Source organism: Bactrocera neohumeralis, chromosome 3 (genome assembly GCF_024586455.1).
Source record: "Bactrocera neohumeralis isolate Rockhampton chromosome 3, APGP_CSIRO_Bneo_wtdbg2-racon-allhic-juicebox.fasta_v2, whole genome shotgun sequence".
Classification (NCBI taxonomy): Eukaryota; Metazoa; Arthropoda; class Insecta; order Diptera; family Tephritidae; genus Bactrocera; species Bactrocera neohumeralis.
In genome coordinates, this window is record NC_065920.1 from 17054578 (window position 1) to 17578442 (window position 523865).

At 36.4% G+C, this 523865-nt stretch overlaps 4 protein-coding genes and 1 long non-coding RNA gene across 6 annotated transcripts; 3 read left to right on the forward strand and 2 right to left on the reverse strand.

The window, feature by feature from the left end:
* Positions 1-120636: 120636 nt before the first annotated feature.
* On the forward strand, positions 120637-440656 carry LOC126752095 (uncharacterized). The gene is made up of 6 exons (XR_007665957.1): positions 120637-120678; positions 194464-194492; positions 304350-304399; positions 362835-362878; positions 387597-388096; positions 440640-440656. It is a non-coding gene; the product is annotated as an uncharacterized LOC126752095 (long non-coding RNA).
* LOC126752083 (uncharacterized) lies at positions 253331-254387 on the forward strand. The gene is made up of 2 exons (XM_050462645.1): positions 253331-254203; positions 254279-254387. Exons 1-2 carry the CDS (start codon positions 253446-253448, stop codon positions 254385-254387), a joined length of 867 nt encoding a protein of 288 aa, XP_050318602.1. The 5' UTR covers positions 253331-253445.
* LOC126752078 (uncharacterized protein DDB_G0285291) lies at positions 257195-260097 on the reverse strand. Of its 2 annotated transcripts, XM_050462638.1 has the most exons (4): positions 259979-260097; positions 259555-259646; positions 258951-259049; positions 257195-258827 (listed from the first exon to the last, which is right to left on the reverse strand). In XM_050462638.1, the coding sequence occupies exons 1-4, from the start codon at positions 259994-259996 to the stop codon at positions 257951-257953; spliced, it is 1086 nt and encodes a 361-aa protein (XP_050318595.1). In that variant the 5' UTR covers positions 259997-260097; the 3' UTR covers positions 257195-257950. The 2 variants fall into 2 exon arrangements, with proteins under 2 accessions (XP_050318595.1, XP_050318596.1); XM_050462639.1 differs by lacking the exon at positions 258951-259049.
* On the reverse strand, positions 278317-296595 carry LOC126752066 (zinc finger protein chinmo). The gene is given in 6 exon segments (XM_050462611.1): positions 278317-280716; positions 280924-281164; positions 281236-281395; positions 281519-282267; positions 282330-282547; positions 296472-296595. Coding segments are annotated over 6 exon segments (2919 nt in total). The 5' UTR covers positions 296590-296595; the 3' UTR covers positions 278317-279283.
* Positions 440657-484672: 44016 nt separating the features above from the next.
* LOC126752080 (malate dehydrogenase, mitochondrial-like) lies at positions 484673-486019 on the forward strand. The gene is made up of 4 exons (XM_050462640.1): positions 484673-484809; positions 484865-485072; positions 485167-485363; positions 485425-486019. The coding sequence occupies exons 1-4, from the start codon at positions 484747-484749 to the stop codon at positions 486010-486012; spliced, it is 1056 nt and encodes a 351-aa protein (XP_050318597.1). The 5' UTR covers positions 484673-484746; the 3' UTR covers positions 486013-486019.
* Positions 486020-523865: the final 37846 nt, after the last annotated feature.

Genomic DNA, 523865 nt, shown 5'->3' on the forward strand with positions numbered 1-523865 from the left:
ACCTCTTACTCGATCCAGCCCTGAAAAAGCTCACTGCACTCCGCATCTTCAACCGCTTAGTCAGGTTAATGTTATACATAATAATTTAACTAAAGTTTTATAGAGCCAGAACGCTACATTTGGTCTTCTACAAAAGCATAAGGCGACCATTGCCCTTACCATTTGCTTAGGAGGTTTAAATGCCAATAAGATAGAACTATGTATATAGTAAAAGTAGGACACTTCTGTTTTCCAAAAGACTTACAGTATATACTTAAATACTTTTTAGGGATAATACAGGGTTTGTCCAGAAAGTAATAATCGATATAAAAAAAATTTATTGAACCAATTATTACAATTCTTTAAAAACTTTCAAAATAGGCTCCTTCTGCGTCGATGCAGCGCAGCCAGCGCCATTTTTGTATAAAATATTTTAAACTAGAAGTTTGAAGCAGCAAAATCCTGTGAGTATACATACATACATACATACATACATATTTGTTATGTAAAAATGTAAGGCCGGCAGATATATTCATCAAATATGGCTACAGCTTTCTCAATATACAATTAATATTTTTAAGTCCATTAAAATACTCCATTTCTAAGACTTCCTTTCGAAGACAATATATGCCATTTATTTCATATCATTTCTCGATTCATAACAACTTTTCATAAACTATCATATTACACAGCGACCAAAATAGATATAAGTATGTATATGTACATACATACCTACATAATTATGCGACATTAAATTTGATCTCACGATACTTATGTGTAAAAAACCCGAAAATTGTCAACCAAAACCCGACATTCAATACAATTACTGCACTTACTTATATTTTTGGGGATTCAAAATTTGTATTATTTTAAAACAAAATTGATATGCTGCTTATAACAAATCCAGTATGTACATACATACTTATGTATATACATACATACAAAGGTGCATTTACTTAAGATCCTTGAGTGAGACAAAGCGGAAAATTAAATGTAAAAGCCGCAAGCAAATAATCAAATAATTGATATGTAAAATAATATTTCGACAAGGAAGCAGAGCGGAAAAATATACAACAATAACAACAAAAAAATGTTTAATAAACGACTTACCTACATACAAACAGACACACATACTTATGCTCTCATGCATAACTGGATCTAATGGCGTATGGATTTCAGCATGGTTGACATTTTTGCTTGAGTCCTGAGAGCAAAGCAAAAGATTTCGAGACTCCAGTAGGCATACATACACATACATATGTTTTATATACATACATACATCATTGAAGTAATATAAATATGCGCATGAAGCTATAAATATCGAAAAATAGCGTGCACATTGTTGTTGTTGCCTAATTTGATTTCATCTTTGTCACCGACAAATTTCTACAAACTACAATAAGCCGCTGCACATATGTATGTATGTGTGCAATTCTTTGTCTTCGGGCGCACATTTTCGCTGTCGTCATCCCCTCTCGCCAAGAAAAATGTCACGCTACTCCGGCCAACGATTGTCAAGAGATCCTGCTGTGTATTTAATATAATAATCATAATAAATCCTTAATAATTTTAGCATCATCAAAAGGTAGCGCCTACGGTGTGGCAGTGCTGACGACGAGGGACACCGAAATCATTGTAAGAAGATTGGATAGATTTTTTGTTCCGATTTGTCGATTTTGCCTGTGACATTGCAAAACAAAAAAGACAACAACAAAAAGAAAAAAATGACAGATTGGAATTAAATGCCAGTCTAATGATTCTGATCCGCAAGGCAGATTTTTTTGTAGTGTTGTTGTTGTACAAAAATGTTGTTGTTGTACGACATTTGTTGTTGTTGTACATCTTTTGATTTTGTTGTTCAATATTTTTTGTTGTTGTTGTACAACATTTCTTCTTGTTTTTGTACACATTTGTTGTTGTTGTGGTACAACATTTCTTGTTGTTTTTGTACACTTTTGTTGTTGTTGTAAATTTTTTGCTGTTGTTTTTGTACACATTTGTTGTTGTTGTAAACATTTGCTGTTGTTGTCGTTGTACAACATTTTTTTACCGCATTGTCCTGGCAAAATCCACAAACTAACACACTCACAACGACAGTTTAGACAACAATTCAATTACAGCTACCACTACCTCATCTGCTCTTCTTCTTCTTCTTCTTCTGCCTACTACCATTGCGCACTCTCTCCGCTTCTCGATTACCTTTTCTTCTGCCGTTGATCCGCCTTTTGTTCCACTTGCGGTTGATTGCACACGATTTAAGAAGTTGTCGTTTGTCGGTTGGTCGGCGGCAGTCGTTAGTCGGCATATTTACCGTTGTCGCTGTGTATCATCAGCTCAGTTCGGCTGAGCTGAGTTCAAGCCTGATTGTCGTTCGGTTGGATAATTACTGTTTATGAAGTTATGCCTTTCTAATAATCGCACAAAATGTGCTCCCCCCTTCATATTGCTACTGTTTACAATTTTTTCATCCTTTCTTTTTTATTCTTCCTTTTTTATTCTTTGTTCTTGAATAGTTTTGGGATAATAACTTTTCTATGATCCTTTTTGCGTTTTTTTATTCATCTCTTCAGCGTTAATAATAAAGAAAATTTGTCAACATTACTTATTTAATAATAATGATGATGGTAATACACTTTGTTGTTGCACATTTTACAACAAATGATTTCTTATTGTTGTATGAGTATGTATGAGTGTGTTCAGTTACACAATGACTGGTGTTGAAGAATTGAAGAAATCATTGTGTAGTGCACTTGAGCACGCACCTTGCCGTCCTTAATGGGTTTTTAAAGGCCTATTTCTGTGCGGTTGCCTGAAAGGAATGTGGCAGATGATACTGAGTTTTGACGAAATGAAGAATTATTGTAGCTTTGTGGTTCTATAAAGAACATTTTAAAGATTTCGAGTGTTTACTGTTTAGTGATAATAATTTTTCGAGATACTTAGTACGAATTTGCTGAAAAACAAAAATTTATTCAAAAATTTTTTCGTGGTTGGCTCGCAATAGCAGCTCTCTACAACTCTAAAGTCAACAAAGCGGGGAGAAACCTTAAGAAATGGTTTCATAAATTACCTTTTCAACAATTTTAAGTCTCGTCTCTTGAGTTTCGAACTTAAAGTCCTCTCTCGACAAAGCCGTCTTTGTAATCTACATCAAAAACATTAAAGGTTTGCGGATCAATCTCCTTAAAATCTCACAGAAGAGAAAAAAGAAGTGTTGCATATCACAAGAACCCTAAAACGAAGAGTTAAGGCTTTTCATTAAAGTTTACAAGACAATATTATATAGTCCTTTTGACCCTGCTGCCTGAATCTCGAAGTTTCTAGCTGGAGCTGGAAAAAACAATAAAATTGATCGACTCGATTTCTTACGAATTGAACAAGACGGTCTAAACTAGCACTAATACGATGTTGTCTTCAACACAAACTTCACTGCTATCTCAACTCAGCAGTTTAAAAACCGTCTTTATTAAATGAAGAGTACTATATACGACAATTCACTTTTCTAATTCATAGACTCTTATAGGACTTAAACCTAGTTTTAAAGTCATCTGTCAGGAAATATATCCTTTAACCAATAACTTTAACCTCTTCATATTCACACATTTAAAGAGTGAGGTCCACTCTTCGTTCATAAAAAAAGTACTGTCTTTTTTTCAGCACCCAATAACACTCTTTTGGCTTTCCTCGTCATAGTGCTCCTTGCTGTAATTCAATAATCAATCGCATCGAATTGCAAAATCTTGCGCTTAGAGAGCAATATTATACCCTAATTATTTCACTGATAAACTTGGTATTAGGAACAACTAGTCTTCAGCCTCCTGTAAGGCGATTAGGCACAAGATCTATTGTCAAAACATTTATTCTGTAGACTTACTACCGTCCAACTTACTTAAGTTACCTTTTTTGTCCATTCATGCTTTGAAATCGCAGAGCAAATGTTTATTCGCTCTTGCTAAAGAGTACTTGTAGTGTTGCTTTCGATCGGAGGCTGAACCCAATCCTGTTCAATTCATTGCAAAGCATCTATACAACGGAGTGGACGATACATGGTGCCCGCAGCAGGAGCTTTCACCAAAAGTCCAATGCTAAATATGACTATTATGCTTTCATATATAGAAGTATCTCAGTGTAGTTGCTCTCTTCATCGTGTATCTGGCTAAATTACTTTGCAGAAGCATTCTCTTGAGATCCGAGAAGAGAAAAAAGCCGCTGGGTTTCAAATTAAGAGATTATATTATTTGCCACAGAACTTTAGGTGTCCGTTCTCTCGATTAAACTCATTTTATGGTCGTACAAAATAATGTTATGGGTTTTGAAGTTTTGTCTGCAATTATTATTAAATAAATATCTAATATGAAAGAAGTCAAATATATTGTTCGCCCGGAACAAAACTAGCTACATTAGTGACTTGGAAGCTCCTAGACACAATCAGTAACGTGATGGACAACTCCCTTAGCGTCAACACGGCTGAGTGATGTCGGCTAAACTTAAGGTAAATAACGACAGGGCGGATATGGCGCTATTTACAAGGAGGTATAAAATTCCTTCACAGAAATCCTGAAGATCAACGGTGTTGAATTAACAATTAAGCAGCTTATCAGGTACCTGGCAGTAAAATCTGTCCAAAACAGTTGTAGAAACTCAATGTAGATGAGAGAGCGAAAACGGTCAGTGGTGCCTTATATACGTATAGTACATTTAAAAAGATGCTGGGGTCTGTCGGCCATAGCACGTGGCTTCATGCATTAATGTTACATCGCGGTAGCCAAGCCAATTTTTCTCATACATCAAACTGTTTGAGCTTATACAGTAGCTGGGTATTCTCTGCATTACGGGAGAGCTAAAAACCAATCCAACGGCTGCACTAAACGAGAGTGAATGGCGCAGAAGCATGACACCAGCCAGCGGATTTTAAAACATTTACACAGACGGTTCAAAGGTGGCTAATAAAGTGGGAGTCGAAATCTATTGAGCGGAACTGGGTTTCAGAACTCTTTGCGGTCAGGGAAGCTGTGAAGATAACTAATAGTGCTGGAAATGACATAAATAAGGTCAATATAAACGTCAATAGTCAGGCAGCAATTAATATCTACAATAATCTCACAACGCATTATGTCAGAGAATGTCCTTAGAAGCAGGAAAGAGGTAGATGTGCGGCTGTTAAAAAGTGGCTGCATATGTACAAAATTCCAGACCACTAGGTTATTCCACGAAACGAAATAGCTGATCAGTTTCTGAAAGTGCCATCTGCCTGACTCCCGAACCAGTAGAGGTAATACGCAAGTCGCTAAAAACAATACGAAATGAAATTTCCGAAAGGGCTCACTGACAGATTAGGGTGAGATGGGAAACCTTAAGAACATGCTGAATGGCCAAGATCATGTATAAGAGCCCAAAGGAAAAGACGCATAATTTTTATTAACACGGTCTCGAGAAGACTGCAGCACGGTTGTTGTTCTAATGGCAGCCTACTGACGTCACATGCGAGCCGGATGGACATAAGTACCGACGAAACAAGCAAAACGAGCAGGGTAGTATAGTCTTATTTAGAATCCGTCTTAGATATCTATAAGCTTCGCAATTCACGGGACTAGCTGAAGTATCAAAATTGTAAATCAAATCGCTATAAAAGTGCACAAATAGAGTTGAGGTCCTGCAAGACGAATATTTCAGCTCAAATGAAATTGAACTCCCATCTGTCATTACTAAGGACCAGTAGGGCTATGTAAGGCTTGATAGCCAGTATAAACTAAAAAAAAAAAAACTAAAAATAGTTCAATATATTTTCCCTGGCTACTTTACTGTTTCTTCTCTCTTTCTTCTTCTTTCTTCTTAATTTTTACGAGCACTTCATTGATAACTTATAAATAAAAAAAGTAACTGGGGTTCCGTCGGCCATTTAGGCTGCGCATAAACTACAAATTATCGCTGATGACTTTTTAATAATAATTATCGGAACTAAATTGAATTGCGGACGAGTAACCCACGCTGGGTCATTATGGGAAACTTATGTCAGTATTAAATAATGAAGTGAGCCAATACTTCAAAAACACACACACACACGCACTCTTTCTCTCATATACATATGTACATATGTATGTATGTGAAAGCATTTGTGTGTCAGGCAATTCAATTTAGTTTAATTCTCTGTGCGCGCGGTGTGGTCGCTCCAAGTGGACAGAAGGACGGACATACTTACATACATATACTATAAGCATACTCATAAGTTGTCTGTCATCTGGCGTGTGAAGGCGCGTATATGTATGTGTGTGTGTGCCACCAACCGCCAACCAATTAAAATGTGGAAATGAAAAAAATTAAAAAAATGCAATGAATAGCTGATGAAAAGCGTATAATGCGCTGGAAAAAAGTGGAAACTTCCGTTAATATTACAATCATGTGTGGCTAGCACTAAAACACACACACACACATTTACTTGTATGGCTGTGTGCACTCATATATTCGTTTGCTTTTAATTTATTACATTGGAAAATTTGTACGCATTTTTATCGAAAAAATTGATAAAATTGATTTACGTTCATTGGCTTCATTGAGCAGCAACAGCAACAACAACAACAGCAACAGCAATGACTGTGGCAGCGGTAGCAGGGCAATTGCATACCGGCGACGCCCTTTGTATGCGCGTCAGCTGTGGTCATGTTGCGGCTTTTCGTATGACTTTGTTCAATAATTCTCTTTTTATTAGCCCAACGCCGGTTCATGTGCCGTTATGTAGTTCACTTTTTAATGAATTCGGTAATGACTTCGAAGATAAGTTAAGTTGGTTAATTTCGAATTGGTGGCGGTGAAATAGTTGCGGCAATTAGTAAGTGGCACTATTGACTGAATTTTGGTTGGGAAATGTTTATATGAATCGCCATGGTACACAAATTTATTAAACTCTGTAGTGTTTAATACTCTGCAAGTCAGAAAATCGCGTTTTTTAGCTATAATTCCTTTCAAAGGTACATTTTTTATAGCATAAGTACTTTTGATCGGTAAGTTTATATACATAGTATAGCAGCTAAATGTTATAGTTGTCCGATAATGTGAAATACTCCCTAGTACTTTTACTGCTTTCCGATAAGCTTTTGAACTTCATAAGCTATTAGCTCGAAGCTAGATTCAACTCGATATCCTCACTAAATTTTTCTTTTTTTGTGCAACCAAAGCTCATCGAAACATTCCCTAACTTCCGGAGAAGGGCCACTCTTGATAGTTGATATCTTAACTGTTTCACAACTCGGTTTACGAGTCCACTAAGCTTATTTCCTTTCAGAAACTCTGTGATGGCCAGAGGGGCACTTGTATAAACCGATTATTTTGTTAGTTTTCTTTAGTGTGCCACATACCAAGGAACTTTCTTCTTTAGTATAAATCATCCTGCATCAATATTCTTATTTTTTAACTGCTAAAACACCCCTGAAAGGTGTAGGAACATATCAGTGTGATGCTTTAGGTAGTATATCGTCAGTTTATGACCTCCTCAAAGAAAGGGAAGAGTAAAAATTTACTTGGTTTTATGGTTGATATTCTTCTTGCGTTCTTTTTCTTCGGCACTAGTGTCATGGGATGGTCTGGGCCAGTTGCCTATGTACTTGGGTCTTTCATTGGACAAGGGGCGCTCGGAGGATTGGATGAGGGGAATCGGAGGAAATTTTCGCTAGATCATTGTCTTCCATACGTTCGACATGGCCTAACTAGCGCTTCATTCGCTTAACTATATCGGTATCGCCGTATAGTTCATACAGTTCATGGTTCCATCTTCTTCGGTACTCATCACTCATGCAGACCGCTACAAATGACTTGCGGGGAACAGTTTTGCCATCTCATCCCGGTTCGACATCGTCCATGTTTCTATAACTAGGACGGAAATAATTAGAGACTTATAGATCGTTACATTTGGTAGTCGAAATCGGGATCTGCTTCTCAATTGCCTACCGAACCGTAGAGCTCGTCAAGTTCGTTGCTTTGCCTTATTCGAAATTCATCGCTCTCGGAGACGGCTCCAAAGACCTTGTAAAGAACAGTTCTCTCGAAGGCTTCAAGTGGTTTGTCATCTGATCTCAAGAGATCTGCTTTTCAATTTTCTACCGAGCCGTAGAGCTCATACAGTTCGCGGTTTAATCTTCTTCAAAATTCATCGCTCACGCAGATGGCTCCAAACCTTTTGAAGAACAGTTCTCTCGAAGGCTCCAAGTGTTTCCTTATCCTGGTCCGTCATCGTCCATCTTTTTCTGGCGTTTAATATAGATAAAATGTTGATAGACTTACAGAGCGTTACATTTGTTTGTAGGAAGAGGTATCTGCTTCTCAATTGCGTACCGTTCCCATAGTAGCACCTGTTGACAAGGGCCATTCTGCGCTTGATCTCCAGACTTATATTGTAAGTGGTATTTATGTTGGTTCCAAATTTATAGTTGCTATCAGTGATGTGATTTCCATGACGTGATGAATCTTTGTTTCTGGCCTCCAAGTATCTTGTCTTTTCCTCGTTCACCGAGAGACCAACTTATTTCGTTTGTTTCTTCGGCTTGAAAAAGCTGTGCAGTTGGATTTGTTGTTAAAGTCTTTAATACCAATGTCACCTGCTTATCTCTGTGGCATTATCTGTTTAGAACGCGAGAACTCTTCGTTTCTGGCCTCCAAGTATCTTGTCTTTCTTCCGTTTCTGGGCTGGAAAAGGTTGCGCTGATGGTTTTGTTGTCAAGATCTGTGATACCAATGTCACCTGCTTACCCCATAGCATTGTCTGTTTGGAGTAGGTGGTGGCACTGCGGTTCAGATTAGCTGCTCCTTTCACTTTTTCCAGCATTATATTGAAGAAGGCGCACGAAATCGAATCACCCTGTTCAAAACGTCGTCTGGTAGGGAATTCGGGGAGGTCTTTTTGATTTTAATGGAGCTAACGGTTGTGCTCAACGTCAGTCTGTATAATCGTACAAGTTTCGACGAGATATCTTATATATCAATTTATGTGATGAGGTCCTTGGTTGGGTAGATTCTGTTCAATTTATTGCCTGTCATTATATTGTCATTCTGTTTGGCATCTGATACATATGTATCTACCAGACCTACACCATTAACTCAAGAAACCTGCCAAATGAAAAATATCCACACAGTGTCTGCCTGGAGGTTAGAATTGAAAGAGGTTGGAGTATATTTCTTTTCCCCACCACGGTATTACCTTCTCATATAAATTTACATACAGCTATCCTTTGTCTGTAAAGCACACCCTCACCCACACGCTTATTGTCATAACACATATTCACCCACTTGCTTGCTCGCATGTATGTATGTATGTGTGTGCATATAATTATTTATGCAAATTTCGCTTAACAGCCAACTGCCTCCATATTGTCGCATCATTTACCATTTACAAAATTGTTTAATTCAATTATATAATTATGCATATGGTTTTTTCAATGCGCACGAGCGCACAACCAACACACATCCACTCGCACGCGCACATACATATACACTGCCAGGCTTACGGAAGGACCCACGCACTTGCTGCACCCTCGCAGCGCAACTTTTGTTTAAAGTAATTCTCTGTTTTTTTTTTTTTTTAGATGGCAACACGCACAATTTTGTAATTTGAAACAGTAGCTACTGCTGAGCAGCCCTCACCTCCCCCTTTCTACTGGCGTGTCATAAAAAAGCTTACAATGAGTTCATAAGCACGTGCATAAGTTGACTGCCATCGTCATATGCTTATAGGAATCGACATATACGCATTTGTAAATGAATATATACATATGTATGTATATATATACGTATGTATGTATATATGTATGTATTATTATTTGCTCATTTCTTTTGGCTTAGCTGGTGCACGCTTAAAAACTTTTTTATTTGTGGAAAATAAAGTTTGGCAGAAAAATATAAAAACAGCTTCGCGATATTCCTCATTTGCTTAATGTGTCCTTAGAGGCAGGGCTGTTGGTGCTCATAAATGACTTAGCTCTTAGCCTGCCCCTCAGACTGACTCGCTCTTTTGTCTTGCGTTTCGTTTGTAAAGCAACGGCATATTCGGATTTGAATTTTATGACTTTAAAGATTTGCGCGCAAGCTCATATGTATTATTCTATATATTATACACATACATATGCATATATACTATATATGTTGTGTGTATGTGTATGTAAGCCAGTGCGCCGAATGTCGTTATGGAAATTTGAGATTTTGTAATTTTGGCAACAGAGCTTTGAAGCATATGAGTTGCAGATTCTACAAGAGAAGTAATAAAAGTGGGAGGTGCATGGAAAGGGGGGGTGGTGAAAGAGCTATAATTAGGGATTTAAAATTTTCAATACATTTAATGGCTTGATACGATTTGGCATGCAGGCTGTACATATTGTAGATATACATAGATATGTAAAAAATGTGATATAGTAGCTTTGATGCTAGCTAGAACTTAATGTAGCGTTGGCTTAGCCAATAAATTGTATCAAATCATTTGAAGTCATCTTACATATAAAAAAAATAGCTTTTCATACAAATACTTGACCGATCAGTTTCTTTAGCAGCTATATCCTATAGTAAGCCTATTGAAATGATAACTCGGATCGTGTGACCTTGCCGTACACAATAATCTGTGCCAACTTTCATTGAAATATATTGTCAAAAAAAGCTTTCCAAACAAGAACATGGTTTGGACAGCCGTATGCTGTCAGTATTCTTTTGAGATCTGGGAACAAGAAATAGTCGCTGAGGGTCAGATCTGAAGAATACAGTGGTTGCGGAGACAATTCGAAGTTCAATTCATGGATTTTTGCCATCGTTTTCACTGACTTGTGACACGGGGGTCTTGACTTGGCTGTTTGCGGCGATTTCGATCATTCAAACGATCCAATAACGCTGATTAATAGTAGCTGTTGATGGTCCTTCCCCTTTTCAAGCTAGTCAATAAAATTAATTCCTTGCGCATCTCAAACTCTAGACGCCATAACATAGCCAGCCAATGTTGCATTTTTTAACACTTTGGAGCGGGTTCATCGTCCGCAGTCCGCTCGGATGACTATCCATTGGAGATTTATAGAGTGACTGCCATCTCGAATAACTTCAGTTTGCGGTCATCCAAAATTATTTTGTGGCCTTTTTTGATGTTTTCTTCGGTAACAACCTCTTTGAGTGTTCACTCCCTTCACCGTTTCGGTGCTCATCTCACCACGTCTAAACTTAGCATAACAATCCTAATAGTTGCTACCTCTGGGGCAGTGTTTGGAACAGACGGATATGATAAAATTGATTCAGCTTCTCAGGACTTATATATGTATATATTTTTATAGGATCTCCGACGTTTCCTTATGGTTGTTACAAACTTCGCGGCAAACTTAGCAGGTACACGCCACCGACGCTTCATGTTATCTTCCCGCACCTTCCGTACAAAACGTCCTCGGCCGACATTAATACTCTCCATTTTTTGTTGGCACTTTGTCTTCGAAGGAGTCGCAGTGCATCGCCCGGTTTTATGATGCAGCTCTATTCCACTATCTTGAGGATGGCAACCTCTCACAGGCCATAGTAGGGAAGGGTCATCCTTATATTTCAGTAGTTTGACCACGCTGTTTCACAGTCAGCGGTCAGTCGCCTTTTAGCCGTAGTATTTTCCTCAATCCGGTTCGCAAATTTCGAATACTTGAACGAGTATTACGTTCGCATTGCGTAAACTCGGCCTTCTTCCCTTAGCCCAAGCCAACTTTTACTCTTCTATCTTCATCCAGTTAGACTTGCGGCTAAGTCTTTTATGGACTTTGATCCCCGTTTTATATATAACTTTTGCCTACAACCCCTTCTTGCGGTTTTTTGTCCTGAACCTAGTCCTTAATGCCGAAGGAGCACCTTTCGCTTCCCCCGGAGTTCGCAGAAAAGCTTCATCTCGATTTTGTTAACGCTTCCTACCTTTTCGAGGTCCGAGTCTTCATGGACCGTGGCGGCTTCGCATTGTAAAGCCGGTTTGGTAGTAGCACTACAACCGTTGTGAACTGGTCCTCTCAAAACAGACGTATAGCCGTGGCGATGCAGCAAGTAGACTAACTGTGCCTTTCGGCGGTAGCAGCCACTTCTCTCACCGCCTTTTATGCTGTTATCCCACTACGCTTTTTTTTATCGTTTTCCTTCGTATTGAGTTTATAGTCGTTGGACCTCTACCACTCACGTTTCATACATACCTCCAGGTGTCTCATTAATAAAGGCGAGGTAGCTATACACCTCTCTCCCACATTGTGGTACGCAAAGCAAAGTGTTCTTCTTGTTTACTGGCGCAGACACCGCTTACGGGATTATAGCCAAGTTAACAACAGCGCGCCAGTCGTCTCTTCTTTTCGCTGCGTGGCGTCAATTAGATATTCCAAGCCAGGCCAGGCCCTTCTCCACTTGGTCCTTCCAACGGAGTGGAGGTCTTCCTCTCCCTCTGCTTCCCCCGACGGCTACTGCGTCGAATACTTCCAGAGCTGGAGTGTTTTCGTCCATTCGGACAACATGACCTAGCCAGCGTAGTCGCTGTAAAGTCACCAACAACATATACGGCTCTCAACTCTGATTTTTTTTCCTTATTTTAGAAGTTTATAACAGCTTAAATTCTCAGGCCTCTCTGAGAGAAAAAATCACAAGTAAAATGCTGCTTTCACATTGAAGACAGGAGGCTTGTATCAACTTTGTATAAGATCTTTCGTTGGAAATCTCTAAATTGCATTAATTCTAGAAAAACAAACTGCTCTGCTTTCTAAATAAAAAACCAAAGAGATCTTCAGATTCGTTATAAATCGAATCACGAAGAGAATGGGTCTACTCAAGGCCAATCTACTAAAATAAAAAGCGTCTGCTGGTGCTAATCAAACAGACGATATGCCATTCAAATCTATTAAAATGGTCCTATAAAGGACAATCATTTTATCGTGAACTTCATGGCAGGAGATACAAATCATCGATAAGCACTATTCATTTTTCCGATCGCACCCGGCAACAACGGTATGCAGACATTTAGAAATCATTTTATAATTTTGAAATTGAATAGTATGCACTTTAATATTCCACACATAACACAATTATATTTGCCGTCGGCTCCTTTATAAATGCAATCAAATATATTTCATCACAAATGAAATTGTATTACTTTATTGCTTTTCCCACACCATCAAGGCGATCACACAGAATTCAGAATTTATTCACTTAAAATGCACTCAAACGCCGTGCTCTGCATATTTAATAAATAAAACTTATTCATACAATAATATGAACTTCGCTAAATAACTCAAATCTAATTCTCTCACCGAAGCGGTGCTCTCAACTTTGACACGGCAACACTGGCTGCATACTAAACGCGATCACGTCGCGTCACTTATTAAAAATGCTCATTTCTTTTTAATGTTACAATTTAAATTTATAATGAAAATGAATTTTGTGTGGAAAAAATGCAATTTAAGAATTCTCATGCTATTAAAAAGGCGTTGGAAGCACGTCTCTGAGTCGATGGGATTTACAAAATATTTCTTTATTAAAATTGTTGATTTGCCTTTTTGAAATTAAGCGGTGAAGAGTGTGAAGACAGTAATAAATTTGAAATATTTTCTGGGATTTCTGGGAATTAATTTACAAGGTGTTAAAAGGTAGAACAATTATTTGGTACCTTTTCATATGAACCCAAGCGTTTATATAAACTGTCTAATTTTTAGTTTCTTTTAAATTGTTTTGATCTAGATTGGTCGGTTGAATCCAATAGCTTTAGGATATATGTAGCTCCTAATTCGGAGTGACGGCTTAGGAAGTGAGCGCCGGGATCTATTGCGCGGAGCTAGATCTCAGGCCACCCTTCAAACAACCGGAATGCTGCAGTATCTTCCAAGTAGAAGTCTTTGCGGTCAGTAAAGCTGAGATAGCTAATAACACCAGAAATGGCATGAAAAAGATCAAAATATACATATGTCGAGAGTCATAATTAAAGCAATAACCTCACATCGCATTATCTGAGAGAATTCCCTTAGAACTTGGGAGGAGGTATATGTGCTGGCTTTCGAAAAACGAATACATATACATATACTAGATTTCAAGCGATAAGGGCGCTACGGTAGACAAAATTGCCAATGAGATTAGCCAAATTGCAAAGGAAATAAGCAATTCGCTAAAATACACATAAATACGCATCGAAATTCCCTAAAGGTCTGACAAACCAGGATAAGATGGAATGCCTTAAGGGCATGCATAATCGCCAGGATTAAGTGCTAAGAAGCAGAAGGAAAACACTATAGCTTTTCTAGAAAATACTTCAGGACGGTTGTTGGCCTAGTCACAGATCCCACCCTACTGGCATCCTATGCGAGCCTTATGGTCATTATTAACGAAGAAACAAGTAGAAAGTGCATCTCAAATCAATAGCAACTCTTTAAAAGCATTGTTTGTTGTGGTTTGCAGACCGAGGGCATTATTGGCTCCTATTTCTTTAAATATTGCAATTAATGTTACCCTCACTTCTGAGCGCAACAAGAGCGATTTTTTCGAGTCACAGATGCCTAGAGCTGGGCACCAGGCAAAAAATGGAACATCTCTTGTGCACTTGTCCCGCATTGGCCAAACTAAGCTGTAAGCAACTGGGGTCTCCACGCTCTGATATACTGGAGGCGGTATTGAAGGTGAAGCGGCAGAGACTGTCAAGCGCAGACATCATAAAGGAACTAGCAGCTAAACTCCAACTGGTATCACAAAGAACCAGGCTTATTGGCCTACCAGATTAACCTAACCTTACCTTTGATTCCTACGACAATACCAATCCTCCGAATGCTAAAGGTTTTACCAGGTATAGCCAGCCATAGTTCCCATACTACCTTTACTGCTTACTAACGAACCTTTTGTTACTAAATCAATTCACTTTACGTACCAGTCACTTGACTACCTACAAGTAGGTCACCATGGCTTTGTAAAAGTGATGATTTAACTTCGTTGAACTAACTTTTGAAGGGATCCGTCACACTGATAAGCTAGCTTTGTCTAATTGTAAGCCATATTAGACATATTATTTAATTAGCAGGATGCTATTTATAAGATCCAGTCTTTAAAGTCAGTATATTGGTAATTTTATATTTTTTGGATGAAACGCCCTTTAAGAATATAGTATATTTATTTGGAACTAGTGGCTATTTAGTTAGGCAAATTTGACTCTCGATGCCCTCAAATTTTCAATTATTTACTAGACGTGACTTGCTAGTTTCCTTGACTTTGTAAAGTTAATAGGTTCGTCTAGCAATCAAAGATAACATCAACTTAATATCTTGGCACTGGTAAAGGAGTTCCGTTGCCTGTCCTGTTCGGCTGACTCTCACAAGAGTTGTGCAATCGTCAGCACAACTGTGATAGCAAAACTCTACTGGCTGAGATTAGTAAGAAATTCATTGTACTTCTCGCTTTCTGTAAGGCTAACCGTTTCCTAGCTGTAGTGGTTATGTTTGAGAGCAAGTCAGAAATCTTATTCATCAAAGCAATTGTAAAGAATGTACAGTTCTTTTGGTCTGCCTGATTTTTAAATAGATAATGTGTTTGAAATAATTTGGTACCCATATTCCCTACAGTCATTGAAATTAGAAACCTGAATGGAAATATGTTGAACTCAAGGTGCTTTATATATATGTACATACTATACATGAAGATTCAAATCCATATCTAGCAGTTTTTGATATCTTTGAAACGTCGGAGTGTGATCTCCGTCGCCTTAATATCTAACCAAACCTAAACTACATACATAGTATATACCCGATTTAATACAGGGTTGCCAACTCTAACCAATTCGGCAGCATGTAACCTCAATCTGAAGATAGAGAAGGGCTTTGATTCGTCTTTCGAAGTCTTTGGTCTCACAGTGGTCTACTAAACAAAACCTCACACACCACGCATGGTTGCCAACCCCATCCAATTCGCCAGCACCGCTTGTAACCTTAATTTAATTAAAAAAATATATGCATATCGAGTGTTTATTTCATTATAGAGCTTTCAAATATCAATAGGCAGCTAAATTAAATAAAAATGCAAAAAGCTGGAAAACAAAAATAAAAGAATAGAGAATACTCACGTAAGCTGCACGCTTAAATCCACTGCATACCGTCACATGATTTCGCCAACATTTGCTCCACTTGGTATTATTGTTTGTGTTATGTTTTTATTGTTTTATTTTATTTTCATTTTTATTTTTATACAGACAATTTTATTTTATTTTTCTTTTTTGCATTTTTACATTGAATGTAGAATATAAAATAAATACATACGGCTTAAATTAAAATCCAACTTAATACGATTAAGTTCGCTGATACTTTTTTCGCATTTTATACATTTTATTTCTCTATGCTTTTCACTTTTGCAAATACATACATATGCGTATATTGTATGTATGCATGTGTATTTTATATAAGTATATACTGATACCCTCAACAGAGTATATTAAGTTTGCTACGAAGTTTGTAAAAAGCGGAAATGTCGAAGAGTAAAGTATATATAAAAAGTATCCATTTCGAGGTTCCCTACTTTAAAAGAAAAAATACAAAAACACTTCAAATTTAATGGGGAACTTTTATAATCATTCGAAAGAACATTGTTTGGCATTTATTTTTTGCAGATTATCTCTTTCAAATGTTGGCCGTGGCTACGTCTCGGATGGTCCATCCGTTGAGTCTAATTTTATATGATTCGTTCGATCATTTCGACTAGTAACTGGCCAATAGACGCGTGATGTTCTGCTACAAGGCCTGAATCGAAGCGGTATTACCCGCATAGACTTTAAACTTTACATATCTTCACAGGAAATTGTCACACGATCTTTGTATCCAATCGACCGGCTCAAAACATGAAATTATCTGCTCACCGAAGTGTTCTCTCAATAAATCCACTAATTGATGCGATGTGTGGGAAGTGGCGCCATCTTATTGAAACCAAATGTCGCCAAGATCACGAGCTTCAATTTCAGGCATCAAATAGTCGGTTTTCATTTTTGCAGAAATATGTACTCGTACCGCTGATTCCACCGGCCCACAAAACACACCAAACCGTTGTTTTTTTCTTGGATGAAAAGACAACTCTCGAATCTTTTCAGGTTGGTCTTTGTCCCAAATGCGGCAATTGTGCTTATTTACATACTCATTGAGCCAGAAATAAACCTCATCGTTGAACAAAATTTGGATCGAAAAGGTTGGATCTTCTTGGAACTTTTCAAGATTCCATAGAGAAAAGCGGTTCTTTCAAAAACTGTATTCTGTACGTTTGCGATTATGACCTCGACGTAACATGGGTTAAGTCGTTCCATACGTCAATCTGAGTTGCTGCGAATGGCACCGAATCGACTCTCCACGGTCTTCGTGTACATTCTCAGCTACGGCTGGTATATATTCCTCACTGAGTGCTGGACGTGGTCTATTCAGTCGAATATTATTCAATAGTGAATGGATCACCGTCACTTTGTCCGTATATACCCGAACTAGACCTTCAGTTTTAGAGATATCAATCTGAAATTTTATACATGTCCCTTTCTCTTGAAGAAGCTGCTCAATTCTCGGAACCGCCGATATGGGACCAATATAACCTGCGTCATACAAATTGACCGATCAAAAACTGAGCCCTTGTAAGGAAAATTTTTTTATTTGAAAAGATATTTTCAAGAAATTTGGCCCCAAATTGTGCGGGATCCAACGAGAATAAACCTTTTTTACGGCCAGGTGCTCATGCAATATCGAGTATGCTGGTGGGAGAAATACATAGGCATGCCTCTATCTGAAGGTATGTTACATGACGGTCTTGCATTATCAGTTCACGTACGGCATCAATGTTTTCTGGCGCAACGGCTGTTTTTGGAATTCACGGAATTCGTCTTTGAGCGAGCGTCGGCCACGATTGAATTCGTTGTACCAGTTTTTCAAAGTGCTATAAGATGGTGCTTCATAGCCATACAAAGATTTTTGTTCATCGATGCACTCTTGTCGTGATAATCCACGTCGAAAGTTGTAAAAATGATCGCACGAAAATGTTCACGAGTTAATTCCATTTTTTGGCCGAGATGAATTTTTTTATTCCCTGTAAATAAAACAATTCACGATTAAATGACAAAACGTTCTGAGTGATGTTATGCTAAAAAATGTCAAACTTTCCAATGGAAATGTCAGATTGTACCTGACAACACTTAGTGTTGCCCTAGGCTAGAATATATATGAATGATCATAATCAAGCTCTCGTATAGCATAACTTTTTTGTATTTGAGAAACTGAACGAAATTTGGCACAGAATATTACTCGAGACAGCGCTATAATCTCCGAACAAATCGTTCATATCGGACCACTATAGCATATATGTATGTATGTAGCTGACATGCAAAATGACCGTACCAAATCAAACTAAGAATGTTTTTTACTCTTTTTTGCTATAAGAAGTGCATCTGTGTAGGGTATTATTACTTCGGTGTAGCCGCAGTTAAAATTCATGTTGATATTTATTTGTATATAAAATGTAAGCAGCTTTGGATGACATTATTCAGTCTAAATATATTCCCCTGCCACACAAGAAGGAAAGGAAACACAAATTGCAAATATAAATGGAATAAACTCAATGCAATATATATACACATCCATACCTTATATAGATACATATATACCTATATACACAGTTATTTATATAATACATATTTCTGCATATAAAGCATGAATTTTGCATGCGCCCAAGGTGGGTGGGTCGGTGGCTGGTTGGTAGGTGCTGCCAGAAAAAGCAGAAAACGTTAATACCATTGCGTCAATGTTGCAAGGAATTAGAATAACGTTTGCAAGCCTTGTATGTGTATGTGTGTGTTTTTGTAATGCATATTGATTTTTAATTTCCTTGTTTATATTTTTGCAGACATAGAATTCTTTTTAATGATGGATAACATGTTTGGCTGCCGATTGTCATTACATACATCCAACCACACCAACTGAGTACATATTATACAATACAATTCAGCACAATACAATACCGTTGCACTAATCACATGTCACTGGCGTTTGTCATGTTCTCCGCTTTTCTAAGCCATTTGCTACCGTTAATGCCACACAGCGACTTTGTCGAGTAAAAGCATACAAGAGATCCAAGTTATGGATACAAAAGACAAGTATTGAATTTTTTATAGCCTATACATACTGCATATGTATATACTAATATATATTTACATATATAAACACACAAGTATACTCACTCCTAATTGCGTAAAATGTGTCTTGGAAGCCATAGTTGTGCTTTCTTAATAAGCATTGCCTGCATGTAATTTAAAAATCGATTGCTATAAATTTAATTTTATAATTGGATTCATTTCCCATCCAGCTACATACTGCTGTCTGTATTCAGGGCGTCGTTACAGCGCCATAATGAGTGCTATTTGTGTTATTAATGTTGGAAAATATACACAGAAAGAATTCAATAGAAGTTCTTCTTCTTCTTTATTGGCGTAGGCATCGCTTACGCGGTTATAGCCGAGTTTACAACAGCGCGCCAGTCGTTCTTCATTTTCGCTGTTTCGCGCCAACTGAAGATTCCAAGTGTAGCCAGGTCCTTCTCCCCTTGATATTTCCAACGAGTGGAGATCTTTTTCTTCCTATGGTTTCCTCGGCGGGTACTGTGTCGAATACTCTCAGAGCTAGAGTGTTTTCATCCATTCGAACGACAGGGTTTAGCAAAATAGCCGATGTCTCTTAATTCGGTGAATTATGCCAATGTCGTCATTTCAGCTGATCGTTACATTGACTGCGGTATTCGTCGTTGCCAATGAGCAAACGATCATAAGTCTTCCGCAGAACCTTTCTCTCGAAAACTTGCAACGCCGACATGCCTCTGCACCATATTGCTGAACTGGAATAATGAGTGACTTGTAGAATTTGGTGTTTGTTCGTCGTGAGAGGACTTTACTTCTCAATTGCCTACTCAGTCCAAAGTAGCACCTGTCGGCAAGAGATATTCTGCGTTGGATTTTGCGGCTGTAATTGTTGTTAGTGTTAATACTGGTTCCAAAATAAATGAAATTAACTACGACTTCGAAATTAGGACTGTCAACAGTTACGTAAGAGCCAAGTCGCAAGTGCGACGATTGTTTGTTTGATGACAGGAGATATTTCATCTTGCCCTCGTTCACCACCAGACCCATTTTTCTTCGCTGCCTTATCCATTCTGAAGAAAGCAGAACTAATGGCGCGGGTGTTGAGGCCAATGATATCAATATCATCATATCAACCAGCAGCTGTACACTCTTATATAAGATCGTACCTTCTCTGTTTAGTTCTGCAGCTCGAATTGTTTTCTCCAGAAGTAGGTTGAAAAAGTCACACAGAAGGGAGTCGCCTTGTCTGAAACCTCGTGTGGTATCGAATGGCTCGGAGAGGTCCTTCCCGATCCGGAGGGAGCTTTTAGCGCCATAATGCTCAACGTCTATTTACACTGCTGTATTAGTTTTGCGGGGACACCGAACTCAGACGTAATGACATAAAGACAGCTCCTTTTCGTGCTGTTAAAAGCAGCTTTGAAATCGACGAACCTTTTTTCGCGGGCCTTTTTTTTTTGTTGATTTGCCAGGTCTACAGCCACACTGATAAGGTTCAATCAGTTTGTTGACGGTGGGCTTTAATCTTTCACACAGTAGGCTTGATAAAACCTTATACACGAAGTTGAGGAGGCCACGGTAGTTGACGAAGATTGTGGGGTCTTTCTTTTTGTGGGTTGGGTAGAATACACGTAAATTTCATACTTTCGTCCGACCATATTTTACAAAGGAGCTGATGCATGCTTCTTATCAGTTCTTTGCCGCCGTATTTGAGTAGCTCGGCTGGCAATCCATCGGCCCCGTCGCTTTGTCGTTCTTCAGACTACCCGTCTGTTCGAATTTCATCATGGTCGGGAAATGGAATGTCCACGTCCACAGCTGAGTGTTCTACAAGAGTATGCTCCGGAGAATCGTACCAAGAAGTTCACGCAAGAGAGGAAAGTTTCATGAGCGCCATTTACTTGGGAGTGGCGAGAAACGATTTTTTTACATATGGCTCAAGTAGCTCATGACTTCATATCTTAGACCAAGCATCAGTTAAAGTAAAAAGGCGAAACATCCCTCCCCAGGGTTGTGCGCTGGGTTTGAGCCCTCCACGTAAAGACACTACCACTAAAAAGAAAGTGAAATACGGGAAATTAAAATAAAGGATTTAAGCAGATTTGTAAGATATTCAGGGCGTTTCGCAAATAGCTAATATCCAACAGGAGTTTTTCAGCCGGCTTCGCAGAGGACATGTTTATAACAGTTTAAGTGTGATACTACACCATGGGGAGGCATAGCCGTCTAACCTCAGCTAACGTGGGCTAAAATCAATAATCATTAATCCTATCCAAACTGCGAAGAATACCAATCTTAGTAAGCATGTTTTTCAGTCAAATGAGGTTACAATATACCAATAGCGGAGGAATAGAAAGGAGAAGGTAACTCATTGAGTATTCGAGCTACGAAATACACTTTTGCATGATCGGGAAGAACTTAGAATATTTTTAAAAACATTGTTTGAGTCCTACTTTGCTTGGACCATATTTTTGCTTTCATATACAATTAAGGTTTCTTTTGGACTAATGGGTTGAAATTTATGGAATGTACAGCGACCTATGGTCTATTGTGTTTCTTGGACCAATAACGTATAAATATGTATATAGATAATTGCATGTATTAGTGGGGGTATCTTTTAAGAAAAATATTTCTTAAGCTGATTTTCCAATGCCTTCAAAGCAATTCCATATTTTCTTGCGAGCAAATTATTATTTATTGTGTTAACAATTGATTTTCGCAGCTGTAATACTTTCGAAAAGAATATTTTCGACATCACGCACTTTAAGGAGAAGCCCGTCCAACCCATTACTGAAACAATAATCCTTTCAAGCACTTTCATGGGGATTTGTGACACACCAACTGGCAGACTTCTCGCATTTGAAGGATACACCTCCAATATGGCACGCGCCATATGGCCTGCCCAAATAGATCTTACTCTTCAAAACTCTTTAACAACTCTAAACGATTTCCTCGAAGCACTTCAAATACGAACATAAAAATTTTATTTGTAAAATTTAATTTTTCCCCAACTCAAACGGCACACATACACAGAAGTAACCTGGCAAACCGAAGCCAAATGCATTGCATCACGTTCACACACACACACACAGTGACACACCCATCAAGCCACAGGATCATTATACGAATAGTATCAAATTTCATAACTGCAGCAGCAGAAAGGGTCGGGGGTCCTTCACACACTACAACCATAAATAAATACTATAAATAACACATTAATTCTCAACGAAATTTCGAAAAACCAACAAATCAAGAGCATATAAGAAATGCGAAATAAAAGTGGGAAAAATGAAAAATTACCTACAACTACCTAGCAGTGACCAGCAGCCGACCGAACGAGCGACCGAGTAATGCCCCTCGCCACTTGCGCCAGCTACCGCTTCGTTGCTGGCCGCCGCGTCGCAGGACACAATAATTTATTGCCGCTCATTTATCGGCGCGTAAGTGCACTCGCACTCACCAATTATTCGACTCGCCTGTAACGGTACATAACGAACATATAGTGCATATAACGCAGGACGCCCCTCCATCTCCATTCGTTCGCTACGCGCACATGTGACCTCGTGTATACACTTTTGCTCTGCTCTGCTCGTATCATCACCACCAACACACACACAATAGGTTTCACGATGAAAATGTCTAATATTTCAATTTTCCTCTCGCTTTACAATGGTCGAATTTTGAAATTGTCAATGCGCTCGCCGCCGCCATTGTGTCATTGCGCCCGCTTCGGCGCGCGTGTGCGTCGATATGCTGACCTCAAGCTGGTCAGAGGCCAATCGTGGGTAATCGGTGCGGCGCGAGCGGTGGTAATATAGCGCGCGCTGCTTCCTCTTCTGCCTCCCCTGTGCGCGCGCCGTCTATTGTTTGCACTTAAATGTCGTCCACCCCCCTGTCATTAGTGCGTTTGTTTTCCGTTTTCCGTTTTTCATATTCTATTTTCGGGTTTTTCGCTGACCCGTTGCTGTCAATTTTATTGTTATTGTTATTATTTTTGAAAAACTATCCGACGCATTGGTCATTTTCCAATTCAATAATATGTGTGCAAACTTGATAGGGATTTGTGTGCGCGTGTGTGTTCGGTTGTATTCGTTTGAATTGATACTCGTTAAAGTGCAAACACTCGTCACTATCTATTGTTATCTGTGACTTTTGTTGTTGTTCCAATTGTTTGTACGCATTTTTATGGTTTGACCCATTGAACTGTGACCATTACCATTATGATCCGGACAGTGTGCTCAGAGTGGCGAAAAAGCATTTTGAAGTACAATTTTTTTCTTGGTTTTGAACTTGCTCTTAATTGTAAATGTTATCAACGAAAGATCACAATCGTAAGTGTTCGCAAACTGGAGTCGTTGGTAGTCTGCAGAGCTTTTATGCTAAAACGAATTGACTAACTCTTGCGTTAACAATGTCTCTGCTTGACAATGAAAGTACTGCCTTACAAGAATGGCTCTCTTATGGAGGGAAACGCCTTGTGACGTTAACCACATCCAGTGAGAGAGCATTTCTCAGACTGAATAGCACGTACTCTAAATTCAATTAGGTCACTTATTTCTATTATGATTGTTAGAGAAAACCATCTCTGAACCATCGTGCACAGGGAACCGTTCTTCGGAAAGTGCTGAAACCAGATGTTGGAGCGGTGGAATGCCGTGTTTATTGTTCTTGGCCAGTTAAAAATCCTGGTCCGGTCCGCAGCTGACTGTCGTGGAAAACCGCCGCTTGGAACCGCAGATGGAAGGATCAAGTGGATGCGGACCTAGCGAGACTTGAAATCTCGAACTGGCACGCACGAAGTACGCAATGTAAGGACGACTAATGAAAGCTTATCGACGCCGCTAAGACCCACACTCGTTTGCAGTGCCGAACTGATGATGATGATTCCTCTAGATAAATAGTATCCCTTCATTGAATAATAGGAATGAGGACTTTCCTGGTATATTTATCAGCTTAAGTATTTAACCTCAGTCTCGGGATAAGAATGAGAACTTCAGATTTTTTACATATTTAAGGGATTTTCTGGTTATACACCGAGACATCTTCTCAGGTAAAGACAACTAAAACCGGCGTTAAAGTAATTTATTCAAACAACTTCTTTAGTTAAAAGTCTATTTTGATCTTCTGTAATTTAGGTTAGGTTAATTTTCGTAAAAAGGGTGAGTTTCATGCGGCCAGGAATAATCTCACTTAGACGGTTAGAGACGCTTGTCTGATGTATGCCTAGAACTCCTACATACAGATCAAAAAGACCTTCGCATATCCACAAAGAGCCTAGGGCCTGACAAAATATATTCAGCTGGCTAATATGCATTTATTCCTGCCAATTCGCCGGGTTTGTAGAAAGTATGGCAACCAAGACGCTTCAACCTTATTCTGGCCAAAGCTGGACAGTGTCCGTCCCATATTTCTCTCTAGAACTGTGACAAGTTGGTATTTCTAAAACAGGATCTTTTGTGTTTCATACCATAAAGCTTTTGCAACCCCATAAGTCCTGGTTTCTGACCAACGCTTACTGAGTTCCCGCGAGGTCCAGAGATCCAGCGCCTGAATGCACTGCTTTTTTCTATCCTCATGAAATTTCGGTATAGGGTGCCATTTATAGCGAGCTCATTGGCTTACAGTTTCAAACGATTTCGTTTAGGCCTGGCATTCAGACAAGTGTGACCTTCTGTAAAAAGGAATGACTTTAACTGGGCGAAAAATTTAGTGATTGCTACGAGGTAGTTGCTTAAGTCCACATCTCCAATATAAATATAAATAATGAAACTGATAGGACGTGAAATAGACTATAATTTTGTTGCTATTTTGGCATTGTCTAACCGAGCGGGGTAAAATCACTTACATTTGATGGCAGTTATAGAGTCTTCAGTAAATTTTGACGATTTTTTTGGACTTTAGTTTTCGAAAAGCCAAAACAGGAACACAAAGCAAAACTATATTATAATTATCAGGGTTAAGCTTAAGCTCCTAAGACACCGTGCGATTAAATGACATGTCTCACTTGTCCAACACATCATCATAGTAGTGCTAAAGTACCCCTGTTCCACGAACAAAAGAGTTCAGCTGCCGACTCAGCGACACCCACACGTTGAGCATAAGCATATTTCAAATTGTGAGAGTCAAATTTTAAATACAAAATTTTATAGTCAGCATTTGAAAATTGAAAGCCAATATAATACACGCACACACACATGCCACATCACATGTGCCACTCGGACATAATATGCGCATGAATGTCGGCTTAAGCCCAGATATGCTGACATTTGCCTCATAAAATGAAGGATAATGTGCTCGAATGCCAAACCGAATGACACCATACGAAGCGAATTTCGATGAGTGAAGTGGTGAATAATGACAGTATGTGCGAATACAGTTAGATGAATGCTTATTGTTGGTTGCACGATTGGTTGATGACCTGACCCTCATGGTTGGCTGATGATTGTTGCTGGCTGCTGATGCTGCTGCTGCTGCCGGTGAAAGGAATTCAATGTTCCTCACAAAAATCCAATAAATGTCATCAAATTTATTGCTTCTGGTTCAAAATTCTTTTGTTTGTTGTTTGACTAACAAATCCAGCAACAATAATGTTCCACTGCTGATGCAGAGATGAGCAACGCAGCAGCGCTGGACAACACGTATGCGCCCGAAAAGGTTTAAATATAAATGGGTGTAGGCAGCGAACGTGGCAAAGCCACTCACAGCATGCTCGCAGGACATGTTGACCCTTGCTGCAATGCTGCTGGAATGTCTGCCAAAATGTCGGTGTGTGTGTGTTCAATGGCTGCATCTGGGCTGTTGCAATGAAAATGTCATATAAAATGCAGACATGTAACAACAACAACAACAATAGCATCACACTTGATTGGTTGCCTGCATTGGTTGTTGTTATTAGTAGTGTTGTTGTTGTTAATATTTGTAATGTTGTTGTTATTATTTTGCACTGTTGCTATTATTTCGTGTTCTTGTTGTTGTAATTTCGTGTTGCTGTTGTTGCTGTTGTAATTTTATATTGTTGTTCTAGCTGTTGTTGTTGTAATTTTGTGTTGTTGTTAACTTTATTGTTGTTGTTAATAGTACTGTTATTGCTATTATTATTGATGTTGTTGTTATCAATCTTGTTGTTGTTGTTGTTGTTGTTGTTGTTGTTATTTTTGCTGACATTAGTGCCGTTAGTTGTCAAAAATTCGCACTCTACACCCACAAATGTCCGAATGACCAGCTGCTTGCTTGCCAGCCTGTTCGTCTGCTCGTCTGTCGGCTGCTCACGCTGTGCATTTACTACCTTCTGGCCCCCTCTGTGGCCTGGCTGGTACATTTCAAAAATATTTTTAATTGCCAATTCGTTATTCGCATGCTGGTGCTTATGTGTGTGTGTGCCTTTATATGAAATAGCTGCAATAGGAGATTTTATGCTACTGATAGTCCACTAATACTTTCATAGAACTGTGTCACATGCTCATACATGGTCGCAATATTTTCTAAATTACATGTCCTGATTGTTCATGTAGCAGTGATTATTTGCAGATTCAATGGCGAGATAGTTGACAGATCAATTTCACAGTTTTAGCTAAGCTACAGACTATGCCGTTTTGTTGGTATTCGCATTTCAAAACTTCTAATTTCAGGAATGAGTTTTTAGAAAAGGTGCAGAATAGATTGCCCCAGGGAGCCCACTCTTAAAAACCCAAATCAAATCATTCTCCATTTCTTGATTGTGTGAATAATGCCACTTGTACTGCTAGAGACGCTTATACGTTGTGATGCCCAGAACTCCTAAGTACGAATCTAAAAGACCTTTTCATATCTACAAAAAGCCTAAAGCCTAGACAAATTCCAGCCAACTCGACGGGTTAGTTGCAGGTGTGGTAACCAAGTGGCTTCAGCCTTGGTCTAGCGAAAGTTGGACAGTGTCCACCTCATATTTCTCCCCAAAACTTTGAGAAGTTGTGTCCACCAAAAGAATTAGTTTCGCCGCTTGACTTGTAGTGGGACAGTGACCAGTTAGAACACATATCATTGCGGTCCTTGCTAAAAGCTAGTTATTCTATGGAGCTTTTGCATTTCACTCTGCGCCATAAAGCTTTCGCAAACCCCACAAGTGCTGGTTTCTGACCAATGCTTACTGAGATCGCGCCAGGTCCATAGATCCAGCCCATCGTCATGGAATTTGGGTAAGGGTGCCCTTTCTAGTGAGCTCATCGCCCTTACAGTTTCCAACAATTTTGTTGAGACCAAGCACCCACACTAGGGTGATCTTCGGTAGAAAATATAATTTATTAGACGACAAAATTTATGACTACTCCGAGATAGTTGCTTAAGTCCACATCTCCAGCTTTTGGAACCGTTAGGATATGAAAAAAATGTTCGCCTTTGATGTCTAAGACCATTTTTTTTCAAATCTTAGTTAATATATTTGAAAGAAAGAAAGTCATGCAATCTCACGCGTCAAAACAAGTGAATTGTTCCACTGATGGGAGACCCAATGTGATAACACATCTGGTCAACGTTGGCTTTGTTTCCCTAGATATAAAATCGATTTTGTCAGTGATTTGAACTTTTTGATCCGCAGACAGCCAAAACGCTTGATCAATTTTCTTGTGCTGTAATCTAGTACTACAGACAACTATATTTCGAACCCCTGCGAAGTCGATCAGCGTCAATCCAATTGGTGAGGTTTTGCCCTGGAGGCTGAAATTTCCAACTGTTTTGCCAAAGATGCCTTCTTTGCTCACCGCGGCATTAAAATAGCCAAGCACGATTTTGACCTCGTGGCGGTGTCAGCTCTCATAGGTGCGCTCCAAGCGCTCATATAAGACTTCTTTGGTCACATCGTCCTTCTTTTTAGTCGGGGCGTAAGTGCAAATCAGCGATATGTTGAAGAACTTCGCTTTTATGCTGATTTTGGCTAGACTTTTATCTCCTGGAGTGAATGAGAGGACTCGACTATTGATTCTTTCTCCCACCAGGAATCCCACACCAAATTTGTGCTCCTTTATAAAGTCGCTGTAATAAAGGTCATAAGGGCCTATTCGTCTCCGTCATTGTACTGTCCATCGCATTTCGTGGATGGCGGGGTCGTCAACTTTTACTTTTACGAGGACATCAACCAGCTGGGCAATGGCACCTTTCCAATTTAGGGATCGGACATTCCAGGTACATGCCCTTAAATGATAGTCCTTATTACGTTTGTTGTAAACGTCATCAAAAGGATGGGATGGTATTCTTATGGTTTTTACGTGGCAGGTCCCAAACCCAGCGCACAACCTCGCTAGACGCGTAGTTCAGAGTTTTCTTCATGTTTATATAGTGAGCCGCTTGATTGAAGCCCGACGCCCGCTCGCACCCGTATCTTTGGGTTGGCTACCGCATCTTACAAAAGTGTTGCTTCCAGGGTGCGTTGGAACGACTCAACAATAGGAATTTGGTATAGCCCTACGACTGTAACTGCTTCCTCAGAGGCATGACTACACCCCACTACATAACAATAGAGATCGTTTTCTTGCTCTTTTCGAAGGGAACCTGTAAATTATTAAATATCTTAAGCCCTTTCTCCTTTCCTCGAACTAAAAAAAAATATTCAAAACTAAAAATATAATTTCACCAAAAATACCACAAAAATCCATAGAAAATATGGTATGGCTCATAAAAAATTAGCTGTGGGCCAAACAACTGCAACTCAGTAATCCACAAGGGCATATTTTCGACTCGAGAGGGAATTATAAAAAGTCATAACTTTATATTTAAGTAGACAGATGTCAGCGCTTCATTGTAGCTACACGGTGTTTAACAAAAAATTCGATGAACTCGCCACAACCTCATAATCCGGCCCAATTTATTAATGAGCGAGTCGCCCCACGGCAACAACAGAAGCACATACACGTATACTTAAAGATGGGTGCATGTTGGCAGTGAATCTACAACAACTTCCACATATGCATATATCTACATGCAACATGCATCCGGTAAGTTATTGATTCTCAAAAGAATCGAAAATCAACTCCGTGCAGTTCTGTGCGTTGTCGGTTGCATGGCTGAAGTATCGACGACCTACTGAGGGGAGAGCAAATTGTTTTGTCACCTGTTGAAAACATTTTTTATGCCCAAAACCACTAAATGCTTTATGAAATTGACGCCGGAGTGCGTAAATATTAAAAAACATAAATTTTTATGCATTTACTGGAAAAACACACGTGCCACAAGTTTGCTTTGGAGCACACATATTTTTATGTATTTTAAAGTACCGCAAAGATATGCATTTTTATCGTATTTTAGAGAGAAAATTATAATTGTTTTGTCCTGGCGTGCAGTTGTCGTCGCTTGTGGCACGTTCGTCTTGTACGATCAGTTCAACTGATCCATTACTGTCGCTGATGCTGCTCGTTCTGCTTCAGTAGGAATATTTATCCATTAACGGTGTATCGTTCGATTTGTAATATTATACATATTTGAGTTTGTAAAGTAGTAAGGTTTAGGTTATTCTTTCAGGTTTCAGAGCCGATTCTGTCATCCCCGTAGAGATTGTTTCACATTAAGGTTCATTTAGTTGGTTTCAAATGGAAAGATATAAACTTAGAATTATGGCTTATTTTCCTATATTGAATATATTTGGGACAAAGCTTCTTTAATTCTGTAAAAAATATATTATCAATCTTATTATTAATACTAATCGCCCCCTTTTTGATAGTCCATTGCCAACAAATAGACATTTTTGTATAGAACTGTTGTATTAGGAGGTTAGGCTAGGTCGTAGAGTTGATTCAAAATCGATGGATCTCACCTGGACAGATATTTGTCCGCTGTGTTACCCACATACTCCTAAAAGTGCATCAGCTGATAGATCGACAAAACATTTTGACTTTACCATCAATTTGTTAAGGCGGTTAATATCAAACCCAGTCACTTTGCTGATTCTCCAAAGTTACCGAGATATTTCAATCTCTGTCTGGCAAAAGCCGAGCAATAGAGGTGAAAAATACCAGCTCGCCTTCCTCCATACAGTTTTGGCAAAGAGCGTCCAACAAAATGCTTCGTCGTACCGCATGTTTACCTATTGGACAGTGTCTAGTCAGATCGCCTACAAAAGCGACGAGATTGACTTTGCCAAGTGCATGTAGTTCCGGAGGACCGTTTTCCGTTCACTTTGGGGCAGAATGATCTCGCAATTTCTGGTTGTTTGCCAATGTTACCGGAAGTCCATAGATCCAACGCTGTTGTTGTAGCAGTAGAAATCTGCCGAATTGAAAGTCCTTGGCCGGATAAGTATCCGAGTCCGTTTCGGTTACGTCGACCCGACTGTCGTGACAAAGGAGGTCCGATTCACTTTCAATCGACGGAAATTGGAGTAAAAATACCCCACCTTGCAAGCTCATCGGTATTCACCGGTGAATCTGCTGTGAACGAGCACCCATACAACTCTTATACATATATAAAAGCCTGAAGCTTTTTCTACAAAGTTCATACAGTCTTTAACTAGTTTTGAGCTCTCAAAGCCAGTGTAGCCACGCAGAATATTTATCGATGCCTTGATGTCAGCTATCTCCGCTGGAAAGATGCTACAATGGTTTGGTAGCCTGAAACTAGAGTTGTTGTTGTAGCGAAAGTTTTCTGCCGAGTTTACAGTCCTCGGCGGGATAAAAAACCCGAGTCCTTTCCGGTTATGTAGACCCGACTGTCGTGTAAACGGCTGAAACTAGAGTTGATGGAGAGCTCCCGACAGAAGACTGCACCTCCTACCCTCCCTCTTAACTTTGATCGACTTCGCCCCGCCCACAAATCCCGCGCAGGTGTGTGAGCATTGTAGTTTATTTTACTAAAACTCAACTTCAGCAATTCTAGAACCAATGACCAATATTCCTACCTCCAGAATGACATGATCGATAACAAATTGAACCGATATGATGAATTTACTTCGTCGAGAGTGCTAAAGTCGGTTACCCAGAGATCGATTACAACATCGGCCGAGATTCCTCGTATTTCTTTGGGAACGTTTTTCTGCGTCTACCATAACCTAAATCTGTGAACTCATAAGTGTCTTTAAAATTTTAGAGGACTATGCGTTATAACTGACAAAGAAGACCACTTAAATTTATTCACAATTTCCTAAAGGGTTCCTCACTCTGCTTGCATCTTCTCACACGCTTCTTCTTCAACCGTCCAGCGTTTGAGTGGGATTTTCTTAGAAATTATGAACATTCACCTTTGCTGTTCAACAGTTTGTTGTCATCAGTTTTTTCTATCACATACAGGCATATAATTACATATAAATATCTGTCTAAAAGCATCTACTTAGCTGCTTGATCTTTTGTTGCATTTCTTTTCCTTGACATTTACACGCTTCCACGCGTGATGATCTCTGTCATTTGTACTCTTCTCGGGTTAAATGCGTTAACCAACGCTGCCAAGAATCAACGGACAAGCAAATGCAATTGTCATTTACATTGTTGTTGTCAATCATTAATTTCTTCACCGTTCAGTTTATTAATAAGCGAGTTTGACAAATTACAGCATTTAATTTGAACATACAACTTTTTTGAACGAAGGTGCGAAGGTGGAAGAAGACATATAAATATGTTTGTTGGCTGATAATCCGTGTGTGAGAAGTGGGATTAGCTCTTGAGTTGACTTATGGATATGATTTGCTGTTGGACTAAAAATAGTTTAGAGCGTGAAGACTGTGCAGTAAACTGATTTAGTATTATGTAATAGCACCATCTCTGGACCAGTTTATTGGAAAAACCACTGAAAGCTCGATTAAGTTATAGTTCTGTCCAAGAAATTTGCACGCACCTTCTTCTTCATGATCTTCTATGAGATGAAAAGCAGGAATTTTCCGAGCTTAAGTCAATTTCGGTATTGTCTTTTCCAGAACCGTTCTATGTGTTATCGGATGAAGAGAAAAAGAAGTGGAGAGACCGCTTTGGGTTCACTTTGGAGCAGAAGGATCTCGCTTATTTTTGGTTGCCGACCAGATCCTGTCAAACTCATCGGAGGTCCATAGGTCCAGTGCCAGAAGACAAGGAATCCAATCAAATGGAATTTGTCGTAAAAGTACCTCACCTAGAAAGCTTATCGTTTTGAACTACTTGCTCTTATCAAATTCAATTTGGCCACAATTGTAGTTACTCTAATTGGACACTGTCTTATGAGTTTACACGCGTCGGATGCAGTTTGTGAAAGCTACATACGTATATGGAGGAAGGTGAGGTAAAATCATCTTGTCATATACTGTTTTATTGTTCAGTTTTGCTAGCTTGAAATATCGAAGTAGACAATCTTACAACGAATCCAGCGCAGTCACTGGGATTCATATTTGATCTCTTAACACATTTGTGGTAAGCTCAAAATGTTTCGTTGTCCTTTGAGTAATTTTTAGATTTACCCCGACGAACAAAGACCTAACTCTAGAAGTTAGCCGTCGTCCCCGTCCTGCTGTATGGGCTTGACATATGACGACATTGACATATGTAGTTCAGCGAATTAAAAGACAGCGGCTAAGTCATGGCGTCTGAATGGGTGAAAACACTCCAGCTTTGAGAGTATTTGACGCAGTACTCGTCAAGGGAGGCAGAGGAAGACGAAGACCGAAAGACCAGGTAGGGACTGACCTTGCTACTCTTGGAATCTCCAGGTGGCACCAAACGAAGAAAAGAAAAAACGAGTGGCGCGCTGCTGTAATTGTAAAGAAGATTGACCTATTGCTTAGGAATCTATGGAACCTTAGACGAGTGGAACGGACGATAGTGCTGTGAATAGTTTTCACGGTCAAGCCAAAGCCCTGACCCTTTTTATCAATATTAATCAAAACGTTTTCGATTGATATTCAGCGACGCCAGATTAAAGGATAAGATAAGGATCAGCGATCGTTAGCTGAGTTGATCGTAGAATAAAAATGTAAAAGTTAGGTTCAACAAAAGTAACTTCTTTAATTATTTTCTATATTATTTTAACGACTTTTACTCATATTTTGTCCGTCTTTCTATCCAAGATCTTCTAATCAAACTTTCTATTATGACATGATCATTTTTGGAGTCCATAATAGAGTGATCCTCTCAAAATATCCACACAGGCATACACAATTTATTACAATTTTTATCTTCTCTTTTCCTTCTGCTCTTTCTTGTTAATTATAATAGCCTCTTCAGCTATTTTTGTAAGCTAAATACCGCCAGCTTAACCCCAACCAGTTGAAGAGCTTTTCTAATTTTTCACATTTAAACGGCGCACACCTTCAAGATAACTAATTAGTTCAACTCAATCATGCAATTAACACTATTTAACCCCATCGATGAGGAAAAATTCGAAAGAAACATGGCATTTTTTTGTTTTGAAGAAAACTCATAGCTGTGGCAAGACACCGACAACGGCAGATCATATGTAGCTATCGATGAGTGGCATCAGCAACGCCAACAAAAACATGACGAGTGCATGTTTGTCGTTGACAGCCGAGCGGCAAAACGTGGGATCAACAGCAATATTTATGTATATGTGAGTGTGCGTGTGTGTGTGTATGGTAAGGAGTAGAAAGCCATGCTAATAAAATGCTTAAAGGTGAGGAAGCGCTATGTAGGAGGTGTGTGTATGTGTGTGTCGTCAATTTAACAGCGCTATGATTAATCGTTTTGTAAATGTTTATTTTCATAAACAATTTTTAATAGGCCCCAATGGAACATGTGTTGCTGCTTGTTGCATGTACGCGAGTGGGAGCATAAATGAAAATCGCTGAGGATGACTCGGTTTGTTGTAGGTGAGACTGGCTATATGTACACATAGTATGAAAGCATGTATCTATGTATGCTTAGAGATATTTTTCATGTGCGCTCAACACGCTGCAAGTGGGTGGGGTTAAAAAGGGTGGCCGTATGCAACATAGACTCATCAATAACTCTTTCAATAATTTTGATGTGTTTTGCTTGTGTATTTTTTTATTTTTTTTTGCATTTTTTTTTGTATTTTTTTTTAATTTTTCCAATTTTAAAAACATTTTAGAAATTTCTAACATTTGTTATAGCCCATTTTACAAGCAATTTACTTTCGGTATTTTGAGTGCATTCGTTTGTTGCCAAGTCAGTCGTCTCTCGCTGCAATTCTGCTTTTTGTTGTTGCTGCTCAAATCCATTTTGTATGAATTATTATATTGTTGAGCATTTAAAAAGTGTTGATAAATCAAAAAGTGTGGCATTCGTAAGCCAAAAATATTTAAACACCGAAATTGCTGCTGCCATGGAACGGCAACTTGGGGCTTATTAGCGCGTGATGATAAATTGCGTGATTAGTTAATGGACTCGCTTGTGTGCTGGTGTGTTTAAGTGTGTGTGTGAAGCGTAAATGAATTTGTGTATATGACGTATTGAGTTTGAGAGTGTTATAAATTAATTGGCATTTAAAATAATACATTTTTGAATGGAAAATTCAATAAATTAATAGAAATTTTCGGCAGCTGCACTAAAATAGAAAATTTTTACGGAAATGTAAATAATAATTGTTTTAGGATCAGAAGGAAGTATTAATTTTTATAGATTGTTGCTTTAATAAATTTAATTAAGTATATAAAAGACCTGACTACGAGGATAGTGAATTATGACGACACGAGCCAGAAAAAAAAACAACACAGAAAAGTCAAATTTAAAGGGGAATGTTTATTCTCATTCGAAAGAACATTCTTTGGCATTTATTTCTTGAAGGTTATCCCTTTCAAATGTTAGCCGCGGCTACGTTTCAGATAGTCCATCCGTGGAGTTCTATTTTCGATGGCTCGAACGAGCATTTCGATTGATAACTGGCGAATGACATGCGTTATGCTTTGCTTTAAGACCTGAATCGAAGCGGTATTTTTCACATAGACTTTAGACTTTACATATTCCGACAGGAAAAAGTCTAATGGTGTGATATCACACGATCTTGGTGCCCAATCGGCCGGTCCACAACGTGAAATTATCTGCTCACAGCAGTGTTTTCTCAATAAACCCATTGATTGATGAGATTTGTGGGAAATGGCGCCGTCTTCTTCAAACCAAATGTCGCCGAAATCACCGACCGATGATTCCACCCGCCCACAAACCACACCGAATCGTTGTTTTTTCTGGATGAAATGTTTATTTGGAGGAGGTAGTTCTGGCTGCCATCTTCCTTGCCGGAGTTGGTGACCTTCAACATGCTCTAAGCCTCGGTCGGGACATCAGAGTTTGGTTTTTGAAAGAGCCGCAGAGAATCGCCCCGTTTTATCGTGCGAGGTATAAACACCTTCGCTTTCGGGATGATCGGAATGCAACGGTCTCCTCCCACAGTTCTTAAAGCTTAAACACCACTTCCTGCACACTCGAACGTTGGCATAGGTGTGCTTTTGTCTTTATCTATCCATCCTGGATCCAGTCTTTAATGGCCAACCAACACCCTTGACATTTTTGGGAGAGCGAAGCAAAGCGGTCATATTGATGCTTCCAAGGTCCGAGTTCGATGCTTTCGAGGTCCAAGTCTTCATAGACTGTGGGGCATCTGCGTTGTAAAGCGGGTTTGGTAAAAGCATTACAAATGCTCTGACACAGCAAGTAGACCGCCTGTACCCACCGGTGGTAGCAGCCACTTCTTCCACCAATGAACCCGCTTTTCTTCTTTGTTCTCTTTCATGTTGAATTTTGTTACCAGGAAATTTCTATGAGTAGACGTATGTACATATATTATGCCTTACAATACGTCATAAGCAAGAAAAGGGTTAATAATAAATCCCCTCCTCAGTGTTGTATACCAAAGGAAAATTACCAGGAAAAGAGGATGAATACATACCTCTACCTTAGATAGACGCCGCATGTCGATATCGCTCAGACCAGCGCTTGGAAATAGTCCACTTGCTAAGTTTAAACTATGTTGACAGCGAAGGTCAGCACCCGCGGGGAGGATATAGCTAAGAGGATTTCCGCAGACAGCATTTATAACATTTAACCAAAAATAAACAATGAGAGTGTTAATTCTCCAAAAAAATATAAAAAAACTCCTACTGATCTCTCCAAGGGAGTGGAGGTCTTCCCCTCTGCTTCTCGAAAGCCTTCTCTCGCCGTATATCTCGTACAGATTATGGTATCATAAACCATAAATCTTCCTCAAAACTTTTCTTTCGAACACTTAAGGCCGACTCATCGGAAGATGTCCTTGTCGATGCCTTCACACCATATAGCAGGACGGGCGATGAGGAACTACATTGCTATATTTCGAAAGCAAAGCAACAAGTCATTATACAGTTTTTGTGAGGTCTACTTAAATTTAAAGAGTAGAGATGTGGTGGAGACAATCCGACTAATATAATTAGACAGATATAGAGGTATAAAAATCTCCAAAAAATATGGGAGGGATTCTTGCCAAACTAGTCAGAGTGCTAGTAGAACAAATTTTTTTGTAAGGAAAAATTAGTGGGATTAGACTATAACTTAGTATAGTATCGAATATACTGATATTTTAAAGGCTCGGTACTCTCTTTATTCTAAAAATTAATTTGGAGAGCATCCATTATTTTCGTTCCAACTTATCCTTTTTTTTTTTAACTTAAAAATGCCATCTAGTTAATAAATATCGATAAGAAAGTACATACCTTGATGTTTTCAAGTACACCACTTGCACTACTTCCTCAACCGTGTCTAATTGCAAACGGCCATCAAAAGCAGACACACTTTCGGTCAACAGCTGACAGGTAAAACAGCACAGCACACACGCTCCCACACAACGCTTGCAATAATTTGTACGCCAAACAAAAAAAGAAAAAAAGAAGTACAACACAAGAGGTAACAAAGAACAGTTAAAAGACATTTATGAAAATCCATAATCGCCATTCAAAGGAAAAATATTTCATAGCGGTTTTTCAGTTATTAGTTCTATCATAAATTTGTATCGTCAAGGTTGCGTCAGCAATTAACCTTGGACTAAACGATGATCACCGAAGTATTGTCATTGGTATTGTTGCGAATGTGAGTTGCTTTTGTGGCATGCCGTTGGACAATATGAATCAGCAGAGCGACGCTTTATGCCCATTGACTGCGTTAATTTATGAGCACAACAGTTTTGATGGCCACATTCTCGGCCAGTCGCCGGCATAACGCTCATAAATAATATTTTTATGACCCGAAATGAGTTTGAACGTGAGTGTATATGCGTTTCTGCTTTTTTTGCTGTGTTGGCAGGAATACTGGCATCTCACAGTGAAGGCGAAAAATTTGCGGTATAATATTTGAGTGCAAGTCATTGAGGTAAAAGCAAGTAGATAGGTTATTATTAAGGCTTCCAGTGGCAGGTAGACTGTAAGAGAAATGGAAAGGTGTTTTGGCTGACTAAAATTTGGTTATATACCACATGGTTTTTTTCGATTATAAACAGCTGTTTTAATGTTTAATGAACCAAATATGTACCATTTTGTTCGACCACATTACTCCATCAGTATAAAACTTTTCTGGTTTCTCAGCGAAAAACTGTGACAAGCAATTTTCACAGGCTTCTCTTGAAGCTAACTTTACTCCAATAAGGGCGTTCTGCATTGACCGAAACAAATGATAGTCCGATGGTGCAAGGTCAGGGCTATATGGTGGATGCATCAAAATTTCCCAGCCAAGCTCTTCCAGTTTTTGCCGAGTCATCAAAAATGTGTGTGGTCTAGCGTTGTGCTGATGAAAGACGAAGCCCTTTCTGTTGATCAGTTCAGGCCGTTTTTTCGATTGCTTGATTCAATCTCATCAGTTGTTGACAGTAAAATGTAGAATCAATCGTTCGACCAGGCTGGAGCAGCTCATAGTGGATTATTCCTTTCCAATCCCATCAAACACTCAGCATAACCTTTCGAGGCGTCAATTCTGGCTTTGCGACTATTTGTTGAGCTTCACTACGCTTGAACCATGATCTTTTTCGCATATTATTGTCATATTTGGTCCACTTTTCGTCTCCTGTTACCATTCGCTTCAGAATTGGTTCGATTTAATTTCGTTTCAGCAAAGAATCGCAGATGTTAATTCGGTTCATTAAATTTTTCACAGACAATTCATGTGGTACCCAAACATCGAGCTTCTTTTTGTAGCCAGCCTTTTTTAAATGGAACAAAACCGTTTGAAGATGAATGTTAAGTGCCTTAGCGATGTCCTGGCTACTTATGTGAGGGTCCTGATCAATCTTTTCCATAATTCCATCGACTTCTTCAACGATAGGTCGACCCAAGCGAGGTGTATCTTTCAAATTCGTAATTTCCAGAACGAAAGCGAACAAAGCATTGTTGTGCTACACGAATCTCATCTTTCCAACACTATATGGTTTGACACAATGTGATTGGTAGGACTGGAGATATACGAATGCAACGACATCTATTGACAAAATACGAAAAGACTTTTCCGACTACCTTATATTTTTAAGATATATGAATAACCTCTAAATTACTTAATACTCATAACGTTAATTACATTTAAACCTTAACATATTTCATATGTGCGCTTAACACAAATTTACGTTGCTCAACGAAATTGCATAAAGATGCCACTGACTCAAACTAGCAAAGACGCCAACCATTCACAATCAAACGCTCTGACCATTACCTCCGCCGAATATTTAAATAATCGCCAGTCACGATTTGTTACATTGGAGTGTTCTCAGCGTAAGTCCTTTGTGCATTCGTAATGAATATTTTGCAATAAGTGCGAAAAGCCTGGCTGCAGCAATCCCTCGCGGCTCAAAAGTCGCTTTCTTCTGCGGCATTCAAACACAGTCGTAGCCGTTGTATGTAAGTAGTTTCTTTGTTGAATGTTTGCTGGCTGCATTACAAGATGCTTAGTTGCTGCCAAGACTGGCCGCTTACAATTTTGCTCGTCATTTTCTTCATCCTTCTGCTATTGTTCACGTTACAGATTCCTACGAAGTTCTACAAATTTGTGAATGAAATTGTTCAGATTTCAAGAACTTTCGCCAGCAGACTGTGAAATTAAATAAACACGAATGGTACATTTATACAAATTACATAAAGCGAAAGAGATAATCACATCATTACTTGCGAATTTGGCGAAATTTTCAAGAGATTGTTGTGTGCTTTCGTTCTAATTTGACGATATTGACGAGTTTTAGGCAAATAATATTAAGACTTGGTGGAAGAATTCAATAAACTGTATAAAAATTTGTTGAAAGACTCTAAAGGTTAGGGCTTTAATATGATGTAAGTTTCTTGAGCTCAATAACCAGAGCAAGTTAAGAGATGCCGAACTTCATTAACAATGGCATCAAGTCACTTTGTGGTATCGCAGATAATTGTAAAGCAGATGAGCAAGGCAAGGACCAGACCTCCATCTCCGCGATCAGTAGAATGATAACGGTCTCGGTGCTCCCCTCTCCTCGTATGTTTCACTACTGCATAACTGGGTTTCGCGGAAGCTGGGCAAGTGCTATCGGTTCATGTGCTATCGCAAGATCCTTTTAACCAAAGACCGATCCAAAGAGATCCAGTGAGCTTTTTGCCCTCTGTAGGGCTAGACTCTCTGTAATTGTGGGGGTCTAACAGGACATTGCCATACTTACAGACATTTCACTGTACTGATGAGAATAAAAATTAAACACCAGCGCAAATTTGTATTGGCCACTAGGTGTTTTGGTGACTTACCAGAACGAGCACATGAGTTTTATTTTTATAATTAATTCAGATGGTTAAAACATTTTGAACAACTTCTCAACGGAAGCAGTCCAAATGAAAATCTACAAAGGAGGGTGCCAAAGGTAGTCAATGGCCATTACGCTTTTGAAAAATCACAAAGCGCCTGGAACTGACGAGATACGTGCAGAGCTGTGTAAGCATTTGGAACATTTTCCCTACACCATATGTTTAATAATGCTCAACAGGTGGGAAACTGTAAACATGCTTTAGCAATGGGTAACAGTCATATGTCCATTGTTAAAAAGGGACAAATTCCAATGTGAAAACCGTTAACCAATTCGTTACCAAAAACAGCCTAGAAAATATTTTCTAATATCGAAGACCCGCACCAGGCGGGGACCTGCTGATAAATCAATGAAATCCAAAATTTTAATCCAATTTCCACAAAGAAATTCGCAAAAAATAATACGACTTTGTTTATAATTTTAAAATTCTTAATTTATTCTTAAAAATCTAAGTCGTTCCCTCAAAGTAATCCCCTTTGAGACCAATGCTCTTGTGCCAACACTTTTTCTAATCTTCGAAACGGTTGTTAAAGTCAATTTCCGGATTAGTCTTCAATGCGTGTAGCGCTTCACGTAATTAGCCAGAAGTCACGCGGAGCTAAATCAGGCGAATCGAGAAACTCACGAAGAATCGAAGTAGTATACGAAGTTACATTATCGCATGATCTGTTCATAATTCCAACGCATAAACCTCAAAGAGTATTCCAGTTGCCATTACTAGTTGGACGGATCGGAGGGCACCACACTTCTTTAATCAAAGAAAACTGTCAACATCACCTAGATTTGCGGTGCGCGAGTTAATTTTTACATTAAGTAAAAATGAGTCAAAAGAATATATTTTGAGCTGCACCGAAATGTGTACTCTTTATTTATACTCTTAAGACTAACTTATTACATGTTTCTTACTTCTATTTATACTAACTAGTATGTTTACTTATTACTAGTTGATAGTTTGTTAAGATACAGATTATATTATTTGTTTAGGTTTGTTTACACATATGTATATTGTTTGCTTAGATACATTTGCTTTGTTTTAAGATAAGGTTGTTGTGGTATTCAAACTCAATGTTGTTTTGATACTTGTTTGTTTAGGATTGTTTGTTGTAGTCATAGTGCATTTCAATTGTTCGAACTCAAGGTTGTTTTGATGCATTCTGTATACTGAAACAAAAAGTTGTTTTAATGTTTGTCACTATTATAAGGAATACGTTCCTTAACTCGAACCAAACACAGTCGCAGCGGAAGAAATTCAACATTACTATTCGGACAAACCCTTATCTTTCAAAAAATCCTGGTTCGGAAAGTCTGACAGACGTTAACGCGACACTATTTTTCGAAAAAATTTAGTGATTTTGGAATCAATCGTGCTTTCATTTTTTAGGCCCAAATAATCTTTAAAAATGATTCACACTTATCCCTCCGATATTCCAACGATGCCAGTAGGATCTCAGACTGTTAATCTTCGATTCTAAAACACCAATTCCTTCATTTTATTGACGTGTTGATCATCCGATGGTGCCCTGGACGTGGTTCGTCGTTAACGCGTTCTCGACCCTCTGTAAATAATTTGTCCTAATCAAAAACACTTACTCGCGAAAAAGAACTATCACCCTAGGCTTTTTCCAACATTCTGAACGTTTCGGAACAAGAAATTTGATTCCGCACACAAAATTTAATGGCACTTCTTTTTTGAATAATTTCACTAATCGTAAAAATCTTTTTGTACTTCAGATAGACAAGCGTATACTAAACACTAATGATTATTTTGATGTGACATTTAACACAGTTGTCAATGGAAGTCATACCAACCTAGAAAAAGAAATATTTCGACGAATTAGTTTTCGCTTGAAATTTAAATTATAAAGTCTTACTATTTTTTGACCACAATAGTATATCCTTTTTTAAGTATATTTAAACTCCTTGCACATCCTTATTAAATATTTAATATATTATTCCGGTAGATAAAACAAGAAATTTATTGATCCAATTACCAAGAGAAACTGCGATATCTTTATTTGCATGAAAATCAGTGCGAGTAAATATGTAAATATATACAAACATACATGCGCACATACATATAAGTATGTTACAAATCTCAATATCAAAAAGTACGTCCATTCACATTTTCCTTATGCCGTCACTGACTCAGCAATATACATATTTGTTTATCTATACATGTATTTATTTATGTGTGCGTAGATCTATTTTCAATTTTTTCAATTTATCGACATTGTTAAACTTGTTAATGTTGCGTCCCAAATGCTGAAGAATCTCATTATTAACAGCAATAAATTTAAATATGCCAAACAAATTTTAAATGATTTGAAGCGAAATTCCATGCAAAAGGAGCGTGTTGCAAGATACTTACACGGCTAGAGAGGGAAGGAGGGACACACATTCGAAATTGGGAAATATCGACGATTTTATGAGTAGAAAAATATGTTAATTGTCGCAATGAAAAATTGCCCAAAGCAGATGTTCCCTCTTGCATATGAACATAAGTACAAACACATACATACATTTGCATGAAGCGCAGGGTTGCTAGTTGCATGCAACTTCCTACCTAACTAATAATTGACAATTATGCAAAATTACACACACTCGCCGCCAACAATTGTTGCGAAAATGTGCGAAATTGTGTCCAACAACAAAGGTCAACTGCCGTGTGTGTAAATAAGCGCTGAACCTTTGCTGACCTCTTCAATGATATTTTGACTAAATTTGTCAGCGATCGGCTGTAATCAGTTGGGTTACTTGGAAATAGATAAATCTAATGCAAATAGGGTCAGCTAAATAATAAATTGTTGTGTAAATTTGTATGCAAAGCAACCCCCGAAGAATTTATGCCTGGTCTATAGTATATCAATAAAATCATGCATGCCAATGGTGAGAGGAGGTGGGGTAGCGGCGAAATGTAATAGTTAATAAATTATCAGCGCACAGGACAACAAACTCATACTCATACTAGATGTATCATATGATTCGATTGACATCGGAGTATTTAATGTATATGTGTGCATGTGTGCATGTGTATGTGTGTAATAAGTAAGTGCAAATAAATTATGTTGTCAATGTCATGCTTTGTTATTGCCTTTCGCTCGGCAGCGTGCCATACTTGTATTATAAATTATATGTGAACAGATTTTACGCCTCTTCCACGATATTTCAGACGTTCGCTGTGGTGATTTGAAAGAAAGTCAAAAATTATTTTATTTTTGTGAATTTCGTGTATCTTTCGCTCAATAATATTCTGAATTAAATAATAATATTTCTTAATGAAATATTTTGTAAAAATTCCTATTACAAGTTGCCACTAAGTTAAGCCCGAGAAAATTTGGAGAATATGTTGGGTGTGGTAACACTGAAGCTTGGCCAGCGCTGGGTCACCATCGGTACACAAGAAATCTAGTGATCTCTTTACCATCAGTAAGGCTATCCTCTATCTAGTTGTGGGGCTTTTAACAGGCTATTGCCCTATTGGCGTCCACGCAGTAAGACTGGGAATCCTACCAGCCGCTATCTGCAGAAGCTAAATGGAAGAAGATGAGATGGAAACAACTTAACACATTTTTCTTGACTATCCTGCGTTTGACAAGTCAAGATTTAAACACTTGGGACCGTATACCTTCTGACTTCCCACCGTGCGTGCGAAAATGGAAATTAAGCGTCTGTGCTAACTTGTATTGGCTACTTACTAAGCGTCGAACACGGGAGTTCTTCTTTTCAATGGCTTCACAAAGGACTATATAGCAGTCCACGTTCGATCTTTGCTCAGCCATCTAACCTAACCTAGCACATCCCAAACATGCTGCAAAGGCTTTTGACGAGTTATCAAACTTGTATGAGTTATCACATTGATTCCTGGTGGAACACTACATCTTTTCTATTGATCAATTTTGACCTCTTCGGTTTGAGTGCCTCACTCCATTTGTCCAGCTGATCACAGTAATATACACTTCAGTATTAATCGTGGTATTGTCGAGCAAAAACTTAAAATAAACGATGTTTTCGAAATCCCACCAAACAGACAATATAACCTTTTTTTGGAGACTATCGCTCTGCGAAGCGGTTTGAGCTTATTCATCCTTTTTTATACCATGATTTCCTGTGCTTCACTTTTTCGTAAACAACACACTTTTCGGCTTCAAAAATTGCTCACTTCTTTGACGTTTAAAAAGCAAATCACAGTCGTTAATGCGAGGAGCAAATTCCGTAGACTTTATATGTGCTTGAGAATGGTCGCTATTGTCAATTTAATATATCAACAATCTCTCGAGTTAATATTGGATGATTGGTGTCAACCAACGACTTTATTTTAACCACATCGGCTTCAAGAAGCGTTTCAGAACGTGTGCACCTGTGATCGAAATTTTGCAACCCTGCTATACTCATTAATTATGACAGTTTATACCAGTTACTTGCTCGTTTCGCCACTTTTCGATTTCGACGATGTTAGTAATTATGTCACTCTCGAATAAGCATTACTAAAAGCCCTGTAGATTTCCGAGGTTCCATAACTAATCTTTAACGCATAAATATACCAGGGCTCAAAATGTGAATTCGGAGGAGTTATAGTTAGCTCTGTCTTTACAATCCGAGAAAAGTATGAAAGAAAATTAAATTCATTGATAAAATGTAATTCTGGTTAGTTCGTGTCGTCCATATGGATGAAAACACTCTAGCTACCCGCCGGGGGAAACAGAAAAAGAGGAAGACCTCCTTTCCGTCCGAAAGACCAGTGAGAAGGACCTGGTTACAATTTTCTTCTAATAGCGGTCACTTCATGCCAGATAGACCTTGCTGGTAAATTTGTGAGCATGTTTTGGCCGTGAATTATATTTTTGGGCACACCTTTTATATATAGCTTTACTAATTGATAGTCTAATCATCGAGAAGATATGATGTTCTAAGATGGCTTAGTAGGTGAACCTAAATTCTTTTTGTAGACTCTACGAAGTTGCCAAGAAGCCTTTGTAATTTTTACTAAAGGACATTAGTCTAAATCTAGGATATCTAAAGATTCCGCTGGTTGTAACTAGTTGCTCTAAGACTTTCAGATTAAAATAGTATTCGAAAGAACTCCGCGCGGTTAGGTTAATCTTTGCAGAGTAAGCTGGTTCGAATGTTTCCAAAAATTAAATGTGCAACAACTGTTAAAATTTCCACCGTCACAGAAATCCAACTCCTCGACAGAAAATTAACAATTTAATCAAGTCATAATTATCTAGACTCAAACAATAGCGGCAAATAAATGAGACATCGATAAAATTGGATTTGGATAGAAGGGAAGAATCACTGCCATAAACGGCGAAACAATAGAAGAAATCAGAAAGAATAGACACGTATGAGGGGGTGCGCGTGCCATAAGGCAGCCAAAATCAGAACGGACACAGACTGTTAGGACAATTGTAAAAAGGCCAAAACAACAACAACTACAAAAAGAAATTTACTAGCAACGATAAAACGGACAAAAGCAGACCAAGCGAGAATTGTTAACAAAAACAACAACAATAACAATAAAATTTACTACAACAACAACAACAATTAGCACAAAAATAACAACAATAATAAAATTTACAACAACAAGAACAACAGTATTTATCACAAAACAACAACTGGAGGAGAGTCGTAAGCAAAAACAACAACAAACAAAAATTACAACAACAACAAAACAAATTACAACAACAATTTACACAAAAACAACAACAACAACTGAGCTAGAAGTGTGAACAAAAACAACAACAATAATAATAACAACAAAAACAAAAATTACAACAACAACAACACTGGTCAAAAACGCCAACACAAAAGAACAAAAGGTGTAAAGTACGAGTAACACCTTTACAGAAAATCCGCATCACCAAAAATCGAACAACAAATGAACGCATACACACACACATCCATGCATGCAGGCATATGCGGAGGCACACTTCGATTGTTGCTGTGGCACGCATTAATCCCTTCGCAGGACGGCACAGTGGATGTGGCGATTGGCATGTGGCTAACGCACATGCATCCAGTTGATATTTCATCCAAAATAGTTTTTCTATGACTTAGTGTGGTTGTTGTTGTAATTGGTTATAAGCCTCCAATTGGCAGCGCTTGACCACCACATGCTGCCAACTGGCAATTGTGACCATTACAAATTGTTGTGGGCGTTAAAAATCCGCTTACGATCACAGCACTCGATCCATTTTGCAGACGCACGCACACAAACACACACACACATATAAGCGCACTGTGCTAACACTAAACAATTTTGGTAGCTCGTGAATTGCCGCTAAGTACTGAATTGAATGGATTTTTTCGATTTTTTCACTTTCGTTTGAGCGTGGCGCCCTTTTTAATTTCTCCTTGATTTTCGGCTATTGTTTGTTGTCCCAATGGATCTATATACATATGTGTGATTGTAGTTGGTGCATAGGTACCGCTATTGATGGAAGCGGTGCTTCCGCTATTAGCGTTAGAGTTCATTGGATTGGACGGACAGCCGGACAAGCACAATTGAACGGTCAGCGGTCGCTTGGTGTCATCGAAATGCTTGATTGAGGAGTCATCAATGCCACAGTGTAGGGGGTGTCGCCACTGGCGGCTGCATTATGCGGATTACAGTTTTATAATGTGAAAATTAGTGCAATGGCGAGCAGCTGAAGCTGCGTTGTCCTCAAAGGCTGTTAATTGTGCGCGAATTGGGAGGGGTGTTGAAAAATTAAGCGAACTTTGATTGGGAACGACTTTGGTTTGGATTGATTGCTTTGGAAGATAAATGTCCGGTTTTTCTTGGAAGTAAATAATTAACGACTTCACACGTAATTTGTATGGCAGTAGAGTTCCTCCTCATATGCGAAAGAGTTTATAGATTTTTCTCGCAGGAAGATTTAGTTCATGGTATTATCATAGTAGCTTTGAAGTGGAATGAGTGAAGTGAAAACCATGGAAAGTTGATTTGGCGGCGTTTCGCAGCAACTCGAACTGACATATGGAACGACCTGGCGCATTTTACGTAGAGATTTTAAATTGAAAGCCTATTTCTGGCTCAATAAGTACATAAACAAGCTAAAGAACAGAATTTTGCCCGAAAAGCACCTGAAGAGATTCAAAAGCTGACATTTTATCCAGAAAAAACAAGCGGTTTGGGCAAATGACCCAATTTTTGACCACTTTTTGCAGCAATTGGAGCCATATGTCAGCAAAAACGTCTCGTAGACAAGCGACTTCACAAAATCCCATAAAAATGTTTCATCGGTATTGAATCGCATGATCTTGGCCCCGTCTCACCATAAATTCCCTTCAATAAATGGATTGTTTCGTTGACTGTATGACATTTAGCGCAGTTCTTTTCGATCTAAAGATCGTCCACATCAAGATTCTCCAATTTACACACAAAAAAGTTTTTAATCATAACTCTAGAGTCAATAGGCGACGACCGTGCCATAATGGGGGCAACTGAAGCATTCATTTATGAACAAACATGGACCAATCATTCTCTCTGATCACACCAAACAGTGACATTTTAAGAATGTAACGGGGTCTCAACAATGGCTTGTGAATTATTAAAACTCCAAATGCGACAATTTTGATAATTTTGCTTATGAACGTACTCATTAAAAAAAGTCTGCTGTCACAAGTTAAAATAGTTCCACAAAATCGTCCATAAAGTGGATGGACACAGCTTCAATGTCCTCATTGACTCATTCGGATCTTCTTCGGTACTCTGTTCAACTCTGTCGCAAGCAAATCAAACATCAAGGATTGGTAAGCTAAGTTTAGACGTGGGGAAAAGAGCAGTGTAAACGGTGAATCCAGTGGAGGCCCAAAAGAGCTTGTTACCCACGAAAACTACGAAAAATCCGCAAAATAATTTTGGATGACCGTAAAGAGTAATTGGTCAGATATGATGATAGCAGGCACTCCAAAAATATCAACTGAACGTGTACATCATATCATTCACGAATATTTGGGTATGAGAAAACTCTGTGCAAAGTGGATGCCGCGTGAGCTCACTTTTACCAAAAACAACGACGAGTTGATGATTCGGAGCAGTGTTTGGAGATGTTCAAGCGTAATAAACCCGAGTTTTTGCGTCGATATGTGACAATGGCTGAAATATGGCTCCATTATTTGACTCCGAAGCCCAATCGACAGTCATCCGAGTTGACTTCACGCGATGAACCCGCTCCAAAGCCGAACCCAGATAGCTAGAAAGGATAATATAGTATAGTAAGAGAAAGCATTCAAAGCCAGTATACGGAACTTTAATCCGCTAAACTTAACCTATTCCCAACTCATGTCTCTCCCACGAAGCCACATCATAGGTAAGAAAAATAAATTTAAGTCCTTTCTATTGTACGGACTGACTGACTCTTAATCAATTTTAAGTTTCTTAGATTTGTTATAATTAAATCTGACGCTTCGCTGACAGCTTTGAAGATACGTTCGAAAGCATCCTAGCCACTCAGAATTTGGGTAAGGAGGAAATTCAGGTCCCCATGTCGTCTGTCTATCCACGAATGAATGACTGGGATCAGTCTGTGAGTCCATCGTCCTTTTGGATGAGGTTTGCCACCGCTGTTGTCACATTATAAGGCTCTTGGTTCTCTCTGCTTTTTGCCGCCTTGTCGACTTGTATAGTCGCGCGCGTTCATTTCGCTGGATGTCAAGAGACAGGCTAGTACTTCAGCAGGATTGATTGATACTGTAAGGAAAACATTTATTACCCGGATTGCAAAATCCGGGTGCCTACGCACTGCTTTTATTGGTCTTGCATATAATTTTATGTCCAGCACCTGTATCCATATGGGTGCTGCATACAATATCAGGGAATTCTTTGCTTTGTCTAATATTACTCCTAAATACTTCAGCTGAGGCTGTGAAGAACTCTCGCATTCCCCTACGGTGAGCGATACACTTTCGTCCACATGCCTTGTGCTTATAAGCAAGACTTCCGTCGTACATCAAGTTCCATATTAGGGGTCTTAAGACAGATTATGGCGTCTGTATTCTATGATGCGCATGGAGTAATTTTTATTGACCGTCTTGAAAGAGAAATGACCATCAACAGCGACTATTACGTAGCGTTATTGGACCATTTGAATGACGAAATCGTCGTAAAATGGTCGTTTTTGAAGTAAAGGACAGTGCTATTACACCAAGGAAAAGCACCGTGTTAGAAGTCAGTGGAAACGATGGCGAAAATCCATGAATTTGGCTTGGAATTACCTCCACATTCACCTTATTTTCCAGATCTGACACCCAGCAACTATTTCCTGTTTCCAGATCTCAAAAGATTGCTGGCTGGCCGGGGACTTTTCTATTGACCTTTTACATATGTTTGCTTTCAGTCTCCAAACAAACAGTATTCCCTTTTGAACTATGATATTATAGTTTATTGCAGTCTAGTTGATCTGAACTGATATAAAGTGATTTTAGTAAGAGGTTACTAGACTTATAGTTGCAAAAGGCTCGCTGAGTCAACCAATGAAACCACCTTGATCAAGCTCTTAAGTACTTTTAAAGCTCGTTAGATCTGCAAAGCAACTACAAAGATCTATGTGTTAATCATATAAATGCATTGCTAAGAAAAGCTAGATCTCAGGATAAGGGCAATGAGGTCAACACATTTTTTAAACAAAAATCTTATTCCCACGATTTATGAGCTTGAAAGCTTCGTTTATTTTACAAATCACATACGAGTGTTATGTGTAAAATTAAATATCGCTGCTCTAATAAAATAAGCATTAAACATGCGCATTAAATGTCATTAACTGTAACATAATGAACCGTTAAAGATGCACACGATTACGAACCGCCAAAAGCAGCTAAACAGTAATGCCCTGCTAGTGAAGTATTCACAAGATCAAGTGACCACAAAAACTGAAATAACCAAAATTCCTAACCAAAAAAGCTACGAGCACATAGAGACCAAATAGATAAATCTATAAAGATATATACAATCGCATCGCTTCGACCGCTCGTCACGCGCTAGCGGTAATTTTTCTTAACGGCTAATTATTTAATTTATATGCCAATGCTTTGACGGTGTGACAACGACGACTGGACAGGCGAACGGCCCGACGTACAAATGTTATAATGTTAATGACGAGCGGTCATATTGCACGTTCGTATCGCGCGTCGAGCGTGCATTTTGAACCCGATTGAGCCGAGTTGGTCAAAACTGTCGCTGAGCGAGTGACGAATAAATTGTAAAGCGACATATTTAAAACAAATTTGAAACATTAAAAGTCAACTCTTCGACTGACGTGTGAATAAAATGTTCGGAGCATTTTTGTTTGTGTGTTCACACATAATAAATTCACTATAAAATAGCTGAAATTTAATTGTATGACAAAGACAATTACAAAGCAATAATTATAAGACGTGATTGAAGGCAAATGGCGGACAAACAAACCTACCTAGTAATGTACATTAGGGTGGGTCAAAACAAAGAAAGTTCTTTTTCGCTTCGTACCTTGAAAAGTTGGTTGATAGACAAGTCTAGGAAAGGCTCTTCAAGTATGAACTCTTAATTGTAATGGGAAGATCTTCCGACTAGCGGTTTTCTATTTTTTGTTGTCATTATCAGTTAGAAAAATTCATACCTCGCTTCCAAGATTGTGTAGGATATTGAAAGCTTTACAAAATGATTTCGCCAGATTTTTTCCTCAAACTAACGGTTTAGTAAATATGAACGGTTAAAGTTTTATTATTTTAACAAAAAATTTTTTCTCACAAATTTCATAAAAAATAAGAAAAAGTAGGAAAACTTCAGTCGAAGAACTCTCCTGTTAAAATTAAGAGTGTCTATCAATCAATTTTTCAAAGTACGAATCGAAAAAAAATAATAATTTTTTTGACCCACCCTAATGTAAATAGTATATAATCTCCATCAATGTCTTTCATTAAAAATAAACTGTTAAATAAATAAGTAAATATCTATACATATTAATAGTTGCTTTGCTTTACTCTCGTTGTTGTTTTTGTCCGCTTTCGGTAATCACGTCGTGCATGGCATGTCAAGTCGCCGAAAGGGCAAAGCCATGAGAAAATTATGCGCTTTCAACTCAAGCACAGCGAACGGAAGAGAAATGCTGTGAAATTAAATATGTGCATTTAAATATTTATTTTTGTGGGGCAATTTGTAAAATGAATAAAATAAACTACAAATATGCGCTGCACGCGGTTGAAATGCAGAAGATGGCCACGAAGTCAATAGAAATGAAGTAAATATTGAAGGAGGTGAACTTTGGTTCAATAGCAGCCAAGCTAGGTACTAAGAAAAGATATTTCTCCAGCGAAAGTGGACCTAATATACACTTCTCCCAACCAAAGTTATTATTATGGACCCTCTGCAGGAATAATTCTGAACCAAATCGGTCAAATATCGGCACGCTTCATAAGCATTACTCATTAGTCTTCTTGAAGCCAGTAACACACCTCCAAAGCCACAAAAAGGACTTTTAATATTTGACCCTTCCACAGCGAGCCATTAGAATCGCTAGTTTAGTTGCATTAGTTGCATTTATGTGAGAGCCTCTTCAACAACACAATAAAGGAGAGACACCCTATCAAAAAAATATTTACAAAATCACTGACTCGATATTATAGCAGACCTAATATCAATGCATCAAAGCTACTCACATATACCACACGTTAAGTTTGAGCATAATCATTCTAAATATTCAGCCGAGTTAACATTTCTACTGAAAATATAAATTCGAATCCATTACGGTTGCCTAGATTCGACTTTCGTGGGAATGGGTGGAAGTAACAAATTCTTAAATAACTATCTTCACCACTTTCATGAAATAAATTTACTTAATTCTCCTGCCTCTCTGATTTGACATCGTCAAAACTCTATATTTCCCAGATCTACTGTTTGATCAATCCGATACCAACTATCAATACACTCACATCATAGCAAAAGAGATCGAGTACTAAACTTGGCAGGCTCAACAAATAGAGCACATTCGCATGGAGAGGAGGGGTTTTATATGAAAGTGAGGGCCTTCAAATGCTCTCTAATTAGTTCTGTAGTGTAATCGTGAGTTCCCTTAAAAATATCAGCGACTCACAAAAAGCGTCGAGATACATGGACCACGTATATTCAGAGCATAAAAAGTTTATAGACATAAACACTCATTTTAAGTGGTCTCGAATAGTTACTTGTTCATAATGATTCATGCTTTAGAGAAGTAATTTCAATGACAGTTTTGTAAAAGTATTCTAAAATTATATCTGAAGATATGGGTTTTTGAATTTCTTCTCGTTAATGGAAAGTGAGGTTAGGATAAATAGGCTGAATGTCACGCTATACATAGACCTGGTGGTACTCTCTTATACAAGTTAAATATGTGCTGAAGCTTTCCTCATACCGTCAAAGCTTTTGACGAAGTTAAATAAAGACTTGACATCAAATTTGTATATCTAAGACAAGTTCTAGATAAGAATAAACAGAAGCTGAAAAGGTTTTACATCATTACTACTAATGTACATTAGACTCGTCCCAGTCACAGTTAGTTGTGACCTCCGACTAGGCCAAAAACCGCCCTGCCGTCTTTTCGAGATCTTATGACTTTTTCTTGTTTTCCTTTTAGGCTCTTGTATATAATCTTGGCAATCCTGCATGTTCTTAAGGCATCCCATCTCACCCTGATCTGTCGCAAGCCTCTTCTTCTTCTTTATTGGCGTAGACACCGCTTACCGAGTTTACAACAGCGCTCCAGTCGTTCTTTCTTTTCGCTGTTTGACGCCAATTGGAGATTTCAAGTGTAACCAGGTCCTTCTACCTGACTTTCCAACGGATGGAGAATTTCGTTTCCAACGGATTTGTCTCTTTTTTTAGCGACTCTTCCTCTGCTTCCTCTGATGGGTTTGGGAGCCAGACAGAAGGCGTTTTGCGGAATGCCCTTGTGGCCCAGTATACTATATATACAGCCGCTTTCCGACAGCCAGCTCATCTACCTCATCCCTGCTTCTGAGGACATTCTCTAAGGTATTGCGATGTGAGATTATCGCCTTAATTGCCGTTTGGCTATATTGATTTGTTTCTGGTGTTACCAGCTATCTCAACAGTTTTCCTGACTATAAAGACTTCCTTCAGGGTTAAAAAGACAAAACGTGAGGAAAATAATATTTTCAAATTTAATAATATCAAATTTATGGTCAACATAATCGGCCTACCGAACGTCTGAATCGAATTGACCACGACCTACATGCAGTGAATAAAATATTGCAGCCGCAGTTGAGAGTGTACACAAAGACCGTGGAGAGTCGATTCCGCGCGGTTCGCAGCAACTCAGATCAACGTGTGGAAAGACTTGGCGTATTTTACGTCGAGATCTTGAATTGAGAGCCTACAACATACAGCTTGTGCAAGAACTGAAGCCGCTCAACCTTCCAGTCATACGCCAGTTACCAGTCGAAATGCTCGAACGAGTTATCGAAAATTGGACTCAATTAATGAACCTTCTGAGACGTAGCCGCGGCCACCATTTGAAAGAGATAATCTTCAAGAAATAAATCCCAAAGAATTTTCTTTCGAATGATAATAAACATTCCGCATTAAATTTGAAGTTTCTGTGTTTTTTTCTGTAAAAAAGTAGGCAACTTCGAAACGGATCATGCTTTATATGCAAAAGCCAAAGAAGTTTCTACTTTCCTTATTTACTTTATACATAAATATGTACATATAATAAATATATATAACCAGAAAATATGGGAGCAGTATATAACACATAGCTTCAGATATAGTGTAAATACATACAGACATGTGAATATACACAAAATTGCCTTTAGATATGCAAGTTTTCTATCAGCAAAGGCAAAACGTGACTGGCATTTAATGCCGCCAATAAAAGCCAGCCAACCAACCAGTGAGCGAGCAGCGAATTGAGCATACACACAAACATATATATATTTATTTATATATTTATACATATGTACAATGCTGATTAAAGAGTTTAATGTAATTGTAGCAAAATGAAACGGCAGGAGGGACAAAGCGTTCAGTATATTTTTCTTAGTTTACTTCCAACTACTTCTTACTATTTTCCCTTTTTAATTTATTGTGTTTATTTTTTACTTTATATTTTTATTTCTTTACTTTATTTTACTTTATTTTTTCACTTTATTTTATTTTTTTGTTTTTTTTTTCAGCCAAATTTCAGCGCACGGAAACATGAGTTACGATTGTCGGCGGTAAGTAGTTCATCTGTATGGGGGAAGGAGCTCTCCTAACTGACTGTGTAAAAAGTATAAAACTACAAATTCATGGGTCAGCTTTAACCCTAGCAATTTATAAGCTATGTATGTATGTGTTTTTTTATTTTTCTTACGGTTAACTGAACCCGTTGTAAGTGACAAGCGGAAGTCGTTGGTGTTGCTCTATATGCCTACGGAATTATTAAGTAAGCCTGATGGGGGCTTACATACATAGAAATATATAATATATACTTATTTATTTACGATTAGTTACATTTATAATTTTGTATATATTTCACTGCTGTCTCGCACTCTCCTTTGTATCTCGCGCCACAGGAAGTCTGCATATCAAAAGTTGACCGAATTTAAATTTTTATTGTTTTACATACTATTACGGTCAATGCTTCTAAAACGCCACTTTTGAGACAAACTTTGAATCACTAATTTTTCAAAATTCTTGCTCTCATTGTGGTGTTGAAATTCGAAACAATTTTCTGTTGACTATTTTTAGATTGCTTTTATTTTTGTTTCTTGTTTTTTTCTTTGCGGAGTTATATTTAGCACTTCTAAGCCTTTTTCTTACAATTGAGCTATTAAAATCCAAAGCAATTTGTAGTTGAAGTAATTCATACGTTTTAGGAAGCTTACTGTTTCTATAGATGTTTTTGAAATATCATTCTTGAGGTAAGCGTTATAGGGATTTGCGTAAAGATATTTGAAAGAAGTAAGTTCTTTGATATCTCTAACCGCAAGGTGGAGGGATCAGCCATTTTAACCTAACCTAAGAGCTTGGCTATATTTAATATACATACGTGCTTCATAATCTGACGGTTCAACTTAGCGGAAGATCCAATGATTAACGTTTTGGAAATACTTACCTGTAGTTCGCTACTGCCCATCTTAACCTTCATGAACATAATGTTTGCGCAGAACTCCCCCAGAAAGAGATTCTGGATCCGTTACTGGTTCATTCTGTTCATAAATTGCGCAAAGAGTCTCTTATAATTATTTTTTTAATTGAACACTAAAAATCAAACAAGCGACATTTTACCGAATAAACGTTCAATCAATAATCATGTACTATATATCAATTTATCTAAATTTTGACATCATACCAAAAAGTATTCCTTCCGCCTAAGATTGGTTCTGGCATCAATCTGGTTATCTGAGCATCCTTCATGTTAAAGTTAGATATTTTGAAAGTTTTACCAACTTTTCAGTCATAATTGATTTGGTGCGATAATAGCTGTTGTGATCTGCTTATGTAGATGAGCTTTGGCGTTGATATGAAAATGGTAATTGATATGGCACTTGATGTGATGCGCTTGGAGGTTCAATGTCATTTGAATGTCTGTGAAGTGCTGCTACTTCATAGAAAGTTATATACTAGATATTTAGGAAATGCAAATATTGCGTAATGTGATTTAATATTAATTTGATATTAAATAATGACTTAAACATCGTGATGTGATGTTTAGAATCATATGATAATAGGATAAGCAGATAAGCCAATATGACTTCGCGGATACATGATTTGATATGATTTTCAGTTGAGTGATTTTATGATATGATGTGATATTTTAGGTCACAGAAACGGTATGGGCCACTTGCAGATCACTAAAAAACCCCTTCCAAGTAACCAAAGCCCACCCTGGAACCAAATTTGCATTACTTCAGGGTGGCGTTCCATTTTTCTCATAGAGATATTTACATTCGCTCATCTGCGTCCAGGTCACGCTTTTTGCTGCATAGCAAAATTGCTGCAAATTTCTTCTTAATTATTGGGTCAACCAAGTCTTCTACGGCAGTGCATTCCCATTGCCATCGCACACATTCGAAGAATAGGTGTTCAGCGTCGACTTCTGTCGCGTCGTTGTATAGGTATGACGGCTCTTCGACTTTTCCCATCCTGTGAAGTTACTTTTTGAAGTATCCGTGATCGGATAACAGCTGGGTTGTGTAAAAATCGACTTCTCTAAATGTACGGCTTGTCCAAAAGTTTATTAATCTGGCCGTCAATCTGCCGCGACTTTCATTCTTCCAACTTCGTTCCCATGTTGTTATTGTATCTTTCTTTATTTGTTGGCCATTAGTCTGTTGAGTAAATAAATTTTATTTTCCTAGTATATTTGCCAAAAAATTAGAACCTTACGCCTCTGTAGTTTAATGCTTTTTCCGTCATAAGAATATCCGTAGTCGCCTGCATACTTATTTCGAGGGGTAGCTGATGCTAACTAGCACTGAGAGCTGCGGTGCGATACACTCTGGTCGCGCTTTTTCGGTTTCCTTGCTGTAATTACTGCTACAATGTCAGCTCCCTAGCCAATTAGACACTGTCTGGCGTTTCGTGTTTTAGTAAGCGTCGTAGCTGATGTTTCACAAGTTGGGCCTGACGCTGCGGTCATAATCTCTCTCTAGTTTGTTACAGCAGTTTTCCAAGGAATCAGCACCACAGTTTTGGGAGGTCGATCTTTTTTTTCGCTGTTGATCATTCCTGTGGAAGTGCTGGATCTAAAGTAGCCAAAAGGTTATTCTTTTGTGATTTTGCCATCTACGCTGTGCCTATGTAGTTTACTGCTTTTTCCGCATCGTTAATAGAATATCTAGGGTTTAAGCAGCACTTATTTCGACGGATACTAATGTTAAGCTTCTTCTAATGGTATATATATAGTAGTAGCTCTATTTTTACCGATACAAGATGGAGGCTGTGTGATATCGAGCCATGCTTTGCGTATTTATCATGATAACTAAGCTAATTTCGTTTAGCGCTTCTTCTGTGTCTCGATTAATGATGGTTGATTGAATTACTGACTGCAATTTTATGTCGTGATGCGTTTAGATGATATTAATGTCATACGATGATATGATGATGATTTTTATGTGATATTTCTTTATGATTTATATGCTTTTATGTGATGTGATATTGTAGGTAATATGATGCTTGATAATTTACCTTATGATGTGATACCTAAAATAATAATATAAGCCGATGTAATAAGGCAGAAAAATATAAGGCAATATGATGCCAGATTAAATTATATGAGGTTACTTCATAACCTCATAACCTCACTTGATGGTTATATGACTTTATGTGGTCTGATATTTTAAGTAATATGATAAATGTGATGTGATGTAATATTAAGTGATAATTTTGGGCTAATATTATGACAAAAGATATGATATGAGGTGATGTGATGTGATATGACAAATGATATGGTATGAGATATTTTCGTATTTTATATAATATTTCGGTAACACAATTTGATGCGATGTATGTTATATGATAAGTAACCTGCAATATGTGATGTGAAAAGCAAGGTAATGTGATATTGATCTATAGACGATCTGATGTAAGAGGTGAGTGATTTAATTAAACAAGTGATGGCGTTGATCATATGTTAAAAGATGATGTGATCAAATAGTAATGATGCGTGTAAGATATCACATCATCTTATTATAATCACAAGATATCTTTATCCCTGAACGATTTTATCTTGCTGTGTAAGATCGTGTGACGTGTTAGGAAGTAATGCGATATAAAGGATAACTAATTTTGAGTATTCTGATGAATGCAGCTAACATCAAGGAATATGTTAAGCTTGTCAAATGATATCACCTGTGTTGTAATGAGATGTGAGCTGCAGAAATATAAGCAAAATTGAGCTATACGAAAGAGTGTAATTTTTTAAATGAAAGCTGAATATTCTTAATATTCCAGCTGCTCGGTTCGCATTCAATTGAAACCCAAAAGCCACAGAAAAGTCAATTTATACAATTTTTGCAGCAAAATCAACACTTTGGTTAGGAAAACTAACACGAAATACGCTTGCGAAAACAAGCAAATTCAAAGCAAAGAAAAAAGCGTGTAACACAAGCAACAACAAAAACACTTATAACTAAAACAACAAAGGGTTTCCGGCAAAATTGCAAAAAAAAGTGAATTTGTTTATTGGAAATGCAAAAATGTAAACATTGTGCAAACAAACAAACGCCCATAACTGCACAAAAAGCTGCACACACACACAGCTGCACACGTGATTACTAAAAACAACATAAATAACAAAATCGCTAACAATAATCAAAACGGAAGTAAAAAAAGTTGTTGAAATCAACCAACACCGCAACATTTGCGTTAGCGAATTTGCCTTCATTGTTGTTGTTTTTGTTGCAGTTGTTGCTGTTATTGTTAGTTAACCAGTTTGCCTTTGGTTTTGCTTGTCATTGTATGTAAGGTGTGAAAAAGTGGGCGTGGCGCTAACCAAAGCGCCATTGCGACAGCCAACAGCCACCAACAACAACATGGCAAAAACAACAAATTGCTGCTAAACGTACGGTGAAAAAACTGCAACAAAATAGTAGAAAAAAGTGCGTTTCGCATTGCGTTGTTGTTGTTGTTTTTGTTGTTCAATGATCAGTCAAACGACCGCAAAATCAATTGACAATCAACACTGGTGGCGAACAAACGCACACAGCGGCACACACACTCATACTACAAAATGTGTATATCCGTAGCATACTTGCCGCATATTGCATGCAGCAGCGTCAGCTGTTGGTAACTTTATGTGACTGTACATAATTGCAGGTAAACAAACCGGCGGTTTTTACTAGTTTAACGAATTGCATTTTCAATCCGATATCTTTGTTGATATAATATTCGTTATTTTATAGTTTTTCTTTATATGTACTATGAATAAATTGTGACAAGAAAGTACCCGGAAATTGCAAATAAAACGCAAAATATTTAATTATTCATCGGTATTTATTTTATCGCCTTCTAAGTTATCCCCACCAGATGAAACACAATTATGCTAGCGACTTTTCCGGTCTTCGAAAAACTTTGCATAAGCACTTTTTGGGATGGCCTTCAGTTCCTTCAGTGAATTTTATTTTATCTCTTCGATCGACTGAAAATGGTTTCCACGGAGCGGCAATTTCAGTTTTGGGTACAAGAAAAAATCTCATCGGCACTTATAATGCTTTCCATGATCCGCGATCAAATATGTCCAAAGAGACCTGTGTACGGTACTGTTTTTGAAAAAAATTCAGCTTTATCGGTACGAGTCAAGCAAGAACGCGTTTCATACCTAAAATATCCAACATAATCATTCGAACGGACCAGATGTCGAGCTATCGAGACTTCTCTCTAACAGTTGCCTGACGATTTTCAAGCAATCTCTCGACCGTCTTTGAAGGCCTTGTACTACTCGTAGGGAAGTGTTTTTGATAAAACTGAATCACCGTAAGCCTTTTCCAGCATTCGCAACGATTCCGCACACGAAGTTTGGTTAGAAATACAAAATTTGAGACAAATTCGTTCTTCAATATTTTTATCCAACGCAATATATAATATTTTATCGCAACGCACTACTGAGGTGTACCGACTTAAGCAGCTGCTGTAAACAAACTGGTTGACAGATCGCGCTCATATTTGGCATAGTAATTAAAGACAGTCCTACCAACTTAGCAAAATATATTTTTTGGAAATTTTTTAAATTTAAGTTACAATTTCTGGGTACTTTTTTGTCACAATGTAGGTAGATAAGTATGCCTGTTGTACTTTGCATGAAATTCCACTCAAAATAACTTTATAAAACTATACATTATCAATTACCTAGTTGCATCTACTATAAGTGTGAAGCTGCTCTGATATATCGCCGTTATATGGCCTAAGATTGGCAATTTTTTTTTATGGTGCTTGTTTAATATTCGTAAAAAAATCGTACTTTACTTATGAATGTCTGTTGAAAAATCCCTGCCCACCATAGTAAAACACATTTTTTTGGCAAAATTCGTTAATTTTTTTTTTTTTCAACAGCGACCCTCGAACTTTTTTATACCATTTTTGTAGTACGATATGTCCTTTGCTTCAAAGTATAGTAAGCCTCAGTTTAGGCGTTCACCACTCACCAAAATTGCTTTCCAACGAGTAATTTTTTGAGCTCTGAGAACACAAAACAGTCGATGGGGGCCAGATCTGGAGAATACGGTGGATGCGTAAGCAATTCAAAGCTCAATTAATGGATTTTTGCCTTCGTTTTCACTGATTTGTGACACGGTGCATTCATTTGGTAAAACAGCACTTCCTTTTTCTTCAACTTTGACCAATTTTCGGCGAATTCGACCTTCAAACCATGCTTTTACGCTAAGTAAGAGTCGCTGTTGATGGTACTTTCTTTTCCAAGGTAGTCAACAAAATAGAGTGCTTAATGTCTCAAACAACTTCACTTTACGATCATATGAAATTCTTTTGACGACTTTTTTGATGTTTTCTTCGGTAACAACCGCTTTTGGGCATCCACTGCGTTCACAGCTTCAGTGCTCAATAAACCAACTCCAAACCCATAAAATTCTAATCAAAAAAAGTAAAAAAAAAGTGTAGATGATTCCATCTCACCTTCTTCCATACAACTTTGAAAACTAATCTCCGACAAGACGCATGAATGCCTATTGGACAATGTCCAAAAAACTCCAACTATTGCGGCGGGTTGCTAAAGGCAAGCAGTTCGGTAGTTCTCCTACGTTTGCAGCTAGCTCAAAACCTAGCTTGATGGAAAGCTCCTTACCGAAAACTCTGCAGCAAAGCTTTCCTCTTCACTTTTTCGGTACAAATTGTATAATATAAACGTAACTCGATGATTTCTTTAGGACCCCAAATTAAAAGTTCCATTAAATCTCAGTGAACTTTTTGGTTGTATTTTTCTTGATATTCTTTCCGTTTGTTTAGCATTTCATTCATGAAATCAAAGAGTGACTGCTAAAACAAGCAACGCAACTTAGATACATATTTACTTACTTATGTATATACTCTTTTTTAAGCATACATATGTTTGTTATATATGAGTACTTGCGTCATTCTTCTAACTTTAACTTCATTATATGCTTGCTTTTCTGTCTATGAACTTGTTTTGTGTGGCGCCTGCCACCCTGCAGCCAGTAAATATTTCATTCTTTAGCGTAAAAATTAAGAAATGCAGCGAACTTCAACGGAAGCGGCCCGAAAAGGCTTTTGGGAATGTCATAACATTGTCAAAATGACGTTGGGCAAAAAATGCCGCTCATCTCCTAACAACTTGGTGAGCTTGCCGCTGCAGGTTTTATGAATCAGTGAGATGCCTATCTTCTTCATTTGGAAGTTTTTTTCTTTTTTGCTGGCGCCGAAATATTTGTGTAAATTTCAGAGCAGTCGGCAAGTTGTGTGAATGGAATAAAATTAGCTAAGAGCAAATAATTGTGAGAAACTGTGAATGAAATTCTACAATATGGCGAATCTGTAAGGAAAAACAAATAAAATATTTTTCTCGCTGTTTCTTGCACGAGAAGTTAACTCTTCTTGAAAAATTTCCTGCGTGCTTACGTTAAGGTGTATAATAAAAAATCGGTGTATCAATATAGGATCCCGCATAAGTTAAAATAAACATTTACTTCAAACATGAAGATTCTTCTTCTTCTTATATAGGATTACGCGATTATAGCCGAGTTAAAACAGCGCGCCAGTCGTAAACGTGGCGCCATATATTCCAAGCATTTACTTCCTTCCAACGGAGGTGGAGGAGGTCTTCCTCTTCCTCTGCTTCCCCCGGCAACAGATTACTTTCAGATATTAAATATAGTCGTCTTTATACATGTCAATGTTTAATATCATGGTGGAAAAAAATCTTTCGCCTTCGACTAACATCAAATCCCAAGCCTCTATAGCAGGAAAAAATGAGCGACTTGTAGAATTTGGCTTTTGTTCGTCGAGAGAGGACTTTGACTTTTCAATTGCCTACTCAGTCCGAAGTACAATCCTGCGTTGGATTTGAAGATTATTACATCAAATATAGTCGTCTTTATACAGTTTAATATCATCGGAGGAAAAAGCTTCCTTCTAATACCAAATCCTACTAAATAGAAAAAAAAACACAATATAAAGGCATGCCGGTATAATGCATAATACTGTAGTCATATCGTGTATAGAATAGAAAAATTTTACAAAACAAAACGATGTTGGCCAAGTTTTGAGAATCTTTCGAGAACTTCTTTTGCAGTGACTTCAATGCCATGATGCGTGTGCAGAAACGCCACACCGATCAATTCATCTTGAAGCATGTTCGTCCTCAGCCACGCCTTCATGCGGCGAAGTGTCGAAAAAGAGCGTTCAGAGCTCGCATTCGTCACAAAAAGTGTGCAGAATGTGCGAAGAAAACTATGAATTATGGGGTACAGGACTAGATCCCAGTTTTTCAAGATTTCCAATGCTGTAGTTAGTAACTTCTTGTCTTCTTTGTCTTTGCTTCTGTCCCCAATGGCCCTGCCAGTGATCAAGTTCACCTTTGAGCTTTAATCGTCGCATTACGTTGTCATTATCCAAAACACCTTTGAACCTTCCTAGCAAGCAGTCAATAAGATATACCAATTCCTTGGTTTTCATAGTACATACTTTTTCAGGATGCAGCAAACTCAGTTGGAATCCATCCAATACTTCTCTAAAAAAGCGCGTCTTCAAATCTTCTCAGTTTGTATCCAACAGAAGAATTTACACAGAAACCCTGTAGTATTCTTCATAAGTTTTCACGAAAAAAATTGTCACTTTTTATTTATCGGCCAAGAATCAGCGGTTTTTTTCCTCACCTTTCAGTTCTACCGCCATTTTTTCGTGTCTGAATAAATGGATCGAAAATGTACGTCAGCTTTTTGCTTTCAATTTCGGAACGTTACACTATTCCGGCCCTTTTCGACAGATGTTCTCACGCAAACGCCTCAATACGGCCAAATAGAACTCCTTATTGACCATTTGGCTTGATTTTTGAGCGGTTTTGGTTTTTTTTTTTGTTTGGTTTCGGCTCGTTTTTTCCCTCCATTCCGTTGATTGTTGACTTGTTTGCATGTCAAACTTATAAACCCATGTCTCATCGGCAGTTATAATGCTCTCGATGAATGTGTGATCGGAATTCGCATGATCAAGCATGTCCAAAGAGACCTGTCTACGGTACTCTTTTTGAAAAAATACAGCTTTATCGGTAGGAGTCGAGCAAGAACACGTTTTAAAACCAAAATATCCACCAAAATCATTCGTATGGACTCGCGAAAGATATCGAGCTCTCTTGCCATCTCTCTAAGGCTTGCCTGACGATTTTTAAGCACCATTCACTTTTTTAATATTTTTTTATGTTGACGGACTTAAGCAGCTGCTGTCAACAAACTGGTTGACAGATCGCGCTTGGGCATAGTAATTTAGAACAGTCCTAGCAACTTGGCAAAATAGTCTCTCAGTTTTTGAGTTATCGAAAATATCCCTCCATTTAACACCCAGACTTTTTTGTAGCAATATAAACTTCTATGTTTCATTTACACTTATACATATATATGTACATACATATGGACACATATGCTTGCATGAAACGCAGACCCCATTTTCAAGTCATTTCTTTCATTTTAGCTAATTTGCTATTCAAAACGCGAATTACTTGATTATTGTCGACTCAAATGAAATGAAATAAAAGTAGAAAAAAGAGAGGGCAAAAATAGTAAAATTAATGCAAAACGAATTAAATAAAGGAAAATATAAATGCCAGCATAGCTGAGAAGTTAGTGTGCAATAAATAAAATATATAAAATAAAGTTAGAGAAAATGTAACACTACATGTGGGAATACAACAACAACATACACGTACATGAGTTTGTGCATTGAATTTGGCTTGAAAGCCTGGGAGCGAACGTCAAAAGTGTGATGACACGAACGAACAATAAATGCGGCAATAACTACTCTAAATACCTAAATCAGCATAAATTTAGAAATAATAAAATTAAGTTACTGTTACGCGCACACACTGGCATGCTATAAAAATAATAGTTTATACAAAACATACAACATATTTACATGTGTGTGACCGAGTTGGAGTGTGTTCGCACGCACTCATCTGAATTTTATGCAAATATGTTTTTGTACCCACATGCAGGCGCTACAAACAAAATATATACTAAGTATTTATACGGTATATACATTTATGTATGTATGTATATATGCGCTACTTCATGCAATTACCTCCATTTTAGGTAATTACACACATATAAATATCGAAGTGTGGCAACTTTGATGTATGGCCAGTGCATGCGTGCGACAGTTTTAGGTTGATATTGTTTTTCAAGTTGAATTTAAGCACCGTTAATTAATAGTATAGAAATATACAAGTCTTAAAATAAAAACGACATGACACAATTCCTAAAGTTTGTAACAGGTCAAGTGAAAAGTCCCCAGGTTGAAATAGTAAACAATTTTTTTAGTTTTATATTTTATTAAAATTCGTTTTTTTTATTCAAAATAGTTCGCTTCAAGGGTGATGTACTGATTATAGCGACCCTACAACTTTTTTCCATGCCATTTTTTGTTGTAGGATTTGTCCTTTGCTTTAAAATAGGCCTCAGGTTCGGGATCACCGCTTCATTCGCCGAAAATTACTTCCCAGCGAGCGTTATTTTGAGATATGAGAACAGGAGTTAGTCACTGAAAGCCAGATATGCAGAATACGTTGGATGCGGAAGCAATTCGAAGCTGAATTCATGGATTTTTGCCATTGTTTTCACTGACAAGGTGCATAACCTTGGTAAAACAGCACTCTCTTTTTCTTCAAAAGCGTTTTTCAGATATTTCAAACTTCAAACGGTCCAATAACGCCTTGTAATAGTTGCTGTTGATGGTCCTCCCGTTTTCCGGGCAAACAATACAAATTACTCCATGCGTATCCCAAAATACAAACATCATAACCTTGCCAACCATCTGGGGTCGGTTTTGAAGCGGGTTCATCGTGTGCAGTCCACTCGGACAACTGTCAATTACACTTCGAAGTGAAATTATGGAGCAATGGTTAATCAATTGTCTCGGGTTTATTACGCTTGAACATCTCCAAACTCTGCTCCGAATCATCAACTCGTCGTTGTTTTTGGTCAAAAGTTAGCTCACGTGGCACACACTTTACACAGAGCTTTCTCAGACCCAAATGTTCGTGAATGATATGATGTATTCGTCTAGTTTATATCTTTAGAATGTCTGCTATCTCGAAATTCCAAATTATTTTGTGGACTTTGTTGATGTTTTCAACGGTAACAATCTCATTTGGGTGTTCACTGCGTTCACCGTCTTCGGAGCTCAAACCACGGTGGTAAAATCACGTCTTATTCTAGTAGCGCCATCTATGTGTCAGGCCGTGGACTTTTAAATTTTCCTGTTATTCAAAGTGAAAACCTAAGCAACATTTATGAAGTCTTATGTTACAAACGAAAGTTCGATAATTTTTGTAGGCAACATTTTTCATCACACTAAGATTACCCAACGGCCTAAGCACCTCCTCATAGAGCCTAGTGGAGATTTTCTGGTCCCTTGCCAAGCCGTGTGTTTCATCAAGCATTTCCCGGCAATGGCATCATTGGCTTGTGTTCAAAAGTGAGCGCCTATCTTCTAGAACGTTTTTGCTTTTTCACTACTAGGAGCTCCAAACTTCCCCCTGCCCTGACATAGGAAACCCATGTTCTACTTGCAACGAGTCTCCGCTTGACGCTAATCACTTCTTTTCATGCACAATGAAAGCAACTCCCTCTTTCTGTGGTCCGTAACTCGTCGAAACAGCTTGTTTTCTTGTCCTACCGTTAAGTGATTTCGATGACGCCTAACGACGCATCGTCAGGGAATCCACCACTATTAGATTCGATTCTTTTCTTATACAAAGCCTTATATTCGCATAGAAGATGTTCTATAGTATCTTCTTCTTGTACCACTTGCGAGCTTTTACCGTAATCGCTATAAGGTGACCCCAGTCTGTTGGCATATCTACCAATAAGACAGTGAGCTGTTAGCACATCTACTCGAGTTTTTCTGTCTTTCCGTTTGAATTGCAATAGTAAGCATGTGCGGCTCATATTCCACCCATGCCACTTTTGACCAAGCGCTCTAAGAAACAAGACAACTTAGAAACTACAGGTCTTAGAAATACTTAGAACGGGAAAATTCTCGCATTACTGCCTTAAAACCAGGTTGAAAATAAATTAATTTGAAATCAAAGGTGCGGTTAGTCTGGGTCTAGGTCTCATTTTTCTGTTCTTACTCTTTCTTTTAATAATCTTTTCAGCAATCTTCCAAGCCGCTTATAATCTAATGGCTACAATAAGGGCAGTCATCTGCAAAGGATTGTAAAACAGGCATACAAATTGAGCTTAGAGATCGGTTCGGCACTTCTTAGGCTGTTTGTTTGGATTTAATTGCTTTCTTACATTATGTCTTCCCTTTTATCACATATATCACAATTCCTGAAAGATATGATGGCGATATGGGCTTTAGAGCTTGACTTGGCTTTCAACTCATAATTCAGCTTTTTGTTTTAATAAACTGAATTAGCGCTGAATGTCATAAGACCGAAAATTTCTCTTGCGGATTTGGTGTGCTTTGGATCAACATGTATTCCGCTTCTGTTCTCAAAGTTGAGTTAGAGAATTGAGGTTTTCATATTATTCAGGTATCGTTCTCTTATGACGATTGAGCTGAAAAGCAAGATATAGCGCTCATATCGTCAGGCAAGTCTTAGAAAGAAGGCAAGAGAACTCGACATCTCTCGCGTGTTCGTTCTAATTATTTTGTTGGATATTTTCTTTTTTTCGCGTTCTTGCTCGACTTGTCCCTATAAAGCTGAATTATTTCAAAAAGAAAACCGTATGCAGGTCTCTTTGGACATGATTGATCGTGGACATACCTGTATTTCACGTTCATGGAGAGCATTATATCTGCCGATGACTTTGACATGCAAAAAAGTCAATAATCATCGAAATGGAGGGAAAAAACGAGCCGAAACCAAAAAACCACGCAAAAGACGCTAAAAAATCAAAGATGATGCTCATTGTTTTTTTCGATATTCGTGATTTAGTGTATCATGAATTTGTTCCCGAGGGACAGACTGTCTATAAGTAGTGCTAGTTAGCCGCACTGAGGAGTTTGCGTGAGAACAACCGGCGAAAAGGGCCGGAATTGTGTAAGTACAGTTCATGGATTTTACACGATGACAATCTACCGTCGCATCGAGCTACCATTGTGACCGAATTGAAAGACAAAAGCGCTATAAATACCATCGATCAAGCACCGATTACACAAGATTGGGCTTCGTGTGATTTTTTCTTGTTCCCCAAACAGAAATTGCCGCTCCGTGGAACACGTTTTCAGTCGATCAAAGAGATAAAACCAAATTCGCTGAAGAAGTGCTTATGAAAAGTGTTTCGAGGACTTCTGGGTACTTTTTTGTCACAATGTATATGTAGCGAGAAAGTAAAGGTTTACTTTCCCGAATCCTTAGGGGGGTTTAAGTTTCACAATTTTGAAGTTTCGTAGCCGAATTTCATTCCATTGATGACTAAATGTTCTAAGTTTGTCTTCCGTTCCGAAAAGTGACTCAGTGCATCCTGGCATCCGGGTGTGACTCGTTGTACGTATTTAAAAAATTAGAGTGTACTAATGTATATTTGTTTGTATGGATGTTTGCATTACTTGTAGTAAATTACAAATTCAGCGAAATGCAAAACAATAATCCACTTATTCACGCGAAGCGCGATCGCTAAAAATATCAACATGAAAAATTTTTATCATTCCGATGAATTGATGTTGCTGTTTGCGCTAACGTGCTGTTGTCGCTGTTGCCGCTACTGTTGGCTGAGTATATTGCTGTTGTTGTTGTTGCTGTAGCTGACCTCTGCCACATTGCCGACGGCGCAACAGAGTGACTGACAGCGAACGCCGCACAGATGCAGGCGAACGGATGCGCTGTTGCTCCTGTGCGCAGCTAGTCGGCGAAGAACGGCAGCTACAGTCAGAATAATAACAACAACAGCTACAGCAACAATAAGAACGTTGAAATCAACGCATTGACGTTTGTCACTCGCACTTAAAAGTGATTTATGCTAAAAAATTTATAGATATCGCGTATTTAAGGAGACCGAGCGCATTAAAGCGCACAGCAGCAGGCAGCCATACCAACAACAACAACACCAGCACAACAGAAACACTTGTAATATGTGCTGAACGCAATAATGTTGCAGCAATTGGCGGCAAAGTGTAAAAAATGTCACAAACGCGACAATAAGGATGCTGACACACATACATACATGAATTTCATGGATCGGCGGGAAAGCGGCGCAAAGGAGACAGCAGCGAAGGCAATGCGTTTCGGCATGGCTGCTGTGCGACCCTGATATGCCCATCAGTTCAGCAATTTCGCCACTTTTCATTTGTATGTATGTATATATGTATGTATATGTTTTTGCTGTTGTTGTTGGGCGTTTACGTATTGCTTGCACGATTAAAGATATTCGCTTGTAAATTTGCAATAATTATATTTTTAAACTCTTAATTGCGGCAAGCAAAAAATGAAAACAACAACAGACGACAGTGACAACAACAACAACACTAACAACAGTTGCTGTGGCAGTAGCAATAAAAGCTGCTTCTCGGCCAATCGTTCAATGAGCTGTCATTACAATTAAAACGTCGCCGGGCCGACAGCCGACACAACTGACACGGCAAAGCGTTTATAGATTGAAGATACATGCCACACACACATACATACATGCATGCATACATGCGATTCGCAGGCACTTGCAAGCGCTTCTACGTGGCTGTCTGTGTGTGTGTGTGTGTGTGTCTGGTGCATTTTGCCTGCATATTTTGGCCAATATCCAAAGAATGCCTTTTTTAATCAGCGCATTAAAAAAATATTGCTACGACGAATGCTGGCAACAACAATAACAACAACAACATTTTTGCTGCTGTGGCAACATTGGCTATATGCAACAAAATTGCATTTGAATTTTCAACTTAATTGAATTTATTTTATAGTTTTACTCACACATATGTATGCACAAACACACACACATGCAATGCGCTTGCTTTCAGCCATTTTTCTTCTTTTAATAAAACTACATGGCAATTCATTTGAATTATTTTCGTAAATCGCTCGCCATGCCATTTGTGCGATGTTTTAGTAATTGCCCGCTTCATGGGATTTTCAATTATAATAAAGTCAAAAAATAGATATCAAAAGCGAAATAAAAATTCTTACAATTGAAAATTCTCCTTTATAGCGTTTGCAGCGCTGATCTGCTGTTCTGGTGTTTTCGGTGATTTGTTGCAGGTATTTCTCGCCTTATAGCTGCTTAACGGGGTGTCGATGTCAAGCACATGCCAAGCAGCTATAAAATCAATAGTCTTTGTTATCGATTTTAATTATAGATAGGCGTTGATGTTTTTATTAAAGAAGCGCGCAGCAACAGTGCAAAATATTCTAGCAAACAATTAGCAAGATGTCTGCCTTTGTTTTTGGTATTTGGTATTTTGTTAATACAGACGAAGAGTAACAATATGAGAAATTTTCTCATTTTTTTTGCTCTCACTAAGAAATAGCAACGAAGACAAGTCGTTTTGCGGTTTTAAATGAAGTCAATACTTTAATTTTTTTGATGTTACTGTGGAATAATGAAGGCACTTCCGCTTTTTGTATAGCCAAATTTTCTTTAATTTAAAAATGATTCTAAAAAGGGTTTTCTTACATTGGTTTCCTTTTACATTTCCGGATTTGGCAATCGTAGTGTTGCAATCTGGCAACTCACAACTTAATTGTAAATTTTAAATTTTTTGATGTTATATTACTGTGAGCCAAAAATAGTAAGACTTTGTTCATAATTTCAAATTCTTAATATATTCTTCAAAATCTATGTCTTCTCTTCTTTATTGGCGTAGACATCGCTTACGCGATTATAGCCGAGTTAACAACAGCGCGCCAGTCGTTTCTTCTTTTTGCTACGTGGCGCCAATCGGATATTCCACGCGTAGCCAGGTCCTTCTCCACTTGGTCCTTCAAACGGAGTGGAGGTCTTCCTCTTCCTTTGCTTCCCCGGCGGGTACAGCGTCGAATACTTTCAGAGCTGGAGTGTTTTCGTCATCCGGGCAACATGACCTAGCCAGCGTAGCGCTCTATGTCGTCCCCCCAACAAACTAATTCCCCTTGTCCCGAATACATTTGCGCCAACATTTTTTCCAATCGCCGAAACAGTGGTAAAAGTAAATTTCCGGAAATGCCTTCAATGCGTGTAGCGATTCACATTCAATGTCTTCCATTGACTCAACACGGTTTCCTCGGAGCGGTCGCTTGAGTCAGCTGAATAGCGAGACGGTGATTGCGGCAAGATTTGGTTGAAAATTTGGCGAAAAACTCACGAAGAATCAACGCATACTACACATATGTGACATTATCGTGGTGCAAAACTAGACTATGTCGGCTCATAATTTCGGCCTGCTTTTACGAATAGCTTCGCGCAGATGACGCATAACACTCAAATAGTATTCGGTGTTGACAGTTTGGCCGGTCGGAAGGAGTTCGGCTTATTTTTTGATCTGGTTTTTTCGGCTTCGGCTCACCTTTTCCACTATATTCGGCCGATTGTCAGACGACGTTAACGCGACGCTATTTTTCGAACCAATCGGACTTTCACTTTTCTTACCCCCAAATGTTCTTTCAAAATGGTTGTCACTGATACTTCCGATATTCTAACGATGCCAGAAAGATCTTTCACTGTTAGCCGTTGATTCTCAAGCACCAATTCCTTTGATTTATTGACTTGTTGATGATGATGTCGGACAGGGACATGGTTCGTGGTCCTCTTTGAATAATATGTGGAATTAAAAACACTTTCTCGCGACAAACAATTAGCACTGAAGGCTTCACAATGTTTTGACTTATGAGCGCTATTTGTGTTATTAACAGTAACATTCATCTCATCAAAAAAATGGAATTAAATCGTGAACCCATTTGCGCGATTAACATGACAATTGAAAAGTTCACAGCGTACCATAGTAGAATGACAAAATTGATAACAGCGACCCTTCAGCTTTTCGATACTATTTTTGTAGGCAGATTAGAAGATCATCTCTTCATTCGACGAAAATTCGGCGAAATCATAAAATTATTAGGGAGATACGAGTAGCTGTCAAAAAAAAAGATGAAATTCTTAAGAACCTAAAAGGTAAAACTATGGTTTACAAATTATCTAAAAATTATTTGTACTTAAATTATCTTATAGGGTCTTGAATACATAACTTAATTTTTTAAAATTATAAAATTATAAATTTATTTTAATCTGTTGCGACTATTGGCGAAATTAACAGTGATTTTGAGCTGATTGCTTTAATTTTTTGAGTATCACAAGCTCTCAGCGACTATTTTTAATTCACAGTGCCTTTCTTCTACTTTCCCTGTGTATATCTTTCTACTTAGCTTCGCTATTGAGCAACTCTCATTTTATCTCAATCTTCTTTCCTTCCTCTCTTCGGCTCCCAGTGGTTCCTTTTGGATCTCAATGGCCCTTACAGCCGATCTTCTTGTTCCTAGTTCTCAGCGACATAGTAGTGGGTTACGCCGACTCTCCAGCGCTCTTCTTGACGCTCAGGGTTCTTAGTAAGTTCCTGAAAGAGTGGTTATTACAACGCTACACCATTTTTAAGACTCCGAAAGCTAATTCAGTGCTAGTTCTAACAATTTATTGGTAAATACTTGTCGTTACAAGTCATTTTCAAAAGTAATGACGAAACTGTTCATCCCTAGCCCAGATCTGATTTCAATGAATTTTTTTCTTTGAAGAAACATTGAAAATAAAGTTATCAATATCAACGCAATACCCTCAAACGAAAAGCTTTAAGTTCTGACCTCTTAGCTCTCAGCTCTAGGTTTTTCCATCTCCACAACTAGATGAGAAAGGGCTTCTAAATTAACAAATTCGATTCAACATTTTGCCACATCAGAAATAAACTGATATATTATAATTATTTGCAAATTCAAGCTCAAAGCTCTCAAAGACAGAACTGCGTACAAAGTTCTATGAATGGAATGAGGATCTCCAACAAACGTAGACTTAACTCCAGCTTTCTGTTCCTTCTGCCACAGGAAGATTTAGTATCCTATGCCCTAGAGCGTTGGATGACAGCCGTTAAAATGCATTTAGACCGTTAGTCCGTCAGTCCGTCAATGAAGTAGAACGTTGCACACGTGATAATCCGCTGTAAGATTTCTATGTATGTGTGCGTAGATATGCATCAATACAAACACACATGCGAGCTATAAAGCGCATGTTGCAGCGTAATCCTTTCGTTTAACATTCAAAATCCACTTAAATCATAAAACAAGAAAACGCTTTTTACGTCTGTGACGAATTTCACCACTTTTTTACTTCCATTGCACACTTATTTATATTTTTGTTGAAATATTGCTTCGTTTTTTATTTTTATCTTTGCCTTTCTGGTTTGTTCTTACCCACTTTCGTGCGAGTATTTCTTTCGCAATTATTACAATACTAATTTGTTCCAAATCAGCAACTTTCCATAATCGAAAAAAACATCAACCCGTTTGCAGGCGTAATCCTCATACGCTCATATGAACAGTGGTGTGAAAAAATGTGTGGTCAAGTATGTATAGGTTATACTTGTATGTATATTAAATATATATATTCTTACTCGTGTTTTTATTAGCATATTAGTGATCTCGACTGAGGAATATTGTTGTTTTTGTACATATTTTTGGTTCGCCTCCTTATGCCTTATATGTATATAATACATATGTACATGAGGATATGTTTCATTCGGTTTCAGTCTGAAGAATATAATTTTATTTGTCTTAGAATTTATATTAAGAACTTGAAGGTGGTACGAATGGGCAACGAAAGTGCACTCTTATGACAGTCGGTTCCGTATTATCATTACTTCAGGACCACCAGAGGACCTAAAAGCTCGGAATCGGCATTATTGACTCTCTTCAAAACTGTTTTAATACCTCAAAGCTCATAGTTCTAAAAAGCTAATCCTAGATATATTGATAATAGAAAATAATATAAACATAATTAATCATTTGACTGGCAGCAAACTTAACTTTTAACTTAGTCTCCAAACCTTGATTTAGGCTACCGGCAAATGAATCGGTCCAAATTTTTAGAAAAGCTGTTCAGCAAGAACATCTTGTCAAAAACTTAAAAAACTTTCAAAACTCAACTTTATTAACATAATTTACCTTCTTCATCATGCTGAAGTGTAATATTAACGGCAGTGCATTTGGAAGAAGTTATTGTATTTAGATATAAAGTCGAGGAACTTATCATTATTTAACATAACATAACTTAAGCTGACTTAACTAACATTACTTAATTAGACTTAACTTATTACAACTCAACTTAATTTTTCAATAAATAACTGAACTTGACTTAACATAACTCAACATAATTTACCATAACATTAATTAACTTGACTTAACGTATCATAACTTACTTAATTTCTCAGAACATAATTTTACATGACTAAACATAACATAACTTTACCATAAAGTAACTTAATTTGACTTAACTTAACTCAACATAAATTAACTTAGCAAATACATACATATGTACTTAAGGCTACCTGTCGATTGAATAAGAAATATAGTATACTCGTAGAATACTTTTTCTTTATTACTAGGGGGCTCAATAGAGGCGCATATGTATGTATGTATGTAAGTACGTAAATATGTACATAAACACATACATACAAATATGCTTCATAGTTAATATGTGAACTGAAGATTATATTACGATAGGTGTTGAAGGCTATAACGACAACAACTACACCTGCATATATAAAATTCAGCAACAACACAAGAGTGAGAATGAACAGCAAAGGTACGAATGCTTAAAGTCAAACTCTTTTGCCTTCGCACTACCCTCAGTCTGCTTTTGCACTAGATCAGCACTAACCCATGCATATAGTACATATACATATGTATGTATTTACGTATGTAAATGGGCAGCAGATGCTATGGTGACCAAGTCAGAATCAGAGCTGCTTTGAGTGGCCAACAGCAGCTCCTCCGGCACCGTTAATATTGCAATTCTTGCGCTGCGTTTTGTTGTCATTTAGTCTTATTGCTGTTGTTTTTGTTGTTGTGACTTTCATCATTGTCACTACACATTGAGGCACATTTATGGCCTTATAGAAGCCAACTGAAAAGTCATTAAACATTTATTGTAAAACAAAATATTAACTGCAGTCCGAATCTGGCTACGAAACACACAGCAACAAACCAATTGAGGACTGGTCGAGACTTCTGTAGAAGACAGAAAAACATAAGCTAACAGACTGCCTGGCTGCCTGTGCTCGCGTCGAAACAGCTCTAATGCCTTGCTAAAATAGCGTTTAGTCGTTAAGTTGTTTTACGAGTGTCAGAAGTCACGCCTAGTTATGAGTTATCAAATCTTCATTTAAGCCATTTATGCGTACCTATGCAGACGTCAAGTTTGCCTGGAAATTGCTCAGTCGCACAACGGACAACTGGACAGCAGGCGAGGCGCAGTGCCGCATGCGCGTTACCAAGTCACCAGAGTCATTCCGAGGAATTAGTGGAGTTAAAGTGAGTCAGTCATTTGCGAGAATAATGGTTTATCGCTTTAATGGTTGGACAAACTGTTTGGTTGTGGAGTAGAGCTTTCAAGCCAAAAACGCTGTTGATGACCACTCGTTGATCACTTGTCGAGGATCACTCACCGATCAGCTGTTCGCTTTGTTGGCTTTGCAAGTGATCAAAAAGTGTGTAGTAAAGTTCGAGTGTGGCTAAAGAAAAATGCAAGAAACCATTATCACTTCAACACTTTACGATCAGCATTATTATTGTTTTAGTTCATATTGTGCTTATTCAGATTATTATGGCTTTGCTGTTGCTTCTTCTTCTTTTCAGTTTTCTACTGTAAACTAAGCAGCATGTTGATGGCTTCGTAATTTATGTGTTTTATGCTATTTATTGTTGTTGTTTTTTATTTGTAATATTTCTTTTTTTTTGGTAATAAGTGCTTGGTCTTCTTCCGGTGTAAAAAACAGGAAAAGCGCAACGAATTATCATGTGCCATAAATTTTTGCCAACAAATTCCAATGTAATGTAAAATGAAGAAATATAGTGGGAAGTATTTTGCGTTTTATACCTTTCCTTGTGGGTTTCATTTACTAAATGCGTGCTTCGTTGAGTTATGCTTTATAACTGGGAATACTAAGTTAGTTTAAGTTCTCTCTCCAAGAGGTACTGTTCGGTATTCGCGCTTTTACTTTAATCTGGAATATTTAATAATAACACATGCCGTCCTCTTCACGAATAGACTAAAAGTGATCATGAAACTTTATATAGAACGTTTAGAGACAAATACTTTCTTTAAACGATAGCCAGATCTTTAACGCTGTAATAATAGGATCCGACATGGACTATTTAGTTGTCCACCAAACTGATCTTTATAGGTAATGAAGAAACGAGGAAAGAAGAAGGGAACGTGTCACTCGTGCTTGGGTGAGATTACTGCTCCAATTGTCGCCTGACTATCGACGTATGTATATGTATTTTGATCTTCTTTGTGTTGTTTTTAACGCTGTTAGCTATCTTAACCACTTTCTTGACCGTAAAGACTGCCGCCTAAATATATTGCAGTATTCAGGAAGTTTAAAGTCTTGCCTGAGATGCAGCTCTGAGCAAAGATCTCGGCGTTCACTCCATCAGGTATTTTTGATCCGTATGTATTATTATAAGTTGCGCTAGCAATCCACATCTCCTTGCGCCATCCATCTTTTAGTGTGACTCTGAACTTTCTTTTCCAAATAAAGCGTGAGGGTATGTGATCTACTTTATCCACTAACTCACTCAGCGTCGCCAACCTTTTAGCTGATTTTGCTGCAGAAGTTTCCAAATCAAAGTCGTTTGATGGTAGGTTGAGTAACCTTTACAGTGCAGTCGTGGAACCATTTGAATAACGGCAAGTTAAAACGATCGCGCTCGAAACGCGGTAAGCCGGCACAAAGGGTGGCCAAGAAACGATGGTCAGTCAGAATGGTTTTGCTATATGTTTGGGAATATTCCACTATGAGCTGTTCACCTAAAGTCAATATCGTAATGCGAGCCTATACTGTCAACAATTAGTCTATATGAAGTAAACAATCGCCTAGAAACAGCCCGCTTTAACCAATAGGAGAGGAATTATGTTTCATATAAACAACGCCAGGTCACACACTCGCCAGAAGCTCCGTGAACTTCTGAAGCATCCACCTATAGTCCGGATCTAGCACAACAAGTGATTACTACTGGTTCCTGTCCATGACGAGTGATTTTGTTGGTGAAAAAGTCACCTAGAGAGAAGAGACATACCATATCAGGAGGTTAAAAGATCTTTTGGGATGACCATCTTGTGCTATGAGAGGTAAGAGCTTTATTGTTGGACAAAGTTAGTTTAAATTGAGTTTAATGGAAATATTGCCTAAGAATAATATGTTTCATAGTTCAAACAAGCGGCAACTAAGGATTAGAATACGGTCGTAATCACTTTGACATGTTTGAATTCGAGTATATACGATCATTTTGGTCTCTGCTTACCGCCGGGTACTGCGCCGAATATAGCTCGAGGGTTTTCATCCATTAGGACGCTAGGTCAGTGTAGTCGCTGTCTCTTAATGTCAATTTTGTACACCTATCGACTCCTTCAGGAGTCCAACGTTACCAATGCGCAAAGGACCATAAATCTTCCGCAGAACCTTTCTCTCGAAAACTCGTAACGCCGGCAGATGATATAATCGTCTAAGCCTCTGCACAATATAGCATAACGGAGATGATGACTGACTTGTAGAAGTACGTCTTTGTTCGTCGAGAGACCCGTCCCGCATTACCAAGACAACGCTGTAAGTATTTGGGGTCCCCAAAGTATGATATACGGGAGGAGTAATTGACAGTCAGACCGCAGATCTGTTAAAATTCGCGCCAAGTGCAATTCCTCTTGGACTTAGCAAGTGACCTCCATCTGGTATCGCAAAGGGCCAAACCTAACCTATCTTTCTAACGCCAGCTGGCGGATGGCCTTCATTTTACTAGACCTTATATACAGTCCCTTCTTCAGAAACAAAGACACAACGGACTGCTTTCAAAGAAGGTTAAAAATGGTACCAATCCTTCATAGATACTTATATGTTTTGCAGTTATCTGGACTTGTGTGATTCTCAGACACAAAATTATAACAGTTTATTGTTGCAATATTGACAATGTTGCTATAAAGCTCATGCACCACAAGCAGCTAGCTGCTAGCGTGTATGTTGGCAATTATTAGCATATGTGCGCATGGATTTCTAGATGACTTGTTGTTGATATGCTAACGCTTAGACATGATTACCGTACCTAGTGACCGATAAAACGAACGCACCCAATCCAGTCACGGCGACTGCGTCAGCAACTTATTGCTTGCGCTAGCGGCACAATGCGGCGTGAATTGGCATAAATGCCACATATTTATATGCAACTTTTCATTTTTCTAATTTTTTACAAATTAACAATATGCGTAGCTCCGTTTGTGTGCAGTATTTTATTGTGAGCTGAGTGCGCATGCGTGTTGCGTGTCGCCAACATTTCGCCTTGGCACATTATTAATAAAATGCAAATTCATTTGCGGAATATTACTCTTCCAGCTCTTACTTGCGCTGAATATTTAATAAATACAACAACAGCAATATGCGTGCAACACTATCAACTTGTTGTTGCCGCTATTCTACTTGTAGGTACACCATGTACTCGTACGTGCCTGGTCAGCGACGAGTCGCTCAAAATGAGAAATGTGAAATTTCTATTCTGCAAAATTGTTATTATTGCGTTATTTTTCAGTTTTCGCGACTCTTTTTTTAGCAAATGCTATTTTATGCTTACGCAGTAGCCGGCGAGTCGTATGGACGCATGCGTAGTATTTGCCAAAAGTGTCAATCATCTGCGGCAGCAACACAGCGCCATTGTCAGTGTCTGCTGGTCTCATTGTGGTCCGTCTAGATCAGCGGCGTTAGCTCTAGACATATGTGTTTGTGTAGGTGTGTGTGAGTTGGTTTGGTGGCACCAACCTTGGCGACAATGGACTTGATTGGTATGTGCATGAAATTCGCAATATGACTCCGTAAATACTTAGAAACTATCCATTTATTTATTGTTTGCTTGCGTTATTGATCGCACTCGATTCCATTGAATTGTGTTATTAGGTGTGGGAAAGCACAGAGTTTCGCTTATAAAGTTAACATACATTGGTTAGCTGGAAGTCATAACTAGCTATGATATGGGTCAGGTTTTGTGGTGTTGGAAAGAGAAAAGATCAGGTGAGCAAATGTCAGCAGAGGCCTTGAGGGGGGAAAGATGGATTAATATTGCAGCGTTTTCAGCAGAAAATCGGTTAATGAAAAATTTAGTTTCAGTGGTTCTCTCTGGTACTCACTGGTTCTCAGTTGAGTTTCCTAGTCCTTAGTACTTGTTTTTCGTTCTCATTGCCTCTAGTGGCTTTCTCTAGTTTTTAATGGTTCTCCCTGGTTCTCAGTAGCTTTCCCTAGTTCTTATTGGCTCTGCCTGCTTCTCAATAGTTCACACTGGTTGTCACTGAGCCTCCCTGGTTCCCACGAGTTCTTTCTGGTTCTGATCAACTCTGACTGGTTCTAAGTTGAACTCTCTAGTTCATATTTATTTGGTTATCATTGAATATTTCAGGTTCTTCTCTGATTCTTCCTGATTATCAGGGGCTCTTCCGAGTTCTCGTTGGGTCTTCCAAGCACTCAATGATACTTTCTGGCTCTCATTGCCTCTTCTTGGTTCTCAGTGGCTCTCATTGGTTGTCGGTTGTCACTGGATCTCCCATGTTCTCGGTCGTTATGTCTGGTTCTCAATGGCTCTCTCTTTTTTAACCTTGCTAACAGATAGACAGAGTATGTCGTAAGAACTTAATTTTTAAATAAAAATATTTTCTCAAGTCGTGATTCCAAGCACCATACAACTAAAGTATGCCCAAAGAATTACTGTAGAACTGTTTGGTATTAAGTTTGAGTTATGCAAGGATCTGAACAGACAAGGATTTTACACAAGTTTCTAAGTTCTAGAATGTCAAATATTTTTACTAAGCTTGCTTTTGTTAAAAATGAACAGGATTAGTTTTAGTTTTTTGCATGTCAGAGGAACCATATTTAGACTGTTATGTACAGCCCTTGGGAATACATACAAAAAATGTCTCTAGTTGCATGTCAGCTATTTCGCTTGAATGGCTAAAAGTCTAAGATCCGAGGAAGTTTTGCCTTGATCTGGTTGAGATGATCCTATTTTATCCTTTTCCAAACAACTGATCCGGTAAAATCTTTAGTCTTACTACATGAATCCCCATCGGACAGTGTCTATTATAACAGCCACAACCATTGAAAAGTGGCCATTATTGAGAGCAAAAAGCTCTAGACTTCCTCTGATTTACCTCGGACCAGAAGGACAAGTCATAACTTCGAAGTCGTAGATAACTTCGCTTATCTTGGAACCAGCATTAGCACCAACAACAACTTCAGCCTTAGACACGAAATCGACCGCAGAATACCTATTTCCAACAGGTGCTACTTCCGACTGAGTAGGCGATTGAGAAGTAAAGTCCTCTCTCGGCGAACAAAGACAAAACTCTTTAAGTTATTCCCGTCCTGCTATATGGTGCAAAGGCATGGACGATGACAACAACTGATGAGTCTGCGTTACGAGTTTTCGAGAAAAAGGTTCGGCAGAAGAAGCAGACTAAAAAGAAGACCTCCACTCCGTTGGAAGGACCAGGTGGAGAAAGACCTGGCTTCGCTAGGAATATCCAATTGGCGCCACGTAGCGAAAAGAAGAAACGACTGGCGCGCTGTTGTTAGATCGGCTACAATCGCGTAAGCGGTGTCTACGCCAAAAAAGAAGAATTCATAATTTAAGTGACACTCCGGGTCGTACCATTTCAGTACTTTAGAGAAATCTTTCTCTTCTCTCTTCTTACTCCTTCTTACCCTTTCTCTTTTGCACTAGTACTCTAAAGACACTACGGTTATCTGGTTAAACGGTCTTTCGGGGAAAAGCAGTTTCCAACTTAGCCTGACATAACTTTAGTTCTTGAATTTTGATTACTTCTTGTATAGCACAATGCAGGCACAGGGGTCGGCGCTTAACAACGCTATCGACATTATACTTTACTCACTCGGCAAATATAACCGTAATCTTTTGTTTACTTTACAACAATTAATTTCAACATTTTCACACTTTTCATTAATAAATATTATGTCAAAATAATCACACCATTCGGACGCTAAAAAGTGCTAACGCACAGCATGAAGTCAAGGAAGGCACAAAGCGAAAATAGCGCAGCGAACAAATAAAAACAACAAATCCAAAAATGAGCCTAAAAAACACCCCGAAAATGATTAATGATGTTGATGGCGCTTGAGGCGACGCAGTCAAAGTGGCCGCGATTCGTTCCCGTACAAACCTACAGCACAGTCGTTCCACCAAAGGTGAATTAAATGAAGAAAGAAATCATTAAGCAGAGCAATGCTTTATGTAAATATTAAATATCCGCGTGTTAACCCCTTTTCAACACGCCGCGAATTAAGCGCTGTTGGTCCCGTAAGTGAACTTAATTGATTCATATGTAGAGCCGTGCGGACTCAGTGCACCGCTGTGGCATGTCAAGACCCATCCGACTGACATTCGTGTGTGTACGAATGCGTGCGCAGCGGCAACCGTGTCGGTGTCAGGCCTGACATTCGCTGTCAACCGTGACATTTGTCGGTATGGCTGTGTGGAAAATGCGAAAAATTAGTCATTTAAACGTCATTATTATCAGCCGTGTGTTTTTTGGCATGAGCATATGAGTTCATACATATTTATGTAATGCAAATACCAGTGCTCGCACAAATGAATATATCTTTATTATACATACTTGCCGACCCGCTTCGCACTGATCGAACCCGTAAGTCTAATTAATGATCTTTGGAAATCAAAATGTCAGTTAGACTTTTCAGCGCGTAATATTTGGTTGAAAGCGGAAATGCAGGCAAAATTAATGATAACTTCAAAATAAAAATATTATATACAGATGTGTTCTAAGATATTTGTAACAACACGAAAAATCACAAACTGTGACGATGGTCTAAATTATGCAATATAATTTGGTCGATCTGAAATATATAGTATTTATGTGCAGGTATAAAATTGTTAGCGAGAACCAACCATGTTTACAGAAATAAAATATTCATTTCAGATGACCTCAAGACTTGTCCATGACTTACACCAAAAGATACTTTTTTTCGAACATTCATTCGAAAACCGCTTAAAAATTGCCGTTTTCAATTAATTTCGACGTTTCTTACTTATAAAAAAAACGCAGAAACTTCAAATTTAATGGGAATATTTATATCATTCGAAATAACATTCTCTGGCATTTAATTTTTGAAGATTTTCTCTTTCAAATGTTGACCGCGTCTACGTCTAAGATGGTTCATTCGTTGAGTCAAATTTTCGATGAGTCGTTCGACACTAAGACCTTAATCGAAGCGGAATTGCCCGCATAGACTTTAGACTTTACATATCCTCACTGGAAAAAATCTAAGTACCGGCCCAAAATGTGAAATTATCTGCCCACCGAAGTCTTCTCTTAATAAATCCATTAATTGATGCGATGTGTATGAATTGGTGCCATCTTGTTCAAACTAAATGTCGCCGAGATCAGGAAAGATCACGAGCTTCAATTTCAGGCATCAAATAGTCGGCGCGATAACTTCATTGACGGTTATGTTCTTATCGGCATCATTTTGGAATATGCGTATCTTGAATCTCTTCAGATTTCTCTTCGTCCCGAATTCGGCAATTTTGCTTGTTTACATACCCATTGAGCTAGAAATGGGCCTCATCGCTGAACTAAATTTGGATCGAAAACGTCGGATCTTTTTGGAACTTTTCAAGTTCCCATGAAGCGAGGCGATGACGCTTGGGTCGAGTGGCTGAAGTTCTTGCATAAGCTGTATTTTGTGCGCTTTTAATTTGAGATCGCGACGTAAAATACGCCAAGTCGTTCGATACGTTAGTCCGAGTTGCTGCGAACAGCGCCGAATCAACTTTCCACGATCTTCGTGTCCATTCTCAGCTATAGCTGCTAAATTTTCTTCACTGGATGCTGCGAATATTATTCAATAATGTGTAAAATGGGATCTCAGTAGGCCGATTATGTTGACCATAAGTTGAGCGAAGTGCGCGGAAAATATTCCTTACAGAACGTGAGTTTTTCGTGTTCATTCGTGTGTCGGTGTACCGCACTGTGTTGAACTCTGGGTAATTCGGTGGACGCGAGAGCGTAAAGCAAGATGGGCCGCTAAACTATCTATAATCAAAGATATAGACATCAGACACAGATGCTCTTCGGTCACCGGTCCGAAAATACCTTTACAGCATGGGAAAAACAGCTTGTTACTTACTAAAAAAAGCGTAGGCATCCATTGGCGCAGAGAATGTCGAAATTCAAATGCAATAGCTTCATCTTGGAAATCCTGCTATGAAGTAATGCGAAAGCGATGCCGGGGTAAGAGAAAAATCCATGATAGAAGGAGGTAATGTTTTAATGAGTACACAACTCACGTAGGATGACGATCCTTATATAGCGAGAAGGCAATTGAAACTCTCTATACGGACCAGGAACAAAAAGAGATGGAGTACTGAATGGATTTTATTCATTTTTGGCAACTAATTAAATAGACTTATAACGCATTTTGTGCCAAGTTTTATCATTATATTATATATAGCTCAATACGTTCGCAGATTATTATGAGCATAGGTATATGGACCAATACCCGGAAAAGAAGTTGCAAAACATATCTATAATATCTGTCAATATGTGAAATATACAACTGAAATTCAGAGGGAATTTACTAAGAATACTAACTTTTTGTATCAAAAATGTGTTGAATTGGGTCAATAGTTCCCTGAGCCCCCAAGTACCTAATATAAAGATTTTCGAACTTCTGGCTGACTTTATAGTTCATATATCGGTCAATATTTTAGTTATCTCTATAAAAGTTACAGAGCCATATTTTACTCATAACGGTATATCTTTGTGTCTAAAATAGATAAAATTGGGCGAAAACTTGACTTTTGAACATCCATCTGATTTTTGATTGTACGTGAGGTGCCCCAATGAAGACAATTTTTTCTTCCATATGAATTTTGTGGTTTCATTTTCTCATTTTTATAATTTATTATAACTTTCAAAGGATTTTGTTCATAGTAAGTCAATGTATACATATGTGTGAAATCATCCAAAAAAGACTATCAAAAATTAAAATATGACTGTTCTTCATATATTTGATAAGCAACAGAATAATCTCACAGTCGCACATAAAATTTCACTTAACCGCAAAAGCACTTAAGGCTCAATTCGAAAATCACCACCAAACACTTTGCCGCAAAAAGGAATTTGTTACACTTAAAAAATTGACCGATTTATTATTCATATCTAAAAGCATGGCCTCAAACATTTCAAAGTGAATGGATGACTTCACTGCCTTCAATGGAGCAGCAAAGCCTATTTGTACACAATGCGCCAATATGTACATACATACATATTTATGTATGTAAGTATGTATGCGCATATTAAATTTCCAAAAACCAATATGCCAATAATATCAATATTGCGGACATGTTCTGAAAACACGTACCTTCATATGTGCTTATGTGTGTTGGCGATTTCTTTCAAGGATCTTCGGCAATATGCTTTTCGAGAGCGCACGTACGCGCCGCCAGGAAAAGGATATGCCGAATAAGTGGAAATGGAAAGCACATTTCAAATGAATGGGGCAGTTTTAAATTGATTTTTATTGCCAAAGCATTTCATATGAATATGAAAAAGGACGCTAGCAATCGAAGATTCCTTCGCCAGTAAATGCAATTTATTGAATTGACTGAATATTGTTGTACTTTTACAGTTATTGAATGTATTTATTTGTGTGCTAGAAGGTTATGTAAACATGTATACATAAAATATTACATAATGGAGTCAGAAGTTGAATATTTTATTTGGTAGTAAGTGGGGGGTGAAGAAGTTCAATAGAAGGCTGCTGAGCGCAGGCACTTCACTGGTGATACGTTGAGTCTGTATTGCTCCGTATCTTTGTAACTCTATTTATAGACTTTTCACTACCATAATAATTTGAAAAATTACTTTAAGTCTTTATTGATTGACTTGAATACATATAAATGCTTACAGAAGTATACAAGTTTCTCTACTTCTCTCTAACTTCCTGTCAAATAAGTTTTCATATCTTCCAGCACACACACACTATGTTAGAAGCAGTGTTGCCAACTACAGTTACTTACACACCATGATATGTGTCCGTCCGTTCACTGGCAGCTCAGCAATAATCCTTGATGGACAGCACTCGACGCATACCAGCTCACCCCCGTTACTTTCGTATTCGCTTCATTGACGTCCATCGCAACTTCCTTAAAGCGTTTCATGCGCGCTGTAGCATTTGCCAAATAAAAATTGTATTTTCTTGGAGAAAAATGAATTTTTGTTGCAAGTATCACGTACGAACTTTGTACAAATAAGGATATGAAGCGAGTTCGTGACTGAAAAGTTTTTCATTTGCAGCTGCAGCTTTAAGCTAATAAGCTTTTGGCAAAATATTTGACTTATTTTGTTGCAAATTGTACATACAACGTCAGCCATATGGGTCCATAAATAAGGAATGCTAATGCGACGGTCCATATATAATGGAGATAATGAGGTTAAGTTGGTAGAAGCAAAGTTCTTAATTGGAAGAGCTTTTATTTTTGATGAATTCGATATAGGACATACATTCGGACAACGATATTCGCCGTCGAAGTCAACCAGCATCTACACATTCGGGGATGTTTCATCATGGAGGCTGAATTTACCGACCATCCAATGTTGTGCCAAAGTTTCTCTTCATTCCTTCTATGTCACTGTGGTCATATATCTAGTACAGCTCAGCGATCCATCGACTGCGATATTCGCCGTCGAAGTCAACCAGCCTCTACACATTCGGGGACCAGACTTTCCAGGTGCATGCCCTTAAATCGTCATCCTTAATGCTGGCTAGTGGAGACTGTTTACTGACTTACACAACCTGATTCGATTCTCGTCCTCTCGGTCGTAATATAATTTATATGGTCCAAAAAGCTTAATCTTGATCTTCCTTCCTGACAACGTACCGGCAGACACATCCACCCTCGCCTTTGCCAAATTGGTCGAATTAGGATGCGAACTCCATCCTTCGATTTTCCAAATTTGTCGCCTTGACGGACCGAAATTTGAAGCGAATCAGGAAATTAGCGCCGCCATGGAGGCCCATTTCTCCAAAATCCTGGGCCAATTCTATTGAGCTAAACTAAGAGCATGTCGAGAAATAAATCGCCAAAATTTAATAACTACATTGGAAAATTTAAGATAGCTTAATACCATTTCAGAATCTTTATTCAATCCCGTTTCCGTTTACTTTCTTTACCCTGATTTAAATCGATTTACGAGTGTTCGCAGTTTCTTAACTCCACTCCTGATAAGATTTTGGTACCCTTTCCCGTAACGATTAGAATATCATAAACATATCAGAACCAGCCATAAACAGCAAATAAAATTCAATAAGCTTGAAAACGCAAATATTTATATGTTTTCTGCTCCGAAATCATGCACTAAGAATCGCGGATTTTTGAGGTTACACAGCCATTTTGAACGAATAAGTTGTAAGCAGCAAGAGGAATTCAGCCACCGAGGGCGTAAGTCAGCCAGTTGTTACGCAGATTTGCTGCCACAATCCTTTCACGCCGACAAGGTTATGTGGGGGAGAGGCAGTCGGGTTGCCTATGCATTTGGGAACGAGCTTCGAAGTTCATAAACTTTATAAATGCGCGTGTCAGACGCCATCAAAATTCTGGCCACAACGCAGCGACAGGAAAAGGGTACTTGTCAGCGAAGGTAAGGAGTGGGCTAAGCTCAGTGCATGACTCGCCTCTAGGGAATGCCGTTATATTCATATTGCTATAATCTTATATTTATATATATACAAGTAAGGATAACGGTACTCAAGCACGCGAAAGGGTTGTTGCAATGCAATAGACTTATTAATGTTGTTGTTGTGTTATGTTATTGTAGATATGTAAAATAAACATGGCTTGTGGCAACGCATTTTGTTGACACAAACTTTGACTTTTGCCGGCTCTCCGTCGGCAAATCTGTGGTAATGCGGGAAATTTGCTTGGTGTAAGCAAGCAATTGTCCACACACACGCACACATGCAAACAAATATGGAGATGGCGGCAAAGTTAAACCAAAAATATTTATACACTAACAAATGCAAACAGCGCTTGCAAGCGGCAGAGAGCCGAGCGGGTCGGGGACCAGGGGTCCCGGCAAACTCCAGCCAGCTGCCGCGCATGAAATATTCAACGGATTATTATGCGGTCGGGTTTGGTGTGGCATGCCGCGCGTTCGCGTGTTGCATTCATAAATTTTACCCACGTCGCGGCGCTACATGTATGTGCCCCAAACTTGGTCGGCTCATGTTTATTTACGCCAAGTTAATAAAGTTGTCAAAATCGCTACGAAAGTTCTTCAAATCAAATGTTCAAGCAAATATGGGGTTGCACTGGTATTTGGGCGGCGCAGTGTTGGGGTTGAGGGTAGATTTTTTGGCGGAGTTGGCCTTTGGTTGACTTACTTACCGGCGATGCGTTGAGTTCGCGCTAAGTTACTTCGGTTTACTTTGGATTTGCAATTTGTAAGGGATTCCACATTTGATATATTTACTTATGAAACGGAAACTTGAGCTTTCGTGGCTAATAATCTGAGGGGCGGCAGGCGTTTGAGGATTCCGGCATAAGAAGACTAATTTACTTACTTACATATGTACTATATATAAAAAATATTCGTTTAAAAATGATGTTTAGACTCTTTAAATGGTCCCTGTTTATTCCTGCTAAATTATTCTTGGCGTAGACACCACTTACGCGGTTATGGCAGGGTTTACAACAGCGCGCCAGTCGTTCTTTCTTTTCACTGTTTGGCGCCATTAGGAGATTCCAAGTGTAGCCAGGTCCTTCTCCACTTGGTCATTCCAACGTAGTGGAGGTCTTACTCTTCCTCTGCTTCCGACGGCTGGTACTGCGTCGAATACTTTCAGAGCTGGAGTGTTTTCTTCCATTCGGACGACGTGACCTAGACACGTATCGTGTTGCTAAATTAGTTCATTCTAAATTGAAACCCAACTGTTGTCTCGTCCCTGATATCTTTGTACTAGATGTATAACCCCGTTGGTACCAGATAGATTGAAGTTTAAGGAATGCACTGCGACCCATGGTTCACCGGGCCCACCTCAGCTATTACGACACTTCGTTTGACACAGTCAAATCAAAGAAACTTAGTGAGTTAGTAATGTGTTCTCTCACCGGATTTAACCGATACCTTGACTCATTCTTCTTGCGATTGCGGGGCAGACCTAGATATAAATATAGATTTCATGGACCCGTCGGCCGTAAAAGAAACTCTCGACCAAGGTTACAATTCCATAGGTAGTTAAGAGTGCAGCCCGTCGACATTTGATGCACTAATCGTAAGACCTTTAAAGATTGCTCCTTCTTTTCATTGAGGAGACTTCTTATCTCGTTATGCTTTTTATAGATATTCGAGGTTTGGTCACTAATGGATTCGAGGCGTTCTACTTCGTGGTTGTGATAGAACTGGGCACTCGTGGATGATGTGTAGAACCGTTTCATAACTCCCTTCGAGTTTGCGGCTGCGACAAATTATGGACAGATCGAGTTGAGCTGGTAGTGAGTTAAAAGTTTTCGTTTGTTGACCATGCTGGAGTTTATCTTTGGCAACAACAAGGCTAACAAGGCCACCTTTCAAGTTTACAAAGTTAATAAAGGGTGATCCATTTCGAGGTTCTTTCGTTTTTAAAGAAAACACACAGAAACTTCAAATTTAATGTGGAATGTTTATTATCGTTCAGATAAATTTTCTTTAGCTTTTATTTTTTGAAGATAGTCTCTTTCAAATGCTGGCTGCGGCTACGTCTTAGATGGTTCATCCGTTGAGTTCAATTGTCGGTTTGAGCATTTCGACTGAAACTGGGGAACGACACGCTCCGTTTTGCTCCAAGGCCTGAATCAAAGCAGGATTGTCCGCATAGACTTTAGACTTTACATATCCATACAGGAACAAGCCTAAAGGTGTGATATCATCTCTCAATAAATCCATTGATTTGTGCAATATGTGGGAAGCCGTCTTGCTGAAACCAAAGAGATAACGAGTTTCAATCTCAGGCAACAAATAGTTAGTTCTCTTGGCGCAATAGCGGTCGCCATTGACGTTTACGTTCTCACGAACACCATTTTTGCAGAATTATGGACCGATGATTCCACCGGCCCACAAACCACACCAAATTTTTTTCTGCAGGAAATGACAGCTCTTCAATCTCTTCAGGTTGCTCTTCGTCTTAAATATGACAAACATGCTTTTTTACATACTCATTGAGCCAGAAATGGGCATCAGCGCTGAACAAAATTTGTCTCGAAAACGTCGGATCTTCTGGGAACTTTTCAAGAGCTTATAGAGCGAAGCGATGTCGCTTGGGAAGATCGAGTGGCTTCAGTTCTTGCACAAGCTGTATTTCGTACGCTTTCAATTTAAGATCTCGGCGTAAAAAGCACCAAGTCGTTGCATACGTTAATCCGAGTTCCTGCTAACGGCGCCGCATCGACTCTCCATGATCTACGGTTACTATATTTTCCTCACTGAGTGCTGGACGTGGTCTATTCGGTCGAATATCATCCAACAATGAATGCTGGGTCTCAAGATGGGTTATTGTGTTGCAAATGGTATGCTCAGTAGGCCGATTATGTTGACCACAAGTAGAGCGAAGCACGCGAAACACATTCGTGAGTTTTCCCGTTTGCAAAGTTTATATTTGATCCACGGTCTTCATTAGAATTGTTGAATCTCGTTCGTGGTTTTTCAATTCCTTAATAATTGGATATCAATTTCTTGTATATCAAAAAGCTTCGCACACTTATGTCTATTATATTCATTTTTTGTGGAAAATTGCTTCGAGCGAAAGATTTATAAACATCGACATACATATACTGCTTGTATATATGTACATATGTATATCAATTAAAATAATAGTAAAGAGTTAAAAAGTTCATTTTTTTCTGTAATCTTCCTTCTTTAACTGCTACCATTTCCAAAGAAATCCATATCAGATGGTGAAATGCTATAATATTTCTTCCTACATTCACCCATCTGCCTATGTACTTATATACAGACATACTCGTATGTAAATAGTAGCTAGCATAGGTGTGCACATAAATTCATTCATTTGTCTAACGCTTTGTTAATTCATTTACAATTTGCTCATTCATTAGAAAACTAAACAATATCTTCCAGCTGAAATCGCAACAGTAAAATAAGTTAATTAATCTCATCTCGTAATTACAGACTAACAACTTCCGCTATTGCGGCAACAAATTATAGGCACGTTGAACTTATGCAAAAAAGAAAATCAAAAATCAGACAAGAAATATAAAAATTTGTAAATAGAAATGGAGGAAAATAAAATCTTGTGCGCTTTTAAAAAGTAAAGTGAAAAGTAAATAATAAAAATGTAAACAGAGAGAGCCATAATTGAGATTGAGTAGCGTTAGAAAGCAAGATAGCGGCAGACAAGTTGCAATAACTTTTCTTAAAGCTTATAAAAGCATAGAAAATTTACATAAGATGGAAGAATACATGCATACTCACACATTTAAAAGGTGATATGTTTGTTCATACTTGATTTCTTTAGTAAGACTAATAGCCTTGACAGACGGCAGCGTTAATCCGGATTAACTGCGCACTTAATCAGATCCAAATTTGTAGGTGACAGACGGCAGCTATGCGAGTTTGAAACTTTCATAAACAGCTCATTGTCCTTTTTATAATATTTTCAATGAAAATTGATAGAAGATAAACATTACGGTTGTTAGCCGACCAATTTTTACCAAACCATTTTTTATTAAAAAAGCATATCAACACATTATTTTTAAAACTGCATCATAACATAGAAGTTTTATTGATATTATACTGAGAATTTGATAAACATCTGTTTCTTACTTGTGGATTCTTACCTTCGCCATTCCACTTGCTTTCTCAGTCGTTCTACATGAGAGATATAAAGACTAAAAAATATAATAACATGGTCTCTCATTCCTTATTCCTTTCTACACCGTACTCAAATTCTTAGGCGTTGTTGTAGTCAGATTCTGTATGGTATCCTCTTTTACGGAGTACACTATCGGTAATTCTCCATCAGCTCCAGTTTTATTATTCCTAAACACTAAATCGACTTCCAAGTTGGTTGCCATAAAGGTAACAGTTGATCTATTGCACCGAGTAGCTGCTATCCAGTCCGAATGTCGCCTTGAATTCGTTGACAGCGTCCAGTGTGCTTAACGCGGGTACCCACTAACGACCCCCTGGCATTTTCATTACCAATTGGCAGTGTGAGATGGACACACTAACAACATTGGTAGTGTTCAAGGACCATCTAACAGCTCCTCTGTACTTTGGGTCCGGCACTCGGTTGCAATGTAACTCCACATTCAACTGATAAAGTGTTAGCTCTTCCCGCATTCTGGTTTTAACCAAAACCACCAGGATACTCTCCGAGGGGCCAGTTTGCATGAGTCCGCAGGTTGGAGCAAACGCCAAAGGTTCCTGCTGACCTGATACCAAGTCAGACCATTAAGTCTCCGATCAGACCTCGTAACCGAAACTACTACCTGTTTAGCTTCCACACTGCTCTGGACTGGTGACCAGAGGTTGGATCCCATATGGACATTACAAGCACACACCATTCTTACAAGAAGCTAACCCTAATACCCAATTAAACGCATTCGCCGCCTAAACAATTCACTCGCAAACGACCCTAACTGTTCGGCATTTCGACTTGTGTTGCCAACATCTAAACGTCCATCTGTCCAGCTAATCCCCCTACCCTGGTGGGTCCCTTATCTCCGAGTATATCGGACATTCTGCAATGATATGCACCCAGACCTCGACCCGCTCCTCACACAAACACACAGACCTATCAGATAAGTTCCTCTGCAAAAATGCATTCAGAAGCCCATGCCCCGCAAGCATAAAACCCAGGAAACAGATTTCGAGTCTTAAAAAATCTTCGTTTCTACTAGCCGACTAACCTTAACGATTTTAAAGTTCCAAAATTAGAGTTGAAACTAGACTCAACATCATCGAATAGCTTTTGTATATCTCTGATTGTAGATTAAACGTAGGTTTTCATCATCAAGTTTAAAGGATAATTACATAGCTGCAGCATGTTCAAGGCACCATCCTCGGTACTGCGGTCGAACACGTCAAATTGAGCCAGTGAACCAGTGAGTTTAGCGACTGCGTTTCCGCAACTCCCGTTCACGGTCTTTGCCGCTTGACCGTTAGTTTTTCAGCAGCCACGTTCAGTCTTGCCCTGTCAATTTCGCTCTCTTTCAGCACCCGGTTGCTGCTCCGATACCTGTTCAGCATGCTTATCATCGAAGCGTTCCACGATTTTCGCTGATGCTGCCTTGCTGCTGACCGTAGTGGAGCACTTCATGAATCTAGCATGCTAGTGTGAACGGTTCCGACGTGGAGGCTCCACTCACATCACTAGCAGGCAATTTTCCACCGACCTATTGTTTGTAGGAGGACTTAGTCCTGTACATCCTATGACTGGAGTAGAGATCCTTTCACTGCTCCGGTCCATAGGAATGAAAATTGAAGAAAAGGGTACCTTATCATATATATACATAGCGGAGTCGTTAAATAATTCGACCAAAGTGGCACCTTCTCAGGAAGACAAACACTCGTATAACATTTTTTCCCTCCATTCACTCATTCGCTTAGTTTAGTAGCATTCGCAGTATTTTATGTAATTTGTCTAATTTCCTTGTAATAAAATTGTATTGTGAATTGTAGCAGAATTTCACAAAGCCAGTTGAGCTGCGCACACTCCGTTCATTCAATGAGTGAGCTTGTGCTTAAAGACTTTAACTGCAAGCTATGTACCTGTATATTGGTCATATATGTACTTATGTGCATATATACTTATGTTTATGGTATAAGCCGGTGTATATTTTGACCGTTCAACTCAGCGGAGACGCTAAGGTGCCAGTGGCGTTAAACTGACTTCTAAGTTCGGGCTTAATACGCCCATGAATGTGTACAGTTCACTGGTTGGTTGGCTGGATCTGCTGTGCAACCCGACGGCTTTTTGAGTATATATGTATGTTTATTTATATATATATATGAAAAATTTAAGTCATTGCATATGAGCTGAATCTACAAAATGCCAGTGGATACTTGTTTCATTTTTCTTTACATTTTCTGGAATTTTTTATACTGATTTTCAAATTTGTATACCCTGAACAGGGTTGAAAAGTCAACAATGGTTCGTTGAAAAGTCCATAAAATTATGGAAAAGATTGACCAGAACCGTCACATAAGCAGCCATGACATCGCTAAGGAACTTAACATTCATCATCAAACGGTTTTGAATCATTTAAAAAAGGCTGGCTATAAAAATAAGCTCGATGTTTGGGTACCACATGAATTGTCTGTGAAAAATTTAATGGACCGAATTAACATCTGCGATTCTTTGCTGAAACGAAATGAAATCCGAACCATTTCTGAAGCGAATGATAACAGGAGACGAAAAGTGGATCAAATACGACAATAATGTGCGAAAAAGATCATGGTCCAAGCGTGGTGAAGCTCAACAAATGGTCGCAAAGCCAGAATTGACGCCTCGAAAGGTTATGCTGAGTGTTTGATGGGATTGGAAAGGAATAATCCACTATGAGCTGCTCCAGCCTGGTCGAACGATTGATTCTACATTTTACTGTCAACAACTGATGAGATTGAATCAAGCAATCGAAAAAACGGCCACAACTGATCAACAGAAAGGGCTTCGTCTTTCATCAGCACAACGGTAGACTACACACAACTTTGATGACTCGGCAAAATCTGGGAGAGCTTGGCTGGCAAATTTTGATGCCTCCACCATATAGCCCTGACCTAGAACCATCGAACTACCATTTGTTTCGGTCAATGCAGAGCTCCCTTAATGGAGGAAGGTTGGCTTCAAGAGAAGCCTGTGAAAATTACTTGTCGCAGTTTTTCGCCGAGAAACCAGAAAAATTTGAACTTGATGGAATAATGTCTCTAGCGGAAAAATTGCAAAAAAGTGTTCGACCGAACTAGTATATTTTTGTTTATTTATTTATTATTATAAATATAAAAAAAAATAAGTTGAAATTTGATTAGAAATACGAAAAGACTTTTTCGACTAGCCAATATAACACGAACTAGTCGCTTAATTTTTTGTAATATTGATCTCAAATTTTGCACATGTTCTTTACCCTCCAAGAACCTAGTAATTTGTTGGAATGGCTCATATCGGACCATTATAGCATATAGCTGCCGTACAAACTTAACGATCTCAATCAAGTGCTTGGAAGAATAATCTTTTCATTTGAAGGGATAACTTAACGAAATTTGGCGAGGGTTATAACCTACGAGAATAGTGCAATCTGCGAAGAAATTGTTTGGATCGGATCACTATAGCCTATAGCTGTCATATAAACTGAACGATCCCAATCAAGTGCTTGTACGGAAAGCTTTTTCATTTGACGAGATATCTTCACAAATTTTGGTAGAAGTTGTTGCCCAAGCCATTACTACAATTTGATAAGAAACTGTTCAGATCCGACCATTATAGCGTATAGATGTGAAGGTTAATATAGCTTTGGCGCGGCTGGAGTTAGCCTTTTCTGGTTTTGAACTTTTTGTTATTTTTGGAATTTTTCAGTACCGTATACCAATGTTCTTTTACTCTTTCACGTTTTTCTTATATTTTTTCAATTTTTCTTAAAATTTATTTTTTATTTTCCCTGTAGTTGCAACAATGCGCACCCACACCGTTAACGCTGGCGGTGATAAATGCATAAATTCAGAATTACATGAGCATAAACAATATTTACATATAAACATATACGCTTACCTATGTACATAAGTATGTGTGTTCTCCTGCCTTATAAGCATAATACAAGAAATGTCTATAATTTGTTTTATTTCCTTGTGTTATGCGCATTTAACACCAAGCTTTGCCCGCGGTGCAACAAAACCAACAAGACAATGGATTCGTTGTTACGTTGTAAATATGTTTGTGTGAGCCGAAATAAGCAGAAAAAGATAAAATAAATTTAAATATAAGGAAAAAGAAAAGAACGCAACAAAATACACAATAAAATAGTAGTTATTTAATTGCATTGTATTTATGCGCATGCGCAAGCGCGCTCACACATCTCCATGGTGTTCACCCCCTATCACGTGCTTTTGATAAAATGAAAAATTACACTCTGTTGTTGATTGTAAATATATATGTGTGTGTGTGTGTATGTATGTATTAGTATACTTGTAGATGCGAAATATCATTTGCCTGGCTTTTCGACTAGAATTTATTTGTATTTTATGCCAAATGCGTTTACGCCTGCGCACTGCAGTAAGCCTGCAGCAAGCACTCAAAACAATTGTAGTGTAACACATACATATATATGTTTATGTATATGTATTTATGCAACTCCAGCCGTTAAGATGTTGGCTGTGGTGTTGCCTTGCGGTGTTTCACTTGCACAGCTGGCGCTCGCCGCTCTTCGAACAGGTGGGAGTTGGCTTATTTCATACATATACCAAATATATATTAAGAAACAACAACTATTTGGTTATTTGTTCCAAAATAGCAGGTGAAAACCGCAAGTTATGAGATGAGGTCTCAGAATTTATTATTTTAAGACACCCCCAATACAATTCCTCAAGGCAGAAGAGCTTACCTGTGCCAGTACAATTAGTATATCATACGTCAACGAAAGCTTCCAAAGTATTTTTTTTCAATTAACTGTATCCAACATTCGATTTTATTCTTCACTTTTGCGCTTCTTTTTTGGAACCTGCATAACAAATTTTTCTGAATAGTTTATTCAGTCCGAGAGAGTAGTTTTGTCATAGTAATTCGAAGTAAATTTTCAAGACTAATATTATTTTCGGTAAGGAACTGAGTGCCGCATTTTTACTTAGATAATTATGACTATGAAATCAACCAAGCGCTCTACCTGATGGCGTAGCATAAATTCCTTACAAAGTTTTTCAATTCTCCGTAAGATTCCTACTCAACTTAGAGACCTTATATGAAGCCGATTTAAAGCCAAACGGATATGTGTACTAATTATGGAAGAGCATAGATTTATCAGATATTTAAAAGAGTTGCCCAAAAGAATTGTTCTCTGCTCTATCCAACACAAATCTATGGAAATTGTAGACTTTTCTAAAACCAATTCCATATCTCTGTACAATAAATGTGCGGCTGAGACACTAGAAAAGGTGCCGTCAGTGACACCAAAAATTCCCTTCAAATCCTAAAAGATGACTACTCCTCAAGGACTTCTTCACTGAGCCACGGAACTCCTTCTGGTATTGCAATGGACCAAAACTGGTGCCTCATTAACCTAACAGACTGAAGTAACCTAACTGAAATGTGTGTCTCATCTGCATCATTGGTAAAGGTATTTAATAATTTTCTTTCCTTTCTGGCACTCATTGAGCATTTAAGTAGTTCAGCGTTTGCCATGATATTTCAGTAAGTATGTCTGTTCCCCCATTGATTTGATGTACTACTGTGATCAAATTGAAAAATGAATTTTGTCCATTTCATCTCCTTCAAAGTAATCCCCTCCCGCTGCAATTCACTTATGCCAACGAAGTCTCCAGTCATCATTGAACTTGGAAAAATCCTCCATCGTGATGGCCATCAGAGCCTTCTTCGATTCAGCTTTTACTATATAATAATAACATTTTAAACTTTCAGATGTAATTTTGGAATAATAAATCTCTTATTTCATTCTCTTAATTGACCCTAAAGGGACTTACTTCGAAGCAACGTTAGCAAATCATTTAAATGTATTACCAAAATAGCAAAATAATAATTCCAATATTTGGTCGACAGAATCGCCCAACAAAATTGGTAATTCGAGCAACCATGGATCGGTTTCCCACCAAGTTTACTCTAGCGGATAATGAATATACTCAGAGACGCTGCATAGTGCGCACCGAAGGGGCTATTCCTGGAGAGATCTGAAAAAAGACCCAAATGAGTTCATCGCGCGCAACAATTGGAATTGTGCCTATTCACTTTATAAGAGATTTTGAGGAAGGATCTTGGCTTACGAGCTTATAAAATCCCACTCGTACAAGAATTGAAGCCGAATGACAGTCATGGGCGAAGCACTTTCGTTATATGGGCTCAAAGCGATATAACCATAAATTTCGATTTTCACAAGAACATTTTGTTCAGCGAAGAAGCTCGCTTTTGGTTTAATGTATACGTTAATAAAATCCAATTGTTACATTCTCATAAAGTCACTGTTTGGTATGCTCTGTGGGCTGAGGGAGTCATTGGGGATCATAACGTTACAGTCAATAGTAAACGCTATATGATTCATAACTTTTTCACGCCTGAATTAGAGGATGTTAATATGGACGATTTTTGGTTGCAACAGGACGACGCTACATACCATAGATTCAACGAAAGAAGCAATTTTTTGAAGGAAACTTTTGGTGAGGGCATTATCACCTCTAAGACCATGCAATTTAAAACCGCTGGACTATTTTTTGTGAAGTGCCTTGTCTATGCAGCTAAGCCCGTGAAGCCTTAGAAGAGAATGTCTCGCTGACAACACGAACCAATTGCTTCTCGGCTTCAATTTATGAGAGCCAGTCACTTCTCCGATATCATTTTTAAAACATAATAGCAAAACCTTATCTTTTTAATAAAATTAAATAAATAGACTTACAAGCAAGGCAATATTATTAACAGAACTAAAATAACTAAGGGATCATTTATCCTTAGTTGCTGTAGTTCTGCATTCATTTAGTGTTCTAATAATCAATTTGAAGTCATCTGCAATCTTAATGAGCTTTTTGGAACTACGGTACATCTGACTGTACCGAAACCTCAATATACATATGTACATATGTACATATATAATCCTAGAAAAATTCAAAATTTTTGTTTTTAAGATATTTTACCAATAAATATTTTGCTTAATCCAAATTTCGTACACATACATACATACATACATACTCAGACACATACACATCCATCAAATTCCTTTGCATACTGCAACATTTCCGTGCAGCAACTCACATATAAATTATTTTGATAAATTGTCCACTTGTATGGCATTCTCATAACGAATCAAAACAACAATATTCTGGCACAGACAATCAGAAATCAATTCAAACTATATAATAAATCTCAGTTTCATTGCTATAAACATTCTGTAAACACACGTTTGCATGTAAGTGTCTGTTTGTATGTATGTGCCATGAAGCGGTGCATGACACATAAACAATTATGTACATATGTATGTATGTATGTATATATTGTGTGACACTCACATGTTATTCATTTTTATTTATTTCATAAGCTTGTGCAACCAATAAAATTGTCAAGTTGCACAGATAATCGTAATACGTTAGCCATAAACACTGAGTGACATTAAAAATATTGACGCAGCAAAGTAACAATGCCGTAATAAATATTATAGAAAATGATTACATATATTTATATAAAAAATATATACATACATACATATATGTATATGAATCTAAATATAGTATTTAAGTACAGAAATTTATCTACATACATACATATGTATAGGTATCTAATAATTTTTGACTGCTCAGTGGGCAAGGTCTAGAATTTTTTGGAAGGTAACGGCCAATACGACTATCTGGATCCGGTTGAAGCGTAGATCCAACATTCTTATTGGTTTCAGTGACCCAGTATTTTCGGAAAAATAATATTAGACAAAGTTTCCTAGTTCGTTAGAAGAGCTGCTTCCTTCCTTTACCCAGGTACCTTCTGTTAAAACATACACAATTATAATGCTCCAATACAGACGCCTGTTGGATCCGTCAGTAGCATGTAAACAGACAACGTCTCTCGCAGAACGATTGTGTTATGTGAATAGTTTTAGCTTCGGTACTCACTTTTTACCTTACCGTTTTGGGTAGCCCCATCAGAAGCTAAGCTAACGCCGTTATCCCTCTTAGGATCTTTGTACTTACTGCGCTCTCTCGTTGCGACAAGACAGCAGGCCTTGAGGTGAAATTGAAGAATACCGTCCAACAATTACTTAGCCTGCAAAAGCAAAACGAAAAATGTGTATTTCTTAAAATATACCCCTTTTAACTAAACACACTTGACCCACCGATGTTTCCAAAGAAGTTCAAGCTGGAGTATACGTTTTCTGAATGTCTGTAAAGTAGGTATCTGTAGCGAAGAAAACCTCCTTTTTCTTAAATTTCTCCCCGTCGAGTGACGATTCAAGGTTGGATAATAATATAGAACAGGACCAGTTCTAATGAACGCGGTGAATGTTGCAGCAGTTCATTGCCTAGTTTGACCAATTTGTTTATGGCAAAGGCCGATGCTTTGCTATGGTGGAATACCTTATTAAGCAAATGGAGACTTTTTCTGCAATGCAGAATCGAATTGGTCCAATAAGTCGGCTTTGAATAGCCCGGTGATCGTTTTACCTTGCAATTCACAGAAAACATTAACCATCAGCATTTCGTCTTAATAACAAAATCCTCGAGTTTTTCGAAGCAGGTTGGCCAGTATCGTCTGTCCATTGGCCTTTGACTTGTAAGTGTTTCTTTAACTTTCACGAAAATACGCTGAAACTCTCTCAAACTCCGCTTAAATACCTTAAAACACTTCTGCAAAGTGGTCTCACTGTGCGTTTGTTTTCCAAAGTGAGCCGACGCGTCACAAGTTTTGTTATGTCCAAAACTTAGGTGGTCTGCAAGGTCTGCGAGGTCGTCCAATTTAATTTTATGTAGTATTCTCTGTGGTCACCGTCGTCATAGTATCTGAGCGTAGCTCATCAAGAAACAATGTGCGACCACGTTGAAACATGTTAAACCAATGTTTGAAGGTCGCCATCGAAAAAGAAGTGTTATGTTATGTTATTCTTTGATTTCACTGCATGCTTCCCCTTACAAATAACGGAATAGAACTACTAATTAATAATGCTCTTTTTTATTGGTAAAAGAACTTATTTACCGGCGAAATCGCTACCTTCTACAGGAGGTCAAAGCAAAGATTCGAGTCCGATTCGGCAAAAGTTTTGACAAATCCGTACCGAAAACACTATCTTCTTTATCGAGCTCAAACTTAGGATGATCTCAATCGAAGTTGGTTCCCTTTTATACCATCAAATGACGTGTGCAAAATTTCAAACCGATGTCTCAAAAACTGAAGGGCTACATAGTTCAGATTTATACAGACAGACAAGCAGACGCAGTTGAATCGCCACAGCTCGCCATGCTGGTCTCCGACGTTACCTTTTCGGTGTTCCAAACTTGATTGCAAACTTAAGGTATATTAAGTCGGAGACTCTATAAAATATGTATATAAAGTAAATGAACAGCATGACGAGCTGTGGCGATTTAGTCATGCCCGTCTCTCTGTATATAAGCGAACTAGTCCCTTAGTTTTTGAGATATCGATCTGAAATTTCGGGCACATAATTTTCTTCCTAAGAAGTTGCTTATTTGTCAGAACCGCCGATTTCGGACCACCATGGCACATAGCTTCCATACAAACTGAACGATCGGAATCAAGTTCTCATATGGAAAATTTTTCATTTGACGTGATATTTTTTAAATATTTGGCATGAATTGTTGGCCAAGGCAACGATATAATCTGCAAATAAATTGTTCAAATCGCACCACTGTAGCTGCCATACAGACTGATCGATCTCAAGTCCCCGTATGAAAACTTTTTCGTTTGACGAGATATCTTCATTAAATGCAGCACAGATTATTATACAATGCATCACCATATTCTCCGAAGAAATTTATCAAATCGGACCACTATAGCGTATAGCTGCCATACAAACTGATCAATCAGAATTAAGTTCATATACTTGTAGAGAAAACTTGAACCTGTGAAGTTTATTATGCTTCTGTGCAACCGAAATTAACTTTTTTCTTGTTTTAAGCTCTCTTTGGTGACAGGCGATTAGCAGTGTCTGTTGGTCGCAATATTTTTGAACTCTCACCATTGGCTTTGAGTATTGGAGTCAACACTACACAAGTTGTATTGATTAGGTGCCTCATAAACTATTTTTGTTGCAATGTTTGGTATGTTGAAATTTTAGGAATATGCAACTTCTCGATTTCCTATTTCCAGATTTTACAAACTTGCATTCGTACGGTACTTTTCAGCTTGCTGCCGCCTTACTTGCCACCCACGAGCGTTCACCTTCCAGCAGCTACCGATAAAAGTGCGATCAATAAAAATTATGCAAGTCGCTATAAAATCAAATTCAATGCTAACCAAGTCAAGCAAACGCATCAACTGCCACATGCCACACTACACATATATGTATGTATCTTACAACACACATACGCTTTCGTTTGGCCACAAAGCCGTGGTGAGCGCGTGCAATGCACACAATTTAACACGAATTGCATTGCATTGAATTGAATTGAATTGCCTTGCAGCGCATTGAATTGCATGAATGTTGCTTGCAACAGTTAGTTATCGCCGCGTTGTTGCTGTTGCTGTTGCTTGGCACGTTTGCGCATATCCTTTTGCGTAGGTTGCAAGTTGCAGCGCCGCGACACGAGTTGGCTGGTGCTAATGCCTGCCTGCTCTGCGTGTGTGTGGTTGCTGTTGCTGCTGCGGCGAGCGCATTGCTTGTTGCAAGCTTGTAAATTTATTTGTAGCATGAGTTATGACCATATTTGCGACAAATGCCAAAGAGTTGTCAGCAACAAGCTGCACTCACACTGCATCCACATATACTTTGTGTGGCATTATTGCTAAAACTTGTTGCTGCGGCTGATCATGCTGCTGTTGTTGTTGTACGTGCGGCGCTGCTGCAGCTTGTTATGTGTTGCATTTAAAAAGATGTTTTACTTCACGACGTTGCCGGTCGCTTGCCATATTTTATGCGACACCAGCCAACTAACTTACCATTTTGGCAACAACAACAAAAACAACGATAATAAGCGCAATAACAAACATCAACTGCCAGCGCGTTGCCATATTTTTATGTCATTTGCATGTCGGTTGCGCCGAAACCGCTGGAAACGTGTCGAAATATAAATATACAATATTTACGTGTGCATTAGGGTGGGACAAAAAAAATATTACAAAAACGACAAAATTCTAAAATATAAGTTAAAAAAAATCCAAATAATAATTTTTTCGATCAAATTTTCTAAAACATAAAAAACAATTCTAAAAAAATACTCTTCAAAAATTTAATTTATTTCAAGAAAGTAAATTAAATAATTAAAAACCCTTAAAATGCATTTTTTTTTTAATTTTCAAAAAATTTATTTAAAAAAAAAATTTTAATATTCTTGAAAAATTTAATATTTTCCTAAAAATAAATTAAATAACTAAAAAGTTCTAAAAATTAAGTTTTTCAAGAAAAAATTACAAAAAATTAAATATTGAAAAAAATTCTAAAAAATATTCTTAAAAATTTTAATTTCTTTATATCCAATAAATAAATATTTTAAACAAATTTTCTGAAAAAAATTTTAAAAAAATATAATTTTTTCAAAAGAAATAATTGAAATAATTAAACTCTTCTGAAAGTTACAAAAAAAATTCTCAAAAAACAATAAAAAAAATATTCTTAAAAAATTTCATTTTTTCCATTCATAAAATAATTATTTCAAAAAACTTTTCTAAACTTTTTTAAAAATGTAATTTTTTTCTAATGAATTAACTAAATAACTAAAAATTCGAAAAACTAAATTAAAAAAAATTTCAAACGAAAGAATGAATGAACTAAAAAGTTCTAAAAACTAAGTTTTTAAACCAAATGAGTTCTCAAGAAAAATTCTAAAAAATATTCTTAAAAAATTTAACTTTTTTCATCCATAAAAAAGTTATTTTAAATACATTTTGTAAAAAAAAATCTTAAAATATTATTTTTTTTTTTTAATTTTAATTGAATAACTAAAAACTTCGAAAAACTAAATTTTTTAAAAAAATTAAAAATTAAAAGAAAATGTTTAAAGGTTCTTATAAAATTTTATTTTTTTCTAAAAAATAAATTAAATAGCTAAAAAGGTCCATAAAAAAATTTTAGGAAAAATTTTCTAAAAAAATATTAACAACTGTATTTTATCTAAAAAGTAAATTAAGTTTTTAAAAAAAGAAAAAAATATTATAAAAATTTTATTTTTTCCATCCAAAAATTAATTTTTTTAAGAATATTTTCGAAAAAAAATCTTTAAAAATGTAATTTTTTCCTAAAAAATAAATTAAATAACTTAAGAATTCTAAAAGGTAAGTTTTTTGAAAAAAGTTTTCAAAAAAAGTTTTTTTTTTTAATAAATTAAATACCTAAAAACTTAAAAAAATAAATTTTTGGAAAAAATTTTCTAAAAAATATTCTTTAAAAAAACTTTTTTCTAAAAAAAGAAGTTAAATAATTAAAAAATTCCAAAAATTAAGTTTTTTAAAAAAATAAATTTTTGAAAAAAATTTGTAATATTCTTAAAAAAATAATAATTGTTTTCTTAGCTATGTATACATATATAAATATAGATACTGTATAATATTAGGAAAAACAAATTCTGGTCGCAAAAATCAAAGACCAGCCTTAAGTCGTGAAAAGTAATTTCTACAATTTTTTACATTATTTCACAAAATCATAAAATATTTTATTTGTTATGATTTTGGTTGTTTTTTATCAAAAAATTCCAAAACTTTTTGTTTTTCATTTAGCAGCATCGAAAAAATAACGGTATAAAGGAATATTTGGAAAGTATTTAAAAAACAGGATTACAGAGCGCACCGTCCGTCCGTCCCTAATGTAGATATGTATGTATGTATAAGTGTGCATGAGTGCGCATGTTGCAAGCTGCCACAAGCAAATCAAAAGCCAACAACAACACGCACATACTCGTATGCAGATTTGTATGAATTTTTTATTGAATGAAATGGCGAAATGTCCCCCCAACATTGTTGTTTCTTTTGCCTTTGATTCATAAATGCAAATCCACCAGCTGAACCAGCCAGCCAGCCAGCTTCAACCGCTTTAAGATGCGCCACACACATTCGCGCTTGTGTGCGTTTGTGTGTGTGTGTGAGCTTGCGACTAGGCAACGTTTCATCGGCCTACGCACCAGTCTCGGCAACGGCATCGGCAGAATAATTTCTTTGCTTTGCTTGGGCAAAGAGGTGCAAATTAACAACAACAACAATGGTAATAAATGCATTTGAATATAAACGCGTTGTCACCACCAACAACGCGTTGATAATTTAATGCAAGCACCCAAAGTGTTGGTGCGCGAGCGGAGTGCGCGCCGCGGTGTGGGAGATTTTATGGACACAGTATCAGATTTCATGCGCCATGCGTTGGGTACGCATGCACCTTTTTCCAATGAAATTTCATTTCATAAGCAAAAACTTGTTGGTTTATTGAAAGAAATAGTTTATGGTGATATTTAATAGATGACGGAGTTGTTTCGTCGACTTTTTTAAAAATATGATTTTTCAAGGAGCGAGTATGTTGAGCCAGCAGTCACCAATCTATAAAAAAGCTTATGTTGGAAATTCCATAGACTTGCCACACACCGTTAGTCGTCTAATTAAAGTTTGGTATTCTTAGAAACATACTCCATCTGTTCCCGGTCCGCTGAGGCAATATATAAATGATAATCCTCGTCGCCCTTACAGTAAGAACTCAAGCGACCTATGATTACCACCAACATAATTTTCTACCTTTTGCTGTGCTTATTCGTTAGTTGAATGATGCTGTTGAAAGACAGCTTAAGACTACCTTTCAGCCATGACTATACTTATTTTGATCGTTTTTGACGATATTTCAGAGATTGTACAGATAAAACTTTTTGTACTGATGAACTTCATCAGAAGGAAGGGGTGCTTCAGAGAGAAAAAAATAGAGTGAGAGGATTATAGTCCCGGTGGTTTCACAATGGGCTTCCTAAAAACCTAGGTGCGTCGTCAGACAGCCACTCTACGTACCTATCTACCTCTTTTGATCTCTAGTGATGTCCAACCATCTAGAACTCGGAACAAACTGCAACCTTAAAAAGCGTTTGGATATTCTTTCTTCATTTTAGATTGGAAGATTGGACTTTTTGGAAATGAATAAGTATCTCCCAACCAGACTCCTGGATCTTCTGATGAGTTAATTTCGATGTCTATTGTCGGGCGTTGTTCTGACGGAGCCCGATTCCTCTGATATTAGTCAGAGCTGTTAGCTTTTGGGCGATTGCTTCCATCAGACGATCCCATTATTGACGAAAAAGATCTGAATTATGAGTTTGAGCTTAGGACAGCAGCTCATAGTAGATATTTCCCTGTCAATCCCACCAACCACATAGCAAAATCTTCCAGCCTGTCAGTCAGACGCTTGTCGTAAATGGCCTACTTCTCATCATCACTAACTATCCGCTTGAGACCTAAGGTTTCTGCTTTTGATTTGCATTGTTGCTGTTAAACAAAATAAGCTACCAAAGAAATGGTTAAATAACATGGTCATTTTTAAGATATTTCGGTTACAACTTTAAAAATATTCTAAAATATTTTTCAACACGATAATACAACACTACTGCCCCTTTCCAATACTTCTCGCCGGTTCCGTTTAAGTAATGAAAGTGTCAACTGCTTAACGTTGGGAAGAGAAATTTCTGATTTCGCAACTTTAACTATTAAGACGCTATTAATAAATAATATAATAAAAAATATTTCTAAACAATTATTCCATAAAATAATTTAGTATTGAAATTGAGCTACTTTCTTGCAAAGAGGTTGAGAGTCCGCAATTATCGCCAGCTTCGTTTGTTGCAAAAACAGCGGAGCACCAGCAGTCAGGTGTGCTTTAGTAAATATGTGTGTGTATGTGTCTATGAAAGCAAACGAAACTTTGTAAGTATGTGTGCAAATTTCGGCAATTGCATTGTCAACGAAATTCCATAATAAAATAACAAAAGTAACGAGTAGGAGTAAATATTACAAGGAGAGTGGGCGCTCTCAGCGTTTCATCCCAGCGAATGCTGTAACAAAGCGCAATTAGCTAGTCAAATGCTGGTTATGAATTGATTGATTTGTGTGTGTGCAGGTAAAAATATGAATATTAACTGACAAAGAGAGTGAGAGTTGCTTGAACTAGCAGGAATCGTGCTCGCTGCAACAACAAAATGATCGAATGACACGAATAACGGATTGGAATTTGCGTACTTGCATACGAGTCGATGCTGGAGGATAGTGAAGTTGAAACATTTTTGTGAAAATCTTTAAATTAGTGTTTATGCAAAAGTTTTAAGTGTTTAGTGCCAAAATTAATAGTGATTGTGTTTAGTAAATGTTTTTCAAAGTGAAATAGTATTTGGTGTGATAAAATAGTGAGAGTGTTGTGAAAATTAGTGTGAATAAAAGTTAAGCTATGCCGGCCAACTACAACAACTACAATGTAGCGCTTAACCAAGCAAGTGTGTGCAGCAAGCAACAGTCCCATAATTATAACAAGTAAGTCAAACTCACACATACAGTAATGCGCATATAATTAGCAGTTCTTATTGCGTGAATGATATTAATATTGAGTAGGTTTATATAATTTAAGTATTTCATTAAAATGACGTGACAAATAAGTATGAAAATTCTATTATGTAATATACTTCAGTAAAATAATAAATTTTTGTTTCATTTATTTATACAATTATACATTAGACCACAACTCAGTAATATTTGATTTAAAATTTTTTAAAATGTATATATGTATAGTTAACAGTGATGCACAGGGAGTATTACACATTTTAAACTCTTATGACGTATGCTGTTCTAATGATATAAAGTCTTATATCCACTATCGAATGTATATACATATGGTACATGTACAGTTATCCACAAAAAAATAGGAGTGACCACATGATCAACAAATCTTTTAATTTTCATTAAGGTGGGTTTCAAAGCTACGAAACATCTTCTTTTCGAGCATACTCATGGTTATTTCGGCCAAGTTTCAAGTCCAAGCCATGCATAAAAAGAAACAAAGTTGAGATTCCTTCGTTGAGTGTGCCAGCAACGTCATATGCAGCAATCTGAACTATTGTTGAACCAGCAGGGAGTATTTCAGGAGTAATTTTCCAAACTGACTGTTTGAAACTTTCATTATTATTTTGCGTGAATCCACCATCGCACCTCTCTAAAAGCTCCTCTTTGCTGATGTCTTCATAAATTGGTCTGATAGCTGATGAAACCTCACTTATTAATGAATCATAGTCATGTTTGTATGATGACAGAGTGTTTATTGATGAAGCGCGCTGCCAAGTGCACCATGAGTTTGGGCCTCTGGACATTTATCGTGCTGTGGATTTTACAATCCGATCAGATCTCAACACTTTACTCATGATGATTAAAAGAGTTGTTAATTTTTAATTTTAATTTATTTCGAGGCTTAGATTCTGAAATCCTGCCAGCGTTTTATTGGTATCCTTTCCTCCTCTTTCACTACCTGTCATAAATCTCTCGAATTGGTTTGTTTTTCTTCAGTTACTCTTTTATTGATATCGATGCAGAAGGTAATGGCGTTGAGGTCAGAAAACTGAGCAGGCCACCACATAACCTCAACACCGTTGATCCTAAACTATTATTTTGCTCACTTGCTAATATGTTTAGGGTCATTATCCTGTTGGTACATCCATTTCAATGGCATATTGCTTAAGGCATATGGTTACATCTTTTCTGCTACGTTTGAGCTCTCCTTTATTACCAAATAGTTCCGAAAAAATTTAAAAAAATATATATACATGTGACAACAGTAAGGATATCAAGTGAATTTAACTAAGCAGAGTATTCAGATTTATGAGTGAATTGGTATAACCGCCTGCTAATCTATATATATCCAATTTTCGGCAGTTGTTTGTTTGTTTAGCCACTCTCAAAGCTTTGGCAATTCGAAGGCACCTAATATAGCAGTCAGATAATCATTAGGCAACTCTCTAATCGATTCGGTTTTAATGAACAAAGCAAACTCTTAATAGTAACCTATAGTATAGCTTCCCAAATATTTTAAATACTATAATACTCAAACTTAGTAACTGTTCAAGAAATCGAACAAGGGGATCTCTACTACTTGTATATGGCTACTTTAGTGCTGCGTGCTCCCGCCATAAAAATTACATAGCATTTGTCATATTTAATCAACAATCAAGCAATATACATATTAGAGAAGTGTTTGAAAATATTATTTCCATTAACAGGAAATTCTTCTACACGTATCCATTATTAAGCTAACCAGATAGCAAACACAAATATTAAATTCGATTCGTAGAAATCAGCGATTAGGCATTTACTATACTTAAGAGTTAATGTTAACAATTAAATACCACAAATTTGGTAGACAACAAGAAATGCCATATTAATAGAAAGAAATGAAAATATTTCTAAAATGACATGGGAATTTATGACTTGGACGTTCAGTATTTATTTCTATGCATTTATAGATATTTATAAAGCGATAACACAGTGATGAGTGGCATAGAAATGACCAAGACTCACAAGCCACCATGGAATTCATTTGAATGCATCTTCTCGATATGTTTTGCTATGTATGTTTCTCTCTACCTATTTGGTTGCATTGCTTAGAAGCTGCCTTGCAACGATCGCCTATCTGATATACTGTACAGTGCTTTTGCTGCCACACAGTCTCATATGGTAATCATATGCCCATCAAAATGTCTCCCAAAGGTCTGTATGCATTGCAGACCAAATGTCTGAGCGTGAGCGCGGCGCAAGTACATATCCAGTTATGAGCAAGTACATACTTTACATATCGTTTGTGAATAAAGTTGACACTGAGTTGAGTTAAATGATGCCCAAGACGTTGTTGGCGGTTGAATAGCTTGTGTTTGGATACCCTATAGGGAAAAGTTTTCAAAAGTTATACTATATTTTTTGAAAAATTGTGGGACCCAATAGAAGAAATAGAAACAATTCAACAAAAGGAAATACATTTTGCAAAGACTTTTAGATTTTTTGCTCAAAGTTTTTTTTTTTTTTTTGAAATACTGCTGAGTTAACAATACTTATTCAGTTGTAAATCCAGTTCTCTATCGATTATGAACATCGGAATGCTCTTAGCATGGATACCAAAGTCCTCCTCAATATGTTTCTATCTCTTTATATAAAGATTATTTATTATAAGGTCTTCAGCTATTATTGAATGTTATACTGTTATTGACTGTTATAGAAAATAGCTCAGAGAAACTATGTCTCCCGCGATGTTAGAAGCACAGTTTTATAAGTTGGCTGGACAAACGACCATGAACTTGATAAGATGACTTCACAAGACCGGCTTCTCGATTTCCAGTAAGGTTATTTGCTTTCTCATCAGATAAAACAGAAACGATGAGTCCACTAAGACAGGCTTTTCCGACTTCCAATAAAGTTATTTGCTTTCTGATCAGAGAAGACAGTGTTGTCAATTAATAGCGCATTCCCCAGTCAAGAGGGACTACATTGTTCGTGAAGACCTAGGGTTTAATTTAAACTTGGTGCTCAGGAAAGATGCCTTAACCCATAACTTCATCGATTCCAAGTTGACTACCAATTCAGCTAAAACATTTCATAATGGTAGTGGGACCTTGGGCTGCCCCAGAAGCCACTTTATTGCTTATCATTCTAGATTTCCAATGCACTTCCAGACTTTATTTCAAAATCAGCTTATACACCAGAACATTGAATTAAGGCAACTGAAAAACCATCTTGGAGATTCCTAGTGCTCGTCTAAGATATTTATAAAGGGTGATCTAATTGAAAGTTCCCTACTTGTTTAAAGAAAAAACACAGAAACTTCAAGTTTAATGGGGAATATTTCGAATTATCATTCGAAAGAACATTTATTTTTTGAAGATTATCTCATTCAAATGTTGGCTGCGGGTTCGTTTCAGGTGGTCCATTCGTTGTGTCCAATTTTCGATGACTCGTTCGAGCATTTCTACTGGTAACTGGCGAATTGCACGCGTGATGTTTTTCTCCAAGTTCTGAATCGAAGCAGTATTGACCGCATAAACTTTAGACTATACATATCCCCACAAGAAAAAGTCTAACGGTGTGATATCACAAGATTTTGGTAGCCAATCAACCGGCCCAAAACGTGAAATTATCTGCTCACAGAAGTGTTCTCTCAATAAATCCATTGATTGATGTGATGAGTAGGAAATGGCGTCGTCTTGTTGAACCCAAATTTCACTGAGACCTTCGATTTCCGGCATCAAATACAAGGTGCGTTCCAAAGTAAACAGGACTTAAAAAAAACAGAACAAATGGTTTTTTTTTAGCAAAATCAATTTATTTTATTCAAAATAGTCTCCTTCTGCTTCAATACAGCTTTTTGCACAGTCCAAAAGCATGTCGAACGAGTGTTTTAGCTCGTTAGCCGGTATGGCCGCCAGTATGCCGGTGCAAGCCTTTTGAATGGCCTCTACGTCTGCATAACGCTTTTCTTTCATGGGCAAATGCATTTTTCTGAAAAGGAAGAAGTCGCACGGTGCCATATCAGGTGAATACGGGGAGTGGTCACAATGATGTCCTTCGAATGTTGGATTCTGAGCAATTTTGGTCGTCAGTCATTTTGTGCGGAACAAACCGTGTACACACCTTTCGTAAGCTCAAATGTTCGGTCAAAATTCCATTTCCATGAATTTCAATGATGATTTCGGCTGATTTTTGATGAATTCACGCACAGTTTCGACGGAATTTCCACTGATCACGGATTTTGATTGGCCCACATGTTGATCGTCATTTATGTCCTCACGACCACTTTGAAAACGTTGAAGCCACTCGTACATTCTGCTACGGGATAGACAACCATCGCCATAAACTTGTTTCTTCAATTGAAACGTTTCGTTAAAAGTGTTAGCAATTTCAAAAAACAAAATTTTGTACCACAATTTCCTATAGGGTATGTACCTCTAGACCGTTTTGGCTATGAAAATATCAAATCATACAATATTTATATACATAAATCTATATACCAGCATGTCCTACGCTTATGAAAGCATCTAAGCTGCGACTAAGCGCTAAGTGATGTCAACGTTTTTTTTAAACATTTTTCTATAAATTTTTCCAACATTGCTCGGCTATGTATGATCAACGAAAATTATGCGCGAAGCACAAAAAAAATCATTTTTATCTGGCTTGAGAAATCAGATATTTCTTTTTGATTCATAGAACTAATTTATAGTTTCCTTTTGTCTTCGGTAAGTGAGCGGCTATCATCGATTGAATTCGTATGTGTGTGTGTGGTTGTGCGCTTACGCGGTTAGCCGCAGCATTAGAGCGCCCCAAAGTGTGGTCGATCGTTTGTGGGATATAAAAATCAATAAAAATATATTAAAACAAAAGCAAAAACAAAGTGTAGCTGAGAAATCAAATGGCAGCGGCAGCAATGGCGAGAAAAAGGTGGAGCAAAAGAATTCGAATATTAGATATTAAAAAAACAGAACAGAAAGGCATACAAAAAACCTTATAATATTAATAAAGAATCAATTTGATCTTTGATTTCGTTTAACGATTTATTTAGAAGACATTTCATGCGCGGCGGTCCAACTAAACTAAATTTAATAAAAAAAAATGTGTTTATATGTGGCATAAAATATTTTCGGGTATAACTTAATGTGCGCTATAAACAAGTTTCGTGGTTTCTACTTTTTTCGGTTTTTTTATTCACATTTTTGTGTTTGTGTGTGCGTTTGCGCTTGCGCTTGGTCGAAACGGTAGGTGCCAGCTCACATCTTCTGGTGCTACGCAAGCTGCAATATCTAAGTCAACAATCTACATATCGAACCTCGAGAGTATAGTGGGAATGCGGCTAACAACGTTACGAAGGTGGGTGCAGGACAACGGCGCGACATTAAAGCTGTCTAAACTGCATGCCTGAGACCTTTATTAATATTTTATGGTCATTAAATGATCATGCCAATGGCAAGCAGTAAAACTCAACAGGTAAATATGTATATATTATTTATTTGTTTTAATTTTCGAAATTTTTTTCATATATTTTAATTTGCTTGTCTTTCTTGCAGCTCCTTGACAATATCTGTATTAATATAGCATACGTGGGTTGTTTTTTACGTTTCTGTCTACGGATGCTTCTAATGTTGTTAGGCTCTGTTATTAGTGAAAACTTTTACATGAAAATGAGCCACGGCGAGCTGTGTCCGGAGTTTAAAATTTTCTACATTGATAGGCCTATTATGAGAAACTGTTTTTCACTATAACCTAATATCTTCATGTGCTGGACGTGGTCGATTTGGTCGAATATTATCCAATGAACTCATCTCAAGATGGGTGATTTTTGCGAATGAAAAAATTATGTTGGCATAAAAACGAAGGGCCACTGCGAGCTGAGTCTTGAGTCTGAGATGCTGCGGGCGGCGCCGAATGGACTTCCCACGGTCTTCATGTAAATTCTCAGATAGTCTCTCATCCGACGCTGTTTTCTTCTTTTTAAATAGAGGGTTTATTTATATACCCTCTTTGTTATAATATTTTGGGACCAGAAATATAATAACAACCTAGTATGTACATATGTACGTATATCTCTACTATCACATTTAAATTATTAATTAAACAACGTTTTCCGCTCATTATATATATATTGATATCTTAAGCTTGTTACGAAGTCTGCACATTCAAGAAAGAAATGTCTTAGACCAAGTATATAAGTAAGTAAGTATATATTTAAATAATTTCATTGACAAGACAGGTCCATCAAGGTCAGTGTCTCCAAAGATATCGACTGAAATTTGTACACGCTACCTGTCCGAACAGCATCACCTCAACTCAACTTTTTATCCTGTGGACCGATCAAATCGCCTGCAAAACAGCGAACAGGATGCTATGTGTAGTGTGTAGGAGCAGCGCATGCAAAACACAAATGTCAGAACACGCACACATACATACACATACAAGCCAGTACACATAAGTGGACGCGAATATATTGTGTGTTGCATGCAACCGGAAGACATTAATATAATAAATTGCGACGAAAAGGCATAAAATATACTGCAGAGCAGAATTCTGCTGAAATGGCAAGAAACAGAGACAAAAATGAATTAAAATCAATAAAAATAAAATAAAAATTAATTATGCAAAAGTATATCGCACGCTTATTAATAGGTTAATAATATTTTGATTGTACATAAATCAGAGACAAGTTATAAAAAATAAATACAAACAACTACAACAACACATGCACGCATTTCATTCATATTTTACTTGTAGCTACAACTGAAGCTGCAGCTACTAATTGCTGGGGATGTCGAAAAATGCACGCCACAGTATGAAAAAAAGAAAAAAAAATAAAATAAGAAAAGGAAGTAAGAAAAAACAAAAACAGCTAATTCCAGCTGCAACGAAGCTTTAATACCCTTCACAGCTGCATTTCTTATAGCATTAAAGGGTATAAAAAGAGTTTTCTCTTGATTTTTATAGGTTAGCTTGTATGACAGCTATATGCTATAGTGGTCCGATCTCAAAATTTTTTTCGGAGAATATAGCGATGCATTGTTTAATAAGCTGTGCTGCATTTTGTGAAGATATCTCGTCTAACGAAAGAGTTTTCCATACAAGGACATGATTTTGATCGATTAATTTGTATGGCAGCTACTTGATATAGTGGTCCGATGCGAAAAATTTTATCAGCAATTATGAAATTCTTCTAGAAAATAATGCACGCCAAATTACGTGCAGATATCTCTCGAAATAAAAATTTTTCCATACGGGGACTTGAGTTTGAGCGATCAGTTTGTATGACAGCTATACGCTACTGTGGCCCGATCTGAACAATTTCTTTAGAAGTTGTAACTTTACCTTTGGCAATATTACGAGCTAAATATTTTAAATATATCTCCTCAAATAAAAAAGTTTACCATACAGGAACATAATTTTCATCGGTCGGTTTGTATGACAGCTATATGTTATATTAGTCCGATATGAAAAATTTACTCAGAGTTTTAGCGTTGACTTAACAAAATAATCGTTGCCAAATTGCACGAAGATATCGCTTTAAATAAAAAAGTTCTCCATACAAGCACTTATTGCCGATCCTTCAGTTTGTATGGCAGCTATATGCTATAATAGTCCGTTAACAGCAGTTCCAATAAATAAGCAGCAGCTTGGAGGGAAAAGAGCATTTACAAAATCTCAAATCGATAACTCAAAAACTGCCAGCCAGTTTGTCTATATAAATTGGCTATATAAAGACAGACCTCCGTCTGTTCGTTCCGGGTATAAAAAAGAAAAAAGTGACAAAATCAACTCGCAAACGAAAAAAAACTCGCTTCACAAACCGAGTTGACAAGTTTTAATTTGCATATGTTTCTCTTTGCGCGCAGCTTCCACCAGACCCTTCAGCCAAGCCAACCACAGTTCGTCCCTCAGCATTGCGTGCAACGCGCTGCTACGCTCTACCTTGAAGTCCGTTTCTTGCCAGCCTCAAATGTAGCGCGTTTCAGGTGATATCTCATGCTGCCTGCCCCTACATGCACACATGTGCAGCCATAACAAATGAATTATTGACATTTTTTGAAGCAATATTCACAAATATTCTGGTCCATTCGGCGGTCCGTACGCTCTGTCGATATGGACAACTGTCAACGCACTGCTTACATATCCAATGATTTTATTTTGCGTTTGCGTCCACTTCATTTCTTGTACAACTACAAATGTGTCGCTATGTAAGCTGTCAGTCGTCGTCTACCTGTCGCGAAGACACACTTGGCATACACGCACACACACTCTTCACCTCAACAACTACAACAACTGCTCATCTCTTTGTGTTTATTATTATTTCATCGTTTTATCAAACGAAGCACTCACCCAATTGCTGGCTCGCTCGTTGTCTTCGTTATCCAGTAACTTTAAAATTTTTGCTCATTAATGAATTTAAATGGTCTCCTTTATAATATTTAACGGCTTCTTTGCATCATTTTATGTTGATAATATTTTAACGGTTACCTTTTCACTTTAAATCAGTTCCCCCACACACCCTTACAGCGCCGCTTGGCCGCTCGTCTTGGCAACTTCTTTAAATACTTTACTTCTTCATTGGCACTTATGAGCGCTTTGGGCGCTTAAGACATTGGCATAATCATCGCCGGTCGCCTGCATTAATATTGCATTCTTAATGAGTCCGCATTAAGTTTTGACAGTTGACAAGTAGCGCGTTTTCAGCTGGATAAGCACATACAGACATATTTATTTATGGCAATGCTAAAAAAATATTAATAATGAACTTGGATGGAAGGGCTAAGTTCGGGTTAAACTGAACATTTTAAACTCCCGCAATTCGTAAGGTTCAAAATATATCCAATATTATAATTTTGCTAAGATATTTCACATATTGACTGATATTTACGGTATAACGTCAACCGGAAGTTTCAACATCTTAATATTAGGTATTTGGGGACTAAGATAAATAGGGATTCGTTTTTACCCATATTTGGTATCACGACGTATTATTACCAGAAAACGATGCTCACTGTGTTTGATTTTGACTAATAAAGGATGATCCCTTTCGAGGTTCCCTACTTCTTTAAAGAAAAAACACAGAAACTAAAAAATTTAATGTGGGAATGTTTATTAGAACATTCTCTGGCACTTATTTTTTTGAAGATTATTTTTTCAAGTCTTGGCCGCAGCTACGTCTCAGACAGCCCATCCATTGAGTCAAATTTTGACTCGTTCGAGCATTTTGACAGGTAACTGGCGAATTACACGCGTGAGGTTTCGTTTCAAGGCCTGAAATGAAGCTGATTTGACCGCATAGACCTTGAACTTTACAAAGACCCAAAGGAATCGACCGGCCCAATACGAAGATTGAGGCGATCAGGGTTGGGTGCAGAATCGAATTTTTGGCGGAAAACTTTATAAATTTGTACTTGCAACTCAAAGTCTTTTTCTCCGCAGTTTCTGCGAATCCGCCCCTGGATGCGATGAGTGATAAATGGCGCCGTCTTGCTGAAACTAAATGTTGCCGAGATCACGAGTTCCAACTTCAGGCATCAAATAGTCGGTTATGATGGCGCGATAACGGTTGTTGTTGTTATTGTTGTAGCGAAGAGCAGAAACCTGCAGAATTGACAGATCCTTGGCCGGATAAAAATCCGGGTTCGTTCCTGTTACGTAGACCCTACTATAGTGAGAACGGTCGCAATTGGCTATTATGTTTTCACCGGCATCTCTCTCATCTCTCAATATGGATCGATGATTCCACCGGCTCACAAACCACACCATGCCGTTGTTTTTTCTGGATGAAATGGTAGCCTCTAGAATCTCTTCAGGTTGCTCTTTGTTCGAAATGCGGCAATTTTGCTTGTTTACATAGCCATTGAGCCACAAATAAGCCTCATCGCTGAACAAAACTTGGCTCGAAAACGTAACTTACGTTTGCTAAAATAACTGATTTGAAGAAAATCAACGATTCCATATACGGAAAAGACGATTTTCAGCTCTTTCTACTAATCATTCTCATATTGTTTAAAGCCTCAGTAAGCTTTTCGGGGTTTAGTTTAAGCTTTTGGATACTTTATTACTCACCGATTCAAAACGGGATTATATCACTGACAGCACAGCTTTTGGTCAAAAAAACACTGGTCAGTTCCGGAAAAGTAGAACCGGCTTTGTGTCGAACAGATTTTTCTTTGGTCAAACCTTTTTGTAAACATAACTGATATCCCTTAGTGTAGAATTCCAGCTATATGTTAGGAATGACCCAAAATGGATCATACTTAACGTTCGTAGGTAACGTCGTGAGTAGTATTCCTGCATTTTTATGAGCTCTATTACAACTACGGTTGGATGATCTCAACTTGGCCCCGATTTGTGTAGTTTAAAAGCTCTAGCTTGTGAACTCAATGCTATTCTCCATTATTTCCGATCACACTTGGACTACTATATGAAAACCTTTGTGAATAAAAAATATAATTAAAATATAATTTCTGTATTCGATCTCATAAGTCAGCGAAGCTGCCGGTGGTCAATACAAGATTGCTCTGGCATTGCCACAACTTCGGTGATATATCTAAAAGTGTGAGCTCCCAAGTGTTTAAGACTTGATCTCGCAATCTCGAGCAATCAAGAAGGAATTGTTGAGATGTTTCCACCTTATCTTCTTTCATATAGCTTTTGTAGCTGGCGTCCGGTAAAATTCTTAACCTTACATCATAGACGTCGTTAGGACAATGTCCTGTTATAACCCCCACAGCGATTGAGTGGCTAGCCCTACAGCGGACAAATAGCTCACTGGATCTCGTACAGTTGACCTTGAGCCAAAAGTATCTTGCGACATAAACCGATAGTAGCCTAACGCTGACCAAGTTCACGCGAAACCCAGCAATCCAGTAATAGAGCAATGGAGGAGAGAGGCGCACCAACCTTTTCCCATTCGACTGATAGCGCAGCTAGGGTACCTTTCCTTGCCAACTCCTCAATTTCACAATTGCCTGCGATTCCGCTGTAGTCTCAACCACACAAAAATCCCATAGAAAATAATGGGTTGGACTATCGTGTTGTAGAGCCAGACGACTACTTTCGATAAGTTTTGCAATTGCCTTCGATTCCGCTGTAGCCTTCACCACCAAAGACCCCACTTCATGGTACATAATAGGTTGGACTATCCTTACGTAGACCAAAAGGAATACTTTCGCTGTCAGAAAAAACCATTTGCCAATTCCTCCTCTGCAGCAGTACAAGGCATGCCTACTTTGTTCTTACTCGATATTATGCTTTCCTGAAAGCTTCCTATCTGGAACGAGCCCCTAACACTTCACTTGTGGATACAGGTTCCAGGCGAATGCTTCCCATTAAGGAACTACACCTTGTGTGGTGCCCCTATTCTCATTTCGCCGAGCACTATTGCTTTAGAAATTATTTGTATATAAGTATATTCTCGATGTCCAAGAAAATTATATTTGCAGCTGTAATTTCGTAATTTGAACACAACAGTTCAACTTTTCGAAAATTGCATACCCACTTCATTCTTTAAGATATGATAGAAAAAAGAAGAAGCTTTATTCTGCCCTCTTCTAAGCCAATAATAATTGCCTCCAGCTTAAGTCAGCATATGTCGTTTTATCTCAGTTGCATTAACTGTACGACACAAATCAATGCAGACCAATTGTGATCGACGCAAAGCAAAAGTAAATCACTCATTTACTCCGGCAAACCACTTATCCGTAGCGCTGATGATGATGAAACGTCTTGCAGCATTTGATTTGTGCTAATAAAGAAAATTATTTTTTCATGTTACAAATAAGGCGGAAATCGCTCTGCACTTATGAAACTTAGTTAAGCTCATCATACCCCCCTCTCGCTCGCCTCCTCCTGCCTACTCTGCACGCCAACATTGCGAAATAATCAAGTGGAAGTGCTGATCCGGACGCATTTATGCGCTGCCCAGCTGAGCTATTCCTCAGGGGATGTATTACCGTATGTTGCCACACACGCACACATATACACACTTATATGTACATATGTATATCCATATGCTCATAGTGTTGTGCTTATGAAAACTTTTTCGCCTTAAGCCATTGAGATATGTGTAATCAGCAATCGTCAGCAGACAGCCAAGCAGCTCCACATGCCAGACCAGCGTACCAGCGCGGCGGAGTTGCCAACTAGGTACATATATGTATGGTTCACAAAGAGCGCACGTTACATAAATGGCTTAGAACCTTTTCTAATGAACTCAATCAAAAATCGATTTGCTATTGATAACTGCCTCGGCGCTGGAGAGTTGCAGCTGAAGCCCGAACTGGACGCGTTGGCGGGGTGGTTAGGTAGTAAGCGGGCACATATTGCCTACAAATGGCAGCTATGAGATAAATTGCTTGGCATTAAGTGCTTAAGTGCCGGGTACTACCAACACACAAACATACATAAGTCTATATGTTTTGGCGCGCACAGATTTTTCTATGAATTTTGCCATTTTCAGTTGCCAATGCTTGCTTGATTTTCGCTGTTGTGACGTTTGATGAAAAGGAATTATTAATAATCGCTGGGGAATACGCGCATTATGATGCAATGGCCCCTTAGTGCTTATAATTCATATGTGTGCCCGGCTAATTGTTGCTGGAATTGCTTGATATTAAATGCTAATTCATGTATGAGTGTGTGTGTGTGGTCACAACAGATCGAAGAATCTACTTGCCTTTAATTGCAAGAAAAATGAAAGTTGAGTGATAGACAGCTGGTACTTTGCGATAAGACTATTTATAGAAAGTAGAAGCTAAGAAGCTTATATACATGATACGAGTATATTATATATATACCTACATATATATAGAAAGTTATATAACTATGTCAAAGTCAGAAAGACTGTACAGATAGGATAGACATAATAGATCTATTTAAAAGTTAGAAGTCAGATACAAAGAGAGAAATTATACAGCTACTCCTACTTTCCATATACTCGTAAATGCAATCTGATTTTCATCAGGGTAGATTAGAATACGTCGATAGCCGAATTTTTATCTGATAAAGTTCAAAGCAGCATTTTATGGCAAATTATTGACTTTAATTGCGTATCCAAAAACCATGACTATACTCAAGTACACCGCACAATGTCAGCTTTGATGTCCAATGCAGAATCACTCTTACCAACAGTGTTACTTAGGACTGAGTAGGCATTTGAAAAGTAAAGTCCTCTCTCAACGAACAAAGACCAAACTTTAGTCCCTCATCATTTCTGTTTTGCTATATGGTGCGAAGGCTTGGGCAATGACAATAACTGAGGAGACGACGTTAGGAGGATTACACAGAAAGGTTTCGCAATAGAGTTATGGTATTTTGCTCATTGGCAATGCCAAATACCGCGGTATGCGATGCAAAGATGAGTTGTACGAGATATATGGCGATACTGACAAAGTTCAACGAATCAAGAGACAGCACCTCGTTCAACTTATGGTCAACATAATTGGTTCACTGAGAATACTATTCGCAACACCATCACCCATCTTGAAACCCAGCATTCATTATTTGATAATATTCGACAGAATTGACCACGGCTAGCACGCAGTGAAGAAAATATAGCCGTGGCTGAAAGTGTACACGAAGACCGTGGAGAGTCGATTCGGCCCCGTTCGCAGCCAATCGGACTGACGTATTGAACGACTTAGAGCAACTTGAAGAGTTTCAAGAACAAACTACGGTTTGGTGTGGTTTGTGGGCCGGTGGAATCATCGGTCCACATTTCCACATGTTGGTGAGCACGTAACCGTCAATAGCGACCGTTATCGTGTCATGATAACCGATTATTTGGTGAATGAAATTGAAGCTCGTGATCTCGGCGGCATTTGGTTTCAACAAGAAGGCGCCACTTCCCACATATCGCATCAATCAAAGGATTTATTGAGAGAACACTTCGGTGAGCAGATAATTCACATTTTCACCGGTCGATTGGTCACCAAGATGGTATGATATCACGCCGTTAGACTTTTTCCAGTGGGGATATGTGAAGTCTAAAGTCTATGCGGACAATCCCGCTTCGATTCAAGCCTTGGAGCAAAACATCACGAGTGTCATTCGCCAGTTATTAGTCGAAATGATCGAACGAGTCATCGAAAATTGGACGCAACGAATGGATCATCTGAGACGTAGCCGCGGTCAATATTTGAAAGATGTAATCTTCATAAAATAAATGCCAAAATATGTTCTTTCGAATGATAATAAACATTCCCCGTAAAATTTGAAATTTCTTTGTTTTTTCTAATAAAAAGTAGGGAAGCTCGAAATAGATCACCTTTTATTTGTTCAGATTTTCCACAATTTTCCCAAATCTCGAATATCTGAACACACTGTCTTCTTGACATTCATAAACTTTATCCAGGACGTAGGCCTAGTCTTAATTCCGTTTATATATACATAAGTGCTTCTATACGAAGTGTGTTTGAAATAAAAAGCAGTTTACTTAACTGTGTAACAAAGAAGGATATATCAAAAAATCCTGAAAAAAGTCGGACTTTTAGTGAAGCGAAATTGGTTATTAAGTCATTGGCTAGGCGTCTTTGTACCATAATTTGGGAAACATTAGTTATAATTCTTCTGTTTATGATTTGGCCGAACACCTCTAACTTTTTGCTCGGTAATATTTTGTTTAATGATTCTCAAAAAAATAGGTAAACCTTTCTATAATGTCTGGTGAGCTTGGTAAACGCCACTATTAGTTATTGCGCTCTCAAGGCTTTTGGCATAAAATGCATCGCAAAAGATCTAATGAGCTCCTCGCCTGTAGTAAGGTTAGCCTTTTCATAGTTGTAGAGGCTTTAGCTATTCATTAACCCTATCGGTGTCCACGCGGTAAGGTTTAGAATCTTATCCAATGCAAATTGTAGGAGCTGTTCGGAAGTAGAGGCAATGGGAATTGTCACGCCTTTGCGAGAACAAGGCTTAAATATCTGAGAGTCCACAATTCCAGACATCTCGCTGAGCTAGTTGGAATAGATATTAAACATGTAATTAGATTAATTTTGGCCTCAACGCGCCTTGTCGACTTATAAAATCTAATTACAGTAGATTTTCTAGCTGCAAAAATGTATATAGCATTGAACTTAACATAAGCTATTTTAACCTAACCTAACCACCAAAATATATGAAATACCGTATATTCAAAACTTTTTTTTTATCATTTCAGGTTACTAATTGCTATTGTAATGTGAATTATTCTATGTCGGTAAGTCTTTTTTTATTTAAACTATTTCTTTTTTAATTTTTTTTTAAATATTAGTTTTTTCTGAAAAAACTTTGTGAAATAATAAAGCTTTTAAAGCTTGTGAATAAAGCTTTTAAAGCTTTCATTTATAAGCGAAAGTGGTATGTTTTTAATACTGAGGATACTATAGTTTTATAAGGGCATACTTTACTAAAGTTAAAAACTTTCTTGTAATTTTCGAAAGCATTTCAAATAAGGATTTGGGAAAATACCTTGAACTACTCGTTATTTTAAGCTTTTACGAAACGCAATTATAGTTCGACGCTGAAATCTGTCGTGACAAGCTCGGCTGTCATTTTTTCGCCTGTTATTTTTTCAACGTAAGCCTAGAGCTTCAACTTCTCTTAGACGTTGTAACGAACTTTTTTTTTAACAAAAGGTTCAGTTACTGTTATAAAAATAGACTTTTTAAAGTTAGTTAAAGCTGAGCTGGAATCAAGGCTTCTCTGCTGTTCTTTTCTGTCGCCACGTATCTCGAATTGCAAAATGCATTTTCTGGAAATGTTTCCGATAAAAAAATTATAAAAAAAATAACAAAACAATAAATTATAACATAAACGATTGAATTAAAATTCCATAAGTGAACTGGGTTATGAGGTCGCAGCACATGCCAAAAATGATGAAAAGTGACGAATAAACATAAACCGAAACAGTAGCGATTGCAGCACTGCAATACTAGCAGCAGCAGTAGTCTGAAGCGCGACCTACCCACAACCGCAAACTAACAACACAACGTAAGTTTGCCTGTTGGTCTGCAAGTCAACTTGGACGATTTGTGTGATATTGTCGCATCAAACGCGCCGCTTATCTGTGAACAATTCATCAAAAAGAAACCTTGCAATGCGGCATATACATAAATATACTGAAATACAAATTCACACATACATATGCCTGTAAGTGTGACGCGCGACGTCGTAATGCGCGTCGCTTGTATGTACTTATGTGTTGGCAGCGCCTCGCCGCTCATATAAATAAATAAATTCATCATTGTAAATCATGCTCGGTATTTTGCAATTTAATTAATCACAAAAAGAAACAAAATACATATATATTACATAAGCAATACGAACAGCGCTTAATAAGCCACAACAATCACTCGCAGTGCGCAACCAAAAACGGCAAGAACGCTGCAGTTAAGTAGCAAACGCGTTTGATATATTTTACGGCTACTTATTGTATTGAAAGTCAACATTGAGCCGGCACCGCCACCACAGCGCGCAGTTGGATATTTTCAAAAAAGATGATATTTATGGCAACTTTGACAATGAGCGGCTAGCGCGCGCGTCCGCGTTGATGGGTACACCGCGCATTTCTTGCCGCGCGCCTCCGTGTCGATGCGTACACTGCACATCTCATGACGCGCACGTTCGCGTTGGAGCTTGTATTCCGCACTTAAACCACGCGCGTTCGCGTCAATGCACATTTCTTACCGCGCGCGTCTGCGTCAAAGCTTGTATTCCACACTTCAAGCGCGCGCATTCGAGTCAGTGCTTATGCTGCACTTTTCATGCCGCGGGCGTTCGCGTCGATATTTGCACTGCACTTTTATCCCCGCGCTCTTTCGCTTCAACGCTTGTCCTCTACATCTAATATCGCGTCTGCGTTGAAGATTGTGTTGCACACATAATACCGCGCGCGTTCGCGTCGATGCTTAAAACGCACATTTAATGCCGCGCGCAAACAGCTCAAATGACAATTGAGTTGCGCTCGTCATGGTCGCAAATCACAATTTTCAACTTGCCACTCAATTGCACACATAAAAGCAGAGTTGAAATAAAAAGCGCAATAAGCAGTACGTACGCATTGATGATGAAAAGCCCCGCGTGAGCGAACGCGGTAGGCGGACAGCGCGCATCTTAAGTAAGTGAAGCGACGCACATTTGCGCGCCATGCGGTCGAGAAAGTAATGCCTTGCAATGCGGTCTAATCAATTGATAAATGATTGAATGTATGAATGACAGCGATATGCTCACGTAACGCGGTAGAAAAACAGCTGTATTATTGCAGTTTGGAATGCGCGCTTCATACATTTCAACATATACATATGACACACATGTAGTCGTTGTAGTCCTGTAGTAGTTCAATTCATACTTTGTATGATTGGCGGGCAGATAAATGCCACAGCGGCGCGTCGCTCATGACAGCGCTAGCAGCAAGTAAGTCTAAGCAGAGTTGATGCATTGCAAACAACAAAACAACTGTTGTCAGCTTGTCCAATATATTGCCACCAACATTGACAAGCATTACCAACAGCGCGCCGATATATTTTAAATATATTAATTGTAAAAGGTATGGAAGCAGTACTAGAGCGACAAACGCGCTCCGCGCACTGCAGCGCCAAGCGTAAATGTCATTGCAGCACTGGTCTTAAGCTAAGCGCAGATTGAAGCACTAACATTTTCTGCGCTCTACTATGCACTCAACCTTAGTTTTGTATTCGCGCTTCACTTACTCATCATTCGTGCAGTTCGTCAAATACGCTGCTAAATTATTAAATTTGTTCTGCAAATGGTTCGGCGCGCCTGGTAGGTGGCCAAACCAATTGTAGCTGCTCTCAGTGGCATTGCGCGCTCCCCCAAAAGGCGGTCAATTGTGGCAATATTTATAGTTAGACGCGTAAGCCTCACAAGTCAGTCGCGCGTTCGTTAAATCGCGGCTTATATGGTATGTGATCGCGAATGCGAGATTAGAAATTTGAGTGATTTGTTGTTTAAAGTGCGAATTGCTTATTTTATAAACCGTACTTTTGGCTTCAAGGAACTTGACCCTTTGATAGCTTATAGCAAAAAAAGCAATGAAAAGCCAAGGCCTTGAGTACTCAACATCGCTTCTGAAATAGTTTAGCTTTCTTACTTTGACTATGATTTATATACAAGGTGATCCAAGCGTCCAGTCTTATCACAAGGACTCTCGATGCTATTGATAGCTAAGTTAGGAAGTCCTCGACCAACCCTGAACACACTGTTAATGAGAATAAGGCTGGTATCGCTGAGTGAATGGTCATTTCTGAAGGAGGTTGCACTCCGGAGCAGGAGATGTAATGCTACCCTAATGGCTACAACCTCGGCTTGTAAGACATTGTAATAGTGAGGAAGTCGGAAGCTGATAGAGAGCTCCTGTCAGTAAACCCCTCCACCAACCTTTCTCCGAAGCTTTCACCTAACCGTAAAGAAGCTCACTGTCCTTTTCCTCTAACTGCTTCTTCCCATCCGCAATTCCCTCGTCGGTATATGGGCAGAGAAGAAGCCGCCAGACCTCGGTTTGTCGACTCCATGATCCAAGTGATCCGGTAAGAAATCAAAGGGTGTGAGGATATCCAAGTGTGCAGATACGTGTTATTTTAAGGACCCAGATTCTACGGGCACTAAGAGCAATACAAGATGGCGTTAAGTGCCATGGTTGAAATGGACCTTAGTGCACCACCCGTTGAATGCTCTCGAGTTTCTCTGCAAGTGTGGTCTTTTCTAGAGCCCTCCACAAACATAAAGATTCCATAGAATTTAAAGGGCTTAACTAGGGCATCGTAGAGTCAGAGAACCACTTTCGAACCACTCCGATCTTTTGGCAATGGCTCCTCTAAACCAGCAAAGCGAAATCGGTGCCTTTTTTGCTCTCTCTTCTATATTCGTCTTCCATGAAAGCTTCCTATTCAGAACCAGCTCTAGATATTTCACTGTATCCTCCTGTTGCAGACGGATGCCTCCCATTTGTGGCAGTGGTGCCACCTGGATCTCATATCTTCTAGAAAATAAAACGATCTCGGACCACTTCCGACTGCCCAATTTGTTACGACGCTGATACCCCTGCGCCAACTCGTACACGGTTCTCAGAAACTTTTCTTTGAGCATAAGTACTACATCGTCTGCATAGGCAATCACTCGGCAGCTACGATCCTCAAGTTTTTGAAACAGGTCGTTAACAACCTGGATCCTCAGAAGAGGAGAGAACTCCACCTTGTGGGGTTCTCCTACTCACTCTGTCGCACAGAAGACTGAGAATGAGGTGTTTGAGGTTTGATTAAACACCAAGACCGTCCAGAGCAGTAACGACTTCTTCCAGCATGACATTATTGAAAGCTATCTCAATATCAATGATGGTCCCAACGGCGAATTCCTTAACCCAAATGACTTCCTCAAGCCATGACACGAAAGTATGCAGGGCATTATCCACTAACTTGCCTTTACAGTAAGCATGTTGCGCTCCTGATAGATAGTACCTCGTAGTGCGCTTCCTTTTGTACCAGTCCATCAGTCTCTCCAGAGCACTAACCGCCATTCCCGAGCCGTAAACACTTTCACCGAGTCCGTCTCAGTGAATGGCTTTGTATGCCCAGTTAATCATACACATCTGACACTCCTCTCCCTATGGTCCGACCCCGTCAAAACAGCACGTTTTCTGGTCCTACCGTTGGATGACCTCAATGAAAGCTTATCTGAACCTTACCATCTTAATGTGGACTAGGTAACCCTTCTAACAACAACATCAACAGGTGTCCTTATTACGAAATTGAGTTCATAAATTGTTCACTGGTTTGACCCCTTCGAACGCTTCATATGCATCCAACAATATCAGCCATAAAATTGCAGCCCATTATAGACATAAATGCATTCAATAATTGTAACTCAATAGAATCCGCTCCAAATGGCCACCGAAAGCCAATAAACTCATAAGCAAGGTAATAAATTTGTAATCTTGGACCGCTGGAAAAGTCGAACAGAAAGTTTCAACATTTGTTTAATGGATTGTATTTAATTTTTTGTGTTGTTGTTGCGGTTGCTTGTCTTGCGCGCTTGCCAGCAGCCACAGTGGCGCATAATAAGCGATTAAAACATCTTTAATCAAGCGATTAACGCAGCGGGCGATATGCGCCGCACCAACAGCCGAGGCGAACACTGCAGAAGCGCTTTGCATTGGCGCGCACAGCTGTCTGCTGGTATGACACTGCATAATGGCAGCTCACCCGTATTCACGTGAGTTCATGTGTTGAGGACGCGCAACACAGCGCGGCTAGTAGCGCGCCGCCGGAGCACACCTGTCGCGCGGACAGCTTGATTTCATGTAATCCAATGCTTTAGGCGCCGCCAGCATGGCTAAGCATCTGGTGCACAGCGCGAGTTCGAAGCTGCGCGTACCGAACGCCACAGTTTGTGCTTGCAACGCGACATGCCGCGCGCATTTACACCTTTTTCGGCGGCGCGTCGCGCTCCACGTGAGATCATTATATTTTCATAATTTATTTGAAATAAAGCAGAGAAGGAAATTAAGTGTAACAGTTACATGCACGCACACACGCAAGCACTTGGCGGCCAGCACACCAATAACCGCTAAGCAATTTAGACCACCACTTTAACGGTAACCGCAACGCATTTTGGCATAAATCTTTGTAATATTATTTTTTACGCTTTGTTAGCGTAAATATTATCATTTCCCCACAATAATGTGAAAATATATCGATATTTTGCTTGTTTATCGCACGCTGTTGTTGCAGCCGTGTCAGTAGGTGGCAACACGCGCATTATTTGCCACAAACACGACTCCGAGGCACTTCACCTTTAAATGGCCCTTTCACCAGCGCGGCCTTTCGTTTGTTTGTTTTTGTTATTTCGTGCGATTTTTGTTTATTTGAAAGGCAATTAAAAATCGCGTTGACAGCCGTTTATTGTTTTATTTGTGTTTGTAGTCTAATTAGGAATTAATTGCCCTGCGCTCGCTTAATGGCCGCGGCACTAACATGCATACACACATATACATCCAAAAAAGTTTCCAATTTGTTAAGGAAAATTTTCAATGTTTTTTATGCTCAAAAATGAAGATAAACTGCCTTCAAAAAGCGCCTGAAAATGAATGAATCGCTAATGAATGAGTTTATTTATTTATTTCTCAGCGCTTTAAGGTGAAATTTTCAAAATTAATTGTATTATTTTCTTTTCGAAATCAAAATATGTAATTAGTGCAATTAACGGTTCGAATGCCTACGAAATAATCTGTGGAAAATTTCCATTAAAAAGTAAATTTCTTGTTTCTTAATTTTCTCGCTAAATTGCCAAGCAATTTTTATTGAATAACAAAACTTTCCTATATAGCGATTATCTTCTCCTTCCTCTTTATTAGCGGAGACACCCCTTACGCGATTATAGTTGAGTTTACAACAGCGCGCAAATCATTATTCCTTTTCACTCTTTGGAGCCAATTGGAGATTCCAAGTGTAGCCAGGTCCTTCTTCACCTGAGTCTTGAACGTAGTGCGGTACTGCGTCGAATATTCTCAGAGCTGGAGTGTTTTCATCCATTCGGACGACATGATCTAATTAGGTTAGGTTAGGTTAATCTAGTAGGTCAAGAAGTCCCGCATAGACCAGTTTTGGTCTTTTGCAATACCAGAGTTTACTTGCTAAGTCCAAGAGGTCATCGTTTAGAATGCCTGCGCTTGACGCGAATTTTAACAGACTCTGCGACGTTACAATCGATACCTCCTCCAGTGTACTATACTGTGAGTACCACAGGACATTGTTTCCTTGGTGCCCTGCTCTAGACATTTCCTGCAGTCTTCTCTATCTGTCAGCCCCATCCTGCCGGCGTGTGTCTTTTATCGAGTGCCAATAGAAATTTTGTGTAATTTCGATCTACCGTTTTACACATGACTTTTGCAGTTTGCACCCCGGTGACTCGTTCCATTGGGTTTTGATTTTCTTTACCATACTTCTGTCGAGATCGTCGTGTAGACAATGTATGGATTTCCCAACGTTGATCACGTTTTCGGATGTTAGCCGCACACCATTCTTGGCAATCTCGTCCACTATTTCATTACGTTCGATGCATTTGTGTCCTCGCACCCAGTAGAAGTGAAGTTGCTTGCTTCTGACAAACCCTTCCACTGTTGCCCTGCTTCCCAAGACATTTCTGGCCAATATGCGAGTACATAATAGATCAAAAAATCCTTACAAATCGACAAAGTGCTTTGTTAATGCGATTACTGCCAGTATCGGCTTAATCTCCTGGTTCCCCGAAGGTAAAACTGCCGAGACGTTTCAACATTAGTCTTGCAAAGGCGAGACAATGCAGGAGAAAGTGCATGGATGTTGCCACTTCACGCTCATCCACACAAATTTGACAACTCTAATTTTTTTATCCCCTCTGCCTTCTCCTTCGACCCCCGCTGGAGACAGCTCCGCTCTGGTTTCCGTCGGGAGTATTCCAAGGACCACTCTTTCGAAGACATAGTTTATGGTTTCTTTGTGACACTGAGCGGAGCGCGAGATTTCTTTTTTTGGAGTATCGGCGCTTGCCGATATGGCTTTTGGGTTCTTTCCAGCCTAATCACCCTGCCGTCTTAGATGAAAGGAGAAGAATCGCAGTAACGCAATATCTATTTTATAGGTTCGACTGGAAGCCCGATACGAGCACGAGGTCGCATTTGGCTCCACCAACTTCTCCGATAAATGTGATCTGATAAGGTGATTTGAACAACACGTTAACAAATGATACCATTCTGTTCTCTCGATATTATTAGAAAATGAAAAAAATCGAACTACAACCACACCTGCTTCCAGTGTGTAGATCAACTCTTTCGCGAAGAAACTCAGTCATATCTTCATAAAGAGAAGTGTATATTTCTTACTGATTACACGGTTCATTGCTGTCAATTCAATGAGGACTTTCCTTAGTTCTCATGTAGTTATTGTGTAGTTTCCGATCATATGATAAACCCTTTACTTATGCCATTCGTATTGGACTGAATACAGGAGACATTGTTACATAGCATAACAGGCTTTGAGGCTCAAATGGAGTGATCTTGGTTCAAAAATTCTTCTTCCTCCTCATATAGGCGGCGGAGTAAAACGAAATTTATTATTAATCCTATATAGCTCAATGATGTACTACGCTCTTGAGAACCAAGTGTTGAAAATATCGTTTAAATCGATGAACAATGGATCACCTACGACAACGTCATGCGAAGACGGTCGTGGTCGAATCACGATGAGCCGGCGCTAATTTTGACTAAATTAGGATTAACGGTCAGGAAGGTTTACCTAAGTACTGTCTGTGTACTGTCAACACTTAATTCGTCTGAAGGAAGCAATCGCCCAGAAGCGGTCAGCTTTGGCCAATAGGAGCAGAAGTGTGCTCAATCAGGACAACGCCAGGCCATACACATGATAATTACTTGCCAAAAGCAGCAGGAGCTTGGTTGGTTAGAAGTTCTAATGCAACCACATTTTAGTTGGGACCTGGAACCAAATGATTACTTCCTGTTCCTGAATATAGCGACTGACTTTCCTGGCTCCTGTTTCACTCAAAAGAAGTTTGTGAAAATTTACGGGCTCAGTTTTTCAGCCAATGGGGGGGAGGTTTTCTATGAGAGTACCTTTATAAAAGCACCTTCTAAACGGTGCATTTCATAGCCAGTACGTAACCAGCTGAAGTCTGGGAATATCACAATGATACAACATAAAATAAAAATATTTTGTGCCCGCTCCTTTACTAAAAATATCAGAACATCGAAGCGCAAGCAAGCGCCTAAATCCATTGTGGTGCTACGTGCCTTAATGTGTTGAATTCATTTCGATTTTCCTTACACATATCGCTGACACATTTGTATGTATCAGTTGAATGCCTACAAATCGCCACTAATTCCTGAACGTTAAATGTGGGGATAAGTCACTTGGAATTTTAGCTGAGCAGAGCTCGCTAGCGCCCACCATTTAATCGCTGGCAATCAGACAATTTTTCGCTTTTGCTTACAGCACAAATAGTATGGCCTGAAGCCGTTTATTGGCGCACTAAAATCCTTAACGTGCATTCGTATAAACTCGTGTGTACGATTGTAAGCGCAATGGTTCGAATAGTGCTGCTGCTGTCGGTGGGAACCATATTCATATCGCATAATCTGTGAGCAAATATGCAAAATGCAAGCGACAAATCTGGCTATGTAGATATGTCGGTATGTATATATGTATGTATGTATATCGACCGACTTGTAACAATTCACTAACTGCTGTACTTCCTTTAGGCCCTAAGTAATTTTTTCACTCGTATTTTTACTTCGCTTCTTCTTCTTCTGCTTGCTTCACTTTTATATTGTTGTTAGCCTCAGCTCACTGTTTAGCATCCTTAACGACATTCAAAATTCATTACAATTGTTATTGTTTCGACTACACATATACATATGGGCCTACATATGTATGTAGATATGGCCGGCTGGCTGATTGTCTCGATGACTGCGAAAGGGCAATACAACTGGAGCACAACACCCGAAGGCGTACAAACAACAACTAACTAACCTAGTACAACAAACAATAACTACAACTACAACTCAAGTAAGAATGGGGCGAGCTCAAAGCGTTATATGTGCATAAGTACGAGAGCGGTCATGTAAGCACTGGGCCGGATTTCCCCCTTTGGACGGCTGACTTCATAGCAATGTTTGATGCTGTTTAAGCGCATTTTGAAGGAGTTGCATAGCGATGACTGTCGACCAAACAGGAATCTGCTGATATACACCGAAGGCCAAGGAACATTCGAAAAAGCTGTTCCAAAAAATGTGAAAATTCTCCCATCCATCAGAAAGGTGTTTACGTGAAAAAGAACAAAATGGTTACATGTCGAATTATTGAATTCCACCATGACTACGAACTGGGTCTCACTTCTGCTGTATCCCTACCAAATCGGTTACGAACTATTGTCTCATGCACCTTTAACTACTTAGAAAAAGGGAAAACGACCCCATTTTTGGGTCGACGTACTCTTCCACTGGTTCACACCTTCGCCGTTCCTCCGCCGAATGGGAATTACGCTGCAAACTGATGTCTCACGCACCTTAACCTCCAAATTCGAGCCAATGTGCCTCCTTTTGAAAAAAGTCATTTGTTGGATAGAAATTCCACTCAAGGAGGGGTATATCGTCGCGGAAACTACAAACCTCTTCTGATTTTTGCTCACTGGCACTACAATCATGGGTCGATCGGGCCGAGAAGACAAAACTTTATCCGTTGCCTTTACTTCCTTTAGATCCTTATCCTTTGCGAGGGTAAGCCAGCTGCGTATCATACGTAAAGACAGATTCCTATCCTATACTTGTTCTTTTCATTGAATGCTTAACTCCGTTGTAAATCCATGGGTCTCGAAGCGAAGGAGCTTTGCGTTGTAGCATGGTACAGTATGACCTATCCACCGCATTCTCTATATTTTTATGCACTTAACTATATCCATGTCGCTTTAGAACTCATAAAGTTCATGGTTCCATCTTCTTAAGTACTCATCACTCACATGAACGGTTCCAAAGACCTTGCGCAGAACAGTTCTCCTGAATGCTCCAAATGATATCTCATCTTGGTTCGTCATCATCCATGTTTCTGCGCCGTATAATAGGACGGGAATGATAAGAGACTAATTAAAAGACTAGAGCGAATTTATTGTTCTTCAATCTCAAAATGACATCTGTTAGCAAGAGCTATTCTGCGCTTAATCTCCAGACTTATATTGTTAGAGGTATTTTTGTTGCTTCCGAGAGAGACAAAGTCCTTCACTTTTTCAAATTTATGACTACCAAAAAGGACGTAGTTCCCAAGACGCGAGGAACACTTACGTCTGGTTTCCAGGTACTTGACCTTGCTCTCGCTTACTACAAGTCCTACCTCTTTCGCTTATTTTTCTAAGACTGCGCTGACGGCTTATAATGTTAGCGTCATCTACCTCAGAAGCATGGTTCTTTTAGAGAAGATAATGATACTGTGTTCAGATTAACGGCATGCATCACATTTACCAGGAATTTATTAAATAAGGCGCATGAGAGGGAATCACCCTAACAAAATCTCGTCTAGTATCCAACGACTCGGAATGGAAAGATTTCTTGTTGATTTCATTGGCATTAAACTTTCACATGAGGGGACCGAACCTGTCGATGGAGGATGTTCCACATCTCCAGAAAAATTATTTTGCTGACAAATCAAAGAAGTTGGAGCATTTCTAGGAGTGCAATGACCTAAAAGGAGACTATGTTGAGAAATATAGTATAACTTCAATCTACTAAATTTCACTTTTTCTTTGTAGTCTAAGTACTTATCGTACTGCGCTCATATGTCTTCTCTTTACTCCATCAGTCTTTACTTAACTGAGCTTTACATAGCCCTTTGGCCATTTCATAGGCGTCTACTAGACGCGCTGCTCTCAATGAAAGGGCGCTGTGGCACAAAGCAGTTGTTGCAATTGCTCCTACAACTGCGTTTTGTATACTTTAACATACGACTATTCGCTCTTGTTGCTATTGTTGTTGTTACCTACCAACTGTTGACTGCTGGTTGCGTCCAGCAACAATATCAGTCGCGCCACATCAGTGAAAATACACAAAAAATAACAATCTTGCTAATTGGATGATTTTAGCATAAACAAATGTATTTCGAGCACACCGGCAGCATTGTCTACCATTGTAGGGGCGGCGCTCATATCGTGGTAGGCAGAAGAAGAAGAAATAATCAAATAAAAGCACATTTATAGCTGAGCATATGTAAAATACTTACATAAATATAATGAATACCCATGTGCCTTTTATTTTTTATTTTTGGCTTCTGGCAGCGCTTCGCAGCAGTTTTGTTTAAACTTTTTAAAGCTGATGGTACTCCAAAGGCAATGGATACCACGGAAGTAAAAAGTTTCTCATAAAGATCTTTCAACCATTCGGAAATTTAGTGAAACCTGCAAGTATCTCCATAGTGTGCGAATAGGTACGGAAGATTGACCAAACCCTTTAATGAAGTAATCGTACTTTTGCGCTTCGCGCTATTTTAATCCTATGAGAATGTCGTTTTGACCGATCAATAGAAAAAAACACCCCTTATTTCCTTGGTATTCATTAAGCGTGACATATCATGTCTAAAAAAGTACTTTTCGGATTTAATCCTTTTCGAAAATCAACAGCAATCCCAATACGTTTAACCTTTCCTTGTTGAGAACTGTGGAATACCATATTTTTGGGAAGAAACACGAGCTCATCATCAAAGTTTTGGAAAATTTGAATACTTGTGATAGGTATCAAAACCTTCTGGAGAAGAGTAGTATCGGATATACTATGTCTGTTCAACTGTACAATCGATCGTGCGAATTAAACTTGACATATCTTAATAAAACTTGGCCACCGTGTTCCATTTTCGGGAGATTGGTTTTGCAAAAAGAAGCAAAAATTAATCCAAAATTCTCCTGGATCGATCTTCAGTCTATAAATCGTTGGTTACTGGAGGTTCACTTATAAACATGTCAACCAAAGACAGTCGTAGTCGAATTGCGGAGAGGAAGGACGATTGCTGTTGTTGTTGTAACGATTTTCCATATTCTCCTTGGGAGAAATCAGTAAGTTAGTTGTTATTGAAATGACTTATCGATAAGCCCAGGAAACGAACTGTTCCAACGGTTTCGGACCAGCGGATGAAGGAAGTTAAGTGAGTTGGTTTCATCATGCACGCAAAGAGGTGATTAGTGTCATGCGGAGACTCATTGCATGCAGGACTTAGGTTTTTTATGTCAAGGTCTATTCTGGATAAAAAGGAACCTGGTAAAATACTCAAAATGAAGTTGCACTAGAGCCCAGTTCACGGACACGACCAAGAGCTGTTATTTCTAGGATCTTACCCAGTTTGGATCAGGATTGACAGTGAACTCCTATGAGCTTTTCCCCTATGGCGAGGTTCTTAATTCGGACCTATGCTTTCAACGTCTGAAGATTGTAGTCGCCCAGAAACTGCCAACTTCGGCTAACAGGAGCGTAATTGTAATCCATCAGTTAGAAGTTCCGGAGCTTAGAATTGAGGGTCAACTCCTATGAGCTGTTTTTCTATGGCGAGACTCCTAATTTGGACCTATACTCTTAACGTCTGAAGGAAGTAGTCGCTCTGAACCTGCCAACTTTGACTAACAGGAGCGTTATTGTGGCCCATCAGTCCCACGCCAGGCCACGCAGACATCGATAGTGATACGCAAGAAGTTCCGGAGATTCGTTAGGCCATTCTTATGTATCCACCATATAGTCTGAACCTGACACCGAATGATTACTTCGAACAGTGGCTCGGAACTTAACCAAAATAAGTCTCCCTTTCTTCCACACCGTCGAAGGGCAAAGTACTACGGTACATACATATATTCTGGTTTAACAATTTTAGTTAGGAAAATGAAACTGAATCTTTTTTCTCGAAAATAATTTGGTCTTCTTCTAAATCTTTGACTTCCTCCTCTCCTCTAGATCTCATGAGTGCTTTACCTTCAGTCTTACTCGCCAAATGTTTGAATAATTTTTGTTTGCAAGCAATTTCAGGCGATTATCATGTCATTCAGTCAAATGCTAACTGTTAAATTTAAGCAACGTCCGGGCCCGATGCGATGGATGATCACGTTTCTGACAGCCCTGTGAGCGCATCATCAGCACATCATAGTCAACAGACAGTTAGGGAAATCAGACAATACTACAATAATAATAATAATAATAACAACGACAACAACAATGCCAAACCACTAGTTATAACAAAAACAACAATAACATCAACACCAAATTGCCCTTCCCAAACCAAAAAGCGAAGCGACGCCTTCGTGAAGGAGCGCTGTGCTCGCAAGAGGGCACAGAAAGCGCTGCAATTCAATTGCTGGCTCTACTTCTTCTTCCCCAACTGTTTGCTACGTAACCTTTTATTTTTTGTGTGGCATCTTTTGATTTGTCATTACTGTCATTGCGCACTCGCTCGTGAGTTTCAGCGGCGCAACATGAAAATTACAATGATATGCCAACACGTGCATATACCATAGATATATATATGCATATGTGTGTGTTTGTGTGACTATGTGGGTGTATGTGTGCGTGCATATTATTACATATATTTTTCCATGCCATCTACGAGCATTCAAAGCTTCAGCCATTATACTTTTATGCATTTATTACTTCACTTCTTTACTATGCTCGTTCTGTTACAACAACAACAACAATAGCAGTAATAATGAGTTCTTTTTGATGTAACTAAACAAATTTTCAGCAAATACCAACAATAAGCACCGCCTCCACCAACTAACAACACCGGCGCACAACCAACCAGCTGAGCTGCGCTGAGTCGTGTGCAACGCTCACCTTTGAAGACAATGGAGCTCAGCTCAGACCCCTCTGCGCTCAGTGTTCGCCTCCGCTTGGCTTGGTGTGCGCATTCACAGACCAATTTTCCTTGCCTAACAAAAGGTAGGAAATAAAATGGTAAAAATTATACATAATAAGCATAATAGTGCATAACAAAGCCAACCATAAATATAGATGTACATATGTTTGTATGCATGAAGGTGCAGTGTTTGTATTGTGTGTGTGAGTGTGCGCAGTTTGAAGAATTCCCGCCTCACAAAACCATTTTTAATATGAACCAAACTTGACATTTAAATTATGGGAACAACACAATTTCAGCAGGAAGGCATCTGTATCGCTTAGCTCAAGCCGTATGGCGAGCTGCCACATATCTACAGTCGTATGCTTACACATATACTATATATATTTGTTGTAAAAGTTTGCTTTTATTATTGTGTTTAATGTGGGTTACAAAGTGATATGGAGTATAGCTCAGAGCCTAACTCAAATAAATGAAATTTTCTGTTTGAGAGAGTTCCAGGAAACTCGTCTTTTCATCACATTCACTCTAAGATATCGAACAAACTTGCTGCTGCTCAAAGCTAACTCTCTAGATAAAGTTCGGCAAAATCAATAACTCTAAATATTTTCAATTGTCCCAATGTCCAAATTAGATTTCTAAACGAGCAATGCACCACAGCCTTAGGCCTCTTATGCCCTCTCCTAAATCACAAGGACTCTCCAAGTCCCCCGAGTATTGATAAAGTCCAATAAACTGCTGCGTGCTAGCGAAGCGATGTGACCCCTATTTGGAAACATGAATCCAAGGGCCTTCAACATGCGTCTGCACACGGCCATGCAGTCTATTAGCAGATATTCTGGTGCTTCAGGCTCCCTGTCGCAGAACTGGCCATTTATGCAAAAAGCTAAGCCCATATTGTACAGTCTAGTCTGAATTTGTCCCTAGTGAGGTTAATTACATATTTAAACCTGCTAAGGTTGTAACCCCCCGTTAGCAACTTGGCATGTCACATGCCTTGGAGTTGTTGCCAATGTCTCTCTTTGCCTACTACTTCTTCCTCGCGGATCAACTTTTTTATAGTATAGGGACCTATCGCGACAAAGGGACCGAGCGAGCTCATCAGCCAATTCATTCCCGGCAATACCTTTGAAACCGGGCGCCCAAATGAAGTGCTCTTGCACACTTGTAGTTACGTTGCTCTAGGCTATTTAGCCGTTCTTTACACTCCTGAACCAGAAGCGATTTGAAATTTGATGAGGCAGAGATTGACTATCGCTAAGTATGGTTTTATGTTCATTGCGATAGTTGCGTTCGAGATTCATCTCTATACATCATATTCTGGCAAACTTCTGCCTGAAAAATGCTCGGAAAACTTCCCATAGATATGGAGAGTTTGATGCGTGGTCCTGCGACTCCTGCACCAATTCCCTCCGACGTTTTCGAGGCGTCAGTGTACCACTTGATTGTACTATCCCTAAGCTGTCGCTAGAGAGTGGAATCATCTCATTCAGCCTTACTAGTAAGGATAAACTTGAACTTCTTTGTGAAGTTTACCCTTTTGGTAAAGCTCTTCCTTAGGAGAAGAGCAAATGGTATTACAACATTTAACTCTTTCATCCGCTGGGACGGTGTGTGTTTGGTTATTTGACCAATCACTAGGTGGAGTGGATACAGATCGTTGCTGCGAAGCTTTTGAAGCCCAAGCCACCGCCTCGTAAGTGATTATCGGTCGCATGATCATGGTGTATAACTACTTAACGATTCTTGGCTTGCAGCCCTAGGATTTACCAGTTAGTCGATTGCACACCATTAGTCGCTTTGACCATGGTCTGGTGAACATGCTGCTTCCACCGCAGAGTGGAATCATTTATTACCATATAATATCAGTTTCGGCTATGTCTTTTGGTTCGCCGAAGGTAAGAGTGCCGAGATGTTTCACCCTCAGTCTTGCAGATACTAAACAATTTAGGTTAAATTGTTTGGATGTTTCCACCTTACCCTCCTCCATTCAACTTTGACAACTTGCGCTCGTCCGTATTTTTTGCCTTACCACATGAATGCCTTTTACTATTGCGACAAGATGAACTTCACCATGGACAATTAGTTTAGAAGATCTCCTGCGTTCTACTTAAGGGCAAAAGGATCTTGCAGTCGCACAGGAGCAGTCCTATGCATGAACACAAGATGCCAATCAATCCCATTCCCAAAAGATATGACCAGGAACCTAAAAGGGTCTGATGATGAAGTAACTTTATGCTTTTTTACTCCAAAACTAGATGCGAAAAATTAGCGTGCTAACTAAAAGAGGCTGCACTTCGTAACAGTACGTCTACAGCCTTCTTAATAGCAGTGTTTCGGTAATTTAAAGCTAAAATAGATGAAGAGCTTCTTGTAGAAGGCTCCCTCTCCAAACTTCCTTCCTAGCTTCGGCCCATTCGTGAAGAACTCATTGCGCCTTTTCTACAGCGACTATTTACCATCCACGTAACCATAGTGGGTATGTGAGTAGAGAAAAAGTGGCAATGAGTAGCTTCTGTGACGCAGTAATCCAAGGTTTCAGGAATGCAGTTGAAGGAGGAGGGAATTTCGGCCGGGTTTTTTGTTTGGACCCCGTGGAGGAGGGAGCTGGTTATATGCTTTTCTGAGCCTTAGTGCACTATTCGCAGCTCGGGTGCTCTGCAGTACATCAGAGATGTCTATGAGAACCGCTCTTTGAACATATTTTAGCTTAGCATTCTACGATCTCGTTTTAGTAAACTTTCTTTAGTAACTTTAGGATGAATTTCGGATGAAAGATTGATTTTAGATTAATGTTTATCTGAAATGATCCTAGTGGCAGGAGTTTATGTAAACTAGTCTAAAGTACCTGTCAGGACTATTATATTCTTATCAAAGTACTGAAGGTCTACTACAGTCTTAACAATCCCAATGAAACGAATGTAAGAAGGAAACGTCATAGACCCTATAAAGTACAATTGACAATTCGTCAAAGGGCATGCTAGCCCAGGATGGCGCCACAAGTGCTGCCTATTTGTTTGAACATCTCATATGATTTGTTCGATTGAATACTCTCCAACTCGTGGCAAATCGACGACAACGTGACAAATTGATTCGAATTCCACCGTGTCTGTTTGTCCGTATACGTAAGAACTAGTCGGTCATTTTCGAGATATCGATCGAAATTTTCGGCCGACATAAACTAGCCAGTATAGCCGCTGTCTCTTAATTCGCTGAACTATGTCAATGTCATCGTATATCTCGTACAGCTCATGGTTCCATCGACTGCGATATTCGCCGTTGCCAATGCGCAAAGAACCATACATTTTGTGCAGAACCTTTTTCTCGAAAACTCGTAACGTCGACTCATCAGATGTTGTCAACGTCAATGCTTCTGCAATAAAACGATGCGAATCGATGACGCGGACTTTAAAATTCGAATATAACTACAATAAGAACTCAGCTTTATTCAATATGCCAGGAGAAGATTTTTAAATAAATATTATTTATATAACATGTTCAAAATTTAAATATTGTCGATTTTTAAAGTTTCATGGAAATATGTATATATTAATTTTCGCCAACGGCCAATACCCTCGCAAACAACTAATGATTACAGTATCGATGATTATTGAATAACCACCGACAATAAGTGGCAGATAAGTAGGTACATGAAAATTAAAAACGAATGAAAAAGCAGTAAAGGGTAAATAAAAATGCATTTAATTAAAAACGCCGCAATAAAAAATTTAAACGAGAGAAAAAAGTGTAAAAAAAGTTGACTATAATGCATGCTGATGTATGAATATATAAGCGCAAATGAGTATGGCATGAGCAATAATAACAACTGTCAGATAATTAAATTATTTAAACAACAAACATGCGCACACATGCGACGGCATAAAACCCCCTCACCCTCCTGCCCGACATGCCGCCCACACTTCAAAGTGGCATTGATTGGGCATTGACTGACAGCCATTTGCATAAAAGTGTGTGAATATATTTATATTTGTATGTAGTTGTGTGTTTGTTGTTGCACGCCAGCAAATTATAGACTTTTAATAATTGCAATGCATTACATTTTTTAAACGCTCGGCAGTTTATACGCTTTTTTCGCATTCGATTTTATTTTTTTCTACTTTTCATTGACATGCACACATACATACATATATACTTACACATGAGTGATTATATAATATAGTATACATATGTGTGATGTGCGTTGATTTTTTATTTTTTTTTTTTTGCTGAATCACCGTGTTTTCATAGTTGCAACCCACTCAATTATCATAAAATCAACATGACTGTGATTATCGCACGATGACGCTGCTGGCGCTGCTCATGAAAAATGGGAAAAACTGCTTTAAAGGCAGCAAAAAAATACAGTTATTGAAAAACTCTGCGCATATATCAATAAAAATATGTAAATTTAAAAATGGCGAACACTGACGCACACAAGTTGGTGTTTACAAATACATAAAGTGAAAGCCTACCCAGTAGGAAAGTCGGCAGGACTTCTGAAGCATGTTTCTTAATATCCACAAGCTAAAGGAGGATTGTTGAAGAACAACAAATTTTATCATAGAAACTCGTTTTATGATTTTTAGAAATATCCTACATTAAGATCCATATACTTTTGCATGCTTTTGAACCAATTTTCGAAGCACTTATGCCACTCTGATTGAGATATCTCCAAAACATGAGTTCTGAACGCATTAATCGCCTCTTCAGGTGTCGAAAAACGTTGACCTCGTAGTTTATGTTTACGTTCGGGAATAAAACGAAGTCATTCGGAATATGAAACGAAGTCATTCGAAGCTAAATCAAGACTATACTGTAGATGACTCTTCAAATCGCAGTTTTGAGTACTGAAAAATGCAGTTGTTTTAGTCAACATGTGAGCGGTCGCATTCTCATGGTGCAGTGTGATCTGTCTTCGGCAGATTCCTGATTCCTTAAAATGAAACTAGCACACAAATCTTCGCATACTTCTCAGAATTTACTGTTCTACATTGTTCTAGCTGTATGGTTGCGACCTGTCCAGTTTTTCCAAAAGAACAGCCAACCATTTGCTTGAAAGTATTTTGTGCGCGAGCAACTTTTGTACCATTCAGCTCATCTGGAAACACCCTTATAGTTGACTGCTATTGATTTTTGGCTCATGTGCATCAGTTCACGATGCAACCCTGTGCACAATGCAATTCTGTCTCGATGCCATAGACGTGTTTCGAAGCACTGATTTCGTATTTGTTTAACTCTTCTCCCGACCAACCATAACGAACCTTATTTCGAGCGACTGACAAATTGTTTGGGATCCAACGTTAAGAAATCTTTTTTGCAGTCAAAAGTAATGCCTATAGTTGTCTCAATCTCACGATAGGTCACATAACGATCTTACAATAGCAGTTTGCGCACAGCTTTAAAAGTTTACGGAACAACTGATTGTCAACGACTATCACGAAATTAGTCTAAGAGTCATCTACGACCTCGATTGACCATACTAGCATACCATCGATAAAGACTAGTCTTTGATGGCGCTTCATCAACAAACATTTTATTAAGTTGCTGTTGCTGAGTTAATCGGTTTTTTGGCCGAGATGAATATTTTAAGTTACTGTTAACAGCCCAAGTAACGCTCGTACATCAGTAAAATTGTACGTTGCCAGACTACAAGAAAAGGGTGTACACAGGGTTGTTAACAGTAACTTAAAATATTCATCTCGGCCAAAAAGATCTCGCGAAATATAAAAGACAATCTACGCTTTTTATAGGCTTTTATAGTAAAACCACATAAAATCGGTTAGATGAACTTTATTTATTGGCGTTAACTTGACTACTTTTTATAAGCCCTGTTGGGTAACCATATCGCAAAATATTGAACCTATGCTCTTAATACCTAACAGTCAGTATGAAGAAATTGCTCATCCTTTTCATCACCTCGAATTTCATATATTGACTTTATTGTTCGTGGAACCAACTTCTCTAAGCTTCTCAATTGCGAGTATCTAAAAGGGTGCCACTCTACGCTAAGACTTTTTCTTGCTAAACTCTCTTTTTTAACACTTCCAAAAACATTTTAAGCTAGAACTAGCAGAAAATTAAATATTATCATTGGACAGATAAGAATTTGAAGATTATCTCTTCCAAATATTGACCGCGGTTACATCTCAAATGATCCATCTGTTGGGTCCAATTTTCGATGACTTGTTCGAGCATTTCGACTAGTAACTGGCGAATGACACGCGTATTGATTTACAGCTAGGCCTGAATCGAAGCGGGATTGTCCACATATACTTTAGACTTTACGTAACCTCACAGGAAAAAGTCCAACGGTGTGATATCGCGCGATTTTCGTGGCCAATCGACCGGCCCAAAACGTGAATTTAACTGTTCATCGAAGTGTTTTCTCTCTAAATCCATTGATTGATTGTACGCTTTCAATTTAAGATATCGACGTAAAATGCGTCAAGTCGTTCCATACGTCAGTCCGAGTTGCTGCGAATGGCGCCGAATCGACTCTCCACGGTCTTCGTGTACACTCTTAGCTACGGCTGCTGTATTTTCTTGACTGCGTGCTGGACGTGATCTATTCGGTCAGGCTCAGATTTTTTGAAATAGTTGAGTTCTAATTAGGAATGGCGTGTCTCTTTGTGAACAAAATGATTAGCGTTTTGGCGGGTCCAAAGTAACGTCATATTGTAACAATGACCAACTATTGGTGAAGGAGGTCACATAGATAAAGGCATCCAAAACTTGTCTTTAATAATCTGTGTCTTTTATCTGAACTCGATAAAATAAAGGAATTTCAAAGAGGTTTCCTAACTGCATGCTATTTTAATATTAGCTTGGAGAATGACGAATCGAACAAATCCCTTATATAAATGATGTAACTATGCTAATGCTAATAAATCACTTGTGTGAAATTTTCTCTCTTTCTTTCTCTACCTTTCTCTCTCTCTCACTTAAAATAAATTATGCCAGTATCTTCTATTTATACCAGTGTTAATCGATTTATTACATTGAAATTTTTAACGAACTAATGGCATTGACAGACGGCAGCGTTAAACCAGAAATTGCATATTATATATATACTATATATATTATTGTTAAAAATGGCCAATTTTCATCTATTGTGAATGAAATACAAGCAACCCTGACAGCTGTTTATCAAATTCTCAGTATAATATCAATGAAACTTCTATGTTATGATGCAGTTTTAAAAATAATGTGTTGATATGCTTTTGTAATAAAAAATGGTTTGGTAAAAATTGGTCGGCTAACAACCGTATGTTTATCTTCTATCAATTTACTATTAACATATTTCTCCATCGCTGCCTTAATATTGATTCAAATTGATATGATATACTTTATGAGTTAAAGTTTTATTCAATTTGCTTTAACATATTTCTCCATCGCTGCCTTAATATTGATTCAAATTGATATGACTTTATGAGTGTTTGTATGTGTGCGTGTGCGTGCGCTTTATATAATGCAATAGTTGTGTGCCTGCAAGTGCATTACATTGTTGGCATGCATGTAGTTGTGTGTGTATGTGTGTAATTTCATTAATTAAAATCGCTTTCAGTGCGCCTAACAGATTATGATATAAAAATAAATTCGAGTGATGAATGGAATTTTGCAAAGGATTTCACTACCTTTTTTGCAATTGCTGGCCACTTTTTTGTTGTAATGCCTTGCATTTTTCACGTAACTGTTTTTATACTGACTCCTGTGTTTTTATTTATTATTATATATTTTTTTGCTTTCGTGTATTTTTTCTTCCTGTGGCAGTTGCGCTCTCATTCATTTTAATATGTGGTTTTGCTTTTTGCGTTAAAAATTTTAATTGGTATTTGTTTTTAATCTGTCAATCAATTAAAATACATGTAGTTGAGATTTATCTGATGATGCGTTACACACGAGTTGCATATGCAACATGCAACATGCATATTGGCATAACTCATTCAGAGGGGTGGCATGTGTGGACGCATGTGTTTACAGAGAATTTCATTAAATATATACGTAGCTGTGTAAAGCTGCAGAAGTTGGAGAGCGTTGTGGGGAAGTATGAAATTGAATTAATTGCAGCATATTAACGCTGAAATTAAGTTGGAGCGAAATTTTTTCTGAAACAAAATTAATCAAAATTTAGATTGTTTTTTCACTTTTGTATAAGTAATGCATTGAAACATAACATACCAGAAGTTTATACCAAAGCTTTAATAGTTTTTGAGTTAGAGTTTTCTAAAGGAAAGTCCCTCATTTCAATGGGATCCATCAGTTTAACTCTAAACGCATTTCCTCAAAACAATATTTTTTGACTTTGCTGCAGTGACTCTTTTTCTTCATTGTCGTAGTTTACAATAGCACGCCAGGTGTTCTTTCTTTTCACTGTTTGGCGGTTACTGCATCGAATACTCGAAGGGCTGGAGTGTTTTTATCCATTCGGACGTCATGTCGTCAACCAGCGTATCCTCTATCTCTTAATACTGAACTATGTCAATATCTTCGCAAAGAACCATACATTTACTAAAGGAATCTTTCTTTCAAAAACTCGTAACGAGGACTCATAAGATGATGTCATTGTCCACGCCTCTGCGCCATATAACAGGACGGGAATGATGAGGCATTTGTAGAGTTTGGTCTTTGTTCGTTTAGAGAGGACTTTACTTCTCAATTGCGTACTCAGTCCGAAGTAACACTTGTTGACAAGAGTTATTCTGCGATGATGACAGGAGATATTTGCTCTTGCCCTCGTTCACTACCAGACTCATTTATTTCGCTTCCTTATCCTCTCTGGAGAAAGCAAAACTAACAGCGCGGTTGTTATGGCCAATAATATGGATGTCATCGGCGTACGCCAGCAGCTATACACTCTTTTAGAAGATTGTATTATACCTTCTCTATTCAGATCTGCAGCTCGAATTATTTTCTCCATGAGTAGTTTTAAGAAGTTGCACGATAGAGAGTCGCCTTGTCTGATCCCTCGTTTGGTTGGAAAAGCTCTTCCCGATTCTGACGTAGCTTTTGGTATTGCTCAACATCAGTCTGAAATTGGCATTCCCGCAAAACTAATACGGCTGTGTATTGTTTTGCGGAGTTACCTATTTCAGACAAAGCGGCATAAAGGCAGCTCCTTTTCGTGCTGTCAAAAGCAGCTTTGAAATCGACGAAGAGGTGTGTGTGTCGATCCTCTTTTCACGGGTCTTTTCCAAGACTTGGCGCATTGTCAGTTGTTGATTTTCCAGACCTAAAGCCACACTCATAAGATCCAATCAGTTTGTTGATGCTTGACTTTAATCTTACACGCAGTTCGATCGATATAACCTTGAACGATCTTTTGGTAGAAGTAAATTATATTTCTGGAACTCACTCTGTTTTAAAATTCTATTTGAAAGACGATTTCTATTTCGTTAGAAAGATATGCCCGCACACGTAAGGTACCATTTTTTATTTTCTTGGGGCGCAAAACTCATCGTTATACAACTTGTTTCTTTGACAATCTCAACGAACCTACATCCATTTAAGTCTTCAGACACTATATACAAATATATATATTCCCCCTACTAACGGTCGTTAAGGTCTCTCAGACACTATATAAGAGGCAAATATATATATTTAATATTATATTATTTAACATATTCCATTATGCACTCTTCTGGAGGGAGACAACTAGTCGAGTTAGAAGCACTGCACTTTATTTCATGACATTGGGTCCCCTTCAGTGGCCCAATAACGCCAACATCCCGACATTTTCCTAATACATACATCTTTAAATCCGTTATATCATTCGAATGGAATGCCCGAATCGAATAGTTCAAAAAGTTGTATAAAGGTATTGAATCAGGCTTGAATATGAAGCAATTAATTCTGATAAGGATTAATACCAAGGTAGAAATAAAAAGCTTTTACCGTGGCAGAGACGTAACTATTGTAGATAATTAATTTTTAGTTTTTCTTACACTTTGAGTTACATTATTGGCATTTTAGAAAGAATCCTCAACTTTTCTGAAAATGTAATATAGCCTGCGTTCACCGGAGAGAGTGAAGCTTCTCAACGGTGAAAGAATTTTTCAAATTCGCGAAGTAGTTTCAGAGCATATTTAATTCAAGCACAGAAACAATCAAATATTTCCACTTTATAATATTAGCACAGATGAACTTATGAAACGGCGCTTTACTACTAGTTATATTAACGAAAATCGTTTGATATACATATTAATAACACGAGTTAAGTTAAATAAAATTTTATTTAAATTATGTTTTTTGTTAAAAACTACTTATTTATATGTGTGTAAATAACTTTTCTAACCTTTCTGCACCCTATATATCTGTAAGACATAGTAAAGGGCTTATACAATTGCAATATCCATAAATGTATGAATAACCTCAAAAGCCCTTATATTTAGGCACACATACATACCTACATATCTATAATACAATACATATATGTATAATACCATACGACATAGTCAGATAATTTAGTATCTTGACTTGACTGTTTGAATTGTGTGCTCACATAGTGCTGGCACTAATTTACATAATTACACGATTATGTTGGCCAAGTTACTACCAAACAACTAACTACTTTCACGCCAATAAACATGCTACAACAATAACAACAACAACAATAGTTATAATAACAATTACAATGCTAATAACAAAGTGTTAAGACACGCACAACTGGGTTGATAAAGAATATACGAGGGAAATGTATATATGTGTATGTATGCCACATGAAGTTGAAAGAATGAAACAACTAAAGACGCTTAGTTTGGGGCGCTGAAGTGGAAATTTCATATAAAGTAGACCCTAGATAGCGGTGTGGTCTTTAAAAAAATGAGGTAGGTGTGTTGCAAGCCGTCGCGGGGTGCCTTAAAGTGTTGCTGATATAATTATTATGTGCATATGCCTTTTATATATGGTATGTGTGTGTTTAAAAAATGGCGGATATTTTATGATATTACAAAATGACGCTCAGAGAAGAAAATAAAATGGCGAATCGAACTATGACTTCAAAGGCTTGCATGGCGCATTTGCCGAAGTGAATTTTCTTGTTTCGAGAGCGGAAAAAAGTTATATGCAGCCAAATTTGGCGAATACTGTGGAACAGGCATGTGGAACAAATTCATGGTGAACTCCACTAAAGTGGTCAAAAAATACGATAAGCATTGCCTTGATTTTTGACCTAGAGAAGAAATTTGGCTATTATCAGATGGAGAAAGACTTTTATAGAATTGAATTCAGTAACAATTTTTTCTATTGAGAGTTCAGAACCACAAATTCACTCCTCTGATCTGCTAGTTTAGGATTTGAATTACAAAACTTTTTTGCTTAACGCTCCGCGCTATAGATGCCGGCGCCCACTCCATTCACCATTTTTGATCTGTCCGTGTGGATGTTGAAAGCATCTCTGGTGGGCCAACCACCCTGTTTTAGCGTGACTTGAAACATCCTCTCCCAGTTAAATCGTGAAGGCTGAGATTAATTTCATCCACCGACCTCCGCCGTCATTCTTGCATCTGGTTTCAATGCAGAGTGGACAGCTCAATGATAATTGGTGGCAGGTTGAGAAGCCTTTCAAGTGCAGCTACTTTAATCGCATTTTCCCAGAGACTATATATTTCAATTCGAGTCTCGTTCGCACTCGGAGACTATATTGTATACGTTTCCACTAGGGCCTAACCGTTAAACCAAACCAGGTCCCGATGTAGTCTAATTATCCTCATATGGGTACCAAAGTCTGTGGGTCCACCATCCATTGGTTGAGGTTTGCCACCACAGTCGACACATAGTTATCCTCTTCTTTTTCTCATTTCTTTTTTGATTTCTGTAATTACGCGCTGATAGCTCTTACAATCTCGTAAATTCGTCACTCTGGATGTCTATGGGGGCATACTAGCTAGTACTTCAGCTGCTTCGCTGGAAATAGTTCGGAAAGCACTTGTTACTCTTAATGTTTTGAGTCTATGCACCACACTTATTGGTCTGACATACGTATTTAGTAATACTGAGTTCATTGTTTTTCTTTTAGCAGTCGACGGATGGAGCACACACATCCTCTATTTGCCATCATTCTTGATAAGGCATTGTAAATCTTACTTGCTTTAGTCGATTCAGCTATGTACGCCTATATGTACATATATGTATATATATGTTCGCGAACTCGTCCCTTAGTTGCTAAGATACCGTTCTGAAATTTTGTACACAACTTTGAAGATCATCATATCTCCTCCTTCACGAAATTTGGCACAAATTATTGTCTAGGGCAATAGCGCAACCTCCGTGAATTGTTCAGTTCGGATAATATTATCATATAGCTGCCTTATCAAATGCCCGATCGGACTCAAGTTCACTTATGGAAAACTTTTTTCTTTCGGGAGATATCAATACCATCAGTTTGGCATGCATTATTACCCGAAGTAAAGATACAATTTTGGAAGAAATGATTCAGAGCGGACCACTATAATATGTATATAGCTGTCATACAAACAGATCGATCATAATCAAGTTCTTGTAAGGAATCTTTTGTGTTTGTGCAAAGTATTATAGCTTCTATGCAATCGGTTTTTTGTGTTTTTTTTAATTATAACTCTAGATATACACTAAAATCTACTTTGTGTATTGGACCCGATTTATCTTCGAATTTCGAAATTGAGCTTATTAAAGTATGCTGGTTGGTAAGAATCTTTGAACTCTGGTCATTTTCATCTAATTTCCTTCGTTTTCCTTAACATTTTTCGCTGAAGCTTAAATGAAATATTTTCTCTAAAAAAGTTGCTTAGGTCCAATACACAGCCAACTGTTATATTTTATATTTTATATCCGCTTTATAAATATAAATAAACATTTAATTTTTCATTTGTACATATAATACATACAGCTTCGCTCTTAAGGATAACATCTTCATATGTAAATATGCTGCCAACCGATTCTTGACTAAAATCACCACTTTATGCATATCAAATTCATATATCTGTCATAATTATATGCCAATACTTTAAAATAGCTGCCGATATCAGTCAATGCCATCAGCTTGAAGCAGAACCAGTCTCTCTAGCGCGGTCGACGGCAAAATGCTTCACAAATTTTATTTCACACACCTGACTCAGGCAGTAAGGCCGTTGTCGTTGCCGCTGCTGATGATGAGTCGTCGGCGTCGCGTGAAGCTGATAAGATCGATTCGCATGAAAGAGAACCAGTTCAAATGTCTTTCTAATATTTATACTTAATTGAATTTTTATTCTTTTTTATTTTCGGACAGCGATATAATCGAATAAAATTAATAAATGCCAAATTGAACGATTTGTTTGCGTCGCCAATACACTAGCAAATTATGAATGCCGTTTTGGGAGAGAAAATAAAAATAAATTAGTTTTATAGCAACCGCAAAATGAAATGCAAACTTGTTCAGATACACATATGAGTGTGTATATATTATATATCGGGTATCTAATCGCCTGAGATGTATTTAAGCAGCGTCCACTTCATACTTGCGCAAATCGTAAATTGTCACAAAAATTCGTGGGAAAAAATTCATGCAAATTTTTGGCAGCCAAAAACACGCAAATAATTTTTTCTCAAATTCGCAAATTCATTTTTGCAATAATTTTCTATGTATGCATGCGTGTTTTATATTTTATAAGTTGCTTTCGCAAAATAAAAACAAAAACTTTTTTCTTACTAAATTTTGGAAAATTTTCGCAAACTGTTTCTCATGGCATTTTTAGCGAATTTATAACAATCAATTTGAATAAGTGATTTATTTATTTATTCAACACTGCAATGTCACTCTGCTTGACAGCGCAAAAGCAGGAATCGAACTACTCTATACGCACAGACATTTTCGGCACCCGTGGCCGCCGAAGACTGATTGACTCAGCTCACCAACTAATGAACTTGTTATCCGAATACATTTGGTAGCGCTCGAGTGAAAAAAATGCTGCCATAAATAAAATTATTCAAATTTTGTCTTCGCTTGGTGTGACAAACCGTTAAGATTTAATTAGCGCATTTGAAAATATCATTAATTTATTAAAGTCAACTCGATGGAGCTGTGAGGTTCCATTCAATATGGCGATGAGAATATTAGACTTCTAGATTTCTAATGAATTTATGATTCAAGATTGTCGCTCCAGGTTATGTTTCCCGTGCAAGTGTAGTCCCTTTTAAGTGGCTGAGATTTACTCCGACAACAGAGCAGCAGTACTACTTATAAGGGTATATACTTGTAGATAGAGCACTAAACAAGAACTATTCCAAAAAAACGTAAAAAAAGTTTAGAAACAATCTTAATAGATTTCTTCCTCTTTATTGGCGTAGACACCGCTTACGCGGTTATAGCCGAGCTTACAACAGCGCGCTAGTCGTTCTTCCTTTTTACTGTTTGGCGCCAAATTGGAGATTCCAAGTGTAGCTAGATCCTTCTCTCCCTCGTCTTTTCAACAGAGTGGAGGTCTTCCTTCAATAAGATCATCTGTTGTAATCAAACGAAAATACTTAGCTGAGAGATCGCTCACTGAGCGCCCAAAGTTAGTTAAGTCTGGTCTCAGCGTGTTATTATTTATGATGTAACTTTATTATCAGACCCTTATGAGTGCTTGGGCATAAGGAAATCGCTGTAAACTGCAAAGCCGATGAGCTTGCAAGGTCCGTGTCCGTGTGATTACATTGATTTGAAAACGAGTTGGGTCTCCGTTGCCCTCTTGCTTCTCTTGAGTTCTCGAACCTTATGGGGAACGCAGGAGATCCATTAACTATTTGCTCTCAAAGTCAACAAATTTTTGGCAGACTCGAAAGTGCCTTTTTGCTTGTGAGCCATGACTCACAATTTCGCCCTCTAAAGTCGACCTCTTAACTTATCGCGATCAAGAATTACTAAAATGATAAAGAAGTTGTATAACTTTGTTTATTGATGAAACTCCGAGCAAACATAGAAAGTTCGATTCTGTTTCAGGTCCTCTCCACTCGGTCTTTCCAACGGAGTAGGGGACTTTCTCTTCCTTTGCTTTCCTTGACGGTGCGATTACTTTCAGAACTGTACATTCGGACGACATGACCTAGCCAGCGTAGCCACTGCCTCTTAATTCAATAAACAATGTCAATGCCTTCGTAAATCTCGTACAGCTCATCGTTTCATCGTATGCGATACTTACTGTTGCCAATGCGCAAGGACCATAAATATTCAGCAGAACCTTTCTCTCGCAAACTCGTAATGTCGACTAATCCGATGTTGTCATCGTCCATGCCTCTGCACCATATAACAGGACGGGGATAATGAGTGACTTATAGAGGTTGGAATTTGTTCGTCGAGTGAGGACTTTGCTTCTCAATTACCTAATCAGTCCGAAGTAGCACCTTTCTATTGGGTTCAACGCTGGTTCCATTCAGATTGGAGAAGTGTTCCCTCCATATTTTCGTGTCTGGATTCTGCCACTAGATCACCTCTGTTATACAAGGACGTCTTGAAACTTTCTGTTAGTCGCCCCATACTTTCGTTCGTTACTGCCGGCGAGATTGTCAAACTCTTCGTACTCACGCATTTCGGCCCTTCTCTCTTTTTGTCTGCAAATGCGTTTCGCTTCAACTCTCGGTATCTATCCCATCCCGCAAGTGTTGTGGTTGATTGTAACGTTGCGAGGTAGCCAGTCTGCTTTCTCTCCACTGCGACATGGCCCTCCTCAACGTACTAGCTGAACTTTTACATTTTCCAGAAACTTTTTGCAGCTGTACGTAAGGAGCTTGAAATGCCGTCCCACAGTTCCCTTATACCGCGTTGCTGACGAGTTCCTCAAAGAACAGGAGTGGAAGTCGAGTAGAAAATCGTTCGACTCTTTGTTGTGATTGCAACTACTCGATGTCGAACCTTCCTTGTGTTTGTTGACATTTGTTTTTTGCTCCAGAGATGCGGGTCCATATCTTAGCTGCAACAATATAATGGTCTGAGTCGATGTTTGGACGTCGGAGCGTACGACGTCTAAAACACTGGAGACGTGTCTTTCATCTAGCACAACATGATCGATCTTGTTGGTGGTTTTTCGATTCCGTGCCAGGCAGATAGCTTGATAAATTTTCCTATGCAGAAATCTAGTACTACAGAAAACCATATTTCCGGCCCTGGCGAAGTCGATCAGCCTCAACCTATTTGGTGATGTTTCCTTGTGGAGGCTGAATTTACCGACCGTTACCAAGCCAAGCACGATTTTTACATCGAGTCGGGGGCAGCCCTCGTAGGTGGTCATATCGTCCTTCTCTTCCATCGGGACGTGGGTTGTCAAATCCTGCCAAATGAAAGGCAACCCTCGTAGAAGATTATTAATATTCGTAAAATATTTATTAATTGATTTTTGCTCAAACTTAAACAAGGCGAGCTGAAAAGTGGCAAAGCAAACACTCAGGCACTTCACTTAGACGCCTTAATCGGCCACCAATCTGAAACTAAAATCCGTCAAGTAATATTAAAACACTGAAAAGCATCAAATCAGAGATTAGGGATAATCAAAAATAATTGAAGCGAATAATATTGCTGGAAAATTTTTCGCTTAAAATTATCAACGAAAAGCACCAAATATTTCTTTTTTGGCAGAAAACAAAATTAAAATAATTAAAGGAGTAAAAAGTCTGCATCAAAACAAAGATTTCATCTACCCTAACCAGTCACTTCTACAAGAAAAATACTTATATATATATCTACATGCGAATATAAGCATCCTTTACACCACAGCTGCGCTCGAAGTAGCCGAATGCCAGTAGCTGATACTAAGTAGCCCGTTGTTTCACGCGTTTGCATTTCACAATGTCAAAATGTAGTGATTTAGAGTTGTCGAATTTTATTTAAATTGGAAGCAAACATGCAAAATTTATTGTACAAAATCAATAAATAAGCGAAGACACAGAAAAATAAACAAATAAAAATGAAATCGTTTAAAGGCAGCAATTCATATACTCGTGTCTCAAGGAGAGGAAGCCCAAACTGCGCATGCGTGTCTGCTGCGCGCTTGACCTGCCTGCCTGCCTGCATGGCTTCATGCTGACTGTTTGCCAGCTTCGCAGTTTGTCGCGGTGGCGACAGGGCAACCTGTTGATCGCGATCGATATTTGCATGTCACTGAGTGGTGATCAACGAACGATTGCACGACTGAAAGACCTACACACACACACACACACACACGCGCACGAATGCAGTGAAAGGAATGAAATACTTTATTAACTTGGCTTCAAAACATTTTATAAGGAATAATTTGCGTTGTCCTCCACGTACATGCGAGTTCATTAAAATTTTATTCCATTTCAATAAATATATTATTTTCTTACTTAATTAGGCTAATATATATACCTGCAGACAGTTGTTTGTTTGTATTTTTGAAAGGGCTGGGATATCATTGCTGGATGTCTGCGCAGTTTTTCGAATCATAGATTTTACACACATACACATTTGGAGTTTTCGAGTCGAATATCAGATACCAAATTAGAAAATCCCTTGTTGTAGTGATTGCAGATTGAGGCTGCGTCTCGTCTCTTTATTTCCTCTTATATAAAAGATTCGATACTCAACATTCTTTTAACTTTACGAAGTTTCGAAATTTTCTCAGAACCTCTACTAATACTACTTGGATAAAATATCGTTTCGAGAACGTTGGAATATTCTTGACTTCGCTAAAAGCTAGTCTTTGCAATCAACATTTTTGTGTCTGCCCGAAAGTAAATTATTCTTTCTGTAAGAAGAATGATTTAGGTATTTGAAGATCATACATCATTGTGTCTCCCTGAGACTCTCTTCAATTTGTATAGATAAAGGTCTTGTAAAACTATTACTTAGCAAAGCTCTACAGAACACTACTGCACAAAGGGATTGAAGCAGGACTGGAGGTTGGTCCATCTAACTGCCGCGACATATGTCTTATCTGTTTATAGTTCCACAATTTTTAGATTAAATATTATGATAAATCTCACTTGGACAGATATTTGTTCTTTGTATTACCGTTGAACTCCTAAAAGTTGAACAACAGATCTTCAGAGATCGACGGAGCGTTTTGAGCTTAACACAAATTTATTAAGACCGGTGTCGCACTCCCGCTTTGCCGCAACAATATCAGCGTTGCTGAAATTAGATAAAAAAAATAGCGTTATTTCATTTCGGACCATCACACAGACTCTGGTTCTACTTGTATTGTTGGTCGCCAGCAGCCTCTTGTTTTAGACGAATCTGTAAATTGGCGGAGGTCTTCGCATGTTGGAGGTTAATCTGAAGGAAACTCATGCTTCAGACTCTCCTTTTACCTTTAAGAAGAGTGATGAGATAGCCCCCGCCACTATTTCAAGGTTTAGCTTCAATTTTGTCCGATCTTGCCCTGACGTCTTCGCTCTCACTCAGCACCCTCTTGGCCCACTCGAGTGTATTGGCAAGCTGCTCAGACACCAGACCAACATGCTTATCACCGTGGCGTTTAACGATTTTGGCCGCTAAGCCCGCCCCCTGTAGAGCCCTTCATGAGTCTAGCAGAGGGCGAGTTTCCACCGGCTTCCTCCATCCTATTATCCCCTAACGTAGAAATTCCTACACTATTGATTTTGTCGGCCCAGGAGTAGCACTCCCACCCGGAACAAATCTGGGTCTAGGTTTCGACATCCCTTCGTTACCTTTCCTTCAACGATGGTCTTCTTATTAGTGTCTATGCAAATAAGGTCCCCACTCAGAGTCGCCAACCGTCCCCCTGAAAAGTAATCGCTTTAATGGTCCCAAGGTTGTCTGAATAACGAGGCCAAGGCGAGTGTTGACGTACGCCTTTATGAAGCTATACGTTCATAGTCGACCAGCGCAAACGACGACGGGGGAACGTGCTTTGAGGCCTGCCAGGGTTTTGCGACATTAGCCCGTCGGCCATTTCTAATAAGTGTCACCTAATCATACTCAAGTATCGGAATTCCGCAACTACAAGCCCAGGATTCTACCAAAGTCCTAAAGAGCTAATACTACTCATAAACCGGTTTCACAGCTACAGCCGTCCAGAGTTGAAAGGCCTTAAAGGTAGCAGATCGTTTAGCGTTATCCAGGATGCACCAAATGCACTTTTGCTTGTGGTATAAATTGCATTTTGCTGAAAACAGCTACATAGAGGTGAAGTCTACGACTATACACACATAAAATTATTCCAAATTGGTGCGGGATGTTACGAACTTTTGGAGGTCCTTGATTTACTTCCGGACTTTTGGCAACAAATCAATCAAATTAATATATTAAAGTTAAGTACAAATAAAGGTATAAATAAAATTTCAAAGACTTCAAGCATGTCAGTTGTTAACTTCCTTCATTTTGGAACTCCAAGTCAAGCAGCTTTAGGTTCATCATATCAACTTTACAAATTTTCAACTCAAACTATAACTTATTTCGGTAGTGTCGTGGACACAAGAAGCGCCGTTCGAGACCCGTGACAATACGGTTGCTGACATGATTATTATTTTTTCTTGAGAGAAAAACTTACAGACGGCGCCCTTTCCCATCTATCGCATCAATCTATAGATTTGTTGAGAGAACACTTCGGTGGCCGACCGATTGGGCACCAAGATCACAACGTTAGACTTTCTCCTGTGCGGATATGTAAGGTCTAAAGTCTGTGCGGACAATCCCTCTTCGATTCAGGCTTTGGAGCAAAACATTACGCGTGTAATACGCCAGTTACCAGTCGAAATACTCGAACGAGTCATCGAAAATTGTTCTCAACGGATGGACCAGCTGAGACGTAGCCGCGGCAAACATTTGAAAGAGATAATCTTCAAAAAAAAAAATGCCAAAGAATGTTCTTTCGAAATTTCTCAATAAATTTGAAGTATCTGGGTTATTTCTTTTAAAAATAGGGAAGCTCGAAATATATCACCTTATAAGGCCATCTATGAGTTTCATAATTTTCCAACCCCACCTAAGCTGCCCTAAGGCTGTCGGCACTTTGACACAAAATATGGATATTGAAACAGTTTCACATTTATATCTCAGCGTGAAGTCACCGAACCTTAACTATTCTAACTGTTTTTTTATTATAAGCGTAGCTCCACTACTAACATCTCCATTCCAACTAATGTCTCTATAAAGTGGAAACCCTCATGTTAACCTAATAATTTATGCATGCGACATGGATAAGAATGTACAGAAGCATAGAAAAATGCATTAGGCGCTTTAATTAAATTCCATGAAAATAATGAATGTCACACCTTTAGTTTAGAGCCTTTCTGCACGCGGTGGAAAGGTGTTAAAATGACAAACAAACCATAAAACTGTGATAAACGATGCCAAACAATGCGCTTAGTGAATTGAACCTAATCTGAATAATAAAACCGGACAAAAAGTTAAGTAGAAAATATGAGTACAAAAGGAAGTGCAGCGAAAAGGTCAGCGAACAGGACAGCGCCACGACGCAGCAGGACATGCGCGGCAGACACACGCATTCAGAGACACACGCATTCAGAGTGTTTGAATTGTATGCGCAGGCGCATTGAAAAATAGCTGGAACCGCGCAAAACAGGTGTTAATAACAGCCGCTTGATGTGGCGTTGTGGCAGCGGTACAAACCCCGCGCGCTGCGTGCTCAGCGTTGTTTCATGCATATTTATATAGCGGGTGTGTAATTCCTCTCTCCCCAAAACTATTCGTATTATGTGCGTTTGTTGTTGCATTTTTTTGTACGACCGGTGCGAACAATGTGCTTATCAAATTGTCATACACTCAAGCACAACAATTTATTGTACAAAAACACAAACAAAAGTTGTGGCATAATATGTCGAAAAATAATAAAAAATAAGAAAAGATAATGCCAGCGACTAAAGAAGGGCGCGTAAATTATAAATTCGTTGTCTGTGCGCGTCAAACAAATAATGATAATCGAGCCAACATGTTGCCAAAGGGTGAGCACCGGTTAATAAGAGTCCAAATAACCAATTACAACTATAAGCAATGGCACCTTAACGTAAATACAAAAACGGAACCAGCATTGATACTTTAAATAACAAGCAGCGAGGTAAACTACAGCCTAATACCCTTCACGACAAATACAATTTGGATTTCAAACAGTGGTTTCGAGAGAGAAGATTGTTGTGATTATAAAGGTACCAACCTCGGAAAGTGGAAAGTAAAATCAAAAATCACGTGGATGATATATACAGTGACATTTCTCGACGTCATCCAACGGTAGGCCCAAGAAACGTGCTACTTCGACTGAGTCGGAACAAAGGAAAAGAGTGTCAAACGAGTGGGGTTATTGGGGCATGCAAAGAGGTTGTTAGTGTCATGCGGAGACTCATTGTACGCACGACATACATATATTAGATATGTCGGGATCTATTCTCAATAAGTAGGAGTTTAACCTGCTACAGTATTCAGAACGAAGCTGCGCAAGGGTCACTCTCGTTTCTCGCGACAACTCGAGCCCTTTGTCTGCAATGGGTTGTGGTTTGGCTCCAAGTAGGCCATTCACTGAAGAGGAATCGGTAATGGTATTGATGTTGATCCGAAGTCTGATCGGCGTAGTTGAGGAATGACCCCTTGATGCTCCCAGGAGGCCGTTCGACTCCGAGGAGCTGACTGCCGGAACTGCTTGAAGAGGAGCATACGGACCTCACTGTGCAGGACATAGGACACATCAAGAGGCAACCTATCGTGGTCCTGAGTGCAAAATTCTGACAAGTTTGCAGCTTCCTCGTCTGCGTTTCATGCATCAAAGCGACAATATTGGTGCGGCGTAGTTAAGGACCGGCCGGCCGATTGTCTTGTAAGTTGCCAGCAACGTTTCTTTGTATTTTCCCCATGTGCTGCTGGCTAGTGATTCGAGGATTTTGTGGCGGCTCTGTACTATGGCGATCATCGCGTTCGTATGAGGAGTGAAGGAGCACATACAGTGCGGATTGTGTCGTGTTGGGGCAGAATTTTCGAAATGAAACAGGAATTGACGCTATCATAGCGGGCGTTATAACACGATGTTGACTGAAATTTTTCCGAAATTTAATGAAATCGACGCGGAAGATCTCTAGTTCCAACAAAACGGTGCGCCGTCTCATGTTTCATGTCTAAAAATGGACACATTGCTTGCAAAGTTTGGCGGCTAATTAATTTAGAGAAATGGCCCAGTCAAATGGACGTTCCTAGATTATTTTCTCGAGAGAATGACAAATCAAAAATTAAGGCCAATCAACCAGCAACGCTAGAGGAGCTCGAAAACAACAATCAAAACACAATAGCCAAAATTTTAGCCGAAATGACTGCGACAGGTGGAGATATGTAAACGGAGTCGTGGTGGCCATTGGGCAATTTCGTATTAGCAAACCGATGTTTGAGGGTGTGGGAGGGAGCTAAAGCAATTGGTCTCTCAAAATTCTGTGTGAGTCACATTCTGCATGAAATCAAGAGAAAGCTATCAATGCTGCGTTTTTCCACTCTGAATAACAAACGCAACCATGCGACCACTCCAGAACAGTGACTGAGCCTAATTAGCTCCACTACAAAGAAAATGCATTGCATTGTTTCATGACCATCTGAAAACCGTCAATCCACTGGTACATTCCAAATACCAAGGAAAGGTAAAACAAGTAAGGACAGGCCAAGTTCATGTGCAATCGAACATTCTATACTCTTGCAACATTTGCAGACAAGACAAGAGAGAGGCCAAAATTCATGAGTACGAAAAGCTTGACAAGCTGATCGACAGAGGTAATGCTCGAAAATTCTTCGAAAAGATGCGGCGACTAACTGAAGGTTTCAAGACCGGAGCACACTCTTGTAGAACCCCCTGAGTTGATCTAGTGACTGTTGACCAGAGCATACTGAAAGTATGAAGGGAACAAATCTCCAGCCTGCTGAATGACTGTGAAAGCATAACACCAGGAGATGGTAAACCCGATTCCCCAAACGATGACCATGAAGTAAACGTTCCATTACCCGACCATGAAAAAGTTCGAATAGCAATTACCCATCTGAAGAACAACAAAGCGGCTGGGACCGATGGATTGCCGGCCGAGCTATTCAGCTTCTTTGCAGAATAAGGTCGGCCGAAAGCATGATTGAAATTTAAGTGTGCCCAATCCAAAAAAAGGGGGTTCCCGCAATCTGCCCAACTACCGAGAGATACGCCTCTTCAACATCGCATATCAGGTTCTATCGAGCGTACTGTGTGAAAGACAAGACAGAAGGATAAGACTGTGAAGAAGAGCAAAACGTCGAAGAGCTCTAATATGCGAAATTATTCTGCGATTCCACGCCGAATTGTGAAAAACTTATCGAAGAAAAAATGCTTGACAACGTACCGGATTACACTTCTGTCCTCGCCATTATAAAATTAAAGGAACTATGCGACGAATTTTCCGGATTGAGATTTTTTGGACTTAGTTTTCAACCGGGTTAAAGAGTTTAACGGTTAATCAAGTCTAGATCCATCTATCCAACCCCTTATTTGGAGTACAAACCTGCAATTATCAGATCAAACAGGATTCAGGTTCAATTATATTCCATGGTTTTCAGTTTTTGGTTGTTCCAGGTTCCAGGTTGTTGTTTGTTTCCAACACATCTAAATTTCGCGATACGGTGCAAGCCAAGGCTCATGCTTGTGAACGGTATAAAAATATCAACTTTTCTCTTGTTTACTCAAACATCTTTTTATGTAGGAAGCTTTAAAAACATCCAATTAATTCCAAAGGATAATATGCTGTGCCTACTTAGTTTGCGCATGCGCATATGTACATTCGAACAAGTCGCCGCTATTTCCTACAATTCGCTCGAATGACATGCGCTGCTCGCACATGCATATTTATGCCTAAAATTAATTTGTAATATCCTTTAAAAAGCCAACACATTGCACCCTCCAAAAAAGGATAACGAAACCGAACAAAGCAAGAAAAGTGAACTAAAGCAGCTTGTGTGAAGCGAAAATTGCCTGCGGTGTCGGCAATGCATCCTTTTGCAAGATTATTATTATGCCGGCAACGTGCCACTTATTTAGTATTTTACCCACGCATCCTTTTTCCTATGCCCGAGCAGGCGACGCTTCCTTGTTTGCACTGTTGTTAATGCTCAACGCTTTTAATGCGCGCATTTCTCATTTGAAAATGTGCAAAACTGCAATAAACGCTTACATAAGCGCATTTAGCTTTGTAGCTTCTGGGCTTCGCTGCCTTTGCAGCCTGTTGCAATATTTTATTTGCCATTGTGTGCCAGTATATTGCTGATCCTGCGAGGATATGCGCAGAAAAATGTGCGATCAACGCATTACACATCGAATATGTCATGTTCGCCAGTCAGTCGATGAATTATTTTAGAATTTTGCAAGCGCGACTAAAAATGTAGCAAGTTGTTGTTTTGCTTCAAGAGGAGTTCATGGCGCAGCAGTTGCCACAGGCAGATCCTTATCAGCCTAAGCATTTGGCAGGTATTTAAATGCATATATTTCTGTGTGGAAAACGCCATTTAATATGTATCTAGTATTGTATAAGTAGCTTAAGCTCATTGAAATTTCAGAATCAAAAAGTACATTCACCTCCTTCTGATATTTGAGCAATGACATTCTTGGTCCTAACCGTTTATATTTATTATAAAAAATACCCGTAAATTGTTAATTAAACGCAAAATATTTAATTATTCATCAATATTTACTTTGTCGCCTTCCAAGTAATCCCCATCAGATGGAATACACTTCTGCCAAGTCCGGTTTCCAGTCCTCGAAACACTTTTCATAAGCACCTTTTGTGATGGCCTTCAGCTCCTTCGGCGATTTTGATCGATGATATTCATTGCGTTTTTGGCTTTCAATTCAGTGGCAATCGTGGCTCGATGCAATGGGCATTATTATCTTTCAAAATCCATGAATTGTTCTTCCACAATTCCAACCGTTTTTGATGGATGTTCCCACGCAAACGCCCCAAGACGGCCAAATAGAACTCATTTTTGACCGTTTGTCCCTCCGGAAGAAATTCATGATGCCGCGATCCTCGAATATCGAGAAAATGCCATCACCATGATTTTAAAGCGCCTTTGGCGTGGTTTTTTTGGTTTCGGATCGTTTTTTCCCCTCCATTCCGATGATTGTTGACTTGTTTGCATGTCAAACTCATAAACCCATGTCTCATCGGTAGCAATAAAGGCGAGGTTGCGATATGCGCCTTTCTTGACATCGAAACATCTTTTGACAACGTATTCCCCGCAAATGTCATCTAGACGTGAAAGAAGAATGTGGCGGCTCCAATATGTAGATGGATAGAGGCTGTACTGCGTACTAAAATAGCCGAAACCACTGTCGGGGAAAGAAAGATTCATCTTGGTAATATAAGATCTGCCCACAGGGTGGAGTTCTATCCCCCCTACTATGGAGCCGAGTAGCTCTTTGAGTTGCACACTAACAAAGGGATTCAGTGCAAGGATACGCCGATGACAATGTCATAATGGCATGAGATAAATTTGAGAAAAAAGAAAAAAAAAGATCTATAATATGGTAGTGTTGTCCCTTTCACAAAACGAAGAACTCTTCCGGGCTTGAAGCCCCTAACACTTGAGAGCAGGGAGATGGAAGTATCTAAAGATATCAAATTCCTAGGCTTCATATTAGACTCAGCCTAACTGTGAATACATATGTGGCTCTGTCCAGAGCCGCCAAAGCGCTCATGATATGCAGACGCCTAGCCGGTAGATCCTGGCGCTGATAGCGAGGCCTATTGTCACTAGTGAAGCCTTTGTTTGGGCATCAAAGACAACACAGTCTTCGGTAGATCTTCAACTATTGAAGCTGCAAAGACTCGCTTGCGTCTGCGTACAATGCGCAAATGCCCAACCGCAGCACTTGAAGTCATGCTGAAGCTCTCACCGCTGCATCCAATGATCAAACAGACAGGGAAGCATAACATGCTGCTCATGGCAGCAAAGGTTTTTGGGAAGATAATGTCATTTCAATAAATGAAGTTCTTAGGGGAGGACACACCACTAGCCCTTCATCCAAGAGACGGCGTTACGAAGAGGGTCAAGTTCACAAAGAAGTTTAAAGTTACTCACGGCAGTAAGACTGAGTGTAGTGATTCCACACTCGACCTACTATTCAGGGGCAGCACTATCCAGTGGTAAACTGACGGTTGGGAAACACCGGAATGCATTGGACCAGGCATTGCCGGACCGCATACCAAGCTATCTATAGCTATCTATACCAACGGGATGATTTCGGAACATTATTCAAGCAAAAGTCTTTGTGCAGAAATTAATCTTTAACGCAACTATCTCAAACAGCGATATATATTCAGCGATAATCATGCGGCACTAAAAGCGATCTCAGCTTATGAAGTCAAATCGCTTTTATTGGAGGAATGTATAGGAAGGCTGAACCGCCTAAGCAGTTTGCAACTCGAACGTACATCTGATCCGGATGCCAGGGCATAAAGGATAGCCGGCAAGTCAAATAGGCTGAGAGAGAACTGCACTGGCAGCCAGCTCTGCGGCGGCTTCCAGGACAATAGGACTAGAAATATGTACTGCGGTGGGGAGAGAACGGCACTGACAGAAGAATGTAACTGGTAACTCCAGAACCTCTGTTTGTACATTGCCCAGCAATTTGTAGAAGCAGGCTCAAAGCGCTTGGATCCATCTCTACGCGAATGAGATCAAATCTCCCTCATCTCGCCTAGCATGCTCCTGGAATTGTTCAGAGTGCTGGACCTTTGTGACCATAAGTCATACATATATGAGAGAGGGCACAATAGACCAAAGATCGCAGTGCAAAACCTCAACGTATCTCAATCTATATCAAAAACCAAAAGAAATATCTATCCAATATTTTTAATTTATTTATAATATCGTTCAGTATAAGCCAAAAAAAAAAGAAATCATACCTACAGCCAACCAAATCGATCAAGTAATTTTATTAATTTGAGAAACCAAAACATGCTTCAGCACAATTGCACGTTTGTGTCCAACACCAAGTCGCAACAATCGGGCCCCACAATGATGACTGCCCGAAAAGGCGTTGCCATAATTTGTCAACACCCAAATATTTTATTGCCCGCGATTACAATATAATTGTGTTTTTCATTTATTTATCGTTGAAGCGCAGAAATGGCAAAGAGCATGCGCGCAGCCAATGAATTATTGTCGCAATTTATGTACAAAAACACAGAAGAAGTGCTTAAATGCGCAAGTGTGTGTGTGCGGGTGCACGCAATTGTTCGTGCGCGCTAGGCGAGTGCCAGTCGATCAACCTCATTCGCCGTGGTATTTGGTGTGCGAGCGCGCGTTTAAGCCAATTTAGCTTATGTTTAATGTATTAAGTAGCCACAACAACAACAACAACAAGAACATGGTCGAACAGCAAAAGTTGGCTGCATGTTTGTTGGTAAGCGAAAAAAATACTTAAACCCATTGTGTCACATATAAATCAGATCACTTTTTTCTGTCGGCTCTCCGTTGAAAAAAAAACAACGAAGCGTCTTGACGCACATCACATTACATACTCATACCCACTACACACAAATACACACACATACACAAATGTCCAAGCCGTCAGTTATGCGACATTATAGCCACTTAAGAAATGGTAAAAACGTAAAATTTTGACAACGATTTTTGGGCTTTTCTCAGCTTACTTTGGAGCGAAATTAAAATTCAAGCCACAGCGCGTGGCGAAAAAAGCCGAAGATTTGAGTTTCTTAAAGCGTCTCTACGCTGATATGCACCGATATGTAGTTTTTTATAATTTTTGTTGACTTCCCCGACATACCCCCGGCCGCCACCCTCTCTGCGATGCGTCGTGGCCCATTAAAAAATCATGTCATAAAAAAGACATAACAAATGCCACACGGAGCCGAAGAAAACTGAAACCGAAGAAAATATGTTGTATAGCAACTGAACACACTCGGTCTACCGTTTCTTTTTTTTTGTGTTTTTGATGGCTAAAGCAGCTCGTTTGTCTCGGCTGCTTAAATTTGACTCGCATCCATCATTGGCAGTATAAAAAGCCCATAATTTCGTTGGTCATAAATAAATTTAACACGCTGGCAAAACATGTTCAACACATACACGCCTCAACGCTGTAGCCACGAAGCGTTGGACACGTTGGACACTTAAAGGTGCTGGGATTATGTAGGTTCCTCGATTTGACAATGTGCGGGCAAAAAAGTTAACACTTTAGTTGTGACTTTGATGGTTTAACGGCATAATGTGAGACCAAAACTTTCAAATTGGGATTCTTGATGCTTGAAAATACCAACAACTTTTCCACATATATTTCCTAATGTAAAAGAAATGGCTGAGCTGACCCTAGGTAATCTTTGTAGCTGGAGGAATATGGGAGCTGCTTTTTCACATAAATGTTGAAGAAAGTCTTCTAGTATTTCCTGATATCGAAGAGTTTTATTGATATTTTGAATTCATAATTAACATAAATTTAACTGCCATAAAAGGTGATCTATTTCGAGGTTCCCTGCTTAAAAAACAACACAGAAACCTTAAATTTAATGAGGAATGTTTATTACCATTCGAAAGAGCATTCTTTGGCATATATTTTTTTTGAAGATTAGCTCTTTCAAATGTTGGCCGCTGCTACGTCTCAGATGGTCCATCCTTTGAGTCCAATTTTCCATGGCGAGTTCGAGCATTTTGACTGGTAACTGGCAAAGGACATGCGGGTTGTTTTGCTTCAAGACCTGAATCGCAGTGAGATTGTCCACATAAACCTTAAACTTTACATATCCCCATAGGAAAAAATGTAACGGTGTGAGATCACACGACTTTGTTGGCCAAAATTTGAAATTATCTGATCACCGAAGTGTTTTCTCAATAAATCCATTAATTGATGCGATGTGTAGGTAGTGGCGCCGTCTTGTTGAAACCTATTGCCGAAATCACGAGGCATCAAATAGTCCGTTATCATGGCCTACAATATCCTTGTATGAAAAGTACGGTTGGAAAGGAATTTTATAAATATGAGAGTTTAGCCCGATAGGATTATTTAAACCTGTGAAGGTGGATTTAATAGTAAAATTTTTCGGCTACGTTCTCACCGCCTTCATTTTTGAAGAAATCTGGATGAAATGGTAGCTCTTGGATCTTTCCAGGTTGCTTTTCGTCCCAAATGCGGCATGTTTGCTTGTTTACATACTGATTGAGCCAGAAATGGGCCTCATCTCTGAACAAAAATTGGCTCAAAAACGTCGGATCTTCTTGGAACTTTTCAAGAGCACATAGAGAGAAGCGATGTCTCTTGGGAGGGTTGAGCGGTTTCAGTTCTTGCACAAGCTGTATTTTGAACGCTCTTGATTTCAAATCTCGACGTGAAATGCACCAAGTCGTTCCATGCGTTAATCCGAGTTGCTGGGAACGGTGCTGAATCGACTCTCCACGGTCTTCGTGTACCTCTCCTACTTGGATCATCCGTTATAACTAGAGCAACTGGAAAAGCAACATAGCAATCAAACAAAGGGACGATATAAAACCGAATAGTAAATCCTCCCTTCCATAACACCGTTTTTAATATACGCTCACGCACACACACAAATTTCCCAATAATATTCCACTGAAATGCTGATTAATTAATTCCTTTGCAATGTTGCAAAGTGAAATCCTGCAAATGAAATTTCCGTGGCAAAAACGCACTCAATTATAAATTCTTAAAAATACAACAAAAATATAAATAAAAAACAAAAACAAAAATGAAGCAGGCATAAGTTTATAGGTGAGTGTGGGTGTTCAATGAAAGAAAAAACAAAACGCTGAACAGGACACGTGAAAGCATGACAACACACACACACATGCTGCAGTTGCAGAAAAACAGGCGAGGAGTTTGTTGGTGTGCGTGCGTGGAAGCGTGGGAGCACGGCGTGGTGTTGCGCAGCCTTGATTGAATTTATCAGCGCCATAAGCACAAAGTCAAAGTGAATTGATTTTCCTTTAATTTTATTCATTTTGATTACTCGCCATTTTTTACAAACGCACACACACACTCATACACATATAAATATGTGTGTTCGTGTTTGTTTTTGTTTTTGTGTCACACACAAAGCTGCCGCGCCATGCCATGCCTTTAAACCGAAAAGTGCGAAAATGTATCCTTTTTGTGACGCGCTCAAAGGGAATACTCAATAACGGTATAAGCATTCATATATGCGCGCGCGTATGTGTGTGTATGCTCTCATAAAATAGCTTTTCAGCAATGTATTAAAACATTTCGTTTGACCAAAGTTGTAATGCTATTTGTTATTGGCCGTTGACGAGTTGGTGACGCTGACTATATGCCATTGCCCTCGCAGCCACGCACCCACACACCCGGCAACTACCTGCGCCACCTACTCCCCGCACATGCATACTTGCACAACAGCTGTTAAGCGGCCAAGCACAAAAGGCTCCTCTCCCCTCCTCTCCTCTCCACGGTTTGTGCGTTTGTGTTGGCAGATTCTTTTATGCATTGCATATTGCTGAAGCGTTGAATGGTGCCCGTGGGATATGACAACGACGCAGCTGCAACTGTAGCGGCAGCGACTGTGGAAACTCAGTGTAAGCACAGTGTCGCGAAAGCGTAAACCTTCACTCAAATAGTATTTCTTGTTGACAGTTCGGCCCGTTGGTGGCAACAAAACCTTGATTTTTGTTCTCCATTGATGTGTTTTTTTGGCTTCGTCTCGCTTTTGGTACGATATTCCGCCGTTTGATCGTCTTTTTCCGGGTCGCATGCATAGATCCAAGACTCAGCGCCAGTAATAAATGAATGAACTTATGGTAGTTGAAAGCATAGTTTCACAGACGTAAACGTGGCACTCTTTTTCGAAAAAATTTTGTGATTTCGGAGCCAATTGTCCTTTCACTTTTCTTAGGTCCAAATTTTCTTGCAAAATGGTTTTCACTAATACTCCGATATCGCTATGATGCCAGTACGATCTATGACCGTCTATCATTTACAAATAGTATATCAAGCATCGAGATCGTTTCAGAGAAATCTGATTTTCAATGTTACTTTCGGCTCTTTGCAACAGAATTGCCTTTGCTTAGAGTCATCGGAGATGGCGTGTAACTCGAAAAATATACAATTCTTAATAATATTTTTGTCCGCTTTCCAATGGTTATCTGTTTATTAAAAACAAAAAATAATAATTTACACAATTTCAATAATAAACATTTTATATTTAGCATATCTGCAGGCGCACACAGAGAGAGCTCTTTCTATTTCTATAGAAATTTAACAAGACCACTTATATCCAGTATTTTTTTGTCAATTTAAAAGATCTTAACAAACTTTCCAACAATTATTTTTGTGATGCCTTAAAAATTGATTTAAATTACGAGAGCAATAAGCGAGAGATCAAGATAAATCTACGTTCATCTTCTTCATTCTTCAAAATCGCTAATGTGAAATAAATTTTTTGGCCATTCTCTTGATCTCGTAGTCGATCTCCACGTGTTTTTTTGGCGTTTTTTTCCACTTAAAATTATCTTAAATCCACAAATTTAAGAAAAAAACGTTATAACTACCATAGATGAATACAGGTAATGACCGAAGGATCAGTCTAAATTTTAATTTCTGACAAAATGGGCGGCTCAACTCAAATATATTTGATTTATGTATGTATATGCGAAACGATGTAGTATTAAAATTCACAAGTGGACTTCTCTCTGGAAAAATTAAGCAAATATGAATACCTTCGTAGAAAATATTTTCATATTTTCAGCTTTATTAAGAAAATATTTCTTTTGACATATTTTTCACTTAATTGATAATTAATTTACAAACATAAACTGAAAATTTCAAACTGACCTTTTTGAACTGAACAGTTTTTCATGCAACGCAAACACGGTGCAACGCCGCTAACAGCAGTGGCAGCAACGTAATCCGGATTTTCATTCGCCCATTCAGGAATGTGCAAATGAAAAATCTGTTTTTGGAAGCATTTTAGCGTAAAAATGCAATATGCGAATTCATTTAAATGCTAAAAAGGTAAGCGGCCAAGCGGTGTTGCATAAAGCGAGCTGCAAACACAAATACACTTTTATATGTGCTTACATATGTATGTGCATACGTGTATTTATTTCCAAAGGATAAACACGTGCCAAGGAAAAACAAGCACATAAATATATAAAAATAAGAAAAAAAAACTTGACTTCGGCGAGAGCAAAGATATAATACCCTTCACAGGTGCACTTTTTATAGCGTAAAAGTGTATAAAAAGATATTTATCTTGAGTTTTACCGATCAGTTTGTATGGCAGCTATATGCTTTAGTGCTTCGACCTACAAAATTTCTTCAGATATCGTTGCGTTACTCTAAATAAAAACTCATACCAAATTTCGTCAGGATATCTTATCAAACAACAAAGATTCCCATACAAAAGCTGGATTTTGACCCTTCAGTTTGTATGACACCATATAGTATATGGCAGTTCCCGCAAATGAGCAACATCTTGTTGTGAAAAAGGTGTGTGTAAAATTTCAGGTCGATATCTCGAAAACTGAACGATTGGTTCGCTTATATACCGACGATTAGACAAATCAATCGACTCAGCCTGTCACGCTGATAGTTTACATACTTGTATGTAATATTTGAAGGATCTCCGACGTAACGAGAGATGCGTAAAAGTAATTATTTGTACAGCGTTGGACCGAACAAAAAGTTTGATTTCAGTTGACCGGCAAAGATAAGCTTTCGTTGGAATATATGATATGTAGAAGTTAAGTCCCAATGGGGATGATTCCACAAGTCCAACCAGAGAAATAAGGGTCTTAGTCTTTGATTGGCTGATTCCGCGCTTATAGAACGAAAATTTATAGAAGCTTGAAAACTGTTCTTGGTTTTATAGTTTTTGGGATGGAGAATATCGTAGAAGTAGTCTAAGGCTGGTCTTTTGAACTTCCTGTTAGGCGACTTTTCTTCGACCACTTCCGACGAAACCAACACAGCAAGCTTTAAGTTTCCGACATGGGCTACATAAAAGTCAGAAGTTATCAAAAAACATCCTTTCTCAGCCGGTCTGTAAGTTCTTCATTTCATTCCCCACAAGAACCATTTATCACGCTAATTCAAAGGAAATAAAATAAATGGAGAATATTAATCGCCGCCTTGGCTCGAAGTTGCTCTTCTCGATTCTGCCAGAAATATATTAGTAAAGGAATATACTTGTATTTTCAGTTTAAGCCTACACAGATAAGGTACAGGTAGTCGACGGACTATAATTGGGGAGTATCGTTTGCTAGTTTGTTTGTCGAACTTGCTCTCTATTTCCCTCTATTTGTACACAGAAACTTGATGCTATGCTAAAAATGTTGGGTCTTAAGTTAGTTTCGTTAGACTGATGAATTTTAAATGAGGAATTTTCGTGGAAGAAATGATGTCGAAGTTCTCACAATGTCTATCGAGTATCAAAAACTATTAAAAACAAAGCTTGATATTAGTGAGAAACTAGAAAAAAGGATACACCTTTAATTTCTATATTGTTAATAGGAGTAGTCTTTCTTTAGGTTACCTGCACTTGACGTGAACAGACTCTGCGTCCCAACTATCGACACCTCCATTGCTTCGGACCGTGAGGACCCCAGATGCTTACAGCGTAGTCTTTCCAATGAGTGAAAAGTACACAAGAGATGCTCCATTGTTTCCCTGATGCCCTACTCTAGGCATTTCTTGCAGTGTTAATATTCCCATCATGTTCCTACAGTCTCTTCTATCGAATGCCAATAGAAATTTTGTGTACTTCCGATCTACCGTTTCGCAATAACAAAGCCCTCACCTTGAAATATACTGTGGTGGTCCGGCAACTTAAAAGGTTGTTTTATGCCTAACTCTGGACAGTATATTCCCGCACCAACTCCATCCTCCATACCTTTACGCCAGCCATCTTTCTTCTTTCTAAAAATCATGCAGATGTTTGTCCAACGATGTTTGTCCAACCGCCAGTACGTCCATCGAGCTGTTTTCTTCGAAGGGTCCCGTTAGGATTGCCGTACGCCGGTAGGATTCCCGCATACTACTCGTACTACACCGGAGAACAGAATTGGTCTTACAATAGCTGTGTAGCACCAGTGTATGAGAGAGCGAGAGAGCCCCCAGGTTGTGCTGAGCATCTGCACACACGCATATAAAGCATTGCTTGCTTTCTTCACTATTTCTTCCACGTAATGCTTCCACAGCAGATTGCAGTCCTAGACTACCAAGGTGCGGTCCTTAAGAGAGAGTTGTGTCCCATTTATCGAAGGGCACCTACATAGACGAATTCTGTGCTTTCTTGTGAACACGAACAGATCCGTTTTCTGCGGGTTCGACCCCGGATCCGCCTGCGATGCCCAATTCTGGACTGCATTGAAAGTAGTGGTCATGATGCTGCTAATGACCTGTCGACACCTAACCGTTATTAAGATGACAATGTCGTCCGCATATACCACTATCTTAGGGCTTCGACTTCTAAGTTTCTTAGCAGTTTATCACAACTAATTTCCATAGAAGCGGAGATAGCACTCCACCTTGCGAAGTACCTCTAAAGACTTCCTCGGTCATTTTAGCGTCGTTTCATTCTGCTCTAATCCGTGTAGAGGTCAAAAGACTTCTGATCCAGCGTTCTATAGCAGGATAAAAACCTATTGGTATAAATAACACGATCTTCGAGCATTCCTGGACATTTCTGGAAAGTTCAATACCGTCTCTACGGAATATTCTGAATAGTCTCCAGACTATTTATATTCAAGAGAGAAATAAATATTAAAAAAAAATTCTTCTGTGAATACCACTGAACAGGCATAACTCGATATTGACAAGTGACAAGCGCATTCATCAAAATCAGAACAAAAGTGCAACACGAAAATCAAAAATTACGCAGAAACGCAACAATCATATATGCAAAGGTCCATGCAATAAATACAAATCACCTCACGCCGCATTTTCAACTGACTACTCATAAATTCGCCACAAGTCATTAAGCAAACTGAAGCAGTCAGGAAGCGAACGAGGCGGACAGGCGGGTGCCGCACGAAATATCAAAGCCAAAAATGAGACTCTCCAATAACAAAAATACACACACACACACACATACAAACATACTTAAAAATAACAAAAACGTTCTGTGTCACCTATCAAAAATGCCCTAAAAGGACATAAGTCCGCCGTCACAAAGCCACTGCAATCGCTGAACGTTCTGCAGCAGGTTGTTGCAACATTTTGCAGCAGCTTGTAGCAACATATGGCATATACACCAGCGACACGTACTAATGCGTGTAGTCATTGCTATGCAGAATGTGCTGCCAGCGCCAAAGCGGCGTAAGACAGCAGCAGCCTCTTAGCTGCCGCATTGCCAATCGCCAAGCCTGCGCAAGCGCATCTGACAATCGTCGATGACAATCAAATGTTTGCATTGCATTTATTTATTGGAATATATGAATAAAGTGATGATGATGGCCCATTGTCACTGCATTTAAAGCAGCAGTGGCACACACAGGCGCAATCTCTGACTTGCCGCTTGAAAGCACAGCTTCCACAAATCCAACTTGTCACTTTTCATACTTTTTTCCTCAATTTTACTTGTGTTGCGCGCTTTTCTTGCGAATTGTCATCGCCACAGTCAAAATCAGATGCAGTTAAATCGGTAACAAGCTCACCGATTCAAGCACAATCTCTCATATAAATATATACACCGATACGTATGTGTCCATACATATGTATGTACTCATAAAGGTAGAGACAAAAGCGTTGCCATTAATGTTGCCATGCTTATATCGCGAATCATATTTCTTGAGGACAAAACTGACACTTAGAGTGCTGAGCTACAGTGTGTCGGAAAATTATGATGTACAAGAGAAAACGTTGACTTCCACTGCCCCAAAGCTATGAATCCCTTTACAGGAGCATCTCCTATAGCATAAAATGGTATAAGAAGATTTTTATGTTGAACCTGAATCGAAGCGGAATTGTTCGCATAGACTTTGGACTTTACATATCTCCACAGGAGAAAGTCTAATGGTGTGATATCACACGATCTTGGTGGCCAATCGACCGACCCAAAACGTGAAATTGTCTGCTCACCAAAGTGTTCTCTCAATAAATCGATTGATTGATGCGATATGTGGGAAGTCGCGCCGTATTGTTGAAACCAAATCTCGCCGAGATCACGAGCTTTAATTTCAGCCAGCAAATAGTGGGTTATTGTGGCGCGATAAGTGTCGTCATTGACGGTTACGTTCTCACGAACACCATTTTTGAAGAAATATGGACCGATAATTCCAACGGCCCACAAACCACACCATACCAACCCTTGAATCTCTTCAAGTTGCTCTTCGTTCCAAATGCGGTACTTTTCCTTGTTTACACACCCATTGAGCCACCCATCCCTGAAATGTTTCTTGGATCTTTTCACCCATTTGGGAAGGTGGAGCTTTCAGTTCTTGATATTATCTGCCAATGGCGCCAAGTCGACTCTCTACGGTCTTCGTGTACATTCTCAACTCCGGGTGCTATATTTTCTTCACTGCGTTCTGGACGTGGTTTATTCAATCCAAAATTTTTGAAAATATAACCAATTCTATTAAATATTTAGAGTCTCACTGCCAAGAAATAGGAAAAGTCCTAGTTTACCTATTTTAATTTTCAATTCTACACATTGTATTCTCAATACTCGGAAGACGATCTATAAAAGTACAAAAATAAAGATGCAATATTCCAGCTGAAAACGAACAATGAGAAGGTTTAACTCGAACCGTTAAGTTTATGAAAAGTTGTCATCCTTCAGATTGCCATCGCTTAACGCGAATTTCAATAGATTTTGCGGTCTCCGTATCGTTACCTCTTTAAGTATCTCAATCACGTTCCTTCAGCCTTTTCTAGCGGTCTCGCGGCATCCGTTGAGTCCAATTTTCGAAAACTCCTCCGGGCATTTCGAGCACATAGAGGAACTATTGAAATTAGATATCAAGTCGCTCTTAAACTGGGTCTCCATCTGGCTTTACTTAGGACCAGTAGGTCTACGTATAGCATGGCAATCAGCCAGTATAACTTAACCTAACATCCCGCACCAATTTTTTCAAAGATAAGACCCAATATCGGGAGTTTTTTGATTTTTCGTATAAAAAATCACAAAAATGTCTTTCAAGATTTCGTCCGTAAATTATGTCTACAAAGTATAAAATCGTACTTAACTATACTACACGAACATTATCGCCTGGTCCCACTGTCCTGGTGTCATATTGTCAATAAATAATATTATGCATTTATTCATATCGCAAAGAAATCACATTTCTTGTAATTTCGAATTTATTTCCATGCATTTTTTCCATATTTTGCACAGAAGACAGCTCCGCATTCAAGATTATGGCGCGAGCGTCACTCATATTTTGCATATAAAGAAGAAATATATCACAGTCCGATATGCAAAACCTAAGTCGCAATTCATGCAAATGAAGCCAAGATCGCCGATCAGTAGATTTGAAAAGTTATGACTCTCAGCAAGAAAACTTTGATAGCAAAATAAAGGATAGAAAGGATAGAGGTGGTTGCTTAAAATTAACAGATAAAGGTTTTCACACAACAGAAATTTAAATTCGGATTTGCAATCGAACAAAAACAATCAACACTATGACGATCTGCTTAACAACCAACACATACGACTTCGTGCACCGAAAACGATCAGTTGCTGCAGCTGCTCGTTGGTTAGACACCAAGCAAACAACCGGCCTCTAGCGCTTGCTTGATATACACAAGTGGAGAGCTAGCCATTCGCCTTCTCGGCCAGACAGCGTGGAGTCGGCCGATCATTGAACGCAACTCACACACACTCAGTGACATACAAACTTAAGCAGACATACTTACAGATGCCGTGTTTGAGACTTCTCGAAATCTCGCCGGATGCTGATCATTCAATGAAATATTTTTGCACATTTTGTCATTTCATTTATGCGACAAAGCCCAAAGGTGATCGCGATTTTTTCGCGCCCCAACATCTGAGGTGATTCTTTCATTGTTATTGGTGTTATGTTTAAAATTCACTTATTGTTTAACAAATTTCTTTGGCATCATTTGCACCGACACCTCGCATATGTAGCGAAACATATGTACTTATGTAGAAGAATCAAGCGTTGAAGAAGACGCACAGCTGCGTTCGGAGTGCCAATCAAGTTTTTAAACCCAAGTCAATATTATTTTCAAGTGTATTATTATAATATTGTTATAATTATACCTGAGATCAGGCTCTTAGGGAGCCCAAAACTCTTATACTTAAATCCGGTGAAGATAAGCATAACAAAGTCGAGGTCTTGTTTAGCAACGGAATTGTGTTTCCGTCAACTTTTTACTGTAGGAAAACTTGAGAAGAGAGCCTTTACTGTTTGGTTCATCTGTGGCTTAGATCCAAGGCGCTGCAAAGTCCACACCTTAGTAAAATACTAATACCAGGGTAATCTCGGCTCGTATTATTCTAAGCTATCTAGAGAAGGCTTTACACTTTTTAAACTCTTCAATTGTAGGTAACATTGCAGACTAGAAACACAAGGAAAATCCGCGGCGATTATATTTTATGTATAGGTTAGATGGAACATCGCATGTATTTTTTTGAGACCATAGAAGAGAAGAGCTAACAAAACGCTTAGTAGCCAATACAAATTTGCACAGGCGTTTAATTTCCTTTTCCGCCCACTCGGTGAGATGTCTAAAGGTATGCGCTCCAAAGTGTTAAAGTCTTGACCTCCCAAACGCGGGACAGTCAAGAAGGAAGTGTTGAGTAGTTTCCACCTCATCTTTTTCCATACAGCTTCTTCAGATTGCGTCTGGGTAGATTCCCAACCTTACTGCGTGAACGCCAATAGGGCAATGACCCGTTAAAAGCCGCACAACTAGGGAATAGCTAGCCTTACTGAGGGCAAAGAGATCACTAGTTCTCTTGCGATCGATATTGGGTCAAAAGGCTTTTGCGACAGCGCATGTACCGATAGTGGCCCACCGCTGATCAAGTATCCGCGAAGCCCAGCTATATTGTAGTAGAAAACTTGAGGGTACGGGAGCACCGAACCACACCCATTCTGCCGATAACGGTTCTAAGGTACCTTTTCTTGCTAGCTCATCATCTTTACAGTTTCCTGTGATTCCGCTGTGGTCTAGCACCCATACCGGTCTTACCATTTACTAAAAGTGTTATATTGAGGATTGTTATATTGAGCGCGATGTCGGCGATAGCTTAGATACAGACAGGGTCTCAAAAGTCTGTAAAGTTGAAGGTAAGCACCGAAAATAAAACAATCCACATAACACAATCCTTCTATAAGGGAGGTCGGCTAGGGACGGCATTAGCGGATGTCTGTGTTGAATTTTAATGACAGCTTCGCAGGCCAAAGTAGCAGCGCTATCAATGAACTAGGAGACTTACTGTAATCACCCATTTTTCAGAAAGTACTAGATTACTAAATCCAATAAAAAACTAAATTGACGACCATATTTAGCATGAAACTGGTCACCCCAATTGCACAGTGGTTTATTAAGCCTTTCTTATATTTTGGATCTCAAAACCCATTCGGCGTTCTCGAAACCGTTTTCCGAATTCATTTTTTTCTCTAAATATTGCTCTCACTGATTCCATATTTCTGGAATAACATCAATTGCAAAGAAGCTCGAACCTTTGACTTCTTCCCATAGGTTAGTCCAAATCCATCCTACAGGGTTTGTCCGGAAAGTAATTGGCGCGCGCCGACTGGATTTGATAGAGGACGTTCCTAGCTAACGAACGAGCGGCTGGTCAGTTGTCTCCGAGCACCTGGGGAAGCAGGACAAACATTTTCGCGCAACGTGTTTCTGTGAGTGGTGCAAGCGGTGTGTTTCGGTGGCAGCAGTCTTTTTGGAGGGCTGGGCAGATGTCGCTGATGAAAACCGGAAGAATGAGCAAATCCAAAGTGAAAACGATGATCATGCCTTTTTTGACGTTAAAGTTATCGTACACCATGAATTTTTTCCTTCTAAGCAAATCGCCAACGCCAAGTTTTACGTGGAAGTCCTTAATAAACTCAAACGGAGGGTCAATCGGGTCTGACAAGACATCGCAAGCGATTGGAAGTTGCACTACGACAACGCGTTGGCTCACACCGCCTTCCTTGTGAACAGCTACCTAACCAAGACCGGCTTCCCAATGCTTCCGCAGACCCCCTACAGCCCAGATATGGCCCCCTCGGCCTTTTTTTGTTTTCTTGCCAGAAAAGGCAGATGAAAGGCAAGCATTTTGAGACGACAGAGGAGATTCAAGCAGCATGCAACTCAGCTCTCAAGGCTATTCCGGAGAATGCCTTTCGTGACGCCTTCAATGCTTGGAAATCGCGCTGGCAGCGCTGCACCGACGCAGAAGGAGCCTATTTTGAAAGTTTTTAAAGAATTATAACGATTGGTTCAATAAATTTTTTTTAATCGACTCAGTCCTATTACAAACCCTGTACTTCTAGATCTGCCAAGTACAGTCCTATGAACTTATTACACTGTTTCGATTTATTTAAGGAATGTTGACTTTGTTCACTTGTCGAATTCCGCCCGAAGTTATCGCTTCCTTACATATTACTTCAAAAGTTTCTCCAATTTAGCTTCTACATATAATAATCTATACATGTATATACATATTTTATTCTCCTTAACACCACCACACCGCTGACACCCATCACTGCTTAAACAAAATTTCACATTCATAGTTCGCTCATCCTGCTGCTGCTGATTCAGTCCCTTAGCAGCTAACCAATGCTGCGCAACAGACAGCTCGAGCTCTGCTTGTTTGGCCATTCAGTATTATTGGGTTCATATCAAAATCGCATAATATTTATGATCGTCGCGATATTTCTGTCAACTTGGCGGCATATTTCCCTCTTGTATTTGTATTATTGTCGCAATACTTTTGAGCTTGGAATGCCGTTCGGTGCTTTTGTCTTCACGTGTCGTCGCTTTCTTACACAACTCCGCGTTTCTGCTGCCTTTAATGTGATGCACGTTTTGTTGTTGTCGTCGAATGTATGGACACGTACATACATAAGTATGTGCGGCGGGATGACAAAATTGTTTGTGGCGAATTGAATGGCATCTCTGGAGCATTGCTTGTTCCAGTGAAAAAATACATAAATTCCTATATTGTATCAATACTTGTCATACATTAATGGAATTTCGCGCAGATCGTTAATGCGCAATCTTCACACCTTTGTTTCAAGGTTTTTGCACGTTTCTGTCTTTTAGAAGCGACGAAAAGCAGCAGCAGGAACTTTGAAGTCGGGCGAAGCAAGAACCGAAAGTGAAGAAATTGAGACCAATATTTCATATCTATGTGTAAAAAATGTTTGAATGTCAAAAAATGCTGAGAGCGATCTTGCTAGATCCCATACACAGTGTTGTTTTTTTTAAGTACCGTAGACATTTGCAGCAAAAATAATTATGTTTTGGAAAATTTTAATCAATTCTTAATCTCTGTTACCATTGCTATTTTCACATGATCTACGTTATAAATTGATAATGTATTGATCGGCTTTACCATGTCTACTCTTTCGGTATCAAAAAGCTTTATATTACAAAATGATCGTTCTTCTTCAATAGACAAAGGCTATTCCTAATTTGATTATATGTACTTGATATTGAAATTTGTTTTATAACATATTTTGACAAAAAAGTACACGAAAATGTAAATAAAACACACAAAAATTTAATTATTCATTAATATCTATTTTGTCGCCTTCAAAGTAATCCCCACCAGATGTTCTACACTTATGCCAACGATTTTTCCAGTCCTCGAAATACTTTTCATAAGCACTTTTTCGGATGGCCTTCAGCTCCTTCAGCGAATTTTGTTTTATCTCTTCGATCGACTGAAAACGGGTTCCATTCAAAGATCTTTTGATCGTCGGTGTAAAACTCAACGAAGGCGGCTTGAAGCAGTACAAGGTAGTTTGTGGTTTAATCAACTAGTCTAAAAGTTGTATGTTTTTTAGACAACATTCTTTTCCAAGCAGAAATCGATTAAGTGAAGAGGATGGATGCGTCTCAAATATAAATGAGGTTAAGTTGTCGAAACTAAAGTATTAGCCAATATCTTTTATCCTCTATCCAGTTCTGCAACGTTACATGAAAACAGATCTCCAAATCCTCAACGGACTCTGACAGTTTGTGCTCTTAAATTGGAATAGGATTCAATCTGCTTTTGTCCGACCATGTTCTACAAAGAAGCTGATACATACTTCTTATCAGTTCTTAGCCACCGTATTTGAATAGCTCAGCCGACAATCCATCAACCGCTTTGTTGTTCTTCAGACGGGTAATTGTTATTCGAACTTCTTCATGGTCGGGCAATGGAACGTTTGCTTCATCGCCATCGATTAGGGAATCTGGCATGTGATCTTCGAGTGTTATGATTTCACTAGGAGGTCACTAGATCATCTCTGGGGGTTCGACAAGAGTATGTTCCGATCTTGAAACCTTCTGTTAGTCACCGCATCTTTTCGTAGAATTTTCGAGCATTAGCTCGTTCTACCGAAGGACATTACTTAGCCAGCACAGACACTGTCTCTTGATTCCCTGAACTATATTAATGTCGTAAATCTCGTACAATTCACCATTCCATCAACTGTGGTTATCGCAAACGCAAGACTGTTTGATGACAAGTAATATTTCATCTGCTTCTCGTTCACAACCCATACGCTCTGCCTCCTTAGCCTGTCTGGTAAAAAGCAGAACTAACGGCGCGGTTGTTGAGGCCAATGATATCATTATTAGCTGTACACTTTTATAGAGGACGTTCTCTATTTAGCTCTACAGCTCGTATAATTTTCCTAAGCAATAGATTGAAGAAGTCACACAATGGACAGTCTTCTTGCCTTTTAGCGATGTTTCATGAAAAGCTAGTAATTTTTGGCAAAAAATGGAATAGTCGCAATTGAGGCGAATCCTTCAACAACTAAATCACTTGCCAAAGAAAGAGACTGATAGTAATCACTTGGTAACACTTCCGAACTGCAAGGTACATTAGCGATTACATTTTACAGACGGTGCAATTGTTGACGGTACAGTTCCGAATTAAGAATTTGGCCGTAAGATAACAGGTTCTAACAACTGATTCCCTGCCAATCCCACCTTACATATAAGGAAACCCTTCTATGGCTTGGCCACCGTTTGCGCCGGTTCACCGCGTACTATTACATCTAGCTTCTTTTTGCATCCAGCCTTATTTAAACGGTTTCAGACGGATTTTTGTGCAATGTCGTCGATATGTTAGGCCTATAGAAGAACACTCAAAAATATTTAATTTAAAGTCTATACAAGAACCTTAGTAATGACTTGAACCTCCTCACCTTTTTTATAAGAATTTCTTTAAACATTTTACACAAACAAAGAGAAATACTTGCAAATACCCTGCGGCCACAGGTGTGTCACTACCGTAATTATATTTTCAATTATTCTATTTGTTGTTTTTTTTTTTTTTGTTTTTCTATTATATTATTTGCGAATTGCCAGTCATCTGCTTCCCTTCATTTCTTCGTGAATTTATTGTTTCTGACACTCCACGTCTAGCTGCGGCATGTCATTGCTGCAACGGCGCTGAGTTGTGCTTTTGAGACTGAAGGCGCTAACGGCATCGAAAAAAGGGCGCCGAGCAATTTTCCATTTGATATGCACACGTGACATGATAAAGTGGGCGTTCCATATGTTCCATACACGAAATGGCCGCGGGCTTGTGTGCTTCAATTCCACCGACTGTGTGTGTTGAGGGCATTTTGCATTTGACAGCTCGTTAAAAAGAAGTTAATAGGCAAATTATAAAATTTAGTGACAAAGCGTGCCAAGCGAAATTGCTGTGGGTGGAAGTGTTAATATATATTTTCGCAAATACTTGTGGTGTTTTAAGAAATTTGAAAGGGACAAAGACTGCTAATTTTCTGAATTTTAGCAAACCGAAGGGGTTTTTTCATCCTTTGCATTGGAAACGGCGAATAGCGCAGTCGGCGGAACCATGAGCTGTACGAGGTATACTACGACATTGACATATTTCAGCGGATTAAGAAACAACGGCTGGGTCATGTCGTCCTATGGGATGAAGATGTGCTTTCTCTCAGAATTAGTTCTAAGAATAAGAATTATCAACTCAGAGGAATTGGCCAAAACTAGTTTAAAAATCTTGTTCCAGCAATAAAAACTGGTACTCAATACTCCATAATCAAGGTGGTTTCATATAAACAATATGTTGGAGCTGGAAAAGAAATTTGGTAAAAACCCACTGAATATTGGCTTGAACCCACAGGCCTAATACAAATTTATATTAGGACAGTTTCGTTTCGGGACTCTTTTTCAGAGTGCGTTTAACTTCTAGGGCTATATAATCATTAGTCTGTACCTAAATCAAAACTAATTTGATTATCTTTTCGACTAAGAAGCCATTATTGTGAGACCCCAATACACCACGCTTTCGAAAGATGTAATTTTCTACCATATTTTTCGAACGAAAAAACAATTGTCTAGGGAATGCTTCCTAGTCTTCATTTTTACTGGTTCTCTTTTTCATCATGAACCAAGCCTCTCTTCGACGGACAGAAAATCGGTGGAAAAGACATAAAGTCTCTGGATTTCAACTAGTTTCGTCTTCGTAACCAAATTTTAATGTCGTCTTGCGGAAACCCCACTAAGCATCAGAGAACCAAGGAATAATTTGGTTTGTTAAATCGTAATTTTTGCTTGCCGTTCTTCTTTCCATTATATTTCTCATTGAAATATTATCTCGAAACAATTTGGAATATTACTACTAAATTAAAGACGGACCAAAATGCTAAAATATGGACTCTTCCTTTTTAAACATCAACACCCTATAAAATCCAAAATCTTCAAAAGTCCTTCAAGAAAAAATATGAACCTCATGTTCGTATAAGTACGTTTCTACTATCTTTTACCCACGGTCAGCTCTAATGGAATAATTGAACAATTATGTCCAACTGTCCGCGCTGGCGCTCATTATATGAGAGACAAAAATGAAGCGAAGCATGAAAGGACATTTATAATTACCTCAGGGCCATTTCCAGTTAATTCCGATTTTCGAGCTTACAACAAACGCGTCCACGCATTCTTCAACGCAGTCATGCACTCAAGCGCGCAGACTGAACTTAAGACAAGCAAAGGAAGATAGCAGGGGTGGAGAGCTATGGCCTTTCTTGTCCGTCTACAATGAGCCACCCAACGTCCAATGAGCGAGTGAGTGAGTATGTCTCTTGGCTGCTCCAAGTACATACATATGTACTGTGTATTTTATTGTAGCCTTGTTGGATTTTCCTCTTAAAAAGATTGCGTTCCTTTGATTATCTATAACCATTTCTGCCATTATTCACAGCCCTGAGAAAGCGTGACACCCACACAACTGTAGTTAAGAAAGTAAAGTAAAAATGGAAAGAATTTCTTCCAGAAAAATATTTTCGAAATGGAGTTTACATAGCTGTAGCCACAAATGCCAGAAAACCGCCAAGAATATGCGCTACGTGACCGCTGAGGCTGGCAAGCTTAGCAACAACATTATTAACTTAACTCCCAAGAAATCAGTGGTAGCTAACGGTGACGCTTCCAAGCCATCACGCGAATTCAAAGGGCAGTCATTGGCGCAGCACCACCCTTTATTTTTTGTTACCCTTACAGTCGTCTTCGGTCGCAGATTAGATCTAATGAGCTTGATTTCAACGGCATGGCCACAGAGCAATAAAAAGTATAAGGAGAGGGTGTAAAGAAGGGTGCTACGCGACTTAGAAAAATGCTGCGTAGAAAATGAATGTGTCTACCTCATAACTGAAGGTTGTAGGATTTTGGAAGAAAATTTTTTAAAATTTTGTGAGAAAGAAAGCCAGAGAATGTCAGTCGAGGAAGCGAAAGTCACCAAAAAAATTAAAATTTCGCTGTACTAGTCATTGTAAGCACCCGCCATTCCAAATCAAATGGAACTTTTGTAACTATTGTGCTCGCAAAGTTGCATTTTCTTTTAAGCGCCTGCAGGTATGCTATGATTTAGTCAATGCATTTTATGTGCAAAAAGCAGCAACGCCAGTAAAATTTCAAGCAACCAGAAAAATCATGCAGGCCTTCGATTATCAAAATACCAAGCAAACGCGCCTAAAAGTATGCAACAAATTTTTAAAAATCAATAATTGCAAGATTATTCGCAGAGCTGTTACTTTTTAACGTTTATAATATTACCAGACAACTTCGTTAATCAAGAAATACAACCATTTGATTACAGTACCTCTGTTTCTTTCAAAGTATACAGCAAACTTACAAATCTTTAACAAGCCTACTTCTGTGCGCGCTTTTAATTTAAACTTTAACCATTTACTTAAATCAAAGCGCACCCTTTTCTAAATATTCTTGTAAAATTACAGTGTAGTCAATTATTACTAAGCTAATTCATCATAAATGTGTACGCGGAGCTCGCTTGGCAGGTGTAATTGTAGTCATTTGTTACGCCTAAATGTAGGCACACGCCGCCGCTTATTAGAAAACTTCATCGCTATGGCCTTTAGTGTGCATTGAACCCTAATTATCGGTTCACCGCGTGCCATGTCGACTGACAGCCCGCAGACACTTTGACACGCGATGCTCAAACGCTTTGTGGTTTTTGTAGGCTTTACAGATACATAATTATTCAAGTTTTGCTTATGAAATAGTTTAATAAGGTTGGTGGTAAGATTTGTGTTACTCAAGATCTGCTCTATTTTTTCTTCTTCTTACTCTTCTTGTTTCAGAGTTTTTAGTTAGTTGAAGATTTTCGACATCTAAATTATTATATTATCCCAATGAGGTCATTAAAGTAGCTCTTCATGTATCCGGTCGATTTTCTCCAGCTCTAACTGACTCTCGCAAGTCTTTTCCCGGCTTTTAGTAGCCCTCATTAATATTCGCCGATTCTCCTTGGCTGTCGTTAACTTTCCGCTCTTTTTCCTGGCTTTTACCAGGGACTTACTGCGAATCTCTCTACTACTTTCTCACTGGTTCTCAGTAGATATGGTCACCTCCGGCTCTTATTAAACCGCCTTTTATTAGCTTTCTTCTCGCTAAGTCTATCATTGGCTCTCATTGACTCTCCGCTATTCTCTCTGGTTCTCGATACTTACTGGCTTTCAGTAGACATGGTCACCTCCAACCATCTTCAGTTCTTATTGCTTCACCGTCTCTTATTAGCTCCGTTTGACTCTCAATGGCTTCCAATGGCATTTTTGGCACTCCGTCGCTCTCACTGGTTCTTACTAAGTCAACTTTGATATGCAGGTAGATAAGCAAGATGTCTTCAGACGCAACTAAGCCTTTAGAAGGCTCATTGTGAAATCACCCAGACTAAAATCCCTTCAATCTCTTGTCTACTTCTTAATGAAGTTCATCAGTACAAAAGTTGTATCTATTCAAACTCCGAAACGTCGTCAAGAAACACTTGACCGATAGTTGGAATCCTTGTTTTTTATAAAGCTTTGTATTTGCATCGGATCTGTTCTATAATATCTTCTTCTTCTACCTCTTCTACAATAGTCTTGCATAGTAACCCTAGTCTGCTGGAGTATCTTACAATGAGACAGTGACTGCTTGAATTATGGAGAACTGGTAGTCGGTAGGCGATTTCGGTATCTAATTTTACTAAAAAAACGCCACCTCGCAGCGGTAGGCAATGGAAGGGGTTCAGAGACTCGCTGCGCTGTCCATAACAGAAGCTTTAAGAACAACACCAATGGCACTCTATAGAAAAGGCTCTAGGAACATGATATGCATGCGAACTGGTCACTGTGTGGTATCGGCACACGCTCGTAGGATGAGGCTGGCAGAACAAGAAGACTGCAGGAAATGTCTATAGCAAGGAACCAGGGAAATAATGAAGCATTTCTTGTGCAATCGTCCCGCATTGCCAAGAAAGCACTGTAACCATCTGCTTTCCCCACGGTAAAATGCACTGAAGGAGGTATCTGTAGTGAGACCGCAGAGTCTGTTAAAATTCGTGTCAAGCGCAGGCATCATAAAGGATGACTACTCCTCTTGAACTTAGCAACTGAACTCCATCTGTTTTCGCAAGAGACCAAACTGGTGTAAGCGTGGATTCTTTATTGGCCTACCAGATTAACCTAACCTAACCTGAGTTTACCTCAAAAGGATTTTGGAAATGACATTAACTCTTACAGATTTTCATTGGCTTTGAAAGACTCTAGCTGGCTCTGGCTTTCCTTGGCACTGGGCTTCTCTGAGCTCCGGTTCCTTTGGCTCTTCCAGAGCTTCTCTGAGATCTGAACTAGAATCACACATATAAGAAATGATCCGTTTATGGTTACTTCTTTCATCGCCCGAAATCCAAGATAAAGTTTCTTCAAATTTTACTCCACATAGCTTCCAAACCACCCTGCAACACACTATCACCTGTCGTCCGGCCACGCAGCCCTGATTCTAGTAATAAAGTTGGTAAATATTTTACAATGTTTACACTTGAGGGGCGCCAGAAATTACCTGTCCTTAAGTAATTAACTTCTACACAACAAATTTATTTTTACCACAAACATATTTTATTGCGGTAAGTGCCAACACGCGACGGTAATTTTTTCCAGTTTTTCCTTTTTTTTTTGCTTTGCTTACTGATTTTTGAAAATTTGCTACGAGCGGACGACTATTTAAGTCAAGCGAAACATGACGGCGCTGTCAGCGTGTAGCGAGGATAACTGAATGGCAGGAAGAGGACTTTACAGGAATAAGTACATATGTTTGTATGTATATAACAGGGGTTATATATAAGTACAGCGTAACTCAAGCCGAACTTCTACTGTGGAATTCCTCATCATTTCGAGTTTGTAAATTTGAAGCCACCACTTTCAAGTGCCGTGTGGTCGCCTGGTTAAAACGGTAGACAATTTTGCGGTGTGAAAAGTTTTGAAGTACTTTTTTCGGAAAACTTTTCGAAAATACTTTTCAACAACTTTATGGCGCTTTGATGAGTGATTTGATGGGGAATTCAAATTAAAATTATTTGACACGCGCGCATAACTATTTCAGCACTACTTATATACCCTATATACATATATATATAATCACATTGAGTAGCCCTCGTACCTGTCGAACGTTTTGCCGGCTTAAGGACGAAGGATCTGCGCCCATTTGGTTCGCGTGTCTGCCACTTAAGTTTTGTTGCATGCTACCGCTTATGTGACGCAGCAGAAACTCATTCAAGCAGTTAGACCCTAAATTTAATTGCCGCAATTTCTTGAAATCACTCACTAGCTACACTACAACAACACGTCCCGTCAGCAATGCGTTTATTATAATGTTTTTGCTTTGCTTGCGTCGCTTTCTGGAGTCCTGGAGCTGGAGCTGGGGCTGTATTTGCCTATTGGTGGTCGAAAGCTGTCGCAAGTTGGCTGCGTGATTTTGATTTGTGTGGCAAGCGCCATAAAAGCAGCAAAAACAAACAGCTTGCTGGCCACCAACAACAACAGTCACAACAACAAATTACTACAGCGCTCCTCAACTGCTTTGCTTGCTCCTGAACTACTGTAGTAAGTGCTTTGTTTACATTATTGTTATTTTTTTTGTTGTTGCTTTTGGTTTGTACCTCCACCTCCATCACCACTAGCTGCGTCTATTCGCCTGTTCGCCTTTGAGATTTTGACTTTTTAGCCTACACTTATGCTTGAGTAAGCGCCATTACGGCTCGCCGCTTGTTCGATTCGCTCGCTTACTTGCCCACCTTTCCGTATGTTAATTCATGTGGAATTAATTGCTTCCGGTATTTAAGCTTTTCCGGCCTTCACGAAGTTTTCTGCTCCGTTGTGTTGCGTCGTCTAATACAAATCTTTTGTTGTGGCCAGTGCTACCACTCTCATTTATTTGTGTATGTAAATATATAATTTTTGAAATGCGAACATTTGGCCAACTTCGTGGTAAGTGTTTTGATTTTTTATGCTCTCATTTGCATGTGCTGTTTTATTTTGGTTTCTTTTTCTATATCCTTGATTGGCCTACATGATTTCCGCATGAGTTTCTTTTTGGCCTTATCCTGGCACTGGGGTGCTATTTATTTGGCCAAAATTGGCACAATTTTTGTGTGTTGCCTGATTTTTTTTTTCACATTTCACTTAACAGCTTAATGAGGTCAATGGTGTGGAAGCAATTAAATCAAAATATTTGATTTTGGATTTTTTAAGCTTTGTTGTTGTTAAATTTGAAAAAAAAATTAATGTATGTCTGCTTTAGACGTTTTGTACTACAGCAACATGCTCATCTAATGGTACCTTATTCATAACAGGTGGTAATCACTTGGCGCTATATCCGGGCTATATGGTGGATGCGATAAAACCTCCCATCAGAGCTCCCGTAGCTTCTGACGAGTCATCAACGAAGTGTGTGGTCTGGCGTTATCCTGGTAGAACACTACTCGCTTCCTGTTGGCCAATTCTGGACGCTTCTGGTCGATCGCCTGCTTCAAGCGCTCTAGTTATTCGCAGTAGATGGTAGAATTAAGCCTCTGGCCATATGGGAGCAGCTCTTAGTAGATGATTCCCTTCCAATCCCACCAAACACACGGGAAAGCCTTCCTGCCCGTCAATCCCGGCTTGGCCACTGTTCAGGACGATTCATCGGCCTTCGACCACGACCGTTTTTACTTGATATTGTCGTATGTGATCCATTTTTCGTCGGCGGTCACTATCCGCTTCAAAAATGGGTCAAGTTCGCTCCGTTTCAGCAGCATATCGCAGACGTTGATTCGGTCCAGACGGTTTTTTTGCGTCGAATCATGCGGCACCCAAACATCAAGCTTTTTTATGTATCCAGTCTTCTGCAAATGGCTTAAAATGGTTTGGTGACTAACTCCTATCTTCTGGGCGATGTCACAAGATGCCACATGCCGGTCTAACTCGATGTTTTCCATGATTTGTTCGGTATTCGTCGTCACAGGTCTTCCGTCAGCTGGCTTATCCATGGCGTCGTTTTCACCCATGCAAAGCTAGAGTTATTTCTTAATTTTACTTGTACTATAAAAATTTGTGAAGAATTGTCTAACCTTGTCCTAAAAATCTTGTTTTTTGTACTATGTGACCAAAATTTCTCTCTCAGTAGTTTACTATCTAAATATATAATATTAGATCATAAAAGCTTTCAGGACGTATATTCATTCCCTCACTTCACGGTGAGAGAAGCGCATGTGCCAAATTTTAAACTGATATCTGGAAAATCTAAGGACTAGACATATACATACGTATACAGGCCGAGAGCCGACATAGCTAAAGCGACATACATAGCTCGTCAAGCAGATCATTTATATATATACTATACTTCATAAGGTCTCCGACGTTTACCTTTGAATGTACAAAACATCGTGACAGAGTTAAGATACACTATTCAGGGCATAAAAAGACCAGAGAAGAAAAAATAATAAGTCCTTGACGAATACCAGGCGAGAAAGAAAACTTAAAACTTTGAACTGAATGTGAAGAACTGATATGAACAGAAATCGTATATGATAAAATTAAATTTTGGCTAGACTATAATTTTTTAGTTTCCAAAACAGAAATTAGTCCCAGGTTACCCAATCTAGCAGATACGGTGGCTGAGCAATGACTATGTTTCGTCTCCCAGCACAGTCTTCACCTAGGCCAAAAGGTCTGGCGCCACCAAATCACACCACTTCTTGATCATATAAAACATCTCTGTCGGAGATTTACCGAGTTTCACACAGAATTTAATCGCGTACCTCTACTCTAACGAACGCTTCATTTTCAGTTTGCACCACTCACAGAAACACGAACGCTGCGAAAGAAAATCAGTCCTATTATTTTTCGGACAACCCCTTTATTCTTTAACTTTTTCGATAATATCGTCTTTAACATAAATGAGGTTGTACCAGGTGTTATGCTCTTTTTCATTTTAAATAAACCAGTCCGGGTCAGTTTTGATCTTGAGTGTAACTCACTAAGCTGCTGATTGTTTCAAGTTAATGTTAATGATTGTTTCAAGCAACATGCAATTCCACCTTTTGTTTCAACTTTTGCTAAGGTTTCATTGGAATACAATTTACACCTTTTTATCAGTACTTTCTAGCGTTCAATCTCTTCTTCGAAATGAGCGAAACATCGAAGTATTGAAAATTAGATATGTAGATTAGATTAATAAATATGAAATTAAATTTTTTTATCAAAAATTTTGACAAAGACCCCTTGTTATGGTGACTTGCCTTATTATTGTTTTGAAAATTAAAAACAGTTTTGGATCTTTTAATCAATCGATACCATGAGAGTCTTTAAAGTATACCTCGGTCACCTAGTACATGATAAAATTTTTATAAAAAGAAAATCAATTTCAGGCCCAAAAATACTCACGTTGCATATATAATATGACGTAACACTCTATAACGGCACATATGTAGATATACATATACTACGTTAATATTATATATTGAATAACCCACAGTCACATATCAACCAACTATGAGTAAAGCAATATCTGAAATGACAACAACAACAAGCATATTGTTAATATATTGACTGACGTGAAAATGACATAAAAAGGATTAAAAATACAATAACAGCAATAGTGAGAAAGAATTTATTGTAATTGACAGCAACATTGACTGGCTGACAATATGTAAGGAAATATACCAATACACACACACATACTAACATATGAGTGTATGTGTGTAAACAGCGCGCGAAGAAAATTAATTGGAATTTTAATTAATGAAATTTTTTTGCACAAAAGTTAAAGAAGAAATGGCGGGTGTGAGCGATATGGTGGAGAAAGGAAGTTAAAAGCTGCGCAGCGTGTAGGTGTAAATGTGTGTGAGGGTGTAACCAAGTGAAAGAAGGACTATGAAGTAAAATATATACTTATATTTTTGAATATATAATATATATACACATATGTGTGTGTGATTTTACATATATAATCGTATATTTGATATGACAGTTATTGGTTTTATAATCTACCGCCAGGCGCACTGACTGTGTTTCTTTCCATAAGGCATTGATTGCATTTACAGTCTCTGATTGGCGTGTATCATGATGCTGATATATATACATATATGTATATGTATTGTATATGTGAATACGTAGAGACACATATATACCATACATGTATCTATACATGTATTCATTTCAATGAGTTTTCGAAAAAAGCCGTTATGTGTTTTATTGCAGTTGAAATTTTTGTTTATGTAGTGGTTGACATATCGTTTTATTAGTGTTTTATCATTGTTTATAGTTTTTCAATATCTTTTTGCGGAATTTTAAATATACAGTTATTAAGTGACTGAATGTCAATGACAATTGACATTGTGTTGACAATATTGCTGAAATGTTAACTGTAATAGACAGCAACAACGGGTATAAAAAGGAATTGAAGTAAACATAGTTCATTTTAATCATTATCTAAGTTAATACAGTTAGTTGGGTTTGAATTATTCTAAAAGTTTTAGTCCACGACGTAATTAAATTTCTGATATAGAGTGAGGTTTGCCACCGTTGCTGCCATATTGATGAGCTTTTGACTCCCTCTTCTCTTTTGGCTCCTATAGACGGCTGGGTTATTTTCTATACTCGCTCTTATTCGTCACCCTGGATGTCAATGAACATTATACTGACTATTTCTGCAACAGCATCACTTGATAATGTTCGGAAAGCACTGATGACTCTTAATTCCGACAGCCTGTGCACTGTGCTTATTTGTTTGGCATATGCTTTGATTCCTAACGCCTGGATCCATATTGGAGCCACATATAACACATTCGATCGCATTACCTTTGCGAGTAAAAAAACGTCGGCTGGAACGCACGCAGCCTTTATATACCATCTTTCTTGATAAGGTGTTCAGGATTTTATTCGCTTTACTTGCAGTGTATTCGAGGTGATCTTTAAATTTGAACCTTGAGTCTATTATTACTCCCAGAGATTTTAGTTGTGGATGTGAATGCATCTCGAACTCTCCTATGGTGAGATATATACTTTTCTCCAATTTTCTAGTACTTATGAGCAAAACTTCTTGTGTACTCTGAACTTCAGTGATTTGCTCAGCCAGTTCTAAACGCATTGATGATAAACATTGGCACAGACCGTTTATGCATTCATTGCATACAAGTATGTTTCGGAGGTCATCGAAGTGTTAAGACACTGCTAACACAATAAAGTCGTCTGCGTATGCATCATCAGAATCGAATAATAGTCGCCTGTTTTCAAAATAACTCATAATAAATTCCATGAGATATTGATTATATTTGCCCACTTTGATGAGTTGAAGGCATTCTTCACATCCAGGGTGACCAGCGCACAATATTTTCCATGGTGAATATCTAGCCAGTTGTTGATTTTCCAGGCTTGAAGCCACACTGATAAGGTCCAATCAGTTGATCGCCGGTGAGCTTCAATCTTTCACACAATACGCTTATAGAACCTTTACGTGATGTTGAGGAGACTTATCCCATGGTAGTTGGCACGGATTGTGGGGTCTCCTACAAAAAGCTGATGCTTGCACCTTATCAGTATTCGAATAGCTCATCCGGCAATCCATCGGCCTCCGGCGCTTTATTGTTTTTCAGACGGGTAATTGCTATTTGAGCTTCTTTATGGTTGGGCAATGGAATGGTCCACTCCATCGTTATTGATTGGGAAATCATGTTCACCTTCTCCTGGTGTTATGCTTTTACTGCCATTCAGCAGGCTGGAGAAGTGTTCCCTCCATAATTTAGTATGCTCTGAGCTTCGGTTACCAGATCACCTGGAACTTTCGAGCATTATCCCTGTCGGCCAGCTTGTCAAGCTCTTCATACTCACGCATTTCGGTCTGGTTTCGGTTGCAGCTGTACGTAAGGAGCTTGAAATGCCGTCCCACAGTTTACTTATACAGAGTTGTTGACGAGTGCTCTCAGAGAGCAGGAGTGCAAGTTGAGCAGAAAATCGTTCGGCTGTCTGTTTTGATTGCAGCTTCTCGACGTGGAATCTATCTTCGCTGCAACAAGGAAGTGATCCGACTCAATGTTGGGACCTCGGAACGTACGCACGTCTAAAATACTGGAGACGTGTCTTCCGTCTATCACAACATGATCGATCTGGTTGGTGGTTTTTCGATCCGTAGACAGCCAGATAGATTGATGAATTTTACAATGCTGGAATCTGGTATTACAGATAACCATATTTCGGGTCCCGGCGAAGTCGATCGGCCTCAACCCATTTGGGGAAGTTGGCCTCATGGAGACTGAATTTACCGACTGTTGTGCGAAGGATAACTTCCTTGCCCACCCTGGCGTTAAAGTCGCTAAGCACGATTTTGACATAGTGGCGAGGGCAGCTCTCATAGGTGAGCTCCAAGTGCTCATAGAAGACATATTTGGTCACATCGTCCTTCTATTCTGTCTGGTCGTGGGCGCAAATCAGCGATATGTTGTAGAATTCGCTTTCTAATGCGAATTGTGTCTAGACGTTCATCAATCGGGGTGAATGCCGGTAATTGGGCAACGGAGTGTCTCTTCCACCACGAATCCCACACCGAATTTTCGAATCTTTATATGGCAGTAAATGCCATAAGGACCTACTCGCCTCAGTCCTTGTCCCATCCATCGTAATTCTTGCACGGCGGTGATGTCAGCCTTTATTCTTATCTAATCTAATAAAATTTAATTTTTATTCTTGTGAGCCGTTTTTAGCTTTTTTGAACTTAACTTCATACATTTTATATATACAACTAATATTATATATTATTTTTAACGGAAAAAAATTATAAGCCCTGTATATCAAGCTGAAACTAATTGAATCCATCCATATGTTCCGACGACATATCTTCGCTCATCTTTTAAATTCATTCACCCAAAAAGATTATCTATCTACGACTTTAAAAACTACATAACCTTAAATTGACAATTTGTAGTTAATGCAATTCCGCACAATGCATTTAGCACAAAAAACGAAAGTAATTGCAATGAAATTAAAAATAAACAAGCAAAACATTAAACACGGAAGAACCCCGGCAAACAAAGCACAGAGATCATACAGCCGACTCTTATCGCTGCCCATCGCATAGCGGGAACAATAGTTTTTAGAACCAGTTACCAAATACATACGTACAACCCTCGAATGCACAACGACAACAACAGTAAACATGGAAACATTGCCATCTCGCTACCCTCCAAATGCTGCCAAGCCGAATCATCAAATAGTTTTCACAATTTTTGCGCATCAACTGCATTTATTTACGCCTAAAAGTCTGCTTCACTTTTTTTTAGTTTTTATACATTTTTTTCCGTCTCTCCCTACGTCACTCGCATAAAAATCTAACACTCAATTTTCAATATTGTTTAATTCAATTTTTTCGAGTTTGCCAATTTTTTCACTTGTCTACATGTGTGTGTGTACCGTTATATGGCAGAAATTCCACATTTAATAGCGTAAAAATTGTCATCGAAATAAATTTTTACATAAAATGTATTGATTCACTTATTTATTTGCGCTGATGGATTCTAGTCGAACTCGCATGTGCATCTGGGAGAGTAAATAAAAATATTGCGCAAAATTTCAGTACAATATGTTGGTATATTTGCATATCGAGGCTTGCACTCTACACTCGAAAGAGTCTGTCTCTTGAATATTGGCTTGCTTACAGTTCGTCAAATCATGGAGAGTGGCAAATCGAACATACAACTGGTATAGATCAAATATGATGCTAAAGTGAAAAATGTATAGCGTAACAAGCCGATAGACTAGTCAAATAAGGTCTCTCATACGCAAGACCATTTTTCGACAAAGGAGAGAACTTAGCGGATAGTTAGTTTAGGTTAGGTAGAGTTACTCTGATAAGCCCGTAAGCCACGCATAGACCAGTTTTGGTCCTCAGCGATGACAGGTGGGTTGGCGTTCATGTCATACTTTAGGATGCCAGCGCTTGTCTCGAGCTTCAATAGAAGCTGCGACCTCACTATCAACACATTTTCCAGTGCTTGACACAAAGGGTTCGACAAATGTTTAAAGCGTTATCTTGCTAGTGCGAGACATGTACAGAGATGTTCCTTTGTTTCTTTACTCTTTACATTTCCTGCAGTTTTATCGATATTTCGACTGCATTCTGGCGTGTGACGCCATCAGACTGGGACCAGTCAGCATTGCAATCATACTCCTATAATCTCTTCTGTCAAGAGTGAGCAGAAACTTTGCCTATTTTTGATCTACCGTAATCTTCATGATTTCTGCAGTTTTTCAACCCGATAGATTCCATTGAACTTTAACCTTTCTTGCCATGCTCCTATTCAGATCATCGTAAAGACAATACATGTCTGTTATCGGATGACAGGCGGACACCACTCTTAGGCAATCCCATCCACTATCTTACTGCCTCCTGTGGCCATTGTAGCCTAGCATCCAGTAGAAGTGAAGTCACTTGACGATGGCTTTCCAAGCCATTTCTGGCCGATATGCGATTCAAGGTTACTGCCCTGCTTGGCTGTCTTGTTATCACTGTAGTTGCCTGCAGAAGCATTATAAGCTAGCTCCTCTGCTTGCCTGAGTAAAGACCTCTGTTTGAGATATACGGCATCTTAAAACGCTGGCTTATGCCTAACTCTGAACAGTATATCCCCGCATCAACACCGGCCTTCATTTTCGAGCCATCCGTATAAAGGTTTAATGTGTTGCGCGCAGCTAACTTACCGTTATGTCAACGATATTTTTCAAACTTTATTCCGAAACTTCGTTCCCAATTGAAAGGTGGAATCATGTAGTTAGCGCTTGCCACGTCCCTATTTCAAGTAGTACAAGATCTCACAGATCCTCTGCAGTATCCTAGTTCCAACCCTAAATGAAAATTTACCACTGACTAGTGATTTCAACACGAATGTAAGCACGTCTTGTTTTTTTAGAACCAGTGTAATGTCAAAAGAATTCTTAAACAAAGTAAACTCGGTTTCCATTGCTCCGACAGATTTCTCGTATCCAACAGCGTAACCATCGAAGGAAAGGGGTCCAGATATACAGTGTTTCGCGCCAATAAGAGATTTCAAGTGCAGCCAAGTCCTTTTCCGCTTGATCTTTGCATCGGAATGGAGGTCTTCCTCCTCCTCTGCTTCCCCCGGCGAGTACTGCGTCGAATACTCTCAGAGCCTCTGTCTCTTAGTCCCCTGAACTACATATTTCAATGTGTTCGTATATCTCGTACAGCTCATCCTGCCATCGACTGCAGTATTTGCTGCAGCCAATGCGCAAAGGATCATAAATCTTTCGCAGAACCTTTCTCTCGAAAACTCGCAACGTCGACTCATCAGTTGTTGTCATCGTCCAAGCCTCTGCACCATATAGCAGGATAGGGATGATGAGTGACTTTGGTCTTTGTTCGTCGAGAGAGGACTTTAATTGCCTACTCAGTCCGAAATAGTACCTGTTGCCAAGAGTTATTCTGCGTTGATTTTCGAGGCCGACATTGTTGTTGGTATGTGGTAATTCTACGACTTCGAAGTTATTACTGGCAACAGTGACGTGGGAGCCAAACTGCGAGTTCTACGCCTGTTTATCTCTTCCGAGGCTGTTTTGATATTTTCATTGGGTGTGTTGTTTTAAATGGCGGGTCCCAAACCAAGCGCACAACCCTGAGAAGGGATGAATTGCCTTCTCACATTAACTCGCCTTCAAACGGATGCTGTTTGGTTACCCAGAGGATGCTTGATCTAAGACCGATAGTCGTGAGCATGATTGAGCCATATGTATATAAAATAATCGTTTCTGGCCTCTCCCAAGTGAATGGCGCTCAGAGAACTTTCCTCACTTGAGTGAACTTCTACACATGAATCCATCCTCCTGGACTGAGAATATATTCTTAAATAAAATAAACTCTCTCTATTTGTCTCAAAAATGGAACCCTTGCTTTTCGTACTATATAATTGTAGGTCACCTATGCCTTTAATTCTTCAAAAATATCAAATACGCAAACATTTTTATATTTGTCAAAAAAACTGCCAATTAATTTTTAAATAAAAATCGCTTTGTTCTCTAACGGAGCGTGTCGGTAGCAATCACTGTAGTGCTCATTGAAGCGTTGAAGTGTTATTGTCCGTTATGACTTCATCTCCTGTGAATTGCAAATTTATTTTATTTAAATATGACTTTTTATCTATCGCACTTTTTGCGCACTAAAATGCAATTATTGGCGAGCTGCAGATGAGCCGCGAAAGCGCACAACACGACAAACCAACTTCCACTAGCAAAAATTGCAAAAGAAAATTTAAGTAAAAATTCGATTTTCATGGCAAACTGTGGCGGCTAGAAAGTTTTTCATGGATTTTGATGAATATAGTATGTCTGTGTGCATAAAGTATTTGAACATGCGGATATTTTTTTTTTAATAAAATTTGACAGCACTCAATTGCGAACTGAAATGGTACTTGAAATAGTTGCGCAAATTGTATAACGTTTTTGTTGTAAATCTAAAAAAAAAATGTTGAAAATCGTAAAGTAATATTCTCGTTATTTTGTTAGTATTTTTGCTTACCATTGTAGTTTAAAACTTTGTATGAAAAATTCCTCAATATATGCATTTTTTTTAATTTTTAAATTGCAAATGAAGATTTTAAAGGATATGTTTATAGGATATGCTACTCTTTTAGAATTGGTCTGCTTTCATATTGAATTTATTTTCATATTCATATAATAAAATTAAATCTTTTCTAAGCATTTTAAAAGTTTATACTAAATTATTATTATTATTTGTTTTCAGATTTTACCACTCGACATCGATATTTATAGGTAAGTCAGAATGCTTCATATTAGACATTTTTCAAATGCTGTTGACAACATCTGAAAACGTACATTTTATATTTGTTTCAATAAATAAGAAAATTAACGCCGTCTTCGATTCTATGTTCGCTAAATTTGGCATAAGATCTTGCTCTTTGTCATAAAATCATGCAGGTACAAAATTTACAGTTCAATTGAAAACTCCCCGACCTTCCATAGTAAAACAAATTTGTTGGGCAAAATTCGTTTTTTTATTCATCGTAGTTTACTTCAACGGTGATACACCGATTATATCTACCCTCCAACTGTTCGATACCATTTTTGATTTGATTGACATTAGGATTTGCTCTTTACTTCAAAATAGGCCCCAGTTTCGTCGACCACCGCTTTATACGACAAAAATTTCTTCCCAGCGTACGTAGCGTGAGTGTGTACAGTCTACTCGGATGACTGTCGATTAGACTTCGGAGTGAAATGATAGAGCCATGTTTCATTCATTGTCACATATCGATGCAAAAATATAAATTTTTTACCCCTGAACATCTCCTAACACTGTTCCGAATCATCAACTTGTCGCTATTTTTCGTCAAAAGTGAGCTCGGGCGGCACTCACTTTGCCCAGAGTTTGTTCATACCCAAATATTCGTGAATGATATGATATACCCGTTCAATTAATATCTTTAGAGTACCTGTTATCTCGAACAACTTCACTTTACGGTCATCCAAATTCTTTTGTGCACTTTTTTGATGCTTTCGTCGGTAACAACCACCTTTTGGCGTCTATGGGTGCAACGTCTTCGGTACTCATTTCATTCTTAACGCAATCAGTACCTTTTAGATTTAGGTGGATATATTTTTAAAATGACAATATTTCAATCTCAACCGGCATGCGCCTTACAACTTTTCCCGACAACCAGGCGTGAACACTTAAAATGTTGGCAGGGCTCCAGTCAACCACCACAGTCGGCATTTTGTTTTAAGCCTCAGAAAAAATGTTCAATAAATATTGAATTGCTTCTTCTTTTTCTTTGACACTATAACCGTCGGTCGATTTGGGCCAAGAACACAAACCTTTGCCAATTAGCTCCATCCTTTGTAAGGACACGCCAGTTTTGGATTCCAAATGCAGACAGGTCGCTATGCACTTGGTCCCTCCATTGGTTGCAATGGCGCTCTTGTTCCCGTTTGTTACCACTGAAACTCGAATCGAAGGAGCTTTTCGCTGGCGCATCATTTTTCATTCGAACGATATGGCTTAACCATCGCATTCGCTTGATTTTGATGCGTTTAACTAAATATATTCCTTTCCCTCTTACAGTTCGTGGTTCCATCTCCACAGATGTTCCGCAATCACGCAGACGGCTTCAAAGATCTTAAGGAGACAAGGTCTCTCGAATGCTCCAAGTTTCCAAGCTTTCTTATTTCTTACCGCAGTAGCAATTTACATTTAGAGTTGATAGATGGATCGTTCAGATTAGCGGCACGTATTACTTTTTCTAGCAATATATCGAAGAAGGCACGCGAGAGGGAATCCTCCTGTCTAAAGCGTCGTCTGGTATCGAACTATTTGGAGTTGTCCTTCCCAACTTTGACAAAGCTGATGATTTTGATAAACGTCATTCTACAAAACCGTCAGATTTTCGCAGGGATACTAAATTTAGACATTTCATCAAATAGGCAGTTTCTGTCAGTTCTGTGAAAAGCGGCATTAAAATCGTATAAAGGTTTTTGTTGTTGTTGTTGTAGCGGCAGAGTTCTGCCGAATTGACAGTCCTTGGCCGGATAAAAATCCGGGTCCGTTCCGGTTACGTAGACCCGACTATCGATGGAACGATCTGCCATCGTATAAAGGTGATGGGTATCGATTTGTTTCTCTTTCCCACAATACAGCCGAAAGAAACTTATTTAGTAGGCAATGTTAATGCGCTAACTGCAGGATTTCCCTCCTTGTGGATAAGGCAAGGTTCACTCATATTCCAAATAAAAACCCGACCAAAATCTTATTTAGCAGCTGAAACCTTCACGTTTCCAGCTCTTCGTCACCGGTTTTAAACAGCTATGAAAGTAATCCATTAGCCTCTGAAGCTTTGCTGTTCTTAAACCGCCTTAGAGCGGTTTTCACCACGTCTTGGTTACCACGGTAGATTTTTGGTGTGGGTTTATCTTCATTCTTATTCGATATTGAATTCCATTGTAATTAAATCCTTCATAACATTTTTTTTTATTAGTTTACCATTCTTTATGTGAAAAATCTTGGATTAAGGAGCTTTTTCGATGTTCTGAAGTGGTATAATGTCTTTTTTTATATTTGATATATAGATATAATGGCAAATCCTTTAAAAAAGACTCCTAAATATTTTCCCGAGCTGAGTCCAACCGGAGAACGTCAAGCGCAGGCATCCTAAAGGATGACTACTTCTCTTGGACTTTAGCAATTGATCTCTATCTGGTATCGCCACGAACCAAAAATGATCTATGCGTTGCTTATTGGCCTACAAGATTAACTTAACCTAACCGGAGAACTTGCTGTTGCTTTCATACCCAATTATTGGACAAAAAGCGCACCACTCTAACGAACCGACCATCAAAATGGGCGAATCGAACACAACCAATTTTTCCAACTACAACATCAGGAGACGTCCAGGCCGTACCAACCATGATATTTTCACTTTCCGCTTGGAATTTTGCCTTTCATAATTTTTCTTAGACACAAGTCTACAAAAGTGGCAATACTTTTGTAAATATTTGCCCTTAATTATATTTACATATATAAAAAGTTGTTTCTCTTACTATCATTTTTCTTTTATAATATGTATATATGTATACAAATATGTGAATAAGCATATCCTTTCACATTTATAACCGTGTAATGGCGTGACACGCAGAAGTTGTTAAGGGATTAAGTTATAATATGATTAAAAAATGTTCGAAGCCGGCGACTGACGGTCGGGTGTCAAATTATGAAAATTCATTCATACACAATCCTAATCAAGCACACAATCAACATGCGACACTACACTAACACTGCCTGTGTGCTTTGTGTTCGGAAATTACAGCTATTCATGTAGCTGTTGTTATGGGAATTACGCATGTGGGCAAGTCCAAAGGATATTTAGTAATGTGATGCCATGCACCAGGCTGACTGACGCGGCGAACACATACATTTGGGCATATAAAAATGTAGATTTCGGCGTACAATATCTGCCTAATGTCGCATAATATTCGACGCGTGCGAGTATTTAACAACGAAATTTATTGGAAGATTAGACTCATATAAATACAGGAACATAAATACGATACGCAGTGCTTAGCAGTATGGTAATTTTGTATATGTTATATAAGAAGCAGATAGCTATATTATAAGTGGAACTATATATTGTAGTACCATTCAACTCCTTCAAGGATTGTTTGAAGAAAAGGACCAAGAGAAACACCTCAAGTCTTGGAATACTAGCAATACAGAACATACTACAAAATTACTTTAGGATAGTGTTGATGGTAGGCGGATCAAAAAGCTTTTACTTCGAGGCAAAAGTGGACTTAGTAATATAGTAGAGGTCATCACAGGGCTTGTGGGAATATGTCCGGTTTTTTGTCAAATATTAATCATTTGCGGAAAGTGTTGATTTTCGGCTTTCAGTCAAAGAAATCGGCAGCCGGGATTAGTTTCGTCACTTCGAAGACGGCGATTTCGATACTAATGACCTTCCGTTTGAAAGAAGGTCAAAAACTTTCGAAGACGGTGAAATGGAGACGTTGCTCGATGAGAATCCGTATCAAACACAAAAAGAGCTTGCTTCAGCATTAGGAGTCACCCGCCTTGCTATCTTCAGCTACTACTTGCGCTGGGAATGATTCTGAAACAAGGAACTTGAGTTCCTTATACGTCAATACAAGGAGAAGCACGAAAAAATGGTCCTGCTGCAAGACAACACACGGTCTCACGTTGCTAAACCGTTAAAACCTACCTAATGGGGAACTCTTACCGGACAGGCTATATTCACCAGATAATACTCCAATACTCCAAAGCGCGCTATCTCTGACTTTATTTTTCCAATTGTTAGATGTGCTTATTTAAATAACAACTGGTATAAATCTCATAGACTGCCATAATCAAGTGCCGTAAGATTAATAGACGACTAAACCACTTTAATGAGGTCGCTGCACACTATTCTGTATTGGTTTTTACTTTATTTCTTCGTTGTTGTTTTCACATCACAACTTTTTGACAATAAAGCAAAGCTCACACTTAGCGATTGGTGAATCGAAAACCATTACAGATCACTTTGATGTTGTTTGGTTTGAAAGTCAAAAATCAAAATTGATGTGGATTAATGAAAAGGTGATCCATTTCGAAGTTCCTTACTTTCCTAAAGAAAAAAACAAAAGCTTCAAATTTAATGGGGAATGTTTATTATCATGCGAAAGAACATTCTTTGGCATTTATTTTTTGAAGATTATCTCTTCCAAATGTTGGCGGCGGCTACATCTCAGATGGTCCATCTCTTGAGTCCGATTTTCGATGACTCGTTCGAGCATTTCGACTGGTAACTGGCGAATGACAAGCATGATGTTTTGGTCCAAGGTCTGAATCGAAGCGAAATTATCCGCATAGACCTTAGACTTAACATATCCACACAGCAAAAAGTCTGACGGTGTGATATCACACGACTTTGGTGGCCAATCGGCCGGCCCAAAACGTGAAATTGTCCGCTCACCGAAATGTTCTCTCAATCAATCCATCGATTGATGCGAAGTGTAAGAAATAGCGCCGGCTTGTTGAAACCTCATCGCTGAACAAAATTTGGCTCGAAAATGTTGGATCTTCTTGGAACCTTTCAAGAGTCCATAGAGCGAAGCGATGTCGCTTAGGAATGTCGAACGGCTTTAATGCTCGCACAAGCTGTATTTTGTATGCCTTCAGACTAAGATCTCGACTTAAAATGGACCATGTCGTTCCATACGTCAGTCCGAGTTTCTGCAAATGGCTATGAATCGACTCTCTACAGTATTCGTGTATACTCTCAGCTACGGCTGCAATATTTTCTTCACTGTCTTGACTCTATCCAGGTATTATAAACCACTCTAAAAGTTTTAGAGAAACCATGTAATAACTGTGTTGTGTCTTGACTTTATCCGGGTGTATGAGAAATCCTATATGTTTTTGAGAGGCCATATAAGTACAGGTGCTGTAAAATTTGTGTGCAGTATTCAATCAAGAATATGAAAGTCCTATTAATTTTTTAACTACCTCATATTAATTCAGCGACCCAGCCACTTATGGAAAATTTCCGACCATAAATGCTGGTTTCAAGTATTAGGAGCTCAAATTTTGAAGCTAAGCCAACTCGATGTGGATAGCCATAAATAAATCTTCTCTACTTAAGCACGCGAAAGATACGTTTGCGAAAAATTTAACTCAAAAATCAACCCAGCACCTCAAAAATAACAGTTGCTTTACAAGCGAAGTTTCATACCAAAGACATATACGAGTATTCTATAATCAAATAGAAAGAATGCCACACAAAAGCGATTGATGTGACAAGTGACATCAAAATAGATACGCCGGCATATCTATCACGCAATTTTACTTGCCGTGAGTGTGGTATGAGTTTGAATAAACTCGACTTTATAGCATGACATTTGTCACAGCGCCAACACCGTGCCAAAGCGCCGCAAAATATGCAAAGAAAATATTTACAGTGCAAAAGTAAAAGCAATCAAGTGTACAAAGTTGATGAATTCTAAAGTGAAATAGCACCTTGAGAGCCGCCACCGGCTGACAGTTGCGCGAAAGTATACAAGAAATGTTGGAAGAAGTCAAATTTTGAATTCGAAAATTTACATACACAAGCTTACAATATGCTCATCATCATCGATCAAATGGCAGACAGTCGAAAGCGAATGGATGAATGATTGAAGAATGAGTGACAGCAACGCATTTTGGCAATTTCACAAATTTCGCATTACATTTGCAACAAAAAAATGGAAAGAAAACACAAAGCATAAAATAAATTTCGCTCAAATTGCTGGAAGTTTATCAAATATTCAAATTTTCAAAGCAGGAAGTGAAGACAAGCTGGTAACTGTTACTAGAATTGATGATATATGTGTGTATGCACCGTTTAATAGCGGTATTATTAAACCGTTGTCTTCCTGATGACAAACAAATATATCCAAAAGCCATTTGGGCCGCTCCATTGCAACGCTTTCAGCAAACGAAGTTAGCGTCGGGTGATGAGCGTGAAATAACGGTACTGATGAATTGATAGCAAAGGCGGAATAAAATTGCAATGATGCTGCAGATGTGTTGAGCGATAATGATGATGGAAATAATGCTGCCACACAAGCGCACATACACCAGCAGCGCGTCAGCTGACACAACGGCCACGGCAATCAGTGTCTGCTATCAACCAGTCAACGCTGACAAAAGTCTGATGATGAGCTGTATCAAAGCGAAAGTTAAATGCTTTCCACCAGAAAGCAGGCAAATATTGATACCATGGTTGCGCCGCCCTTATACTTGCAGATATGACAGCTATGTTGTTGTCTATGGTGTTGTTGCTGAAAAATAAAAACGCAAAAAAGTAAACAAAGCCTTGTCATAGCCGTCATCATAATAATACAAGCGTGAAAACGCGCATACAATTACAAAAATAAAAAAAAAGACAAAAAGAGGACACGCACACTCACACAAACATCCTTTATGCGTAACCCTCGACTTTCATCCCTATATAAGCATAATTTTGCAGGCGCGCAATATCACGGCAATTTCACAGGGTGACAAGCTTGCTGCCCTTAGCAGCGGCAGCAGCAGTAGCAGCTTCACTCTGAGTGGCTAAAGTAGTTGCTGGCAAATTTGCATAATGAATTACACTTATCTACACACACAAACACACTTTTTTTTGTAATATTCGCACTTGCATCAAGCGTATGGCCGCTCCTCAGGCGCATCCTTGACAAGTGTTGCTCCTTGACAGCGTTGAGCCTGCTTGTTGACAGCTAACAAATATTGAACAACACAACACCTGAAATCAAAGAAAAAATATTAATTTTCCATTAAGGGTGAGATTTCATGTGTTTTGTGTGTTATTATTTAAGGGTTTGGCGAACTCTGATAGGCAATAATAATATTTAAATCACAAATATGTATGTATGTAGCTTAAAATATAAAAATTTCAAATACAAGAGCTGTCTTCTATTCGCTAATTCTCTGCTCGCTACCTTTGTGCGTTGCTCTGTTATCAAAAAATTGCTTGTAGCAAATAAGGGGGGGCTAAATTCGGGTGTAACCGAAGATTTCATACTTGTGCAACTTGCACAGATCTAAGCCAGGAAAGCAGAAATAAAGGCTATGTGAATTTCATTAAGAAACCTCACAGATAGACAATGTGTAAGGTAGAAAGGCAAGCGAATGCTTGAAAATCTGAATTTTTGGTGTCTGAGACTAAAAAAAGTATTTCCTTGATTTCATCGATTTTGAATAAAATAATTATTAGTTAGTTATTAGTTATTAGAAAGAGATTTCTTCCGAATTTTATTACGACTTTTTTCATGTTGATCGAGAGATTGAAGTTGGAAAGTATAGAAAAGGTGGTCCATTTCGAGGTTCCCTTACTTAAAAAAACTCTTTAAATTTAATATAAAATGCTTATTAATATTTTGCTCCAAGGCTTAAATTGAAGAGGGATCGTCCACATAGTCCTTAGACTTTACATATCCCCACAAGGAAAAGTCTAACGGTGTGATATCGCATCCAATAGACCCGACCAAAACGTGAAGTTATTAACTCACTGAAGTGTTCTCTCAATAAATCCATTGATTGATACGATGTGTGGAAAGTGACGCTGTCTTGCTGAAACCAAATATCGCCTAGATCACGAGCTTCAATTTCAGGCATCAAATAGTCGGTTATCATGGTGCGATAACAATCGCCATTGACGATTACATTCTCACCGACATCATTTTTGAATAAATATGGACCGATGATTCTACCGGCCTACAAATCACACCACCCTAATTTTTTCTGAATAAAAAAATTCTAGTCGATCGAATATTATCCAATAATTAACCGTTTTCGGCACAAAAGCATATTCTGTAAACTACTTCAGCTGGGAGCTGAGGAAATCATCCTCACTAAGTTTGGTTGCTTTAGCTTTAGCGATTCGGAAGGTATGTACATTAAACCATTTAGGGGACGGGGTTTAAATAAATCTGTATATATATTTCTTGTTGTGAGCTGAACAAGAAGGCTTTCCACACATATCCCTTTCTCTTAAAGAAGATGCTTGTTTGTCGAAACCTCCGACATCAGACCACTATAGTAAATAGCAGCTATACAAGCTGAACGATCAAAATCTTGTCCCTGTATGGAAAAGTTTTTCAGATGGCAAGATTTAATATTCACGAAATTTGGCATGTGTTATTGTCTAGAACAATACGACAATCTTCAATTTTCAGATCGTATCACTATAATTAGCTGGCATACAAACTGAACGATCGGAATAAAGTCTTTGTGAGCAATGTTTTGTATTTTTGAAGCTGCAATCGAAGTTAACATTTTTTTGTTTTATCTAAGGATATCTGGTTTTCGAACTCGCTAAGTCTGTACTCGTTTGATTTGGTTAATCCAGTTTACATTAATATAACTACACCCTTTCTCAAAGTATAAATTCTCTGAACTTTTCTTAAGGAAAGAAACTCACCTGTAAGCATGCCTAAAAGTCCGAAACTTCCCATATCGTATAGCTAGATCTTTCGCAGGATGAAGAAATTGTTGTTTCAACTCTTTTATTCTAATCTGTAGAGTGGCAAACACACCCACAAGAATAAAAACACAAGACGAGACGCCATCGACTAATTTTTCTGTAAATGCCTGTGGAAATATCACTTGGACCAATAATACTTGCAATAAACAATGCATTGCGTCTTTAACCACACCCTTTATGGAACATCAATCGGTTCTCCCGACCATCTAAATCCTTAACATAGTATTATGTGGTATTATATTCTCGATATATTGGCGATTCAGGTTCTTAAAGCAAATATAGACTGAACATATGAGAGATAAAACTCGAAGCCGTAACCAAGGCCTAGGAAAACTAGACAGTCACATACGAAATGCAAATAATATTATTGTTTACTACTTCTAATAAACGAATAGCTACCTAAATGTTCCCCAATTAAATGGAGCTTCTATAAACTTCATCTCATCTAATAATGTCGAGAATATAAAGCCTGCGCGATGCAGAAGAAAATAGTTAAATCTCCCGTTCCCCGTAATTCAATGTGATTTTTTTTTTCAAAGCCAATGCAACGATAACATTATTTGCATTAATACCACACCGAATTAGCTTAAAACTCAATTTAAATTTCCCAACTCACAGCCGAAAATTTTTTATTCACGAGCGACATGACTTTTAGTGGCAAGCCCAATTGGTTTTCAATTCAAAACCGTGTAATCTTATTTGCCAAAGAAATGCGTCCCCACGTGTCGCCCAGAGATTTAATGCGCCGCTGGACCGTGGAATAACACGCTGCGAGCGAAGGAAAGCGAGTTTTCTTTTATTTTAAATTTCTTGCGCCGCGCCAATTATTTCGGGAGCTTAACTTTTAATCAGTACGAGGTAATTGCAAATAATAAATCAATCAATTATGGCGCACTGAGGCGTCTAACAGCAATCGAATTTGGTGGTTTTAGAAAAGAAAAGCCAATGGAAATTTTTAACGCCTAGGAAAATATTAGAAAATTGTACTTAAAATCGCAGCAAATACAAATTAGTGAATTGACAGCTATTTTATATACACAGGAAGTATGTAAATATATGTAAAGTAGTATATACTTTTAAGTATATTAATCTCAACGCTAGCACAGCGATTGGCCACATTAATTGCTTTCGAGCTTACGTGTCAGTTGAAAAGCCAAAGGTAACACGAAAGCAACTTAGAACATTTGAAGGTTCGTAAGACTCTTTAGCACACTGAGGCTCAGCGCAATGTTGCATTAATATAAAAATTTACGATTATTGTATATATTATATGTGTTTATACGAGAGCGGTCCCATAAGTACTGAAGCTCATAAAGAAAAAATACCAAAAATCCCGTCAGTAATTCTAATATTGCTTTTGGAATGGAAACTGAGAAGTAAAATGAAGAAGCGAGGAGATGCTGTATATGGCGACTCAGCTCCTTCGAACGAGGATCTCAGAAATTGTTTTTCCGGACTTTCCCCTCGTCGGTTTTTGATGAGCCAGACGCCTCTAAAGCGGCTACCAAGGAAGATAATGTAACAAAACTCCACGATCTCGTATTAAGAGCCCAAAACTTTAATATACAAGGTACACCTGAGATAGTAGACATCGCATATGTCATATCTTGAGGAAATACTGGGCATCAAAAGCTGTCAGCGCGATAAGTGATCACTTTGACTAAAAGCGCAGTGTTTGACAGTGTTTAATGGGTTAGGCAAGGTTAGGTTTGATGACTGATACAGAGATCGTACTTAGACTACTATATGAAGTCCTTTGTGATGCCATTAAAATAGAACTCCTGTACTTCTTCGAACTTATATGTCTTGAGGCCAAAAACATTTTCTTAGGCATTTAATTTCTATTCTCATCAGTTCGGTAGGACATCTGAAAGTGGGAGCTCCCACGTGTTTAAGCCTTGATCACGCAAATGCGGGACAATGATGAAGAAAGTCCTGAGATGATTCCAGCTCGTTTTCTTCCAAACAGCTTCTACATCTGATGTCGAGTAAGATTCACAACCTTACAGCATCGACGCCGATAGGGCAAAGACCTGTTACAACCCTTTCAACTAGGCAGTTGACCAAGTTATCGTGAAGCCTAGCTATCCAGTTGCCGAACGTACGAGGAAAAGGGAGCACCGGTCCATTTTCATTCTATTGATACGAGGGCTAGACCTTACCTTACCAGGTCATCGGCGTTACATTCATACTTGTCTTATCACAAAGTGATTTGCTGCCACTTACAACGAGGTGAGACATTCCTTAACCAGCTCTTAACGCACGGTAAGGGAGTCAAGGGTAGTATCACCGCCCTGCTTTCAGAGATAGAAACTTCTTTGAAGGAGACGGGAGCAGTATACATATATATCGCTACCGTAATGGCAGCAACCTCCATTTAAACGGTATTTGAAGGAAGATTTCGTCAACGAAACCTAAATTTATATTATTATTAAACAATAAGCTTCGAAAGGCAAACGTGATCAGAAAAGGCGAAGACTGTCATATCGGCCGAAAAGACGATGGACACCGTTTTCTGTGATTTAGAAGGTGGGATCTACAACTACTTCCTGGAGAAGAACAATAACGGGGCTTTCATGCCGATTCGACGAACAAAAAATCAACCTCATTTGTATTAGAAAAATGCGCTTTCCCACTTTCGCCGTCGCCACGGCTAAATTGGTCGATTTAGGTTACGGCCTGCTACCCGTCTCCTTCAGATTTGATCCTGTACAACTTCTTACCTATTTCCAGACTTTAAAAAGATACTCCTTTCGTAAAAATTAGGGTCGACATGGTAGCGCAATTTGTAGAACTCCAGAAACCTATTCTTCAAACGGTTTTGAGAAGATGGAGCCACGCTGTGTCAAATGTATCGAGCTAAACAGTGATATTGAGCTAGAAATCGCCATTTTTACAAAACTTTCGCGTTCCTTTTGTGGTCTACGTACTTATCGGACCGCTCTGAATTATGCACAGATTTATTATGGGCTTAAAAAGTTATAAATAAGTTCATACATATATAAATTATATGTCCGTATAGCCGCACTTCATGCCTATCTGATCTGACTGCTCACCCACAAAAGGTGTGGAGTAGCCTTTAGCTGGAAGCCATAGCTCCTCTAGCTGCTGTTGCGCCTGCCACGTGCCGATGCCGCAACGATAAGCATCTGTTTGCATTTAACAGCAGCCAAACAGCGGGCAGTGGAATATTGCGCGCCAACATTGACACTGCAGTCGGCGACATTTGCCCTTGAGCGTCGGTCGCTTAGCTTAGCTTCAAGCTAGTGTGCCTCACGCCGCCGTTACACGCTAATCGCCGCCACGCCGCTGTTGTACCTACACATAGTATCTTTAAGATTTACATGCTGTTGTTACACGCTTCTCATCCGGCTGTCGTTTCTCATCTCGCCCAAACAACTAAACGTTTTGCCTTTTCGGCCGCCCATTGACAGCCAGCATGCGTAGTTGTTGCTGCGGGTGTTATTGTTGTTGTCGCCGTAAGTTAAGTCCATGTTGTCATTTGATAATATTTTTTTCTCATTTCCCATTTTTTTCATTCGCATGTACATATTTACATAACATAAGCTTGTTGTTCTTAGTGTTTTTGTTGCTTTTAGCAGCGTGTTAGTGTTAGGAAAATGACAAATGTGCGGGGTGCGCGCAAATCCGCGGCGTGTGTGCGCTTACCTTCGTGCATCGGTGTGGTTGTTTGTGTTCAGCGTCCAATGTAAACATAACGGGGTACACGTTGTTCTCCTTTGCTCTTGTTTCTGTTGTTCTCATTGTTTTTGGTTCATATCGTTTTGACAAATTTTCCGCCTTTTTGGCTTCCGTTGGTTTATCGCAGGCTTCGATTAATATTTTATGTTGCCCGAAGACAATTATTTATTATTTGACGGTTCACAAGAGAACCCAGTAAACAAAAAGTGTGGGTATCTTCTTCTTCTTTAATGGCGTAAACACTGCTTACGCGTTCCTCGTTTCTTCTTTTCACAATTTGGTGCCAATTCGAGATATCAAAAGCAGCCTGATCCTTTTTCACCTGATCTCTCCAACGGAGTGAAGGTCTTCCTCTGCTTTCCCCGGCGGTACTGCATCGAATACTTTCAGAGCTAGAGTGTTTTCATCCATTCGGACGATATGACCCAGCCAGTGTAACCGCTGTCTCTTGGTTAACTGAACTATGTCAATGTCGAGGGCAAGGCAATATCGTCATATAAGTCGTACAGCTCATCGTTCCATCGAACGCGATATTCGCCGCTGCCAATGCGCAAAAGCCCAAAAATCTTCCGCAGAACATTTCTCTCGAAAACTCGTAACGTCGACTCATCAGATGTTGTCATCGTCCATGCCTCTGCACCATATAGCAGGACGGAGATGATGAGTGACTTGTAGAATTTGGTCTTTGTTCGTCAATAGAGGACTTTACTTCTCAATTTCCTACTCAGTCCGAAGTAGCACCTGTTGGCAAGAATTTTTCTGCGTTGGATTTCGTGGTACGTTGTGGTTACTGGTTCCAAGATATACCTTATTAACTACGACTTCGAAGTTATAACAGTGACGTTGGGGCCAAGTCGTGAGGGCGACGACGGTTTCTTTGTTGATAGGAAATATTTCGTCTTTGCAGACTCATTTCCTTCGCTTCCTTTTCCAATCTGGAGAAAGCAGAACTAACGGCGCATGCTCCTTCAGAGTAATGACTATCCACTACGATAGTAGGATGCACTCAAGACTAGTGAAAGGATGTCTAGAAGCCTTATCTCTAGCATCGAACTATTTTATGATTCGACTGGTTTGAGTGCCTGGTCTAAGCGATAAGCCTGTAAGACTGATGAGCTTTCTAGAACAGGTACTTCAGTGCCAATAACTGCGGAATGAGTACGAGTAGCTGTGCCTCAGACCATCACATCAAGCATTGGCCAGCTACCTGTCCAGACATAAGGTTCCTCTGGCCGAAAGTAAATCGGAAGAGGTTTAGGGAGCTTTACGCTTCAGCAAAGTCCACCTTTCAATGGTTGTAAAAGATCTGGATTCATTCGATAACCTTGAACATCTTAACGGATGCCAACTAATTCAGCTACTACAAGGAAATGATAATGTAGAGTCAACTCAACATTTCCTACTCGTATGTCCCGCTTCTCGATAACATGAATCAAACTTACTTTTAGTCAAAGGTTCTGGGTTATTTTCTTCGAATAAAGAAAAACGTCTTAAACTTTACAAGAGAATACTCTTTACATATGTCCGCAAAGGACCATATTTCTTCCGCAGAACCTTTCTCTCGAAAACTCGTAACGCCGACTGATCAGATGTTGTCAGCGTCTATGCCTCTGTAACATTTAGTTAAGAAGTCTATAGTATCAAAAGTCAAAAGTCTATAGTATCAAAAAAGAAAAGGTCAAAAGTTTCGTCTAACTTATATACCTTTTGATAAGCTCCTCACTCTCACTTGAAAAGAAGTTACGTGTTTTCGGAAATATTCTTTTGAAAGCCGTAATCAGCTGATAGTACCGTAACTCAAAACTCTTGACACTAAGTACATGGCTTACTGGGTATACTCGCTCTATCTCTACTGTACCTCACTCTCAACTACAAAACTCAGCTGCAATCGCACGTGTGTATTGTCAATACAAAATGTCAGATCTACATCGAGAATCAGTGGAAACATCGTAAAAAGGATTAAAGTGCAAAGTGCCAGCTTTTCCAGGCGGCTGCATTTCATTTTTCATAGCTGAGCATAAAGAGACATTCATAAATAATACATACACACGTATTTTTTTGTTGCATTTGCCTCTAACGTGTGAACAAGCAACAACAAGAGCTTTACATGTAAGTTGAGATTTGATATTCTGTATTAATTTGCGATGCGCTACGTGTGGCACATGCAACGTGCGCATTAAGTCAACAAAGGCGACGCAGAGGTTAAATTTGATTAATGATATTCCTTTGCGATTGTCTTTCATGCGCTCATTGCTGGCGGAAATGAGACATTGTGAGTTTATTTAGTGGGGAATATGAGCATATGGATAACGTTAATGTGGTGTTAATGTCCATTAAAAGCGTTTTTTGTTATTGAGTGCGTTTTTGAAATGAGAAAAATTGCAAAATAGCATACATATTTCAATAGTTAGCAAAAAAAGTTGTTAGCAGTAATGCTCAGCTATTGTAATAGGTGATCCTTCAAGGGTCACTACTTTTTTAAAGAAAAAACACAGAAACTTCAAATTTAATAAGGAATGTTTATCATTAGAAAGGACATTCCTTGGCATTTATTTTTTGAAGATTATCTCTTTCAAATGTTGGCCGCGCCTACGACTCCATCCATTGAATCCAATTTTCGATGACTCTTTCGACTAGTAACTGGCGAATGACACGCTTGATGTTTTTCTCCAAGGCCTGAATCGAAGTGGGATTGTCCTCATAGAAGTTAGACTTTACGGTGTGATATCACACAATCTTGGTGGCCAATCGACCGGCCCAAAACATGAACTTATCTGCTCACCGAAGAGTTCTCTTAATAAATCCATTGACTGATGCGATGTGGGAAGCTTGACATGACTCACGCCCGATCTATCAAGAAAGGCTTTTGAAAAAAGTACCTCTACCTGGATCACTCGTTGTTTGGGTATATAAAAAATGTGAAACAAAATAGCGACTACTGAATTAATCTTCGGAATCACCTTGGTCCTATATATAGATTGCACAGATTAGTTTTTAACCAAACCATTATATGAGGGTATAATCCGAATTCACTCGTCACTGGGTAGGGTAGGGATGCCGAAAAGATATCCCATGAGTAAATAAGGTTACTATAGTTACAATGGTTTAGGAAATCTGTATATTAAGATTATTATAAAAAGGGTCACTTTTTGAAATGCCGCTCTCAAATGCAATTCGTTGTACTAAAAAACAACGTTGTGTCTTATTGTGAAGCTTAGTTATGGCACTTTAAATGTTTTCGATTATTGGCGTTTTGTGGGCGTGACAATGATCCGCTTGCGCCCAGCTGTACTAACAACTATTCTTGGATGTCAAGCAGTATGAGTACCAAGCTTCATTACGATATCTCAATTTTTACTGAAGTTATCGCTTACACGGGGACAGACAAACAGACATTCGCTCAGAATTCAACTCATCTCGTCAACCTCATTATTTTTTGTATATACATACATACATATGTATATTAGGGTGTTTTTTTGTTTTTTAACTATTAATTTTTTTCAGTCCCATCACGAAATTTCCTTGGAAATACCCTAAAAAAATTCCCTGAAAATTTTAGGCCTTTACATTAACATTAAGAACTGGACCAAGGCATGTAAAAATTTTCCATAGAAAATACACTACAATCGTAAGTTTTTATCTTTAAATTCCTACAGATCAGAGGTATTTTAAGGCATCTCTTCCTCTACTTTCCCCGGCGGGTACTGCGCCGAATATTCTTAGAACTGGAGTGTTTTAATTCTGAACTACGTACTTATGTCAATGGCGTCGTATATTTCGTATAGCTAATCGTTCCATCTACTGTGGTATTCGCAGTTGCCAATGCACAAAGGACCATAAATCTTCCGCAGAACCTCTCTCGCGTAAAGGTAATGCCGACTCATTTTATTGCGCTTAGATATAAATTATAACCCGAATCTTTTAGAAACTGGTAAAATTTTTATTTTCAATTTTAATATTTTCAAACATGTTAGAATCATTTCGACCCCGGACATCGGCTCTGAAGCTATCATACTATTAAGCAGAACTTCATACATACATACATATTTTAGTTGTCAGCAATTCTAAATACACTCGCGGGTATTATACCAAAACTTGTGTAAGTACCAGTTATATAAATGAATGAATAAATGTATGAGAAATGCATTTATCTTCCTTTTTTTACTTTTTCAATAGAAATTACCGTAAAACACTTTCATTTTTTAAGCAATGCTGGGGCGTTGCCACACTCACCCTCCGCAGCTTGTGCAAAACATCCGTTAGCGTAGAAAAAATGCCATGCAGCGCAAATAAATAGTCGTACATAAAGACTTAATTCAGCAAATCACTTCTGATAGATTTCTCTGGGGTCCTTTTGATGCGCACACGCACACCCACCTCCTTGCATACAATGCCAAAATATACGTCCGATAAGCGCTGCATTTTTTACTTTCCTTATAGAACATACGTCACTACATCCACTAGCGCTTTGGTCACACCGCCAGCTAGCCAACCAACCGGTCGGGCAGTGTGCGCTAGTCAGGCAGCCAACCAAGCGACACCCCATAATTTCACACTTGTTATTCTCAAAGTGACAGCTGCCACTTGTTTCATGATTATTTATTAAAAGCGCTGCTTGTTGTTGCATTGCGCTGGTGGCAACGACTCATCGCATTGTGGTGATTTCTCGCCATTCCTGCTTTTTTTTATTTTTTATTCAATATTTTTGCTTTTCATGTATTTTCATAGCCTCACATACATAGTATGTATGTACATACATATGTATATATTTGCATAAGTGCAAACTGCGTTTGTCCGCTCACGAAAATTGTTTGTTATTGTACTGTCTCTCTGTCCGTGTGTCTGTCGTAAGTGCTCTGCGCTGTCGACAGTGATTGCAGCTGAATGGTTCGGTAGCTGTGACAGTTGTTTGAAAATGACACTTCAGAAATGCGACATTCAAGTGCATCCGAGTGCAGTATATTGGTCGCTCATCGGTGTTATTGTCCTCGGTGGAGAGATGGTGAACATTAACTCCACTCTTCGAACTTAATTTGAGTCAACCCTGAGAGAACTTCAGGCATCACTAGGTTTTAAAATACAAGAGACTTTAGTTCACCGCCTGAAGAACATTTCAAGAATTATAGTTTATTATTCTAGGTGTCGAATATATGGTTACGTTGGTCTATAATAGGACTCAAACTAATATTTTGTACATGAATTTGTTAGCATTCAATTATAATACCATTGGCCTTTATCCTGCGTCTACAGACTCAGTGTGTTCTGGAGTTTCAGACTCCCAAGTCGCAGAACTCCCTACTTCAACTGTTTCCTTGGACAACTGCGACGCAGTGGCTAACCCTGGGGACTCTGCTCACACGCTGCTCAGGGAGTCTGGGTATAAGAATGAGTCCAGAAATGGACCTTCTGAAATACTCTCCTTCTTCAACTATATCCATGGACGACTACATCGCAGAGTCTATCCCTGGGGATTTGCCCACATAAAGACAGGGAATAGGACGTAGTTGCTGGAAAAGATCTTTCTTTTTTCAGTTTTCTGGAAAAGAGTGCGTTTCAGGAAAACTACTTAACTATTCTTCTTTGTGTGCTTCTTAGAGTGGAATCGCCCGAAACGGTAAGCAAGAGGCGACACCCTCGTCTCACTTACATCGAAGTGAGAACAAGCTGAATCCCCATTGAACTTGCTTGAGCTTAGCAGGCGTTGGTCAATGACCAGCTCCTGTTCGACTGCGAGATCTTTCTAGTCTGGAAAAGAAGGAAAACTACTTAACTATTCTTCTTCTTCTTCTTGATTGGCGCTGCTCGTTTTTTATTTTCGATGCTTGGCGCCAATTGGAGATTCCAAGCGAAGCCAGGTCCTTCTTCACCTGGTCTTTCCAACGAAGTGGAGGTCTTCCTCTTCTTCCGCTTCCTCCGGCGGCTACTGTGTCGAATACTTTCAGATCTGGAGTATTTTCGTCCATTCGGACGACCTAACCGTCGCTGTCTTTTATTCGCTGAACTATGTCATTGTCGTCGTATAACTCGTACAGCTCATCGTTCCATCGATTGCGATATTCGCCATGACCAATGCGCAAAGAACCATAAGTATTTTACAGAACCTTTCGCTCGCAAACTCATAACGACGACTTGTCAGATGTTGTCATCGTCCAGGATCCACTGAACATTATTTAATAACTTCCATGCAAGCCCTTTCACCTCTATTGTTTAGGCAATCTTACTTTTCTGAAAACAGAAGAAATAACCTTACTGTTATTAACCGGATCAATAAATTTGTGGTAGCTCTTAAAACATTTTGTCGAATAACATCCATGCGGGAGTTTTAGTAACAACCGATTTTTTAAGACGATGGCATCCAAATCATTTTGTAAATAAATGTTCCTTTGGTCAGCTTGCTCTACATACTCGTAAGTAGGCTCAAGATAAATGTCAAATAAATATTTCGCATACTACCGAATACATTTTATGACGTTTTAAAAAAATGTAAGATCCTACATGTTCAAAATCTTTCATGAATCCCGACAAAATGCCTTGCATATAAATATCTATATCTTTTATCAGCTGTCCGGTATCCAGTTGGCCTTGGGTAGGAATATTTTGTGGGTAGCTTGTCACTTACTTATACCAAATGTCAATGGGTCATGTCAATTACAAGCGATTGACAAAGTGTCACTCTGATTTCGTTCACTCATTATTGTTATTGTTAATTTATATGATTGTTGTTATTTCATCGATGTTTACATACTTTTTAATGAAATGCGGAAATTACTTCAGCGTTGCATTTAATTAAAAATTTGGAGCGGACAATAAAAAAGAAAACAAAAAATGAATAAGATAAAGTCAAAAAAGTTCAGAGCGGCTACTTTACGAAGAGATTGTGAAACAACTGGAAGCGTGAAAAAATCAGCAGGGAGGGTGTGAAAATACATGAAATTGAAATTTAAAATAAACAAACGACGTTGAAATAATATGGAGGGGTGGTTATAATTCTTGATAAGTTAAAGCGAAACAGTGTTAAATCTAAAAAATAACAAACATTGAAATTAAAGAATAATAAAATGCGAACGTTAATTCTCACCATACAGTCCCGTCAAATTCAAAAATTTCTCACACCGGAATTGTTGATCCAAAGTTATCCAGTAAATAGGTAAATCACAACCCCGAAAAACCCCAAAACTCGGAATGAAATTCTCACCACCTAAACTATTGTCAAAAGTTGCGAAGGAGCACTCTCACATCTGATAAGATTTAGCCTTGCCTTTCAAGAGAAATTTACTATCGCATCGTGAATTCTTATTAAAGTTTTGGTGCCCTCAAAATACGATCCACGGAGGATAACTGACAATAGTTTAGACCTCATATAGGGTACCGCGTTTGCTCACTTTGAACAACAAAGGCAACTGGGAGACCACTTTACAGCAGTGTTTGACACTCTTTAAGCGGTATCGTTTCGTCATCGTCAACGAATTATCGATTCAATGATATACACTAAAGACCAAGGAACAGTCTAAACAGTGAGCTCTGAAAGTTAAGATTGTGATATAGACCACAAAGCAGAAGATTCCGCCCCCTCTGTTTTCTCAAATTCGTAAGTATTCAGTAACCTGCCGGTCTTGATCTTTATGGGAGAAGTTCGGATCAATGACACCAAACCGAATTTTTTTCGGGATGAAAGGTGACTCGTGAAGTTCATCTGGATTGCTGCCTGATCAATAACGAATATTTTGTTTATTGACGAAGCTATTCAGCCAGAAATAAGCCTCATCGCTGAAGATGGTTTTTCGATGAAAATCCAGATCATTTTCAAGTTGTTGCTCAGCACAATGCAATTCTGGCGGTCAAGCGGCATTTGTTGTTGCGTCAATTTGATCTTGTAAGAGAGTAGGCGAAGATCTTTTCCCATAATTCGCCATAACGACGTCACAGAGATGCCCAACGCCTGAGAACGACGTGTGATTTGGATCTTCCTCAATTTAATGCGCTAGCGGCAGCAATATTCTCGACACTACGGGCACTTCTTTGTCTCACTGGCACGGGAACATTTTGTACTGTGCCTGTGGATTCAAATTTTTCCACTAGACGCTCAATTGTTGATCTGACAGGACGATTATGACGACCATAAATTGGACGTAGCGCTCTTAAAGTTGGGGCCACTGACTCTGAATTTCGGTAGTAAATTTTAATAATTTCGACTCGTTTTTGGATCGTATATCTTTCCATGATGAAATAGCAAATCTCACTGAAGAGAAATATGAAAATATGACGTCGTTTGCTGTCCCTATCGGTCTACCTTTGTAGCGTCATGGTTAAAGTAGTAGGACCATCGCTGGATCAAATAGCAGTAACAACTCCAGTGGTTAAAGGTAACTTTTTTCGTGCTTTTTCCATTTATTTTTTAATTTTCTTAATCTTCCATTATTCTTTTGACCCTATAACCTCAAAATTATCGCCCAGATTTTACAATTTTAACAGATTTTGTTATACTTGCAGAGAGTTACATATTTATCCATATATCTAAGCACTCACACAAGTAATTCTCCGCTAGGTAACAACTATTAAATCAATCTTTGACATTTAATTACATTTACTTACTTGAAACGTCAGACAAATATTTACGATTATAATTTCACGAATATTCGAAAAGGTCACAAATGCTGCAATTTGAATTCGACATACCTCAATTGGACATGATGAGCGCGCTACTACTCAACCATGACGACACACCCGGTCAGCAAATCGCTATGTGACGTCCACCCCCAGAACAGCGACACTTGATTGGTTATGGCACTTATGTGACGACAAGTACATAATCGGAACTGAAAAGCTGCAAAAACGAAATGAAATTTGAGAAAATAGAAAAGAAAAATATAAAAATTGTATGAACATCAAAATTAGGAAATAAATTTAAAGATGAAGGGAGAGCCTTGTTGTATCCAAATAGAAATATATAAAGGTACAACAAGAACTTATGGGTCAATATTATATCCACCATAGATCAACGACACACCGCGGGGTGCCTAGTTGAGGGCAAAAGGCACAACCATCCATTGCGTACCGTGCATATATAAGTATATAAAACATCTACTCATTTATGTGTTACCACCTACAATAAATGAAATTGTAATTTTTTGTGTTTTCCATTTGATTTGGTCGAGTGTTGTCGATTTTCGTTCGTAAAATTGCGTGAAAATAAATGCGTTTGACCCTTGAAATTGTTGTTCCACATATGTATGTAATATGCGCGGTATAGATATATATATGAATCGATATAAAGCCTTACGTATGCAATGAAAGTGTAATTTCATACACATATACTACTTTAGGGTTGTTCAAAATGAGAGAAATTTTATATAACTTTCGATAATCCTTCGACTAGTTACTAATTTAGATGGGTAAACGTTAAATATTGATGTCAAACTCTCTTCTTTGTCGAGATATCGTCACAAAATTTGGCGTAGATTATTATCTAGGCATCGTTATAATTTCCGCACATATTGTTCAGATCAGTCCATTATAGCCATCCAAACTTATTCCTTTTCTTTGGCATTACAATCGTGAGTCAGTCTAGACAAAGAACATAAAACTTCGCCAGTTGCCCCTATCCTTTGCGAGGTCACGCAAGTGCAGACTGATCGCTATGTCCTTCCATTAGATACCTGGGTGCCGTTGTCCACTCATTGATCTCAAGTCGAAGAAACATTTCGCTGGAGCATCATCTTCCATGCGCACGTCATAGCCTAACCAGTGCATTCGTTGGATTTTTATGCACTTTACTAAATCCATATCGTCGTTGAGCTCATAAATTTCGTGGTTTCAACTTACTCGATATCCATTGCTCACGCTGACGGCTTCAGAAATCTTGCGAAGTACAGTTCTCTCGAATGATCCAAGTTCTTTCTCATTTCGGATCGTCATCGTTCATATTTCTGCGCCATATAATAGGACAGAAATAATGAGAGACTTATAGAGCATAATTTTAGTTCGTTGAAAAAGAGATCTGTTTCTCAAAGTCGCAAGATTTATTCCGATTATTGGTGAAATTTATGCTGGTTCCGACACTTACAAAGTCCCTAACTTTTTCAAATATATAGCTGCCAACAATGATGTAGTCTCCAAGACGGTAGGAATCTTTGTATGTGAACATCAGGTACTTTGTCCTGCCCTCGCTCACCACAAGACCAACCTCTTTCGCTTCTTTTTCTAGGCAGGCAGCGCTGACGGCTCTGTTGTTAATGTTTACTATCAATATCATTTGCCTACCCCTGAATCATTATATTTTTAAAATAGACAGTGCCACTGCAGTTTAGGGGCATGTATCCAGCATTATATTGAAAAAGACGCACAAAAGGGTGTTGTACTGTCCAAACCCTCGTTTGGTATCGAACTACTCCGAACAGTGATTCTGAAAAACCATACGAGTTTCGCGAGGAATCCACATTTAGACATGGCTTCAAATAGGCAACACCTGTCAGTGCTGTGAAAAGCGGAAGTCGACGACATGGTAAAGGCTGTGGATTTATTTGTCAAGGGTCTTCTCCAGAACTTGACCTGTTATGAAAATCTAGTCTATGACAGATTCGCCAGGTCTAGGGCTTCACTTAAAAGGTTCCATCAGTTTATTTACAGTGAGCTTAAGTCTTCCACACAATGCTGTCGACAGAACCTTATATGCAATGTTTAGAAACCGTTCAAAATCAGTATAACGATCTTTTTTCCACCATTTTATAGTAATCTATAAAAAATGCACTTGTTAGGGGATTACAGCTTTGAAAAAGGCAAAGTTTACTTTTTTATTGTTTTCAATCTTTTTAGTACATCCCTAACAACGCTATATAAATAACTACTGGCATATGAAACTAATATATGTTTTTGTGTGTTTATTGTAAATTTCGTGCGTGTGTTAGCATTTTGTTGTGAATTTACGCTTTTAGTTTATTACACTTGGGTAAAATATCCCATTTGGGGAGGTGTTGTAATCATTTTAGTTACAACAATCATATATATAAATGCACAAGCACACACACACATACATATATGGCACATAAATTCAGTTAACTTCAGCGAGGTTAAAGTTCAAGCAGCTTGGTCAGCGTTTTCCAAGATGGACTGTAATATATATTCTGTCGCTTGTGTCAACCCCTCCAGCCCTCCTGCGACTTCCATGACATATGAGCACACACATACTTCTAAATATAGAATATTCATGTATTTGATGAGGTCGTTGCACATTTGAAACAGTTACATACATACATATACACACTTATTCTCTTATTTATGCATGTGTATTAATTGGTCTTACTTTCATATGTTTGTGTGTGGTGGTAAATTTATTGGCCACCGGAGACACATTTGTATACATTTCACATAAATGAAGTTCTGTATATTTATTGGCGTTTTGTACTATATAAATAGTAATATAGAGAAAATTTGTTAGTGAACATAACCTCACCTTGTCAATTCACTATTTCATATCAAGTCAAATTGCATAAAAGTTGTGAATTATATAATATAACTAGCTCTCGACAGTAAGCTACACTCCGGAGCTGTTGATCTACTGCTTTTCTAATGGCAGCCTCCTCCACTTGAAAGACGCTACAATTGTCAGGAAACACTTAGCTGGAGCTGTTGGAAAATTCCCCACAGTGCACTCCTTCATAAAAAAGGGTACCACCTCTTTCTCCTCCAGTGAGTCCTTCACTCCCATGCTATGCTCCAAGAAATGTGAGCAGAAAAACGACAGGCAGGACTAGGCTCGGCGACCTGGTAATTCAAGTCCACCAGTACAACGACAGCCAGCGCTACGCTCGACGACCTGGTAATCAAAGTATTTTGGAATAAAATCAAATTATGCCCAGGCTCGCAGTCTTCTAAGTACCCAGATTCTCAAAGTCTAAGAGCAACTTTTGCGGTCATACAGTTTGCGACTATGTTCACCAGTACAATTCAAGGCATTCAGTACTATAACTGATGTGGTTCGCAGTGCTGCACAAATACTGATGACAGCAGCCCGTTCTTTCCAGCGCCTTCCACCATAAAGAAATTTCATAGACTTCATAAGCTACATAAGGCCAAAGAACCACTTTAGTCACCTTGGTGAGAGTCCCCATCTTTTACCAATGACTTCTACGCCAATACAGTGCAATCGATGCCTTTTTTGCTCTTTCCTCGATGTTGAGTTTTGTGCGAGAGCTTCTTGTCGTGGATAAGCCCTATATACTGATCTCTGTCACCATGATTTTGCACTTCATAGCGAATAAAACCAGTTCTGCCTTTCAATGTTTTATGGCGAGGTTCCGTTGTGATAACGTGCTATCCCATCCCGTCACAATTGTTCTATCGGAGAGAAGTTTAAAGAAGAGATGCTTAAGGTTTACTTCAATCCCAAACCTGTTCAAAGCCGCAAAGCCACTTCCGGCAGAACGGTGTTGAATACCCCTCGATATCGAGAAAGGTCCTCACTGAAAACTCCTTGTGCTGGGCAGTGTCCACCTGAATGTTGATTTCTTGGAATACTTCCCTTAAGTGCAAATCAATCAGTCTCCTTAACATATTCATGTTGATATTTTTAGATATTTTTATAAAAGTTTTGAAGTTTTAGGAAAATATCCTAGAGGTGTTTAATAAGACAAAAAAAATTAGATTTTTTGAAACCCGTAAACCCATTTTTTCATGCTGTAGTTTCGTTATATAAGCAAACCTGACAAATATTCTTCTATCTATGGAAGGAGTTCTTCAATACATGATACATATGAAGAAAAATTTTAAGTTAGTCACTAACCCCTAGTAAATATTATAATTAATGGCTAAATAATATAATTTCTGCGTTACACAAATATCTTTTTCATTTCATTATTTAATTTTGCTTCAATAACAAACATACATACATACTAAATATTCTCAGCACATAACTTATCCTTAAATGCCTTTAAAAATTCACCGACTGAATTTCTCCCTGCACAAATGAAAAATCACATGGAAACGCGTACAAATGTACACACCAATACATATTCATTGTGCCTCGTTAACATTCCGTTGCAAGTATGTTTGCAGAAAAAGAAACAACAACACGAAGCTTCACATTGCGTCTTTTTCTAGGATCCATTGCGCGCTGCTGGCTGGTTATTATCCTTCCTTTGTCAGCATTTTATGCCACCGATTGCTGGCATCCTTTTCCCCATTCGTTTGTTGTGCTTCGAATTTTTATGCATTTTTCTCTATGTAGATATTCGCCTTTTGCATACTTTATACATATTTTGCTGCGAAATTTATGTGCGCCATTGTTTTTATGGCATGCACCCATTTGACTCCCTGCTACACTCGCCCGCTTGTCGGCTGGCTGACGGTCGTTTAAAGGAAAAGTCGGTAGCCAAAGAATGGGGGCTGGTTAACGAAGAGAAAGCGTCGCATATATGCAATGTAAATATGTGTGTATATACCGTTAGACATATCTATATTTCAGAGATTTTTTATATGCGGCCATATATTGGGGTACCGGGTTGCTGTTGCCGCTTTTGCCATATAAATGGCGTCGGTGGCGTGCTATTTACTGCCATCCAATCATAGTAATCCCAACCAAGTGTCATATTATTTTTATTTATGCAATAACAACTACACAAAAAACAATAAAAATTCGCAACACAGTTGAATATTGTGCCAAAGGATATGAAGGATATGCCGATGAATGTATAAAAATTATATAAAAATACAAATTTATATGCACTTTTTATGGGCTCCCTTATAGGCCGAAAGTTCGAGTAGGTGATAGCTAGACAATAATACCGTTGAAGCATTTTTCGAGACGGTCATAAGTTGTGATATCGAGACAAACACGCTGGAATTGTATAGTGGTCAGAAGAAGATCTAAAATTTTAATGAAGTCTACATTTTTCCAAACCTAAAGTACCTTTACCTTTAACACAAACTGCCAAAACTTACTTTTTAGCCAAAAACCTTAAAAATATGATACGAGTATATACCCAACTGATTTCTTGACCGATTCTTACTGAAAACCTCTTAAAAAATATTGCTGTGAGCTCAAATAAAGCGGTTAATATCAATCTCAGCAACTTCGCCAGGCTCGCCAAAGCTGTATCTACCGAGATGTTGCAATCTTAGTTTGGCAAAAGTTGGACAATGGAAAAAGAAGTCAGAAGATGATTCCACCTTGCCTTCTTCCATACAACTTTGGCAAAGGGCGTCCCACGGAATATTTAGCCGCACCGCGTGGAAACCTATGGGAGAGTGTCTAGTGGAAAGACCTCTTACAGGTCACTCTAATACAGAAGGATATCACAGTCGCACAAGTACTGGTAGTGACCAGCGCTTGCTGAGTTCACTGGAGGTCCAAAGTTCCAAAGCCAGAACTCTTCTACATCGGGAAACCGACACGCTTTCAACCAGATGAAATTGAGAAAGGGTGCCTACCCTGTCAAGCCCATCGGCTTTGCATTTTCTGGCAAAACGCTATGACAAGACACACAATAATAGGAAAGAGTCTTGAAGCTATTGCTAATGGGTTTTTGGCCAGTTTTGAGCGCACAGTCAGCGAGCTCAAAGCAGTATAGTCACTAGGCTATTGGCGTGAAGAGCTCTCTAAAGGAAGCTGCACTTCGGAGCAGTAAATCTATGGCAGTCATCTCCGCTTATTAGAATTGAAGGAGAGCTCCCAACTGAAGACTCGGCCACCAACTCTCCCTCTTAACTTCGATCCCACCGCGAAAAAGCTCACTGCATCTCTACTCCAACGACGACGTCCTACGCACAAATACATCACAGGTGTACAAGTACTATGAGCTGAGAAGGAACTGCCAATAGAAAGTTCTACGGTGAAGTAATCAATATTGAAAGGAATATCAAGGCAAGTAGAGAATTTCAGTGTGTCCCTGACCGGGGCCACAGTTATCATTCATAAAATAGAAAAATAGCTTTTTTTATCCCTTGGCCTTGGGTCAAAGCATCACGTGTGTCATTCGCAAGTTACCAGTCGAATGGCTGGAACTAGTCATCGAAAATTGGACTCAACAGATAGAATCATCTGAGACGTAACCGCGGCCAACATTTTAAAGAGATAATCTTCACAAAATATATGCCCAAGAATGTTCTTTCGAATGATAATAAGCATTCTCCATTAAATTTGAAGTTTCTTTGTTTTTTCCTTGAAAAAGTAAGGAACCTCGAAATGGATCATCCTATACATATTCAACAATAATGTATATATGTATATTGATATAAGCATGCATTTGTCTTCTGCTATCTCCACCATATTTGTTATTTTATTATTATTTGCCTAAGCTTCATTTTTATTGTTTTCTCTTCTACTTTTTTTGCTCTTGTTAATACCCTTCGAAAAATCAAGCTTATTGATAGCGCGCAAACAATGTTGATAATTCCCCACACTACTCATCGAAAAGCTAAGCTTTTGGCTGCGCCACACTTATGTATGTATGTATATATGTATTTATATATTTTCAAAATGGCGTAACAATACATATGGCGCATACTCATGTTTATACAATGCGTTATCTTACCATATCAGGATGTTTCAATATACCATACATACGTACTTGCCAAGCTTTAAATACATATCCACTGGTAAAGCTTTTTTTATAGCTTTCCATATAATTTGCCATAAACCTACAGATTATTTTTTTTAACATGAATCCAATTTTGGCGCACTTGTCATTCAGCGGCGATAAACTAAAACAAATAATAAGAAAATGCGTATAGATATATTTATGTATATAATCGTGGTAGGTAGCTACATAGGTAGGGAGGCACCTAAGCCTTTAAGAGACCTATTATGAAACCATCGGCATTAAAAATCCACAATACCATCTTCTCTCTAAAACGCCCTTTGGTTTTGATGAATTTCATCACTTCGAAAAGTTTTTTATGTGCAACTTAGAGGCATCGTCAAGAAAGCAGCGACCGATAGTTGCAATTATTTTCCCATACAAAGCCTTCGTATATAAAATATTCAACTATTATTTTCTTGCAGCTTCGTAACTTCAGTCTTCTGTAAACATTCCAATAAGACAGTCCTTTATTAGCACCCTTAAAAGACCCTTTTCCTCCTTCCTTTCTTTTCCTTTTTAATTTCAATAGTCGGCATGTGCGGCATGTTCCGTTCATGCCACGTTTATCGACTTGTTGAACAAGTCAGAGATTGTTTCCACCGATTCTCAACTACTATATATCTACAACATGTGTGTCGATGAAATATCTACATGTAGCCAGAGGCATAAATATTCCCTTTTCATCTGAGTCTAATTTTAAGTTGGTGCCTGTCTGATTCGTCCTCATTACTTGAAGTATCTCTGTGTTCTGGAACCTATTTCTGGTGAAATAGAATGCTAGTTCCACTAATAGATCTAGATCATTATCTTTAACCAAGCTCCAGAGACTTTAGTAAACACAAAGCCGCTTGGCTATCTATAAATATAAATATATTTAGTCGAAACAAGAGGGCTTTATATAATTGCGATCTCCAGCAAGACACTGTAAGGATCTGTTAGTCGGACTCCTTCCCTCCAACTCGTTTCAGCGTAAATATGGATCTTCATACCAAAGATGTTGGTTTTTTTAAGATTAATCTTTTTTGCTACCGAAGAAACTTATGTTACGAAGCACTTGATCACTTTATACCTACAATTTCCAATCAATTTACATATATACATTAATGCTCGAGTTAACTATTACAAAAGAAAATATATAGCGCTATAATATTAGGGCTCTATTGGGATTGGGCGTTCTTGTAGCCCATTCGTCTATTTTCATAGGATACGCAAAGGATGAGTGATGATAACGAAAAGGGTTCGAATCAGGGAGAATAGATCATTTTGTTTTGGAGATCGAAAGACCTCAAGTTGGTGAAGTTATGCCTTCATTAAAAGACTCGCTGGAGTTTATAAGATTCCTATGTTTTTTTTCTGCCCCATTATCTCTGCGAATTTCGAGTCTTCAGCTGCTTGAGAAGATTTATTCCAGGCCGTAGGACCAAAATAAATCTACTCAACCAGGTGAAGATAATAATTATCAAGTTCAAAGCATTCAGCATTCTGACGAATCCACTCTACCAAGTTTTTGAAGTGAGATCTCAAATATAACTATTCTGTGATGAACCCTATCGTCTTTCTAAAAGTAGAAGCCCTTTGATCGATCCACTATCTCGGCTATCCCAAAGTAATTTTGTGTTACGATTTTTCTTGGTATACATTTATTGCTTGCAACATCTCTATGTTCAAGTAACATTTAAAGGCGACGAACTGAGTTGGCAAATTGCCCAGTACTTCGTGCTGGTTTCACGCTTCAACAGAACTTCCTTCTATATACCAATATGATTATGCTTGTTTACAGCTCCATAACTGTCTCAAGAACATAATATTGTACTCAAACCACACCTGAAAAGTTCGTCATGTCATTCAGGTAATTAATTTTTGACTTTTAGACATATCGTTGATTTTCTATCAAGATTTTCATATCTGAAATTTCGTAATGGACACCTTATTTCAAGTATAATAACACGTACATAGTACTACAAAGCCGTTCCCCAGCAGTCGGATCTGCGCAACCGGAACTGAGCCGGATTACTAACCGGTCAAGGACTGTCAACCCGATAACACTCCTCCAAAATAACTCCAAAGATGTTTTCCGTCTCTACAACAATAACAGCAACACATAAATAAGCACCGATGCTCATCGACTATACCAACCGGTAACATATTGCACCTTTTCCAATTGCATCTACGACATTCAAATTACCCCACACACTTGTCCGTAGCGGCTAAATCCTTTCAACTACGTCTCTGCTCTTCATAAAGCATCTCTTTTACTTATCACTATGACATATGTATATTAAATTATTCTCCCTGATAACACAAAGTGAAATAGACCGACCAGCACTATCGGCGTGCGGCATTTGCTTTGCCTCGAAGCTTTATGATTGCAACCGCATGTAAATCACGGTGATGAATATGTTTTGATAGAAATTTAAGAGCGAATATTTCTATGATTCTCAGCAATTGCGGCGCTGCATTGGCACAGCAACAACAACGACGATAAGATCACCGCCGACCCATAAAGCAGCGCAGAGAATGCAAACAGCTTTCGGGAAGCACACCACTTGATGACGCCCCCCGTTACACCGCGGCACACAGAGCAATTTCCTCTCGCAGCCTGTTGTGGCCACACCAAGCGGCAGCCAGTTCCAGACCAGCATTGGCGAGTAAGAGTAATTATCTCAGATATGAGTTGGGTTCTGTTGAGCATATTCGTTGTTTAGATATCAGACAACTAAGACCAGCTCTGACAGTAATCGTAGGCAAGCTTATATGCAACACTCCTTATGTTTGAGTGTGTGTGTGCATCTTTCTGGCTTGCCACTTGGCCGTCTTGCAGGTGTGTCGTAAATGATTAACTACAAAATTGCTTACGTATATATGTATGTATGTATTTATGTGTGTGTGCGCAATGATTATTTGTTGGGATGGATTGTGACATGTTGAAGGCATAATTTTGCTAAAATGATTATTTTCGATATGCCAATTTCGGTTTCATATCATTATGCGATGCAACAAACTACATATTAAATCAGAAACTCATATTATATGTAAATATGTATATATGGCAGTATAGAGCGTTAAAATATTATTGTTATAATAATCAAACTGTTGTTTTTGTGATTTTAACTGACTCATGTGTACATACATACAAGTATGTAGGCACAGGAAGTCTGCCGTTTCGTTGCAAATTGGTCTGGCTGCGGGACTTATTGTGAGTGATTTTTGACAAGGGTCCAATTGGACTTCAAATTATACAATAACACACATATATACATATACTTAGCATAAATATATTCAGATATCAGTATGAATTTATGCAAAGCAATGCCCACATTATATAAATGTATGCACAGTCTGTTGCGAAAGTGTGTGAACAAAAAAGGTCCCAACAAATGTGAGCAAGCAACACCATTCGAAATTATGTTTTTATTTCGGGTTGCCGATTTTCACTCGGAATGAGAAAATGCATGACTTCAACAATTAGTACTTCAGCCTTAACCTCGCAAAGACGGGACAGTCAAGGGAAGAAGCGTTGAAATAGTTCTACCTCTTTCTTCTTCTTTATTGGCGTAGACCCCGCTACGCGGTTATAGCCTAGTGTAATACAGCGCGCCCGTCGTTTTTCTTTTCGCTGTTTGACGACAATTGGAGATTCTAATTTTAGCCAGATCCCTCTCCACCTAGTCTTTCCAACGAAGTCGAGGTCTTTCTCTTCATCTGCTTCCACTGGCGGGTACTGAATCGAAAACCCTCAAACCTGAAGCGTTTTCATCCATTCGGACGATATGACCATAGCGGCTACGCTGGCTCTTAATTCGCTGAGCTCTGTCAATGTCGTCGAACGCGGTTTTTGCCGTTGCCATTACGCAAAGGACCATTACTCTTCCGCAGAACCTTTATGTCGAAAACTCGTAACGCCGACTTATCAGATGTTGCCGTCGTCCATGTCTCTGCAGCAGGATTTGTTGAGTTTGGTCTTTGTCCGTCGAGAGAAGACTTTATTTCTCGATTGCTACACAGTCCGAAGTAAGCAAGAGTTATTATGCGTTGGATTTCGGGGCTGATGTTTTTTTGGTGTTAATGCTGGTTCCAAGAATGACGAAATTATCCACGACTTCGAAGTTATGACTGTCAACGGTGACGTGGGAGCCAAGTCGCGAGTGCGTCGACTGTTTGTTTGAAGACAGCAGATATTTCGTCTTGCCCTTGTGCACTACCAGACCCATTTACTTCGCATCTTTGTCCACCCTGGAGAAAGCAAAAGTAACGGCGCGGTTGCTATGACCAATGATATCAATATCATCGGCATATGCAGCAGTTGTACACTCTTATAGAAGATTGTAACTTCTCTATTTAGCTCTGAAGCTCGAATTATTTCCTCCAACAATAGATTGAAGAAGTCACACGATAAAGAGTCGCCTTATCTGAAACCTCGTTTCCTATCGAACGACTCGGATTCTAAAAAAAAGCTGATGTATGCTTGTTTGAAGTTCTAGCTCGGCCGGCAATTCATCACAGACCAAAACTATCGCTCAGCATACTTCTTCTTTTGCTTGCCAAATATGGTTATCTGAGACAGCCACGAAAGTAATATTTGTATAATCTAAGACCTCGCTAGGCTGAAAGAAATATATAATTTCGACCAAAGATAGTGCTGGATATCAAGATCATAACGCAGTTTTATAACACTCACGAAGGATCTTACAAATTTTATTCCATGCGAATTTCTGTTGTGTTGCACTACTCAACAAATAGAAGGACATTAAATTTTTTATACATATATCCTTTTAAAAATAACCTTTCAATTCTTCATTTTCCATTTTTCTATAATCTTGGTTCTTCGAGTATGTCACCCAACTGTTAAATTCATAGAGTAATTCGAAAATATGCTTAAAAGTGACTTAGTACGAATACTTTTATAAGATAGTATGTGTTTACTTCTTCCTTTGTCGTTGATCATTTCGGTTGTGCAGTTCATTTTGCCGAAATGACGATGACCGAACACATCATAATTGGCCAAAATGCTGCAAGTTGAAAATAATTATCGTTGTCAAATGTCATAATTAAATGCAACACTGTGCTCTTTACTTGCTTGCTGCTTATTCCAAAGACATTTAAAATTTATACCGCTGCAAATTGATTGAAAGCCATAATCTTACTGATATTTAAACCAAACAATTAGAGAAGAATGGGAGTGAATTTTGTGAAGATGTATAATTTTCGGGCGATTTTTCGCAAATTATATTTATTATTGTCTAGACAAAACTTAAAAAGTTTCTTCTTTTTTGATAAAAGAGATATTTTTCAAAATTTTCATATATTTCTGGTTCCTCTATCGATTTTCAAAACTTTTAAACTCGTACTTTGGATTTAGTAGTGAGTGCAGTTGGCAAGAGCTGAAACTTCTGAAAATTGTGTAGTAAATCCTTAGCTAGAAATCGATAAATACTAGATCGCGAAAATTATACAAGAATCACATAACAGATATATAAAAATCCCTAACAGCATAATGGATATTTCCGTTGAAACAGTGATGCAAGATATTTCGGTATTCTAAAAGCCTATCCTACATTATTAATCCGGCTGCTACAAATATTTAATATTTTTTTTGTTTCCAAAGAATAATAAAAACTTTAAGAGAAATAAAAAGTCAACTGAATTAAAGAAATCCAAGATGAAGTATCAGAGGAAATTCGTATACGATATTCAAAAACTTATTCCAAATTCCATAAAATGCATTTAGCTTCCCCTCCTTAATAGATGCTTCCTGATTTTAATCCTCAATGATACGAAGTTGAATTCCTAAAGGAGAAACTCGTTTCCTTTTACTCTGATTTGCCTTTAAATGCATTTCGCCCCTCTTTTAAGAGATCTCTTCTCATGTTCATCCTCGAATCCGAAGTATAAAAGTAGATTTCTTAATAGAAGCACGAGTTTCTAAAGGAGAAATTTTCCAGTTGATCTGACTCTTAGATTCAGTGAAGCACATGGGCGCTTTGACAAGTGTCGAGCGTAGCCTCTGTCTCTTAATCCGCTGAACTATTTCAGTGTAGTCGTATATCTCGTACAGCTCATCGTTCCATAGACCGCGGTATTCAGCACAAAGAACTATAATCTTCCGCAGAGCCTTTCTCGAGAAAACTCGTTACACTGAAGTCCGAAGTCATCAAAAGGGTGGTCTCTCATCCGAGGCTTTTTTGATCTTTTCATTGGGTGTGGTTTTTTACGTATCGGATCCCAATTCGATTTTTCACTTTAGCTCGCCTTCAAACGGATGGTTTTTGGCTACCCAGATGATACTTGGTCTAAGACCGGAAGTCGTGAACTGCTTGAGCCATTTGTAAAAGAATCGTTTCTTTCCATTGCTCAGAGAACTTTCCTCACTTGCGTGAAGTTCTACACATGTCTCCATCCTCCGAATACGTATGTAACCCCTTAAAAAATATAACAGTTTGGGTTATACTATGAGGTCAATCCTGACAGGGATCTCGCTTGGATAGCTTAGAACGCCGTCATGTTTTCTAAAACTTCTGTGTAATAGATCACAAAACCCTTCCAAATCGGCAAAGCACTTTGAGCCTAACACAAATTTGTTTTTCAGCGAAATGTCAGTTTTGGTTGTCCGATTGTGCCTTGATGTTTTCGACTCACCTTCCTATATACAATTTTGACAACTTGCGTCCGAAAAGATTTTTAGCCTTACTGCATATATAGTACATATGTCTATTGGATAATGTTCAGTAAGAACCCCTACGATTGCAGCAAGATGAACTTTGCAAAGGACAAGTAGTTCAGAAGATCTCCTGTGTTCTACTCTAGGACAAATGGATCATGCAGTCTCACAGGAGCGGTTCGTCGACTAGCGTCTGCTAAGCGCACATGAGATCTATAGAACCAATGCTAAAACGCAAAATGGGTATGAGATGCTTATAGAGATCCTATTTGTTCCCATTCGGATCTGAACGACATTATCGGATACTCCATTTATATTGTTATATATCGCAATATCTCAAGAATAAATATGAATATCTACCTCAGCTTATCATGCATTCAGTCAAATTTCAACTCTCTCTCTTTATTACACTTACATATTTCAAAAATCAAATATACGAGCAACTGAGTTTTGACACCTTAAAACTGCCGCTTAGTAAATTATGCATAATAATCGAGCTAATCTCGACGTATACCAACGAAACTTTTAAATCTCTCTCTTCAGCAATACCGCTGAGATTGATAATATACTACAAAGCTGCAGCTTTTGTTACTCACTTGTTGAGCCAATGCAAGGCAACGGTTTTGACCCACGTACGGTATTAAAAACATTAACTAAACGACAAACGGACACCACAACAAAGTGAGCAACTCACTGACCAGCAATGGGTTGATGGACGGGCGATTGCGACAAGCGAGAGGCGGCACTGACCAGCTCCGAGTGAGGCAAGCATTAAGTCAACGTGTTTCGTCTCTGACTACAATAGCTCCACCAGCCTACAGATACCACCCGCCCTACACACCGTCACTTTCAGCACTTTGTCGATTTCTGTTGCGGCGATTCGTCTTCCATTGTTGTTGTGCGCGTTTGTATATATGTATGTAGTTTGTTATAGCTGATCGGTCAGCAATTTCCAAGCGACTTCCTTATGTACTCTCGAGCCTTCAACGACTTCACCGGTGACTTCTTGTTCTTCGCTGTCGGTGATGTTGTTGTTGTTGTTGTTGGTGCTACTTCGGTTTGCTGTTCGCACTGTTTTTGTGTGATTTATAGGGCTTTTAAGATATTTTATTAAAATGCATATTCGTTGCTCGAATGTCACTTGCCAGCGAATGTTTATGATTTTCATATGGGCATATAACAGAAGGTGTCAGTAGTCGGCCATTGTCTGCGTTGCCAAAGCAGAAGATTGAGCACAAGCTACATACATACATGTAGCATATGTGTGAGTGTATTTGTAGCGATTATTGGCACAACTGGTTTTTGTGTTTGTTTTTGGTGTTGTAGTTTGTTGTATGTCATAAATTGTCGCCGCAGCATAATTGCTCCTTGGCGATTTTGGAGCTCCAATACATATAAGTATACATATGTATACATATGTATGTTTAGAGAGTTCAGATGTATGCATTATGTTGGCTCTTGACCGGCTCTTCTGAAAAGTTGCGGCTTTTAAAGAGTTTTTATCGATGCTGATAGGGCGTTATTAGCCCTTTCACTAAGAATATCACTTAAGTATGACGCGTCTGGGACCTATGCAGGAAAGACACATACAACGCATCTCCCGTCTAAGACCGTTCTTATAATTGACAGATTAAGTTTGGTTCCCGAGTTCATTTCTAACCGATCTTAGAACCTGCAAGGCAGTGATATTGTTCCAAACTGGTTAAAAAAAAAGCTAAAACTTACCTACGACTATAAACCCTGTGATGTTCTTCTTTCTATTGAGTAGGAGCCGAAAATGTGTTGGAAACTCTCCCTTAAATCCGCCTTGCAACAAGACGATTTATTTTTGTCACCTCTTAGATCGATGCAATTGAACTAATTCTTCCTTCCTCCGTGTGGATTCGTAGACTCCAATAACCATTGGATAGGCCTCCTTACTATTGCATATAAGGTCCTAGTGGCTTTAGACGTAGAAAGTAGTGGATTTAGATGTAGAAAACCTCCTATTGATCACATATTCACCATGCGCCAGATCTTGGAAAAGACCTGTGAAAACAGGATCGACATACGCCACCTCTTCGTCAATTTTAAAGCCGACGACTTTGACATAGTTCAAGGGACAGCGGATGCGCTGGCTTAGTCATGTTTTCTGGATGGATGGGAATACTACAGCTTTGTAGTTGTATTCGATTTAGTAGCCGACGCGGGAAGCAGTGGAATACCTTCACTCCGTTGAAGAGGTCCGATGCTGCACTTTGTTAACTCGGCTTAACTGAACCGATGCATTATCATGGAGTTTTTTCTACAATTTAGCATCAAATATGTTCAAATAGAACCTTGTAACCGTTTTGCTGTTCCCCAAGGTATTCGATGTAGATCATACCTTGTGAATCCCAGAAAAAGGTGGTCATCGCCGGGAGGAAAGTCTTCGCCTTCTTCGAAGCGGGTTCACCTTGTGAAGTAAAGTGAAGTGAAGTAAACTGTTTCGACTGTTCGCTGGCCTCTAAAAACAATACAAAAAATCTTAAGGATAGCACTTAAAGAGCATCAAACACTGCTTCAAAGTGTTCTCACAGTTACACTTGCTGTTCGTGGTGATCAAATGTGGCATCTTAAGTGAGATTAAGTACTTATAGGACAGCTCTTGTATATGTTAAACCGTGTGACAATGAACGCGAGCTCACTTTCTTATAACAAAGTCGTCTCTATAATAGTAATCACACTAAAGAATTTAGCAAAATTATAGAAGTCATCACAGGGCTTGTACCCTTAAGATCCAACTTTCAAAACATTAGAAAAGTAGATTCGACGGAATGCAGAGCATGCACGGAGGACTGTGAGATGCTGGAACGTTATCAATGCGAATACCCAGCCTTTGGACAGAGGAGACTGCTTCCAATGCTCAAAATTAAGAGACTTTCTTCCGCTGGGGTATTTTACAAATCATCTGAGTTGCAGGGTAAGGCTTAATTTGGTTACTACACGGCAGCACAATTGTCCTAATGATGGTCTAAGTGCGGCCGCCTGTCATCTGGCGTTCAAGCACCTTTCTTTTCAACTAACCGCTCTTACGAAATCTCGCGCAGATGTAACCTGTTCTAACAAAATCCCACAAAGACATTGATTTCAAAGAAATGTAATAGTCTGATATGGATCCCCGACTGTATAGTACTGGTAACTTTCGAACTGTGCAACGTTAATGAATCTTCTTATATGCTATAGAACCCAAAGCCACTTATCTAACAGTAATCATCCCCATAAAACGTGCTACTGATAACCAACCATATACATCCTGATATAAATAATTACTTCCATATATGCAGTTATGTCTGCATAAGTCCTACCATAATACCCATCCACCCACGCACAGTTAATATGGCGTCGATTGACAGCTCCACATATCCGCTGCCGCAAAGAGACAAACAAAGCTGCCAACACCACTCAACATAATGCATATTACTTAGGGGGAAGAAGCTTTGGATTCAAATGGAGATTATGTTAGATTGAAGAAAAAATTGGCAAATAAATGTTACTGCCATAAACGCTTATGCCGCTACTTAAACGCCTGTCAATCGCAAACGCAACACATACATGTGTATATTTGAGGCTTTGAAGAAAGCAGGATATATAAACAGCTACAGAGATATACATATAGTACACACATATGTATACTATATGATTTCACTTATACTATAACCTCACATTAGTGCACTGCAGCCAGTGCTACACTCTTCAACTCAGCGCACAACTTTCTCAAATAAATGCTAGACACTGAAAGCGAAAATAATGCAAGCAAAGCAAAAGCATAAACAAATACAAAGTTGATACACCCACGCCCCTATACGTCTGTACATATATATCTATAAATACATACATATATATAACATATTTAGAGGAGTAGCAACGGCACTTTTGTTGTAGGAAAATATGTGTGCTTACAAAATATCTGCCAGCACACTTTTCCTCTCACTTCCACGGCCACTTCTCTCCTTGCCGGCAGCATTGTCCTTGCGTCGTCGTTGCTCGACGTGTCGTTTGTTTGCATTTGCCACCAACGCCAGCCACCGTCAGCCACCGCAGGATGTAGCGTGTAAACAATATCAATTTAGATAAACGTAAACTCGATTTTTCGTTCTATTTTATGCGCGTTTTTATGCGGCAATGAAGTTCTGTGCAAATAAATGGCTTTGCGTTTTGAATTTTAAATAGTTCAGCGCGCGACGGCGTGTTGCTAGATATTTGTCTACATAAGTATTCATAACATAACGTTGCATGGTGTAATAGCGATTTTGGAGAACCTAATGCAAGTAGTCGAGCAAATATTAGTAGAGATGGGGGAGCTTAAACTCCTCGTACGCTGCATACTTTGTGGCGTTGAAGCAATCTCAGCTGATGCGTGAGACTTTCCAAATTTGATATTATGTGGTAGTCCCTAGAGACATATGAAATTTGCTTCTACATTCAGTTTTTGTTGAGACTTCTGCGCAAAAGCATCTGAACAAACAAGTAAGAGAAGGGCTAAGTTCGGGTGTCACCGAACATTTTATACTCTCGCATGATAAAGTGATAATCGAGATTTCATTATCCGTCATTTACATATTTTTCAAATACCGTATTTGTGTAAAGTTTTATTCCGCTATCATCATTGGTTCCTAATGTATATACATTATTATACAGAGAAGGCAGCAGATGGAATTCAAAATAGCGTTATATTAGAAGAAGGCGTGGTTGTGAACCGATTTCACCCATATTTCGTATATCAGGGAGTTAAGAAAATATTATGTACCGAAATTCATTGAAATCGGTTGAGTTGTTCCTGAGATATGGTTTTTGGTCCATAAATGGGCGGCGCCATTTCACCCATTTTCAATTTTAAAAAGGGAGTTAAGAAAATATTATGTACCGATTTTCATTGAAATCGGTTGAGTTGTTCCTGTTCCTGCCCATTTTAGATTTTTAAAAAGATCATGGGTGTAGCTTCCTTCTGCCATTTCTTCCGTAAAATTTAGTGTTTCTGACGTTTTTTGTTAGTCGGTTAACGCACTTTTAGTGATTTTCAACATAACCTTTGTATGGGAGGTGGGCGTGGTTACTATCCGATTTCTTCCATTTTTTAACTGTATATGGAAATGCCTGAAGAAACGACTCTATAGAGTTTGGTTGACATAGCTATAGTAGTTTCCGAGATATGTACAAAAAACTTAGTAGGAGGCGGGGCCACGCCCACTTTTACCAAAAAAATTACCTCCAAATATGCCTAATGCGATCCTTTGTGCCAAATTTCACTTTAATATCTATATTTATGGCTTAGTTATGACACTTCATAGGTTTTCGGTTTCCGCCATTTTGTGGGCGTGGCAGTGGGCCGATTTTGCCCATCTTCAAACTTAACCTTCTATGGAGCCAAGAAATACGTCACCAAGTTTCATTATGATATCTCAATTTTTACTCAAGTTACAGCTTGCACGGGCGGACGGACGGACAGACGAACGGACAGACAGACATCCGGATTTCAACTCTACTCGTCACCCTGATCACTTTGGTATATATGTATAACCCTATATCTGACTCTTTTAGTTTTAGGACTTACAAACAACCGTTATGTGAACAACTCTTTTGCAACTTTGTTGCGAGAGTATAAAAACAGCTCTTCTTACCGGAGACAAAACATGTTGCTTTGAGATGGTCAATTATCTTGATTTAAGCTTTCGAAAAGCTTTTGATATTTTTAAGTGAAATTAAACTTTTTAGCTCTTATAGATTAGAGCCGCTTATAAGACTATCTATTATTTTTAAAGTCGTTGTGTGTTGACTCTATAATAAAGCCTTTCTGAGATCCCAGAGCTCTCTTTTCCTTACTTGTTTTCTAATTTGAGATGGTCTTCGTAAAATCTTGAATCAAGCTTTTTCGATAAACTTTTAATCTTTTTTAATAAAATTGTGTTTATGTTATTTGAATGACAACATAAAGAAGAAAAAAATCTCCTCTAAGCTAAAAAAAACATCTTGAGCTTTCAATTATTTTTATATTCGCTATTTGCTGACCTTATAATTGATTCCTTCTAAAATAGTAAAGTTTTTCCGTCAGTTCTTTAAAATTTGATATGGTTCTTGTGAAATTTTGGTTTGAGCTTTCGAAAAGCTTTTGAGCTATTTTAGTTAAAACAAGTTTTTCGGATCTAATTTTGGAATTTATCTTAATGGCGTCTTAAAAAAGCTCTTCTAGACCAGGGAAACATGACGAACTTTTTATTATTTTTTTATAAGTGCTATATACTGACACTATATTGGTCCCTTCTGAAATAAACAGCTTTTCCCATTTTTTCCTTTTCAATTTGATATGATCCTCATAAATCTTGGTTTAAGCTTTCGAAAAGCTTTTGGCTTTTTTATTTAAATTAAACTTTTTGAGTCTAATTCTATCTTTTAAAGTTTATTTTAATGGCATCATAAACAAGAGAGAAAAATGCTCTTATAGACCAGAGAAACATGCTGAGCTTTTAATTTCTTTATAGGCGCAATATTCTGACCCTACAAGTGTAATTGATTTTTCTTTTTCAAATTTCAGAAGTACTTCGCGACTTTTTATTTGAGCTTTCCAAAATACTCTGAGCTTTTAGGTTAATTCTATATATTTGATCTTTTTCGAATCAAATTCCATATTTTTTTGAGTTTATTTTAATGGCGATATGAGCAAGAGAGAAAAAAGCTTTTATTGAGGAGATACACATGTAAAGCTTTCAATTATTTTAATGATTAAGAACCGATTCGATACATAGCTCTCCTTCAAAAATCATGAAAATCTAAGGAAACGGTTTCCAGTATTGTAAAGTTAGAGATTATTTTTGACTGACACATTCTCATGTGAAGAGAACCCTTTAAATGGTTGAGTTTTAAGGATTTTGAAAAAAAGTAATAATCCAAATGTTCCAAGGCCTAACTGTTTTGTAATACATCGAGAAATACTTTAAATTTTTATTTTTAGGTTATGTAAATTCTCACATAATCTTTACTTACGTGTATTTGATATGTATAATGTGAAAAATCTTACAACTTTTTATTTGATTCTTAGTTTCGTACCATTACCCCATCTAGACACCAACCAGTAGAATTTGACATTTGAACAATTACTGCTGAAATTTTCTTTGTGGTTTTGACTTCTTTTGATAAAAAATTTCAAAGCGGTGTACATACTCAGTCATAGTTATACGCTGAAAGTTTGACTAAGCAGAGGCAATAGTAAGAGCGGATGTGTATGTCATACGGGCGACGGTCGTGAGTTCGATTTCAACTTAAGGCTTTGGAAACAACAACTGTCTCGTTTGAGTTTCGAACCCAGAAACCCTTTTGGAATTGCAACCCGTCAAAACCACACAGTTCTAACATTCAACATGGACATGAGCTTGCAAGCATTACTTTTCTTATGAATATTTAAGCCCTATGTTCAAAATGAAGAAAAAGTACGGCCTTAACCTCACAATCTTGTACTCCTCCGTCCACTTTAGTTATTACATAAGTAGTCGTAAGCACACTTATAGCAATGAGCACTGACAAACTAGACAAAAAAATGTGAAGCATTTTACAGAATTTTCCAGGTGAAAGCTTAGCAAAGCAATTTACCACAAATTTATACTCATAAGGACGAAAGCATGATACACACGAGTAAACATGTTGTTGGAATGTCCTTAATAAATTAAATTTACTTTTAGTGTTAGCCACGCGGCAACAGACATAAGAGCAAGTAACTGACAACATTTCAACTTTACAGTTAGCTGGTTTGTGTGGAAATAGTTCAAAGAAAACCTTACTTTAATAAGCTATAAGAAAGCTACCTGGAAGCCAATACGCCTCTTCTGCGAAGTTTTCCGCCATTTTAATGCAAACGCAATGCTATCGGTGGGGTTGTTCTGTCGGCACTGGCTCCACCCACGCAATGTTGTGACAAATTATGAAATATGAATATATTTTATGACAACCCTCATGTAATATTACAACAAAACAACTACATATAGCTATGAGGTATATATGACTGAGATATTTGTATATAACTTTGTATAGCTAACAGTTGAGTTGGGTGGGTTTCGTGGGTGACAAACTCCGTCTGCGCATGTTTCATAATTTTTGTGGTTAATATTGACTAATATGGGGTGACTTGGATTATATATTTATATGTAGTACATATTAAAGATATTTCTGCTTAGCTTAGAAAGTTCCTGTAATATGGTTTTAGCTATTAGGCTGTCTGAACTTAGATGGAATTCGAACTTTACTAAACTCCCTGATCTAAACTGGACTTCATAATTCCTTTTCTCTTGCTTCGAGCTCCAATTGTAGCAAAGTTCTTCCGCAATAAAGCTTACCCCAAAAACCTCTAGCACCACCTAACGGCTTCTAACGATAGTAATATTAAGATAGGATATTCATGGTTTTGACTAGATATACAAAAGAATCTCCAGAGCATTCATTTTTTGTAGAGACAGGAATTTTTCTTCGTGGTTACAAAAATCAAAAAAGTGCTTGGGTTTAATGTATAGTCGCTGTCTTCCCTTAAACAAGAAACGAACTTATGAGATCGAAGATGGACTTTTAGGTAAAGCGTTCTCAACTGAGATGGCACTATAAAAACATCGACTATAACAATAAAGAAACAATTCTGGCATTTATTTGTTGAAGATTATCTCTTTCAAATGTTGACTAGTTCTCAGATGGTTCATCCGTTGAGTCCAATTTTCGATGACTCGTTCGAGCATTTTGACTGATAACTGGCAAATGAGACGCGTGATGTGTTGCTCCAAGGTCGAAGTGCAAAAGACTGTAGACTTTACAGATCCTCACAGGAAAGAGTCTAACGGTGTGATATCATACCATCTTGGTGGCCAATAGACCGGCACAAAACGTCAAATCATCTGCTCATCGATGTGTTCTGTCATTTGTCTCATGTGTAAGAAGTGGCCTCATGTTGTTGAAATCAAATCTCACCATACCGTGGTTTTTCCTGGATGAAATGGTAGCTCTTGAATCTCTTCAGGTTGCTCTTCGTCCCAAATGTGGCAATTTTGCTTGCTCCCATACCTATTGAGCCAGAAATGAGCCTCATCGCTGAACAATATTTTGCTCAAAAATGTCGGATCTTCTTGGAATCTTTCAAGAGCTCTTAGAGTGAAGCCATGTCGGTTGGGAAAATCGAGCAGCTTCTGTTTTAGAACAAGCTGTATTTTGTACGCTTTCAATTAAAGATATCGACGTAAAATGCGCCAAGTCGTTCCATACGTTAGTCCAAGTTGCTGCGTACGGCGCCGAATCGACTCTCCACGTTCTTCTCACCTACGACTGCTATATTTTTTTTCACTGCGTGCTGAACGTGGTCTGTTCGGTCGAATATTAGCCAATAATGCTGGGTCTCAAGATATATGTATATACTATGGTGGGATATCGGCGGTTCCGAAAAATGTTTAGCTTCTTGAGGAGCAAAATGATGGGTACACAATTTCAGAACGATATCTTAAAACAGAAGAACTAGTACGCGTACATATCGACAGACGACAGGCGGACATGGTTAAAACGACTCAGCTTGTTATGCTTACCTTTTGTGTATGCATTTTTTTATAGAGTCTCCGATATTTTTTCTTGGTTTTACAAACTTATACAGACTATAAAAAGTTTAACCCAATAAAGTGAGAGTTTCCCAATATAATGAAGCTTGTTGCTGGGACCTGCTGAAACCATTATTTACTACATATAGTATTTAAGTAAGTCTATTGACTTCGGTAACCAAAAGTAGTTTTAGATACTTCCTTGAAGTTCCTGTACAAATGTGTGGGCGACTATTTCAGCCGCCGTTCAACTGATTATGACTGAACTGAATGATTGGTGGCGAATTTTCTCTTGACAAGAGTTCAGAGGCAGATTTTTCTGAGGTTTTCTTTGGACTGAGTTATAAGTTTTTATAAGTTTTAGACATAATATATTCATTGTCATTAGACGTCTTAGAAGATATGCCTAAATTTAACTTAATTTGACAACTATCATATAAACTTGTACGAAATACCAAAAACTTCCTTCCTTAAATTATAAGCAAAAGACAAGCATTCATAAACACCAGTTCTCCAATGAAACGAACTCAATCCAATTAAAGCCAAAACAAGCCAGCCGAAACACAACAAGTAAATATTATTTTTAATTTACCACCGAAAGTTGTGGTCGATATTATTTCTTTCCGAGCGCTGCAAAAATCTCTATGGCCAAATTAATTTAGTGATATCTGAGAAAAATCTCGTTAAGAGCAAACATTAAATATTTACGCAGAGATAAGAATATGCCACGTACGCGCTGAGTGTCATGGGTGACTGTGTTAGTGCGAGCAAAGCCTAATCAAATGCGCACACGCACACACACACACACAGATGTAGTTGGCAGTTCAATACTGTTCAAGAGTGTGTAAATAATTTAATACATCAAATAAATTGGAAATGAAATGAAAGTTTATGTTGTCGCCAATAAGTAGGAAACTTATTGAAGTACATTACACATATGTATGTATGTATATGTGTATGTGTGACAGTCGAAACATAAAGTAAACAGCATCTCGATATGTGATGATAAGAGCCAACCGAATATTGAACAAATACGAGTACTTTGCCAAAAATTTGCCATCGATGATAGAAATTTTGCGCATTTCGTTGTCTTTTCGGTTTTCCAACAACAACAACGAGAAGGTGAATGTGTAAGCTTGTATGTATACATAAGTAACTATTGTCCGTTATAGCGTTCCCAGTCAAAGCACTCATAGATAAACACCTGCATTTGCACCACTGCTACTTACTAGTTATAGGGTGTTCTTTTAGAGGTTTTGAATTTCTTAGAGGGATAGCTAATAAATCTGTTATTGAAGGAAACATTGGTGGTTTATATCCATGGCCACATAGTCTTTTAGCACTGCACTAGTCTGCATCCGTTAGTCTTGAAATCCAACGCAGAATCACTCTTGCCAACAGGCGTTATTTTGGACTGAGGAGGCAATTGAAAAGTAAAGTCCTCTCTCGATGAACAAAAACCAAACTCTGCAAGTTCCTCATCACTCTCGTCCTGCTATAAAGTGCAGAGGCATGGACGATGAAAACATCTGAACATCGATGGAACGATGAGCTGTTCGAGATATACATTGCCATAGTTCAGCGAATCAAGGGACAGCGGCTGCGTGTTGTCCGGATGGAAGAAAACACTTCAGCTTTGAAGGTTTTCGATTCAATACCCGCCTGTAGAATCAGAAAAAGAGGAAGACCTCCACTACGTTGGAAAATTCTGACTGCACTTACCATCTGGCGACTGGCGCGATGTTGTTAACTCGGTTATAACCACGCAAGCGGCGTCTACACCAGTAAAGAAAAAAAGAAGAAATGTCATCCGTCCCACAAGGACATAAGGTGTGGTAGTATGGTGGAAGACAATATATCGAAAAAGTGCCGTATTAAACCCCTAAAACAGATCAAAAAGGCCTGCTTGTTAGAGTTTACGGTCAGAATGACAACTACGTCAGCCAGCTCAAACTTCAAACTAAACGCCTACAGTTCTGTCTTTCAGGCCGAAGTCGTGAGTATAACTTAAGCTTCCAAATTGGCTTCGGCGGCAATTAAGGCTATCCACATCGTCAATATTAATAATATACCCCCAGTACGTAACTCGGTTAATATCATTTGAGTGCCCAGTCTAATAAGAAAAGAAAGAAATGAAAAAGCAGACAAGCTGGCCTACTCGGGAGCAGCTGTCAACACAATTCCACTAAGGTGCCCTAAACCATTTAGCTCCTACCACAAAGTTGATTGTAGACAGACCAAAAACCGTTTACTTCTAGGCAAAAAGGATAGTGGTAATTTTGTAGGGATTCTCACAAAGCCTTGAGATCCCACTTTCAGACTTGGAAAGGGATTTCGGCGGAATCCAGAGCATGTGCGGAGTATAATAAACCGTTGCAACATTATATAGGCGAACGCACGACTTTCAGCTAGTTGAGGCAGTATATTCCACAGCTCTCAATGTTCCAACTTAAGGGACTTTTGGACAGCTGGAATAGGAAAAAATTTGTTTTTTAGCAAATCCACTGAGTTAGTGGATAAGACTTAATTTGATTACCACCCGGCAGCACAATGGGCTTAATGATGGTCTGTGTGGGACCGCATGCGGTCTGGTTTCACGCGCCTCTCTTTTCAACCCACCAACCAAGCAACCAACCATCTATGACAGAATATATTGAAAACTTAACATACAAACAAAAAAACAAAAAAAAACAATTGACACACTAGTTTTATATTCCGAAAACCGTTTTAGTTCCCCATGTCGCCAATCAATCTACCAATACCATAAATAGTTCCTCCAAACCAAATATTGCCGTTTCATTACTTTTTCCAAGTGTTTATTTGTGGTGAAAGCTCTACGCCTCCACCAAAACACCCTTTATATAAAAATAAACATGTATGTATGTATGTATATACTCAAAGAGACATGTTTTGCTTTAATGCTTCATCATCTGCGCAAATTTTTGTGCGCTTAATTGGAAAATTGTTATTTTCTTTCATTAGTTTTATCAACTCGCTTTGGCAGTTATAAATGTTGTATTGGTAATGTTTTACTGTTAGAAATATTTTTCTTAATTTATCTCTTTATAACTTTGTATATATATACAAACATATATGAATATATGTGTGAGGGCTTCCAAAAGCTTTAATCAACATGTCTCAATAAAAATTGTTTGTATTAGCTCAGATTGAAAAGTCAAAGTATGGTTATGCTAATATTAAGAAATATTGATGATGTATAAATTGTGACCAAAAAGTATCCGGAAATTGTAAATAAATTCCAAAATATTTATTTATTAATCAATATATACATATTTTGTCGCCTTCAATGAAATCCACATTAGATGAAATACACTTATGCCAACGATTTTTCTAGTTCTCGAAACAATTTTCCGAAATAGTTTTTGGGATGGCCTTCAGCTCCTACAGCGAATTTCGTTTTATCTCTTCGATCGACTTAAAATGGGTTCCACGATTCCACACTGTGCCAAATCTGGTGAATATGGTGGTTGATCGATGGTATTCATTGCGTTTTTATCTTTAAATTCGGTCACAATCGTGGCTCGATGCGATGGTGTGTATGGTGTTCATGAATTTTTCTTCCAAAATTCCAACCGTTTTCGACGGATACTTTCACGCAAACGCCTCAGTACGGCCAAATAGAACTTCTTATTGACCGTCTGTTCCTCCCACACAAATTCATAATGCACCAAACCACGAATATGAAAAAAAACAATGAGCATCATCTTGATTTTTGAGCGGCTTTGGCGTGGTAGTTTTTGGTTCCGGCTCGTTTTTTAACCCCATTCCAGTGATTATTGACTTGTTTACATCTCAAACTCATAAACCCATGTCTCATCGACAGATATAATGCTTTCCATGAATGTGGGATCGGATTTCGCACGATCAAGCATGTCCAAAGAGACCAGTTTACGGTACTCTATTTGAAAAATTCAACTTTATCAGGACGAGTCGAGCAAAAAACGTTTCATACCCAAAAATATCCACCAAAATCATTCGAACGGACTCGCGAGATATGTTGATTGCCATCTCTCTAATACTTTCCTAACCATTTTCAAGCACCATATCCAAGACCTTTTTGATATTTTCTTCAGTTGAAGAGGTCAAAGGTCGTCCAGAACGAGGCATTTCTTCAAATATCTCTCGACCGTCTTTGAAGTCTTGTGTTTTTGGTTATAAATACCAAATTTGAGACCAATTCTTTGTTCCATATTTTTGTCCATTGTAAAAATCGCACTACTGAGGTGTATGGACTAAAGCAATAAAAAACCGGTTGACAGATCGCGCTCATATTTGGTAGTAATTAAGGACAGTCCTACTAACTTAGCAAAATAAATTTTTTTGCCACAAAGTAAATAATAAAAACAATGAATACCAGACAGCCTTATCATGCGACAAATTCAGGGTGCGCGCTTAGCTTTACCCCGGATATTTGTGACCCACTGAAAATGTTTTCATAAAATTTTCATATTTTCATTTCCCTTATTTATGGAACCACCTCTTAATAATTTACAGACTTACATATATACATATGTATATAGCATCCTAATTTATATACAATCCCGAATTAGTTTTGCTCTTATTACCTGCAATTCATTGTATTCAAATAGAATTGGCTAAAATATTAACGCTCAAGTAGATAATGACCAAAACAATTTTATTATTGATTGATTGTTTGATGAAGTGTGTTGTCATTGATTGGAGAAAGCTTTGTGGTTAGGACGTTGACGGTATCATACACATTTAAAGAAATGCTAGACATACTTACATACTCGTTTATGTATTTGGATAGCATGTGTATTTTTATACTCTAACAACATGTTGCTGCTAATCGGGATAGATATAGAGATCAGGATTACGAGATGAGTTGAAAACTCGTAAAAAACTGTCAAGTTAAATTTTATTCACGTTCTTTTCTCACAAAGAAGCTGCTCAGTTGTCCTAACCGGTGATATCGGAAAACTATAGCATATACATAGCTCTGTGGCTGATCTGAACAATTTGTTCGAAGATGGTTGCGTTGCCTTGGTCAATGACAAATTTTATAAGGATATCTTGGGAAATAAAAGATGTTTCTATACGCAGCCTTTTTTGATCGGTTAATTCTATGACAACTATAGTGTATACTGTAGTAGTCCGATCTGAACAATTTACAAAGGGAAAATTAAGCCCAAATGTAAAAAAAAGGTTGCTTGATTTGGCTAATTGTAATCAAAGGAGTTATTGACCTCGGCAAAAATTTAAAAAAAATATCATTGACATCAAAAAGGTAATAGGCCCCAAAAAAAGCAATGGTTTTGGACTTGGCTAAATGTAAACAATCATTGATCTCCTGAAATGTTAACCAAAGGGTCATTGACCTTATAATGTTTACAAGTCATGTACATAATGATTAAAAAGGTGTCATTAATCCCATAAAATATAAACGAACGGGTAATTGACTCTTTAAAGGGTAAACAAAATTGCACACGCTCCTTCTTTTGAGGAAGCTATTCATTACTCGGAACCATTATAAGATATAGCTGTAGGTAAAAAATAGTAACACTTTTTCCCTCGGTGACTTTTACGATGAGGGAAATTATTCAACAAGAAGTTCCACTAAATTTTGTGTGCGGAATAACATTTCTAGTGCCGAAACGTTCAGAATGTTGGAAAAGGCCTTCCGTGGTAATTGTCGCGAGCAAGTGTTTTTAATCGGTACAATTATTCATAGAGGGTCGAGAACGCGTTGACGACAAACCACATTCTGGACAGCCATCATCAACTTGTTGATCATCAGACGTCAATAAAATAAAGAAATTGGTGCTGGAGAATCGACGAGTAACAGTCATAGGTCTTACTGACATCGCTTGAATATCGGAAATATCAGTGAAAACCATTTTGAATGATCATTTACACCCAAGAAATGTGAAAGCACAATTGGTTCTAAATCACTCAATTTCTTCGAAAAACAGCGTCGCGTTAACATATGTGAAACCATGCTTTCCGACTAGGATGTCATGAAACGTATTATTACTGGCGATGGGTATTGGATATATGCTTACGACCCGGAAACAGGCGATAGGTCGGACGGATATTGTGACGAAGGTGAGCCGAAGCCAAAAAAACCACGTTAAAACAGTTAAAAATCAAGTTTATATCGACACTTTTCTTCGATTAGAGAGGCGTAGTGCACTCCGATTTCTTTCCGATCAGCCAAACTGTCAACAAGAAATAACATTTGAGTGTTATGCGTCATTTTGGCGTGGCTATTCGTAAAACGAGGCCAGAATTATGGACCGACAACTCTTGGTTTTTGCACCACGATAACGCACCGTCGCATACTGCATTGATTCTTTGTAAGTTTTTCGCCAAATATAGCGGAACTACTTTGAGGGAGACGACATAGATTTTGAAGCATAAATTAAGAATTTTAAAATTATGAACAAAGTCTTACTATAGGGTAGTCGAAAAAGTATTTTCGTATTTTGTCAATAGATGTTGCAATCGTATATCTCAAGTGCTATCAAACACATTGTGTCATAGCATATAAAGGTGAGATCTTAAGCTTCATTTAACCAAAGGAAATTAAATTCGGGCTGCTGGCCACAAAAAGAAGCTCGATGTTTGGGTACCACATGAAATGCCTGTAAAAAATGTAATGCACCGAATTAACATTTGCGATTCTTTGATGAAACGAAATGAAATCGAACCATTTGTGAAGCGAATGATAACAGGAGACGAAAATTGGATCAAATACGACAATAATGTGCGAAAAAGATCGTGATTCAAGCGAGATGAAGCTCAACAGATGGCAAGCCAGGATTGACCCCTCGAAAGTTTATGCCGAGTGTTTGGTGGGATTGGAGAGGAATCATTCACTACGAGCTGCTCCAGCTTGGTTAAACGATTGATTCTACATTTTACTATAAACAACTGATGAGAGTGAAGCAAGCAATCGAAAAACGGCCAGAGCTGATCAATTTGATGATATCTTCACGAAATTTGGCAGGAATTACGAATCCGAGGCAGAACTACAATCTACGATAATTTGATCAAATCCAGTATAGCATATACATAGCTGCCATACAAACTGATCGTTCAATATCAAAATAAAGAAATTTGTTTACCCTTCAATGCTATAAAAAATATCCCTACGAAGAGTATTTGAGCTGCGAAGCAGCTGGAGTTAACGTTTTTTTAAATTTTTTGATTTTTCTTTAATTTCTTTAAGAATTAACATATGCACGAATATTCGTTCAAGAAATTAACGTAAAATCACAATTAGACAATAATTCAAGAAAGCTTAGCACGTGTCAAGTATTGAAAAGCATTAGTTTCACACTTCAAAAATATACGTACATACATTCATATATAATAATAAGCGCATTAAATCAATCAAATATTCAGGAAGCGTAAATAAACTGCTGAAGAACATTTCATATAGGACTTTATTTGCTAATTCATCAAATTATTTTGTTCGAACTGCGGAAAGCTGGTTACAAAACATAAAAGTAAAAGCACACATATGTACACGCATATGTAATATGTATGCATACATATGTAAGTAAGCATTTAGTAAAATCAATATAATCCCGTTACATTGACACCCTGTACATAATTTAACCGTTTAATCTGATAATGAAAGCAATCTGCGTGAAAATGCAACAAGCAACGCTTTGATTCATTGTTAGATGAGTAATGGCTGTGTGAACAACAGCAACGACAACAACAGCAACAACAAAACCAATAAACTTTACCAAAAATGTTAGTAAATTAAAAAGAATAGAGTGGACACACAACAATAGAGTCACACCAGCCAGAATGCTTTCAGCGGCACAAAGGAAGCAAAGTTTCATGAGATGAGGGGTGGGACTGATAGAAAAAAGTAGCAAATCTGGTGGTAACAGAAAAAAATCAATCAAAAATGCGCTTAATAAACCAATTCTTACACATACACACACATACAAACAATAAAAATTGCTTTGTTTGGCAGATAACTACACTGGAAGCGCTGCCAGATCCTGCCAGGCATTGTACCAGAGACTGAACGCAACAACAAACCAACCTGCTGTGCGCGGCAATTTAGTGGGTGTCATTATCCGGTTATTCTTTTGCGCCTCTGCCTGCTTGCTTGCGGCTTTGTTTGCGCCACATATGGCAGCATTTGACGGCGAGTAACGGTATCTGGTGTTGGGGTGTTGCAAGTATCGCTTACCAGCGCAATATGTCAATTTTCAAAAATACGCCACCGCAGCGAGCCAACTCTGGCCGCAAGACTCTTGGCTGTTGTTGTCTGGTGGTGGCTTTATTAATAATAATCCGCAGCGCGGCTGGGTAGTGGCTCGGCTGTTGCCCTGGCGACCTGTTCGTCTATTGAATTAATGCGACAAATTGTTCTATGAAAAGGTCAGCGTGTGGCAGAAGTGCAAAAGCTAATAATGTGCTTACGGGCAGGCCTCCTTGGTATAGTGGCTGCATCTCGGCGCTTATCCATTAAACTTAATGCATCAATCACCGTTATTGTGAGCTTAGCGTTATTTTTATGAAGATGTTTTAAAATGTGGTTCATTAAGTGCTGACAGCTTATTTGTTAATGGCGGAAAAAAGTGGTTGAAAATGTTCGCTAATTAAATTAATGTGGGAGGAAATTTTTATACCCTGACGTACGGCCCATGAAGTTTATAAGAACCAGAAGAAAACATTGGAGACCCTATAAAGGCTATACTACATATAAATGATACGCGTCACGAGTTAAGTTGATTTAGCCATGTTCATTTGCCCGTCCTTCAAAATTCCAAATCAACAACTCAAAAACTGAGAGACTAGTTCGTGTATATTTGTCGCTGTGTCATCGGCGTACGCCAGCAGTTGTACACTCTTGTAGAAGATTGTACCTTATCTATTTAGTTCTGCAGCTCGAATTATTTTCTCCAGGAGTAGATTGAAAAGGTCGCACGATAGGGAGTTCCCTTGTCTGAAACCTCGTTTGGTATCGAATGGCTCGGAGAGGTCTTTCCCGATAATGACGAAGCTTTGCTCAACTTAAGTTTACGCAGCCGTATTAGTTTTGCAGGGATACCAAATTCAGAAAATCATCGCAGCATAAAGTCAGCTCCTTTTCGTGCTGTCGAAAGCAGCTTTGAAATCGACGAAGAGGTAGTGCGTGTTGATTCTCTATTCACGAGTCTTTTGTAAGATTTGGCGCATGGGGAATATATGGTCAGTTGTTGATTTTCAGGCCTGAAGCCACAGTGATGAGACTCAATCACTTTGTTCACGGTTGGCTTTAATCTTTCACACAGTTTGCTTGATAGAACCTAATATGCGATGTTGGAGAAGCTTATCCCACTGTAGTTGGCGCAAATTGTAGGGTTTCTCTTTTTGTGGATTGGGCAAAGAACACGTAAATTGCAATTGTCGGGCATTCTTTCGACCAACCATATCCTACAAAGGAGCTGATACCTGCTCCTTATCAGTGCTTCGTCGCCGCTTTGTTGTTCTTCAGACGGGTAATTGCTATTAGAACTTCTTCATTGTCAGGCAATGGAACGTCTGATCCATTGCCATCGATTAGGGAATCGGGTACACCATCTGCTGTTGTTATGCTTCCTCTGCCATTCCGCAGGCTGAAGGAAGTGAAAGTTCTTTAGTTCTCGACGGCGAACATTCCTTGTTTCTGTCGTACGGGTTTGTCCGAAAGTAATAGGACTGCGATTTAAAAAGTTATTGAATCAATCGCTACGTATTCTTTAAAACATTTCAAAATAGACGTTCTTCTTCGTCGTTCCACATGATTGAAGGCGTCACGGAAGGCATTCTCCCAATAGACATCCGAGTTGCATGCTTGATGAATCTTCCTCTGTCTGGAAAATGCTTGCCTTTCATCAGCCTTTTCAGGCAAGCTGAAACAAAAAAAAGTCCGACCGCTGGCTAAAGGTAGCTTGTTTGCCCACTGCGGAAGTGTTGGGATGCACTAGCTCTAATAGGTGTGCTCCAAGAAAGGTCGTAGAACACGTCTTTGGTCACATCGTTCTTCTTTTCCGTCGGGACGTGGGCGCAAATCAGGGATATGTTTAACCTTCGTTTGATGCGGATTGTGGATGACGTTCATCCAGGGGTGACAAATTCATGGTGGACGATGTCTTTGATGTCACAAATCCGACAATTAGCATTTGTTTTCCTTTTATGCCATTCTTCTGTAGTAAATATCACAAGGAGACGTCGGTCCTTCTGTGTCACCATCGAAGATTTCCCGTTTGTCTCGGGACCTATACTCTTGCATTAATCATATCAAACGTCTCTGTCGCAGATTTACCGAATTTCACACAAAATTTAATCGCGTACCTCTCCTCTAACGAACGCTACATTTTCGGTTTGCACCACTCACAGCAAAACGTCGTTGGAAAATGTTCTCAATTGCTCGTGAGATATCTACCAGCCGCTCGTTCTTGGCAGCCAGTAACCCCTTACCGAAAATAAGTCGTAAGTCTTAAAATTTGTAGAGTCGCATCAGAAGAAAAAGTCAGATGAACTTATTACTTTTTTAGACAAACCCTCAATGACCAGTGTTTATTATGATATAATGCATTCAATCGGAGTCGAAGATCACTCGAAGACGAGTTTCGGCAAGGTTGTACAAAATGGAACTTATTTTCCAGATACTATTTTATCAAGTTCGCAAACAAACTTTTGTTAAAAGGTATATCAATAAGTATAGAACATATTTTCTAAATAAGGGTTTGACATTACTCGATGGTTTCCAATTCCATTCTAGCCAAATTCTAATAACAATCACCTCAAGGCAGACAACACAAAACAATCAAGATCCGTCCGGGGTTGGCTTACAAGTACTTCAACCTTTTCTTACATACTTTCCTGCTTGTTTACCTTTCAATTCACTTCATTTTCACTACTTTGTATGAAAGTACTGAACATGTCTTCAATAAAAGTTTATGTTCAACAAACATTTTAGTTGAAAGTGTCTTTAACACTCTTAACACTCGGACTAATACCTGCAATATTTTATATATTACATTTATGAAGTACACACTTTACATGCAAAATGCCGCTAGCCTGTTTACAACAATTAATTTGACACGCAAAGAAAATTTCTTTAAACGCCAGTCAAGCGCATGCGCAAAAGTATTTCAAGCGCACGCAAGCACTTCAAGCTCATTGCACGGAGAGATTCATGCGATCAAATACGATCTAAGCTAGTGCTGCGAGCTGATGTTATTTTTGGTATAGCAACACTTGACTTTATATAGTATATGTATGGATATATACGTTATGTATATGAAAACAAAATTATAACGGTTTTTAATTCAATTTCACCTACTGGACTAGTGGACCAAATGTGCAATTCAGCATTTATCACTGATATATGATTTCGGGGTATTTACAATATCAGGGTTTGTATGTGAGATTTGATTCTTTAGCAACAAACAGTAAAAAAAATAGATATGAGAGCGGAATATCAACAAATTATCTCAAAATATTCTTCTTCTTCATTAGCGTAGGCAATTGGAGATTCCCAGTGTAGCCAGGTCATTCTCCACCTGATCTTTCCAAATTATCTACGACTTTGAATTTAACATTTTCAACAGTGACGTGGGAGCCTAGTCGCGAATGCGACGACTGTTGGTTTGATGACACGCTGATGTTGCCCTCGTTCACCACCAGACCTATTTGCTTTGCTTCCTTATCCCAAGAATATCAATATCATCGGCGTTCGCCAGCAGCTGTACACTCTTATAGAAGATAGTTCCCTTTCTATTTAGTTCTGCAGCTCGAATTAATTTCTCCAAGAGCAGATTGAAGAAGTCGCAGGAAATGGAGTCGACTTGTCGGAAACCTTGTTTGGTATCGAACGGCTCGAATAGGTCCTTCTCGATCCTGATAGAGCTTTTGGTATTGCTCAACGTTAGTTTACACAGCCGTAATAGTTTTGTGGAAAGACCAAATTCAGACACTGCGGCATAAAGACAGCCCCTTTTAGTGTTGTCAAAAGCAGCTTTGAAATCGATGAAGAGGTGGTGCGTGTCTCTTTAATCTTTCACACAATACGCTCGATAGAACCTTATGTTCGATGTTGAGGGGGCTTATCCCATGGTAGTTGGCACAGATTGTGGGCTCTCCTGCTTTGTGGATTGGACAGAGCGCAATCTCCGAGCATGTTTTCGTCCATATCCTACAAAGAAGCTGATGAATGCTCCTTATCAGTTCTCGCCGCCGTATTTGAAAAAAGTTGGCGCACCCTATGTGTAGACCATAGCTACTTTTCTCACAAATAAATAAATATTACTTTCGTAAGAGTAGACATCAAACACAATCGAAGATTTGTGGCTAATTAATTAAGTTCAACTAACTTTGATTAATTGGAAAATTGTGCTACAAGTGCAAGCGTGTCGATTTTTATGAAAACATTGTTTATGCTGAATACACTGCCGGTCAACTGAATGAGTCCAACCCCGTATCAAAAACTTAAGTTGCTGTATATTTTAAACCAAATCAGCGATTTTAATGAAAAATTATATAAAATAAAATTAAAAAATATATATATTTTTAAACACCTTTCATAAATAACAGGTCAATGAAAAGTCCACGGCTTGCCATAGCAAAACAAATTTTTTTTGGCAAAAAATATTCAAAGGATACACTGATTATGGCGACCCTCGGATGACTGTCGACTAGTCTTCGGGGTGAAATGTTTCATCCATTGTTACATATCGACGCAAAAAGTCGGATTTTTTACGCTTTGACACCTCCTAACACCGCTCCGAATCATACTTAAACCATTCCTCGAAGAATTCAGAAAAAAATATTTTTTGTATTTCTTTCGACCAAGTTCTGTGTTTTCCTCCAAAAGTTTATCGAATTCTTCTAGATTGAACTTTTTTAGTTCGGAAAAAACTACTTGCTGCCGTTTTTTGTACGCAGTCTTGTAATTTTTGGTCAAAGTAGGTCGAGTTAGACTGGATAAGGAAGCGAAGCATATGGGTCTGGTAGTGAACGAGTGCAAGACGAATCTCCTGTGATCAAACAATCAGTCGTCGCACTCGCAACTTGGCTCTCACGTCACTGTTGACAGTCATAACTTTGAAGTAGGAAATTAGGTCTTTCTTGGAACCTGCATCTACACCAGTAACAATGTCAGCCTCGAAATCCAACGCAGTATAACTCTTGCCAACAGGTGCTACTTCGGGCTGAGTAGGCGATTGAGAAGTAAAGTCCTCTTTCAACGAACAAAGACCAAACTCTATAAGTCACTTGTTATTCCCGTCCTGCTATATGGTGCAGAGGCATGGACGATGACAACATCTGATGAGTCGACGCTACAAGTTTTTGAGAGAAAAGTACTGCGGAAGATTTATGGTCCTTTGCGCGTTGGCCATGGCGAATACCGCATTCGACGGAACGATGAGCTGGATGAGATCTACGACTACATTGACAAAGTTCATCGAATTAAAAGCCAGCGGCTACGCTGGCTAGGTTATGTCGTACGTATGGACGACAACACTCCAGCTGTGAAAGTATTCGACGCAGTATCCGCCGAGGAAAGCCGAGGAAGAGGAAGACCTCCACTCCGTTGGAAATACCAGGTGGAGGAAGATCTGGCTTTGTTTGGAATTTCCAATTGGCGCCACCTTGCGTAAAGAAGAAACGACTGGCGTGCTGTTGTTAACTCAGCTATAACCGCGTAGCGGTGTCTACGCTAGTAAAGAAGAAGAAGGTCGAGTACCATTAAACCTTCAAAAAACTTTCTTTCTCTCCTTGATCTCTGTTTTAGATCAAGTGATTTCTGGTAATTGTTGTACGGGTTCTTCTAGATTGACTTTATATTACTCCATAAAAATCCGCTTTTGTCATTCTTTGACTAGGGTTATGTGTTTGCTGGTAGTAAGTTAGTTATTACCAGTATCTTAAATGAAATTTCTGCAACTCGTTATCAGGAATATTCTTTAAAGTTACTCAGTTGCGCAGCAGTGTATTTAATTTATGAGTTTCGACGCGCCGGAGAAAAAGTGCAAGCAACTGAAGTATGAAGACCGCACAAATCACCGAAGAAAGCAAAGAAAAAATGATTAGCCGTCGATCTTTTAATTTCTATTTATTTGCGTAGATTATTTTACAAACTTTTACGCGATTATTTTTTATTGAATAGCATTGAAGAAAACAAAATGTGTTTGTTTGCACCGTTGAATAACAGAAACATGTCAGTGAATTTGAAAAAGCACTCGCACCAACACATGAAATTAAAACATCCGAGCAGCCAACAGCTACTGAAACTGAAGAACTTCGTGGTGAAATAGCTGTTTACTTAACGCAATTAAAAGCGCCAATGAATAGTGTGATGAGGGCGATCTTAAAACATGTTCACTTGCAATGTTGGCGTAGATTTCGAACACTACCAAATGGCATGATGGCACGCCAACTCTTTACGAGCGAGTGCTTCGAATGCTGCTGGGAGGCGTCGAGACGTCAAAACGCAATTTATAAAAGCTAGCAGCGTGCAGAAAGTTAACGGCAGTTGCATTTAGAATTTGACGTTGTGCTGAAATTGAGCGGAGCTGAGCTAAATCGCAGCAGCAGAGCTAGATTTTTCACCAACAAGGTGGATTAGTGAAACGGATTAGCAGGTGGACGAAAGGATACTCGTGGCAAAACTACACCCCGCTCCTTGAAAGAATTATACAGGCAACATGCGGCTCAGCAACACAATCGAGTGGCTACTCATAGCGATCGCGATCAGTTTAATACTCGACACAGCAACAGCACGACACCACCATCGCCAACAGACGCAACAGCGCCGGAATCACAATCAGCCACAACAGACGCAAGCCAAACACACACAATTTGCGAAGCGTCAAGGTCGTGCCGCTACCACCAACAGTTGGTTCGGACCGGAATTTATGATAGCGCGACGCGTTTATGAAGATTGTCAGGAGAAGAATGATTTCATCGGTTGTCTCAAACAAAAGGCACTGAATGCGCTTTCGCGTGCACTCGAGCAGGACTCCATCAAAATTGTGGACGGTCTTGTTTTGGAGAAGCAGAATAGCACCGAGAAAGAAAGTATTATCAGCTCGCTAACCGACGGACGCGCGCTCAGCTCATTGAGCTCGATCGATCGTGCACTGCTGGCTAAAATTGATAAGTTGACGCGTACGCATGCTTTAAAAATGGATATGAGTCAAGGACGTGGCGATAATGGTGGTGGCCATAAGAAGAAGAAGGATAAGGATGGCGGTCATGTGAAATATGTAATTGCGGCATTACTTACAGCCATGGGTATTGCCGGACCCATTGGTCTGAAGGCTTTGGCGGCGATCGCCACAAAAGCTTTGGTCATTAGCAAAGTGGCGCTGACAATTGCCGGTATTATTGCGTTAAAGAAACTATTCTCACACGATCATCAAGAAGAGTCCAGTTTTCAGGTACACGCAGGCGATCATAATCGGTGAGTGCTGGAAAACATAAAATTGTTTTTTTATATACTATTTATTTTAATATTCATTTTCTAATATGAAAACAGACGCAGCACGTACTTGATACGTCCGGTGAACAAACCTAATCAACCGACGGCATCTGGCGGTGTTAGTCAATATTCAGATCCATATCGTTACTACTATGAATATCATTAATTGTTACATATATATTTTATTTATATAATCAAATGTTTATATAATCCAATGTTAAATATAAGTTTTCATTCGAAAAAATACAAGCAGCTAAAACACCAAAGAAATTGTTTGAAATTTGTCTTAAAAGCTTAAAAATAGCACTTGTCACTTTAAAACAAAACGCTAACTCGGCTGCACGGAAGCTGTAATAGCCTTTACAAGGAACTTGATTTGATCCGATAAATGAGCAGCTTGTTGGGGACAAAAGTATATATGATCTATAACATTTCTTAAAAATTGCAGTTTTCACCCGTGTACACACCATCAGCTCATCCTTTTAATGTGTAAGAAGCTACCAATTTTCCAGCTTTCTAGTCTCGCTTAAAAAAATAAATAATTAATGCTTAAGACAAAATGAGAACTTTACATTTTGTTAAAATTAAAAAGCCAATTCAATATTTACAATCCCTTTTCAATATATGCTGCATATACTCGTTATTAAAACGGATAACGACATAAGTAAAAGAAAACGGAACAGTGTTGCATTAGAATTAAATTGGCATTCCTTTGAATCAAACTTTAATTAAATTAAAAATAAAATTATGTTTTAATAGTCCATTATTTCAATTAAATTTTTTATATAATTAATCCTTTTTCTTCATACTATTCAAGCAATTTGTCAGTGTTATTATAAATATTAAATTTTAAATATATAAAATGCCTTTAATTTCAAAATATTTATATTCGCGCGTGCAACCCTACTTCCTTCTCGTTGTTTTGCATTCTCGTCAGTTTCCGTTTTGTTTCCTCGACAAGCTGACGGGTCGTTCATCGCCGCGAAATAAAATAGTGAATTTGTGTGTTAATACTTTCAAAAATTAATTGCAAAGCCAGAGTTCATAATATTCAGATATTGTACTTTATTAAAAGACTAGAGTTAGCACTAATTTGCATGAAGTGTTATCTTTACAACAATCATTTTTCCGTATTCGGTAGTTCTTGCGGCGTGTATAAGAAACTAGCCACAATTTTCATCGCCATCACTTCAAAACAGGGTGTCTGTATTTTTAAAATTTGTTTCGTCAATTTCAATTTATTTACTTTGTGATATTTTATACAAATTCAATACGTAATATATACAAAGAATACGATAAAATGCAATATACTTTTGTTAAAGTAATTAACAAATTAATACCATACACAAATTGGAATACATGAAAACGTAAAATCGCAATTAATAGTTTTTTCATTGCCTGCAGTCAAATTCTTATCACAGACCGCAACCTTATTTCCTCTTTTGCTTTCACGCTTTCTCGACAGTATCCGTTCCTTTTTCGCCGACGAGTTCAGTTGCCGTTAACCAACGCGAAGTAACAGAGCAAAGTTTGTGTTTAATAAAATTAACTTTTAGGCTAAATTTCAGATGCAACAAAATAGTGCAATCGCGCAATGAGTAATGAAATACAAAAACTGTGTATTTGATTAATAAAATTTGATATTAATACACTTTGAGCGCTTTTCGTTATCGTGCGGTAGTAATCGTGATGTGTAAGTGAGCAAGTTTCGACATGCATAAATTCAAGGCAAAGTACATTGGTGCCTATAATTGCTTAAATTTTGTCCTATTATGTGGGTAAATACTTGTTTTTAATTAAAAAAATTGTAAATCTCTAAAATATAATTAGCAAAGTGTAATAAATATATGTCCAAATTGACATCGTAATAATAACATGACTTATATTATTACATTCAAAACGAATATGCTTATTTAAACGCCATTCAACGTTGTTCGGTTGCAATCGTGAAGTGTAACGGGCAAGCTGCGACTGCGAAAGATAAGTGTGAAATTGAATATTTAATAAAAATTGTGAAAATATTTTACTATTGCGTACCTATAACGCATATTTTTAAGCTATATGTCGTTATATGAATCATATAAACTATAAATTTGATATAAGCACATAAGTGAAAGCAAATAAGCAAAAATTTCGCGAACCGCCATTTGCAATGTGACAACGAAGTTGAGCTGCAGTCCGAAAAAAATGTTATAATCTTTAATAACTAGCATATGCAACAAAATAATGCAATCGCACAATAAGTAGTAGAATACAAAATGATTAAAATATAATTAGCAGTGTGTAATACATACAAAATGGTATCGTAACAATTAAAAAGCATATAAATATATTCAAAACGAATATTCTTATTTAAGCGTCATTCAACGTCGTTCGGTAGTAATCGCGAAGTGTAACGGGCAAGCTGCGACTGTGAAAGATAAGTGTGAAATTGAATATTTAATAAAAATTGTAAAAATATTTTACTATTGTGCACATTTAACGCGTATTTTTAAGCTATAAGTCGTTATATGAAACACATTAATTATAAATATTTTATATACACTTATATTAAAGCAAGTAAAAATTTCAGGAAACGCCATTTGCAATGTGACAACGAAGTTGAACCGCAGTCCGAAAAAATGTTATTATCTTTAATAACTAGCACAAAATTATTACAAGTACAATAAAAGTGTTTCTCATTGTTTGTTAAGCAAATTAACAATTTTGAATAATTATGTGTAAAGTAGTGAAGTGAAATGTGATACAATTAGTTGATGGAAAAAATACAACCAAGAAATTATTAAGTGCAATTGCAAATAAAATAAATAAAACCACAGATAATACAATTAAATAACATCATTCTGGCTCAATAGAGAATTACTGATATTTAATTGGTAAGTTTAAACAATATAAGCTTATAAAATGCATATTGTAGGAGCACGCGTAGTTAAACATTACCCTTTGTATTTGTATATAAATTGCAACTTGCAATTTTATATTAATTAAAAATTATCTTCCATTTATTCAAACATAATCAGTTTAAAGATTTTATGTTTATTTTATACAAAATTATGACTTTTATTTTAAGTAAAATAGCTTAAAATGTAGTACCTTCAACAATGCCAATTTTTAAGACTTTATTCTTATTAAAGTTTTTACATAGATATAGAAATGTTTGTTACGATTTTTTAAGCTTTGTTCAATTTGTACATATCAAACGCACACCAGCCTTCGCCATTAAATAATAGAAAAAATGAACAATACTCATGGGTGATTACAATGCCTGCCGAAGAGATACCAAAAAAAAGATATTTAAAGTGTAGGTGTGCAATTTACAATCTTTAGAGAAGTTTTTCTAAACTTGGCACTAATTTGTATAAGCCTTACTAATGATTGCATTAAACTTAAATATAGATGATGTTAATTTTATAAAGAATTATTTTTAAATACAACTGTATATTGAGTTATGCATAATTCCCTGTTGCACATGAAACTAAATTTAATTCATGTTTGGTCAAACAATTGAATTCTGCATAACGAACTACAATAAATTAAATTTCTATTAAAATATAAATCAATAAAACAGTTTCTTTTTCTATTAATATACTCAATTTATACGTAAATTATTTAATTCTTTGAATTAAAAAAATAATAATCATCATCTTCGACCGTCACGCATTCCACGCTATCGCCATTGCCGCTACCACCACCTACACCAACATCACTCGCCACCGCATTCTCTAGATTTCATCCGGTTACCTCTTCATTGGCAAAATCCAATTTGACCACATCAGCGGGTAGACATTCTTCTTCGTGTTCCTGAGTGTTGATACGATTCAGTGTCATCATCACATCAGGACCAGATTTCAAAGCTATAGAACTTGTAGTTTGCGGTGCGGTAGTCGTTACAGCCACACCACTTACAACACCTGTAGCTGGCACCATAACTGTCGTAGGCGCCACAGCAGTTATGGCAGCAGCACTACTAGCCACCGCTAAAGCTTGTTGCGACGTTGTTTGCTGCTGCGCTGACTGTTGCTGCACGGACTGCACCACCTGCGCCATTTGCGTCGACGTAGCAGGTTGTAAAACCACATTCTCCGTCACAGTAGCCATTGTTGATCCTGTTGATACGGCCAACAATGCTTTTTGTTGCTGTTGCAATTGTTGGAATTGCTGCAACGTCACTGTGGTAGTCTGTGGTTGTTGTATGATTTGTGTTGCTGCGCTGGTTTGTTGTATGATAATTTGTTTGGGTGATGTCTGTAGCGATTGTGGCGCAGTTAATGTTGGTTGAGGATGATGTTGCTGCTGTGCCACCTGTGTTGTCTGCACCGGCAATATACGTTGAACATGTTGTATATGCACTGTTTGTGGTGTGCCAGACTGGGTTTGTTGTGGTTGATGGTGCTGCTGTTGTTGTTGCGTTATTACATTCACATTTTGGTGTTGTTGCTGTATTGTATTCAATTGTATTGTTTGCTGTTTTACAACATGCGTTTGTTGTGTTGGCAATTGTTGCACGGTCTGTATGACATGTTGTACTTGCTGCACAGGCACCTGTTTGGCTGGTATACCGGCATCTTCGAAGGCCTTCTTCTTAAGTGCTTGTCGTATTTGAGAACTATTAAAGAATAAAGACACATTTTAGATATTTTTTAGTCTGATTATTGATGCCCTCTCGCTACATCCTTACTAAGATACAAGTTTTTGCAAAATGACTTAAATTTTGTATTGTAAAACTTACACTGTCCTATTTTTAATGCTTGAGCTTATTTTATTCAAATCATCCGAAAAACGTAGTATGGATGAGTGTAGCATATTTATCTCCTCTTCGGTCCACTTGCTGCATGAGGTGTAGAAATTATATTAAAATAGCGCGAATATTTTTGTTGATAATTAAAGATGGACATGGAATATAGCGAGAGAACAAAGCGAATATTAGCATAATTAACTTTATTAAACAATTACTTGAATTAATAGAATTTTACTTGGACGATAATTGGTGACAGGAAATTAGTTCTGATAAAGTAAATTTATTTATACTAATTCTTTCGGATATTTTCAAGGAACTATTTAAAATGAAAAACAAATTTTGTAATTGTAATAAAAGGCACAGTGCACTAGTCGAAATTTTTATTCAATACTTTGTTGAATATTCTTCTTATTTACATACATACATATTTATTCAGCTAGAGTTGGCATTAAATTTTTATAGAGCATATTAAAGTGGCTTACATATATTCACATCACTTAATAATTTTTTTCCTTTCCACAATTATATAAAACTACTACGAAATTTTACAAGTAAACACAAAACATAATTTTTTCCTATTTAACAACATACTTACCCTGATGGCGATTCGGCATTTGGATGCAATTGCATTGTTAAATCTCCCAAACGACTAAAAGCTTGGCCAGCGGCTGTAAATATTTCGCCAACCTGCAAGTAATTTACAAGTTTTAATACTCCAAACGATATAACCGACCCACTAACGGGTCCCCAGCGTTGAGGTGCGGCGTCGAGGGTCAATTGTTTAGAAGCACACTTCAAAACAAAAACCGAAATAAATACTGTCCGTCCACGAAAACATCTCTGCACACCTCGGCACGAATGAATCTATTAACTCTTGAGCAAAATACGCGCGCCGAAAATCAACCAAAGGAAGCTATGCCGCCTAATTATTGGCATTATATTAATAGTCGCCACAAATTTGTTTTTTCAAGCCGACCTACAACGCTGGAAAGAACCGCACAATTTTTTATTTTACTCACTTTCGTCGCCGAATTCATGTTGTATCCTTAACTTAATTTCTATGTATTATTTGTGAAAACAAAAACGTTCGCTTAAAATTTTTTTATGAAGCAATTGCTGCTGTCAAAATTTGGCAAAAACCAAACGTCAAATTGCGAGGGAGTCACGTAAGCTATTCAGCTAATTGGCATCGGGCGACATCTGTTGGTTTGCTGTGGGCAACAGTACTTTAATAAATAATTTCCAACAATTTTAAGTTAATGCGATTATATGTCTTAAACTTTCTGTTAGTAAACAAAAAATATTTATACAAATTTTGTTTATTTTGTTTATTACATTTTATTAAGTACTTTTTATTTAATTAATAAAATGTCAAATAGTTTTTGCCAATAAGCTGTATATGCAGTGCTGCCAAGTCGAGCTCTGATTTGTTGATACTTATGGTTGCCATATTTGTAAAGTGTTGTGCATATTACTTTGAGTGGTTTCTAGGGTTTTTTGAAAATGAGTTCAGTGTGTTTAATAGGATACCAATCCGAATTATCTTCTTAGAGCTCATGGGGTATTGACTTGATAGAGAGAGAGAGATAGAGATGCCCAACGCTGGTTTTAAAAATAGTTTATATTGTTTGTACATAAAAACCTTGAAAAAAGTTGGATAAGCTAGAATTTTCCAAAAAGTAAAATAGAGAAACATTTTTATATTTTTATTTTTTAGCAACAATTTTATTGAATTCTGCATCCATTACTGCTAGTAAGTGAGTACTTTCATTTATTTTCCATTACCTTTACATTAATCATACATTAATCTTCATACTGTTCAATGCCACCTCGCTTGGTTGTAAGTATGTATGTATGTATGTATGTATATTATAATTTCATAAATACCTTTTTATGTATAATACGAATGTGTTGTGTGTATGTGTGTGACATTTTTTAATAACTTAGTATATATTTCCGTACACTTGTTTTTTCGTATTTTTTGTATTTTTTTCGAAGCAATAATTAAATCGCTGCTGCTCAGAATTTCTAAATTATAAATAACAACTAAAACACCAATTTTTTTAATTGTTTTGTATACATTTCTCTTTTTAAAGTTTTTAAAGTAAATCTAAAATTATTTCTGTTTAAAAGTTTGAATTAAAACTAAATACTTTAGATCTTTGAATTTTATGTATGGACTGTTTTTAATATTTTCGCTTGTATCTCTGCACTTACTACATATTTTGAAATATGAAATGCCTTTACCTTTAAAGAATACTTACGTATGTATGTCTGTACGTATTTGTAAAATGTAAATATAAATGTAAATTTAAGTACTTATGATCGAGCCACAAAAATTAGTTGAGACTTATACTTATTTCCTTTCTTTTTTCATAAATTTTTTATACATTACTTCAGACTTTAATGTTCAAATAAATGAGTGCTACAAAAAATAATTTCATAAAATTATTTTTTTGTCAAAAGCCGAAAATATTTTTGCAGTTAAATGGTTATTTTTCGTGCTTCGCTCTTTACACTTTTCAGTAAATATTTTTCTGCGTAAATAGCAAAATTTCTACATATTTCAATACTCAGTTATTGTATACACTCTTTTTTTTATTATTTTCAATTAAATAATGTCATAATCATATTTTTTAAATACAAAAACGTGAAATATTGCACAATATTTTAATTTTTTTTTAATTTTCAAATTATAATGCTTTCTTCTTCTTAAGCCGTTTATACCAGCGTTTATTTTGCTGTTTTAATTTTTTCCATTTTTCCTTTATTTACATACTTTTTTCCTTCCTTGCTTTGTGTTTCAATATTTTTATTAAGCATAATGTAATTTATTGTAAATAAATTTTTAATTACGTAATATAATTCATAATTTATTTAACGTATTTTCATATGTTTTCACTTTTTTCTTTAGATAGTGCAATCACAGTTTTAATATTTCTCTTTCCGTTTTTCCATTTGACTATTATTTGTTTTGCTTGTGTGTGTGTGTTGTTAGGTGTCTATTAAATATGTTTTTATGTTTGTGTGTATTTTGTAGTTTAAAAGTTAGGTTAGAAATGAATTTTTAACCAAAAATTACTAATATTTTTAGAAAAAAATTAATTTTATTTATTTTCATTACATTGACTACATTTACAGACACATTTCGTAATGCCAAATCGAAAACAGGCAGTTTCTTTATTTCCTTATGTTGACTGCTGTTCGTCTCTTTCACTTTTAGTTTATTATTTTGAAGTTTCGGATTCATTCCGCAAGCAACTGTACGTTTCTTAGTTTTTTAATACCCATCTTTTGATCTTCTTCTTTAAGCTTCCTTCAAATTTTTTATCCCATATCTATTTTTACATAATACCAAATATTCGTCATTATATCTCGTTTCGTTTACATGCTAGCTCGCTGGCTGTTTCCCCTACCTTTTTGCAAGATATTTTGTTTCCTTCTTATTTCTTTAACTCGTTTTCTTTTTCTTCCACTTTAACCTTTTTTTCTTCCGTTCCTCTCATTTGCCTCGCATTTTTAACTCAAATGTATTTTTCACCATTCATTTTATAGTCTATTACGTATTTTGTTCTATTTTGGTAACTGGTGAAGCAAAATTCATGCCCTTTTTTGAAAATTATACATCGTATTATATGCTGCATACTTTTAGGCGTAAAATTTATTCCATTTACTTTTACCGTGACCAATGCCCCCACACCATTGCTCGTAGTACTCATTATTTTGAGTAGTATTGCACGCGAATCCAATAAATGTTTTTGAGCTGTATTTTTTTATAAGATATTTTTACAAGTAAGTTTTCCAAAACTGTTTTTTATGTCTAATTACTCATTTAATTCCTGAGAGTTTTGCATTCGTATGCTTGACTGTTATTATAATATGCTCGTTTTTGTTATTGTTGTTGTTACACGGGTTTTATTTTTTCTTATTTCTGGGCATTTTTAGAAAAAATTTTGTCAAATTTTACACGGTAAAAATTTCAAATTTTACAGTTTTTGTTTCGATTTTTCAAAAATTGTATTTTGACTTATCTCGCTACTGTTTTTTTCGATATAATCAATATTTGTATGTAAGTATTTTTCATATCGTATACAAAAGCTTGTTTTTTATATAGTGTTTTCTTATTGAAAAATCCGATTTCAATTGAGTGTTAAATTTGAGTAAAAAAAAGTAATTATTATTAATATTAATGAAGAATATGAAAAAATTTAATGTTATTGTAAATTATATGTGAAATTTTACTAAAAATTAAATTTAAAAATTAAAAAAAAATTTGAAAAAAACATAAAAAAAATTAAAAAAAAAATTATAAAAATTTTTTTTTAAAACTTTACATACAAAAAAATTAAAGAAAAAATATTTTTTTAAACACAATTTAAAAACAAAAACAAAACTCAAGAAAAAAATATTTTTTTTTAGTATTTTAGATAAAACAAATTTTTATTTTGGATAAAAAAATTAAAAAAATATATATTTTCGTAAAAAAAATTCAAGTGTTATAATTTAGCTACAAACATACAAATATTAATTTCTATATTTTTTTTTGCAGCAAATGCTTTTTTATAATTTTATATTGTTTTTTGTGCTTCACTTATTATTATTTTTTTACACTGTAAATGCAATGTATTGTTGTGAGTCTCCTTAAATGCCCTGAGTTTGTGGAGTTTATGTTTTATTACGTAAAATTATTCCATTAGACTGCTACTGTGTACGTATGTATGTATGTATGTATGTATGTATGTCTGTATGTACAGTGCGCTATTTATTTTTTACAAAAAATTTAAAAAATTTTGTACCTTAAATGTTAATGGAAAAAAACTCAATAAACACAATATCAATTTTTAACCAAAACAAATGTAAGATACAGTGTAAAAGAAAGGAAAATCTATAAACAAAAAAATTACAAAAAATTATTGTTGTATCTTAAAGAGAAAGATAACTCTACAAATAAAAAAAATTTCAAAAACAATATTTTTAATCTTAATTTGTTTTTGTATGCAAAAAATTATTTTTGTATCTCAATTTTTTTTTGAAATGTTTAATAAATTATTTTTGTATCTTAAATTTCTCTGTAAATTTTTTTGTTTATTGAGTTCGTTTTCTTTTACACTGTGCTATTCCGTTATTTGCATTATTATTGTTGTAGCTCAAACTTTCTCTTATTTTTTTGTTTATTGAGTTCCTTTTCTTTTACAGTGTATTCCGTTATTTGCTTTTATATAAAAAATGCTGTATCTTACATTATTTGTTTAAAAATTAATTTTTTGTTAATGTGTTTTTTTTTTCTTCTATTACACTGTACAACCCCGTTATTTGTATTTCTTTCTTTATTTTATAATTTGGTTTTCTTCGCTGCAGTTCAGAACAATCGTTTAACGGCAATTTAAGAATTGTCTTTCAGACATGTGTAACTCAAGTGCAACTTTGTTGTTGTTATATTACTAAAATTGCACAACAATATGGAAAAGTAATGAAAATAAACATTGGAAAAAATAGTCTACAAAAATTAAACCGTAATGAAATAATTCTACACAACTTCGTTATACTTAACCTCACTTTTTTTAAATTTTTCTGTTTTTTGGTTTTCTAACATTAATTTACTCAAAATGTCACACTAATGCCACACTGTTTTGTAATTTCTTTAAAAAAATTTCCATTATTTTATTTAAGCCGAAAAAATTTGTACAATTTTGTTTTATATACGCTTACGCAAAATTTTACTTATATTTTTAATTTACTTAATTCGCCACTCCGCTTTTTATTCAATTAATTTTTGTTTTTTCTTTGCTCTCAGCAAATATTACCTGAAATTTTGTACTCATCATATTCCAAAAAGTTTTTGTGTTTAATAGTTTTTCTCTTCCTCAATTTTATTTATTTCTTTTGTTTTTTTTTCTAGCGGTCCTTCTTTCTGATCTATCTATTTTCCATCTCGTAATTTTTTACCGTGTGACTTTAGCGCTAAACTAAAAATTTCACCCCCCGTCCTTCACCTTTCGCTGTCTGAATAATACATACAAAAAATGCTACAAAAAGGTTTTCGAAAAAGTCAAATACCGTTGTTCATTAGCTTATTTTGTACTATTTTAATTATAATAATGCTTACTTTGTTTCTGTTTCTTCTTCTTGATTTCGGAAACTATTTACTAATATTTACCACTTGACTTACACACACTGATTACTTAAATATGGAGTTTTATTTTTATTTTTTACTGAATAATTTTCAAAACACTCAATATTGTACGTTTTTAAGCACAATTACAATATTTGGCGTATTTCACTCATTGCTGTTCTGAACTGTTTATGAAAAGTTTCGATTTCGAAATTTTTATTTTAAATTTTTTTTCGAATAGTGTTTTTATATACATTTGACAGTTAAATTCTAAAATGTACTGTTAAAGTGCGCGAAACTGAATTTTAGTCGTTTTTATTAATAATATATTATTATTTAAAAGTTGAAGACAGGAAATGCGGAAATCCTTGATTTTAAAATTATTGTTTTGTGTTTTTGAATTGATTTTTTTTTTCAAAAAATTTTAGTAAGAAGTAATAAAAAATTAAAAATGATATTTTCGAGTACTTTTTATACTTAATGTGTCTAAAAGAGCTATATGGAATTTTAAGAATCTTTAAAAAATAAAAAATGAGGTTTTACTATATTTGCAATGAGTTTTTTAATTATTTTTTAAAATTTGAAACTAATGTGCCTAAGAATACCTTATAAAGCATAGAGAACCCTTAAAAGTAAAAACAAAAATATTTTAGTATACTTTGTGGCGCTCCATTTTTTTATTTTTGTTTGAGTTTTTTTAAATTAATTTTTAAAATTTTGAAAATTAGTGGATTCTAATACAAATTATTGATTCAAAAATTAAATTCTTAAAAATTTTAGAAAAAGATTTAAAAAAACCTGGCGCGGACTGTATTTTCTTATTCCGTTATAATTTCTGTATAAAGAATTGTTGTCACCCCTATTTTGAAGTTTGATCACATCACGTGACGATTATTATGTCACTGCATACTTTTAGGCGGTCCATAATAAAGATATATGTATGTATGAGCAAAACTTTGTAAGAAATAATGTAATATGTGAATGATATTCTTTGTTATCAACGAGACGAACTGAGTCGATTTAGCCATGTCCGTCTGTCTGTATATACGCAAACTCGTCCCTCAGTTTTTGAGATATCGATCAGAAAATTTGCACACATGCTTTTCCCTTCAAAAAGCTGCTCATTTGTCAAAATCGCCGATATCGGTTTACTATGGCATGTAGCTACCATACAAACTGAGCAATCGGAGTTAAGTGCTTGCATGGAAAACTTTTGCATTTGTGAAGATATCTTCACCAAATTTGACTGGGATATTGTCTAATGAAATAAAGCAATATCCAAATAAATTGCCCAGCTCGGATCACTTATAGCAAGTATCTGCCATACAAACTGAGCGATCGCAATCAAGTTCTTGTAAGGGATCTTTGGTATTTGTGTAGGGTATAATAGCTTCAAGCCAGCCGAAGTTAACGTTTTTTCTTATTTTTAAATATCGAAATCATTTTGCAAAATTTATTAAAGGATATTAATTGTAAAAAAATAACACCGTTACATTTTTGGTTTATGTTCGGCAATATGGATGAAAGAAAAAATTATATTTTCTTCTAAAATTATCGAAATTATAATTTTATTGAAATAGAAATCTGAAATTAAAAAAACAAATTTCATATTTTTTTTACAGTTAGCATGCGCATTTCACTCTCTTCAACTCGGCTTCTATTTATGCAATGAGAGCGAGTTCACATGTGTTGGCAACAACGGTTATGGTTTTGAAATGTTTTTACCAAACCGTCAAAATGTTTTAATTCCTAAAAAAGAATTTAAGTTCACAAACTCACAAACAAAGCATTGCCGCAGTTCATACACTATGCCAACTCGCTCTTGATCATTATGCCGCCAGTAGTTACAAAAAAAAATGTTTTCTTTTTGTTCTAAGAAAGCTCGCTCTTGGCCATTATGCTGCCACAAATGGCAAAACAACAAAAACATAATTCTTTCTTTCCGCTATAAGTCAATTTATATAGCAATATCATCGTTTTCATCAGCTGTTCGTCTATTGAATTTCGTATCGCCAAACTACAGTGTTTTTGTTTACATTTTTCACTTTATTTCCAAAGTTTCCATTTCATCTCAACTCGTTATACACATGCATTAGTTGGTTTATTAAGTTTTTTTTATTTTTTTTTAATATTTTTTTTTTGTTTTGTGAATTTAAATTTAAAATTAAAATTTAAGTTTTAGTACAATTTTTACATTTTACATTGGTAACATAGCGTTCTTGTGTTGCCAAACACATTTGTTTTTATTAATTAATTTTTTATTTTAATTTTGTAATTTTTGTAATTTGTAGTATGCTCATATGTGTGTGTGTGTCTATGTGTACAGTGGCTTAGGGGTAAAACGGGGTACTGCTTACAAATTTTGCGTGGAATATTTACAAAAACCTAACTAAAAACACATTTTTGCTGCGTTTTCTCATCTCTGCTTTGCATGCTGCTTCGCTTGACATTCTCATCTTACGCTGTTATGCATTAGCATTTTTTATTTTTATTTTTGCATTTACATTTCATGCTTACAACAAAGTTGTTAATCTACCAGCATATTTTGTCTTAAAACTCATGTTTAAATTTAATTTTGTTTTTAATTTTAATGTTTAGCCAAAAATTTTTTTTACACATTTTTCACATTTTCTTTTAATTTTCAAAGTATTTCTACTGTTTTGCCATAAATTTAAGTTCATATTTTAAATATATTAATTTGGTTTTAGTTTTAATTTTTACATCCAAAAGTTTTGCATTTGCCCCATACATACGAGAATTGGTGTATGTATGTATGCACAAATGCATATTTAATTTTTTTCATATAAGTTTGCCATAAGTGTAATGTTTATGCTTACAAATAAATTTTCCATGAAATATTTTCGTACTTGCTTTCTGCCATTTCTCTTTCTACTTATATTTTTTTAATTTAAATTTTATTTTGCTTCAATTTTTAATATGTAATTTACAACACTGTTGTTGTTTTTTTGTTTTTGTAGTATAAATTTATATTTTCTTCGAAAAGTTTGTTTATTTATATGCTATTTTTCGTATGCCTAAAAGTTTTTTCGTATAACCAGAAATTGTTTTTGTTTTTTTTTTCATTACACATATTTTCACTCATAAATGTTAGTTAATTTTATTTTTTAATAATTTTTTTACATATACATGCTTAGCCGAAAAGTTGTCATTCTTGACATTTTAAATTGTTGTTTTAATTTTTTTTATGTTTTTTGTAGTTGCTGCTGTTAAGCCTTAAATGTTATGCTACCGCCAGATGTGTCCACTTTTTCTTTTGCTTTGCTTTCGTTTTTTGTTCTTATGTCGGTTTTTGTATTTGATTTTTGTAAATATTTCTTGTTAAGTCCAAAAGTTTCAGGTTATGTTGTTATAAATGTGTGTGTGTGTGTATGCTTGTGTGCGTATATCTGTATATGTATTGTTTGTAGCACGTTTAATAAAAAGAAGTTCGCTTTAAGGTTTCAGTTCGCTGTGTTTTGAGTGACGAGTGCTTCGAAAGGGATTTATGACGAAATTTGTAGTAATAGTAATGTGGTGAATTTCAGTATTGTTATGGTGAGTTTTGGTAATGCTATGGTGAGTTTTGTTACTTCCATGTTGAGCTCGAATAAGTCATCTGAGGTTCACTGTCCAGTTTTTTGCGTTTTAAATTTTGTCTACTGCTGTGGTGAGTTTTAGTACTGCTATGGTGAATTTTGTTACTTCTATCTTGAGCTCTAATAAGTCTTCTAAAGTCCACTATCCAGTTTCTGTTATAAATGTTCTATACTACTATGGTGAGTTTATTAAGTCATCTAAAGTCCACTGTCCAGTTTTTGGCGTTATAAATGTCGTACACTGGTATGGTGAGTTTGAGCACTGCTATATTGAACTGTAATAAGTCACCTAAAGTCCATTGTCTTACGCAATTGCGTTGTAAATGTTGCATAATATTTTTGAGCGGTGTTACATGCAATACTGTCACGAAGTTTACATGCAACACTGTCACGAAATTCACCACAGTGGTTTTCACACTCAATTTCAGCTTACACCACGGTGATTTCTAGCCTCAACGAGAACATATTTCATACATATGTATCTATGTTTGTCTATGCTAAACGGTTCTCTATTGCGTAGCATACAGTCTGCTTTTCTAACTGCTAACTGTACAATTACTAGCTTCATTCTTTAAATGTCAAATTTTCCACAAAAAACACTATTACTATGGACATTTATTACGACAAATTCAAAATTGTTTTATTTTTCCAAAATTTATTAGTACTTATTTTGCATACACTTTAGATTTTACAGTTTATAATTTTAATATTTCACGTGTAACGGACATAAATGCATATACAATATGTATGTATGTATGTATTTCCAAAAATTGCTATACTATTATATAATAGTTTCGTCAAATATTTTTTACATTAAAATTCATTATCAACTGACTTCAAAAGTGACAGCAATTATTACGGAATTATTTCTAGAAAAAAAATTATTTTTTCAAAAACAACATTTCTTAAAAATTACACAGAAAAAGTATACAGTACACTATATATAGCGCATGTACATATGCATGTATGTAAAAATATACATTAAACTGAAGTCTTACTGCTGAGGTAGTTACGTTACTATTGCGCAGTTCTGTTTCGTTAATGATTATTTGCTAAATTATTTAATTTTATTTTTGTTTTAGTTTTTTAGCGGACATTTCTATTAAATATTACAAAAGTGTAGGTGAATTTTTTATTTTTATTTTTATACAATGTTTATTTCCATTTTTTTCTTTTTGGTTTCGTCACACGCCCTATGCAATTTTTCTGCACCACACTGTGTCTATATTGGAACCCTGTTTTAATAACGTAAATCAAGTATACTCGCTTTCGCTGTTTATTCCATTATATTTGTGTTTATGTGTTTGTGTTGCAATTGTTTTTGTAAAATAATAAACTTTTAAAGTTTTGCAAAAACTTAATTTCAAGAAAATAATGAAAAATTATATACACATATATACATATGTATGTATATACATATATTTAACACATAAACAAGGTTTACTATATACTATATGCACAGTTATATAATATAATATAATAATATTTGTAATAATAGCAATTTGCAATAACAAAAACAAAAATAACTTAATACATAAAAATAAATTTCGCCAAGCGTTCGCGCTTCGTTCGGCCGTATTGTATGCATTTTTGTCGATAAAACAAAAAAAAAAAAGTTTAACGAAAGTTCCGTAAACGTAAAACTACATTTGAGGTATTTAGTTCCTGTTGTAATGCTAATTAGAATCACTTTACAAAATACAACTAAGTTTTAAGTGTACAACGTTATCCACTAACATTTTTTTTAAAAACTAAGTGTTATGCATTTAAAACTTAAATCTATGATAAGTTGACAACTAAAAATTAATTAAATTAATTTACAAAATTTACACATTTGATGTGTAAATTCGTTATTTCTTTATTTTTATTTTTTTGCTTTAATAATATATTTCATAATAAAACAAAAAATATACATACATATTTGTAATAATTTATGTGTTTTTTGTTGTTTACTAAATCAAACGCACATTTGTTGTTATTTTTGTGGTTATTATTTTTTGTTTAGCGCCGCAATCGCCAACAATTTGCAGCAAGACGCCTGTCGTACTTAAAAATAATGAAATTCAGACTCCTTGGGACGGCAGGCGCGTTTGCCAAACTGCTGGCGAGTGACTGGCGAAAGTTGGATTACAGTGTCACATTTTGTTTTGAGGTTAAATGTTTATGAATTTCTTGTTATCAAAAGCAGTTTCGTAAACGTCGCAACAAATCGACAGTAATAACTAACTAGCTATTAAATTAGTTTGGTGCCTCAAAACTGTTAGCATAACAACCGTTGTGGCTTAAATTTTTTTACCGAAAAAATTTATACAATACATTTGTAAAAAAAATTTACAAAAATTGAAAAAAAATAATAACAAAAAAATTACAAAAATTAAAAATAATAAATTTAAAAAAATTACAAAAATTAAAAAAAAAATTACAAAAATTAAAAATAATAAATTTAAAAAAATTAAAAAATTAAAAATAATAAAAAAAAATTAAAAAATTAAAAAAAAATTAAAAAAAATTTTAAAAAAATTAAAAAATTAAAAAAAAAATTATTAAAAAATATTCAAAAAAAATTAATTTTGAAAAAAAAAATATTAAAAAAATTAATAAAAAATATTAAAAATTTAATAAAAAATATTAAAAAATTTACAAAAAAAATTAATAATTTACAAAAAATATTTGTTTTGAATATATTTTTCATGAAATTAAGAAATTAGTTTTGCATAAAATTTAAAAGAAAAATTATTAAATTATTTTACACAAAAAATATGTTTTTATTAATTTAAATTTAAGCAATTGCAAGCATAGCTTTTTTTTATTGGCCTATAAGCAAACAAGTAGTCTGCTAACAGTTGAAATGCAACGCTGTGTGTTTTTAATTCAAAAGAAGCTTTTAATTCATTATTGTTTTCAAAGTGGGCGTATTTATTTTTTTAAATTTTAAATCTGAATTATTTTTTTGAAACAAAATTTGAAGACGAAACACTATAATTGTGCCTAGAAAGACGTGTAAACCATTTAACTGTATATTAAAAGAATGGTAGTTTAAAAAAAAAGACACTATAGCATATAAAAAAAATATATTAATAAAAAATAATTTTAAAAATTTAAGAAAAACAAAAAAAAAATAAATTAAAATAAAATGCAATTAAAAAAACAAAATAATATTAAAAAATTAAATTAAAAATAATATTAAAAAATAAAATAAAATTTTAATTAAAGAAAAAAAGTATACTTAAAAAAAGAAAACTACTTTCCATTACTACAGAATTTTTTTTAAAACAGTGATTAAAAAAAAACGATTAAAATCATAATATACATAAGTAAGTAAAAATTAAAAAATAAAGCTATCAGTATTAATGTTTTAGTTTTTTTAAAATAAATTTTTTTTTTTTGGAAAATGTTAAAAATTAATAAAAAAAAATATGAAAATAAAAAAAATAAAAAGGAACAAAAAATTAATTTAAAAAAAAATTAAAAATAAATAACGAAATAATATAAAGTTAAAAAAATATATAAAATATAATCAACATGTCTTTCTTTCATTTGAAAATAAAATAAAAAAATTATTTTTTTGAATAACGCAAAAAAACCTACTAACTATTGCTTTGCAATGATAAAATATAGAAATTCATTGGCTATTGATTTGTTAAAATTAATTAAATTAAACTGACTATGGATTCGAGGTGGGCGAGGCTACTGTTTCGTTCGTTTTTCTAACAACTGTTGCTGTGTGTATATTATATATTTCTATGTCTGTATGTGTGTGTTGTTTGTGTACTATGTATGCTAATGCCTAACTGCCTATTATACAAATTTTCGGAAAATTACCAACCACAAATGTGCTTGAAGTTTTACTTTACGCTTTTTTCTTTCGGAACTATGAATTATACCACAGTTATTTTATTTCAAATAAAAATCAACTTATCAAGTTGAAAATTAACGCTTTACCGGCTCTGTCTAAACGCAATAAGTGGTCGTTAAAAACGTAAAAAAAAAATTATTTTAATGCAAAGCCACGCGTCGCTGCGCATGCGCAGTCAGCGTCGGCAGTGCAACATCACAGAATATAAATTTGGGGTGCGTGGGGTGGTGGTTTGAGGTGTGAATTTTACAACTGGCAAAAACTATAGTAGCTCAAACTATTAAAAAAAAATTATTAATTATGAAAAAAAAATTAAGAAAAAAATATTATTATTAGTACACAAAATGTGCTGCTTTTTTTAAGCTACAAACATATGTTTGTGTGTAATTGCGGTTTCCTGCGTTTTTTTTCAAAGTATATACAAGTGTTAGCTTTGCTCAACTGTAATTTAACTATTTACTATTATTTTTCTTATCCTGACTGCTTATTGTTGTTGCTATAGTTATGTTTTGCTATTGTAAAACTATTGTTTGTTGTAAAGTTCGTTTGTATGCATTTTTGGTAAAATGTCTATTGTTGCAACGTTGTTGTTGTTATCACCCTGTTTAGTTTGTTTTGTTGTTGTAAAATTAGTCTATTGCGCGCTATTTTCGCATTTGCACACTTACGTGGCGTACAAATGCACACCACTAATTGCATATGTAGGTTTGTATGTGTATATTGCATTGGTTTGGTATTTTTGTAATATTTTTTTTGTGGAAAATATTTTTTTATAAATTTTACTTTTGCTGCGCTTACATTATTAAGCAAATGTTTGTAAGTATACGATTTTTTTTACAAAATTTTAATAATAGTTTTAAATAAGCAATAATTTTTCTAATTTTTTTGTTTTGCTTTTTGCCTTAAATCATAATGTGCTTACTTGTTTACGTTAATTTACACTCACACACTGTTTTGCTTTCAAAAATTTTACATAGAAGGCTAGCTTGCTTAATTAAATTAATGATTTTTGTTTGCTATTTAAATGTTTTTTTTTTAATTTTTTTGTTTTTGTAATTAAATTTAATTTTATCTTCAAATTGTATGCTGTTTGTTTTTCAATAAGTTTGCTCTATTTATAATATATGTATTTATAAATTTAATATACCGACATAATAATTAAAATTAATTAATTTTAATATTTTCAATAGTATATTAGCTTAATAAAAGATTTACATTTTTAAGCATTTTATTGCTTTATCGCTTTGAATAAATTAATTAAACAACTTTTTGTTTGCATTAAAATATTTCTTTTCACCTTCGCGTGCTTTTTTTTATTTAAAATTTATTTTATAGCATCCTGTTTGCTTTTTAATTTTTTCTGTTTCTTTTTCTGTTTCGTTTTCAATTTACATTTCATTTTTTTCATACACAAATTTTTTTTCGCCTGCTTGCAGTAAAAAACCCAAATGTGTTGCAAGTATTATTTTTAGTTCCAACGCTATTGTTGTGTTTGCTTGTTGTTGCCTTTTTTTGCTTTTTTCTCTTTTGCATTTCTTCTTTTTTTACTTCAGCCAAAATTGCAATTTTTGAAATTTTTGAATTTTGAATTTTGAAATTTTGTTGCAGCAGCGCCAACGCGGTCCACTTGTTGTTGTTGTGTTGGCTTGCGCGCTGCTCATTGTTCCCGTTATACGAAAACCAGTACTAGAAAAATGTTTTCCAAAGGTGTGCCTAAACGAAAAATTTTGTTTCGAACCAAAAATAGTACAACGAAAATTGTGACAACTGCTGGGCTGTAGCCAGACTCCAGACTCAATTATTGAAAAACTTCATTCGTCTGTTTTTCACTTCAGCGGTCTGCTTTCAGCCACCCAACAGTTTCGCAATTTTCGTTTTTTGCTTTTGTTTTTGTTTTTTTTTGCATTTTGTTCTTTTTTCCCTCTTCGATTGCATGTTTTCTGAAACATGTTTTACAAAAAGTTGTCCAGAACGTTTTTGAATGGTTTATTTTAATTTGTTTTTCTTCCACTACATATTTATCAATTTTCTATTTTTTTCTTGGGTTATTGTTTTTGCTATTTAGCTCAACTGTTTATTTACTTATTTGTTTGTATGTTTTGCTCTAATCAAATTCTTTCACTCCTTGCTTGTCATATATGTATGTATGTATATATTATTTATGCGTATACTATATAAAAAATTTAACTACTTCTTTTAAAGTTTATTTATTATTATTTTTACTTATAGGCACCCAATTTACCAATCCATTAATAGAAAATTAAAAATATTTTATTTTTTATTTTATTTTTTAATAAGAACCTAACCTTCAACTAAGCGGTTTGTTTTTAAGAAAAAAAAAAATATTTTGAGAATTTTGCCTTCCGAAAGTGCTGGATAAAAAAAAAATATTTAAAAAAAAATTTGGTACAAGTTTTTTGTGATTTTGCAAGCCAAAAGCGTTTTTTAAGGTTATGTTAAGGAAAATGAAAAGTGCATGGATAAGCCGCGCGTCGCTGACTTCAAGTGTGTGCCGCCTGTTCGAAAGCGCTTTTGTTTTTGAAATAACTTTAGAGCGCTTAAACGCATCAAAAGCCGCCGAGCGCGAAAAAAGTTGCAAAATTTTGAATTTTGTTGAATTTCGGCTCGCAATCCTTAAATTCAAGTCCAATTTTACACTTTAAGCGACCACCTGTAGACCCGTTGCATCACTTATCCACACCTGTTGGTTTAATATTATTTTATGCTATTTTTTAACATCAGTTTTTTTTCTAATAAGGTTCATGTTCAACATTGTTTTTGTATCATTTAACTTTTTCATAAAATATTGCAGGTACATGCGGTTGCTATGGGTCACAGAGGCTGCAGGTGACTGTGAAAACGTTTGTAGCTTGCGTAATTGTAAGCAAAAAGTGGCAGCTACGCGTATCACTCGCAGCTCTTCGCAAGTGTTCACACCAGCAAGCCAGTTTAAGCTAAACTTAGCGCATGCGCAAACGCCTTCAATGCACCATACAGCGCCTGTGACATTTATGTATATGTATGTATGTATGTGTGTATGTAGGTTTGTATTTGAGCACATTATAGTTGTATAAGTTCTTCAAATCGTCTCATTACTGAGCTATTGCGTGGAGTAGTCGCTTGTTTTTTGTATTACTTTTAAATATTTTGCGCTATTTATTTGTTTTCTATTTCTGCTTTGCGGTTTTGTATTGCGTTAATATTCAATGTTGCTTCTTGTTTAATGATTTAATGACACTTGTGGCGTGGGAAGTGAGTATGTACGTATATGTAACAAATTTTACTCATTTTCAATTGTTAATAAAAAAATATTATGAAAATTATATAGCAAAGCTGCTGGTTATTACACATACACATAGTTTAATTGTAAATAAGTTGTTTGCACATACATACATATGTATGTGTGCGCATTTCAAAAGCACTTCTTTGAGTCACAAAAACAAATAATATTTTTTATCAATTTCTTTTTTTTTAATTATTATTTTTTTCCTCATATACATATTTAAGAAATACTACTTTATTAATAATTTGCAATGGCATCACTTTTGGAAATTCACACACTAAAAATTATCATATTTTTTAGTTGAAAAAAATTCTCTTTGTTTTCGTCCACCAAGCACCGGCCACTTGTAGCATGCATTAAGTGTTTTGGTGGGGAAAATTTGTTGAACTTGTACTATTTGGCTTTGCAATTTTAGGACTCTTGTGTTTTTGTTTTTGTATTCGTATTCCCTATTTCAAGTTATTGTTTTGTTTTTTGTTTTTATTGTTTGTTTGCTAACTTATTTTAACTTCTATTGCCTTCAATTGGATTCTGTTGCGTTCTCTTACTTTGTAAAAAATCGCTATAGAATTGTAGTTTCACTTTGATTTTACTTTAAATAAGGTACTATTTGTTGCTTATGTCTTGCTGGACTATTGCCATTTTGCTGTTGACTGTGTAAGTGTTTGAATTCAATAAAAAAAATTTACAGAAAATAAACTGCACACAACCTATATATGTATATATGCTATGCTGTATTTCAGCGTCATTCAATATTAATTTTTTGTGGTTATGTTGAGAAAATGCTGTAAACATATTTTCTATGCTGAAAAACTATTTTAAACATTTATATACACATTGGTATATATAATCACTGTTGCTATATATCAACACCAATCAAAAACGTTCAAACTTCCGCATTAATTTTTGGCGTAATTTTTTATTTTTTTTCTTTCATTATTGTTTTTTAATTAAAATGCTGTATTACTTTGAATTTTAAATTTGTCTATGGTTTGTGCTGCTAATTATTGTAACAACCCAGTTAATAATTTAATACTTTTGAAATTATTGTTTTTTTTTTTTGTTTTTCTCTTGCAATTTTGTGTTTCATGTTGTGTGCATGGCTGTCGAAAAAATAAATATGTATTTGGTTATAAATATTTTTGCAAGCATGCAAATTTCAATTATAAAAAGAAAAATAAACTAATAAAAAAAATTCAAGGATAATAGAAAGAAAATAATGTTAAAAAAAAATATTAAAAAAATAATAAACAATAACATAAACAAAAGATTTGAAAAATTTATAAAAAATATATTTAAAAATAAAATTTAAAATAACATAAATAAAAAAAAATTTAAAAGAATAAAATTTGAATGAATAAAATGTTCAATTAGTAATTTATAAAAAAATTTAAAAAATATTAAAAATGGAAAGAATAAATAAAAAAATACAAAATTATATTAAAAATAAAAATAAAACAAAAATTAATACTAAAAATAAAAACCATTTTTTTAAAGATAGTTAAAATTTTGATGTATAAAATGTTCAATTAGCAATTTTTAGAAAACTTAATTACTTTAAAAACAAATTATAGAAATTAACTCAAAACTGATTAGTACTACTTGAAAATTTAAATGTTTAAACATTTTTAATTATTAAAAAAAAAAAAAAACAATTAAAGTTCTTAAAAAAATTATATTGTAAAAAAAAATAATAATAATAAATAATAAAAAAAATAAAATAATAAAAAAATAATATAAAGAAATTAAAAAAAGTAATCTTCCAAAAATTTACTTAAAAAAATTAATTACTAAAAACTTTTAATTATTAAAATTTGCAATTTAAAAAATATCACTGGTAACAATGATTTTTAGTAGTTAGCAAATTATTAAATAATTAAAAAAAATATTGATTTATAAAAAAATAAATTACTAAAAAATTAGTTTATATAAATAAATTCAAAATTCAATTGTACCACTCGAAAATAAGGCAGTTAAATAATATGTAATTATAAAAAAAGTAAACGATTAAATTTATTAAAAAAAATTAATTCATTAAATAGTTCTATAAAAAAATATTGAATTACTAAAAAAAATTAAATTATTAAAAAATTTAATTATAATAAAATTTAAATTATAAAAAAAATCAAAACTAAAAAATAATGAAATTACAAAAAATGTAATTAGAAAAAAATTCAATTATTAAAATAAATCAATTATAAAAATTAATTCAGTTGTTAAAAAAACTAAACTATTGGAACAAAATAAATTATCCAAAAAATGTATTTGTTTTGTTTTTATTTTAAATAATTATGTTTTTTTATAATTTCAAAAATTGTTTATTTTTATTTTATAATTTCATTTTTTTAATAATTCAATGTATTTTAAAATATGTTCAATGCTTGAAAAAAAAAATTAATTAATTTATAAAACTTTGCATAAAATAAATTAAGTAATTAAAACCCAATCAAAAAAAAAAAAATAACGATAAAAAAAAAGTTGTATATAAAAATTGTTCGCATAAGACAACTCTTGTAAAATACTACATGCTTGCAAAAACACTATATTCCTAACTATTTTGATTTTAGATTTTCCATACCACGCTATTCACTATTTAACTGTATTTAATTAAGTAGCACCCTGAAAACAATTTTTCAGTCGGATATTTTGTGTGTAATTATGTAATTCACTGTTTGTTTGGCTATTTACTTCGCCCTTGCACTAATTAACAACTAAATTCAATTGTTGTTGCATTTATTGCAAGTATAGCTTCTTTCGGTGAACATAAAAATTCAATTGCAAAATTCAGCGTATGCGTTTGTGAAAATTTGACGGATTTTTATGATTTTTTTACATTAAATAAATATTTTCTCTTTTACAAATTCAACAAAAACGAAAAAACATAAATGCTTGCTTTCGTGCTTCTTCAGTGTGCTTGCTTGCGTTAGATTAACAAAAAAAAAATTACTGGCTTTTCATCACTTGCCTGCAACGAAGCAAGGCTTCAGGCTAATTCCTTGCATTACTTGCTTAATTCGGCTTCACTTGAATTCTTTCTTGTGTTTTCTTGCATTTTGCATTAAAATGTAAATTTAAATTAACTCACAGCAGCTTGTTGTGTGTCCAGTGTGAACACACACACAAACTTCAACATCATCATAATTAATTCGTTAAAAAAATTAATTATTAATTCATTATAATTATTGTTTTTGCATATTTCCTTCTTGTTTTTCTTCTTCTTCTCTTTTTTAATCATAAACTTTTTTTGTAATTAATATACATACATCATCCGAGCGCAACAGCGGTTGCAACAGTAGTCTCTGTTTTACTTCCTCTTCTTCTTTCTTTCTTATATGCGAGCAGCAAAAACTTTGCCTCAATGCAAAAGCTTCGTGCTCGCCTTTTAAGTGCGCGTAAACGAAAATCTTCAATTCTTCTTCATACTCTCTCTCCCTCCAACTATATTGTGGCATTGTCTCTTATACTTAACAACAACATTTATTCAGCAGCATTTGTTGTTGTTGTTGTTGTTGTTGAGGTTGGTTTAGCATTGGCGTTAGCATTTTCAACATTTTCAGCGTGTTCAGTTTCTTTTTCTGTTGTTGTTGTTTGAGTTGTGGTTACCTGCGTTTCAGCCGCGCCAGCGTCCGCAGCAGCTTCGGACTTAATGCTGGGCACGACGTTCTTTTCAGCTTCGTCGGCTTCCATTTGTACCGGTGGGTTTTGCTCAGCCTCATTGGAGGCTGAAGTGTGTGCAGCATGCGTTGCTGTTGTTGTTGTGGTTGTGGTTGGTGTCGTATCAGCAACATTTTCTGTAGCAACAGCGTCGGTGGTTGTAGTTTCCTTTACACTATCAGCTTTGTTGGGCGTCACTACAGTTGCCATCGCCAAGGCGCCTGTGGTCGTTGGCAACTCATCCGCATCGATTTCGAGTTCGCTGGTTGTAGCCAAACGCTCCACAGTGGTGTCAGCCAACTCACCAGTCGATGAGTCGATAGTGCTGGCTGTGTTATTGTGCTGTTCGTTGGTGGTAGCGTTGTTGGTGCTTGTGGTGGAAGTATCGGTGGCAGTGGTTGTGGCGCAACTGCTGCCACTCGTATCCATAAATGAGGTATCGCCCTCAGTTGTACTTTCCACAGTTGTCGACGTTTCTTGTCTCTCACGCTTGGCGCCTGGCTCTTCCGATTCCTCTGTCGCTGCCTCCGCGTCCTCGTGTTGCTCCACGACTGCACTGCTTTCGCTAGCGCTGCGTCCGCGCGCTGTGCTATGACGTCGCCGCTCTTGACGCTGCTTACGTTGCTGATGTTGCTGCTGTTTTCGCTGCTCCAACTCGATTTGCTGCTGTATGAGTTGTTGCTGCTGCTGTTGTTTACGTTCTTCAGCCGCACGTGTTGATGTGCTGGCTATAACGCCGACGGCAGTGGCGCTGGCGTGCGCGCTGCTGCTGTGCGCCGTATCGCCAATGTTGCCACTGCTGCTTTTGTTGTTGATGTTGCTGCCGCCAACGACGACGACACTGCCGGTGCTAGCGCTGCCACCACTGCTAGCTGCCGCGTCGCGTCGTTGCATGCACTTTTCCAATGCCATTTTCAATGATTTTCGTTTACGTTGTTTTGCTGCTGCCTTCTGCGCACTCATGACTACTGCTGCTGCCGCTGTTGCGGCCGCATCCTATTGCGAGTGATTCGCGGTCGCCGCCGCAGCCGCAGCGACGACGGAAGCGGGCACAATGCCGCTGCTGGCCGCGCTCAAGCCGATCTCCTGTTTGTGTTCGCGTGCAATGTGTCGGCGCACGGTGTTGTTGCGGGTGAAGGTGCGCGAACAGAAGGGACAATGGACGCGGATGCCTTGATGACGTTGGCGGATGTGTGCGCGTAGATTTGTTTCATAGCCATAGAGGCGATCACAATACAGGCACTTCAGCTTCTTACCTAAATTTTGTTTTGGGAGAAAGGAGCGAGAGAAAAATTAGTTGATTTGTCAGAAAAAGAAGAAATTTAGAAAACGAGTAAAAGTATACTATACAAATTCGTAGCGAATGCAAATAGTTCGCTTCGCAGCACTTAAGTTGTTAGTATCAAACTAATTGATATTTGGTTAGTTGTTTTTTATAAGAAAAGTCTATATATTTTTATTACCGTCCGCTGTATTGACCATGCCACTGTTTTTGTTATTCAATTTCGTCGCATTCCAAACATTTAACATATCCTCTGGCGCTATGGAGGTTGCCAAATTGCTCGGCAAACCGGCTTCGACATTCTTTAGATTTTCCAAAAGGGCGGATGGTGTTGTGGACGATGCGTTCGAGGTAGGTGGCTGTGGCGGTGGCGGCGAATAGTTGGAATTCTCCAATTTCACTCGCAGATCTTCGGCTCCATTCTGTTGTGTTAAATTAAACAAACAAACTCATTAAACCGTTATACCAATTATAGCATGCCAGCCACACTCACATCAATCGATTCGTCGTGCTCGCTTTGATCGTCATCGTTAGCCTCGTGTGTGCTGCCATTGTTTCGTTCCGTTTTCACTGTTCGTTCTAGACTGCCGGACAAATTGCTCGGCATATTGCCATTACCAGCTGTGGCGCCCGGACTGTGATTCTCATAACGGCTGCAAAGAGAAGCGTAAACATAACCTTCAATACTCAACTTTTTACGGATCCGCAATCCCATATTACTACTTCATACTTTGCGTACATCTTCCCTCTACTAACTACTTTTCCCCCCCACTCACCTCGGTGAAGTGCGCTCCGATTGCATTGTGTCCGCCTCGGTTGGTGCATTCGACGATGCACTCGACGATGGCCGATGGTAGGGCGGTTTGCTGATTGGGCTCGCACACTCCGAAGATGAATTCTTCGAGCCGTCACGTAACACACTACCGCGCACCTCGTGCTCGGCATATGGACTGCGGAGGACACGTTTGCGTGGCGGTTCAAATGACATTGGACGATAGATGGGCGGTACGTAAGGTGGTATACCGGCGGCCAGCGCTGCAGCGGTACTACTTTGCATCAGTGAATCGCATTCCTGTTTCAGATTACCACTCGAACTACTCAGATGGTGTGCAACGCCTGAGCCGCTACCCATACCACCTGGACCGCCAGCGCTCGCACTAGGACCACCACCACAAGCAGCACCTGCACCGCTGGCTGTAGCATTACAATGTGCACCACCGCTGATAATGCTACTACCGGAACAACCGTTACCACTGGCACCGCTACCATTACCACTGTTGCTAATGCGTTCCGCATTGGCAGCCATTGCAGCGGCCATATTGCCACCGATAATGGCACCGCTGGGTATACCACCGCCTATACTGCTGAGCGGATTACCACCTACGGCACTGCCGAGACCGCCGGCACCGCTTAGGCTATTGCGCATGCTGCGTCGGCCGGTGGGCGAGTCGAGTGGCGATGCATCGATGTGTTGTTGAGCTTGCTGGGCGGCCAAGCGGCCAGTTTCTGTAGACAGTCCTTTCACCTACAAACGTAGCAATTTTTATAAGTTTTGTTCCCATTCAAAAAGAATTTTTTTTTGCTTACCTGCAGATTCTCCGCAGATTTGAGGAAACTGTTTAGAGCCTCTTGCGACACATGCACTTCACCTTTGTACATAAATTCGAGCAGTGCGGCCATATTGTCGGAGGACGTAGCCTCCAATATGACAACGCATTGTCCATTTGTGGGTGTGCTTTCGAACAGTTCGGCGAATTTTTTCGAACAGGCGGCCAATATTAATTTGTGTGCTTTGAATACTCGTCCTGAAATTCGAATAAAAACGAGAAATTATTTGGGGGTTATGCTTTAAGAAATTAATATTTTAAATAATTATAGCATAATGTTATAATTAAGTTGTCTGGATTAACTAGTAAATGTGAATAATTCAAAAAGTTTTCAAAATAAAAGTCGCAGCTAAGTTCCGCTTCCCTTATTTTGCTAAGCTGACTTTTCGCGCTCTCTTTCTCTCTCTTCGATTCTCTTCTCTTTAACTTTTACTTCACTTTTTACTTTATAGTCTATAAACCTAATTCTCTCGCATTAATTTCCATTGTACAACTTAAGCTGCCGAATCGCATGATTTTAAAGTCTACCTTTAGGCGCTTAAAGCATTTCTATATTATTTTTATTGATTTCCATAAGAATGGTTTATGATTTTTTGTTTGCTTTTGATTTATTGCCAACTTGTTGATATTTAAATATACATATGTATATGTATATATAGTACATATGTATTTATTGTTGGTTATATATATATAAGCAAATAAAAATTAGTAGCATACTTTACAGGTACACCTACAAATATTTGGCAAAGAGCTGCAGTCAAATATGGCAGATCATAACAATTGTATATGTGTATATACATACATGCATATGAACCGATTTATGACAAAAATATTATTTATACATATGCATACATTTAGACATACTCTTCTATTCTAAGAGAATTCAACCGAACTTCACGCCAACAGCGACCTCATTTAATGTCGTTTACAGTTCAAATGTACTTATACGTAAAAAATATATACATATGTATATAATATGTAGCAATTGAAAGTAAAAGGCGGTAAGCGGGCAACCAACCCGACACAGCGTTGAACTAAAGACCTTGAACCCATAAAATCAAGACAAATGCCGACAATTCGATGCAAGTACATATGTATGTACGTGCATTTCTAAAATATAAATTTTTATGTATACATACAATACATACATATGTATATACATGCATCAAAATGTGTATATAATTATATCCATATCCTTACATTTACATAAATATATACATACATATATGTATATACATGGGAATTAAAGTGGGCGTTAAATTATAAGGTTGGATAAAATAGGTACACACACGCATATAATACACTGCAAATGATTTCCTCGGTCGTGAAGAAGTCAAAAGTAAAGTAAAAGTGGGATCAAATGAAGAAAGCTGTAGCAGCACAGAAAGACAACCAGAAGTTAATAGCGACTCTTGGCAGTGGGTGGTTGCTGATAATGCTGACAGCGATAAGCTAGACGATTTTCTACACACAAGAAGCAATAGAAGTAGACAAAAAAGTGATAACATTGAAATAGTAGCAGCTGCGACCAAGACAACAACGGCAGCTACTCGCCGTTTACCAACAAGATGTTGCCAGATACATATATACACAAGTATTTAGAAGTATTTGTAAAGAAAATTGCAAGCAATGATGGCAAATGTAGCTTCACATACATGTATTCTCTTATGTATATAAGCAAGACGCGCTGGTAACTGTAGATAGTGCTACTATGGAGATGTTAGTATGGCATTGCCAAGAAATAGTGGGTATAATGCAGATAAACAAACCATAAAATGATATGTATATATATTTAAATGTATATTATATAGTGTAAGGTGAAGGTATATAGCATAAAATAACAAGAAAACCACTAACTTCAGTGGCACAGGTGCATTTTTATGGCATAAAAGAGTGTGAAAGTATGTATCTTATCTTGATTTTGAACGTTCACTTTGTATGGCAGCTAAATGCTATAGTAGTTCGATCTGAACAATTTCTTCGGAGATTGTAACGTTGTCTTGGATATTAACTTGGCCCGAATTTTATAAAAATATCTTGTAAAATATAATAGCTTTCCATACAAAGACTCGTTTTTGATCGGTCAGTTTGTATGACAGCTATATGCTATAATAGTCCCATGTGAACAATTTCTTCGGAGATTGTAGCGATGGCTTGGAAAATAACTTGACCCAAATTTCATGAAGATATCTCGTCAAATGAAAAAGTTTTCAATACAAGGACATGTAATTTATTTGGTCGTTTAGTTTGTATGACAGCTATAAGTTATAGTAGTCCGATTTGAACAATTTCTTGGAGGATTGCATTATTTTCTTCTTCGTGAAGGTATCTCGCCAGATGACAAAGTTTTCCTTACAAGATTTTAATTTTGACCGGTCAGTTTGTATGGCAGCTATATGCTATAGTAGTCCGATATCGGCCATTCCGGCGAATAAACCGCTTCTTTAGGAGAAAAGGACGTGTGCAAAATTGTAGATCGATATCTCAAAAACTGAGCGACTACTTCGCGTATATACTGGCAGCTCAAGAGGCAAATAACTTAAATTTATTTACGCAGAACCCATCTCTGGTAACTAAGAAGAAAATATATTTCCTTCTTTGCTTTTGTCTACTTTTTTCCATAAAATTCCACACTGTTGCCATACTTTTGCCACGCACTGTAACAATTCCCCATCTATACATGCTCTATGACACATTATTTATCTGAACTTGATTTCTTTATGGGACACTTGTTGGCCAATGTGTCATCAGATAAATGAAGAAAAACAGCACAGTGGAGAGTGGAGGTTAGAACACTAACCCCCCCGCCCACCGACCGCGCTACGTGGCATTGTTGTAGCTGTTCTTGAGCATTACATGGTAAAACTTCTTACTTAAGAGCAAAGATATTGACGTTGACGTTGATGTTGGTGACAACAACCGCAACTAAGCAGAAAAGAAGGGGGGTGCGGAAAAAGCAAAAGGAAGAAAAGTATGTACACAACTAAATGGAGGCAGTGCCAGACACGAAATGGCAAAAGTTATGCTTACTCAAGGTGGGGGCGTTTGCTGGTGCGTTGTAAGGGTGCACACATACAAATATTTCATATACATACATACACATTTACAATAACGGTTATGTATACTACAAAAATAACCAGCAATTTGTCTTCCTTGCTAGCTTTGCTTTTCAATTTTCTGTTACACTCTTTTGGGAAAATCTTCAAGATTGAGCAGCTGTACACATTTTCGCTCGCCACCTTGTGGTGAGTTAAGGGTGTGGGGCTGGTGAAAATGAATGTGACATGTTACATTTCGTGTTTCTTGAGACTGCTGCAATATTTATTATGGCAACGTTTCCATTTTTATATGTTTGCGTGTATTCGTATATGTACATACATATGTACAAATGTTGCTACAATAACAATGAGTTAGGAAAATGTATTATCAATGCACTTGAGCACCTTGATAGACAAATATAAATACAGACAACATAGAATTTTGTGTATCTTACGGTTGTGTGGATGTACTCACATATTTTTAACGGTATATACATGATTATATATATATATATGTTTATGTACACATACATACATATGCATTTAAAAGTAAAAGTAATTTTTATTGCATAAAAATTGTTGAAGTAATCGGAATAAAAGTGTTGACTTTGAATATAAAATAATAAATATATAAAAATATATAATTTTATTCTCAAATAACAAAAAACTGCACCGAACCTATGTATAACACCCTTCACAGGTGCATTTTTATAGCATAAAATTAGATAAACAGATCTTTATTTATTTTTGCGTGGGCAATGTATATGACAGCTATATGCTATAGTAGTCCGATCCGAAATATATATTCGGAAATTGTAGTGTTGCCTTGGATAATTATTTGTGCCAAATTTCGTGAAAAAATCTTGTCTAATAAAAACGTTTTACATACAAACATTTAATTTTGAACTAGCAGTTTGTATGGCAGCTATATGTTATAGTTGTCCGATCTGAACAATTTCTTTAAAGATTACATTATTTCCTCATATAATAATCTATGCCAAATATCATGAAGATATCTCGCCAAATAAAAAAGTTTTCCGCACAAAGTACATAAAGTAGAATAATTTATAAAAAAAAAATAAAGATAAAATATAAAACTAAAAAAAATATAGAAATAAAAATAATTTAGACTATAAACTAATAATTTTTAAACAACTATCAATTTGGTGAGCACAAAATAGAAAAATTTTATGAGCAGTTATACATAAATATATTTTATAATATATGTACATATGTATATACATATAAAGTATTTATGTTGATCTTCACTGCAAGCTCCTTCTAAAAATAGCATATGCACTATATAGAATTATCTACACACTGAATTTAATACAAAATCGATTGCATAACATTTGCGGTTTCTAAATGCGCACTTCCGTATTAGCTCCTCTCATTCGCATTATACATACATATACATAGATACTATGCACATACATATTTTTGGCCAGCAGCTTAATACACTAATGTACATATGTACATATATACTAAAAGTTATGTATTTAATTTTTTATGTTTATATATTAATTTTATAGTTATAGTTAAATTTTTTCTTTTTTATTTTTTTATTCCCATGATTATTTTTCTTTCAATTCCTCCGGTTCTCTTTTTTTTGTTCTATTATTATATTTTTTTTATTCTTTATTTTTTTATTTCTTTTATTTTCCGCATTTCGCGTATTTCTGTCTTAGCAATTTATAGCCTTCGCATATTAAATGCAACAACAATAAGTGGGTCAATTTGATAATCGACGAAAAAAGTCTGCGGCAAATTCGCCTATTTTTTGTCTTCCTTTTTTTTGCATATTTTTTGATAATTTTTTTTGTGTTAGTAAATAGCAGAGTAAAAACGCGGGGAAGCAAGCAAGCAGGACTTAAGTGCCGAATAAACAAGTGCGTCTGTTGGACTATATACATAGTATGTATGTATATATGTATATCATAGGTACATATATACATATGTTTGTATATGCATATGGCACTATAAATATCGTGAATTTGCGCCCGGCAAATCACGAGAGCCGTTTAATCACATCACGGCTCTTGTGCTGATATAAATGAATGCATATACAAACATACATACATACATATATAATAAATATGTCTTAGTAGTATATGTGTGCCAAACACTTATCATTTTTTTGATAAATATTAAGTTTTTTGTGTCTGCGTATGAGTTTCGCACAATTATTGACTATTCTTATCTAATACATGCCCTCACTTTACTCGGTATGATCGCAATTGCTTCGACATTACATTTGAAAAACTACAAACAAAATTAACAAAAAAAAGAGGAAATTGCATTCGTTTATTTTAAGCTAAAAAATCACACCAACACATTAAAAGCAAATAATTTTTTCCAAGAAATGATAGCAATCGTAACGAAAACAAGGCGTCAATGTCAAATTTTTTGCGGCCATATTTTTTTTCACCTGTTCAAAGGCAAAGGGGTTGCTTTGTGTGTTTCATTAACTTTTGTGCAATTTATAATTAATTGACAATTATTTTTCTGATAGCTCAAATACCAATTTTGAGATATTGCGTTTGTGGTAAATAAAAATTATTTTAAATTTAATTTTTCTTAAAAATTTGTATTTGATCTTTATGATTTTTTGTTGACTTAGTAAAAAAAAATATTTTTTATTTGGAATTAATTCCCTTAAAAAAATAAATTAAATTTAATTTTTTTTAATTTTTAAAAAATATAAATATTATTAGTTTTAAAATGTTTTGTAAATTTTAATAAGCACAATAAAAAAAAATAATTTTTAAATAATTTTATAAAAATAATTTTCAAAACATTTGAAAACTAGTAATATTTCTGTTTATTATCAACCTTTATGCTTTTTTGTTGCCTTAATGAAAAAATATTTGTTATTTAAAAACAATTCATATAAAAAATATAAATACAATTTTATAAAAAATTTTAATTTTTTATTAATTTAAGTGTTATTAGTTTTAAATTGTTTTGCAAATTTTTATAAAAATAATTTTCAAAAATTGTATTTTTAATTTTTAAATAATTTTATAAAAATAATTTACAAAACATTTCTAAACTAGTAATACTTGAAAAATAATTTGAAAAATATAAATCGATTAAAGCGATTTTTTAAATTTAAAATTCGAATTCCAAAAGGTGTATTAAAGAAAAAGTCTTTAAAATTGAAAAAAAAATGATTTTATAAATTGTCGATTTAAAAAATACTACCACAATATTAAAAAAAAAAATATAATTCGCATTACCGAACTGCTAATGATTTAATTTTAATGAAAAAAATAACAAACAAAAAATATTTTTATAAAAAATAAAAGTAATTAAAAAAAATTAAAGGTAATATTTAATATTTTTTTTCAATTAAAAAATCCTTAGAAATGTTATTACTTTACTACGTATTTTCAACATTTTTAACCTCACTTTATGACTTTTTGCGTAAAATATTTTTTTATTTAAAATTTAATTAATTTAAAAAATCTAAAATGATTTTTTATTTAAAATTCTTAAATATAAATATTTGCATAACAAAAAATATTTAATATTTTGTAACGAATTTCCAAAAATTTTATTAAAGAAAAAATCCTTAAATTAAAAAAAAAAATGATTTTATAAATTTTTGATTTAAAAAATACTACCACAATATTTCAAGAGAAGTTTTTAAATCATTTTTTGTATTGCATTGTCATTAAGTACGTAAGAATGCATAAGCGCTTTCTTGCATGCATACATATCTCACTACAGTTTTTATTACCGTCTTTGGCAAAAAACGGTACTAAATTCCTTTTTTTCGTTTTTTGCAGAATTAATCGTTTGACACAGTTTTTCGCTCCAATGGAACGCCATCAGCGTAAATAACTTTTATGATGTTATTGTTGCGCTGTGTATATATATGTATGTACATACATATGTATGTATGGGACTGCTTCTAAATGCCATATGGTTAGATTTGTATATCTACATACATATATATTTATATACATATGTGTGTAGCATATATTCTCTTCCCGATATATTATCATATTATTCTGGCGCCAAATGCTGATTAGATTATTTTGGCTAATTTTAGTCTAATATTGTAAATGCCTTAAAAACAGGGTAGACAGTTATTGTGAAAATATACATACAAATTAATTTAGATGTATGTATATGAGTACATGAACTCGTTCCGTTCGTTACCAAAATATAGTAAAACAAAAAAAAATATTTTTAAAATTGTTTCTAAAATTTCGATAATTTGATTTTTAAAAGTTTAGAAATAATTTACTTTTCGAACTTCTTATATGTTTTCTATGCTCCTATAATTAGTTATTGCAATTATAAGTAAATATTTTCACTTTTAAGTTCTGAAAATATTCATTATATGTCCAGCAGTGAGTCATTGAGCTTTTTAATCTTCATATAAAATATACACGTAAACACATACATATGTATGTATGCATGTATGTGCATATACATATGTCACATATAAATATACATGTTATTCTTGTATTTATATATTTTCCTTTATGAATGCATGTAACCTAATGAAGTGTCCACCAAACTTTCTGTTGCCTTAGGCGCAACAAATGTTCACATTTTGGAAATTAAAAGCTTTTCCTTTACAATTAAGATATTTAAATGGACATGCATTCTATATATGTACATATATTGTAGTTAGTATGTGTGTACTTGTATGTAAGCTTATTTAGTGAAGACTTTTATACTGAGTTTCAATCGGAAAAATAAATAATACTAAATAATAAAAATTATAATAATAATAATACTAACATTATTAAAAATTATAAAAAATTGTCTATAATAAAATACAATAATAAAAACTAATTATTTATTTAAAAAAATAAAAGCTATTGTATAATAAAAAATACATTAAATATTAAGATTTAAATTTCAATTAATAAAAAACTTTAAAATAATAAAACAAAATAAAATAACTAAAAATAACAACAAATAATTAAAAAAAAAATAATTAAAACAAACTTTAATAATTAAAAAAAGTAATATTAAAGTTTTATAATAATTGAAAAAATTAATAACTAAAAAAAAAATAAAATATGTAATTAAAAAAGATTAATAATGAAAAGAAAATTAAATAAATAAAAAAACAAATAAAATTAAAAAAAAATTAAATATTAGAAACAAACAAAATAATTTAAAAAAAAATTATAATTAAAAGAAAACTAAATAAATAAAAAATAAAATATTAAAAATTAAATAATAAATAAACAAAAATAAATGATTAAAAAATTAATAATTAAAAGAAAATTAAAAATTAAAAGAAAACAAAATACAGAGCTTTCATAACTCGAACTCTTTAATTGGCAATAGAAGTCAAATTTCATACAAATTTCCTTCATAACTCAAAATCTCTCAAACTCGAAGTTTGTTTGTGGATTATGGTGATTCGAGTTAAAAAGTTCAAAAAAAAAAAATAATTAAAAATTAAATAAAGATAAAACTAAATAATTCAAAAAGTAAAAATTAATAATTAAAAAAAATAAATATTAAACTAAAATAAAAATTAAATTCGTTATTTCAAATAATTTCAATGTTTGGTGCTTAAAAATTATAAAGGAATATTACACTTTGGGGATTTTTTTTTAGTTTCTAAAATATTTTAAAATTTATAACGAATATCTTTAACTCGCATATATTGCCATAACACAGCTTTGTTCTGAAACTTTATTTTGATTTTTATTTTTGACTTTACTCTTTATTTACTTTGGGGGGCATTTCAATTTCGTTCACAATTTCGTGTCACATGATTAAGTACATATACATATCCATGCAAGCTTACTGTATATTAAAACACACATACATATTATATATACATACTTTGTACATATATTAATATTATGGACGCAACCCCTTTATACCCTCAAGCTGATTTTACAATATTTAATTTTTTTCTTTCTGCAATGTCATGGGTGCCTTTTCTATATATTATTCGTCCATTGTGGTTGATTTAAAAATTCAAATATTCTAAGTCTAAGCCATATTACAATTATTTTTTGATTTTTTTTTCGATTTTACGTATGAAAATTTTTCGAGTTGTTTTTTGGATTTCTTTTCGATTTTACTAAAGCTATCCTTCAGCTGCTGAAGGCGAAATACAATGTAAACGGCTTTAATGAGGAAGAAAGTGCTGTTGGAAGTATTTATTTATGTGTTTACTATTTATTATTCATAATTTTTAATATTTGCTCCAATTTGTTGCATTAATCTTATTATTAAATTCAATAAAATTTCTTTGAGTGACCAAGAAATATACTTTTTTTTAACTAAAAATACATTCATTTTAGACTAGATTCTAGAAATTAAATCCACTTAGGCACCATTCATTTTTGAAATAATCCGCTTTAGCGAGTTAAAAACTAGAATTATTTACTATATTATTTTAAGTGTAACCTCTCTTAGCTACATACAAATATATGTTTACGTGAGTACTCATCATTCATTTGTTCATTTTTTAAGCTTTTTCCCCCTCATTTGACTAACAAGTGTTTACTGATGTAGCGATTTAAGTGCTTAAGAGCTGAAAGACCTTAAGGATATGTTTGTACGAAAACATACTACAATAACATACTAAAAACTATAGCCACAAATACATATATAGTATAAGACATGTTTTTAAGGAAATACTACCGGCAGACATAAGTACAAATATCACAATGAATATTCGTCCAACGAAGTTAAATTTACACACACACTCATCTAAACATACAAACATAACAATAATGAAAGAAAGACAACGAAAAAGTAATAATAATAACAATAAAAAAAATCCAAATAATAATGTTGGGCTAACCTGACCTCAGACAACTTCCCTCAGACAATATTTAGTTATTGCTTATTTTATTTATACCGTTTGCGTACACCGGTGCTCGCTTCAACGCCATCGACATTCCTACAATGTTGCTGTGTTGTATTTGTATCATCTGCTATCACACAAAAAAAGTACAAAAAAAAACACACAAAAATACATAAAAATCTACCGCTAAGTAGCTACGTGTTTCATACACACAAACACACTCATTCATATACATACATACTCATACATTTGCGAAATTGTTTGTTTATGTTTGACAACGTTACTTCTTGGTGTCGTCAATCTCTATTATTCGTATGCCAGCTCGTGTAGCAGTCGCGCACATGCACACGCACACGAACTCACAAATATCAAGTAGTATGTGTGAGTATATTTAATAACCTTCATAAAATTGTAAGCCCGACAAATGAAATAAACGCTTATGCACGTGATACATACACATACATATACATATTTTATTTTATATATAAAACCTTTCCATACTTATACTATGTGTATGTGTATGCCCTCACTCAGTTATTAGTTAGACAACGGTATGCAGCGAATATAAACGTAGCATATAAGCAGGCGCTTAAGTAAGTATCATAAGACTCGGGATTTAAAAAGTAAATATAATCGTACAAACTTATGTATGTTAATGTTACAGCGTCTAGCGTGTAACATCTTCAATGTGTGATGTGAAAATCGATGAAGGAAGTAAAAATAAAATATGTACTGTATGTACATACATATGTAGGTGCTGTAGGAATAATTTATTGGAACACTGTCTGTGCGTATTTACTTGTATAAGTGACGATTTTCTTATAAAGCAGCTTTAAGTTGTGAAAGACATGTGGTCTTAAATAAGAAGTAAATAGAGAGATATAGTAGCTTGAAAAATAATTTATGGAGAGTTCGGGCATTTACTGAATATTGAGCAGTTGGGGCGTTTATAATATATAATTTTTGTAGCTGATTCGAAGGCAAAAATTATTCAAATATTTTTGAAATAAATTTAATTTAATATTTATAATTTTCTTTTGATTTCTTAAAACATTGAAAATAAAAATATATCACAAAATTTAAAACAACAATTTTTAAACAATTTAAATAGAATAAATTTTCTCCAAAAATATTTTTCAACTTTTTAAAAAAAAAATACCAAAGTATGATTAAAATATTAAAAAAATGATGTAAATTTATGTATATATATCAAAAAAATCCAAAAATATTTTATTAATCGTTGCTGAAAAAATTTAATTTAATCATTAAATTTTGAATTTTTTGCTCGAATTAAACAAAATATTACGAAAACATGTAATTAATAAATAAAAAAAAATTAATTAAATAATTAAAAAAAAAATAAATTATTAAACAAATATTACATAATTAAACAAATTTTTAGATAATTAAAAAAAAAAATATTTGTTATTAAAATAATACTTAATTTAGAAAATAAAATATTTTAAAGGTATTAATTTGATAACTATAATTCTTTTATTGAAAAAAATACACGTTAAATTGCTTAATTAGCAAATTAAAAAATTAAAAAAAATTAATAAGTTATTAAAAAAAAGATTGTTGTAAAAAAACAAGAAACAACGTTAAATAATTAACAAATAATAATTCAATAATTAACAAAAAATAATTAAAAAGTTAAAAAAAAATATTAAATAATTAAACAAATTATTAGATAATTAAAAAACAACAACTTTTATTGAAAAAAATACTTAAAAAAAAGAAAATATTTTAAAAGAATTAATTTAGCAACTAAAATTTGTTTAATGGAAAAATACGCGTTAAATTACTTAATTATAGAATTAAAATATTAAAAAAATAGTAAATTATTAAAAAAAAAATTGTTGTAGAAAAACAAGACACAACGATAAATAATTAACAAAAAATAATTAAAAAATTAAAAAAAAAATATTGAATAATTAAAAAAAATATTACATACATACATACATATGTAATTAAAAACATTAGAAAAATCAAAAACTATTAAATTATAAAAATTAAATATTTATGTAAAGAAAACAAGAAAAAACGGTAACCTTAATTTTTCAGCTCCATTTCTTATAGTCTAAAAAGATAATTTTCTTGATTTTGATAGATGGGTTTGCCTTGTCTCAACAATTGTTTCTGAGATTATTGCGTCGTCTTGGTTAATAACTTGACACAAATTTCGTGAAGTTATCTTGTAACATATAATAGTGTTCCATACAAGGATTTGAACTTGATCAATCAGTTTGTATGGCAGCTACATATATATTATAAAGTTGTTCGATATTGGCGGTTCCGACAAATGAGCAGTTTCTCAAAAAGAAAAGAATATGTGCGAAATTTCAGACTAGTACCCGTATATACAGACGGAGAGGAATACATTAGCCCAAGTATGTCTGTTTTTATAGAATCTCTGACGTTGTTCAGAGTATAAAAATCAACTAAAGCAAATGTTTACACTTTTTGAGATTAAAATATATGATTATTGATTATTTGAATATTTTTAGAGACAACTTCTATGACCATAGAGGTAGAATTAATGATTATATGTTAAAAAAACTCTACACAAAACGAATAGTATACATATTTAGATATACATACATATATATTTAACCATACAAAAGCCATACAACAAAAATCGTAACATACTTCTAATAAAGCTTCTTGTGAAGCGCCTGTTTTTTAATTCTCAATTTTCTCAAATCAAAATCTACAACATTTTTCCTTTCATTTCTTTTTTTATTGGATGTGTACGTATTTATGTATGAGTGTGTGTCGTCACTGTTCTTCCGAACAAGTAAAGGAATGTGGTACTTTTGAAGCTTATTTATTAGTTTTGTACTGCTTTTAATGGTCGCTTCAGAAACAAGGAGAAGATAGTAGATAGCATGAATTGTGTATGCCGATTGTTTTGAAATTTTAAAATGGGAATTTTATGTACATATGTACATATAGAACGTCAGTATGTACATATGTATGTATATACTATTGCAGATACATATTTAATTATGTACACTTGTTTGATTGTTTGGTTTGTTCACTTCTTCGCGATTCTTTTTCGCATGTTTGGCGGCGTTTTGTTTTGTTTGCTTGCTTCGCGCTTTTTTTCACTTGTGTTTTGCTTTTAAGTGAATGAATAATAAACTCCACGAAAAGTGAGTCACACTGGTGATGAATGAAATGATATATTTACATACATATGTATGTATTTACTATATGCTTATGTACATTTGTATCTATTTTATTCGATATTTTTAATGAATAAGAATGGATAAGTAATGGATATAAAATGGACCAGCAAATTTATTTTAAAAACCTTCTGATAAAATATATATAAAGTAAAGAGAGCGGCATAATCAAAAGCAGATATATAATTTTTTAAATAAATTTGAAATTTAAAAGACTATTAAAATTTTTTAGCTGGGTTTTCGATTCTTTCCTTGTCAGCACGCCATTTTTGAGCTGTGTTCACTTGTAAAAATATTTCTATACTAGATTATGCCCATCTCCTTACTATATACTAGTTATTTCTAACTCTTAAAGTTATACATTTTGCTTTTATATCTCCATTTCATTATGCCACTCTCTTTACTTTATACCAGTTATGTGTTCGATTCGCCTCGCTCCAAAATTTGGCGAAATGGAAATAGTTATGGTTTATCAATGTTAAAATCGTATAAGCACCTACTTTCTTATCTTCATTTGATTATACCACTCTCTTTACTTTATACCAGTTATGTGTTCGATTCGCCTCGCTCCAAGATTTTTCCGAAATGAAAAAAAGTTACGTTTTATCAATGTTAAAATGGTATAAGCACTTTGTTTCAAATCTCTTTTTGATTACGCCACTCTCTTAACTTTATACCAATTATTTGTTCGATACGCCTCGCCCCAAAATTTGGCGAAACGAAAATAGTTATAGTTACAAGGAAAACATAAAGAGTTTATGCCAAAAAAAATGAGAACCAAACTTTTTGAGAAGGTTACAGAAAAATGTCAAAACCTAAGCATGTATAGAGTTTCTAATAAAGCTTTTAGTAAAACTTTTTACGGATTAAAAATAATGCGTCATCTTAAAAAAAAAGAGATTTTCCTGAACGATAACATTTTCCTTCGAAAATTTTTGCGACTTTTTTTTAAATTAATTTCAAATAAAAAAAATATTTACTTAATTTTTTTTTTTTAATAAATTCAAATATTCAACTCCAAAAAAATAAATGTGACTAGAAAAATATTCTAACCTAAAAAATGTAAATATATTTGAAAGCATTTTTTTCACACTCACCATCACACGATAACGTCACATCCGCCAATACGTCCGATTTGAATAAATTTGAGAATGTTATGGCCAAATTGGACGAGTAACTGTTCCATTTTAAACAAAATTGTTGTTGTGGATCCATTTTGTATTAATTTAAGTAGTAGTGATTAATATAATTAATTAAAAATTAAACGCTTAATTTGTCGAAGAATCTTTGTAAAGCACTAACAACGCTTGAAAATTAAACACGAATGTTGTTGTTGTTGCAAGTTACCGGTACGAAACAATAAAACTAAGTGAATTAACGCTAAGAACGTAGCTACGTATATGTATATGTGTATTTGTAAAAACAGCCAAATGTTTGTGTTGTTAGCCCGAAAATGAGGAGCTAATTGTTGTCCAGCAGCCAAAGCGGCAATTAATTGCCACACAAATTTCGACACTATTTCCAAAATGTTAAGTGTGCCGCTGCGTTGGTTCAAGCCATGCGCATGCGGAGCTTGTTGTTTTTGTTGACTTTGAGGACTTTGCTTTTCTCCGTTTGTTTCTTTTTTCTTGCTTCTTGCCAAAAATAATTTCTTTCAACACTTTTCCGCAGTGTTTGTTGTTGCTTGCAAAAATGCGTCTTCTTCTTCTTTGCTTTGCTTAATTTACTGCGTCTCTTTCAGACCTGCCTTAACAGCTGCGCTGCGTTGGCTAAACTCAATGACATGCGCAATAGGTGAGTCAGTAACGGCATAGGCTTTAACGGCGTATTTCCGCGCCTGCGTGTCGCGTTTGTCCACGTAACTGTATCCGTATCCGTTTTACTCGCACCCGGCGTCGTCGTCGGCGTGGGCGTCGTTGCCGTCACTGAGCTACTGTTCAACGTCGTTGAATTGCTGCAGCCTTTCGCCTTCGCTAATGCTATTCTAGCGCTTTCGTCGCTTATCGTACTCGTCGTTGTTGCCGTTACGCTACCGTGGCTCGTATTGCGTAAGCTGCGCGCTTGTTGCTCGTACGAGAAGTGAACTCCGCCAACTGTCACTGCCACTTGCACTTGCCCTTGCTTTTGCTTCAAATTATACTTTTGCGTCTGCGTTTGCGCCTGAGCTTGCCTTCGTGTTGCTACGTTTCGTGCGCTTTGTTGTCGTTCTTGTTGTTGTTGTAGTTGTTTTACTGCCACAAAGCAATCCGAATAAATGTTGCCAAAATGAAAATTTCGATAATTTTTTTGCTGCATAAAGTCTATGCGTCGTTGTTTAAGTTCTCTGAAGAATTTCTGATAATGCCAAAGGGAATTTTCCAATTTTGTTGATTTTCTGCTTTTGGGCGTTCTTCGCATTTAACTGGCTTGTAGTGCTGGCTGGCGTGCGCGCTACACCAAAATGCGCCGCTGCTGCTGCTCCTGCTCCTCCTCAACTACAAACGCGAACGTACTACGCAATTTATTCGTCGACACGTGTGCTGTGCGCCTGCGCAATAGCAAAGGTTGAGTCGCTATGCTCCTCCTCCCTTTGCTGACTTCCTTCCTTTTTCTTTGTGCTTGGCGTGCGTTTTTATTGCGCACACACTCACACACACGTACACGTGGTTTTAATGGCGCGTCAATTTATCTTCGGGTATTTTTTCCAAACGCACACGGCGAAAAGCTGCAATGAAAATGAAACGTAGAAAATCATTAATGCAAATTGAAGGCATAAAATTCATTTCATATGAGCATTGTGTGAAACGCATAGACTGCTTAGTGTGCTTAGTGTAGTTGCCTAGCAGGCGTAATTCAATTAGAAAAGTGCATTTTCCAAAAAATCGAATGCGCAGACGCCAAAGTGTTTTACTTTGAAATTTATTTTTGGGAAGTTAGGTCTACGTAGCAGGTGATGAATTTTGATACAATATTTTTCGATATTCTAAAGACAATTTTTTCATCGAAAGGACAGTACTTGGTCGGTTAAAATTCGGGTGAAACCGGTTGCTATGGGAGTTGTAGAGACTGAGACTAGAGACTGCATTATGCTATGATTAGAAACATTAGCTAAAGTTTCGAGTTATTTCAGTATATTTGTACATATGAACATAGGTTATGTTGGGGTTAGGTTGAAAGGTCGATAGGGAACATAGGGATAGCGCTTAAAGCCTGTCACAGATTTGTTGAGACGACTAATTCCAGTTTCGGCTATGTCTTTTGGCTCGCCGAATACAATGCCGAGATGTTTTAGCTTCAGCCTTACTCCGTTTCCATGATAGTCGGATTTACGTAACCGGAACGGACCTGGATTTTTAGCCGGCCAAGGACTGTCAACTCTGGCGATTTTTGCCGCTATAACAACAACAACAAGCCTCAGCCTTACAAAAGCTTGACAATGGAGAATAAAGTGTCTTTGCTCAGGACAAGTAGTTCAGTAGATCTGTGCTCTACTCTAGGCTATAAAAGTCTCGCAGTCGCACCGGAGCTAGTCGTTGACAAGCTCCTGATAAGTGCATGCGAGGTCCATTGGTCCAATGCTACAACAGGAAACGTCACCAATACGAGTATGATGACGAAGTGACTTGGTGCTATTTCTGGGAAGATAGACCTTCCTTGACTAGCTTTAAGGGCATAGATACTCAGCTCAGTTCGCTAGTACTGCCTCGCTGCTGTCGGACTAAATGCACACCACCCCGAAAGTATACATATATGTACATATGTATGTATTTACAAAACTATAATCTCCAACTGGTGACCTGAGTCACTTCATCTTCAAGGTTCTGTAAAAGTTTTGAATGAAACTTGCTCTATGAATTTGAGACCCAATAAATCTCTTCTATAATGATTTAAAGTCTATTTTGGAGATTTCTATAACCTATAATTTTGGATTGGCTTAAGATTGCAATCACTCTTATGGAAAGAGGTCTGTTCTGTCATAGTGTCATGGGATGAATATTTTAAGTTACTGTAAACAACAGAAAACCGCTCGTATGTCAAAAATGTCAAACCTTACTTTAAACTTGTGAGTTGCCAGATTTTAATACTAGAGTCACCAAACCAGTAATATTAAAGACAACATTTGCCGCATATAAATTGTACTCTCTCTCGCTCTCAATCTGACCCTGCATAGTTTTATTGCTTGATATTTGTATTTTATGCAGAATTTGACAATTACGAATACAAAAACAATAACAAAATCATCATCTTAATGTTATTATGAGTGAATGCAATCTGAGGTCAGTGCGGATGACTTGGGATTCCGGGAAAAATGAAAGAGCTAATGCATATGACATATATGACATACATACATACACACATACACATATATATATGTGTGTATATCGTCTATAACCGCAATTTGCATGTTTATTTAATAAATTCTGAAAATGCATAAATATTTGTTTACACACACATATGCACTTGTAGCTATTGCGATATTTGTATTGGCTGGCGTGACAAAGTGTTGAAATAATAAAATTCGAGATTTTATTTCAACGCCGCGCATTTGACTTAAACTCGTTAAACAACAATGAATGGCGGCAAATTTGAATTATTCTAGTATATGATTTATACGCGGAATGGCGTTGGCAAACAATTAAAGTGAATTCATAAATTTATGCTTCACTCGCGCGCACTCTCGCTTAGCTTTTAGCTAGCTACGCTTTGCATTGCAATGATACCATGAGCGCAGTTCTGTTGGCGCTTTTTTCATTTGACTAATATTATTTATGTTTGCGCGTTGTTTGGTTTTGAATTTATTTTACGTTTAAAATGGTTGCGATGACATCTAGCTTGATGCTAATATTGGCAAAATTATTATTATAAATAAAAGAGTAAAGAAATAGATTTATTAATCAATACAGCAGCTCAACTGGTTATGGGGTTAAACTAGTTATAAACGAAAAGCACAGAAAATGATTAAAAATAAAATAAATTAAAAAAAAATTAAGTAAAAAAATAATTAATAAAAAATTAGTTTAAAAAAAAAATATTAATTTAAAAAAAAAATTAATAAAAAAAAAACAATTAAAAAAATTAATTTAAAAAATTAACTAAAAAATAATAATTAAAAAAATAATAATTAAAAAAATAATAATTAAAAAAAATTTAAAAAACAAATAATTCAAAAAAATTAATTAAAAAAATTAATTTAAAAAAAAATTAACTAAAAAAATGATTTAAAAAACTTAAGAAAAAAATTATTTTAAAAAAAATGAATTAAAAAAAATTAATTCAAAAAATTTCGTTTTTCTCGATTTTTTTGAAAGAATTGTATTTACATACATATGTATATATTTTTGTTATATTTATACAGAAATTACTCGATAATTTTCTTTAAATGTCACTCGAGTAACATATGTATGTATGTACATATGTACATCAATTTCTTAATGCAATAATTTATTATAAAAAAAATTCAAAAATGATATCAGTAATGTTCTTGAAATGTCACTATAATTATTTATAAAAAAATTTAAAAAAATTGCATCTTCCCTAAATCACCCTGTACTGAAGTAGAAATTCTCTGCTTTATTCCTATCACTTGCACACTGAACATAAAAACTGCAACAACTTCCAATTCGCTACACCGCATTCGACTGACTTCACTTGGCACACAGCAAGCGATGAATTACGAATTTGAGAATTTGCTTTCTAATGATTGAACAAATTCGCGGAAACGCATCCGCAACATGCCACTCGCCCCTGCGCACGCCCCTCAAGGCGAAACGGTTGAATTCAACTTCAGTTTCAGCCGCAACAGAGCGCAAGCGTCAACGAAACCGCTCGCTTGCACAGGTATGCAACATGGCATAATAACAACAACAACAATCAACAATGCTGGCAATAAAAGCAACAGTAAAAAGCATTTGAATGGAGTCACCTGCAATTTCCTGGAATTGCGGCGCGATGGAGCATAGAGCATCGCAACATAAGCCGCTCTAAGATGCGTGCGTGCCCCAAAAAGAATTGGACCAAAAGCAAACAACAAACAAAAACAAAAACTGGAGATGCTGCAAAAAATTGTCAAGGTTAAAGCGCATCGCAAGCAATCTAAATGAAAGCAAAAGCATTAGGCAATAGCGCTAATACAACAAACAACAACAACAGTTTCTCTTTCGCCCTAAAAGTCAACGCGTTGTTGTTGTTGGCTTACGGTGCCAACGTCAGTGTTGCTGCTGCTGCTGCTGCTGTGAATGCAACTGCTGTTCGGACACACTTTTTCGGAAACTATTTTTTGTTTGTATACTACATATGTATGTATGTATGTACATACATACATATATTAGTTTTGTTGCGCTTATTTATTTTTGATTTGCTGCGAGTCTTCTTTTGCTGGTGGGTTTTGCTTGTTGCGGCGGCTTTTTGTTTAGATCCTCACGCTGCGCTTCTCAGCGTTGCTCCATTCTTCTTATTTTATGCGCTCAACTCGAGGCGTTTCCAGGAATTAAATCGAATATCTCTACTGCTTGGCAGCCGAAGCGCTTTTATTTGGGTTTTCAGTTTCAATATGTTGCCGCTGCGTTCACGCATAGTTGCTGCTAGCGAATGCGCTCGATTAGTTGCTAATAAATTTTGCACACGGAAATGCCAAATACATACATATTTCTTAGTATATGTATGTATTTATTGCCCCCCACCATGTTTTAGGGGCTGCATTAAAAGCGCGCATCCGTCTGTCTCTATGTTGAGTAAAGCATATATTGCTGCTTAGCTTGCTGTGTGCAATTTGTCAGCAATAAATTTTAAAACGGCCAAAGATAGAATTACAACTGTTTGCAAGCGTTGTCTAATTGGTCAAGGGGGGTGCATACAATGGATGGGATGCATAAAAAATGAACAGAAATCAGCCGGATAAGTCTAAAAATTCCTAAGTTAAGAGAATAGTGTATATTTATGGTCTGAAATTTTTACGAAGTTTGAACACTCAGGAGGAAACAAACGTCGGTTACCTTATAAAATATATATTTGTAAATGATCAATGTGTTTGCTCCTTAGTTTCTGAGATATCGATCTGAAATCTTACACACTTCTTTTGCTTCCACCGAACTTGCTTATTTGTCGGAACTACCGATATAGGACCATTATAGCATATAGCTGCCATACAAATTGACCGATCAAAATTGAATCTTTGTATGGAAAGCTATTTTATTTTACAAGATATATTCACGAAATTTCGGTCAAATTATTAGCAAAGGCAACCTTGCAACCTCAGAAAAAATTGTGCAGATCGGTCCACTATAGCGTATAGCTGCCATACAAATTGACCGATCCAACTGGAATCTTTGTATGGAAAACTATTTTATTTTACAAGATATCTTCATGAAATTTGGGACAAATTATTATCCAAGGCAACGCTACATTCTCCGAAAAATTTGTTTGGATCGGGCCACTAGCCACATAGCTGCCATATAAACCGAACGATCTGAATCGAGTCCATGTATGGAAAATTATTTTATTTTACAAGATATCTTCATGAAATTTGGATTATGATATTATCCAAGGCAACCCTGCAACCTCCGAAGAAATTGTGCAGATCGGACCACTATAGCATTTAGCTGCCATACAAACTGATTATCCAAAATCGAGATAAAGATCTTTTTATACCCTTTTTGCTATAAGAAATGCAGCTGTGAAGAGTATTATAGCTTCGGTTGCAACCGTAGTTACCATATTTCTTTGTTTTAATAGCTAATTTAAAAAAATCTACCGTAAATTTAATAGTTTTTTAACTATGTTATTTAAATGCAAAATAAAGTCCTATTGCGTATTTAAAAATATATTCATGACGTCAAATAAAGTCTTGACTTTTAAAATAGGGTGCGTAAGCATACACACAGCCACAAATAATTGTATGCACTTCCTCATATATTTATATGGTTAAATATATAATAAAAATGTAACGAGTTTTGCTCGTATAAACGAGGCATCTTTACTGCTGTTATGTAATTTTATCTATATACGTATATTTTTTTTGTTGCTTTTGATTTGCACATAAACTTCCCGAAAAGGGTCAAATCTGTTATTTTCTCACCCCAATTCAAAGGCTTAACCTCATTTTTGCAACGCTGTACTATTGTTATTATTTTATTTCAGGCACACATATGTACATACCTATACATATCTATACATATATCTAGATACTTATATATAAGTATTTGCACCTTTGGATAGTAATATAGATCACTTAGTTCTATTCCTTCTTTGTGTAATTCCTGTACTGTCTTTTCTTTGTTATTGTCTAGCAGTAAAGCAACAACTGCGCCGTGGAATTTCCAGTTGCAACAGGGTGATTTCAGTCTATTACCATTCTATATTCTAAATAAAGGATATGAAAGAACAGCAAACACACCTGAATTCCTGAGATGTGCGCAGCAAGCTTTTCATGACTTACAATGACAATTATTGTTTGCATTCCTCTTTAATTTTTTGCTTTTGTAAATATAAATTCCTTCAGAGTTTAGCTTTATGATTATTATAACTTCTCTTGTATTTTTTTTATTCGGGACTGTAACGTGAAACCATTATTTTTTGTTTTTTGTTAAAACAAAGAATGTACATAACCTAGTTAAGAACACGTTTTTTCCCCCCAAGAAGCTGTTTATTTGACGAGACCATACAAATCGAACGCTCAAAATCAAGCTCTTACAAGGAAAACTTTTGTATTTGATAAAAAATATGTGCACTAAATTTGGCATAAAATGCTGACAATCTCCCAATAAATTTTTCATATCGGACGAATATAACATATACATATGTATGTATGTAGCTGCCATACAAAGCGAACGATCAAAATCAAGTTCTTGTATGAAAACTTTTTTATTTCTGAAAAGTATTTTATGCTAACTAGCATTTTTTCTTGCTTTATTTAATAATCGCAATATTTTTTAATAAATAAGTTATATTTTGATTTATATACAATTACAATAATCTTTATTTTATTTTAATTTTTTCAGTGCGACGTAAACATTAGGACAGCAAAATTCGCATAATTAATAATTAACCGGTAAGTCGGCTCTAAATTTAATATAAAATCATAAATTTAGTATAAAATCATAAATTGATAGCCCAAAATAATTTTAAGCCCTCTGAATAGTGTGTGTAATTTAATTAATAACAGAATTGTGTTGCATGTGAATCATGTTGTTGTGATCCGCAAAGGCAAGATTTGGACATGCCATTTTGGCATTATTTGCACTGTGTACATTTCTTATCTATATTATATTTGCCTGATTCTTTTAAAATTATGCTCTTTAATTGAATTTTCGCCTAAAATTAGGCAAAATCTATTGTAAGGTTGGCCAAAGCTGATTTCTTATCAACTAAATGCATTTTTGTTATTTTAACAACTGTCATCCTAAATGTAGGCAATATTTGTTGGCTAAAAAATTAATTAATCATTAAAAGGCATAACAATGCATTTTAAACATTTAATTTTGAATGGTTTATCCGTTTATTTAGAACGGTTATGCCACATCATCCGAAATGTAGGCAATGCTTTTGGCACTAAATGGTCAAAATCAAGATTTTTACCAAGTTTTATAAATTTTTTTAAATACAAAAATTTTAATTTTTATAAAAAAAAATTTAATTATAAAAAAAATTAAATTATAAAAAAATTTAATTCGAAATAAATTTTTAATCCGAAATTTGTTTATTGTTTTTTATTATAGAATTATTTTAATTATTTTTTTATTATACATTTTTTTATTATGTTTTATTTTTATTATAATTTTTTTAATAAAAAAGTTAAAGTTTTATAAATTTTGTGTGAGATTTTCTTTAATTTACAAATAAAAAATTCCATTTTTATAAAAATATTGTTTAATTATAGAAAAATTAAATGTTTATTGAAATTTTGTGTGAAATTCTCTTTAATTTACAAATAAAAAAGTTGAATTATAAAATTAAAAAAAATTAATTATAATTTAAATGTTAAAAATAAATTAAATTAATTTATATTAAACATTTTTATAATTTTGAAGAACAAATTTCAATTAGAAATTTTTTTTAATTATAGAAAAATTGTAGTTTAAAATATTTTCATTAAAAAAATTAAGCCAATATTATATTCCTTTAAACTATATTTTTATATATTTAAGTATATTTTTTATGAAGGTTATATGTTTCTAAAGTTTTGTATTCTCTCGCTTGTGCACTTAAAACTTGCCAAAAAAGTGAAAAGTGCTAATATTTTGTGTTAAATTGACAATTTTTTTATATTTTATATGTATGTGTATTGGTGCGCATATTTTAAAGCATCATAAATTCAAACTGAGAACTGTTCATTATCGCTTTCAACGCGCCACTTACAGCCGCAGCATTGGCGACGAAATTGTGACAATTTCTTATTCTCACCTCTCCTGACATTCGCTTTTTTCGCTTATCACACATTTTTGAGCATTTTTATGCGCACAACACACCAGGGAATGCATTGTCACGACAATTGTGCCACTTAGGAAATATGTATGTATGTATAAATGTCGAAATATATATGAGCGTGTATGTGTGCCCTTACCAGAGAAATATGAAAGACTAGGTTAGTAAAAATATATATTATAGAGATATGTGTGAAAGTTGCTATGCAACACCTTGCAAACGTTTCGGAGCGGAGGGATTGACTGGCGAACTGAACCGAAAAGAATGTAAACGCAGAAGGTTTCTCAAAAACCGCAAACACATAGCAACGCAAGTGTGTCGCCACCCACCGAGAGCCTTGAAAAGGAAATAACTTTCACTTTCGGCGGCAAACAAAATTTCTAAGAAAGTATTATATATACAGATGTATGTAAATATGTATTTTTATGTATGAATATATGAAAAGTATGTTTTGCCGCTCCTCTCCACATCAGCGGCACGTCAGAGAGGCACGTCAGAGGGTGTGGTGTGGCAGCGGGTAGTAAATGGGGGGCGAAAAACTTCAACGAAACACTTTTCAACTGCTTGACAGCGTACACATTTCTTAGAAACATTTTGCCGTACACATTTTATTTCTATTTTCACTTGCAGCTGCTGTTTAACTTTCACTACACGTTGCACGCAGCGGCGGCGGCGGTGGCCAGCGAAACAGCAAATTGACAGCAGCGAAAATTTCGCTGTGACAGTGACAGGCTGTCAGGAGATTGGGGAGACATCTAGTGTAGCGGGGAGAGCGCAAAAGAGCGGGTGAGGGAGAGGGGGAGTAGGGGAGTGGGTGGTCACCACAACTAAGCGCCACAAAAGACAAGCGCGTGCATGCAGCGTCTAGGGAGTTGCGGTAGCAGCAACACGCGCACACACACATCTCTACATACACTTATACACTACTAAGTTGTTAGTAGATACACTTTCCAGCGAAAATCTTTACATGCCTTCAACTGCAATTCAGGGATACAGAATTTTCAGCCACAATGCACAAGTGGCGCAAACGTAGCGACATCTAGTCGAAAACGCTGCCGAGGGGTTTTTGTGTTTGTTTCTGTTTTTTTTTTAACTAGCTAACGCAGTGATGCTGTATATCCTGCCGGATGCTCGTGGCCCCTCATACTCCACGCCGTACTCGGTGTGTGTTTGTATGCGTGCATTGTGTATGTGTGTGCGTGAGTGTTGGAGCTGCAGGTAGCGTCCGCGGAAAAGTGCTGTGGCATGATGTTAAATTTACAAACTTTTTTTCTATACAAACTTTTACGGCTGCTTTTGCTGCTGCTGCTGCTGCTGCATTAAATTTCTTGTAGATAAATGAAAGTGAACGCAAAGTTTTCAGTTGGAAGTGAACTTTTAAGAACGAATTTGTACTTGTGTTTTCTTAGAGTTGTTGTTGTTGTTAAACTTATTTTGAGCAGAATTTAGTTCTAAACAGTTTGCTGGCCGCTTCGCTGGCGGCTTATACTCGTATTTGTTACGCCTGCACGTTGTTGGAAAATGCTGTCAACTCATTTATATATTTGTATATAAGTATATGTACATATACTATATATTGTATATATGTATATATATACATACATATATACATATATTATATATAGAAAGTGAAAATACAAAAAGTAGTTGCTGGTCTTGTTTGGCAAAAGTTTTCCAGTCGAATAGGCAACGCATACACACACACACATACAAACTCAAACACAAACATTTTGGGCTGCGCGCAAATCTTTATGGCTTCCTTAAGTATTTAGTTGGCTTTTGTTGAATTTTCGATTATTGAAAAAGTAATTTTAATGGCACACAGCCTGCAGTGCATATTCTCAAGTGTTTGTTCAAACAGCTTAAAAAGTTTGCAATGTTGTATGTGTTTTTTTATAATAATTTAGCGCACTTTTAGGCGTTTTAGATTTGATAATTGCATTATGGACAGAAATATGTTGATATAGAATGGTCTTTCAGTTATAGAATTGTATAAACAATTTTTTAGTAGCTTAGACTGCCACGGCGGGATAGTCTAACTAGAATAAAAATAATAAAAAAAGAAAAAATGTTATTTTCGGCTGCACCAAAGCAATAACACGCTTCAGAGCTGCGTTTCCTACAGTACAAAAGGGTATAAAATATATGTATGTATCTTCATTTTAATTGATCAGCTTGTATGACAGCTATATGCTATAAGTGGTTCGATCGGCACAATTTGTTCGGAAATTGCAGCGTTGCCTTGTGTTATAATCTGTACCAAATTTCATGTGGATATCTCGTCAAACGAAAAAGTTTACCATACATGCTTGATATTAAGCGCTCAGTTTGTTGGCAGCTATGCGATATAGTGATTCGATCGGAACAATTTGTTTGCAATAATCTGTGCAAGTTTCGTGAAGATATCTCGTCAAATGGAAAAGTTTTCCGCACAAAGACTTGATATTGCTCGGCCAATTTATATGGCAGCTACATACATATGTGCTCTTGTGGTGCGATCTGAACAATTACATTGAAGATTGTAGTGATAACTTGGATAATAATTTCCAATGTCAATGTTTCGTGAAGATATCTCGCCAAATGGAAAAGTTTCCCATACAAGGATTTGATTTTGATCGGTCATATGGCAGCTATATGCTATAGTTGTCCGATAATCGCGCTTCCGACAAGAAAACAGCTTCTTGAGGAGGAAAGAACGTATGCAAAATTTCAGATCGATATCTCAAAAAATCATGGACTAGGTCGCGTAAACCTAGACGGCTAAATCGGCTCAGCGCATCATGCTGATCATTAAATCTATAGAGTCACCGAAGTTTTGTTCTTTTTGATTGGGAATAATACTTTAAGGTGGTTAACTCAATACTTATCTTATACAAATTCTTTTTTTGATGATTTTTACATACATATAATACTATGTAAATGTTGCTGACAAGAGTTCAACCAACTCTTCTTGAATGCGGTCTTAAATGCAGCGACACCAAATTATTTTATTATTTAAATATATACATATGTATGTACATATATGTATGTATATTTTCATTTGCAAGTAAATTCAGTGCACAGACATTATTAGCCACCACCAAGTCAAGAACTAAGTACCATATAAAGTACACTCAAGCATATGAACACCATACATACTTACAAAGCCGTCAACTGCACTACCTTTTACACTCTCCTCACTTAAACCACAACTATAACCAAAATGACTTGTAAATTGCATATAGATATCATTAATAAAATCTCAAAACATACAACTATTTACAACAAAAACGACGCGCTTAACTGCTTAATATTCCTTAACTCGTGTGCAGCGAAGTGCGAAGCCAACAATGCTTGACTACAGTGACAAGAACTATCTACATATGTATATATATGTATGTATGTATATACAAGTGCACATGAGAAACAACGGTAAAACAATGCCCAAACTATGTAGATGGCAACAACAAAAAATACACACACCCATAGAAGCGAGCAAATGCACGTCTTAGATGACATGCATTTTGACACACGAATTCTCAACCGGATGACTGACTACTGACTGAGGTTGTCTCAGAAATTTAGGCCGAAAATTAGTTACTCGCATTATCTGTATGTATGCAAGTATGCATGTAATAAAATTGGTTGTTTCTATAGTTTAATTAGCGGTGAGAAGTGCAGAGTCGAAGAGGTGGTAGAAAAATACACGATTATGCATTTGTTTTTCACACGCGTACAGCGACGCATTTTGTAGCAGATAAGTAGGTATGTATGTAAATACATACATGCAAATGTATGTAGTATGTATATTCTGTGCATAGTTTGGAATCATGACTCTTCTGTTCACAATAATATTTATAATTACCCGCAATTATGTATATGCGTGGTATGGTGTAATCGCTTCAAAGTTTTATTTGTGTGATTCTTTCTTCACAGTTGAACATTTTTCTAGTTAGTTCTTAGAGACTTTGTTGGTTATATCACGTATTCGGTTGTGGTAACATAAAGGGGTGCATACTTTCTTGACAAACATTTTTTTTGTTGAAATATAGGCTCAAATGTTAGGAATTTGAAACATAATTTTTTTTTCTTTACTATCTGAACATGTCAATTTTTTTTAGGTTAGGTTAGAGCTTTTGTCCTAAACCTCATACTAGCGATAGATCAAATTTATACCTCGAAATTCTTGGCTTAAGTTTTAGAAAGGATCAGAGAGCATCCTGTTAGTTTTTGCCATTACGAAAAAAAAATTAATTAAAACTTTCCTGGCATATTTCATACTACCTCCAATGAATAATTTGTGCCTATCGCTCATAGTTTACGAAATGCTAAAAATATTATTATTAATCTAGAAAAAGCATCTTTTATCTCGTAGTTGAGATTGTGGAAGTAAACACAAATTTTAAATTATTTTTTAATGCATTATTTGCAACTCTGCCTTTGAGCAAGTTTTGCCTTCTAAGTACCTTTTCAAACCCACACAAATGTATATACACATATACAACACACATATAATTTAGTTTCTGATGTTACCGTCAAATATATACAATATACATAATTGAGTTTCTGCTGTCAGCATAAAAAAATATTACTTCAACTTGCTTCCAGTAATAGTTGCAACATTATCATAATAACCGCATAACGATTAAATAACAACATTTATAAGTTTATCACACAACTTCGCCACTTAACAGCAATAATATCTGTTGTAACATACATATGTTACTGTAAGCATGCCAACTGACATTTCCGCAAGGCTTGATTATGCACAAAGCCATATGCTTGCAAAGACACACCCACCACCTGCACACAATACAACGACTACAATAAGAATAACTGCAGCCTCCTGCCAATGACAGCGCACATCAAACGTACTCTCGGCAGAGCAGTCGTTAACATTCGCATTTTTCTTATGCTTCGCGCTATAATACCTTCTAAAACACACAAAGCTTATATCACTTGCATTTTTGCAAGCATACATACATAAACATACATACATACATACATACATACATCTACTTTCCTCAAACGCATAACAACATGCATATGTACTAAACTATATGTATATACACAAGCACACACATAATTTTCATAATTCACATAATGTCCAAATGTTCAACGATTGCTCATACTCAAGCTACTACAATAATATTTTTGTTGAAGTAATATCCTTGCATTATTATTGTTGTTGCAATTGCACATCTAATCAGCCGTATTCTTTCACTCATTCTCCACTTCTGCCAATACTTTTTGAAAATTGTCAATGCTATTTTTACATTTTTATTTGGTTTCACATTGTTTTCCTTTCTAATCTCTGTCATTTTTCTGTGTAATGTCACTTTGATGTTGTATCATCGCACAACGGTGCTGTGCGCCGCAGGGTTTTTCAAACCAAGCATTTTTCGCTTCACTAGTTATGTCCCACTGTGATTATGACCGCAAATTTCGCAAGGCGCTGTCAAAATGAGTTGTTTTTGCATACACAGACACACACACATATACATGCAGCTGACTGCAATTGATGTGTTGCATGTGGGTGCCATCAATGTTGCCTGCTATTGCAGCACATCTGTGATTATTATTATTGTAATAGCACATTTGTTACCGTTTGTTATGCACAAAATATATTTATAATCTTTCTAACAGTTGTTTTGCACATTTGTCAAATGATGCAATGCGCTCCCACATTCCCACTCTCTCTCTGCTAGTGCTATACATGTATGGTAGTATGCCAATGCATATGGCGTGTGGGCGTGTTGTGCTTGCATATAATATGCCGTAGTATTTATTATGTGATAACAGGAGGCTGGTGCCGACTTCAAGAAGGCAGGTGGCTTATATAACTTAAGCAGTATTGTCAATATGAATTTATGTTGCTCTTGAGTGTTTGAAAAAAAGCTTTTGCTTTGTTTATGTTGTGTGTTGTGACAAGTTATTAATATTTTCACAGATGTTTTGCTGCAAATTGTGGTTATGATATCGGAAAAAAAGAAAAAAATAAATCGATCAGGGTTAAAGTAGCGTAAGATGTTATTTTTTTTTTAATTCTCAAAAGTTTGTTTAACATTTTATATACACATAATGTGTTCATGTACATATGTATGTACATACATATATTCCGAAAAATCGGACAATTGGATATCAGGCTGATTGTTTTCACCAACGACAAGGAAAGCTCCGCGATGGCTGTAGTGCTCGACTTAAAATTTTCACACGACTTTTTTATGAAACTCGAAGAAATAAGATTATTGATAAAGAAAAATTTGACACTTGATGTGCTAAGAAATCAGTGAAGAATTTGAGGTGTACGGATAACGAATTTAAAATCAAAAATTTGTCATCACATACAGCTCGTTTTCTCATTGTGGTAAATGGTGGTAGTTTGATCTTTACACTTCTGAACTACAACACAAAAAATCCTACGGGTTTGGAAAATTGGTTTAGAACCAAAAATTAGCAAAAACCAGTGGCAAAATGACTGTAAACTAGTGTAATTTTTGAAGACCCTCTGAAGTGATAACTTTTTTACAGAAAAATACTTTTTTTTGGAATATTTATAAAATTAATTCCAAATCAAGGCCCAAACAGACGAAATTTCTCTCGAGAAGAGCTGCATATGAACCAAGGTGAAAGTTGAGATCCAGACAACGGTCAATATGAACTCAATAGACTAGTTTGAAAATGATTTGAAAGTATTACAAAATATGTGGAGGAAATATCGTTCAACATACATATCTTATGACTAGAATAAGAAATTTCGGTAAAATAAAATAGATATCGGCATCCTCAGACGCCGCAGGAATCAAATGTAATATTTCGGCGCTTTTTTACCGTACTAAAAATTTTATATCAAATATTGCGAAAAAAATATTTCAAACAATAAAAAAATACTGAAAAATTATTACAAAAAAAATTTAAAAAATTATAAAAAAAAATTAAAAAAGAAAATAAAATTAAAAAAAATTAAATTTAAAAAATTATTTTAAATAAAAAATTAAAAAAAAAAATAATTTTAAGAAAATTATTGAAAATAAAAAATTAAATTCTGCTATTCAAAATTATTTAACAAGAAACTATGTATCCTGTGTTCCCTTACACACATATCTATGCACAAAATCGCATACCCGCATACACACATACACGCATCCACATACATATGTATATGTATGTTCGTATGTAAATTAAAAACGCGAATTGTTCAACTATGACGGATGAATTTTTCCAGGTATTTATACCACACTTTTGCCGTTAAACACCGCGGTCACACCATTGTGTAGTGTTGCTTCTGACTTGTGCTTATCAGTACGACAGGCAGCAATGTGGCGAGAAACATGTCAACCTGTGCCGCCAGGATGTCAGCTTGTGCAGCTAAGGCTAGCCAGCAATTGTGCGCCGCCCCACCCATAAACTGGCAGGACGACCATGCAGCATTTGAACCTTCCCTCCAGACTCACTTTACTGAAGCTATGAAAGCGTGCTATGCGTTGTCAGCGAAAATTAAAAAGCAGATATGCACACACACGCATACATACAAACACAAATTTATAACAATAACACTGCAAGCGAGTGCAGAAAAAAATGGCAGAAAAATAAATTAGAAAACGCAAAAATCAAACAAATTCAAATGCTACCAACACACACAGAGACATACACATACGGAAACCAACGTTGATGGCAGCGGTTGAATGGCTGTTTAGTCGTTGGAACGTTGCGTTATTGCGCTGGCTCTGCTGGTTGTTGGAGGACCTGGGCACACAAAGCATCCTCACATAGGTAGAAAAAATAATAATAGTACATATAATAACGGTATACAACAGCTGGCTGACAGTGACGTTGTTAGCGACAATGAATACTGAAGCGATACAAGTGGGCTGGCTGGCTGACTGACCACGTACGGTGGCACCGTCGAGGCAGCGAAAGTGTGGAACGAGCAGAGAACTAAGGACTCACAAAACGCACAGGAAGTATCGAACAGCCGGTTAGCAGCCAGGCAAAAGTGTGGCTGACGGCTAATGCTGCCGGAGAGTGAGGATAGTCTTTCATATGAGTGACGTTGCATGTGCGCTGTGGCACAAATGTGCGACTATTCGCAGGAAAATGTCACTGGCGCACAACATTTACATACATGCCAGCCAAACAATCAACAAGCATACACACACAAACACACATTGTACACATTAAATTCGCACCGCTATTCAGCCATGCGTTTTGACCGAACTGAATTGAACTGACAAAACAGTTAGAGTAAAGAAGCCTGCAAATAAGAAACATGAAAAATTTCGGTTGGACCAAAGCTAAAATACCCTTCACAGGTGCATTTTTTATGGCATAAAAATTTATAAATTGAACTTTATCTTGTTTTTGAGCGGTCAGTTTGTATGGTAGCTAAATGCTATAGTGATTCGATCGGAACAATTTGTTCGGAGATTATAGCGTTGCCTTTGATAATAATATATGCGAAATTTTGTGAAGATATCTCGTCAAATAGAACAGTTTTCCATACAAGAATTTGATATTAAATGGTCATGGGTTATGGGAGCTATATGCTATAGTGATTGGATTGGAACAATTTATTCGGAGGTTGTAGGGTTCCTTTTGATAATAGTATATGCCAAATTTCGTACTGACATCTTTTCAAATAAAAAAGTTTTCCATACAAGGATTTGATTTTTAGCGATGAGTTTGTATAGTAGCTATATGCTATAGTGGTCCGATCTTAACCATATATTCGGAGATAGTAGCTCGATCTTGGATAATACTATGTATCAAATTTTGTGAAGATATCTTTTATATTAAAAAAGGTATCGATGATTCCGACAAGTGACTATCTTCCTGGATAGAAATTGAAGTGAGCGAAATTTCAAACCGTTATCTCAACCGTTATCACAGCTACATATATGTATATAAAGACGGGCATCTCCTTCAAGGTGTTACAAACTTCGTGTCGAATTTGAAATACCCTGTAAAGGGTATAAAAAATGCACATACATGTTACCACAACAAGGCAGTCAATGGCTTGCCACCAATCTGCAACTACACCTCTATCGTACATTCATTCACACACCTCGTGTATAGACCGCCCACATGACCGAACTGCCTGCTTTTGCCTCGAACTGTGTATAGCCTAGCACACCCCTATGACCCTCCACCACCACTATAATGAACGCTTGGACGCATGTATCATTGATGAATGCGCCGCCGATAACAAATCTCAATCAAATGTCAAAAAGGTAACAGACATGCTGTAATGCTACACAATTTTCACAGTGCGACAAGAACGGCTCGTGCAAAAAAAGCAAAGCAAAATGCACGAGGCCAGTCTGGCCTATGCAAAATGAAATTGTTTTTCGGAAAAAGGCCTGACAATATCGTTGCGAAAGTTACGCAAAATCGCACAACACTGTCCACAAACAAACACATGCAAAAAGAAAGCACACACATACATATGCATATGCAACGGTTTGTGGGCGTGATTGTATTTGTTTGAAATTGACAGTTGAAATTGTTATTTCGAGTTTTACCTGTCAAAAAATTTAAAAAGGGCGTGAGCTTGTGTACAAAAATAAAAATGTGTGTATGTAGTATGTATGTGCATGCAAGTACGAAAATTTTCTATGCACGCAAGCTTTAGTGCTTCAAGCTTGGGAGAGGAGTTAATTTTTAGAGGTTAAAGTTTTTAATGAAATATTAAAACGAAGAAAAAGGTTGGATTGCAAATCAAATTGCATAGGTTTCAATAAATTTTTCAAAAAAATATCAAACTTTTAAACAAAATTAACCAATTTGTCTAAATCTTACGAAGTCCTAGAGAGTATTTCTAACACATAACTGTGAAAAACTGTTAATTTTGTGCTTTCAACCGAAAAAAAATTTTCAGTAAGAGCGCCGTTTGGGATATCAATACAATTCTTTATTACTGTGAAAGTATATTCGATGCCATTATGTATGGAACTCGATTTCTTTTGCATGGTCACCACGGGCACGCTTGCAGAAGTCCAGACTCTGAACCTAATTTTCGACGGTTTTCAAGCATAAATCGGCCAATACTGCTGCAATTTCACCTTCGATATTCGTACGAAGTTCATCAATCGGCGCCGGTTGTTGGCATAGACCATAGACTTGGCGTAGCTCCACAGAAAATAGTCTAACAGCGTCAAATCACACGACCGAGGCGACCAATTGACTGGGCCATTTCGTGAGATCAGACGTTCACTAAACATGATTTTCAATAAATCGATTGTGACATTCGCTGTGTGGCTTTTCGCGCCGTCCTGTGGGAACCACATACTTTCCAGTCTATATCATACAATTTGGGCCAAAAATATTCAGTTATCATTGAGCGGTAGCGATTCCTGTTCACAGTAACCTGCCGGTCTTGATCATCACGGAAGAAGTATGGCCCATTGACGCCGCCGACCCATAAACCGCACCAAACCGTAATTGTTTTGGGATACAATGGTGACTCATGTAGTGTGGATTGCTGCCTGACCAATAACGCATATTTTTCTTATAGACGAAGCCATCCAGCCAGAAATGAGCCTCTTCGCTGAAGATGATTTTTCGATGAAAATCCGGATCATTTTCTGGTGGTCAAGCGGCTTAAGTTTTTGCGTCAAATTGATCTTGTTAGAGTGAAGGCCAAGATCGTTTTGCAAAATTCGCCACAACGACGTCAGAGATGCCAAACGCTTGAGAACGACGTGTGAGAGACTGATTTGGGTCTTCCTAATTGACACTTAGTGAAAGAGGTCATTATATCCGCTTGCTTAAAAGTCATTATTAAAAAAATATCAAAATTTTATTTTTTGTATGTTATGAATCTGTATGGAATAAACACCCATAAAAATTTGTAAAACAGTTATAACTTTCCTTTATGATGACCCACAGCTTTAGAAAAAAAATCATAACCGAATTTTTGAGTTAAAAATAACTTTTCAGCACAATTGCGCTCAATTCTTACTCCTTTAAATTGCAAGTGGCACTTCTTCTCTTCCTCCAATAAAAGCAATCCTTTATTTTTGAAAAACATGCCTTCATTTTTGGAAAACAAATATTTGTACAACAAACATTCAAATGGAATGACGCATATCATACTCATATGTATTTAAAGGATATGCATCCATAAATATATTACCAGCATTTTATTGCCAAGTTAAATAAACTTAATTAATATTGACGACTTGATTGCGCAATTTTTTTTGGCGCAGCGCTAAATATTAGCCATTTTTAAGCTATACAGGGGATTTTTTCGTGCAAGCAATGGAAGAATAAATAGAAATTAAAAAAGGAGCAGCAGCCACTGTTTGTTGTTCAATTAAAAAATAGCCGAATGCCAAGCCACGGTACTTGAGTGGCGAAAAAACTTCACAACAGAATGTGTAATGTATGAGTGGCAGCAGGAAAGTCCTTAACCAGCCATTATAGAGCTTTACTTTTGGTAGTTCTTTCAAAGTACCATACTATACAGTGATTTTTATACCCTGAACAGTTTATATAAGGTTTGTCATGAAGTTTTTAATACACGGCAGGAAACGTTGGATACCCTATTATATATACATATATACTTTTTGAGATATCGATCTGAAAATACACACATGTTCTTTTCTCTCTAAGTTCTTGCTCATTTAGCAGAATGACTGACTTCGTATCGCTATAGCATATAGTTGCCATGTAAACTGATCCATCAAAATCAAGTGTATGTATGTAACACTTTTTTATTTGACGAGATATCTACACGAAATTTGGCGTGGACTATTACTCAAGGCTTCACTATAATATCTGAATATTTTGTCCAAATCGGACCACTATAGCACATAGCTGCCATACAAACTGACCAATTAAAATGAAACCCTTGTATGGAAAACTTTTTTATTTGATAAATTATCTGCATGAAATTCGGTACAGATTATGGTCTAAGGTAAGGCTACAATGTCCGCACATATCATTAAAATGGGGCCACTATAGCACATACATAACTGTCATACAAACTGATCAATCAAAATACAATCCTTATATGGAAAACTTTTTTATTTGCTAAATTATCTGCGGTACAGATTATTTTCTAAAGTAAGGCTACAATATCCGTACATATCATTCAAATCGGACCACTATAGCATATAGCTGTCATACAAACTGACGGATCAAAATTTAAAGAAATTGTTTTATAACACTTTATGCTATAAGAAATATGTCTGTGGAGGGTATTATAGCTTCGCTACAGCCGAAGTTAATGTTTTTTCTTCTCATATGTATGTTTGTTTATGCGTGTGTGCCAAGCGACAGCGCGCAAAAGGCAAACGTTATTGTAAAACTAAATTAAGATTGAAATGTAAAACTGAAAACGTTTTACACAATTACAATGTATCAATCCTAAATGAACAAATACAAACACACACATTTATTCAAAGATTTACAAGCACGCAAGTGCATAAACAATACCGCCGCTGAACGGGTTTGAGCAGGAGAATATGCTAAGAGTGGTGTTCCGATATAACCGCCGGCATTAGGTCTGCTTGCCGCCATACAATTTCTGTATGAATGTCCTGAAATCGCGATTTAATGGAGATGAGTGGCTCAAAAGTCTGCGTCATGACCACTTTCGATATCGATGAATTGCGTTGATGAATTAGTGGCGGTGTGGGGGGTGGCACCACAACTGCAAAAGGGTTATTTTTGAGAGTAAAGGCGCGCCAGCTGCAGCTAACTGCTTAATCGTACACCAAAAAGCACTACGTTAACGAGCGGCACACACACACGCATACCGAAGGACACACTCCTCCTTCTTCCTATCTCAACTGCTGGAAATTAGCGTGTGAGTAGTTGGAAAAAATCGAAATAGCTCCAAAAATACAATATTTCTTTGTCCATTTGAGTTTTGTTGCCTCCATTTTATCGCATTGTTCGTTGCTGGGAATCATTCGACTGCATAACTTACAAATCCGTTTGGTTTGCATATGAGCTGGATGGATATGAGGTGGCGTTGTTGGCATTGTTTTTGGCATTGTTTTTGTTGTTGCTGCTGGCGAACGCAACCAACATGCGTGCGGCTAGCAGGAAACAGCGTGTTCAATACACCATTGCGCCCACACTCTCTTTTTCTGTTAAGGTGAAATGTTGTGCCCGCACGCTAAGCAGCCTGATTGGTCGGCTGGTGGGTGAGGAGCAATGGCGTACGGTACTACGGGTCGTATGAATTTTGTATTTCACTTATGTATGTACATATGTATATGTATATTTGTTATGCTTGCAAATCAAAGTGAAAACATTCATACACACACACAATCACTTGCATAGAAATATTGAATAGAAAGAGATTAAAAAATTGACAGTCAATGTATGGAAATTTGAAGGGCAACAAAAAACCAAAAACAAATTAAAAAATATGTATGTATGTATATGTATGTATATAAAACAAGGACGGATCTTCTATGCCATACAATGGCAAATCCAATGATGTGCGCTTGGACGGATTTTGACAGTTCGTCAGACGCGTTGTCAGTCATGCAATCACTCACACAACACAACCTAACGCACGGCACACACACAATACATACATACCGTTAGACGCTATCGCTTGTCACAGACCGTTGGCCAGTAAGCTACTGTTGCGCTGCTCCTTTCCGGGCATTCAAATGCCTGAATATCATTCCTATAAATTAATCAAAAAACAGTGAAAAATAAATAAATTCTATCAATGCGTCTTGCGTTGGTGTGCGTGTGAAAGCTTGGCAGCTCGCAAATTCATTGCTGCTCTGAAAGCAATTGCTACGCGCAGCCAAGTGCTTGTCGTAGGCTCACCTACAATCCAAGTATCAAATGTTCATATTCAGTGGTGGTGTTGGTGTAAAGGGTTTGTGTGTCTAGTCCTTCACTCATTTTTATGTTTTGACTCGCTACATAAATATTTTTCCACTGCTAATAAACATTCTTCGCTAAACTTGCTGTGGGCGTGGTAAATATTTGCAATTTAGTTTGCGTACACTCATACATACATATGTATGGACTTGTGTATATGAGTGGTGCGAGGCAATGCTTTAACGAAGTTTGAATTTTTATCGCGTAATTGCCTAAAATGCGTGGGTTTATGTAAGCAGTTTTGAAGAAGTGTGTAACATTACTATATCCTTAGGAATGCTTATGCCTTATGAGGACGGGAATTTCATAGACAATTCATAATATGATATATCCTGTGTATATATGAATAAAATCCTCTGTATACATACTTATGTGGTTTAAATATGTACATATGGGGTTAGGCTACTTCAGAATATTAAAAAAATCGAAAATTTTAATTTTGGATTTAAAGTACATTTTAGAGCCTTAAAAATATTATATAATTGGTAGAACAGTGGGAAAAAGTATTTTTCTGTCCAATCCTATCGGAGCATAAGAAACTGCATGTTTCGAATTGGGGAACGATGATGTACGGGGAATACATATGATTCCCTTTAATCTTTAATTACCGATTATTTTCTCCAGTCTGCAATTTTGGGAAAAAATTGTCTAATTGTAAACGCATATTCTGGTTAGACTAATAAAGGTTAAGATACAGTGGTCTTTTCATTAGTAAGACCTCTTAAAATCATCAGAGCCTGTTGAGCCCTCTAGAAAATGGCGATTTCGAAAATTTACTCTAGAAAATAAATTTGTTTATATTTTCATTAAAAAAATTAAATTTTTTCAATATTAAAAAAATTATATTTAATCTAAAACAAATATGTATATGTACATACATATGTACCTATATAAATAAAATCCTTAAATTGAAAAAAATATGATAAATAAAATTCTTGGATTGAAAAAAATATATATATTAATAAATAAATTCTTAAATAAAAAATATGAATTAATTAAATTATGCAAATTTAAAACTAAAAAAAATTAAAAAAATCCTAATTGAAATAAAAATAAGATACTTAAATTAAAAAAAATATATAATAAATAAAATCCTTAAATTAAAAAAAATATTAAATAAATAAAATACTTAAATAAAAAAAAATATATATGTATGTATATGAAAATAAAGAAATTCTTAAATAAAAATATATTGATTAGTTCAGAAACGACATTATTCATACATAAATTATGCAAATTCAAAACTAAAAAATTTTAAAAATTCATGTTATTAAATAAAAATAACATACTTAAATTAAAAAAAAAATGTATGTATATAATAAATGAAAACTTTAAATTGAAAAAAAATATCTCCAAATAAAGAAACTCTTAAATAAAAAATATTAATTAGTTCAGAAGCGACATTATTCATACATAAATTATGCAAATTCAAAAAATTATTAATTTAAATAAAAATAAGATGCTTAAATTAAAAAAGTATAATAAAAATTCCCCGTGGTTTAAAAACCACACAAGGTAATATAAATTAAAGTCGCTAAAACACCATAACCACTTTCATGCCGTCATTTGCGTGTGCGTTGGCGCCTCGGGCACTGTAATAAAATCATAACTGGCTGCTGGCAAAATTTTGCTACCTTTTAACCCACAGCAACGGTAATGGTGCTCAAAGAAAAGCCTGTCTATACATTGATCACCACAACTTTTGAACCATCGATACAAATGAAAACCAGCAAAAAATGCTAGCTAACGCGTAGTTATGAAAAATTCAGAATTCACGCACATATTGAACTAACGACAGCGTTGACGGTGACGCGCTAAACTTGAAAGTACGTGGCAACCACCTTGCTACGGGCATGCCACCTCGCCTTTACATACGCAACAGCCATATTTTCCGTGGTGTGCACTAGCGCCTTATCAATGCTTGCAGGCCGCCAGTTGCCCGTTGCCTGTTTGAGGCCTCTATCTACTCACCCACACACATATCTATCTATCTGTGTACCTGTAGACACAAAACCAATCAAGTGGCGTGTACATCAGCAAAAAGCACGTCAATCAACAGCAATGCCGACTAACGGTTACTCTCTTGCCGTCTGTACACCGTATTCGGCAATTGTTGGTGCCACAATCCTTTTGCTTGCTATCTGCGACCACCTAACCCTGCACAGTTATCTTCGCCATTTTTTGTAATGTACACACACTCTTATTGCATGTACCCCTACGCATACACACCAGCTACCGTTTGTTTGTTGTTGCCTTTTGTGTGTGTGCTACCTGTTTTTTGAGTTCGCTGATCAATCTGCCCGGCAGTTCATGCCTAAACTCAGCTCAGCCGTTGATGGTTCGGCCGTTGGTCGGCTCGCTTTGTGTATTTGCTTTAATGTTGGCAAATTCTGTGTAGGTGTAGTTGGAGTGTATGTGTGTGTTTTGCATTATGCGCGCGCGACTGCTTTTCTTTCTGCTGATAGCATTCCCATGCCATTGCTTTCACTTGAATTTTTTTCTTCACCCTGCCATTTTGATTGTTATTGCCAACTGCTTTTGCTTGACATATGAAGTTTTCATTGCTTTAGGTCACTCATACGCCCTGTCGGTTCGTTATTAGTATGAATGCTGCTCAACTCATCTTTGTTTATGTAGCCTACTAGTGCGTAAGTTAACTTAAGTCTGATAACGGTAATAAATTTAATTTTTTTGTTGCTTGTTGTTGTTTGATTCTCACGAAAATTAAAGTAGACTTACATTTTTATGTTTACTTAAGCCTTTCTTATTGATATGTGATGATTTCAGATCATCTACAATGTACTAATATTCAGCTAAAACTCAAAATCATTATATCACGACTTTAAAATAGTTATATACATTGTGACAAAAAAGCATCCGAAAATTATAATTAGATTCCCCGGGTAAATGATATTAAAAAAAATGTATTTTGCTAAGTTGGTAGAACTGCCCCTATTTTCGTGTGTGGAATCGTTGCGAATGTAGGAAAAGACTCACGGCAATTTAGTTTTATCAAAACCACAAGCCTTCGAGTGGTACAAAGCCTTCAAAGATGGTCGACAGAAGACATGCCTCGTTCTAGACGACCTTCGACCTCTTTAATTCATGAAAATGTTAAATAAGTGAAGGATTTGGCGCTTGAAAATCGTCAGGCATTCTTGCTCGACTCGCCCCGATGAAATTGAGTTTTTTCAAAAAAGGTACCGTAAGCAGATCTCTTTAGACATGCCTGATCGTGCAAATTCCGATTTCATATTCATCTAGAGCATTATAACTGTCGATGAGACATGGGCTTATAAGTTTGACATGCAAACAAGTCAACAATCATCGGAATGTAGGGGGGGTGGGGGAAAACGAGCCGAAACCAAAAAACCACGCCAAAGCCGCTCAAAAATGAAGGTGATGCTCATTGTTTTTTTCGATATTCGTGGGTTGGTGCATCATGAATTTGTTCTGGAAGGAGAGACGATCAATAAGGAGTTCTATTTGGCCGTATTGAGGCGTTTGCGTGAGAACATCCGTAGAAAACGGACGGAATTATGGAACAACAGTTCAAGAACATACATATATGTGATTTTTTAAGAGCTTGATATATGTTTTAGAAAAAATAGTCATAAAATTTGCAAAATCTCATCGGTTCTTTATTTGAAACGTTAGATTGGTTCATGACATTTACTTTTTGAAGATAATTTCATTTAAATGTTGACCGCGGCTGCGTCTTAGATTGGTCCATTCGGAAAGTCCAATTTTGGGCAACTTTTTTCGGCATTTCGGCCGGAATAATCCGAATTTCTTCGGAAATGTTGTCTTCCAAACTGGAATAGTATGCTGGCTTTATTTCTGTAGACTTTAGACTTGACGTAGCGACAAAAAATAGTCTAAAGGCGTTAAATCGCATGATCTTGGTAAAAAACTGCCCATAATCCCGAAAAATGCACTGTTTGGTGTGGTTTGTACGCTGGTGGAATCATTGCACTATATTTTTCAAAGATGCTGTTGGACGCAACGTTACGGTGAATGGCGATCGCTATCGTTCGATGCTAACAAACTTTTTGTTGCCAAAAATGGAAGAACTGAACTTGGTTGACATGATGGCGCTACATGCCACACAGCTCGCGATTCTATGGCCATTTTGAGGGAAAACTTCGGAGAACAATTCATCTCAAGAAATGGACCCGTAAGTTGGCCACCAAGATCATGCGATTTAACGCCTTTAGACTATTTTTTGTGGGGCTACGTCAAGTCTAAAGTCTACAGAAATAAGCCAGCAACTATTCCAGCTTTGGAAGACAACATTTCCGAAGAAATTCGGGCTATTCCGGCCGAAATGCTCGAAAAAGTTGCCCAAAATTGGACTTTCCGAATGGACCACCTAAGACGCAGCCGCGGTCAACATTTAAATGAAATTATTTTCAAAAAGTAATATCATGACACAATCTAACGTTTCAAATAAAGAACCGATGAGATTTTGCAAATTTTATGCGTTTTTTTTAAAAAAAAGTTATCAAGCTCTTAAAAAATCACCCGATATGTATATATCGTCACCTGAAATGCAAAATAACGTATCATCAAAAAATTCGAAATTGAATGTCTTATAGAATATGCTTCACTACTTCAAATTACTTACATAATATTACATATGTTCAACATTTTCTGGTTCTCCGATCAAATATAAACTAGTTTTAACCAATATTAAAATTTTGTTTCACTCATGTTTCATTTTATTTCGTGTTTCATTCATGCCACTGTAAATTTCCGAAAATGTTGTTACGTTATTTTGCATTTCAGGTGACGATATGTAGTATACATATCTTTATATACATATCGCTCATTTGCTGCAAGACCGGCATAAGTCAAAAAAATCGATTTGCCAGAAAACGCGTTAAAAGTTTTCAACTGACTCCAACCTTACACGGAAGACAGCAATCATATTCTCTTCTCAAGCGGAGCATATAAGAGGTATTCATATGAATTTTTCACTCAACATGAAGTATGATATAACGAACAATTCTGCATCCTTAACTCAAAAATCACGTTTTTTGAGTTATGACGACGTTGCAGCAAATGAGCGATATGACCTTAGACAGTTTCTAAATAGTCTCAAAAGCCTTCAAAATAAGTACAAACAAATATATCTAAAATCGAGAAACTCCAATACCGACTATGTGTCCATCCAAGGGCTGGATCGTTCAGTTTGTATGGTAGCTAAATAGCAGCTTCTTGCGGGGTGAAAATGGATTTTCAATAAACCATTAGAAATCCTTAATTTTTTTCGGCATTTGGTCCGCTTATTAATCAATTCTTGCATTTATACATTTCACTCTTGCCGGACCAAGTACCACACTCCATTATTTTGCGCTTTATTAACTCCTAAGCCGCTTGCAACTTGATAACGAACCAATAAAATTCGAAACAGAAATAAAACAAAAAATACAATTATTAAAAAGATCAATAATAAAACAACATTGCATAGCATTTGGTCAGTCAGTTTTGCGAAATGTTCAAAAAACATGCAATTAAGTCGTTAATACTTCATCGATTTAATTCCCTACGCAAGCACATGCACCCAAACCAACTGCGAATGCACACACCCTAAGCCTAACTTGAGATATACCACCTATACGCAATAAACTAAGCACAACAACAATGCCCGCATACACGTGTGCTCATCCACCTCACACAGAGTGCTTGAGTGCCACGAGGCCGAAAAAATATGCAGTTGTTGGTAGCAGTGCTGGTGGTGGTGGTGGGGTGGGGTTTTCGAAAGGATTAAAGCATTAGCGCGTGCGGACGTCGTCGTGGATGAGCCGGCTGCGTCGTCACAACAGCGTCGCGGCAACGTCAAATGAATGTTTGCCAAATGTAAAAATGATACCTACTTTAAATTGTTGGTAAGCAAACAGCGGAAGGCAGACCAAACAGTGACGACTAGGCTGGGCTACAAGCACACGGCCTTTACACAAACTCCTCTCCCGCAGCTCTCGCAACTTTTTTAGCCAACTAAATAGCGAATTCCGCGCTACTGTCGTTTTCTATTTGTCTGTCGCGGCGGCGTCTATCAATTCATCAAAACTGAAACAGGACAAACAGCACACGAACACACACACACATACACGTATATGTGTATAAATTTATGTGTTGGTACGTCCATTTGTAGCTTGTATGTAGTGATTGCTGTTGCAACGAAAGGAAAAAAAAAAATAACAGCGACGAGCAATAACTAAATAAACAACAGCAACGGAAGCGGAAATGGAATTGGCAACGTTGTTAAGTTTGCGCTGACGCAAGGCGAAAGGCTGGTCAACAAAATTTGTTAGGCTGTCACTGGTAATGGTTGTTGTATGCCACACAAATATGGACATACAAACACCTTTGGATACATACATACATATGTATGTAGTATCCACACATACAAACTTATAAGTACATACATACATATATGCTGGTTATAAGGCTAGCACTACTGCCTGTTGTTGCAATAAAAATGCTTTGCTGCAAGCGCTGCTGCTTTGCTTGCAGTGTCGTCGGTATAAAACGCCATAAACCGTTATTCATGTTAGTGCCAATGTTGTCGCTATTTATGTAGGGACTGACACAACGCGATAGAGGTTTTGTTGCTGATTAATTCGTCTCGTACTGTTTATGCATATTTTCCCGTTATGCAGTTGTGAAATTACAGTAAAACTTTTTGAACTCTCTTTTCCTGCTCAATAAAAACAATGAAAGCATCTTCCTTTTCGGCAGTCAAACACTAATTTATGGCATCTGTTAGTTGATGTTGTTGTTGTGCCAATAGTTTTGGAATTTAATTCCGTTTAATCGGTGATTTTTTTATATTTACCTTGCTTTGTTCGAGATATGTACGCTAACAAATGCTATATATTTTATAAATCTTAAAAGTTACATAACTTACGTAAATACATACATATATGCCGTTATTTAAGCACATACATTAAGCGAATTCCATTTCAAAACGTTTTATCTTACCTGCAAAAGAAGAAGATAATAAAAATCGTTAATACTGAGGTCTTAGTTTTTCTATAAAATTTAAATATAATTAAGGTAATATGCATATAAATATGTATGTATACTATATGTATGTATTATATATGAATATGTTCTACCTGAAATACATATGTATATGAATTTGTTCTATCAAGCCTTTGTATGGAAAAATCATATATAAATATACACAGCCTTAGGCTATTTTAGTATTAGAAAATATATTATTTAGCTTTAATTACACTTTAGAGTTCTAAAAACATTAGTCAATTGGCAGAATAGTAAAAATATAATATTTCCTTGTCCAATTTGCTGTTGAATGAAAGCATTAGTTAGTCCGCTTTAGATAATTTATGGAAAACTTTTGTATTTGGAGAAATACTTTTAACAAATATTTTATATATATATATATTATTGTCCAAGGCAGCGCTACAACCTCCAAAAAACTTGTTCAAATCGGGCTACTATAGCATATACATACATACATACATACATAGCATGTCATACAAACAAAGCGATCACAATCAAGTCCTTGTATGGAAAAATTTTTTATATGAGAAGATATCTTCGCGAAACTAGGCATACAATATTATTGAAAGCAACGGTATAATCTCCGAATAAATTATTCCGATCGGACTGCTGTAACATATAGCTGCCATACAATTCGATTGAGCAGAATCAAGTCCTTGTATAGAAAACTTTTGAATTTGATGAGTTATCGTCTCGAAATTTCGTACAAATTATTCTTCAACCACTATAGCATATTGCTTTCATATGTATGGAAAACTTTTTTTATTTATAAAAGTTTATATCCCGTTTTTTGTTTTGCTTCAGATAGTACCAGTTTCTAGAATAAACCATAGATATCTTCTTGAAGAATGTGATTCCGAAATTTTTCACAAGAACATTTTTTAAAAATGTTAATATAAATTCTTTTTTAAATCACATTAATGTTTTATAAAGTCCGAAAAAAAGAAATACGATTTCTTCTTACTTACTCTCATAACAAATTGTCAAAGTGAGCAATTGTTTATGACTTTGGTGTAATGTTAAGCCAATGCCAATGTACATATGTACATATATATTTTCATAACCTCACACCTCTTTTTACTCCTTTATAATTAAAAAATAAATCTTAAATCATTCAGAGCGTTCCTCACTGTTTCGTGAGTGTTTATTAAATTACCCTTTTATTACATAATCACCAGCAATTAAATTTATTTAATTTAAGCCAAAAACAAAAAAATGCACAAAAACTCAACCTCAAAGTCATATTAAGGAAGTAACCTGCTGAGCAGCATTAAACACAGTTCGTTGGCTGCTTGCAGAATTATAAAATGTGAAAGTCGCATAAAAAAGCAGCAATTTTCTTCTTTACTGCTTCGCTTCAAAGCAGCAAGAAAAAGAAAGCGCTTCGCCACACAGCTTATATACATGCTACATAAACATGCATTTGTAGTTGTGTGAGGACTTTTGCTTGTATCGGCAATTTTTTTGTATGTGTGTTTGTGTGTGTGTGTCGCTCCGACAATTCTTCACGCTAAACATCTATAAGCAGCACTTGAGTGGCGCCTCAAAATAGGTTATAAAGCATGAAAGCAGGAGGTAAGGAAATTAAAAGAAAATCAAAAAATGTATTTGAACCGCAAGCTAATGGTCTTCATTGGCTTCCTTGGCTAAATTGTGTGTAAGACGAGCTGTACAGCATCTAGAATAAGTAATTAAAATAGCTACTAAAGCAACGTTAGCTGAGTGGGCGGGTGAGTAGGAATGACAATAAAAACTTTGAATTTTTATAACCCAAACAATTTGTCACGAAGTTTGTAACACCGAGAAACAGATTTTCGACACTGCACCACTGTATTATATATGTACATATAGAAAACCATATACTCACCGATCCAAATCGAGTTCTTGTACGGACAACTTTTTTATTTGACAATATATCTTTACGAAATTTGGAACAAATTATTATACAAGACAGCACTACAATCTCCGAACAAATTGTTCAGATCGGCCCACTACAGCATATAACTGCCATACAGCCTGGTCGATCAACATCAAGTTTTTGTATGGAAAACTTTTTTATTTTACATGATATCTTCAAGAAATGTGGCACAGATTATTGCCCAAGTCAATGCTACAAACTTCGTACATATCGTTCATATCGGACTACTATAACATATAGCTACCATACAAAGTGACCGATCAAAATCATGATAAGCATCTTTTTCCACCCTTAATGTTATGAAAAATGCCATTGTGAAGGGTATTTTAGCTTCGGTGCAGCCAAAGTTAAGATTTTGTCTTGCTAAAGCCTAATTTTAGGCGCATGAAGTGAACATGCACACATACATACCTCCCCACTTCTTGCTGGTACTGCTATTTTCAGTACAGCGTTGCTTTGAAGTGCAGAGTTGCATTCGATAAAAATAACAATACTTATACACAGCTACAACTATGTATGTGTGTATATATGAATATATGGTGGTGTTGCGTTCACTAATTCAATTTGGCAATTATGCTTGGCAACAATGCTTTGTTGTCATAATTACCACCCTCATTGTAAGCGGCGGCTCATGCCATTTTCTTCATATTCTTTGCACGCAATACACTTCATTTAAGTCGCAGGCTCATACACACACACATACCAGCGCATAGATATGGATAATTTCTTATAAAAACAGTAGTAACAGCCACGCTGAGCACCTCGGCCGCCACGGCGGCTTGTGATAATAATTACTCATGTCGTAAATTGTCCTTTGATGCGAATACACATACAAAGCTGAACATTGTACGCACACAATTACAATTTATTGCAGAATAGCTGCGTTTTCCCGCAACACCATGGCCCAACTCAGCGCCACTGAGCGGTAAGTCGCTGTTGTTGGGTGTTTGGTGGCGCTACGTGCATTGAATTTGTCTTGCGATTTTGTGCGCTCAATTTTTCGGTAGCTTTTTTTCTGGATTTTTCTCTTCTTTTTTTGTTTCGTAGTATCTTTGGGGGGTTTTGCCGATTTTGGTTGGGGCGCAAATTGAGTTCAGCTGTAAATGCCTACCGGTGAGCATGGTTGGTTCAGGCGAAATGGCAATTACAATGTTCGTAAAGGTAGGGTTGCCAGCCTGCTTCGTGTTGCAAAACTGGTAGTGGAAATGTGAGCTAAAGTCTTTGGATTTAATTTCAAAATATATTTTCTCATGATTATTTTTATTTCAAAGACACATTTTTTATAACATAAGAGAGTATAAAAGTTGGTGATACTGATTTTGATCAGTCAGTTGTATGACAATTATATGCTGCCCGATATAGGCGTTTCCACCAAATGAGAAGCTGATTAGTGAAGGCGTGTTCAAAATATCAAACGGATATCCCAAAAACTGAGAGACTAGTTCGCTTATATACAGACGGACGGAGAGACAGAGCGGATCAGTTACAGATATGCTTCATAAAGCCTCCTTCTCCTGTTTCCTTCTGTATGTTACGAACTTTGTGGCAAACTAAATATAGATTAGAGGGTATATTTAAATATTAGGAGTACAAAGCGTCTTCCAGCGCTAGTAAGCTTTGCCAGCGAAACCGAACTACATAACAGAAGCTACAACTGCTTGCCACTATAAAGCATAATAATTACAAGTTTGTCTTGTATCGTAGGATGGTATATGTATCTATGTGTGTTTACCACTCTCATACCCTTATACCGTTTTATATATACGAGTACTTTAATTTTCTCACCGCCACGAATGCAATAACTTGCAACAGTAAATTGTGAGTTCTTGCCGCATGCAACGTAAAGTAAATTAAAAAAAAAATTACAAACACAGGCATACTGAAACATCGCACAATACAGTACAAATCTCGCCTGCAGCAAGCAAAATACAAAAAAAAACGAGATAAGAGATATTAGAAACTTTGGACACTGTTACAAATATACATATGTACATCCCCCCTGCCTAACATTTACATATCAATATTTATGTATGTATGTATATTTGTAAGTAATCAAAGCATATAACCCCCAGGCGTCACATTGCCACTGCAACACTGTCCCTTGATGCCACTTGAAAGGCTAACCGCTGTTTATGCGACTGCAGCCTGATAAAAGCCTTTCTCCGCGATTGCACGCTACGCCACACACTATATTTATATATACCCATATATGCATGTATGTGTGTATGTATGTATGTATGTATGTGAGCATGTATTACTGGCAGTTGGCTGTTTCCCGGACAGACAGTCGCTACTGCAATGCAGTGTACTCGCACCACTAATTCCTTTCAGATATGACTGAGCAGGACTTGGTTGAGCACAGTGTTTTGAAGACAATGTTATGAACCGAAAGTTTTCAGTACAAGACCATATTTCGGACATAGTATCATTGCCGTATGTTTTATTAATTTTAATTTTTATTGAAATAAAAATTACCTCAAAAATATTTTTTTAATTAAAATTAAAAATTTTTAATATTATTTTAAATTACTTTTTAATTTTGTTTATTTAATTTGTTTTCCCTTATAATTTATTTTTTTTTTAATATTGTATTTATTTTGGATATAATAATAAACAATCACTTAAAACATATTTTTTTCACATTTTTGAATTGCTATAAACAATTTTTACGCAGAAAATATTTTTCATCATTTTACACAAAATTGTACCACTGTTCAATTTCATCGAGGGATAATAAGCTTTTGTTGTTTTGTTGCTAGTGTCCTGGTGCATTAGATTTCTAAGTGCATGCTGCACGTGCTGCATGTGTGTCATTGCATTAGTGCATTATGCGCATAGCTGTTTTATGCTTTCACCCTTCACATTCCACATTCGCTAAAGTCCATTTGTTACACAAATTACACTTACCGCGCGCGAATGTAGCGCTTCACCACCACCACCATTACCACGACAGTAGCGTATGAAGCGCATATGGTGTGCTTTCACTGAAAGGATATTTTTTAATGAAGCGTTTTTTGGTTTTTCTAGTTTTCCTTTTTGACAAACAAGTATTCACAATGTTGTACAAACCGCTTTTCAGGCGGGCGCACATAAAAAAGGGGTGCTTAAACAATGTTGTTGTAGCAAGATTGAACTCAATTGCATTTTGCGCGCCGCAGCGGATTAAGTCGTGGTGACTTTGTCATAGACACACATACATACATACATATTGATGCTATATTCGCGTACGTAATAGTGTGGGTATACACTATGTTGCAAGTGTTCCGTGCCGCATATGAAATTGTTGCCAATTGCATTTAAGTAGCAAATGTACGACCACTTCGGCTTTCCTGTTTTTCAAGTTGCTTGGCGGCGGCCTGGGAAGCGTGTGCACGTTGCAGGTTTAAAAGTTGTTGTAGCAACAGCATTAACGCAGCGTGTAGTAGCTAAAAATTTTAGATTTTTTTTTACTTATGCATCTCTGCCATGGGAAAACATGTTTTGGATTTTTTTCTTACACAGCATGCCGCTATTGAAAGGATTTCCTATTTTTTTTTTTTTCTGCTGCATACACTTTTTCTTATTTTGCATTTTGCTTGTTAGACACGCTCAGTGAACAGAAAATTTAATGATTGCAATTAGTGCAAAAACCTGTGAATTAAGTGAAATGCAGCTTAGAGCGGGCTAGCGATTGTGGTTTGTCGCATTTTTTATACCTCTTTTTATTAGCACATTTTTAGGCGCAAAATGGACGTAATGAAGATTGGCAATCAGTCTAAGCCAAGAAGGAAGGCATTTGTTTTTATTATTTATTTTATAGTTGCAGATATTATATCTATATAATTTTTTAAAAAATTTTAAACTTTATATATTCTTAAATCCCTGTATAACTAAGTATATAAATGTTTATAACAAAATGTTGTGTTGCAATAAATTTTAACTTCATTATTTTATTACCTTTCTTACATTTACATTATCTTTAATATATTTCTTTTCATTCATATTATTTTGAGTTTTTATTTCCCAATAAATTTTCATTATTTAATTTTAAATTAATTAAATTATTAATTAAAATAATAACACATCAAAACTGTCGAATTCATTATTAACTACTCAAAAATGAGCACTAATACATACATATATGATATTTCTTTGATTTTCACATTTTCCTTTTCAACTTAAAATGCCTTGCTCCCCATTGGCTAAGGAATTCCCCATACACATGTGAATGCACATTACAATTGCAGTATTGCATACACGATTGGTGAATTAAAAATACATAGCGGACACGAATTGCACTCTACGATCGATTCGCACGAAATTGTAATGCAGCGCATTGGTGTTCACATTCGTTAACTTACCGAACGCATGTTAATGCAAATAATAAAAACAAAAAATTGCCAATGAGTCGGCTAGTAGTATGTTAAGTGTCAGAGATCGTGAATCAAGAACGCAACTTACAGCAACGCAATAAAAATGTGTCTGTGGGAGGCGAAACAATTTGAGAGCAATAAAAATAGCAACATACCGTTGTCTGAGTGAAATAATTGTATATTGGAGATTTACAAGTAAATCACAGTTGTCGATGGCCAATGGGAAGCAGGTGTGCCGAAGTGCATTCTGAAGTAAATAAAGCAAACGAGTAGTATGTAATACAAGTTTACAGAGATAACATTTCGTATGCTATTTTTTTAGAAAAAAAAAAATTAAATGTAATTTATGAAGTAATTAAAACAGAAATATATAAGCTATGTAAATGTGCATAATGGTGCGGGAAATAACTACAATAATTTGAACAACAAGTTTTTATAAAATTGTTTATTAAAGTAGAATTTGCTACGCTTGTTTTACGAATGCAGCTTTATAATTTGTATGAGTACAATTGTTTTTTGTATGAAGGTAAAATTGTCAAAACATTATTTAAGAGCAGTTTACTTTTGGCAGGCAATGTTAAACCTTCTAGCTCATTATTTTCTTGTTATAGGACTATTTTCTTATTATATTAGTCAGTCGAAGATAGTTTTATTTTTTTTAATATTTCCGATCAGAGTTAGTTTCAATTGTTGTCTTATTCGATTATTAGTCTATACAAATATCTAATATTTACAGAAATTAATTTAAAAAAAATGTAATACATACAAAACTCTATGTTCAGGGTGAAATTTATTTATGATCATATATTTTATGCTTAAAATTTAACTAATGGAGACAGACTTGCAATTTACATATAATTTTTTTAGTTTTTGTACTCGCATTTTAATGCAGAATTACAATTTCAGATTTCTTTATTTTTAATTTCAGTTATTTTCTTTTTAACTTTCTATGATTTAAATATTTTCTTGTAAATAATATAAAAAATATTTACACCATAGTTCAATATTGAAATTTAAATTTTAATTTGATAAAAAAACAATTTATAGAAATAATTATTTTATTAAAAAAAACAGTATTTTTAGTAATATAAAAAAAGTATACACACCGTACTCCATTTTTTAAACACATTTTCATAAAAGTTTTCACTGTTTTTTTTTACAATTTTCAAACACTTACATCCACTTGATTTCATTATTTTAAACTTCAGTTATGTGCTTTATACCATTCTATGTTTTTAATATATGTATGTATGTATACTATGTTTACCAATTTTCACGTCTATTTTTTACATACTTCCGCACTCGCTGTTTGCTTCAATTTTGTGCTTCTGATATTGCATAATCGCCCAAATATTAAAGATTTCAAATGTGCATTTACTTAACATTTCCGAAAAAGGTGACGACGAGTTGTGTCACATTAAGGGTTTTTTTTTGATTTCTGTATTACCTTTTGTATGCGTCATATTAGTTATGCATAAGTACATTTATATTTATATTTCCGAGTTCGTGTTATGCTGATTATATCGCAATGTCTAACCTACATTTTGAAGTGCACCGGCAAACACAAACAACAACACACTTGTGTTATAACAAACAGAACAAAAATTGCTAAATCGCGCAAAAAAAAAGTAACACAATCAGAATCGGGCGACTTGTGAGCCAGAACTTTCATAAATACCGCGAAGCGAGTAATTTTCGGTGACGACAAGCGTAGCTGGTTAGAAGGAACTGACCATGCTAAACAGAGAGAAACGCTGTAGAGGAAATAGGTTGAATAGCAGCAGCTAAGGCAAAGGCCTTCGAGCGCGCACCGGCAGCAAAAGAGCGCGCAGCAACAACACTGTCGAAAATAAATTGATTATCTGTTTTGCAGAAATTCGTAGAAATGCGCTAAATAAAACGGCAAACAATTGCTTACACACACACTTACACCCAAACCCGCGCGCAAATGTGAGAATTGAGAAATTCGCACAAATATTCGTACACCTTCCTCAGGCGATAAAAAAGAACGCTTGCTTTGTGTATGTACATATGAATGTGTTGGTTTATTGCGCTCGCTTTTTCTAATCTTATTTTATTGCTTATTTTTTAACCTATTTCTTTTTTTATTTGTTGTTTGCAAATTTGCGACGCGCATTTCCCGTTTCGCCAGTCAAATTGTTCGGTTGCGCTGCGTTGTCTCCGTCGTTGCGCTGCAGGCTTGTCGTGCGCATGTGTGTTTGACTCTGCATTTGCGTGTGTGTGTGTGTTTGTATGATTCTGCTATTGTGGTCCCGTTCGTCGGATCGCTACACCCCTTTCGCCACTCGTGTGATGCGATCACTCCGACTGCAGCATATGAATGAAGACATGAGATTCGCAAATACCCACACACGCATGTGCTCCAACACATACTTGTATGTATAATAATTATTATTATCATTATTTTTGTTGTTGCCGTTAGACTTTTGATTACAATGACTATTGTTTCCCTGTGTATGCGTGTATATGTGTCAATTTCAAATACGCGTGTGTTAGTATTCCTCGAATGCAATAACAACAATAACTACGGAATTTGTTATGCCAAAAAGTAACAAGGTCAAATGCAGTTATTTAATTTGTATGCGCATGACGGCAGCGCGCCAAGCGAACGACGGAGCAGTCAATCAACTAAACAACGAGTGGGCTTGCGTGTGCATACATACAAATATATATGCATAGGTATGTTTGTATGTATATTTTTAGTGCAAATACAGATCTGCAAAATAATACTTATTTGGATTTATAATAAGAATAAAATAAATGAAAAAAGTTAGAAAACAGAATTCAAAGAAAATATTGACTGCAGTTGAACACGAATACTGTTATATTATACACTATTTATATTTGTATATAGTTTTTTATACCCTGAACAGGCTGTCCAGTTTTTAGGATATCAATCTGAAATTTTACATACGTTCTTTTCTCTTCGGCCAGCTGCTCATTTGTCGGTATTGGCGATATCGGACCACTATAGCATATAGCTGCCACAGGAACAGAACTACCACATCCAAGTTCTTGTATATAAAACTTTTTTATTTGACAAGATAACTTCACAGAATTTGGCACAGATTATTTTCCAAAGCAATGCTGCAATCACCGCAGATATTGTTCAGAACGGGCCATTCTAGCATATAGTAGCTGTCCTAGCTGTACTATCAAAATCAAGAAAAAGATGATTTTATACGCTTTTATGCTGTAAGAATTGCACCTATGAATGGTATTAAACATTATTTATAAGTTTTATTTATAACCTTCTGTCCATGCAGTCGCAGTTGGAGCCCATTGATCCTTCTGGCAATGCAAGTCGTGGCATGAATTATAATGTTCTCTGTTGTCTTGTTTATTTCTCTCTGCACACGTACATACATACATATACACATAAATACTTATCTACCTTCATTTCATCGAATAACGCTTTAGGCCTTCCACGTACCGCAGTAGGATATAGATCCAAAGCAACGGTTCTTAAACCATCGCTGATGCAAAAATGTGGTGGCAATGAAATGGCCAACTGCAGCAGTCACTAGGGCAGTCCGTTTGTCTTGTTAAGGATATTTATGCCTCAAGGCTAACGGAAGGTATACCGAAACAAGATTTTACTACAAGTTTTCGCAGCGAAGCTACAGAAGGGTTCAAGAATTTGAAATTTGGTGTTTCTAATATACTTATGTACGTATACATACATATGTGTAGGTGCATACATATAAATTGATTAGGGTTAGGAATATATGGGCTATTCCTGCCGGTGAATTTCTATTGCAGCTTTAATAAATATTTCCATTTATTTATCACCTTGAATTCTCGGAAATAATGCGCAAAGGTGCAAATTAAGTACCGCTTTGTGAATTTTAAATACTTTTTCTTTTACTGCAGCTCCTTTATCCTGACTTTAATATAAAAATATTTCTTTTTGAATTCGCTTCTATCAACTCTTTGACTGCGCATGAAAAAAATTCCAGTGAATGATCGTAGGTGTGGCGTCTTCTTGCGTGATTAGGGAATAATGCAGCTAATACATACATATATGTATCTATTTACACACATGTGCAAAATCTTTTGTATGTACATACATACATAGATTTTATTCATGTCTACAGCTGCACATGTTTTGCATTATAATTACTATGTCAAGTTGGGAGTGGTGGAGTTGAAACTGCACCAAAAGGTGTATTAGAAATGAGGGGCTTCTACAGATATTTTAAAGGTGATCTCCAAAGGAAAGTGTAGTGCATGAGCGTAGTGAGTGATAGGTTCGAAAGCTATTACCCTAACATGGGTACCTGTCAGACGCGAATCAGATGCGTCATAAGAGATGTTTAATAAAAAATAATTGAAAATCGATTTAGCGATATTTCTGTTATTTTTTGAACATTGATAACCAGATTTGCAAATAATGCTTTAAAAAAATTAAATTAAAATTAATTAATTTATTTATTTAATAATTAAATTAAAAGTTATTTAATAAATAAATTAAACTTAATAAATAATTATTTAATTAATAAATAATTAATCAATTTAATTATTTAATTAATAAATAATTAATTTATTTATTTATTTAATAATTGAATTAAAATTAATTTATTTATTTCTTTTTTTTAGTAATCACGAAAATAATAATTAAAGATAATTTTCAAATTTTTAATCCCTAATCGAAAATTTAAAAATAATAATACATTTTTAATCAAAAAGTTGGGAAAACTAAAAAATAATCACAAGTTTGTTATTGAAAATTAAAAAAAAATTGTTTTTGAGTATCCATTTAAACGATTTCTATTCTATCTATTTTTGCTTCTGATTTTCGGCATTAAAATTTAAATATTCAATTATTAAATTGAAAATTGTAGAGTAAAAATTTCGAAATTTCATGAAAATTTTTAGACCAATAGGTTGTAGTCCCCTCACATATTCAAGAAATGTATATTATGTCAATTATTATTACTTATTTTGGTATTAAAAATTACATTTTTAGAAAAAAAATTAGAAACAAATTTAATTTTAATTTGAAAAAATTAGAATCAAAATTTGGAACTTTAATAAAAATTTAATTACTAAGCCAAACTTTTTTTTATATTAAAATAGGTAACACTGTTGATAGCATCAAATTATAAAATTTAAAATTTTTTACTTCCAATCGGAGCCATATGATTGTATAATAATATTTGTACATAAAAAAAATATAAAATTTTTATTATAAAACATAAAAAATTTCTTCCACAAGCTACACAATACGAAAAAATTATTTATGCAACAATTTGCATTTCATAGAAAAAATACATATTCTTAGAAGCTGTATCAGCGGCATGAGTAATCTCCACTCACAAACGACAATAGCATTTCCTGCATTTGACGCGCCAATCAGCAATTGCTGCTCATCTGGCTTGGCTGGCTGCAGCACACTCAAATAAAATAAAAAAGGAACACCAGCGAGTGGCCAGAGAAGAAGCGAAGTAAAACGAAAGCGCTCGCCTGTGTACAGCGCAAAAGTCAAAAAGTCCCAAATTAGCAAATTGCGACATACGAATGCAGCCCTGGCGGTTATTTATTCAGTTTTTCAAATACAAAATTCACATCTGTATGCAATAAGTAAAGGAGAGATGCTAGAAGGCGCAGAAAAGTGTGCATGAAAATAAATTAAACACACTTACATATAAATATATAAGCACTAATGCAAAACTTTAAGTCAGTCCGAAAAAAGGCAAATCGCAATAGCATTGCAAAGAGTAAAACTGTGCGGAAGAGCAAATAAAACGCGCGCACAAACAAGCAAATAAATATTACTGAAAAAAAATCCAGTCAACAATGCATACATACATACATCTGTTATTGTTAAAAAAGAGAAAAATAAAAAATCACCAAATGGCAAAAAAGTAAACAGCAATAACGTCAAGTGATTGCAACCAAGGTCAGCTGTGACGAACGACAGTAATGCTTCGAAATGTTGTTCTTTCGTTCTCGTTCCACTATGGAGTGCGATAAAAGTGACATACATACGTGTACGCAAAATAAGCATACATACTTACTCATAAGTTAGTTAGTGACTTTTTAGACAAGCAACAAAATAAATATTTTTTTTTTTTGAGCAGTGGTTTTCGAAAATTATGGTAATAAATTTCGTTAGTTAGGAAACTATAGGCGTTTTTGACTTTATATGAAGGGGTTATATGAGCACACGTGAGTCAGAAAAAACGGTTTCTTATGATTTTTTGTTTAAGATTTTGTATTAATCTTCATGTAAAAGGGACCTTAAAATATTATTATCGAATATTAAACTCAATTTGCATTTTAGCATCTCAAATTTGTAATTTTTTTCTTCATTAGCAGTAGTTATTTTCCTACAAAAATATTCAATCACGAGCAAGATGTGCAATTAAATATAGTGAATAACAACATCTTCAATGTACATACGCTTATAAACATACATACATTTGTCTATACACATTGCACGGATGTATAAATGTAGAAAGACTGCGGCGCATACCGGTTGACATTGAAATTCACGCCCGTGTGACGACTAAAAACTGACAAATTCAAAATTGAATTTGTGCAAAATGTGCATACACAAGCATGTACTTATATTTGCATACATACATACATATGTGCATGTCGCTTTATTAGGAAGTCACAATTTCAACTATTTGTTAAAATAAAATAAAATATATATATAGATAATACATATACATATGTATGCATGTATAACGGCTTGTGAATATACATACATAGTAGTATATGCATACATATGTATATACTTATAAATTATTTGGCATGCGCTAATTGCAGTGCACAATGAAACGAAATTACAGACATGTCCACAATAAATAATAGACAGTTTTATGGATTTAAATGTCAAAGCAGAAAAACAAGAAAAAGCATTAACTTTGGTTGCACCAAAACTATAATACCCTTTACAGGTACACTTTTTATAGCATAAACGATATTTTTATTGAATTTCAGCAGTCAGTTTGTATGGCAGCTACATACATATATGCTATAGTAGACCGCTGTGAACAAATTTTTCGTAGAATGTAGCTTTTCCTTGGACAATAATATGCCTCAAATTCCTTACAGATATCTTGTCAAATAAAAAAGTTTTTCATACAAAAAATTGATTTAGGTCGGTTAGTTTATATGGCAGCTATACGCTATAGTGATCCGATCTAAATAATTTGTTCGTAGATTATAGTGTTGGATTTGACAATAAACTGTGTTAAATTTGGTGCAGATATCTTGTAAAATAAACAAGTTTTCAATATAAGGAATCGATTTTGATTGATCAGTTTGTATGGCAGCTATATGCTATAGTGGTCCGATAATAGCGGTTCCGACAAGTGGGGAGCTTATTGTGAAGAAAAAGTTGTGTGCAAAATTTCAAATTGATGTCTCAAAAACTGAGGGGCTCGCCGACGTTTCTTTCTGGGTGTTTCAAACTTTACATACCCGGTTCAGGGTATAATTTCTAACTCAACGCATTTGGTTTTGCATACAAAGCACAGAAATACAATTGCATATATGTATGTACATATAATATGCAAAATATACCAAGTATCTATAGATTTACATACATGGTATATAAGAGTATTTTACATGCAATGCAAGCTACGGCGCAACCGCTTATTGGCGCCTCCAACGCCATTTGCATGCGCTGCTAATTTATTTGTGCGCACGTTCCGCTATGTACATTATGTACATAGCACCATATATAGTACAAATTTAATAAGCAATGCATTCACATATACTTACATATACAAATATACTTATGTATGTACAATACAGACATATGTATATGCCTTATGTAAATACAGTATATGCGGCAAAGCAAATGTGTCGAAATGCTTTAAAATCGTAGTACACAGAAGTGAAAAATCTGCCAACAGAAATGAAATGAAACAATCATGCAGTCAGTCAGTGCACATAATAAAAGCTGAGCGCCATATAACTAGTGCCACTGCCAATACAAAATGTACACTGCTGTGAATCTACGCAAAAACTAAAGATTCGAAAAAAAAACACACAAAAATATTCGCAACAATATATGCCAAAATTTAGTATAACACTAAAAACAAAAAAAATATATCTTGTCAAAAATAAACAACCAAATCACAAAGCTAACCAATTAAATGCGATATTGCGCTTGGCTGCCGTCTGTCAAGTTGTTGCTATTGTTGTTGCCCGCCGCTGCACACAAGTGTCCCACTTCCACGACTCTGTCATTCTACGTTCTTTCGTCAGTATTGATTTGTTTTTGTTACTTTTATTTTAGCATTTATTCAATTTTATGTGATATTTTCGGCTTCCCGTAACAGCAGCACACCGCCACAATGCGGAGCGTGTATGATTGCATTATTTCACTGTTCGCTCATGACTTCGTAGTGTGAGAGCTGTTTCGTTAGACGATTGTAGCGATATACAGACGAAAAGTTTTGCGCATAAGCGGCGGGTGAGGGGTGGTTGGCTGGCGCATTGGTATATGAGGGTTGCTGGCGCGCAAACACACACAGACGTACACCTACTCGAGAATGTGCATAAATACATTTATAATCTATGCAACGCAGGTGCGGCTATTCACAATTTCGGTGAATGATATTTTAGTTTTTACTTGTTGGTTTTGCTTTACTTTTCATTCTTCATCATGTTAATGATCATGATGATGATGTGAGAATAATTCGAAACACACTTTTCGTGAAGGTGGAAAAAGTTGCAGATTATGTAGCTGCTGCATACATACAAACATATATGAGTATATATATGGTATATAGTGCATGTACTTAGGTGAAAACAATTTTGAGCAAATATTATTTTTGTAATAATATAAGCGCTGTACAATTTATAGTGTTATTTTTTTATAAAAAATTTTATTTTACCTCCACTGTAGATTTTTATATATTTAACTTTTCTTTTATCTAATTTTTATTTTTAGTTAATTTTTTTTTGTTTTTGTAATGCCTTTCTTGCAATTTTATTTTATATTTATTTATTTTACGCTTTGTCTGAAATTATTTATTACTCTACAGCTTCCTGCTTTGTTGCCAGCAAATTAAAAGTGTGTCAAGCAATGATTAATACAATACTAATGCTTTTTGCATACATAAATACATATGTATGTATGTATATACATATGTGCGTGTGAATTATATAGGGTTTTACAATAAGTGATATGATTTTTTCTCAAAAAAAAGTTTGCAATCTAATACTTTTTCTTTTTATACTATTATCTTTTTTTTAATTATGTTTTGTACTATTTTTTTTATTTTTCAAAGTATTAATATATGACTATTTATTTTTTATTTCCTATATGCTTCTTATTACTCACAATATTCTACAATAAATACTTTTTCACTATACTATATTTTAATTGAATTTAATAATTTTGTCATTATCTAGTTAAAAAGAAGCAAAATTTAATTTGCTGACTCATACCTACTTAAATTGCAATTACTCACAATATTCTACAATAAATACTTTTTCACTATACTATATTTTAATTGAATTTAATAATTTTGTCATTATCTAGTTAAAAAGAAGCAAAATTTAATTTGCTGACTCATACCTACTTAAATTGCAATTAATTGATTTGAATGTCATCGTTTAAGTTGTTTCAAATACTAGTTTATCGTTTTTTTTTTTTTTGGTTTTTTTTTTTTTTTTAAAAAAGCTATCAAGCTCTTAAATTAGTTTATCGTTTTTTTTGTTTACTATGGCAATTTTTGAAATTATCTTCAAAAAAGTAAATATTTAACGAATCGCATTTAAATTGAAAACAAACTCGTATCGCGGCTATATGCCTGCAAACACACTCTTTCCAACCGCCATCAATTGCTGTCATATTTAAATAATTAGTTGCAAGCGCCAATTGCGGATATGTGCGCGCAAGCGCTCTGAATACTCAACAAATACCGCCAGGCAGCGTCACAGTCAATTGCATGTCATGACGCCGGACGTGAGTTAGAAACCAACGCCAAAAAAATACAAGCCAAACAATAAGTTTCACTGTAATGACAGCCATAGCGAAGCGGCAAACAATTCAATGAACAATAAAATACATATGAATACGAGCATATGTGCAGGTATATGTATATGTTTTTATATATGTTCGAATCGGTGTCGCCGCAACAACTCTCGAGTGCGCAAACAGATGCAATTCATAGAGCATGAGATAATCGCTAAATAAACATAAAGTCGTTTGCAATTTGGCAAAATGAAAACAAAGGCAAAGCCGCAATTTATGCAAGTAATTATTTAAAATACAATCAAAATTAATAAACATAAATTTAAAAACTATAAAAGTGCTGCGAAAGCACAAAAATTAATAAATTTGAAATTAATGCAATTAAATGCTGGCTGTGGCAAGATAAATAAAATGCAAAGGAGATAAATAAAAAAATCACAACTATACTTAAATTTGTTTAAATACGTATGAATTTAATTAAAAAATTAGTTTGCGGTATTTTTTGTTGTAGTTGTAAGCATTTACTTCGCCAGACTTTAACTACGCCCACTAAAACGAACCTACTCTCGCTCACTACACGAGCCTAAGTTTCGCTCAATGAAATTACGAAGTGCAAATTTTAGCGAATAGTAAAAGAGTTGAATGCAAGTGTATGTGCATAATGCACGTATGTACATATAGTATATGTGTATTGCTGTGGGTATGTGCTGCAATTTGTAGTTGCAGTTTCGCGTTGAAATTAAACAAAATGGCGTTTGTAAAACAAAGCGATGTAGTTCATAGTGCAGGTGATTCAATTATGCAGACATTCATTGTTTGCTCAATGAGAGTAGAGTAAATGAGTAAAGAAAACGATTGAGTAATTACATAAGGCATGTGAATTTTTTTGAACTATTTTTTCGTTAGATTGTTGGCGCATATACATAAATAGAAATTAAATGATTGCATTAAATTGTATTAAATTTATATTAATTATTTAAATTTAATTAATTAACACATTTTTTTTATTTAATATTTAATTATTTTTTAATTTTTATTTAATTATTTAACTTATATTGATTTAAATTATTTAATTCAATAATTTAATTAATAATATAATAATAATTAATTAATAATAATTTAATCAGTAATAAATTTAATTACTTAGAATTTTGTTATCTCTCATTGATTAGTGATTTCTAAATGAGTAAAAAAGTTTATCAATTGAATGGAATTCTAAATAAAATTAATTTTAACTAAGAGAAAATATATACACATAGCTAACTATCTAAATGAGGTACTTACGAAAGCATGTGTTTTTAAGGATTATGTATAATACATACATATGTACATAAGTCGTAGACGGTAGAAATTTTTGTTCCAAACATACCTGAAGAAATGGAGAAATAAAAACAAATTAGTTTATTTTTTCTGCACATGAAATTTTAATTAACATTTCTTTATAAAAATTTAAGAATATACCAAATATGTTTAATAGCAATGTACAAAAATAGTGTAACATACATTAATAAATAAAAGTATTATTTAAAAAATCTTCGAAACCTATTTAAATTTTACGCCCAAGATCAAAGTTGACCCGGACTGGTCTACATAAACCACTCTCTAACAGAAAAGTTGTACCAACCTAAGAAATTGTTTATCGATTCGGTTATAGCGCTTACAGTTTAGCATATATGAACCAGTCCGGATCAATTTTGATCTCGAGTATACGTTGCAAGTATAAACACAATCAAAAAATATAATCAATATTTGCGTTTCAAATTAAGCGTTTTCTAAACATTACAAAAAAGTCTTTCGACCGAGGAAAATGAAGGTGTTGAAAATGTTTTTTTTTTGTAATTTTTGAAATCCGAGATTTTCAATTATGGGTATTTCTGCGGTTTGAAATAAATTTTTTTCACTTAACTTAAATTAATATTTTTTTTTTAATTTTTCAATCCCAATATTTGGTATAAAAATTTTATTTTTTTAATTTTTAATCAAATTTTTAAGGTTAAAAATACATTTTTAATTTTTCAGTCCGGTATTTGAGATTAGAAATTTAAAAAATGATTTCGGTTAAGATTTTCGGAATTAAAAAATAAAAAACAAATAATTTAAAGGTTAGTTCAATTATCTTGCTAATGCACTATTTGAAACCCTAAATGCATAGAACATAAGTTTGTACAATTCACTTCCTTTAGAAAACCTGTAAAGGTAAAATCGGGCAAATTAAAGTTCAAATCTGTTTATTCATATATTTTTATATATTCATAAGTATGTATGTATGTATTCCACATTTTCTCATAAAAACTTCTTTTTATGAACGTCATACGTCTCGTGTGTTCATTCAGTCTTTTGTGTTGCAGCTCTTAGCGCCGGGCTGAATGATTGCAGCAGCCCAAAACAGGCACACATACTTTAATACTCATATTTACTTTCTTAAACATACATAAGTATATGCATATGTACATAACCATATTCATACGAATATAGTACAGCAAAAGTAAATGAAATAAAATAAAGTAAAAAAAAAAACAGAAAACGATATAAAAAGAAGTGAATGAAATGAAATAAATTTTTATCTTGAACTTGAACTTGAGACAGTAACGACGATGACGCTTACACCGACGATGGGCTCTGCCGAAGTGGCTGTCAATGCTGCTTGGATGGTTATGAGCTGGCGATGGTGTTGTCGCTAGCAGCAAGCATGCATACATATAAAATAAATGATTATGTATTTGAGTTGTACAAGATACTCAATGATAAAGTAAAAGAAAATAACAATAAAAATGGTAATAAACCGTAGCAGTTGCTGTTTATATTGTAATTCATTTCGTGTTCCTTTCTTTAGATTTCCTACACTTTTACTCTGCATATTAAATATATGTTTGTACATATACATATCTATATATTTGTATGCATATATAAAGCGAATACGCACCAAGTGCAAATGTTAGCGCCTTTGTGGGTCGCTGCTAGGAAAATGTTACAGGTTGTATTGGATTTATGAGTATTTTGTTAATGCCGCGCATAATATCTGGAGTATTTTTCGCATTTGTTTTGATACACAGTTTTGTATATATTTATGTCTACATATATTTTTACTTATTTCTACAAAATATAGTTTGTATAATTTTGTTTTAATATTTTTTTGTAGCTTTTGGGTATAATTAATTTATTTTTTTTTATAAATAATGCTAAGATTTCCTATTCATTCTATTTTTAATATTTTCCAAAGTGCTATTAAGCTTTATTTCATCTAATAGATGTGTAACTAATCTTAATAAGAGAAGAAGAAACCTTAACTTCGACGGCTTCGAAGCTATAATACCCTTCACATGTGCATTTTATATGGCATAGAAAGTTATAAAAAGAAACGTGCATATCATTTTGATTAGTCAGTTTGTATGGCAACTATATGATATAGTGGTCTGATTTGAATAATTAGTTCTTAGATTGTGGCGCTGTTTTAGACAATAATCTCTATCAAATTTCGTGAATATATGTATGTATCTTGTCAAACAAAAAAGTTACCTATCTATACAAGAACTTGATTTTGATAGTTCAATTTGTATGGGGGCTATATGCTATAGTCGTTCGATCTGAATGATTAGTTCGGATATATGGGGCGCTGTCTTGGATAATAATCCCAACCAAATTTGGTGAACATATCTTGTCAAACAGAAAAGTTTTCCATACAAAAACCTCATTTTTATCGTTCAAATATATTTTCTTTTTGCAAAATATATTTACGCCATTTGGTGAAAAATTGCAAAATACTGCCAAATTGTTGATGAGGTTATAAAAGTACTTTATGTGCTTTATGTATGGGTGTTGCACGTTGTCAAGTGTCATTGGCAGTGAAATGGGTGTAAAAATGTTGCATGTACACCCGCCAAACTCGCGCCAATTTGACTGTCTGAGTAGTACATACACATACATACATACATACAACGTACAAACGGCAACACTTTGCTAAATTTATATGAAAAGGACAAGCAAACAGCAGTGATGAACGACAATAAGAAAAATTGACGGTCGCAACGCCTTCATCAAAACAAAAAACCAAAAATGATGTGGCAGCACGAAAGCTTGACTGTCTGTCTACAACCTCTACCAACTTAGACTGAGGTATGGCTGTGTGTACTTCAAATGGCACAAAATGCTGCTTTGACTCGTCTTCACTGTCACAGCCTTGCACACGTCTGCATTCATATAAATATGTATGTATGTGGCTATATGCATTTGTCGCACGACCACGTGTTGTTCGTTTCGTTTTTTTTTTCGGCGAATAACTTTTACTTTTTAGTTTTGTCGAAAAAACGCTGACGCTATGACGCATCTGCATTGCTGCGCTGTGAATACAAATATGGCATGCACTAGCAAAATTACTAACGGCAGTAAATACAATAGCACAACAACAGTTATAACTACATACATATGTATGGGGTTATAACAACCGCGACGGGCCAAAAGTTTGCATGACACAGCGCAGTTGACTCAAAACCAGCCACTTCTGCAACTTGTGCGACGTGTTCTTGCCGCCGCTACTTGTTCTACTCCTTTCTAAAGGAGGTACGTACATACATAATATATGTATGTATTAGATATATGTATGTATGTGTGTGTGTTTATATTGTTATCCTGTTTTTGCAATTTCTTTTATAGCTTTGACTTTATTCACGTTTGAAAATGAAAGTTATTTATTTGACTGCATTGTGTACTCGCTTTTTATATACTTTTTAGCAGATGATTATCGTCTCAATTGCAGCAGTAACTTTTTCCATTTCCGGTTGCGATAGTTTTGCTTTGGTTTGAGTGCAAGTTTTAGTTTTCAAGAATTTATATTTATGCAAACTGAGAAAAAATAAATAATAAAGTTAGCTTTTTTTTCAAAATGAAAACTAATGCTTTCTTATTTTTGATGCAAAAAATAATGGTTCTATAGTTACAATCGAAATTTTGTCTAAATTTCTTCGCTTGAATTCAAGGTCCCAAATTTTTTACTGAAGTATAGTTTTAGGCGTTATTTGTTGTGATCATAAAAATGGCGAAGTTTAGCTCAGTTTTTTTATGAACCTACTAGCTATTTATTTATATGGAAAAAACCGGGATCCACAATATTATTTCACGCATTTAAACTGTTACCAGTTCACGCATATTTTTAGGTCATAACGGACTTTAACGTGGTGAAGTATAGATTTATGCGTCAAATGTGGACCAAGTGAATTTCTATTGCATATAAATTAGTAAGATACGGTTCAACAATATTATTTCGCGCATTTATACTGTTAGAGTTCACCCATTTCTTCGATATAATAACGTATTTTAACGTGGTAAAGTATAGTTTTAAGCGTCGTCTGTGCACAAAATGAATTTCTATTGCAAAAAAAAATAATTACATGCGTGTTAAGGGGTTATATCCACTTCCACGTCAATAAAAATCGTTTTAAAGCGACTTTTTATTTAATAACGAACAAAAAATTACGCATTAATGAATTTTATGTACTTTAATAATCAGCAAAAGATTTCAAAAAAAACTGGACACCTCTGCTCGTGTAGTCCAAAGAGAACGGCTCCCGAAAATAGATGCATGGATGTCAGGAAGGTTTTTCTGCTTTAAATTCAAATCCAAAAACCGAAAAAAATTATTATTTCATTATATGAATACAAATAGTGATCGAAGCTCTTTTAAAAGTTTTGATTTTTGACCAAATAGCGGCTTTCCAAAAAAAAAATTACAAAACACTTGACAGTGTCTTAAAAATAGAAATCCTTATTCCTTCGATCATTACAACATAAACATGTATATCTAAGATGTTCTTTTGAAAAATTCACCGGTTCAGCCATTTCGGAGACATTTTTCCGACTCTAAAAACAGGGTTTGTAAAACGCGTTTAAAATTTTGGGAACCGCTCATATCTATCTGCGTCCCATATTGGAATATCCGAAACTATTCTCCGGATACAATTAAAATTTTAAGAGAATATTATCAAATAATTATCAATATACCTATACGTCATTCTTTCTTAAATTTCATACTTTCAAAAACTTTCAATCTTCACCTAAAAATATATTTTCTTTCCTAAAATATCCGAAACTATTTGACGGATCAACTTAAAATTTTTGGAGAACTTTCTCAAATATCTACACATTCGTTAGTCCTTCAAGATCTCAAATCATTCCCTCAAAAACTCTCAATCTTCACCTAAAAATATATTTTCCTTCCTAAAATACCCGAAACTTTTTCCTGGATCAACTTCAATTTTAAGATAATATTATCAAAAACTTATCAATACATATGTTTTTCTTTCAAGCGCTCAAATTTCATCTTTTCACAAGCCCTCAAATATCGCCTAATGTTTTCCTCCTTAAACGGCTTAAGAAAAAAAAACAAAAAGTTTCCAACCATTCCAAAAGCTTTCCGAAAATTTGGGTTTATTACGCGACAATGCCACCCTTTCGGCACTTTACCAAATACACCCGAAAACAAATGCTTGACTTGCTAGCTAACTGATGCGGTACACACTCTTTGCACATTTTACCCCCTGACCAACCCATTGTTAAATTTGTGACTGCGAAAATTTAATGTCTACTGCATTTGCAACCGCAAACAAATAAACAAAGTGCAAAAGCACGAAAATACTTTTATCTGCAATATGTATGTAGGTGTATGAACAGAAATTCATACAATATACATATATAACAATACATAGACACACTTTTCAAGTGCAAGCAATAAGTAATAAAAAAAGAGAGCGAAAAAAATGGGCAAAAATGCAGCAACAACGCGAAACAAAAGAAAACTGCAAAAATACGAAATTCGGCTGGCGTAAAAGGCAAATTGTTTTTATTATTTGCAGTTGCAGCAATAGCAAAGCAAATAAATGCTCAAATTGAAGATAAATAAAACAAACACACACACATGCAAGCACATAAGAACGAAATAACTCAAGTTATTACGAATGCAAAAAACAACAAAGCGATTACGCCGAAAAAGTGAATAAAATGCTCGGTTAAGAAAATTATATGCATACATGCGCATATGTAAATTCAACAGAAATGCAAGCAAACTGTGCTCCGTTACCATATAAAAATGCTGTAAACATATACATACATATGTACATATGTATAACTATGTACGTTGGTTTGAATTTTTGTATTTCCCGAAAAATCTCTAATCTATAAATTGTAACCGTACAAAGCACAGGGAGACCTCGGCTTGAGGGCGTGAGTGTTTGTTTTTGTTTGCAAAGCGCAAATGGTTGAAGACGGCTCCATTGCCGGCGAAGCAAAGTGCTTTTTGGAATCAGCAAAAAGTTTGGGAGTTAAGGAAACTAAACAAAAAAGTTGGCAAAAACAATGCATCCGAGTGAAAAATGGCTGCAAATTCATTTTGACTTTATGGTTAACTGAATTAAGGCGCGCATAATAAATATGCAGCAAGTGGAATGTGGCAAGTGCAACAGAAGATACATATATTTTAATATATTCGTGTTTGTGTATGTACATACATACATAAATATTATGTAAATGTCTGACATATATTTATAAAACTGCGTTAAAATTAAAACAAACAGTAACTTGCTATTTTTTTGTATGAAATTTGTAATTTAAAGTCATGTGTCATTTAAAGCTGTTCTACTTTAAGAATACCCATATATGTACATATGTATGTATGTTGGAATTTTTATGGTATAAATTTTCAATGCGAAAGAAAATTTTCTTACTTCTTTAATTACACTGGTCAAAAAACAAATAAATTTCATCTTTGATTACACCGGTCAACAGAACCTTTTTTTTGTTTTTCTTTGAAAATTTTTTTTGTTATATCTTCGATTACACTGGTCAACAAAAATTTTTTTGTTCAATCTTTGAACACCGGTCAACAACAAAAATTATTTCATTTTATCTTTGATTACACTAGTTAACAAATTTTTTTTTAAGATTTCTGTTTTCTGCTCAAATTCTGATTTTTTACATTGAAAAACACTGTAATTTTTACTTTTATATTTTAAAGTTTGCTTTTACATTTGCGATTTAATACGAGAGAGCTTATACGAACATAAAAGAAATACGAAAAAACTCTACAAAAGCAAAATTTAATAAAAAATCTTTTATTTTTGGTGTAGGAGAAACTGAAAGTTAACATGCAGAATCAAAAATGGTGTTGACTGGTGTTATTATTATTATTAATTATTACTATTGTTTTTAATTGTTATTATTTATTATTTCTAATTATTATTATTACTGTTGTTTTTAATTACAATTGTAATTAAAAATTATTAATTATTATTATTACGATTTTTTAATTTTTATAATTATTACAAATTATCCTTATTACGTTTTATCATTAATTTCATTTTTATTATTATTAATTATTTTTAATTATTGATATTAATTACTAATATGTACATATATAAAATTTTTAAATTAATCTTAATTTTTAATTATTACTATTAATATTTTATTTTATTATTACTGTTGTTTTTAATTATTATTGCAATAAAAATTATTTATTATAATGATTTTTTAATTTTTATAATTATAACAAATTATTTGTATTATTTTTTATTATAACTCTAATTTTAATTATTTTTACCTTATTATTAATTACTATTATATAACAATTTTTAATTAATATAAATTTTTTCAAACTCTCACCCATCTTAACAACACTACTACGACATTTCCAGCACTCCGCAAGCTACGAAAAAATAAAGTGGCTTAGATAAACCAGTGAAATGCAGGCAAAAACAAATTAAAATATTTTATCTCTATTGGCGCAGTGCCATTCAATACACTAGCACAACGCTCACAGCAACTTGTAAATGGGACGAGTTTGTAGCAGCAGCTTTACACAACCTCCACCGAATACTCTGACATGTCATATATGTACATACATACATACTTGCAACTAAAGGCTTTTTCACAACAGCAACTACATTGGAGGCATTGCTGCCTTCTTCCTATATTTTCATCATATAGAGCATTTTTTCTTGCATTTTCCAACTTTTGGTATTCACTCGCTCGTACAATCCAGCTTGCGCTCACCCAAAATGCAGCAACATTTACCAAACAAGCAACCCTCATGTACAGTTTGGCTGCGACTGTGGCTGAGGCTAAAAAGCATGCGGGTTGTAGCATTGCTTCACTCTGAAAGTGTAAACACAATGGCTACGACAGACTGCAAACTACATCTGTCAAATATTAAAATACACACGTTCTTATGGGCAGTGTTATTTTGACAGCTGCACGACTACACGACTGCAGGCCGACAGTTGTCGTTCTCGCTAACTTCAATTTGCTCCTATTTTTGCCAACGACAGTACGACGACAGTAGAGTTGACAGTAGAATGGAAGATAGAAAGAGGAGGTAGAGTGGTGATGCCACTAATATGTAAAATGTAAAATTATTCACAGCTCTAACAAACTTGATGTTATTTTACAAATAAAAGCATAAAATAGCTATATTATAGCTCTATTATACCATTTGTAATAACAAGTGATAATTTAAAGCAAAAATATTTACCTATATACTTATTTTTTGCATAAAAAATTTCACTTTGAACAAAATATTAAAATTTCATTGAAGTGAAAGGTATTAGTATGGCCACAACGAAATTGTGTACATGCAAAATGGACAACTGCGTTGTTTTGTGTACATGCCGGCCATTGTGTTGTTGTTGCTTCTCAAAATGTACATGTAGTAAGATGAACAACGACGTTTTCAGTTCACTGTCGTGCCGCTGCAGTCTGTCGTAGCCATTGTGTTTACACTTTGAATTTGCATGTGAAAGCCACACTTTCCATATAAATACGTATGTGTATGTATACTGTGCACATGCATCTATATTGTCTACATATATATTTGCATTCATTTCGCCTTTAACTGCTTTGCTTTTGAATGCCACTTGTAGTTGCCTTTTTGTCGTTTAGGTCATACACACATATTGTGTTGTTATTGTTGTTGACCGTAGACCTTTACTTTGTCATTTGTCGCACTTTTCGTTGCGAGTCTTTACCGTATCAGTTAAATTATTAACATACAAAGTGGCAATATTGCGCTTAGTGTTGCATACTTCGAGGGGTTGTCGGTTTATGCACATGCGAGTGTGTGTGAGCTTGTTTTTATGTACGTAATTGAATTGAAATTTTCTTTGTTTTCTTTTTAAAATACAGTTAACTCCATTTAAATGAAAAAAAAATCTATTTAAGGTATTAAAAATAACATATTGGAAATGAAAACTAGATTGAAATATTTTTTTTTTTGTGGTTTTAATAATTTTTTCCAGCTGTATATATGCGGGACTAGTCCTCAGCGTCGAAAATACGGTTCCGAAATTCTACCTACGTTCTTTTCCCTCAAAAACACTGCTCATTTTGATATTGGATCACTTTGAGATGATATACATATGTATGTATGTATGTACATATGTGTATCTTCTAGAAGTTTAACATAGATTACCTTCCCAAACATCACTAAAATATATTATATAATTGTTTAGATCGGATCTCTTAGCATATAACCTTTATGCCATACGAAATGCACCTTTGAAGGGTATTATAGCCGGAGTTCTGATTACTCCTAATAAATGAGGTAAACAATATTCGAAAAGTGAAAGTTCCCTTAACCCCAAATATATAAATATATGTATGTACATACATATGTACATATGTACATATACACAAACATACATACATATGTATGTACATAGAAAGCTATCAGTTATAAGAGCGACAAACATTATTTATGACTACCGTTATTGTTGCAATTTCTACATGGCGATTATGCCCGCTAACATTGCATTTATTGTATAACTTCACGATTCTCATCCGACGCGTCTACAAACATACCGTTAACGATAAAAACATTTTTACCGCATACACTCAATTTAGATACATCAACAAAAAAAATTAAAATTTATTTTCAACCGATTCCAAATTTTTCGGTACCTCACATACCAAATACTCTCTCTCACCCACTGCCCACCACCCATTACGTATGTATGTATGTTTCAGTGCGCTTGCACTCCGCTGCGCGCCAACGGCAACGAATGCGCTTCGTGTGCCGCCACTGCACTGCAGACATGTCTGCACTTCACAAACACACCACGCCACTCACACTCACGCGTCTGTGAAAAGTGTGTACTCTTTAGGTAGTTGGTACCACCCACCTCACTCGTAAGCTGCTCCTTGTTAGGTTTGATTTGTGCAGTGGCGCATGTCACGCTCACTCTCACCACCCGTTTTGCATGGTACCGTATGTTCATCGCTACCACTCGCTCTCCTCTCTCTTTCCCCGTTCGGGTGCAAAAATAACATCCTTCGTAGTATTATGTTTGCTGGCGCGCAATCGTGCGGTGGGTGGTGGGCGGTGGGTTACTTGATTTTGCAGTGTAACTGCAACAGCTTGTCTCTACGTTGTGTAAACTTATGAAATGGAAAATATGTATATGTATGTATAGCTAAAATGTTGCAAAATACTTGCAGACGCTGCAAATGCTAGGCTTTTGCATGTTTGTTTCATACAACAAGAGTATATTGTTTGTAGCTGCACAGCTTGCTGAGTTTCAGCCTCGCTGTTTGCCGTGCTGACTCCACAGAGTTTTCAGCAGCAAAACTATCTGCTGTGTGAGTATTGTATATATGTATGTATGTATATTTATGATATAAACAGATTATAGTAGTTGGTTGTTGTTTGTAATTTCTGCTTTGATGGCTTTTTTGCTTCATCGCAAGGCTGTTTGGTGCATTTTAGCTATTCTTATTGTTTTTATTGTAGTAATGTCTTTGGCACTTATGGTGCAAATGCTGCCATTGACTTATTTTTTATTGTAACTTCTGGGCCTATTCAAACTAACTAATTTATTTCTTTGCTTTTTGTTTTGCTTTTGGATTTTTATTTAAGATCATTCACCGCCCTCCTTCAGGTAAAATACCTTATCTCAGGCATGACTCCACCAATTTCAACAAAATTTCGTGCATATTGCTAACTTGAAATTCCTATCTTATATTGTGAAAATGGGTGTAATTGCCCTACAACCACGCCTACTTTCCATATAGCACAAAACTAGCTGCTTTACTTTACAGCAGTTATGATATCCGTATAACACTTCTCAAAAAAGTGATCTGTTTTTTAAAAATGTATTTTACTTTTTCAAGACCCCATTTATCGATTTTCAAACCCTTAGTACCTCTAACTTACTTTATGCTGAAAATATGACTTAAGAAAGAAATTTAGTAGTGCAAATTTTAATGATACTATTCTGGTCTAGTGCTAAATAATTGGTTCAATATTACTCGTACCCCTCGCCTCCACCATATACTCAATCCAAAGATTTTAGAGCGATCCCATGTGTTCTAAAGGCGAAATGAATGAAATCGATATAATCTAGCCTATTTGCCTAATATAATGATTTCCATTGCTCTCTGCTTAATTGTAAGATCATATACTATAGATCCAGAAAAAATATTTCTGTGATTTCGCTCTTAGTTTTGTGTTACGTTCGGTTGGTCCCTAAAAAATATACATATGTACATACATATATGAGTAAATGCAATCAAAAAAATCAATTTTCTCATTTCTTCTCTATTACAACCTCATCCAACCCGTGCGAAGTGGAACCCAGCTTTGGTACTTTCCCTCCGCACAAATTCACCATTGTCTACGCTATACTCCCCACTGCTGTGGTCAAACATTGCGAAATTGACGCTTTTGCTCCTGTTTTCAATTTTCGTATTTGTATTTGTCTTGCTATTTGTCTGTTTGTCCACTTTGCGATGGCCTATGTCGCCGCATTGTGTTGCAACCGTCTGGCAGATAGGAAATCACAAACGTTAAGGAAATGAATGGAATTCGTTTCAATAATGAAAAATGCAGGCGAATCAAGTAGAATGGGGCCACGAGTTTATTAGCTGAGGAAAATACATAGTATTTTAGAAAACCGGCAGTGATTGGCATTGAAAAGTGAAAGATTCATAGGGTGAGGCGCTCAAGAGTCAATTCGGTATTAAAGCGAACAAAAAATAGAGTAAATCAATGTCTGTGTTAACTCTAGAAGTTGCACAATGCTGTCGTTGAGCCAATTAGAAAGGTGGTGGCGCTTGCTCATAGATGCAATAAAGCTGCTAACGGTTTAAACAATTGATGTGGTGCCTTTTTTGAAAAGCTAAGCATATTTAGGGTCCGTATCTTTTTTTTAAAGAATTTAAAATGTCTGTGATATTATTTTTTCTGTGTTCTTTGAATATTGACTTAACAAAATCTTTTCGTAATTTTATTTTTTCATGATTTATTTTATTTTTACGTTTAGTAAAATTGTCTTCGAGGTTTTTGAAAAAAATATTCATCTTTTCATTTTCAAAATACTAATATAATTTTGGAAATTAATCCTTCAATTACTTAAAGCACTATAGCCTATCACAAAATTCAAAATTTGTTTTTTCTCTTCGATTGACTGTAAACGGGTTCCACGGAACACCAATTTCAGTTTGGGGAACAAGAAAAAATCACACGGAACCAAATCTGGCGAATCGGTGGTTGATCGATTGTATTATTACGTTTTTGGCTTTAAATTCGGTCACAATCGTGGTTCAATGCGATGGTGCATTATCATCCTGAAAATTCATGAATTGTTCTTCCACAATTCCGACCGTTTTCGACGGATATTCTCACGCAAACGCCTCAATACGGCCACATAGAACTACATATTAACCGTCTGTCCTTCCGGAACAAATTCATGATGCACCAAACCACAAATATCGAAAAAAATGAGCATCACATTGATTTTTGAGATTTTCTCTTAATTCCGATGATCTTGGACTTGTTTGCATATCAAACTCATGAACCCATGTCTCATCGGCAATTATAATGCTATCCATGAATGGGGGATCGAAATTTGAGCATCAAGCATTTGAAAAAAAATCATCTCTATCTGGACGAGTCGAACAAAAACGAGTTTTATACCCAAAATATCCACCAAAATCATTCGAACAGACTCGCGAGAGATGTTTAGCTCTCTTGCCATCTCTCTAACACTTGTCTGACGATTTTCAAGCACCATATCATAAAATATTGGTGAAACATTCGTAAAATCTAATACATATGTTTACCATATGATGGAAAGTTAAGATATTTTTCACAAAAAAATTTAAATTAAATTTAAATTGCAACCTCTACTTATCTGTTCTAAAACTATAGTTGCCGCAATATTACCAAAAATTCTGTATCTATATATTATCAAGGATAGTTTTGCATTAAAGAAAAAAATTGCGATGGTACAAATTTCAGCTACATGCATATCATGTTAGCCGTGCACAATCGCTCAATACACATGAATATTGCACAATTTCCTGTAGTACCCAGAACTCTGATATCTCCCTGCAAATATAACCATTCGCTTCCCTATTGCACATATGCATAGAATTTGCATTTGGTAAAAGTTGGCAACGCGGTGCGGGTGAGAGGTAGTGTGTAGGGAGAAATTCGTTAACGCCTACAAGCGAATACAGCAATTTTAACGGTATTTATATTGCTTCATTTTACTCTGTTCCCTTTTCAAACACAGTCTAGGGCAAATAAATCCCCTGCAGCAGCATAAAAAATATTTATTGGCTTAAAAGTACAGTTGGATGGGGCGGATGCACTTAAAAAACCGTTATAAAAAGTTGTATGTATATATGTATGTGTTGTGAATAACTAGGAAAATAGTTTTGTTTTTAGATTTTTTTTGCAAGGAAATCGCAATGAAAAGTTGCAGTTTGCAAAATAAATATGCAGATAGTTGAAAACACGGAAGGATGGTTGCATAATCGTTGGTGCAAAGGAAATATTTTACAGATAATTCATATGTATACCGTACACATGTATATGGGTGCATATACATGTACTGTATATTAAAACAAGTAAAGGAGACAGGAAGTTAAAATTGTGAAAATATTTTTAGAAAAAAGACAATTTCAAAAAAAAATTTCGAACGGAATGTATCCATTCATATGTACATACAGTTGTATATGTATGTATGTATATATGGTAAGCTAATTCCTAGTACATAGCGCTTTGACAGCCAATTGGCGACTTTGAAAAGTCTAAAACTCTCCCGCACTCAGGCGAGCATAATAAAATGGACTGCAGCAAAATGAAATTTCATCAACTAAATGCAATTTTTATGCCACACCCACTCACACTCTAACCACGGCAGCAGAGTTAAACATTTTTTTTTTTTGCATAGTTCCGTAGTATGGAAGAAGAATGTAGTAAAAGTCATGAGAGTAGTATGCAATGAAATTAAAATCGTTTGAAAGCAAGGAAAAAATTAAAAGCTGCCGAACTAGTCTAAATAGTAAACAAAGAGTGGAGTAATCAAATATGTTATACTGCAGAAGAGAGAAATAGTGAGAGGAGATATGTGGAGTTTAGGAGACAGATAGCAAAAAACTGCCGCCTACGTTGGAATTAATGATTGAATTGCGAATTGCAGTTGCAAAGGAATATCATATGTATGTATGCTTTTCTCTTACTCTGCTTTTTTATGGTATATATGTAGCTGTGTTTGTGTATGTAATACTAATGGAAGTAGCATTCGTATTGGCATTTGCTGAAGCAAAGGACTATTTTAGTTATTTATAGGTGTACAAAAAATTCCAATAGAGTTTATTGCTGTATTTGTGGACACATTTAGGTATGTACATTTGTATACATATGTAAGAGTATTTCACTAATTAATGAATGAAATTTAACACTGCCACATGCTTGCAGTTTGATGAGTTACGGACTACTTTATTCAATGCCTGGAAATTTACAGATTTTCAAAAATGCAGCATTACTTCATAGAAATAACAGCATTAAGGGGTTATGACCACCATTTTATTTCAAAATATCGGTGGTACATGCATACATATACGTATATATTTATGTATGTACATATATTTGAATTTTATCGGTTCTCAAAAATTTAAATGCGTTTTTCGCGAAACGCTGTGTTGCTGTTGTAGGTGCAAAATTCTGCCGAGTTGGCAGTCCTTGTCCGGATGAAAAATCCGGGTCCGTTCCGGTTACGTAGACCTGACTGTCGTGGGAACGGCTCGAAAACGCTGCCTTCACAGCCGGTTTTGGAACCTTTTTTTGGAAACCTTTCTGCAAACCGGCTAAATTTCAATAGATGCGCGCTATGGACTAATTTAGTCTGCGCTCCACTCGAATATGCATAAATATATATGTATATATGTAAGTCTCTACTTACTCACATAAATTTGACAATAGCTCCTCAAAATTAAACTGGGATAGTTACCTGTAAAGAGCAAAATATGAAAATAAAAGTTAGCAGATGTACATATGTATATTTATTTATATGCATAAGTATGGCTATTTTAAATATAATGAAAAATTGTCTATAATTCATATTTTTTATACGATTTTTTTTTCTGAATCACCCTAATATAAGTAATTTAAGCGCTCTTCTGATAATTAGACTGTAAATTACTATACAAAAATCTACTTCATATATACATACAATTACTAAGTAAGTTAAGCGCAATAACTCTGACAGAATGCATAAATTAGTCCAAAATGTGAACTATAATCTGTATATAAAAGCCGATGCACACCAAAACATGCCGTTATGAATGAGTACCCAAACGGAAAAAAACATTACAATTAATGTACAAACATACGTGCACGTAGAAAAATGCAAAAGCGCCGACTTTTTCCAACGAACTAAGCGGAGCTTTATGCATTGCACTCCCAGCTATTTTAGGTTGCCTGTAGTTTGTGCTCTCCCCCTCACAAGATTTTAGTAACAATAACTTTTCACGCATTTTGTGTTTTTATTTTTTTTTTTGCTTATTCATAGTTGCAGTGCACTTTCTTTACAACTACTTATTTTCAAATTCGTCATGCCACTTGACTTGTTGCCCCAACTAATATACCAAGTGTTAACATTTTCTCTTGAGTTTGCTGAATGCATTCTGAATTGTGCAACGAAGCGTGTTTGCTTGTGCATGTGCTCGGATGCACGTTGTTGAAGCGCAACCGGCACTTTTGAACGCTACATAGCACGTATGTATGTATGCATGTACATATATGTATATGCATGCGTAAGATTTTGGTCAACATTTCTTTGGTGTAATTTTTTATGTCTTTACTGTGCCTGTAGCGCACGCAGCTCGAATTTGGGCTGCACGCGTATTCAAATAGCACACAGACACTATTATTCATCCTCAACTGACTCCATGACTTCCAGTGGGGTTACCGCCAAACACATCGGTCAATATTTATGTGCATGCCTCCACTAGTCGGTTATTGTTTATAAGCTATTGTTATAGCGGTTGTAGCTGTGTATTGTATTCAGCTTGGAGTTAGAAAGTGTGAAGTATACTAAAATAAGATATTAGGTGCTTCTTGTAACTTGCATTGTTTGGCGAAAAAGTACACGAACAAAATGATACACGTATTATTCAAAATATTTGGTTACAAGATTAAAATTTACAATAATTTTTGTAAAAATGCCCAGAAAATAAATTTTTATCTTTATTTTTTGTAATTTTGCTTTTAAAAATATGAAATTTTAGTATATTATTTTTTTTTTTGTTATTAATTTTGACTAAAAAATTATGGAATTTTTAGTATAATTTTTTTTGTTAAATTTTATATTTATTTTTGTTTTTTTTTTTTATTTTTTGCTTTTACGTATTTTCTAGGATGTTTTTTTTTGTTTTGTTAAATTTTATTGGAGTACTTAAGTTCAAAAACAATTAAAGTTATTTTAATATTTTTTTAATGCAAAAATCTTTTTTTTTTTCAATTTCACTTCCGAGTCAAGTGTAAAAATGCTTAGAAAATAAATTTTTGCTTTTTATCATTTTTGAAATTGTGCGAAAAAAAATTTATTTTTTTTAAATTTAACTGATGTATGTACAAATGTATGTACATATGTACATACGTACGTTCAAAAATAATTATAAAATTATTTTAATTTTTTTAATGTAAGAACTCTAATAAAATTTAGCAAAAACAATTTTACTAAAAAATGCATTATTTTTTTTGCAAAAATTACAAAACTGAAATTAAAAATAAAAATTAATAATTTTTAATGTACAAGACGTTTTCTTATTTTAATTATAGTCCAGTGTAAAAATTCTTAAAATATATTTTCTTTTATTTTTGTAATTTTGGCAAAAAAAAAATTATGTATTTCTTTAATACATTTTTTTTAATTCTATTGAAGTACTTAAGTTCAGAACTAATTATAAAATTATTTTAATTTTCTCTTTAATGTCAAACAATTTGTTTTCTAATTTCACTTAAGAGTCAAAAATAGTAATAATGTTATTTTCTTTATATTTTGATTACAAATTTAATAATTAAAAAACTATTTCAAATTATTAGAGCCCTTACTGCCATTATAGGACCTATGTATGTACATATGTTTGCTGAAATTACAGTAATTACATTAGAGAGAGTAAGAGTGAAAAAAAAAATTTTTTTTTAGATCACCCTAATGTACCTGAAAAGGTAAGAGGGAGGAAAAATATTTTTAGAGCACCCTAATGTATTGTAATCTATAACTATTGCGGAAAACCTCATCAATATCACGTTCACATATAATAAAATCCGGTTGCACACATGTATGTATGTACCTGTGTAAATATGTATATGTATGTATTTTTATATATAACCAATCACAAACTTTTTATATATCACACAACTAGCTTATCAAGCAGCAAAACTGTTGACAAATACTTCAAACTCAACAAAAACTATGGGAAACTACATACGTAGCTTCGAAGATTCCTAGCCACTTCTCTGACCATGTATTTGTGTGTATGTGCGATTGTTGATAACGCATTAAACTATCATTACTATTAATCTACTCTACTATAATTTCTTGCAAGCGCTTAGAATGCGCATACATAAATACATGCATATGTATATGTATGTATATTTAGTTACAAACATATGAATAACGAAAACAAGTGCACAACTAATAAAAAAACGAAATGGAAATGTTAGAAAAATTACTTTTTAATAACGCGTAATTAAAAAACAGAAACAAATCCAATGAATGGGGAAGCTGCCAACAAAAGTTCGAGGCATAAACAAAAATCTCGAAGTTTGAAGTTAAAAATTATAGCTAGTTATGTTATAATGTGTCAGTTTGAAAGCTATAGGTGCTGGGTTGAAGCTAATTATTAATTTGTGGGTTGCATGCTGCGTTTTCAACTTAACATACTAGGTGGTTGCACATCTTGTAATATTTGTGAAGTTATATAGTATACTTATATGTATACATATGTATACCTTGACAAAATAATACTAATGTTAAGCGGCACTTCCGCGTTTTGACTGTTGTAAACATAGGATGTTGTTGTCGTTTTTCTTTGCTTTTGACAGTTGGAAAGCGTAGGTGAAGAAAATGAACAGTGGCACTAAACAACTAACACAGCAATAATATTTAAAAAAAAATGTAATTGAATCTGATTCATCTATATTAGATACTAAATTTGAAACTTTAAAAGAAAGAAAAAAGAAAGTTATCAACTCAAAAAATTTTGGAAAAAAAAATTATATTAATTTTTTAATATCGATTTTGGGATTAAAACTTAGATTTGCATTCTTTTAAACTCAATATTCATATTGAATTATTATATATGCTTAAGATTAAAATTTTTTTAACTCGGTATTAATTTTTTCTTTTAATCTCGATGTTGGAATGTTGAAAATTTTCTTTTTATGTTCAACTCGGGATTTATTTTTAATTTTTAATCCGATATATGGAATAATAAAAAATAAAAATTAATTAAAATTAATATAATTATTTTTGATGTATTATTTGCAACCCTGTATATAAAAAAAATTATTTTAAATAAACTAAAAAAAAATATTTTTATTTAAACTTTTATCTTAATATTTGAATAATGATATTTTTAAATAAAACAAAAAGTGAAAACTTTTATATTGGATTTAATCTTTTATTTACAGCTGTGGATTTTAAAAATTCCGAAAAAAAATTTAAGGACCTTATGGTAAGTACATTAAAATATTAACAAATAAAAGAAAAAACTCTTAAAAGGACATTTTACCAGTACAAAATCATAAAAAAATAAATAATTAAAAAATATGCTATTTCTGCAACTTGCAAGTCAAAATGCTATTATCGTGAATTTTTGCTTGAAGAGACATTTTATGTAGTAAATAAAAATAAATTACATTTACACAGATTTAATATAAACGTTGATTCATTTTAAAAAGTTAAAAATTTTGCATTCTCTCGATCCCTTAGCTGATAGAGATCACCTTTGAAAAAAGGTGTCTTTTTAAAATTATCTCGAATCAGAAACCTAAAAAATAATATTACAATAGATGATTAAAGCTAGTAATCGTAAAACTAGTTAAAATTTTAATGTTTGATGACAAAATGGCGTCTTCCCAAAGAAAAAGTCGTTTTTGAGAACAAGTTTACACCTCAGAGTAACTTAAGATAATAAATTATTATACAAATTTTTTCTCCATCGATCAGAACCTAAGAAGTATATACATATTTAATAAGCTAGAGTAAAAAATTCAAGTCGATGGGTTCTGCCATTTCGAAAAAAATTTCCTCTCCGACTCTGAAAACCGATTACACTAAGTTAAGAAATTTCTAAAAAAAAATATACTCATATCTTCGAAACTATTTGCTGATAAATTTAAAATTTCCGCAAAATGCTTTCTAATATATGTACATACATACGTATGTACATATGTATGTACATTCAAAATAATATAAGGGAAAATATTCTTTAACTTCACAAAAGGATTTAACTCTTTTATATTCTCAATAGATACTACAAAACTGGCATTTTTCCAAATTCTTAAAATAGTCAAAAATATTAGTTATAAAATTTACACTAATTAACTTAAAACAGCCTACTGTGCTTCGGTAGTGCTTGCAATTAGTGTCAAATATTCAACTGTAACAGTATTTTTCTGGAAGAAGTCCACCATGTCTTAATACATAGTTAATCATAGACAGGTATATATGTATATACATACATATGTATGGATATACCACACAGGCTATTTACTCATTCACGGTTATTCTTCATTTGTATGCACCACATGACGTGCACGCATCGCTTGTAGCGGAGTCGTCTTTGCCCAAGGGGTCATTTACATGCATTTTCATTGTTAACATTTCCTGATACAAATTTTGTCTTTGCGCGAGAAAGCAGCGCAGAAAAGATGGTTGAACTAATTTCGGAAATGCATACACGATTACATACATACATACTAAAGGCAAGTGCACAAATGCGTGTGTGAGTGTAACAGCACAGCTCGGGAAATTTTCATGAAATTTGTAGTTCCTTTTCCATGTAACTACTCTGTAAGTGATAAGCATCACCTTGCTTTGGTCGTTTGGCCGTAACTTTTTTCACGGCTGTATGCATTAGCCACCACGAAATGCATGAGTCGCTATGCGGCGCTCCACGCTACGGCTGTTGTCGTTCTAATTAACGATAGTTTGTATGTGACGAACGCTTTTTGACGACGAAAAATTACGCCAGAGCTTTGTCGTGTTGCTTACAGTTGCTCTTGATGCTATCGTCTTTGGCTGCGCGATTGACAGCAGTAATAACTTCATTTCGCGTGCTGCTTGCTTCCCGTAAGGGGAGCTTACTGTGGATCCTTTGACATTTGGCGAACAGTAGATTGCCTCGGAAAAACCACCGTTTCTTTCTACATTCGCTTTACTTTTCGCAAAAAAAAAAGAAAATCATGAACATCGGCTACTCCGAAACTATAATACCCTTCACGGGTGGGCTTTTTATAGTCTATAAGGATATAGGGAGATCTTTATCTTCATTCTGATGGTTCAGTTTGTATGGCAGCTATATGTTATAGTGGTCCGATATCGGCGTTTCCGACAAGTGAGCAGCTTCCTGAGAAGGAAAGAGCGTTTGTAGAATTTCAGATTGATATCTCCAAAATATGAGGGACTAGTTCGCATATATACAGTTGAACGGACAGACGAAAATGCCTAAATTGCCTCAGCTGGTTACGCGGATCATTTTTTATCATCATATTTATACTTTATAGAATCTGCGAGACTCTCCGTCACTCACTTTCTGGCTGTTACAAACATCGTAACAAACTTAGTACGTCCTGTTCGGGGTATAGAAAGCACATTTGGCATATTTTCATATACTCCAGCTTTGTGCTAAGTGCACTTCAGGGTTGCACAGCGCGTTCCGAAAAGCATAAGCAAAGCTGCACAATTTAATTTCACGGTTTACTTAGCCGTTGCAGTGTGGGGATGAATACAGCCAGCTTTCCCAACTTCATCCAATGCTTGAAACCCGATAAGATTGCTTAAACAGCGCGCGTGGGAAGCACGAATCAGTCAGCGCACGATGCGGGCACCCAAATGTGGAATGGAAACAAAAATGTCAAATATCGATTGGGGTAGAAAAGTGGCATATCCCATACAGAACTGCGGTGTAAAGTCGCCCCTAAGCTTCCATGCACATGCATTCATATATGTACTATGTACGTACATATAAACATATGTATATGCATACATAGAAGCTCTCGCATGCAGCTCGCAGTCACTTGAATATGCGCGCACGCTGCAGCTACAAGTACAATAACAAGAGCCCAGCAAAAATAACATAATCTTTGTTTTAACATATTCACTCCTTCACCCCTTTCTTTTGCAGCTTAAAGAAACGCGCTCATTTACAAACTTGTTGCAGTCAAATTTATTTGACATTTTTTACTGCTTCAAAATATTTTTTATTCTGAGTATTTTACAACAAATACTCGTGACATTTTTTGTTTTTCATTTTACTTGGCTTTTGTGTTTCTTTTAGCATTGTTGTTGTTTCAATTTTACGTACACTTAACTCTTCAAGTGCCCACCAAAGGCACTCTTAAAGGATATTTAAGCCTTTACATTTGTTTATTCATTTCATTGTACTTATTTGCACATATTTTGGTTGTTTTTGTTTGTATTTCTCTTGTTGTGCTTTTTTCCATTTCTTTTAACTTTACTTGCAACGTAAAAGCAATTTCTTTTTATAAGATACTGACAGAGTTCTTGGTGGCTTTGCCTGTACAAACATGTGTAAATATGTAAATATACTAGTATTTGTGTACGTACATACATATGTATATTTTACTCATCGAGAGCGCACACGTGACATTTCAGCGCACAATCAAGTCAACTTTTTATGCTTTGTATATACATTTACAGTATGTGTGCATGTGCAGATTTATAATGCAATTGGCTCACTTGTATTTCTTTTCAATTAAATGCTAATGAAGTAGCTACACTCAAGCAGCTCTCAACCAATAGCCACTCATCGATGTCCTCATTGTGGCTCAAGTATTGGAGTGACATTTTGCGGATACTCTTACGAGAGGTTTGCTTAAAAGAAATGCTTGCTTTGTGCAACATATGAATAGAATCGGTATATTTTGTATGGGAATACACTGATTTCGTATGTTTTTTTATTTTATTTTTAATGCAGTTTGGAGAGTAAAACGTGCTGAAAGTGATTGAACCAAACGCATTGAAGCTGCAATACAATGGCAGAGGAACATTTCTTTCAGACTATACCACCAATTGAATATTTATTTTAGGATCCAAAGATTTTTTTTTTAGTTTTTCGTAAATCCTAGGCTTTCATAAATTTTTAAGGGGCCCATGTGGCTTCCTCAAACAAAACAAACGCCCTAATTTCAAAGGAAACTTTTCAAAACTCGACCATTAAGACGTCAGCAGGTCCTTAAAAGATCATCAAAAATAAAAAAAAAACAAAGACTACGTGTTTTAATTTAGACCATAATCTAGGTATTAAACGAAGGAAAAACAAAAAAGCAAACATTTTATTTATGGCAGATGTTAAAAAAATTAATTTTTTAAAGCCCTAATACTCATTTTTTAATTAGTTCCTTTATTTAGTACCTAGTGATTTTTAGTAGAAACTTTTTATTTAAAATAAAGAATAATTTGAAAAATCGAAAAAAAAATTAAATTTTAAAAATTATTAATTTTTTAAATTTAGATTTTTATTTTAACATAATTAAAATTATATTTCTAAAACAAAATAAAATTATAATGAATAAATCTGTTCAATTAAAAAATATAGAAATAATTAAAATAATTTGTAATAGGGATAAAATGAGAATATCTTAATAAAAAATTATAAATGATTTAAAATAATTATAAATAACTAAAAAAATTAGAGTTAATTAAAAAAAAAAGAATTATAAGTAAATAAAAATTAATATTTTTTTATTTAAAAATTAAAACTTTAAATAATCATAAATAATTAACAAAAAAATTAGAGTTTAATAAAATAATTTTAATTTTAATTTTAAAAATGAAATTAAAAAAACAAAAATTATTTTAAAATTAAAAAACATTATTTTTAAAATTAATATTTTTAATTTAAACTTAATTAAATCTACAGTTCTACATATATTTTATAATTATTATTATCTTTTTTATTTTCCTTGAGTAATTTTTTCAATTCACACGAATCGTAATCTTAAACGCTGAAGCAACTATCAGCAAAAATACAATATTTTAATATGTACATATGTAATTCAAAACGTTCATATAAAACGCCTAATATTTGCTTTGAAAGCTTGTTTAGACTTTACAATTATCTCAGCATCACCCAAAAAATATATTAAAATTTACATATACTATGTACATATGTATGTATGTAAGTCAAAATTAAATAAATGAAAGAATAAAAACGAAGAGCAAGAAATTTCGTACTGTTGCTTACACGAATTCATACATATGGATATATTCATATGTATATAAATGTAGGTAAAAAAGTATGTGTATTATTAACAATTTCATAATAGAATGCAAATGATGTGCGTAGAAATTAACGCACATAAGTATGTACCTTCATATGAAAAATATTAAAAATTAATTAAGATGTTTATATGTATGTATACACACACACTCATACCATCGCTTTTGAAACTTGCTGTCGCTGTTGCTAAAAAATGCGTGTCTGCTGAATTCATGATCAACTGACAAAAAATTATATATGTATATGTATATGTACATATGTATTATATATGTATGTATATGTGTATGTCTTACATATGCTAAAGTGACAATCAACGAAATTCAATGCAAAAGAATTCGTACGCACCAGCCAACGCAATCGGCAACAAAACGAATAAACGCCGAAAAAGCTCAAATGTGTGGCTGTTAGAGAAAAAAGCTTTGCGATCGTCGCCACAAAAAATGGCATAGAGAACCTAGAGCTGACAGCAGCTAAGCATAGTTGACTAGTCAAATTGTATTTGTTGTTGTAGTTTTGCGATACGCATTTGTGCGTAGTGGGGGGCCGGAGCGGATGCAGAGGGCAGCATAATTAACGCGTGCATAACCCAGCGCAGCTTCTGACGTAAATACATGCATAAATACTTACATATACATATATTACATATACATACATGCAGTTATATACTCATATGAACTAATTATAACGCTAATATTGTACTATGGACACATAGCATTGGCAAACTGGCTCATGCCCCCCTCATCTCTTCGCCATGTTGTGTTGCTGTTCGCCTTCCTATTTACTCACAAAGGCTGATGCGTCGTATACGCAATATTTTTTTCGAAATGCCACATACACACACACATACATATGTATGTGTATATAAAAATATACATTTTTGTATGTACAGTAGGCTTTTTTCAGTGGTTTCTGCATTATTCGCTGATTTGTTGCTGCTGTTAAAATACACAGAGACATAAAAGTCAAAACAGACATGTATTCAGCTGCTTGATTCGCCAGAGTCATTTGGCAGCGCTCTCAACTAGTTTGCTATTTACTTTATGTGCCTTCATATGTTTGTATGCCATTGAGTATGTGTACAGCGTGGCTAAAAGCCGTACAACTACCAATGCATTTTACGCACTTTGCACACATGAGCGGACTGCAAGGGGGGTGATACGGCAGGTTATCGCTGGGCAGCAGCTAAAAATTAACCTTGTATGTTGCCGTGCAGTTGTTGCTACGCACTTAATAGCCAAATAGCTGATGCCACTCAAGATAGTTTTTAGCCAGTGCAACAACAATAAACACATATGCACATACATTGTATGTATGTATGTCTAAAGCCTTAAATTTGCTATTTGCCTATGCTATTATGAAATATGGCGGCATTTTGTGGTTTTTGCCATTTTCATGTAGCTGCTTTTTGTGGGTATTTTTCGGAGACCATTTTAAGCGATCGAACAATTTGCATTGAAAAATGTTTGGCATTAGAATAAAAAAAATCACAATGCATAAAATTAAAAAATTAGAAATAATTAAAGTAAATTGTGATGTGGAATAATAATAAATCTTAATAAAAAAAAAATATAAATAATTTAAATAAGTATAAAAAATTATAAATTATTTAAAAAAATTATAAATAATTAACAACAAATTTAAAATTAATAAAAAAAATTAAAAGTAAATTAATATTAATATTTTTTATTTAAAAATTCAAATTAGTTTTAGAAATTAACAAAAAAAAATGTGAAATAATTAGAATTAATTTTTTTTGTAATTAAAAAAATTAAAATATTAAAACCGAAATAGTTAAAAAAATTTTATACTTTATTTTCTAAAAAAATCGTAAGAGACCTTTTTCAATATCCAACAAAATCTATAACACAAGATATTTTTTCCAAGTAGTTGGAAGCGATATTTGAATTTTTCTAACTAATAGTAAGAAAAAAATAGAAAATTGTAAGGTGCAGGATTTTCCCATTACAATCTTAGAACTTTTTTAAGAGTACCAAACGAAAAAAAAAAATTACATTTTTTATACTCTCTTTAATATTTACTCTACGGTTTTTTTTTTATTAAAATATAAAAAAGCTAAAAAAATTGCCAATTAGAATTAGAAACTAATATTAACAGTTAAAAAAAAAGTTTTGAAAATTATTTAAACAAAAAAAATTAGAAGTAATAAAGAATTAATGCAGACACTATTAAAAACAATAAAAACATTTTAAAGATTATTAAAAAAAATAGAAATCTTAAAAAATATTTTAGAAACTAATGAAAAAAATTAGAAATTATTTAATTTTTATTATTTTTTTTTGTAAGCTGGTTAATTGATTTTCACTTTCTTTTATTTATTTGTATTTGTATTTTTTGTACATAAGAAATTTTCGGTTAAAGTTAATTGTTCTTTTATTATCTTTTTCTTAAATTCTTGAGACTAATTCAGAGTTCATATATGTATGTTTGTATAAAAATATATTTATTTTTATAATAAAAACAACAAGAAGCATAGTTCTAACAACTATGTAATAGCAAAGCAATATACTAACAATTGACGCACACATATGCACTTACACATGTATGCAAGATAACGACAAAGCGTCGCAGTTGAACGCAGCAAGGAGTGCAGAGTGAGGCGATGATCGAGCGAACGAAAGGGCGGTGCTAAACGCATCAACACTCACGCATTTTTGAAAATACAAACTTATGCACATATGTAAATAAAATTTTTGCTGTTATTTATATACTTACACTTATGTACATATGTGCTTGTACATAAATTTGTATGTGGAAGCGCAATATGTGGGGGCAGGCGACGGGGCAGGGCAGTACAAATCAATTTTGTAATCGAGCGATAAAGAATATTGCAGAATAGCAAGCTAAAGCAACAAATACAAGCAAAAATATTGTATGCCAGCCGAAGCTTGGTGCGAAGCACACGCATTGCGTGTTTGCACAACGACAACAACAACAATAGTGAATAACCAAAGGCAGCAAGCACAAAAAAGTATAAAAAAATTCAGAAAACTGACGAAAAAGTAGCAAAGCAAAATGAGTGAATATCAAGCGCAAAGCTGCTTACAATATATTACACATACATACATACATCACGCATACACATATAAATATTATTGTTTAAATACATGCGATCTTTTGTTGGCGTTCTAAGTGGTTTCTTGTTGTTGTTATGCCACATTATTGTTGAATATTTTTCGGTATTTATGCGCTTTCAATCGTGCATAGCACAATTTTATACATATACATACATACATACGAACGTGTGTATTTGTGTAGCGCCAAATAGTTGAGGCAAAAACCTTGAGCTCGCACAACATAATTAAAAGTGTGCGTATGAAAAGTGCGTACGCACTCAAGTGTCTCTGTTTGTATACATATGTACATATGGATGTGTGTATGTATGTATATCAAATATGTACATTCATTTAGATTTTATTTTTATACATATTAGAAACTTTCTGCGTATTCTTAAGTCTGGTGATCGGCAAACTAAAAGCTTCTACTTATTTGTGTTGAAAATTTGGCTACGTTGACTAAAATTGTTTTTGCTTTCATAAATTTATTACAAGTTTTATGAATAATAAAAATTAGTAACGATAATTATGTAATCTAATTATACATATGAGCTCATAATTTTGTAATAAAAAAAATAAACAAAAAAAATTTAAGAAAAAATGTAAACAAAAAAATCCCAACCAATATATTTTTTTTAATACAAATTTTTATACATTTTTTTAAATATTTATTTTTTTATTAAAATGTAACAAAACAATGTTATTGTAATTAGGAAATGGAAATTTTAAGTTTTAGTTTGCAACAAACACAAAAAGCTCCTATACGCAATGCAGGGCTGCATGCCTAGTTTTTAGCTTTTTTACGCAAAAAACTGAAATAGAAGAGCCAACGTCTGCTACAAATGAAACAAACAAAAGTTAGCGCTTATTCCGAGAGCGTTTGGGCGAGGCTACTAGTAACACCTGTTTCTTTTTTATACTATCTCGTTCATATTTTTATAGAAAATATGTATGTACCTACATATGTATATTATGTATAGAGCAGCAAATGTTACTATAAAACAGTTTTCCGATTTCTAATAATTTTTTATTGAGTTATAAAATTTTCATGAAAAAAATAAATTTGCCTTAAAAAAGTCAAAGTTTAACCGTTAAAACCTTCTAAACCGTTAGGTTTACAAAAAAGTCGTTTAAGCATTCGAGTTTCTTTCCTATCTCCTATCAATTTCCAATCTATGAAACGAGATATTTTTCCAAGCAGTTGGAAGTGGAGAAGTGAATTTTTTGGAGGACTTTCCCGCTACAACGAAGAGCTCATTCTTATTCTTTAGAGGTGATTAAGAACTTGTGTTTCAGAATACCAAGCACCAAGCAAAACATTATTTTTTATACTCACGCTAATGTTTATGATAAAGATTTTTAAATTAAAATAATTAAAAAATAAGAACTATAAATTTTTATAATTCTTATTAGAAAGATTATTTTAAAAATTCAAATTAGAAAACATAATTTTGCCTGAATCATATACAAATATACATACACATGTATGTACATATTATAAATTTACTGCGAAAACATAATTACTTCGTTTCCAGTTAAATTATATTTAATCATCCATGTTAGATTACAAGAAATCTCACTTGCATACAGATACACATACATACATACATACATATGTAGTACGTATGTACATTATTCCGAATGTTTTTCTTCTAATTCTACTGTAACAGCCATTTTAGCTTACTTCATTGTACATAGCTAACAGACTTTATTGTGCACATGCATACACATACACACACATGCACAAAAGTTTGCATTCATAGTTGCGAACAAATCAGCCAACCGAGTGCGTAGCGCATACACTTGAATACCCACACATTGTATATTGAGAGCTTTCCTGCAGATACGCATATGCACACATATGCATAGATATGCGCAAATATGCATGTATACAAATGTACATACTTATATATGTATTTCTGTGCCCGAACGTACATACTACATTGTAGTTTTTTATTCGTTGTGTCGAAGTCTGTTCGCAAATCGGCACTTTAGAAATTAACATTCGTTTACATAGCATACTCTGTGCATGTTATTTCTCACTGCTGATTTGCAGACTTGTGTGTAATTGTTTGCACAAATAGAAACGCATATCACAGCCGTTTTAGTAGCAAAAGCTCAGTGCGTTGCGTCGTGTATTGTGGATTTTGAGCGACAATTGTGCGATTCAATGGCGGAACGCATCGCCTATATATGTACATATGTATATGTATACACACTTACATCTGTACATATGTATGTTTGTATACATGTAAATTGCATGACATACGCATCTAAGTAAATATGCCCATCGCATGACTCAATTGTTGTAGTATGCATGACTTTGCTGACATTATTTCTTACTGTACTTGAATTTTGTGTGTATTTTAAGCATAATTTACTCATATGCGTACGTAATTAATATGTTTTCAGCAGCGTTAGTCTAACAAAAGCCGTTATTTTGGTACTTGCTATAAAAATTAAAATTTTGTGTATAGCACCAGCACCGTAAGGCCATAAAAAATGTGCAACATGCTGTCGACATAGTGCAACAAACGGTAGCAAAGTGCTTAAATTCATATACACATTCATATAATGTACATATGTATGTATGTAGGTGTACGAGCGTACGAGTATGCGCATTATTTATAACATTCTAAAGCCCTTAGTCGCCTATTGTACTTATCAGTTTCAAACTAAATGCCTTTTATTCATGAACTTATTTATATTTACCACCAGCTTGTTGAAAAAGTAAAGCAATTTTTGGTTGCTTAATGTTTTTTCCAGGAATGCCATTAAAAACAAACAAAAAACTTTCGACATTGCACCACAATGCAGTTGCAACAGCTATAAAATAGCATTGCTTAAGGTTATAAAATCAGTTGCAGCGCTTGTGTAGCTTTTGTAATGCAACAAATGCATGCTGATTATACTCTGGTATATGTAATTATGTGACTTAATACGATACAAAGCAATATAATTTTTTTTTTACTTTTTCTAAATTAAATATTTTTGAAGTACTATTTTTGTAAAATTTACTGTTTTTTTATATCTAAACTTAACTAATTTTCTAAAATAAATATTTAAAAACAATAAAATTATTATAACAAGAGTGCATGAGTTAATGGGGTTATATCCACTTGCATATCATAAAAACGCGTTTTTGAGATTTTTTTTAAGTGATGACAGGGCCGAGGAAACCTGGCTTTTTTCAAAATTTTTTTTTTATTATAAAAAAAATAGATATTTTAGTAGAAATTCTGAAAATTTTGGCAGACATACATATTTACAAAAAAAAAAAGGAAAATTTTAGTGAAAATCTCGCGACAGTTTTTTTTTCAAATAGTTTTAATCGAAACAAATTATTCGTCCATGTCTTTAAGAATTGTATCTCAAAGACCTGTGTAAAATTTCATGAAGATTGGTTGAGTAGTTCTCGAGAAATCTTGCCAACCGACTTCAAAAGCACAGTTTCGATAAAAACGCGCCTAGCCTAGCTTGCCTCGAGCGCACAAGTTCTCAAGGCTGTATCTCCGAAACTATTACTTGGCTCAACTTGAAAATATAGAACAATATTCTAGAAGTAAAAAAATTCGAATTTTTTCACATCCGTAAACCCATGCAACCCCTTAATGTTTTGGCAGTCAATTGCACTACTAATCGAAACTATTTGCCGAAGCATCTTGTAAGTTTTCGCAGAATATTATCAAACGTACATACATATGTATGTATGTACATACATTGTTGTGTATAACCTCTTAATGGGTTAGGACAGTCTAGCAAAAATCGGTAAAATAGGTTCTGGAATTACAGTCGCCTGTTGGGTGGGACTCTCTTAAAAAAGGTGATCCGAAAACTAAGCAATTTTTGGCAAAATTTAAATGTTTAGAAAAGCCTAAAAATAAGAAATTCGGTTAATTTTTTCCTATTCTCGGCATAAATTGTCAAAGTTAAATAATTTTTAGGGCTTAAAAGAGGCCTAACCCCTTTTTATATGAGAAAAAAATATGTGGAAAATTCTTAAAATGTAATTCCTGCAATAAAATTGAAATACATATGCGTGCATATATTCATCCATAAATGTGTGTATGTATGTATGTATACGATTGCACAAATGCATAAACCTATAAATAAATAAAAAAATATGTATGTATGTTAAAAGAAGTCGGAAGAAAATTATTACGCACTAAAAAGCTCGAACAAGTCACACATGCAGTAAAACACACACATAGATACGTAAGTATGTACAATTGTAAAAAATGTTTGTAAGTATGCTTTTGTGTGAGTTATTTCCAACGCTTGTGCATCTAATTAAATGCGGAAGACCCCCAAAAAAAAGCTGTGCGCGTCTGCAAGCGTGCATGTATGTACATTTGTATGTATGTATGTGTATGCGTATATACTTACAATAATGTGCAGAGCACATATTTATAAAAGCAATCAAATAGACGCAACAACGCACATAGCCCCAAAAATAAAAGTAGGTCACCGGCGCACGCTCGCGTCATATTTAGCGGCGCGCAACCTAGAAACGCACAAAGTACAGCGACAAAGCGCAGCACAACACAGCACATAGAAATGTAGACACTCTACTAATGTGCATAAGTTTGTTTGTGCATTTGTAGCAATCAGCTAGACAGTCAGTCCGCACAAGCTAGCTAGCAAGCTAGCCGACAACGTCTATATCAGTTGATGGTACTGCGATTACAAGCTCCAAAGCATTGTAAGTGGGGTTGTATGCCAGCAAATACTTGCTTACATATGTACATACATATGTACATATCTACAATTTTAGTATGTGTTTGTGTGTCGGTGTTCTGGCGAGCATGCTTACATCGTTTGAGTAGGTAGTCGAAAAATAGCTCAGATGTGCAAGCGCTTTCCGAAAGCTAGCTGACAGATAATGCATTACAGAGTAAAATAAAATAAAATTAGAGCAACAATGCATGAGGAAAATGGAGCAGTGTGGTTGTAGCAAATGTTATTTTTGTTTTATTAGAGACAAAAATATGCAGTCGTCAATTTATGTGTGCTGCAACATACGCAGAAATGTTTCAATGAATACACACATATGTATGTATATGTATATATTTATATACGAAATATATGCTTAGGGAACCTTTTTTATATTAATTTACGCATACTATTTATGTACATAATGGGTTGTCAAAAAAGTCTTGCGGTATTTTTATTGATTTTTTTTTTTATTGAAATTAAAATGAATTTTTGATGACTCATGCCCAGTCTCTTTCGACCAATTCAGCGATTTTATCGCAATTTTCGAAGACAGGCCTTCCGGAGCGTGGCGCATCTTCGACCACCTCTACACCAGAACGAAAACGTTGAAACCATCGTTCTGCGGTGGAAATGGAAACTGTATCGGGTCCATAAACTGCACAAATTTTATTGGCGGCTTGAGATGCATTTTTGCCTTTATCGTAGTAGTACTGTAAAATATGCCGTATTTTCTCTTTATTTTGCTCCATGTTTGCGACGCTATAACTCACGAACGACTTAAAAGAAACGACAATGAATCAAACACGTGTTAACGCGTGAAATGAGCTTTCCAAAAAGGTATAGCATGACCCGATGCGACGAATAAAACTAAAACTACACGCTTTCAGCGCCAACTAGCGAAAATACCGCAAGACATTTTTGACAACCTAATACTATGTACAGAGCTCACTCCATACTGCTTGACCTTTCGCTTTTTGACAATTTACAGGATTCACAAAAGTAAATTCTAGAAACTATTAAACAATATTTAAAATCTTAAAATATGAAAATATTTGAAATCATCAAAAAATACACAAAAGGTACTGTTGTAGAACTCGAACTTATTGCAAAATCTGGAGCCACTCAGTAACAGGTTACAGCTTTTAAATCTTCACTGTAAGAACATCTCAGCTTAAAATACACTTAAAGGATTAAATCCATTTGTGAATTTCAAAAAATGGAATTTTTGCTTTTACATACATTTGTATATTAGAAAATATACTCGAAAATTTGATATTGATTCGGGCAATAATTTTCGAAGATATTAATGTATTTGTAAGAATTTTTCAATTTAGTGTAAGCGCCTTCCATAACTTTAAACGAGTTTTTTTCGAAACGCTGTTTTCAGATTTGGCGAGGAAAATTTATCCGAAACGGTCAACTTGAAAACTTCACACGATCTCTGTAGATACATTTTTCAGGTTTTGGTCGAAGGAATTTTTGATAATAATTTCTATAATTAGTAAGGTATTCTGAATTGCAATTTTTTTTATAAAAAAAAAATTTTGGTAAACCGCCATTTTGTTATAAACGAAATATACGACGACATTGACATACATAGTTCAGCGAATTAAGAGACAGTAGCTAAGCTGGCTAGGTCATGTCGTCCGAATGAAAACACTTTAGCTCTGAGATTATTCGCCGCAATACCCTTAGGTGGTAGTAGAGGAAGACCTCCACTCCGTTGTAAGACCAGGTGGAGAACGACCTGGCTACACTTGAAATCTCCGATTGGCGCCAAACAGGGAAAAGGAAGGACGACTGGCGCGCTCTTGTAAACTCTTGTAACCGGGTAAGCAGTGTCTACTCCAATAAAGAAGAATAATACTAAAACAAATTTCCCTGTCCAACCCGCTGTAGTAACGAAGAGGCTAAAGATTCCAAAGATCGGCCCAGTATCAGTTATTTTATATCAAAATGTCAATACAACAAAAAAAAAATTCCCCACGGTTTGAGGTGGCTGGGATTTGATCCCAGATTTCGAATAACCCCATAAAAATTGTTAAGTAAACAGTAAAGTTCTAGGTCCTGTACTGTTATGAAAAATATTTAAATAACAATGAATAAGTCTCTCGTCAAAGACGATATTTTTTTATTCCGATAAGCAAAATATAGAAATTCATAATTTTGAAATGAAATTAATTTTTTTTATAATTTTTTTTTTTTAATTTTTCTAATATTTTATCACTCACCTTTTTTATTCAATTGCAATCGCCGTGAAGTAAAATCCTTATCGCCTTGTCAAATACACTGACGTCTGTTTCAAAATCCGTTAATTTTTCAAATGTGTAAAGTCAAAAGTTGTTTGTTTTTTATTTTTATTTATTTAAATATTTTTAAGTTTTTTTAAACTGGTTGCAGCCACTACCTGGCACTTTCAATTTATATATCTCACTCTCTTTTTTTTCTTTAATGCTTCGAAATTTGTATTTTTTATGTTTTGTCTTTATGTTGCGCTTTTTGTTTTATCAAAAAACCGAAACGAAATTTTTATGCAAACTGACACACACAAACACACACAAATTACACACAGTGTTCGCGGAAAAGAAGCTGTTGCTGCTGCTGCTGCTTGAATTATAATTGTTGTTGTTGTACAATTTCGCAACTTAGCATTACTATTGCATTTGTTGTTGTTGTTGTTACTTATTGCATTGCTGCGTTCGCTGTGGTTGTTGTTAACGGTATTGTGATAGTTGTTGTTGTTGTGTATTAGTATTGCTGCTAGTCCAAACCAATAATTTTGAATATGTTTCCAATTTGTTTACGTTTTTCTCTTAAATTTGATTTTGCGTTTGTTGTTGCTGGTTTCCCCTTAAGCTACTTCTCTCCGCGCGTTGGCTGCTTACTATGTGCCTCTACGTTATGCTGGCTCTGTTTTAGAGGGGGTACTTGATTTTTGTATTTACTTTTTTGTTGTCACTACAGTGTGTGTATTAAATTTGTATACTCTTTTACTACAGCGTCTACAATTTACATTTTATCTACACTGTAAAAAATTCACAACGTTTTACACGGACGTTTAATTTTTAGTTTAATCTGAATTTTATTTTTAATTCAATGAAATATTAAGTTTTTTGTTTAATTATGAAATTTTCATTATACAGTATACTTTTAGCTCAATTGCGCAATTTACATACATACATTAATTGTAATAAGCCGAACTACATATTTCATTTTTTAGTTTAATTTTTTTTTCTCAACTAAATGCCTTTTCCAAGTTATATATTGTATTTACGCTTTAATAGTTAATAAGTAATAGCAATATATTTTTTGATATTTATTTTCTTATTATATGTATGTTGTATATGCATAAAATTATTATTTTGCTTTTTAAGTATATTTTATCCATACGAAATATGTATTTTTGCTTACGTCATTATAAAATTTTGTGTGTAATTTACCAAAATAGTTTTTTTTGTTTTGTATTTAGTTTTTATAATTTCATTAAATTGTATGTTTTTGTTTTTATTTTTATTTTCGTTTAATATCATACACTATATATACTTTAGCTGGATTTATTTTTTGTTGTGTGCCAAACACAGTTTTGCCAATTTTGAAAAACGTTTTTTATGAAATTTCCTTTAATTTTTTTTTTGCAAATTTATCGACTGAAAGACTTTATATTGCCATTATTCAATTGTTATTGTTTTGCATAGATTTTCATAAAAGATTTTCAAGTGCGCTCGTATTATCGACATTTTGCTGCACTTCCATTTTTTCGATTTGCCGCCAAAAAAATTCTTTTCAGTTATAAATATTTATATATTTTTTTTATTTGTGCCAATGTTCACTCAAATACGTATGCGCAAGCACTATTCAGACGAAAATCTGTAATGGAAAGAAAAATATGAGAGGTTAGTAAATATGTATGTTTTTTAAGCGAAAAAATGTTCAAATAAAAAATATTAGTTTTTTAAATTTTATATAAAATATATAAGATTATAAAATATGTCTTATATGTTAAAAATGTGATTTAAAATAATTATAGTATATTTTTTTAGTTTTTTATAAATTTTTTTACTTTAAGCTTACATATTTCATTTTTTAAATGAATATTTCTTCACACAAAACACAAAACAACGTATCATAGAAAAAAAATCGAAATTGAGTTTTTCATTGCTTAGGATTCACTACATCATATTACATACATATGTATGTACATATATGGTTATGTAGCATAAAATTTTCAGCTTCCGCTGTGAGGTATAACCAATATATAGCCCATACATAACCATTTTATAACCGAAACTCACATTTTTTTCAATGAGTGGTTTCTAGTATAACATCGTTTTTCTTTCGCCTGTAATACATATTATGAAAAGTGACGTTACGTTATTCGCCTTAAACGTGACGATTTGTACTTATGTATATGTTATTCTTATAGCAGATCGCATAGATCTAATTAAGAGGTTACATGGGTTTCCTCGAGTAAAAGACAGCCTTTTTCAACAATTTTTTTTTTCATATAAGAAAATTAAATATTTTATTAGAAACTTTTGTTAGAAATTTATTAACAAAGAAATTTTTGAAAAAAAAATGTTTTAAACTCGCCGATTGCGACGCCATTTACGATGACCCCTGGGGAAAAAGGATGCGTTGGGTTGGCAGGATAACTGCTTACAGGATATTTGAAAGTGAAAAAATACTTGTTTTAGTTAAAACCTTAACTTAGAACTTGGACGAAAGAAAAACAACTGAAAATTGGGTTTTGTCAAACGTTTTTACAAAAAAAAATTAAAGCTTCAGTGAAAATTTCGTGACAAACTTTTTCAAATAGTTGTAATCGAAAAAAATCTGCGTCCAAGTTTTTAAGAATGGTATCTCAAAGACCTGTATAAAATTTCATGAAGATCGATTGAGTAGTTCTCGAGAAATCTTGCCAACCGACTTCAAAAACACAGTTTCGAGAAAAACGCTTTTAAAGACGGCGCACTTAGCCTATCTAGCCTACAGCGCACAACTTTTCAAGGCTGTATCTCCGAAACTTTTCCTTAGATCAACTTGCAGATTCAGGAAAATATACTAGAGGTCTTGTAAAATTTAATAAGACAATAAAAAATTTGATTTTTTCAACCCGTAAACCCATGTAACCCCTAAAGACGCCTTAAGGTCATAAAATGGTTCTTGTATGGGAAACTTTTTTATTTCAGAAATTAACTTTGTGAAATTTCGCATGGATTATTATCCAAGATAAGACTACAATCTCTGAAAATATTGTTCAGATCGAAAAACTATACACAAAGCTACCATAGAAAATTACAGATCAAAATCTAGTTCTTATATGGAACCTTTTTTATTTGATAAGGTATCTTCTTGAAAAGTGTAACAAATTATTGCCAAAGGCAAGACTACAATCTCTGGAAACATTGTTCAGATCAGATCACAATAACATATAGCTGCCGTACAAACTAACCAAACAGAATCAAGTGCTTGTATGGAAAGCTTTTTCATTTGACGAGATATCTTAACAAAATTTGGCATTGATTATTGTCCAAGGCAAAGCTATAATCTCAGAATTATTCCGTTTAAACCACTATAACATATACATAGCTGCCATACAAACTGACCTTTTAAAACCAATATAAATATATTTTTATACTCTTTTCTAATGCACTTGTAAAAACTTATAGCCGCAGTTAGCATTTTTGCTTATTTTCGGCTTGTAATTTCCAAAAATGTTGCATTTTCTCCTAAATTTTTTTTCTTGAAGAATTTCTCCATATAGTATACTTCATAGAAACCATTTATTCATTAAAAATTATTCGTATTTTGTTTTCCTTGTATTTTGTTTCCTTTTGCAGTTTATTCTATTTTTTATTTTATATCAGTGGCCACAATTTATTAATTTTTCACCAGAAGCCTTTCATCACCACTACACACACATGCGCACCAACATTGGGAACACTATCGAGTTTTTAATTATGCAAAACTGCATCCAAACCAACTACAAAAGCAAGATTAGAATGGAAGAATACACAAAACGCCCTGACTTGCATGGCAGTATGCTTTCAAATGCATATACATATACATATATACAAATACATACATATGTATATGCGAGTATTTTGAATACTATAAACACGCGCGCAACCCTTCAGAGCAAACACTTGGCAAGGAGTCGCAGTCAGCGGCAACGAAAGGGTTAGTTTTTCCCATTGGACTCATTGAGCTGCCGACACTCATTCGATAGCTGCGCTCGTGCATAATGAATGTCCTTTTATGAATACTACGCTGCTTAAATGCATGTGTGCGCGGTAAATAATTGTCTATATATGCATATGTGTGAGTGTGCGCGATCGTTCATTGACTGCAACATAGCACAGTTGCAACTTATTGCAGGCGCGCATTCGATGCGCTTCCGAGTAGACGTCTGCATAGTGCAGGGTGGCGCCTCAACCAAGCCGCGGGCAAACGGGCGCTCTACATACATAAACACATACATCTCCATATACTGCATATATGTGTGTGTGCCTAAAACTTGTTCGAAAGGCACTTTTGCACGAGCACGTTTCGCTCACACTGTGTTGCACCGCTGTGTGCTGAGCGCAAACAAACACACACACAGACACATATTCTTGCGACGTATTGTGCAAATGTCCTTTCATGTTTCCTGCGCGTGTTGCGCCGCTTGGCAAGTAGACCATTTATTTGTTATTCAATGCTGTTGTTGTTGTTGTTGCTGGCGCTTGAATAATGCAGATGCGCGCATTAATTTACATGAAAATTGTTTTTATTCTTTTTTGTGTGTGTTTCGCTTGCCTTTCATATTCCATTATTTTATGCTTTTGCATTGCCTCCCGTAGTTGTAGTTGTATTTGCTTTGCCGTAGGGCAAAATCTGTGCAGTTGCAACACGAGTTGTTGTTGGCAGCTTAATTTGCTGCAAATGCTTGCCGCTGTGCTGTTGCGGCTATTGCTGCTGCACGACGTTGAAAGGGGTTCACCCCTTCGCGGACCGAGTGCATGTCCGCAGCGTTTATGCACAAGCAACCCCCTTTTTTCTTCCGGTTCCTTCCTATTTTGTATGTATGTATGTATATATTTGGCTTTGCGCCAAAGGCGTGCTTCTTCTTCCAGCCGTGCTTCGCTTTTCCTCTCATGCATTTGCACACACACACTCAACAACACTTGGTGGCAACAACAGTTACTGCATACACACTTTGCTTTGCCAGCACAGGCGAATTTCATTTCATTTTCGTTTGTACACAACTTTGCTTTTTCTCGTTCTCGTTTTTCGTGCTCTTTTTTGCACTGCTATGCGTAGTATTTCGTTTGCTGTTGCTGCATTTCTTCCCAAGAGCTTCTGAGTTTTGCTTTCACGGCACTTTTTGCGGAATTTTCACTCAATACCAAATTTTCCAATTGCATACTTTTGGGGTTGTGGGCGGAGTTGGGGTGGAAAATGTTGAAATGGTTGGGCGTTTATTATGCTGATTTGGAATTTGGTGCACAAATGCTTATTGATTTTTATATTGTGAGTTGGAAATAATTTTTGTGATGAACTATTTCGGCGATTTCTTTGTAGGCAAGGGGTAGTTTAGTGACTAAGCAGTATTAGCGCAAGCATTCATTGTTTAAGATTAAGCTGTAAATAACTAAATTTAATCCCTCACTATATACATATGTATGTATGTACATAGGTTTATAAATATGCTTCTCAATTGGCGCCATATTTACTTAAGCCCTACGGATTAATCTCTGTACTGATTATGGCTTGTAAACATAAGTTTCGTTTGTTAAGCTTATGATTTTTAATGCTTACGAATACATGGCGTAAGACTTTTCATGTAATATGACTGATTTGTTATTCTTAATTGACTTATGTAACAATGTTTTGATTTCCGAGCGGTTTAAGTTATATTTAATTCTTTTTAAAATTATGCGAACAAATTAAGCTTAAAAGCAATGCAATATTTATTTACAAAAAAAAAATTTCTTTTAATTTTAAACGAAAAAAAAAGTATTTTTTTGTTTTTAAACGAAGAAGTGAAGATTTTTTTAAACGAATATTTTTTTTTGATTTTCAAAGGAAAAAAAATATTTTTTTGTTTTTAAACGATTTTTTTTCGTTTTTAAGCCAGACAAAAATTTTTTTAGACGAATATTTTTTTGTTTTTAAACGAAATTTTTATGAATTGTCATACAAATCAATTTTCCACCTACATACATACATATGCATATGTACATAGTATGTAAGCACATTTCAATGTATTTTTTTAAACTGTATTTAATTTTTTGGATTTGAATTTTAATTAAAAAAAGAACACAAAATTTTTATTTTTTTTCTAAATACAAAAACTATATTACTTTTTTAAATTTGTTTTCAAAGGAAAACCATATTGATTTATTATTTTTTTTAAAGGGAAAAGAGTTTTAAAATGTTTTGAAATAAAAAAATGCGGCATTATTTTTCTTATATCCTTTATTTATTTTGTTTTTATTTTTAGTCACTTGTAGTGTTTTTTTCTATATATATGTCTCTTCTTTGTTTTAATTTTATGCACTATCATATTAGTATAAGCTTAAATATTCCTAAAACATATATTTATATTTTTTGTTTATTTAGTATACTTTTTTAAGCATACGATTACAGTTTTTGGTTTATCAATTGTTCACTATACCGTTTTAAGCACTAAAACTCAAAAAATTAAAAATATATTGTTTATAACTTTTTTTTTTTTAATTTTTACAATTTTTGTATTATTAATATTAACATTTTTTTTTCTTAAATTTGTTTATTAAAAATTAAATTATTTTTATTAGAAAAGTAAATTAATTTTTTTATAAATTTTTTTTGATCAAAAACTTAATTTTTTATTTTTATTTTTATTGTATATATGTATATGTACATACATATCTTTTTAATATTTTTTTTTTTTATTTGCAAACAGTTCACAAAGTGTTACACTTTGTAGTATTTAAATAGAAAAATCACGTCTTTTTTAATTATGTAGTTAAAATTGCTTTTCAAGTTTTTTTTCAAGCACTTAGAAAATAATAAGTTGAATTGCATATAGCTTTTTTAAAACTAAAAACAGCTATTTTAATAAAACTATTTATGCTTTGCGCCTTTATTAAAGCGCAAAATTTTTACTCAGCAGTCTTTGCTGCGCGCTTTGCAAAGTTTCTTTGCTCAGTAGTGCAAATGTTTTATTTAGTTGAATGCGAAATTAGAAACGTTGCATTACTTTTACTTTTAGAACTTTTCAATAGATATATTCACATATTTTTTTTTAATATTGGGAACTCACTTCATTCAGACATTTGTTCAAAAGTCACTAAAAAATCAATCAGTCTTTATGAGTTTGCATTTGCTGCAATCTCTTTTTTTACAAAAATATTAAAAAAAAAATTAAATATTTATCCACTTAAGTGTAATTTTCCCACGAAAAAAAAAATATTAAAAAAAAGTTGTTTTATCCACAAAAAGTTAAAAATAAACATTTATTTTTTTCCACTTAAATTTAATTTTTCCACGAAATAAAAATTTAAAAAAAAATTGTTTTACCCACTTAAATTTAATTTTTCCACAAAAAAAAATTTGCACGTTTGGTCCACTTGAATTATTCACGAACTAAAAATATATAAGACATTTTACCTAATGTCAATTATTAAATATGCTTCTAAGAACAGAATTCTTCGTAAAACCACATTTTGGCGTGCATTTGCAACTAACGCTTGAAAAAACTTTTCCTTAAATAATTAATAATAGTATGTAAATACGTATTATTTTCAATAAAATTCACTTCCGTACTTTGCATATAATTCTTGTTGGCTCCTCACTGCTGTTTATGTTTGACGCCTTCGTCTGCTTGCTGCTGCTGCCGATTTAAATTTTCCTTTTCAGCATAAAAACTTGAACTTTGCTGGCATTGCACTGCATGCATTTTACATACATTTCTCTGATTTCAATTTAATTCAATTTATTTACTTTTTTCTTCAAATCATACACATAACATTCAAACTCGAATTCGTTAATTCGATTCGCTTTGACTTTTACCGCGAATTGTCGTTTCCGCTACTATTGCATTTTGTTATATTTTTTTCTATTAAAGAACAAAAAAGTTGTGTGCCGTTTTCTTTTCTATTATTTTTGTTTGGGTTGTTTTAAGAATATTGTTTTTATTGTAAACGCGTTTTTATCGGTTTGTTGTAAAATGAAAAAATTCTATTTAATAAATGTTTTTTGTTTGTTTATAAATTTTTGTTGTTGTTGTTATTGTGTATTTAATAAACTTTTTTGTTTTTAATTTTTGTTGTGTAAAAATTTGTTAGAAGAAAAACGTTACGAGACGAGTGCGCACACACTAGATGCGAGCGAGCACCTCCGAAACCTGGGGCCGAATTAGACGAACAGAATTTCATAAATTGCGTTTTTGGCCCACCAACCAACCGAGCGACGACGAGCAGCAGTAACCAAACATCCACCGTCGCTTTCAAAGTCAACCACATACAATGGCAACGCAACGCAGCAACGGCAGCAACAGCAACAGCGCTAGCGCTGCCAAATCAACCACCATGCCAAAGCACAACGAAGAGAGAACGTAGTCAGGCAAAATGCAGAGGAAAAAGCATTAGCAAAAGCACTGCGCTCTGCATGCTCGACTACACGTTCACGAACGCAATCAGCATTTGCTGCAAAGCGCACTCTACTCGCATACTCGCCTATACATATGTATAGATGCATGTATGTATATACTCACACTGCGTTACGGCAGCTAAAATAGCTATTTACGAGCAGTCGCTGAGCAAGAATACTAGGAAGCACAAATGCGAACCGCACTCACAGAGCAACATTCGTGTGTGCTTTTCGTTACGCACACTGGCGCACGTTGCTAAAAATACTCAGCAACACAATTGCACAATCTCATCGAGCACACACACACCATGATGCAAATGCGCTACTGCACGGCGCTGCGATTTCCTAGCTGCTTTTGCTTTATGCAAAAAATAGCAAGTGGCCGCAAGATGAAAAAACAGAAAATGACATTTGTGGAGAATTGTGCGCTTTGCTAGTTAAGGCAGAGAGAGCACACAGTGTAGCAGTATTTGCAGTTAGCAAGAGTGTGTTATGAGACCTAATGCAAAGTAATTGAATTTTGCTAGTGGAATGAAACAGTGGATCAAAAATATAAAATAATGAAGCCCCCATATTAAAATTAATATGATTTTTTTAGACAGATTTCTTTCAACAAAATTTTCAGCAATCAGAAAACTTCTATTTCAAGACGTTTTATCATTCCAATAAAATAATTCATTATTTTATTCTCATTTAAAAATATTCAGAGTTTATAGCAGAAAAATATTAGTATTATAATTCTTTCTATGGCAGCTATTATTCGAACATAATTCTGAAAAAAGTATAAGATTGCGATGCCTCTCATAACTTAATGCGAAATGAACAAAGTTAAAGCTCATTCGATTCCAAGGTAAAGCCGTTATTCAACATTTATTTTTTTTTAACAATTTAAAGAGAAAAACGCATTTCCAAAAACATCGACTAATTTTTTATTGAAAAATAGAAAAAATTGACCTCTTCGGCGTTCCTTTGTAAATTACGTACGGAAATGATGTTCAAAATTTCAAATAAGCTAGGTAGTTTCGCAGTTAAGAAGAGCACTGACTTTGAAAACGTACGTAGTGGGGAAAACGCTTTTAAGTTTTGAACACTACAAAATCTGATATGAACCGATAGTAATATGTAATAAAGCAGGTAAAAGAAATATTCATAATTATGCCAGTTTTGTTCCTATCGACACTAAATTTTTACAAAATATTCTTGAGATATTATGCATTCAAATAGAAAAATAATAATAATTTTAAAACCCTGATCTTTCCTTAAAACAAATTTAAAGTGTAAAATTTTGTATGAAAGATCTCAAACAACTTTTCATTTTGTTGATCCCTAAAAGTTTTTACGACTGTCGCGCTGTGGTGAACTTGGCTATGACCGCATTAACGGAATGAAGATTGCATTCAACAACATTTATATAAAACGTCGTTGTAGACATAAAAATAGATTTAGAAATAGTAAATATTGAAATATATTATGAAACCTGTATATAAAGTATAGTATATCAAAGTATATTTTATTTGCAGATATTGCCGTAAGGCGACAAGTCAAGTGGAACGTAATCGATTTGAGATGCAATTCAAAATTCAAATAACATAAAATATTAGTAATTAATCCGTGCAATCGGGTAGTTTGTGCAATCTGTTATAGTGAGAGGTGAATATCCCTAAGGAAATTAAAAATATATATACATATGTATGTGTATATACATAAATATCTGAAAGTGAAAAAGTGGTATGTTTTTATATAATTAAGCTATAAAAAGTGAAAAGTGTGTCAAGGCCTAAAATTAAAATCTGGAAATCCGAATCTCTTCTGCAATCAGTGATAGTGTCTGTGAAAATCCAGTAGTCAGTCAATAAAATTTTAAAATATGTTTTGTGAAAATTTGTGATAAATTAAAAATCAGTGTTAAGGTGAAATGGTTATTTTTTAATATTGCAGCATAAGTTAAATTTTTGTCATACAAGCAACCTCACCAAATCATCACGCAGCGACATGGCATCATAATCTTAATTTATTGATGGTAAGTGCACTCTTATAACCATATTTACTAAACAAATTAAGTGAATTATTTATAATATTAGTAAGGAAATATGCAAGCATATTTTATAACATAAACTTGTTTATAGCTACTTAATATCGTATTTACATATACTAAGATATCTTAAGAGAAAAAGTTAAATTCCGGTGTTTTAATTAAATCCGAATACATGTGCGTTATGAACTAAAGCGAATAAAAAAAAATTTGCTAGCTTCAGTTTTATTTAATAACACATTTTAATAATACTACATAAGTATAAGGACAATGATTGAAGAACTCAAAATATTGCTAAATATCTAGTATATGCAAATCTATATTCAAAAAAAAACGGATTTAATATTTTGCAAACATTATTCAAAATACTTCACTGTACTCGCCGAGCTTCTCTTGCTGCGGCGCAACTTATTCGTTGTCACCAATGAATTCTTCTTTCTCGCTAAATTCGCGCTTTGCAAAGTTGTTTGGCTGCGGTATTGTTTTTGCCTGCTATTTTTGTGCCGTTTATGCTATAGGCATTTATTTGTTTTTGTGTGTTTGCTTTGCTAGCAGCTACGTTGCAAATGCAAAAGTCGTATGCTTTTTTGACTCGGCAATACAATTCATCGGAGTTGAGCGCGAAGAGAGCTCATACTCTCAGTAACTAAGTTTTTACTGCGCGAGTGAGTGTCTTTCGTTTCCTCTTCTCTGTTTTTGCGAAAAGTAACTGCGGCTCTCAGTGATATCAATAGGAGTTTGTATTTGTGAGCAGCACATTGGCGGCAGCGCTGCCGACGTATTTGCGACGCCTGCAGTGTAGTGATTGTGTGCTTGCAACGTGCAGCATACAGTATTATTTCGCTTTTGCATTTACTCGTTGAAATAGAGGGGTAGTGAAATTGTACGTAGTTAAGTATATAGTCTATATCTACATATGTAAATATGTATACACAATGTGTAGGCAAAGCTTCAAGTTTATGCTGCAAATTCATTTAGTGCAGCATTTTCTGGCACTTGCATAAGAGCGATTTAACGAGAACTAATTAAATGGTTTTACCGTTAAAATAAGTATGTAGGCGAATATACATATGTATATATAAGTAAGTATGTACATACTTATGTAAGCTTATCAATATATATAAACTATTAAATAATATGCATCTTTCGCGCGGTAACTGTAAGTGCGCTCTAGCGGTATTTTAGTATTTTTTGGGGTACATTTTTGCAGGAATACGTGCTTTTTTCCGAAAAGGAAGAACGACCGGCGCGCTGTTGTAAACTCGGCTACAATCTATGCCAATAAAGAAGGAGAAAAAGAAGAAGTGCTTCATCCAAGTGGGGTCCAATGCTGTATTTTGACACCTCCATTTCATATGCCATAGAAGAACAAAATATTCTCAATCAAAAATTTTCGTTAAATAATGAAAAATCGACTTTATTTATTGCATATGTATGTATGTATGTGCACCTAACCTAAAAATGTGTTGTCTTATAACTTGCTCTATATAAAATATAACAGGCATTAATTACAGCTAAAATATAATGCTATTTTTAAACTAATTAGAAAACCTTTTCCCGGACCATAGGGGTAAGCTGTATACCTTCATAGTTTCGAAAGAGACAGCGCATGGAGTAAATAGTCTTGCATACAACTACAATATAATGCAATAACAAACCGTAACTAACATTGCAAAAGCACTTTGTTACCGAGAAAGAACACAAACCACTTGCGCGCAGATATTCTCTCTCCGTTAGCATTGCATAAAGTGGCATTTCCCCTCTACTCACACAAAGCACACACCGCACACAAACACCGGTTTATTACATCGTGTGCTTTGCTCTGCTGCTTTTTGCATAACAAGGCGGTAAAAATGTGCTAAAAAAATATAAAAAAAAGCCCACGCTCTTGCCACTCTGTTTCACTGCCGCCAGAGAGAGACTACTTACGAACTCTCAGCAAACACAAACATTTAAGAGCGCAAATATGCAGCAGAGCGTGATCGCTGCGATGGAGTGGAAAGCTTGAATTCTACTTGGCATTATTGTTGTTGTACACGCAGCGCCTAGGCCTATGCGTTTGCAAGCGAAAATACAGCAAAACTACTACTGCATTGTTGTTGTTTATGCTCTCTGAATATGACTGTGTGTGAACATGTGCGTTTGAAAGCGCTCCTTGCCGCCCAGCCCCCTGCTACATGTAGACTACATATACACACACACACGCGAATATCTGAACCATCGCCATCGCAACTTTGACTTCCCCATTTTCATTTTCGTTATCGGCCTGTCGTTGTCGCTAAAAAAGTGCGTTTCGGCTGCATCCCCCCACCGTTCGTTGATTCGTTGTGTGTATTGCGTGCGCTGCGTATTTCGCTATTGGAATTGTACGAGCGCCATTGCAGAATTCGTTTGAGTGCTTCGTAGAAGACCGCCAACGCTGCTTTGGATATGAGCTCACACCACTAATAGTGTGGTGGGGACAATGAATACAGTTTATTAGAAAAGTTGTGGTATAGTTTAGTAGGAGAAGAGATTTTTTGGACACAATTTTGTTCTATTTTTCTTATAATTGATATTAAGTAAATTGAGGTTATTATTTTAGGTAAATACGAGTATTATTGTAATTTATTGCGGGATCAAAAAATTTTGTGCGTCTGTATAACGTGAACTAGTCCCTCAGTTCTTGAGATATTGATCTGAAATTTTGCAAACGTAATTTTTTCCCAAAAAAGCTGCTTATTTGTTAGAACCGACAGTATCGGTTCACCATACCACATAAATAGCTCCCATACAAACTGAGCTATAAAAACAAGTTATTGTATGGAAAACTTGTTTATTTGACAAGATATCTTCTCGAAATGCGACACGAATTGTTCTTCAAAGCAACGGTACAAGTTCCGAAGAAATTTTTCCGATCGGACCACTATAGCATATAGCTGCTATACAAACTGAGCGATCAAAATCAAGTTTTAATGTATATATAAAACTTGTTTATTTGAAAAAAAAAATCTTCACGAAATTCAACACGAATTATTTTTCAAAGTAACGGTACAACCTCCGACGATATTGTTTAGATATGGCCACTATAGAATATACATAGCTGCCGTACAAACTGATCGATCAAAATCAAGTTTTTGTAAAGAAAAACTTGTTTATTTTACAAGATATCTTCACCAAATTTGATACGAATTACATATTTTTCAAAGCAACGGTAAAATCTCCGAAGAAGTTGTTCAGATCGGAGCATATACATACATATGTAGCTGCCATACAAACTGAGAGGTCAAAATCAAGTTATTGTATGGAATCTTTATATTTGTGAGGCGTATTTTACATACATATGTATGTAGCTTCGGTTGCTCCGTCGTGTGTTTTTTATGTTTTTCTTAACTTTTTTCATTTAATTTTATGCATGTGTTAACATAATTTTTTGTCAGACTGTCTCACTAAGCAAACTTTGCACCACTACATGCGCTTTTCTCCATTTTTGTTCGCACAGTTTCGTAGCACATTCTACACTCCCCACTTATAAATATGTACTTTGTACATACAAGTAGTATGTAAGCATGATTTCACATATTTCTACACTGGCATATACCTGCTGCCTAAAACTTTAATTTCGTCTATGTGATGCGCCGCTCTGCAGCAAATTTCACCTACCCGCACCTGCCCACCTAATACATATAAATATAATATATACATATGTATCTATGTACATTTGCCAATATACATATGCGCCATTCCGCCACTTCCATCGTGCGCTTTGCTGCCTCTGCTAACATTGCTCCACTTATGGCGCTGCCGGCGTTGCTGCGACTTTTGCACGCACTCTTCCCAACTAGGCAGGCGGTCCATTTAGGGTTTGCAAGTGGTTGTGTATTGTATGTTTTGGCAAACAAATTGAATGTGCATGTGTGTAAGCTTTGCTGTTTCGTTGTAGTTGTACGCATTTTAATGCTTTGCCAGCATTTGCCGCTCCACTGAGGCAAGTAAACTTGAAAAGGAGCGGCCGCACTGAAAATACGTAGAAACGCATTTTTTGCAGAGCAAGTTTTCCTATGCGCGCTGCAAGGGGCATATTTTTGTATATACAAGTACATACATGGGTATGTTTGTTTGTTTGTGTGTTAGTACATAAGCGATAGTGGCAATCGCAATGACAGCAAGAGCAAAAGTTATGCGTTATATTTTCACGAGCAGCAGGGCAATGTGGCAACGTTAGGCGGGTTGCTAGCCGCAACGACTGTCCAAAGCACTGACGCACTGACGAATGGACAATCGGCCTGCCTGCGTGCTGCTGACGCTTTTCCGCATTTTGCTTTGCTGTGCGTTTCTAATGCTTGAAAAATTGGGTTTGCTCGCATTGTTGTTGGCACTGCTGCTTATTCGCCTACATTTCCTGCGCTTTTTTGCATTTTGTTGCCAGCCTGCTGCCGAGTGCGTGTGCTGCGTTTTTATGCTACTACGAAATTGCTTGCTTCTATACAACTTGTATTTATATACATTTATGTATGTATGTATGTATGTAATTTCCAAGTATTCGCTTTGGTTGTGTGCGTGCTTTTTGGGTTTAGAAACTTTTTAGCATTTATTCACAATGTACTTTGCACTATGTGCCTATTATGCACACGCACTCGCACGCATCGCTGATTCTACACTTAGGCATACATACATATATACATATTTACATACTTACATGCATACGTTTTGTGGGCAAGCAAGTTGCTGCGTCCAAATAGCAGCGACAGCTTTTTTGCTACTTCTGCTTTGTTGTTGCTATTTGGGGCCTGCTGCGCTCGCAACCATCAATAGCGCGCTACATATACATATACATATGTACATATGTACATAAGTACATATACTGCTGCTGCTTAACAACAATTATTGCTTTGTATGCGCGTAGTTGTTGTTTTAAGCGAACTTCTTTGAAACGGAAATAGCAGCAGTGCCATTTATGCCATGCGTTTTTCTTCTTCATTCTTTTGCAGGCAATACTTTGTTGTTGTATTTATTTTAATTCCAACTCAACCAAAGTTTGTACGTTTCGCACATTCTTTTCAATTACTCGCCTTTCTGAGTCGTCCTTATTTCAATGCAGTGTGTTTAATTTTATTGTAAAACCACTCTGAGGCGAAGAGAGGCCGTGTATACACATAACAGCGATCCCATAAAAATTTTACCTAGTTAAAGGAAACGCATATTTTGGAAAAAATGGCGTTTATTGCTCAGCATAGTCTCCTTTTAGTTCGATGCACTTGATCGCGCTATTCTCCATTTTCTTTAACATGTCTGAAAAATGCGTTTTCTGGAGATCTTCAGCGTAGGCCTACGAGGCGGCTATAACTTCTTCATTAGACTCAATTATCACTGCAAGAAAGGTCATACGGAGCCAAATCTGGGTACTGGGGTGAATGGATCAGCAGTCTGAAGCCTAGTTTGACCAATTAAGACTTCGCGCTGAGGTGTGAGTTCTCCTTGTGGATGACTACTTTTTTCTTCGTCATATTTTTCTGGAATTTGGTGTTGAATTGTCATAATTCGGCATGGTAGAGCCCTGTACCCGATTTGCTTCTCTGCAGTCGAAAGTTGTGAATTCCTAGGAAACAATGGCCATTCCATTTCTAATAGAAAGAAGAGGTTTCTAAGGAGATTCGCTGAGTGTCGTCAACTGTTACAACTATTTCTTGGTATCCAGTACATCCATGTTTCGTGGAAGTTCATGAATTGACGCAGGTTCTTGGATCCTTCGGATTGCAGTCGCCGGAATATGAAGAAGTTCGAATAGCAATTACCCGTATGAAGAACAACAAATCGGCGTGGGTCGATGGATTGTCGGCCCAGTTATTCAAATACGGCGGCCAAGAACTGATAAGGAGCACGCATCAGCTTCTTTGTGGAATATGGTCGGACAAAAGCATGCTCGACTATTGGAATTTGTGTTTTAAGACCCGTGAAAGGAAGATCGACACATCCACCTCTTCGTCGATGTTAAAGCCGCTTTCGACAGCACGTTTGATACCAAACGGCGTTACGAATTTTCGAGAGAACGATTCTGTAGAGATTTATGGTCCTTTGCGCATTGGCAACGGAGATAATGCATTCGATGAATGGCAATCGATGGAAAGATGAGCTGTACGAATTATACGACAAATGAATGAAAACACTCTAGCTCTGGGAATATTCGTCGCAGTACCTGCCGGGGGAAGCAGAGGAAGAGGAAGACCAAGTGGAGAAGGACCTGGCTACATTTGGAATCTCCATTTGGCGCCAAACAGCGAGAAGGAAATACGACTTGCGCGCTGTTGTAAACTCGGCGATAACCGCGCGCTAATAAAGAAGAAGAAGAAGAAGATTAAAACGGTTTCAGTCAGTCGACTTGCTCTAAAACGTGGATTTACATATTTTCCTGTCCATAAGTTCCGTTAACCAATAACAAAAATAACTCCACAATATCACTATATAAAAAATAACAATAGTCTAATTTAATCTAACGAGGGTTCACTACTACTTCTACTAAAAATTAGAGTCGCAAGTCTATCTGTTGACGCATTTTCCATATTCATCATTTTCACTCCATAGAATACTCTCTAATAACTGTAATAATCAGGTTTTTCTAACAGCAAGACATTAAATGGAAATGTAACCACAAAATCAAGTTTAACTTGAATAATAAGTAGCCGAGGACAATAAAAACAAAAACAACAAAACCACAATGAATTTGTAAAAGGCGAAGAAAAAAGAAAGAAACCCAAGAATAAATGAAAATTAAGTAACAATATAAAACAAAGGATATAAAGGAAAAACAGGAAGGATTGTTGCTTTGAAAACAAAAACGCACAGAGCAACACACATACACACCAATAGGTGGAGCGACGGCCCAGACGACAATCCAAGGAAAGTTGTACATATTTGTGTTTGCACGAAAAAAGGGTTCAAGGACATTTTTTACACACAATTTCACCAGCTAAATTATAAGGAAATATGAAGCGTACAACAACAATGCAGCACCAAAAATGAGGTAGGAGTGAAAAAATTAAAGAATGAATGAATGAATTGACGAAGCGCATGTAAACAGGATATTCACCACCTTTTCGACGCTGTAAGAATGCTTACTGCCACAATAAAGAACGTATGCTAATGTTATATTTTTTGCATACCGTTGTGATTATGTTTGTATTATTTCTTTTTTTTCGTGCGTTTTTTTACGTTTCTTAAGATTTCCTTGATCCTTTTACGTGTTTGCAGCGCCCGCGCTTTTTGGCCTTCTCTCACTTTATTCTTCGCCTTCTGCGTTATTATTAAGTTAATGCTCTATTACACAATAACTTGTTGTAAAGTGGCTCGCATTCTTGTTGTTGTAGATTGTTGTCAAGTTAAGCACATAATTTGTTTGGTATTGTCGTGATTTTTTCACTGATTTTCTTGGCGCTCGCTTATTAAGATGCCAAAATGTGGTGTTTTTGTTGTTGTTGTCCTTAAATCGATTATAAACGACCTACTTGAAGAATTTAAAGTGATTGCTTGATGTTTTTGTTCATCTGGTACTTTAAACGCTTCAAGTGTATTAGAAAATATTCAAATTTCTGAAAATTTTAAATGCTAATGAAGTTGATTATAGAGAATTTTGGTAATAAATTTGTATTTTTGTTTGATATTGTTAACGATTGGAGGGTATTTGAGATGAGAGCTCGTGTCCATTTATTTATACAATTATAAAATATATAATTGACGAAACCGCCTATAATATTACAGCTAAAGATAGAGAAAGTGAAGTTTAACAGTAACAGGACTAGAAAAAGGAAACGAATATTTTGGAAAAAATTGTGTTTAATCTTCTTTTATTTCGATACACTTGATCCCGCGATTCTCCAATTTCTTTGACCTGTCTGAAAAATGCGTTTTCTGGAGGTCTTCAGAATAACCTCTTCATTAGACTCAATTTTCACTGCAAAAGAAGTCATACGAAGCCAAATCCGGAGAATGGATCAGCAGTCTGTAGTCCAGTTTGAGAGAGATTCCCTCGTTGTGATTTCCAGAAAACGATGGCTATTCCATTTCCCATAGAAAGGAGTGATGTAGGAGGTGTGTTCAAAAAATAACGGGAATATCGGCTGCACAGAAGCTATAATACCTCTCACAGCTGCATTTTTAAAACATAAAAGTGTATAAAGAAATATTTTTCTCGATTTTGATCGATTAGTTTGTATGGAAGTTATATGCTATAATGTCCCAATTTGAACAATGTCTTAGAAGATTATAGCGCTAGCTTGGAAAACAGTCTGTGCCAAATTTCGTGAAATTGTCTTGGCGAATAAAAAAAAAACTTTCAATACAAGAACTCTCTCTCGTCGGTATGTGAGCAGAGAAAGAGCCACCACGAGTCGCCTCCGCGACGCAGTGAGGGAAGTATTCATTAGTGCAGTTAATGGAGAGAATTTCGGCGTGTTCGTGTTCGGATCCCTTTACATTGTATAAACCCAGCTTCCCTGAGTCTTAGAGCACACTTCGTAGCAATACACCTGCTGGCATGGTGTTATATGTAAAATGCCGTTAAGTGCTGTTGTTGGTGTAGTCTACCAAAGGTGCCTATGAGAGCCACTTTTCTTCGAGCTTCTTAGCAAGTGCTATTGTTGGTGTAGTCCATCAGAGATGGGCACGCTCAAGCTTCTTAGCAAGTTTAGCCCTTCGAGCGCCGTCCACCAGACGAATACACCGCAGAAGATTATTGGCTTAACTACGATTTCGTAGAGCCAAAACAGTACCTTTGGTGGAAGTCCTCTCCTTTTAGTATTAAACGTAGGAGTAGATAATATTTTCATATTTGATGAAATGACACTTTTCACAAAAAACTCTTTTCTTTCTCTCGAAAATTTATTTAAGAAATTTGTGTATAAATTTTAAAACGATCAGTCGCGGGAAAATCTCAATAACTCCAAATGAGTCTCGCGACACAGCAATTCAATATATAATAAATATCATGCATAGTACTAATTTATGCCTAAATATGCGCCTACTTACATACATACATCCCGCCCATATATGCATAGGGCTCAACCCATTTCCCTCAATTCGGCAATCACGTGCAAGCAAGTAATTTTTTCCTTAAAAAAATTGTATGCGTTGACCCAATTTCGACGTAGCAGCGGTTGCATCACTTTCACTGTTAGGCACACATTCCGACACACATGCATATGCATACATGTAAATATATACTCACGTACCTTAACACGAGTGGATATTTACATAAAAACACTGAAATTTTCACACCAAAGGGAGCAGCCATGGCCCGTTTAGTAATTTTATGACTGCAAACAGACCAATGTTTACACATATGCATACATATGTATGTATCTATGTATGTATGTTTGCGCATGCATAGGTGTGCTTGTGCCTACCAAATTGCAAAAGGCGAACGAAGGAGATAGCCGCCGAGACGTGATGTCGTCATTGCACGAGACCCCCCCAAAAATAGATTCGAGGAAATAAGCACAAATGGACAAACATACACACTTACATATGTATATATGTATGTACATGTATGTATTTAAGTAGTTTTTGTGCCTAAATAGCTAAAGCGTATAAAGTTGTAAGAATTGCCCGAAAGCTGTAGCAGCTGCAGGCGCTAACAACGGATGTGCGCTTTAAATTACATAACTAAAATGATATGTATGTATGTATGTATGTTTGTGCAAGCACAAGCTTTTCCAAGTATCTGTCTGAATGGCCTGCATTCAAATTCATTCATGTATATGTATTTATAGCAGCGCTTATTTGTGGTGCAAGCAACGTTTTCTCATACCTTGCTTTTAATTAAGGACCGCATAGCTTCAGCAGACACAATCATCCCTTTCGCTGCTAAACACCTACACGTGCGTGAGATTGCCCTAAAAACGCGTACACGTTTGGCTAATAGAGTTATCATTTCAGTACACTTGCGAGCATATACATACTTACATGTGTGCATATGTATATATTATATATTTTAGAGGTATAAGTTATTACTATATAGGGTGCCTATTGGGGAAAGTTGGTTAATGGATATATTAATTCAGGGTTCGTACTATTTATCCGGGAGAAACTTAAGCAAAAAGGAGTCTGAATTTTTGATTGTCTCATTATTAAATTTTTGTGTGGTTAAGCGAAGAATCTTCTTCCTAATCACAGCCTTTGGTTTAGTCAGTTTCAGTATATAAAATGTGTTTTTCTCGACACTGCATTTTTTAAATCATACTACCATGGTACTCATAGACTTTTGGATATATCCAATTGGAAAAATAATTGTAGTAGAATTTGTATACCCTGAACATGGTATATACATACATACGTATATTAAGTTTTCAACGATGCTTCTAACACCTGGAGGGACCCTATAGAGTATGTGTGTATATATACTTAAATGATCAGCGGAACAAGCTGGGTGGATTTATGCATGTCCGTTTGTTTGTCTGTCCGTTCATCTGTACTTACATATATACGGTAATTAGTTCTTAAATACCTTGAGATACTGATCTGAAATTCTCCACACGGTTATTTGAGCACTATAGGATATAGCGGCCTACAAACTGATAGACCAAAATCAACTTTCTGTTTGAAAAAAGATATCCTCACGGATATTTGTATAGCTTATTTCAAAAAACAAATTTTTTAGATCCGGCCATTTTTACAATTTTTGGAAAAGCTTTGAAATTTTTGAGAAAGAATAACTTGTCAAAGTTAGCTCAGTTTTTAGGGTTGTATACTCATCTAACCACTTAAGGGGTTACATGGGTTTAAATATTTTATTACAATATATTATTGTTACAAAGATCCACTATTAACAAAGATTTCTAAAATTTTTGGAAAAAATATAATGAGAATTCTTACAAGATCATCAAAAGTGAAAAAAACATGTTTAAGTTAAAACCTTAGTTTAGAACTTGCACGAAAGAAAAAACATTTTTGCAAAAAAAAATGAAAGTTTCAGTGAAAATTCCGCGACATTTTTTTCAAATAGTTGTAATCGAAAAAAAATCCCTCGTACAAATTTTTAAGAATTGTATCTCAAAGACCTATGTAAAATTTCGTGAAGATCGTTTGAGTAGTTCTAGAGATATTTTGCCAACCGACTTCAAAAAAATCATGCCCATCTTTTTATGCAGAGTTAGGAAAAAAATGTCATTTTACGGAATCAAGGGACCCTTGGAAGCACCTAAAATGTTTTCTTATCTCGGCTTATTTCAACGGCAGTTATTTATAAATAGCCTAAATTAATAATAAGCATGCAAAAGCATTATAAATAAGTATATCTCGGCGTACATGCACATTTTTCTGCCTGCTAAGCAAAAATCGATACGAACAGCCACCCACCCCTTACCAGGCTCAACCCTTTGGCATCTGTACCAGATTTGCTGTTGGACTGCGTGCTTTACAAAACGCATTTGTTCTGCGTTACGTTTCATGTCACATAAAAAATGGGTTGCTGTTCGCGTAATGCGTATTCAGCTTTTAGTTGTTGTTGCTTTTCGTTGGTTTCATCGTTAAACGCTGGACGCTGCTGTTGTTGTATGCACTTACATGATTGTTGTAACACGATTTTTGCTGCTTCTGCTACTGCTGTTGGTTTGTTAATGTTGTTGTTGTTGTAAAGTGATGACCTAATTTTTTAACCCCCACTTCGCCTTGCTCCAATTCACATTAATTTGGTGCGCATGCAAGTATAAGCGAGTGCTCAGGCCTATGCGTTGCTTCATGCGCTTAAAAAGGCCGAACATATTCGATTTCAAATGCATGCATACATATTTATATATACATATATAAACATTCACACGTACATGTGAGAGCTTACTAGAACGGTTGCATGCGGCACAGCCTTTTGTTTTGGTGATATGTATGTATGTATGTACATACATGCTGCTGCATGCAGCCTAATTCGGACATAAATTTACAAATATATAATATATACATAATTGTACACCTGAGTGCGTAAAGATAGGAAAATATATGCAAATGAGCTAGAATCCACTTATCTATTTATATACATATGTATGTACAGCTGTTGACAGCTAATTAGAAACGACACCTATTTTGAAGTAAATGATGTTATTTTCCAATAAAATTCCAAAAAATCACGTATATTTGTTGTATTTTCACTTATTTTATTGAAACCTATGTTAAACTTAAACTCTAATAGTAAAAAGTTTGTTTAAAATTCATTTTTGTTTTGAAGATTTTAACAAAAACATGTAGAATCAACGATTTGAGTACGACAACTAATTAGAAACGAAAATATAGGAATTAGGAAGAAAAAATAATAATTTGATTTGACGGATGATTTCCACCTTCTGAATTTTTATCTGATATACTCTCTATAGTTTTTAAAACCATTATGGCGGGTAGCTTAGAATCGATTTATTACGAAACCGTTGGAAGAAGGACATATGTACGTCACCTTACGAAAAGAAAAAATCAGCATAATATGGCATGTCATAATATTCGTAAATACCATGTGCTAATTATTAATTTTTCGTTTTACTTCAATTAGGTGTTTACTAAAAAGATCTAAAGCAATTAATTATGTAATAGGCTGTAAACTCGAAAATATTCCACTAAATTAAAAAGCATCGGTTTATACATATACATTATATTTTTTTGATACTATAAACTACCTTCAAAGTAATTTTTCAAATACAAAAAAAAAACAAATTTCTTAAACCAACTAATTAGACTTCAAATAATGCTACTAATCATTGCGGTTGCGTTAATTACTAGTTAATTTGACATGGTGCAAATAAAACAAAAAATAAAACAAGGATTCTGCCATAACACCTTGTAATGAGCAAAAGTTCTAAAAACTAAGAAAACAACAAACTTGCCGATAAAACAAAAAAAAAAAAAATACTTATTACAACACCATCTGTAAGTAGCATAACGAATCGATCACAAAAACAACAAGTTTACTATCGGTTACTTTTGCAAAAATTCCCACGACGCCTGAAACGTCGAAAATTCTAAAATAATGTTAGCACAAGAAGGTAAAAAGAAAGAAACAAAGCTGGAAACGTTAACTATTTGCTAATGGAAAGTTTGCACAAAAATGTGTCTAGTACGCAAAAATACTGTAGTGTGTAAAATGTGCTTGAAAATGTATGTATGTATGTATGATAGAATCAAAATGTACGTATGTATACAGCTTTTTAAATGTAAGTAAACTTTTATGAATGTATGTACATTTTTACATTTTCACATATCATATTTTGTACACTGTAATCAATCATTGACTTATTTTACATGCCACTAATTTACACTACATATCGTTTAAGATATAAAAAGCAATTTTTAGTAATGGCGGTAGGTGTTGCTAGCATCCGCAAGTAGAGTTCTTTAAATTATTTTAGGCTAATAATAATGTTCTTCCTTTGGTCTGCCTCTAAACGGCGATTTTTAAGACAAACTTCAATGTAACTACTGGAAACACACAAAGAACTTTTTCCGGTTGATACTCAGATTGAATAAACTTGTGTTCGTAAAAATTATTTCTACCTTGGTGTATATGTACATATATTCCATCAGTAAAGCCAATGTTGTGATAAAAGGAAGGTTCAATTTTGTTCTGGATAATTAGAAAAAACAGTAGTGCTCCGTACTCTCCTAACTTCAACATACATATGTAATTCCAGCTAAAATGTGTTGTTGAAAAATTTCTTACCAAAACTGTATCGCTCTGCAGTATAATAATTCAAACGGTCTTGCAAGAAATATAGCTGAGAGTAGCCATTTTTTTGCAGTTGTACTATGTACGTATGTCTATTCAATTTTTTTTAAGCAGAAATCTGTAAAAATCACAACCTAATTGCCCTAATATGTAACAAACCCCACAAAAAAAATTTACTTTTTTCACTTTTTTAACGAAACTGCTTTGTAATAATGTGTTAATTACATTAGCTAAATGCCAAAACTAAATTTCACATACTTAACCTTTTCACATTATTCACATAATTTTCCCATCACTCCCGTGAATCACATAAATCAATTGTTCTTTCTAATTGCTTATTTTGTAAGTAAATGCTTCATAATTTTGTTATTGGTCATTTTTAAACAGCAAAAACACGAACATTCGTGAATATATTTCGTGTGAGTGCTTGCTTTTTCATGTTAATGCACCTTTGCCCTTTCCACCAATAAAACGAAAAAGTTACTGCTGTTGTTGGTTACGGGTTTTTCGCACAGCAATATTGTTCTTGTTCTTTTTGCTACCGAACACTCTCAATTGCCTCCATTTTGTTAAGTTTTCGCCAGTTTGCATGCATTTAATTGCTCACACTAACTACATTTCGCATACACTGCTATTGCTGTTGCTGTTTTTGTTAGTATTGCATTTGCGTGCATTTGGCCTAAATGTGTAGAGAGTTGACAATGAGCATGAGAGTGGAGAATTTTAGATTGAGTGCGCTGATTGGTCAATCGTTTGCGAAATCTTTATTTGCGTTTTATTTTACAATAACAAAGAATGGTGCAGCAGGTGTTGGTGTGTGTTTGAGAAGCTCACATGCAAATGCATATAGCTCTCTGGTGTAGTGTAGTTTATATGTGGCAGAAATGTGTTTAGAGAAGTTCGTAACGGATATTGTAAAATAAAATTATATATTGTAGCGAAATGCAAAAAACATTTATTGATTTAGGTGCTAAATGGACGATGCATGTGCAGAGTTGCGATTTTTTCAATTGAAATTTTTTGGACTAAAAATTAATCCGAAAATCAGAACAAAAAATTGAAAATTTAATTTTTGATTTAAGAATTGCTTAAATATTTTTAAATTTAAAAAAATGGAGTGAGGATTAAAAATATATTCTAGTCTAGTCAAAAGTTGTATCAAAAAGGACAAAAAGGAAAGGTTTACGTATTTTTAACTGAAAGACTATAATTTACTAATAACTACTCATTTGTCGGAATCGCCGATATAGCATAAAGATTAAGATAAAAATCATTTTATTTAGTTGCTATGCTATAAGAAATAACTATAGCTTCAGTGTAGCCGAAGTTAACTTTTTTTGTTTTAAAATTTGCTTTAGCAAGTATGCTTTCAATTTATTATATTTTGGCAACTAAGCGTTGATGCATTACTAAAGGATCTTTCGACGGAAACAGAAGTTGGTAAAGTGATGTTGTATCTTAAATTGGTAGAAGCATTCCAAGGTGTTTAGTTGACAGCCCGGTTTCAAATAACTAATCCTTCCCGGTTGGAGATTAATATAATTTTATTTATTCAGATTTTTAGGACTAAAAATTTATTTTTTATTTTTCAATTCTGTATTTGGGAATAGAAAATCGATTTTTTTAAATTATAAAGTTATTGTAATTATTTTAGCAGCTTTTTAGCATTCGTGACCTCTTTTATATATTTATTATTTTTCAAGCTGCGTTGATGCGTGCAAGCGAAATAATCTCAAAAAATTCTAAATCTTAGCTGACGTTATTTTGTATGTCCAAATATTTAGCTGCTACACATATTAGTTTTTGGCTTTGTGTGCGTTTTTCAAATCAACAAAGATAATGAGCCATCACAGCTTTATTTAACACGCACACACACACGTATGTATACATTTTTGAAAAAACGCAGCAGCGTCGTTACACACACACACATTGCGTTTGTGTGTTGAAATGTGCTGCGGGCCAGCAAAGGGCAAATCGTCAACTCGTTGGAGAGCGGGAGGCAGGGCGCTGTCATTGCGTATACGCATTGTTTGTAAGTGTGCCAATACGCGCATACATAAGTATGTATATCTGTGTGTATTTATACATACATATATGTACATATGTAGGCATGCATGTAGTATAGATTGAAGCGATGATTACCTCATTGCGGAAGCAGCAGCAATAGCAAATAAAATAGAATATAAAGAACAACAACAATAACGATACGCAAGAAGAATGCGAACAACTGCAATAACACAGCCAGCAACAACAAATCTCCAAAGAACTGACAAATAACTTATGCGTAGTTGCCTAGAACGTTTGGAAGTGTCGTTGTGCTGGCTCTTTATAGGCATATTCAGCGGCAGCATTCGTTTTTCTTTAATGCAAAGTAGTGATTTGATACTGAGTTATAATATTTAAAAATATAGTAATTATAAAAAAAAATGTTCTTTGGAAAACATTTTTTAAATTTTTTTTTTGTTAATTTTAACTAAAATCGTCTGAATGTGTGTTTGTTGACCATTGTTCTAGAATATTGAAGAACGCAAGTGTAACAAAATGTAAATAAAAATATTTTTTTTATTTAAATTCGGTATTTGGGATTAAACACTTATTTGTAATTTTGCAATCGGGTATTTGGTATTAGAAATTTGAAGATACGTCTAAAGCATAAAAATAATAATGAATTCATATATTTACCAGTTGAGTGCCGAACTCACACATTTCGCATTTTAAATTTTCTAAATTATTCACTTCACAATTTTACAACGTCCCACTGTGCGCAGTTGAATGCGTAAGCAGCGGCGCAGTTCGGTCATCAATTGGCAGCAAAAATAAAATTATGCGTTAAAGCTGCTGAAATTCTAATTATACGATTTCTATGCTACTCTCCATTTTAGAATGTGCCATGGCGAATGAAATTGCACTTTGTATGTAGTGGTGCAGCAAACTGGTTGAGCAACATTTTAATTAATAGAATAGCCGCCTATGACAATGATGATGCTGCTGCTGATGATGTTCTCGATAAAGCTCATTATGTAGCAGCTAATGTCGTTCTTTATTTAATTTTGATTCTCGCTGCGCTTCCATAAAAAAAATAAAAACAAACATATTTACACACTTGTGTTAATACATGTGAACACGGATATGTGTTGATGATTATGTAAGCGATTACTTACAAATAAATATTCGTAATTTGGTGGTATGGTGCCTCTTTTGGTTGGCAGCGCTTTGCTGCTGCCATCGCTTTCTGTCGGTGTATGTACATATGTGTGTTTTCAATCGAAATTGTTGCTGCTGCGGCTGTGCTTTCCAGCTTTATTGTTGCTTCTGCTACTGTCTAGAATACGAATTGTTGTTAAATGTAAAATTCGGTGGCGTAGGTCATATTTGTGGCATTTCGATTGATGCGTTGTACTTGAGGTTGCGTAATAATATTTAGTTTCGTTCAAATATTCGAAAATGAGCTGTTTAGTGCATTATCGAAATTTTAATAGCTGCAATTCAGTATGAACACATGTACATATACATATGTATGTATGTATGTATATTATATATACATAAGTGCATACATATATATTTGTGTTCAAAGTTTGTTTGTTTAGTATGTACATAAGTATGTATGTATGTATTCATTTAAATGGTTTGTGCTGACAAGTAGCAGCTGATGCCGTATATAATCGTAAAATCTATTACAAAAACATTTATTTCATGCAATTATTCTATTTTTATTTCAATTACACTAAATGAGCATGGAAAGTCTTTGGTATATACTTACATACATATGTACATACCGTATGTACATATGTATATATGTATGTATAGACAGTACTGAATGATTGGAAAATCTTATGTACGTATATACATACATATATTATTGCTACTTTTTATGGTTATGTTGGATAAATATTTAATAAAAATTAATATTTATAATTTATCTTGAAAGGATATAGTCTTAAAAACTTTCAATGAGGAGGTGTGTCATAACTTCAATTTTTTGTTGAGTTTTGCTTTCCATCTTACAAATCAAAATATCTATGGCTTAGTTAGTGCGAAATTTCTAAAATGCATATCACCTTATATAAGTAAGGATGTGTGAAATTGATTACTAATTATGGAGTATTCAAATAGCTTCTTCTTCTTCTTTACTGGCGTAGACACCGCATAGTCGAGTTATCAACAGCTCGCCAGTCAATTTTACTTTTCGCAATTTCGCGCCAATTCGAGGTACCAAGTGCAGTCAGGTCCTACGGATTTCGATGCTGATATTGTTGTTGAGTTTATACTGATTCCAAGATAGACGAAATTATCTACGGCTCTGAAGTTATGACTGTCAACAGTGACGTCTCGCTTCCCTCTTCCAACTCTCGGTATCTATCCCATCCCGCACATGTTGTTTTCGATTGTAACGTTGCGAGGCTGGCAGTCGTTACCAGTCGTTCTTTTGCATTTTCCGAAAATCAGCTGTACTAAGGAGCTTGAAATGCCATCCCACAGTTCCCTTATACCAAGTTGTTCTCAGAGAGCAGGAGTGCAAGTCGAGTAGAAAATCGATCGGCTGTCTCTTGTGATTGCAGCTTCTCGACGTCGAACCTTCCTTGTGCTTGCTGTACAGAGATGAGTGCGTATCGTTGTTGCGACAAGATAGTGATCCGAGTAAACGCTAAGACCTAGGAGCATACGCACGTCTAAAATACTGGAGACATGTCTTCCGTCAATCATAACATGATCGAACTGGTTGGCGGCTTTTCGGCCAGTTAGCTTGATGAGATTTTTTCTATGCTAGAATATAGTACTAATGACCATATTTCGGGTCCCGGCGAAGTCGATCAGACTCAACCCATTTGGAGATGTTTCATCATGGAAGCTGAATTTACCAACCGTTTGGTCACATTGTCCTTCTCTTCCGTCAGGCCGTGGGCGCAAATCAACGATATGTTGAATAGCCTCGCTTTGATGCAGATTGTGGCTAGACGTTCATCCACCCGAGTGAATGACAGTACTCGGCGAGAAGTCTCTCTCCCACCACGAATCCCACACCGAATTCGCGCTTCTTTATATGGCCACTGTAGTAAATGCCACAAGGACCTACTCGTCTCAGTCCTGGTCCTGTCCATCGCATTTCTTGGACGGCGGTGAAGTCAGCCTTTACTCTAACGAAGACACCAACCAGCTGGGCAGCGGCTCCTTCCTAGTTAAGGGGCCGGACATTCCAGGTGCATGCCCTTAAATCCTAATCCTTAATACGTTTGCAGTGGTCGTCATCAAAAGGGGGGTCTCACATCTTTCTGTTTTCTTCTTTCATTGGTAGTGTTTTTATGTGGCGGGTCCCAAACCCAGCGCACAGCCCTGGGGAGGGAATGTTTCGCCTTCTCACTTTCACTTGCCTTCAAACGGATGTTTTTTGGCTACCATGAGGATACTTGGTCTAATACTGAAGTCGTGAGCTGCTTGAGCCATATGCAAAAGAATCGTTTCTGGCCAATCCTTAGTGAATGTCGCTCCGAGAACTTTCCTCACTTGCGTGAACTTCTACACTTGGGTCCATCCTCCAATTGGCATTATACCGATTTACATCATTCAATTAATCTACCAGAAATATTCATTATATTCTATAGAAATTAGCAAAGTTCCATATTTCAGTTAGTGCTAGTATAAATACCACTAAATAAATGCCAAGAAAACCACCAGTTACCAGTAACAATTGTTGCATGTTTCCGGTCGCACTTCCTACAAATACAACAATAATAATAGCACGCCTGCACACACCTGCAATTACGCTGCTAATAATAGCTTCTAATATTACCCATGCGGCAGCGCCTTCAAGTATGCAACAAACCACCTATTAACCCTAAAATTTGAACACATAAAACAAGTCAATTTTCCATACATAAAAGAAAAATGGAAAGCACAGGCGAAAAATAGTTCTAAAGGAATGAGAGCAAGGCAAAAATGGTTAAATAAAACGCAACTTTACAATGAAATCAGTGAGGAAATTGTAATTCATTGCATACATGGAAGGACAACAGCACAAAGGGCGTAAGGGAAGCCAACAAACATGAAAGCGCAGGAATTAAATGAACAAATATAGAAAATTGTTAACTTCGAAGTTGATATACCCCTCACAGGTGCATTTATGACGGCATAAAAAGGTATGAAAATATTTTTATTTTAGTTTTGATCGACCAGTTTGTATGGCAGCAATATGCTATAGTGAGCTGATATGAGCAATATTTTTGTAGATTGTAGTATTGACATGGGCAATAAATTTTGAGAATTTTCGCGAAGATATCTTATCAAATAAAAAAGTTTCCCATACAAGCACTTGATTTCGGTTGATCAGTTTGTATGGCTGCTATATGCTATAGTGCTCTGATGTGAATAATATTTTCGGAGATTTTAGTCTTGTTTTGCAAAATAATTTATGTCAATTTTCGTGAAGATATCTCTTCAAGTAAAAAGGTTTGCCATACAAGCGCTTGATTTTGATCGACCAGTTTGTATGGCAGCTATATGTTATAGTGATCCGATATCGGCGATTCCGACAAATAAGTAGCTTTTTCACATCGATATCTCAAAAACTATAGGGTATTAAAAATGGAAATTAATAGTGCGTGTGCATGCGGCGTGTCCATGTAGGTGGCCAGGAAGTTCGTAAAGGATACATATGTATACATACAATTGCACATGTTTCTATATGTGTCTACATACATACATGCACATGAATACATATTCACATGCACGAAGAAATTTTGTATTGAATGAAATACGATTTTCCTGAGGAAAAGGTTACTCACGCAATTCCGTTCTATGACTTGTTATGGGAATATATACATCATATGCACTTTATGTGCGTGGGAGTGCTTGTTGAATGTGATGGAATGGGTTAGTTTGGCTATTACCTCCAACGTACTTTTATAATTCTTGTTATTATTTTTTCACATTCTTATACTCCAACCTGCTGCGCTGACCCACCTTAAAAATTGCTCAATTTTTCAAAATACTCAAACACTAATTTTCAAAATGTCCATGCCTGTTACGCTCAGCGCCATCCTTGACTATACCAAATTGGTGTGTCTGTATGTTTGGCATATTAACACCGAAGGTGGTCGGCAATTTCCATTTAGCTGCATGTCGAAATTTCCATTAAATTGCAATAAAAGACCATCAACTCGCATGGAAATATGGCAAAAGAAATTATACAAAATATTCTACATCCATATGCAGAGTATACTAATGCCAACTATTAAATACGAAATGAAAGCTCAGTTAATAATAATAACAACAAATTGAATTAACCGTAGACTCCCGTGCAAGTATTGCTATTAAATAGTTGATATATAAGGTTTATTTATATTCGTGCGTATGTTGCAGCCTTTTATGATTTGCCATTTATGCTAATTTTATCACTTCACCATGTCCTCGTATGAGCAACTAACTCGTAAAGGTGCGTATACGCCCCGTCGTTGTCATTACAAAATCTGCAAATTAGAGGTGTGTTTACATTCTTTTGCCGATTTATATTCCGCTATTTTAATTACATAATTTTCATTTATTTTCTACTATTCCCTGCCTCGGAGCTCACCTGTTTGTAGTCGCACTGCTTTTTATATGATTTATTAAAATGTGATTTTCATATAATATTAGCGTTTTCGTGATTTTATACCCAACGCATGTATTTAAGTATGCTGATGTTATCAGAAGAAAAGTTTCCTATAGTTGTTGGATTTCGTAAAATAACTTTATCTAACTATCACTGGATTGAAATTCGAAAAAAATTTATTCAAGCTAAAGTCCCTTTTCGCTTCCATAGAATAATAAGTTTAAAGGTATTTCAGTGCCTCAAAAATGGCATGCTTGTAGTCAAATAGTTTAGAAAAATATTGAAACTCTCCTCCTTGCATCAAGTTCACCTTCAAGGTATTCGTCGAAATCATGTTTTGTGCCATTCTTGAAATATTGATGGTCGAGTCAGAGGGTAAGAGGTCGATCCTAACAAGGCTCCTACTTGGATAGCTTAGAATGCTCATCCTATATATAGTGCTAGAACGCAAGTGATCCAAGTTTTCAAGAATAGAGTTTTTTCGAGCGCCTTCCACCAGATAATCAATATCATCGGCTTGTATGCCAGCAGCTGTACACTCTTATGAAAGATAGGGTCTTCTCGATGCAACTCTGCAGCTCGAATTATTTCCTCTGGCAGTAGATTGAAAAAGTCGCACGATAGGGCGTCGCTTTGTCTGAAACCTCGTTTGGTATCGAACGGCTCGGATAGGTCCTTCCCGATCCTGACGGAGCTTTTGATATTGACGGTTGGTTTTTAATTTTTTACACACGTTCGCTCCATCGTCCTCGATTGGGGAATCGGGTTCACCATTTCCTGGTGTTATGCTTTCACTGTCTTTCAGCGGGCTGGAAAAGTGTCCCCTCCATAATTTTAGTATGCTCTAGGCATCAGTCACTAGATCACCTCGGGGGGTTCTACAAGAGTATTCTCCGGTATTGAAACCATCTACTAGTCGCCGCATCTTTTCGAGAGTTTGAATCTTGGAAAGAGAAAAAATCTGAATAGGTTACAAAATTCGTTTATACGAGTAATAAAGGTTCAAACAATCAATGATTTTCTTAGTATGGTTGGCAATTAAGATATTAGTAATATTGCAAATGTAGTGACTAGTGACGTCCATAGAAAAAATTTCGGGGTCTGATATGCTATCTACTCTACTTGAATTTGTTGGTAATCCTTATTTTTGAAGCTCATGTGTTGGAAATGTCTACAGGACAACTGAGAGTATAAATATATTATTAACGACAAAAAGCGGAACCATACAGATTATCATGTATTTGGTCCAGGTCCAAGTTCCAGAAGTGCAAAATATTAATGTATGAAAAAACGTTAAAGGAAAAAGAAATAATCTCTCTCAATTGTCCAATGGAAAATGGAACTGGGAGTGGGAAAATTTAATGTTTAGCCTCCACTATTAGGAAAAGGTTTATATTTAATTTCTCATTGCTTATAAGTAAATTTTGTGTTGGGTATAAAAATGGAAATTAATTGGCCTTTAAATGCAACCTACAACTGCTTTCATGCCTACATACATATACATATATGTTTCCTGCACGTGAAAAAAATAAATATATATATATGTATATATTTACATGTGCTTATGGTGAGGAGCACACCTATGTATTTATTTGTTATTAAAATGTGTTTTATGCAAATGAAATGCCCGTGTCTAAAAATTATGACCGCTTTTATTCTTCAATTTGGGTTGAGCTTTCTCAACTATTTTCAAATGCGTAGAATTAATTTATTCGGTCGCTCATTGGAATGACCATAAATGCAAGGCCCGTCAACACATTCGGTCTACTCAATTACTCACCATGCACGCAAGAATGCGTTTAATATATTTAATATTAAATCATAATTTTTATGTGCAACGCATTAAATAAGTAATTATTATTTTTTATATGCTGAAAATTTGTTAGAATAGTGCGCATTAATATAACGGGTGATCCAAGTACAGGTACTTATTTCTAGTCATATACTATATGTAGCTTTTCCTTCTATGGGTTTTTAGTGCTTGAAGAACTGATAAAGTTTTATAAAACTAGTCTTCTCAATATACATACCTAGAAATGTATATTGAGAAGATCATATCGCTTACTGAAACGATCCGTTTAAATTTCTATACAAGTATATACAATACAAGTATAAGCAGAAAGTACTCCTCTACGCTGTTCGAAGCATTGTGAAATGAGGTGAATTTAATAGTAGTTTTTCGAGGAAGGAAACATTTTAAGGTGTTTTAAACCAGCCCAAAGAAAGGAGAGCAAACAAAACCTATACGGTCATATAAAGGGTGACCCATTTCGAGGCTCCCTTCTTTTTTAAAGAAAAAAACACAGAAACTTAATGGGGAATGATTATTAATCGAAAAAACATTCTTTGGCATTTATTTTTTGAAAATTATCTCAGGTGGTCCATCCGTTGAGTTCAATTTTCGATGACTCGTTCGAGCATTTCGACTGGTAACTGGCAAATAGCACGCGTGATTTTTGCTCCAAGGTCTAACTCAATACGGGATTGTCGGCAGAGACTATAGACTTTTCCTAAAAGGTCTAACGGTGTCATATCATATAATCTTGGTGGCCAAACGACCGGCCCAAAATGTAAAATTATCTCTTTACCGAAGTGTTCTCTTAATAAATCCATTGATTGATGCGTCTTGTTGAGACCAAATGTCGCCGAGATCAGCGAGCTTAAATTTCATGCATCAAATAGTCGGTTATCATGGCGCAATAACTGTCGCCATTGACGGTCACGTTCTCCCCAGCATCATTTTTGAAGAAATATGGACCGACGATTCCACCGGCCCACAAACCTCAGCAAACTGTTGTTTTTTTCAGATGCTCTTTTTCCCAAATGCGGGAATTTTTTTTTGTTTACATACCCACTCATCCTGAAATGGTCATCATCGCTGGACAAAATTTGGGTCGAAAACATCGTATTTTCTTGGAACTTTGCAAAAGCCCATAGAGAGAAGCAATATCACTTCAGAAGTTCGAGCGGCCACAGTTCTTACACAAGCTGTATTTTGTTCGTTTTCAATTAAAGATATCAGCGTAAAATGCGTCAAGTCGTTCCATACTTCAGTCCGAGTTGCCACGAACGGCGCCGAATCGACTCTTCACGGTCTGCGGCTATTTCTTCACTGTGTGCTGCGTTATCTCAAATGCTTCAAGTTGCTTTCTCATCTCGGTTGGTCATCGTCAACTGTCTTATAACAGAAATACCTTTTATTTATTGATGATCTCTAAAAATACTTAAACTAATACGTAAGTATAAGTTCAAACTGAAAGCAGAAGCCGAACAGTAAACAATTTAATAGAAATATAAAGCTGTAACGGGGTCAAGATACAATGACAGTTGCATACACACACACATACAAGTAACTGTTTGCTTTGTTAGAAGTCATATTTTGGACTCTTACTCAAATCAATGGTCTGCTTGGTTTACTGACACAAATGAAAGCCATAAAATTTGCTGTCAAATACAAAAGTTCTAACGTCAGGGCAAACAGGAAAGAGAAATGGCGAATAAAAAAGGGAAAGTAAAAGGACAACAGTAAATACTGTTAAGCACACAAGCACATTTACACAACTATTACAGTAAGTAAAGTAAACACACGCATCTTAAAATAAATACAAAGGCAAAGACAAAAGTTTACATTTTAGAAGCAAAACGATGTAGAGCAGGGGACTAGAAAAAATAAAACAAAACAAAATACGAAATCAATTGGCCAAAAAGTATTACATTGCGAAAAACTGCAAAAAAAGTGTAAAAATATTTCTCAGAACAACGTATAAGCAATAACAAAACCATCATAAATCGCACCAGTAGCAAATCACTACAGCACAAACACATACAAAAAACATAAAAAAGCAATAATGAATGGCGAGAAAAAATGTCAAAACATCTTACAAACGACTGACAGTAGCAGCAGCAGCAGCAAGAAAACCAACAACAATCGTTTATGTAACTGTTCCAAGAAACTAGAAAATTGCCGTGCTAATCGCAGTGAAAAGCACAAACACAAACAAAAACAAGAGCAAACATATATGGCTCAACATAAGTAGTAAGCACAGCATCCTCTCCCAGAAAATGCCATTTTATCAATAAAAAATATGACTACAACTTGATTTTATTTTCTATTTTTTTTTTTACTTAATTTTTTTGCCTTTTTCACTTCTCACACCGCACCGGTCCAATACTTGTACACCCATTCTCTAGATTTTGCCTGAAAAAATTTTGTGGCATATTACTTTATTGCCACTCGTACTACATACTTCTATACAATATTTGCAGTACATACAAACACGCACACACACATACATACATTTGCTTTCCTTTGCTACACTGCAGGACGCCAGTGCTCATTTCGTTGCGATTATTGTTGTTGTAGAATCCTATCAGATTTTGACTGTGACTAGTTGAAGGGATGACAACACACTTAACGGAATTGGTTTGTTATCGTAACGATAGCAATGAATGAACTACAAACTTACATTTTTGGTATACTTGTACTATTTGTCAGAGGGAGCATCACTGGAAAATAATTAGTGAGTGGCATCAACTTTAAGCTTGGAATTCCAGTTCCTTATAAAAATTAAGGGAAAGTGAACTGCATCTTTAACTCGAAGTAGATAAGGATCAATTTATATAAGGATAGACTCACAACAATTGAATATTCTATCAAATTTTGCCTAAGTTTTGACTACCCATATATTTCAAGTTTTGTCTAAAGACAGCTGGACATTGGAGGAGAAAGTTTCTATTATTCTATTGCTGACCAACAAGGCGACAAGTTTTTATTTCCTTCTTCCTTTTCAGTTTAGTTCACATCCCAGAGAGCAGCTTATTTAGGAGTTACCTGAATATGATATCAGAAAATTAAATGGAATACAGAGGTCAGCTTGTTTAGGAGTTACCGGGTGCTCAAGTCCCGGCCCGACTGATGCGCTTAATATGCTCCTTCATCTACTGTCCATAGACGTTTTTATATGGAAAGTTGCAATATTTTCAGGTATAAGAATCAGAATCTCTTGAAATATGAAAAATTATGGACATAACGAAATACTTAACCAGCTCAATATAAATCTAAAAAGCTCAAACTATATCATTCCAAGGTTGAATTTTAATACCGACTTCCATATGAGAATACCTTCTAGATGTGAATGATGAAAAGACTTAGTAGGGAAGAAGAATACTATTTGAATCTATACCGTCAGGTCCAAAATGAACTGCAGAGTAGGGACGGGCTTATACTCTGAGGATCCTTATCTCTCTCTCTCTCTCCATCCGTTTACGAAACCCAGCTCAGAGTTCTGCAGATAAACTTCGGGAGGATACAGAGAGCTACCATATACACACACAGCTAAGCGACATTGCTAACTAAATATGTATAAACTCCAGCGTGGTCAATAAACGTAAGGCGGCTTCAAGTTTACTGGCAGGTTAACTACACTTGTGCATAATTTGGATTCCGCGTCATAGGAAAATTGGCGGCAACAAGAAAGCAGATGAATTTGCCAAGTGAGGAACCCCTCTAAACAAATCTGAGGCGGAAAAAATACCGTGCCCGCTAGGAATGATCAAGAGAACCTAAATACGCAATTTTGGCAAATAGTTTAGAATAGTTGGATATCTACAAAGAATTCCAAAATAGCAAAACAAATATGGCCAAAAAATGACAAATCAAGAACTAAGAACTTGGTAAATGGGTCCATGAAAAGTATAAGAGTATTTATGCGTACAGTCACCAAACGGGCAGTAAATTAAAACAATTAAGTTTTACTTGAGTTGATAGCTAGGTCGCTTTTCTTCATTGTGTTCCTTGACTTGAATATCACTTTGAGGTATCCTAGGGTGTCTAGGTGTTCATATAGTCATCAAACCCCACCCTGCGGAGTGTCGCTATTGACCCTTCGAAGTTTACGTTCTCTATTCCAATTCTTCACTAAAATCTATCGCAAAGCAGACTATAGATGTGACGTTCAATGTGTTAGGTTAGGTTAAATGGCTGATCGAAGATCGCACGCGGACTGCTATATGTAGTCCTTTGTGAAGCCATAGGAAAGAAGAACTCCTGTGTTCATACTTATAGATGTGCAAAACGCTTAGTAGCCAACACAAATTTGCATAGGCGTTTAATTTCAACTCCCGCCAGTAGGGTGGGATGTCTGAAGAGACAGTCAAGACGAATTTCTGAGTTATTTCCACCTTATCTTCTTCCTTATAGCTTCTACAAACGGCGTCTGGTAAGATATTCAAACTTACAGCATAGTCGCCAATAGAGCAATGAACTGTTAAAAGCTCCACAACTAGGGAGAGGCCCTCCTTACTGAGGGCAAATAAATCACTAGATCTCCTGCGATCAATCTTAGCCCAAAGACTTTTGCGACATCACAAGTATCGATGGTGGCCCAACCTGGCCAAGCTTCCGCGAAGCCCAGCTATCTAGTAGAATAAAAATATTACACCTTCACTTAATACCTCAGTGCAGCCTAGCAAAAGGAAGTTTGCGGCGTCAGTTAAAGCCTTTCGTGTCGTAAGCACACAGTAGAATAACGCATTTAACAACACTCTTATCAGTTTTACGAGCGCATGGCGACGCAACGGCAATAATGACGTCGACTGGCAGACTCACAGGCACGCAGGCAGCAATGACTAACCGCCAAACTACTCCCAGTAAAAGAAAGAAAAGCGCCAACGTCTAGCAAATTGCCTAATAAACTGTTCAACTGCAAGTTTTGACTTTGTAGGCTCATTTCCCATACAACAACAAATAATACTCTATGTATTTATTGCACTGCCCACGAAAATTCATGCAGAATTGTTGACGCCAAGTCCAAAAAAAAAAAAATAAATATAAACACAAAAATAGTAAAAACAAGTGAGCAAAATAAAAAATATTACAAATGCCGAACTGCCAGCATCGGCGAGGTGCACAGGAGCCGAGCATGTAGAGTAGCAGCAGAGTGCGCAAGGAAGTGCGTCAATCTTGTGGTTGGGTTACGCAGGAATAGTGTCGCCTACAAAAAATAAATACATACATACAATATACGCATGTTTAACTGCACACCAATTTCTAGGCAGTCGAGGAGCAGTCAGGCATATTTTTTAGTGCCAAGCATTAAAATGATGATACACAACAACAACAACTTGATAACAACAATCGTCATTCACATATAAAAACAAATAACATAATATAACAAAAAAAAGACAAATAACCAAATAAAACAAAAACAATAATATTAAAATTTCACCAAACGGAAGCTCAGTAAGGAAGTCAGCAGCTTAGTTGGTTAGTTGTTGTGCGCACAAAGATCGCATGAAATGAAAGTGCGTTGCTTGCGACAGCAAATATTATTAGTTTCCTTCATAGCCTCACACACACACACACACACACATACCACCTTACTTACATATGCATATGTAAGCATATTATGCCAAAGGATGATGTGCCGCCGCTGCTGCCGGTACTAGGCCATAAATATCTACTTGTATTTGCTCTTTTCAGTAAGCACTCGGTTAAGCATTGCAGAGAATATCGCCTTTCATAACAACAACAATAATAGCAGTCACTAGCAGGCCTCTCTCGCCTACTAGTTATTTTCCTGCGTTTCAAAACATTTTTATTGACTTGAAGATTTGTCTTTGGCGCCATTCGGCCCATTACGCTACAAATAGCATAACATAACGCATGCAAGAGCAACAACAACAACAACAAGCATGTTTAGTGAACTTCAAAACAATAACGGCGGTGCTAGTTAGTGGGTGGGATGTGTGTGTTGTTAGTTGCGAAGCGAATTCACTGCTTCCACTCCGCGAAAGCAATTCTTATCTGTGTGACTGGTAAGAATTCTTTGCTGTGCTGTGACGCGTTAGTTCCGCTGTACTGCTTAGTGTTTTTGTTTTTGCTTAATATTTTGTGGTCCATGAATAAAACTAGAACTTTCACTTTTATGCACACGCAAAAGTGCAGAAGAAATAGCTTTAATGGGGCTCTTCAGTTGAATCAAATCGAATAGGGGTACACTGAGAGAAATGTAAAGTCGTGCTTTTATAAAAACAGCGTTAAAGTCATTACCAGTGCAGCTGTTAGAGTACTCACTATACATACATACATAGTATTTAAGAGTACTTTAGGCAAGATACCAAAGGTAATTTTAAAATCGGCTGTTACTAACTCAGACTTCATAGAATTGATTTTGCGATGAATCATGAATTTGGGCAGCAATTAGAGATATCTTCAAGGAAGTGTGATGAAAAAGATACGAAGTAACGAAAATCCACTTAGAATTCTTAGGTAGGTTAGCCTACCTTAAGTCGTAGGGTTGATCCTAATCGACTGATCGTACTTGGACAGATGTTCGTTCCTTGTTTTACCTATAAACTGCTAAACGGATCATCAGATTCTCATAGACATAAGAAGCGTTTTGAGCTTAGCATAAATTTTTAAGGCTGTTAATATCAATTCCATGTACTTCGTCAGTTCGGTAGAAGGTGTGTCTAAGCAGGTAATTCAATCTCAGTCAGCCGAAAATTTTAAGTAAAATTAAATTAAAACAAGTAAGGAAAGGGTAAGTTCGGGTGTCACCGAACATTTTATACTCTCACATGATAAAGTGAAATCTCGACATTATCCGTCATTTACATATTTTTCAAATACCGTATTTGTGTAAAGTTTTATTCCGCTATCATCATTGGTTCGTAATGTATATACATACATTATTATACAAAGAAGGCATCAAATGTAAACCGATTTCACCCATATTTCGTACATATCATCAGGGTGTTAAGAAAATATTATATACCGAATTTCATTGAAATCGGTCGAGTAGTTCCTGAGATATGGTTTTTGGTCCATAAGTGCGCGACGCCACGTCCTTTTCCAATTTTTAAAAAAAGCCTAGGTGCAGCTTCCTTCTGCCATTTCTTCCGTAAAATTTAGTGTTTCTGACGTTTTTTGTTAGTCGGTTAACGCAATTTTAGTGATTTTCAACATAACCTTTGTATGGGAGGTGGGCGTGGTTATTATCCGATTTCTTCCATTTTTGAACTGTATATGGAAATGCCTGAAAGAAACGACTCTGTAGAGTTTGGTTGACATAGCTATAGTAGTTTCCGAGATACATATGTACAAAAAACTTAGTATGGGGTGGGGCCACACCCACTTTTCCAAAAAAAATTACGTCCAAATATACCCCTTCCTAATGCGATCTTTTGTGCCAAATTTCACTTTAATATCTTTATTTATGGCTTAGTTATGACACTTTATAGTTTTTCGGTTTTCGTCATTTTGTGGGCGTGGCAGTTGGCCGATTTTGCCCATCTTCGAACTTAACCTTCTTATGGAGCCAAGAAATACGTGTACCAAGTTTCATCATGATATCTCAATTTTTACTCAAGTTACAGCTTGCACGGACGGACGGACAGACGGACAGACAGACATCCGGATTTCAACTCTACTCTTCACCCTGATCACTTTGGTATATATAACCCTATATCTGACTCTTTTAGTTTTAGGACTTACAAACAACCGTTATGTGAACAAAACTATAATACTCTCCTTAGCAACTTTGTTGCGAGAGTATAAAAATAAATATAAACGTCGGTAGCCAGGCAGCAATTAAGGCAGTAATCTCACATCGCATTGTACGTCTGACAATGGCTTTAGAAGCAGGGAAGCAGTAGATGTAGCGGCTGCGGCTGCATATTCATAGGGAAGTTCCGGTAAACGAAACTGCTGTTGAGATTGCAAGCGAGTTTACTTGCTTCTTACTCACACGGTCTCGGTGTTGACGATACATGCAGAAGGTCCCGAGCAGTTGACATAAGAGACACGCAAGAACACCTCTTAAGGCTGTGTTCAGCACTATCAAGAACTCGTTTTAAGTAGCTAGGAGCTTCGGAGTTCAAGGGACTAGACGAAGTATCAAACGTGGATATAAAGTCGCTATTAAAGTTCGCAAAAAGCGTTGACGTCTTGTATGACTAATATTTCACCTCAAACTAAACTGAACCTCCATCAGGCATTACTAAAAACCAGTAGGTATGTATATGTACATATGTATGTGCGGCGTGATAGCGTGCTAGTATATAACCTAATCTAACCTAAATTAAAACAAGAAGAAACCTTAACTTCGGTAGCACCAAAGCTATAATACCCTTCACAAATACAAAATATTCTTCACAAAAACTTGATTTCGGTCGTTGGTTTTGTAGGGCAGCTACATACATACTTATATGCTAAAGCAGTCTTATATCGGGGGTTCCGACAAATGAACAGTTTCTTGGAGAGAAACTCAGACGTGGACAGATAGACATTGCCAAATCGATTCAGCTTGTTACTCTCGTTTCCTTTTGGGGGTTAATAAGTTCGTGGTAAATTTAATATACCCTGTTCACGGTAAAACAAAATTTTTTGTTATTAGGTGAGTAGATCGTGATTTGTTCACAATTTCTAAAATTGGAGATGAGTTTATTAAAAATTAAGTTCAAATTAGTTTGATATCCCAGAAATATTATATTCCTTAACTTTCCGCAAATTTTTCTCAGTGTATAATATTATCTGATACGAAAGCCAGGATCTTCAAATTTGGCATTTTTCGATGCCTTCACACTGATTTGCAGCAGGATATATGTATGCTCATTATATGATATCTAGCTACAATAGCACTGTGTATATAAATCTGCACCGGCATACATACATATGTACATACATCCGGATTCTGTGCAAAATTTATTTGTTTGTGTAAGAGCTAATTTCATACGCACTCAAGCGATTGCCGAGTGGCGTTTGGGGATTTTCGCTGTTTTGACACAATTTTGCAAATGTAATATTTTAATTTACATGCCTACATACAGACAGCTAATGACATATATATTTACATAGAATGTGTATTAGTGGCGTTGCTTTTGTTTCTCCTTTGAATGGCATTTCGTTTTCATTCTCCTGATGCCAAAGCTTTGATTTTCATTTTGAGGTCAACTGCTTTTGGAAATTGCTCTTCGAACTGAATTTTCGTCTTTCATGCGTTTTTACTTTATTGACTATTCCAACTAACTGTGATTATATTTCTGTGTATGAGTTTGTGATTTTGTTGTTGTTTATGTAGCTGTGCGAAACTGAAATTTATGCAATTGAAACGATAAATTGCCAAAACAAATTTAGTCAAAGGATATGCAAACAGTTATTTGGCGCAATCTATGTGCTCCATAAGTGTAGCGGAAAAATTAATGTTCATGCAAATACAGTTGTACATACATAAATACATAAATATAAATATAAGCCGAATTTGGACAATTTTTGTGGCAATTTTTTCAATGAATACGATTAAAAAAATCTGATGCAGCAAAAATTGTGATTGAAATGTTGAAGCCATATATGTATATGTACATAAGTATATGTAGACACACGACTTCTGGTACTACTTTGGTACTACTTTTGGTAAATTTATATTTAAATTAACGGACGAAATAAAATCTCAGACCTTCACCAGTGAAACCTGAACAAGAATTTTCAACCCATTTTTGTGTTCCTTTCTCTCTATATATATTTTTTTGAACGAAAGTTCATATGACACCAGGTGCTGACTTGACGAGTAGGAAAATAAAAATGTAGACGTTCACTTTTTGTTGAAAGATTATCCCTATAGAGTTTATATATGTATGTATGTAGTTCATGTAAGCTTGTATTAAAATATTTTATAGAAATATCTTCTTCTTCTTCTTTACTGGCGTAGACACCGCTTACGCGATTATAGCCGAGCTAACAACAGCGCGCCAGTCATTTCTTCCTTTCGCTACGTGGCGCCAATTGGAGATCTTCCTCTTCCTCTGCTTTCCCTGACGGGTACTGTATCGAATATTCTAAAAGCTGGAGTGTTTTCATCCATTCAGACGATATGACTTACCGTAGCCGCTGTCTCCTCGCTGAAGTATCTCAATGTCATCGACAGCGGTATTCGCCGTTGTCAATGCGCAAAGGACCAGAATTTTTCCGCAGACTCTTTCTCTCGAAAACTCCTAACGCCGACTCATGAGGTGTTGTCTTCGTCCATGCCTATGCAGCATATAACAGCACGGGGATGATGAGTGACTATAGAGTTTGGTTCGTCGAGAGATGACTCTACTATTCAGTCCGAAAAAATAGTTGTTGGCAAGAGTTATTCCGCGTTGGATTTCGAGACTGACGTTGTTGTTGGTGTTAACGCTGGTTCCAAGATTGACGAAATTATCTACGATTTCGAAGTTATGACTGCCAACAGTGACGTGGGAACCAAGACGCGAATGCGACGACTGTTTCTTTGATGACAGGAGTTATTTCGTCTTACCCTTATTCACTACCAGACTCGTTTGCTTCGCTTTCTTACCCAGTCTGAAGAAAGCAGAACAAATGGCGCGGTTGTTGAGGTTAATGATATCAATATCATCCGCGTACGCCAGCAGTTGTACACTCTTATATAAGATAGTAGTATCTTCCTTATTTAGTTCTGCAGCTCGAGTTATTTTCTCCAAGAGCAGATTGAAGAAGTCGCACGAAAAGGAGTCGCCTTGTCTGAAACCTCGTTTGGTATCGAACAGCTCGGAGAGGTCCTTCCGATCCTGACGGAGCTTTTGATATTGCTCAACGTCAGTTTGCACTGCCGAGTTAGTTTTGCGGAGATATTAAATTCAGACATAGTGGCATAAAGGCAGCTCCTTTTCGTAGCTTTGAAATCGATGAAGAAGTGGTGTGTGTCGATCCTCTTTTCACGTTTTTTTTATAAGATTTGGCGCATGGTGAATATTTGGTCAGTTGTTAATTTTCTAGGTCTAAATCATTACTTATAAGATCCAATCCCTTTGTTGACGGTGGGCTTTAATCCTTCACATATTCCGCTCGATAGAACCTTATATGCGTTGATGAGGAGGCTTATCCCACGGTAGTTGGCGCAGATTGTGGGGTCTCCCTTTTTGTGGATTGGGCAGAGCACCCTTAAATTCCAATCGTCTTGTATGCTTTCGTCCGACCAAAAAAGCTGGTGCATGCTGCTTAACATTTCTTCGCCGCAGTATTTAAATAGCTCGGCCAGCGATTTAACGGCCCCCGCCGCTTTGTTAGCCTTTCAGAAGGTTAGTTGCTATTCGAACTTCTTCATGGTCGGGCAATCGAACGTCCGCCCCATCGTCATCGTTTGGGGAATTGGGTTCACCATCTCCTGTGGTTCTGTTTTCACTGCCTTTCAGCAGGTTGGATAAGTGTTCCCTCTATAATTTCAGTACGCTTTGAGCATCAGTCAATAGATTACCTCTGGGGGTTCTACAAGAACATCTGAACAACTGAAAATTCTTACTTCCAAATATCCGCAAGGGCTTCTATTAAGTAATATTTGATATTTGGTCCTTGAAGTAAACTGACAATGCCTATAACGAATTCACCTCTATTCCTTGGCCATATTTCCAACCGAAATTAAGATTTCTAAACAAAATTGTATGTTCACATTTTTCTTAATTATTGCTTATTTTAAAATTTGCTATGACAGCGTAAAATTTATATCTGTAAGGGCTATCCAAGCAGCATTTGCTTTTCTAATTTTTAATTGTTGCATAATTTTAGTTATTTCATTAGCTGCGGCTATAATGTGAAAATTTATTGCTGAGCGTGCATGTGTGAGTGTGCTGTGTTATGTCATGATATTGCGTTGTTACCTAACAATATATAATATATACATACATATATATGAACATACATATTAACATGCATATACAATAAGTATATGCACGCATACATCCAAAAGATTCTATTGATTCTCGCCGCAATATTTCTTTGTTCGTACTTCATCGAACGCAGCACTTTGAAAAGGCAACAATAAAACAAAAACACCTGTAACACTATTTAGAAGTGTCTACCTGTATATTTTTTGCATATGTTGTTGTAATTTCAGATAACAACTTTGTAAACAATGCGAAGAACACAAGTGTTCTCGGTTGATGTTTGATGCTGTTTCTATTCAGAAACACAAAAAAGCAACAACATTAACCTTGATTTTGTAACATCAGTCGCCATTTGCCGCATTGAGAAATTTATCGAATTAGAACTGAAATTAGTTTTAAGCAGCATATATTTTTTTTTTTCATTTTGTTTTTTAAATCGTTCTTTGTATATTTTTGCATTGTAAGCGCGAGATTCAGGCGTGTGTCGCTCATTTGATTCTGCGTTTTTATATGTAAATTAAATCTTGAAAAATATTCAAAACGCGGAATTAGAATGCCTCGCTGCTTATTGCAATAAAAATTTAAATTATAGTGATTCGTTAAGAATTTACATTAGCTCAATAATTTAAAAATGTTGTAAGGAAATCGCTTACAGCAAGCAATTTGTTATTGTAGCCATTCTCTAATAATATATATTTTATTTTCATCGTTTTATAATATGTGAATATTTTTATATTGTGTAAGAACTGACAAGGAGCATGATCAAGCTTGTAAATACCTCAATAAAGAAGTGTATAAATTTTTTTCGAACAAGAGCTGTATTATGATCTCTTAAAATCAAGAAAGTTTGAATATCTTTTAAAATAAGAAATCTTCCGGAAAGGAGAACATATGAATGTTCAAAAATTCACTCAGAGGATCGGTTTCCAAGCAGTTTTATAAACCATATATGCGACTCATACACCGACCGCCATATTTGGCATAAGGTTTTGTTAAAGTAACGAAAGTAACAATAAGTAGTACTATATGGGAATTTGTATAATTCCTAGAATTTTACATATTTTTGGCATTCACTATTATGCCTTCAGCTAATTTTGACGAAAGTTTGAATATCTTGTATTAGGTATCTTCTTCTTCTTTATTGACGTAGACACGGCTTACGCGGTTATAGCCAAGTTTACAACAGCGCACCAGACGTTCTTCTTTTCTTGTTTGGCGCCAATTGAAGATTCCAAGTGTAGCCAGGTCCTTCTCCACCGGACTTATCAGATGTTTTCATCGTCTATGCCTCTGGACTAGCACTCTGAGTGACTTTTAGAATTCGATCCTTGTTTGTCGAGAGAGGACTTTACTTTGGTAACCCGCAATTACCATTACGTACTATATATGAGGTAATATTGCTCCCAAGGTTTCATCGAGGTATCTCATATACAATCACCAATTATTAGTTATTTGAGGGCCAGGTTAAGTTTTCGTCCAATTTAGGCACAAAGCTACACTGTTATGAGTAAAACAGATATTGGGCGATATAAGCGATATGAAGTCACCTGGAAGTTCGAATGTCATTGCATTAGGCATATGGAAGCTGAAGGAAGTATTGACGCTATTCAAACAATTCTTTACATACAGACATACTATTATCAGGAAAGAAATTTCTCTCAATTTCAATTATATATCTAAGATATTGGGTGATAATTTTTGTGTCAAAAGTCAACTATTGGTACTGGGGTTCTCATATTCGGTAACTTAGAGGAATGAAGCGTTTTGGTTCGATTCGGACAATTTTTGGTCATAAGGTGGCATCCCTCAAAGGCACTATTCGTGCAAAACTTTCTCCCGTTATATTAATTGCTTCTTAATTTGTATGCCGGAAAATGGAAGAATCAAAAGAAATTTAAAATTTTGTCATATAGAAAGTAGGCGTGGTTGTAGTCCGATTTCAGTCAGTTGCAGCCGATTTTCTTAATGTGACATAGTCAAAATCATGGCATGTACCGAATTTGGTTGAAATCGGTCGAGCAGAACCCGAGATTTCAGGTGGAAGAGAGGACCCATTCTTCAAATTTAACCCCAACGTTGTTAAACCAGTGTAATACTATATTGGTGGTAAAATTTAATGTCTCTGAAATTTTTTTGTTGTCCTAAGTTAATTTATCTTTTGGAGTTTGAGAGATAAGTACATTAAACCTAATGTATAGTGGAGCCACGCCCACTTTTTAAAAGTTTTTAACCCCTGTGCCAAATTAAAGTTATATATGTATCTTAATTTAGCGCTTAGTTATGGCCTTTATAGGTTTTTTAATGACGTTTTGTGGGCGTGACTTGGTCCGATTACGCCCCTCTACGAACTCGTTCTTACCTTTTTGCCAATGACCTATATACACTAAGTTTTATTACAATATCTTAATTTTTAATAGAGTTTTTACAAAACTACTCGGTTTTCAAGTCGTCTCATCATCCTTATCATTTATTTATACATAACCATGTATCTAATTCGATAAGTTTTAAGTGATCCTTCGAAAAAGGGTGTCTAGCGTTGTTCATGATAACTTTGGTTAAAATTATCAAGGATTTATTATCAAAATTTTCAAGCTTGATGGCATCTTCCCAAAAAAATTGCCTTTTTTAAGATAGTTCTCGAAATTTGAGGTTAATATCAAAAATTGTATTTTTCCGTTCCTTGTCTGAGGAATGTAGTGGAATTGTGTAATTTTCAAAGCGATCGATATAGTATTTTCTAAGAAATAATGAAGAAGTAATGTTCAAAGACAAACATCGTTTCGAAAATAGTTCATTTAAAGTTTGAAGCGACATTTACACTTAGGGTCTTAATAGATAAGGTTCGATAATTTAAAAAAAAATATTATAGTTTAGTGGAACTCATTGGAAACGAAAGTTAAAATAACAAAAATTGGAGGCAAATGATTTATATGTACATATGTTTGTAAATATATACAATACATCAAAAGACAAGGAAGACGGAACGTTCATTGGTTGAATTTTTAAGTGCTAAAAATGGCTTATCTCAATATCCCCAAAACTACGAGTCTATGGAAAAAATGTATATAGTAAAATTATAGGTAATGAAAAGATTTAAAACTATTTTATTAACACCTTTTCAAATAGCCTCAAAATTTATGTGAAAATTTAAATATCCAAGTGTTTGGGATTATTATTTTCATCTTGTACAAAAAAACAGTTTACGAAATTTTACGTAAATTTACCTTCTTATGTTCCAAACATATTGTTTTTTTACTTTTATTTAAAATATTAAAGAGAAAACCTCTCTTTGACTTAGAATAACAAAAATAACTCAATTTTCAATCAAAAATTCTCTGGATAATTTTTCAAATCTAATTAAAAAAACAGGAGGCCTTATATTTGCTTAAATCTCTACTTTCTGTTGGTATAAAAAATAAAATATAATAATATAATATAAATTTCAGAAAATGCAAAAAAAATCCACAAACAGCTGCTACTCCAAAATAATAGGTATTGGACATAAAAACAGCTTTGAATTCTTTGAGACGTGCATTTATCGAAATATTAAAAAAAATGATTTTTGTTTTTATTTCACACTAAGTGTGCCTCTAAAAATTAAAATTTTCAGCTTGAATTCCTTAAATATATTCATTTATAATCCTTTATCCTCTAAAATAATAATGCTTTTAATTTCTATCATGAAAGTTAATAACATTAATGTTATGACACTGCAAAATCGCATGCAATTTTCTATAGATGCAAATATTCTCACACACATACATATATTCTTATAATTTTGCATGGTTCTGATCAAAGCCAAAAGTTTCGTTAAATTTTGCATTGGAACGCATTGGAAATGAATCACAACAACATGAGCATCGCTTGCATTCTCTCAAGTAGCCATCATTGCTATTTCGGCCAGTTGTGATTGGTTTGCAGCCCGAATGTGGGTCAAAAGCGCACTGCGCCAAAGCGATTGCTCAGACAGAAGGCAATGCGCACCTTGCTAAAAGCAAAAATATGTGAGTGAAATGAGCACATTAATTAGATGTGATAATTCGTGAGCGAATGAGGAGATATTAATGTTGTTGTGGAGAAGCGTGAGCGAATAGAATGTGTGGATTTGATTAAATGTGGTTGAGTACAAGCAGGAAAGAGTATACTCAATCAATGTAGAGATAACAGCAAATTATAAATTGAAAAAATAAATCATTAGTTATTAAAAAAAATTATTTATATACTGCCAGCACTAGCAATAATTTTTAGGAGATCTGATAATTTTTTTTAATTATAAGATATAGCTGCCAAAAAAACTTATCGATTACATTCAAGTGCCTGTATATCAAGCATTCTTATTTGAGAACCCTTTTTTATTTGACGAGGCATTTCCACGATATTCATTATGGCCAATGCAACGGTATAATTTTCGAAACAATTTTTTTATATCGGATTATAATAGCATATATGTAGCTGCCACACAAACTGACCGATCGAAATCAAGGTCTTTTGAATTTGTGAAGGGTATGTATCAACCATTTTTATCAAGATTATTTCTAACATCCCGCCTTATTTAGTATCAGCTGTTCGAAGTTCTGATTCTTTGTCATGGAAAGAGAATTAAGCGAGTTAGATATAGGGTTATTTATATATAAATGATCAGGATGGCGAGACGAGTTGAATTCCGAGTGACTATCGAAGTTTATGTCTATGCAAGTGATAACTTTAGTTAAAATTAAGATATCTTGATGAAATTTGGCACTCAAGTAGGGTAGGTGAAAGGGATATAGAAAACCTATAAATTGCCATAACTAAGCTCCATAACGAGAGACAAAGTTGTTAAATAGATCATATCTCCTAAACCATTTTATTTTATAACCAAACTCGCTCAGGGCAAATATTTTTGGCATCTCTATTCATCTTTGTGAAAATGAGTGAGGTCGGAATATAAACGCGTAAAAACTAACCGTGTTAAAAGGAATAAATCTATAAATAAATATATCAGAAACCTCCTCGAAACAACTCAACAATCTTCAGTTGACTCAAAACGGTTTCCCCGTAGCGGTCGTTTGAGTTTGTCGAATAGCCAAAAGTCACACGGAGGTAAAATCAGGCGAATACGGTGGTGGATACGATATTGGTTGAAAAAATGGCGAAAAACTCACGAAGAATCAATGCAGTATGTGACGGTGCATTATCATTGTGCAAAAATCAATAGTTATCGGTCCATAACTCCGGCCCTTTTTTACGAATAGCTTCCCGCAAACGACGCATAATACTCAAATAGTATTCCTTGTTGACAGTTTGACCGGTCGGAAGGAATTCGGAGTGCACCACACCGCGATAATCGAAGACAACTGTCAAAAAATCTTTGATTTTTGACCAGCTTTGACTGATTTTTTCGGCTTCGGCTCAACTTTGCCACGATATCCGGCCGATTGATTGTCTGTTTCCGGTTCATTAGCATAGATACAAGATTCATCGCCAGTAATAATACATTTCATGGCATCCTGGTAGTCGGAAAGCATTGTTTCACAAACGTTAACGCGAGGCTTTTTTCGAAAAAATTGAGTTATTTTGGAACCAATAGTGCTTTAATTTTTCTTAGACCCAAAGTATCTTTCAAAATGGTTTTCACTGATCCTTCCGCTTTAACGATGTCAGTAAGATCTCTGACTATTAATTGTCGATTCTCAAGCACCAAATCCTTTATTTTATTCTTTATTTCATCAGATGATGTTGATGGTCATGGACGTGGTTCGTCGTCAACGCGTTCTCGACCGCCTTTGAATAGTTTGTAGCAATCAAAAACACTTGCTCGCGACAAAAAATTATCACCGAAGGCCTTTTTCAACATTCTGAATGTTTCGGCACCAGAAATTTGATTCCGCACAAAAAATTTAATGGAACTTCTTTGTTGAATAATTTCACTCATCGTAAAAATCCCCGAATGCATTTTATGTACTTCGCAAAGACCAGCGTATACTAACCACTAATGATTATTTTAATGTGACATTTGGCAAAGATGTCCCTGACAGTCATACCAATCCAGAAAAAAAATATTTCGACGAATGAAATTAAAAAGTCTTACTATTTTTTGCCCACCGCAGTGAATCGGCCAATATGCGGGTTATCTTAATGAGAATAAGATACCTTTTTCAAGCGTTTGATTCTTAAAAGTTGCAAGAGTATAAAATAATAATAAATATTTTAATAATTTTTAATATTGTCGTTGTGGTGGTCAATTTGAAAAGATTTCACTGTTCTCATAAAATCTCTAAACTTCCGAGCCCAATCAAAAAAAAATTATATTTTTATTTATATTTAATTTTATATGTGCGTACATATAATATTTTTCAAAAAGCCATTAAATAAATATAAAATATTATAACCCACCTTAATTTTATGTTATGAATTAATTAACAAATGTATGCAATTAATTTAGCCTTAATTAATAATTAAAACGAAATATGCTCAAGAGGGAAGTGAGAAACAAATTTTCTCGATTATTATTTCACTGTTCAGTATTTTTGTGTTTTTCTTATTGCCGTTTTATTTCAACGCATTTCGTACGCCAAATGCGGAAGTGTGTTTGAACAGCTTTAGACACTAATTTAGCCAGACAGGCAGCCTATAGGCCTACTTGGCTGCTTAGAAAAGTGCGTTTATTAGTAATAAATATTTTTTCTTTATGAACTGCCAGCTTTGCTTAATTTATGTATTTCGTGTTTTTTGTGTTTTTTGTTATTGTTATTTTAAGCGCCTATTCATTTTTGCCACTCGGCTGCCACTTCCAAAGCAATTGTAGCCATTTTGCAGCTTCAGGCAGACGCTAACCAATTCATTACCGGTTATGTTAGACCAAGTCATTGTCAGTCAGCTATTTTATGCGTACAGCGCTTGATATGCATGTATGTGTGTAGGTATAACTCTTTCCCCTCCGCACCACTGACCTTACGCATTTTAAATTGCGTCCAAAACGCAGAAAACTCAACTGCGTCGGCCTGTTGCTGTGCTGCTGATCTCACTTGTGACTTTAAATTCGTTTTTTTTTTTTTTTTTTCTTTTATTTATTTATTTTTGTATTTTTTCTTGTTTTTCGTTGAAATTGCTTTAGCTTATTTGTTCAGCTTCGGCACTTGAAATGCGATCGTGCTTGATGAAGTTGCTTGCCTGCCCTTAGTCGTGCGTCGATTGGGACTTGTTCAGTGCGTGTGTGTGTGTGTGTGCATATACGCATTCTGCATTCTACACCGCTCCCGCGCCTCTTCTGCGTTTCATCAATTCACTTAATTCGTTTTTTATGTGTTTCGTGTTCTCTTTGTAGAATCGCGGACTAAAGGCCCTAATAAGACATAGGCATTGTGCGAAAACTGACTATAAGTAAAACGCTGCGTCGTGTAATGAGCTTCAAGTGGGAAGGTCAAGAAAATATTGCGCTTCTATTCATCAACTTTAATTTTATTTATTGCAACTATTAGTGCTTTGTAGTAGTTTCAATGTGTTCAGTACCATCATACTTCTGTACTTTCAAAGGCTTAGATGCCTAACTGCAGGCGGTCTTAAACCGATTTCTTTTATTTTGTGTTTAAGAATACTCATAATTTCTCTAAATCATGGCCCATTTTGACTTAACTAAACTTAAAAAAGTCAACTGGGAAGTCGAAAAATTGACCTCATTATAAATATTGCCATCACAAAGACAGACAATTATCATGGAAAGACAGTCTTTAACTCAGAAAACTCTCATATGGACCGATATACCATATAGGATATAAAGTCAGCCGAAATTTTGAAAATGTTTGTATTAGTTATATAGTATGTACATATATGGGGGATGGTTAGGCGCTTTTTCGACTCAACTGCACTTTATTTATTACAAAGAAATTATTCTCTCAGAGTTTCTTAATATAAGTCATCTCAAAGATTTCTCGATATTTTCGGTAATGGAAAGTCAAATTTATGTTTGTACTGATATCCACATATCCGGTATCTGTGAGTTTGAAAATTTATATGTACATACAACTTGTAGTTCGATTTCGAACATTCTTAGTTGAAAGATGGCGCCCAGAAGTGGTTGTTTCCGACGAAGACTTGAAAAAAGTTCACAAAATAATTCTGAAAGTGAAGTTGTTCGAGATAGCAGGCACTTTAAAGATACCAAATGTACGTGACATCATATCATTCATGAATATTTGGGTATGGGAAAGCTCTGTCTAAAGTGGATGCTGCGTGAGCTCACTTTTAACCAAAAACAACGACGAGTTTATGATTCCAACCAGTGTTTCGAGATGTAATTTGTGGTTTAATTCTGGCACTTTATAGATATTCAATTTTTTTGTGAACGTAACAATAGCCAGATTTCACCCTGTCCCGTTAGAGACCAAGAACGACGTGGAGCAAGTTACTATATTTCAATATATCTGTAGTTATCGCCTGCACGGACAGACATTAAAATTATTATATTAAATGTTGCAAATTATTTTTTGTTGTTTTTGATGTAATGAGTACCGAATCCCTTAGGATAGTAAAGATTAGATAAGTTGTCGTCGACGTCATCCAAAAACGTGTTATTTTGACGGAGGCGGACCAAAGGGAGAAGGATGTCAGATGAGCATGGTTAGTTGGGCATGCAAAGAGGTAGCCAGGGTCATGCGGAGACTCATTGCACGCTGAACATACATTAGATACTCGTGCTAGCATTGCGTCCAACCTGGACCCAGAGGAATTCTTCTGCTGCGTTTGTGCCAAAAGGCTCCATCCAATCTCCACCTCGGTCAGCTGTAATACATGCACTGGATGGGGCCATCTTGAGACCTGCTCAGGCCTTAAAACACACAGGAAGTGGACCACGAGTTACGTGGCCCCATGCTGCCAACGCACTACTGCGACCTTAGCCTCTACGGCTGTGCAAACTGCACCTAGTTCGCGCACTACGCCGCCAAGCCACCCGAGTGGCCAACAGAAGACCTCCACGGTCCATAGAAGCTCAAATAGGCAGCATGACTCCCATTCTGATCATTAATAAAAAAAAAACAAATTAATTACTCATCAGTGATGCCGGACTTTAGTGATTGTCAAATAAAGTTAAAATAAACTAAATTTTATTATTAAACAACAATATACTAAATAAGCGTGCTCTTTTCTATCGCCAAAAAATTTTGAATTCCGCTTGTAAATTTTTGCAGCGGTTTTTTCTTTATTTGAATTTCGTTTAGTTCCCGACACACACACTATTGCATAAAACATATGCCTAGCACATATTAGTATATAATTTAGTTGTTAAACTACATGAACGCATTTAATATACTTATATATGTATATGTTATATCTATGTATATACATTTATATATGCCCAAACACATACTTACATGTACATATATGCAGATATTTTATTTGCTTTTTTCACTTTTGCTTCCTCTATTGCTTTTTTCTGCGTTTTTCGCTTCAACTTCTCTATGAGTTGACTATTTAAATGGCAAAGCAGCTTTTTTATGGGCGCTAAAAATGGAACAAAAACGCACTGAACGCATAATATGCCAAGCGGCGCAGCATAAAATTTCATTTTCAACTGATATATTAGGCGCGCACACACAGCCAAACATGCGTAAGCGCACACAATTTGCCTATTTAAACGCTTACACGCATACATACACATGCAAATATACATATGTGTGTGTGTGAGTTTATTCAAATGAACTAACAAAATTTTAAAGTCAACGGCGACTAAAATTCAAGGTTATGTTCAGGGCTCTGCGCACACGCAGCTAACGCACCGATAGTTGGCGCTGACGAAGCGGCCGAGACGCTGAAGGTGGGGCGAAGTGTTGTTGAGAAGTGCGTTATTTCGGCGTTCAAGCTGTTGGAAGTGCGTTTGGCAACGCGCCACCGCTGCTATTAACAGCTTGAAGTTTGCGGGTGACAATGCGGTTTTTTCAACTCTTCCATTTTAAATATATAAACCTACATATATATATATATATAATATATATATGTGTGCATATATACATTTATATATACCTGTATAATATATATATTATATACATATATATTTTCTATATATTTTTTTTTTGGCATCGCTTCGCACTTTTTCATTACCGCATCGCTGACTAAGCAGCGCCTTTGTTTGTCGGTGCGTTAACATTTTGTCTATTGTTGTGCATATTTTGCTCTTGACTGTTGCAGCAGTAGCAACAGCAGCCATAAATCAGTCGGTTGCCAACTCACGCACAATTCAATGCCTTTTTGCGTGTTTTGTTGTTGTTGCTGTACGTTTTTTTTTGTTTTTTTTTCAAAACATAATAATTATTGTTGTTGCATGCACGCAGCTAACCAAATATTAATAATGCATACATATACATAATTATATTTGCGGCAGTAAAGTAAATAAAAGCGAAAAAATCTGTTCAAACACTGTGTGGAAGCGTTGAAAATGCGACACGCATTATTTATTCAACTGATTTCTATTTGCAGCGTAAAAACACGCAACTTTTGTCTGAATGCGCTCCGACCCATTAAGTAGTACATATGTATGTACATATGTGCGTGTAGTTTGCAATTTACACATACATATGTGTCCTTATTTTCGTTAGTTAAGAGCTCTACCAGGTTTTTCTATTCAAAATATTTGTAATTAAACAATTTGGCGACGATTATAAAGAAAAATGGATCATATTTACTATAGACTTGTGTATATAACATAAATATTATATTCCCAAAATTTTGATATTTTTAAAATAGAAGTGGGAAAATATTGCTGTGGGCAAGAAATAGTAAGACTTTTTTATTTTTAATTTCGCGCGAAAACCAATTCGTCGAAATATTTTTTTTTTTTCGAGGTTGATGTGATTGTCAAAGAAGAAATTCAACAAGGAAGTTCCATTAAATTTTGTGTGCGGACGTCAATAAAGTAAAGAAATTGGGTCATGAAAATCGACGATTAACGGTCAGAGATCTTACTTGCATCTTTGGAATATCGGAAGGAGCAGTGAAAACAGTTTTGAAATATTATTTGGGCCTAAAAAAGTGAAAGCACGATTGGTTACAAAGTCACTAATATTTTTCGAAACACAGCGCCGCGATAACGTCATTGAAATATTGCTTTCCGATTACCAGAATGTCATTAAAGGTATTATATCAATGTTATATGAACCGTTTTCTTAGATTATCGAGGTGTGGTGCACTCCAAATTCCTTCCGACCGGCCAAACTGTCAACAAGAAATACTATTTGAATATTATGCGTCGTTTGCGTGAAGCTATTCGTAAAAGGAGCCATAGTTATGGACCGACCACGATAATGCACCGTCGCATAGTTGGAAGTTCAAAAAACTTTATATTAGGTATATTAGGGCGCTAATGACTTGCTAAATACTTTCCAGCTGATTAACCTATTTTTAACATACAGAATTACGATTATCAGGAAAAGAGTACGCGCATACGCTCTGGGTTCTAAATATTCCTTATGTGGGCGCTTGAACAGGTATGTTTCGATCCACAAGTGCTCCTTGTATCTGCGATGCGCTATGCCAAATAACAGTTCTATGTATATCTTAATTGAGGGCTTAGATTTACCTCCAATGACATTTGATGGGCGTGGCAGTGGTTCGATTATGCTCATCTACGTATGCGTAATTTTTTACCGTATACTAAGCTTCATTACGATATCTCAATTTTTACTCAAGTTACAGCTTGCTCAGACAGGCAGACGAACAGTCATTCGGATTTGATTGGTCTCGTTATCCTGATCATTTTATATAGACACAACATCATACCCAGGTTGATAGGGGAACAAAACTATCATACTATGTACATGTTGCGCCAGTATAGCCAAGATCCATTACACGGCGTATGAGTAACTTTCTCTAGCAAAGAGATTTTATTGGAATTTCTCTAAAAACTTTTGGCTCTGCCCATTTTCTGACACTTTTAAATTAGTAATTTTAGACTTATCAGCTATTTATCACATATAGATGATGTTTTGAAAATTAAGAAGCTACATATTTATAAAAAGGTTATTAGTTATATTAGCTTGTTAGTTATATGAGGTCTAGGGCGAGTTTTCACCCGATTTTTTTCATTCAAAGCATAAATATGCACTGTTATAAGAAAAAACACACTCTCTCAATTGTATTAAGATGACTCACATATTTGCCGATAGATGCTATATAAAGTCACCCGGAAGTTCGAAAATCTTTATGTTAGGTATGCGGGGGCAGGAAGTATTGACCCCATTCAACCCATTTGTAGCACCCAGACATATTCAGCAATTTTAGACAATTTTTGGCCATAGGATGATACACTCTAAAGACATTATAAGTTCTTACTATATTTGCGCTAAGTATATTTGCATACATAAGTTGTGTAAAATATACATACACTTATTATAGGGCGGGGACAGGCCAGTTTTTAATTTTTTTTCTATTTGCCAAGGAACGCGCATACCAAGTTTCGTCAAAATATCTCAATTTTTGATAACGATTGAATCATTTACGCCCTAATAATGAGTCTAGCTAAAAAAAAATAGTTTTTAGAAACACGCGCTTAAAGCTTAATTGATTGTACCGAGCGTCTACTCCTAAGAAAGTTGCAGCTCAAAACCATGTGCGATATACACATACTACATACAATTTCAATATGTTAGTTTTAAATGTATAAACTATTCAACAAACGTTTTTTTCACACTAGCTGTGCCCTTAAACATGTTTGAAAAACTATTATAAAATTTAAAAAAATCATGCTATATATTTATATATATATATAGCCACATGTACAAGTTCCCAGTAAGTACCTTGCAGTAAAATCAATCAAACGTCAAATTACAAAATTACTAGCAATCACCCAATATACATATCAACACTTATGTGTATTATGCACGCACATACATACATACATGTGAACATATATTGACAGAACACGTGATGACCTTTAATACTTCCTGTTCAACGACTGATTACGAGCCCTTCAATTTCAACGACAATGTAAAGATGGTAAATAAATTCATACAAAAAGGGGGGTGGAGGTACCACATATATACTGAAAAGGCAATCATTTGCAGTGGCGTATAATTATACAAACCTGCATACATACATACATGGCGCAGTAAAGTATTCACTTAAAATGCCAACAACAACGGTGTAATTTATATGTAATTATAAAAATGGAAATATAAATAAAAGCTCAACTGGTAGTATAATATATATACATATACATATGTATATAAATAGTAGGAGATATATAAATGTGAATATACAAAATATAATAATTTTTTACTGCACTATTTACTATTTTGTTTAATTTTTCTCACTGTGCGTGAAACGTTCATTCTCAAACCGAAGTGCAGCACAGCCAAAAAAAAATAACAAAAAACACTCAACAACTCAGTCTCAACAAAGCGACACAACTGTCAAAATAATTTTGTCGCTGCTACAACAACACACAAATTGTTGAGTTTTTCTAATGAATGCTGTGGTCGCTATCAAATAAAAAAAATGTTTTCACAGTTGTTATTATTGGTTGTTGTTGTTTTATGTTAACCTTGATCGTCGCAATGTAACAGCAACAATTAACATGTTAGCAGAAAAACGCACCAACAACAATAGCAGCGATAATAAACGCTTTTATTAAATATGCACACACACAAAGGCATATACATACATATGTATAAGATTTTACAGTGATAAATAGACGTACCTATACATAGGCATATATACTTAACTCAATGCAACAACAATACTTTAGGCCCTTAATACACAGCAATAGCAGCCATTCAAAGCATAAAAAGCACTCATACGCACCTCCGCGCCATATGTGTCTGTGTGTGTGCAGGTATGACTCTATCAATGTAGTTGTCGAACGTGTTGGCGCAGCGCACAAATGAAGTATGTACAACTTTTCACTGGTCAATTGGGCTGACGAACGTTTGAGCGCATTTCGGTCGCTCAGCCGAGCATACGCTCTGATATATACATACATGTATATACGAGTATATACATATATGTATATAATTATACTTATCATTCAGCCCTGAAAATTATTTTCATCGAACACATTTATTCGCTTATTTCTTTGTTGCTCTTTTTAAATTACAACTGTGTATTTACACATGTTTTTTTATTTGTGTGTGTTTTTAGGGTCTCGTGCTACCAACTTGTATGTGCTATAGTGTGCTTGTGTATATACATATGTATGTATGTATTCGCATTTTAAAGTTCGTTTATATTTACGTGTTTTGTTCTTATTGACTTCTATATTTCCTGACGCGGAACTAGTTCTTACAACAAATGCATATACATTTAAACAAAAAACATGTATTTTGTTTCCATATAGTATGTATGTATTTGTTTATAAATATTTACGAGCAGATTTACTCAGCAAATACTGATAATAATTACTCTATTAATAATGGTACTCGTAGTAACAAAATTTTGAGGAAATAATATATTTTTTAAACACTTTAATTTTTAGTTAAACTACTCACTTATTTAAACAATATATAACTAAAAACTAAACTGATTTTAAAAATATATTTATTATTTCCTTGACATTTCTACTGTATAGGAAATATTAAGTTTGTTGCGAAGTTGGTAACACCAAGAAGGAAACGTCATGATTTGCGTGACGGAGCTGAGTCGACTTAACCATGTCCATACATGTGTATATGTGCGAAGTAGTCCCACACTCCTTGTAATAAAGTCCTTTTCTCTCTAAGAAGCTGTCGGAAACACCCATACTCAACCACTATTGGATGTTTTTGTCATACAAACTGATTGGTCAAAATAAATTCCTTGTATGGAAAAAATTTTTATTTGCAAAGATTTTTTTACAAAACTTGGCATAGATTATTTCTGAAGGCAGAGCTACAATCTCCGAACAACTTGCTCAGATCGCAATACTAAACATACGACTACCATACAAACTGATCGTTTAAATTAATGAAACGGTATAAAACTTTGCACGAATAATGCCTTTGAAGTATATCATCTTAAAAATTGTATAAATGGAACTAAAAATGTTCAAACGCACAGTGGCACCTCTCCATACATTTCTTGGAAAAAAATAGAAGGAGTGGTCGTACAACAATGAAACTTTGCAGAAACATTTCTCTGGATACAAACTGATCGTTTAATTGCCAAAATTTTTATTTTTTGACCTAGGGACTTGAAATTCGGAAAACCGTGGAAAACCACTGCCACCCACCTCCCATATAACTGAAAAAATTTTTATTTTTTGACCTAGGGACTTGAAACGGTAAACTCCTGCAAAGTACGTTAAACTTTACCTTGATAAAAATCCAATATAATATGCAATGTTTTAATATGTAACAGGCGAAAAAGTGTGTTAGTTTTTATTTGTAATATTATACAAGCACCATATCTTTAACAATGGGATCTTTCGAATGATCAAAAATTATAAGAAATGGAACTAAAAATATTCAAAACTAAAATGGACGGTAATTGGCGGTTGTTTTTTTTTTTTAATTGAAAGTACAGACTCGGAACTTTCATTTTTTTATTCCATCAAAAAATATAAAGTTGATATTTTTTAGTATAATTTTTGAAAAATTATAAAAATTAGCTAACTATGCCAATTTCAATAAAATTTTTTTTTTATAAACAAGTAGGTGGTATATTTTCACTAAAAAATAAAAGAAAAGCATATTTTATTGAATAACTTTCCGTCGACTTCTGTTAGTTTTTTAACTATAAAATTTCACTTTTTATAAAAAACCTTGAATTTTTTAACGAAATATGTATCGGTATACATAGTTGACTAACGAAATTATCGGTGAGTTGATTGAAATCTAGTGAGACTCCTTTCCTGATAATAGTGCCTTTGAGAATAAAAAATGGTGAAAATTGGGTTAATACTTCTTTTAGCCCCCATATACCTAATAACGGGGATTTCAATAGGACCGCTCTCAAGCGTTGTTTTTCTCTGTGACGTCGTTGTATCGAATTTTACGAAAAGATCTTGGCCTACACCTGACAATACCAAATTGCCGCAAGAAATGAAGCCGCTTGACCACCAGAATCGTCGTAAGTTCGTGAATTGGGCTGAGCAATAACTTGAAAATGATCCGGATTTTCATCGAAAACTCAACTTCAGCGATGAGGCTCATTTCAGGCTGAATGGCTTCATCAATAAGAAAATATGTGTTATTGGTCAGGCAGCAATCCAGACGTAGTCTTCTTTGCATCCCGAAAAAATAACGGTTTGGGGCGGTTTATGGGCCCGCGGCGTCATTGGGCCGTACTCCTTCCGTGATGATCAAGACCGGCACGTTACTGTGAATGAGAATCGCTGGCGCTCAATGATAACCGAATATTTTTGGACCGAATATTTTTGCACCGAATCGAATGATATGGACTCTGACAATATGTGGTTGATTCCTACAGGACGGCGCCACAAGCCACACAGCGAATGTCACAATAGATTTATGGAAAACCAAGTTTGGTGAATGTGTTATCTCACGAAATGGCCCGCTCAATTGGCCGCCTCGGTCGAATAGTCGATTTGACTATTTCCTGCGGAGCTACGTCAAGTCTATGGTCTATGCCAACAAGCGAAGGACAATTGATAAACTTCGATATCGAACGTGAAATGCATCAGTATCGGCCGATTTGTACTTGAAAATCGTCGAAAATTGGGTTCACCGTCTGGACTTCTGTAAGCGTTCCCGTAGTGGTCATGCAAGAGAAATCGAGTTCCTTTCATAATGATATCGAATGTACTTTCACAAAAATAAAGAATTTCATTGATATCCCAAACCGTTATAAAGATTTTCAAATTTCCGGGTGACTTTGTACCGCATATACCGGCCAATATGTGAGTTCTCTCAATAAAACTGAGAGAGCGTGTTTTTATTATAACGGTGCATATTTGTGCTTGAAATGAATAAAATCGGGTGAAAATCGCCCTAGGCCCTATATAACTAACTAGCCATATGTACCTGAAGGTACTTCCTGGCTTCAATTCTTGCAAGTTGCAAGAGTATAAAATATTCTGTTATACCCTCACTTGGTCTTCTTTCTTGTTTTGAAATTTATTTCGTACGTTTCCTAAGTGCTACACAATTTCTCAACCCTCATTTGCACGCAGTTGTGCTATCATGGAAGCGAAAGCGTGAATATGTCCAAATAATAATGAAATAATTTAATTACCCCTGATAACATCATTTATCGCAGCTACTGTTACTACAACATTACTCATACGCCCAGTACCCCCATATATTGTCCTGTAGAAATTCCCACACGCAAAATAATAAGCAAACAACGTCAGAAAGAAATCAAATCAAATTTTTTATTTAGACATATTGCTGAGATACGAGCATGAATGTGTATGAGAATCAAGCGATTATACTAAATGTGAGTTTTTAGCTTATATTTTGTAAAATTTTATGAAATACTGTATTATAATAAATTGTCTAATTAAATTATATCTAACTGAATAATAAATTGTATAATTACGGCATGAAATTCAGATGTGTGAATTCATATCAGAAATTCAAACTCCAATAAAATAATTTGGCTAGTCATTTGTTCATATATTTTGCTATATTCCATTACATTATTTATATAAACATCTTTTTATTTATTGAGTAATCTAATATAATTTTCTTTTTATTTTATTACAGCTCAATTATCAATGGGGTAAGTGCTTAAAATGTTTTAAATAATATTTAAAAAATTTAAATTATTAATTTTTAAGATAATTTTCCGAATTTCGAAAAAAAAATTATAATCAAATTATAGCAAAAATTACTTTAGTAGCTGAAAATTTTAATTAAATCTGAAACAACATGGAATTATAGTTGTTAGAAAAATCTTGTACTCCTTGGTCTGTGAAAATTATTTTAAGCGGACTGGTGTTATATTACTCACTCAGTGAAATATTTTGCTCACATTCTGCAAATCTAAATGCTTAAAAATAAGAGTATGCGGTTCTAAGCATACTTTCTTAATATCTTTGAAATTATCTTATTTTACTTATATGCGGGTAGGAAGGTATTACCTTAATTCATCGTAATATATTAAGCGCAAAAGTCTCACTCAGAAGTCAATATATTACCTTCGATATTTAAAATTTCTTGTTGATGTCAGCTCTGTCAAATGAAAAGTAAAATAAACTGGTGGTGTTCAAAACGAAGTGCTATGCGAAGTTTACGAGGTCTATTTTAGTTTGCTTCAATATTAAGATAATGTCAAATGAATAGATGAAATCAGTGAAGTAGTTTTTGGATAGAAGATATCTTCTAAAAGTGGTGCATATCTCCCATACAACCCATTATTTAGATTTCTAAACTTCGTTCTAAAACATCGAAACCGGTTTTAGACCCATAGTCTCTTAAACAAAGTTGTTCAGAATGCATATGTAACTGGTTTTTCAGTAAGAGCGTTACAAAATAAAACGAAAACACTTTGGGATATCAATGAATCTTTATTCCAAGTCCACACGCTGAACCCAATTTCGATGGTTTTCAAGCATAAATCTTCCGATACCGTTGCAATTTCATGTTCGATATTCGTACGAAGTTCATCAATCGTCGTTGGCTTGTTAGTATAGACCGTAGACTTGACGATCCACAGGGCGGCCAATTGATTGGCCATTTCGTTCACTAAACTTGTTTTCAATAAATCATTTAATCCATGCTTTGTAGAGGCCATCCAAAATATTCGGTTATCAAATCCACGGTGTTTTCTATTACGAAACACACAGTCAAAACAATGCGATTCCGCCCCATTGTGTGTACACACTACGGCCAAATGAGTCGCCACACACATACACCTTGCCGGCCTATAAGCTAAAAAAAATCGTCGTCGTTTGCTGTCCCTACCGGTCTACTTTTGTAGCGTCCCTATTGAAAAACATGTTATATGTGGGCATAAAATAGTAAGACTTTTTAAATCATTAAATTTTCAATCAATATCGTGCCGCCTGAGTTAACTCCGTGTGACTTCTGGCTATTCAGCAAACTCAAACAAACGCTCCGGGAAACCGTTTTGAGTCAATTGAAGACATGAAACATGAATTGCTACGCGCATTGAAGACTATTCCGGAAATTGACTTTAACAACTGTTGCGAGGATTGGGAAAAAGGTTGGCAGAAGTGTATTGGGGCCAAGGGTGATTACTATGAGCAGAAGATATAGATTTTCAAGAATAAATTAAGAATTTTGAAATTATACACAAAGTCTTACTATTTTTTGCTCATAGTACTATTATAATTTCATTAATGAATTAAGCCTAGTGGAGGTATACTTGCATATATGTATAGTATGTGGTGATGATCTCGCAAATATATATACATATATACATACATACAGAAAAAATATTTTGATTCACATTTGTATGTATGTATATATCTCCAAATATATTTAATTCTAAGTACCATATTTGTCATAACTCATATGGCACAGAACAAATTCCATTTACATGAGTACTCATGTGGGTGTTTTTGCTGGAATACTTTAGCTGCCTGCACAGCCCACACAATGGTAATACTTCTGTGCATATTATAAGTACACACATACTATACGCATAATATATATCTAAGTATACATAAATGTGCACTAGGCATGATTTTATGAATAGTTATGCCATTCAAATTTTTGGAACATTGTAATTAAATTGTATGTCACCAACCATTTTTCGCAAACGCACTTACTTACATAGATGGTTATAAAATTACATATGTTTGTAGATATGTTTATGAGTGGAATAGGCAAAAATGTGCGTGAATCCAAAATATGCATGGGCGGGCTTACATATTTTTTATAAAACATACATACAAACATACACATTCGAAGGTATGCATACAACCTGCATTCACGCTGGGTGCGTGCCCTTACGCACCTTTGCACACACATACACACACAGTCATAAATCACTTCATTTCGGCTTTTGCTTGCTGTTGTTGCTGTCTGCAGCACTTGTTAAGTACGCGCTCACAGCGGTGGTATTATTATTTATACATATCTACCAACTCTGCTACGTTGTTATTTATTGTTGTAGGGCGCAATGTTTGTTGTTATTATTGTTGTTGTTGTTGTTGTTGTAATATTATGACACTTTTTCATCGTCTGTTGCGTTATCGCACGGCAATTTTTTATATTTTTCATTATCACCTTTTGTTTGTGTTGTTGTATGAAGTTGGTGACGTTTGTTTGCGTTGCTGTAAGCATGTGCGTTCGCACAAATGTATGTATACATATGTGTATGTGTGTGTGAAAATATACACTTTTTGTTTTATTACATTACATTTTGCTTTGCCTTTTCGCCAAATCCACATACGTGACAAAATGAGTGATTACAAATGCCGCGAACGCATGAAAATAAAATACAATAGAAAAATTATTATCACGATATGCACGAATATTTCGTTATTTCAGTTAGTGGCTACTGATAATTCTGAAACACATACTCACCTATATAGTACAGCTGTGACTATATAATTTAGATGTGCATAAAGTCATACATACATACATATATACATATGTGAACACCAGCTTCATAGGTACTCTCACATATGTATATATTCATATATAGCTGGGCATATGTATATTAGCCTAATATTTATAAAAAATGTTGGTAGACTGACATTTGATAACGCATTTACAATATTTTTGTAAGAGTAATTGTATGAGCTCATGCATATTACTGTATTTTTTCGAGCATGAATGTATAATAATATATAACTGTTAATTTTTTGGGTATATGATTACATTAAAGTTATATTCAAATCGCAGTCAGATTAGTCAAATATAATATTTTCGATAAGCTAGTAGTAGCAGTCAAGGCGATGAGTTGCTGTTTCGCGCGTTGATAATGCCGAGTGCATAACTGATTTATAAACGCTTTCATCAAAATATATTTGACTTTTTGAACGGTCTAAAAACCTTATGATCCTTGGTAAGACGCTGTATATTGGGTAGTCGAAAAAGTTTTTTCGTATTTTGTCAATAGATGTCGTTGAAGCCTTATATATCCAGTGCTACTAATCACATTGTGTCATACCATATTTTTTTCAACCACTCGCAGCATTTTAAGCTATAAATATAGGGTGCCCCATTTCGATATCCCCTACTTAAAAAAAAACTCAGAAACTTCAAATTTAATGGGGAGTATTTATTATCATTCGAAAGAACATTCCTTGACATTTATTTTTTGAAGATTATCTCTTTCAAATGTTGGCCGCGGCTACGTCTCAGATGGTTCATCAGTTAAGTCTAATTTTTGATGACCCGTTCGAGCATTTGGACTGGTAATTGACAAATGATACGCGTGATGTTTTGCTCCAAGGCCTGATTCGAAACGAGATTGTCCGCATATACTTTAGACTTTACAACAAACAACAAAAATACAAAAAGTCTAACGGAATGATATCACACGTCCTTGGTGGCCAATCGACCGACCCAAAACGTGAAATTATCTGTTCACCGAAGTGTTTCCTCAATAAATTTATTGATTAATGCGATGTGTTGGATAGCAGCTGTCTTGTTGAAATAAAGAGAGATCACTTTCCAGGCATTTAATAGCTTGTCCATAAGGCTATAAAAAGTATTTTATTGGATCACCGTCCATAAGTGATATATAATTTCCATTTACTTTCATATTGTAATATATATTTCAGTTTTTTTCGTAAATTGAAGCTCTTCCATTATTTTCGATATGTTTTCTTTGACTATCAATAGCTTTTTCCTGTCGTATGACCAGTTAATAATCCGGTCATCTTCCCACAGTCTCTTCTATCAAGTACCAATAAGAATTTATGTACTTCCGATCTACAATTTTGCACATGAGAAAAATGTAAATTGTAAAATGCCTTCCGCATCATCAGTGCTGGCATCACAGCATTCTGCCACTAGATCAATACGCCGGTTTTCCTCTAAGGAACCGTAACTATTTGCAATATCAGGGTCCTCTATCTCTTTTCTTGCCTTGAGAATGTATGTTCAGCGTGGTCTTCTGTCCCGTCGTTGTATAGGCATGACGGTCCGTCAACTTTTCCCATTCTGTGGAGGAACTTTTTGAAGTATTCAGGACCGGATAACAGCTAAGTTGTGTAAAAATCGCCTTCCCACCATCTCCGACTGAAACACAAAAAAAATGTGCTAAAATATATTGTCCCTAAGATCGATCGAAAAAAATCAAAAATTACAAAGTAGTCGGTGCTTATTTAAAAAAATAAAGTTGTTTTCACCAAATGGATGTTTTATCAAATGTTACTTTTGACAAATAAACAGTTTCTTGGGGAAAGAAAAGATATGTAGAAAAACTTTAATTGATATCATTTCTCTCCGAAAAACTGAGAGACTAAATAAGTCACGTATGTATATCCAGACGGACGGTCAGACAGACATGGCTAAATCGACTCAGCTCATTACGCTATATGTATTTGGATGTAACTGAGAAACTATTTGAGTTATCGAATGGAAATTTTTGTTATTTTTAAGGTACAGACAACCTTTCGAAATCCGAAAAAAAAGGTTTTCTTTTTTCTCTTCGTGTTCTCAATTTGAAAAAAGCTAGGGCTAAATTGCCTACAGTCGAATTTGCAACATCCCTAGCTCACCTTGCTTACTGTCTGTGGATGATCGTATTCCAAGTTCTTGAAATGCGAAAATTTTATAAAATATATTCAAAAAACTATTTTTTTATTCTCCTCCCAACAATTGTCTAATTTTTATATTTCCGTGCCTATTCATAAAATTACAAAAATTGTAATCCACTTCCTTCTTATAACTTATAACGCGCTTGAATAACCTTCGCTATAATTTGTATTAATTTTTCCGGTACTTTTGATGTACACTTTGCAATTGACCTATTTCCATTCGAACGCTTGACCCCTACACAATAATTTCATTTTCATTATAAAAATAAACTCAAAAAAGTGATGCATCATTTGAAATGCATTTTTGAGAGTGCCCTTAACCTTCAAAATACATGCATATAAAGAGCAGTGAATAACTTAAAGAAAATAAGAAGAAGAAGCAAACAAAACTTGTAACTTCACGTGCTGCTCTTCAACATAAACCTGATTTTGATAAAAGAAAAATCACAAAAATTACAAAAGCAAAGAAATATTAAATTATAACTGAAATAAATGCATAAAAAGCAAAGAAACTGAAAAACGAAGGGAAAGGTCAACATTCATCATTAATGCAGCGGCAGCATTTGCAGTTAAGCCATACACGTGCCATGGTTCGAGGCCAGCGTTGGAGGCAGGCCTTATACCTACATATACGCATGTATGTATGTAGGCAGCGTGGCCGAAAAAAATTCAAATAAAACAAAATCCGACCAAACTGCATTAGCGCATAAAGACACACAAAAAACAAAGCACCAATAAAGCCAACAATCCAGCAACAACACAGACCAACTGTTCATATTGACCTTGAAGAACTGAAAACTCAACGTCAATTGAAGAAAACTGAATATTCAGGCCTAAAACGCCTATAAGTTTATAAGTTATGTTTGTATGTATGTATATTTAGGTATATGTTTGCTTGCATATATTAAGCTTGAACGGTATCTATTAAAGCGCTTTTGACGGATTGCATTACACACAGAACGCTATGCTCGAGCTGATGATTTAGCTGCCGGAACAAGGCCTACTGCTCGTTAACAAGCAGGCAGCCCTTGGTGCTATAATTATGTAATAATAAATTGAAAAACTGGTTCATTTTGGAAATATGTATCATTTTAACCGTTATTTTAGTATAATGGCTCAAATGCTTTTACATACATATGTATATATTTAGAAACTTGTAAAATATATGAAGTGAACTGAGGTACTTCGTATTTGCTCCCAATTCTACTACTTTGCTATTGATTAGTTTACAACAATTTTCTGGTAACACCCAAAGTTATCGAGTTTAACGGTACTAGTGTCATAGTATAACCGGCAGAGAGCACCACTGTTTAAAGTTTGCGTTGGTTTTTTCGTCCTTTACTGACATTGCCGCCAAGTTCACGTTAGTTTCAATTGCAGTCACCGAGTTCAATAACTCCACTTCCTTCTTTTGCTTCTGTCTGATACTAGACTATAAATTGGATGAGTTGTTGATTGCCACCTTGAAAGAGTATACCGCTACTTCAACGCTCCCTTTTATATCTCATGAGTAATTGGTCTGGATTTAAAGCCATAACCTTCTGACTGTCTCCTTAGTGGACTAGTTGTAAAATACATGCACTAATTTAAAGATTTAGGGCTGTCTTGGATTTTCAAAAAAACCAAAATTTATATTGTCGTCCCAAAGACATCATTCAGTTAGTAAAACATAGAAAAAATAAATCTTACTCTATCCAATACGTTGCAGTGTTGAAACCTTAGTTCGTAAATTTTTCAACGGTTTTTGCTTGAAACTGCATTTTTCAAATCGGACGGCGATGGTATTTGGGGACTATCTCACCTATTCACTTCAAATTTTAATTCGGCGCTCTTTTGCAAAGAGTGATTTCGAAGAAGATTTTTAAGAATATTCACTTCGATTAATTTTTCGATATTCCCAGAATGAATTTTCTAAGCTAAGTATTTTTTCGGGCCTCTAGACTAGCTCTTTAGATCATTTTATCGCAATAAGTAAGTTCTGTATATATCGTGTATGAGATTTTAAATATGTACCTAACGGGTTTTCCTACTAGAGCGATACAAAAGTTTTTTAAATAAAAAAAATGGTTTGGGATATCAATGAAATCCTTTATTCCTGTGAAAGTACATTGGATGCCATTATGTATGGAACTCGATTTCTTTTGCACGATTTCGGGCACGCAGAAATCCAGACGCTGAACCCAATTTTCGACGGTTTTCAAGCATAAATCGGTCGATAATCATCAATCATCGCTGGCTTAGATCATAGACTTGACTTAGCGCCATAGGAAATAGTCTAAAGGCGTCAAATCTCACGACCGAGGCGGCAAATTGACTGAGATACACGTTCACCAAACTCGGTTTTCAATAAATCGATTGTGACACTCGCTGCGTGGCTTGTGGCGCCGTCCTGTAGGAACCACGCACAAATTGTCCAAGTCCGTATCATCCAATTCGGGGCAAAAATATTCGCTTATCATTGAGCGGTACCGATTCCCACTCACAGTAACGTGCCGGTCTTGATCATCATGGAAGAAGTACGGCCCAATGACGCCGCCGGCCCATAAACCGCATCAAACAGTAATTTTTCGGGATGCAATGGTGACCCATGGAAGTATGCGTTAATTGCTGTCTGATCAATATTGCATAATTTTCCAGTTGTTGCTCAGCCCAATTCACGAACATACGACGATTATGGTGGTCAAGCGGCTTCAGTTCTTTCCTCAATTTGATCTTGTATTGATGTAGGCCAAGATCTTCGCCATAACAACATCGCAGAGATTCCCAACGCTTGAGCTTACATGTCGTGCTCTGACGACTGATTTGGGTCTTCCTCAATTGATGCATTAGCGGCAGCCATATTCTCGACACTACGGACACTTATTTGTCTCACTGGCACGGTAACATTTTGTGCTATGCCTTTGGATTCAAATTTTTCCACTAGACGCTCAAATGTTGATCTGACAAGACGATTTTGACGACCATAAATTAGACGTAGCGCTCTTAAAGTTGAGACCACTGACTCCGAATTTCGGTAGGAAATTTTAATAATTTCAACTCGTCCCCGTGGATCGTATATCGTTCCTTGTTGAAATAACAAACCTTACTGAAGGAAAACGTCCAAAGAACGGAAAAAATATGGCGTCGTTTGCTTTCTCTATTGGTCTGCTCTTGTTGCGTCCCTATTAAAAAGCCCGTTACCAGATCTCATGGTATTAAGAACTATGGTTAGGTCACCGGCGACTGTCGCGATATACATTGATCTACCGCTTCTTAGTGAAGCCAGATAAAGGTTCTGTTTAATTTGAGGTAAAGTATTCGCTATGCAGAACGCCAACGATTTTTGCGAACTTTGATAGTCCCTTAAACAATATCTCAGACGAGTTATAGATAGCGCCGGACAGAGACAAAGAAGGCGTTCCTCATCTCATGCCTATCTACATATTTGCAATTTGACCAAGAGGCCAACAACCGTCCGGCAGTCTTTGCGAGACCGCGTGAGTAAAAATCACTCCAACTCGCCCTGATCCGCCTGTCAGCCCTTTCGGAAATTTCATTTTAAGCGACTTGACATAGTGAATTGACACTTTTGGCAATCTCATCAGTAATACGTATGTTATGTTAAATTTCCCTAGACCACTTTAATTCTTATTCTCGCTTCATGGTATGCTTGGTATAATAAAGTACCAACCTTGTTGTGATTTGATTTTTCTAATTCTCCGATTGCTTCTCATTGTCGTTTGAATTGTTTGTAAATAATTAATTCAATACAGAAATGCAGCAGCAACAGTTGTTTCATTTCCCAGCTGTAATGTTCTTGAGAAACCAAACATAAGAATGGCGTGTGTATGTATTTCAGCCGAACTCTGAAAATCTGTTGAACATTTTCGTTGTATAAAATAGAATTATGAGCGCAATTTAATAACCGTAGCTGTTGCATTAATTGTTGTGGTAGGAGTAGTAATGAAAAATGGCCGTCAACAACGATTTAAGTTGTCAAGACGTCAAGAATTTACGGAAATCCATTGCTCATTCGCTTCACAAAGCAAAAATTGTGACTTTTTGATTTAACTATTATTGTTATTTTTTTCTGGAGTGTAACAATTTCCCAATAAGCTTTTTAAGTATTTTTAGATGGCCTTGTAATGACCTTTAAGTCATTTTCTACTCGTAAATTTGTTTGTTTTTATTGGATGGATATATCGAATCTTTATTTCACAAATATGCATCAAAAACTTTATTCAAGGAAAAGTTTACTATGTTAAGTTTACAATCTAAATCTTCCTGGAAACAGGAAACGTTTTGCTAAATCTTTTTAGACAACAAACAAACTTCTAGTGGAATCGAAGTTACTTAATAAGGAAAAATGTTCTTATGAAGATCTCTTTATCTTGATTATAATCGGTCAGTTTGTAGACAGGTATCTGATATATTGGTTCGATCTGAACAATGTGTTTAGAGTTTGAAGCGATGGCTTGAACAAGAAAACTACGTAACAAATCTGAAAGAAAAATTTGCGACCGATGTGCTTAGAGGTCTATGGGGTACTTGAGGTGTCCTTATTACGAATTTGAAATCAAAAATTTTTCATCACGTACAGCTACTTTTTTATTTTAGTAAATGTTGGGGATTTGACCTCTGCAGCCCTTGACAACAGCACAAAAAATCCTGCGTATTATGTAGGAACTTTTTACTATTTTCCATTTTAGGTACCCAAGCAAGAAACAGCCCTAACAAAACAGTCACAAAATGAGTGAAAACTAGTACGTATAATGTGTGCCAAATATCGTGAAGAGAGGCCTGGTCGGCGCACTTGATGACTCTGTAACCCCTAAGGATTTCAGAGGAGTCAATCTGCAGGTTAGGACCCGTAGGATTGTCCATTACATAGATAAGCATCAAACTCGACAATTCCCACCCATCGTGCTTGGTGAGGAGGAGTTGCCGTCTATAATGGCTACTTGTATGTTATCTCTGGCTACATCGCAGAAATTCCTTGCCGTTGTTGAGCTGCTTTGTATCCCTTCACTCCGCTTAGGTTTTTTGGGCAGAGTTGCTTGTGATTCGGTGATAGAGCGATTCGTTTTTTTCCTCAGTTGATTCTGGGATTTTTTGCGCTGGTGGTCTCCTATAGCGGCCAGTACTCTTTGGTTGGTGCTCATGGCAGCTTTGGAGGTGGAGGCTTCCACTCTTGGTTTGGCGGTTTCCGCTGCTGCAACTACCGTTGTACTGTGGCTGGTACGTCCGGTAGTACTCATAATCGTCTCCTGGCTGGAGTCAAGTAGTTCGTCCTCAGCGGATTCCATTATCGGATTCCCCCTAATCGTCGCTGTTGTCGTCAAGTTGGTTGTTGTTATTGTTTTAGTTTTTTTCATGTTTGGTACCACGAGTAGGCCGGAAAGGGTTGACCATTCAGCCATCGGCACGGGTTCCTCAACACCTTGGCTTAGGGCGGTGTTGGTACGGGTATCCTCATACTTCCACAATAGGAGATGGGCGTAAAACCGAGGGTTTATTCATCCATATCACCATTGTGAGAATTATGAGGTGTCCCTCTTGGTTTGTAAAAGTAGAGTGAGTTCAGTAATTGTTGCCAATAGTTAAAGCTGTTAAAGGACCTTGAGAATTCTTATTATGAGAAAGGTAAAACATGTGGCTTATAGGAGAAAATCTGATGAAAGTGAGCAGTAACCTCTAGGGGATTTAAGAAATAATCTCACGATCTGATAAGGAACTCTAGGATATCAATGTATAGGAACTATGTGTTTCCACTAAAATGGGTTCCACATATATAATCACATCGGATCAGCGTTGTCCAACTCGGAGTCCACGAATTGTGAACTCGTCATCATTCCTCAAAATTGTTTGGCTAGGGTTTTCAGCTACAACAACAACAAATCAATGTGGATGTCGCTGTAGGATGTCAAGGAAATCTCTGTTTCCACTAAAATGGCTTCTACATATATAACCAGAGCGGATCAGGACTGTCCAACTCAGAGTCCAACTCGCGAGCATTCCTTAAAATTGTTTGATAGGGCTTTGGGTTTTCAGCTACAACAACAATAAATTAATGAGGATATCGCAATATAAAGTGCGGCAGTTATCATGATATATGAAAATTTGTGTTCGGAATGCCAAAACTCGGTAACCATTCAAACCAAAAAGAAATCGGTTACCAAAAGCGATCATACAGGTTTCCTTTGCGCTCTTTACACAGATTTCTGTGAATGCATTAATATAAAGATTCTAAGGTTTGAGCTTTTTGACATTTAAATATCAAGAACTTCAAGGGAATAAATGTTACTTGTAAAAGAATCCTTAACGCCGTTTTCTCAATGTCTGGCCATCTGTCACTTAAGTACTGGTTTACTTAACCAATACTCTTTCTTTCAGTAAAGAATTTGTTTTTTTAACCAGAACTTAACTGATAGATGACTGCTAATTAAAAAACAAATTCTTAACCGGGTAAATTAACCGGAACTTATCTAGTAGATAACTTCTAATCAGACCTTGAGAAAACGGCCCTTAAAACACAAAACAAGTCGTTTTACAACAAAGTAAAGTTTGAAAATAGTTAAGGTACATTTGACCACATTCGGATAGACGAGAACAATACACCATTAAAAGCAAACAGCTCGACATACGCAACGCACGAGACCACTAAGCAGTTTCTGCACTCACGAGCTTGCAAAAAGCTCCAAGCAGTTGGCGTACGATCACAACACACAATGGAGAGATAACTCAGAAAACGAAAGAGCGTGAGAAAAGCTGAGCGCGCAGAGCAGTGGTAGTGTGAGTCAAAAGCTGCGTGAGTGTGTGAGTTAACTGAACACGAACTAGCATTAATAGATAAGCGGTGGGGGGGCGGCAGCAGCAGCAGTAGCAGCAGCAATAACACAGCGTGCATTTATCGGAGCCACGCATAAGCGAATACAAGAGCGGCACGCCGCTCCCCCGCGCTGTGCCCACACGCATTCGCAATGTTCTAATCGGCAACGTTCGCGCGACGACGAAATCTCGTTTTCGATGGTGCGAGTTCGTTTTATGCGTTGAAGCTTTTCTAACGCAGCGAAATAGACGATGCGTGTTTATTGTGTGGTGCTCGGCGGTGCCACGATGGAGGTGTGTTAGGGGCGCGGAGACGTTGGCGTTCGTTGCTCAGCATTTGGTGATCGCAATGGTGATCGCATTGAAAACGCAGCTAACGAACGCTGCGAATGACGCTAGTTTTATAGCTGTTTCTTTCGCCACACGTCGCTGCTGGTCGCACACGCACCGCTCGCTCGCACGTCCGATCGCATACGCAGTCGCAGTCACAGCAACAGCAATAACAACACGCACGATGGCATTTTTACATCTGCACATAAAACTTCAAGGTTAGAGGGTTAGTGACTTTGAAAATAAAATTAGGTGTACATATACATATATAAGTATATATGTATGTACATATGTATGTTTATGCATACCAATGCATGTATGCGTGTGTGTGCGCCAAGAAATTCGGTAAAATAAAAATTAAAAATTCTAAGCTTTTCGTCTTTATTTTACGCTCGCACACAATTGTATGTGTGCTTGTGTGTTTAATGTATTTTTTAGTGCGTTGCATGCGTGCATGTATGCGTGCGCGTCTACTTACTTACTTACATACCTACATATGCGTTTCTAACTAGTATAGCTAGTATTTCTTGTACCAGACGTTTTTATTCTATTTCTAATGACATTTTCAGTTGATGTTTGTAGTTGCTGTTGTTTGTATAAATATATAGGAAGGTGCGTTAATGTGTGCGTTTACATACAGTTAGTTAAATATGTACATATGTATATAAATGTTTGTGCGTCTGCGAATGACATTGACGTTGACTGCGTTCGCTAGTTTTCGCCCTTCGCCTGTACGCTTCTCCCCGCCTACTACCCCAACCTCAACCATTTGCCTGCTTAATTTATACCTTCGATATGTGTTTTTTTTTATTTTTGTAGTAAATTTTACTTCATGCATTTTCATTGCTGGTAAAGTACAGACCATATATACTACTATGGGCAAAAAATAGTAAGACTTTATAATTTTAAAATTCTTAATTTATTCTTTTTCAACCCTTGAAACAGTTATTAAAGTCTATGTCCGGAATAGCCTTCAATGCGCCTAGAGATTCACGTTTAATGGCTTCAATTGACTAGGTTTCCCCGAAGCAGTCATTTGAGTTTGCTAAAAAACCAGAAGTCACATGAAGCTAAATCAGGCGAATACGGTGGTTGTCGCACGATATTCGTTGAAAATTCGGCGAGAAACTCACTCATAATTTCGGCCTCTCACTACAAGTAGCTTCGCGTAAACGGCGCATAGCACTCAAATAGTATTCCTTGTTGACAGTTCGGACGGTCGGAAGGACTTCGGAGTGCACCACACCTCGATAATCGAAGAAAACTGTCAACATAACCTTGATTTTTTATCTGCTTTGACGTGGTTTTTTCGACTTCGGCCCATCTTTGCCACGATATTCGGCCGATTCATCGTCTGTTTCCAGTTTGTAAGTGTAGATCCAAGACTCATCGTCAGTAATAATGAATTTCATTCCATCCTGTATTTTTTAAAAAGGGGGAATCTTCTAAGGATACTTCCAGGGTGAAACTGTCAGCCTGCACGATTCATATTGTCCGCTAGTGTACACCTCTTTCGGGACCACGCCCAGACAGTATTAAATAATTATGCTGGACTTGTGAAACAGTATGCCTACGTACTAAACCCTTAACTCCGGCTGCTGTAGCTTGTATTTGGTCCTTTGAACCTGCGGGACCGCCGTTAAGCACTACTTCGCAGGATCAAGCTGGGCTATAAATGCCTCTTCATATCCTACCTCCAGGGTAATTCATGTGGTCTTATGCTTCTCTGCTGCCTTTCTTTCATTCTGAGTTCTCGGTTCGCTATTGCGGCCCACTCTTTCATTTTAGCCCACACCAGCTGTGACCGCAGAATATGACTCACTATGTTGTCAGGTGCCTGCGCCTAAACGAACTAGAGGATGCGCCTCCGGTGCCAACCACATCAGTAGCAGCGACTACCCAAGCGGCCGATTAAAGCGATATTGCAGTGGTACAGCCGTACAATTCCAGTGCCTGGAACCGGTTACCGTAACGGTCCTGAGCCATCCCATGTGGCGCTGCACCGAATCGATCCGTGTGTTTAAAGTTCGATACCACGACCGCTGGTCGGCATAAGAAACGCAGTACCCAATACTGGGACAAACACCAGCACCTTTTTGAGCACTCCGTGTTCGGCCATCCTGGCAGTTGGAAAGCATTGTTTCACAGACTTTACCGCGACGATGTTTTTCGAAAAAATTGAGTGATTTTGGAATCGATCGTGCTTTCACTTTTCTTGGGCAAAGATGATCTTTCAAAATGATTTTCGCTGTTTCTTCCCATATACTAACGATGCCAGTAAGGTCTCTGACTGTTAATCGACATTTCTCAAACACCAATTCCCTTATTTTATTGACGTGTTTATAATCAGTTGATGTTGATGGACGTCCTGGACGTGGTTCGTCGTCTGCGCGTTCTCGACCATCTTTCAATAATTTTTACCCATCAAAAACACTTGCTCGCGACAAACAAATATCACCGAAAGGCTTTTCCCACTATCCCACTAATTTCACTCAACGTAAAAATCGCCGAATGCATATCAGAAAGACAAGCGTATACTAAACACTAATGATTATTTTGATGTAATATTTGGCACAGATGTCACTGACAGTCATACAAACCTAGAAAAAAAATATTTCAACTAATGGGTTTTCGTGTGAAATTTAAATAAAAAAGTCTTGCTATTTTTTGCCCACATTAATACATTTGAATTATGTGTATAAATAGCGGAGCAGATAATTTGCAGCATTGCTTCTGATGCTTTAACATTTTAATTACACATATTTTATGTAATACTTGATTTAATATCTACATACATACATACATTTATGTATACGCAGAATTTTATAAATTAGCAAACTACTCTTTTTTATTTACTCCACCTTCTTACCACCTTTGCCATTCTATCGCTTTCCATTCATCGTGTACGCCTCTCGAATGTCCTAAGCATACATTTCGCTTTCTTTCAGCACCTCGCTTCACTCTAATTTATTTTGGCTTTTGCTTTTAATTGTTCCCTATACATATTTTATTGTGTTTTTTACTTTCCTCAACAATAATAATGGCAATATTCTTTGTTTTCTGCATTTTCGTAAACAACTTCGTCGCAGTTCTTTTCTCTGTTGTTGCCTTTGTGGTTTCCTTATTGGATATTATTCTTAAAGTGTTTTGTTTGATTGAAGCAAAAGTGAAGTTGAGAAGAGGAAATTCTCGGAATAATGCTGTTTACCATCAAAGCAGGTAAACATTTATGGCAGTAACATTCGTGGATTTTTATAGAACTCAGCCTGTTAATGGTGTCACAGTATTAAAATTTAGTAACAACGCAAATCATAGTAAAATAAAATAAAACAAGTAAGGAAGATCTAAGGGTGTAAGCGAACATTTTATGCTCTTGCAAGATAAAGAGTAAGGGGATTTTCGTACATATGTATATACATTTTCAATTGAAAGTAGGAAGTATTGCATAGAGTGTTTACAATCACAGGCAAGAATATACACTACTATTAGAAAAAGATCCTTTCGTTATTTCATAAAGATTTCTTACTTATTGACCGATAGATGGAGCGGAAGTTCGAAAATACTTATTTATATTGGACATACTTTTCGTATTTCTAATCAAACTTCAAGTTAGTATTTTATTTTATAATGAACTTTATTGAACCAAATATGTATGTATTATTTTGGTCGTCCACTTTTTGCTATTTTTCCGCTAGAGACATTATTTCAACAGTCTAAAGTCTACAGTAAAACTTTTTTGGAAGACTGGTTTCCGGCCGAAATGCTCGAAAAAGTTGCGACGAAAAACTGCGTCAAATAAATTTATCTTCAAAAAGTAAATGTCAGGAACCAGTCTAACGTTTCAAATAAAGAACCGATGAATTTTGCAAATTTTATGCAACTTTAAAAAATCTTTTTCGTATTTCTAATCAAACTTCAAGTTAGTTTTTTTTATTTTATAATGAACTTTGTTGAACTAAATATGTATGTATTATTTTGGTCTTCCATTGATCCGAGAACAAATGTAAAACTTTGTTTCTCGGCGAAAAACTGCGACAAATAAAGCTCAGGACTAAATGGTGGATGCATCAAAACTTTCCAGCCAAACTCTCCCAGTTTTGCCAAGTCATCAAAGATGTGTGTGGTCTAGCGTTGTCCTAATGGAAGACGAGGCCCTTTCTTGATCAGTTATGGCCGTTTTTTTCGATTGCTTGCTTCAATCTCATCAGTTGACAGTAAAAAGTAGAATCAATCGTTCGACCAGGCTGGAGCAGCTCATAGTGGATGATTCCAATCCAACCAAACACTCAGCATAACCTTTCGAGTCGTCAGTCCTAGCTTTGCGACTATTTGTTAAGCTTCACCACGCTTGGACCATGATCTTTTTCGCACATTATTGTCGTATTTGATCAACTTTTCGTTTCCTGTTACCATTCGCTTCAGAAATGGTTCGATTTCATTTCGTTTCAGCAAAGAAACGCAGATGTTAATTCGGTCCATTAAATTTTTCACAGACAATTTATGGGGTACCCAAACATCAAGTTTCTTTTTGTAGCCAGCCTTTTTTAAATGGTTCAAAACCGTTTGATGATGAGTTTCTTAGCGATGGCTGCTTATGTGATGGTCTTGGTCAATCTTTCCATAATTTCATCGACTTTTTCAACGATATGTCGACCAGAGTCCCCAAGAAAGAGTATTTCATCGTAAGTCATTTCTTGCCAGTAGCGATTTTTAAATGGGCTTCCCTCTTCCCGTAGTATCTCTCGCATTGAGTAAGAAGAGCTTCGATGCTATTGTGCTATTGTCTTGGTTGCCGTAGCTTGTGTTTGCAAGGAAGTCGACAAGTTCATTTTCTTTAATTTCTTTGTGCCCTTGGATTCATGGCCATCCTCCATCACTCCAGTGGTAATATTGATTTAATTTCAACGGACGAGATTGTCTGAAGTGCTGCTTGACTATAATTGAGAATGACAATACTTTCTACATGACATGTTTTCTCTAAAATACATTATCTTTCCGATTTTTTTGGTGAAAATAAAAAATATTTCAGAAAAATGGTAGGAGTAGTTTTACGGCCATATTTTGATTGGAAAAAGACCTACATATATATCCTCGAAAGTTAGATACATATTTTCCGATCCTATTACAAACTCTTTATCGTTTGGAAGTGGATCCATCCTACAAAAGTAAAGTATTTTTATATGGAGACAAACGCAAAAATAATAAAGGAACTCATGAAAAGCAAAAAGAAGTTACCTAAGGATCTTCAAGGGCATCTACAAGGATCACATTCAGATAAAAGGAAGTTTAACCGGCAACTGCCAAAAACGGTACAGTATAATTGCTGTGGTCCATTAGTTATCTTCAACTAGTGTAGTAGGTCTCATCATGGGCAAGCAATCACAAAAATATATTTGCATAGTTACATATGGTAAAAAATTGAACATTTTATTATATAATTTTAGAAAAAACTGCAAAAATCCAATTGCGTAGCGTTAACTTAGCTTGATTCATTCGCAGTTCTCAAATCGGAAAAAGTCGTTTTCTTGCGCCAGAGAGGTTATTGCACTTCAAAAGTTAAAAATAACAATTACACATACATATGTATGTACATGTATGTGTATGCATGCAAGCATGGCAAAAACATTAAAAAAAGAACTCGTCCAAATATTCCACTAAATACTTCGGCTAAAACAACAAGAACAACAACAACCAGAAAATGGCAATAGCAACAGCAATAACCGCATTAGAATAGCAATAACAAAGGCAAGCGTCGCATTCGCAGCAATCAACAACGCATGAACAACAACAATAACAACACGATTAGGCAACATTAACGTCAGCAAAACGCTGAAAAAATGCCAGAAAAATCCACAACAAAAAAAGCTTTCAGTTTAACTTAGAGAAATGGCTAGCAAACAGGCGAGCAAGAAAACAACAACAACAATCGTTGTTGCAATAAACACAAAGCAACTCGTAGCAGCAACGGCAAACAACAATCAAATCAAAGATGCAAAAAGCAGAAAAAATGCTAGAGGAATACGCGTAAATTAGAGAACAACTCACCACACTGTGGGGTGTTTCCAATAGCGGTTGTGTGAAAAAGTTGGAATAAGGGGTTACATGGGTTTTTTCGAGTATTTGTTTCCAATATTTTTTGTTTTCATATAAAAAATGAAATATTTTATTCAAACTTTTTATTATTTCAAAGATTCAAATTTTAGAAAGATGTTGTGAAATTTCCAAAGGATTTCCTATAGCCCCTCGGAAAAAACGGTCTCCGCATGGACTCGAGCACTTCTTACAGGATCATCAAAAGTAAAAAGATATAAAATTTCCGAAGCAAAATATTGAAAACTCGGTCAATATGACGTCATTTTCGGTAGTCCCTCGGAAAAAACGTGCTCCGCGTGGGTAGCAGAACTTCTTGCAGGATCATCAAGAGTAAAAAGATATAAATACATGTTTTATTTAAGACCATGAAGAGTGTATTAAGCGAATGAAAATAAAGAAAGTGAAAATTGTATTTATCGCAGTCGTTTTTATAAAAAAATTCACATTTTGGTGAAAATTTCTCGACGCTTTTTTTAAGTAGTTACAATCGAACAAACAAATCCTGTTTTCAAGATCTTAAAAGTTGTACCTCGTAGACCTACATATGTCAAATTTTACTAAGGGCGGTTGAAAAATCTTGTTAACCAACTTTGAAAATACGGTTTCGAGAAAAATGTGTTAACATACAAACGTGCCAGTATGGAACAATTGTTGTGAATGCAGAAAATATTCCTGAAGCAATTTCGAAGCATAATGCCGAGTTGACAGTCCTTGGCCGGTTAAAAATCCGGGACCGTTCCGGCTACTTAGACCCGACTGGCGTGGGAACGAATCGAATGCTTGTCGAGGCCAATGGTAATCATGCTCAAGAACTATCACTCGGATCAACTGGAGAATCTAGGACAATATTTTATGAACTATATTTTTGAAATATGTATGAACAATAAAAAATCTTGTTTCTAAGCCGTGAAACCCATTGAACCCCTTAAGTTTGCCACGAAGTTTGTAACACTCAGAAGAAAATGTCGTAAATGTCGGAGACCCCATAAAGTAAACATACATATGTATGTATATCTATCAGTGTGCCGAGCTGAGTGGATTTACCCATGTCCGTCTATATGCGATATTCCCGTACAGATTCCTTACACTATCGCCTATACCTGCCATTCAACTGACTGATCTAAATCGAGTTTTGTATAGAAAACTTTCTATTTTACAAAATATCTTCACGAAATTTAACATGAAGTATTGTCCAAGGCAAGACTAAAAATATCTGAACAAATTGTGCAGACTGGACCTCAATGCTGTCATTCAAATTGACCGACCAAAATCATGCTTTATTTTTTATGCAATTTTGTGCATAATAAATTTCACATATATGTAAATATGTATATATACATACATATGTACATATGTAATAAATTTTCTTTCTCGATAATATTTTTATAAAATATTTCGCTATTTTTTCCCATTGTGCCAACTGAGGCGATAATGAAATAGGCAGCTTGACGAACCGAACAAAACGCAACGAACCGCTGCCGAAGCAACAATGCTAAACGCAACGAAATTCGCGTATTCTATGCTACAACAACGTTGTAGTAGGGAAGCAAGCGGACAAGAGGTGCCCACGCGTTTGACTGGTTCAAGCAGAGGGGGAACACCGGGTGTGTCCGAAAGCAACGCACACACTAATACATACAGGAAATCGCACGACAGCCTATAAATTGGCGTACATGTATTGCCGCGATGATGCAATACTTGGCAACCGGGAGCGCTCACTCCAAGCAGTTCTTTGCACCCGACATATATACTACGTACATACATACACACATACATTTATGTATATGTACTTGCTTATAAATTGTTTACATTTGCATGAATGCGTGTTGTTTTTCGTGCATTCCCAAGCTTCCCACATTCCCTATGCTGCCCGCCATTGTCGTTGGAACGCCATCACACCAAATTCACTTAGCAAGCTTCATGCTTTCGTTCTCTCTCTCTCTCTCTCTTTTCTGCACTCTTCCGAGCTCTCTCTAGCTTGCCATGTTTCTATATAAGTTTTTCGCATTCAACGACGACCGTATTTTTTGCAATAATGCCCCTTGCGTTTATCGGCCATTTGCCTGCAACACTACTTCACTACCGCAGTTGTTTTTGTTTTTGCCGTTTCTATGTGTATCCGCCTCAGAATGTTGTCTTTCATTTGCCGTAGTACGAAACTTTGCTCAAGTTGGCCATTTCTAATCGCGTTACCAAGAATAGGCACTTATAATAACAACAACAATGCAATGCGTGCAGCACAGGCAAAAAGTGGTCAACAACGCGCAAAAAGCAATAACAAAAAAATGGCGATTCATCTTCATCGCTCGGTTGGCTGTTTGACTATTCGGTCAGTCGGTTGATTGCTATTATCTCATTGTGTTGTTGTTTGTTGTAGTTATTGTACTTATATTGTTGTGCTGCCATTCTTCATTCTTTTCGAACTCACTTTGTTGTAATATTGTTCTATTATTTTATAATTTATGCTATTATTGCTCGCTAAGCAAGCTCCTGCTCAACGATTTAGTTTTTATATTTTTGCCATTTTGGATTTCAATGAAGAGTATATGAATCGAAATAGTTATATGGTACTATAATACTCTCTATTAATGCTAAGGTCAACTTTTAAAAGAAAACGGGTAAGTCTAAGAGGATCGTTTAGGTTAGGTTAGCTTAGTCTGGTAGACTAGTGACCCACGCATAGACCAGTTTGGTCCTTTGTAGTTCAGTTACGAGGTCCATGAGGAGTAGTCATCTTTTAGGATGCCTGCCTTTGACGCGAATTTCAATAGACTACGTAGCCTCACTATCAATACCTCTTCCAGTTTCTTACAGTCCCTTCTATCCAATGCCAGTCCGAACTTTGTACTCATACTTTCGATTTACCGTTTTACACTTAATTTTTGCAGTTTTGCACCAAGGTAGATCGTTCCATCGTGTGTCAGCCGTACATCACTCTTGGTAATCTTAAACTGTATCTCATTGCCTTCGAAGCCTTTGTAACCAGGAATCGAGTAGAATTGAGGCTGCTTGGCGGCAACGTCATTCGAAACGAGGTTAAAGCCTTGATTGCTGCTTGGCCGCTACGAGCTAGTGACCACCCAGCTAGACTGAGGTCAGAAAAGCCCGAACTTATTGCAAAGGAAGCATTAACAATCTGCGATTGGAAACGAAAAGAAAAATAAGTTTGTATCTCAGTCAGATTTTAGCTCGACGTATTCTCTGGGTATATATGTACATATATAACAGAAGAACCGTCAAAGTTAGCAGTTGGAACCGAAACTCGCGGATTGAGCCAGATCAGTCCTCTTATAAGATATCCTGAAACACAGAGCTCCAACAATGTTTTCGGTCTCAAACGATTAAGGGATGTTGTCTTTGCGCCATACCAAGTTATGTTGGTATCGCCTAGTACCGAGCTTCTCCACACAAGCGACAAAGTGAGGGTTTTCAGGTCCAGATTTAATAGCGGATTTTGAGAAATTTGTTATGAGTGGGTGCATGAGGATATGAGGATGAGTTTTTGTATGGCTTAACAAACGAGTCGTTTTTTATCTACCATAGTGGTGAGAATAACATAATTTGTTGTAATTATGCTTTGAACTCAGAAAAAAATACCAACCTATCCATTACAGCAAGGACCTCTGAAATGTATATTTATTCAAGGGGTTTAACTGCCTAAATTTTTGGGAAAATGACATAACAGTGTATGTATCATATAATTATTTTTAAAACCCCAGACTTTATAGATTTTAAGCGATTCTAAATCGTTCGCTTCTTATCGGAGCGAAAAAAAAACTCTTAGAAATAATCCAAAGTACGCTAATTACAAACGTTCATACATACACATACATATCTCACATATCAAAGCCATTGCCCCAATTATTGACTGCCCGATTGTGCAAAAGTTTTGCGTGGGCCATGCAGTAGACAGCTGACTTCAAACATAGACGTTTTTCGAGCTGAGTGATTGCCAGGGTGCTATCACATATTTATGTATGTATATATGTACATATGTGTCATTGTCAAACGTCAGAAGGAAACAAGCAATTCTTTATTTTCAAATGTTTGCCACTTTAATGGCAAATTATTGTTGCTAATAACACACTTGTTGTTGCAGCTCTTGTTGCCTACTCAATTGTGGTACTCCAGCAGTCATTGCACTCGTTCGGCCGCACTTCATACACACACGCACACATACAACAATTGATATGCATATAATTTATGAAGTTGGCGATTCAAGGTGCTGCCGCCGAATAGCTTAACGCCTCACATGTTTGTTGACACACACACACACACACATGCAAATATATTTCTTGCTGATATAAATACATACATAAATGTAGGTGATATAATATATACCTATTACTTCACACGACTTGACGCATGAAAGCAAGCAATTTTTTGCTATAGAAAATTTATTTTTGTGTATTTATGTTTTTTGTTGCTTTTTTGATTTTTGTGTTTTTTGGCAAATTACCGCATCGCAGCGCAGAGCGCATAAAGAGTTCATTGACACGCTGCTGCGCTGGCGGCTTAGACGAAATAGCAGCAAATAGTCAAATATGTACATATATACACACATACGTATATATGTATATATAGATAGCAACAGCGAGCAGCAACAAATGCCAAAGACTGCAAAATCACCCGAGCAACCACGCAAGCAAAAGCAGTGAATTTCTTTTTTATTTTATTTCAGTTATTTATACATTAGTATTATTTTTTTTAATTTCATAGTTTGTATTTTATTTTCTTCAAATTTATTGTTTGACCTGTTTGCATTTCGCACGGCGCTTTTGTTGTTGCATTTCTTTCTTGTCGTCAAAATTAGAATTATTCGCTGAGCAGCTTGTTGTTGTAAGCTAAGCTAACGCTTAAATTGCAAAAGACGCACGTCCACCAAATGAAATATCAGCGTATTTATATATATGTATGTAATGTATGTAGCCTCGACTCGATTTTTTGTGTAATTTAATTAATTATTGAAATTACTTTAAGTTATTTGTTTTACATTACATTACTCGCTTATTTCGTGCATTGTGGTATTCAGTAAATGTCGCTTAACTTCATTGCGTGATTTCGACAAGTTCGAAGATTTAGTAGACAGCTCCACCTGTTGAGAAAAAATGTACGTTCAAAAGTAAGATGTTTTATAAGACTTCCCGAAAATATTGAAACTTATCTTCTTCTTTATTGGCGTGGACAACGCTTACGCGTTCAAAGCGTAGTTTACAACAGCGCGCCAGTCGTTCTTCCTTTTCACTGTTTGGCGCCATTTCGAGATCCCAAGTGTATCCAGGTTCTTCTCCACCTGGTCTTTCCAACGGTTTGGAAGTCTTCCTCTTCCTCTGCCTTCTCCGGCGAGTACTGCAGCGTATACTCTCAGAGCTGGAGTGTTTTCATTCATTCGGGCGTCATGACCTAGTCAGCGTAGCCGCCGTCTCTTAATCCGGTTTGGTTCTAAGATAGCCGAAATTATCTACGACTCCGAAGCTATGACTGTCAACAGTGACGTGGGAGCCAAATCGCGAGTGCGACGACTTTTTCTTTGTTGACAGGAGATATTTCGTCTTGTCCTCGTACACAACCAAAGCCATACGCTTCGTTTCCTTATCCAATCTGGAGAAAGTAGCGTTAACGGCGCTGTCGTTCAGGCCAATGATATCCACATCATCGGTTGTATCTTCTCTATTCTCTATTTAGCTCTACATCTCATATTATTTTCTCCAGCAATAGATTAAAAAGGTCACCCGATAGAGAGTCTCCTTGTCGCAGATTGTGAGATCTCCATTTCTGTGTATTGGGCAAAGCACACTTAAATTCTAATCGTCGGGCAAGCTTTGGTTCGACCATATTCTACAAAGAAGCTGATAAGAAGCATGCATCCGTTCTTCGCCCCATATTTAAATAGCTTGGCCAGCAATCCATCGGACCCCACCGCTTTGTTGTTCTTCAAACAGGTAATAGCTTTTCGAACTTCTCCTTATGTTGTACTTTAACTGCTATTCAGCAATCTGGAGAAGTATTCCCTCCATAATTTCAGTTTGCTCCGGTTTTAAAACCTCCTGTTAGTCGTCGCATCTTTTCGAGCATTACCCCTGTTGAGCTTGTCAAGCTCTCTTTTTCTGTCTGCAAATGCGTCTCGTTTCCCTCTTCAACTTTCGGTATCTATCAGATCCCACGCATGTTTGGTCGATTGTAACGTTGCGAGGTTGATAGTCTGCTTTCTCTCGGTTCGGACAAATGAGCAGCTCCTTGGAAAGAAAAGGTGTGTGAAATTTTTCAGATTGATATCTCTAACACTGAGAGACTAGTTGGCGTATATACAGGTCTCAGGACGGACAGACGCACATGGCTAAATCGACCCCACTCGTATTGCCGATCATTTGTGTATGGTATATATTTTAAAGTATCTCCGACGTTGCCTTCTAAATGTTACAAACTTCGTGTCAAACTTAATACACCCTGTGCAGTGGAAAGAGGTACCGTTCCAAGAGTTTTTTTCAGTAATTTTTTATACCTACTAACCGATCAAAATCAAGTTCCTGTTAGCAATATTTTTAAATATTCGGGGAAGTACTTAAATTTGAGCTGCTATAACCATGAAAGTAAATTGACTAATTCGGTTAGCGGAGACTTTTTTTGATCTGTCGATTTGTACGACAACTATATGCTATAGTAGTCCGTTCTCAAAAATTTATGAAGGGTTATTGACCCCAAAATGGAAAAAAAGGTTATGATATTTGCCAAATGTTAACAAAGGTTGCTGACTTGGCTAAAACTAAAATTGTAAATAAAGGACTAATTGAACCCGTAAAATGTAAGCAAAAGGTCATTGACCCCTAAATGGTAACAAAGGTTGTTGATTTGGCTAAAGGTAACTAAAGGGCCGTTGATGGCATAAAATTTTAGCAAAAGGTCAATGACCTCTATATGTTAACAAAGGTTGTTGACTGGCTAATGGTAAACAATAAAATCTTCTAAGATAGTTTTCATCTTCAACACTCTGTTGGCTTCACTTTGTTCTACTAGAGTCCAGAAAGTAAATATGATATTTTGGAAAAAGTTCTCAGAGAAGTGCAAACATTTGCAGCTTTTTCTGGAATCGTGTTAGAAATTAATTAGCTGATCTTAGTCGGACTTTTTTTAACTGAAAGAATATACAAATAAACATTTTTCTCTTAAGTTTAAAGTACTAAAATTTTCAATAGTCCACGAAATTTCTCTTTGTTGCAACTCTGACAGCGCATTTCACTTGCATTAGTTGTCATATGCCATATATGTGCAATTTTCAGCACACAATCGCCATCAGAATCGCGAATATTTCGTTGAAATAAAATATTTCAGATCAGTTTTGCCATTTCTCCTCTTTTAATTGCCTGAAATCGAAAAGAAAGGCACATTAGAATAGGCTTAATAAAATGCAAGTCATTAGGTTATCAGTTTCATAAAACGTTCTAAGCAAATCTCTCTGTCGTTGATTATAGGAAATTAAGGCAATTACAATGAATGTCAGCCAAAGCTTGGTTGAGCTTTGAACTTAGCTTACTTGTTTTTGTTTTTTCCGAAGGCTTTCCAATGAAACTGAAGTCCAAAACAAAAACAAAAAATAAAACACTTTCACCTCACCCTCTAAATACATATTTATGAGACAAATTTAAAATTTGCCAATAAACTATTACAAAAGCAACCTTGAAACTAATTCGGCAGTCTCTACGAGAATTTCTTGTTTTTATATTTTATGCTTTCATTTTTAATTTCACTCGCCTATTTAAGTTTTTTTTTGCTTTAATTGGGCAATTCCTTTCCACACTTCTACGCACTTTTCGCCACCAGTGGGCATAATTAGACAGAATTCAAATATGCGTTAGTAAGTATGTATGCGTGTACATATGTACTATATGTATATTTGTGTTGTTGTGACCCACTATGCGCTTAACATACTAATTCTAACCAAATCCATACTTTTTTTTGCTTTTTCGCCTGTAAGAATATTTTAATTTCATTTATTTTGCATTTTTTTACTTACTTTTGCTTAATTTCAAACTAAATTCATGATATTTTTTACCAGAGCAGGCTTTTTTGTTGTAATTAAAAATCCTATTTTCTGTTTATGTTTATTTGTTGTTGCTCTAAGAGTTAAAAATTGCGCTTATATGTATAAAAACATAGTTTGCGAAAATATTCTAATACATAATTATACATACATATGTATATATAAGAATTGTACTTAGAATATTGTTAGTTATATGTACATATATGTATACATACATACATGTGTGTGTTTATTTATCTGTGTACGTTTTTGTTTGTTGCCATATTTTTTATGTGTGGCACGCATATTTCACACTATCTGACTGCGTTGAGTTTATAATAAATAAAATAAAATTTTTTTTTGTAGGTAAAAACAAATGGGGAAATGGAGCAATAACATAAATAGAACAAAAATAGAATGTGCAAAAGTAATAAATGAAAATAATAATAACAATAACATGGCTAAAGAACTATAAACAAAATTATTACATACACAGACACATTGAAGTATATTCATTCATATATTCACCAATGCTTTAGAGTTTTTTTTCGTATAGTGGAGTCAGTCAAGTATGTAGAACTATAAGCTTAATTTAGTTTGTCAAATGAAAGTAAAAACGCTAACAATAAATCCATAATTTTTTTGTGGCATAAACGAACTTTTTGATTATACTCTGAACAGTAAAACAAGTTTGCTACGATGTTTCTAACATCTAAAAGGAAACGTCAGAGACTTTATAAAATTTATGTCTAAACGATCAGCATGATACGATGAGTCAATTTAGCACGTCTGTCTGTCTGTCCTTCTGACCATTCGACCACTTGTCTCAAACTTCGAAGTCAAATATTTCGATTTCGAGAAGTTTTAACTTCGGATAAGTTTAGCACAACGTTTGTAATAAATAGAATACAAAATATTGGGTAGTCGAAAAAGTCATTTCGTATTTCTTATCAAACTTCAAATAATTTTTTTTATATTTATAACGAACCAAATATGTACCATTTTGGTCGACCACTTTTCTGGTTTCACGGCGAAAAACTGCGACAGGTAATTTTCACACGCTTCTCTTGAAGCCAACTTTACCCACTTTAGGAAGTTCTGCATTGACCGAGACAAATGGTAGTCCAATGGGGCAAGGTCAGGGCTATATGACCAAGCTCTCCCAGTTTTTTCCGAGTCACCAAAGATACGTGTGGTCTAGCGTTGTCCTGATGGAAGACGAAGCGCTTTCTGTTGATCAGTTCTGGCTGTTTACTTTGATTGCTTGCTTTAATCTCATCAGTTGTTGACAGTAAAATGTAAAATCAATCGTTCGACCAGGCTGGAGCAGCTCATAGTGGATGATTCCTTTCCAATCCCACCAAACACTCAGCATAACCTTTAAATGGTTCAATTTCATTTCGTTTCAGCAAAGAATCGCATATGTTAATTTGGTCCATTAAATTTTTCAGAGACAATTCATGGGTACCACCCAAACATCGAGCTTCTTTTTGTAACCAGCCTTCTTTAAATGGTTCAAAACCGTTTGATGATGAATGTTAAGTTCCTTAGCGATGTCATAACTGCTTATGTGATGGTCCTGGTCAATCGTTTCCATAATTTCATCGACTTTTCAATGATAGGCCGACCAGAACGAAGTGCATCTTTCACATCAAAATTTCTAGAACGGAAGTGAGCGAACCAACGTTGTGCTACGCGAACTGATACAGCATCGTCTCCGTAAACTTCACTAATTTCATTGGTGGCTTGCGTGGCATTCTTCCCCTTTTTATACAAAAATTTCAAAATTTAACGAGTTTCATCATTATTTTCACTCATTTTTGAACTGCTGTATATGTATGTAAACATCAATGATCAACATGTTGAGCTGAGTCGATTTAGGCATACCCGTTTGTCTGTCTGTATATACGGGAACTAGTCTCTCAGTTGTTGAGATATCGACCTGAAAGTTTGTAACCGTCCTTTTCTGCACAAGAAGCTGCTCAGTTGTCGGAGTGTCGTAAACACTAGTTACAGCTCAAAGCTAGTAAAGTAGAGTTTGTCCTCAGACTAGAAATGTCATCAAGTTACTTCATCATCTTCATTGACATCTTGCGTTCTAGACCAATGGACCTCGTGTGCGCTTAGCAGGTGCTGGTCTACGACCAGTTTCTGTACGACTGCGAGATCCTTCTGGCCTAGAGTAGAACGAAAAGGATCTACTGAACTACTTGCCCTGAGAAAAGTTCATCTTGCCACAATTATAAAAGTTGTTACTGGACACTATCCAATTGACATCCATGCAGTAAAGCTTAAAATCTTGCCGGCTGCAAATTGTCAAAGTTGTGTGGAGGAGGGTGAGGTGGTAACATCTAGGCACTTTCTCCGCCAGTGTCCAGCTTTTGCACGACTAAGGTTGAAACATCTCGGTAGTCTTATCTTCGGCAAACCCATACTGACATTAGCCGTCTCAACAAATTTGTGGGAGGCTCAAAGCTATTTGACGATTTGTGATGGTCTTATGATCCAGTAGCACAATGGGTGGGCGTTCTTAGCTGTACAAGTGAGATTCCCGTTAAGATCGACCTCATAACCTAACCTAACCTAACCTAGCCCTTTAGAAAATGTATATGTATATGGTTTTCTAAGGACTTGTTCAGTAACCTACAATGCTAAATAGCTAATGAGTTCTACGCATTACATATAATTTAAAAATAATTTCGATTTGGAGTTTTCACGTTGCGAAAAGGGGAAACGACCGGTCCAGTGTTGTTAACTCGGCTATAATCGAATAAGCGGTGTCTACGCCAGTAAAGAAGAAGAAGAATTTCGATTTGATCATTTTATTGAACTCTTAAGCTTTGGAGAAACTCCCATAGTTTAAATGGGTTGCGAAATACTTTGGGTACAAATAAGTTAAGTCTAAGAAATATTTGTTTCTTACGTTGATCGTTGAAACAACATTGTTAAACATTCTTCAAGAAATTAAAATCTTAATTTCAGCATATTTTTTACACGTGCGGCCTTGTAGCGACCCAAAGTAAAAAAAGTAAACAAAAATAGAATCAAGTACAGATAATACGTTGTACTAGGGTGGGTAAAAAAGATTCAATTATTATTTTTCCGCTTGGTATTCTGAAGAATTCGTTCTTAGGACACATCTAAGAACGTCTCTAAGTATGAGCTCTTCATTGTAACGGGAAGGTCCTTTGCCTTGCAGTTTTCTATTCTTTCTTATAATCAGACAGAAAAATTCTAATTTCCATTCCAACTAATGGAAACAATATCTCGTTTCATGAATTTTCTAAAAAATTTAGATGAAGAAACCTTTTTGGATGTGTCTAAGTACCTATTTTTCAAATTACATACTAAGAGAAAATATTATATAATCCAATTTTTTTAAAAGCCCTAATGACTTGTACATAGACACTGCGACCCGACTATCTAAATAGATTTGTATAAGCTTACTAGGCCTATGTGAACCACATACAACAATTAATACATATGTATACCTACTATATATGTTTGTATTCATGTATTTACGTGAATATGTTTGTATATACATATTCCACACATGTTTTGGTGAATTGACACACTTTTTGCGTGAAAAAAATGTATTTTTAATTATTTATGCGTTCCCTCTGCCATTTTAATAAAAGTATATACACACATACAAATACATTAAATGGAAATTTGTTAAGAGAAGTCAGTGTGTGTGACATTTTTAAGTACATAAATTATGGACGTTTGAAAATAGCGAATTTAAAATAATAGGGAGCATTTATTTATTAAAATATTGCATAGATGCCGGATGACGAATCTTTCAGGCATTTGTCGGACAGATCAGACCAGCTATAATGCAAAAAAATTATGTTTGGAAATTAATTTAAAAGAATATACACATATATACAAGCACATCCATCTAAATATATTAGCACTTTAAAATTGAGTAGGTGGACCAAATGGGGGCATATGTTGTCGCGTGTGGCAGTTTGCTGAACTGCTAACTCAGCAAAGTTCAATAAACGTTGGTCCGTTTTTATTAGAATTAGAAACTAGGCATTATTTTGTATTTTTATGTATATATAAGGTGCACTGTTCAGTGATTTGAGTGTAGGTAGGCAGGACTGCACCCTCCAATTGGCTCAATTACCGTTATATGCCTCATTTTGATGCTCTATCATAAGACATTTATGGTCTTGTTATCTTGTTTCATCTCTCGTTTCAAAGCATTTGCTTTCTGAATGAAACTACTTATATTTATCCGTTATGATTTTTGTAGACAGTCATTCAATAGTTGGTGCCTGATCGGTTCTAAATATTATATATATGCTTTCTGATAGATCTGGTTAGTCAGTGGTGGTGGAAAACTGTTTCCTTATTAACTTTTAGATTGCAGCAGCGGATAATATTGTTATAGTACGGACCCATTTTTAACTCGTGTTTTTTCAAAGGTATATATACATACCATTCCTGTATTTAATACTTAAGTCCTTGGTTATAGTATTGTCATACTAAGGCCAAATCTGCTTCGTTATTCAAAAGTTGGTTATTGATTTCCATCTGTTCTGAATTATTTGTTCAATATGCATCCATTAAAGCTCTACCTTGGTCGTTCCCAGTGTAACTAGTATTAACTTAGCCTCGGATTCGCCTTAGAGAGGCTCATAAGCTTGATAAACTCGTATACTTTTTTATAGCCGATAATTTACCATCGCCCGAGAACCCAAATTACGGACAAGTGGAGTTTATCTGTGAGTGAGCTTAAGCCTCCCTGCAATTTCTGACTACGCTGGCATTAATATTTAACGTTGACAAAGCCAGCAATTTAGCTTCGCTCTCTGTGTATATGGTTTTATTTTGTATCGTCCCGTAGTTATTCAATAGATCTCCGCAGACCTTCTCTATGTTCTCTTTACCTAGTACTTCCACTTGCTGGTGCTGGGCTTAGAGAGAGAGAGACAAATCTCAAGATCCAGTATCCAGTATACACTGTCTGTCCGTCTGCCGTCTGGGACAATAGCCCTAACGGTTGGGTGACTTACGAGTACATTCGGAGCGTTAGATTTGACTTCAGACATTGGCCTCTGAATGCATTTTTGCATCAGAAGCGACTACCTGATAGTTGGGAATGTTTGTGTGTGGCGCGAGTCGAATATTTGGTGAATGTTATTGCAAATGAACGGTGTACTCGTACATTAGTGATCTGGGTAGTATGGGGATTAGCTGGACTGATAGACGTTTAGATGTTAGCGGTGTGATCTCTACTAGTCGGAATGCCGAACAGTTAGAGTCGCTTGTGCGTGAATTGTATAGGCAACGAAGGCGTTTAACTGGGTATTAGGATTAGCTTCTGAATGGTGTGTGCGTATAATGTGCGTATAGGGTCCAACCCCTGGTCACCAGTCCAAAGTAGTATGAAAGCTCAACTGGTAGTCATTTCGTTTATGAGGTTCGACAAGAGACTTATTTCTGGTACAACGGCGAGCAGGAGCCTTGGATTTGGCTCCAAGCTGCTCATGTGGACTGGCCATTCGGGTGGTATCGTGGTGGTTGTGGTTAAACCCCGAATGCGGGAAGAACTGAAACCTTGTCAGTTCAATGTGGAGTTGCTTTCATTGCAACCGGGTGCTGGAAGCAAAGTACGCCAAAGGTTTTAGTTGGACTGCGAACCTTACTAAGATGAATGGTGTGTCCATTCCACACCGCCAATTGGTAATGCGAAATGCCTGGTATTTATATTGTGCTGATCAACGCATTGATATCATCCTTTGTACTTTTGAGGCCGTGGGTTAAGGCTGTCGTCAGCAGGTATCCACTTTAAGTATACTTAATATTGTCAGTCTGTCTGTCTATACTCGAACTAGTCCCTCAGTTTTTGAGATATGGATCTGAAGTTTCACACACTTCTTTTTCTTCATAAGGAACTGCTTATTTGTACAAACTGTTCGATCGAAATCACATTCTTATAAGAAAACTCCTCTATTTGACCAGATAGCTTCACAAGATTTGTAAAAAATTATTGTCCAAGGTAACGTTACAATCTTCGAATAAATTGTTCAGATCGGACCACTTTAGCATACAGCTGCCATACAAACTAGCGATTAAAATCAAGTTCTTTTTATTTGTGAAGGATATCATAGATTCGGGGCAGCTGTACTAATTATTTTTTCACTCTTTTTCTTGCTTTACGTAGTTGAACCCAAAAAAAATATCTTAATTTTTGTGGTTACCTTAGTTGTATTTGGGCACCCGCTTATAAGTACTATACTTACTAGCATGCCTCTTTTAGGTTTGTCTTGTTTTGTCTAGTTTCATTTACTTATTTCTTCTTCATTTGTTTTCTTCACTTCCTAAATAAATACTCTCTAATAGAGTAAATCTATTAATACTCAATATTAAATGCTTAGTAGTTGTAAATTCAATTCCTCAGCTTATATAACAAATTACCAGTCTAACAGATCAACAGAACAAATATTATCTTGTTTCAAATAAAAACTAAAAAAAAATATTTCAAACATTCTTATAATAAAAAATTCATGCGAATTCTAAAAAAGATGCGTGAGACCGTTGAATAAAAGTGAAACGCAACGCACAAAACAAGGAACAAAAATTAAAAATAAAATTCCACAAAAAAGCTCAACATTCTAGATCATTAATAAAAGCAACCGTAATAAAATAAAAAAAATATATAATCTAAAACTAGGTTGAAGGCCAGCAAACAAAAAAAAAACAAATTGTACAAAAACTTGCGCCTACCAATAGTATTCTGCGGAGTGTTTCAGCATTTCAGCGCTGCACACTGTACCTGATTTGTTATCTGAAAGCAAAATTCAATTGACTTCAACAGAACAACAACGATTTTTTTGGTATTGTGCGTTTTTGTTAACGCTCAAGTGCGTGAGCAACAAAAACTATGCAGCACAAGCGAGCGGCATTTGCATAATCAAATAGAGAGAATAATACAAAAAATGCGTATTGCGAGCAGAGGCCCCAACGGCAACTCAGCAGCGATAGTAAAAAGTATAAATTATAGTGTATATGGTCTAGGCGGCCGAAATAGCGACAAGAAATGTAGGAACTGCCAGCAAAACCAGCGCAGAGAAAAAAAACGTATAACCTTGAAAAGTGTACAGGCGATCATTCCACTCGGCATGCAAAATTTGTCACTGCGCGCAGAGCGCCAATTAAAAGGCAAAAAAAAAAACAACATTATAAACGCAAACAACAAACGAACGCACCAAAAAGCAATTTGAAAAAGATAGACAACAATTTGGGAATGAGCAAAAAGTCAGAGAAAACGCACAAAAACGCATGCAAACGCACACAAATATATACTTATATTCGACTCGACTCGCACACACACACTCGCAAAAGTTAATTAACAAAATAGACACAACATAGCGCACAACAACAATAAGAACATAGACGCAGAAGCAACAGCACTAGCATAAAGCCCAATAATAGCAACATCAGTCACAACAATGCTGACCGCCGAGCCAGCGTCTCAAGCGGCAAACGCACCGCAAACAGGTCTCGAGTTCCCGACCAAAAAAAAAAAAAACAAATATAAATAAATAAAATAAGAACCAGCAAGTGTGCCTCAAAAGAATAACAAATAGGTGGGAAAACGCAACTAGTAGAGAACAAAATAGAATGCGAATTATAGCGTCTAACATAATAGGAAACAAACGCGTTTAAATGCGAAAAATATGTGTATTTACGAGGGTGTCAAGACAAGTCGCTCGAAAGAAAGTCTTTTGAAGTCCTGATAACCAGGTTTCGCACGAGGTCTTCAAATATAGTCATCTATTTTAGTGGTAACTCTTCTTCTTTTGGTTTTAGTATTTTGTTGCGACATTTCTCTGAGCCTTTTTAAGAGTTCATAGAAAACTGTTATCAACCGGGAATTCTAGGAACTAAGTGAAAGTAAAACATGTTTTCTCTGTAGCATACTTAGGTTAGATGGGTTTAGTCTGGTAGGCAGATGAAGTACCGACATGAGCCACTTGGTTTAGTCAACCTTTAGGATGCCAGCGCTTGACGAATTCTAGAATTTAGTTGGTCTCACTGAAGATACATAATTCAGTATCTCATACTGTGAGCCACATAATGTTTGATGCGTTGCCTTGTCTATGCAGGATAAGCGCACAAGGTTAGGTTACGTTAAACTGGTAGGCAATAAGCCACACATAGACCAGCTTTGATCCTTTCCGATATCAGATGAAGTTCAGTTGCTAGATCCAAGAGAAGTAGACATCTTTTAGGATGCCTTCTTGATGCGAATTTTAACAGACTCTGCGGCCTCACTATCGATACCTCCTCCAGTGTATCATACCGTGGGGACCCCAGATGCTTACCGCGTAATCTTGCCAATTAGGGACATATGCACAAGAGATGCTCCATTGCTTCCCTGGTGTTTTGATTTTGACATTTCCTGTAGTATTCTCGATCTGTCAGTTCCTTCTTTTGACCGCCATCGGATAGATAATGTCTGAGTTTATCAATGTCGTTCACATTTCTAGATGACAGCTGCACATATCATATTTACTATCGGAAAGTTTTGGAGCTCTTTTTGAAAACGGTGCAATCTTACCAAAACCATATACTCTATCCGATATATTCATCGAAACACTAATCGATATCTAAAGCAAAGCCAAAACTGAAATCGATATTAAACCTAAAATTGATGTGGAAACCTTAACCTATGCTCAAGATACTGAAAATGCAAAGAAACGTTGTTGGCAACATACAAGGTAATCGGCCAGCCGATCATAAACTACGGCACACTCCTATGGTTTGGATGTCGTGAAACGCAGACGAAGAAGCTTCAGACGTGTTAAAATAATGTATGTGTATATTACCGGGGGGCCTCTTGATGTCTCCTATTGTATATTTGCACAACGAGTGCCGCAAGCTTCCGGTCACGAAACATAATGAGCTCCTCTCTAAGCAATTTTCCCAAAAACCATCCCTACATTCGCCTGCTTGAAGAGGAACCGCCTCCTAGGGACATCAAGAGGTCTTTCCTAGATTACGTCCATGCCGTCGAACAGTATGCCGACCAAACTTCGGAAGCAACTAACTTTAGACACACACAGGCCTCTATTCGCAGTGAAGCCATTAACACCTTCACCAACTCCCTCTCAGTGAATAGCGTGCTTGGAGTCAAACCACCAGCCATTGCAGACGAAGAGCTCGAATTGCCACGAGAATCTAGAGTAACCGTTGCGCAACTTCGTTCTGGACAATGTAACAGGTTAAAGTCCTACTTATCCAGAATCGACCCCGACATTCCAAATATATATTCAGCGTGCAATGAGTTCTCGTATGAGTCTTTAATTCTTTGCATGCCGAGCGAAACCCAATCATCTAACACCCCTCTCCCTATGGTCAGACTCAGTCGAATCAGCACGTTTCCTGGTCTTACTGTGAGGTGACTTCGATGACAGCCAACCCGATTCTTACCACCCAAGTGGGAATTCGATAACCGCTACAAGAACAACAACCAAGACAGGGATGAAGAAATTAAAAAGAAAGTTGCTCATTAATTTATACAGACATTGTAATATAACTAGTTTATGTCTTGATATTCTTAAGATATGCAACATTGTCTCTTAGAGTGGCATTCTCTAAGTATTACGTAAGTTCTTCTAAAATATTCATTATAGTTGTGATCGTATTTTTCGGTGCGTCTAATGCGACTAAAAAGCATTTGCTAAAATCACCTTGAAAAGTTCATTCGCATTGAATATTCAAACGCATGATCGTGAAAAATTACACAAAACAACAACAACAATGAATATAGCACTAAAAATGTGCTTGACAAAGCAGCAGCAGCGGGGTACAAGACATTTGTCACAACAACAAAAACAATAATAACGCATTGTATACGCATATTGCATACATAGAAAATATTGTAGTTAATAGACGAATATTGATGTGAGGCAAACTCGCTCCAAGGAACTTGCATGAAAGTCCAAAAATAATTTTTTGTCACTTTTTTGCAGTCAGAATTTGCTATTTCACGAGCGGCAACAACAACCATGACCAACACTATCTCGCAGCGGAAAATAAAGAAGTAAACAAGTAAGGAAGGGCTACGTTCGGATTTAGCCGAACAGTTTATACTCTTGCAACTTGTAGGCATCAAAGCCAGGGTAATAACAAAGGCATAAAACGTCAACCAAATAATCAGAATCTAATGTTCGAAAATACTGATATTAAATATGGGGGGGGAGGGGGTAGGTCAAGTTTCCGTCCGATTTGATTCATTCTAAAAACAGATATGCACCGTTATAAGAAAAATACTCACATATTGACCGATATACATATGTATGATGTATAAAGTCACCCGGAAGTACGAGAATCTTTACATTAGGTATATGGGGACTAAGGGAAGTATTGACCCAAATGAATTCATTAGTAACAGACAGACATGCTACTATCAGGAAAGGATTCTCTCTGAATTTCAATTGTGTGTCCCATACATTAACCGACATTTTCGTCCAAAACTCAACTATAGATACTGGGGTCCACATATTCGGTACCAACAGTTTTGATTGGATATGAACAATTTTTGATTATAAGGTGGAATACTTTAAAATAAGTTATTAGCGCAATGGTTTATCCCGTTGTATTAATTTCTTCTTGATTTGTAAATTGTTATTAAAGTGAGAGAATCTAATGGAGTTTAAAATTGTGCTATATGGGAAGTAGACGTGTTTTTAGTCCGATTTCGCCCATTTTCGCCATGTGACGTAGGAATATGAGAAGAATGTGACGTACTAAATTCAGCCGAAATCCATTCGTCGAGCCTCAAGATATGTGATTTCCCCAAAAGGTGGGCGGTATCACGTCCATCGTCCAACTTGACAGCGGCTTCCATAAAACCCTCTCATACCATCTCAGAGCTAAAATTTAATGTCTCTGGCGTCTTTAGTTATAGATTTATTGCGTTTTTAGTAGATTTGAACAGTACTGTTATATGGAGAGTGATCGGGGTTGTATTGCAATTTGATTCAATTTCAAACTGTAGATAGGAATTCCCATAATATTTGTGCTAGGCAAATTTGGTTATTGTAGCTTTTGTGGTTTAGGAGATTATTAGAGGGGGGGCCATGCCCCCTTGTTCAAAAGTTATTGCCGAAATGTGCTCCTTAATACTGCGATCGTCTATGCCAAATTAGAGTTTTATATCTTAATTTAGTGCTTAGTTATGGCATTTTATAGGTTTTTCGTTAATGGCATTTTGTGGATGTGTCAGTGGACAGATTGCGCCCATCTACGAACTCGTACTTTTTATACTCTGAACAGGGTATATTAAGTTTGGCACGATATTTGTAACACCCAGAAGGAAGCATCGGAGACCCTATAAAGTGTATATATAAACGATCAGTATGTTGAGCTGAGTCGATTTAGCCATGTTTTGCAAACGTCATTTTCTCTTCAAGAAGCTGCTCATTTGTAGGAACTGCCGATATCGAACAACTATAAGATATAGCTGCCATACAAACTGAACGATCGTAATCAAGTTCTTGTATGGAAAACTTTCACATTTAACAATGTATTTTCACAAAAGTTGGCACAGGTTATTTTCTAAGATAATTGTAATATCTGTAGAAATTGTTCAGATCGGCTTGCTATAGCATATAGCTGCTATACAAACTGGACGATCGGAATCTAGTGCTGGTATGGAAAACTTTTGCATTTGACAAGATATATTCACGAAATTTGGTATAGATTATTTTCTAAGGCAACAATGTAATCTCCGAAGAAATTGTTTAGATCGGCTCACTATAGCATATAGCTGCCATACAAACCGAACGATCGGAATCAAGGGCTTGTATGGAAAACTTTCATATTTGACGTGGTATCTTCACGAAATTTGACATGGATTACTGCTTAAGGTAACAATATAATCTCCGAAAAAATTGTTCTGATCAGATTACAATAGCATATATGTATGTAGCTTCCATACAAACTGAACACATAGTTACTAAAAGAAATGCACCTGTGAAGGGTATATTAGCTTCGGTGCAGCCGAAGTTAACGTTTTTTCTAATTGCTACTAAGAAACGCTCATACCAAATTTCATCAAGGTATCTTAAGTTTTACTCAAGTTACTGCTTGCATGGACGGAAGGACTGACGAACGGACAGACAGATAATCACCCAGATTTCAACTCAGCTCGTCATCTCGATCATTTATATTCATATAACCGTATATGTATCTCGCTTAGTTTTAGGTGCTACTTACAACTGTTAAGTGGACAAAACTATTATACTTTGTAGCAACATGTTGCAAGGGTATAAAAAGATATAAAATTCATAAGAACGCCGAGAAGCGCGTGTGGTGCGTCAACGCGATGGGGCGTCCAGCGTATGCGTTCATAGTATCTAGTATATAATATTCTAAATTTGCAGTTTTGACTGTATTAGTTGGACTGCGAATTTGTTAAGCTAATAGAAAAATGCAGAACTCAACAGATCACGTAGTCTAAGTCCGAAAACAACAACCAGCCCAAGAGCTAAGATTTTTTATGTTTCCATGTTTTTTTGTGGAATAAGAGTTACTTATGTACATTAATATTATATGTTCCCATTATTTCTTCAATGGTTAGCTTATTGGAGAAAATTCGACACACCTTTTTTATTGCATTATTAGTTTAGTATTAATTTAAAAATTTTGATTGAAACTTATGGCAGAAAGTTTTATATCTTTAACTTGAATATAACACATAACTAAAAGCTGCTAGGGATCAAGATGAACTAGATATACATACATATTGTTTTTTATAAGTAACGAGGTTGCAATCACGGTATATTCTAAGCTCTGTCGAAGAATTTTACATATAATTAAGGAGTAGAGAAATCAAACCAAACCATTAAAAAAATGCATCGGACTTTGTACTTATGACTGAAATTGAGCAAGGAAGTATCAAAATCGATTTTTCAATATTTATGACTTCTTAAAAGATATGAGAGATAAGTGGAGGTTGTATGTTATGAACTCAACTTGCCAAAACTTGCGTTTTGATAAAAGTAGTAAGGGTTCAAGTCCGTTTATTCTCAGATTGAACTTCTTAAAACGCTTATTTTAAAATATTTTGACGTAGCAATGTTTAAAATAGCCTTCGTTAAAAAGTCAAGCGACTGTTACATGGGTTTCATCGGGTAAAAGCAACAGCCTTTTTTCAAGAATTTTTTCGCATATAAAAAAATACATATTTTATTACAATTTTTTATTTGTTCAAACAGACACTATTAACAAAGAAATTCTGATATTTTTGAAAAAAAAAAAATATTTTAAACTCGGCCATTGCGACGCCATTTCCGGTGAACCCCTTGCCATATCATCTAAAATGAATAATACGTGTTTTAGTTAAAAGCTTAACTTAAAACTTGGACGAAGGAAAAAAATTGAAAATTGGACTTTTGCCAGATATTTTTACAAAAAAATTAACTTTTCGCGACATTTCTTTTTTTAAATAGTTGTAATCAAAAAAATCCTACGTCCAAGTCTTCAAGAATTGCATCTCAAAGACCTGTGTAAAATTTCAGAAGATCGATTTGACTAGTTCTCGAGAAATCTTACCAACCGTTTTCAAAAACAAAGTTTCGAGAAAAACGCGTTTAAAGGCGGCGCACTTAGCCAAGCTTGCCTCGAGCGCACAAGTTCTCAAGACTGTATTTCTGAAACTATTACTCGGATCAACATGAAAATTTAGGACAATATTCTTGAGGTATTGTAGAATTTAATAAGGCAATACAAAATTCGATTTTTTGAAAGCCGTAAACTCATGTAATCTTTTAATAGACTGTTTGGCAGACCCTCTTGTACAACAAATTAGTATAAAATATAGACTGTTTCGATTATATACAAAGGATAGTACTACTAAAATAGTCTTGTATTGTAAGTACAGAATGCGTGGTATTTTTTTAAGTTTTTCGAAAGAACGAAGTGTGATCCCAGACAGAGACATATTTTGTAAGCCACAATAGTTATCAATGGATACAAATTTCATTTCTTTTTTAACTTTAAATAACTTTTTCGAAGAATGTATTATGTTTCTTAAAAACCCAAAGCTATTAATTTTCCATATATGGTACAAATACACTTTTGTGTGAATTTCTGATGTGTTTATGGATCCCATTGTTCATAAACTTTATTGTTCTTGAAGTATCGGTGCATATTTTGCGTACTTACTATTTTAGCTATGGGAAGATATCTAAAAAATCTTTTGTGTTTACCTTTCTTCCAAAACTGCAGGAAAGGCTAATTCATATTAAAAGTTAAACAGGACTAATGTTACGATAAGCAAATACATTTAATATGACTGCTAAGAAAATGCACATTCCACTTATTGGAAACATGATCGCACCTATTTAAACACCCTTTACCAAAATAGAAAACATCTAACTGTATGTGTTGATGTGAATCTCTAGAAAACTAGTCAAACAAAACAAAATGCGAAAATTCGGTGAAGTTCAAGGTGTAATCACAAAAACATCAAAACAATAACAACACATTCAATCACGGCGCACAGAAGCAAATACAACAATTTCGTGAGTAACAATTGAATTTGATAGCGAATAAAATATACGCAAATGAAATTGATGAATGTAAGAGAGGTTTCGAGCTAAGCGTGGTTAGACATATGTATGTACATATGTATGTATGTACATGATTGACGCACCATACAATAGATGCGGCTATGGGTATGTACATACATATGTATGCATAGTAGTTAGATTATGCTAAAGTGAGAGACAGACAAATACATACATACATATGGTATAGTAGATCCACAAAAAGCATAGCTTTGCAGTAATTCATTAGTTTTCAATTGTTATTGTTTTTGTTTCTTAAGATTTCACGCCGTGAAGATGCGTGGGAGCTTAAAATAATTTGACAAAAGAATAGAAAAGCAAAAAACAACGAAAAGACATATGAAGTGATGAAAAAAAGTTTGAGAATATTTTATAAGTCCATGCAACTCAGTTAATGTGAAGTAATTGCAGAGAACGCAACGAAGGCAAACAAAGACTCTGCAACAAGTTGTACACCAACGACGCTGTTGAAAATAAAACAAGAAAAAACGTTAATTGCATTTCTGTTAGTAACTATTCGTTCAGTTTGTATGGAAGCTTTATGCTATAGTAATCCGATCTGAACATCGGAGATGATATTGTTACCTTAAGCGGTAATCCATGCCAAATTTCGTGAAGATACCACGTGAAATGCGAAAGTTTTTCATACAAGCTCTTGATTCCGATGTTCGATTTGTATGGCGGCTATATGCTATAGTTAACCGATCTGAACAATTTCTTCGGAGATTACATTGTTGCCTTAGAAAATAACCTGTGCCAACTTTTGTGAAAATACATTGTGAAATGTGAAAGTTGTCCATACAAGAACTTGATTCCGATCGTTCAGTTTGTATGGCAGCTGTATGTTATTCTGGCCCGATAATCGGCTGTTCCGAAAAATGAACAGCTTCTTGAAGTGAAAATGACGTTTGCAAAATTTCAAAACGATATCTTAAAAACTGAGGGACTAGTTCGTATATATACAGACAGACAGACAGACGGACATGGCTAAATCGGCTCAGCTCAACATACTGATCATTTATATATGTATACACTTTATAGGGTCTCCGACGCATCCTTCTTGGTGTTACAAAGTTCGTGACAAACTTAATATACCCTGTTCAGGGTATAAATATTAGAATTAAACTAGCTTGAAGCTTTAGTACAGCATAAACGCGTACGATAGCGCGAAATAACAGACCTAAGCTTTTTAAAAGCTTAGCCAATTTAACAAGCGAATTGAGCTTTCTTATTCTTATGTTATATTAGACAACGATCTTGTCAACGTGTTCTGAACAATTGTATTTAAGATTTCACTAGTAATCAGAAGTTTTGAATTTTCGTACTTAATTTGTTTTTCGTAGACTAATATATTTAAACTCATAACTGGAATCTCTCCTCTGTATACATTGTGACAAAGTACCCCGAAATTGTAAATAAAACGCAAAATAATTAATTATTCATTCATATTTATTTTGCCGCCTTCAAAGGAATCCCCACCAGATATAATACACTTATACCAACGATTTTTTCAGTCCTCGAAACACTTCTTATAACACTTTCAGCCGTTTTGTTTCTTCGATCAACTGAAAACGGGTTCCACGGAGCGGCAATTTTAGTTTGGGGAACAAGAAAAAATCACATGCAGCCAAATCTGGTGAATACGGTGGTTGATCGATGGTATTCATTGCGTTCTTGGATGTTGGGTTATCATCGTGTAAAATCCATGAGTTGTTCTTCGACAATTCCGACCGTTTTCAGCAGTTGTTCTCACCCAAACACCTCAATATGGTCAAACAGAGCTGCTTATTGACCGTTTGTCCCTTGGGGACATATTCATAATGCACCAAATCACAAATATCGAAAAAATAATGAGCATCACTTTGATTTTTGAGCGGCTTTGAGATGATTTTTTTTGGGTTCGGTTCGTTTTTTCCCTCCATTCCGAAGATTGCCCGCTTGTTTGCATGTTAAATTCGCAAACCCATGTTTCGTCGGCAGTTATAATGCTCTCCATGAATGTGAGATCGCAATTCGTACGATCAAACATGTCCAATGAGACCCTGAGTACCGTAACCTTTTTTGAAAAAAAAACTTAGCTTTATCGGCACGCGTTCATACCTAAAACGAGCCATGGCTTCAACGATCTCTCGACCGTATTTGAAGGGTTTATACCACTCGGAGGCTTGCGCTTTTGATAAAACTGAATCACCGTGAGCCTTTTATAACATTCATAATGATTCCACTCACGAAATATCGTTTATCCGGGGAATTCAAATTACAGTTTCCGTGTACGCTTTTGCCACAATGTATACAAACATGTTAGAACTTTTCCCTGGTAAAAAATTTTACTTTGAGTTTTGTTATAGCCCGCGAATGGTGTCAATCCTTAGAAGAATAATTTTATAACAAAAATTATATTTTCCCTCGGCCAAGATCCTTTAAATTCAGTTTAAGAATTATTGGCCATGCAAGCATATTTTTCGTACTAAAGAAACTTAGAATCTACTTAATGCTCAGTTTCAACCATTATCGTTTGTTTCTTCGCTTATTCGTGGACCAACTGTCTTTGGTGGAGATTGTTGGGCAATTTCGATGTCATATTCTTAAACCCACATCTATTCACTAGTAACAATAACTTTTCATAAATGTGGGGTCCTCAGCTACGTTGTCCCGCATCTCTTTTGCGACCTATAATTGACTTTGTTCTTGCAAAAGATTCAGATATTTTGGAAGGAGTCTTTCACTGAAACACTGAATTTTTCGAATTAAGAGAGCTACGATGCTAATTCATGACGTTCGAATATATGAAAACACTGCATCTCCGCGAGTATTCGACGCAGTACCAGCTAGGGGAAGCAGAGGAGGGGAAGACCACCACTCTGTTGGAAAGACCAGGTGGAGAAGGACTTGGCTACACTTGGAATCTCCAATTGGCGCCAAACAGCGCGAATGAAGAACGACTGGCGCTCTATTCTAAACTCGGCTATAACCGCGTAAGCGGTGTCTACGCACGAAGAAGTGAATCCTTATGTCAACTCCTGGAACTGAAGAACTAAGAAGAAATCTAAACTTAAAAAAATATTATATTATATAGTTGAACCGATTAATTAATACAAAATATCTGCACCACTGTGTTATTTTAGTCCAAACAAAACCTACTTTATAAATTATTTCATACAATATGAAAGCGAAATATGTCTTTATTATTTTGAACATCGCCAAGACAAGGATTTATAATTTATTTTGTAAACTTTTCAAACTCACAAAATAAAAGCATAAAACCGAAAAAATAGAAGCAGACTAGCTGGCAGATGAATAGTTTGAAATTTCGACAGAACACACGACTCTTGCGCAACTTCGGCACAACCACGAGAGTATGTTGGTATCAGATGCCGTAATTTCTAATCCAAAATCTCTATTTTCTCATAGAATGATTTTAAAGTGGCTGTGGTTGGTTCTTCTGGCGGTATTGGGCAACCATTGTCTTTGCTCCTTAAACGTAACAAACTGGTGAGTAAGCTCTCCATTTACGATATACAGAAAACGCCGGGCGTGTATGCCGATCTGTCGCACATCGATACCAAGATCTGTATTGAGGGTTTTCAATGTGCGGAAAACTTACCAGCCGCCTTGGAGAGTGAGTTTTAAATACGATAAATGCGCAGTTTTTTTTTTTTTTTTTAATTTTCATCTTCTAAATTTAATTGTGTTTTCCTGCATGTTTTTGGAAGAGGCGCATGTTGTAATGGTTGTAGGTGGTACGGCACGCAAACCCGGTATGAAGCGTGAAGATCTATTTAATAAGAATGCGAGTGTTGTTGAGGAGATCGCACAGGTTGTTGCGGAAAAATGTCCAAAGGCTCTACTCTGCATAGTCACAAATCCCGTTAACTCTTGCGTACCGCTGGCAGCTGAAGTTCTAAAAAAAGTATGCCATTTTTGGAAACCGCTAACTCTTTACAAAATTTAAACTTTGTATAACTTTACAGAAGAACGTCTTCGATCCTAAACGTTTATTTGGCATTACCACACTGGATTTAGTACGTTCACGCACTTTTATTGCCCAGATATTGGGCGTAGAACCATCGAAGGTTGTTATGCCCGTAATTGGTGGTCATTCCGGTCAGACAATTTTGCCTGTACTTTCACAATGTAAGCCGGCATTAAAACTGGATAAGGAACAAGCCACAAAATTGATCAAACGCATACAAGAAGCCGGTACAGAGGTAGTTAAAGCTAAAGATCAGGATGGTGGCGGTTCCGCTACGCTTTCAATGGCGCATGCAGCTATCCTCTTCACAGAAGCTTTACTGAAAGGTCTGAAGGGCGATGGCAAGCCGGTGAAGTGTTCATATGTAGCTTCCGATGTGAGTGACTGCGCTTACTTCTCGACGCCCTTGCAGTTAGGCAAAAATGGTGTGGAAAAGAATTTGGGTTTACCGAAGTTGAGCGCAGATGAGGAGAAATTGTATTGTATAGCGGTGGAGCAATTGAAAAAGGACATCCAAAAGGGTATCGATTATTTTAAAAAGTCAAACAAAGACGACAAGAAGGATAAAAAAGAGAAGAAATGTTAACGAAGTAGGGAAATCACCGTTTGATATTGTGTACTTTTTTGTGCGCTCTCCTTATGCCTTTAAACCTATATATTAATCTCTTCATATCCATGGATGTGTGTAGAAATACATATATATGTATTTTGAATATATTTGTTATGTTGCTTTCGAAAAGCGTTATATCATAATTGTTCTTATTGATGTGTGTAAGCTCCACAAACTTTGCTTCAGAGAAAAGTCGTAGTTTGCGCATACATCACAGATATCTCTTCCGGAATTTCCGATTCTGCTTCGTCAATGTACATAGTACCGTTAGCTCCTTTTTGTGCAGTCTAATTAAGTTTTGAAATCGAGGAAGAGGTGGTGTGTGGCTATCTTTTTTTCATGGGCCTTTTCCAAGATTTGGCGAATGGTGAATATCTGGTCAGTTGTTGATTTTCAAGACCTTAAGCCACACTGATAAGGACCAATCTGTTTGTTGATGGTGGACTTTATTCTTTCACACAATACGCTCGATAGAATCTTATACGCGATGTTGAGGAGGTTTATCCCACGGTAGTTGTATGTATAAATAGGTTCCTCGTCTGGATTTGCTTTAACAATAAGTATTTACTTTCACTTGCATCTTTCAATGTATGTACATATATATGTAAGTAGCTACACTATTTGGGTTAGAAACTTTATCCTCCTTTCTAATCATTCAAAAAAGTTTTTACATACCTGCTTATACATATGTATGTGAGGGTGTATTCGAATAAGTTCATGCAGGCTGCCGTAAATAAGTTATTCACACAAATTTCCACTAAGCAGCAACTACAATGAAGCATCCCTGAAGGAAACAACAAGGATTTTAGCTTACAGTGGCCTTTTTAATTACGTACAAGTTTCAGAAGTAATTTTCTTTTCTAATTTTTTCATTGAGCTTCATGGAGAATACTTAGGATTGTCCTGAAATCTTAATATGAAAGTCTTTTATTATAGAGACACAACCTCATTATAAGTTGATGGAGAAGAAAATAAGGTGTTTTTCATAGTCGGGCAATGGAACGTCCGCTCCATCGTCATCGATTGGAGAATCGGGTTCACCATCCCCTGGTCAGCCAGCTTGTCATGCTCTTCGTACTCACGTATTTCGGTCTCTCTTTTTTTTGTCTGCATATATGTACGTCACGCTTCCCTCTTCAACTCTTTGTGTCTATCCCATCCCGTGTTGTGGTAGATTGTAACTTTGTGAGGTATGCATATGTTTTCTCTCCACTGAAACACGGCGCTCCTCGTCGTACCAGCTGTTTATTTGCCTTTTTTCGTTCCACAGTTCCCTGTACCGAGTTGCTGATGAGTGCAACAAGATTGTGGTCCGAGCCAATGTTAGGACCTCGGAGCCTACGCACTGGATACGTGTCCTCCGTTTATCACAACAAGATCGATCTGGTTGGTAGCTTTTCGATCCGGAGACAGCCAGGTACCCTAGCGAAGTCGATTAGCCTCAACCCATTGGAGTTGATAGGTTCATAGGTGCGCTCCATGCGCTCCTATAAGACATCTTTGGTCACATCGCCTTCCTCTTCCGTCGAGCCGTGGGCGCAAATCAGCGATATGTTGAAGAACTTCGCTTTGATGCAGATTGAGGCTAGACGTTCATCCACCGAGGTAAATGCCAGGACTCGGCGATGGACTCTTTCTCCCACCAAGAAACCCGCAGCGAAAACCCGCTCCTTTATATGGGCACTGTAGGTAATGTCACAAGGACCTACTTTTCTCAGTCCTTGTCCAGTCCTTATCCCGTCCATCGCACTTGTTGGACGGTGGTGATGTTAGCCTTTCCTTTTGCGAGGACATCAACGATCTGGGCAGCGGTACTTCCCCAATTAAGGGACCGGACATTTCAGGTGTATGTTCTTAAATCTTAATCCTTAATTTGTTTACAGTAGTCGTCATCAAAAGGGAGGTCTTACATCCGGGGCTATTTTCTTCTTTTCATTGGGATTGTTTTACATGACGGGTGCCAAACCCAGCACACAACCCTGGGAAGGGCTGTTTCGCTTTCTCACTTTAGCGGATACTTGATCTAAAACCCTAAGTCGTGAGCTGCTTGAACCATGTGTAAAAGAATCGTTTCTGGCCACTCCCACGTAAGTGGCACTCAGAGAACTTTCTTCACATGCGTGAACTTCTGCACATGACTCCATCCTCTATGAATGGCGCTGAGAAAACTTTCCTCACTTGCATGAATCTAATTGAAAATCTTGCAGAATTGTTTTTGGGGGTTCACTTTATCATCAATACAATTATTTGAGTGAATGTCGTTAAGTCATCGCTCATGTGAATTCATGGCGATAACACCGAAAATATTGATGAAACAGTTCTTGACATCAGAAAGATAAAAGAGGATCTCAAAATCTCCTATGAATAGACATTCTCGTTAATCTTTTGAATACGAAGATAGTCAATGATAGCCCCGGAACAAAAAAACCTGAATTTTTGGCTAAAACGATGTCGAAGAGATGCTTGACAACGTAGCTGAGGACCCATAGATAAAAAATCGAATATTCCAAATCAGGTTAATTTTTCCTACAGGGTATTCTTAAAAAGTGTTATAAGTATGTTTGCATGTAATTGCAACTATTCGACACAGTTACCATAGCTGTAAAAGTCGTACACATTGAAGCAGGATGAAAGATTTATTGTGCGTTGTTGTTGGTGTTAAAAAGCTTCAAGGGTACGCTTTCCCTGCATAATAAGCACTAATATTCTCATATTGTACAAAACTACATATGTATGCATGCCAAAATCACTTTGGAGCTGGTAGTAGTGCAGCATATTCGGCTTGTAGTCCACGTCCGCCCACTTCAACGTGCCCTTGTAGCTTTCGTCGCCATACAAAAGTCTTGTCTGCGTAGTAGTGATGTCCTAGTTAGTTGTTGTGCTCCATTTTTTGGGTTATTATGGATTCACACTTTTCAGCTTGTTTGTTAACTTCATTTGCTGTTGTTGTACTTTTTGTCATTTTTTATTGGTGTTGTTGGTTTTGTGCTCCAGATTTTAGTTGTATGATTTTTAAGCTAGTCTCTTTTATACTATTCGTGTGTGAGTCTGTGTGTGGATGTTTTCGGTCTGTCATTTTTCAGTTTCCCTTTTTAATGCCTTTCTATATTTTTTATATGAAAAGTTTTGCAGGTTTAACCACTTTTCCTTTCACCCTCAGCAAATTATTTATTTGCAAATACATTAAAAATAGATTTGTAAAATTGTGAGTGCTCAAAGTACTTCCGCCAATACTGACACACATTAAATTTGCTGAAACTTTTGCTCTTTAAAAAATTTACGTGGATTTTTGTTGGGAGCTCTAACGTTTTATTGTAATATTTAGTTGTTTGTCTAGGTTATCGATACATTCTTCTGAATTCGGACCACATTGGAAGTTATAAAATACTTATTTTTTTCGTACATTCGTATACACATAAATATCCGGTTGAGTCTTCGCCTATTAAAGTTGAGTTTTTGACTTAACATTTTTCTCTTGAATTCATGGTAGCTTTTCCTACCCTTTCTATTTTAGACGAAGGTGCTTTGATAAGTATTAAAGTGAAAAAAAAATAATTGATCCAGTTTTTCTCAAACTTTTTCTAAAAACTAGGTTTGCTATAGGTCTGCAAAATTGGCCTCATGACGGCGATTATAGCGTCCCAATAACTCAGCAAAGCTTTGAGACCGGTTTGCCACTTCTCCAGGTAGTTGAATGTGAATCCCAGCAAACTGTGGACATCACTTTCCGCAGTTTCGACTGTTCCTTGTTCTTCCCCCCGCGGATAGAATTTGTACACGGTAAGGCATGCCTAAAATCCAATATGCACTATGTCTGTATTTTTTAGCTTGCCTCGAAATTTCAGCATAGTCTTGTCAAAAATAGTGCTATAATACTCAGCTTGAACTGATATTATAGACTTTGAATAAGATACCTACTAATGAAAATACATTTTAAGTTCAAGTGACAAATGTCACCGGTCATTGAGTTGAATAGGTGATCAACTGGTAGTAGCAAAAGCTACAAGGTCTGACAGTAGACTTAAATCTGGTACCACGGGGAACAATTAGTCCTTAGAGTCCGCTCCAATCTGCTTATTGGGTTTGGCCCTTTGGGGAGATTTTTGGTGGCTGCGGTTTAAACCTAAACGTAGGTAGAATTGAAAAATTCAAGTCAGTGTGGTGTCGCACTGCAGCCGGGCGCCGGACCCACAGCACGGCAGAGGTTTTAGATCGGCCTCGGACCCGACCAATGTGAAAAAGGTGTCCCTTTCACCCTACCAATTGGAACCAAAAAATACTTGCAGAAAGTATGTATTATTTGAAGAGCTGATTAACGCATTGTTTTGCTCTATGTGCTATAAAAAAATAACGTGAGATTAGGTCGAGGGCAGGCGCTCACGTAAATCAAAGCTTATTGTTCCTTGTTCTGTGTGTAGCAGAGAGTCCATGTTTGATTGACGGTCACCGCAAGACACAGAAGCTCTTTCGGATTGCACTCACGAAATTTTAATCGACAGTTGACTATTATTGGTATTTAGTCTTGTTGTTCTCCGTAGTAGCCTTTTGCTGCTCATGGAGGTGACTCATCACCAAAAAGTTACGCTCGACCACGTTAAACTCGTAAAACTAATTTTTGAACCAATTTTGATAGTCGGCATCTAAGGAAAAAAGTCTCCTAGTAAAACTTCTAAGCGTTCTTTGAATTCACTGAACGATTTCGCTACCAAAATCAAGCACCGAATCACCGACCGATTTTGTTCGCGATAAAACAATATTTCGAGTTCGAATCGACTGAAATTTTAAAAGTAGGCATTGAAAAGAATATAATTTTCTCTTGTGATAAGGCTAATCCCTTTTGGTACTACACTCATTATACTCAAAACTGTTATAGTAGTACCTTCTCTGGTTCTTCTCAACATCCTTCTGTATTTTCCTCAAACAACTAGTTTTCTAATTGAGCTCAATGTGAGTGAGGTTTGCTGATATTGGTCAACTCCTAACCTATTTTATAACTAGCTCTCGCATAGAATACTACATAGTATAATAAACAGTTAGCTTAAAAAGGAAGTGTGCACAAAAGCTAGGTAACTCATGCACAATAAAGTTTCTAGGTGGATTGCAATTACAAACGTCCCGTACTAGCATAGACTTCCGCTATGCGTAGCATTTGCGCACAATTTTGTCGCTTATAAGTATTCTCCCGATGGTATTCGATGTAATTACAACAACATCAAGTACTTACGCAGCTACAACGAATTTTTAATTAATTTCCTAAAAAGACATCTTAACGAAAAGCTTTTGATGGATTGATTTTCAACGAACCTCATGGATGTTTGTAGGCAGTATGTATGGATGTGCGTACAATATTGAGTTCCACGCAGCACGAAAGCACTTTTTAATTACCGTTAGGTATGTACATGCTAAACGGCTGTGCCATTCTCACCGTGCTGCAGCAAAGCAGAGCAGTAATTTCAATAATTACACCACCATTGCGTTGAGTAGGTGGTGCGCAACAAACGCTACCACCCACATACCGCACCAATACAACGCACACACAGCGGTGGCACCTTACTTTGCGAAGCACTCGAAAGTCAGCGCTATGCGTAGCACACATTTATAGGCGATTATGTTGCATGTGCGTATGTATGTGTGGGTGTGTGTGTTTGCATGCGTTTCCAAGCGTTTACTTAACTAACCATGCCGCAGCCAACGCACAAAGCAACCAAGCATGCACCCATCCATCCAACCAGCCATCCATCCAACCAACCATCCAACCAGCCATACATCTACCTAACCATCCATTTATAAAACACTCCAACACACCAACCATCCATTTCTCGTCGCTCGACTACTCGCCGAACTTGTATTTATGCCCAAATAGAATGCGTCCCGTTAAAGGATAAAATGAAAGTGCGTGCGTTCACGCGGCAGGATGTCATCCTGTCAGGCGCACATCACGAAGCGTAGCAGCGGCAACAACAAAGAGCAGCAATTATGGCTGTCAATGATGAGAGATGAAACATTTTATATAAAATTCACTGAAGAGGCTTGAGCAGTGCGTAAGGCAGGAGGCAGGTCGAAAAAAAAATATTTTATTGCAAGCGAATAATTTTTGTTGTTGTTGGTCAAATAAGCGCGCATAATAATAACAATCATCGTAATAATAACAAAAAATGAAGGCAAGCAACAGTTTAAAATTGTAAAATAATAAAGCAACAACAAAAATGAGCAGTTGTCTGCATAGATCAACGCATCGCTCGGACTTATTTCCAACAGCGGCACCATCGGTCTGAGCCGCAACGCTATGTTGCTTCCAATTTGTGTTGCCTTCTTTTTTATGTTATTTTTACTTGGTTATTCAGCTTGTCACTGTCATCAGCGTCGTCGCTGCTAATTAATGATTAGACGCAACATTTGCCAAAACGACGCGCGCCACATGCAACAACACGGGCGCAGCTACCGAAGTTATGTATCCCGTACAAGTATAAAAATGGCTTCGGATGAAGGTGAATTTATTTTGTACCCAACGTCAATTCACACAACGAGACGTAACCTCTTCGGTCAGGTCGATTGAGTATGAAGAACAATAATGTGGTGCGGTGTTGCGATAAATAATTAGCCTCTCAGCCCGATGGCCCTACTACCGCAAGGAAAGCTTACTATTGTACTGGTATTGTAGACGTCATTTATCAAATTTCAACTGAATCCGGTTTTTAGTCTCCTTTTGAATATATGTGGAAGCTGGAGGATCACGAAATTATAGAAAAATTAAAAGAACGCAAAAACGATCCATGATTTGTCTCTTGTTTTCGCTAGGGAAATTTAGCTCGCCTTTAAAAGGTAGTTTTTGGCTACCCAGAGAATACTTGGTCCAAGACCAGAAGTCGTGAGCTGCTTGACCCTTATATAACAGAATCGTTTCTGGCAACTTCCAAGTGAATGGCGCTCAGAGAACTTTCCTCACTTGCGTGTACTTCTACTCATGACTCTATCCTCTCTGGTTGTGAACGAAGGCAAAACGAAATATCTCCTCTCATCAAACAAACAGTCATCGCATTCACGACTTGGATCCCACGTCACTGTTGACAGTCATAACTTCGAAGTCGGATATAATTTCGTCTATCTTGGAAGCAGTATTAACACCAACAACAATGTCAGCCTCGAAATCCAACACATAACTCTTGCCAATAGGTGCTACTTTGGACTGAGTAGGCAATTGGGAAGTAAAGTTCTCTCTCGACGAACAAAGACCAAACTCTACTAGTCACTCATCATCCCCTACCTGTTATTTGGTGCAGAGGCATGGATGATGACAACATCTGATGAGACGGCTTTACGAGTTTTCAAGAGAAAGGTTTTGCGGAAGATTAATGGTCTTTTGTGCATTGGAAACGGCGAATCTCGCAGTCGACCTATAAGACGACATTGACATAGTTCAACGGGATTAAAAGACATCGGCAACGCTGACTAGGTCATATCGTCCGAATGAATGAAAACGCTCCGGCTCTGAGAGTGTTCGACGCAGTACCCGCCGGGGGAAGCAGAGGAAGACCTTAAAACCGTTGAAAAGAATAGGCGGAGAAGGACCTGGCTACACTTGGAATATCAAATTGGCGCCACGTAGCGAAAAGAAGAAACGACTGGCACGCTATTGTAAACGGTGTCTACGCCAATAAAGAAGAAGAAGAATGTAGCTTAAAGCACGCTACGTTTAGATCGCTTTCGTATATTGCTATTAGTTGAATAACTTGTTACTTTACCGTTTGAATCCAACAAGCGTTGGGTACAAAAGGTAGAGTGTTAATGAAAGACGCCGAAACGCATGTCAACTCCCGCAATTAACGCACTGCACAAAAATTTTATTGTGTACACACTGGAACAGCAAAAATTAGCATTACAACAATAACAACAGCAGCTTTCTTTGTTAAAATTGTCCACCAGTATGCAGAAAAAGGAAGGAGCCCCAGCTTTTCATGCGTACATAGTAATGAAACAAGAAGGCAGACTCTGGCACACGGTTCTGACTCTTATACAAAAGCAACGCGCCGCACGCAGCAAGCAGTCAATAACAATAACAACAATAATGCTGCGACAAAACAAAACAACCAACCACTCTTTTCAATTACTTTGCCACATTGAATCTCAACAACCCCACCACACCGCCCATTAGCCACATACCATACCACGAAAGCGGCATCACACCTTCATGGCTTCAACAATTCCAGCCACTGTGCGCTGAAGAGAACGCACACGCTGAACTGTTCCACTCACACCACGCCGACGGCTGTTGACACGCCTGCATACACACCTGCAATTCCACCACTAGCGGGAGCATTGCGTTTTCGTACCCCTCTCTCTCTCTCCCACTCTTTCAGTCTAGTCGCACATTTTCGGTTAAAGTTGGGAACAAAAGCGTTTCAGCAGCCAGCAGAATTGTTACACTAAGCAGATGGTGAGCCAGGTTAGGTTAATGGGCAGCTGGACAGGGTGCTGCAAGGGTAAAGTTTTAAGGCATCTAGTAATGGTAAATGTTTTGCTTCCTACATGGGCTGCGTTGCTGGCGACACAAAATGCAAGTCCAGAAAATCAATGTACGCAGATGTGCGTACGGCTTCGCTAAGGAGTAGCTACAATAACAATAGCGGAAGTCCAGCTGCTTGTGCGTGCCCCACTGGAGATTGTTGATGACAGCAACTTAAAGCTGGCATTGCCTCCTGCCCATTCGACATTGCGGGGCAGCAATGTCCCTTGTTATGGTTTCAACATATAAATCAATAAACTGAAATGGGTGTGTACCCGTCATTTCGCACCTTTACTGTTATACATACTATATATTTATACCCGGAACGAAGTTTATAACACCTAGAAGGAAGCCTAGGAGATAGACCGTATATACAGATATATAAAATACATAAATATACATATGTATATATAAATTATCACTTTCTCGTCCGTGGTATCGATCTAAAATGTTGCAAATCTCCTCTTTTTTCTAAGTCGTCCCTACGTAGGAACCACCGTTATTGGAACACTATAATATATAGCAGCCATACAAACCTATCAATGAGGTTCAAATACCAATTGGAAAAACTTTTTTTATTTAATTAGGTTTTTACACGGGATTTGGCATAGATTATTGCTCAAGACATTGCTGCAATGTTCGGGCATATTTTAACATATAGGTGATTTTTTGCTTTGAAATTGCAACTGTAAAGGGTATTATAATTTCGATGCATCTGCTTTTTCTTGTTTTACTTACCTTCCGCTTAAATGAACTCAGTACAATCAGCAATTTATTTAACTACATCCTTAGTAAACGCAGAAAATTTAGACTTGCAGATGGAATTGCTTAAGCAATCAATCTGATTTATTTTTGAAAATCGGATAAAGAACTGTAATATAATAAAATCTTCAAGTGTCACGTTAAACAGAAAATTGGAAACATCCGTCAGTTTTTCTGACCCACAGCCTTCAAAGATGACTGTGGAAAATTTAATCTTGCAGTCATGTAGAAAAATCTAAGTTTGGTACAAAATTTGTTGTGAAATACATAGATAATACGTCCTCAAGTACCATTTTTAATTTCAACTAATAAGATTAATTCTATAATGGAAACTAGTGCTGGGTACAGCATTTAATCCGTCCACATTCACTCCGCAGTGGAGTCAGTGAATTCTCAGAACATTTGGCATAGATATATGCTGCACGCTAATACGTGAGAATCCTGACAAGGTATTGAGATCTATCGATTTCACCATCTCCAACTCAAGGGTGGTTTTGCACAAGATAATAAGCGAACCCATATATGGTCGCCGCTATGAACTTTATGCTATACGGCAGACCTGTTGTTCTAATATGGGTACAATGTTACAAAAATTGTAAAAAAAATCAATAAACTATCCTCGACACTTAAATTGATTGAACATTATCGGTGGGACTTTTATTAATTTATCGAAAATATTACAAATGAGTTCTCCAACGTGTTTATTTAATTAAAATTATATTCACCAGTATTCTCTCTGTCGTGATCTCATTAGCTTATTATTCGCCGTTACCAATGCGCAAAGAACCATAAATCTCCCGCAGAACCTTTCTCTCGAAAACTCGTAACGCCGACTTATCAGATGTTGTCATCGTCCATACCTCTGCACTATATAGCAGGACAGGGATGATAAGTGAGTTGTAGAGTTTGGTCTTTATTAGTCGACTTTTCTTCTCAATTGCTAACTCAGTCGGAAGTAGCACTGGTTGGGTAGAGTTAATGTTGGTTTCAAGTTGAATGAACTTTGAAGTTATGACTGTCAACAGTGACGTAGGGACCCAGTCCCGAATTCGATAACTGTTTGCTTGATGACAAGAGATATTACGTCTTACCTATTTTCTTTCTCTGACATCGATGTCGCCGGTGAACGCCAGCCATTGTACACTTTATGTAGAAGATTGTATCTTCTCTATTCGGATTTGCTGCTCGAATTGTTTTCTCCAAGAGTAAATTGAAAAAGTCGTACGAAAAGAAATCGCCTTGTCTGAAACCGTCCTTCCCGATCCTGATGTAGCTTTTGGTATTGCTCAACGTCAGTTTACACAGCCGTATTAGTTTTGAGGGCATACCAAATTCAGACATAACGGCATAACGACATAAAGGCAGCTCCTTTTCGTGCTGTCAAAAGCAGCTTTGAATTCGACGATGAGGTGATGTGTGTCGATCCTCTTGTCACGGGTCTTTTCCAAGATATGACGCATGGTGAATACCTGGTAAGTTGTTGATTTTCTAGATTTGAAGCCACACCGATAAGGTCCAATCAGTCTGTTGACAGTGTGCTTTAACACTTCACTCGAAAGAACCTTATTAGCTCGCTTCACTCAGAAGAAAATGTCAAATATAAAATATATAAGTAACAGATCAGCATGTCGAGCTGAGCTATATCCGTCTATCTCTACACTCGTCCTAATCCCTCAGTTTTAGAGATATCGATCTGAAATGTTGGTTCAAAAAATTCGATTTTTTTCTTGATTATAAATTGTTTAGAAAATTAAATGCTATACAAAAAAGCTTCTCACGATTTTTTAAAAACCTGACCGTTTTAAAGACATTTGCGATTGAAATTTGACTTTTATAACACAAATGTGTATTAACTGAAAACAACGAATATCTTAGAAAATAATTAGTTAAAAAATGACGACACAGAAATGTTTTAAGGAAAATCTCTTAAAATAAACATATAAAATGCACATACTTTCTACATATTTATTCCTAGAAATTTTCAGAAACTTCTTTTCACCAACAAGTTTAAAGTCTTTAAACAACGAATTTCTCTTTTCAATTTCGCAAATTGCAAAGTCACGTTACTCATACGCACTGGAGAACACATATCGAAATTAAACCAATGCTGAACCATGTTTTACAATAAGTTCGCAAAAAAGGTATAGCAATCCTAAAAATACATACAAATAGTGGCAATAACAACAACATTAAGGTAGTAAAAATAACAATAACGAATCAACATCGAACGCCTAGCATCTATAGTATGTTACATGCGACCAACAGCCAAGAACCGACCATCGGCGGTCACGGGCAATGCGATATGAGCCACGCAACCGCCAAAAACGAATGATTTATTCACAAATTTCATACACGTCGTTATGACCATTAAATTAATTGCAATTTATCGATTTTGAAATTGCAACATACCGGTGGAGCGCTCGCGACCCGCATGAGCTGAACGCGAAATGAATGTGCGCACAGAACGGCCGAAAAGCAACGCATGGGAAATGAGATGAGAAATACGGGATTTACAGCCGGCGGCGCTGTCGAATTTTCAGCAAGCAAGGCACGGTGCAAATTTTGAGAAAAAAACGCGTGGTAATAAAAAACGAAAAAATATAGGAATGCGGGTAGCTAGTGCACTAGCAAAAAATTAGTTGGTTTGTGTTTAGTATACATACATACATATCTACATATCGCTTGCGACATAACAGCTGCGTTTCGCCCGCCGATTCGTTGAATTTGATTTTGCACCTTTGCTCTTCACCACGTCTAGTGGCTACAAAAATGTTAAAATTCAAATGTCACAACATGTTGTTGCTGCGAAAATTCCATATATGCAATAGAATATAAGAAACATGGATTATGGATTTTTCTGTAAGCGAAAAAACTGAGAACTGGATTTTTGGCAGACATTTTTGCAAAAAAATTAAAAATTCAGTGAAAAATACTTCGTTCAATCTTTTAGAATTGTACGTCAAAGACCTATGTAAAACTTCATGAACATCGGTTTTGTAATTCTCGAGAAAAATGCGTTTAAAAGCGGCGCACTTATCCTAGCTTGCCTCCAGCGCACAAGTTCTCAAGACTGTATCACCGAAAATATTACTCGGATTAACTTGCAAATTTAGAAAAATATTCTAGAGGTGTTTAGAATTTAATAAAGCACTAAAAATCTATTTTTTTAAAACCCGTAAATCCATGTAACCTCTTAAGCAAAGAGGATGTTTCTTTTGGTCCAGTAGTACAGAATTTTTTTTTCTGATTTCATAAGCAATCAATTTGGCAATATAGGTATGATCATATCTCAAAATGTTGACACTATTCCTAAGACCGTTATACTACATATTGCTATTTCATTTCATTGTAGTATTTCAACCATTTAGTAAATAGACATTCAAGGTTTTGGTCCTGCTAGTTTCCAAGAATTGTACATTGGGATTGTGCTAGAGCTGAGCACTAGCAGAAAAATAAAATATTATTGTGCGGCATGCCCATTTCGATCGCATGTTCTCCAAATGGCCAATGTCCCGTTATGAAAGCTTACAAAGTCTATATACATATATACTTCTCTTAGAAGTTTCTAATAAATCTGTAATTCTTGTCTTGTCATACTTCGACCGCATCTCTTGCGCTATCTTGATTTTTTTTTCTATATTTTCACCAGTTCTACGCTTTTTGTTCAAATTACATATTTAGCTTCCTCTTGAACGTTACTAGCGGGCACGTTATTGGGAATTCTCAGGATGTGACAGTCATTTCTGGATTATATTGACTCAAATATGTTAGGAGTAAACTTTTGTTTCCAGTATTTATTTGCATTCTTTGGAAAAATTGACGCATGCAGCAATATATCCCAAATCCGCATCGTAGTCAAAAACAAAACACAAAACAATAATCAGGAAAGAAATTAAGAAACTAAACAAGTTTACAAAATAACAATGAGGTATTCATTCTCTCATCCATGAAATTTCAGTTTTTTCGATACAAATATGTAAACATACATATATACATAACTAATATGCATGGATATCTATATATGTACATAATATACATACATATCCACACATATATATATATATTAGGGTGGTTAAAAAAATAATGTTTTTTCTTCACTTGGTATTTCGAAAATCTGATTGAGATGTCTATCTCGAAGAAAAACTTTCCAAGTATGAAGTATGAGTAATATTCTCCGCCTTAGTATAATTTGACATTTTATTTTTATCAAAAAAACAAAAAATCATATCTCGTTTTCAAGTTCTCGAAAAAAATTTCATTTCATAGATTTAGTAGTAAATTCCATGCTCTACAAAATGGTCTTTTACGATTTTTTCGTAAACCTAAACCATTACAGATATTTACGGCTAAAGTTGGATTATTTTAAGGGCGTATTCTTGTCTAAGATTTTGAAAAAATCGATTTTTTTTGCATATCTTGAAAGTTTAGACTTTCAAAAATATGACCTTGGAATGATTTTTCAAAATTCGACTTATTTTCGGAGATACAGCCGATTTTGTGACGTGGCATCCGTGTTCACTAGAATTGTCTCCTAAGCTTTAAACGCGTTTTTCTCAAAACTGGCTTTTTCGGAACGATACCCACGATTTCTCAGGTTCTACTTGACCGATTTACTTGAAATTTTTATAGAGTCTTCTCTATAGGCTTTTCTTTTTTTATTAATTTTTATTATTTTTAAAAAATTCGAAATCGTCAGAAAAAGTGATCCAAAAAAACTATTTTTTTTAGGCAGTCGCCATTTTGTGAAAAAAAAATTGTTTCCCACTTTTCCGTAGTTCCGGCCATTACGACATTATTCTAGATTAATAATCTTTTTTTTTTTAGTTTCAGATAATTAGATAACTAAATCATGGGTATGGTCACGTGGACATTTTTAGAGACCCCCCCCTTCGTCAGCTCATAATTTTAAAATTTTTTACTTTTTTTAGTTTTTAATTTTTTTCTGTACTCTTCTAAAATTAACAAATAACTAATAAAAAAATGGATAGTAAAAATATTAATTGCTTTTTTTTACGACACTTTAAAAATTACCTGAAATTCATGCTTCTAAACCAGAATACCCCCTTAAAGCAAAATCCTTTCTTCTTATGAATTTTATAAGCCAATGAAAAAAATAATAATTTTAAATTGTTCTGCTCATAGTCTTGTAGGAAATACCTTACTTGGAGAGACTTTTTTTTAGAGGTGTCTACCAAGCGATTTTTCAGAGTACCAAGCGAAGAAAAATTATTCCTGTTTTTGACCCACCCAAATATACATATTTATATAGAAGTTTATAAATTTGTGTAAGCACATCCGCCCGTGAATGCCATTTTCATTGAACTCCAACAAATAAAAGAATCATTAGGAGTGTGCGTGTGGAACTTTTCCATATTTTGCAATCATTCGCGTTTTTTACATTTGTCTCATTTTTTATTCGACAGTTTTTGTTTGCCTCCATCACACGTACATACATATGTATACTTATATGTTATTGGTCAGTTAGCAATAATGATAAATATATGTGCGCGCCATTAAAATACATCAGATAGATGGCGGCATGAAAAACAGCGCCTCGTTATATTACAACAACATAAATTTTGTACACCACGCATCTAGACGTACGTGTGCGTGTCGAGTACAATGTTCCAAAGGCCTTGCATGTGAAATCCTTCAATCTAGCGTAGTGTGTGTGGGCAATGTGTGGGCACTACCAGCAGCATCAGCACGTTACCGTTATCTATGCCAACACAGCTCTAAAAGCATACGCAATGACTGTCCCGAAACTTTGGGGCTCACACTTATTGCACTTGTTGTGTGTAATATTTTATGAGAAGCTCTCGGTGGCGATGTGTCATGTGGTATGAGTAACTTTTTCGTACACGCACTCATGCTGCTATAAAAATTTATTTTCTGATACTCGTGAATGCAGAAATAAACTTGGTTAAAAATTTAATCGTTTTGAAACTACCTACTCTTTTTATTGTATAATCGAAAAAGTAGTATGGTAGGGAAGCAATTGAAAACAAGTTCATCCGGCCCTTCAAATTCTCTTAAGCTATAATACCACCTAAGCAATTATACCCTTGATAATTGCATTTCTTATATCATAAAAAGGTATAAAAAGATCTTTATTTTGATTTTGATCAGTCAGTTTTGCATGGCAGCTATACACTATAGTCTTCTGATCTGAACAATGTGATCGGAGACTGTAGCCTTGGACAATAATCTTTTTGGTGAATATATTCTGTCAAATAAAGAAGCTTCGATACAAAATCTTGATTGAAAAAAAAATTCAGATCGATGTACCAAAAACTGAGGAACTAGTTCGCATTTACATAGACAGATAGACGGACATGGTTAAATCGACTCTACTCAGCTCATCACGCCCATCACTTCGATACTCACATATTTTTCAAGATTTATTGCATGATAAATATATGGTGAGTTGCTTTCATTCAGTAAGTGATATTTCAACTCTTACTCGCTTGAGCAAATTGGTTAATAGAGCCTTAAACTCTCTACGAAAGTTTGCATGCAGATTTTAGAATCATTTGAGTAGGTCGAATAACCTCAAAACAACCTCAAGAAAACACATTTATGTGAGTCTCTCCTCCAAGTGCACATGTAAGAACATTTCAGACTACATTTCCTTCTTAACTTGCTCAGCAGTTCTCATATGTCGCCAAAATGAAGATTCGCGGACCTTCTTCCCTTTCTTTTCCTTTCTTCACTGCATTTTCTTAATTATTATATCAAATAATGCAAGATCTTGCCATAATTCTCAAAGTTAGGGTATTCGAAAGAGCTCTATTTTTTCATGCTGGGTTATTTGAGTTTTTATTTAGGTTTATCGAGACAGGTATCAAGTTTACAGCATTTCGTTGGCATGCTAGTCGGTTCCTACTGCACAGATATCGACTGACATACAAGAAAATAAATCCGTTTACACGACAATCACGTCAACATAACCGGAACGGATCATGATTTTTTTCCGACCAAGGACTGTCAAAAAGATTCTAATTTCTCTAAGCTCGAAAGCGAAGAAAATGTTTCCATTGACTTTCAGAATATACACCTAAAAAAATATTTCACTTAAATTCAATTTGAAATGTGTTAGGTAAACAGCTTTAAAGTTGCTGCACCGTTAGAACATTTGGACGTGACGTGACTAATTTTGTTGGCTTCGAAAACCCTCGTACCATTCCCAGCTTGGCAGAATTAAAAAAGGTAAATACTCCTATATGTTAGTGCACACATAAGTATGCGATGCTGAGGCTTATTTGCAGTGCAAAGAGAATGTGTGCGAATTATAGTCAACACTCTAGCCGCGGGACAGCAGAAAGAGAGAAAAAAAAAACAAATATATGTGTACACAAATATAAACAAAAAAGTGAAGCGTAAAGTAATTTTTAATGGTATTGGTAAGTGCGTGTGCACAAAATGCCAAAAGGGATGTCATGCAAGGCACCCAAATAGCCAACGAATATAGTTTAAATAGCCAGCTGGCACCAGCAACAACAACATTTTGTATATCCACAAATAGCTACGCACATACACATGTTCATAAACGATTGCTTAAGCCACGCAGTAGCGCCTACTTTTTGCAACGACTGTCATTTAAGCTGAAATGCTTTTGTTTTGTTGTTGTAGTGCTTGGTCCATGCCATGACAAGCAGCTGGCAGCTGTTTCCATGGTAAAAACGGAATTGCGTTAGTAAATGTGATGCCACATTGTCGGCCTAACAGATAGCTAACACTCGACCATACAACTACATATTAGGCCTAACGCAGTTCTCGCTCCCCTTTGCGCTCATGATGTGCCTGCACTTGGCGAAAACATCTAAATAACCGTTATAACCACTTTACACTTACATACAAACACATGCGCCACCAGTCGTACACACCGTCGCCAGTAATGGTCCAACGCATTGCCAACGCAACGCCATCAGCATCACGCAGCTGCCCATTTGCTTCACTTCCATCACCTGCAACGAGCATAGCGCCACTCTACTGCTGCCGCTGTTTCTTGGTAACTCAACTTGTAGCACTCTTGCTGATTCTTGTTTTTTTTTCTTTTCTGTTTACCAGCATCTGCCATTTTATACTCTTTCGTCCACCTCTTCGGCTCTCTCGTTCCTTTGCTGCCTGGTTTCTAACACTGCCATCGCTCTAGTGACTTCCTTTCTTGCTTGCGCTTCATTTCCGTTTTGGGTGAGTCATTTGTTTCCCCAACGCATCTATTCTGTCGTTGTCAAGATTTCAAGCGCATGAACCGTATGTCCCACTTAAAGTCTTTGTTTACTCGACAAGTTTATCACTACTGCGTTTTGCTGTCATTCTTGTTTATTGGTATATTGTCCTTGGAATGCTCAGTGCATGCAAACTCTCGTTCTATCTGATTTCTATCTACGAATTTGCATATGTAATTAGAATTTGGAAATGCTGCTACATAGAAGTATAGTTCAGATTTGAACAACATTTTCGATTATTAAGGGGTTAGGTCGATCTAGGATGAGAAAAATTGATTCTCAGTCGTAGCTAAGAGTGTACACGAAGAACGTGGAGCAACTCGTTCTGACGCATTTCACATCGGGATCTAAAATGGAAAACGTACAAAATACAGCTTGTGCATGAACTGAGCTCTTGAAAAGTTCCAAGAATGAGGCCCATTTTTGGCTCAATGGGTATGTAAGCAAGCAAATTGCCGCATTTGGGACGAAGAGCAACCTGAACAGATTCAAGAGCCGACATTTCATCCAGACAAAACAACGGTTTGGTGTTGTTTGTGAGCCGGTGGAATCATCGGTCTATATTTCTTCAAAACTGATGCGGCTGAGAACGTGGCCGTCAATGGCGACTGTTCTCGCGTAATGAGAAACGACTATTTGATCGAAGGCCGTGATCGCGACGAAATTTAGTTTCAAAAAGACGTCGCTACTCCCTAGACATCGGATCAGTCAATGGATTTATAAACATAACACTTCGGTGAGCAGATAATTTCACATTTTGGGTCGGTCGATTGGCCACCAAGATCATGTGGTATCACACTGTTAAGCTTTTTCCTTTGAGGATATGTAAAGGCTAAAGTCTATGCGGACAATCCCGCTTGGAATCAGGCCTTGGGGAAAAATATCACACGTGTCATTCGCCAGTTACCAGTCGAAATGTTCGAACGAGTCATGAACCATCTGAAACGTAGCCGCAGCCAACATTTGAAAGAGCTAATCTTCAAAAAATTAATTCCAAAGAGTGTTCTTTCGAATAATAATAGAAATTTCTCTTTAGATTTAAAGTTCATTAAGTAGGGAACGTTGAAATGGATCACCCTTTACATGCAGTTCGATAGTCGATTGATCAGCAATATCAATCTTCTGAACCTTTACACACTTTTGCAAGAACTTGTACTTGTAATATACTGATAGATCTCATTAACATTTGCTCAAAGAATATTTACCATACATATTTTCTACATAGACATGTTAAGCATATGTTCATAAATACGTTTTTACTTATACATATGTAACTTATATGTAAAATCATATATATACATATGTAGAATCATTGGCCGATAAGCATTTGATTTTCAAAGTCTGCACGTACTATTTTTTTTTAATATTTGCACAAACGAAAGCAACAAAAAAAAAGAAAATGCGTCGGAACAACGGAAAAGCATGAATGATGCATTACAGATTCAGGCAATTTTTCATGGAAATTGCGTGGCAAGTAAGAAATACGATAAATACGAGAAGTGGGCGATTGTAAGATGACTACGCACAGAACTCGTGTGATATTATTCCAGGTACTTTTTGTCGAAAACTGACTATTTCTGGTTGTAAAAGTAGTTGCTTCCACTCTTCCATACTTACATATACTTGTAGTATATATTTTCCTTTACAGCTTAGATGGAACCTAAGATGTCAATATTTAATATATTATTTATTAACTGATTATCTCAACTACTTTGGATAAAATTTATCCAGCCTACTCCGTATGCAGAACAGAAGAATTGTTATCGCTGCGTGGCCACTCTTTTCTTCATTCTTCCAATCTAACCATGCTTATACACCTTTAATTAGTCTGTGGGTCCAGCTCTATAGCTGCACCCTATCGTTTTTGGCATTCATTGAGGTTTTTTTGCCCCTCATTCTTCCGCTCCTCCACCGTTAATCGCTTGCCCAGTATTGTGGACCCGTCGATTTCTATGCCCATTATCTCTGTTGGCATGATGCCCGCTATAATTCCAACCTCTACGTGGGATACCGTGCGAAATGCGCACATGACCTTAATGGCACTGAGCCGCATTGCAAACTTCGCTTTCCTAGCATATATCTCCAGCTGTAATGCTGGTTCCCATATGAGCGCCGCGAACATCAGAATTGATTGGCTCACCTTAGCCAATAACGCTCGCCTATTTTAGCTTGATCCATCAATGTTTGCCATTATTCTTCCGGCCGTTACACGTGCTTCTTTGTCATGATACTAAAGCCGTCGTTATTTAATTTGATGTCTTCGAGCTTCGAGCACAGCTTCTGTTTTTTGCCCAGTGAGTTGAAGGTTTGTTGCCGTGAGCCATTCTTTGATCGTTGACGCCACATGATTGCAGAGCCTCTCAAGTTGACCAAGTTCTTTTGCCACTACAGTTATAGCAATATTATCCGCCTACCCGATGATCTCTACCCTCGCACAATACGTTCCACTGGGTCCAGCACAGAACCTTATGGAACTCCGGCTCTTACCGTATAATTTCTTTGTCCATCATCTGTATTATTTATACAGTAAAAATCTATCAGACAAGTAGCTCAAGTAAGCCGGGGTTCCGTTACCTTCTAGTGCACTTATTATATAGGGTCAAAATGCCGAGTTGAACACGTTTTTAACGTCAAACGTGACTATTGCGCAGTATTCCTTTGTACAATGCAGCTATATGATACCTTCTATTGCCTTATTTTAGCTATGTCAGTAAGCTTCCCAATTGCGTCAATGGTTTGCGGAATCCACATTGGTTTTCGGACAGACCTTTCTTCTTTTATTTTTCCGAATGGTCGATATGAGCTAGGCTTTCCGTATAGTTTATTTAGTTTCTGCAACAAATGGTCTCGCATTGTGCCCAATGGCAATCTTTAAGGCCTTATATGCAATCCCATCCACGCCTGGTGCTTCGACATTCCCAAATCTCTCTTACTTTTCTATTACCTCCACATCAGTAACTATTGACTCTTCTGTTTCAACAGATTATTCTGCTCAGACCGTTCGATTCTATAGGGTCTGTGCAGGGAATAGAGTTTCGAAAACGGTTTTCAATAGCGCTAGGCAAGTTGGTGCCTGTCCTTTGCCACCTCAGATTTTCGCCATTACCAGTTTGTAAGCATCACCCCATGGATTTTCGTCGACTTTCCCGCAAAGTTCTTTAACTTTTTTTAATTGCTTTTTTGAGTATATATGTACAATACATACTTAAACTTGAAACCTATCGAACTTGATATTCCACCAGACACCGAGTTGGAAACTTAGGTTAACTTCTGAATTACGAATTTGTACTTGTGCATTGCTTGAAAATTAATATCCAGTGATGGTCAGCGCAGCTAGATTTTGAGCCCATCACCAACGCAACTTAAAGCTGGAAATGCCGCAGCTACCGTGGACTCTTGACATTTTAACACACTCACCTAGTTCTACGCAGCAATCACAAGCAGTCGAAAATTCATTCGCCCTCGCTGTCATCTTCGTGTTAATTTCAAGTCGACAGCATTCCGTCATTTGCATAATTTTACTTTTACCACCACCCAACCCAACCCCTTAACGCATTCGCTCCATGTCTACTTTATATACATATATATACTTATATAATGCTGATTTCCAGTTTTATTAGCTGCCATAATCATAATCAAGCATTTGTTTTGCCCTCAAATCTGCTGGTGAATTTTCTGAATTCATATCTCAAGTGAGTTATGCCTGTCGCTTCACTCTCTCGCTGCTGCCCTTGCTCCATTCATCCATCATTAAATTCTATTTAGTTAAAATGCTACTGGACTAATTTTGAAAATTATTGTCGGTTAGTGGCCATTGGCATCCTTAACTGGCGGGTAAACAGAATAATGAACATGAAAAGAATAAAGAGACTTAGGAGAGTGAATTCTTCGTACAGTGCTGAGAAATCAACCGTTAATTGCATCAACTACGGTTTATATTTATTTTGCGAAGTACAGCTAGCTTAAATTTGAGTTCATTTTGATATGTTTAGTTAGTTAGACATTAGAAAGACTTTATTTTAGACAGCCTTATGACTTACAAATCAAGCAAAGAAAGAAGTTGCCAATGCAACTTTGCACAGGTGCTTAATTTCCATTCCCGCCAACTCGGTGGGATGTCTGAAGGTATGCGCTCTCAAGTGCTTAAGTCTTGACCCCCTAAACTCGGGACAGTTCAGAAAGAAGTGTTGAGTTATTTCCACCTCGTCTTCTTTCATATAGCTTCTGCAGATGGCGTCTGATAGGATTCCCAGACTTACTGCATGGATGGCAATAGGGTAACGGCCCGTTTAAAGCCCCAAAACTCGGGAGAGACTAGCCGTACTGAGAGAAAAGAGATCACTTGAGCCAAAAGGCTTTTGCGACAACGCATGTACCAATGGTGGCCCAGCGCCCACCAAGCTTCCGTGAAACCCAGCCTTTTTTTGTTAGCTCAGCAGCTTTACAGATTCCTGCGATTCCGCAGTGGTCTGGCACCCATAACAGGCTTTTCACAAAGATACTCGATGCTGTTGATAGCGAGGTTACACACTCTTTAACCAGCCCTGAAGGCACTGTTTATAAGTTCAAGGTTAATATTGCCGCTCTGTTATCTGTGTGGATGGTTACTCCTCTGAAGGAAGCTGCACTTCGGAGCAGTAAATCTACTGCTACCTCAATGGCTGAAACTTGGGCCTGGAAAACACTGCAATAGTCAGTAAGTCTGATACTGGAGTTTATATGAAGCTCTTGACAGTAGACCTCTCCACCACCCTCCCCCCCAAGCTTTCACGGATGGGAAGAAACTCACTGCCTCTATCCTCCAACGGTTTCTTCTCATCCACAACTCCCTCGCCGGTATAGGTATAGAAATAGAGAAGGAGCCGCCAGAGTTCGGTTTAGCGATTCCATGATCCAAGTGATCCGATATAAAGTCAAAGTGAGTGAGGATTTCCGAGTATTCAGACCCGTGTTTTTTAAGGAACCCAGACTCTCTGAGTCTGATGATTCTCTCGAATTTAGCCTGTTATTTCTCTCAATTATTTATTGTGCATGGCAAGTAAATATACTCAGATACTAGATCAGCAGGTTTCCCTAAATTTTAACTCACCTAAAAGACATTTCAATCTTTTAGTCATCATACTTTCTCTATTTGTATACATACTTATGTGTTTATATCTTTACATATATATCTGTATACAAGAGAATTTGTCTTCCGCCCAACTATTTAGAACTTTAGAAAAAAAAACTGTAAAATAAGAAACAGCTAAAACGCATCGACACTGACAATGGCAATGGCATTGATAACAGCGTTGGCGACAGTAACTAATAAAATAACAACAACATTGACACTACTGACAGCATTAATTTTCACGGATGCTTAACGGCACTTGTATAACCAGTATATATAATATAAAGTTGTGCGTATTTTCGGTAAATATGTATGTATCTTTGGAGACATGAAATTAATTAGGGCACTGAGACAAAAATTCTCAAATTTCAATAACATGCGCTCTCACTAACACGCTCATACATATACACATATATAATAATATGTACTTATATATGTATGTATGCGTATATGTACTTCAACATAGCTAACAGCGAGAGTTGACAGCAACGCTCTTTGTTGCTGCAATTGTGTAGCATAAATCGATTGTAATTGTTGTGTTGCTTGCTAATTGTTATTGTTGCTTTAATTTCATGTTAGTAGTTGTTGTTGTATAAATATATTTATATGTACATATTGATAATATCTTATCAAACTTGTTTCTCTGCCGCCATCGGCGCGCTACCTCCGTTATGGCATGCTGGTGATGCCAACAATTTCCGTTTAAAACTACTATACCACCGCGAACAACAAAAACAACAAGGAAAATGTCATGCAGCAGTGCTGCCCACACAATTGTGCTGGCTTGTGTGTGTCAACAATGAAGGTATGTAACTATGGGCATACACACACATATATATGCGTGCATGTGCATGTTTGTGTGCGTCTACCAGGACACAGTTTCCTCCTAATACGTCTCGGTTGCTTGTCACGTTGCAGTCGCTAACTTTCATTGCGTCGCTGCCCAAAATTTTGTCAACAAACTCTTCAGTGCTTATGTACTAAAAGCTAACAGCTTCATATACATAGGTGTATGTATAATATAAACTTATAAATATATATTTAATACTTAAACCCACTGCATGTGTGGGTGTATGCGCGCTCTTCTGACGCCCGCAGCATTAGTGCTTTCAAAATGTGTCGCTTCGGTTTCCAAGTTCACTAACAACTATATTCTAGTCGAATTTTATCCTTATCAACACAGTCATTTGTAGCACACTTTTAGGTTGCACAAGCACATTTTACTTGTATATGTGTGTATAAGTGTATGTATGCTCATTTATGTACTGATACCGTGCGTTGTTTTTAATCTATGTGGAAAGTTTTTAATTATTTAAGATAGACGTAATCGAAGCTGAATTCGGTCCCTTCAAACGGCCATTAGAATTATAAAATTTTTTCTAAAGTTCGTATCGAGATACGTATGTATGTAATTGAATAAGCTATATATACCCACACGTGGTTATGATATGTAAGGACTTTAAAGCTAAAAATACAAGAATAAGGTGCAAACCGTCAACCAAAAGATAGGAATCTAGGCGATTGTAATCCACAAAATAAGTTCGAGTTAGAGAGACTTTAAGTTATGGAAGGAAATTTGTATGAAATTCAATTGCCAATTCGAGATTTCGAGTTAGGGGGAACTTCGAGTTATAGGAGTTCGAGTTCTTGAAGTTCAACTGTATATATATGTAAGATATATACAGATATATCGGGTGATTTTTTTGAGGTTAGGATATTCATGCATTAGTATTTGACAGATCACGTGGGATTTCAGACATGGTGTCAAAGAGAAAGATGCTCAGTATGCTTTGACATTTCATCATGAATAGACTTACTAACGAACAACGCTTGCAAATCATTGAATTTTACTACCAAAATCAGTGTTCGGTTCGAAATGTGTTTCGCGCTTTACGTCCGATTTATGGTCTACATAATCGACCAAGTGAGCAAACAATTAATGCGATTGTGACCAAGTTTCGCACTCAGTTTTCTTTATTGGACATTAAACCAACCACACGAATGCGTACAGTGCGTACAGAAGAGAATCTTGCGTCTGTTTCTGAGAGTGTGGCTGAAGAACACGTGAAAATGTTTGTCCTGATTCGTCGCCGTTCTGCAGCAATTGGGTTTGGTGTCAACTATTTCCTATTCGACCACGCTGAACAGATTTTACGCAAAGATCTTGGTGTTAATTAACCGATTTGTATAAAATACAGCTCGTGCAAGAACTGAAGCCGAACGATCTGCCACAACGTCGAATTTTCAGTGAATGGGCCCTAGAAAAGTTGGCAGAAATTCCGCTTTTTTATCGACAAATAATAAATAAATAAATTACATTACTAGGAATGAGAACTTAAAATTTTGAAAATGATCACTCTAGAAAAAGCTATTCTTTAAAGAAATTCACAAAACTTTAATACACTGCCTCTAACCATGCACGCACACGCAAAACTTTCTTCTTCTTTTTTGGTAAGTGCATGCGTGGCATTAACAACTTTCACCAACCACCCAACCCACGCGACCTTATACCCGCTTAACTAAGCTTTACATTCTTTTCAACTCACGCAACTACCACACAGCACTATATACGTATGTATAAATACCCACTACAACTACAAGCTTACAGCAATACCATTCCCTATCCCACACTTTCACAACTACATAGTGCACTATATTTTTTGAAACCCACACCAACACATGTGCCTCCATCCATTGTATATATGTATGTGCTGCGGCGCACTCCCCCCTACCGCTGGCTCGGTACGAGTGTACTTCAGATTTTAAATCAAACTAAAAACCTTCTGGTCGCTTATTACTATGCACCACAGCGTAGCCAAACGCACCACAACCGAGGCAACCAAAGGCAGCCGTGGTGTTACATACACATACACGCACACGACACCACATCTATGTACATGCATTTATAGGCACAAAACTGGTTTTCTGCTGAATGCGCCCGACGGCAAATGCAACCCACAATGCCACTCAAAGCCTCCAACCACCGCAACTTTGGCAACCAACATCCTTCAACCATATACTTTTTAAACATACAAACACCAATACATATGTACTTAACACAAACGCATAGCGCTTGCAGATGCGAGTGCACACATATATGTAAAATACCCACAAACATATCTGTAAGGAAGAGATTGTGTATAAACGTGTGTGTGTGTGAAGAGGTTCGTGTATGCGTGTGAGGCAGCGCAGCAAACAAGCCCACTTGCGTTCGCTTGTACTGTGTCGAGAAAGCAGCAACGCAGCAATGCTGCTACGCACTTTCGCCCAACACTTAAAGCAACAGCAACCACCGCCAACAACAATAGCACTTAGATCGCTATGCCGACGCAGCCTACTTTCTGTGTAGCATACTTCATGGCGTTCTGCCCATGTACTCATATTTACTTCTTGTATGTGCAGCAAAGTACATAATATCAACAACAAAAACAGCAATTTCATACAACTGCAGGCATAGTGTTTGTCGCCGGTGCTGCCAAAACTCTGCTGCCGCCTTTGAGCCGACGCTCTCGTCATTCCTTCCAAAAAGGAGCACGAAAGTACGTGCAAAAGAAAAATAAAAGTCGAAACAGAAAAATGTCATTGCCTAAAAGGCGAAATTCTCGCTCATCAACCTGTTTGTAGCAACCCCTGCTCAATGTGCCCTGTAGGGAATATATAATAATTTAATTCTTCTTCTTTATTGGCGTAGACAACTCTAACGCGATTATAGCCAAATTTACAACAGCGCGCCGTTCTTCCTTTAAGGCTGTTTGGCTCCAAATGGAGAGTTCAAGTGTAGTCAGGTCTTTCTTCACCAGGGTCTTTTCAAAGGAGTGGAGGTCTTTCTCTTGCTCTGTTTCCCCCGGCGAGTATTTCGTCGAATACTCTCAGGGTTGGAAACTATCCATCTGACGACATGACCTAGCCAGCACAGCCGCTATCTCATAATTCGCTGAACTTTGTCAATGTCGTCGTATATCTCGTACCGCTCATCGGTCCAGGAAATGCGATGCTTGCCGTTGCCAAAGCGCAAAGGACCATAAATGTTCTGCAGAACCTTTCTCTCGAAAACTCGTAAGGCCGACTCAACGGATGTTGTCATCGCCCATGGCTCTGCATCATATAGCATGACGGAGATGATGAGTGACTTGTAGAATTTGGTCTTTATTCGTCGAGAGAGGACTTTACTTACTTCTCAATTGCCTATTCAGTCCAAAGTAGCATCTGTAGGCAAAAGTTCTTCTGCGTTGGACTTCGAGGCCATCGTTTTTTTTGGTGCTAATTCTGGTTCCAAGATAGGCGAAATTATCTACGACTTCCAAGTTATCACTGCCAACAGTGGCGTTGGAGTTAAGGCGCGAGTGCGAAGACATACTCGTATAAGAAATTGAAGAATTTTTCTTAATTCCGGTCGGGGAAACTAAATCTCTCTGATTTTCTTACTTCCTCACTATCAGCAGACTCAAGGCCTGTATAGCAGCTGTACTATCAGAGTGGAAGCATACCTTCCTAAAATAAGTCGTACTTCGTTGAAGTACATATGCTGCTAACTTGATGGCTGCCACATCTCTTTGTACGACAGACTACAGCGACCTGTGAATTTGAAACAAGAGTTGATTGAAAGCTCCCGACAGAAAACCTCCCTCTTGAGCTTCGATCCATCGATGAATAATCACGCTGCACCTCCATCTCCAGCGACTCTGCCCCAACCAGACATCCTTCGGAGGTACGTGTACGAAGAAGCTGCAGATAGGAGTAGGCCCAAGTTATCAGGGATGCAATCGAAGTTAGAGAGGATTTCAGAATGTCCCTCTCTGTGACCATTAAAGTGCCAGGCTTCGCGGATTCAGCTAAAACACACCCTTCATGTCCTACTGGGTTATGTACAAATATATATATACATATTTATATATATACAGTTCCACAATGTAGGCCTAAATCCATATGCAAGCATGCACAAAGAAGAAGTGCACATAATATTCAATATACTCTCCCAATTTCATCCAAACTGCGACAGTGGCCCCTCCACATCCATCAGACTGTCAAACCGTCAGCCCTTTTGACATTGCTTTGCTTAACTATTCGCCCACTCTTAAAAGCCTCTGAGTATATGCTTGATGTACATATATTTATAGAAAGCGATTCACTTGAAAAAGCCTGCAACCTATGTCACCAACAACAAAAAAAAAACAAGCAACAGCAACGCCTTGCGATAACGATAACACACGAATGCTACAACAGAAATATCACCGCACCAAACACAGCATTAACTATGGCACCCCCACTCTCCTTTCCGACTGCGAATGCGAAAGTAGCGCACACGCATCGAACGAAAAACGCAACCCGGCCATTATTAATGAAATGCCACGCATCTGCCTACCGCATACCACATGCCACAAGCGTAAGCTGCGCACAGCAACCCTTCCCACCAGCAAAACGTACACACACCATCCATTGAGGTTCCCACCATAGCAGCTCCAAAACAAAAAAAGCCCACTCCATGATAACCCCCACCAGGCGGCAGGCAGTATGCGCATTATGCAAACCCCCACGTCGCAGCAGACCCCCTACCACTCTTTTATCACCATCGTATGTGTTGGAGAAAACGCAGCAGTACTAACTAACGGCATATAACGCATACCAAGTAGCTGTGGCATGCGGCAAGTACGTGCACGCATAGTGTGTTGCATGAAAAAAGGCGCCAGCAGCAAACGAGTCACGAACGAGGAATGAACGTGGCATTTACAGGGCTGCGCCAGTAGCCATCCGGTAGAGCTAACGAACCGAACAACCTTTCAGTCTACTTATCGACCCATTCTTCCTCCAACATGATTGCAACTACAAATTTTTTACAGAAATGCAAGAACAAAATAACACCATTGAGCGCGATGGTGGCAGCAAGAGCATTTTAGTCGTCAAGCCTCAGACTACAAGCAACAACAACAGGGTGCATTTTGTGCTTTCAAATATTTGGCGGTCTTTCTCACGAAAACTACTCTCACATTGCTTCACTCTTTTCGCATAAAAGCTACATACATTGCTGTGAACGGCCTTGATCCTTACGCAACATGCGTTCGGCCACACTGCGCTTTCACCCTTAACCGCGTGCTGGGTGAAAAGGTAGAGCCGCTTTTGAGAGAACATCTCTTCGTAAGTCAGATAGCAGGAGAGCGAGAAAGTGTAAGAACATGTACGAGCTAGTTGCAAGGATAAACTAAAGCGCTCTCACTTCTCATTTAATCTCTTTGTTTTCTTTTAAACTCATTAAGCTTGCTCTCATTTCGTAAACTGCATAAGAGTGAAGAGTGCATTAGCATTATAGTAGCTACTTTCAAGTGCGTTCTTATCAGCAATTCATACACACAACAACAACGCAATATTTTACAACAACAAACGATATTAGAGCTATATAAACAAATGTCTGAGCGAGGGAGTAGTAGTGGTGCAAGAGGTGCAAGTTGAAGGCGAAGGCAAAGGCGAAGGCGAAGGTAAAGGCAACGACATTCGTGAGCGACGTTTACTTCGGCTGCGACATGTACGTGTACGCTATACCAAACCGGAAACCATACAAAAGACGGAAGTCACTGCGCGCGGAGTGCGTGTGAGAGCACAGCAAAAAAAGTGAGAGTGGTAAGCTTGCTGAAAACACACCATTCCGCCAGGCACACACTTCACTCGCTATCAATTTGATTTACGAGTGTTTGGTATTTGTTGATAGCCGAGTGTAAAAGTTGTGGTGCTTGCTTGTAAATATGTATGGAGATGTATAAGTTTGAAACGGCATTAAGCGGGTTACAGTGGTACAATTTCAAACTTCTGAGCCTGTAACATGCAGAGGAAAGGTCAAAGCCCTGTAAAGTATTATATATATGTATATATATAAAATAATGAGGCGAGTAGATTTCGCCATGACCGTCTATCTGTCCGTCTGTATATACGCAACGTCAGCCTCGAAATCGAACGAAGAATATTTCTTACCAACTTCTTCTTGCTTCTTCAGACAGAGGCAATTGAAAAGTAAAGTCCTCTCTCGACGAACAAAAACAAAACTCTAGAAGTCACTCATTATTTCCGACCTGCTATATGGTGAAGAACCATGGACGATGACAACATCTGATGAGGCGACGTTACGAGTTGCGTTGGCCACGGCGAATAACGCATTCGATGGAACAATGAGCTGTATGAGATATACGACAAAAAGTATTCGACGCAATACCCGCCGGGGAAAGCAGAGGAAGAGGAAGACCTCCACTCCGTTGGAGGGACCAAATGGAGAAGACCTGGCTTCGCTTGGAATCTCCAATTGGCGCCACCTTGAGAAAAGAAGAAATGACTGGCCAGTAAAGAAGAAGAAGAAGTTCCTCAGTTTCCATCGGAAACTTAGACTCGTTCTTTTCTCCATAAGAAGCTTTGTCAGAATTATCAATATCGGACCATTATAGGATATAGCTGCATACAAACGATCTTTCAAAACCAAGTCCTTGTATGAAAAACTTTTTTATTTGACACGATATCGAATTCGGTATATACTTGTAGTATTGTTTAAGGAAATCCTACAATCTCCAAACAAATTGTTCAGATCGGACCATTATAGCATTTAACTCTCAAACAAATTGACCAAGCAAAATCAAGATAAAGTTCTTCTTTGTCTTCACAAAATTTTGCATGGATAATTGTTTAAAAAGTGGATGTGGACCCGCCTTCTATTAGGTTTAATGTACATATCTCCTATACCACTAAAGCTACAATACCCAAATTCATTCAGAATAAATCCGCTTAGTACCCCTACTGACACTGTAGAAATGGTTGAAATCGGAAGAAGTAAATACCACAGAGACATACAATTTTTACCCGAGATGGTATGCGAGGGCTTTAGGGAAGCCGAAAAGAGTTGGATCATAGGCGTGGTACCGCCCACTATTAGGTAAAATCACATATCTCGGGAACCGACCGACCGATTTTAACTAATTTTGGTACTTTTGTCACATTCCCATGTCACAGTGCCCAAATGACGAAATTGAACAACTACGCCTACAGTGCCTATAGTTTTTTACGACAAATATCGGTCAATGTGCTAGATATATAATTTAAATTCAGTGATAATCCTGCCCTGACAACAGTATATGTGTGTGTCAAAATTGGGTTGAATCGGGTCAATACTTCCCTGAGCCCCATATACTTAATTTAAAGATTTTCGAACTTCCAGATGGCATTGTACCGCATCTATCGCCCATAATGTGGGTTATCTCATTGAAAATGAGAGAACGCGTTTTACTCATACCACTGTATCTCTGTGTGTAAAATGATATAAAATATTCGGTTTTACACGAACTTAGCTTTTCCTTATTTGTTTTTTGTTAAAACTATTTTTTTTTTCCAATGACCACATTTTTTATGATTACTCCACTGTACTTGATGATGGCGCCGCTAATCACGAACACAGCCTACTATATGTGGCACTCATGACATAAGCAAAACCAACAATAAAAAAAAATATTTCTTTCCATGCTTTCGTAAGCGCTGTGCAATATATTATAACAACAACTATTACAAACATTGCTAAAGATTAATATAAATGATATGAGTGGAAGCAGCTCGGCGCCAAAAAGGAAATAAAAGTGAAAGCGGCAAAAGGATAAATGACAACAACGAATTGAAAGAGAGCAATGACTGCATGTCACTGAACGACTTCAAGGAAAAATGAAAGTGAAAGTGAACAATAACAACAAAAACAAAAGAATAAACTTTAGCATTTGGAGTTAGGGAAAAGCAGAAAAAATAAGCAGAGAGCAGAGAGAGCACTCGCTTTGACAAAAGAATTGAGAGATTAAGCACATAAAACCAGAAGAGAGCAGCAGAATTGCTTACTGACATGAAAACTGCAAATTACAAACTTGCAACTGCGTTACGTCGCAACCGGCGAGAGTACGAGCGGTGTGCATGTGTCATGCGCCTGCGCTATGTCATTCGACGCCTAAAAGGCGGCAACTTTAATTGTTCCAATGAAAATAAAAACATTGCATTTGTTTGCATTCGCTGCGCGGCTGCCATAACTTCAACCACAACAACAACGATTTTATGCGCCTCTCAGAGCATACATACTCACAACTGGCGAGAGTACTGGAAAATTGAGAGCACTTTGCTTGAGGAGAAAAATACAGCAAAATGCTGAAGAAGCACAAAGATGCAAATCTAAAGGGAAAATGTGGAAGAACTTATGAAAACAATCTAATACGCATAGCTCTCTCATTCCCACTCTCTCAATATCTCTCACTCTCTTCCTCTGACTTACAACCATTGTTGTGCTTTGCACTCTTTATAGCTTTGCAGCGAAACCGTTAGCGTGCCAGTCGTGTGAGTTGTAGCACCGGCGCATCACATGCGAAACGACAAACTGCACACGAGTGCAACCGAGTGCGTATGCAAAGCTTTTATGCCCGAATTTAATGGCTTCAATGTCCTTGGCAAAGCACTACGTCGAAGGATGTGTTTATATTACCAGTGTACCTGTGTGTGTGTTAGCTTTTTCAATATAGTTGCGAGTGAGAGAGAATGCAGTAGCTCTTGAATTTTTCATTTACTTGCAATACGCATACGCAATGTTTTACATATGTATGCATGTATGTATATATGTATATACCAGCTGCTTACACAATATGCCTTAATATATATTTATATACAGTTACGTGTATATAATATAACTTGTTTGTGTGTTGTGAGCATATAAATAAGTGTACAGAAATATGCAATCGCATTATATGCACAGTTGTTATCATAGCATGCGCCCGACTGCCTCACCCGTGGCGCATTTTTCTTTTTAATGCCTCGGCACACACATTTATTTTTTGGTGAATATAGAATAACAACAGCAACAATGAATTTTGTTACGTTAGAAATTTCGCTTTCACTTTTACTTTCTTCTTACACAATTTCTTCCTTGTTCAGGGTTCAAGGATACATTCGGTAAGGAGGGTGTGCCGAAGACACAGTGGACTTTTCAGGGATAGTTAGGTCGAAATTTTATGGCATCGGAGAAGTAGTCCAAAACACATTATGCAATTACTAGAAAAATTAAAAAGTAGTGGTTTTGAAATCCCAACGTCTGTTGTATCGAAAGGTTTGGGTGAGAAAATTTCTGTTTAATTCAGCTTTACAGTAATGCCAAGAAAAAGGTATACTAATTTGTTGTAACAACCAGAAAAAAAGTCGAAGACCCTTTGCCACGATTTAGCCACGGCCATCTGTCTCTCTGTCTGTTCGTTTTGTATATACCAAAGCTTGAAGTTTAAAATAGGTAAATTCGACTCTTTTTTCCTTAACCCGAGCATAAATTGTCAAGGTTAGGCTGATTTGCTTTTCAAAGAGTGCCTAACCTCGCTATCATAGCATGGAGTTTCTTTGTGACAATACTGATATGGGTATCAGGTCACAGAGGATTCGCAGGAAACTGTAAAGCTGATAAGCTAGCATGAAAAGGCACAATAGAACTGCTATCGGTAGAATGGGAGCGGATTAGTGCTCCCATATCCTCTTGTGTTCTACTACTAGATAGCTGGGCTTCGCGGAAGCTTGATCAGCGCTGGGAGACCATCGGTACATGCGCTGTCGCAAAAGCCTTTTGGCCCAAGATCAATAACAAGAGGTCTACTGATATCTTTACCCTCAGTAAGACTAGGCTCTCCCTAGTTTTGGGGCTCTTAATGGGCCTTTGCCTTATTGGCGTCCTTGAAGTAAGGCTGTCCCGCGTTTAGGAGGTCAAGACTTAAGCACTTGGGAGCACATACCTTCACACATCTCACTGAGCTGGTGGGTATGGAAATTAAACGGCTGTGGAAATTTGGCTACTAAGCGTTTTACTAATTTATAGTTCGAACACAGGAGTTTTCTATGGCCTCACAAAGGACTACATATAGTAGTCCACGTGCGATCTTTTATCAGCCATCTAAACTAACCTAACCTAGGCTGCTTTTTGGGGCTCTAGACTGATCTAACCTCTTGAAACTAACTAGAATTTGTAGAAACATAAATGAAGACGATCTCTGTGCTCTATGCTGGAACATAGTAGAGCATATATTAGGAAAAACGTTAGATTTGGGTAAGGTCCACCATTTTTAACGATTCAAAAACTTTAAATGGACTCACTTTAACTTTTGCCTGTAACATATTTAAATGCGATGATTATGCTGTGGCTTTTATGCATACAAACATGCATATACATATATACGCATGTATTTGTGCATATAGCAGCTGTGCGAGATGTATTGCTCGTGTTGGTGGCGCCACTGTTGTCCGCATTACAGCGACTGCATAAATGGAAAGCCGCGCCGCTGTACGCACTTTTGCTTCAACATTCATTTCGAGTCTCTAGAGCTTTTGCATATTTTGTTGTTGTTTTTAATTTTATTTCTTTTTTTGTTTCTTTATGAGTAAACACAAAACAGCAAAACCACATGCCCCACTCGTGCAGCTCCACCTCCATGTCATGCCACATTCTGCAGTGTTATCACAATGGTCTGCGCGCGTTGGCGTCAGTTAGACGCGTCGAAGGGATGATGATGATGGTTTCCATGCATACGCACACCCCCATGCGCATGGATGATAAAAGGTTCGCTGCGAGGGCTGGCGACGCAACGCAGCGCACAAATGTGGTAGTGGTGGGGTACTGGTGGACTGCACTGAGCGCCAGCACGGCATGGCATGAATGTCGATGCGTTCAATGGCGCTGCCACTGCTTCGGCTCGACTGTGTGGCTGCTGTTGGCTATGGCAAATGGTGGAATAATGTAATTTCGGTTAGATTTATGGTGGCGTGAGTCATGCGTGGCACGGTCCTTTGAGAAACGCAGCACAGCGAGGCGCGTAATGCGCAACGCAGAGCAGCGCGCACGAAAGACAAGCATAAACACACGCACAGATACACTCATTTAATTGTGAAACGCAACGCTACAACAACAACAACCAACTCTGCCTGCTAACAATGACTTGAATGTCTGTCCGTTTTGTAGCAGCAACGGCTGTATTAGAAGTTAGAAGCATACGAAGCCATAAGCTCGCTCGGCTCCGTTATGCATTGTTATCCTGCATTTCTTCCTCATTCATTTCCGTTCACTTGTTATCGTCAGCTTTGTTTTGTTTTCATTTCGTTTTTTTGCAGTTGAACTTAGAAAATGAAAATTTGTATTTGTGTATGTGCGCGTGTGCGTGTGTGCGCAGCTATTGGGAATTTGGGACAAATATTTTCCTCTTTTTTCTTCGAATTTCTTTTAACTTCTTTTTGCTTACGTTTTGCTTTTCCTTCTTGGCTTTTCGACGCACGTCTGTATGTGCTTGTGTAGTTTTCCTTTTGCATTTCTTTGCCTTTCTGCTTTTAAAATGCCAAAAGTGCGCGTGTAGCTTTACTGGAGGCGGAACGACAAAAAGCAATGCGTTTACGGTACAATGCACGCGTGGCAAGCACACGGTTGCCTGTGTGGCAGTGTTGCGTGGGTGTGTGTGCTGCGCAAAAAGTAAAGCCGAATGTGGCAGTTGTAAGTGGAAATGCAGAAAATGGATAAGTGGGTAAACTTTGAAAGGACACACATTTGGTTAATGTGCTTTTTAAGGATCTGTGAAATTACTTTTCTTTAAATTGCTGTAAATGTTGCAAGATGTCTTAATACTTAAATATTAATCTAATGGAGATTGAGTTAGTTAGACGCACTAGAAGATGGATTGAATTTCTTTCAGTTCTGTTATACGAGTATTCGTTGAGTGAAGTAGACTTTTTGCTAAGTCCATAGATATATAATCTATATATACGATTTGGCCAGTATATCATAGCCCATAGTCAGCAGTATTTGAAGTATTACAACTGTAATTACACCTTGAGCAAGGTATATATATTAATATTGCCACGAAGTTTGTTATATCCAGAAGAAAACGTCGCAGACCCTATGAAGGGTTGACCGTATTGAATTTTATCGCAACCAACATTGTGACAAAAAAGTTCCCGGAAATTATAAATATTTTGTCCCCATCGGATGTCATACACTTATGGCAACGATTTTCCAGTCTTCTAAACACTTAACATAAGCACTTTTTGGGATGGCCTTCAGCCCTTTCAACGAATTTTTTTATCTCTTCGATCAAGTGAAATCGGGAGGAATGCAACGGGTTCTATTCCGATGATTGTTGACTTGTTTGCATGTCAAACTTGTGGACTCATGGCTCATCGGCAGTTATAATGCTTTTCATGAATGTGGGATCGGAATTCGGACGATTAAGCATGACCAAAGAGACCTGTTTACGGTACCTTTTTTGAAAAAATTTTAACTTTATCGGGACGAGTCAAGCAAGAACGCGTTTCATACCCAAAACATCAACCAACGGACTTGTGGGAGATGTCGAGCTCTCTTGCCATCTCTCTAACACTTGCCTGACGATTTTCAAGCACCATATCCTTACATTTTTAACATTTTTATCAGAAGAGGTCGAAGGGCGTCCAGAATGAGGCATGTCTTCAACGATCTCTTGACCGTCTTTGAAGGCTTTGTACCGTTCGTAGACTTGTGTTTTTTATTGTTAAAACAGAATCGTCGAAGCCTTTTGCAACATTCGCAACGATTACGCCTATGATGAAATAACAACTAGAGAGATTGCTGAAAGATTAAAATTGTCTAATGCGACCGTTCACAAGCTCGAGTTTTGATTTCGATGCTTCAAATATGGTTTCCTCGTGTTCTTCTTCTTCTTGGTCCTTTTCCACCTGGTCCTTCCAACGAAGTGGAGGTCTTCCTCTTATTCTGCTTCCCCCGGCGCACACTGCGTCGAATACTTTCTGAGCAGGTGTGTTCTTGAAGAAAGAAATTTGCTTCGTAGCATTAACGTCCATAATTTGCTTATCAAACCTCAAATAAGTGATCCATTTTTGAAGTGTATTGTTACTGGCGACGGAAGTGGGTTGTTTATAAGAGATTATGGGCTAAAAAGGTTGAACCAGCTCAAGCTACTTCAAAGGCCGGCAGTCACCTAAAAAAGGTTATGCTGTCTGTTCGGAGGAATTCCAATGGGACTGTTTATTTTGAGGTTTTGTTCGACAATACGACGATTTTTTCTGAAGTGTTTTGAGGTTAGCCGGACAAAATGAGTAACCCAAACAGAAGATGACAGAATTGATGAAAAGAAGAGGTGTAGTATTCCACCAGGATAATGCATGACCTCAAGATTCGCGACCCGCCGAAAGCTATTGCAGCTTGAATGGGATGTGCTACCACAATCACCATATTCTGCAGATTTGGTACCTTATTGTATTAGAATGTAGAATATATAACTATATAAAAAAATCGTGCCGTCAGTTTATGAGATATCGATCCGAAATTGTTCACACGTTTTTTTTCACAAGATAATGAACCTTTGTCGATATCGCCGACCACTATATCCTATAGCTGCCATACAAACTGACCGATAAAAATCCGGTTCTTGTTTGAAAATTGATTGACCACAATATCTGTACAAATTATTCAGATCGGGCCACTAGCGCATATAGATGCTCGATCAAAATCAAGATATTTCTTCATAAATTATCGATTATGCCTAAACGCCACTCGTGTACCTTCCTTAAAAATAACTTTCATTGTTTTCCCAAAACCTTATACACACCAACTATACGTAAACTACCAAAGCCAAATGAAAATACCAAATTTGTTCCGATCAGTCTAAAACGATAACGCTACCAGAGATTTCTGTTAAAGTTGTTATGAAATTTTGAGGGCCCAATTAACAATTCTAACCGACGGTCTTGTGTCCGTGTGATTATTTAACGCTTTTTTACGCAAAAGCCTTATGAATTGCACGGTGCCTACTTATGTGCTATTTTCCGCTCTAGTTCTTTCAAAAGTATTGGAGTTTCGGTAGCCGTGACTTGCCGGATACTGCTTAGGTGAACTTACACTGAGCTCCAAACGTGTATATACAATTACTTTTACCCCTAATATGTACCAGCAAATCCGGTTTAACCCATTGTCCACCCTACGCTTTAGCAGCGGATAGTAAAAGTTATCAAACTGACGTTAACCGTCTAATGTTACCTTTATTATATTTTATACTCTTTTACCTACAGATTTTCACTTTCGCTATTTGGCCCTTTTCTAGTTTGTTTTTTTTTTTTGTATTTGAAAATGTATTATATTTTTTGTTGATATTTTTCATTTATTTTTTTTTGTTGTTATTGTTATTTCCATTTTGCAACTGCCTCCTTTACTACC

What these genes read in the sequence shown, in the direction of transcription:
- LOC126752078 (XM_050462638.1), bottom strand. An exon ending in AATGCCGAATCGCCATCAGG is followed by an intron (nt 259,050 to 259,554) that starts GTAAGTATGTTG and finishes CACCTCATGCAG; the next exon opens with CAAGTGGACCGAAGAGGAGA. An exon ending in AGCATTAAAAATAGGACAGT is followed by an intron (nt 258,828 to 258,950) that starts GTAAGTTTTACA and finishes ATTCTTTAATAG; the next exon opens with TTCTCAAATACGACAAGCAC.
- LOC126752083 (XM_050462645.1), top strand. Translation starts at nt 253,446, where the DNA reads ATGCGGCTCAGCAACACAATCGAGTGGCTACTCATAGCGATCGCGATC. An exon ending in CACGCAGGCGATCATAATCG is followed by an intron (nt 254,204 to 254,278) that starts GTGAGTGCTGGA and finishes ATATGAAAACAG; the next exon opens with ACGCAGCACGTACTTGATAC.
- LOC126752080 (XM_050462640.1), top strand. Translation starts at nt 484,747, where the DNA reads ATGAATAGTTTGAAATTTCGACAGAACACACGACTCTTGCGCAACTTC. An exon ending in ACTTCGGCACAACCACGAGA is followed by an intron (nt 484,810 to 484,864) that starts GTATGTTGGTAT and finishes ATTTTCTCATAG; the next exon opens with AATGATTTTAAAGTGGCTGT. An exon ending in CTTACCAGCCGCCTTGGAGA is followed by an intron (nt 485,073 to 485,166) that starts GTGAGTTTTAAA and finishes TGTTTTTGGAAG; the next exon opens with AGGCGCATGTTGTAATGGTT.